Source organism: Homo sapiens, chromosome 5 (genome assembly GCF_000001405.40).
Source record: "Homo sapiens chromosome 5, GRCh38.p14 Primary Assembly".
Classification (NCBI taxonomy): Eukaryota; Metazoa; Chordata; class Mammalia; order Primates; family Hominidae; genus Homo; species Homo sapiens.
The window spans coordinates 107,204,963-107,765,970 of NC_000005.10; the positions used below are offsets into that span (position 1 = coordinate 107,204,963).

General features: G+C 38.3%; 1 protein-coding gene, 1 long non-coding RNA gene and 2 pseudogenes across 4 annotated transcripts, besides 35 other annotated features; 2 read left to right on the plus strand and 2 right to left on the minus strand.

Moving 5' to 3' along the window:
- Window positions 80,236-81,435: an enhancer, noted in NCBI's record as "CDK7 strongly-dependent group 2 enhancer chr5:106620899-106622098 (GRCh37/hg19 assembly coordinates)". NCBI's record gives its function as "activates an origin of replication core promoter dependent on BRD2, BRD4, P300/CBP, MED14 and CDK7 cofactors, with strong dependence on CDK7, by STARR-seq in HCT116 cells {active_cell/tissue: HCT116}" and the evidence as "EXISTENCE:reporter gene assay evidence [ECO:0000049][PMID:35650434]".
- EFNA5 (ephrin A5) lies at window positions 171,932-465,975 on the minus strand. Of its 3 annotated transcripts, none has more exons than NM_001962.3 (5): window positions 465,527-465,975; window positions 222,255-222,547; window positions 182,744-182,809; window positions 182,273-182,353; window positions 171,932-176,414 (listed from the first exon to the last, which is right to left on the minus strand). In NM_001962.3, exons 1-5 carry the CDS (start codon window positions 465,649-465,651, stop codon window positions 176,293-176,295), a joined length of 687 nt encoding a protein of 228 aa, NP_001953.1. In that variant the 5' UTR covers window positions 465,652-465,975; the 3' UTR covers window positions 171,932-176,292. The 3 variants fall into 3 exon arrangements, with proteins under 3 accessions (NP_001953.1, XP_011541552.1, NP_001397702.1); XM_011543250.4 differs by lacking the exon at window positions 465,527-465,975 and adding an exon at window positions 288,941-297,257; NM_001410773.1 differs by lacking the exon at window positions 182,273-182,353.
- Window positions 196,656-197,193: an enhancer, noted in NCBI's record as "OCT4-NANOG hESC enhancer chr5:106737319-106737856 (GRCh37/hg19 assembly coordinates)". NCBI's record gives its function as "activates a minimal SCP1, AML or CMV promoter by ChIP-STARR-seq in naive H9 embryonic stem cells {active_cell/tissue: H9 hESC(naive)}" and the evidence as "EXISTENCE:reporter gene assay evidence [ECO:0000049][PMID:30033119]".
- Window positions 217,802-217,931: an enhancer, noted in NCBI's record as "active region_22862". NCBI's record gives its function as "activates an Ori minimal core promoter by ATAC-STARR-seq in GM12878 lymphoblastoid cells {active_cell/tissue: GM12878}" and the evidence as "EXISTENCE:reporter gene assay evidence [ECO:0000049][PMID:35858748]".
- Window positions 260,588-261,089: an enhancer, noted in NCBI's record as "H3K27ac hESC enhancer chr5:106801251-106801752 (GRCh37/hg19 assembly coordinates)". NCBI's record gives its function as "activates a minimal SCP1, AML or CMV promoter by ChIP-STARR-seq in primed H9 embryonic stem cells {active_cell/tissue: H9 hESC(primed)}" and the evidence as "EXISTENCE:reporter gene assay evidence [ECO:0000049][PMID:30033119]".
- Window positions 267,551-268,305: an enhancer, noted in NCBI's record as "OCT4-NANOG hESC enhancer chr5:106808214-106808968 (GRCh37/hg19 assembly coordinates)". NCBI's record gives its function as "activates a minimal SCP1, AML or CMV promoter by ChIP-STARR-seq in naive H9 embryonic stem cells {active_cell/tissue: H9 hESC(naive)}" and the evidence as "EXISTENCE:reporter gene assay evidence [ECO:0000049][PMID:30033119]".
- Window positions 269,774-269,923: an enhancer, noted in NCBI's record as "active region_22863". NCBI's record gives its function as "activates an Ori minimal core promoter by ATAC-STARR-seq in GM12878 lymphoblastoid cells {active_cell/tissue: GM12878}" and the evidence as "EXISTENCE:reporter gene assay evidence [ECO:0000049][PMID:35858748]".
- Window positions 294,228-294,729: an enhancer, noted in NCBI's record as "NANOG hESC enhancer chr5:106834891-106835392 (GRCh37/hg19 assembly coordinates)". NCBI's record gives its function as "activates a minimal SCP1, AML or CMV promoter by ChIP-STARR-seq in primed H9 embryonic stem cells {active_cell/tissue: H9 hESC(primed)}" and the evidence as "EXISTENCE:reporter gene assay evidence [ECO:0000049][PMID:30033119]".
- Window positions 307,126-307,420: a silencer, noted in NCBI's record as "tiled region #8638; K562 Repressive non-DNase unmatched - State 24:Quies". NCBI's record gives its function as "represses a minimal TATA promoter and a strong SV40 promoter by Sharpr-MPRA in K562 cells {active_cell/tissue: K562}" and the evidence as "EXISTENCE:reporter gene assay evidence [ECO:0000049][PMID:27701403]".
- Window positions 307,126-307,420: an enhancer, noted in NCBI's record as "tiled region #8638; HepG2 Activating non-DNase unmatched - State 24:Quies". NCBI's record gives its function as "activates a minimal TATA promoter and a strong SV40 promoter by Sharpr-MPRA in HepG2 cells {active_cell/tissue: HepG2}" and the evidence as "EXISTENCE:reporter gene assay evidence [ECO:0000049][PMID:27701403]".
- Window positions 308,405-308,464: an enhancer, noted in NCBI's record as "active region_22864". NCBI's record gives its function as "activates an Ori minimal core promoter by ATAC-STARR-seq in GM12878 lymphoblastoid cells {active_cell/tissue: GM12878}" and the evidence as "EXISTENCE:reporter gene assay evidence [ECO:0000049][PMID:35858748]".
- Window positions 312,364-312,413: a silencer, noted in NCBI's record as "silent region_16212". NCBI's record gives its function as "represses an Ori minimal core promoter by ATAC-STARR-seq in GM12878 lymphoblastoid cells {active_cell/tissue: GM12878}" and the evidence as "EXISTENCE:reporter gene assay evidence [ECO:0000049][PMID:35858748]".
- Window positions 314,688-315,189: an enhancer, noted in NCBI's record as "NANOG hESC enhancer chr5:106855351-106855852 (GRCh37/hg19 assembly coordinates)". NCBI's record gives its function as "activates a minimal SCP1, AML or CMV promoter by ChIP-STARR-seq in naive H9 embryonic stem cells {active_cell/tissue: H9 hESC(naive)}" and the evidence as "EXISTENCE:reporter gene assay evidence [ECO:0000049][PMID:30033119]".
- LOC124901038 (uncharacterized) lies at window positions 351,973-359,528 on the plus strand. The gene is made up of 2 exons (XR_007058895.1): window positions 351,973-352,261; window positions 352,363-359,528. It is a non-coding gene; the product is annotated as an uncharacterized LOC124901038 (long non-coding RNA).
- Window positions 363,241-363,580: an enhancer, noted in NCBI's record as "active region_22865". NCBI's record gives its function as "activates an Ori minimal core promoter by ATAC-STARR-seq in GM12878 lymphoblastoid cells {active_cell/tissue: GM12878}" and the evidence as "EXISTENCE:reporter gene assay evidence [ECO:0000049][PMID:35858748]".
- Window positions 363,241-363,829: a biological region, named in NCBI's record as "OCT4-NANOG hESC enhancer GRCh37_chr5:106903957-106904492".
- Window positions 363,294-363,829: an enhancer, noted in NCBI's record as "OCT4-NANOG hESC enhancer chr5:106903957-106904492 (GRCh37/hg19 assembly coordinates)". NCBI's record gives its function as "activates a minimal SCP1, AML or CMV promoter by ChIP-STARR-seq in naive H9 embryonic stem cells {active_cell/tissue: H9 hESC(naive)}" and the evidence as "EXISTENCE:reporter gene assay evidence [ECO:0000049][PMID:30033119]".
- Window positions 365,754-366,465: an enhancer, noted in NCBI's record as "NANOG-H3K27ac-H3K4me1 hESC enhancer chr5:106906417-106907128 (GRCh37/hg19 assembly coordinates)". NCBI's record gives its function as "activates a minimal SCP1, AML or CMV promoter by ChIP-STARR-seq in primed H9 embryonic stem cells {active_cell/tissue: H9 hESC(primed)}" and the evidence as "EXISTENCE:reporter gene assay evidence [ECO:0000049][PMID:30033119]".
- Window positions 366,076-366,355: an enhancer, noted in NCBI's record as "active region_22866". NCBI's record gives its function as "activates an Ori minimal core promoter by ATAC-STARR-seq in GM12878 lymphoblastoid cells {active_cell/tissue: GM12878}" and the evidence as "EXISTENCE:reporter gene assay evidence [ECO:0000049][PMID:35858748]".
- Window positions 366,926-367,075: an enhancer, noted in NCBI's record as "active region_22867". NCBI's record gives its function as "activates an Ori minimal core promoter by ATAC-STARR-seq in GM12878 lymphoblastoid cells {active_cell/tissue: GM12878}" and the evidence as "EXISTENCE:reporter gene assay evidence [ECO:0000049][PMID:35858748]".
- Window positions 367,086-367,380: an enhancer, noted in NCBI's record as "tiled region #13332; K562 Activating DNase matched - State 12:CtcfO". NCBI's record gives its function as "activates a minimal TATA promoter and a strong SV40 promoter by Sharpr-MPRA in K562 cells {active_cell/tissue: K562}" and the evidence as "EXISTENCE:reporter gene assay evidence [ECO:0000049][PMID:27701403]".
- Window positions 368,853-370,349: an enhancer, noted in NCBI's record as "VISTA enhancer hs1734". NCBI's record gives its function as "enhancer in: midbrain (mesencephalon)[8/10]" and the evidence as "EXISTENCE:transgenic organism evidence [ECO:0001131][PMID:17130149]".
- Window positions 384,188-385,114: an enhancer, noted in NCBI's record as "OCT4-NANOG hESC enhancer chr5:106924851-106925777 (GRCh37/hg19 assembly coordinates)". NCBI's record gives its function as "activates a minimal SCP1, AML or CMV promoter by ChIP-STARR-seq in primed H9 embryonic stem cells {active_cell/tissue: H9 hESC(primed)}" and the evidence as "EXISTENCE:reporter gene assay evidence [ECO:0000049][PMID:30033119]".
- Window positions 394,006-394,300: an enhancer, noted in NCBI's record as "tiled region #6875; HepG2 Activating non-DNase unmatched - State 9:DNaseU". NCBI's record gives its function as "activates a minimal TATA promoter and a strong SV40 promoter by Sharpr-MPRA in HepG2 cells {active_cell/tissue: HepG2}" and the evidence as "EXISTENCE:reporter gene assay evidence [ECO:0000049][PMID:27701403]".
- Window positions 405,410-406,609: an enhancer, noted in NCBI's record as "MED14-independent group 3 enhancer chr5:106946073-106947272 (GRCh37/hg19 assembly coordinates)". NCBI's record gives its function as "activates an origin of replication core promoter dependent on BRD2, BRD4, P300/CBP and CDK7 cofactors, and independent of MED14, by STARR-seq in HCT116 cells {active_cell/tissue: HCT116}" and the evidence as "EXISTENCE:reporter gene assay evidence [ECO:0000049][PMID:35650434]".
- Window positions 465,128-465,207: an enhancer, noted in NCBI's record as "active region_22868". NCBI's record gives its function as "activates an Ori minimal core promoter by ATAC-STARR-seq in GM12878 lymphoblastoid cells {active_cell/tissue: GM12878}" and the evidence as "EXISTENCE:reporter gene assay evidence [ECO:0000049][PMID:35858748]".
- Window positions 465,368-465,437: a silencer, noted in NCBI's record as "silent region_16213". NCBI's record gives its function as "represses an Ori minimal core promoter by ATAC-STARR-seq in GM12878 lymphoblastoid cells {active_cell/tissue: GM12878}" and the evidence as "EXISTENCE:reporter gene assay evidence [ECO:0000049][PMID:35858748]".
- Window positions 465,608-465,737: an enhancer, noted in NCBI's record as "active region_22869". NCBI's record gives its function as "activates an Ori minimal core promoter by ATAC-STARR-seq in GM12878 lymphoblastoid cells {active_cell/tissue: GM12878}" and the evidence as "EXISTENCE:reporter gene assay evidence [ECO:0000049][PMID:35858748]".
- Window positions 466,008-466,057: a silencer, noted in NCBI's record as "silent region_16214". NCBI's record gives its function as "represses an Ori minimal core promoter by ATAC-STARR-seq in GM12878 lymphoblastoid cells {active_cell/tissue: GM12878}" and the evidence as "EXISTENCE:reporter gene assay evidence [ECO:0000049][PMID:35858748]".
- Window positions 466,448-466,587: an enhancer, noted in NCBI's record as "active region_22870". NCBI's record gives its function as "activates an Ori minimal core promoter by ATAC-STARR-seq in GM12878 lymphoblastoid cells {active_cell/tissue: GM12878}" and the evidence as "EXISTENCE:reporter gene assay evidence [ECO:0000049][PMID:35858748]".
- Window positions 467,418-467,487: a silencer, noted in NCBI's record as "silent region_16215". NCBI's record gives its function as "represses an Ori minimal core promoter by ATAC-STARR-seq in GM12878 lymphoblastoid cells {active_cell/tissue: GM12878}" and the evidence as "EXISTENCE:reporter gene assay evidence [ECO:0000049][PMID:35858748]".
- Window positions 468,328-468,827: an enhancer, noted in NCBI's record as "H3K27ac hESC enhancer chr5:107008991-107009490 (GRCh37/hg19 assembly coordinates)". NCBI's record gives its function as "activates a minimal SCP1, AML or CMV promoter by ChIP-STARR-seq in primed H9 embryonic stem cells {active_cell/tissue: H9 hESC(primed)}" and the evidence as "EXISTENCE:reporter gene assay evidence [ECO:0000049][PMID:30033119]".
- Window positions 468,729-468,778: an enhancer, noted in NCBI's record as "active region_22871". NCBI's record gives its function as "activates an Ori minimal core promoter by ATAC-STARR-seq in GM12878 lymphoblastoid cells {active_cell/tissue: GM12878}" and the evidence as "EXISTENCE:reporter gene assay evidence [ECO:0000049][PMID:35858748]".
- Window positions 468,859-468,938: a silencer, noted in NCBI's record as "silent region_16216". NCBI's record gives its function as "represses an Ori minimal core promoter by ATAC-STARR-seq in GM12878 lymphoblastoid cells {active_cell/tissue: GM12878}" and the evidence as "EXISTENCE:reporter gene assay evidence [ECO:0000049][PMID:35858748]".
- Window positions 491,095-491,603: an enhancer, noted in NCBI's record as "OCT4-NANOG hESC enhancer chr5:107031758-107032266 (GRCh37/hg19 assembly coordinates)". NCBI's record gives its function as "activates a minimal SCP1, AML or CMV promoter by ChIP-STARR-seq in naive H9 embryonic stem cells {active_cell/tissue: H9 hESC(naive)}" and the evidence as "EXISTENCE:reporter gene assay evidence [ECO:0000049][PMID:30033119]".
- Window positions 519,813-521,012: an enhancer, noted in NCBI's record as "CDK7 strongly-dependent group 2 enhancer chr5:107060476-107061675 (GRCh37/hg19 assembly coordinates)". NCBI's record gives its function as "activates an origin of replication core promoter dependent on BRD2, BRD4, P300/CBP, MED14 and CDK7 cofactors, with strong dependence on CDK7, by STARR-seq in HCT116 cells {active_cell/tissue: HCT116}" and the evidence as "EXISTENCE:reporter gene assay evidence [ECO:0000049][PMID:35650434]".
- Window positions 519,858-522,164, plus strand: LOC345576 (ubiquitin specific peptidase 7 (herpes virus-associated) pseudogene; annotated as a pseudogene).
- RN7SL782P (RNA, 7SL, cytoplasmic 782, pseudogene) lies at window positions 529,811-530,104 on the minus strand (annotated as a pseudogene).
- Window positions 534,746-535,040: a silencer, noted in NCBI's record as "tiled region #5849; HepG2 Repressive non-DNase unmatched - State 24:Quies". NCBI's record gives its function as "represses a minimal TATA promoter and a strong SV40 promoter by Sharpr-MPRA in HepG2 cells {active_cell/tissue: HepG2}" and the evidence as "EXISTENCE:reporter gene assay evidence [ECO:0000049][PMID:27701403]".

Here is a 561,008-nt window from a genome sequence, read left to right on the forward strand (position 1 = left end):
TTTCCCACTGAGAAGATTTGTGCTGCCTTTTAAAGTGAAAGAACTTGGTATACCTTCAGAAGCTGTTTAGGGTTCTTTGAAATTTTGTTAATAAGCATGCTTTGAGGAACAAGTGAATATGGCACAAGATATAATCAGATATAGCCAAAACAGAGCCAAAAGCATCTTGTATTCCTTTGATAGTTACCTCAATGACTCACTCAATGACCTAGAAAAGATGACCGTTTAGAAGAGTCAAATCACAGTGTCCTGAGAGAGGGGAGAGGGTTCTGAGGAGGTAGAGTTGATTCAAAGTAAAAGTAAAAGATAAAATGAAAAATAGAATTTTTAAGACTGATGGAGTGAAAAGATATTTTGAATTTTTCCAAAATAATTACATTACCAAACTGAGTATTATTTAAAGTAAGGTAATATCTTGATTAATAAAAGTCAATCAAAACCAAAATATCTATTGAGTTTTTTTAAAAATGCAAAACAAAGCTATGTACAAAAAGATGTGAGTAGAAGAGTTTACATTTGAGGAAGACATGAGAAGTACAAAATAAATAACACTTCAAAGAACAATAGAAAAAATAAAAAATTATGTATAAATAATAAATGAATTTAATACTTAATAATTGTAGGAGAGACTGAGGAAGGAAACAAAGCTATAAAATATAAGAAGGAAAAACAGCTTTAGAATTTAAAGAAAAGCAAAAAAAAAAATTATATATCCATAAAGTTTAGGTGAATTCCTTTAAAAAAAAAAAAAAAGAAAACTGTTCCCAAAGTTCAAAGACCACAACTTTTACCATCTTTCTCTTTATTTAATTTAATTAATTAATTTATTTAGTTAGTTGTCTGTTTATTTAATTAATTTTTTTTTTGAGACAGAGTTTTGCTCTTGTCACCCAGGCTGCAGTGCAATGGCACGATCTCAGCTCACTGCAACCTCTGCCTCAGGTTCAAGCAATTCTCCTGCCTCAGGCTCCTGAGTAGCTGGGATTACTGGCACCCAACACCACACCCGGCTAATTTTTGTATTTTTAGTAGAGACAGGGTTTCACCACGTTGGTCAGGCTAGTCTGGAACTCCTGACCTCAGGTGATCCACCTTTCTCAGCCTCCCAAAGTGCTGGGATTATAGGCATGAGCCACCGCACCTGGCCCCATCCTTCTCCTTAGGAAGTGTTAAAAAGTGATCTACGGAAGAAGATAATTTTTGGTTGTATTAAGTTCATAGAGATCAGATTGCTAGCAAAATATGTAGGTAGAAAGTTGAAGAAATCAGTGATAAACATAGATGCAAAAATCCAACACAAAATTTTAGCAAAATAAATCCTTCAAAGTTTGAAAAAACATAGATTATGCTTACCTGGGTTTATTTCAGGAATTCAAGGATGTTTTAACATAGGAAGTTATATCATTAAAATTTACTCATTCTCACAATTTATATCTGAAAACCATATGTTCATCTTACACTTGATCTTAGCCAAAAGGCCAAGAAGCAATCAACCATATGTTCATTTTAACTGATGCAGAAAAGTATTTAATAAAATTCAACTGTCATTCATAAAAAGCCTCTTAATAATGGAGCATCAAATTAGATAAAATGTAGCTAACAAAAACTTGCAGCAAATATCATAATTCATTGTAAAACTAGCAAAATTTGTATTAAATTTCAGAATAAGGCAAGAATGCCCATTATCAATATTACAATTCAACACCATATTTAGAGGGCATAATCAGGGAAATATGACAAGAAAAAAAGTAGAAATACAAGGGTTAGTAAGGGAGAATTTAACTTCCAATATTCAGAGATGACATGATTATCATTTAGACTGTGTAAAGGCCAATAAATCAAGTTATTAATTGTTGAATGTATCAGATCACTGGATTTAAGATTAATAAACAAAAAGTTCATTCCTCCATACTAGTTTCAAACAGAAAATGTAATTTTTAAAAGGTACTATTTATAATTGCCACAAAAAAATAAAAATGTGTAGGACTAAATCTGACAAAACACATGTCTCCAGTTTATGGAATACGTTATGAAACTATTTAAATAAAGTAGAAAAGAAATTAATAAATCAAAAGAGAGTGATAATATTATCATAGATAGCAATAATAGGATATCATTAAGATGTCAATTTCTTCACAGATTGACCTATAAATTTAATGTGATTCCAATCAAAATCCCAAAAACTTTTTTTGGAACTTGAAAAGGTAAGTATACAATATTTATGAATGAATAAAAGCTTAAGAGTAGCCAGAACAGAGTTAGTGATTGCCTTTCTAGATACCTAGGCATATTAGAAAGCTATAGGAATTAAGACACTCTAGTTTTTTTAAGCAGAGATAGGGCAAGAAAAAAAGGATGGAAAATATAGAAACAGATTTTTAAGTGTACAGAAACTCAAAATACAACAGAGATGACATTTCACATTAGTGGCAAGAGAAAACACTAATACATGGTGCTGAGAAAATTTGCTATCCATATGTAATTTTTAATAGTATATCTACTTAAAAACACGCATGGTCAAGATGAACAAAGACATAGCTAAAAGGAAAACTTCAAAAAAAAAACCTAAAATAAGTAGAAAAATAGGGCACAAGGTAGTATCCTTTTACCAAGAATGCATATATAAATAGACAAAGAAAATATTATAAAGTCTTCCATTTATCAAAAGATACTATTAAATATATTTTTGGTCAACTGGTTTTTGATAAGAGTTCCATGACAATTCAATAGAGAAAAAAGTCTTTTCAATAAATGGTGTTCAGACACCTGGATATCCACATGCCACAGAATTACCATAGACCCCTATGTTACATCTTACACAAAAATTACTCAAAATGGATCAAAGGTCAAAATGTAAGAGGTACAACTATAAAACTCTTAGAAGAAAACATAGGCATAAATCTTTGTGAATTAGACAATAGCTTCTTAGATATGAGAAAAAATAGATAAATTGGACATCAAAATGATGCTTCAAAAGGCATCATGAGGAAAATGGAAAAAGAACCCATAGAACGACATGAGAAAAAAATGGATATGGTAGGTATTGACTACCATATCCCCAGTAAGGAACTTTTAATGAAAATATATGATGAACACCTAAAACTCAATAGAAAGACAACAACCCAACTAAAAATTGGCCAAAATATTTGAACAAATTTTTCTCTAAAGGAGATATACAAATTGGCCAAAAAGCACATATAAATATGCTAAACAACATTAATAATTAGAGAGATTCAATTCAAAACCACTATGAGGTACAACTTTACACCCAGTAAGATGGTTATAATAAAAAAGACAGAAACTAACAAGTGCTGGCAAGGATGTGGAGAAATTGCAATCCTCATACATGGCTGACACGGATGTCAAATGGTACAGCGACTTTGGAAAACATTTTTTTACAGTTTCTCAAAAAGTTAAACATAGAGTTACCATATAACCCAACAATTCCACTCCCAACTATACATCCAAGATAACTGAATACATACATTTACACAAAAATTTGTACATAATAGAATAAAAGTGGAAAGAACCCAAATTTGCATCATTTGGTAAGTGGATAAACAGATATAGTATATATATACAATGGAATATTATTTAGCCACACAAAAGAATTACGTACAAGTTCCAACGTGAACTTTAAAAACATTATGCTAAGTGAAAGAAAACAGACACAAAGGTCACATCTTGTGTAATTTCTTTTATATAAAATGTCCAGAACAGGCAAATCCAGAGACAAAGTAGATTAGCGGTTGTCAGGGGCTAAAGGAAGGGATTGCTGGAGAGTGGCTGCTAATGGTCTGAAGATTTTCTTCAGGGTGATAAAATTTTTCTGGAGATAAATAGTGGTGATGGTTGTATGACTTTGTTAATATATTAAAAACCACTAAATTGTACTCTACTTTTTATTTTTTAATTGACAGATAAAATTGTATTAAATTGTACACTTTAAAAGTGTACTTTGTGGTGCAGTCAAACTGCACAGATGCAAATAGACATAGCGCAAATAGACATAGCAATCTCATTTTTGAGAACTTATTAATCTTCCAAAATAGTAACCGAAATAATGGTACTAGAAATTAATGATCTGTATGTGAGAATGCCTGAGTCAGCACTGTTCACATTATCAAAAAACAGGGAACCACCTTAAGAGTAAAATAATGGTCAAATAAGTATGGTGTGCCTATACAAAGAAATGTCATGCTTTCTTTTAATTGAAAAAAATTATATTGTTCTTTCTATAATCAAACAGTATATATTTATAGTATAGAAATAGGAAATACGAATAAGATTTTTAAAGAAAAATTGTTAATTCCAGCCCTCAGAGACATAATTTTGGTGTATATCATCTCAAGTCTTTTATTCTGTATGTGTGTGTGTGTGTTTATGTGTGTGTGTTTGCATGCCTGCATGCATATATGTGTGTATACACACACATATACTTGTTTTGTATATATACATATATCTGTATATAAACACACATACACTTGTTTTTCAACTAAAAAGGGATCACTCTTTTTAAAAAATAGCATTAAAATCTTGAAATAATGAGACACAAATTAGGAGAAGGTACAGCCAACACATATAACTAACAAATGATTAGTATCTATAAGTTTAAAAAAATGTTAGTGGTACATTTATGGAGTATGAATGCAATTTTGTTACATGTATCAACTGCATAGTTTTCCAGTCAGGACTTTTAGGGTATTGGTCACCTGAATAATGTACATTGTACACATTATTTCTCATCATTTTTATAAATTAATAAGAAAAATATATATACTACAAAGAAAAATGAGCAAAAAGTGTGAGTAACCAATTCACCTAAAAGGAAATATAAATAATTATTACATAAAAAATAATCAGTAAATAAAAAATAGGCTCATTCTATTATGGAATGTGGAAAGTACCACTTAGATCATCAGTGAAATCACATTTCACCCTAATCAGATTGAGGAAAAAAATCTGACAATATTAAGAGTTGGTAAGGATATAGAAAAGCAGCAACTCATTCAAAGCTAAAGGGGATATAAATCGGTACAATCAATTTGAAAAATAATTTGACAAAGTTGAAGATGGAAAAACTTATCACTCAGCAATTCCACTTCTAATTATATATTCTAGAAAAAAATTTTGTGAATGATAAAGGGTACTAACCAAAGACTGCTAATGGCAGCATTTTTTACCATACTGAAAAATTAAGATAGTGGATGTCAATATACAGGAGAAGAGATGAATGATGGTTCATTTATTCAATGTACCACAAATGAATAAACTGCAGTTACATATAACAACATAGATGAATTTCAAATATTTATGTGAAGCAAGAGAAGCAATGAGCAGAAATATACATCCAATTCATACACATAAAACTTAAACCATATTTATGATGTAAAATTTTAGAGAAGTGCATGGAAATTTCAAATACTAATTTAGAAGGGTGGTTCCTCAGAAAAATAGAGGTTGAGGTGGGTAGAATTGAGGGAAAACTTTGTAGCTTTAATTGTTTAGATAATGCATTATTTCTTAAATTGTATGGTAGGAGTGCTGAGTATACTGATTTTTATTCATTTATGAATGTCTTAAATATTTCTAATTAAATGTTTTAAAGAAAATAAAATATATGGAAGTGGGTTCTTCTGGTGTTGATATAAATCTCAGATACGGATATTAGGAATCCTTAGCCACACCATTTTCTATGGTCTATATAAATATAATTTTAGAATAGAATTAAAATCTCTTAGCATTTGACTGCAGTATAATCAGATAGCAAGCTGGAAATTTTATTGTGTTGTTGTAAACAGGTTTTTATTGTTGTTGTAAACATAGCATCATTTCATGATCATTATTCAATATAATCACTGTTTTGTGCAGTTCTCCCTAGTTGAAAAATTTTTATTCAAATTCTTCAGTAGACTAAAGACATTTAGAGAAACACTACTAAGATTTTGAAGTTTCTAGTAAAAGTTACATATCGTATAAATAAAGAATAGAGATTAGAAGAACTTAGATATAATGGGCAGAGGATTTTGAACTGAACTATTTAGCTAATATCTGTCATTAACACAGTATTAATGAGAGAGGTCCCTAACACTCCCATGCCTTAAATGCGCAAACCGAGTCCATCTCTATTCAAGGTTCCATCCATCATTCTTGTTACCAAGTTCTCAAGTTTCTTTAGAAATACAGGAGTATTAGCACACTAAATTTCTCCACTGAAAAATGTAAAATAAATTATTTTTGCTTAACCTTTGAGTACATTTATGTGCATGATATAGTCAAGAACACAGAATATCAGTATTCTGATATCAGAAGACAAAATCTTATGAAAGGACACAAAAAATAATTTAAAAAACAAGTTTCCAGTGAAAACAAGAGAGCTGAGCAGAAGGTTCCAGTTATCTCTTATTAGAGAAGATAAGTTCACAAACCATATTTATACATGGCCACTGGATTTTCTGAGTATCTTAATGAATTTTCAAAAAATACTTTGTATTAGTCTGATGACATAAGACACTTGGGGGGATTATAGAAATTGACAAACATATACAGTGATTCCACTTATACTTAAAAATAAATCAATGCTTTTGGAAATCATGTCATCCATAGTCCTTTGGTGAGTCCTTAATTATCTTTTTTCTGCAAAAAATATTGCATAGAACCTAGGCTAAAATATGTCACACAGTTAAACTCAGAGTCAGCTGAATGGCAGAACAATGGCAGGGAACCTTTCCATTCAATCTGTTTATGAAAATTGTTCGTTGTGCCTGGAAGAGTTACATGGTGTGCCAAATCAGGCTTAAAGTACCGTTAGAATGTCTCTGCTAGTAGTATGCATAATTATTTTTTTCAATTGCCCAGCCTCTTCTCCAGGGACAGAAAGAGACACATTTACATAACCCCTATTTTTCTGTCCACTCCCAGAACCGATATTATTTATGTGCAAATCAACTGAAAAGCATGACCTGCTTCACTAGGCTTTTGCTTTACACACTCTTATTTTTCTTTAGACAAAATTTGGGTGAATTATGTCTTAGCAAAACTGAGTATTGAGTCTTTAAGAACATATATACATGCACAGACACACACACATACACACACACACACACACATATATACATAAACATATACCTAAAGACATGAGGCTTTTCTAATTCCATTTCATCAAGTTTGCTGACATCAGGCTGAACACTTAATTTAAAAATGGGGTAACAACCTTATACTGTTGTCAAAGATTTCTATACCATTCATAAAGTTATGTGGAAATATTTTTATTTTAATTTTCTTGGCAGCTGAATAAAGCATCACTCTTAAATTTAGTGTGAACTTTATACCTCATTACTCTTACTTCAATTTAATTGTTGTACAATAATGAGTAAATGACTCATGTGCTCAATATTTCAAGCAATGCAACCATTTTTGAATCTCACAAAGAACTACCTTATTGGTTATTGACATTAAGCACTCATGACAACTCATTAGGAAAAGATATATACCCAAGAAAGCCCTACAACATTAGTGACTCAGGGCCCTGATCCACTTGAAATTTTAAAGTAACTAGTTTTAATTTTTCCTGCAGTAGTAACATCACAGATTATTGTTGTTGTTTCCATTTTTGACCCTTATCATAATGTGCCACCAAGCATTTTTCCCCAAATTCATTTTTTCTACATAAGCAAATTAAAGTGGAAAACTGAGATAATTATCCAAGTCATTCAAGCCAAAAATTGCTTTTGCATAAAATATATACAAATACCAAAATAATGGACTCTAGATCTGTAATTATGAATCATCTAGCTATTAGAGGCCAGACTGCCTCATATGGGTCATGTCTCTCTCACCTTTTTCATTGAAATAATCATTTACTAACCGGAGGGGCTTTGCTCTAAATCAATTGATCCATGTCCCAGGTTTCAAGCTAGAGCATACACAAAAAAGTTATTAAATGCAGAGGTCAAAGAGACTAGTTGAATTAGTAAATTGATAAACAGATTTTAGCATTAATTATCCTGACAGTCTACACATAGAGGCCTGGGAGCTCATGGGCACATTGACACTGTCAGTTCATACCCTGAATTTTTTTCTTTCACTCACAAGAGAGCATTAATTTTAAAAATAAGTAAATTAATTAAAAGATGCAATCACACTAAAAAAGATGATAAGGATTCATGCACCAAAAACAGGTTCAGAAGTAGAAGCTGAATCTATCAGCCTGCTCAGTTTCAAGTAGAGAAACAAGGAGATGCATCGTTAAGCTGGGATGCTGGCCAGAGAAGGATGCTGACAGACCGATCCATTGCCTGAGGCTACACTTCAATAAAGCTGTGAACTTCCAGAGGTTGGAAGACCAAAGGACTTCCAGTCAGGACCTGGGCTGTGCTGCTCACTAGCTTCGTGTTGGGGTGGGGGTCAACATCCCAGGGCAGGGAAAACCACCAGCTCTATGCCACTGTAGGATGACTGTAGTTAGCAATTATATCTTATATAGTTTCAAAAACTAGAAGGAGGATATTGAACATTCCCAGAACAAAGAAATTATAAATGTTTGAAATGATGGTATGGTAATTACCCTGATCTGATCACTATACATTTTATGTATTGAAACATCACTATGTACTCCAGGAATATGTAAAGTTCTTATTTGTTCATTAAAAAAAAAACATTTTTTAAAAAGCAGCATGTGTAGTAATAAGTATAGAGAGGAAGGCAAGGCAGGCAGGCAGGATGATTGCTCAAGATAAATTTAGGAAGGATCATTCCAAAGCCCCTAAGAATCAGTACTATGAAAGAGAGAAGCATCATTAATAGTTGAGAGACTCATTCACTACCAATAAAATAATTTTTTAAAAACCAAAATTAATATCATAAAAGCATTTGAGCTCCTTATAAAAATAGTTCTAGCTTTAAAAAGTAAAAAACTGTTTAGACCAAAATAGAAACAAATCAAGAAGAGATAAATTTAAAAATAGAACCAATTAAAAATGTAAGAGAAAAGATATTTACTACATTTTTAAACCTCCATATTAATACAAATAAATAGAAATTCAATGAATTAGAAGACAGGACTAACCAATCCACTCAGAACAGAGCAGTAGATTGATATGGTCTCCCAAATGGGAATGGAAAATAAACTGAATTTGAAAAGATAATAGCCGAGGAAATTCCAGGATTTGAAATACAAAAAAAGTACCCAAAAATAGTTCCAACCTAGACACAGTACAGTGAAATGGCAGAACAATTAGGATAAAGGGAAATCTTAGCAGCTCAACAAGAAAAGACATAATTTTTAAAAGAATGAAAATTAACATACACCTTACTTGAACAAGTATTTAGATAGTTAAATATCCCTTTCAGTTTTTCTGGTTAAATTTTACACATCCTACAGACAATTGTATATGTTAATAAAGCTAGTTTTGTTTTTATTTTATAGCCAATAAACATGAATAGGAATAGCATTGGTATGTTTATAGAAATTAATAACCTGAAATCAAGATGTCAGCTGGGGAAAAAATTAATAATGAACATTTTACAACAGCTATAATAAGTTGGTGTTGAATAAAGAATGTTAAATACTTTTCATCAGGGTTAGTAATATTTTAAATCTGTACCTGGCCTCTATGGTCATTAGAAACTCAAAATATAACAGCCTATAAGGTACAGCAGTCTGCAGATGAGGTACAGCAGTCTGCAGCTTCTGTGATATAAAATTAATAATCCTTTTGTTATCTGTGAGCCAGTGCTTTACTAATACAAGCCCAGCCATGGACTGTACTACAGTCTAGTAACAGTGTAGTAAGAAATGAGAAAACATTTACAATCAAAGCCTGAATATTCAGATGTGTATAATTTATTATTATTATTATTTTATTATTATACTTTAAGTTCTAGGGTATATGTGCACAACATGCAGGTTTGTTACATATGTATACATGTGCCATGTTGGTGTGCTGCACCCACTAACTCGTCATTTACATTAGGTATATCTCCTAATGCTACCCCTCCCTCCTCCCCCCACCCCACGACAGGCCCCAGTGTGTGATGTTCCCCACCCTGTGTCCAAGTGTTCTCACTGTTCAGTTCCCACCTATGAGTAAGAACATGCACTGTTTGGTTTTCTGTCCTTGCAATAGTTTGCTCAGAATGATGGTTTTCAGCTTCATTCATGTCCCTACAAATGACATGAACTAGATGTGTATAATTTTTATATTAAAACATTTTCTGTTTTAAGGTTTCTTTTGAAAAAACATATATTTCTTATCCAGTTCTAGACCCTGTAACCATGAACAACCATATTCTTTGATGGATAATAAATGCTTCATAATTTTTCCCTAGGATAGGATAACCATGATTAAATTTCCCTTTTTGAAAAAAACACTATGCACCAAATAGGTAATAGTTTCTTAATACGATTAATTATTAAAGTAACTTTATTGGGGAGAAGAAAGAGGATTTATTGTTTCATGGGTACGAAGTTTCAGTTTGGAATGATGAAAGAAGTTCTGGAGATGGTTAATGGTGATGGTTGTAGAACAATGTGAACGTCCCTAAAACGTACACTTAAAATAGTTAAAATGGCAAATTTTATGCTATGTGTATTACAACAAAATTAATATGCATATTTTTTAAATAATTTTAAACTTTAGGTTAAAAAGTAATTTTATAAACTTTTTAAAGCATAAGGAAATTTGTGGTCTCTATTGTATTCAAAGAAATGACTGTTCATCCTCATGCATAAAATTTAGGATGAGACACTGTCTTACAATTTCCTGCTTTCTGACTGTCCTGATCGATGTTTTCAGTCATGCCACTTTTTCACAGTCTGCGTGGCACTTCTCCAACAGGAAATTTACCTCAGATCTGTTCATGTCACCAATCCTCCTGTAGCTCTAGCTTCTCTGCTCCAAGTTAAACTGAAAACTGCCCTGTCATTTCTTTTAACCTTTGAGTTTGAGGCAGTTCTGAGAACTTCTCTCACAGCAATTGCTTGTTCCTCCTGGGCACCATACTATAACTAGGCTTAATCATAGAATTCTAGGGTTGAGGAACCTTGAAAAGCACTGTGACCTCTCCAACACTGGCCGCAACCACTCACAAACCATCCTCACACACTGTAGAGGTTGTGTTGCCTTTTAAAGCTCCCTCTCAGAATTCTATGCTTTAGGATTTTCTCCTAAAAACACCAACTGCAAATCTAAATCTGTCAACCTTTGTGCTAAGGTACACTTCCCTTTGCTCTTGCTAAAGTGGGATAGGGGAGAAAATTGATCACTTTCTATACTAACATTTTATGTCCATTTTTTGAAGGCCATTACTAAATCAAAGTCAGATCTCAGCTGTCTCCTTCAGAGCAAAATAGCCCTTATTCCCGAAACTTCCCCATATAAGGTTAGATTTCCATTCTTTTAATAACGTTTGTGACCATTTTTTTATTCTCTGTTAAGCTCCTTACATTTCCCTTGAGTTATGGAAGGCAGAATACTCAAATAAGGTATTTTATTAACTTTTGCAAATTTTTACATTCGAGAACCATGCTATCTTTTTAGGAGAGATTCTGCTAGACAGCTTAAAATTCAGTGTGTCTCTAATATCACCACTACTATATTTATTGTAAATATTTACATTTGTCAGTTAGTATAGTTTGATTTGTTTTACCCCTCCAAATCTCATGTTGAAAATTGATTCCTGGGGTTGGAGGAAAGGCATAATGGGAGGTGTTCTCGTCAGGGGGGCAGATCTCTCATGAATGAATGCGTTGGTGCCATCCTTACAGTGATGAGTGAGTGCTCTCTCTAGTAGTTTCCATGACAGCTGGTGGTTACGAGGAGCCAGGCACGTCTCTCCTCTTTCTCTTTCTCTTGCTTCTTCTCCCATCATGTGATCTGGACATGCCTGCTCCTCTTAGCCTTCTACCACGAGTGGAAGCAGCCAGGGGCCCTCACCAGAAGCAGATGCTGCTGCTAGGCATCTTGTACAGCCTGCAGAACTGTGAGCCATATAAGCCTTTTTCTATAAATTACCCAGCTTCAAGTATTCCTTTACAGCAACACAAATGGACTAAGACAACAGTCATTTCTCCTATTTGTATTAATTATATTCAGCCTATTCTCCCTGAGTTTACCTTTAAGAATCATCTTTTTCCAGCTGATACCAACTAACATAAATATAACATTGATCTCAAATAAGCTGTTACCAGTAACAATTACTAAACCCACATCCATGTCAGGATAGCTTTTTTAAAAAGAAAAATGCTGATCTATTTTAATATCTTCATTAACTATAACTTTCAAGAGTAACACACTTCCAGTAATTATCCAAAATAACAGATACTCTCAATATATGTTTTTCTGTGTGTCAACTTGCTATTCATATTTTAAAAATCAGGTTACTAAGTAAAGACAGTTTGAGTATGTATTATACATAAACACATTTCACTACAATAGTTCAACATCTATTGTATTATCTCCTTTACTTCCTTAAGAGGAAAAAGTTATGCAGGCATCAAAACTCCCCATTATGCAGGTATCAAAACTCCCCATTATGCAGGTAGTGTGAAATTCACCCTATACTTCCATCAAATTATAGAGGATCAGTCATGTGCACCTAGGAGTAGGAATGGTTTGCTGAGGCATTCAGGCCCAGCAAAGGAGGGCAAAGCATGATGATCATCATAACAGTGAAAATTTTAATAGTAGAAATGCTTCAAAAATTAGTGTTTTACAGCAGGCACAACCTGCAACTCCAAACCTGCAGCTTACACATAATCTCTGACCTGTTCTGGGCTCCAGACATCCTCAGTTAGGAACAGCACACACTCAGTGCCAAGCAAGACCAACAAGATTCCTAGGCTATGATGAATACAAAGAAAGGAGGGAACAGGGCACCCTTGCCATGGCAAACCTGTTCTGCCCAGTCCCCCAAGGTGATGAAATGTGTGACTGTCACAAGACTCAGTAATACTGTTATAATTGGGATGTACAGGGAATAGATGCCAGCTGCAGAAACAGTATGTACTTTGACAAGGAGTGTGTTGGAAACGACTGCCAGCCTGTGCCTGCTGCCAACTCCACTCAGCTACAAATAGAAATGACGACGCACAGTGGGCCACAGCTCTCATAGTAGCCTTTACCAACCACTGCTTCAGGACCAAGCAGGATCTAGAATTTGAAGTGGTCACGGCAGTCTTCAAATTAGTTACACATCGCAGAGTGGCACTATTCAAAGGGTAGCCACAGTACAACTGCACTGGCATCAACAGAAAAGCCTGTTGAAAAATGCAGCTTCATCCCCGACCCAGACCTATTGAATCAGAATCTCTAAGGGTGACGCCCAGGAATCTGTAGGTTTAAATTTCTCCTGGTGTTTCTTATGAATATAGGTTTGAGAGCTAAGGTCAAGCAAGCCAAATAGGAGATACCAAAAGCACAAATCATAAAACTATGTAAAGTAAGGAAAAATAATATCATCTTACATTTTTATCATGCTTTGCAATTTACCAAGTGCTCCTATATGTAACCTCATTTCTACACAACTATATTTTACAGAAAATACAATTCCTAGGAGATCTGAGTTAGAAATATACTTTAAAATATATATATATATATATCAGGAATAGAGCAAAGGTATTTTAATGATGTCTAGAGCTCTTTCCACTCCATTGTTATGACTCATAGTCATAATCATTATGATAACATGAATAACAACAAAAGGAATAAAAATGATAGCAGCCCTTCCTATGTGCCAGACATTGTACTAAGAGTTTATATTTGTTACCACTTTTAATCTCTGTAACAACACATGAGATATTATACTTCCAGTTTTACAACTGAGGAAATTAAGACTCCAGAAAATTAGATTGCCTAAGATCATAGAGCAAGTAATTATGGGTGCCTAGATCCAAACATGTTCTGCCTGACTCTAAAGCATGTACATAACCTCTCTGTTCTACAGCCTCCTTAGTGTGATTCACTCAAGCAAAGTTACAGCATTGTTCAAAGATTAAATGTGGCCTCACTTTCTCACGATAACCAGCATGGTCAGATGATGAAGTAAATGAATTTCTCAATGACTCCTTCACCACTGGTTCCTCATATGTTCTTTCACCATCAGTGTATTGAATGCCCATTCAGTGCCATATATTGTGCTTGGTGATGGGAAGACAAGGATGAGTAAGATGAAGTTGCAGTTTCTGCCCTCATGAAATTTACACTGTGGTATAAATCTAGGGTTACATCATTTTACACCAGGTCATATTTACCCTGGCCAGCACCGTGATCCAGAGATTTCCCCATTTCCCTGTCTTAATAAATATCATGATTCTCCTATTTTCTTGGCCTTGGCCAACCTCTCTACTGGTGAATTTCAGAAAATCGGATCCTTACGTTGCTAATAGCTCCTAGTGGAATCAGGTGCTACTTCTGCAATGGACTGAGATAATTACATCAGTCAGGACGTTGTCCACAGCATTTTGTTTGGGCTTGGCTCAGATATCCACTCTGTAGTAGTGTGACCTTGGAAAAGTTATTTAACCTCTTTGTAAAATAGAGATGGTAAAATGGAACTATCTCCTAAAGTTGTTATGAGAATCAAGTGAGCTAATTGAAAGGGAACACTTAGCCTAGTGCCTGCCACAGTATAGGCATGAAAAACTATTATAATTACTTGAAAAGCATTCTTGGTAATACTTAGCAAAACAACTTTGTACTAGGCTTGTTTGGAGCAACCATTGAGTTGTGCCAAAAATTAGACTTTGCCTTGGATTATGATTATCCAAATACTTCTCTTAATATCTCCTCTATGTGGTAAGAACTTGAAGTCAGCAAAATCATTAATTTCTGTACCTTCCCTCCACCCCACAGAACCTAGTATTCTGTAAATTATCTATTAATTTACATGTTTAAAAGTTTCTTTACAATCAACAGAGTGAAGAGACACCTGTAGAATAGGAGAAAATATTTGCAAACTATTGATTCGACCAGGACTAATATCCAGAATATAAAAAGAATTCTAACAATTCAACAGCAAAAATACAAATAATCCCATTAAAAAGTGGGCAGAGGATCTGAATACATATGTCTCAAAAGAAGACATACAAATGGCCAAGAAGTATACAAAAAAATGTTCAACATCACTAATCGTCAGGGAAATGCAGATCAAAACCACAATGAGATATAATCTCACCCTGCTTAGAATGGCTATGTCAAAAAGACAAAAAATGACAAATGCTAGTGAGGAGGAAAAGAAAAGATAACTCATACACTATTTGTGGAAATATAAATGAGTACAGCCATTATGGAAGACAGTGTAAATGTTTCTCAAAAAGCTAAAAATAGAACTACCATATAATCCAGCAATCCCACTACTGTGTTTTTTTTCCAAAGGAAAAGAAATCATGATATCAAAGGCATACCTGCACTTCTGTTTATCACAGCATTATTCACAGTAGCAAAGATATGGAATCAAGCTAAATGTCTATCAAAAAATGAATGAATAAAGAAAATGTGGTATATATACATCATGAAATTCTAGTCAGCCTTTAAAAAGGATGAAATCCTCTCATTCATGCCAACATGAATGAGCCTGGAGAACATTAGGTTAAACAAAATAAGTCAAGCACAAAAACATAAATATAACATGCTCTCACTCACATGTGAAAGCTAAAAACAAAAAGCTCAGTTCATGAAAGAAGTTAATTGGTTAATGGATACAAAATTATAGCTAGATAGAAACTAATTAATTGGTTAATGAATACAAAATTACAGCTAGATAGAAAGAATGAGTTCTGGTGTTGTGTGGCTCTGTAGGGTAGATATGGTTAACTATAATTTATTGTACATTCTGTAAAGTCTAGAAGAGACGATTTTGAATGTTCACAACATAAAGCAATGATAAATGTTTGAGGTGGTGGATGTGCTAATTAACACTGATTTTAGCATTACACATTGTATACATATGCAGAAATATCACTCTGAATCCCATAAATAAAAGCAATTATGGGCCAACTAAAAATAAAAGGAAAAAAGTTTCTTCGATTCATTTTTTGTTGTTGAATGAATGAATAAGTAAATAAATAAAAATGGACAAATGAGCCCATCTGTTCTTCCATCCTCACATCAGACTGTCTTTCCTTCAGGTTCCTACGTTTTCTGTTAAAAAAAAAACCAATTAATATAAAAGAACTACCACTCACTGCGATAAATAGATTTCCAAAGGTTATTCCTAGAAAAGACAAAGCTTTACTTCTAAAAACAATGTTGATTGATGGAATTTCAAGAACAAGGGTAGTCAGGAAAAGGAAATATTCTGGATCAGTGAACACTCCCGGCTGCCCTGAAATCAGCCAGTGTAATTCGTCTTTTCACGTGAGCAAACTCAGAGACGATGTGGATTCCTTCTTGCTCTTCACAGCACCCTTTAAGCAAAACTAGATGCCTGGGAGTACTTCCTTCCCCTCAAATCTCACCACACAGCCTAAATTTTACTGCATATGTGCTTAGGGGTAGCACTTGTCTCTATCAGACGGCTCTCCACATTTACCTCCAAAAGTGCACAAGCGGGAATGAAAATAGCCAGTTCTCTGGAATAATATCTGAGGTACCATGTGAGTACTGACACGCTGCAGAATGGCCACAGATGACCCACCTGGGGACAACCATACGACTGCATAGACTTCTGCAGTGAGCAAGCAATATGTGCTGGCAAGTGGAGCCAAAGTCTACACCTACATGCCCACCCTGGAACCGCATAACTTGTGCCACTGCCAGAGCTTCCTGAGGAGGGAGGAGATTGAGCAGGTGTCCATTTTCAAAATGTCCCTCCCCTTCTACGACAAAGAGATTAAGACCTAGCTCCATGCAACAACAACTATCTGAAGCTCTCTCATCCATTTAGAACACAGCACTGCAGGAAAATCTTTTCTCCAGTCTCTATGATTTTTCTCTCTTAGCATTTTTACACCCTTCGTGCTTAACAGGTTAATGGAGTTTCATCCCCTGCAACGCCACCAGAAACACAATGTTATCTATAATACATTTCACCAAAAGGCACTTTCTAGCTAGGGTTCTTAGTAATCATTCCCTTAATAGAGTTTGCTGAAGCATTGATCATAAGCTTCATGCCTTGGAAACCTGAACTTCTGGGAGGGTCAGTCCCTGTCTATGGAGTCACAACTCGATCTCGCTACCATGAAATGAGTGCAGACATCGAAAAGGTTACAAAATTGTTTTAAATATGTTTATGTGGTCAAAATACATATAAAATTAGTAATCAGACATCTCCTCACAAGTTAAGTATTCTTTTATGTGTTGTCAAATATCTTTTCAATATTCCAGACATGATGAGTAAATCTTTTTATCTACTTTATTATTTCTGGTATTGATTATTCAAAAAGTTAATGGTCTTAAGCTGTATTTACTGTAACATTTAACTTCCTTTAATTTTTTCTTTAATTCACTTTTAAAAAAATCTATTTCCAGCTTAAGTTTACAGTCTACCTGGGATATTTGCCTAGATGGAATGATAATTTCTTAATTTGTCTTGATTCGATGAATAAAATACATCATGATCTTTTGTTCATCAATTTTACCTGTATTACCACCTGTTTCATTCTGAAAATATTAAGAAAACTTAAAAATAATTATATATCTAATAACAACGTATTTTTAAAGCACTATTATTTTTAACTAGCTTTACAGTTTTCAAAAGTAAAAACTAATCAAGATCTCTTCTCTTCAATATTCATTTTATATGCTGGCTGTTTAAAGGTTATAGGAAATCTGAAAATATACTTCTTGACATTTTAAGCTATCTGAAAAGAGTCAGATGGATAACGTTTAACCTCACATTTTTATGAGGGTTACCAATCACCTAACACCAAGCCATAATTTTAGGTTCAAAATGCAATTCTGAAATATTTTTAACAATTTCTTCATGCATTAGAGCCACAATTCTATAGGTGACAAAATTTATATGCAGAAAGGGAGATAATATTTTATTTATCTTTTAGAATTTCCGGGCATTTCTTGGATATTTCTTTAATAATGTTAGATTTATCCCAAGGAATATAATGCAAAATAATGACACATATAATTTGCTTTTGAAGTACTGATGTTAATCACAAAGATTCCCATGTTAATTGGAGTGTGCTCGTTCAGCACCTTGTATGCCAATGCTTCTCTGAGTTCATTACATTGTTGCATAGGTTTTGAAAACATTATTAATATTAAACAAGTCAACCCTTGTGCAACAGTGATGAGAACTATAGGAAAAACCACACTAAGATGAGATTGCTCCATTGGGCATGGTATACCTATTATGTCATGTCAATTAAGTCATTTCTGAAACACGAGGTATTTGTTTGAACTAAAATGGGTATTATTCTTAATTGGCACTGTGAGTTCTGAACTTGAATCTTACAGTAAGCAATTTCTTATGACAGCTAAAAGGATGGAAATATGTTTGTGTGTCACTAGAGAATCTGTGCCTGGTATTATAAAAAGTCTCTTCTTACAAAGTTTAGGGTGCTTTAAGGGAGGACTACTTCAGACTGCTTATCTTAAGCCGTCACTTGTGTTCAGTTCTATTTTCAATGCATATATCTTCTTTCATTGGGAAAATTAAAAGAAAACTAACAATATTATCACAGCAACATAAACTAGGCATATTTTAAAAGTGAAAAGGATGAGACAAAAGTGCATCATGACCACAGTTATTATAGTTGATTTACTTTTCTTGTTTTACTTTTTAAATTTCTAGTAATGTGAATATTAGAATTTAGAATCTTTTATATATAGGAAAGAATTCAAAACAACAAGTTAATGGGGAACTACCATTGCAATAAAAAATAAAATAAGGGTTCTGACATCCAATTAATAGTGTCTAGTGAAAAGGAAAATATTGTCCATGACATACTCAAATTTGGTGGTTCTTACAACAAAATATAGCAACAATAACACCTCCTTATTTTTGACGGCATCTATAGTTTGGTAGCACTGAGAGCAAATCAATTGAAAAAAGAATACATTTAACTCAATTTAAAGAAAAAATAATTATCAAAAACCAAGCATTCAATGTATACTACTATATTTTGTCTGTCTTTTCTCAATGTTTCAAAAAGTAATAACATTTATAGAATTATCTTCAATACAATTTCCAGTCCTATTCTAATTTGTTATAGTGTTAAATTAGTATTTGGAATTTGAAATTTGAGTTATAAAGTACCTATCATATATTCCAGCTAAACATATTTCACACAGATTAATGATTGAATTACAAAAAGAGGAAAAGAAAAAGAAAGAAATAGCTCTAGGAAAAATTGTATAATAAAAATCCTTCCCCAAAATAATTGTCACCTAATTAGACAAATTCACAAAGTTGAGTTGGAAATAACCAGTCTCTGGTGCTTCCTGCCCTTCATTTACCCCTTCTGGCAAACATACCAATTATTATAATGACAGAGGACTTCTGGTACTCTAATCTTAGTTCTTGAAGCTTTCCTGACTTTGCATGCTGTTCTGTTTATAAATCTGCTTAAGGTCACTCATAACAACTTAGTCACTTACTAGCTATGTTTCACTTATAAGCTGCTTAACTTTGCTCTTTGTGGGTTTTCTCATTTATAAAATAGGCATAATAATAGTGTCATCTCGGGGCTATTGTGAGGACTAAATGAGTTGCTACAGTGGCTGGATAGGTAAATGCTCAATAGATATCAGCTACTACTATTTTTATCTATATGGATGATGGACAGAGTGTCATTCCTAGGTAAATTTTGAAATGATCAAAACTTCTCTTAAACTTTTCAACTTTTCTATTTATTTATTTTCTCCCAATTTCATGCCTTACCCTCCATGCTACATGCCCCACCAGGGTTGGCAATGGACTCTGTTCCACGAAACCAGAGACTCAGGTTGGGAAATGTAGGCAAGCAGATGGACTATTAGGTGAGCATCAATATGCTTGCCACAGTCTGCTCTTCTGAGCTCCAAAGAGTCTCTACTCTCCCTTGCTCCCTTTTTTCCACACATGCTTTCCATACAAGCCCTTCTCAAGGGAAAAAAATCAAAAGCCCATCTTCTTGGCATCCTTATCAAAGCCCATTATCCATGAGGGATGCAGAATTATCTCTAAATCACTTGCAAACATGAATCCATCTGCCCTATACTCACTCAACGCACAGTAATGGAACAGTGGCCATCATAAAAGTCCTACTGAAAATAGGATGGTTAGATATTAGATCTTTGTCAGATGCATACTTTGCAAATATTTTCTCCCATTCTATAGGTTGCCTGTTTACTCTGTTGATAGTGTTTTTTGCTGTGCAGAAGCTCTTTCATTTAGTTAGTTCCCGTTTGTCAATGTTTGCTTTTGTTGCAATTGCTTTTGGTGTCTTCATCATGAAATCTTTGCCCGTTCCTATGTCCAGGATGGTATTGCCTAAGTTGTCTTCCAGGTTTTTTATAGTTTTGGGTTTAATTTTAAATCTTCAATCCATCTTGAGTTGATTTTTGTATATCGTATAAGGAAGGGGTGCAGTTTCAATCTTCTGTATACGTATAGCCAGTTATCCCAGCACCATTTATTGAATAGGGAGTCTTTTCCCCATTGCTTGGTTTTGTCAGCTTTCTCAAAGATCAGATGATCATAAGTGTGGGTCCTTATTTCTGGCCTTTGTATCCTGTTTCATTGGTCTATGTGCCTGTTTTGGTGCCAGTACCATGCTGTTTTGGTTACTGTAGCCCTGCAGCATAGTCTGAAGTCAGGTAATGTGATGCCTCCAGCTTTGTTCTTTTTGCCTTGGCTATTCGGGCTCCTTTTTGGTTCCATATGAATTTTTAAATAGATTTTCTAGATCTGTAAAGAATGTTGTTGATAGTATGATAGTGATACCACTGAATCTGTAAATTTCTTTGAGCAGTATGGCCATTTTAATGATATTGATTCTTCCCATCCATGAGCATGAGATGTTTTTCCATTTGTTTTTGTCTTCTCTGATTTCTTTGAGCAGGGTTTTATAACTCTCACTGCAGAGATCTTTCACCTCCCTGGTTAGCTGTATTCCTATGTATTTTATCCTTTCTGTGGCAATTGTGAATGGGATTGTGGTCCTGATTTGGCTCTTGGCTTGGCTGTTGCTGGTGTATAGGAATGCTAGTAATTTTTATATACTGATTTTATATTCTAAGACATTGGTGAAGTTGTTTATCAGCCGAAAGAGTTTTTGGGCCAAGACTATGAGGTTTTCTAGACATAGAATCATGTCTTCTGTGCACAGGTATAGTTTGACTTCTCTTCCTATTTTGATGCCCTTTATTCCTTTCTCTTGCCTGATTGCTCTGGCCAGGACTTTTAATACTATGTTGAATAGGAGAGTGCATCCTTGTCTTGTGTCTGTTTTCATGGGGAGCTAAATGATGAGAACCCATGAACACAAAGAAGGGAACAACAGACACTGAGGCCAACTTGAGGGTGAAGGGTGGGAGTAGGGAGAAGACTGGAAAAAATAACTATTGGGTACTAGGTTTAGTGCCTGGGTGATAAAATAATCTGTACAACAAACTCCAAACTCCCATGATATGAGTTTACCTATATAACAAACCTGCTCATGTATCCCAAACCTAAAATAAAAGTTAAAAAAAAAAATAGGAAAATAGGATGGTTAGAAGATACAGAACCCACTGGCTTATAGCTATTCTGAAATCCCTCTGGGAAGACATTATGAGGTGTTCCACTCATGGGTATGGGATATTTCTTGATTAGGCCCTCATTCCACACTTAGGGGAGAACTCCCTAGCTCCATCCTCTAACAGATTTTTTTCATTCTTTGTATCCTCTTTTGCTGCAAGTGAAGTGATCATTAGAACAAGCCCCCCAGGAGTCACAGATTTCTCAATCACCACCACATGAGAAGAATGGCGTCCCAAGATTTGTTTTAAATCTTGAGCAGTCACAGGCCTTCAGTATATGTTCATGAATTCTTTAGCAGTATGATTTTATTTTAAAAAAACTGATAGGTTTCTTTGATGAAATGCCCACAGTTAAAGACACATTCTCATATTGCTTTCTTCCTTCTTTTTTCTTCTCGATACCACCACCCCTACAACTCCCTCCATTTGCTCACCCTCCCCAACCATGACCCACCACACATGCCATATTTCTCTTCCCTTAAGGGACACTCCTTGAGACTGCAAACCACATACCTGGTCTGATATTTTCCCAGAGGCAGTTTAATCAGTTGAAAGATTTTATTGGGAATTTGCTCACTGGAGGCTGAATGGAGAATATTCTCATATCCCATTGGATTATGGATCCACAAGGTAATAGAGGTCTAGATCTTGAATCCCCATAAGAAACCTGCCTGTGTATCAGAAAGACCTGCATCAAACTGTTCCATGAGTAAGAATTAACTTCTTTTATACTTATCCATTGAAATTTAGGGGTTTATCTCTTACTGCGGTTAGCAATTCCCCAACTCAAACAATAAATTATTCAGGAACATTCTAGAAATATATTATTTTATTGATATAATAAGAAAAATTGTTTTCATGTATTTAAAGTGCAATTGATAGCAACTGAGATAGTATTTTTGTAGAATATATATAAGGCCTTCACTAATGAACTAAATGAAAAATAATTATATGTGGGCTTGCCAAGAAATGAAATGTATTTGCTGTTCACTTAGTTTTCTGTTGATCAAATAAAAAATGGAATCATAATAGACATTCCCCAAATAAAGCAAATTTGATAGCATATAACATATAAAATTTAATAGCCAAAATTAGTTTAAACCATATATGAAACAAAAAGTCACATAAAAGAAATATTAATGTATGCTTTCCAAATTTGACTGATCTGCATGTAAAGATTAAACATAATGATTTTTAAAAATAGCAACGATTTCCACTAGGCTCTGTTTGTAGCCTTTGAATTACTGATGACATAGGGGTCTGGATATACAGCATTTTTGTGTGTGTGTTACCAACTCATTGTGTATAGATGCAATGGTTTATTGCTAGACATGAACTTAAAAGGAAGAAATTCAAATTAGCTTTTAAATGTAGTATGTAACAATCAATATTGATAGATTCCAGGTTTACCACTAGGAAAATGATAGAAAATGTTGTTTTCCCTTTAATTATTCCCTATTTAACTCATTTTCAAATTGCTAAACGAAACTTGTAATATTGTTTTATTGAGTTATAAATAGTTTATGGAAATGTTCCTATATGGATATTTGTATTCTTATACATGCATAGAAAACTGGAAGCATACCTTGAAATATTTGAAAAATGGTTAACCCTGGGAAACTGGATACAAACAAACAGTAAGATGAGGAGAAGTTTTTATTTTCTCCTTCTTGTAATAGCACATTGTGTAATTTTTGGAACTCTGTGAATGATTCACTCTTGTAAATGTATTTAATAGAAAAAGTTGTGAGAACTGAATGATAGAATCTGGAATGGCTTCATTTGCATTAAGTGCAAGTGCCTAGAACAATACCCTGCCTGACGAAGGCTCTTAGTAAATAGTCGTTAAATGAATAAATCAAGCTATTACATTCAGAACATATTAGTATATGGATGGGGGAGGAGTTACTAATGTTGGATTTCACCCACAAAGAGTTGTGATAGAAGTGACAGCTGACAATTGCTTTCCAGGAACAAATCATAAGAAAGCTTTGTTCATATTGTTCTTGAAAAGCTAATAATAAAATTAAATTAGCTATTACCAAAATAGGTTTAATTATATATTTAATCATTGGGGAGGGATTTTTTTACGTTCCTTGAAAAATACTAAAAATCTTGAGGTTTTAAAATGGAGAATATGCAAACCCATTCCATTTGACACATAAAAGGTTTGAATCTACCATCTTCTTCTTAACATCTTTGAAACAAATTGTCAAAGAAGAAGCAGTGCGCTGTTAAATGGAAAAGACTTCTTGTGGTTATTATCACCGTGAAGAACCAGATCCTATACTACGTTGGAAATACATGTTGGTGGAGCTCATATAGATCACAAGGTAAGAGTCACATTCCAGACACCTTAGGTAGAATTTTAATAAAGATTAAAAAAAAATACAAAACATTCAGCAATCACAAAATGAGCCCATGGAGTATTTAAATGAGTTCCAACTTCATGTTCTACCAATTTTTACTTAAACAAAGTCTTTTCTAGAAACTATCAGCACTTGGAACTGTTAAGAATCAGAAAACAATATCCTAAAATGAAGGCCTCAGAAACAGCTCTCTGACCTTCTCCTGCCCTCCTGTCTCTGTCCCTGCATTCTTCCCTGAGGCTAGGCATAGAAACTAGAATCCCTCTTTCCCAAAGCAGTTCTTAGAAACCAGAAACCTTTTTTCCCAAAGCCAGCCATAAAACTTAAAATAATACTCCAAAAATACTTTCCCCCACCTTTCTGTGTAAACTAGCCATAAAGAAGTTATTGGGCCAAACATGTTTGATTGTAGGTCATAAGACCCCCATTCCAGAGAGGGTACTGCCCCATACCCAAAATGTTGCACAGACAGAACAAGAAGAATCTAAACAGACAGGCTTTGCTGGGTTTCCCCACTCAGCCTCTTAGCATTACATCACATCCTTTTTGTCCAGTCAAATTTCTACATGGCTGCCCATACTTTGTTGAATCTAACCATAAAAATGGACGGTTTCCCTTGTATCTTTGGGTCTTCATTCTAAAGGTTCCCATATCACATAAAATTGTGATTAAATTAATTTTTGTGTCTTTTCTCCTATTAATTTGCCTTTTGTCAGTTGATTTTTAGCAATCTTTCATAGAGGGAAGAAGAATTTTTCTTCTTCTGGCCCCTACAGGAATAAATTATTTGAAAAGTAAATTCCCATTTTGGGCCTATTAATGATGTGCCACTCAGAAAACATAAATTTTGGACAATAAGCAGCATCAAGTAAGAAAATTCTTGTTCAGTTTATGTCAATAAACACTAACACATTCACAGCCCCTTCTCGTGAACCTAGTTATCATCTTCCTTACCCATTAGTTACATATACAGGCATATACATCTTCATATGCCCTTTATTCTTAATGGAGAATGTTAGAAGTACTAATCTCTCAGAAGCATTCCTGCTGTTTAATTTGATTATGTGCACTTCTAATTGGTAAGACATTGAATTTTGTACTGTATTTAGCAAATCTTTTGGGCTTAGTTTTACTTGTTTCTAAGCTCTAGCACTTAATTTATTAGTATGAAACTACCTCTATGCCAGCGTCTCTCAAAGTGCATTCTACCAACCATCTGCACTCAGAAGCTTGTTCAAAATGCAAATTCCTGCAACCCAGTCAGACCTGCAGAATCACTGCTTCTGGAAGGTGAGCCCTAGCAATCTGTATTTTGAAAAAGATGCCTCATGTACACTTACGCCTAAGAACCACTATGTTTGCAGGGGTGCATAGGCAAAGGAGTCTTACCTAAGGGGGCGAGGGAGAACTAGGAGAGAGGGAAAAGCAGTGGAAAAGAGGGAAACTGGAACACTTGTTCTGCCCTCAGGCAAGCCTTGGGAGCATAGACATTTTTTCCACCACACCCTCTTTGTAGCAGGATTGGTTCTTTCACATTTGACGTCACCGTGGAAGCACAAGCTGCTAGGTGCAGTCTCTTCTGTCCCAGCCTGGAGTGGGTGCAGTAGGAGAAAGCTAGGCAAGCCAGATCAGAAACTAGGTGTCAGCACTGGAAAGAAAAGACAAGAAAGCAGCTTTACAAGACCAAAATTTCAGGCCTTTCCTCTGGAAATTTAAGTATCCCATTTTACAAGCCACCAGCAAGAGAATTAAGTTTAGTTTTGACCCCGGTGTCTCACAGACTTGAAAACAATAATCAGTAGGATTTTGAAAGATTTTGGCCTCTTTGAAAAATGTATACAAAGAGCTTTATCCTTTGTTTTCATAAATCTAGAATGATAACTCATTATAACTTCTAAACCATTAAAAAATTACCCTATGTTAGTGAAAGAATAGACAAATAAATCAATGCACCAGAATAGAGAGCCCAGAAATAAGCCCATATAATCCTTTGAATAGGAGTAAAGGGAATACAATGAAGAAAGACAGTCTTTTCAATAAATGGTGTTAGAACTACTGAACATCCACATGCAAAAAAATGAATCTAGACACAGACTTTATGCCCTTCACAAAAATTCACTCAAAATGGATCACAGACCTAAATGTGTAACACAAAATCATAAAACTTCTAGAAGATAACATAGGAGTAAAATCTACATGACCTTGGGTATGGCAAAAATAACTGATAAGCTAGACTTCATTAAAATTTAAAACTTCTGCTCTGTGAAAAAACTATGGGAAGAGAATGAGAAGACATGCTATGGAATGGAAGAAAATATTCACAAAAGGACACATCTGATAAAGGGCTGTTATGCAAAATATGCAAAAACTCTTAAAACTCAACAATAAGAAAGCAAACAAGCCAATTAAAAACTGGGCAAAAGACCTGAACACTTTATCAAAGAAGATACACAGATGGCAAATAAGCATTTGAAAAGATGTTCAATATGTGTCATTAGGGAATTGCATTAAAACGAGTTACACTACACACCTATTAGAATGGCCTAAATCCAAAGAACTAACAACATCAAATGTTTGGAAGGATGTGGAGCAAGAACTCTCATACATTGTTAGTGGCAATGCAAAATGCTACAGCCACTTTGAAGAACAGTTTGGTGGTTTTGTAGAAAGTTAAACACACTCTTACCATACAATCCAGCAACCACTCTCCTTGGTATTTACCAAGGAGCTGAAAATGTATGTTCACACTAAAACCTGCACACGGATGTTTATACCAGGTTTATTCATCATTTCCAAAACCTGGAAGCAACCAAAATATCCTTCAGTAGGTGCGTGGCTAAATATACTGGGGTACACCCAGACAATGAAATGTTATTCAATACTAGCAAGAAATGAGCTATCAAATCATGAAAAGACATGGAGGAAACTTAAATACATATTGTTAAGTGAAAGAAGTCAATCTGAAAATGCTACATACTGTGATCCTAAGTATATGACATTCTAGAAAAGATAAAACTGTGGAAACAGTAGAAAGGTTAGTGGTTGTCAGGTATGGGGGGAGAGATGCATTCTCAGGACACATTAGATTTTTGGGGGCAGTGAAACTATTCTGCATGATACTACAGTGGTAGATATATATCAGTATACATTTGTCCAAACCCACAGAATGTGCAACACCAAGAGTGAACCCTAATGCGAACTACTGGATTTTGGATGATAATGATGTGTCAGTGGAGGTTCAGCAATTGTAACAAATACAATTCTAGGGGAGATGTCTATACTAGGGGAGGCTGTGCATGTGTGGGGCAAGGGGTATATGGGAAATCTCTATACTCTCAGTTAAATTTTGCTGTGAGCCTAAAACTTCTCTAAAAAATAAAGTCTATTTTTAGAAATGGATGGGGATTTAAACTAGGGCCTGATTATGGGAAGAAGAAAACCAGAATCCTCTTTAAATATTTTCTGAAACCCTTAAAATAAGGCACTTGAGTTGTTCAAACATAGGACTTTCTAAGTATTTGGATTAACACGGATTAATCAGTTAGCTCTTTCTCAGCTTAGACTAAATTCCTGTTATCAAATAGACAGAAACCAGATTAGGAGGGCCCTAAATCAAGTGATTAAAACATTATTTTTACTCAAAAGAAAATTCCATTCTTCATTCTCAGGAGTTGAAGTTTGGCTCCATTAAAACAGTTTCAAGCTTCACCTAAATCAGCCTGACAGCATTGCATAAAAACTATTCGGCCATTCTTAAATTCAAATTTCCCCACCGAGGATCCTTCCCGCCCCCCACCCGCCCAGCAATTTCTCTTCATCTGAACTTTGATGGTGCTTATGTTAGCTAAAACATAATTAAGTGCTAACAATTACAACACTTTTGGGTAAGAATTCCTGGGAACTGGTGCTTTCTATCCTGAGACAAAGAAGGGTCTCCGTTAGCTAAGGACTGAGTTCACCGTCTGTTACCACTGAAATCCAATAGGGCCTCAGGGAGTTGCCACACATGTTTGTTATACAGGCTGAGTTCAGCACAGCAACCTTCTGGTACTTTCATTCATTTGATAAGTGGAATATACTTGGTATGTTCTAATGGTCTCAGACATTCTAGCATGATGAGCTGAGAGATTTTTATCAAGTGTAAAATAGCTTTTGGAGGTTTGTGAAAAGCAGAGGATCCTTATAAACAATCAGATTTCAGAAGAAATTGTTATAAAATGTGGTAGATTGTAACTGTATTTTAAAGCATTTTTCTACTCACTTCATTAATATCCATCCATTTTTCAATTCCAGAATTAAGCTTTTATAATCTGTGTCATTTTGTACTAAGAAGTAGAGAAGTGGAAGAAACTCCAAAGATGGTACTAACTCTATTTTTAACTTGCCAGTGACTTTTTCTTGAAAACCCAATTACTTACGCACTCAATTTTTTTTTTCTTTTTAGTTCCCATTTACTGAAAAGGACATTATAATCATTCAGATTATCTTGATCACACAGTACTTTAACTTCCTTGGAAGAAAATCCCTATCAATATAAAGTTTTAGGTTTAATTATAGTATAGTTCATGTTTTTAGTCTTCACAGAGAACCATTAAAATAGTTGTCGTTTTAAGAAATTAGAGTAAAATATAAAATTTCTTCCATTTTCTTTCTCATTTTGATGATTGAAAACCACTCTCGAAATTCCCCCACTATCCTCACCCCACAAACGTCTCTCCCCTATTGAAATGCTAACCATCCCACAAAACATTTCCCTACAAAACTTTCTGGATTGCCCCCAACCAGATGTGATCTCACCCTTCCTTGAACCCCATGGTACTTGTTACTTTTCTTATGGCACTTCTCTTAACACTGTTGCCATATTGCCTATTCCTTACAATAAGACCTTCTTGAAAGCTGGGGCAGAGTCGCAGCCATCTTTTGCTTCATTTGCCTAGTACTTTGTAAATATTTAGTATGCATAAAGTACGTGTTTAGCCAACTTGATCTTTTAGGTTTTGGGGTGAGGAGCTATATGAACCATTTAAAATATGGTAATCGTCTTGAAATATTTCAAACTCTTAATGATATGCATCAAAATTTTTGTTTGTTTTTCATTATCTTGTCAACCATGGCATGATACACAATACTTCTCCCCGGAAGAACCCATTCATTTCTGATGTTCCCAGCTACTGCTTATAAACCAGTTACTTCCAAATCTTTAATTTTGGCCTCTAACAGCTGCCTTGCAACTACCTATTGAATAAATGTATCAGAGAAAAGTTAATTTGCATTCATATTTATTCATCTTGAAGAGAAATATTAATGAAATGTGTACACACACAACATTAGGACATTTTTTCTAGAAAAAGTTCTAGACTTTCTAAAAGAAATGAGTTGATTAACAGATAATAAGCCTAAAATAGAATTGAGAAAACTAGAATTTAGCTCTGTCTGTCACAGCTCTTTTTCTAAGACCCTCTATGAGCTATTTAATTGTCTACAAACCACCTCTTCAAAATAGGAATTGTTGTCCTCTCTTCTGCTTTACAGCACTGTGAGGCTGAAATGATACAGAGTGTGCAGTAGCACGTCAGAGACTGTACAGTACTGGGTAAAACAAAAGGTGAGTGGTTAAGGGCACAGGCCCTGGGATCAAACTTCCTGGTTTGAATCATGAGACTGCCCCTTGCTCCCTGTGAGTGCCTGTCCCTGAGACCTCATCTGTAAAATGGGAAGCTAACAGAACATGTCTCGATCTCTTTGGAGGAGCAAATGAGAAAATCATTTTTCAATGGAACTTGGCAGTATGTCTATTATTACTCTAACACTGTGGTTTCAATAATGAATTTGTTAAGATCTTTTAATTTCTCGAAGAACTTTAAGCTATATCACATGGTTCAGGCAAACAATATATCCATTTCCTGGAAGGAAATAAATGCTTAAACACTTTATAGAAAAGGCTTTGTCTGTGTGTATTTAGCTGTTACAATCTCTTCAAATAATGTTAAATGTGAAAAAGATACAACTATCCACAATACTCAAACGTAATACATGGCATTCATAAACAAATATGATTTCCAGCACCATGAGTGGAACTTGACTTTCAACCTATTTCTATATTTCAGTTTATAAAACAACTATCCTCTAGATCCCCAATCCATTGATTTCAAGGAGAGTTTAACTTTTTTATCGCATGTTAATTGTTCAGCCCCTGTGTACATCCACCGAGAGAGAGAAGCCTGGATGTATAATGCAAAGCGCTGTACATTTTTGGTTAGCAAACTCCAGAACAAAAAAAATCTCTGGTAGCCTATTTTGACAATTCTTATAATTTGCGGTGATGTTTTCATTACAGTGTGTCACACAGGAAGCCACAAAAGGATTAGATATAGACCAATTCATCCACATTTCTTCCAGCCAGTAATCACATTGCTGCCCGCCAATGTTCTTAACTTCCTTAGTGCCAACTCTTCCATTTACCATATAGAATTTCCCCTAAATTTGTTAAGAAATAGACGCACCACATAGGCAAAAATGCCATTATCTGCATTTTATTAAGCTCTGTGATTTGATCTTTCAGAAGTATCTGAGCCCACAACAAGATGAATGTCGGGTCTGACAAAAACATGCCAGTGGGATTTTGAAAACCACAGAGAGATTCTATAGGAAATATTAGGAAAGAAGAGGGCAGAAAAAGGTGACCTGGGGAAAAAAGATAGATTCTATAAAATTGGATCCATGCTACGCCTTCCTTATGGCCTTACAGAGTATATGTTGAAAATCCAGAAATCATGTGCACTTTATCCAAACCTGAATTAAAAAAAAAAAACTATAGCTTTATTGGACTAATAAAAACCAGGTAATATGATTGCTGACACAATGGAAAGGTCACATTGGAAACTTTATATTTTACATTTTTCTTCCTTTAGTTCCTGAATTACTTTTTTATAGGTATGGAGGTACCCAATACTCTTTATGGTAACAAAACCATTTTAAAACTTTGAGTCTTTTCACCAATTAAAGAAGCTATTTGCAACATTTCCTTTATTAAGAATATTTTATTTCAGTAATTTTATGTGATGCTATGAAGCATTTGACAGGGTTGAAATTTTTTTTCTTAAAATTTTCCTTTCTTGACATTCAAAATGAGTCTCCTGGTTCAAGACCAGATTCCCTGGATATTATTCCACCATTTCCATCCCAGGTTTCGCTTCCTCCACATGCCCTTTAATGAAAAATTTTGTTTTACCCTCTTCTTGCTCTATACTCTGAGTAATCTCATTCACTTCCATAGCTTTAGCTATCACCTCTAAAATGCTGCTTTCTAGCCCTAACCTCTGTTCTGAACCTCAGATTCAAATTTTTAACTGCTGAACATACATTCATCTACAAAGACGCTACATCATTCATTAATTCAGCTGTCAATTTAACATATGCATTCATTAATTCAGCTGTCAATTTTATTAACATACACATATGTGTATAATATATTATCTTTATTTTCATATTATCTTTCATTAATAAAATTATATATGCATAATATATGCATATAATTTAAAATATAACAACACATATATAGAAATGCATAGTAACATAAATACTGCTTTTTCCCCCTCACATGCTGGTTTTTTTACAACTATATCCTACTGTCTTGCAAACAACAGGCTTCTATAATTGCATATTTTGTTCTCGTTGCTTTCCACAGCACTTTTTGCATAACTTTACCATAATATTTTTATACAGTGAAGCAATTATTCACCTACCTGCCTGTGTCCCCCATTACAAAGATCATTTTAAGTGCAATGAGCATTTTTAAAAATTAATCTTGCATCACTACCATTCAGAAGAGTGCCTAGCACAAAGGAAAAATTCAATCAATGTTGACAAATGGATGAATCAATCATGCAATTCTGATTTTATTATCTTCACCTTTCTCACTGTTACAGTTCTTTAGTTCAAAAGGTACACAATTATAGGCTGGGTGCGGTGGCTTACACCTATAATCCTAGCACTTTGGGAAGTCAAGGCAAGAGGATGACCTGAGGTCATGGGTTCAAGACCAGCCTAGCCAACATGGTGAAAACCCCTCTCTACTAAAATTACAAAAATTAGCGAGGCGTGGTGGTGCATGCCTGTAATCCCAGCTACTCAGGAGGCTGAGGCAGAAGCATCACTTGAACCTGGTAAGTGGAGGTTGCTGTGAGCCGGGATAGTGCCACTGCACTTCAGCCTGGGTGACAGAGTGAGACTCCGTCTCATGATAAAAAATAAAAATTTTAAAAAAGAAGGTACACAATTATAATCTCTCCCACTTGAACTTCATTCATTGTATAATGCACATTTTCCTAAATCTTACAGTTCAAGTTTTATCCTTAGTAAATTGCTCAGTGTCTTTGGAAGAGTGATGACATTTGTTGTCATATGGTTACCAATGTAATGATAGAGTAGAGAATGGCTGATTAATTCTTTGTTTCTGATCAAAGCAGCATAAATATAAGCAGGTCTTTGAGCCCTTCAACAGGCTACAACCTCCCACTAACTCTTTGCATCCAGCCTTCCAATGTAGATTTGGAATTTACAGATCCTTCTGTTTCTTTTCCTCACCTCATCCAAGAGATTTGTTTCTAGTCTGCTACTTTTGATGCTTCATGTCCTCAAAATTTCTCCTGTAATCCAATTTCAACACTTAAAATTCAACAATAATCAAATGGTGTATTTTTCATTACTATATTACTTGGGTAATGTAGTTTAAACATTTTTAAGTCAATTTGAGGAAATGTTAATGAATAAAATTACTGGCTGATGGAGAATGAAAACTATCTCTCAATAATTCACATTCTTATGAAAATAATTCCCCCAATTTTAGCTTTTTCCTTTTAGGTTGCATTTCCCTAGAACTTTCATTCACTCAACAAAGATTGAGCAATGGGCGTGTGCTTAACACTCTGATAACGCAGAAAAAGATATTAAAAAAAAAAAACCCACCCTCATGAAACTTGCATTCTAGTTGGAAGACAAATAATAAACAAAGTAATTAAGTAAAAAGCAAGTAGTTTAAACAATCAAAAGCACTAGGCATCAAAATTAAGCAAAAAAGTGGGGAAAGATGAAGGGGCATGCTTACATGTTGGATAGGGTAGCCAAGAAGTCCTCTCTGGAAATACAACATTTGGGTGAAGATCTGAACAATGTAAGGGAGTAAATGATGCAGATATCTAAAAGAGTATTCTCAACCAAGAGAAAAGCAAGTGCAAAGGGCCAGAGAAGAACGCCTGGTGTATTCCAGGAAATGCATGGAAGCCAATGAAGCTAGAGCTAAGGGAGACAGGTGGCAGATAATGGGTTTGGAGTGGGATGGATGGGTGAGGAAAACAGGGGGCATGACAGATTGAGTAGTCTCTTGTTGATTGTGTGAGAGTTTTGGCTTTACTCTGAGAAAGTTGGAAAGCTATCAAAAGATATTGAGAAAAGGAGAGGCTTTTCCTTATGTTTTAGCAGAAAAAACGTTGATTGCTGCATTGCAAATCGACTATAGAAAGGCAAGGTAGAAGCAGGAAAACTAGAGGGCATTGAAATAATCCAGGCAAGAGAGGCCAGTGGCTTGGTCTAGAGTAGTAGAGAGGACGTGATGAGAAGCAGTTGGATTAGGGGTATTTTTTAAGGGTAAAGGCAAATTTTTTTCCCAGATTGGATGCAGTGTATCATAGTCTAGATATATAAAACCAAAGCCCCCACCCAAACATCTACAATGATATAATCAATTTCAAGCAGCATTTTAAAATCTTTCTTAAAGCTCCCACTCATTTCCACAACCAGTCTGTCACAAAATTCAGCCTTTTCCAATTCTGAAATATTTTCAAATCTTTCCCCTCCTCGCATGCCAACCACTCTACTTAAGGAACCTCATTATTTCTTCCCTGACAATTGCTATAATTTTTTAATGGGCTTTCTGGTTTCCAGTTTCTCCCATCTCTAACCCATCCTCCTCTAGGCTATCAGAACTGCATTGCCAAAACACAGACCTAACTGTGTCCCTCCTTTGTTTAAAATCTTCATTAAAGCTGCACTGCTACAGAGCAAGTCCCATAGCCCTACCTCTTCAGCCGCACCACCCAAAAACCCAAACACATCTATTCCACAAATCTTCCACATCCAAGTATGTGTTTGCCTTTGCTCATTCTGTACCTTCATTTGAATTCACTTTGCTTTAATATCACTGTCTCCCTGACCCATCCACTCAGGCCTGAAAAAAACACTCTGTTCAATCCATCCCTGTAGCCCCATGACACCATTTATAGGCACAGCAGGACAGCTATGACTCTATATTATGGCTAGAGGTCTGATATGGTTTGGCTGTGTCCCCACCCAAATCACATATTAAATTGTAGTTCCCATAATCCTCATGTGTTGTGGGAGGGACCCAGTGGGAGGTAATTGAATCATGGGGACAGTTTCCCCCATGCTGTTTTCATGATAGTGAGGGAGTTCTCATGAGATCTGATGGTTTTATAAGGGCCTTTTCCCCATTTTTCTCAGTACTTGTCCTTGCTGCCACCATATGAAGAAGGGAGTGTTTGCTTCCCTTTCTGCCATGACTGTAAGTTTCCTGAAGCCTCCCCAGCCATGCTGAACTGTGAGTGCATTTAACCTCTTTCCTTTATAAATTACCCAGTCTCAGGTACATCTTTATCAGCAGTGTGAGAATGGACTAATACAGTAAATTGGTACCGGTACAGTGGGATGCTGCTATAAGGATACCTGAAATGTGGAAGCGACTTTGAAACTGGGTAATAGGCAGAGGTTGGAACAGTATGGAGGGCTCAAAAGAAGACAGGGAAATGTGGGAGAGTTTGGAACTTCCTAGAGACTTGGAGGGCTCAGAAGACTTTTTGAATGGCTTTAACCAAAATGCTGATGTGGACAATGAAGTCCAGGCTAAGGTGGTCTCAGATGGAGATGAAGAACTTGTTAGGAACTGGAGCAAAGGTGACTTTTGCTATGCAAAAAGACTGGTGTCATTTTGCTCCTGCCCTAGAGATCTGTGGAACTTTGAACTTGAGAGAGATGATTTAGGATATCTGGCAGCAGAAATTTCTAAGTGGATATCATTCAAGAGGAAGCAGAGCATAAAATTTTGGAAAATTTGCAGCCTGATGATGTGACAGAAAAGAAAACCCCATTTTCTGGAGAGAAATTCAAACTGGCTGCAGAAATTTGCATAAGCAATGAGGAGCTGAATGTTAATCACCAAAAAAATAGGGGAAAATGTCTCCAGGGCATGTCAGAGACCTTTGTGGCAGCACCTCCCATCATAGGCCCAGAGGCCTAGGAGAGAAAAATGGCTTCCTAAGATGGGCCTGTGGCCCCCTTGCTGTGAAGAGCCTAAGGACTTGGTGCCCTGAGTCCTAGCTGCTCCAGCCATGGCTAACAGGGGCCAAGTTACAGCTCAGGCCATTGCTTCAGAGTGTGCAAGCCCCAAGTGTTTGCAGCTCCCTCCCATGAGCTTGTGGGTGCAAAGAAGTCAAAATTGAGATTTGGGAACCTACCCCTAGATTTCAGAGGATGTATGGAAATGACTGGATGTCCAGACAGAAGTCTGCTGCAGGGGCAGAGTCCTCATGAAGAACCTCTGGCTAGGGTAGAGCTGGAGGGAAATATGGGGTCAGAGTCCCCACACAGAGTCCCAACTGGGGCACTGCCTAGTGGAACTATGAGAAGACGACCACCGTCTTCCAGACTCCAGAATGGTAGATCCACCAATGGCTTGCACTGTGAGCCTGGAAAAGCTGCAGGCGCTCAATACCAGCCTAAGAAGCAGTCAGAAATGGGGCTGTAACCTGCAAAGCCGTAGGGGCGGAGCTGCCCAAGGCTGTGGGATTCCACCTCTTATACCAGTGTGCCCTGGATGTGAGACATGGAGTCAAAAGAGATCATTTTGGAACTTTAAGGTTTCATGACTGCCCTATTGGATTTCAGACTTGCATGGGGCCTGTGGCCCCTTTGTTTTGGCCAATTTCTCCCATTTGGAGCAGGTGTATTTCCCCAATGCCTGTAACGCCATTATATCTAGGAAGTAACTAACTTGCTTTTGATTTAGCAGGCTCATTGGTAGAAGGGACTTGCCTTGTCTCAGATAAGACCTTGGCCTTGGACTTTTGGTTTAATGCTGGAATAAGTTGAAATTTTAAGGGACTGTTGGAAAGGCATAATTGTATTTTGAAATGAGAGGACATGAGATTTGGGAGGGGCCAGAGATGGAATAATATGGTTTGGCTGTGTGCCCCCACTTGAATCTCATCTTGAATTATAGTTCCCATAATCCCTGGGAGGGACCTGGTTGGAGGTAATTAAATCATGGGGGCAGTTTCCCCCACGCTATTCTCATGATAGTGAGTGAGTTCTCATGAGATCTGATGGTTTTAGAAGGGGCTTTTTCCCCTTTTGCTTAGCACTTCTCCTTGCTGCCGTCATGTGAATAAGGTTGTGTTTGTTTCCCCTTCTGCCATGATTGTAAGTTTCCTGAGATCTCACCAGCCATGCTGAACTGTGTATCAATTGAACCTCTTTCCTTTATAAATTACCTAGTCTCATTTATGTTTTTATGAGCAGTGTGAGAACAGACTAATACATGGTCTGACCGTCTCCCATTCTATTCACTGTAGATAATGCCTAGTACATAAAAGATGCTTCAACAAATATGACAGAGTCAAAACCTATGGTAAATAAAAATATGTGTCTTATGCTTTTCCAAGCTTCCTTTGTCCTGGGCTTACACTAAGGCAGCCCAATGACTACCCCTTTCAAATTATATTATAGCAATATCTACCTATAAAGATCTACACCAGTCATACAGAGGGATGCTCCCCAGGAAGGAGCCTAAAAGTGTCTAAGCAAATAGCTTTCTCTCATTCCTCACCATTTGTGATAATCTGAATCGTTTGTCAGTGTTAAACAAATTACTTCATGAACTCTCTTCTCTAGACTGCCTCCACATTCTTATTCCTTTTAGTCTAGTGGTTATTTTTCTGCCTTCTTCACTAATTCCTATTTTTCTCTTAACATGCAAATCCTCATACACTGTCATCATACTTTTAATCTGCCATTATTATTGGTTTCTTTGCAGATGTTAATGACTCATAAACCTAAAGCTATACCCTGACCTTTCACCTAATCTCCCATCTTGCATTTCCAGATTCCTATATTGCTCAGATGCCAAACAACATTCACTGCATCTTCATTACCCACTTCAGGTCTTCTCTCCAATTATCCCTTTTTGTCTGAGGTAACTACTATTCTAATTTCTCAGCTTAAAATATTGAGGTTATCTTTGTATCTTTCTTTTAATTCATGCTTTACATCTAAATTAATAAGTATTTTTCCAAAATTCTTTGTGTTCTTTATTGTATCAACTCTGGACTCAGCTGTCATTATTTTATCTGGGCAAGAGCAGCTCAACTGGCCCTATTCACTCCAGAATCTTCCTTTTCTTCCTCCTCTTGCCTATGCCTGAAAGACTAATTAGGGAAATAATGCAAGCTGTTGTCTGCAGGTTAATCCTAAAATCACAATGGCTTAACACACCCACACACACTCAGGTTACACTTCAATACAGATGTCTCTAGTCATGCAATCTCCATTCAGGAATTCAAGATCTTTCTACCTTGGGGCTCCACCTACCTCTAGGTCTTCAGAAAGCCTCCATTCAGCCATCAGGTAGGGAGGACATGCCCTCTTCTTAACCACTTTGGCAGCGAGATGACACACTTACATCACTTCCGCCCACTTTCACTGGCCAAAACCCAATCACATAGCCTCACATAACCAAGAGAAAGACTGGAAAATTAGTCTAGTCATGTTCTCAGGAAGAGCAGAAAATGAATATTAGTAAATGCAAAGCAGTCTCTGCTACATTCATCTTTCTAAATCAGGACTCACACCCTTTCCCAAGGACAAAGTTTTAAAAGAATGAAGTCCAAGTCCCAGCCTCAATGTCAAGGCCTTCATAATATGAAGCCACTGGTGTTTGGGAGGAGGATAAATTGCCTGGAGTCCTACTCCGTTATGCAGTGAAGAGAGATGACTTTTCTATCTATTTTTAGATTGGACACTGAAGAATGATGTGTTAGTCCATTTGTACTGCTATAAAGGAATACCTGAGGCTGGATAACTTATAAAGAAAAGAGATTTGTTTGGCTTATGGTTCTGCAGGCTATACACAAAGCATGGCACTGACATCTGCTTCTAGTGGGGACCTCAGGACACTTATAATCATGGTGGAAGGTGAAGGGGAGCCAGTATGTGTCACGTGGCAAGAGAGGGTGTGAGCAAGAAAGAGAGCGAGAGAGAGAGAGAGGCTCTTTTAAACAACCAGATCCCATATGATCTCATAGAGTAAGAACTCACTCATTACTACAAGGACAGCGCCCAGCCATTCATGAGGGACCTGCTCCTATAACCCAAACACCTGTCACCAGGCCCCACCTCCAACATTGGGGATGACACTGCAACATGAGGGAATGATGTGAGGGGACATTTGAAGGGAATGAAACATCCTAACCATATCAAATGATAAGTCTTTCCAATTTTAAGAGATTATTAAACTAACGAAAGCAGCTATACTACTACCCGAGTCAATGGCAATGTAGATATTTTCACTTAACATCATGGAAACTTGAAAAAAAAAAAAAACAGCTCTGTGAAATGCTGCTAAAAAAAAAAAGACACACAGCAGTCCGTTGACTATTACCTGTGGCCAATTAACCAGACCACTTCATTTCCAAGCTCATCATTGTGGCAGTCTTGACACTCAGTAACATTAAATGAGACCAACTGCTGCCACATCAGCCACGCATGCCTGTTAACTACACTCTGTAAGATAACAGATGCAATCAGGTTAGCAAAGTCAGTTTTATTATTTCCATTCAACTAGTTAATATAAGGAATATTATTGAAGAATTTTAAGACTAGATGAATCCTACTCAGACAGACTTCATGAGACTACTTTTCCTTTTATAGAAGAACAAAAGCACAAATTCCAACTACCTGTCACTTATTTAAAAAGGAAAAAGAGGAATGATACCACTATTAGCCAAAGATACACACTGCAGCAGGAGATGTGCCCCAGCTTGCAGATGCTTCAACTGTCAGTGCTGTCTACCTCACCCTACCCTCTCCTTGCAGCATCAACTTTAGAATGCAGCCAATACAATGGAAGTTGAGAGAAGTATTCTGAAAGTTGAGTGACATACAGCCACACAATCACTCAATTGAATAACCAGAGTTACAGTTTTTGCAAACCGGAAGGCTGTCACTCAGAGCAACACCTGGCCTTTGCTCATTGGACAGTCCATGCATATAATATAATAGCTCCTTCACTTGTTAGTGAGAAAAGAGAAGGTGGTGAAGGCCGCTATTGCCTGAATTCCAAATAGCAGAAATATTTCAGTGTTGAGTTCTGTGGTTTGCAATACTAGTGGTGTCACAAGTGAAAAGGAAAAGAAAATAATTACAATTACCAAAGAGAAGAAAAACAAATGCATTTCTATTTCTTACCTTTGTTGATGCATTCTCCATTATTTTTTGGTGGAAGGTGGGGTATAAGAACCAAACTGATTTCCCTAACTACACATCCCAGAAGGAAATGTTACCCTGAACATTTAGGATGGCAGAGGCCAAGACCTATGTATGTACTGTATATGCATATACGTACCAAATATTTAAAATTAGTCTTGTAAATGCACTGACATTCATTCACAGCTTGCAGTCATACCCATTGACTAAAGCTCCCCCAAGATTCCAGTAAATGGTACAGTAAAGTACCAAAAACACCAAGTCTAAATCATAAAGAATAAATAAATCATTCATTTATTCAACAAGTGTTTAATCACATCAGTCACAGGCAGTTTTTACGATTTACCAAACTAGACACTATTCTAGCACAGGGAGGATAGCAGTGGCCATAACAGCAAAATTGCTGTTCTAATGGAGCTTAAATACTCAAGTTGTGGATGCAGACAATAGACAGAATAAATAATAAAATATAGAGTGTATTAATAAGTGACAATTACTCTGCAGAAAAATAATTCCTTCAAATTAGTCCAGTTTAACTCAATGTAGGAAGATAATATAAGGGGCTACAATTGTAAAAAGGATGCTCAAATACTTTAAAGTGAAACGGTGAATGCTATGAATATTTAAAAGCAAAGTAATCAAGGAAGAGAGAAAAGCCAGTGCAAATGACCTGAGAAAGGAGTGTGCCTGATATACTCAAGGAAAAGCCAGGAAGGCAGCGAAATGGAGAAAGAGTGAACAATGAGAGAAGTCAAAAAAGTATGGGGGCCAGGCGCGGTGGCTCACCTGAGGTCAGGAGTTCCAGACCAGCCTGGCCAACATGGCGAAACCCCGTCTCTACTAAAAACACAAAAATTAGCCGGGCATGGTGGCACGTGCCTGTAGTCCCAGCTACATGGGAGGCTGAGGCAGGAGAATCCGTTGAACCCAGGAAGTGGAGGTTGCAGTGAGCCGAGATCACGCCACTGCGTTCCAGCCTGAGCAACAAAGCAAGACTCCATCTCAAAAAAAAAAAAAAAAAAAAAAAAAAAAGTATGGGGGAAAGTGGCCAAGATTGTGCAGAATTTTGTAGGCAATTAAAACAAACAAACAAACAAACAAAAAAACTGGCTTTGGTCTGAGTGAGATGGGGGCCACTGGATGTGAACGGAGGTGTGACAGGATCTAAGTTATGCTTTAAGTGGATCACCCTGAGTGCTGTGTTGGGAATAGACTGAAGGGGGCAAAAGTGGGGGCAGTAACACCACTTAGGGGGCAGCTGGAAGAACGAAGATGAGAGATGACAGTAGCTTGGACCAGGATGGTAGCAGAGCGAGCAGGGAGAAATGATAAGATTCTGGGAATCCTTTGAAGATGAAGCGAACAGGATTTTCCAGTGGAAAGGATGTGGCATATGAGGGAAAAGAAGAACCAAGAATGATTTCAGGTTTTCCAGCGGTTTTTTTGTTACTTGCTGTGGTTTTTCTTTTTGCTTTTTGAGCAACTGAAGATAGGGAAATCTGTGAGTAGAGAAAGTTTTAGAAGAAAAAAGCAACTGTTCAGTTTTTAGCATAATTTGTTTAATACGTCTATTAGGCATCTAAGTGAGAGTGTTAATAGGCAATTGAACATATGAATCTACAATTGGGTTCTGGTTTGGAGATATATATTTGGGAGTGGTCAATGTAAATGTGAGGTTGATATCCCAAGGGAGTGAGTACAGATAAAATAAAGAAGATGAGAGTTCCAAGCTCTAGGCCTTGGGATACTTCAATAGTAAGAGAATGAAAAGAGGAACAGACATTAGAAATAAAGACAAACAGAAGTGGCCAGTATTTTAGGAGCAACATTAGAATCCAGGAGAAAAACTTATTTCAAAAAAGAAGAGTTATCTATAAGCCCAAGACAGTTAATAGCTATCAATAGAAGGCTACTATAGTCAAATTACTTGGTATCCAGTCTATCTTGATGTATTATGCAATTCAGAGTGAAGCTGATACTAGCAACCAGAAAATAGAAGTGCTAATAATAATAACAATAACAATATGTCACATTATATTCTTATTATGTTGTCACGCATTTTGACAAGTATTTTACAGTCATCTCATTTAAAACTCTCAAAAACCCTAGTAAATAAAGATTTTCCCTTTTTTATAGAAGATATTCTGAGGCTCAGGATTCTTGTGATTTCCCTGAGTTAGCACAACTCTTAAGATGAGAAACTGTCCAAAACAGCTCAACACCACAGTCTGTGCTTATAACCACTACACCATAGTGAAGATACCTCACCATGCCGCAGTCTTCGTTATTCTGAATTTCCACCGTTTAAAGAGCTTTAGTAACTTTGAAGAAAGATCTTATGTAAAAGTCAAGAAGAAATAACAAATGCACAGCTAATGATAAAATGTATTCAGAATTATAACTATTATAACCAAATATAACTGTTCACCCTCATGAACCATTTTTGACACAGTGTTGAATTCAAAGATATAAAAGTTCAACTCCAGAAATCTTAAAGAACAATATAGATCTTTACTTATAATTTCTTAAAAATAAAGTATGGGGGTGTCAGGGATAGGGGATACACAGCATTTAACAAAAAAAAATACTTTCTAAATATTTTATATGATGTATTTCTCTCACCCCCAAATTTACAACTGCCTTTCTCATAATTATCATATCTGGTACTCTGTCCCCTAAACCCCTGGTGAATAAAATCATCTGCCTCATTTTTGAAGCAGAATAGCATAGGTAAAATTAAAACTCAGGTGCCAAGCTTTGTTACCCAGTCCTACCGTGGGAATCCAACTGCTTGGGGCGTCAGTTTTCTCACTTATAAAATGCAATAATGATAATATCTCACCCTGAGATTATTGTATGGATTGAACAAATCATTCTGTTTAGGCATTTAGTACAATGCCTGACACATGGCAGGTGCAAAATAAGTGTTAGCTATACCGTATGGTGACAGCACCTTGGTAATATTCCACAAAGAATAGCATCATCTCTGTACGTGCTTCCCATGCCCTGCTCCTACTCATACTATGGTGCCTCACACTCAGTTTTCTTCCCATCCTTACTGAGCTGAGGATGATTCATCTCAGTCACTATGACTCTTGAAGCTCCCCTTGGAAAGTCCAGGAGCAAAACTCATCATATTTCTGACATGATACCAGTCTCTGTCTCTGATGATATTAGGGAAAAGTGGTATTCACTTAATTCTTTCCCTCAAGGGGCTGACAACCCCTAGAAATCCCTTGCTAAAACAACTAAAACAAATGTGGGATTGTCTCTTGCCCCCCAAAATTCCTGAGCAGCCTAGTGTCCTAAGGTCTGCAAAACATGGAGAAATCGAGGAGGAGGCCAGAGAATCAAAGCAACTTTGCTTATGATCAGCACGCCACTTTTGAAAAAAATAATAGAGTAAAATCTCCAACTTGATTATAACCAGCTTCTTCAGGGTTTGCAACCTGGAGACCTTATTTTTTTGAGGGGTCAGATTTCATGAAACTGAAGCATACTCAAATCACTCGAGCCGCCGAAATCATACCATCACCTCAGGTTTTAGTTGTTTGTGTGCCTGAAGGTTTGCTAGAGTTTCCTCTTTTTCCTCTTCCAAAAATCATGATGGTTACTTGGTTTGGAAATAAAATCCAGAACGTTGCCTATAAATAGTAAATCGGCCTCAAGTTCTGATTGACCATGCTTCAATCTACTGCCCCCTAGTGGATGGACCACCGTTGCAGCTGCACCTCTCCTTAATTCATAGTTGCCAATTCAAAACTATAAGCTATTCTCCATGGCAGTTCCTGATGAGTTAGAATCCATGAATGACCTGAACGCCTGTAGACCCCCACTTCGTTGGTGGCACTTCCCTGCCCTGAGGCTATTTATCTTTGTTCCATTTCAGTGGCATTTCTAACTGCTTTTCGAGACCTTTATTCCAGTCCCTGGCATAAAATTTCCTACTAATTTCTCCAGTTTCTAGGCAAGCTGGCCTCTACCCTTGGACTCAAAGTCTGCTTAACTCCAGTCCCACAGTTACAGCCAAGTCCCCAGAGATTTGTTCTCGTCCAGTGAAGTAAGGCAAAACCACTGAACAAGCCTAAACATGGCTGTCACTGACCTCTTCTCCCTTTCCAAGAACAATTCCAATTTCCTCAGTAAATGGGTATCCGTGGAGTCTGTTAAAAATCAATTTTCAGCCCATTTGTTCACAAGGAAATTTTTAAGGCTTCCTCTGTTGACCCTCAACCATTAAACTCAAACAAACCAATATGATGCTACAGGATACAAACTGATAGGATAAGATCTACCCAACCAGAGAAATGTTCCCCAGCAAGACAGATGCAGCTACTATTTTCCCTATAATAAGAAATTATTACCATCACAAGGACTACCTTAGCTCTATCTCACCTGAGAGCCTTGTCTTTAAAAGCAAACCTTAACCAGTCATAGTCTGGTCAAGAACCAATGACATAAGGGGTGATCTGACTTACACACAATACAATTAAATAGTTTTTTCTGCCTCCCTCCCTTGTCTCATCTTCAGTTGTCCCCCAGCAACTCATTGCTCTATCCTCATGACCTTAACTCCTTCTGACTTATTGTTTCCTTATTGATGTCTCATGACCTTCTTACTATAATAGGTGATATCATCCAGAGGCTTGATATCATAGGAGATAAAAGATTGAGTTCATTCAGTCAGCTCTTCTTCTTGGTTAATCAACCATCTAACTGTTGACTCTAAGTTCTGCCTTGGACATTGTGTGTGAACATTGATACTGGTCAGTTCCTCCTGTTTTTGATTCAGTTTCTAGAATTATATGGCTTACCCGTAAATCTCTGCCAAACTTCTACATCTATCCTTCCCTACTGCCCTACTGTAGATATATCCTATGGACACATATGTACATAATACAAGGAACACTCCTCTATGTTTATATTTTACAAAATTTCATAATGCCCTGTTTCTTCAGTTGAAATAAACATGCAGTATAAACTTCATAATACTAATTTTCATATAATTCCAAAACATAGATGATCATACTGAAGGTACACTTTTAGTTTAGGTCTAGGGTAATAATTTGAATCCAAAAATCCCACATGTGCCTCCCCATACTTATTCCAAATATAGCTGACTGTCACCTGGACCAGTCTTTATACAGCATTGCATTCAATTAAACAGCAATCTGACCACAGAAGGCCTGAAGTATTATGTAGGTCTTGATTGTGAATTGCTTTTAATGGATAATATGGAGAATTTACACAAAGCTTCACAGAAATCTTTCTAAAAATTATTTCTGGCCATTTCTTATTCAAGCCAGTTCTCTCTCACACAGATGCTGCCTCTTACTTCTCCATGCTCACTTCCTGCCTTGCTTCTCTCTCTCTCCCTTTCCATCTGGTATGGCTTACACACCCAGGGCTACTGACAGGTGAATGTGCACACCATCTGCAGCCCCCAAAGGAGCAGAGTTTGTCTTCTGCTCAGAATGCTTCTCTCACAACAGCCAGCGCTCAAAGGAATTCTGTTGAACACAAATACAAATTCTCTACCTTGTTAAACTTTCCATTTCTAAAGTGTACAATCATTCACCTACCACACAACCACAACAATTTCATGTTCTGCAAATAGAATTTATTTTCAATGACTTCCTCTGGACATCTCTTTCTGATTTTAAGCCAAAAAATCAATTTAAGATGGTCCTAAATGGGGAAAAATCATAACAAGTAGTTGGTAACAGGCATATTTATATCATTGGAAATATGAATGAATGCAAAAGCTATTTTAGATGCATAGACAATATTGGAGGATGATAATTATAACTTGCCTAGGGTATACAGTGTGTATGTATTTTACCAATGCAGATATTCTCTTGCTTTATTGGTATCCACATTACTATTTGTTCACTTACATCTACAGATTTGGGAAAACCTATAACTGGTGCTGCATTCCTGAGTTTCTAGAAGACTACATGGCCCTGAGGGCCAATTTTCAGAGACCAATACATCTTGTTGGACTAGGTCTGAGAGACAAGAGTCTGAGAAGAATACTAAGGACTTTGATGGATTATCACTAAAACTGAACTTTGCTGAAAAGTTATAAATCATCAGCTTTCTTCAGGCTTAGATGGGACTGATACTAGAAAGATCATTAAAGTCACCAAGCTGTCCTCAGGCCTAAAAAGTACATTGAAAAGACTATAGTCTACCAAAAATGTAAACGAGTGTAATACACATTCCAGGCATTTGAAGTTCAGGCACTAATCATCTCAAATAAATGATAAACAAATGACGAGTTACATGTAAATCTACAGTGTTGTCAAAACATTGCCCTTGTAATCCCAGATAAATGATGAAGTTTATAAAAGGAGATTTCTGAGGGTCATGGAAGATTGTTTAAACATACATGAAGAGTGGTTTAAGTGCTAATCCATTGCCATTTATGTAAACTGCATTTCTATCCTTGGTCTTTGCTGCATAAAATTGCCTCATCATTTTATAAATCCATAGACCTAGTTGAAACTAGTCCCTGCTGGAAACAAATTTTTCACATTAAGCTTGAAAGTTTTAAACTCTCCTCTACATACACATAGTGACACAGTTTTGAAAACCTCCATTCAAGATGTGACAAAGTTTAAAGCACTTCAGAACTTTCATGGAGTATCACTTTCTATCCAATCCTAAAAGATCTAACAATGCAGAAATGCTTCCACATCAAGATGTTTCAAAAGGTACTTTATAAACGAATCTGGATTCTACCGAAAGCTGTTACACATCTGCTTTGCTTTACCAATGAAGAACACAAACATGTTGATGGTTTCAGTCCAAACCCTTTTTGCAAGCAAGAAGGAAATGCAGAATGTTCAGCTAATTGCTAAGAGGAAATCCATATGTGTTATTTGCTTTCCATGAAAGGACAGGTCCTCTTGCTATTTAATTGATGAAATGTTGTACACAAAACTGACAGTGATTAATACCATTCTAAGATGCCATTTTAAGAGCTGTAAGTGTAATGCTTTGGAATATGTTCTTTGACATTTACATTGCTATTTGCTAGGTAAAAAATCTAGTTCTTGCCTTAAGCATTTATATTGGGGGAGAAATGTTAAGTAATTTCAAATGGCAATATCTTCCTGGAGAGCCAATCATTAGAAAGCCAGGAACCAATTACTTGTGCCCCAGATTTCCTTGTTCAAAACAAACAAACGGTATCCTACAAATTCATCTAGAAATATTTATTAAGCACTCAGGATATTTTGTGTGGTTTCCCTTTGATGTGCCTCTTCCTACAAAGAGACTGGATGGACATAGAATGCCCCAAATTCGAGGAGCACATAATAAAATGAATGAATTTTTCAACAGATCTTCCATCCATGGTACTCTTCCCACAAACTCACGGAGAACTCAGCTGGGAAGTCTGTCCTCCAGTGAGCTCCAAGACAATACATAATGGCTCTCACATTTCCTTCTTTGATGCAGTCTCAAAAGGCGGTAGGGTTCAAGCCTGCGTTTTCTTTTGTAATTTCCAACATAGGGAAGGATATGAAGAGCTTGTTTTCTTCTTCAAAGAATTCACAGTTCATTATACTTAAGCTTTCCACAGCCCTGTGACCGCTCAGACTCTCCCCGAACCCTAGTGCATTACTGCCACTGGAATCACTTATGTCTAACAGGAATAACAAAGTTTCTCTTTTGCATCTACCATAGTCATTACTCCTGACACCACAAGTATTCAAACACCAGAATTTTACAAAAACAAACCACACAAAATAAATCCAACAGGCTCTATTGCCTGAGTTCTATTGCCTGAGTTCCTTGATGAGGGGACACTCTCGCTTTCTGACTGACATTCCTGTGCCTCACATCGAGTTGAAGGCTGGCAACACAAACGCAAACATCCTAAGGCATCAAGCAGGTAACTATAGTAGGCAAAGGAAGCAAGATGACAAGGGCACAATGTTAAAGGTTCCTAACGCTGCTATTTGCTAAGAAAGCAAAATTGCAAATACAATGAGTGGCAATTGACACTGGCCTCAGTGCCTTGGAGCCTGTGGTGAATTTGCCCTATCTAAAAGGACCAGTAGTTAGTAAGCCCCATGCACGTGTTTGCACACAAGAATATAAGTCCTGAATTGCCAGGCCTTACAAATTCTCTAAGAGCTGGAAATCAAGATTTTCATGTGATTCTCCCAACATTTAAGTTTTTAAGTGATAGCAATTAAGCCATCTGAAAGAAAAAGCTAGCCACATGGTGAGATATATGTGTTCAGGATGAACAAAACCCACTTTGTGGACCAGATCAGGGCCAAAGGCTGAGAGTTTGCACCTCTAGTCTTGGCAATGCTCAAAAAAGGTGTGTTTTATTTTTCTGATTTTAATTCAAGCCCAAGCTGAGAAGTTTCAGAAAGCTAAATCTGGAGTTCTGCTCTTCAAGTCTTCTCTGACATCTCTTGTCAGAGCAAGGCCCCATACAAGTCTAAAGGAAGCAAATTCTCTTGTCAGCCATCATTTATCTTGAACACTGGAGGATGGAGTCCATGACATCCAATGTAAATACCAGTAACCAAGTGCAGATTAATGCAACTGCCATCCACTCATCTCTTCAATTATCCAGAGGTTCTTCAACACAGAGAACAAATCATAAGGAAAAATGAAAGACAGTTGAGTTGCAATTATAATAAAAATTTTAAAGTGGTATTGAAGGCTCAGTAAGTACTTTGCAAGGTAGAGGAACAGAAGGATTAATTTAGGGGCAATGAAAAGCAGTGATATGTTGGCAATTTAGGCGGTTGAACAAGTGCATAGCATGTATGGAATTCCAGTGTTTTTATGGGCCACCAACCAACTGAAACTTCCTCCTCCTCTTGATGGTGAGGCTCTGTTTATGAACCACAGCATGTTTGTGTTTCCTACTCAAGCCTGCTTTACTGCCCTGGAGTCCCTGATGCCAACACATACGCACGCATTCTGAGTTCAGGGACTGAGCAATCCACCTTTCAAAAGCCAACAGAAGTATTCTATGCCAGTCTCCGTTCGACTTTGAAGATGCTGACCAGGGGAAAAAATAAAATCCTCCATTCAAATCTTATCCTTGCTAATAGGAGGGCCATGGGCTGCCAGCTATCTTGTGCCAGCCCCTTTATGGTTTGTCTCTGACAGATCAGTATCAAACCAAATAGCTATAGGCCAACCAAGTTAAAAAAAAAAAAAAAAAAAAAAAAAAAAAAAAAAAAACAGAAACCAAAAGACTCACGCCTGCTGGTGAAAACTTAAGCAGGCATGTGGGTAACATGAGTGGGACAAGCTGGCAGCCCACAGTCTTTTTGAAGTGAAGAGCAAACAAGTTGAGGATTTTTATAATGCAGGCTTTGTCCGGTAATTCAGCCAGAAGCTTTACCAATACAGCTGCTTCCAAAAACTAAAACACATGGGGCTGAAAGCATTGCAACTTAAAGCAAACAAGATTCGCAGCCAGGTCCAGCATTCCCAACAGCTGAAGAATAGACACGCTCTGCCACTAAAAATAAAGTGGTGGACCAATTCTGAATGTCTCCCAGACAGACCAAAAGTAAATAATGTTGGACAATTATAACCTGTAAAAAGACCAACTAAAAGAGACTATGATCAGTGTTTGAAGATACAGCTACAAAGAGCTCTCTCTTGGGATGGAATTCAAGGGTCAGAAAGGGAAGCTGGGTAAGAGAGATGTCAGTTATGAAAATAATGCTTAAAAGAAAAGAATAAAGAGCTTACAATCATTTTCTTGTGAAATATGTAGCACCTATTACCCTTTATCCTTACCCTCCAAGTTGGGGGACATATACGTGTGTGTGTGTGTGTGTGTGTGTGTGTGTGTGTCTGTGTTTATAGCTTTTCACACATTTATCTCTCTAGCCTCTTTTCAACAGGCCACATCCCCTCATTGCACATCAGGCTTCAGCCCAACTGAATTTGAACCTTCAGTGGCACAAGCAGCAAAAGCAGCCCTATCGTTTCCATTGAAGAGCAAATGTTCCTGTCATAACACTAGATCACAAACATCACGAAGAAATAAATCAACACGTTCTCAAATGTTAAGTTGTGACTATCCAAAGCCCAAAATACTAGAGAAAACTAGGCAAAGAGAGTGCTTGATCTCCTCCTGCAAAACAGATCAGTGTTCTTTCTCATCAAAAGGAGAAACTCCTCACTTTTGAGCTTTCAACAGGTGGCCTGAAAAAGCCTTCAGTCTACTGGGCAACTAAGCGGCACGTGCTAAAGGGTAGGTAGATTAGGAGGACATGAGGGGCTATTTCAGCCCAGAGTGCAGTCTTCAAGCTGGGGGTATAATTTATGTTCCTACATCTATATGATATATTCCCCGTTACAGTAATTATTATGAATTATAGATAAGCACTCTGCGTGTAATGTTCTGCTCTCCATTTCCTACAAATCAAATTACTGAGGGTTATATTGGATTGTGGACATATTTAGAAAATCCTTTTATGGTTGTTTGTTAACTTTCCTCCTGCCAAGAGGCTCCAATCTCTCCTTTGATCAGATGGCCCCAGAGCTCCTGCCTTGTAAAGGAGCATGTGGGACCGAGGGGGCTGGCACAGGGCAGGGCACTGACCGGGCCCTGGAGTCACCACACAGACCAACAAAGGGCTAATGAAGCCATGCTGGCCAGGAAATGGTTGAGGTACCCTAAGTCTGGGCACATGGTAGGTGCTTAGGAATGATCTATTGAATTCTACACTGGATATGATCCCAAGGAGGAGAAAAACAACTTCTACAGAGCTAGGCTTCTAAGCTGGACCCCAGACTGTTACAGCTTCCATATTCGGGTGCTTGATGGGTACCATTGTGGGTAGAGGAGAGGGATGGGCCCACAAATTAGGTTATATCTTTTTTTTTTTTTTTTTTTTTTTGAGACAGAATCTTGCTCTGTCACCCAAGCCAGAGGAGCAATGGCGCGATCTTGGCTCACTGCAACCTCTGCCTTCTGGTTTCAAGCAATTCTCCTGCCTCTGCCTCCAGCGTAGCTGGGACTACAGGCACCTGCCACCATGCCCAGCTAATTTTTTGTATTTTTAGTAGATACGGGGTTTCACCACGTCGGCCTCTCTGGACTCGAACTCCTGACCTCGTGATCCATCCGCCTCGGCCTCCCAAAGTGCTGGGATTACAGACGTGAGCCACTGCGCCCGGCCTCAAATTAGGTTATATCTAAACACTATTCCTATTATGAAAAATTAATCCCTAAATATTTCGACTCCTTAATCAGCTTCTCAAACCTGATTCTGGGTATCTTCTCGACCCTCTAAGCCAAAAAGATGGGTTGTGTGCATAAGTGAAGGTTGGAAGACTGCCCACAATGAGTAAAAATCTTCAAGTCTAAGGAGTTGCAAAGACCCAAGAGAAAACTCTAGGCCCCCACCCACCATTCCCTACCTTTCCTATAACCTCTGTACTTTAGATACAAGTTACCCCCACCAAAAATTCCCTTCTCGCAAGACTATTTCATAGGTGAGAGCTACTTGTCACATGAAATAAATCTTGCTATAATGTTAATGACTAGCAAAGATGCCCTATAATTTTTAAAAAGCTAGCATTTATTGAACACTTACTCTGTGCCAGGGACTGCTGTACATGTTATTTCATCTTCTCAACAACCTAATGAGGTAAGTATTACTATGTATCATTCCAATCTGACAAGTATGGAAATGTAGGCACGGAGACTGAATACCACCTTCTCTAATTTGCCCTTAAGAAGTATGTGCAAATCCAAGCAGTGTGGCTTAGAACCAGCACACTTAACCACTTTCTACATACCAACTCACACACTATCATCTACAAACAGACACCATCTGCATTATTCTGTAAATATCCTTATTTTGGGCCATTGGCTCTTGGGTCCTTCATGTCCCTCATCTGTAAAACTAAGAGGTTAAACTCCCTCAGTGGTCTTCAAGATTTGTCAAGCTTCCTTTGGGCCTGTTGAGTGTGGAAGTCGAGGATGAGAGTGGCAAGGCTCTGTTCATTCACCCCAGTTTCAACCCCAATACTTCTGCTTCTGTCCTTACATGTGTTATATTCAGGCATAAAATTTCTTTTGCAGGATGTTTCTGAATCTTTAAACATTTTGAAATCTACTGATCAAGAGCAGAGATCATAAACTGCTGATCTATGGTCCGAACACAGCCTGCAGATTTTTTTTTTGTTGTTTGGCCCCAAAGAGTTTTGTTTTGTTTTGCTTTGCTTGAATTTGATTACACACCAATATTTAAAATTTAGGAGAGTTTACATAAAAATTGAGCCCCTCTTGAAAAATTAGATGTGTAAGCATTGGGCAGGCCTTCCCACCTAACAACCATTATGTGAGTAGTTCCCTAAATGGTCCATGCAGTCTGCAGCTCACCACTGCACCTGCCCAGCCCACTTCATTCAGCACTCACCTTGCCTGACCCTTGTAGACATTTGAGTTTGCAATCCCTTGTCTAGATTATCTTTAAAGCCCTTCTTAGTCTTGGCCAGACATAGTGGCTCATGTCTGTGATCTCAGCACTTTTGGAAACCCAGATAGGAGGATTGCTTGAGGCAAGGAGTTTGAAGCCAGCCTGGGCAACATAGTGAGACCCTCTCTCTACAGAAAAAAAAAAGTTTAAAAATTATCTACATACAATGGCACAAGCCTGTAGTCCCAGCTACTTGGGAGGCTGTGGCAAGAGGATTGCTTGAGCCCATGAGTTCAAAGCTGCAGTGAGATATGATGATACCAGCGCACTCAGGCCTGGATAACAGAGCAAGACCCAGTCTCTTAAAAACACAAAAAATTTCTTCCTATTCCCAAATATACCCCCAACTGAATTGTAAACTTCTAAAGACTTTGCTTTATGCATACTCAACATTCCTCAGAGCTTCCTACCTCGTCCCCCATCATCTATACCCTGTCCTAGCATGCACACACACACACACACACACACACAAACATGAAAAATGTTCAATACATAAAGAGGTTCAATAGCTGTTCTTTATGTTGGAAAATGGCTTTCTATATTACACCAGTTAGCATTATTTACATTTTATTGAAAAATCTTGAGCCCCCAATTTCTCAGCCCAAAAGAATGCATTTCTAATAATATATTTCATCTTGCAATGTGTCAAGCAAGCCTGGGAGAAATTTGGGGGTAGAAGGATTCTGTTAGTAAAGCAATCTGTTCCCAATAAATTAAGACTCACTCTAGTTCCCTTGATTAATTAGAGCTTATTATAAGGATATTCAAGAACATAAAAGAAACAGGAGTGCCATGGGACACCTTTTACCACTCAGAGACTCGTATATTTGGGGATAAGAAAAATCCACCAGGGCTCCAGTGACCACTAACCTTACGGGCATGTTATTAGCAGGACTCTGTTGATCCCTTACCTTTATGGTGAGTGAGCTCCTCTCTGATTGCATCTATTCCTCCCACTAGTTCCAGGAGCCACCTTACCCTCTTCTTGCTGCCGTGCCATCTCTATTTCAGTTTCTGCTTACTCATAAAGTCTGTTTACTTACCCACTTTATTCATCTTTCTTGCTGCCACAAGGCCTCCCCTTGTGGTTCTTTTCAGCTTATACTCCTTCCCAAAACCAACTAATTGACTCCCTCCCCAGTTGCCCTAGTTGAAATTCCTGAGTGAGAACATCTGACCCAGCTAATCACATTTTGCCTGTTTGGGCAGTTTTTCATGCCAAACCATCTCATAAGGACACTGGCCAGCCTAGAGATTGGTTAGGGATAGGACCACCCCATTGAGATAGGTCTGGAAGAAAGGGACTCATGGCCACCCAGGGCAGCTCTCACAGCCCACATATGGGTAGGCACTTTCCCTAAGAAAGAAGCTACTGGCATGGCAGGAGATGTGATGGACCTGCCCAATAGGATTCTCAGACTTCCATTCAAATCATGTCAGTGTCTCTATCTTTGAGGGTAGTTTCTATCTGAAACATAAAACAAAGCTACGACTATATTGCTATAACATTGTTGTTCATGTGGGCCTGTAAGCAGGAGACATCAAAGGACTTCTGTGGTTCTTTCCTGACCTTGAATTACAATTTACTCTAATTCGATTTGCTCTAATCCTGCATATACATGGATCCAAATTGTTTTTGGGACATCTCAACCAAACATTTTTATAAAGTATTACCTAGGCATAAGTTCCAATGAATTATACAGACTCCCAACCTCTTCATCAAGTTTATTCTCATGACTTCAAATACTACATATTGGCCAGTTGCAGTGGCTCACGCCTGTAATCCCAGCACTTTGGGAAGCCAAGGAGGGCAGATCACCTGTGGTCAGGAGTTCGGGACCAGGCTGGCCAACATCTCTACTAAAACCCCATCTCTACTAAAAATATAAAAATTAACTGGGCGTGGTGGCACGCCTGTAGTCCCAGCTACTGGGGAGGCCGAGGCACGAGAATCACTTGAACCCAAGAGGTGGAGGTTGTGATAAGCCTAAATTGTGCCACTGTACTCTGTCTCAAAAAAAAGAAACCATATTTTAAGGAATCTCAACAGCATAAACTCAACCCAGCTCTTTCTCTCCTGCGCTCCATGTCTATATTACTCACCTCCACCTAAATATCCGATAGTCATTTTATATGTCTTCTATGTCATTAAAATTCATCATGTCTGTATTAGTCTGTTTTCACACTGCTATAGAGATACTACTCAAAACTGGGTAATTTATAAAGGAAAGAGGTTTAATTGACTCACAGTTCCACATGGCTGAAGAGGCCTCAGGAAACTTACAATCATGGTGGAAGGGGAAGAGACACATCTTACCTGGTGGCAGGCAAGAGAGAGTGAAACTGCCATTTATAAAACCTTCAGATCTCATGAGAACTCCCTCACTATCACGAGAACAACACAGCAGAAACAGCCCCCATGATTCAATCACCTCCCACCAGGTCTCTCCCTCAACACCTAGAGATTACAATTCAAGATGAGATTTGGGTGGGGACACAAAGCCTAACCGTGTCATTTTGCCCTGGTCCCTCCCAAATCTCATGTCCTCACATTTCAAAACTAATCATGCCTTCCCAACAGTCCCCCAAAATCTTAACTCATTTCAGTATTAACTCAAAAGTCCAAGTCCAAAGTCTCATCTGAGATAAGGCAAGTCCCTTCCACCTAGGAGCCTGTAAAATCAAAAACAAGTTAGTTGCTTCCAAGATACAATGGAAGTACAGTCATTGGATAAATGTTCCCATTCCAAATGGGAGGAATTGCCCAAAACAAAGGGGCGACAGGCACCACGTAAGTCCAAAATCCAACAGAGCAGTCAATAAATCTCAAAGGTTCAAAATGATCTCCTTTAACTCCGTGTCTCACATTCAGGTCACACCGATGCAAGAGGTGGGCTCTCATGGTCTTGTACAGCTCTGCCCCTGTGGCTTTACAGGATACAGTCCTCCTCCTGGTTTCTTACATGGGCTAGCATTGAGTGTCTGCAGCTTTTCCAGGTTCATGGTGCAAGCTGTTGGTGGATCTACCATTCTGGAGTCTGGAGGATGGTGGTCCTCTTCTCACAGCTCCACTAGGCAGTGCCCCAGTGGGGACTCTGTGGCAGGGGGTGGGCTCCAACCCCACATTTGACCTTCTGCACTGCCCTAGCAAAGGTTCTCCAGCAGACTTCTGCCTGGCCATCCAGGCATTTCCATATATCCTCTGAAATCCAGGCAGAAGTTTCCAAACCTCAGTTCTTGACTTCTGTGCACCCCTACACCCAACACCATGTGGAAGCTGATAAGGCTTGGGGCTTGCACCCTCCAAACCAATAGCCCAAGCTGTACCTTGGCTTAGCCACGACTGGAGCTGAAGAAGCTGGGACACAGGGTGCCATGTCCTGAGGCTGGACAGGTGTTGGGGGGACCCTGGGCCCAGCCCACAAAACCATTTTTCCTCCAAGGCCTCTGAGCCTGTGACAGGAGGGCCAGCTGCCAAGATCTCTGACATGCCCTGGAGACATTGTCCCCATTGTCTTGGTCATTAATAATGCAGCTCCTCATTGCTCATTCAAATTTCTGCACCCCAGCAGGCTTGAATTTTTCCTCAGAAAATGGGTTTTTCTTTTCTATCACATCATCAGGCTACAAATTTTCCAAACTTGTTTGCTGTGCTTCTGTTTTAAACATAAGTTCCAATTTCAAACCATCTCTTTGTGAATGCATAATACTGAATGATTTCAGAATAATCCAGGTCATGTCTTGAATGCTTTGCTGCTTAGAAATGTCTTCCACCAGATACCCTAAATCATCTCTCTCAAGTTCAAAGTTCCACAGATCTCTAGGGCAGGGGCAAAATGCCACCAGTCTCTTTGCTAAAGCATAGCATGAGTTACCTTTATACCAGTTCCCAACAAGTTTCTCATCTTCATCTGAGACCACCTCAGCCTGGACTTCATTGTTCACATCACTATCAGCATTTTGGTGAAAACCATTAACAAGTCTCTAGGAAGCTCCAAACTTTCTCCATATTCCTGTCTTCTTCTGAGCCCTCCCAACTCTTCCAACCTCTGTCTGTTACTCATTCTAAAGTAACTTCCACATCTTTTAGTATCTTTATAGCAGTACCCCACTCTATTTGTACCAATTTACTGTTTGAGCCCATTTTCACACTGCTATGAAGATCCTACTGGAGGCTGGGTAATTTATAAAGGAAAGAGGTTTAATTGACTTACAGTTCTGCATGGCTGGGGAAGTCTCAGGAAACTTACAATTATAGTGGAAAGGGAAGCAGGCACATCTTACATGGTGGCAGGCAAGAGACAGTGAAAAGCCCAGGGGAAGCTGCCACTTATAAAGCCAACAGATTTCATGAGAACTCCCTCACTATCACAAGAACAGCATGGGAGAGACAGCCCCCATGATCCAATCACCTCCCACCAGTCCTTCCCCTCAACACCTGGGGAGTACAATTTAAGATGAGATTTGGTTTGGGACACAAAGCTTAACTATATCAATGTCCAAACTACTTTACCTGCCTTTTTCCCAGTTAACTGACCCTTCCTCAACCATCCAATTGCTAAAATAATAAATTTGGGAGTCACCCTTTACTTTTACCTCTCCAAGGCTCATATCCAGTCAATAATTGCTGTTGTTACTGAATATCGTTTCTCAAATACCTCTTAACTTTGTCTCTATTGATCCATCTCCATTGCCAGAGTGAATTACTATTAATTCCTCTCAGTTATCTCTGGTCTTTTATAAAATGAAGCCATTCCCTCAGACTAAAACACTATCCTTCTGTTCATTAGCCCCTGTCCAAACCCTAAATGCCTTTTGTCTGGCTATTTCCTATGCATCCTTCAAGTCTCACATTAGGGTCACTTCCTCCAGGAAGCCATCCCTGACCCAACAATTCTGGGGCAGGTACTTCTTCTATATGTCTCAACTCTTCCATCCTATCGCTTACCTTGTGGTGTTTGGAATTGCCTGTCTGCTCCTCTATATCCCCCACTAAACTATTTGCTCCCTGAGAAAGGAACCACATCTGCCTTGTTTAAATCTGTGTCCCTGGTGTCTGACACAGTAACTGACACATAGTAGTCGCTTTGTTGCTTCACAAATATTTGTTAAAGAAATAAATGCCTTACTCTGCAATACCTATATGCTCTTCATAAATTTTTCTTCAAAATGCACCCAGAGGATAAAGTCGTGATCTTGATAAAATTTCAAAGACAACTGGAAAAGGCCAAAGACACGCATAACCCCAAACACAAAACAGAATGAAAAACATACAAATAAAAAGATGCAAAACTAAAGACTCACGCCTATAATCCCAACACTTTGGGAGGCCAAGGTGGGCAGATCACTTGAGATCAGGAGCTTGAGACCAGCCTGGCCAACATGGTGAAACCCTGTCTCCACAAAAAATACAAAAATTAGCGAGGCATGGTGGCAGGCAGCTACTTGGGAGGCTGAGGCAGGAGAATCACTTGAACCTGGGAGGTGGAGATTGCAGTGAGCTGAGATGGCACACCACCGCACTCCAGCCTGTGTGACAGAGTGAGACACTGTCTCAAAAAAAAAAAAAAAAAAAAACCTAAATGAAGATGCAAGTCACAGAGTCATGTAAATCACTAATAGAAGCAGAATATAAATTCTATATTTAAATGTGTTTCCCAAGTCATATTTCTAAGGACAGTAACACACCATGCCCCTGAGAATTACAGCATACCTTTTTTTTCCATTGTTCATACACTAATTCATACTTCTGAAACTCAGATATTCAGATAACAAATAACCAAGTGTTGGAAGGAAAGTTACAAATTATAGTCATATGTCACAGTCCAAGCAAATGGCAGCCAAATTTCCCTGTATAAATTGCAGAATTCTCTTATGATTTCACAAGATGTATTGAAAAGAAAAACACTAAAAATTCATTTTTTACTCAGCTAATATAGTATATGGGTAAAGGGTTCATGTTTAAACTGTTACAGATGAGTGAGTTTTTCCAGAAATGCAATTTTAACAAAGCATAATGCCACTGAGATATTAAAACTAAATTTAAATTTCTTAATATTAGGTTAACACCCTCAGAGCAAATCATGCTAACATCAGATGGTTTAAATAATGTCACTTAGCTAGCAACAAGAAAACACATTTCAAAAGAAGACAATGGAAGAATAGAGCTAGTCAAAGGAATCTTTAGAAACAAAAATGACTTTTAATTAGTAGACCTATAAACTAATACTAAAGAAGTTTTCATGTGGGTGTTTTAGATGATTTTGTTGTGATGGCTATTACTGTTAATTATCAGTGAATTTGAAGTTATCACTTCGAGAGTGAGACACCACAGCGAGCCCATGCTTTTCAGGTCAGACTGTTAGATTTTATTGCTGAGAATGCATACAATACTCAAGGTCAAAACTGTGTTTGTTTTAAAAGTGACAATTAATTATTGCTAATCTTCATCAGCCTTAGAACATTTTTACTTAAGAGAACACTCAGAGTGAAATGCTGACGGGAACCAGCTCAAAGACAAGGTAGAGCTAAAAATCTGCAGCCTGGGGTTTCCCTAAAAGAGAAGCAGGTAAACAAGCCAGTTTTGCCTTCAGCCAGTTCAAGGATAATGATTTGTAGGTAGGTGAAGTTTCAGACTTTCTTTTCACCCCCACCCTCTATCCTGACCCTCCTCCCTGACACAACAAAATCCCAAGTACCTAATTTTTCAGCCTCTTAAAGAACTCCAGTAGCTCCTACCTAAATGCTACGTGTATTCTGATCATTCAAGGATGTGGGTTTTGTCATTTGCATATGGTTTTGCCCTGATCTCAAGTTCAAAAAAATAAAGCGTATTTTGCCGCAGCCTGATGTAGAAACTCTAAACGTTCCCAGAATAAAAATAAACTTGTTCTGGCAAGGCCATTTGGGGATTATTAGTTGGCATCTTTTGACTGTAGTCAGAAATAAGCAAGCATCCATTTGTAGCAATCCTTATAACATTATCTCTGTTTGGATTGTTATTATGCTTATAAGTGCTTTTGGAATCCATGCTAGTTTTTTTTTTTTTTTTAAGAGATCTAGGGTCTCTTTTTACTTACTTTTTTTTATCAAGGAAATCAAAATTTCAAAAGCAATATATTTCCATAGACTACATGAGAGACATGAAAAAAATTCAAGTATAAGTCCTGTGAAATATATTTGTGATCAGTGGAATTAGACCTCTTCCTAGTGTTCTAGTGACTATCAAAACAGATGTGTGATATCTGTGTCTGTCAGGTACCTTTTTAAAACCTTACATGGTTGGCTTGTCCTTGCTCAGCTCAGAGTCATTTAAAAAATACTTTGAGAGCTAGCCATGAGAATTACAAATCATTTTTCAAAGGTATGTACAGCTCTGCAAATTACAATGAGTTTACAGGTGCAGTCTTATTCTGTGTAACCTAGAGATGAAAGAGTTATCAAGGACACTGATGCTCATTGCTGCATCGATGAAATCTTCATGAATTCAAAAATTGTAGCAATAATCTCTTTTATGGAAATAGATCTATGAGGTTGTCAAGCAGATGGTATCTGATTTCCTTCTAAGTGAGGAGGGCCCTGTAAAGTAGTATAAAGGTTCCAAAAGCAGTGATCAGTAGGAGCAGAAAACAGGCAAAGATCTTCACCCGCTTGGTGACCTGCTGGAACTCAGAGTAATAAAATGTGTCAGACACTCTGCTAGTCACTTTCTCATACATTGGCTCACTGAAAGCACACAGCCACCTAATAAGACACCATTTTTTCCCCTCTAATTTAAAGCTAAGGATGCTTCAATACAGAAAGATTAAGGGACTTGACCAAGATCACCAAGCTCACAAAGGTCATAACAAAAAGGAACTAAGAAGGAAAAGCTGCTTACCACGAATGTCTCTCTCTCTCTCTCTCTCTCTCACACACACACACACACACACACACACACACACACACACACACACACACATCATATACAATTAGCATGTTAGCAGGGCTCAAAGTCTGATTATCAGCCCATTCTTTCCATCTGCATGCACTTTTCAGCCCGTGTGCTGTCCTATTTTGATAAATGCCATTCTTCCTTTAACTGGCTGAGGCTTTCCTAAACGTCCATGTGAACCTGATTTTCCCATTAAACAATTGCCCTGGATTACTTAGTGGTTTTCTAAAGCTGACCCTGGTAGTGGGCAGTAGGCTTGTGTGTGTTTCTCATGCTCTTTAACTCCCTCTTCCTTTGGCTTCCCCCTTCCCTTGCAAGCATCGTTGTCCATACTTCTTCTGCCCCATGCTGATGCAGCTAAGCACTATTAATGAAAATCCAGGAACCCAGCTGACCTGGTCTAATAAATTCTATATTGTCACACTGCCCTGCTTACTGAAAAGCAACATAACTACTCCTTCCTGACCACAGATGCTCTCAGATCAATATCTCAGTTCTTGACCCCTCATCCTCTTTCTAATGACATATTTCGTGCTGTCTACAAAATAACTCTCCTTGGTGATCTGCCAAGATCTAAAACTAATTATGACAACACTGAGCCCAGTGTCCTCTCCCTCAAACCCTTGCCCCATTTCAACTTGTCTACTCTGGTCAGGGGCACTGCTAGCCATCTGAGCACCCAGCAATAAAACTGTGGGGTCATCTGCAGTCCCTCCTCCTCACCCATCCCCAAGGTCCAACACTAGTTCTACCAGCTCATCTTTCCTAATTTGGGGTCCATGTGTCCTCTTTGTTCCTACAATTAACCACACTGGCCAGCATTAATAGTGGAAGCATGCAAATAAACGTCTCTCTTTCCAGATTCTGCTGATGTCACAGGAACAACTGCTATGTCCTCATTCACAAAATCTTCAGCATGATCAAGAGACCCTTCCTTGTCTGGCCTCACCTACTTCTCCAGACTCAACTCATGCCACTCACCCTCTAATTCACTATCTTTTTTTTTTTTCCTTTCATATTTGCTTACTTGACATGCTCTTTCTACCTCATAGCCTTTGAATATTTAGTCACTTTTCCTGGAATGTTCTCTACCCCACACTGGGTAATACCTACTCAGCAGCTCCCTCCAGCCTTCATTCTAGTAAGATTCCCTTATTGCACCCTGCACTTTTCCTTCATCATGCTTATAATGGTCCATAAGAATATATTTATTTTCAAATAAATGGATACTACCAATTGTTCCTCCAAGTAAAGGGAAGAGTATTTGCAATAGATCAAAGATGAGAAAAATGATGACTCATTTGTGACAATAGTAGTTAAGACAGAGAGAGCGAGAAGTTTCATGGCACTAGATGAGGGTGAAGGGGTAGGTGAGACCATAGTGTAGAGCTCTTGTAAGCCATGGGTATTAAAAATTGGGATATTGAAAATTTGGATATTAACCTACTAACAATGAAAATACATTGAAGAGTTTTAAGCAGAGGAATACAATAATCAGACTTGGATTTGTCAAAAATCATTCTATGTAAAGTGTAAAAAATGAACTGGAAAGGACAAAAGTGATTACAGAAGAAGAATTTGGGTGTTCTTGCAGGTGGCTTGAGTAGGAACATGGCTGTGAGGGTGAAGGGCAGATAGTTAACAGAAGTATTTCTGCAGTAAAATCAATAGGTCTCACCTACTGATGCGAAGTAGGAGTGAGGGTGTAGGGTTATTAAAAATGATTCATAAATTCCTTCCTTGAGCAAACAGATGGATGTAATGCCCCTCACTGAGAGAAGCAGAGTGAAAGAGAGGAGCAGAGGGGAGTATATTAATGAATTCTGTGTTAAATAGGTTGAGTTGAGGAATCTTCTGGAGAAGTCAAGCCAGTAGGGAATTGGATGTACTAGACTGTATATGCAAATATGGGAATATTTAACACAAGAAATATTTGAAGTCTTAATGTAGCCTAGGGATATAGAAAGAGTATAACATGAGAGCATATTGCCTAAGGCATTCTCCCTATCTGTGTTTCCCAAAAAACAATCTTGCTGCTGAGACCTATACCTTCAAAACATTCAAAACCTTATTCAAAACTCACATTTTCCATGAAAGCTTCCTAGACTTACATGGCCTTTGTCTTATTGTAATAACACTTATCACCTTTGAAAAAGTCATCATACATGTTTATAGGACCCTCCTCACATCAACGTTATTTTGCAAGACCCCATGTTTCTTCTTTCATTAAATACAGGCACTGTACACTCAATTGATATTCTTGACAAGCCAACTGTATACCCACTAGTAGTATACACCTAGTTGGGTTTTGTAAATGTTGAGTTTCCTATTTTCACAGAGCAATTTTAGTTATTTATGTAAATATTTTTGTTTTGGCCAAGTTATATATGTAACTAAAGACAATATAATCATATGATTCAGTGAAAGTAGAGGGTTAGAATTACAGCTAGCCAACACACTGTCCAAAGAAGAACATTAAGGCAAAAATGCTATCAGAACATAAAGCCAGCCAAGGTTTTCAAGTATCATTTCCAATTCCATTTCATTGACATGTTTAGGTGCCTTGAAGTGCCATTTACAACCCTGCCTCTGACATATAAGTTGGCCTACACAGAAAGTTCTCCAGCTATTTAAACTTCCCTGACAATTGACAACTGTCAGAAAGTATTATCCACAAAACAATCTTGAGCACCCTCATTAGCAGGGAACCATCACTGGGACAATGCCCACTGGTGGCTTGGCAAAGAGAGGGCACTGAGCTGCTGATAGCCATCTACCAGGGCGGCTTTCCGTGGAAGCCACTGGCTTCCAGTTCATTTTCTCAGACTTCCCATGAATGGGTAGATACAAAAGTTCTTAATCAGAGTTCCACATCGCCCAATCTCCAAGTCAATTAATGAACCTTTCTATCTGACAGGCACATAGAGGTTGTCAAAAAATATTTGTTGGCAAAGAATGATATTAATATGAATTAACTATGTGTTTGGGCCTTTTAAAAAACTACACCAGGATTTTTTTTCTTCAGTATGCTAAAGATGAAATTCAAATTCAAAGAAAGTCAAAGAAGTTGGTTAACCTGCTCAAGTCATATAGCTAGTAAGTAACAAAGTGAGAATTTGAACACAGATCAAAAATTTAACTCCAAGCAAGATTTTCAATATTGGCAAAGTGAGCTTCTTATCCCAACACTTTAGGGAAATATACTGAATAAGAGAACGTCAAAGTTTAGAAAGATAGAAGGCTCTCATACTCCCGGTTTTGAGCTACTCAGTATCCATCAATGTAGCCACAGATAATGTCAGAGTCTTCATGCAGCCTACGTTACACCATAGACATAATTCCTCTAAGCCCCTTCCCTCCACAGAAGTTGTTCTATACAAGTATCCACGAAGCTAATCAGTTAAATAAAACTGTAAAGTCAGCCCAGATCAGTGAATCAGATTTCAATTTTCCATCTGTTTCAAGTGAGTCACATCCTACAGATTCAGGGTCAATCTTATGTGAGTGCACAGTAAGCAATTTCCTATCCTAGATTGGCTTTAATTAAAAAGGAACATCCTAAAAATATCTTCCCCCATCAGTTCTACTATGAGTTCTCCATGCCCAGGTAGTCTTTCAAGGCAAAACATCTTCTTAGAGGAACTATTACATTAAGTTTATAATCAATTAAAGTACATAAGTTTTATCACATTACTTTCCAATGAGTTAAAGGAGGGACATAGCAGCATCCACCATGTGGATTATGGTGTCTTGGTTCACATAAGTGTGTCCTGGTTAAGAAAGCAGACTTGCTAGACAGGCCATTCAATTGCCACTCTACTGCCTACTAGTGCTGGGAACTCTGTCAGTTACTCTCTGTGAGCTTCAATTTTCTCACTTGTATAATTAGCAAAATACTAACCTTATATTTCTGTTTGAAATGGTGATAATTATTAACATTTCATTATAACTTATGGTGAAATCTATTTATACTTCCTCATATGCACAGTGAAAAGTGGAATCCATTTCATAATGATATTTGATGCATTTATTTTTAAGAAAGAAAATATCTACAAAAGTAGAAATCACTGATATAAAAAGACAGAAAAAAACGTAAACAGCTTTCTCTCAGCAAATAAGTGGTAATTTTTATGTGTGTCAATGATGAGTACAACAAGATAGGGATCTATATTCTGAATTAGTAATGTCAGGATTTTATACATATAACAATTCTGTTTTTAATGATATAAGCCCTCTTATAGGTTGCCGAAAAATTCACTACCAAAATACTAGTCTTCCAGAATGTAGCAACTTTTAAAGAAGCCTTTAATACCAGAATCTTTACCTCATATTAATTTCCGAGGGCTGCCATAATGAAATACCACAAACCATGTGGCTTAAAATAACAGAAATGTATTCTCTTGCAGGTCCAGAGGCCAGCAGTGCAAGGACCAGGTGCCAGCAGAGCCACACTCCTGCTGCAGCCTCTAGTGGAGAATCCTCCCTTGCTTCCACCTTCTAGTGGCTGCTGCCACTCCTTGTGGCTGCATCGCCCCAATCTCTGCTTCCATTTCCACATGGCCTTTTCCTCTGTCTGTCAGTCTTTTCTTCTGTCTCAAAAATTTGTCATTGGACTTAGGGCCCATCTGGACAATCCAAAAAGATCTCATTTCAAGTGTCCTAATTGCATCTCCAAAGACCCTTATTTCAAATAGTGAAATTCATAAGTTCTGAGAGTTAGGCCATGGACATATCTCTTCATAGACCACCATGCAACTCACTATAACCATTAACAAATTATACTATGATAGTTTAACTTTAATAATAAAAAATCATTAAAAAGTAACAGCTCTTTTCTTTTAAGTCTATATTCATTCTTCCAACTATTTAGTACTGCCCAAATGCCCTCTTCATGCAGAAAATGTTACGCAATGGACAACCCATGGTGAATCAAGCAGCCATGGTTCTCCCTTCGTGAAAGACTTTGTACACACACAAAAAAAATGCTTTTGTCTTATTTTTAATAAGAACTGAATTTCAAAATTCAGAAGCAAAAACTGTACAGCTTCTATTCCTTAGCAAATTAAGCCATTTAATATGTTAGCTCCAGTTATAGCATGCATTTATATTTTTATTAAAAATTTTAATGAGTATAAATACTTCTCTCCTAGAGAGTTTTAAAAATTAATGTTTATATTATGCTTCGGAATCATTGGATAAAAGGTGCTTCATAAATGCAATGCATTATTATTAAGTGTTATTAAAGTAAATTGAAGGCAAAGCATGTAATAAAAATTTCCCTGCGACAAAAGTCTGAGGTCTATATGTGGTTCCACAGTGCTTAGACCATATTTAACTGTGAAAGTACCAATATTAACATGAAAATGTTTTTGCTGCTGCTGCAATCTGGAATCAACAATGAGTATGTGCTGTTTGGCATTCCGTTTTTAATTACATATCATATTTCATACTAGATGTTGAAATTATATGCCACAAAATTTTATATCACTTAATAGGTGCCAAAATTACAAAAGTTAAAATATTTTCATTTCATAGAACTCATGTAGCTAAAGTTTCATTTCCTAACAGTAATATTAAGGACATATTGATGGAAATGAAATTTTTAAATGCCAAACAACCATCGAGACTTCCAGGTCTACATTCATATTTTCAATCAGTTCCTAGTTATTTACATCAGAAGTAAGTGATAGAAAGCATCTGTCAGTCTGATTCTCAGGTATTTTGAATTACAATAATCAAGAGATTAAGTCAGAAGAAAAAGGAGGGTATCCCTAGAGATTATATCTCTCTAAATAATAGAGAGGATTGAGAGGGAAGAGGAAAAAAGATAGCCAAAGTGAAAGTGGGGAGGGAGTTTATAATTTATGATGTAAAATATTCAATAACAACTTTAGGATAGCAGAAGAACTGGAGAGTTTAGGAGGGACTTTTGAAAAACCCAAGCCAGAAACTCCCTTTAACACTCTATGAAGGAGGTAGGTACACGTTAGAATTCACTTTTAATTGTATTTGTTGGCCAAACACTTTTTTCTTTTTTGAATATAATTCTCTCTGGAAATTGTGCTACCTGCGGCTCTAAGATTCATTTGGGTTACAAAGGAATGTAATTAACTAAAAACACAAATGAATTATAAGCTTTTCACTTTGTCAACTGTGTAAGCTAGAGGTCCTTTCCTTTTTGCTATACAAGTCAAAGGAAAATAGCCTCCTGTTTTGAAAGCTTAAATCTAACATTAGCGTACAAAACCATATTTGCCAAATTGAATTAATTGTTAGAATTAATCAACACTGGGGAAAACATAGATGCCGTTAGGCAGTCATTTTTCAAATCATGTGAATTATCCTTTAAGTTGTAAAAAAAATTTCAATAATGCATTTTTTGGTGTTTTTTAATTACCTTAAAGTTAATATTTTTAAAAAATTAGTAAAACAATATAATTATATATACACTAGAAGTCAATTTCAAAAAGCAGCAAATTAAGTGTCTTAAAATGTGATGACGTTAAGACAGGGATTCTAAATTTTATTATGTATTGGAATCATCTGGACCCCTTATTTCAAATGTAGATTCCAGGATTCAGTACAACCATGAAAAGTCTAATTCAGAAGGTGTGACATGGAACCCAGTCATCTGGCAAAGTGATTCAAAAGCAGAAGATTCATAAACCACAGCTTGAGAAAAACTGAATTAAAGTTTGATTCCAAATAACTGGAGAAAGTTTGGGGTGCACAAAGCTCTATATGATATTTATCAGCAATTTCTTACATATATTATATCCTAGAAGATCAGTCATTGCAAGCCTGTCCCTAAATCCACATACACAAATTCAGAACCACACAAAATTTCCATGCAAACTTTGGCCAGCCCATTCTTCAACTTGCCTCTGCATTTTTTAACTGCAGAAGCCAATGTCCCTGTGAACTGCTTTTATAGCACATTTTCATTATGGTAAATTATTGGCATAGCATTGAATAATAAAACTGGGTTTATGAGACCAAAAAAAAAAGGAGCTATTTACATTAGAAAAGTTGAAACTCATTTTCCTCTGCCTCTTTAATATTTTCTCACTGGTTTGTATGAATTAAACACAATGGAAACTTATGTAATTATTCTGCAAATCTGAGTAATGGACCCTTGAGTCTGAGTAAGAAAACCTCAGATTTACCTTAACAAAATCTTTTCCCTCTAAATTGTCTGGCTAATTTTCTTGATTCTCCAGTTTATGTGACCTAAGTGCAAACAACCATTATGCTGCTTATCACTGACTAAACCTGTGTGTCAGATAAAAATAAGACCAGAATCAAAGTTCTGTTAAAAAAAAAAAAAAATGACCACAAATTATCTACATCTGCATTAATGTGGTTTCGCTGCAATTCAAAAATTTAAATCTCAAAGCACTTAATAAGCATTTTTATAGAAAAAGACTACATAGGTTGCTCTTTTATTAATTGGTTCAAATGTTTGGTCCTATCTCAATTGGAAAACCAAGCTCTGAGCACCACTTACACTGGAATCTGGTGCTATATATTGCTGAATCCCAGTGCCTAGAATAATCCCGACAAGTAGTAGGATTTCAACATGTATTTGTAGAAGAAAGCGCTATTTTGGTAAATTCTTGTAGATCAAGGTCAAAGATCATGTACTGTTTGGTCAAAGATCATGTACTGTTTGGGAAAGTCAAGTGGATTTGTTCATCTATGTACAAAGGTATGCCAATCAGTGATTCATGAACAGGTGATGGCAAATAATAATTTCCAGAGATTATGTAATATTTGCCAGTCACCAAAGTAGTTCAGAATATGGTCACCTGTCTTTTGGCTTTCATTGCATAGGTGACCTGAAGCAGGTTAATAATAATTTGAAGCCTTCATCAAAGCACAACAGTAGACTATATGACTGTCAAATCTATGAACAAACGCCCCTTTGTGGGTTATTCATAAGGAATGTGAGAGTTTCATGTCTTGTTGGCTTAGTGTACATATAACCTCCACAAGATTTTAGGATTTTAGAACACTTTTCTCTCTTTCCTCCCTGGTTTAGACATTGGATAAAGCCACGGAAGCCAAAACACATCATTACTTTCCAATATCTTCCCTTAAGGAAGGTGTGAGTCAGACCATGGATGAGTTTAGCAAGAGATAAGGTGAGCTCCAGATGCTGCGAATCAGTCAGAACCAATCAAGCATCTCTCTTGAGCGTGGAATCAGTAACAGGAAAGACTTTGGCAAGTGATAAAACAGGATGAGAAGTTGGGAAGTTTCCAAATCAGATATTCAGAATGTGGTTGGTTGTTTTTTTTAAATCATTTGAATGGAAATGGTATAAACTCCCCAACATATCAAACACCTGGATTAAATAGATTACAGAAATGTAGCGCAAAACAAAACACAAATGATTTGCAATTTACTATCCTTGTCAATGTTCCCCTCGATTGGCATAAATAATTCAGACTTTTAAAAATGATTTGTACTCCAGTTGTTCAGACTGGAAAATAATCGACTACATTATGTGGCTATGCTTGAATTTTTTCTTTTTGTTGTACTATGCATTTAATAAACTGAATATATATCTGCAAGAACATTGTTGGATTGGAGTTAGTCTCTTGTGTTTATTAGTAAACGTATTAGTTTGCTAGGATGTCAAAATACGCTTCTAACCATAGACTTGATCAAAATACACTTTTAACCACAGACTTGATCACATTTGTACATCCTGTAAAAGTTTAGTATCAGCAAAAATTTTGCTGTTTTTCTCTTTAAGAAATAATCTTGGTAAATTCACTAAAATGGCACTGTTAAGTCATACTTGGACAACCCTCTACTAATTCAAACACACAAAAATGATAGATAAAAATATAAGGAGAGAAAGTTTAAAAATTTAGGTTCAGCTCATAGCAAGGTAATCATCTCTCTGGACTAGAAGCACAAACAATTCTGTGGGGCAGAGGCAGCAGTCTTGCTGCGTTCTGTGTCTAGAAATAGGCAGAGGCAACCAGGAGTTTGATACCCACACAATAATGGGAACTAAATCTATATGTGTATGGGCTACAGTTGGCTCACTGCTTGAAAACAGGGTCAGGATAGAGTTCCTTACCCAAGAAAAATAGCTGAAAGGAGCTGCAACTTAACATTTTCTAAGTTTACAGCTTACATGAAACTTCATGCCTGTGGTGGGCTGAATGCATCCCCATTAAATTCATATGTTGAAGTCCTACCTCCTGGTACCTCAGAATGTGTTTGGAGATCAGGTCTTTAAGAGGTAGTGAAGGTTAAAATGAGGACATCTGGGTGGTCCTAACCCAATATAACTGGTGTCCCTACAAGAAGAGGAGATTAGGACACAGACACACGCTCACAGAAGGAAGACCATGTAAAAACACTTGGAGAAGACGGCCATTTACAAGCCAAGGAGAGAGATCTTTAGAAGACCTCCAACCCTGCCAATACCTTGATCTTGAACTCCCAGCATCCACAACTGTAAGGAAATAAATCTCTGTTGTTTAAGCCACCCAGTCTGTGGTACTTTGTCACGACAGCCTTAGCAAATGAATACAATGCCTACAGAGGCAGAAGGATGCAAACATAGCCTCACTGTCAGGCCCTGGGTCAAACTGCCCATTAGTTCGTCACTTAAACATGTACTAGTCCTAACATTGCCATGGAACCAGAGCCCCAAGGTGAAAATCTAAGATGGGGTTCTTAGCTGGGGTAAAGGTTTTCCTAGGAAGCTGGTTGGATACAACCAGAAAATTACAAAACAGGAATAGGAATGTCCAGGGAGAAAAGGGAGAAGGGGGGAATTCCACTCCAGATGAGTCTGCATACCAAAATTGCAAAACACATAACAAAAACTAATGCCAGAAAAGGAAGCTAATCAAATCACCAAATGGATGAGGAATTCACTCAATATCAAACTAAAATAATAGGGCAATCTGAAAAAAATTTTAAAAATATTTTAGAAACCTCAGAGATGATCCTTTTATTATTCCTCACAATAAAAGAATAAGAAATTATGAAAAAGGACAAATGAATATTGAAAAAACAAAAGTTCCTGGAAATGAAAATTTATATTTATAAGAAATTCGATAGACTAGGTATATTCTAGAAAGGATAGTGCCAAAAACCAAGTGAATTCCAAAAGAGTGCTGAGGAATTCACCCAGAATGTAGCAAAACAAGAAAAAGAGCAGTTAAGAGCTATGGAGAAAAAGTCGAGAATCTAAAAATCATCTGATGCAAGTTCCATAGGATAAGAAGAGAGAGCATGATGAAAAAGCAGCATTCAAAAATAGAATAACTAAAAATTTTCCTTATTTAAATCAATCTGGAGCCCATTAAAAGCATCAGTTTTTAAAATATGAATTATGAAAATTTCTTTCCAAGGACAAAAAGAACTGCATGCTTTTTCACTGTGAATCTTAATAAAGAAGTTACACTCTATAGAAAGCACAGACTTTAGAAAACACACTAACATCAAACAATCATACCTCAGTTGATGAGAGATTCTCCTTAAGCAAATGGATACACCTACCCTGGCAACCATCCTAAGATAATAATTAATCCTAGGGCAGAATATAGGGCAGGCCACGAGGCTGCAGGAAAAAGAGACTTCTTCCTGTCTTGGGATCTAGATGCCAAGGAATACAAGTCTAACAGTACTAGTGACAGCAGTAGCAAAGAGCCATTTTGTGAATTAAGCCTCCAAATAAGTTAAAATCCTATTGGTATCCTGAACATAAGTGGGTCTGTCTTCCCACCCTAAGAACCAAGGGCATGTCAGGAGCAGACACAACTGATATCTAGTGCTAAAAGCTCTCCTAAGTACCTTGCATAATGTATCTACCTGGATGAAGTGAAATGGCTGGCAGTAAACCCGTAACACTCAGGGCCTAGTGTTTTCTACCCAAGGACAACATAGTACACCTCTTTATTCCTGAAGATGCCACCAAAACCTTGGTGAATTATCCCACATTGACATCCAAGCTAATGGAGGCATAAAGATGCCAAGAGTATTCATTTGGTAGGACTGTCATAACAAAGTACCATAGACCGGAGGGTTAAACACTACAAATGTATTCCCTTACAACTCTCAGGGATAGAAGTCAAAGATCCAGTCTCAGTAGGGTTGGTTTCATTCTGAGGTCTCTCTTCTCAGCTTGCAGATGGCTGTCTTCTCCCTTTGTTTTCACATGATCTTCCTTTGTGTAAGTCTGTGTCCTAATCCTCTCTTCTCATAGGAACACGAGTCATTTGGGATTAGGGCCTACCCATGTGATCTCCTCTTACTTTATTTACCTCTTTAAAGGCCCTATCTCCAAATATAGTCACATTCTCAGGGTTAGAAGAGTAATGGGAGTTACAGCTTCAACATATGAATTTGGGGAAACACAATTCAGCCCATAATACCAGGTTTACCTTTCAATGTCAGATCCATCCAACCAAGTCCTAGCAATGACAACAGGACTCTCTTGTAGTGACAGCAGCAAGGAGGTTCTGGAGGAGACAAGCAAGAGTGGAGAACGGGCTGTCCCACATTCGGCAGGTGCAGAAATCTCACCCTACTCATGGAGCCCTTACTCATGGACTTATTTAAGCTGCTCCTGAGAAAAATTTTGGAAGAGGATTACAAGAGAAAGTTTGGATTTCCTGCTAACTAGAACAAATGGAAGCTCAAAGTGAATACCAAAGAAAATGACACTTTTTACCCCAAGAGGGGAAAGTGAGGCATGCCAATCATCATCTCAGAAGTGAGTGAAGCTTCTATTGCTAGAGGAGAAAAAAAGTGAGCATGAGAGGTGGAGAATCTGAGAGGGCAAGAAGAATGGGGTATAAGCAATGTGGGTCTGCTGCTTGCTGGACACTGCTTAGCAACTTTGTGCTGCAGATTCTACATACATTTGAAGGTAACCTACTAAATTCAGTATGCGAGAGGAATGTTAAAAACACGTATTTGTTTTAATGCAGTACCCATATTATGGTTTTTAAATTCCATATAATATTTAAGAATTTAAAAATAAATCTAAGCAAAAGGAGCATGGAAAAGTTCTACTTATGACCTTACCTCTGAGATAAATTTAACCACAGGGAGACTGCCATCACGAACAGAGCGGCTCCCCTGATAACTAATCAGTACTCTAAGTCAAGTGTTCAAATGCAGCCAGTGAAGAAGTTTCAAACATTTATTTTTCGTTCATTCAGCAAATACCAACAAAAATAATAGGAAATGACAGAGATGAGGTCCCTACTCTCATACTATTTCCATTTATACCAAATAAGAATAATCTAAAGGATTACTTACAAAATCACAGTCAAAATGAAAATAAGCTACAACATACAGTGCAACACAGGGACTGTTTCCATCATAAGCCTGAAGGAGGAAGAAAAGGGGCAGTTACTGGAACCAGGAAGGAGAGTCATGTGGAGAGGGCCATCTTAACAGAAGCTGCAACTTAGTCAAGAACAGGTAGCCAAAGTAGACTGTCAGGAAGAAAACTAGAAGAATTCAAACCCCAATTCTCTCACCTCCCTCCCTGTGTCTCCTGCTAGGGTATACCATGGACCAAATTCAACCTGAGGCCAGAAGACGAGGGAGCCCTCGACTGTAGCCCATGCAGGTCAGCTGCCAGGGCTGAGAGCAGGGTGACCAAGAGTGACAGCCTGTTCCAGATGGGAGAAAGGAAGACGCCTGGCCTGCATTCCTATCACTCTATTCCATCTCCCTGAGTCCAGTGCACAGAGGAGCTTGCTCTCTTTCACAAACATCATGTTGGACCCGCCTCAATAAATGGCCTTTCCAAATATTTGATGTTTTATAGTAATGGCAAAGAACTTCACCCTCAAAGAATTTGGAATCTCATAAATGAGATCAACACTTACAAATTTCAAAGCATTTGCTTAAAACATTCCCAAAGGGTTGGTGATGGAGCATGAAAAGCTGGGAGTTCTTTCTGGCAAGGGTTGGTGATAATAGCAGCTTAGTCAGGGGTGGCTCCCACAGCCTGTGCCTGGGTAAGAAGATTTCAAAAACCTATATTCTGAGTTGAAATGTGGCTCCTAATAGAAGAGAGGGCCCTTTAAAATTATCAGGGGCCGTAAAATGAACTAATGTAAACTGGTTTTGTGTTGTTTCTCCAAGCATCTATAGAAAACATGTCAACATCATCATCCCCCTGACCACCACCTCCTTTCTTCTTGATTGTCTCAATTTTGTCTCTCCTTGTTTTGAGCCAATTACTGAAATGTTTTAAAGAATATCCATCCTTTCCCTTCCTGTACTTTAAATGTTTTGAATACTCTTTTATCCATAGGTCTCAAATCATTTTATAAATATTAATTTTTCCCAATACATATCTGAGGTCAAAACATAAATATCCTTCTTCCCATTTGTTTAAATACAAGAAACAGGGAAATGATAAGAAACCATATCCATGGTCTCAGAACAAGTCCATTGAAGACTAGAATTCAACTCTCTAGTTCCTAGCAATCTTCTCAGCCCTTATGTCACTAGAAAAAAAATACTTCAGTCTTTTATATGTTATTATCCTATTCCAATAATTGAGGAGCCTCCTAAGGAAATTAATGATTGTTGAGCATCTAATATGTGTCAGACACTGTGCTTTTTTGTCTAACTTTTATTTTAGGCTCGGGGGTACATGTGAAGGTTGGTTACATGGGTACATTGTGTGTCGTGGGGAATTGGTGTACAGATTATTTTGTCACCCAGGTCATTAGTATAGTACCCAATAGGTAATCTTTTGATCCTCATCTTCCTCCCACCCTCCACCCTCAAGTAGTCCCCACTCTCTATTGTTCCTTTTTTCATGTTCATGGGTAGACAATGTTTAGCTCCCACTTATAAATGAAAATATGCGATATTTGGTTTTCTGTTCCTGCATTAATTCGCTTAGGATAATGGCCTTCAGCTCCATTCACGTTGCTGCAAAGGACATGACCTCATTCTTTTTATGGCTGTGTAGTATTGCATGGTGTATGTGTACCACATTTTCTATATCTAGTCCACCATCAATGGGCATTTAATTCCATGTCTTTGCTATTGTGAATAGTACTGTAATGAACATACGGGTGCATGTGTCTTTATGGTGGAATGATTTATATTCCTTTGGGAATATACCCAGTAATGAGATTGCTAGGCCAAATGGTAATTCAAAGCTCTTTGAGAAATCTCCAAACTGTTTTCCACAGTTGCTGAAATAATTTACATTCCCACCAGCACCGTACAAGCAATCCCTTTTCTCTACAATCTCTCCAGCATGTTATTTTTTGATTTTGTAAGGATAGCCATTCTGGCTGTTGTGAGATGGTATCTTATAGTGGTTTTGATTTGCCTTTCTCTAATTATTAGTAATGTTGAGCATTTTTTCACATGCTTGTTAGCTGCGTGTATGTCTTCTTTTGAGAGGTGTCTGTTCAGGTCCTTTGCCCATTTTTTAATGGGGTTGGTTCATTTTGCTTGTTTTTTTGTTGAAGTTCCTTATAGATTCTGGATATTAGACTTTTGTTGGTTCAATGCATAGTTTGCAAATATTTTATCCCATTCTGTAGGTTGTCTATTTACTCTGTTGATAGTTTCTTTGGCTGAGACACTACGCTTTAAATGAGTGATTCTCAAATTTCACAGCACATTCAAAGTATCTAGAAAACTTTAAAAAAATCATCATACCCAGGATGCACCCTATACCAATTAAATCAGGAGCCTGGATATGGGAGACAGGAATCAGTACTTTTTTAAAACTCCCCAGGTAATTTCAATGTGTGCTCAAATTTTAGAACCAGTGTTTGAAATTCTTGCCATTCAAGTGTGATATACAGAGCAATAGGATCAACATCATCTGGGATTTTCTGGAACATGCAGAATTTCATACACCACACCAGACCCACTGAGACAATGTTCATTTTAACAACCTCCCAAGTGATTAATATGAACATTGAAGTTTGAGAATCTGCTTTAAATAATCCAATGAGGCCAGTGGCACTATCCCCACTTTAAAAGTAAAGAAACATGTTCAGAAAAGTAATACTCAGAGATTCTAACATAGGGCTGATTGACTTAAAAGTTCGTGCTCTTTTGACCACATCAGTTATAAAATTGAAGGAAGAGATTCACAGATTCTTTTGGGAAGCTGAAGAAGCCTTTAACATCTCTTTCAAGAATTAGTGCAAATATGCCCCAAATTTTGAATGTACTTTGAAGGATTTATTATCTCAGAAGCCCTCCACACAAACTTCCAGGTCCAAGGACCTCAGGTTGTAGATACTCCAACCCCCTTTTTCTCCTAACTACTCCACAACCTATATATGAAAATTTAATTTTTTTATTATAAAATGAGATATATTAAGAAAATAAACAGGCTGGGCATGGTGGCTCATGCCTGTAATCTCAACACTTCGGGAGGCTGAGGAGAGCAAATCACATAAGGCCAGGAGTTTCAGACCAGCCTGGTCAACATGGTGAAACACTGTCTCTACTAAAAATACAAAAATTAGCCAGGCATGGTGGCGTGTGCCTGTAATCCCAGCTACTCAGGTAGCTGAGGCACAAGAATCACTTGAATCCGGAAGGCAGAGGTTGCAGTGAGCCAAGATGGTGCCACTGCACTTCAGCCTGGGCAACAGAGTGAGACCCTGTCTCAAAAACACAAACAAGAAAATAAACCTTACCAAAGATGGATATATTTTGTGTGGATGGATGTATGTATAGGTATAGGGGTACACACTTACACACACACACACACAGAGCATTTCCTCCAAATACTACAAATGCCTTGGGAATTTTACAACCAAAAGTCCTTTCAGAAGGCGCATTGACAAAAGGTAATATTGTACATGGGCTCTTCTCCACACCTGTTAGCAATTTAACCTAATTGTTCAGCAGCTGGGACTGATTTGGGATTCTTTCACTATACCTCATTATTCCTTTTTCATGATTTTTTTCTGGTTTGGAGCTGCTGCTGCTGCTTCTGCACGATGTATGTATTTTTAAAACTGAAAAGACATACTTTGAAATGTCTCTGGAGAGATACATGAAAGTAATTTTTTTATATACCATTTTGCAGTTGAATTTATTTAAACTGATGGTGGTGATTATTAGGTGTGGAAAATCTAAGGGTAAGAAGAGCTTTAACTAGTTGGCCATCCTTCATTGCCTTAGATCTCTTTCTGGACTTTAGGTAGTTTGGCTAAACTCATAAAGGATTGTGATTTGCACATATTTGAGAACTGGAATGCCAAGGAATATTGTCATTTATGGGTAGAGAAAGAAAGTTGGAAACCATCTGGAGCAGAAGAACATAGCATTAGCTGAATTACATCATGGAAACAAGGTACCCTTGATGGAACATTGGATGGAATAAACAATCTTCAGAAGAAACATGAGCAAGATAGTAAAGGCAAGGATTTAATATGTATAGAAAAATAAAGTAATAGTTGCACACATATACATACATATACACATATACACACACAAAAATACAAAAACATGTATAAGACGATCATATATCAAGTGAATATTTAAGAGTGTTTATTTGCAAATCCAGTGTGTCCTTCCCTGAATGTGCTTATCCAGCATCCAGGACAATGGCTACCTAGATAATACAGTATTTCCCCTCTTTTTATTCTGATTTGGAAAAAAATATTAATTCTTTGAGGTCAGATAGTGCAATAGAATGTGTATTTGAAATCAACACCTCAGGCCAGGATGCTCACACCTTTAATCCCAGGAGTTTGGGAGGCTGAGGTGGGTGGATTGCTTGAGCCCAGGAGTTCAAGACAACCTGGGCAACATAATGAGACCCTGTCTCTACAAAAATTTTTTAAAAAAATTATCTGGGCCTGGTGGCATGTACCTGTGGTCCCAGCTACTCAAAAGCCTGAGGCAGGAGGATTGATTTAGCCTGGGATGTCAAGACTGCAGTAAGCCATGATCATGCCACAACCCTCTAGCCTGGGAGGCAGAATGAAACCTTGTCTCTAAAAAAAAAAAAAAAGTATAAAAATAAATAAAGACCTCAAAGCCTGACTGTGGCATTGAAATTAACTAAAAATCAGACTTGCATTCATCTCCATCTAAATTAATTTTGATATTTAAGGACCACAGAGACCTAATAATGAGGCAATCTTATTTATCAAGCAGGATCTCCAAGGAGAGCTATAAAGTAAAGGAGTTAGTGGGAAAAAAAAATACTTTGTAATGATTTAGATTCCTTAAATCATTGAATGGCAAAGTTCACTAAGATCACATACTTTTATTGCATTGACTCACATTCACTTCCACCTACATAGAAATCCTTCTCCCTTCAGACCCATACAGAATGTTAACTAATTATGCTGCCACGATACATTTTTCCAGTTTCTCCATGCCTGAACTGTTCTCCAGTATTAAGTTTCAATCTCCTTCACTCTTCAGCAAATTACTGGTGTTCCTCGGAACCCAGCAGATGGTCTTACAAGTACTACTCAGGCTGATGAAGAAAACTATGGGTCAATGGCATTGAAAGTTGTTGGAAAATATTTAAACCCTCTGTCCTAAAATCTCTAGTTGGTAGTATACATTTCTTCTTCAACAATGAGAGCAGATGTGTTGCTAGAGTTTATATGTTTAACTGAAATCAGACTACTCACCCTGTTGATAGTTTGCTTTCTGTCATGATGTCAACATATACATCATGTTCTTTTGTATTTAGAACATGCAAAGTCTGTATTCATTATAATAGACAATTTGCATGAATATTTACAACCCTGAGTTGAATAGTTAGAATTACACTAATTTGCATCACTATTGATGGAGTTAGGTTTGCATTTACCTATTAGTGTTCTTATAAATCTCATTAATAGATGTAATAGAGGTCCTCTTACCAATGTGCCCTCAGTAATTCTGCAACCATAGCAATAGAAACCATTAAAGTGTTTTGAGACAATTTTCTTTAAAATAGTGTCTCTGTGGCTTGCCAGATATTTATTGCAACACAGTGTTTTATGTCTTTATCTTTCTTAATGCAGAATTAGCATTGATATTGGCTTGAGAAGGGAGTTATTGTACAGAAAGAACGCGTAAATGATGAAGAAAGAACATATTTACTCACTCGTATTAAGGTAAGTAGTACATTTGTAATGACTTCACAGAATAAATACATGCTGACTTAAAGATTATCATCTTCAGTAGAATTAGGTGAACACTAACAAGAAGTTTACAAAATTGTATTTTTGGTGGACTCTTAAGCTGTTGCTAGTTTGGAGGAGCATATATTTTCAAAGATTGGATGAAAAGAAAAGATCAGTGGCATGAACTATAAATTCAAATTCATACTTCCTTAATTCATTAGTTACAGCACTTTCTACTCTCAGATCAAATATTTGAATGATGTTGAACTTGATCCCAACAACGAGTTAATAAAGTGTAGTGGAAACAGTTTGGCTGGGCATGGTGGGTCACACCTGTAATCCCAGCACATTGGGAGGATGAGGTTGGCAGATCACCTAAGGTCAGGAATTTGAGACCAGCCTGGTCAACATGGTGAAACCCTGTCTCTACTAAAAATACAAAAATTAGCCAGGCATGGTAGCTCGTGCCTGTAATCCCAGCTACTCAGGAGGCTGATGCAGGAGAATCACTTGAACTCAGGAGGCGGAGGTTGCAGTGAGCCAAGATTGTGCCATTGCATTCCAGCCTGGGTGACAAAAGCGAAACTCCATCACACACACACACACACACACACACACACACACACACACACACAGAGAGAGAGAGAGAGAGAGAGAGAGACAAAGAAAAGAAACAGCTTGAGTCAGACTAGATTTGGGGGTTCTGGTCGTGCCTCTTTCACAATCTCGTTGTATAACCTTGGACAAGAACCTTAGCATTTGGGAAATTCTGTTTCCTTAGAGGAAATAAGGCTTGCAGGACAAGATCATCTCTTCAGTCCCTTCTATCTCTATCAGTCAAGACATTAGCAGCTTTGGAAAGTCTTAAGATAAAAGAACCAGGCAATAGCCATTCTGCACCGCTTCTCACCTCGTGGGTTATTGTATAGTTCGTATGAGGCAAGATATGTCAAAATTCTTGGAAATGAAAGAGCATGAAGCAAAACAATGGGAGATGAAGGCAGAGGTGGCATTCCATAGCTAATGATCTCTAACCTATCACATTTAAGTCTTTGTGCCCTGCTCCTTTTAATTTGCTTTTTTTTCTATATCTTACTTATCTTTGCTGCATTGACCTACACTCAGAGAGGCTCAACCTCAACCCAAAGGTTTTAACTTCTAATTTTATAAAAGTTAAATCCTTTTTAAATTTATAAAATTTCAAGGGATAGCACATTATATTTGTAATCTCTCAATCTGTTGGTTGAGAATACATACTTAATCAGCATTTAACAAACCTTCTTCTAGTACCCAGGGGCTTAATGGAATAAAAACAGATTCATAGAACCTATACTCTAGTGTGGAAAAATATGTAATAAAATAATTACACAGTCAAAGTAAAATGTGAAATGGTAAAGAGACACAATGAATTTAGTAACTTTAATTAGATTTGTATTTTAGTAATCACAGCAGATCCTATATGCATTAAAACTAATAGCATATCCTTTGTTTGGATTAGGCTTGATGTATTATTGTAGGCCCTTTACAATAAAACTCCCATACCATAAATCCACACCCAACATGTTAGGAATTTCTACATTGTGTGACCATTATGCCCTTAGCTAGAATTTATGTTAATTGAAGGCAAAGATCTTGCTTATTAATTAAACAGTCATTAAATAAATATATTAACATAAATAACTGCTAGCTTCTGCCTCAGACAAACCCAAATTTGTTTCTCACTTCTGTTACTTTCACAATGCTGAATGCTGATGAAAGGCAGGGTAAAGAAGGAATGAAAATGTGTTCCACAGAAGTCAAACTAACATAATCTCTGCCATCTTACTGTTGCACTTTCTAGAACACATACCTTCTGAGGCTGCCAGATAAGTAGAGCACAGATATGAAGGAAGTATTCCAGCTTTAACTGCTTCAACCCAGAGCTTTACCACCACAATGTGATGTAATTACTCCATGGCACAGTCTTCCCAAACACTTAGGCCTGTATCACTAATGCCTTTGATGGTGCCCACTCAATGAGAGCTTATTGCACGAAATAATGGAATGTAAAATAAAATCTTCTCTACAATCAAGCATTGCAAAAGGATTTTTTCTTTTACTCCTTTCTATCATGACACAACAGAACCTACAGCCCTGGCACAAAAGAAAAAGAAACATTTGGTATCAGCCATCACCTGGAAACATTGCAAACATGACTCAGAACCTCACATCGGTTGTCTGTGAAGTGTTCCCATGACTCTGCGGGAATGAGAGATCACTGGGAGTGATCCAGTGGCTGCTGCCTCATCATGTCCATCACAGTGAGCCTCTCTAATAAAATTCAGTCCTGTTCTTGCTTCTTTGAAGGGATAAGAGAGGCTAGCTACTTCCCACCAGCACTGAGCCTATCTCCTGCCAGTTTCAAAGCAAGGGGAACAGAAGTGCTTTCCACAGAGTAAAATATGCACACAGACTCCCAACACCCACCAAAGAAGGAAACACTAATTTCTGCAAGGTAAATACTTCTGTTACTGGTCAATTTTCTAGGTTTTTTTAAAAACAAAAACTGCCTTATATTCCCAGAGGTCTTTGAGTTCTGAAAGCAGCTTTGCATTAGCAATCCCATTTGATCCTCAAAATAATGTCATGCCATAGGTAAGGCAGGAGCTTTTATCACTATTTTAAAGGTGAGGAAAAATTATCCATAGGATTAGGTGGCCTGCCAGGAGGTCATACGAGGGAAGAAAAGCTGGCACTAGGCACAGAACCAGGCCCTCTGACTCCTGACATGGCACTCTTTGAACGTCATATCATGCCTCTTACCCCCAAATGGATGACGATCCTTTTGACCGTGGGTTGTGGTTTTGGCAGTTGCGCCCACCTTTGCTGTCTCAGATGCTTGCTATTCAAAATGACCACAGAAGGCTAAATCCAAAGGTGGCGATTGATAAAGAAACTGCTGAGACATCTCTCTCCTTCTAGGTTACCTCCAGTGAAGTCAAAAGTAATGTCAGACAGTGCTCAGATATCCAGTCCTTTCAAGATGTAATAATAAGCCACCTGTAAAACAAACAACTTGATGACAGTTTTCAGAGACAACAATTTCATTCTACATTACATCCTTTTTTTTTTTTTTTTTTGAGACAGAGTCTCACTCTGTTGCCCAGGCTGGAGTGCAGTGGTGCCTTCTAGGCTCACTGCAACCTCTGCCTGCTGGGTTCAAGGGATTCTCCTGCCTCAGCCTCCCCAGTAGCTGAGATTACAGGCACCTGCCACCATGCCTGGCTAATTTTTGTATTTTTAGTAAAGACAGGGTTTCACCATGTTGGCCAGGGTGGTCTCAAACTCCTGATCTCAAGAGATCTGCCCTCCTCAGGCTCCCACAGTACTGGGATTACAGGCGTGAGCCACCACTCCCGGCCTCTACATTACATTTTCTAAACTTTTTATCCACCACGTAGCTATTCTGAAGATGGTCTTAATTTCCAATGTTTATTTTACGAAAACTTAAGCTTGCTTACCCCATCTCTTTTCATACCAAAACATTTCTATAAAACTCAAGAAATCCATAACTCAGCATAATTAGTACATGGCATTCTCCCTGTTCTTTCTAAAATAACTGTCTGTACATGATAGAAGCATAAAATATTTTGGTTGTATTTTTTCAGTTCCTAGGAAAAGAATTTACAATTATAAATGGTTAACAGAAATTAATTGTATTTGGCTTGTATTTAAATCAAGCTGTTTATGCATACTCGTTATGCACCAGCACAGCTCCTTGCTTATATAGGCGTTCAATAAATATTTGTTAAATGATTGATGGAATGAATGATGCAATGCCCTGTGAGAACACAATGTCTTTGTCCTGCTGTATGAGTTTCGGTAGAAAATTAAAGTAGAGAATTACAAAGAATGGAAAGCTAGGCCTTTGAAGACAAAGATTCTAGTCATTAATACTAAATAACTAAATGACTTAGGACAAACTACTTGATTCACCAGGCCTTTAGGTTTCTTAACAACAGAATAAGAATATGGATAAGAATTGAGATGGTCTCTAAAGTGACCTTCAGCCACAAGTATTTTGTAATTCTAGATTGAAAAATATCAGCCAGAGAAAAATACCACTCTCACCAGAAAATAAGTATGAATGAAGGGTGATCCCAGACCAAGGTCTAGCTTTTTAAGTTTAAATGTGCCTGGGGGGTTTTAAGAATCTTAAAGAGTCTAACTGAAGACAATGAGACTTCCCAGAGTCTAACAGAGATTGCTTTTAGCACATTATCGTCTATTACAAGCCCTATAAAGGGACTGTAGTAGAAGGAGTTCAAAGTAGGCTCTGAGGAAAAAGGAACGGCACTGAGGAAAGCTAAAGTTTCTTCTCCTATTATTTTTTCTTTAACAAAGCAGATGAGGGAAAGAAAATACCTGTCATGAACTGTTCCGAAGTCCCCAAATTTGAAGAATGACTATTAAAAGTCTCTTGGAGCACAAAAGGAAAGAAACCTAGAGGAAATAGAATTTATGGAAAGAGAACCCGGAACAAAACTCCTAATTTCTGAAGAAATTGGCAGCTCAGACAAGAGTTTCAACCAGACACCAAAAAGGGGTCGATCTGGGATCCAAACAGGAAAGGACCGTGCTCTGCCAATGGCTACAAAGTAGCTGAAGAAAGTACCTCAGCCTCTGAGGAGAGAATAGGAACCACGTGAACAGATTGCTGAAAGGTTAGGAAGGGCTCAGAAGAGTAAGCAGTGACCACCTCAGAGCAACGAAACCTACAGTCAGCACCAGGTGAGGCTTCATCTGCCTCAGTCGATGATCCTGACACTCCAGAAGTTTCTCCTACTATCACACTTGAAATAACTAGGCAACTGTGTGTGTGTGAGAATTCTGTCGGCAGTGCTGCAGCAGGAGAATACGAAGCAGGGAAGACTGTGACTCCGAACTAAGACCTTCAAAGGAGAAATTATCTTTCTTCCCCTTCCTCCCACCACAACCCTTCTCCTTCCTTTGTTTCCTCGGGGATAGCAGAGCAAATTCCACCTAATATAACCTAACGTTTAGGCTAAAGACCTCTCAGGCCTGCCAGCAAATCCCTCAGCTCTGCCTCTGGATGGGGGTATCACATCGACCAATAAAGTTGCCCATAAAGAAAAGCATAGACCCAACCAGAACACTGACTATGCACCCATTATATGTAAAGCCAGGTTTTTTAGAAAATAAAAAGGTAGGCAAGGCATTGTAGCTGCTATAAGAGGTTTCAAATCCAGTGGAGGAGATAAAATATTGAATAAGCAAGACGAAGTAAACAATGTGCCAAATGTGAAGCTGAAACAAAAACCTAGTGCAGGAAGAGTCAAGATCCCTTCCTGTGTGGCTGATAGGGTTGGTTCACAAGAAAAAGCATCAGAGACAAACATGGAAGGACCATCTGTTTCTCTCCATCCTCTTCTACCACCCTCTTCTATGCTATACTCTTCTCTTCTCTTCTCTTCTCTTTTTCTCTTCTCTTGCCTAGAATACTAAAAATGCCCCACATTTATTTCTACCTCCTCTTACCAATTCTCTAATCAGAGGCAGAGTGACTTTTAAAAAGCAAACCTCATGCCACTCCACTGTTTTCAAATCCTTTCATTGTACTTAGAATACAATTTAAGGTTAAAGGTTTCACCTAATTTGGCCTCTCTCTACATCTGTAGCCTCATCTTAAGCCTCCCTTTCCCACTGTAGTCTCTCTCAACCTTGGTGGTCTTCATTCATTTCTTTCCATATACTTGTTTGAGGCATTTACATTGGCTATTTCCTCTGCCCTGAATGCTTCTCTCTCCCCTCCCCTTTGCTTAATTAATTCTTGCACTATCCCTCATCCAAACCCATATCCCTGTCCCGACATGCTGACATATCCCTCTCCCCTGTTCCCACTAGGTTAGTATATCTGTTGTCTGTTCCTGTGGCCCCCTGTGCTTCTCTTTCATAGCACTTATAATGGTTGATAAGTGTGTTACTTGTGGAATTCTTCAATGACAGTTGACACTCCCATATATAAGCTCCAGGCAGAGACCGTGTCTATATTCTCACCTTTGCACAACATCTAGCTCAGAGCCACAAAAAGTAGGCACTCATTAGCTACTTCTTCAATGAATAATGAATATTACAGATCAATCATCAGCTCTGTTTCAAAAGAGGGAACTGAGGCTCAGAAAGGCAAACAGACTTACTCAAAACCCCAGGTTGCTGAACCAGAAAAAATAGTCTTGTCTCCAGACTTTTAATCCCATAGTTCTCATCCAGTTCTACCACATGGCCCGAAAGCTTGTTCATGGGCCAAGTCACAGGTTCTAACTCTATTGCTGGGACAAAAGATAATTGAGAGGAGAGACAAAAGGAATTATTCATTGGGTCATATGAGCAGTTGAACATAAGTGAGAAATTGAGAAATGAAAGACTGAAACTCAAACGAAAAGTTGATGAGTGGGTGGTGTGGTTAAGGTATTGACACACAGTTGAGAGATTGATCTGGTTGACTGATCTGAGATGTACACACATACAGCACAGGAGATGAGACTCCACAAAGACAGCACATATACCTCGCCAGAACCTAATTAAGAGAAAAGAATTCAGTGGAACAAGTGAGTGTTCTGGAAAGTACAACAGGATCAAGTTTTGTTCAACTGATTTTGGATTATAAATTCCTCCTGGGGGTTGGAGGGTTGGGGGTGGGGGTAAAGGCAGAAAATAGGCAATCTATTGATGTTTTAATATTTGAGGAATTGTACTTATTAAGCAATATGTATACTATTGAGTCTAAAAATGCCAAGTTCAAAAAAAATAATAATGGAAGTATTGGAAGCCAAAGAAATGGTCTGATGAAGTGATGGGGGTTAGACATGAGAGTGGGGCTCCATGCTGGAACCACACCCTTCTGTTCAGCCAGATCACATCTTGGCCATGATCCTCCCTTTCAACCAGTGCCAGTCACAAGGAGGAGGTGTGAATCCAGGCCCAAGGCTGAAGCACAAGGTTGATGAGCCGCAAAGGGGAGGGCCGCCTCAGCCTAAGCAGGGAAGGCAAGGGCTCTTTTATATTTCCTCTGAAAGCAGCATAATGTTTTAACTCAAATGTGGAGGGCTATTAGTTTCCCAATCACCCCCCCGCAAAAAAAGGTCTCAAGTGTGGGATTCCACAAAACAGAGCTGCTTTTGAACTCCCCCGCCCTCAACATCTGCAGCCATTTTCGTCCTCCGAGCATTGCCAATTTCTGCTTTCAGGACTGATATCTCCACACACACACATGGGTTCTGGCAGCCTCTGTTCAATAGGCTGCAGGAAGCCGAGTCAGCAAGGAAAAGGGCAAGGGATTCTCTGCACATGGCTCTAACTTTAGTTTGTCACTAAATCTCTGCCTATAGAAAAACTTTAGAATATACAAAGTGCATTGAGGCGGTTGTGTGAAAATGCCTCCAGGCTTATATAAGGGTAATTAAATATATATACATACACTCTCAGAGTAGTCCGGGTAATATTACTTTCAGATTTTAGAAGAGTGATAACACATTTTTAAATTAATTTTTACACAGAGAAGACTCCTCAGTGTGGCACAGTGGAAAGAGTGCAGGCTTTGGGCTCACACCAGGCTTTGAATCCTGACTGGGTAAGCATGAAAAAGTTGCTAACCCACTCTGTGGCTCAGTTTTCCTGCTTTTCCTACTATAAAAGAATTGTAGCAACCACTTTGGAGATGTGGAGAATTGGAGATAATATCTGAAAGCACATATGCAAAGCTTAGAATGTAACAGGCACTCATTAAATGGCAGCTACATTCACACATAATGATGAAAGAAAACAAGGCAGTATTTTTCTTTGTCTGTGTTATTAACAATCATTAATGAGATTGTAAAACTTGAGTTGGTAAAAGTCAACTCAGCCCCAGTATACTGAGTGAGTCACTGACAAGCCATTCTTCATCAGGTTCCTGATTCTAATTATTAAGTATTTCCTCAATATGCTTTCATTCACACGGGGGGGCGGGGGGCAGTGAGGAGGGGCTTCCTATCCTTAAAAAAAAAATTGTAGGAGGTTGTCTATGGTATGATCTCAGTCACAGCACAGGTAAGCACTCCTTAAAGTTCTTGCATCATCACCTGACTTCCTCAGCCTACCTGCTTGCATTTACAGTTGCTTAAAAATCTAGTTCAGAAGAGGAAAGTATTAATAGTTTAAGCCTTCCGATCCAGTTTAGTTACCGACAGTTGCATAACATTAGCTATCGCTTCTCTGAAAAGGAGTCCCCAAATTGCGTCTCCCTTCAAAGTGGTGCCACATAGCTTCAGCTTCCCAAGAGACAACCCTTTCAGCCCACCTTGTAGGCTTTTAGCCTTACGCAACTAATGGAAACTTACAAAGTACTTAGAAACTATACAATTCCATGAACAGTCTACAGTACCTGGGGTATCCAATCTTTTGGCTTCCCTGAGCCACATTGCAAGAGGAAGAATTGTCTTGGGCCACACATAAAATACACTAATACTAACGATAGCTGATGAGCTAAAAAGATAAAAATAAATTGCAAAAAACAACTCATAATGTATTTAGACAGTTTACAAATAGAAAATCTCAGAATGTTTTAAGAAAGTTTACAAATTTGTGTTGGGCTGCATTCAAAGCCATCCTGGGCCGCATGCAGCCCATGGGCTGCAGGTTGGACAAGCTTGAGCTATACATTGCAGTGATTTTATTAAAGAGTTGCCAGTCCCCCACTTCAGTCACAGATTTACTCATTTTTTGTGAACACACGGTGATCATCCCTCCTCGCAACTCTCCCCATGGTCTTCCAATTTGAATGCCTTTTCTTATCCTTTCTCCACATCAATCCCTAAACCCGAACTGACTCCCAAGAGTCCACTCCATTAACAACGGCCTCCAAGACTTTGCTGCCACTCCAAGCCTCCTGTGAACTCATTCAAAAGTATTTCTTGAATACCTCCAACATGCCAGGCCAGGCCCACAGCATTCACTGGCTGCCACTCTTGTTTGACATTTAATTATCTACCGCTTTGGAACACTTCTTCTGTCATTATTTAACTCCAGTTATCTAAAGGGTCACTGTGTCTCTTGTCAATTTGTTAAATTTTAAATATACTTCCATTTCCCATAATCCCAGAATAGTTCAATATCAAAAAGAAGATCCTTATTAAGATTTTGAATTAAAAAAATGAACTTACCAGCAGATACTACTGCAGTAAGCCATTATTTATTCTTTTGCACAAATAAATTTTGCATGCTTTATTCATTATGGTTTTCACCAAGCAGGGTAAAAGATTCAGAACTAGCATGGTTGTGATGGATTGGATAATAAAAATGTGGTACATACACACCATAGAATACTACTCAGCCATGAAAAAGAACAAGATCGTATCTTTTGCAGCAACATGGACGCAACTGGAGGCTATAATCCTAAGCAAATTAATGCAAAAACAGAAAACCAAGTACCACATGTTCTCACTTATAAGTGGGAGCTAAACATTGGGTACTTATAGACATAAAGATGAGAACAATAGACCCTGTGGACTACTAGACAGGTCAGTGAGGGCAGGGTGTGGGTTTAAAAACCACCAAAATTACCTGTTGGGTACTATGCTCACTATCTAGGTGGTGGGATCCATACCCCAAACCTCAGCATCACACAATATAGCCATGTAACAAACCTGCACATGTGCCCTCTGTATCTAAAAGTTGAAATTGTCCTAAAAAGTGAAAAATTTAAATTGTGTGTTTTTTTGAGACGGAGTCTCGCTCTGTCGCCCAGGCTAGAGTGCAGTGGTGCAATCTCGGCTCACTGCAACCTACGCCTCCCTGGTTCAAGCGATTCTCCTGCCTCAGCCTCCCGAGTAGCTGGGACTACAGGCGCCAGCCACCACACCTGGCTAATATTTTGTATTTTTAGTAGAGATGGGGTGTCACCGTGTTAGCCAGGATGGTCTCAATCTCCTGACCTTGCGATCCACCCGCCTCGGCCTCCCAAAGTGCTGGGATTACAGGCGAGAGCCACCGCGCCAGGCCTTAAAAAATTTTTAAAAGAAAAAAGAACAAGAGTGGTTTGAAGCTGAATACTTTTTTTGCCTAGCCTCACTCTGACTCCTGCCGATGCTGGCTCCACATCTTCTCATCCCCTCAGCCAGGTGAGCCTCACATTTGTCATGTATGTCAAGTTCCTTTCACTTGAGAAATTTCTACAATCTGTTCTCCACTCTTGCAAATGTTTAAAGTAAAGCATTTTAAAGTATTTATGCTTTCCGTTTATTCTGGCTTAACAGAGGTTTTGTATTAAAATTAGAGATATGATTTGAGACTCTATATAAATAAAATTGGAATCTTTCCACGTAGACAAAGGGGAAACTAAGAATGTCTATGGAGTGAACAACATAAATCCATGAGCAAGGAGGTTGGGGTCTCACAAACAGGAACAGAACTGTGAAGGAGCTTCATATAAACATCTTCACATACTTACGAAGGTGAACCAAGAGGCAACTTGGCTTCTCTTCTTTTCAAAAAAAAAAAAAAAGTTTCTAAAAAATGGAGTTGTTTATAGTCATTCAAAACTCCATATCCATAAAACAGGATAAGGAATGTCTCAACACTGTAGATAAAAGTCATTTGGAGAGAGAACACTCCCTTTAATCCAAGGAATGCGTGCTGATTAGATGACGAGGGTGAACGAAGGCAGTACAACACCTATTATTAATAATAATAAAATGACTTTGAACTTCTCCAGTCCCTTTCATCTAGGAATTTCAATTTGTTATTAAACCTCACTTTTACTTTATCACCCCTTGTAAGGCAATAAAACTGTAATACTTAGAATTTCTACATTCTCTTGTAGTTTTAAATACTTTATCATCATTCATTTGTTGTTCAAGGCTATAACTTACTGAGTAAGCTAGGGTAATTACCCCATTTTATACAGATAGGGAAACTGAGATATAACAACTTCTTGCCGAGACCACACAGTGAGGCTGCTGCAGAGCCAGAATCAAGGCTAATACTTGAATTCGTGCAGGGCTTCTCGGTGGGAAAACTAAATCAGTTCCCACGCTTCCTCCTGAACAGCTATCTTAAGACACAGGTAGCCTTAAAATAAGGAACTTCAGAATTTTAAAAATTAACTTAGAAGAAGTAGAATAATGTTAAATATTCTGCACACTTCAAACTTAGAAGGACTAAAGAAAGGCTAACTGACAACTCATAATAGAACAGGAAGAGAAAAAGAGGAAGTGGGTGATAAACATTCACTGCTTTTCCAAAGATTCACCCCTAACTTTCACAATGGGTAATTGAAGATGCTAAATAACAACATATAACTTGTACTTTATGTATACATTGATATTATCTGATTGCAGCTCAAATTGCCTTTTAAACCCATTCTTCTCTCCCCACCCACCAGGCACTGGGAAGAGGCTGGCAATATCTTGAACATACTACCTTTCAAATCCTTCCTTAAGTGACAATGACAGCAACATTAGTGACAACTCTTGGATGGTACGGAGCATTTTTAGCCCTTAGAACCTACTCATTTGAAGTTAGTGAACTTCTGAAGAATAATTGCCTTAAATATCATATTTTAAAATTCAAATGTTATACTGAAAAAAAGCAAATACTTTATCAGGCATTTGTGGTCACTTGACCTTTTCCAAACCTAGAATGTTAGCCTTATTAAAATCCACAGCTTTTCTGCCTCTTTCCATTGCGAAAGGGAGGAGGGAAAGACCTAACCCTTAGACAAGTATTTTATTTAACTTCAGAGGCCACTGAAGTATTTTATTTCCTTTGTGAACTTTCCAAGTGCCTTCTGCCCTAGGCAACAAGCAAAGGGTGAATGTAAGGAGTGGTGAAACCAAAAGTGGCTTGGCTGCTCCAGTCAAAAAATAAAAATCAACAACATGTCCAACAGTTGAGATAAATACCCTCCAAACTTGCATCTTGTACATGAAACTGGGTCAGATCAGGCCAGGCCAGGTCATTGTCCCCAGCGGTAGTTATCGATGGAAAACAATGCCACAGGCAAAGAACCCTGGACCAGGGAGATCCCCCTACCTCCCATATCCCCATACCCTAAAGACAGATCATGCATGTACTTTGGCCATGTATAGAAAAACAAAAATAAATAAACCACCCCTTGATTACTAATCTCAAACTTCAGGCAATGTGTGAATGAGATGACTGAGAATACGTGCCGAACTCTGCATTCCTCAACAGAAACCTAGCACCATGTGTATTTCTATCAATTTAATACATTAGATTACACTTAATACAGAAGGCAGACTCTGTTTTTCTGTAAAGTAGAATTGCTACATTTCTACTCTTCCGTTAGCCCACCCTGCAAAACAGCAACAACAATTTAAAAAAAAAAATGCTCCTCTAGACCTTTCATTTTGTTTTCCAGAAATATTGCCAATTTTGCCAAGTTAAAGCCAAGATTCACCACTGCCGATTCCACCCCCAACCCTGCCAAAATCTGAGAAAAACAATAGTTTCAGACATGACAAACACATTGCAAAAAGAGTCAGAACAACAAGTTATGGAAACAGGAAATTATTTAAAACCTTGAATAAAATATCCTTGAAGCACTTAAAACACACACACACACACATTTCCAAGTCAAAGGATACATTGGAAGTCCTCTTAAGGAAATGTAATTTGGCAAGTGACTGCCTAGTAGAAATTTATACCATTGGTAAAAGTTGTTCACTAGATGCAGAAGAGCTAAACTGCAAGTTCATGGAAGAAACCACCTCTTCAAATCTCAATAAAAGATTAGCAGGCAGTTGCTTGTAGGCTTGGCTTTAAATCTGCCAAGCTGGCTTGGAGGCAGCTCATTTTTTTTTTTATACAAGTCTTCATTCAAAATCAAAATTAGACCCAACTGTCCCTTGCAATTACATTTTAGTGGCTTGAGCTGGGTGTTTGTGTTTTTTCTAGGTGATTAATAGCGCTCACATTTAAATGGTCTCAGTCAGCCTCTGCAGTCATTAACACCCTATTAAGATGGATGAGAAGAACTTCGCACCTTTTGTTTCAGTTTGCAGGGCCCTGGACTTCACAAAACAGCAAGGCACTGATTTAGGAAGGGAAGATTATCTGCACAACCAGACAAGCTAAAACTTCCTTTAAAAACAAACAAATTTTCAAAATCCCTTATAAAACCTTATTTTTGGAAACACTCTTCAAATATCATCTTAAGAACATTAAGCCCGAAGTTTCCCCGTACCTGAATTTATGCATATATTTGGCATGGTTCTTCAGTAATGTTTACAGAGCTCCGGGTTTCTTCACTACTGTTGCCTTTGCTCAAAGCCTGTAATTATGATCGGGAGACTTCTGTTTCTAAGGAAAAGCAATAGTAACATGAATATCTAGTTGCCTTTGAGGAAAAATACATTAGTGAAAGTCTATGTGTGACAATCAAAACGCTGGCTCCATTCCTCCAAAATGGTAGTGAAACCTCATGTATTTGGAAAATTCAAGTAAGAGTTAATTGGTTCTATTTAAAGGAAAAAAAAAAATGAAGAAGCTAAAAGTCTACAGCAGTATGCTGCCCGAGATTTTGTTTAACCACCAGAGTGGTCATTGACACTGGTATTTTTAAATTTTCCTCAAAAAGCATTCCCTCAAGCACATCCTGTGTGGTGATGGTGGTGAATTTGTAGCAAAACCACTTGTTCACAAACTTGCAAAACAGAGTACTTCACCTTTTTGTGTTGAAGTTCTCACAGAGCAGGACACACCCTCCTTTTAGAACAAAAACCTGCATTTAATTGATAGGTTTGTTCTGTGTACAGGTGGTCCGTGAATCAACAAGGCATTGCCATTGTTATCATTTTGACTTACCAATTAAGAAAGTGAATTTATTGGATGTAAATTATTTATGCTATTGCCTCTTAATTATTATCTTCCATTGAAGCAGATATCTTTCAAATCATACGGGAAAGTATAGCATTTTTAAAGCAATGACAATATGCATATCTTAGCCCAGTCACATAAAAGTTCAGAATCCATGTGCATCTCACATCCTTTACCTGAGTACCCATACACACACATGCCTGATATTCCTTATTATACTTTTATATATTATAGGAAAAGCTTTTCCCAAGGAGCAAATGTAGCAATGTACCTTCAACATTCTAACAAGTTATTTACACCCAATTTCTACAGAAGGCAAACGTTCTTCCTTCTAGCTATTTGACAATCCCAACAGTTTTAAAAATTATTAAATTCCTATTCATTCCAACTCTAAAATTATAAAGTTAACCATTTTCTCTCTTCTCTCCTATTATATTTGAAGGACTGTCCTACTCCTATCAAGAACCAATCCCCCTACTAGTGTTATAAAATTCATCCTCCTCATCCTCTCTAGGATTTCATACCCTCCTTACTACATCATCAATTTCCCTCTCTCTATTGGATCTTTCCCATCAGTACACAAGCATGCTGTAGTAAGAATGGCCTCACCAGACACCCGATCTGCTGACACCTTGATCTTGGACTTCCCAGCCTCCAAAACTGTAAGAAATAAATGTGTGTTGCTTAAACCAGTTTATGGTATTCTGTTCTGGCAGTCTGAACTAAGACAGATCCTATATCCCCTTCCAGCTGTTACTACATTTCTCTGCCCCAATTCACAATAAAAATTTTCTAAAGAAATTCTCTCACTCTTATCTCCCATTTTCATTTCTACCCCCTCCAGCCCCATTTGTTTTCTGTCCCCACCACTGCACTGATATTTGTTCTCTGATTTCTTCCGTGACCTCATCCTAATTGGGTAGTGTTTAATATGTTGTCTAATTTTCCTGTTCCTGGAACACACTCCCGACTCTCCACCCTGTGGTGATTTTCCTTCTACCTCCCTGGCCCGTACTTCTCAGACTCCTTTATTGGTTCTTCAGCATCCAGCTAACATTTGATTTTACAAAGCTCCAAGTCTTGGTTCTGTATCTTTTACCATCTTTTAGGTGGAATGATAGGTAATAATATTTGAGGTGAACCTGGAAAGTCATCCCCGAGAAAGAAACCATTCTGCTCACTCTCCATCTTCTTTACCTGGAGAACCAACCATGGAGGCCAAGGTGCCTTAATGTGGCAGGAAGAAAATCTGTAGGGTACGGTATTTAGAAAGAGGACATGACCAGCTGTGCTAAATGCAACCAGAAATGAAGTAAAAGGAGGATTGAGGTGTGTCCACTGGAATTCTTTCGGAGATTATTAATGACCTTAGAAAGAACAATTCTTTGGGGCAATGGGGACAGAAGGCAGCTGAGAGTGGATATAGCTGCAAGTGAGAACGGAGCAGAAATAAGGATAAGTGACAATTGTTCAACGACTAAGTAGTCCCATGCTTTAAAATTCTTCAGAATAAGCAGTATGATTCATAGGTGTATGTAAGTTAACTTTAATCAGACCTCAGTAGGAGGTTAGTTAGCTCTTAGATGAATGTCATTAGGAATCTAGACTTACAGAGGCACTAAGACAAGTGCTTCAAATACTATCTCAATCTACCCCAGATAGTTAATTACCTTACTGGATGTTGGAAATAAATTTTCTTTTGTGAAATGAGTAGGGTTCATGATATTTGGAGAAGAAAAGAGATTGTGTGGGTTCTATCTTCTCCATCTGAAAGAAATTAAAGAATCTAGCAAACCTAATAGCCTAACACCTTCTAACTAGAGCCTAGGTTTCCAACTCCTGTGTCCTCCACACATACAGGGCTCTGATGCCCGATCCAATCAGAAGTCCCACAGAATATCAGGTGTCACTTTAGAGGAATTCTTTCATGCAAATGCCAAAAGACAGCAATGGTCTCAGTTGATTTTATAGGAACTGGTTTTATACATTTTGTGCCTATTTTATAATAAATATTGGTATAAATAGCAGATTTCAAACTAAGACTTGCATCCATTATAACACACTACCTGGAAGTAAGTGACAACGAGGAGCCATAAATCCTTCTCTACCTCTAATGATCAGAACCTACTGATGTTTACCAAAATACTCTGACTATTTTTGAACTGCAAATTTAGCTTGAGGTCACTTGGTAGCAACTCTTTAAAGAAGTGTAGCTGTGAAAGGAAGAAGAAAGGTAGGCAGTAGATGAATGGAAGGAGAGCTAACTAGAATCAAGAAAGTGGTTTTGGAGGGCACAGTAGCTCACGCCTGTAATCTCAGCAATTTGGTAGGCCGAGGTGGGAGGATCACTTGAGCCCAGGAGTTTGAGAGTTTGAGGCCAGCCTGGGCAACAAAGTGAGACCCCTTCTCTGCAAAAAAAAAAAAAAAAAAGAAGAAGAAGAAGAGAAAGAAAAGAAAAATTAGCCAGCTGTGGTTCCAGGACACGCCCATGGTCCCAGCTACTCAGAAGGTGGGAGGCTCCCTTGTGCCCAGAAGTTCAAGGCTGCAGTGAGCCACTACACTCCAGCCTGTGCAATAGGGCAAGACTCTGTCTCAAAAAAAAAAAAAAAAAAGAAGAAGAAGATAAAATGAAGTTTTTATATTTGTTTTTGTTTATTTATTGTGTTTCTAAATGGAAGAAAAAGAAAGGAAGATCAGAGACTTAAGACACAGAAATAAAATCTGAAAGAATAGTGGGTGATAGCCAGGAAGCAGAGGAAGAAGGGACTTAAACATGGGGAATGATAGGCCTTAGAAATATCAGGCTCCCTCCCGTAATAAACAGAGGGAAGAAAATGAGGACGAGGTAGTGGTGGGTAGCTTTGCAGATTTTATAGCAGAGATTTCAAGATCTTACCTATTTCTCCCTGAGGTGAAATACAGGTGAAATCATTCTTTGAGGATAAGTGGAGTGGTAGATAATTCACAGATTTTAAATTCTCCAAATATAGAATTGATCAATGGAACTCAAGTTTAATATCTAGAGTTTATGATGTTGGTTATTCTGAAGCTATCAAGATTGTGCTTGTATAAAAATATAAAGGCCAAAAAAATCTGTGAATTCACAGTGAAAATTTATTTTGCTTTTTTCCTACAGTTTCCTTATTTCCAAAGCTCAAAATGGAGAAAGTGATTTAATCAGTTCGTTTGAGAACTGGATCACTGCCTAGTAAACAGGGGTATGATGTCCATTACCACATAAATGCCTCAGTAAAAGGGTGTAGTCACTCCTGCAGCCACATCCATATTTCAAGGGAGTTGGAGGAAAGAAGGTTGATATAAAGAGTATTAAATTAAATTTCTTTCTTTTTGCTTTGTTTTCCTTATTTTATTTCTTAAGTAAAGTAATTTAGGAACAGGGACCTGCTTTCATTTACCTGGTTTTGAATTTGTTTCAAACCAGCTTTGGGGTTATTGTTTGTTTTGCAGCTGTCATTCTAGCTTCTATTATATTCCATTTCAAAACCAACATTTTAAGTCATTATCTTTTAGATGCCTGTCATATGGGAAAGTACCTGCTATAAATTGCCAGAGAGCAAAATTTTAGTTTTCTATACTTACTACTATTCTTTATATTAAATGGAAATAGTGGTTAGGGTACCAAAAAAAATTCTTTTTCTGTTTTCTTCTTAACTTTTTGTTCTATATGAAGCTCCAGAAAACCAGTGTTTGACAGAGGGATTATACACAAAATGCAAAGGTTAGAAAGTATGTGAATTATCCATACATATGGTCTGGGGTTTGGGTATTAATGAGACTTAGAAATCTGGAGTATTTCGCCTTGATCCTAAAGCCCCATGGAATGCTTCGGGTGTCTCGCCACATGGTGAAGGAGATGGGAGAAAACTGGCAGAGGCTCTCCCTTCCCACCCAGTTTAACTGATTGAGACAGGGCAATTTTGCTGGAAGAGTCTGTTGGCAATCTGTAGGTCTCAGCTTGCTCCTCTATGCCTTGCTGTGAGAAAGAGCTGTTGGAAGAGAATCAAGGCAAGAAACTTTTGCTGCTCTGGTTTAAAGCTTATGAAAGCAAATGATCTCCAGGGCACTAATCCTTTCACCTTAGTAAACATGCAACAGATCTACACGAAAGAAAATCTGAAAGACATCCCATTTCTCCTCCTGCAGCAACTCAGGCTCCACACTGACTAATAGGTGTCTCATGAGTCTCCACAGGAGAAACGTAAGAAAACAAAAAAGACAGAAGTTGGAGGGTAAAAAAAAAAAAAAAATCATGAATTCCCATAAAGCCCAAAGTTGCTCTGACTAGAAGCCATGTGTTATTCCTCCTTGTCCTTACTGCACAGATAAAGATAGTTTGACAGAAATCAACATGGGTTGCTAATAGTCATTTTGCTTTATTTTTAAACTCACAACAGGATGTCAGGTTTTGTGTTGTTTTACTTTTTAATCAACCCCATTCTTTCCTATTTACTGGCACAAACTCCCTCGGCAACTTGCTGTGTCAGGGAATGACTTTGAGAGGCAATCTATTAAACTCAAAACTGAAGGATTTTTCCCCCTGTAGATCTGTTTCTCAATTTTAATTATTGATTGAAAATTGTTTGCAATGAATAAAAATACACACTGAAGGTAGGGGATGAAAACAAAAACACACCCAAACCCAAAGATATTTTTCCCCTTAGTCACATATTTCTTTTAAAATATTGGTATGGATTGTCAGTGTATTTGAGGACATTTGGCAATCCATACCAGGGCTTTCATCTCCGGAAATTGAATATCAGGTCAAACTAGTGGTTTTATCGGGCCCTTATCAGCAAACAAGAGCATGAAAAATAGTATTTGATATATAGTCCCTAGAGAAAGTGGCGAGGCAACCTGGCACCAAATTACAGGAATTATGGATGTTATACCAATATTTTAATCAATAAAGCTGTGACTTTTCTCCACTAGGGACACATTACTTGGTGAAATACCTGAGCTTGCTTTAAAAACCCGGTCTCTGGGCAGTGTGGGAGGAGAGGGGAGGAATGAAGGGGATCACACTACATCTAATCCAAACACCTTTAAAGAGAAGAGAAATCCACATTGGAACAAAGCTAGGCAACCATCAAATGAAGATGTCCTTCCTGAATAATAGAAAGGGAAGTCCCCCCACGCCAGCATGGGGATTTTCCCAAAGAGCAAAGCACGGATTTATGTTCCCCTTTCAGTCTCTTCCCTCCAGTGTAATGATGGGAAATTCTCTGAAAACTTCAGCTATCACCCATTATAAACCATTAACAGAGGTCTCACAATGACTTTGCATTTTCTGCCTCTACAAATGCGACAAATGCAGCTGGAGGACTGAAATTTTCCCCTGGCTGCCCCAGAGATAGACTGGGATACTGAAGGTCCCAGATTGAAAACATCAGGAAGTCTTTAGAGGTCATCATTTCAAAGTCATAGGAATGGGTCTTTATATTACAGAAGGAATGGGAGGGAGGATAGGGAGAAAGATGGAATCTTAGATCAGACCAAACTTTATAGCTACAGGCTGGGATTCCCTGAAGCTGATGGGGTGACCCAGGGTGGATGTATAACGCACCTGACTTCACCAAAAGACCGGAAGAGAGGTGAGATTACAAACTGAGTGCATCAGTATGACTATCTCCATGAGGGACCATGGGAAATATTAAACATTAGCTGCAAATTTTCCCCTACTATGTCATCACTGCCGTAAGTTAACCCAGTCCATCTTACTATCAGTCATATCTACTGCTTGAGTGGCAGTGGTGAAAGAACAAATGGACAGGGTAGTTAAGGGACCTGTAGCCTTCCCAAAGCCAGGCTCTGTTGGCAAAGAGTAGGATGCACAATCATCTTCCATTAGCCACAGTTTCACTTTCATGGTTTCAGTTACCTGTAATCAACCATGCTCCAAATATAGTAAATGGAAAATCAGACGATCCTCGCTTCAGAAGGTCTATTGACCTAACGCTCTGTCACAAGGCCTACATCATTCATCTCATCACACAGGCATTTTATCATCTCACGTCTTCACAAGAAGGGTGCATACAGTACAATAAAATATTTTAAGAAATAGACCACACTCACATAACTTTTATGACAATATATTGTTATAGTTATTCTAATATCTGCTTTTGTTGCTAATTGTTTACTTGCCTCATTTATAAAGAAGACTTTATCATACTATGTAAGTATGTGAAAACCAGTATATACAGGGTTTAGGGCTACTTAAGATTTCAGGCCTTCACTATGGTTCTTAGAATGTGTCTTCCATTCATGTCACCATTGGGCCTAGTTGCAGAAGTTCAAGAGGATGACTGTAGCAAAGAAGGGGTTGGCCCACAGGAAAGAGGAGTGACAAAAAGTTGCCTATGGCACTGAGGAGGAGAACAGAGAGCTATAAGGCAAACCACTCTTTTCCCATGATACGTAAATATGTGATTCATAAAAGGGAGTGTGGGGAGGCAGGTGCTTGGGTGGCCTGCACTATATTTCTTCTTGTCTGGTTACCTAAACATCAGAGATGTCTTCACTACAGACTTTTGATAGAATCTTCCAAGTTATTCAGTTTCTAACCAAAATGTTCAGCCCTGGAGTTTTTCTAAAATAGTGATTATCAGCTAGTGGTATAAGTGCCACCAGTGGAAACCCCCAAAAAAGCCTAGAGTTGAAAATTACTTCCCTTACCAAAACCTGGCCATTCTCTCCCATTCTTTCTCACTACTCATCCATTTAACAAATATTTATAACAAGACTGGAATGTAGCAAGATCATTATTTCAAATATTTGTGTTTTCCTTTCTGAACTTCCTGTGACATCCCCTCTAGTCAGCCAGAGGCAAGCACATAGCCTTGAGGAGAAGTCAATTTGAGATATTTGTTTTTAATTTCTAAAATAGTCTCTAGAGAATCAAAAGAGAAGGCCTGAGGGGAGCAAATGATCAAGTTCAGGTCATGAAAATAGAGCAGGTAAAAAAATAGAGGAACAGAGAAATGTGCAGGGAAAGGCTGAGGGGTGGTCGGGGCTGAGAGCCTCAGAAAGGAGAGGTCACAGTGGACGGTGGAGAGTGGGACCTCAGGGCAAAGCTGGAGACCACCTCTCAGGATTCCAGGAGTACAGCCCAGAGTGGGGAAGAAAAGACTCGGCAAACATTTTCTGTGATGCTGAGAGTGAAGCCTTCTATTCCAGAGGTCTATGCATAGCCCTGAATCTTTTGCAGAAAGACTTCCCATCCCCAGCACAGGCCCCGGAACTTTCTAAGCTCATCTGAGATTATTTGAATGAATTACTTTCCTCCCTCTTTATCAAAACCCCTAATAAACATAAGCCCTCAGAACAGAAAGCAGGGCGTCAACACACAGGCAGCACTGGTGGCTTCAAAGTCCTGTCGTGAGGACAACCGCAGAGGGATACAGAGATGGAGGCACTACAACTTCACAAAGCCTATGGGCCAGGCCCTTTGCTACCTAGGACTCAAATAACAGGATAGAGTCACAGCTCTCGGGCAGAATGCAAGAGGTTTGAAAGAGGAGGAGAGAGAAGGGAGAGGAGAGAGGGAGAGAGAAAACAGATATCCATAGTAAAATAGAAGGAATATTGAGTTCACCGTAGGAACATAGAAGAGAATATCTTAAACCAGAATCGTTGCTTCAGCTGAGTATTAAATGATTAATAGCATTTAGCCGCAGGGAAGGTGTATTAGTTTCCTATTGCTGCTGTATAAAATTACCAAAAATTTAGTGGCTTAAAACAGGAGACATTCATTATTTTACAGTTCTGGAGGTTAGGTTAGAAATCTGAAATGGGTTTTACCAGGCTAAAATCAAGGTGACAGCTGAGCTGCATTCCTTCTGGAAGTGCTAAGGGAGAAGCTATAGCATTCCTTGGTTTATGGCCCACTTCTAGCAATGACATCACTCTGACCATCACTTCTAGCAATGTCATCACATCACCTTCTCTGACTCTGACCCTTCCTCCTATAAGGACCCTGTGGTTACATTGGGCCCATCTAGATAAGCCAGGTAAATCTCTCCATCTCAAGACCCTTAGCTTAATCACATCTGTACATCTGTAAAGTCACTTTTGCCATTTAAGGTAACATATGCACATGTTTCAGGAATTAGCACACAGATATCTTGGGAGAAGGAAAGGGCATTGTCCTGCCTACCACAAGGAAGTTTCAAGCAAAGGCAACAACCACTGTATAGTCCAGAAGGCAGAGAGAGAGTAGTACATGTGAATGAAACCCCAGGTCAATAAGGCTTAAAAAAAGGGAAGTCAAGGTCCAGGCAGGAGTGATAAGAGAGTGTTCAGTGGGACAGGCAACGACTGGGTCAGGAAGAGCTCTGTATTCCAGTTTAAGGGACTGGATTTTATGAGAAGAGCAATAAATAGCCATTTGTAAATTCTAAACAGGGGCCTAATGTCTAGATTTACATTCTAGAAAAATCATTCTGGCTCAAGTTTAGTAGTGTACAAAAGCCGAAGGAAGCTGTGAGTTGGAAGGGAGGCAAACAAAGGGGGAGGCTGTTTTTATGATCCAGGTAAAAAGTGAGTAGATCCTGAACTAAGGCAACAGATATGAAGAGGATTGCAGAATTCACGAAAAAGCACAGAGTGCCCATCTGCAGGATGAGATGATGGACTCTAATATGAAAACAAGAAGAGTCATGAATGATAACCAGGCTTTTGTGTCAGGTGACTGCATACATGGTGATGCCTCTTCTTAGTACCTGTCACTGAGTTCACAAATAAGGGGCCACGGATCAGCTTTCAGACAGATATGGATGTGATAATAAATTTCATTTCAGTCCCAACACTCTGCTCCTTCATTCCTGCATTCAAATCTCAACAACTACCCGTAAGATGCCCAATTATTGGAATTATCAGAATGCTCAATAATCCCCCAAATTCAAAATGCTACTTGTTTGTATATTATGTAGGCTTCAACCAGTCCAGTTTTGTGTGTGTGTGTGTGTGTGTGTGTGTCTTACTTTTTCAGGTGGTGAATTTTCCTGGGAAAATTTACATGATTTGGAGTTGGTGTAATGGATCTTCTGTGTGCTACCAGGACCCTGCACTCAAGATTTAGGCACTAGCTCCCCCAGCTACCTGGGGGATTGCTTAGTGAACTCACAGCTTAGCTCCACGTCAGGAATTGCCCTGAGCATGAGGAAACTGCCTCACCCAAGGTTACCTCCAGTCCCCAGAGGCATCCCACACCCAGTGACTGGACTGGTCCAGTCAGGAATACAGAGGCCCAGCCCTCTGACTTCATTTTGAGACATTGCTAAAGATCCATACTAGCTGCATAGTTCCCTATGGGGTGTGCTGAAGGCTCTGTTACAACTAAATCACATTTCAAGTACTCCCTCTACCTAACCCTGCTTTCCGCACCTCCTTAGAGATCATCTACTACTGTCGCACCAGTCCTATGGCTGCATGGAGGATGGAGTGTACCCTTATGACCCACTGATGAAGGAGAAAATCATGAATGGTTTAGACTGATACGAAAATGCAAAACAAAAATGAGCTACTGCCACACTCTAAGGGTAGCTCTGAGAAACATCAGTGAGGAAATCCTCCCAAAGGAGCTTCAGGTGGTGCTCCCAGTCATCCACTCGATGTAGAAAAATAATTGGTCTGAGCCCTATTATAGGCAGTAAAAAATGGCTTGGTTTATTGGTCAGGAGCTCGGAAGGAGAAAGATTGAAAGATCAGGGATAATAAGGCAAAGAGTTGTGTGAATATGGGACTGGGCACAAACTCTGAAGATCTTTGTATCATCTATTAATGGCCACTAGAGATCATCCACCACCCAAGAATAGGTACTAATTAACAAAGTAGACCAGATGACTTGGACAGAGGACATTACACAGCCTAAATCATCAGCCACCCCAATGCTGGAATAATATGTGCATGAAAAGAGTAGCCACGTTGGCAGAGATGGAGGGAGGATATTTTGGGTGAAACAGGACAGTTCTCCACTCAATAAAGCTTAGATAGCTATTCTGCTCATTAATGAATAATCTGGTAGCAACAATGACCAAAACCAAGTCCCCTGTGGCGTATCTCTTATGCAGATAAAACATCACAAGGTGACATGTCAATTCCTCTGGACCCCTTCCATAGTGGAAGAGGTAATATAATAGAGTCGACTCCAGGATATTAGAAGTCCAGTGTAATAGACTTGCCAGTAAAGAATATTTGGTCTTCTCAAGGGATGGTGCCATACCAGGAACTCAGCGTTGGTCTCTGTTGCTGGTAGCAATTCATCTTGCCTGCAACTAACTGAAGTAGAATGTGTCCATGAATGGAGATAGAAAGAGTCAAACTACTGCATAATCACTTTGGGCTCCTTGAGCCAAGTGACCAGCTTGTAAGGAAAAGCATAATTTTCCTTAAGTAGACCTTCATTTGAAAATAAATGGACAAGTGTACCAGCTATGATCTGAGAAGAGCACAGCTTAGGGGTAAGCTGTGAGTGATCCTACCATGTAAGCCTCCTAGACCAACAGAGGTGCCAATTGAGGCTAAGGGGAATCTAGAAGGGATAGTAGAGGAGGGAAATAATGAGTTCTCAGTCACAGTGCTGAGACCGAGACCCATGATGCAGGCTGCAGTTCCTTCTACAAACCTTGCTGTAGTAGTTGGAATCCTGAAGGAGTCATCTTCAGATCAAATGAAGCTATTATACAAGGCAGTGGATCTGAGCAACACCCCCTCTCAGGACTAAGGCACTCACTTACCAGCTGGTGGGCGTGTTTTCTGATGACAGCCTAAGGATAGCCCTCAGCTGCAAGAAGCTGTTTTGCCCAAAATTACACCCACATTAAATCACTAGTCAGAGAGGGCTTACAAAATCCCAGACCCCTTGCCTCAATTCAAGACATCTCAAAAAGACCATCCCAGTTTGAGAGCTCCACAGGGGATTGGCTGAGGGCCCTGTTGCAACTACATTGGAGCTTAACATTTGCTCTATAAAATCTGGCTTCCTTCCCTCTTCCCATTAAAAGTGTCATTCTCTAAGTCCACTCCTAATAAACCACCTGAACACAAATCTCAACAGCAAACTCTGCTTTCCATGGAACCCAAATGATTACAACTGGCTTCTTTTGTAGTTTTGCACACTTGAATCTATTATACAGCTTGCTTTATCTTGTTTCTATCACTACTGAGATGTCTGTTTAAATGTGTCATAGGATTTTCGCAAAGCTATCATAGTGAAAATAGAAGTCTTGACTTCTCTTCCCCTCTGCCAACAAAGTGATTCTTCCCCAATCTCAAAAAGTAGCATCACCATTCGCCTTGTTGATGAAGTCAAAACTCTGTTCGATAATTTCTCTTTTCCCCACTCCAAAAACAACCCATCAGCAAGTTCTGGCACCTTTTTCTCCAAATAAAAGTGCATAAATAAAAGCCTCCTTTGCATAATTTGAATACTTCATACTTTTGGTATTGTTAACAAGATTGGATTACTGATCCTTGTTGTTATTATTTCTAAGGAAGTCTAAATCTACTTACATACAAACAAATATAATACACTTGCATGAGCTCAAAAGAATATGGTATATTCTTCTGCCTGATATGTTTTAGAAATAACTTATGTGCATCATATACTCTTGCAAATATTCGCCAAGGTAGACTCTATTTAGATTTTTGTCCATCATTCTTTAGCAATCTTGGATTCAGTGCTTGGAATACCCTTTGGTCTGCAGACAGCACAGTAGCTCAATTGCTATTATTACAGAAAGAAATCTTTTTCTTTAGATGTTCCTACTGGTATGTTATAAACATTTCTTAAAATCTATCTTTAAAATGTGTCTTACTATATAATGCTCTATCAATCAATGGAGAATGATATTCCTGAATGAACTATTATTAAAGATAAGAATTGAAAGACCAGATATGGTAGTTTTCCAGAATCCACTTGCTAGATAATTCTGAGTCTCAATAACCTGTTTCTTCATTTTAAATATGTCATATTCTCAAAAGTGACCTAAAACTAACCTTTTCATGTTATCAGCTTGCCTTATCTTGTTTCTATCGCTACTGAGATCTCTGTTTAAATGTGTCATAGGATTTTCTCAAAGCTATCGCAGTGAAAACAGAAGTCTTGACTTCTCTTCCCCTCTGCCAACAAAGTGATTCTTCCCCAATTTCAGAAAGTAGCATCACCATTCGCCTTGATGAAGTCAAAACTCTATTTGATAATTTCTCTTTTCCCCACACCAAAAACAATCCATCAGCAAGTTCTGGCACCTCTTTCTCCAAAACATAACCTGAATCTCCCCACTGCCCATCATCACTGCTCTCACCGTGGCAAGCGACCCTTGGCAAATCCTTCTATCCTGCAATAACCTCCCAACTGGTCTTCCATTAGGAAGACCTCCATTCCTGCCGCCTTCAGGACACACACGTAACAATCAGAAAAAAAATTATTTAATGTAAAGCAAAATGCGTTATGATCCTGCTTAGTCTCGAATGCTTCCCATTGATCACAGGATAAAATAAAAACTCCTTACCATAGCCTAGAAGGCCCTTACAATCTCTACCCTTCCTACTCTACTGAGCTTATGGCATATCAGCTCTTCTTCACTCTCTACCTCCAGACACTTTGGCTTTAGTTGTTATTGTAGTTATTGTGCAAATATGTCAATTTTGTTTCCACTTAGGGACTCCTGCTCTGTTTGTTCCCTCTTTTTGTTTATTTACTTATTTATTTTGAGACTGAATCTCACTGTCACCCAGGCTGGGGTGCAGTACTGCAATCATAGCTCATTGCAGCCTTGACCTCCTGGCCTCAGGCAATCCTCCATCAGCCTCCTGAGAAGCTGGGACTATAGGCATGCATGCACTACCACACCTGGAATTTTTTTTTTCTTTTTTGTAGGGACAGGGTCTCACTATGTTGCTCATGCTGATTTCAAATTCTTGGGCTCAAGTGATACTCCTGCCTTAGCCTCCCGAAATGCTGAGATTACAGGCATGATCCATAATGCCCTGCCTCTCTGTTCCCCTTTCCTGGAACATTCTGCCCCATGGTTTCATGTTGCTTGTTGCATCTCATCACCAGGGTCTTAGCTCAACTGTAGCCTTCTCAAAAGTTTCCCTGACCAACTCTAAGATAGACTACTCATCTTCGGAGGCCTTCATGAACAGATTGCCCTGTTCTATTTTTGTGACTTTTATCACTATCATTTATTTTAATTTTATATTTCCTGTTTCTCCCTTACTGGTACATGAAAACGAGGACCTTATCTGACTTCTCACTGTTGAATATTTTTACCACACCTAGACAGTACTTGTGCTCAGGAGATACTTGTTGAATGAATATATAAATGATAAAATAAATAAATAATATAAATATATATCTTATGTAGTAAATATATAAATATATTTGTAAAAATACATTATAATATATAAAAATAATATAAGTATAAAATGAATAATATTTTAGTACATAAAGCAATTTAGTCTCATACAGATCTAATAAAATATGTATTAAATTGAAGGTAAAAATATGCTTAATGTCACCAATCACCAAGGAAATGCAAATCAAAATCACATTCTAAGCTCACACCTGTCAGAATAACTATTATCAAAAAGACAAAAGATAACAAGTGTTGGTGAGGATGTAAATGGGACAGCCATTATGGAAAACTGTATGAAGCTTCCTCAAAAAATTAAAAATAAAACTACTATGTCATCCAGCAAACTCACTTCTGGGTTTATATCCAGGGAAAATGAGATCAGTATTCCCAAGAGACATCTGTACTCCCATACTCATTACAACATTGTTCACAATAGCTGAGATATGAAATCCACCTAAGTGTTTGTTGACACATAAACAAGGTGTGGTATACACACACACACTCACACGTGGACATGCATGCACAATGGAATATTATTCAGCCTTAAAAAAAAGGAAGTCCTATCATTTGCCACAGCATGGATGAACCTGGGGGACATTATGCTAAGTGAAAAAAGCCAGGCTCTAAAATACAAATACTGCGTGATTTCACTTGCATGTGAAATATAAAAAATCCACACTCAGATAAGCAACACCCGGTCATGGTTGCCAGAGTCGGGGACCTGGGGGAAATAGAAAGATAAGGTCAAAGGGTACTATGTTTCAGTTACACAGGATAAATACTGGAGACGTAATGTACAGCATGCTGACTATAGTTAGTAATACTGTATCATATATTTGAAATTTGCTGAGAGTAGATCTTAATATTCTCACCTTATAAAAATAAGTGTGGAAATGGATATGTTAAACAGCTTGATTTAATCATTTTACAACACGTACATATATCAAAACATCACTTTGAATATCTTAAATATGTACAATTTTCACTTGTCAATTATGTCTCAATAAAGCTTAAAAAGATGTCAGCACCAAAGGCACAAAATAATGTTTCTGTGTTGTTTACTTATAGTGGTAAGGTATTATACTACAAACCATATTTTCCAAATTCTAAGACAAACACATATTTTTTCACATATTTTCAGGTTTTTATACATATTATAATCCATAGGTTTTTAAATTCATAATGCTTATTCTATTCCTAATATTAAAGTGATGGTGTCTCCTATCATCAATGATGTCTTAGAGTCAAGAACTAATAGTAATAGAAGTTTAATAAATACTATTGAATAGAATGCAAGACTCAATCCCCTACCTTATAAACAAGTGAACATGAGTATGGACAGAAAACTAGAGTCACAGTAGAGTCAGGTATTGCAGAAAAGTCTTCTCTGCATTTATCTGACTGTGACAGAAAGACAAGGGACTGAACCCCTAACTACAATCTCATTAATGCCAAGTTCCAAACAACCAATTTCAATGATACCTGGATCAAAAACAGAAAAATAAAGGTGACTGCAACTTCAACATTAAAAATGAAAAATCTCACTAAAGAGCTTTAAGATTTTCAAATAATTATAGCTTTCTCCTGTGAATGTTTTTGATAATCTTATCAGTGTCTCTGAAATTTGCCATATATACATAATTTATTTTTTTCTATTTTTTAAAAAAATAAGTGAAACCACTAGTGCTTAATTTTCATATTTACGTAACGTTAACACCTAAGGAGTTTAAAGTGAATGCAAGTTCACACTTCTGCTGCTATTAGTCAGGTGAAGAATATTTAATTAAAGCAGTAAGACTTAATAATTTCTCATAGTCCTCTTATCTGTGCTCCGAACAAACTTTAACCCCCTGAAAGATAAAACTAAGACCCATGGTATCAGAAGAAATCAGAAAAACATTTCTTGTTTCCCCTATCCTCCTCACTTCTGAGTGGCCAGTGGCCAGTGGAAAGTAGGAACAGATAAGTCTCCAGATGAACACAGAAGAGAAATAAATTTCATACATTCATCCGAGAACCAATACTTGCTCTGGATCTTAGAAGTGACGGGTTTTTCCTTGAATGCATACCCTGATTGGTGTTATCACCCTGCAACACTGGTTGAGAAGGATTTCTAAGATCCAGCCAGGTTTAGGAAGAAAGAACATTATCATCAATCAACAAATAGAACCAATTTACTTAGACTACAGTGATCAGAATTGGAAAATTCCAGGCATAATTAAACTCAATATTTAACCATGATGTTATGTGCTTAGTGATGTGAGGGGAAATAATAAAGTAGAAAAGTTGACTCTCTAATTTCTGTCTTTCATATAATTTTTTTAAAGAACCTCACTTTTAACATTTTAATCAACATTAGTTTTTGAGTTCCAAAAATGAGCCCAGTACACTTCCAGGTACTAAGGACTGGTCGGTAAACAAAGCAGTGAAATGCTGCCCTCTTGGAGCTTATATTCTAATGAAAAAATAGAAAATCAAAATACCAAATATTTATATAGTGCTTCTCACGTGCCAGCCTATTCTATGTGAATTTTATACGTGTTAGCTCATTTACTATTCACAAGACCCCCTGTGACATGGACGTTGTGGTTTCCCCAGGTCATGCAGGTAGCAGGACTGAGAACCCAGGTTGTTGAGCTCTGGAGGCTGCTACTCTCCAGTGCCTGTGCTACAATGTGCTGCTTCTCCTTCTTTTAAGCACTGAGCTACAACAGTAATAAGCCAGAAAATGTTCCTGTGCTCACCTAACTCATATTTTGGAGGAAAGAGATTGACTATAAACAAATAATAAAATAATTTGGGGTAGTGACTAGCACTACGGATCACCCAGAGTGCCTGCAGGGAGGGCACTATTATATAGAACAATCAGGAAACATCTCTCTAAGGCAATAAGAACTGAATAACAGAAGGAACCAGGGGGAAGTCATTTGGAACAGTCGGAACAGCAAGTGCAAAAGGCCTGGAGGTAAGGAATCAGCTCAGACTATCTGTGGAAGCCCTGTGTGCTGGAAGCAGAGAGAATGGGAAAGGACAGCATGAGATCAGATCAGAAAGGACACTGGCCTGTTTTCTGATGTGACCCATGGCCAGATCATGGAGAACACTGCAGATCCTAACAAGAGATGCGGATTTCATTCTCAGAGCAATAAGAAGGCACTAGAAGATTTTCTATCACTAGAGACACAACTTTTTCCAAAGATTCTAGGTGAAAGAAAAAAAAAAGGAAATTCCTAACCCAGGATATTTAGCATTTTCCTTAATTTGCTCATTAATTAATTTTAATTTTCTCATGTTTACATCTTCTAAAATAAGCTTAAAAGTGGGTGGGTTGTTATCATTGTACCCACACATTTCCTGAATATGCTCATTAGCAGAAATGCTCCATCATGGAACTTTAGAGCAATTGCTATAAATTCTATGAAGGAATATAAACAGAACCAGTTCCAAAAGTGGAGGACGGAAGAAATGAGGAAGGATAAACTGCATCACGTTCAACACTGAAACTGTTCTTAAAGAAGCATGGGGATCCGAAGCCCACTTGGTTTCATGCGGGGAGGTGGGGGGTCCCTTTTATCTGTTTTGACTGCTGTCATTGTCCTGAGGATTTTGGGTTTTGGTCTTCAACTAATGTGCTGAAATGACACTTCACTAGCTCTTTGTCAGGGTGATATTCAAAAAACTCCAGAACCAGAAGCATACAGCCACCGGCCAATCAGAACAGATGCTATCTATGGTCCAGGAGCAAAGACTTGCGTCTCTGCCAGGAATTACCCCTTGAGTTGCTGACCTTAGAGAGGGTTAGAGGTCAGGGAAGGAGCCACGATGGCCAGGGGCTGTTGGTGGGGAAGCCTACTCAGGACTCTGGCTATTTATCAACAGGTACAGAAGTAACTCTATAATTTAACAACACTTACAGCCATACTGATATTCCTGTCTGCATTGTCCTTTCTCCCAAACCCTCTATAATTTAGCCAAGAGCATTCTGAACTGGGTGAGTCCAGCAGAAACAGGGAGGAGCTGGTTTCATATAAAGTTATGTCAGTTCTCCCCTTCTAATACTTGGGCTGTTTACACAAAAAACAATAAACTGTATTGGCTAGAAAATTCCCCTCACTGTGAGAGAACAGACTGATTCCCATAATACAATTTTGTTGGAGTAGCCGGCTGCGCCAAACCAGCTCTGTTAGGAAAACACCACCCACCTCAGTCTGGTCTGGTCTGGTCAGCCCTGAACCAGACTGTTGTCCTCATGCAGACACCAGGTTACAGTACAATAGAGGGTAGTTTGCCAGTGAATATTAGTTTGTTGGCCAACAATTTAGTAATAGGGGCATTGTATTAGGCATACTCATGATTATTATTCTTGAACGTTGAGCAGCATAGCATCCACCTTGCATAGCACATAAAAAAAACATTCTCTCAAGGAGTTTTTATAAACATTCACACCCCCATTGAAAATAATCAGTAACAAAATTTTTGATAAAAGTCAAAGAGATCTCTTGATTTGTGAAATCCTTAAACCTTATAACTTTACAACTGGCCTTAAGTGGTTATCTTATAACTCATATAAACAAACATATAAAAATACAGGGAAACATTCAGATCCATTGGAACAGAAAGTAAATTGTTGTATTATTAACTCATTCTCATGGTGTATTTGAACATATTTGCTGGAAGTGCTCCATACATCAATGCAATATTTAGCTCTGTGGTTTCTTCAAATAATTTTTTTTTTGCTCCCAAATATTGTTGTGTTTGTTTTTCCTTGCAAAGGAAGAACTGGGAAAAGCCATTTACATTAGCCTAATTTTAAGAATTTTTAAGACAGTTTATCTGATATCTAATACTTTTACATTAAGGATATTTTTATCTCTACGGAAAAGGAATATAGTAAAACCCAAATTGTTTTTCAATAGTGTAGAAAATTTGGCATCGTATATTTTTTTTTGCATTCATTATATTTTATGTAATGTAAGTGTACTTACTTTTAAAATTATAATTTAAAAAGTCTATAGTCACTGAAGTCAGTTTCCATAAGGATTGCAGCCATAAAAATATATGTCTACAGTTTTTGTTTTTATTTAAATCATAATTATTCCTTTTTCAGCAGTCAAGCCCAGTTTTTAGTTCAATTTAAATATCTGCCTCTTATTACTTTAACACTATAGCACAACTGTTAAAATAAAAACATGGTAAAAGATCAAAGCCAATTTTAATGTCTAAATGACTTGAAAAATGATTTTAAACATTTCAATATATTTAAATGAAAATTACAATTAGCAAACCAGTTGCTTTTTAGACAAGAAGCATTCATAGAAGCTCATCTAAATTAGCCTTTCAATTTCGTGACTAGCTTGAATCGAAATTTTGAAACGAAAAAGAATAAAGCTGGCCATAACATAATCGTTGCCTCCTCCAAGCAAACATAAAGCCATCTATCTCAAGCTTAAACACCTGAAAATTAAGAAAGAGTATAGTTGTCTTAAGTCAAGGCATATCATCTCCTAGCACCTGCCAAGAATAAAATCTATCCTTCCATTCCATACAACTTCCTCGTAATTAGGTCAACATAGAATCACGGCAAAGGTATTTTAGGCAGTTGTACAAGATGCATTAACTTTGCATGGGTTTTTGGTATTTGTCTTGCCAACATCCAGCCTTCCGTCTTCAAGCAACCATCCTCAAATTTCATTTGGACTTGTACTCCTCCCTCAATCTCTAAACCACTTTAAGCCTATCAGCCCATTATCCTTCCCTGGCCACAAGTATTGGTTCCAGGGTGGAATGTGAGCAAAAGTGCTAAATCAGTGAATTTTAGATGTGTTGTGGGGGGTACTTGAAAGAGCTCACTATTTCTTATTGCCTTTATCCTCAGAGGCTTGAGACCCTGGAGTTAGTACAGTCTCTTGCCACCACCAGGACTGAAAAAGGAAGCAGCATTGAAGAGGCAGAGCTGGGAGACGGAGAGAAACTGCTGGCATGATTTGAGCTCAGGTTAGTCATTTGTCCCTTCTTAAGCTGGCTTCAGTTGGTTCTGTCCCACTTGCAATAGAAAGTGTCCTACTGATGCAGTCTGTTTAAATCACTCTATATTTCTGGCTAATCAGAAACTAATAAGATTCACAAATTAAGTGTGAATGTTCAAAAAATGCTTCTTAAAACCGTAAAATTGTCTTTAAAGCTGAAGGCTTTGGGATCACAATCACCATGTGACCAGCTGGTTATTCCTTCTCCCACTGTACTCTCCAGTTAACCTAAGCCTCAATTTCCTAATTTGTAAAAATGCCAAGAGTAGTGCTTGAAGCCAATTAGTGGGTTTCAGCACAAAATGACTGGTTCTATCATAAACTAGGGGCTTTCCATCTCAGCCCACAATATTCCTGTAATTTTTAAAGCAATCATTTATTTGTGCTTTAACCCCTTAATCCCTTACCACAGTGATTATATTAAACATTTCTGGGCTTTTCTCAGGCTCCTACTCATCACTATCATGCTCATCCTGATCCAACGCTATATGAACCTCTTCGAATTCCTTCTTCCATGCCCCTTACCTACAAATCTACAAACTTGTACATCTACCTATATGTACTCTGTGTGTGTGTGTGTGTGTGTGTGTGTAACCATAGTTCTGCTGCATATATAAATTCACATCCTGTATGTCTGGAACTAATTTCATCCTTTTCTAAATATTACATATTTCAAGCATTCATTGGGTTGACCTAGATGGCAGACTTTATGGTAATCATCATAACAACCTCAGTTTACATTTATTGAGTGTTTACTATGTGCCAGGGACTATCCCAACTGCTTCATGTTTATTAACTCGTATAATTCTCTTAACAGCATAGGAAGTAAATACTATTATCCTTACTTTATGGGGAAGGAAACAGAGGCATGCAGAGGTCAAGGTCACATCTTAGTAGGTGGTAGAGCTGCGATTTCAGCTGAGATTCAAGAATCAGTCTGACTCAGAATCCATGCCAATAACTGCTATGCTGTAGTGTCTCTTAAAGGCTCCAGGAGGATATTGTCCAGAAATAAATTATTACATTTGTGTATATAACATCACGGTATACAGATGGCTTTCATATTAAAATGCCCTATTAAATTAATGGTTAAGTTACTCTTATTCGTATTTTACAAATGCAGAAAAATTCAAGATTAATGGGCTTATTTATCCAAGGTCATTAAACTAATGAATGGTGAATCCACATCTCCTTCCACGCAAAGGAAATTTAGATCAGAAAATTGCTTTCCCATGGGCTATTTCTATAGAGACAAATGTTTGAATCTTTGGTAAAAATAGTTGGTTAAACTCATTCTCTGTAACTTCATAGCACTAAATGGCAGCCTCTGGGCTATCTGGGGGACATCAGCATTAATGATCAATTAATATTATAATTTATTTTATTTTCACTCCTTAAATTGATACCATTGCCTCTACGGAAATTGTTTCCTTCTTCTTTAAATGTACTTTGACTTTCAGTATTATTGCTCCTGAGTCTGACTCTACAATCAGACAGGTGAGAATAAGAGAAGGTTACAGTGCAATGAAAAGGTCAAGATGGAAAGTCCATCCCACAATTCCTCAACTAACTTCTACATTTCCTTTTCAAATGACAAGTAATGGAGAACTAAAGCTAGTCTTGACTGTTTTTATCTGGGAAAACAAAAGTCTGGCTTTACTTGACTCTTGATTCTATAAAGATTGATATCCTCTCCCAAAATAAGCAAATAAACCAAAATACCTCCCTGTTATGGGTTTAATTGTGTCTCCCCAAAAGATGTAGGGAAGTCCTAATCCCCAGTATTTCAGAATGTGACTGTATCTGGAAAATAGAGCAGTTGTAGGTGCAATTAGTTAGATTAAGATGAGGTCAGACTGGAGTAGCATGGGCCCTAATCTAATCTAACTCCTGTCCTGATAAAGAGGAGGAGAGACACAAAGAAGGAAGATGACCACGTGAAGGCTGAGGCAGAGACTGGATTATGCTGCCACAAACCCAGGAACACCTGGGGCTTACAAGAAGCTAGAAGAGGCAAGGAAGGATCTACCCCTAAAAGCTTCAAAGTGAGCATGGTGCCGAGTGTAGTGGCTCACACCTCACATCTGTAATCCTAGCACTTTGGGAGGCCAAAGTGGGAGGATTGCTTGAGCCCAGGAATTTGAGACCAGCCTGAGCAACATAGTGAGACCCCATCCCTACAGAAAATTAAAAATAATAATAATAATTACCCAGGTGTGGTGGTATGTCTATGGTCTTAGCTACTCAGGAGGCTGAGGTGGGAGGATCGCTTGAGCCCAGGAAGTGAAGGCTACAGTGAACTGTGATGGCACCACTGCACTCCAGCCTGAGTGACAGAGTGAGACCCTGTCAGAAAGAAAGAGAGAAAAGAAAAGGAAGGCAGAAAGAGAAAGCAAGAAAAAAAGAAAGAAAGAAAAAGAAAGAAAGAAAGAAAGAAAAGAAAGAGAGAGAGAGAAAGAAAGAAAGAAAGAAAGAAAGAAAGAAAGAAAGAAAGAAAAGAAAAGAAAAGAAGGAGGAGGAGGAAGGAGGGGAGAAAGGAAGGGAGGGGAGGAAGGGAGGAAGGAGGATGGCTCTGCCATTACCTTGATTTCGAACTTCCAGCCTCCAGAACTGTGAAAAAATAAATTTCTACTGTTTAAAGCCATCCACCTTGAAGTACTGTGTTATGGCAGCTCTAAGAAATTAACACGTTCCTCTTTTCTTCTCTTTCCTTCTCTCATTTCCACATTCAAAATTTTTTCGGTATGCAGCATATAAATATATAAAATAAATATAAATGTTTATATAATATATAAATTTCATGTTTTATAAAAACATATATAATAAGATTTCAATGAGAAGCTTTGAAATCAGGCACAGAGAAAACAATAAAGATAGGGAGACATGGTTATTTATAACTTGACTTTTGACAGAATTAATAGACGTATAAATCTTTATTTAAATTCACACAACTATCTCTATATTTTGTATAATTGATGGACCTCCCCAAACGGAAGCCAATGACAGTATCCAAGACAAAGGACTTGATAAATTCCTAAAGGACTCCACTTCTGTCCCCAAACTATTCTCAGTTTTTTTGTTTTTGTTGTTGTTGTTGTTGAGACAGAGTTTTGCTCTGTCACCCAGGCTGGAGTGAAATTGCATGATCTCGGCTCACTGCAACCTCCACCTCCCAAGTTCAAGCGATTCTCCTGCCTCAGCCTCCTAAGTTGCTGGACACATGCCACCACACACGGCTAATTTTTGTATTTTTAGTAGAGATGGGGTTTTGCCATGTTGGCCAGGCTGGTTTCAAACTCCTGACCTCAGTTGATCCACCTGCCTCAGCCTTCCAAAGTGCTGGGATTACAGGCATGAGCCCGCCCTCTCAGCCTCCCAGCTTATTCTTACTCTGTTCTTATCCTGTCAAATTGAAAGTCAAAGTCCTTCAGAATTGCCAACTTTTACAAATGGATGCTCCTTATATTCTGAATTTCAACTTCTTGACTTCTTAGACATGCTTTATAAACTCTAAGCTGCAAGTTGATTTCCAGCACTATTATTCAGTTTTCAACTTGCAATATCTTAACCCAGCCTCCCTGTTGATCACCCATCCCCCTTCAAATAGTAGAACACATATCAAACCAGCCCACAACTACAACATATGGTACAGCTATTCAAGAAACAAGCTGTATTCCCTCTTGCTATAGCAAACAGAATGCCAAATATCCTTCTTTACAGTGGCCAAACTGTTGAATATTCTCTGACAATAAAACAAATAAAAGTCTTAAGCATTGGACTCATCAGTTCATAAATTCAAAGAGGTCACTTGATCTCATTTCCATCAAAATTGGTAACATCTGGTAGTCTTACGCTAACATTTAAATGGACATTTTAAAATAACACTATTCAACAGATTTAGGTATGGTATGTGTATTTTGCAGCTAACACTTCCTGGCAGGGCTATCAAGATGCATTTTTACTTTCCACAGGTAGCATAAACATTTCTCTGGCTAATTCAAAACCAGCATGCTCTATGGTTACAATAGCTAGGCAATAGGAAGATATGGAGAACAGATTGGTCCTCTCTCCAAGTATTGTAGCTGCCCGTGACTGTGCTAAAAGGTAATACTTTCTGGATGATGAAAATACAAGTTGAGCTTTCATAATAGAGCAGTTGTGCTTCATTCCCATCTATCTGTTTCTAGTTCAGAAGAGTATCCCGAAGTTGACAATAATCCAGGCCTGCTTAAAGCATATGGAATTTGAGAGAGACTGTCCAGGGATATTGAAAGCACTTCCTTCTTCTGGATTCTCCCAGTTCTATCCCTGTATTAAGCCATATCTTCAACAAGTGGAATACTTACACTTTATTATCCAAGCACCCCTAGGGTTGCCTTCACTGAGTTATGGTTTAATATCATATCCTCAACCTTCAAAGAGGACTGATTCAAAAAGGGTCCATTTGAACAATCTTTCTATAAGACAAAGCTGGCATTGAAGATGCTGTCTACTTTATTATTAAAAGTCCCTTTTTCAAGAATCCACACAAAAAAATTTCTCTTTGAATTTATATCCTGATATAAGTTTTTCTCCGCTAACCATATAATTGCTTTCAGGTTAGACAATGAAGATTGTGTAACCAACGTATTTCCCATTTGCTGTACATGCCAAAAATGTCAAGTCAATCCAGTTCAGTGGCCAACTAAATAATTTGCTTATCTACCATACCCAGTGACATAATGTCTTTGTTCCTTTTGATATGTGTTTTATACAGCTGTTTATGTTTGCCTTATCACATGTTATGATTCCATTTCACTCATATTATGGGTCCATTTTAGGGACTTCAAACATTTTGAATATGGAATAGTAATTACTCCTAAAAACTAAAATGCTTCTATATGATTTTATTTTTTTCCTTAAGAAGGAGTTCAAAAAAACCCTTCAAGGGACACAAGTAATCGTCTTTCTTTGAAGTACAATGACAACGGAAGAACAAAAATTATAACACTACTGTATTATACTAGCAAAGTAACAATGATCAGACCTAGTATTCCACCTTTTTTAAAACATTTACTTTTTTGGTTTTTTTGATTCCCAGAAGTAAACAAAATTCAACATAAAAACTGAAGATAAATGCATGCTTTTGCTCTCTTCCACAGAGTATTAATAGCTTTTAGAATTGAAATTGTTTTATTAATTTGATTGGGCTGAAGGAAAAAATCTAAGACTCTTATGAATAATTCAGGTTTCTGTCAGATCCTGGAAAGCCTTATGGAAAGTACTGTTATACCTCAAAATGCCCTCACAGTAGACCAGACATTTAATTTCCAATAACATTGATTTATAGTTTTATAACGAAAAATAATAAATATAATGAATTACCACCATATTTCCTGATCTCAGTCACTATAAAATAACTGCTGTAGTTTTACATTTCCAGTGTGAAATATTAAATGCATAAATCAAAACAAAATTATTTTTCATCTAGAGAAAGAGAGAGACAGGTTCCCGAGACTGACAAATTCACTTTATTTTAAAATTAATGTTTTAAGAAAAAAAAATTCATTGAATCCCTATCAGCTTTAAAAAGAAAAAAAAAGAGCTTGCATTTTAGGATTTTGCCTGTAATGTCTACTAAACAGGTTCTGTGTGAAAAATTATTAAATAGGTCCCTACAACTCCAAACTTGTTGGGAGCCAAATTATAATTCCTGACATGAATCATTTTCCTTTCACACTTCCTTTCTCATGGCATTTCCTTTTTCCATAATTGTTTTACCTTAAGTTGCCACCCAGAGATAAGCTTCGCCCACAGTATATTTCTCTAATGCCACCAGACTGGCATTTTTGTAATTCAAATATTCTCTTACAGCTACAACTAAGTAATCATGTAATGAGAACATTATCAAAAAAGAACAATTCAAGAGAGATACAGATTTTCAAATAGGCAGAAACAGATGCATTTACTTTTTTATATTTTCACAACTTCATCTCCTAAATTTCATTGAGAACAAGAAACAGTATTTTGCATCCTTGATTAAAAAGAGTAAATCTAATTATAAGAATTCATTTTCACATTTAAATACCTCTCAGCTTTTGTGAGTGTTCAACATTCAACCACAAGAATCTTTCCGAAGGAGTGATGAAGGCTGAATACTAAAAAGTGTCAAACCCTTGAACAAATGGGTAACTCTGAGTTAATAGACCAAGAAAAAAAATTAAATCACCTAACAACCATGATATTGGAAACCTGGAAACCACCATGAGTTCAATATTGTCTCTAAGACTCAGTTACATGCTAAAAACAGATGAATTTAAAGTAGCTTTTTTTTAAGGGCTTACATGATTCCTAAAAGTATCATATGCATTTTTGTTGATTACAAATACATTAATTCATAAATTATTATGAATCATTAATTATAAAATCAAAGAAGCTTATAGGCAAATCTTTTAATAAAAAAATTCTGTTTGTCACGTGGCTAAATACAAACTAACTTCTATTAGAAAAGATTTAATGTGAATAAGACAAGGAATCAATACCTTGATTTTAATATTTACAATAACTCAGTATAGTTTTAAGGTGGTGTGTTTTCTGGAGGAGTTTCATAAAGAAAAGGAAGAATCTCTGGAGCCCTGAAATAACCGTCTGGTGAAGATCTGCACAGGCCTCTCTAAAAATAACAATGGACTGTAGACTTCATAAACATTTTTAGAAATTAAATAGCTGCTAACTTGTTCCATATGGAAGCAAATTCACAGAGTCCAACATGTTGTTCATTGAGATCATCATAACACATACACCAAAGAAAGAGGCAAAGTCATCCACAAAGTCATTCACGAGAAGCCAGAGGAAACAGATGATCTTGAAACCTCCTGAAAAAATAAAACACGAAAAGCAAAGAGCTCCGAAACCCACATAATACTCTTGCTCTAAGATTCCCTGGGGCTCCTTAGGTCAAGCAACGTTTGAAGATCCCTAAATAGTAATAATTACTTATTAAATAAGGGCAATAACAAAATTGCTAAAAATTTTGGACAATTGTTATAAAGGCCAAATTATAAATAAATTTAAATTTTTTATTTTGTCCAAAATGACAGTATTTCATAAATCTACTTCCATAATACACTTAAAACATGAAGAAGCATAAAGATTTTTAAATTTTAGAAATGCTGACTTATTGATTGTATGCTTACAGAGACATAGTCAGTTATTCAAAATGGCCCAGGTGTCCTTTTACTCAGAATTCTAAGTAGTCCCAAGTAATCTTCCCAACCTCTGTTTTTTTTATTTTTTGTTTTTGTATTCTCCTCATATAATAAAAGAGAACGAGAAGGCAGACAACTCACAGCACACTCTCCCATCTGCTAGTCTGTTTACAAACGTTTCAGTGTCAGCTCATTCACTCCGCGGGTTTATGCAGCCCAACTTTATGTTAGTAAATTGGGGAAATTGGTTTCCTCTGGTAAAAAACACTTCCACTTCAAAGTATTTTCCCTATATTCATACTTCTGATTTTCCCTTTTTGATCTTTACATCTGCTGTTGAATAGATTCAAAAGCCCCGAGATTCGTACCTCCCCTCTGACAATCCCAAACACATGGTTACTATTTGACATCCAGAACTTCACTTTTATTTTTTAATACTTATAATTTTGAATGAGACTGTCACAAGAAATGAACTTTGAAGAAAAGATAATATCAAATACATCTCTAAGACTAAATGTATTCAGGGTTTTATAATTCAAATCAAATTGATTTTTCTAAATAAAAGGGGTGGGGGTTAACTTTTGGGGGCTGTTGCCATAGAGAAAAGTAAAAGGAAAACCTATAGGAAAGAAGCTGAGCAAGTCTGGTGCAGCTGCTTGCATTCACACTGGTGAAACACAGCAGGGCTGTGGTATTATTACCTATGTAATCACTATTGCATGTTTGTTCTTGCATACCAGCAAAAGGATAGGAAATTTGAGAAGGGATAAGACATGTAAACCTTTGTTACAAAGATTTAAATTTCTCTGAATTAAAATCTGCTATGAGTTAATAGTTGGATGTTTCTCTCAGCAACTAAGAGTTTTACAATAACCTATTTCGTCTGATAGTATGGCTATCAAATGATTGGTCTTTGGCTGGGGAGTGCAGAATTGCGACGGTTTCTCAATGCTTATTTCTAAATTTCAGGACCATTTTATAAATAGTTGTTGAAATAGATGGCCATTTATAGTTTGTCATTTGAAGAAAATATTCTCTGTCTTAAAATTTTATTTCCCCATCAGCTGTTGGTGCTTGAAATTCAATCATTAAAGATTACACTTACATAAAAGCCTAGTAAAAGTCGTTACACGGAGGAGGTAAAGGAGGTGATACAGAATGTAAACAAATTCTCCTCAGTGTGTATTATTTTTATTTGAACCATGTGACTGTATTACCCTGTATTGCTTATTAAAAATAAAAGTTTTGAGGCTAAAAAAAGATTTTCTTGAAATTTTAGAGGTCCTCTGGAAGTTCCCATTGAAATGCAAATGAAATATAAATGCTTCTGGAAAAAGAAGCATATTTTTGCAAGAATTAGCTGTTAGCCAGCTGGGAATGAGAGCAACCCTTGACCCAGAATGATCTTTCCCTATTTGTGAATTCTGCCCTTTTTGCAGAGCTTGCCTAGCCAGCCTAATTCATCAAAGCAACCCTGGCTATCCTTAGAATTATGGATGTCACAAATAGCTCAACTTTGAATGTGAAACAAGAAAGGATCAGTAGCAACAGAAAGGAAGGAGAAGAAGGGGTCACTGCAAGGAGAGCTGTACAGTAGGAGGCTGCCTGCTCTACTGCACCATGTAGGGCTGGCACCACCTGTGTCCTCCTCATGTATACAGATACTGTGGGTACACCTACATGCACACACACACTCAAATAGCTTACATAGTCCTGTAGAATCCAGTTGAGATTCTATAGTACTATAGATTCACTTCTAGGCAGAGACGTATGGCCTCTTTTCAGCACTCTCTGGTTCCGTTCAGAAGCAATGCCACCCCCTTGCTAATGCTTACTGATGCCCATCATGATCTAGCTCCACCCATCAAAAGATGGTCTAAGAAGACCATTGATATAATAGAAGAATGAATATATTAATACATATGTTTCTATGCATCTTCATGAGTTATGCTAGCTCCTATAACAAACAATTCCAAAATCTCAGCAGCTTAAAAAATTAAAGGTTTATTTGCTGCTCACACCACAGTCCAAAAAGGTTGGGGATCTTCCCTTGGCAGGTCTCCTCCAAGTAGTGGCTTAGGCATAATAGTTCCTTGCATCTTTGCTATGCCACCCTATTCCACAGATGGCATCCATTTTCATGAAGGTAAGGGAAGAGAAGACATGGATGTTAATACAGGAGATTCTATGGCCAGGGTTAGGAATTACAGATATCATTTGTGCCCACATTCGATGGCCCCTTAATAACTGCAAGGAAGGTTTCAAATGTACTTTTCTTTTAAGCACAGGAGAATGAAACAGGATGAATGACCATACAACCAGTCTTTTATACAATTCCCCCTTCTGGTCATCAATTATTCATTTTAATGTTCCCGCCACAGTCTCTTCTGGTCACTGCATCAAGTTCAAAATCCTGTATTTCTGGGAAAAGCACAGTACTATCCCCCCACGCTGAATATGACTAACCTAGTTCCTCCCACATGTATACTGAAAAGACAAGTTTTCTGTCCCCACATGCATATTCCCTATACAATGGTGTAATCGAGGCATAATAACTGCAATAAACACTCCCATTTGGAAAGAGGAAGAATATGGGTCACACAATAGGCAATGGTCTGTTTCAATTCTGAAGTTCTGCTAGACACATGGAGGCAATTCTTTACCTGGCTTTTATTCTACCCTCCGGGAGAAACTCCCTGTCACTTGTTCTTCATGGCCCCTGGCTGTACTTCTGTATGGCCTTTTTGCCCATTATCCTCATGAGTCACTTCTGATGGAGGTGTTTCAGAGCATGGCCTCCTTGGAGGGTGCAGAGCATTTGAAGTCCTACCTGCTGTTCATGGAAAGTAGTGACCTGTCTTGGTATGTGTTCCCTAAAAATCAGACTCTTGTAGAAAGACTCAGGTGCAAGAACTTTATCTGGATAGTGATCTCAAGAAGCACTATGAACAGTGGAGAAGTAATACACGTGAAGAAGGAAAGCCAGTAAGGGGAGCCTTCATGAATAGGTTATCACTTAGATAAGCTGGAGCTCAAAACCTCTGGAGATACTCCAAGAGACTATATGAAGAATGATTTCCCTGAGAGATGCAGAAGCTAAGGTATTAATATATCCCAAATCTCCTATCCCTTGCTGGTTTAAAGTTACTCCTGGGACACTAACTCCAAGTAGTTCTGTAGCCAGCAAAGTCTACCAGAGCAGAGACATAGACACATGTCTGTTGTATCCTAGAATAAGCAGCAGGATATAAATTGTGCAGTGACAACATCTGCTACAGGGCCCAAGAGTTACTTAAGACAAAAAGTCAAAGACTGCTTTTAGTCTGGATTTACTGTTTCTTTGGCAATACAATTCCCTCAATGACTTAACAGACTTCCAATATATTTGCTATGAGCTGGTAAATGTTTCCAATTTTCTTTCTGAGATATATTTCTCAAATCAGCTTTATTACTTTGCTTTCTCACCCCATACCTCTCTGGCAATTTAACACAGAGAATGGGATAATCTTCCATGTCAATAAACAATCAGCATAAATTAGGTAATTGTCAGCTAAGGAAAGTTGACACTTAATCTAATCTTTTCCCTAAGCTACTGTACTTTACTCAACTAACAATTTTTTGAACCCAACTTTTCCTGTTTAGGATTATAAAACAGCTTACCAAATAAACATGTCTGTACTCCATCAATTCCTTTTCCTTTATGCTTATAAATCAGCCAGTTCTTTCCTGAGCCCTCCTCTTTTGGTAGTACCTTGAAAAATACAGCCTGTAATAGCAAGCCAACACTAATGCTCTGATTCATTTCAACCATCTCTTCTTGGAGCTGCAGGCTGAGAAGGGACCAGTTCTGACTTCCAATTTATTGCATATGAAAGCTTTACTCAATATTTTGCCACTGCATTACATGGATAGCCATCTTTGAAGACTCTAATATCATTCTTCTCACTACTTACCTTTCAACAGTTAAGTCAACACCACCCAATTTAGATTTTTAATAGCAGTGCTCTCCTTCGGATATAAATGTCTGCATTATGACAGATAACCTTAGCTACTCAAACAACTGCAAAATCCCAAATGTTTAACACTAAAAAGATATATTTGTCATTTATACATAGTCTATTGTGAATGGGCAGCTCTCCTTGGAGGCTCTACTTTCAGTGAGGACTCAAGGATTCAGATCCCTTCCTTTGTGTAATGGTGCCGTCTCTAATATAACTTTTTCAATCACTAAGGTAAAAAAACAGAGCTTGGAAGACCAAGCAGGAGATTTTAAGTCCAGGCCTGGAAGTGGTAGGCATCCTTCCACTGACATTTCCTTAGCCTCACTCTAATGCAACAGAGGTTGCTAATGTAATTTGACACATACCCAGAAAGAAGAAACAAGGGTTCATCCAGTTTGACTCCAGCATTATGGCTGTTGATTCTCATTTGTTACCACTCCCAAGGAGGACCAACTTTGAAACAAAGAAATTAATGTCTTAGAATAAAATTCCATATTGAATGAGACTAGATATGGAGGGCAAGGGGTTCCTGATATTGTCTGAATCACACTACCCTCACCTGGCTTCTCATTCAATATTTAAGACTGTTCCTATATTAACTATATTCTCCCTGGGAAGTAAACAACCAAGAAGAATGGAGCAGAGATGCTCACTCATTTTGGTGATCTGTCTTGAAGTGATGGCACACATTGCTTTGTTTCCCTAATCTCCTAACATGGAAATCTTGCCAATCTCCTTAGTAATAAACACGTACACAAGAATGTCTTTTTTACTTTCCTATAGGCACCTTTGTTACAACTGATACTCAACTGTATATAATATTGAAAACCTTGGAGAACAAAGCATCCACCTCTGACATCACCTTTTACCAAATACCTTTCTCCTGAAAAAAAATGTTAGTCTTTATGTGTCAATATGCATGAGAAAGTATGTGGGCTAAGGAAAAAAAGTAGAACATGCACCCCAGAGAATAAGAGTTAGCCCAGGACCCAACCAGGATTTTAAGAAACACATAATGGATGCATTTAACTTAAGTGAATTTAACTATTCGTGTTCAAGATTCAGTTTAGAATATTACAAAATGCTGTAAAATTATATTTTGCATATGTACTATTTTAATAAGCTCTTTAATGTTTTCTTATATGGTACTGTATATACAAAACCATCTATATTATACTTCATGTGGAATAAAAATTGTTTAAGCATAATTTTGACGATGCAATTTTTGCCAGCGCTGTCTTGTGAATTGAATGCCCTAGGAAGATATTAATAAAACCTTGTAGTAATCTCATTTCTGCACATGACCCACCATCTGACTCAGCCTCCCTGCATTCTGAGCACGTTTCCTCTTTGCTGGTTCAACTTCTGTCATGATACTTGTGCCTCTTGGTAACAAGCATCACTTTTTGGATAATCCTTTTGTTTGTTAGTCTGATTTTGACTTTCTGTAAAACAATATACTAGCAGACACTTGAACTCTGCCAAATGTTTTCTAAGACAGCCATTTCCTATGAAATAAGAGCTCATTTAAGCAGAGATCTTGATTTGCACATCAGACACAGTTCCAGAATTCACAAGCAATCATGACAATCAGCTCAGGTGAGTACTGACAGAAGAGCAACCAGTCCTTTGCCACTGCTGTGTAGTTCTCCTCAGCCACTCAGCTGTCGTCCATTTTGGTCTCTACCACAATTTTTTATGTCCCTGATATATCTTACCACAAACTTCTTTTGCTAGAAGCAGCCTGTGTTCTCAGCAAGAATGCATTTGATCAAAGAGTTTCAGCTCCAGTTACAGCTTCACCGGGGAGTATGGAGGGCTTGTCCCTTTTGAATCAAGAAAAACTTACAATCATGATAACAACAATAGCCACCACTTATTGAGTGTTTACTATGTGCCAGACACTATGCTGAGCTTCTTGTATATTAACTCACTTAATCATCACAACAATCCCATGAGGTAAGTATTATTATTATCTCTATTTTATGAATGCTGGTATCAAAGAAGTTCAATAATTTGCCCAAGGACATGCTCCCTATAGTAGTGAAGATGGGATTTGAACCCAGACATTCTGGCTCCAGAGCCTATTGTGTTCTTACACATTTCCTCCCTTATAGAAGATTCTAGTTTTATCTGTCAATAAACAATGTCTTGTTTGTAGTAGCCATAGGATTGCTGTCAGCAATGACAAAAATAGAAGGAAATTAGCATTTTACCTGAAAAAAAAAACCTTTCTTTCAAGATTGATACTTTCTGGATTTTTAGACCTGAATAAGTCCTAGGATGTTTTCACATTGATTAACTGAGGATCATCACTTAGTCCAACATTATTATTTCAAAAATTACTTACAGCTATTTACTCTGGCAGAAAATCAGTAGGAGTTGTCATTACTTAAATCTTGTGGCTGGAGCACTACACTCATGGAGCTATTTCCTGAGTGGGTGCTCAATGAGAGAAGACAGCTATTCAATCACCTGGACCCCAGAAAACAGAAGTGAAAAATGCAAAGTTGTATAAGACTAGGTCACAATAGATATGCAATTAACTCTGGACATCTATCCTTTGAATTGGGTTGTGTCTATACAATGCCAGAAAAAAAACTTAATTTTCTCATTCAAATCAGTCAAAAACTCAAAGTATAAATTTACTGACAAGTGGTTTATTTAGTAGCATATAAATATGTCTATATATATTGTGTATACATAAGTGTATATATATATACATACTCAACATATGTACACGTATGTATACATATATACATACTCAACAAAATGTTTATTAAGAAGACTTCGCAACAATTTATTGAGATGTTTGATGAATTAAAGAAATCTAGCATAAATTGCAATAGGCAGCTCCATGTGTCATTGTTACAAGTATGGGTCCCTTCATTCACATCATTTGTTGGTAGAGGCAAACACCTCACAAATCAGAAGTTTTATAAAAAGAAGTGTCCAATTATGGAGAAAGTAAAGTAAAAACAGCAAAGGACTGTGACCTGACTTTAAGCCCTTACTATTTAGGAGGCAATTATGAGGGTATACTGTATTTAGGCTTCTGGTCTCCTCTTCCTGAAACCTGCCCTTGGGACAGTACTAGAACTCCCACCAGCAGGGTTCAAAGACAGGGAACAGTAGGCGGTTTTCTGTGTAATAGAACCTGAAGGATATGACAGGTGTGTTTGCCCCAAGATATCTGCCCTACTTTTCACCCTTACCCTCCTCATCATGTAATTTCCACTTCTTGCCTTCTTTTTTCCTTTTTTTAGTCAAAGTCATGCCTGAAGACGGACTCTATTAAAATAAATGTGTTACTTGTAAGACATTACATTTTAACTCAGTAATGGTCACTTACGCAGTGACCCACCATTTACTTAGCAGACCAGCTAACATGTTTCCTGGCATAGCTCAGGGTTCTGAGGGAATGCAACACTAGGCAGGTCTATTTTACTAGGGAGAGGAGGGGAGAAAGAACAGAGGAAGTCATAGGAATCATCCCGAATGTGCAGTGCTGAGCACGCGCATTGCTGCGGAAAGAAGGCAGTCAGGATCTAGAAGACAGCTCCAAACAGAGCCACTGGAAGTGACTCAGCTAATTCGGAACGGGTGAGCGAGGATCCTGCTCCTTTCTGCCAGATCACAGAGGAAGAAAGAAGAAAACATGAACCAATATATAATTTGCTAAACTAATTAAAAAGGTTTATTGGGAAAGAGATCAGAATACAAAAACCAAAAACGGTCAAAATTCATTATCTTCAGATCATCTATTATTTTCATCTTCATGAATGTATTCGTTTCCTAGGGCTGCCATTAAAAAATTACCACAATTTGAGTGCCTTAAAACAACAGAAATTTATTCTCACAGTCCTGGAGGACAGAAATCCAAAATTAAGATGTCAGGAGAGTTATATCCTCTTAGGCTCTGGGGAACAATCTGTTCCATGCCTCTCTCTTATCTTTTGGTGTTGCAATCCTTGGCATTCCTTGACTTGCAGACAAATTATGTACTCCAATCTCCATATCCATCATCACATGACATTCTTCTTGAGTGTTCCTCTCTCTTTCTCTTCTCTTCTTATGAAGACACTTGTCATTAGAGTAGGGCCCACCCTAATCCAGTATGACAGCATCTTAACTTGATTACATCTTCACAGATGCCATTTTTATATAAGGTCACAGGTACTGAGGGTTAGGACATCAACACATCTTTTTGGAAGACACAGCTCAACCCACAACAATAGTCCCTTTCCAAAGAGAAACAAGACTTCAAGCTTCGTGCTCATTCTTCCCAGGGCCTTCCCACAATTCAGACGGGATCATTCACTGAAGGAATGGTGACCACTCAACTGAAGGAGGCAGTTGAGGAAAACTCTATCACTGTGATTAGGAGACTGAACAGCTCCTAGAAATTAAGATCATATTCTTACTGTGTTCTTCCACTTGGAGCTTTACCAGCATCAGCATTTCCATAAAGTTTTCAGAGTTTCATCCTTGGCAATAATCCAACACATGAGCACAACACTAAGGAATTGGCAATAGGGCATAAAGGACTATTGTTATAATGAGGAGTGGCAGCTCAGGAATAAGGAGGAAAGAGAGGCGCTAATCTCAGGGGCAAAGTAAATTGCACGCTAAATCAGTGATATCCATAATACTAAACAGAGGGAGGCTTAAAAGACAGGTTATTGACTTTTGTTTTTCTTTAAAAAAAGACAGGTTCTGAACAGGATCACAACCTGGGTGAGCAACTAGATATAATTAACGTGTAAACTATAGTTTTGATTCTATAATTTTTTCTGTCTCCAGCCTTTACTATACACACACCCAAATTCCAAGCAAGGCAAGGAAACTAATTAACAGATCCATCACTGAATAAATGAAACTCAAGTTATCCATGGCATCCATTGAAAATGGGCCAGCATGTATACACCTACATATCCGTGCCAACCACCATGAGATGAAATGAATCAGAGTCTACCATCCCTAACATTTAGGATGTCAGCCATTAATAATGGCAGTTTCAGGATAATGCTCTTAAATGAAATTGGGACACTATTAAAATCAAGATGGGCTGTTAACAATGCAGTTTCATCACATGCAAATTAGAATACTTGAAAAACTTCAGAGGTCTTAGGAGTAAGAATAGTCTCTCAACTCTTTAAAATTGAATAGAAAATGACTTGGGGCTTTCATATCTGAAACTATATTAAATGATAATACTGCATAAATTTGGACTGGCCCCTCACTTTCAATAAAGCTGACCTTGAAACTTTTTATTTACAAACTCATCTAAGCTAAGACCATGGCAATTAAGTCTTGAACTGCTTTTTATGGTTGCATTCTCAAAAAGACAGCAAAAATGTATTGAATACCTACTACAGGCCACACAGTGTTCTAGAAGCTGGTGATTCAAAAGTAAATAAGGCAATGTCCTTACTCCTTGGAGATTACAATGTAGCAGGGTGAGACAGATGAGTGTGCCTCAGTTCAGAAACAGGTGTCCTACTGGGTATAAAGAGATTTTTGGGTTTTGGCTTTTTTCCTACTACATAAGTATTTTAATGTAACAGCTACTTTTAGTAACTAGACTTTTTTCTGGATTTAAACATCCTTTTTAAAATTATTTTTTATTATCCTTTAAGTTCTGGGATACATGTGCAGAACTTGCAGGTTTGTTACATAGGTATACACGTGCCATGGTGGTTTGCTGCACCCATCAAACCATCAACTACATTAGGTATTTCTCCTAATGCTATCTCTCCTCTAGCTCCCCACCCCCTGACAGGACCGAGTATGTGATGTTCTCCTCCCTATGTCCATGTGTTCTCATTGTTCAACTCCCACTTATGAGTGAGAACATGCAGTGTTTGGTTTTCTGTTCCTGTGTTAGTTTGCTGAGAATGATGGGAATGCTTTTGCGCTGTTGGTGGGAATATAAATTAGTTCAACCATTGTGGAAGACAGTGTGGCGATTCCTCAAGGATCTAGAACCAGAAATAGCATTTGACCCAGCAATCCCATTAGTGGGTATATACCCAAAGGATTAAAAATCATTCTACTATAAAGACACATGCACACATATGTTTATTGTGGCACTATTCACAATAGCAAAGACTTGGAACCAACACAAATACCCATCAATGACAGACTGGATAAAGAAAATGTGGCACATATACACAATGGAATACTATGCAGCCATAAAACAAGGATGAGTTCATGTCGTTTTCAGGGACATGGATGAAGCTGGAAACATCCTTTTATAGATACCATAGAAATAAGTATAAAGAGGTTACAGTGTATTTTATGAACCATACTGGAAGGCCTGAAAACTTCTTTGTTATAAGGTAAAAAATTTTGAAATGTATTTTCCAAAATTTATTATTTACTTTATTTGATAATAAGAAAAAAATTAGCAGTGTGCAAAATGAGGACAGTCATAAGCTACAAGAAAAGCAGACCTGTGGACTAGTCCTTCCCAAGTTCCGCCACTTGGCTTTATTTTCATAATCTGTGATATTGGGGGTTAATTTTTTCTATCATTTTTAATGTATTATTCAGATATTACTGAATTATTCTGAGTAGCTTTGTATCTTCCAAAAGTTTAGTGGAAATTTTAATTTTTCAAATAATTTTAGAACTATTTTAAAAATACAGTAAAGCAAAAGGCACAGTCAAATGATATAGTCCATTGGAAACTACTAACAGAAAATTTATGCATGTAGGTTAACATATATTTGCACAGGCCTCTTAGTGATCTCTGGGCACATATTTGAGCTTCTCGAAACTGGACTATTGATAAGGAAGCTTGTAGCTCTGATCTGTCCTTTCAATAAATTTGTTCCTGCCTATATGCACTTTGTGAAGAATGATTTGAAGAAGTTCAATTACTTCAACTATGCAGTTTCAGCAACTACTTTAACACAAACCTGCTGGGCTCTATTAATGGCAGCTTAGACTCAACCAGATCCATTTGGTGTAGATTCTATTCAGAATCAGTATAACAGTCACCTGTGCGGTAACAAGTAAGCCTAGCACGTATCTTATAATACCATAATGTAAATAGTTTTAACATTTTCTCTAACTTTTGTAAGTTTATTGGCTTCCTTTTATGTCCATGATGAAGAATGCAGATATATTAGATATTGATAAGATTCCAATTTATAAAGAAAATTAACCATTGTTCTACTTTCAAGTTCTAGGTCAGTTTATTCGAAGAAAATCCTGAGGTTTCAAGATGAGCTGTTCAAATCGTTTACCATTTGCACCTATTTATTAGTGTGAATTAGAATTTTTTTCAATATCATGCAAGCAATGCAAAACACAAAAGTAAAATTGAAGATTGAGACTGCATTTATATCATCTATAAACCAGAGTTCACATTTTTGTACTCATTCAAACAGTGTCATTTTTCTCATTAATTCAGCTTTATAGAAAGTAAATGTTACAAATATGAACTTCTAAAATGTTACAAATATGAACTTCTAAAACAGTTACACTGTTCTCATCTCTTTTATACATAGAGTTTTTACATGATAATGATTTAGAAAGAAGTTGGTCCTTTTATGAAAATGTTTTACAATTCTTCTTGTCAGGGGTTGTTTCTTTTCGAGAAACAGAAACCTACTCAAGCTAGCTCAAAGTAAATTTTCACAATTTTCAGACTAATATTATTGGAAAACAAAAGCGATTCAATTCATTTGCTCAAAATGTCCTTAGCATGACCTTCAAGGCCCTAGGTAATATCTCCACTACATCTCTCTCTGATCTGAAGTTCCACTAACCTCCTCCTGGCCACTTGTGCACTAGCCCCAGTGATATCACATGCAACCAACATAGCCTTCTAGGCCCACCACTTCAGCAGGTGCTGTCAAAGATATTGACAACAACTCAAAAGGAGTGGAGGAGGCTTCTGCTAGACCCAAACAGTGTCTCCTTCGAAAACCAAAACAAAACAAAACACTGAGTAAGGTAAAAAATGATTTCAGATAGTCCCATCTCACTTTAGTATCTTAATATCATGATAGAGAAGTTAAATATACTTTAACAAGTTTATCACATTGTTTCCTTTTTACTTTTTATTCTTAGGATTCTTTGAATTGCAAGTCACTGAAACCCCAATCCAAATTTGCTTTAAGAAAAAATCTACCGACTCAAACAAGACAGAGATATTTTAGATTCAAGCAAGGATTGATCCAGAGCTTGAATGACTTTTACCCAAGAGTTTCTGGTTTTGTTTTTGTCCTTACCATTTCTCAACTTGACGTCCTCAGTGTTTTCATGGTTTCAGACTGCCTGCCAGAATCCAAGTAGTCCTCAAAAGTGCTAATGGATTGACTTGGCTCACACTGAATTAACTACAAGTGTTAAAGGAATGCGATATGTTGATTGGTGTAGGCTTTGGTCACATGTTCTACCCCTAGAATTAGGAATACAATCAACTGTATGAGGTCCACATGAGCTTAGACCAGGGGAGAGGAGATTCCACCACCAGAAAACCTGGATGCTAAACACCACGACCAATTCCTACCATCCTTGATGTGGCACTCAACTTAGTGAGACTGGAAATAATTTCATACAAGGTGAAAGCTTCTAATCTATAATTTTAATTTAATTTCAATTTTTGCTCTGCTATCTTTACTTAAATATTGACTATTAAAACCAAACCATTTTTTTTCAATAGTCTGTAGATAAAACATCATTACACTTCATATTTATGCTATATTCTTTACTTTTGGTTGAACGACCAATTCTACCAATCTACCCTCAGTGAAGTGCCCACAAGACCCTATTCTCTAGACACGTACATCAGGAGGGGAAGTGAACATTTAATCAATTAATATTTGCTGGCTAATGCTTTGACATTTACAAAGTCTGGGACACATCTGCATGAAACTCTAAAATAAAATTGGGCAAGTGATTAAGAATAAGATAATGAAAAGAAGCCAACTGGATTTAAGAAATAGATGCATTTCTTAGTCATTATGAGATTTGAAATGATGCTCATTGTCTCCTCAGTTTGTGAAAACTTTTTGTCAGATCATTCTACACACCATTAACAAAACAGAGAGCTGCACTTCATGGATTCAAGATCAAGTGACTGGTGAAATAGTTCAGCATTCAATAGATTGTCTAGGCATTTTGTGCAACTATGCCTTAACAAATAGAAAATTCAAATCCCAACTTATTTTGTGTTATGACGATTTTTAAAATTAAATTACTCTTTGCCAAGAGCAGTCAGCAATTGTTATGTAGCAGAGAAATATGCCATAAAAGTTGAAAAATTGGGCTCTGGTGTCAGACTGCCTGGGTTCAAGTCTTAAATCTGTACTTATTATTATCCCTTAATTTCTTTATCAGAAAAAAAAATCAAAATAGTACTATTATCTAATAAGAGTTTTCATAAGGATTAATGAGTCAATCCATAGGAAGCTCTTAGAAGTTTCTGGAAAGCAGAGTGCAAGGAGTGTTAGTTACAATTACTATTCTCCACTTTTTCTCTCTCTCTCTTCTTCTCTCTCCCTTCACACTTTTATTTCTTCATTACATTAAAAAATGCTATTAAATTGTTTTATGGATGCCTCATTTTTCTATAATGCAGATCACAAACTGGCCCAGTCATGATTGAGATATAATCACCAAAGAAATGCCTTCGACAGAGATGGAGTAGCTGACAAGTTGCTAAACACAATGTTAAACTGTTTGTTATTGTTGAGGAGTGGGAAGCTTCTCTTTTAAAAGACTCCCAAGTTTAAAGCCAACATGATTAATATTCAGAGCAGACAGACTAGTTTATATAGCCAGAGACACTGAGGTCAGCCTGGATAATGGAAGAGCATGCTCATTCCTGAGCCTGTAGTGACACATACTTACATCCCTACCGAGTCCAGGCACCTCAGGCTTGTCAAAAAGAGGTGTGTCCATAAGGTTGTAAAGATTTGAACCTTACAAATGAGCATCATGTAGTCATAAGCATTTGGATGAGTCACAGCTTATTTTATGGGTGTAGCTCATCTTCAAAGGAAGATTGAACTGGCCATAAACATCAGATCATGGAACATAAGCTTTTCCAAAGACTCCTCATAAAAAAATACAATAAAAATAAATACAGCTATTGCCTAAAATTCAAAGTCTCACAGAGATTTATTGTGAATCGAATGCATCATTGCTCATCTTTTTTTTTTTTTTTTTGGATGATATCTATAGCACTGAACTGAGTTTCTTTCTAAAATGTTGATAAAGCTATTTTTGTTAATGTACATGATCGGTTATAGAAGACAACCTCAATACAGCATGGAATAGGAGAACATTTTAAAACATCTGCATTTTTACTGTTTTCCAATTCTCATCAGGAATCTTGTTGGCCCCTCAACATGTAATCTGACATGACCTAAATAATACCCACATTTGGAGTGGCCAAAATGTCAAAAGATTTCAAGATATTACAAAAACAAAAATATCCAAAGTTCAAACATATTTTTACATGTGTGGTCCACCACCCTAAATTTTCTGAAACTAAACATGAAGATCATTTTCGTGAAAATAATAAATTATGTTTTTGCTAGCTTCCATTTATATGAAATCATTTAACACATATTATTTTAGCATACCTATTACTTTTCCAGCACAATCTAGGTTCTTCAGGAAATTTAGAACAAACACAAGAGCCAGTCTCTGAACTCTAGGAGCTTTTATTTCAGCAGGAAGATTATATTGTGTGCACACAACATCAAACATCATAAGGCAGGCAACAATTTAATGGTGTCTTTTGGTAGAAATCAACCATTGTTGAAGGTTAGAGAAGAGGAAGAGCAAGGGCATAAATCAGGCAAAATTGCATGAAAAAAATGTCTTGAACTGAACCTGAATGTATTAATAAAACCCAGAGGAAAAGCGAACAATGAATTAAGTCAAATAACAATAACATCATCAAAAGATGAGTAAAGAATAACAAGTCAGTTTTTAGACAAAATCCAGGTTTCGTCAGTAAAACAGATATATGAGTCACAGGTAGCTCCAGCATTTCAAACTTGGGTAACCTAGAGAAGATCTTTATCAAATACAGGAAAGTTAAAAAACAGAGCTCAAAGACAAGAGAAATTTTATTTAAGAGATATTACAGTTGAGGTGACAGTACAATTTCTCATTATTGATGTCTGGTACACAAGGGGAGGTGATAATGGAGAGTAGAGTTTTGGAGAGAGATCTGGGGTTATAGGGTGAAAATTATAATATCACGTAAATTCTCCCTAGGCAGTTTATTCAATAGTGTCTATTGTCTTGTTCCCCCAGCACAAAATTAGAGTGCCCCTTTATTATGAGATTCATCCTACCCTGGAAACATTACCCTATTGTCTACATCAAAAATTACTCAACTCTTATGGGTCATGGCCACTTGAGCCATATTTTCTCAATGTTCCTTCATCCCAGTACCCATGGAGTTAACCAGTGTCATGCAGATATGCCAGATTTTATTTTTTTCAGTGATGACGGGCATACTGCTAGGTCAGGCTGACCTAGTGTGAGTTTAAAAGCATTAATATTTTACATACACTATTATTCCATGTAAATGCATTAAAGCATAAGAAAATCCCAATGTTTGTAGATTTTTTTTTTGCTTTATCTGAGTCTTAGTAGTTATGCTATGCTGTTTTATAACAATCCTGTTATGAAAGTCTTGAATGTATTTTGTATCTTCCAATGCTGACCAAATTATTTGATCTTTCATTAGCTGTCCACAAGAATAAGAGATTGATGCTCTAGGTGAATAAAAGTAAGAGTTGGAGATTTAATGGATGAGCAGCAAGGAATGAGAGGAAGAATGTTATATATGTGAACTGTAAGTTAAGCATTTCGGCGAATAGCAGCTCCCCACATGCTTTATGGTGGAATCTCAGGCCACTGGGTTGAAAGGTACCTTAGAGCTCCTCTAGGCTCACATTTCTTAGGAAAGATTAGGGCTGGGGCAGATGCAGAAGGATTTTGAGTGGTCTCTCTTTCTTGTGCTGTTCTGCTCCCACTTGGGGCAGAAATTTGTATTTGAGTATTTGTAAAAGATAACATTTAAAAATGACCACAAGACCCTGGTTACTAAGCTTGATCCCTCTTTTCCCTAAAGAAACTCTGAAGGATTTTTTTTTTTAATCACAAAAATAACAACAGAATCCTAAGATCATTTTTACCTTTTATACTAATGCTCCTAGATGGTCTTTGAAGGTCTAGTTACAAATGGATAAATGGAGGCCAGCTCCATCTCTAACGACCTACCAGCTTAACCTCACTAGGCCCGCCTCCCTTTCTGTTGAGTTAGATGCCCTTAAATTCATTTCCAGCCCTATCATTCTATAATTCCACACATATTCTGAGATAGTCTCATGAAGCCTATCCAAAGGCTCCATGATGGCAGATTCCTAATTCAACTTAAAACCAATATTACAATTTGGTAATTTTACTGGAATGTGAGTTGTTGTTAATGGCTTGATGATAATTCTCCTTAAACTTAGAGAAGCTGCTATGCAAAGTGTTTATTTAACATTCGGTTAATTCCTGAATGTTATTCCGGAATCCATGAAGACAACAATCCATGAAGACAATGTGAACACTAATTTTTCAGAGTGAAAAAATAAAGATAGGAAAGAGTTAAGTGTACTTATTAACCTACAGATGGCAATTTTGATCAATAGTGTAGACCTAGAAGAAACTTTTTTTTAATATATTTTAATTTAACCCTAGATGAAGCAATTTGGTTCAACATCCATGACCAGGTTACTTACTACAGCTTCCAGGTTTCCAGGCTATTTGTTTGCATTTACGAAAGAAACAAAACTGGGAATATATGCAATATACAATTTCTAAGATTTTTTTTCAGAGCTAAAATCATGTTGTAATACTTAAATAAATCCCTTTCTCCCTTGATCTATACAATATTTATATATTGTTGGAAAATTATAGACATGATTTTTAATCTGTCTTTAGACACATTAATATGTCTTTAGACGTATTAAACAATCTTTGGAGTTTTTGCTTACTTTATTTCTTAGGAAACCAGATTGCCAAGTTAGAGCATGGAAATGTATTCTTACCTGTGTCAGAACAAATCAAACATTGAAAATGAGACTGTATTTCCCTCTCATTGATGGTCCCTAATGGCAAAGATCCCATCTCCAGCTTTTGATCATTTTTCATTTCAACGGAGCATGCTGGGCCGCAGCTAAGCATGTGGAAATGGCTGTGAGTCAGGTGAGTAAAGGAAGCCCTGTGTCAGCACATGCTGAAAGCAGCAGCTGAAGTCCTGTCCACACTGGTAAAAAGACTGTACTGGAAACGTGTTTTGCCACATCCTGACAGTTGCCCTGCTTCTACCTGATATGGTCAGTTTCTGCCTGTTTATTCTCTAACCCACAAGGCATGCTGCATCCAAGTTGCTGTTTCCTTCTTGATGAATCTCCCTTGGATTCTGAAGGAATCCTTGGATTTTGCAGTACATCTTCACCAGGATAGTAAAAAAAAAACCACAAGTACCATCCTTCCAAATCAGATTTTAGTTAAGTTCATGGAGTCACTTTCCACATTTTTAGGACTGGTTTCTTTTCACTTAATGAGGTTTTTCAATTATTAAGATTCTTTAGCCACATCCAAGTCATGGCAGGATGGGTTTAAATGATGAGCATTTCCCCAACAAAATCATCATTTAATGTTGAGCAAAAACTTAAATAGTAGACGGCACATTCAGGGTCGGAACCAATGTCTGACAAGGACAAGCTTGCTCCAGCTCGGCCCGAATGATGATAAACTTGGGCTTCAACATTTCGACTCTTGAATCTGGGAAACAACTCAGTGGAAATTTATATACAGTGCGTAATGTGAGGCTTGGCTAAAAGCAAAGCTGCCCTTGGAAAAAGATAGATGGTTTTAAACAAGGCTAATTTAAAAACCTGAATCAAAGATAAATCAGCTTTCTGAACTTAGAGGGGCAGCCTCCACAGCAGAGGTCCCACACAGCCCACCCAGCGGAGGAGTCTCCCTCCTGCCCTGCCAAGAACAGAGGCCTAGGGCTGCTGGAAGAATCCCTCTGTGAGCCCTCTCTGGATGGGGAAAGGCAGGTTGGGGCCTTTGAGAAAGGCATTAATCACATTTGGTTCCTTGTACCTGAGAAAAAATAGCTATCTATGGGATCTGAATTTTTGTGTTTCAAACTGGAGAAAGCTTTTATGATGTCTCTTGATGAAATATAACCACCCTCTCATTCTAAGCAGCCTTTAAATTCTCAAATGTGTGTAAATGGAAAACACGCTGTGGGTCTTTATTCTACTGAGCAGCAAGAAATAAATCAGAACTCTCCCTCCGCACCCCCCATTCTGTCTCTCCCCTGATACCTCACAGATGTGCAGCGTTAGAGGGAAGAGCAGAAATGCTTTATAAAATTAATATGTGGAAGCTGCTTTATTTACCATAAATGCCTAGCCCAGGGCTTTCTCTACAGTGCCCCGTCAAGATATTAAGCTGAGTTCTTGCCTTCTGCCTACCAAAAAGTCCTCTTTCATATCTGTCGGATGGGAGGGTCTCCATTTTCTGCATAGGAGAGGCAGTTGGTGGTGGCGTGGTATTTACCGTCAAAAGTGAGATGACTGCAGGTTAGTGGTAAACAAAACATTTCATCCATAATGTATAAAATGTGTAAATCACTTTAGGATCCTGCTGGGTTCAAAGTCCTATATTAATATCCTTGATTAGTATAATTGATATTAAACTGGATGCTAGAGACCCCAATAGATGAATACAAATGCTAGAACTCGCCTCCGTAGCTCATTCATATCTGAAAATATGTGGAAGATATACCACAGAGCTCATGAAAGACTTTTAACTGATTTTAATAGCAGTCATTACATTAGAAAATGAGACTTCCGCTTGTAACAGAGATGAACTGGGAAGAAACAAAGGAGGAGAGGTAACTAGTGCAGCGCCCCAGTGCCCTGCCAGAATTACTGCTCATCATTCTTGCTTTCAGCAGTTAGCCGGCTCCTTTTGTCAAAGACTACCACCGTCTAATGAAACAATTAGGGCTTGACAGTTTAAATATGCTATTTTGTTCTTTTCAAATGTAAGTGCCAGCCACTAAGACAAACTATACCCACTACCTTCCTATCAGCAGAGCCATTGTTATCCCAGATAGAATGCCCTAAAAATAAAATCCATTTTGTATGTGAAGCTTCATCAAGTCAGGTCATGTCTGCTCCTCAGGGCAGACTGCAGTGTACTAATTTCATTATGCTATTTTTAAATGTAGCCTCCTTGGATCTTTTAGTATGTCCTACATAGCTCAACAAGGCCCTGAGTTAGTGTTCAGGGTTCTCTTACTAATCACCTCTGTCCACCCTGGCCTCCACCCTAACCTCCACAACCTCTCCAGACCTGGATGGTTAACAGGAAATAGGCACACTAATGATGGATGTGTTCACACAAAAATGAACATCACCTACTAGGCACTGGCCAACACATGACTATAAGAAGACCAAACTGGCATCAGTTTCTTGAATTCACTATTGAAGTTACTCCAGTTTTAAAAATAAAAATCCCCAAAAAGAGAGAATGGCTTTTTAAGATATCATCTTGAGTTATTTTTGAGCCTTTGTACCTATTTCTGTTTTGTCTCTTGTAGAAAGTGTTTTTTTTTTTTTAGTTGTATAATGAACACAGACTCAGGTAAATGAAAAGTGTAGAAGAAAATATCATTATTCATTACTCTTTTACTTGTGACTAATGGAAACCCAACTGAAACTTGATATGCAAAAAAGGACATATTGTTCATTTAATCAGAATTGGAGTGGCATTGGTCACAGAGAGATTCATGGGCTCAAATAATGCCATGAGGACAAGGTTTCTGTCTCTTGGTCTCTCAGTTCTATTTTTTCCTGTGTTAGCCTACATTTCAGGGGGATTGCTCCTCCTAGTAGTCCATGACACCCTCAGCATTACAACTTACCAGCTGAGTAACCCTGATGAATGTCGTCTCCTGGGGGTAGGGAGAATGAGATGATGGCCAATGGGCAGGAAATATCAGAGAGGAGAAATAATTTTTTTTTATTTTGGAGATCTATTATACACTGTGGTGACTATAGTTAATAATAGTGTGTTGTACAATTCAAAAATGCTAAAAGAGTAAATTTCACATATTCTTAACACAAAAAGAGTATTTGAGGTTATGGATAGATTAATTAGCTTGATTTAATTATTTCATATTGTATTTATAAATCATAACATCACTTTGTACCCCATAAACACATATAACTATAAATTTTCCATTTACAATATTTTTTCTTAAAAAAAGAAATGTTTCCTTCTTCAAAATTATTCTAACCACACTCCCCAAATTGAGTCTCATCAGTATGGCATGGGTTATGTGTTCACCCCTGAACCTATAAGTATGGACAGAGTAATGAGAATCTCTGATTGAGTCCATTTCTGTCATATGCTCACATAGAGCCAGAAGTTTAGATCAGTTGCAGATAAGCCACATGGACTGAGAAGAAAGAAGACGTGGTTCCCCAAAATGTCACCAAGGTATACCATCTGAAGAAAAAGGAAGAGATGCAGAGAAAGCAAAAAAGAGCAGATGTCCAACAGAGCAATTTATTCCCTCAAACTAAAAACAAGATAATATTCTTTGAAAACTTTTATCTTATTTATTCAGACAACAATCAAAGATACATACTTAATCCTAGAGGAGGTGGAAGGTCCAAAACTATTTTTGAAAACTTTGATGAATCTGTTCTAATTGGAAGAGTGAAATATTTTCCTCTCCAAGATTTAGAAACTGTCAGGAGATACCAGTGTGGGGAATAATGAAGAAATTACACAGAATAAAGAGAGAAAAAAAATAAATGGCATAAATTAATTGGGGAATCATGTCCCCAAAGTCCAGTCCCCAGTTGCACACTCACATTTTGAATATATTGTCCTGCTGCCTTCTTACCTCCATTATTTCTGATGAGAAGTTAATTGTTTATCTTACTGGGGTTCCCTTGTGCATGACGAATCTTTTTTTGTTACTGCTTTCAAGCTTTCCTATTTATTTTTGGCTTTCAACATTTTGATAGTGACATGTCTGTAGATTTGTGTGTGTTTGTCCTGCTTGGAGTTGGTTGAGCTTCCTGGGTGTATAGATTAATGGCTATCATTAAATTCGGAAGTTTTCAGCCATTCTTTCTTTCTTTTTTTTTTCTTTTCTTTTTTCGAGACAGAGTCTTGTTCTTTCACCAGGCTGGAGCACAGTGGTGCCATCTCGGCTCACTGCAACCTCCACCTCACAGGTTCAAGTGATTCTCCTGCTTCAGCCTCCTGAGTAACTGAGACTACAGGTGCCCACCACCACACCTGGCTAATTTTTGTATTTTTAGTATTTTTAGTAGAGACAGGGTTTCACCATGTTTGCCAGGCTGTTCTCAAACTCCTGACCTCAAGTGATCCTCGGCCTCCCAAAGTGCTGGGATTATAGGCATGAGCCACCGCACCCAGCCAATTTCCTCAAATGCTTTTCTTGCTTCTTTTTATCTCTATTCTCTTTTGTGTACTCCCACTATACACATGTTCCTTGGTTAATGGTGTACCATGTTTCTCTGAAATACTGGTGTTTGGTTGTTTCTTTTTTTTCATTCTTTTTTCTCTCTGTTCTTAATTCTAGAGGAGGTGGAAGGTCCTCTCTATTGAACTAATTTTAAGTTTGCTGATTCTTCTCCCAGCTCATTTTGAGCACCTCTAGTGAATTTTTCATTTTAGTTATAGTACTTTTCAACTTCAGAATTTCCATTTGGTTATTTTTTTTAAGCCTTTCTATCTCTTCATTGATAGTCTCTATTTGATAAAACATTGTCATCAGGTTTCCTTTGATCCTTCAGCTATGATTTTCTTTAGTTCTTTGAACATATTTTTAATAAATGCTTTGAAGTCTCTGTCTACTAAATCCAACATCTTGGTCCCTTAAAGGCAGTTTCTATTGCCTAGTATGTTTCCTGTGTATCTGTCACTCTTTTCTGCTTCTGTGCATGTCTCATAATTTTTTGTTGAAAACTGGACATTTTGGATAATATATTGAAGCAAACTTGGATATGAATATCCCCTGGGTGTTGATGTTGTTTGATTGATCATTTGTTTGTTTGGTGATTTGGCTGAACTAATTCTGTGAGGCCTATTTTTCCTGTAGTGTGTAGCCTCTCAAGTTTCAGCTCAGATTATTTTCCCCTTGTTTTTTACCTTTTAGCCTGGTTTCCTAGGGGTTGCCCCAGAGTCAGCATAAGCTACTTATTGGTCAAAAGAAGATACTAATTAGTCAAAATTAAGCTCTGTTAGATTTTTACCCTTTAGCACTGGATGTACATGTGTGTAGCTTGGGGGCTGCTATTAGAACTCAAGAGGGTGGTAGTTTTGCCCACAATCAGCCCAGGGACTAGTAGCTTTGAAGTTCTTGTCTCTGATTCCCTCTGAGAGGGCACCACCTTGGGTATGCACACTATCTTCCAAACTGCCAGGGATGCATGTGCTTTCAATTCTAACCCTAAATTCCTAGGAATTATTTTTGGGCCAGGGTAGCTTATCGTTCAGCCAGTGTTCAGGAAGAGGTGTGCTTAAAACCCTTGTGCCAGTGAATCTTCTGCTCGATGTTGATGATAGATATGTGTGCAGTTTGGGGAGTGATTTCAAATCTGTCCAAGTCCTCTTCTGATTGCTCCTGTATCAGGGGAGCCAGCCCCCAATATTTCAATGTAGGTTCTTTTCTATTTTCCCTAAGTGTTGGCCAGTCTGAGAAATAAAGGGAAAGAGTACAAAAGAGAGAAATTTTAAAGCTGGGTATCTGGGGGAGACATCACATATCAGCAGGTTCCGTGATGCCCCCTGAGCCGCAAAACCAGCAAGTTTTTATTATGGATTTTCAAAGGGGAGGGAGTGTACAAATAGGGTGTGGGTCACAGAGATCACATGCTTCAAAGGCAATAAAGTATCACAAGGCAGAAGGTCAGAGTGAGATCACAAGGTCAGGGTGAAACTAGAATTGCTAATGAAGGTCCATGTCCTGCTGGGCACACATTGTCATTGATAAACATCTTAGCAGGAAACAGGGTTCAAGAGCAGAGAACCATCTGACTAGAATTTGCCAGGCTGGAATTTCCTAATCCTAGCAAGCCTGGGGGCGCTGCAGGAGACTAGGGCATGTTTCATTCCTTATCTTCAACTGCATAAGGCACACACTCCTAGAGCGGCCATTTTAGAGGCCTTCTCCTGGGAATGCATTCTTTTCCCAGGGCTGTTAATTATTAATATTCCTTACTGGGGAAATAATTCAGTGATATTTCTCTTACCCATTTTCGGCAATAAGAGAAATATGGCTCTGTCCTGCCTGGCTTCCAGGCAGTCAGACCCAATGGTTATCTCCCTTGTTCCCTGAACGTCGCTGTTATCCTTTTTCAAGGTGCCCAGATGTCATATTGTTCAAACACAGATGCTTTACGAAAAATTTGTGCAGTTAACGAAATCATCACAGGGTCCTGAGGTGACATACGTCCTCAGCTTATGAAGATGATGGGATTAAGAGATTAAAGTAAAGACAGGCATAGTAAATTATAAGGGTATTGATTGAGGAAGTGATAAATGTCCATGAAATCTTCACAATTTATGTTTACAGATTGCAGTAAAGACAGGCATGAGAAATTATAAAAGTATTAATTTGGGGAACTAATAAATGTCCATGAAATTGTCACAATTTATGTTCTTCTGCTGTGGCTTCATCCAGTCCTTCCGTTCAGGGTCCCTGACTTCCTGCAACACTCCTGAGTAGATCCCTAACACATATGCACGGCCCTTTCTGATCCACAGAGTTGACTGTGAATCCAGAGGAATATTCTTAGCTGTTTCTTTCTATGGTTCTGTCTACTAGACTTCTGGCTGTTTTGCTTTTTGACTTGTTGCTACCAGTATCATGGAGCTACCAACAGCCTCATAATTGCTCTCCACCAAGATTTCCATTGTTTTTCACTCCCTGCGACCTGGAATTTCCATATTCTGTTTCAAATAAACTCAGTTCTCTCCAGCTGAGCTGTTCACAGCCTGCCTCTCCCACTGAGTACAATCTCCCAGCATAGGAGCTGGGAGAAGGGATGGTGGCTCACCTCTCCTGGATTGACAACCTTGCTCTACTGGTGGGTGCTGGAATAGGAGGTGGTAGCCCCTGATCTCAGCTTACCCATCTAAGCACAAAACTTCCACATTGCTAGGGCATGAGCGATAGGGGCACATATATTCTCAGCCTGCCACACCTGGGTTGGAGGTTCTGCTCTGGGAGTAGGGGCTGGTGGTGGATGGGAGTCTTAGTTCTTTCAGCCACTCCTGCCCTGAATAGAGCTTTTGCAACAAAGGGCCTGGAGGGTGGGCAGGGTGAAAAGATACCCCTGGACTGGGAGCCTAGGGATGAGGGAGCCCTTCTCCTCTCTACTCTCTCTTCTCCTTCATCTTCTTGGCTGCACCTGCATAGAGTAGGACACCCAGAAAAGAGTTTCCTAAACACAGAGCTGAGCTAGAGGCAAAGGTTATGACTCAAATGTCACAGACTCTTGCTGTTCTTACTGCTCAATAGATTTTCTTGAATGAATATTTCTCCATTTGCTGTGTGACCTTATGACAATTTCCAGAGATTTTTAAATGGCTTTTCATAATTTTTATCAGTTAAATAGTTGTTTTACTGAGAAGAGAGTCCTCTGGCTCCTCACTCACCATTCTGGAAGTCCCTCTACACTCACATTTAACTTTCATTCTGTAAGTTACAAATCCATCAGTCATAAGCCATTCAAGAGCTTAAAGAGTTATCTAGTCTATTCCGTCTGCCTTTGGATAGGATAATACCTTAGCCAGCCCAGATAGATGAAAATCTATACTGGTTTTGAAAACCTTCAGAGAAAAAAATTTCACAGCCTTTCTTAATAACCTAAATCAATGCTTAACAACTCTCACTGCCAGGAATTCTTCTTTGCTCATAACCTAAAACCCACATGCTACAGTTTAAAAGCCTTTCCTCTTCATCTGTCCTGGAGAAGATAAAGAACAGCTGGTCACCATACAACATACTTCCTCTCTGTGAGGAACCATCTCTAACATCCTTTAAAAAAAATCCTCTTTTGACCCTGTCATTAGAATAAATAATCTTAATATTTCCTCATTCTAGTTTTAATTTTAATTTTTCTGGATACATAATAGTGTCTATATGGGATACATGACATATTTTGATACAGGCATACAAGGTGTAACAATCACATCAGAGTAAATGGAGTATCCATCACCACGAGCATTTATCCTTTCTTTGTGTTACAAACAATCCAATTATATTCTTCTAGTTATTTTAAAAGGTGCAGTAAATTATTGTTGGCTGTAGAAACCCTGTTGTGCTATCAAATACTAGATCTTATTCATTCTGTCTATATTTTTGTACTCATTAACCAGTCCCACTTCCCCCTAACCCCACTACCTTTCTCAGGTAACTATCATTCTACTCTCTATCTCCACAAGTTCGAATGTTTTAACTTTTTTAGCTCTGACAAATGAGTGAAAAGAGATGAAGTTTGTCTCTATGTGCCTAGTTTATTTCACTTAACATAATCACCTCCAGTTCTAGCCATGTTGCTGTAAATGACAGTATCTCATTCATTTCGATGGCTGAATAGTACTCCATTGTATATATGTATCATATTTTTTATATCCATTCATTTGTTGATGGACACTTAGGCTGTTTCCAAATCTTGGCTATTGTGAATAGTGCTGGAATAAACATGAAAGTGCAGCTATCTCTTCAACATACTGAGATTTCCTTGCTTTGGGGCTATATACTTAGCCATGGAATTGCTGGATCACCTGATCATTCTTTTTCTCTCTGTGTGTGTGTGTGTGTGTGTGTGTGTGTGTGTGTGTGTGTAACCTCCAAACTGTTTTCCATGGTGGTTGTACTAATTTACATTCCTACCAGCAGTGTATGAGGGTTCCCTTTTCTCCACATACTCACCAGCATTTGTTGTTGCCTTTCTTTTGGATACAAGCCATTTTAAATGGGGTAAGAAGATAGCTCATTGGAGTTTTAATTTGCATTTCTCTGATTATCAGTGATGTTGAGCACCTTTTCATATACCTGTTTGCCATTTGCATGTCTTCTTTTAAGAAATGTATATTCAGATCTTTTGCCCATTTTTAAATCAGATTAGTAAATTTTTTTCCTATTAAATTGTTTGAGCATGTTTAATATTCAGGTTATGAATTGCTTGGCAAATGGAGAGTGTGCAAATATTTTCTCCCATTCTGTGTGTTGTCTTTTCACTTTGTTGATTGTTTCTATTGCTGCGCAAAAGCTTTTTAACTTTATGCAATCCTATTTTTCTATTTTTGCTTTGGTTACCTGTGCTTTATTACTCAAGAAATCTTTGCCCAGTCCAATGTCCAAGAAAGTTTCCCCAGTGTTTTCTCTTAGTTTCATAGTTTGAAGTCTTAGGATTAAGCCTTTTTATTTGATTTTTGTATCTAGTGAGAGATAGAGATCTAGTTTCATTCTTCTGCATATGAATATCCAGTTTCCCAGTACAATTTATTAAAGACACTATTATTTCCCAACTATATGTTCTTGGATCTTGGTCAAAAATGAGTTCACTGGATGTATGGATCTATTTCTGGGTCATCTATTCTGTTTCATTGGTCTATGTCTCTGTTTTTATGGCAGTACATATTGTTTTGGTTACTATTTCTCCGTGGTATAATTTGAATTCCAATAATGTGATTCCTCCAGTTTTGTTCTTTTTGTTCAGGATAGCTTTGGCTATTCTAGGTTTTTTGTGATTCCATATAAGTTTTTGGATTTTTTTCTTCTATTTCTGTGAAGAATGTCATTGATATTTTGAGGGAGATTGCATTGAATCTGTAGGTTGCTTTAGGTAGTATGCACATTTTACCAATATTGATTCTTCCAATCCATGAACATGGAATATCTTTCCATTTGTTTTGTGTCCTCTTCAATTTCTTGTATCAAAGATTTATAGTTCTCATTGTAGAGGTCTTTCACTTCTTCGGTTAAGATTATTCCTAGGTATTTTATTTTCTTTGTAGCTATTGTAAATAGGGTTTCTTTCTGAATTTCATTTTAAGGCAATTTTGCAGATGTTGTAAGCGTGTTTCACTCTTTTCTATTCTTTTTTCTTTTGTTTCCTCTGACTGTGTATTTTCAAATGCCTGTCTTTGAGTTCACTAATTCTTTCTTCTGCTTCATCCATTCTGCTCTTAGGAGATTCTGATGCATTCTTCAGTATGTCAACTGCATTTTTCAGCTCCAAAATTTCTGCTTGATTCTTTTAAATTATTTCTATTTCTTTGTTAAGTGTATCTGATAAGATTCTGAATTCCTTCTCCACAGTACCTTGAATTTCACTGAGCTTCCTCAAAACAACTATTTAGAATTCTCTGTCTGAAAAGTCACATATCTCTGTTTCTCCAGGATTGGTTACTGGTACCTTATTTAGTTTCTTTGGTGAGGTCATGTTTTCCTGGATGGTCTTGATGCTTGTGGATGTTCATCAGTTTCTGGGTATTGAAGAGTTAGATATTTATTATAGACTTTGCAGTCTAAGCTTGTTTGTACCCAACCTTCTTAGGAGGGCTTTCCAGGTATTCCTGGAATTCTAAGTTTTTGGTCTCTATAGCCCTATCTGCTTTAGAGTGTACCACACGCCCAGTAATGCTTTGGCTCTTGGAGATTCATAGAGGTGCCACCTTGGTGATCTTAGGCAAGATCCAGGAGAATTCTCTGGATTACCAGGCAGAGACTCTTGTTCTCTTCCCTTACATTCCCCCAAACAAATAGAGTCTCTCTCTATGTGTTGAGCTGCCTGGAGCTAGGGGAGGGGTGATAGAAGCACCACTGTCACCACTACCACTGGGACTGTGCTGGGTCAGACCTGAAGCCAGCATAGCACTGGGTCTTGCCCAAGGCCCATAGTGACCACTGCCTGGCCCCCACCTATGTTCACGAAAGGCCCAAGGGCTTGTGTCTTTCCCTTAGGGGTGGCAAGTTACACTCAACCCCAGGTGGGTTTGTAGATCCTGTCCAGGAGCTAAGGCCTGGAGTTGAAATCCTTTTGAATCTACCAGGTACTCTATCCTACTGTGGCTGAGCTGGCATCCAAGCAGCAAGACAAAGTCCTTTGTACACTTCTCACCCATTTCCTCAAGCAGAGTCTCTCCCCATGTCACCACCATCCTAGGCCAGTGGCAGGTTCTGCCTGGCTACTGCCAGTGTTCACTCAAGGCCCAAGGGCTCTTCAGACAGCTTACGATGAATGCTGCCAGTCCTGAGTCTCTCCCTTCAAGGCAATGAGATCTGCTCCGGCCCAGTTCAGGTCCAGAAATACTATCTAGGAGCCAAGACCTAGATCTGGGAACCCCTGCAACCTGCTTGGTGCTCTACCCTATTGTGGCTGAGCTGGTACCTAAGCTTCAAGACAGTTTCTTTATTCTTCCCTCTGCTTTTCTCAAGCAAATGGATTCTCTCCTCATAGCCACTACATAGCTGGCAACGTACTGGGTCACACCTGAAGACAGCACAGCTCTGAATCTCAACCAAGGCCGTGGTGAGTATTGCCTGGCTACCACTACTGATTATTCAGGGCTTAAGGGCTCTTTAGTCAGCAGGTGATAAATCTTGCCAGGAATGGGTCCTTTCCTTCAAGGTAGCAGATTCCCTCCTGGTCCAGGCTTGTGTTTAGAAATGGTGTCTGGGAGCTAGGGCCTGGAATGGGGGGCCTCAGAATTCTGCCTGGTGCCCTGTTCTACTGTGGCTAAGTTGGTATTCGAGTTGCAACACAAATTCCTCTTTACTCTCCCCTCTCCTCTCCTCTCCTCTCCTCTCCTCTCCTCTCCTCTCCTCAAGCAGAGGGAAGGAGTCTCTTCCAGAGCTGTGAGCTATGCTGCCTGCGGTTGGGAGAGGGGTGACACAGGAACTTCCTTGGCTGTCCCACCTGGTATTTCACAGGTTGTGTGCATTCCAAATCCACTGGCTTGAAGCCCAGCACAGCACCAAGATTTACTCAGGAATTGCTGTCTTTGTGGCCTAGACTGCCTTTCAAGGTTATTTAGGACCCCAGGACTGTTTAGGCCAAGGTGGCAGGGCTTGCCAGGGTGGGTGATTCCTCTCTGACTATGGCTGGTCTAAGTGCTCCCTCTGTGGGTGCCAGCTGAGTTCTGCCCCATATTGCTTTCTGCTGTGACAGGGTAGCACTGAGTTCCAATGCAAAGTCCACACTCACTGTCCTCTCCCTTCCCCAAACACATAGATTCTCTCTCCATGCCATGCGGCCACTGCCAGGGATGGGGAAGGAGTGGTGCAGGCGATTTGAGACTGTCTTTCTTACCTGCTTCAGCACCTCTTTCCTCAATATGATGTTATAACTAGGTACTGTGATCGCTCACCTGATTTTTGGTTATTTTGAAGGTGCTTTTGTTGTGTATAGTTGTTCAGTTTGGTGCTCCTGTGCTGGGGAGACACTAAATGGAGGCTTCTATTCAACCACTTGTTCAGCTTCCCTCCCTTCATACTATTTTTCAATCCATGAGCAACCTTTGTGCTCTCTTCCAAAATCATTTCACTGTTGTCATTAACCTCTTAAGATCTGAAATACTTCTCAAAGCAAGGTCCAAGAACTTTATACATGATTCTCTTAAAGTGCTTGTTAAATACACAGATTTGTGTGACCCTCTCTGGACTTAGTGACTCATAACCCTGGTTATGAATCTGGGAATCAGCATGCCTAACAAATTCACCAGGTGCTTCTGATGCACTGATGTATAAGATCCTATAGGCTAGACTGTGGTCTATTTTCACTGGGTTATAGATTGCAACACCTTGCCTGCATAATAGAATCACATGGGAACTTTTATAAATTCTGAAGTCCAGGCTGCACCCCAGTCTAATTAAATCAGAGTCTCTGGGGGTGACATTAGGGTCAGCAGAATTTTTAAAGCTCCCCAGGTGAATTATAAGTAAATCCAATGGAGACAGCCAGTTCTCCAAGGCAAGAAGATATTAGCATTTTTATCTCAGCACCTATCAGCACAAAGCCTAATACAGAGAATGTTAGTGCCTAGTTAGGTGACTGAGTAAACTAGACATAAGTTTTATTTCTAGGTCCATGTTTATTGAATGTCCCATTTTCTTCTATCTATCTATATCATGGGATATTTTGTATAATAGTAAGGGTGAACTGTCCTTTCTCATAGTAAAGATAAGTCTTTTTGTTACTATTTGTTGTTTTAGAGGAGAGCTGACTTTGAGGGACAAGAGACAAATATTTCAGTTCAGAAATGTGTAAGATTGGAGATGCTGAGTGATGCCTGTGTAAAGATTCCTCATAGGCATTGTGAAGACTGGAAATATGGATGACGAGTGTTGAAACCTTCACATTGAATGATGTCAAGACTCCTTTCATGTACCACCTCAGACACACTTCACCCACTCTGACTCGTGTTCTGTCATCCCACTGGGGTATTACCTGCAAGTTCTATGGGCACCACCCGACACTGTTATCACTTTATGCCTACTCCATATCCCCTTTTCTTCCCCCTGAGGCTTCCCTGACACAAAGAAAAGGAATAAGGCAGACTCCCAAGGTGCTCACAAATGAGCAACCCCAAAGTGTGAGGAAGTTAATACTCCAAGGAGCACACCCTCAGCCAATGGAAGATAACAGTTGGGAGATAAATTTGTTGCCCTTTCTCTATAACTTTTCAACCTCCACCATGTGATGCCCTGAAACACAGACTATAAAGTTTCTAGGGGACAGTTCTTTTTTTTTTTTTTTTTTGAGGTGATGTCTCGCCCTGTCACCTGGGCTGGAGTGCAATGGTGCAGTCTCTGCTCACTGCAACCTCCACCTCCCGAGTTCAAACGATTCTCCTGCCTCAGCCTCCCAAGTAGCTGTGATTACAGGCACCCATCACCCATCACCCATCACCATGCCCAGCTAATTTTTGTATTTTTAGTAGAGACAGGGTTTCACCGTGTTGGCCAGGCTGGTCTCAAACTCCCGACCTCGTGATCTGCCAGCCTCAGCCTCCCAAAGTGCCGGGATTACAGGCGTGAGCCACCGTGCCCAGCCTTCTAGGGGATGGTTCTAAGGAATCTAGCAGTCAGTTGCACTTGGTGTTGGCCAACTGAATAAGACTTCCTTGGCTTCCTCTCCCTCCTTCCCCAGTTCACTGCCCTATGGTCTTCATTTCTAATCCCAGGGATCACAAATAAGAATGGCATATAAGACACATAAGTCCTTTGCCTCAGACATTGATTTCTGGGAGAATCCAAATTAAGCAGATGGTGTTAGGGACATATCACTCATCTTCTTATCCTTACCTATCAATCACAGTGCCTGGCACAAATGAGGTGCCCAGTAAACATATACTGACCTGAAACAGAGAAGAAAGTTGAATAGAGGAAGGAGCGTCTCAATACACCACACAATACATGATGAGAGAATGTTTTGGTGAGAGAATAGCCAAAAGATTGTGACTTAGTCCCATCTATTAGTCATGAGACAATGAGCAAACCAGCAATCTCTTGAATATTCAATTTCTTTACCTTATAAAATGAGATTCCAAATTATATCTGAATCTCTTGAGACTCAAATGAGACTATACATATGGCACTGTTCTAAAAATTATAAACCAAAGTGTTGGGTTATTGCTTTGGTATCATAGACTTATATGACAGCTTTTTTTCTTCCATTCAGACTATGAGGGTAGTTCCATATATTAGCAGTTAACACATTTCAGAAAGAATTTCTAATAGCTATGTGAGAATAGGATAACCATAATTAAGAATTGTGAGTGATCATCTGAGATAAACATTTTTATTTATGTTATATATATTATATAAATTATGATATATTACATAATATATAATACATTAATGTTATATATTACATAATATATAATACATTAATGTTATATATTACATAATATATAATACATTAATGTTATATATTACATAATATATAATACATTAATGTTATATATTACATAATATATAAAATATAAATATATATTTTATTTATGTGTTTATATTTATACATATAAATATATATTATTTTATATATATATATTTTAGAAAGAAGAAATGCCTAACAAAACAATTTCAGGATATGCAAATTTGTTTCTCTTTTTTCTTCTTCTTCTGAAAATTATAATCTTAAAATGTTAGGTAAGAAGGAGTCCTCCACTAGATTAGGCCCTTAAATGACTAGGACTGAATCTCTGCAATCGTATCAGCTAGCAAGGTGCTTCCCTTTGTTCATACTTCCTATATGTCTGCCGAGCAAGTAAATAAATAGGTTGAGTAATTATTTTTTGATTCTTCACTTTCAAGGCCATTCCGTTAAGTACCCATGGTAAAAGGTGGAAAGAGTTTGAGTCAGAAGTGTGCAGAAAAGCAGCCAGTGATGGTACCAACCTCGATTTACTGTTTCCAAGAGTTTGGGACCCATGTTCCTACTACCATTAGAGAGGATTCTAAGTGCTAGAGAGCCCTGACATTAAATAACTTTGAATTCCATATGAAGAATGTATTTCCTCTCAAAGGTCTTTCAGGCTTTAGAAAATCTCAGGTGGTGCTTAAATGTCCTCACCAAACTCCTCTCTCCGTCTCTCTCTTTCTCTTTTTACCAAAGAGAAAGGCTAGGGGTCAGAGCATCTGAAAAGCAAAACTGCCTAGCTAGAATTTACTAAGATTGGTTTATTTTCATTATGTTTATTTTTATAGTTATCTCAGGGCAAGTGCAGTGACCTGTCCCTTTATAATAGTAACACATTTTCTTTATTAAAAATATTACGTTTAAGTTATTTTTTGAAAACATGAGCCATTTCAAAAAGGAAAAATATAAGCAAATCATACAGGGATTATACAAATTTTTAAAATAAAACTGTGAAATTCTAGGACTGAAGTTTGAGAATTATTATCTAGGCTTCTGCAAAAGCACATGAGATCTCTTATTCTCTGGCCTAGAAGATTAGTGAATGTAGTCTTTCTTGTTTTGTATGGGTACTTAAAATTTTAATACTGTATAACAGTAATAGAAGAAAAGCCTAGTTTTTAAGCATTCACTCATAAAGTTATATTTTCTCCTCAAATCAGTCCTACAGGGCTTTCAGCTAGAGCTGCCTCTTCATGGGGTATTACTATTAAAAAGAAAAACTACTGATCAATGCTCATTAGAAAAAATTCAGAATAGAAATTCAGCTAGCATTCTAGGCTTAATTGAAGGAGAACCTCAGTGATATCTTTTACACATAATATTGTATTTATAATACATGCACCTAAATTCATATGCTTTGTTCTTTCTGCACAGTATGTTTAGTTGCACTCGAAGGGTTTATATATGGAGGCCTGGAGAGGCTAATACGAAGTAATCTTCAAGAGAAAGTTTTGCAAACTGCAAAGCTGATTACAGAAAAATGTGTCAGAGATAGGAGCTTAATTCAAATATATTTTCCAGACCACTAGTGAAATAGCTATGTGCAAGACTCACATATAAAATAAAAATTTATGTTCTAAACCATGTATACTTTTGTATCACCTTATCTCCTTTTTTTTTTCCTCTGTGGCTTGAAATCTATATTAACTACTTATTTGTCATGTGCTTCTATCTGCTCATTTAAATTTGCCAGATGCCTTTAAATAAACCAGAATACATGGAAATAAAGGTTTCACATAGCAAATAATTGTACAAGCAGATTCTTAAAAAGTGCAGAATTTCTCTGGACCAATTTTTTATCGATAAATCCTTTAGACAAATCTATGAATGAAGCAGTTTGGTCCATGTTAACTAACCTCACTCAGAGAGGGCAAGATTGAAGGATAGGCTGATTATTTGGAAAACCAAAGTGTACCATTGAAGTACTTATCTAAGAGTTGAGACAAAATAAAATAACAGAAAAACTGCTGTTACTTAGAACCAGGTGGAGGTGGTATGGGAATGAGATTCGGGTCCAATTATTGTGATCAATTGTTCATATTGATCCACCACTTTTCAGGTACAGATATAATCACAAGCTATCAAAGAAACTGTGAGTAAGAAAGGAGATAGAAATGTACATTGAAACAAGATTGACTTGGATAATATTACAAATGGTTTCCACAATTCCCTTTACTATAAATATTGTGAGATTACCATTCTGTGTTAAATGATTCTACTTGATACCCCATAAGGCCTTTATTTGAAATTACGGAATTGTGCTATGGAGGGAACCTAGAAAGTAGTTCTTTTGTTAAGCTAAATCACATTTATACCAACCTGTAGAGTCAGAATAAGGACTAAGGACTGCCATGAGCCCATGGATCACCCTTGTGCAAAGTGGAAAAGACACTTCGTCTTTTGGGCTTATGCAGCTCCTGGTTGGCAAGTGAAGTGCAGGCTGAACTTCAGTTCCCATTTTGTCCTTCCCTTAGCCAGTAACCCGCACTGCTGTACAGAGCAGCTCTGAACAGGATCAAGGATTCCTGAAGCACCACCAAGAATATGTCTTTGTATCTTTGTATAGTTTTTCTTAATAACCCATGTTTAACAACCAATAATGTCAGAAAGTCTTTTTAATAGTTAACCAACTACCTTGAAAAACTAAGTCACTTACCCCTATGTACTAATAACCCTTCTAATACTTTTACAAGTTAACTACTGTTGGTCTCATTTGTGAAGAAGAGATGCCCTGTTATAACAATGATCACTAAAATTTTCCTCAAGGAAAGCATTGATTCAGGACTTGCAATGATTTCATCATTGACCCAGTGGCCCTGAGAGCACAAAGTCTCAGATAAGAGTAGAGCTTATGTGGCAATTCAATTTCTATTAGGTGGAATTATGCTATAAATCCAAAAGACAATAATGGTTAGATCCGTTGAATTAACATCTGTGACAATAAATACAATAAAAATACCTTTTAATGCAATTTGCTCCACCAGCTCAGAATCCAAATGTGATTGATTTCAAACTTGAAATCTGATTTTAAAAATGTTTTGGGGATTAAATCCCATAGTTCCTTGAAAACAAAATGGGGAAAGTTACATTTAAAATACTTTAAGCTGGTTTAGATGTCATCAGATATATAATGGGTATAATTTTCTTTGCTCCAAGTCATTAGGAGTCTCAAAAACTTTTTTCCTTAAACAAGGGGAAAAAGCCAGAATCAGGAAAGGAGGTGACCTTTAATTTAAGAAGGCTAGAATTATCATATCATGTGGTATATTAAACTTGCAAAAAATGCAATGTCTTCATCTGGCTTGCTTTGGGGAACCTAGTAATCTATAAATACGACATTATTTGTATAAAATATATTAAAACAAAAAATGTAAGCTGAATTGTTATTAAATTTGTGCAAATGCAGTCACTAAATTATAACAGTAAAGCATTATTATGCAAATTGGAGCTAATTTTACAATATCCCTATCTAATTGTTTACAGTACAGTAGAATTATGGCACTGTTAAGCAGGACAGGATGTTGTGTGAAAGAAAATGTTTTTAATTTGAACAGTTTTTACTTCCTGTGATTTTTTTAGTTATAGTAAGCATGGAAAAGGGATTTAGCATCGAGAAAACGAGGGCAGATGTCTCCTGCATTGTGTACTCAAGGACTCAGCTAATTAATAGCTTCCATGTGCTTCAGACACAGAGATGAAGATGGGCACTCTTTGGAGATACACAAAGCTTCCTCTTTTCGGTCTTTATGAGATGTCACAAATAGAAAGATGCGCTCTTTCTACAAAGATGCGCTCCAAGGAATATTTTTAAGAGATTTGTTTTGAGATGAAGGGCTGCTTGAGTGTGAGGCTTCCTAAGCGGTCCTGAGCCTGCAGCTGTGTTCTTTAGCAGAGGGGTTAGGGAAGGCAGCTCACAACAGGACTGTACAGAATTATGTTTGAAATGGTACTTACAGAAAGGTTTGGGGAAGAAGACAAGACCACTCTCCATCCAGTGGAGAAGTCACATTGAATAAACAGTTTTAGCAAGAGGTCAATGAAGGCTGCTTCAAAAGAAAGGCCCTTCATCTTCTTAGATAAGCAAAATCAGTCTCTGGGATTCATTTAAGGAGGGCATTGCACTTCCTGTTCCCCTTACAATCCTTATTTGATCCTTCCTATTACTCAGCAATTTCATATAAGCTAAACTGTCAGCATATGAGAAACCTCCCTGCCAGTGAGATGACTTCTTTTTTTCTAGAAAGCCTTGCCAAGTTTATGAGCCAAGAAATAGCTGAGTTATAATGGCTGAAACCTCAAAGAGAAAGAAGAGTGAAAGGTATTAAAATATTTTTGGAAAAATCCCTGACTCTTAAAACCAGCAGGGGCTGATCAATGTAAGAATAACATAGTAAAATTTAAGGATGTGACAGGGAGGGGCTGAATATCTGGTGATAAGAAGGTGCCCCCACGTGGAGCCTTCTTGCCTAGTCATTCTCCATTGCTGGGGGGAAAATATGACTATAAAATTCAAGGAAGACACATGTCAGATGAACAGGACCTCATTGCTTTCCTCTTGGCTTAGCACAGGTTGCCCCTACCAAGGTGAAACACTTTTTTTTTTTTCCAGTCGCTTTGGAATCTTCTGAAAATCTCAGTGTAAAGTCTCTTTATCACTCCACCATATATATTAAAATAAGCTGATATTTAATTATCTTTTTAGTTGTTTATGGGATGCGCCCTCCATGCCCGCTCTGAAACCCTTTCTTCACTCTGAAGTCTTCTACTTTTGCACTTTTTTTTGCAAAACCTGCTCTGCAGAAATGACCTTAAACTCGATATGTTATTTCTCCCAGGGGATTCTGCACTTCGTCGAAGATCAAAGCTTAAGACCAACAGGACCCATTGCTTTTTAAATATAGACAGCGGTGAGTATTTTACTCCAGGTATCCATTAGGAATTTGTGTTTGTTAGTAACAGAGACTTGACATAAGAATGACTTAAATAAGTGGGTTTCTCGCACATTAACGGAAATCTAGTGATAAGCAATCCAGGGTTTTAGGATCTCTATGGTCATCAGGGATACAAGCTCCTTCCATTTTTCTGCCTCTTTATCCTTAAAGCACAACTTTCATCCTCAAGTTTGCGCCCTGGTCTAACATGAGTGCTGTCATCATGTCCACATCCAGGTAGGAAAGAAAGTGCGTGTGAAAAGGTCCTAGCTGACTGTTACCCTTTTATGGTATTTCCTCAGCTCTCTAAACAATTTTTGCTTACATCTTATTGACCATAACTTCTGGCTTAGGAATTATCTCTGCCCTAGATAAATTCAAGGATTTTGATTTTTTTATTTTTCTTTTGAGACGGATTCTGGTTCTGTCACCCAGCCTGGAGTGCAGTGACATGATCTCAGCTCACTACAACCTCCGCCTCCTGGGCTCAAGCGATTCTCCTGCCTCAGCCTCCCGAGTAGCTGGGATTACAGACGTGAACCACCACGCCTGGCTAATTTTTGTATTTTTAGTAGAGACAGGGTTTCACCATGTTGGCCATGGTGAAACCATGGTCTCAAACTCCTGACCTCAGGTGATCCGCCCACCTTGGCCTCCCAAAGTGTTGTTATTAAAGGCGTGAGCCACCGTCCCCAGCCAGGGATTTTGATATTATTTTAAAAAGTTGAGAATGTTTATCGTCTAGGTAACTAAGCATTGTGTTTATTTTTCCCTCATAAACTCAACCAAGTGTTGATGACTAGGGGTTCCTGCTTCACCTCCTAAAATGCAATCTTCCTCACAGTTACCTACTTACGTTGGTTATGTCCAAGCCCTGTCCTCTTTGTTAGCCTATTTTATCACTTTTTAAGAAGATAAATATATGGTCATTTCAAAGGCCTGAATTGTAAATAATATATGGAAAGAAACACATGGTCCTATAATCAATAATGTCATTCATTCTTTATTCTCAGCTATACTGAGAATGACCAATTAATCATGTGTATTATTACTCATTAGTCTTTTGTGATGAGGCAACCCTTAATTTTTCATTGTAATGGGATACTAGATTATTAGGAATGACAACAAACAGAGGAAGCTGGTGAGATGCTCAAATTAAACACCAATTTTCAGAGTTTTAAAAAATCCCCACTTAAATTGTCAGTTGAGTTTTTCACATGTGAAAGTAAATGAAGAAAACAAGTACTTTTCCAAACCATCTCAAATTCTTTGCTTGTAGACAAACTCACCCACAGAAGAACATTATAGTTCACATAAGTGAAAAACACAGAAGGAATTCTTCTCATTGTTTAAAGGAAGTTGTCAAGAAAAACATTGTAATATTTGAGTGTGTTAGCATGAATTATATAGCATTTGGGGATAAACAATTGAGGTAATATCTTTTTAAGTTTGTTATTTTGCCTTTCCCTGCTTACCCTAATAGAGTGGGTTAATGATGTCAACTCTGAAGAAAGCCAGAGTTAAGGCTGCCTGAAAGCACATGGCTAATGCAACCTGTAAGAGCGAGGGGGAGGGGATTTTGAGTCCACAAAATGCATCACTAACAATCACGAAACTTGCCAATTGGTTACATAATACTGAAACTTCTTCCTCTTGTTCTGTAACCTTTCCAGAGTTCAGCTCACGACTGTTGCTCAACCCAGTTTGAGTTACCAGGGCCTTTTGGTAAAGTCTGGATTTGTATCCACACCCAGCTGACTTCAAGTCCTTGCCCTATTGCTTAGGTGGCAGGAGGCTTTAGGCGAAGGATCCACACTTTCTGCAGCTCAGTTTCTTCACCTTTAAAGTGTTGTTACAAAGACGTGCGACATCTTATATGTTTCACATAAGGAACACACCTACCACATCATAGTGGCTCAGAAATTGGTTAAGTGATGGGAGAGAAGGGGAGAACTATATGCCAACTGGAGACTTTGAGACAATGTTCTTGGTCCTTTATTGTTGCCTGGTGGGATGGGATGGTTCACCAAACATGTGCCATGATAGTAATTTGCTGGACATACTGTGCATGAATCTTCAACATGAATTAGCAATTTTGAAAGAATATAATTATAATAAAATATATTCAACACCACAACTGTAAAGAACATCATTTTGGCCAGGTGTGGTGGCTCACGCCTGTAATCCCAACCCTTTGAAAGGCAGAAGCGAGCAGATCACTTCAGGTCAGCAGTTTGAGACCAGCCTGGCATATGGAGAAATTGGCTTACTAAAAATACAAAAATTAGCTGGGTGTGGTGGTGAGTGCCTGTAATCACAGCTACATGGGAGGCTGAGACAGGGGAATTGCTTGAACTTGGGAGGCAGTGGTTGCAGTGACCTGAGATGGCACCACTGTACTTCAGTCTGGATGACAGAGCAAGACTCCATCTCAAAAAAAAAAAAAAAAAAAAGGCACTTTTTTTTTCTTTTGTTCGTTCATAAAGTATTTTACTATCTTGTACAACCTTGTGGTCAATGTAATTGTAGGAGGTTTTCATTGCACTACCAAAAAATTTAGTTTAACAGAGGGTTCTGTTAATAGGATACCCAGAACAGAAGTTTGCTGTATTCAACACCGTCTACCTTCACACGCCTTGCAAGTATTGTTAACCAGCTTTATGACCAAGAGGTTTCCATAAGGCCATAATTACTTTGTCACACAACATATAAAATGCACATCTCGAGCTGATGAAAATAAGAAGTTTGATCCACTCCATAGCAAGCATTTCTAATTGCTAAATTTTTCACACATTTTTTATTACTTGGTGTATTACAGATGTGAGAAATGTCACCATCTCTGGTTCTATTAGGAGTGACATAAAGTGATGAATGCTGACTCTGTGTGTGTACATTTTAACCAGACACAAAGGGATTTAAACAGTCAAAATAGATGTCCTTCAAAGGAGTAATTTTAGAAACCAGTATCGATTCTAGAAATACTGAATTTATTTCAAATATCACTGGACTTCCCCTCTGAAACGTTTAAAACCCATGCAAGGAAATCGTATTGATCTTTTACAAATTACATCTCATTTTTGCATAAAAACAGTGCTACCCAAATAGCTCACACTTTATACTGATCAGTTTTGCTTTCATGGACTTTTGGCTACTTCTCAAAATTAAATGCACCTTCACAGCACAAAAATTTATCATCATTGGACATTGAAAAGATTCTGAAAGCAGTTACAAAAGGGGAATGTTTTTAAAAAGTTGTAAACAAAGGTAACAACATTGAGAATATGTGTATGGCCTCCCAGAGGACTGTTCTAAAGCAGTACTCTCGTTTGGGGGATACGTCGGATGGATTTCTTTTTATGAAGAGGTCATCTCAAGTATACCATCTGTTGAGCCTTCCTTATTTGTTAGACAAAAACATTTTCATCATTTCATCATTTCCTCCATTTTAGGAAGTATGACAAGCATTAGAGACTAGGATAGAGTCTTGAGAACTTGAGAAAGCTACACATTTGTATCTCAAGTTAAGAAAAAATAAAGATAAGAAACAGAAAACAGGAAAAGACAAGCACCAAAAGCAAAGTAGGCCAAAGGACTTCCTATGTTCAAATATTTCCTAGGTATTGTTTCAAATGTTCTTGTTGGTGACAATTATTATTGGGCATTTACCCTGAGCCAATCACTGTGCTTGTTACTTGATATGGTCTATCTCATATAATCCTTCTAATGAGAGCATCTAAGGCAAACGTTCTTACCAGTCCTTTATGGATGAAGAGGTGGAGGAATTTTTATGTAAATAGATGGCCTAGACAGGATTTAAACTCAATGTTTCTCTGATTCCAAAGCCAGTGCTCTCTCAAACCATACCAAGAAGCTAACAGAAACCAGCACTTCATGTAATTTTTAAGAAGACAGCAAGTTCAGATACAACTCAGACACTTCCACAGGGGATTTGGACAATCTGTTTGTCACTCTGAGCCTGTGTTATATGATTTCTGCTGATTCCATCAGGTGCCTTTTTTTCTTTTTTTTTCTTTTTTTTTTTTTTTTTTTTTTTTTTTTGGTAAGCCTTGGCCCATCTCTTAAGAGCTCAAAGAATATGCCTGGGAGCAAAGGAACCACCAGCTCAGTTAGGTTGAAACCAGTTAGCCATTGTAGTACTACTTAGTGCTGTCTTGGTTAATTGATTAACTTCCCCTTTAAAATGTGTGTGTATTTTCTACATAGGTTTTTGGTTCACATTTGTTTTTCCCAGGACCTTAATACTTTCTATGCTATGATGGTCACCATTAGAAAGTAATTGCATGCCTGATGATGGAAATAATCAACAAAGATGACCACTGATGTGTCTCTACATGTCATGATTGCCTTAGGGTTTCAATTCCTGTATTTTTTTCCCCTCTCATCCCATGCATCCCTTCCCATGCTTCCTTTGTGAATTAAGATAAAAGGAACAAGAAACCAGGAAGTCTTCCTTCCACCTGACTTCTGACTACACATAACCACACAAACAGCCTATTTTGATCAGTTTCCTCCAGTCTCCATCATAGGTGTTTGATCTATAGTTTAGATACCAAGTCCTCGATAGTAGAACTCATGTATAGCTAAGCGCTACACATAGCTCTTGATGCAATGCAAGGACTTCCAACTGACCAAGTGTAACCATGACACACTGGTCAGAAGCAAGTCAGACTCAGGTTCCAGCTCCTAGTCCTAACATTGTGATGATGTGGCTATTACTGGACATGTGCATAAACATATTGTTGGAGGTGCTGGGAATATTGGAATTAGAATGTACCTACATGACCTCAGCTTTGGGTGGTATTAAAGCTTTTTGCTTTTTGTGATAAACAATAGGAGGCTGCTTATTTCCTCTAAGAGACTTTTTTGAGGTTTTTCTGACAGTAAGGTGGCACGGGCAGGGAACTTCCTTCCAAAGCCACTTCTCAGCCTCTGTTCTATGAGTTTTCTTCCTCTTCATTCCTGTCTTCTGCCTCCGTTCCTTCTGGCTGTCCCTCCTCTAGCTCTGCTTCTAATTGCCTGAGGAGGCACTGCAGGGTCTATCCTGTGGGAATCCAGTTTGCAATGACTCTTTTGGTCTATGAAACACCTATTATCGGTTCCTCAGATTTGAATACCTAGACAGATGTATGTGCTCCCTTAAGGGACAAGTACTGTGGCATGCGGAGTGTGGTACACCAAGCCTAATCTTCTGTTCTGTGGATGTTGGTGCTCAGTTGCTAGTCTTGGTTGACTGGACAATTCCCACGTAGCTTTTGCTTAATGTCTGAATCATTGGAAGGAGAAGGACTTTGGTCTGTCTTTCTCCTTTTGTAACTTCCTCTTTTTGCACTTTATGTGAGATTACGAGTGAGTGTGATTTCAGATGAGAAACACTTAACAGTGAGTCAGGGAGATGAAATTTCACTGAGATGCGGAACACAGGAAGAGAAAATGTGTGAAAAATCACGTTGACGGGGTTGTCTTGGTAGCTAGTAAAGCAGAGAAAGGAAATTCCCGCACAGCAGGCTTTAATAAAATTGGCAGGCAGGAATGTCACACTGTGTGAGAATATTGGTGAGGAATCTAGGGATGGAGAGCAAGTAAAGGAATCATAAGGGCCTTCTTATATTGGACATTCTTTCTCTGCACCTAATTTACTCTAAACGAGTTTGCAGATGAGAATTGTTTTCCCATGAATTTGCATCAGTAGATTTAAGAGCATGGATGCGCACACCCCAACACAAGGTGTCAACCAAATATTAGGCAATGTTATGGCTTATTAACGATTTTCAATCCAAGGATAGTTAATGAAGAGTGGACATTTATGTCTGTGTATAAAAAGCAGTATATGGAAACTCAAATTCCCAGTGGAAATAAAACAAGACATCGTCATTATTTAACAAAAGAATTCACCGTGTAATTCTATATAAGACAAACGCACTCACACATTCTTTAAGGACTTTAAAAATATCCTTTGATTTCCATGCAACTTTTCTGGACTTTTTATATCTACCACATAAAGCAAGCCTGTTACCGAGATAAATGTGGAAGTTCTATGTCCTTATTGCCTGGGTCACTTTACCAATGATCCACCACTTACTTATTCGTTTTATTAAATATATTCTGTCTTAAATCTATTGATGCAAATTCATGGGAAAACACTTCTTATCTGGAAACTCATTTAGAGTAAATTCGGTGCAGAGAAAGCATGCCCAGCATCAGAAGGCCCTTATGATCCCTTTACTTACTCTCCATCGCTAGATTCCTCACCAATATTCTCACACAGTCCGATATCCCTGCCTGCCAATTTCATTAAAACCTGCTGTGCAGGAAACCTACCAGTGTGTAAGATTCTTGAGAATAGACCATTGTCTGTTTTGTTCATGTACGTATCACAAATGTTTAGAACACTTGTGGCACATAGTAGGTGCTTCATAAATATTTACTGAATAAATGAATGAATGATCTTGGGAGGTCAGGGAATGTTCGCCTCACTTGATGAGTAAACCACCCAAGCCAAAGGCGGCAGCTAACCCAGAACTCCTCCACTTAACCCCCTTTATGTCAATGGCTCTCTTTGGAGTCACTGCCAGGTTTTGTGTGTAAGGAGGCATAATGCTCCCAGGGCAGGCTGCTGGGGACCAAGCCCTGGGACACACAGAGCATCCTGAAATGCCAGAGACCGGCAGAGTCACACTGGGAATTACTTGTCTTCAATACATAAAATATTGGTGGGGATGGCAACTTTAACATTTGCCTTTTAGAAAATTCTGTTGAAGGCCCTCCCCAAGTTGAAGTTGGTGGCCTGGGAGATAGTCATCAGCTTCCAGAGAGAGGACCCAGCAACTTTTTCCTCCACCAAGTGTTTTTTAATTAGTAGTTGGCTCAGAAAAGGCAAAGCAGCTACTTCTGCTGGAGATCCAAGGCTGAAATAAATACTGCTGTTAGAAGTGGAAGGTCACTTTACAATGGTGTTGTCTATCACTCTGAGCTTCCTGCACCTCCAGGGGAGGCCATGAGCTTAGGCACAAAGTGTGGATAAACGCCTATTTTAGCTGATGATATAGATTAAGAGAGTGGAAGAAAAGAGCCTACACCCTGTGCCCCCTTTTGCACTTAGTTGTGGTGGAGAGGACGGGGAGGTGGTCAGCTCCTGCTGTTCTCAGTGGGCGCCCTCCGAGAGCAGTCCTTGTATTACCCACTTCACTGTTTTGTCCCCATCTCATTATCTGTTCTTGTTAAAATCTTTATTATTCATGGATGCAAAAAATCCCATCATTAAACCATCATAAATATTCATAACACTTTGCAATTGTGTGCATTTCATTTAGCCACTTGGCAAAACTTCTCTGAAGTACCAGAGTTTTAAGGAAATCTGGCTAATGAGACCAGAGCCCAGGAAATGCAGGATAGCCTTTCCACTTTATTTTACTTTAACCTGAAAACAAATGCAAAATATAAATAATAATTAAAAGAGAAAAACAGGGAAGGCATTTAGTGGCAAAGAAGAGCCACACATTCCTTGGCTTTGTCTTGATTGTGCTTTTGTGTCAAGCAGAAGATAAGGGTAAACACTGTGCTACAAGAGGGGGAGTCCTGAGGCTGCAATGCTAATGGATTTATCCAGGAGCCTACAAAGGCCAGATAAACCCCCTGCTTTGGTTAACAGGGTCCTCACTTCTTATGTTCTGTATAATTACTGGCATCAGGTTGGAGTTGAGATAAGCATGGCCCTTTTCTTGGACTTATTATAGCAGGCAGCCATGCCGTTTTTCGTGTCTAAGAAAGAATTATATCCATCTCTTTCTCTTCTTCTAATCCAGTTTATCTAAACTGTGCACTCTCCCATCAGTGCTGAGAGCTTTTTCTCGGAGTGAAAGAGAACCCAGCAAACTTCTGCGGCAACCAAGTGGAATTGGAATAATGTGCCTTCCCACTGCCACCCCCTCCCATCCAGGGTGCACAGATTTAAACCACCGAGACATCTTTTGTTTTGCACCACAAATTATTGCATTGAAACATTTTTTTCCTGCCTTAAAGATTATCCATATTGAAAAGGAATTTTTAAACGATATGAACTTGTGGAAGAAAATATTTATACCAATAGGAGTTGTTGCCCCTGGCCTGCACTCGTTTAGGACTCCTCCCCGCCATTACTGACAGCATTTATGCTTGATAATGAGTTGCCTTCCCTGCGTAACGGCTAACAGGTGCTGGAAAATACTGGTAACATTCAAGACTACTCAGCAAGTTCTGATTTCCCTGAGGGTTTATGCCAAGTAGAAACAAGTTACCACCAATCCAAGCATTAGACTGGCTGATGTGTACATCACTTCGTTAGGAAATGTCACATGTTAATGGGGAAGCGCGCTAGGTTCCCAAGCAGAGGACTAATTAAGGAAAGTTTTCCTTGGTCTGCTCCTGTGGACTTAGGACTTAGAAAGGTCCTTTTTTTTATTTTTCCACTATTGATCCTTGAGCTCATTTGTGGCAGTGTTTGGCATTCATCTTACCATTTGTTAGCCCTTCTCATTGATTCTCTAATCGGAATCTTACTTTTTTGTAACTCCTCCCTGTGCCAACTGAAATGAGGTATCAGTGGGGACATTTATTTTATTTTGTACCCGATCTCATCAAATTAAAAAAAGTCTGAATCTTCAAGAAAATCAAGGGAACCATTTTATATAATTATTTTGTCAATTTAGATGTGACCTTTGAAATATGGCAAAAGTCTTCAGTACGGTAATACATTGAAATTCAAAATCAGATTCTGAAATTCTAGTAGCATTAATTACTCCCTCTGTGCTTTCATCACACTTTCTTCCCAGCCCTCTTATCCTATATTTGTTTAATAGACTATTTTGCTTGCAAAGAACTGTGATTCACACAGGATGCCTCAAATAATGAGGGCTTATTTTAAGGACGCCTATGCTAATAATGGAGTCAGAATATTATGAAACTCTCAAAATAGAAGTCAAATAATGACCAGGCATTACAGTGACCAGAACTAGGAGGTTGTTCTGGGCTTAAGGAAGCAGCTCTATGGAACTGCACAATCAAAGTTAGGGCTTTGCTAGAAGAAATGACACTAGGTACATTCTGCATATCTGCTCTCTTTTGTTTATCTCCCTTTCTTCTGATTTATTCTATTTCTATTACCTTTCAAGCAGGATATACTAATTGTTCTGGGTAATTATTATATAACAAGTAATGGCAGAAATATTTCTTTCCTTGCCAGAATATATATAGGACATTGACTAGCCTGAGGATTGGCTGCTTCTGGGTCAGGTGCCCACTCCCTGTCCAATCAGTTATCAGTGTGATGACTTGGCATATTACATGGCAGCCCAGTAAATAAATGCCTTCTTTCTTTCCTCAGAAGGGACTATGGCCTCACAAGCTTCCTCACTGATGTGTGCAGCCCCATAATGACTGGGAGCTTTACCCGGGTGCAGCTAGTCTCCTTTTAAAAATATCCATAGTTCTGAGCACAAGTTCTGGCATATAGTAGATGCTCCATAAATTGTGACTAAATGAATAAGCAAATCTTTATATTCTTCTTTCCTGGGGCTAGTTTTGGGTGAAGTGAAGTAACTTGCAGTTTGCGTATGATTTGATATCACTTACTTGTCAACAGCAGGAAATTGCAGAAGGTTCTGGATTCTAAGACATGATGTATTTCACTTTTCCTCTGCCCTTTTCAGAAAAAAATTTTTCCTTGATCTATGAGAATCAAGCCATTGTAGTAAAGTCAGCAAGTCAATGTGATATGACATGAAGGCCAAACCTTATTTTAAGATGAGAAACTTGCTATAACTCCAGTCATTCTCTCTCATACCCTGGAGTCACTCTTCCTAAGAAACTAGAATAAAACTCTGCTAGCTACTACAGAAACAAGCAGTTCTGATGACTATAAATTTGTATTCTGGTTTCAAGAGGGGGAGTCAGAGTTTATTTCTTTAGAGAGAAGTCTGGAGAGCCTCCCTCCAAATGAGAACTTCCTCTAAACCGTGAACTCCTCAAGGTCATGGACAGACATCAGGGATGATGGGGTCTATGGGAAGTCATAGGTCAGCATTGCCTCCCCGCCCCCCCGCCACAGGAATTGCAGGCACACTGTGTCACTATGCTTCAGTTCCTTACATAAATTTCCCAGTGGGATTGTCCCCAAATGAAAACTGCACCGAGACTCTGTGACCACAGTGAGCAATGTAGACACGCAGCACCAAGAACAGATTTGTGCTGGACAAGGGCCTATCCCTCCCTGGACCGGCTCCCATTACACAGTCATCATTTTCACTTGTTCCTGCCTGTCCATCCACAAACTTGATCAGGGCAGAGGATGGGTTTAGAAGCAGGGGAAATATTGTAGTGATTACAAAATTAATCTTCCTTTTTGCAAATCTCCCACTAAAAAAAAAAAAAATCTCAATTCCTTTGGTGTAGGTTCTTTCCATATTTCTGGAAAGAAGAACTTTCTTGTGTTTGGGTGGCTGCTTCTGGAAGATTGTGTATACCTGTTGTATACAATAATGAGGGGTCCTGATGACAATTACGTTTGCTTCCTTCTATGTTATCTTTTTGGCTTCTCAGAGCATCCTGGAGAGTTTTGGTCAATATCTGTGGAACCCACTTTTTCTCTCTCCTCTCAATGGAGTTGTGAAAGTGTGGATCAGAGCACTAGGGTGTGTTTTTGTCTGCTGTGAACAGCTTAGCAAAGGAACTTGGCATCCTCAACAGACAGAGTAGGTAATAAGTCTTGTGGGCAGAATCAATGATAAAAGGAAGGGGGAAAAAGCAGGACTAAGAGATGAGGACAGCCAAACTGATTTCAGCTAAAACTGATTCAGCTTGCTAATGAATCCACCAGCTAGTACTGAATTCTTGATACTCTCCTCACTTCTCAAATCAAGTTAAAAAAATTGATTCCATGCCACTTACAAGAGGCAGAGCTGTCACTTACTAGGGAGATTAACTTGCTTTGTTGAATACTGACAGGGACCAGAGAAGGGCAGGACCCACAGAGAATGCAGGGCACTCTAATTTGTGATAACCTCAAAACCTGAACTAGTAGTAAATTGAGGGTTTGTAATTTGTGCTAACATCCAGTCCAGACTAAGGTAAGCCTAGAGAGTGAATTTAAGGAAGCCCTAAACCTACAGGATTTTGTGTCATCTTTGTGAATCCAAGTGCCCAGACTGGTCAGAGCTTTAAAGGTGCAGATCCTAGTCCTCTTTTTTTTTTTAAATTTTTTTCTTTTTACTGATACATACTAATAACAATAATTGTACATGTTTATGGGAGTAGATCCTAGTTTTCCTGCTCAGAGTCTGCACACTCTCACATTTAGCCAGCTACACCCATTAAGAAAGTTTGGGGGTCAAATATTGGAACAATGATGACTGCCCTGCCTCTGAATATTGGAGAACCCTGTAGGTGCGGAAGTCAGCTGAGTCAAGGAGAAAACACCAAGGATCCAAAATGCCAAGTGATGCTCCCTGCCAGAGTAGATGGTTTTCTGTTTCCTGCTGGGGCTCTGGGAAATTCTCAGTGTGGTCAGATATGTGAATACCATAGTACCTGGCTGGCCATCCCCCGTGTGATTTCTTTTAACCACCACACTTTTGCCCTATGGCTTCAGGTGTTAACAGACTGGTGTTTAAATGTGCCTAAAGTGACTCTCTAGTGTCCTTTCAAATACAACACTGCTTAGTACAGACAATGCCAAGAGAAAAAGGCTGTGGATTTATCAAATTAGAGAAAATGTTAAAAAGTATGTGACGTATGTATGTGAGGCAGGGGAAACTGCTTTTAAAAAGTAACAATATGGCTGGGCGCGGTGGCTCATGCCTGTAATCCCAGCACTTTGGGAGGCCGAGGTGGGTGGATCATCCGAGGTCAGGAGTTCGAGACCAGCCTGGCCAACATTGTGAAACCCCGACTCTACTAAAAATACAAAAAATTAGCTGAGTGTGGTGGCAGGTGCCTGTAATCCCAGCTACTGGGGAGGCTGAGGCAGAAGAATTGCTTGAACCCAGGAGATGGAGGTTTCAGTGAGCTGACGGTGCCACTGCACTCCAGCTTTGGCAACAGAGTGAGACTCCCTCTCAAAAAAAAAAGTAACAATACAAATTATTATTATTTTCAATTCTTCCTAATTTTTACAGATTAAGTTTGGCTATGCACAGGAGGAAGACACCTTAAGAAATTATGGAAGACCATTACACTTGAAAAGTTCACTTTTATGATAAAGCTGCAAGACTCACAAGAAACATTTGGAAGTTGCCTAGTGCCCCTCTCCCAATTACATTGCATTTGAGACTTCCTAAAGGGATAATACGTCATTTGTTTTTCCTTCAGCTGGAGCTCTTAAGTTCTTAGGAAGGAACAGTAACAAACCGGGGGCCTCTGTCCAAATCCTGGATCAACTTGACTCTCGTTCTTTCCCTGGCTACCTGAGTTAAGCAGCTTTCTTTTCCCTGTTTCTCCAGGAAAAAATGATGACAATCCTCCTTTCCAGTTAATTCTTCCCAAGATTGTTGGAAAGAGCCATTAGTTTATGTTTTATTCTTTATGCCTGTAAGATCTTGGGATGAAATACTCTTGATAAACCACAAAGCCTATTACTATTTTAAGTACCTGCATCTTCCAAGAGAAGGAACATGCTGGCTCCCTGCAGGAGAAACAAATGGAGTCAGCTTTCTGGCTGGCACACTGTCTTTAAGAAAAAAATAAAAAAGACACAGATCGTCTTGTTCCGTCTACTGAAGAAAATGTGTTCAGATTTAGTAAAGCCGAACACACATTTCAGAGGAGTTACTTGTTCCATACTCTCTGCTACACAAATCATGGTGGGGGGCGGGGGTTGTTTTGTTTCAGTTTGGTTATTTTTTGGTCCAAAAGAACAAGTTCTGAACACAAAATGGAGAGGATACCAGGGTGGTGATAAAATGTGCCTTTTAGGATGTATGTGGGAAGAAACATGTTCTTTCTCTTATTTTAGTATCTTGTTTCATGGTTGTGAAGGAAAGAAAATGACTTTGGCTACCTGCATTTCAAATCGTACGTGCGGTCTGAGGGAGCACCTGGCACTTGCAAGAAAACAGCATGCAAAAATATTTTGTTCTATTTTCCCATTGTAATCTCTCTTCCAGATTTTTTTTGTCCCTCCCTTTGTTTTCTTGTCAAGATTGACAAGCATCCATGTGTTACCAAGTGACATAAAGTTCTTGCTTGAATAATCATGACTAAAATCCAGGGTATTTTAAAGCGCATTATTGACTTGGAGAGCCACCCACTAGATTGAATTCTTCTGAATTAACAAAGACTGACAGCCTCAGCAAGGTACGTTTACCCTAAACGGTCAGGGCCTCCCAGGTTCCTACCGTAGCCCTGGTGCTGGCCTCTTCTTCCCAGGGCTGTTATGATGAGGGTTATGGAGCTAGAAAGGCTTTTCTCATTAACATTACAGAAAACTACATGTTTAGGAATTAAACTCTGGATCAAAAAAGCAGATGACAAGAAGAGGAACTGAAACTTCTTTTTATTTAAAGTGGGTAGCACTGCCTTGTTGACCTGCCATCAGCGTGAACACCAACTAATGCCGTTCTGGGATGAGATGGCAGAACTCATGGGATACTTAGAGAGAAAGAGGGGGGCATTTTTAATAAAAAGTAGTGAAATCATGTTTTACTCTCAGCATGTACTGAGGCTCTTGGGAAGGGAGTGTGACAATCTCTGAAGAAAATTGTTGAAAGGGTCATTATGTTGGAATATGCTGAACATGAGGCCTTTACTCCTTTTTCTTTCTCCAGTGCTAGGAGTGGCTACAGAAACTCTGTATAAAAGGGCTTAGAAACTGCATTCTGTTTGGAAAGGAGGAGGTGGGAAGGGAACTTACCTGGAAGCAGTATTTCTCAGCAAGCCCACTGTTTTTAATTAGGTACTATTTGTTTAAAGAGTGGCTTGGCTAATCACCTCCTCCCTCAAACCAAATGAACCCTTGGTGAAGCCCTTGACTAATTCCTTGGGCAATGCAATTTCCTTTAAAAAAAAAAATCTTATGCATTTATCATCTGTATAAAACAAAGACACGCAATTGATACAAATGTACTGCTCACAGGGTCCAGCAGTTACAACTCCATTTTAAAAATAGGCCTTCATATGTATTTAACCACTGAATGACTTGATTAATATAGCAGAATGTATCAAAATAAAAACTGATGGAGAATATTGGCCAGATTATTTCTAATGATTTTCAGAAATACTTGTTTTCCAAAGGGAATGTGCAAAAATTATAATGCTTTTCATAGCATTTTTTGCCAATGCTTTCCTGAAGGATAGTTATCAGCAGAATACAAAACTAATCTTTGCAAACAATCTCTAAGAAATTGTTTTGCAAACAATCTCTAAGAAATTGTTTTGCAAACAATTCTCAAGAAACTGTTAGAATGGTCAGTGAGCAATTCATCAGGATTATATTGAACTTTTAAAATGACACCTAGATTATAGACATTCCTATAAGACATTCAGGTACATACATGTGTGTTTTAGTCACCACATGCATGGACATCTAGATTCCAACATTTTCCCTGTGATTCTTTTTATACAACACCTTAGATTACTTGAGCATTCCAAATGCTTTGTTACCAGATTAGGTGTGTTGGTGCAGCACTGCTCATTGTCCCATCTCTGGTCCAGTCAGCTTTCCATTAGCGTGTGCAACAGTTTGCACGTTCTGGATTTTATACCATTTCCCTCATCTGTGTGTGGGTGTGTCCAGCCTTCCCACTCAATGAGGTTCTAGACATCTCACAATTAGGTGTAGATACAGTCTCAGTTTCAGGAGCAGCTACCTGACTATTCCATAAAGCAGAATCTGAAATTGTCATCTACTCCTCACTTCCCCTACTTCCTTAGGGGAAGAAATGCGTGATTTCTCTGGACCAGCACACCCATAATTTGCCTCAGTGACATTCAGATGGTGTTATGGGTTTTCACATTTTTACAGTAGCCTCTGTGGCTAATATGAAAATTTACACCATGCATTTCTCCACTCTCTTAAAGCCTACAATGCTTTTAACTCAAGTGTTCTATTTTCTAAGAAGTCCCTAACCCCATCTTGACTATTTTTAAAAGTAATTTCCTTTAACTCAATCTTACTAATCTATAACCCCAAACTTTTTCCCATTCACGTTTTAAAAAAGTATTTATCTCTCCTATTATTTATGTATAATATAAATGCTTGGATTTTATTTCTTCTCTATAAATCACTATTATGTCATGCTTACACGTAATGTCTGCCTTATGTTGTAAGCTTTGAAAGTACAGACTGTAAACATTAACTTTATTTTGCACAGCACTGAGCACAATGTCATGATCACTTAAATGCTGTTGATGATGATGGTGAAGATGACAATGATAACGTAATGCTGTTCTGGTTTGAAAATGTCATGTAAGGAGTCTAGTACATATTTTTTAATGTAAGTTGTTTCTCATCCTATAAAGCTGTCATTCTTCATTAACAAAAAAAGGTTACAGTAAGTTATAATTAGTGTTTAGTGCCCTGTCAAATAATTAAGTATAATAAAAAGCTTTCAATGAGCTTAATGTTAACATGGGGTAATTAAAGCCAAGTCTTGAAATGCATTAGGTGTCTATTATGTCAGATATTTGATGTTTTTTTCTTCTACAGATGAAATTGTCAAATTGTGCTTATAGCAATGTCATCATCAAAGACAAAAACACACTCACATCACATAGATGTAAAATGGGCTTTGACGTGCCCCAAAAGGGTAGAATTTAGAAAATGGAACAATCTCTCATACAGCCCTGTTATTTACAGATAAGGAAACTGAGTCCCAAAGATATCGTGTGACTTGCCTAAGGTCACACAGTAGTAAGTTAATTCTTCCTTGATTGTGAGAATTGAGGCTTTGGGCAGTACTGAAGAGATTATGATTATCATTACTGTTATTCTTTTCTTCTTCCAGTATATTTGCTGGGAAAATGCTTATTTGGTCTTTTTCTTGATGGGGTGAAAAAACTATGTCTAAAGTAAAAGAATACAATTTGTATTTGGCTCCTGTTGTATTTAACAGTCGTTTTAGGATGCAGGGCTTGTCATAGTGCCTATTTTAAGGCTCAAATACAGAGACTAGGCTGAAATCTCACTATTCTCTCATCAGAATAACTGGAATGCGCCCAGATACTTGGCCATTTCTAACTCTGCATTCTTTGAGCTTCCCAGGCCTTCTCTTGTGCATGTTGTATTATCTTTTCTGTCCACAAAGATTTTGAAAAATCAGCAGAGTACAAGTAGCCCCTGAAATAAAGGCATCATTCAAGGAACAAACAAGTAGAAGGAGGGATCCAATTAAAATGATGAAAATCTTTAATTTTTATTTAGTTATACTTGTACGGACACGTGTATATACAAATACAGATCGTATGGGTTTGTTTGTGTGTGGGTTTTTTTTTTTTACATTTTCTTTTACGTTTATATAATGTCAGCATTTCAAAACAGCACTCGATGAGTAAGTGCAAAGGAACTGCAAAGCAGGGCAGTACAAGCACAGGACCACACGGAGCTGGACTTCACACCCAGACGCACACACAATGAGTGGCTTCAATGGGGTGTCAAGAGTAAGCATGGAGAGCGGATTTTGACTCATGGGTAACCTCCGACATGCCAGCATCTATTAAACTGTACAGACAATGGGAGCAAGCCCATTGTAGGGAGATTTGTCTCACATCCTAGCAGCCCTGGGGCCAATGCATGGGAAAAACTCAGTGATGCCAAACCAGAGACAGACCTGCCCATTCACAGCTCTGAGGGGAAATAAAACGTGGGAGGAAGGCAAGAGACACACAAAAAATAAACATACTAAGTAAAAGGGGGGTGGTGTAGGCAAACGGGGGTGTTGGTGGAGGCGGTTTTCAAAAGAAAAGTCAGTGACCACAACTCTGAGAGCAATGAATGGAAAGGAGGAGTTGAAAACTGTTTTTCTAATTATTTGAAAATAATACAAATGGCTGCTGCCGTTGCTAAGGCACCGGAGAAAAACAGAGTCCCTGAAAATCCACAGGTACTGTGTGACTCTTCCTTTCACAACGACACAGAGAGGGAAACAGCCCCATTTAAGCTTCCTACACTGATTGGTTTGCAACCATTTCCATGAGTGAGCTGCACATGATATTGATAAAGACTCTTCCTGGGAAAAAATAAAACAGTCCATGAAAACAATCACAAACAGAAAACCAAACCAAACCAAAGTACAGAACTGTTTCTAAATTCCCTATCCTTTTCAAACCAACATGCTGGTGGAGAAGGGAGGGTGGGCCACAGGGCTCCAACATCAGACCTTGAAAACACCGAGGACAAAATATCGATCAAAAAAGTCATGTTGTTCCAGGTCCCAAGATGATGGAGTCATAAGATTGGGTGGGCAATGACCACACATGAGTCCTGTATGGAGCAGTGTCTCAGCCACTTGTGACTCTTTTTTTCAGCCATGGTACACATTGGATGTTTCAAAGCCTCAATGCATGTTTTGTATCCTGAAAGTCTATTGTTCTCACTTACAAAAGACATAAGAATCAAATTAATACTTTATTATCAAACACTATGTACAACAGAGGTTGCTAATAATACAGAATTTAAAGAACGCAGTTTTTTTTTTTTTTTTAATGTTTTACTTTTCTTTCCTCTGCCACCCAAGAAAGTACAGTACAAAACAATAGTCTAAACTAACACGAACTGTTACCTGGTCTATTAAAGGATACACGGTATCCACTAAACAGACAGATCCTTATTTCCCTGCTTGATGTTGCAAAGCCCTTGGCAACCAGGGGCAAAGGTCACTGGGGTTTGACTAACTGGGGCTGAGTGGCAGCTATGACTGTCCTTCAGATTTTTGAGTTGTTTTTGAAATTAAAAGCTTCTAAAAGTTGCATCAACATCCTCCTAAGCCCCCAGAGGATTGTAACACCACCACAAAAGGCCACCAACACTTTTTAAACAAAGTGAAAACTGTCTGACACCAATCATCTTGAAAACTCCATGGCAAGTGCATTAGCTATGATTTCATCACTTACAGGTAGAGAAGCTTACTGTCTACTGGTGTGGACACTCTTGCTATTTTCTTTATACTTAATTTGCAGTGGCAGAATGGTGAAGTAAAGGGGTCTAATTTCACTGTGAAAAAATGAAAGACAATGGCAGAGAGGGCCATGAGTAATTATTTCACCATTTGTTAGAGACAAATGCTAGGAAAACCACAGAAGTCACCATTTCTAAAATGCATTTAGCACTGCTAACATAGTTATGACTAACTGGAATCATGACAGGATCATTTGATTTCCTTGTGGTTATAGAACATGCTGTATTATTTTGGTTCTATTGATCCATTTTAGAAGGTATCTTTCTCCCCCTACCCAAATCCCACTGGACCAACAAGCCTGTAACTATTAATTAAAAAAAAAAAAGTATTTCTGCATATGACTGAGAGTACTGCATATATAAATAGCTAAAGGAAAAAGGAATTGAATGCCGTGAACTTTTGTTTTGGTGAAATGGTGGCTGCCTTCTGTGATAAGACTCTGCCACTCCAGAGGAGTTCCTTATGTCAGAGGGGAATAGGATTGATTGTATCTGTGAGGCTGGCAACCCCACACACATGGTTCCATGTGAGAACAGACTCGGCAGTGACATCCACTCCAAATGGATCAGGTAAGCCCAGATTACATTTCAACATGTGTACAACTCTCCAGGGCACAATACGTTTACAGCTGCCTTTCCTTCACATACTTTTCTAATTCAGAACTACTCACAATTCTAAGCAAATTCCCATTCACGAAGTCTGTCCATAATGCGACCTTCTCTTTTTTTAACATATACATCTTAAAAAACAAATATATAAAAAATTCTTATTTTGCTGGAATGCTTTCAATTTTTCACATTTTACATGATCATCACATTTATTTCTTATATTGAAAGGCATGGTTTCTGTTGACATGTCGTGCAAAGCCAAAAAAAAAAAAAAAAAAAGGGCTGGATTGCTTTTCAATTGGTCTAACACTTTTCCTTGTCTAGGCTTTGGATTTTAAAGTTCATGACAGCCCCACCACCAGTAGAAACCCCAAGGCTTGCATTTCCTGGTAATCGACTGGAAACGTCCCCTGTTGGCCATGCTAAGATTCCTTCAACAGGGTCATCCTGCATTTATTCTCCTTCTGCCCCACCCCCACAATGAAACAAGATAGCCCCCATATTTCTAAATGTATCAAGGGATACCACTTTTTCTCACAAGTTTAAATAGGACAAGCATATATACTCACTCTCAGCATAAAGTATATCTAAATAATGTATTTTCTATTCTAGTGGATTTTTAAAAAAATATTTTGTTAAAGTCTTTGGGACTCCATCTTGTTTATCTCCCACAGATAAACACATGTTCCCCCTACGCTTTAGGCTGTGTCAGAAAGGGAAAGAATATAAAATCAACACTTGAATTTTTTTACTCCAAACTTTGGAATTTTATTTCCAAATTTCCCTTTAGCCCTCCCAAGTAGTGCTGACTGACTCTCCTGGTGACAGGGGTTTGTGTCCGAGCCCCTGCGGTCAAGGAGTGTGGAGCAAAACGTGGGTACTAGGGTGGGAGGCGGGGAAAGGCCACAGCACACTGGCGCTCCAGCAAAGCCAAATCATGTCTCCTCTGGCCACTGCGGTCCTCTCCTTGGTACATGTCATCCCCCAGAGGAGTATCCAAAGCTATTCCACTATGCACTCATCAACCCTGGCTTGTCAGCCTTGGGGAAGGTCACTTTATTCATAAAAATGCCTCTTTGAGTTTCTTAAAAAAAAAAAAAAAAAAAAAAAAAAAAAAAAAAAAAGTTGTAGCACCATGGTGATCTGTATTCAAAGAAAAAATATCTGGTGTGCACTGCCCAGTCACCAAAAAAATTAGAGGCACTCACACATACACACCCCCAGCAAACCTGTAGTTTTCTCTGTTTTCACACCTGCTCTGTATTAGCATTCCACACCCAACCTGCCTCCTAGAAAAAAAAAAAAGGCTTCTTTTAGAGAGCACAAGTTTTGCTGTCAAGAATGCTTTAAGACAGTCATATTAAAAAAAAAAACCAGTGTCTCAACCTTTTAGAAGCCTGTTCATTTACATACTCCTATAGGAAATGGTGTAATATCGTATCTATTCTTAATACCTCCCCTCCGGACCTGACATGGTGACATGATGCCCTGCGCGATCATCTTACAGTTCTGAATGAGAAGGCATAAATATTGCATAGGAGAGCAAAACCCTCCCAGCCCTAGCCAGCGCTGGCTGCATCTGCCACTATTCTTCCTTGTCCATAGCCCGCTGACACAGTGCGCTAACGGAGGTGAGTTCTTAGAGGAGAATGCACAGGAGCTGACGAACCACTGGTGTCACTATGACAATTTGGCATTTTCATCTGGAGTCCATTTAATTTGGGAGGGGTGAGAGAAGCCAAGGGCCAGGGCTGGGGGTGGGGCGGGGTGGGGTGAGGGAGGCAGGAACAAGTTTAGGCCCCCAACCTGAAGTTGTTGCTTAGAATTCAGGCTGAAAGAAAGAAAACAAAAATCTGACATCTGCCAAAACCCAATAACAAGTCCCTTCTTAGGATGAGCAGTTAGGTGGATCTCTGGTGTTCCAAGACCCTGATGTTTTCTGTGACAAGTGATGGGAGGAGACTGTGCTATAATGTCAAAAGCATCGCCAGGAGGAACAGTAGGATTGCCAAAAGGCGGCTGGGTATCCTTGGTGTTTGTGCCGCGTTCTCGCCGCGGGATGGCTCGGCTGACTCATGTACGGTGTCATCTGTTCAAATAGAAAGCACACATTCCAATGAGATTTCACATCCTTAATAACTCTCTTGCAGCAGCCTGCTGTTAACAGACCTCGCCACCCTCTGCAAAGTAGGGTAATGAACCTTGTGCCACCATTGACTTTCATGTCTGCATAATCACTCATTATTTACAGCAAACAAAGAAGAGGCAAAGAAAATTGGACTTTCTCAGCAATATTAATACTTTCCTTAAAAATTGAGGGGAAAAATTATGCATACACCGTAACCTTTGGCCTGTGAGCTGCTTTGGTTAGCCAGCAGTCAGACACGCCTTGCACAAATTTCAGATATCTGAATGTACCTTTGAAACCTAAGATGTCACAGGCAAGCAAGTGACATGTTGGTGGGGGTGGGGGAAGGGGCAGTTATGTTGGCACAGTAGTGGTTAACCAGAATGCGCTGCCCATTTCCCTTCTTTTAGCTGTTTCATAGGATTAGTGTTGAATGCCTGGTTGTTGGATGCCTAGACGAATTTTCAAACATGAAAAACTAAATGCCAAAACAGCAGCATTTTGGATAAACTATACATCATGCCTAGTAAACTTCAATAAACGTATGCCCACTAGTTTGCCTGCAATTAGGTGTCAATTATGGTGCTATTTCTATTACAAACCCTGTATTTCTAAGATTAAATTACTTGAACTTGACTATTTTTATTTTTATCGGGCTGAAGCTTGGCACATAAATTATCAGCGTGGATGCAAATTTTCCTCTAAATAAAATAGATTAAGTGAGTTAAGCTTCTTTTATTTAGCTATAAAGTGTTCTATGAGGCTGCCTCTGACTTTGGATAGCCTTCCTGATCTGCATGATTAACAGGCTTAACTTCCAAATGGGAACTCTGAAGCAATTAGTACCAAAGAGAGGTTGGAGGCTTGCCTAGGAGCCAAGCTCTGCTCCAGGGCTGCCTGTCTTCTTCTTTCCACCTGACCTAACTTATGCTTTTATTTACTTTTAATTAAGTTAAATTAATTAATATTTTTTTAGAGGTAAGGTCTTGCTCTGTTGCTCAGGCTGGAGTACAGTGGCCCAATCATAGCTCACTATAGTCTTGACCTCCTGGGCTCAAGCAATCCTCCTGCCTCAACCTCCCGAGTAGCTGGGACTCCAGGTGTGAACCACGATGCCTGGCTAATTTTAAGAATTTTTAGAGAGACAGGGTTTTCCTTTGCTTCCCAGGCTAGTCTCAAACTCAGCCTCAACCAACTTCCTCCCTTGGCCTCCCAAAGGATTGGGATTATAGACATGAGCCACTATACCTGGCCACTTGTGCTTTTAGACTAAGGATCTCTGAATAACACATTTTGGGGGCCAATAGTGAGCCCCTGTGCAAATTTTATCTCAGCATCAGGGTAACTTCCTGCAGGTGTTCAGCAGTTGCCATCTGGGAATTGCTCAAGGGCCAGACAGAATGGTAACAAGGCTCTAGTGGTTGTTCTCAATTATACTGACCTCAAAGGATAATCCCTAAATACCCCTGGATGACCCACCTCAAACCCCTTAATGGGTTAACTAACCATTATTTTAAACTCATTTGTATTTTCCTACCACACGTGTCACAATAAGGGTGCTTTTCCTTCACTGGGTAGAATCACACTCGCTAATATTTGTCCTAAAGTAACCACTTTTCAGGTTCACAGGCTGACCCCTGCTTCAGATATGCTCGTTTGGGATGGTTTTGTCCATCACATCCATTCCCAATGAGAAAGGTCTTCTCAGTGTTGAGTCTCCTGACCTGGAGTGCTCTTACCATTTTAGCCTCCCCTCGAATAAAAGCTACTGCATCCCCTTGTCAAATGTGCTCCCCTTTCCTGGACCTTAGCGAATCTGCATGGAGTGATTTTAGCTTAGGAGACTAGAAAAGGTTAGGAAGCAAGATGGTAAGATAAATGGATGCAGAAAAAATATATATAAAGTCCTCCACAATGTGGCCAAGTACCTTCAGACCCTCTTCTATTCTCTGCTCTTTTTCAGCCTTGCAAGTGTATTAATTAAATCTGTAGTTAATAGGAAGTAGAAGTAAAGGCCCTTAATAGCCCTGAAATTAAAATCCAAATCACTTTCTTAAGAGCACCAATATGTTGTCAATCAAAACAATGGAGCACTTCAGGCTTAACTGTGAAATAACCACAAACCCTGAGGATTCCAGAGTTCATTTCACAATATCACATACTTAAACACCTGAAATTGCATCAGCTATTGGATTCCTCTCCATCTTATTTTTACTAGCATATTACCCAATCCTTCTCCTTGTATAGCTTGCAAGTGTACTGTTAAAGGTACCCAGCTAGCACTTAGATCTTCGGTGTGAACCCCTTCATCACCACCCTAGTCCCTTCTAGGTACTCAGTGAGGGCTATCCATTATTCCAGGTCCACTCAGCACAAGACACAAGGAATAGATCTTACAAGGTAATGGAGAGGAAGGCTTTTGTTTTTCATCTAAGTGAAGTATGAGGCTAAGTGTGACTTTCAGTCCTTTAACCATACACAATCTTTGGAATTAACCTTTTATAAGCACCCAACGAATATATATCTTCCTGCCCCCCAAAAGGAAATCAGTCCCATTAGGGCATCAGGATCCTTCTCTTCTTCCTGCAACATGCTGTTCCTCATTCAGGATTCCACAAAGCATCCTTTGATTAAAACAGGTTCTCAATGTTGGAAGATTCTACAGCCCCCAAATGTGAAATGAGAAACTGGCTGTCATTTGGGTAAATCTGAGCAATTTCAGAATTCTAAGGAGGAATTCATAGGTAAAATCTATCCCAATGGAAACTACACCTAAACATGAGAGAATTTCTAACGCTTGTAACACAGGCTTGGAAGAAGAAAGAAAACGTTCCTCTTCAGAAGTCAAATCAAGTTTTGCCTCCTGGCTACAGGATTCCACAACATGGGGGTTTCAATGGTTAACGGAGAGAACACTAGCGATATTTTGGAGCATGTTATGTGGCATATGTCTGCCCTGAGATCATCCTGCATCCCTGATGATAGGAAACTGGCAGGCAGAGTGTGCAAGCAAACAAAAAAGACAAATACATTCCAAAGACAGGTGAATTAGTACACATCGCTGAGATCATGCAGTGGAATCCTTTCAGACTTGCTGGGTTCATAAAGACTGGGTCTACACCCAGAGCTGGGGAAAGGTAAATACCCTTTCACTCAGTGGCTCGACACAGTGGTGAAGAACTGCAAATCCAACTAGACTTTCTCTCTCTTCTTAGAGACAGAATCTTGCTCTGTCACCCAGGATGGAGCACAGTGGCGTGATCATAGCTCACTGTAGCCTCGAACTCCTGGGCTTAAGCAATCCTCCCACTTCAGTCTCCCAAGTAACTGAGACTAAAGGCACACACACCACATTTTTTTTTTTTTTTTTTTTTTTTTGGTAAAGACAAGGTTTCACAGTGTTGTCCAGGTTGGTCTCAAACTCTTAGCCTCAAGCAATCCACCCATCTCAGCCTCTCAAATTGCTGGGATTATAGGTGTGAGGCACAGTGCCTCACACCTGTAAGAAACACATTTCTTATTGTTTTCTTATTGCCAGGAATTGTGGTTCAACCTTGTCTCACTTTGTTAGTGAAGATACTCACCAGCAAGCCCTTAAAATATAGCTCTGACTGACTCAAGGAGCTTTTCCTGCATGTACACCTACGCTCTACTCCCCAGCACACGTATGCACACACTGAACTACATTCTGCCAAACTTTTGCAAACTTCCAGCAGTTATATGTCCATCAATTTTGGGCCATTGTGCATTTTAAATGCTTAGTGAAAAAAAACCTTGTTTCCCCAAAGACAGTGGTATATGTTCATGTATGAAAGCATCTCAATATCTTGCATTGTATCGTTAGTGGAATTCAAAGGTAATTTTCCTAATGGCAGAATAGTCCTCCATGTGCCTCTTCATTACCAGAGAAAAATATGCAATCTGTTAGGTGTCTAAGCAGCCTCCTATGCTATAGACAGGCAGTGGAGATTCCCTGGAAAAAAAACCATGGGAAAGATATGCCTACATTCTGCACAATGTGTATCAAGAGATCATAATCCTGGGTAATTTTTGTTTAGAACATGCTGGTCATTCTTCTCGTGGCTTCTTAACAAAGACAAGAGACTTAAGTCCTCTTTATGAACATACCTCTAATAATGGTAAGAGACCACTACTTTGATACTAATGTTGGAATAGGAGTCAGAAGATCTGAGTATTAAACCTGGATCTACCTAATCAGCAATGTGGCATGGGTGAGTCTCCTCAGCCATAGAAGGAAGAGTGTAGAGTCTGGGGTTGTTAAGGGAGATACTGAGTAACTTGCAGATCCTCTGGTGGCCCAAGTCCCTGAGCTTGTGAGGACTCTGGTACCTTAAGAAGCCAAAGTCATGGCTCCAGATTTCCAGGACACAATTAAAATGCCTTCATGTCAGCATTCATTCCTTAAAACTTTCTAAAGCAGCTAACTGATCCCTGGGGAGCCACTAAGACCTCGGAGAGCTCATTGTACACACCTCTCATTTGCGCTCTGGGTGAGATGCCTGCCTTAGAAAACAAGAATGCTTCAGGGAAAAAACTCTAACTCTTCCTGTCAGTTTTAACAGGAAAGCTATTGTATGTCCTGAGGCACAGCATTTACTCAGGGTAAGTTTCCCTAAGGTTCATTGACTATGCAGTCCTGGTTACAATATTGGAGGAAAAAGTGGACCTTAATGTCCGTTAGTTTCTAGGACCATAAGGAAGAGAAATTCTACAAAAAAAAAAAAAAAAAAAAAAATTCTCCATTTACATAAGGGGGCTCAAATCTCTCCATGAAGAGGAAATAATTTTATTTCCCTTAAGCTTTGAGATGATCAAGGGAGATGGGTAAGGAAACCAGTGAAGATCTGGAGCAGGTCGGGGAGAAGAGGACACCACAGAGGAAGGAAACACACAGGGCCTCCAGGCACACCCCTCCATAAGCAGTTGGTAGAGGGCGACCACTCCTCTCAGTTAATCTAGTTTTATTAAATGGCCAGACTGAATTGATAACCGAATGGATATTTACAGGTTCTTATTATCCATAGTATGCGACAGACTAATGCCTCAACGAGTGCTTTGGTAGGTTTTATTTTTCTTTAGTTATGGGAAACATTAGGAGTGTGGAAGTCAATCGTAGAAAAGTTTTATTTATCCTTAAAACTTATTTTGCCTCGGTAATCAAGGATCACATTTGGCTCAACAGGCTACTGGTACATTTGTGGCACAAGAGATGTGCGAATTTGTGGTGGCAATGTGATTATACTTCTCCAGACCAATTACTATTGACAATAGCAAAAATATTTAAATAAAATAAAGTTCCTTAGGTCAGTTCAATGATGCATGTAAATTTCTAGAGAAAACTAAGTATGTTGAATTAGTTTCTATTTTGTGCAATAGTCTTATTACTTTTATCTACAGATTTGGACATAAAAAATAAAATTTTATGAACATATACATAGAAATGTTTTGTGTCTTACATGAAAACAGATCCTTTAATATTCACAGTGATTCACCAGCATGCTCTGAGGATATGGTAAAAGGCAGTGAGATTTTAGCATTCCGATGGGGCTTCTATATTAGGATACTGCATTAGCTCAAACCCATTCCAAAAAAGAAAATTTTATTTTACCTAACATGCATTGCACAAAGATACTGGAGGAATGAGGTAGAATATAAGTCATATTAGCATCGCTAGCAATGAGCAAAAGCAGAACAACAACTATAACATGCAAACATGCAGAGAAGAAGAAAGGAAAAAAATACGGAAGCACCAGAGAAATAGATGCATTTGTTAAAAGAGATTCTCTAAGCATACTAACCTGCTGGTTCTAATGAATTTTCTACTTTGTCGTTAACATCGAAAACACGATCATGAACACCTATAGTTTTCATACAGCTATCTATAACAAAAATAGAGATAACAGCCAAATATGTTAGTGAAGACACCCTTAAACTCCCATTTCTTTCTTTTTTCTTTCTCTCCTTTTTTTCTTTTTTTATGTAGATTGTCTTACAATCAATGGCATGTTCCAAATGCCAATATTGTTCCCATTTGCTCTGCATGTACAACAGTCTAAGAAACAACAAGTTAGCAACTGCTGTGTACTTAAGTAAAAGCATCATGAAGAATGAGAAAAAATATGATGAAAACTAAAATATGAATGTTGATATACAAAACAGATACCACACAAGATTTAACAGTAAAAAAAAGTTTTACCGCCGTGAACCAGACCACACAATAAAGCATGCGCGGTGAAGCCACCCTCTGAAGCTCATTCTAGTGAACTTACTTGTTGGTCTCACAAAGACTTTGAGCTTTAGACAGGACCTTCTTCCATTATCTGGGATTGCAGAGGCTGTGGGTAACACAGAGAGAGAGCAGGAAAGAAAGAAGAGAACAACAACATATTACTCTTCATTTTCACATACAAATGATGAACAATAAATTCTTTCCTGACTTGAACAACAGGAACTTTCTCTAATTCCTCCTCCAAATTAAAACAAACAGTACTTTTCAGGTCTCACTGCTATAGAAAGGCTACTTTCATATCCTGAGTTTCTCTTTTCAATACAATAAAAGAATCATGCAAGAATGTGAGTAATCTGTGAAGAAATACTTTGGATTTTTATTTCAAAGTCTCTTCCATTTAACTTGATCTGTTATCAATTTTCTCTAAATCGAGAGGATAATGTGTGAGCCCTCCAGCTTTCACAGAGCCGCTCCTCCTCTGCTGCAGGAAAAGGGGCCCAACAGAGGCCCAAGGTGAAAGTGCCGGCAAAAACCAATAACAGAGAGTTACAAGGCAGACTTAAACGTGACCTATTTCTGCTGGGGAAAGCAGAGCTTTGTCTGTACTGAAAGCTTGTCTGTCAGTGCTTTTGCAGGTAATTCAATTAGAGGTTTTACTCAGAACTTGGCTCTGCATTCTATATGACTAACCCAAGCCCGGTAACTTCCATCATGCTATTATAAGTACAATATGCTATTGAGAAAGTACTATGTTGCAACGGTACATGTATTTTTTTTTTCAATTTGCCACAGAGAAGGATGGAATTAATAAAGTGGGCTTACCAAAACATGACAGCATGTTTCAAGTTATAAATCACTTGAGGAAGAAACTTTCTTCTCCTTTTCAAGATAATAAGACTGTAAACTTTCCCTATGGTTGAAAGATTATCTCCCCTGTGTACACACAGCAAAATGTCAAAGGAATTTCCAAGGGCAGTAAGGCCCTTAACAACCACATGTATTTACTAATGCATCCTAGAAATGACAAAAATTACAGAAACGAGCGTCGCATACTTTCCTCCCTATGTGTTTGCTTCAAGTGGTTTCTTTGTTCAGAAAAAGCAGATGACATCAATCAAATCACACATGGCTTACAATTAGTTTGGCAATACCCAAAGTGACAAAGAGGGATCGGCATTTGGTGTGTCTTCTCTCTCCTTTATTTTTATTTTTAAATTATTCCTCATGGGGAGCTGAGAACACAAAAATGCTTCTTTTGCAGGTGAGAGGATTCAATATACAAACTTCCAAACAAATTTTACACAGTCTCCTTATGTAATTCTAGATCCAAGTAACCCTCCTGGAGGAGAACTTCTAAATTCACCAACTAAATAATGTCAAGTAGTATAGGGTCCCCAGTGTCCCTATTCAACACCTGTTGAAAACTACTTTAATTTTAAAACAAAAGTGTAGAGAAAAAGTGTTTTTGGTCCTCCCTATCTCCCCTGGTTGCTCTGACAAGCAGTTAAGAAGTGCTAACAGCTGGCTTTGCTGTAGGCTTTCATTAAATCATAGCCAGAAAAACTCCCTCTACTGACATTTACAGTAACTAGTGTGTTATTTAGGGCACAATATTTGCACTCTGCGGTTTGATCCAGGAAATGGTGTCCTTCCTGTGGACCTCAACTGCAAATGTGCATGTCACAAATACAGTACACATAGGTGACTCCAATTCATTAGGAAAACCACGGGTTCCTGAGGGAGTATATGTCTTATTCATGAGAGTTAGTGTGAAAAAAGTGACACATGGATGTTCACACTGCTGTTCAATGAATTTCTGAGCTGAGATGAACTCACTTCAAGCCTTGTGAACTTGATTTGCTACATGCACATAACTGACTTTACAGATGATACTGCTAGATAAACAGGCTGAAGACAGAATCAAATGCTTAATTGGTTTAGCGAGGAGCTTCTTGGATTTAGTACAGGTCTTTCAGATTTTTCTTTAGGAGAAATAAATCCAGGACATGAAAATTATTGTAGGGCACATGGCAATAACTAAACAGCAAACGATACGCCTCCAGGAAAAAACTGGAGAGTTCTCTCCATGAGCTCTCAAGGAGGGACACAGTCTTAGCTACTGGATGTGCTCCATACTTCTGTGAATTAAAAATATGAAATACATTTGTATTTAAATGACACATAAAATAAAAACCTCTCTTCCCTAACAACCTGCCCCACTACTTCCTCATTTTCTGTCACCAGGAAATGTGACTGATGCCTTGTGATACTGTGACTATTATACTCTAATCCTTAGAAAAATTTGTGAACAAAGAATATTAGCACACAATGTGATATGTGAGTACACAACACAGATTGCATGCCATGGATTCACTCGATCATCACTGCATCACTGGCCTGAGCTCAAGGAGTAAACTCCTAACCCTTACAGCCAACCTGAGAAGTGTGCCTTACTAGGTCAGTATAACTTGGGTTTCTTATTTAACACCTTGAAAAACAAACAAACAAAAAAATCCAAAAAGATGAAAACGTTTTCCATGTAGTAGCAAAACTCCATTTTTTAAATGTAACGTTTAATAAAGTTAAAGTGTGGCTTTCCTCTATGTTATGCTCAAGGTTCTGTCACCCCACACTTCTTGGCTGACAAATGTAGGATGCCTTTATACCAACTAAAAAATACAGATAATTAATTATTAGTACTATTTGAAGACATAAGGTAATATAAAAGTGCATTACTAATCACAAGTAAACAAAAGGCAGAGGACTGAGCACTAAAAACAAAACATAACAGAGGAATTGAAACATGTAACATTCCCACTAATAAACTTATAAAGAAAATCTCAGGATCAATTTATGAGCAATAGATAGAGCTGAGGATGGAAATGAGGGAGTAAAATCTTAAAACATGCCTCGTTTTTGTCAGGAGGTAGGTAGTATTAATCCTTATGGCTCTAGAGATACATCACTTTGTCATGGCCAACTTTATCTTAGTTAAAAGTAAATATGTAAGTATTTTATACATAAATTATATACATAAATATATATAAATTTATATACATAAATTATATTCACTATATATAACTTCTTGTGCTGCTTTCCTTAGAAAATGAATAGTCGATGTTGAAAGTTGATAACGAATAATTATAAAAATCCATTACATATTACTGCAGCTTCATCTATCATTTCAAATGCTTTTAAAATGCCTACTATGGGTTGGGTGCAGTGGCTCATGCCTGCAATCCCAACACTGTGGGAGGCCAAGCCGGATGGATCACTTAAGGCCAGGAGTTCGAGACCAGCCTGGCCAACTTGGCAAAACCCTGTCTCTACGAAAAATGCAAAAATTAGCTGGGCATGGTGGCACACACTTGTAATCCCAGCTACTCGGGAGGCTAATGCATGAGAATTGCTTGAGCCCAGGAGGCAGAGGTTGCAGTGAGCCGAGACTGAGCTACTGTACTCCAGCTTAGCAACAGAGCTAGACTCTGTATCAAAAATAAATAAATAAAATAAAATGCCTACTATGCATCAGCTTCTTTATTAGGTGCTGTGCATGCGAAGATATATAAGATTTCAAACTGTCCCTGCCCTTGTGTTGTGGTTCTTCAAGCTGGGACATAAATATGAACCACAGTTTAGCGTACCTGGAGGGATCCATGTGACAACTGAGGTTTACATGAAGAGCCAGCACAGCTCTGGGCAGGGAGCAAGAGTGTGTCCCAGACATGTTTATCAGAGGCTTCACAGGTCCTCCAGAAGCTAACCAGCAGCAACTGGGACAGAAGACATTTTATCCCTAAATTTCCAAACCAGAGCTTTGGCAACCAAAAAGAGGCAGTGACTTGCAAACAGGTGAAAAAAAAATCTAGATCTGAAATCTTCCTCTAAAGACACATGGATTTTCTAATAGAATTTTTCAACTAAAATGAGAAATGTCTTAAAACAGTTGTCACATCATCCAAATTCACACCCATTTACTCAGTTTACTGCTTAAAGTGTAAGTTGGAGTCAGGAAGTTGGGAGTAGGGATATGGGGACAATTAAAACAAGCACAATGTCCCATTCCATTATCTTAATAGCAACTTTATAAATCAATCCATAGAGTCCCTTCCCCTGAATGAGCTGCAACGTACCAATCAAAACCTTTTAACACATAATGAAATACAAGCTGGAGACTCTCTGGTTCTCTGTGTTTCGAGTACTCTGCTAATAAGGCCATGAGGGCCCCTTACTTTTACTCTGTTCCATGACCTCAGACAGGGGCTCTAACTTGAGCCTTCCCAAAAATCTTGGTCTCCTGGGGCTCAGGTGAGCATGACTCAGCACTTAGCCAACTTGGTATAGAAAATGACGATATTCAGTGCCCCCAAATCAGTACTTCTAAAAGTTATATTTAGCAATGCAAATATATGTAACATTCATACCACAATTCACCATAGATCTATCATTCAGACATAGTAGAGAACACATCCCTTCGGGTACTGCCATCATGCTTGTGGCGGGCAGCTTCTGACATGGGTCCCAGGTATCCCCACATTCCTGTAGGCAGTCCTTTGTATAATCCCCTCCCCTTGAGAGGCGACTGAACCTATTAACTTGCTTCTAAAGAGTAGAACATGGCAAAAGTGATGGGATGTCATTCTGATTGTTACAAAAGACTGTACCTTACTTCTAGTGAACACTCTCTCTTTTGCTCATGAAGCAAGGTACCATATTGTGAGATTTCCAATGGAGAGGACCATGTAGCAAGAAACTAACAGAGACTTCCAGCCAAGAGGTACAAGGAACTGATGTCATAGTTCAACAACCCACAAAGAACTGAATTGGCTAACAATCGGGTGAGTGAGCTGCAAAGTGAATCCTTCTCACTGAGCCTTGAGATGACCGTTGCCTTGGGAGAGACTCAAAGGATCCAGCTAAGCTGCACCTGGATTCCTGGTCCACGGAAACTGTGAAATAATAAACGTTGTTTTAGCCACAAAATTTGGGGGTAATTTCTTAAGAGCTGATACAATGCTGTACACTAACAAATCTGTGTAGTTAAAGGCTTAAAGCTGACTTCGGACTGAAGGACTAAGACACTCTGGCATGTTCTGCTAATGGCCAGCATGCCCTTGCTCCCACAGAGCTGTGCACTCCTGATTCTGCTGCCATGCCTCAACAACTGGATCCCTTACTAGTTTACATTTCAAGCTACTGTTACAAGTCCACTTAAAATATGCCTTGAAGAGAGGTAATTATAAGCTGCTGTTGAAGAAATACAACAAGACATATCAATTTAAATGTTCTCACTCCAGTATTAAAAAGTGTTTTTCATTTTCCTTCGCATACAACTTAGTTTGCTTTTGCTAATGCAGCCAACCTGTGCTGTTCTTTGCAATTAGCATGATGTCTCATTTTAACTACAAATTGCTGGGTAAACCAAAATGAGTTGATACAAAATGTGAACATAAATCTTAAGGAGAATGCCTTTCTTCAAATAGGAGAAATAGAATGGAAAGGTGGTCTTTAAAAATACCTGAAATGAAAGGATTTTAAAATAAGTTAAAACTTTTCTTACTACCAAAAAACTCCTATTAGTTATCTTCTACACAGGCCATCAAGTTAAATACAAAGATTATGAGACTTCAAACAACTCAAAAGTTCCCTAATCATCAAGGTAACAACCATTCTTCTTCATGAAGAACCAAAGTTTTAGCAGAAAAGGAAGGAAATATTGTTTTCTTTCACATTTTCAGGCCCAACACTGTACTCATTAGTCAAACTTAACATCTCTGCCTAACCTTATTCAGCTTCAAATCTTAATTCTGAAAGCCAAAATCCTCCTTTTCTGTGTCCCATGTCAATCTGGGTACTTTGGGAAGTTTTATTTTTAAGAATATTCAGCCGCTTTCTTCTTTTTAAAGAAATGAGTGTGTGGGGGAGCGTTAAAAATGCAGTTTTCCATTATGTTTGCCACAGGCAATATTTCTCAATTCGTGCAAGTCAAAAGAAAAGATAGGCTATTAGCTGTTAGCACGGCCCAGTTTTTTTCCCTGTAGGTTTTTCATGCAGTTCAACATACAACACAAATATATGCAAATTAGGCAGGTGAAGGTGGAATTAAGCATTAATATTCCTTTCACAATAAATGCTGAAAGAGTAAAGCCCATTTAAATCCATGGTACTACTGGAAATATCTCCTAGAATTTGATGAATCAATAAAATCCAGTTTGTGTACATGAGTGGAGTGGGGAAACAGAAGAAGTGGTGGGAACAGAATAGAGATTAATCAAAGCCATATGGACTTGGAAAATGGTTACCAGATCCACAGAAAACTTGTTAAAACAAAAGTTAGGCCTCTTCTTAGGGAAGAATACTAAAGCAACAATTTGCAACTGGCTATGTGCCCCTTTTTTAAAAGCATTTTCATACAAAGCATTTTCATATAAAGAACAAAATCATGTGTTATGATGAAATACATCTCACTCATTCTAACTTTTGGGATTTAAAAGTCATGTGCTTTAATGACTCGCTCATGGCCCCGGTTTACCAAGCTTGCATTCATGGTGCCACCCCAGGAGCTACTAAATTTGCCAACACATTTCTTCTCTTGCAGCCCACTGCGTCTCAAGACTTAAATCATGGGCAGGTTAAGGTCAGAGCCCAAGACGTAAAATTTGGAAAGGAGGTCACTAAGTAAAGATAGAGGCCTTGGAGAAATAAGAATATCATGTAAATATTAGAAACTTTGATATGACTCTGGGGATGTTTCTTTTAAAAACCAGAATAAGAAAAGGGATGTGTTTCCCACCACATAACAAGAGGGATAGAAAAACATATTCTGCAAGTTAAAACTTGGTTTTAACACCAGGGAACTGTAACAAGGAAAAAATAATTAGAGTAAACTTCAGGACAAGGGAGGTAAAATAAGTTCCAGCTGTGCAGCCACACACAAAAGAGAAATGGGAAGCACCACCCATCCTACCCACTGTTTGCCTTCCCTCCTATCTCTCTGCCCCCTTAAGGCAAAGTTCTCACTGCTAATAACTAACCTGAGTATTATTTAAATTCCAGCAGGTAAGTCTCAGTAGATCAATTACTTTTTCTTAGCCACCTCAAGTAAATGGCTGAGGACAAGTTTCCACTCATTTCTAGGAATACTCCAATAGCACACTAACATGCTTTTTGTATATATTTATCTGAAGTATGAGCAAACTTTTACTTGCGTTTAAAAGCTCAGTGACAACAAACTTTGTTTCTGCTGCTTATTGAAGAAGGGGATGATTTGTCTCATATAGTTTGATATCTATTTAGGTATGAGCCAAAAATAACGTGGATTTTGGAGAATGATTTTAAAATGTCCCCTTATAAGAAGGATTTCTAGTTCTTTTTTTTTTTTTTTTTTCCGCGAGACAGTGTCTCATTCTGTCGCCCAGGCTGGAGTGCAGTGGTGTAATCTCAGCTCACTGCAACTTCCACCTACCAGGTTCAAGCGATTCTCCTGTCTCAGCCTCCTGAGTAGCTGGGATTACAAGTGCATGCCAACATGCCTGGCTAATTTTTGTACTTTTAGTAGAAACGGGGTTTCACCATGTTGGCCAGGCTGGTCTCGAACTTCTGACCTCAAGTGATCCCCCTGCCTCAGCCTGCCAAAGTGCTGAGATTACAGGTGTGAGCCACCATGCCTGGCCCATTTCTAGTTCTGCCTAAGGAAAATTTAAGACAGCTTTAAATAAATCTCACATTCTGAATGTAAACTTCACCTCTGTCAGTCATGTGAGTGGGGAAATCTAGTCCTCACAGGCACAGAAAGCAAGATAATATTTAGATATCATTTTAATTGTCTAAGAAATTTCTTAACATGAAGAAATATAGTTCAGTTTCTTATATATTTTACTATTTTTAAAAATCAATGAACATCTTTGAACAGTTAAGAAAAAGTTTTCTATTATCAACTAGTGTTCTAACTATTCTCTGAGACCTCGCCTTGCCTAAGGCCACACAATATTTAAGTGACTTTCTCAGGCTTTAAGGTCAGCCAGTTCTTTCTTTCTTGTTTGTGGTTATTTTGGTGAACTTACTGTACTAGAGAGGTATTATCTGACAAAACAAAACAAGACAAAAACAGCAACAAACCAGATAGGCAGAATTATTCACTTAGAAAACCTCTTCTTCAGATGGAAGCCCCATAATAACCATAATAACAACAAAAACAAAAACTCCAACAAAAGGCAGAATTCCTAGAATCCCACAAGAGGAACTATTTATATTATTTCTTCTCCACAGGCTCCCTTTGCCCCTCTGTGTGATACCCTATGAGGGTGGCTGTTAACCGTTAGGCAAGGAAAGCAAAGCCACAAATCCCATTCCTCATTCGTAAGATATTAACAGAAACAATGTCATTATCAGACAGCACTAATGTAGCATGACAGTAAATTACTAATAAATCATCAAGTTAATACAATTCAAAGAAGCTCCTAGAAAAAAGTTAATATTTCTGTGAGCCTTTCAAAACCCCTTTCATTATTATTCTCCTTGGTGAGGGCTCTTTTAAGAAACATTACTTAGCGGTTTGAGTGTATGCATAATGATTCTCTTTCTCCCTGGTTCATTCTTTTTGACTTATTTTGTGGTTTTGAGCCAGCTGCTTAACGTGCCTACGCCTCAGTTTTCTCATTAGCTTCATCTTCTCTAAAACAAATTTTAAGTATGACCTGTTTTAGAGGGGCAGTACAATTTTATAATGCACTTAGAAACTCAGGTGATCCCTACAGATCTAGAATATTGTTTCACTATTCTACAGATTGATAGCATCAGCTCTGCGCTTACTGGGGCCTCTGCATGGGGATATCCCTAAGCAGGGGGCACCCAGCTGAGGGCTTCTGAGGTTGTGAGTTCTGAGTGCAAATATGGAGGAGGAAGGGCTCAGGTGTGGATAGTGGTGATTAAAAGTTACTTAGGAGTCATAAGAAAAACAAGGGTAATTAAGTGTGATCTTCTCTAGCATAAATTTTAAAAACTGGATTCTACCATAGTTTGACTTGTTATTTTGTGTGTGTTGGAGGGTGGGGGTGGTGATGAAGATATTTATGTGAGGATGTGCACTGAGGCTGAGAGAATTTAGAGAATTAGGGTGCTGGAAGATCCTGTTCCTTTTGAAAATATGTTAAGATCTCTGAGCTCTTTTTTCAATCCATGTTAAGAGTGTGAGCAGTGAGCATGCTATTAGGCTAGAGGGACCGTAGGACAAGGATGTAAATCCTGCAGAGAGGAAACTAGGCTGGGTGTTGAGACTGCTTTTGCAACTGTATACCCAGACATGACAGTGATGACACTAAAGGAAACCAGCCCAGAGGTGGCTATAGATCCCGCACCATGCCCATACCAGTCCATGGATATTGTGCTGCTATATATAAATGTTCTCACTCCACTCTTTAATTTTTTTTTTTGTATACTATTTGGGTTAGCCTGGTGCAATGCCTATAGTCCCAACTACTAGGGAGGCTGAGGTAGGAGGATCACCTGAGCCCAGGACTGAGGCTGCAGTGAGCTATGATTGTGCCAGTGCACTCCAGCCCTGTCGGCAGGGTGAGACCCTGTCTCTAATAAGAAAACAAAACAGGCTGGGCGTGGTGGCTCATGCCTGTAATCCCAACACTTTGGGAGGCCGAGGCAGGTGGATCACTAGGTCTGGAGTTCAACACCAGCCTTGCCAAGATGGTGAAATCCCACCTCTACTAAAAATACAAAAATTGGTGGGGCGTGGTGGCAGGCGCCTGTAATCCCAGCTACTCAGGAGGCTGAGGCAGAGAATTGTTTGAACCTGGGAGGCGAAGGTTGCAGTGAGCAAAGATCACGCCACTGCACTCTAGTCTGGGTGACAGAGTGAGACTCCATCTCAAAAAAAAAAAGGGTGGGGGTAATTATCTATTTTATTTACACAAATCAATGATTTCTTTGGTTGTATTTCTTAACCAGTAAGCCATGTTCTCCCCAATGCCTATCATTTCTGGTGATATTACAAGTATCTAGATAGAAATATCCATTCATTTAGGCTGGAGGCTCTCCAAATGGAATCCTAGAGGCCTGAACAAATTAACGTTCTCTCTGTAGAAGATGAAATTTTACCAAGGAGGGAGTCGTTAGATACCAGGATTGTACATTTTGTTTCACACTCAAAATGCTTTCCATGATAAGGCTTTTATGTTGATTGAGTGGAGAAAAGGACAGCCAATCTCAGGGACTAAATTCTAGTTTACTCTGATTGTCTCTGAGACGGATTATCTGCAGAAAAGTTAATGGCTGTGCATTCCCATTCGTCATACCACAGAACAGCAGCCAGGGTTTCCTTTTCCATAATCTGGTCCCAACCTTATTCTCCTTTGTTTTGTTTGTTTGTTTTTTGAGACACGGTCTCTCTCTGTGGCCCAGGCTGGAATGCAGGGGTGCAATCAGGGCTTACTGCAGCCTCAACTTCCCAGGCTCCCTCTTTATCCCTCCTACTCTTTTCCCTTCTTTGGCATACATTCATAGCTTGTACCAACAATATTCCCTCCTAGAATCTCCTGGAAAGTCCACCTTTTCTCATGTGACCTTTCCTTTGCCTCTCAAAATCCCTACTTCCTCTGGCCACTTGAGGTATGTCTCCATTTCTCCAACACAATAACCCTCTTCCAGGTTCCCACAGAGATCTGTTTCTGTCTCCTTACTAGCACTTAACCCATTCTGTTTTGTTTTAGAACTGGTTAATACATCTTATCTCTGCTACTAGAGTTGCAAATTCCCCCAAAGGCAGGAGCCATGCCAAGTTGTTGTGTTCTTGGGTTCTAGGTTCTGGGGAGTCTATTGCTTTGTTCCTAACAGGTGTTTAATAAAGATTTGAAGAATTATTGTAGGGATTTAAAAAAAATCTGTCGAGGCCAGGCACAGTGGCTCACATCTGTAATCCCAGCATTCGGGAAGGCTGAGACAGGAGGACTGCTTGAGCCCGAGAGTTTGAGAACAGCCTGGGCAACGTGGCAAGACCCTGTCTCTATATAAAAAAAAATTTTTTTTTTATTGGCCAGGTGTGGTGATGTGTACCTATGTTCCCAGCAACTTGGGAGGCTGAGGCAGGAGAATGGCTTGAGCCCAGGAGGTCAAAGCTGCAGTGAGCCGTGTCTGTACCACTGCACTCCAGCCTGGGTGACAGAATGAGACACTGCCTCAAAAAAAAAAAAAAAAAAAAAATCTTCTAGCTGCAACGTGATTTGTTGACCTAATATGAACCAAAATTTAGGATTAGGACACAAAAGTGAAGAGAGGGGTAGTGGTAAATGTCAAAGAAATTAAGAAAACAAAAAAGGTCCTTGTCCGAGAACTAGAAGTCTCCCCTGCCCACACTGCTGGCTCCTTCTTGTAGAATGATCTTGGGAACTGATGTAATAATCAGGCAAAGCCAGGGATATACAAAATTCAAGTAGGTAGCATTTCAATATCTGTAAGAGTGTGGGGTCCCAAGAAGTAAGAAATAAGTGAAAGGAGGCCAGGCGTGGTGGCTCACGCCTGTAATCCCAGCAGTTTAGGAGGCCAAGGCGGGCAGATCACCTGAGGGTCAGAAGTTTGAGACCAGCCTGGCCAACATGGCAAAACCCCATCTCTACTAAAGAAGGAAGGAAGGAAGGAAGGAAACGGAAAGGAAAGGAAAGGAAAGGAAAGGAAAGGAAAGGAAAGGAAAGGAAGGAGGGAGGAAGGAAGGAAGGAAAGAAGAGAGAGAGAAGGAAGGAAGGAGAGAGAGAGAGAGAAAGGAATGGGAACGTGGGCATCTTTAGATCCAAAGATATGTAGAATTTAATCAAATGATAGCTTGGGTACAGGTTGCAGGCCCCTCCCAGTGAACAGAGAATAAAAGCAAAGTGAGATTAGAATCCAAGTGACCATGGGCTTCTTTAAGTAATGATAAAAGGTGGCTCTGGACAATCATGATCACAGGTAAGGGTGACATTGTCCTTGCTGAATTCCTCTAATCATGAAGATCAGAGAAACCTCTCAGCAAGTTAAAGCACCTCAGATGTTACATGAGAACATAACCCCCCAAACTGTGCTGAGGGATACAACTATCTTTCAACCACAGCAGAGCTTAAAAGAGGCATTTTTTAAAGAATCAAAACCATAGAACGAGTATTTCTTGTGTATTAAAAAATGCCACCTGTGAATGTGGTACTTTAATACTTTTAAACTGTGGGATAACTTTGGCCAACTTGAGTAACCGGTCAGACAAGCAATTCTAATTTAAAATATATAATGGAAAAATCGACTTAGATTTGTGACTAAGTGAAATTTTAGCAGTGATGAAACCTATAATTTACGTGTACAGTTTTGGAACATTTAAGAGAACTAAAGGTTCATCATATTTTAAAATTTAATTTATTATAGTAAGAATTACTGAAATAAGTTTTTACAGTCAGACAACTAAAATATTTTTAAATGATAGAGAATAACTAAATCTAAGTTCAGCTTAAAATGTTTTAAAGTCTATTTAATTCACCAAGGTTTTAAATGAATCCAAATATTTACATTTGCTAGCCTTATATATAGAATAAAACATATAAGCTAATCTGAATAGGCTAAATTTGAAATTTTTAGAAAGATTTAAAAAAATGTATAACTTCAATAAGTCAAATATCAAATTTTAAGCGTAAAATTTAAATAAACATTTTACAGATAAAACCCACCCTTCTGTGTATCAAAAACTCATCCTGACACTTCCTTTCAGGTCCTGGATTACATGCTGCCTCCTCAGAGAAGCCTCCTATGACCACCTAATCGAAAGCTATCTCCATGTTTCTCTGGCACTGCATCCAGCTCCCTACTAGTATAACTGACAGTTATAGATTTGTTTGTTTCCTGGTTTATTGTCTACTTCCTGATGAAGCTGTAAGCTCCAGAAGCAGGAACCATTCTTTAATATATCACAGTGTTTCTAAAATCTAACATAGTGCTTGGCACAAAGGAGGTACCCAAGAAACACTTTGGTAGGAGTGAATAAGCGAATGAACAGAAAACTGAATTAGCCAGAAATATTCAAGGTTATATATTACAAAAAATAACCAAAGGCAGCAAGGTGTTCCAGAAACTTGAGATCTTCACAGATTGATTTGCTATGTTTTTCACTCTCTGTGAATATTACCTTTTATATTTCCTCTTGCTAATGCACAGAGCAATCTCATAGCTAGCTAGATGAAAACTTTGCCTACTTTATTACTGCTGCAAGCTTATTGAGAGATTTGTTTACTATTTGATTTTCCCAGAAACCTTAGTTTAGCAATCAGACAATGCACAGATGGATAACAAAAGATTGATAAATTACAATTATAACTTTAACATGTAGTATAGTAAATAAATCAATGATGCATTTTTAGGAGCTTCTAGCATATGAAAAGCCTGCAGAATGGAAAAAAGGATAACCATCCTTTAACATTTTGTTTCTATTTCTTAAGAAATTTCTGCAGCTAACATATAAAAACAAGTATTCTATCCATTAGCCATGATAGTAATACCGATGTGCTACTTAAGTTTTAAGGAATCATTTATATTTCTATGCTGACTCCACATGTCACACAAATAGGAAGATTTATTGTATTACTTGGCATTTTGAGGAAAAAATCAATCTATTTTGCCGCTGCTTAGTGGAAGAAAACTCTTGGGTCAACTTATCTTTTTAATCTAAGAGGTCTCAATTGAAATTGGCTTTGAAGTTTGCTAATTACAAAACTCAACAGGGGTTTTCCCTTATTTGGTGTAACTCATATTTCTATTCATTAACCCCAGTTTTAAAAAGATTAAAAAAGTCTGAATAGAAACAACTTAAAAGTTTGAAGAACAGCCTCTCCCCTGTGATACCTTTACAGATACTTCAAGTGCAAACTTCCCCCATACTATCAAATTCTATTTAATTACAAATCTTCTGTGGTTGCAGGAGGGGGAGGTAAAACACATACATTTTGAACTTTCCAACCACACAGGGCTGTAGGAAGATGAGAAATCAGTAAATTCTTTTCACTCTATATATTGGGGAAATTTATGTCAACCTGAGTTACAAGGAAATCAAGATTCTGAAGGGCAATCCTGCTAGCTGCTTTTGCAGGGCCAAGCCACTGGGTTCAGATGCTTTCATTCGGGTGAAAAGATCATTACCAGGCGGCTCCGGGGAAGTTGGCCCTCCTGTAAGTGTGCTCCTTTGTTATGAATATGGAACAGATGGAGCCAAATCTATCTGCTCTGTAGGAACAAAAACACTTACAACCCAGCTCTCTCTATTAAAGACTCTACTTAGCTCCTTTATACCATCGGCTTTCTGTGCACTGCTGTGAGGTTTTGACTTTATAGAAAAAGGCACTTCATAAAAGCAACAGTTCTTACTCTTAAACCAAAGTGGCCTAAGAACTAAAGAAGATGAATACATGGTTTCACCGACAGGACTCCTTGGAGATATGTAGATATTCAATTAGGGGTGTATGTGTGTGTAGGAGGAGGAGGAAGACTGTATTCAATTCTGGTAAATGTCTGCATTAAAACAACATGAAAATATAGAAAAGAGCGATGAAGATGTCATGTTTCTCATTACAAGGATGGCATCTAATTGCTCTAGCATAATAAAATGGCAAGATTTAATTGTGTATATATGTCTGTAAGGCTAGCGAGGGCTGTCTTGAACAAAAAATATGACTATGCACAACAAAATCATGCAGGTAAATATGATTAGTAATTAGGACCATACCACAAAACAAAGGCTATATGATGCTTCTTCACTATGAAAAATAATATTAATTACTTTCAGCATCATCATGCCAATTTGCTTTTACAGTCTGAAAGATGTAAACACTGCAGGTAAAACCAATGCATGCATTTATTTATCATGCCACAAGAAATCTACAGCCATCCCTACAACGTGCTGTTGCCAAGATATATGTGCTGACAGCAAGGTAAGTTTCACAGGCTTCCGGGTGTGGATACACTACTGTATACGCACCTTCCATTGATAGCAACAGGGGGAAAGGAGTGTCTGCCTTATTTCATTACATTTATTATACTGATACATTTAAAGTCTGGCTGCCTCTTCGGAGATAATTGAAAAAAGAAATTCTGTGGCAGGATGCTTTGATTCTGACTAAATCAAGTCTTCGGGCAAATTTCCTCCTGCCAGTGGAAGCACAGCTTGCCTGAAGTCGTAACCTTTGTGGGAGGAAAGGAACTGGCCTTGAAGCAGATCATGAAGCAAATGTTTTATGCCAAATCAGAGTCTGGGGATACGTAGGCTACTGCAAATAAAACTCTTCTTCTGTCTGTTCAATCATTTCAATTCCCTGCAGTGTGAAATATGAACTTGCCAACAAATGGCCAGCGTGCTGTGCCTCGCAGCAGGGGGGGAAGTGCCACAGCTGTGCCAGAGACTGGAAAACTCAAGATGCGCATGACATGTTCATTAGTTCCCCTGTATAGCCAGGGCCTGAACCACGCCAGTCTCCAGAACCATCCACAGGGAAGCAGAAGGAGTGTTTACTATACCCAAAAGAGTTAGACACGATTTCCACCAAAATGAGTTGCACAACTTGTGATCCCTTTGATGACCCGAGAAGGTTAGTCTTTAAAACAAGAACACATCTCTGGACAGGAATAGACAGAAAATATTATGTCTGCCAATGATTACAGTTTTTTTCTGACTTTATTAGCAGCCTGCTCTGTGAGCAATAAAAAATGAAATAATGAATAATACTTTCAGTATCCAAGCATCTATGAGAGATTGAAAGAATTTAGATGTCTCTTCTCTTTATCAGAAAGACAGATTTGTGGAAAATGCCTGGCTCACCCGTTGCAGGCAAACATAACACTAGTTCTTCCTAGTGTAGTAGCCTTCTACTGCATTCTACATTACAGTTTCACAATAATAAAATAGTTATTTGTCTAAATTAAAGTAACATTAGACTAACAAATTTCAATTTGATGTCCTTTGCCGCATATTGAACATACATATTCACACATAGCTTTATATCTGCAACCCTAGATATAAATATCCCATATTCAGTTCTATTGTGAGATTTTTCAAAGGTTATTCACATGCTTTCTAGTGCCACATTCTTTCAAATTTTAATCATGAGCTCCCTAAATAGAAGTCATTTGCATCTGTAAACATTCCCTTGCAGTAGTATTTAGCAGTGTATTCTCTTTGTGCAGAGCTATTTTAAAAGGAAAATAAACCTTAATATGGAACAACAATCAAGCATGAGCATAAAGAGGTAAATTAGAGGCTTGAGAAACCCTGTAAACCCTTTATGTAATTTCTGAAAAATGTCTGAAGTTTCTCAATCTTAAAATAGCCCAGAATCATATAGCTTATTTCAGATGGTGGATTATAGGGATACTATTCATATAATCCAACTTATGACCTAAATCATAAGAACATATTCAAGAAATGAAATGAGTTTGAGATAATTTACTATTCTGAAATGAGGCCAAATAAGTACACATGGTTCAAGCTCGAAATGATAGACCATTATCACAAGTGATGGCGAGTTCTCATTAGTCTGGCATTTCTAAATCAATGTTGTAGTCAATAAATCTGTTGCAGAATGGTTACACATGATCGTTTTTAGGAATTAATAACAAGACATATATTTTTGTTTTAGGATTCTTTTCACTCCAATTACTCTAGAATATTATTTCTTCATAATGTTTATTTTTCTCTATTTAACTTGACCAAATACAAATTAGAAACATTAAATTATTTCTTAATTGACATGGAGCTTGGTGGAAGCAAACATCATCTCAGGATGTACAATACTATTAATATTTTTATAACAGCTATCAATTATCTACTATTTCCATGCACCAGGAACTGTGCCAGGTTTATTAAGTTTAATCCTCAGCACATTTCTTCGAGGCAGGTATTATTATCCTCATTTTAGAGATGAGGAAACTGAGGCTTAGGGAGGATAAGCAGTTAGGCGATGTCATACATAGCTAGTGTAGGGTGGAACGGATATTCAATTCCAAGTCTTCCTGATGCCAGAACTATACAACCTCAGTTTACAGTATAAATCATACTTTTCTTCCTGACTACCCTACTTCAAATATTTGTTTCATAATTTCCCAGAAGCTCTTAAAGGCCCTTCCAGAAAAGTCTGGGGGAGGTTGAAACTTGGTAGAACTTGACTGTGTAATCTTAAGCATGTGCAACAGATTTCAATAAAAAAGCTGCATGGTGATTTTGCCCGCAGAGACATGCCCTATGCATATTTTCTAATCAGGTGCATGTCAAGAAAAAGCCTTTTAATATTATATTACTGTAACTGTCGTACTCCTTTTTTAAAATTTTAGTTTTTCAAGCTACAGTAGGACTTTATGATGTGCTCCTAAGTACCCACATGCACTATGGCAGGAGGAAACAGGAAACAAACACAGTAACCTAATGTTCCAAGAAGAAAACTGGAAGAACCGGCAGCGATACTCGCCATGAAAGAAGACATTTCCCAGCCTGGCCTTGCCATCTCTGACCTCACAGCATGTCCCTTGAGATTTGGGCAGCCCTTGCCTGCTCCCACTCCTGTGATGCCTCAGCCCTGGCCGGAAAGAGAAGCAAACTAGCTGATGATGCTGTGCCACGAGAACCAAAAGGAACATACAAATCAGAAACGTCTGTTATCCAAACCCAACTGAGAAGGCTCTGTCTCAGGAAGGGACCTCCCCATTTACATACAGACATTCCAGGGCCTTTCTGGATGTCTCTGAAAAGTAACAGATGCAGCAGATTCACTCATTTTTACCTTAAAGTCAATAAGGTACACCAAAGGTGACTTTGTATCTATTTTTTTCCTTCTGTAATGCAAGTATTTAATCAATGAATGTCCTATTTAATGGCATGTGTTAACATTTTTCTATACCATCTGTTTGCCAAAAATTACTTACTTTAACAGACCGAATTCACAGAATCTCAGTTAGCCCAAGAAGCAAAAAGGATTCTGCTATACTTGGGGCAAATGGGCAACAGTCCAGAGTGATCCTGGTGGAAACTAAGTCAGATCATGTTACTTCTGTGTTCTAAACTCTCCAATGGCTCCAATCTGACTCAGAGTGAAATCCCAGATCCTTACCATGGTCTATGATGAACCGCCCCCCATACTCCATAGCACCAATTAATATTTGTATACATATTCTATGTATTTATATACATAGAATGTATACAAATACATATATTTGTATACATATTCTATGTATTTATATACATAGAATGTATACAAATACATATATTTGTATACATATTCTATGTATTTATATACATAGAATGTATAAAAATACCTATATTTGTATACATATTCTATGTATTTATATACATAGAATGTATAAAAATACCTATATTTGTATACATATTCTATGTATTTATATACATAGAATGTATACAAATACCTATATTTGTATACATATTCTATGTATTTATATACATAGAATGTATACAAATACATGTATTTGTATACATATTCTATGTATTTATATACATAGAATGTATACAAATACATATATTTGTATATAATGTATACAAATATTAAATTAATAGAATGTATACAAATATTAATTGTGGTTTTTGCCATTACTTTTAAATGGCAAAAAACTGCAATTACATTTGCACCAACTTAATACACATTCTGCACATGTCTACGTTCCTTTCCCTTTGTTCAACCTATTTGAGCCATGCAGGCCTTCTTGGTGCTTCTCCAGGCCCACGATCTCTGCAGCCTCTGGATGTTTTTCTGTTCTCTCCACCTGGAAAACTCTCTTGCCAAATAGACACATGGATTGCTTCCTCATTTTCTTTAGGTCCCTCCTCCAATGTTAACTATTAGAAAGGCCTTTCCTGACTATTTCATACATACACACACACAGGTATACACATACAATAAGTATGTTTTATATATATATATCACAATTTCCCCAGCTTCACATTCTCTATTCTTCTTACTTTACTTTTCCATCATAGTACTTACCACCTACTTGACATATTTTATATTTATTTATTTGCTTATTTAATCCCCTCCCAGCCTCCTGTCCCCAGTAGAGTGTAGCTTCTATTAAAGCAGGGCCATTGCCTATTTTTTTCTCTGTTGTATTCACAAAGTCTAAAATACCTGTTGAATGAAGTAAGAAAGGAAGGAATCAGTGAATGAAAGACAACATCACCTCAAGAAAAACACTTGTTTTCTCACTGATCTGCTCTAACTGCCCGCAGAATCACAAGTTTAAATTAGAAAAAAGTGAAATAAAAAGTCTAATCACTGGCATATGATTAGGCATATGAGTTTCGTGCAATTTAAGTAGGTTCTTAAATCAGCTATCAAGATGAATAAGTAGCTTATTTTTCAACATATACTAGGTTTTTCTTCACATTTGTGCAAAGCAAAATTAGTTTAAACGTACCTTTGAAAAAACTTATACTAATAACTTGGTAGTTATTTTCAAAGCATTCCTGCAAAGGGTGAAGGCAGATGATGGCAAACTATCAACCAAACATTGAGTCTAATGCAGGCCCTAGGTTATTCTTGGTGACCTTTTTTGCAGTAATGCCGAGTAGGAGCAGCAGCAGCCCTGATTAGCCCGAAAACGTCTAAGGAGTGACATAGACCTGGAAGACATTCTCATTACCACCATCATCAATGACCACTTTCGCATCCTCAGACCAAGCGGAAAGCTAAAATCTCGGAATCACAAAACTCAAGTTTATGGGGGATCATTTAATTTATTCTCTTCGTTTTACAAATTTAGAAACTAAGCTTCAGCATTTCAGAGAGATCAAGTGGCTCACCAAAGTTCATCTTACTTGGGAGAAGAATATTGAACAAGATGACCTGGGCCAGGGACACTTATCAAAAGAAAAGAGAAGTGTTCACTCAAACTACCTAGGACAGAACTAGAATAAAGAAATTGTCCCCAAAGCTCCTCTTAAATACTAAGAACCCAATTTTTAGGAATTAAATGTTTAATGAATTTACATTATAGCTAGTTCTGCTAAAATTTATGAAACAGTTTAGTTGAACTTTTTATTTGCTGAACATATTCTTTAGAGTGCACGCAAAATCAATGTGTATAATACATTTATGTCCCCTTTAGAGAAAAGAGTATAATTTTACCATTTTAAATAACTATGAAAGGTTATGGCTACTGCATCTTTGCCTCTGACATAGGGTTGGTCATAGTTATGATTTATTTTTTCTCAAATATATGGTCAGAGACACAGTCTCAATTAAGATATTACTCCTGAAGGAAAACGGGAGGCATTTTACAACTCTCTGCTTTATGATTCTATTTCCAGAAAGCACAGGGGTGAAAAGTGGGAGCTGTCTGTGATACTAATTTGAAAAACTAATGAAGTAATGGAACTGTTATTTCTCCTAATGGCTACCAGGCCCTATTCTCTGCACAGTGTAATACTGTATCTACACATGTATGACTTAAGGCCACAGCTACTACCACAATGTGCCCTCAGCAAAACAACGCACACACACACACACACACCCATCACCATCACCATCACCATCACTGCTGCCACCACATCTTACTAAGGAAAAGGCTTATAAAATTTTTATCTCAATTCTCAGGGGCCAAGAATTTTATCTCAATCTCAAAGAAATGTTCTTTACACTCCCTCACAGCTATCTTTTCAAAATTTTCAACTACTTTTGCTCCTTACAACCAATTTGATCCTGAAAAGTATATGTAAACTGAATTTTTAGAACAGACCACTTTTTAAAATGCTCTAGGGCTATTGAAAAGAACTCCATTTTTGTAAATGGAATAATCACTCTGCAATTTATCTTTTGTAAAATCCTAATTTTCTTATGTCATGCTTGTTTAAAATGATATAGACCTGTTCAGAATTCCTCAAGGGGATAAAACCAACATTAATTATTTCTTTCTACTCCATTTCAGTTGAAAACTTTCTCTAGAATAAAAAACAGAATTTTACTAATACTTGGTAGCGTCTGCCTTGTCATTCTCTTTATATTGGCACAGATCCCTTCATTCTAGAAAGCAAGACTTCTCCTGGTAAGGCCTTGGTGAGCTCTGACCCTTATGCAAATGTTGAGTGAGACAGCCCTGGCCTCCCACACAGACAGACCAAACCATCTTTTATCGATTCCTCCTTCCCTTCCTTGTGCCCCTGTGTCTACAATAAGAAAGAAGATATGCAGTCCCTGCTCTCAGGGCCTTACACTTTAAAGAGTAAAATACAAAATTTGAAAATGTCATTGTTCTGAAGAAAGAAGCAAAAGGTTTGAAGGTTCTGTATGGGATGGAGTGGTAACACCAACTATTGAACCAAGGGGCCCAGTCCAAGGTGATAAACTCCACATCAAGCTTGAACACAAAGACATTAAAATCTTCCAAGGGGTCAGGTTCAATTAGAGCCCTTGGCAATCTGGATACACTTGCTAATCTGAAGGGAGTACCAGATGCAAGACAGTTCAAAAAGCATTGACTAAATACTTACACCACCCTAGGAAATGAACTCATAAAGACAGGAGTATGCCTCATCTTTCGTCTTTGGATCACCAGCGCTAGAAGCACCTACATTTCCACATCCAGAGTAGCTTCAGAAGACATCAAAATTTGGGGAACCTTTTGGATTCAGCAGTCAGAACCCAACCATTAAAAGCACCAAGGGCATCCCCAAACATTAAGCCTGTGAGAGATTGGAAGGGTGTATGGGATGCAGCAGGAACAATGCTCTCGTGTAACTATGTAGGTAGGATAATGCCTTCTGTCCCAAAGAGATACCAGACGAGAAACTACTGAGTATTGCTAGGGATTGCAAAACTGGCTAGTCATTCCTTGCAAAAATAGGATTCTCAATGTTCAGAACCAACTTGGAAGGCATATGTATTAGTGAGTGCCTGTCCTTCTATAGCCCCCAGCTTAGTCATAATTGAGGTATTACTTAATATTTTCATCAAAGAATGTAAGATGGACTTACGAATAGGTTTATAAGGAAAATTATTTGGGTGCAGTAACTAGTTATTGAAGCCAACTAGTTAAATTGTTCATTAAAGTGGAACAAAGTTCAATAAAGACAGTTAAGGCATGCTATGAGTCAGAAGCACAGAGCCTATCACATGAACAGAAAAGCCACTTACTAGGTACAAGTATGTCTCAGGAAAAATGAAGCCTACAGCAGACTGCAAATCGAATGTGAGTTATGCTGGTCTACTCATCAAATCTAATCAGAAGTTTTGTTCTCACATTTTGGATCTGCATTCAAAATGGGACTCCAGAAAGATGACAAAAGTTATATAAAAGACTTAAAACCGGTCTTGTAGGAACAGCCAGAGGAATTTAAGTGACATGATTCTTTTTTTTTTTTTTTTTTTTTTTTGAGACGAAGTCTCACTCTGTTGCCCAGGCTGGAGTGCAGCGGCGCGATCTCGGTTCATGCAAGCTCCGCTTCCCGGGTTCACACCATTCTCCTGCCTCAGCCTCCCAAGTAGCTGGGACTACAGGCACCCGCCACCACACCCGGCTAATTTCTTTTTGTATTTTTAGTAGAGACGGGGTTTCACCATGTTAGCCAGGATGGTCTCGATCTCCTGATCTTGTGATCTGCCTGCCTCAGCCTCCCAATAAGTGACATGAGTCTTTGAAGGAAGAGAACACTAGTCTGTATATGTTGCTCATCTGAAAAGAAGACTAGAGGCAAGGATGTGTTTTTAACTATACAGAAAGTCTGGTTGCACTGACCAGATAGAAAGGACTAGATGATGAATGGTATTAAAATGGATTTTTATGACCAGGAGAACTATATACTTAGTATACTTTAAATGTGAATGGGATTTTGTAAATAATCTAACCTAATCCATGGAAGTCAGTTCCCTCAAAATGCTCCATAAAAAAAGGGTTCCCAGGTCTAATAAATTTGGTGAGCACTGTATATTGCACCACTCGCTTTGAAGAATTAACAATACACAGTATCATATTTAAGGCATCAGAAAGTTTTTCAGGAAAAAAAATAACTTTAACAAAATTAACTTAAATTTAAACAGAAATTATAACATCTTAATAATTTTCTTGTTCCTTGTAACTGTCTTTGGATCCTCAATCTAGCCTAACTCCCTCTCTTACATTTGAGAAAACAGACTCACTTATATGACTGGCCCTAGATCTGATTAGAGTTGGGCAGTGGCAGAAATGAGACTTAACCCAGTCTATTGCATGTCTTATATTCTGTTGATGCCAATGAAATAAAGCTGGAAATTAAGAAACAGGATGTTTTCCATTCTTTGTCGTGGAGTCGTTGATTTTTCATATTATATCCATTAAAAGAAAGAAAAGTAATTAAATTTGAGATAAATCTTAACTGAAAAATATAAACCACATTCTTTAATTTGTTGACCACAGCTAAACCTGCAAAAGCACTAGAAAAATATAAGAGTACTAGATAAAGATAAAATAATACTGTACAACACACTAGAAATATAAGTGGTAAATTGACCTCTGCCCCTGTTGCACTTAAAGGATTAACTGCATAAATCTTCTCTTTGTTTTGAACTATTCCACATATTCTACAGTACTGTTCATCAGTGAAATACACCCTGGTTTTGGCCAGTGGTTGTTTCTGCCTATTTTGCATCACTACCTAACTTCCTTAGGCTAAAAAACAAACCAACAAAAAAAATACTCTGAAGAACTCCTCTTTCCTTATCTCATGCAGTCTTGGAGCTGTCGGTCAAAGTATTCTCTATTCTTTCCAAAGCACAGGCATATAAGCCAATCAAATTCCTTCTCCCAGGAACTTGCGTCCTGAGTAGGGTGACACAAGGAATTGAAAAATGTTAGAGCTAAGAAAATCGAATGGCTGAGTCTTGATGAAACTATCTACTTGTTTCTATATTTAAGATCCCCACCACTGTCTTGGTTCCTGTCCATCCTGAGGTCTTCAGTTAAAATAACCAAACTCTGGAAGGAAAAGTCTCTCTTTTTGTTTGTTGGTATTTGACACAGGGTCTCACTTGGTTGCCCAGGCTGGAGTGCAGTGGTGCAATCATGGCTCACACCAACTATAGGCATGGCCATCACGCCTGGCTATTTTTAAACTTTTTTCACAGATGGGGTCTTACATTGTTGCCCAGGCTGGGCTCGAGCGACTCTCCTGCCTTGGCTTCCTAAAGCACTGGAATTACAAGGTGTGAGCCAACATACTTGGCTCTTTTTGTTTAAGTTAGCTGAAGTTGATAAATGTTGTTTATAAATGGAGAACCTTAATGAATATAATACTCATCTGTGGTGTACTTTGCAAATGGATGGGGTATTATCAAATGTTCATAATTATTACAGGGATCATACATTTGGCAATGAATTATTCCAGAGTGTAGACACAGAAATGAAAAGTAATATTAATTTAAGTGTGATGGGTTAAAAAAAATAGCTCTTAAAGTCATCTACAAATAAGGCTTGCCAAAATTTTAAAAATATAGATTGGGTGATACTAACTTTGGGCGACTTATTGATTAACCTGTTTCTGATGGTAGAAAGAATTATTCTATCTTGTGTCTCCGTGGTGTAATTTTATTAGTGAAGTGACAAACCATGCTTCCCAGTGGTGCCTTGAACTGACTTGGAATGTACGGTAAAATACAGATTTCCTCAAATGAATTGCCAAAACCATTAATCTTTATCTAAGGACCCATAATAGTTTGTTCTCAGTAGCAGGTGGGGGAGAGAGAGAAAATGTCTTCCAGAAAGCACTTTGGCAGTCAATCTGGTTGATAATAAAACTTGATGAAACATCTGTGATTAATATTAATTCTGATTCTCTCTTTAATGGATAATTGTGAAAAAGATAATTTATCCCATTTCATTTAGACTACAGCTGAGTTTTTCAATTTAGAAAAAGAACATTTCTCCACGTTTCTCAGGTATGAGACTATAGGGAAAAAAAACCAGGTGCACAAAACCTGCCAACAGACAGGCAATTTTCTAGTTAGCCCTTGAAAATATTTTGTACACGTTCAACTGACCACTACAGATTTGGATGTCACCCCCAAATGGTTCTCTAAGTGAGTAGACTGATTATTTCTTCATCCTCACCACTGTAGAACACTCTAAATGAACCACAGTGAACTGAATTAATACTTTTTGAACTCAATTAATATATTTGGCCATATTTGATTCTGCAAAGATGGTAAGAAAAATGCCCTTGTGAGTAAATGACAGTGAGCTATTTCTGACCACCAGTGTATTTCAAACTAGTTGATGATAGAAACTATTTTTGACACATGCAAATGTATAATTAAAAGTACCCATAAAAATTTGTCATGGAAGCTACCATTAATTTTGACAGAAACTAGGAAAGTAACTAATTGCCTTTCAAATATCAATATTAAGAAAACCACTTATTAAACTAGCACTTCAACTCATTTACACATGGAAAACTTGAAGCATGGGTTGAAGTCTCCTGCCCAACTCTCCAAACCTAATGAATGGTGAAGCCAAAACCCAGGCCTCCTCATTCTCATCTCATCTATCTTTCAAAACTTAATAATACTTTTAAAAGGAACCTATGAAATAATAGACTTATTTTCTAAGAATCAGGGCATATTATATGGTTAAAAAAATGACTGTTGTCTAACCCAATACAGAAGTGGTAAATAGTGATTAAGTACAGATCACTGTTGACCTTTAATCATAACCAAATCATTGCTCCATTTAAATTGACTCCATTTTCATCAGACTCTAACTGACATCAGGGAGAGCAAAACAAACTGACAAGCACAAAAGGCACAGACAATGGGCACTGACTTCTTCAGTGTTCCTTCCAAAAACCTCATGTCATATAAATAGAATATTACAGGAACTATTCATTATTCATTTCTTTCTCTCCAGGTACACATTTTCCTTCGAAACTGTTGGTCCAAAATGAATATTTCTTATCACTTGATATCTTGCCTGTTTTCTATTTTTATGTGGCTTTCTGATTCTTATCCTAACACAGCTTGCCACTTTGAAAAAGAAATTTATTTTATGATAAAAAATTTTGTTCAATTGTACAAGAAATGCAAAAACCCTAAAGGGTTCTATGGTTTTTGTTTGCATCAGCAAGGTCAAATTATGTCTAATTTACAGGTAAAGCAATGAGACAATTTACTTGGTCAGGCAGAAGGAAGGATTTATTATGACCATTGTGAATTAGATGACTCCCAGAATCTTAGTCTATTTTAGTCTTTATCTTAGACTTAGTCTCTCCCTAACCAGAGCTCCCTGGATTATACCAACATTCACATCACAAAGACTGCCATTTCTCAAGACTGATGGTACTGTTGACATGACCCTTCCATTTAATCAAATCCTCTAGTACCCACTTCTTTCAAGTCTTGAATTCAGACCCATCCATTCCTACTTTAAGCCAATGTTCTCGAAGTGTGGTACAACTTGCAGGAAAAACAGCTGGAGGGCTTATTAAAAATAGATTCCTACATTGCAACCTCATAAAGTTGAACGAATCAAACTTTATGGAAGTGGGTTCCAAGAATTTGACTTTTTACCTATCATCTCCAGACAGATCACGAAATTTGGGATAGCGTCTTAAGCCCTGAGACTTAAATTCCACCTTGTCCCTCAAATCAATATGTTACTACATCTTTAACTGATCTCTTCCTCCTGAAATAGTCGTCTCTCTCTCTTTTATGGAAAGTGCTAATCTTATAATTCACTTTATTTCTCTTTTTGCTGTTATTTTCATGAATATATTTTTCCCACACTGGATTGTGAGCTCCTAGAGGACAAAAATCATATTGAATACTTTCTCCACACTGTCCCCTACATTGGCCCTCTAGGTAAACATAGCTCAGTAAGCACTGATGAACTGCTTGACTAATGAGAAAATAATATGTAATACTGAAGTGTGTCCTTCTATAGCCACTGTAGATTTTCTACAAATATAATGATGCACAAGTACCAACAGCCTCAAGTAGAGTTTAATAAAGGGGTTTTATAGCATTTGGAATACAAATATTTCACAAAATTGCCACAATAAATCTAAAATATACTTTAATAATAAACTAACACATTGTAGCTAAAGGTCAGAAATTCTGTTATTTGATTAAACTAATAATCTAGCAAATGTTATTGATTTAGCAATTCCACTTAATATAAATATCATAAAAACTCATGCAAAAATCTCTATACCTATTGCAAAGGAACTAAAGGCAATTAAAAAAAAAGAGAAACTCAAGTAAAGGATATTAATATCTCTGAGATTAGAATCATTTCTGCATAAGTACCAGTACTATTTATAGAATAAGCTTTTGAACACTGCTTTTCACACATGGATAAGAGCTAAGGGCATGAACTTTGAAGTCAGAATGCCTTTGCTCAAATCTGGACTCAACTGTACATGAACAGTGTGATTCTAAACAAATGATTTGACCTGTTTGCATTTCAGTTTTTCTCATTTGTAAAATCGGAACAATAACAGTGCCTAACACGTACCTGTGATAAAGTATGGATGAGATTATATATATATATATACATATGGAATGGATAAGTGCTTACTACATGCTAGCTATTAATATATACCCAGCAAGCACCTAGTCATAAAACAAATGATTTCAATGTATTTATATGATAAGCCTCAAATCAGTTTACTCTTTAAGAATATACTACTACTCCCTATTGCCTGTTACATATATTCAAAACTCTTCAGAACAGAATTAATGGTGCTTCATAATCTGACCCAATCTATCCAGTTTTTATTTTCCAAATACTCTCCACTCCATTCAGACCTTTTCATTGATCCCTGAGTTTATGCTGTTCTGATTCCTTATCAGGAGAGGCGAGGCCAGTAAGAGAAGAAATCCACGTGAGCGGTGTGAAGCTTGTTTTTTGGAGGGCTGCTGGGTGGGCTCCCTGACTCCGGTAATCACCCTCATGAACCAGTGCCAAGATCCCCTCTGTGTAAAATCTGGGTGCTGCACATGGCTGCTACAATTCCTTAACTTCATTCAAAAGGATTTCAAATGTTATAAATTCTCAGTGTCTTTCCCCTTATGGGAGCCCTACTCATCTTTCTTGTGCAAAGATGTATAGTAACTGCAAGTCTGTAAAACACTGGTGGATTTTAAATAACAATAGCAACAGCAAGTATAACTAATTACAATAAGTGAAACAATAATTTGCAGCTGCTGTGCTGCTTAAGGCTAGATAAGGTAAGGCAATCCCTGGCATGGAGCATCATGTTAACAAGCTGCAATGTTGAGACAGTTGTTCACTAGGCTTTGCAATATATCCACCAACGCCTACACTGTGCTATTGATTCTGTTAATGAAATTTAACCTCTGAAAAATGACTCAGGGCACTGAAGAGACATATACTTTCAATACTCTTGCTAATCATTAAATGCCTTCATCACAATTGAAACAGGAATGGTGAATGACACATTTCATTATGTCATCATGTCTGACCCCACAAACCATTCAATAGTACTCTGCTTTGTTCTATAAACCCATTTACTTCCTAGTATGTAAATTTCAGGAATAAGTTGACATGAAATTTCCCTATACATTTCCCATTAGCTGTCTTGAGAACAGGGTCTACCTAAGTTCCAAGGTGAAGGTAGAACTTAGATAACGACTTGCCAATGATGCTTGAAATCTGTCTACTTTTAACGTCTTTTAAAATATTTATTATGAAATAATTGAATAAAGACTCTAGGCTTGGGGTCAAACTACATGGGTTCAAATCCTGACCCCAGTACTAACTACATGATCTCAGGCAAGTCACTTAACCTCTCTGAGCCTCAGTTTCCTCATCTATATGATAGATAATGATAGTACCGGCCTCACAGATGAGGATTCAACAATTTAAAACAGATACAGTGCTAGGTACAGTGCCTGCCACTTAGTACATGCAATATATGCTAAATCACTCTAATTACAACCATCAGAACAAGTGTTACCGGAGGAGTTATTAGTTAAAGCATGAGTAAACCTTTAGCAAAAGGCTAAACTAAACTTCATTTAAATCATTGCAGTATTCATCATACTGCTTCAAAACTGACTGAACTGAACTGCCCCCACTGTATATAGTAAGACCTCTAAGCAATATACTAAAAGTAAAAAATTTGCCTGTTCACATTTTTAGCCTCCAATTTACTCTCCTTGCTTACTTAGATTTGCCCATTAAAAATTCCACCTAAAATGAAGCAAGTATGTCTGAAATCAAGGTTGAGGACCAACAGAAACTGTTAAAGCAAAACATGCAGTAAAACTTAATCAATTCAGATTTTAGTCAGAATTTGTAACAATTTACTGGAGGAGAAAATGAACTTTTAAAAATGTCTGTGAAAAAAAAAATCAGACAAAGCAAATTTACATTAGAAGCCTGATATTGGAGGTACTAAAAATTGGGCAAGTTAAAAACAATATACATTCTTCTTAAAAATGATTCAGAGCACATGTTATTTGTTTTTATGGGTTTACATGCAAAAGGGAATGTTAACCAAAAACTAAAACTTAGCTAACATTAATGTAGATAAAGCTAGTTGGAAATATTGTATATCTCTAAAAATAGTAAAATGAAAAGATATTATCATTCCAATTCCCAACAATAATAGACCTGGCTGGCTGTTCTCCAATTCATGATATTTTACTTTTGAGGCTCAGAATGAATTAATTTTTTTGTGAAGCTTTAAACTTTAAAACCAAACCCATACATAGCATACATATTAAAGTTCTGTTCCTAATGTGGATTTTATACAATCTGACTTAAAATATTCGATGGAAAAGAAGCCTGTTGCCAAAGTCCACATATTTCCCCTATTAAACAGAGGTAAGCCATATCCCCAGAAACCATATTTCAAGCCCAAAGGATACTCATGAACTAAAATAATGAATGATAATGCCTCGTTCTCTGCATTAATAATAAAGAAAGAGAAAACAGAAAACTTGATAGCCACTATCAGCTTTCTGGACCATAAATCTCAAGTTTTGAGAATTGCTTCCCAAAAGGGTAGGGAGCAAGGATGAGTTGTGAGAGCTTCGGAGCCTAGAGATATTTTTTTAGCAAGCCAGCAAAGCACTGACACAAATTTCTACATATCTCTGGCTGTGAAAAGTCTCATTTGTGGTGATTTATATTTCCCCATAAAGAACTCTGTAGATAATATAAGCCTGCTGTAAGGCTGTATGACAACTTTCAAACCAAGAGTTACATGACCATTTGGTGAAAATAGAGCAAGAATAGATGAGTGGGAAAGTCTGTAGAAATAGTATTTCTTCTGATGAAAGGCCCAAATGCTGTTCTTCCAGCATGCACGAGGTTCAGAGAGTAACCTTTCACTCTGTGTGTATGTATCTTGTGGATAATATTTTGGTCGTCTATTCTAGAAAGTATTATTTTTTTCCCAAAGATTGACTATGCATTTGGTGTGTGCATGCTTGTGTAATTTACAAGAAATGACACTCAGACATCATCACACTGAAATTCAGTTGCCTTAATAAGTTACTAAGAGAAACACAGAGAATAGCATGCTGACAACCCAAAGTCAATGAAGTATAAACACTGTTATTCCAAGTGTCACTGGTGTGTTATTTCCTTTTTTCCTGGCATCTGCTCTATGTAACACTGTACACACACGTGATACAGCAGCTCATTAAACTGTTTCAGTTAACTCTGAAACCAAATTAGTGCATTACATGTTTATAAGGCTGAGAATTACTGCTTCCCTGTGAAATTACACAATTAATCAGTTGCATTATTTCTTTAGGAGATGCAACCACGTTTGACATTTAAGGATAAAAAGAACAATCCTTTAATTTGTTTCCATTTCACCATTGAGTCTCAGTAGGGTAAAGGAAGCAAAAGGTGACATAATTCCTCCTTTTCCCTTAGGAGGTCAGAACTCTACATGCTTCCTCTGTCTCATAATAGCATTCTGAATTCTTAAAAGCAGTACAAATAAAAATTATTTTGGTTTTGAACTTCTCGTCTGAGTGTCACAGCCTTTGAAAAATTCAGACAATGGGAAGGGTACTTAGGAGTCTTCAGTTTCTTATGGCTTTATACCGTGAATTTCCATCAAGTCCTGATTATTGAGTAACTTTTAAGGCTCCTTTTGCAAACTTTCAAGATGGTCCCAATGTAAAAATCTATTAAGCGGTGATATCTGCTCTATTTTCCTTTTTCACAGACCTGGCATTAATTTCTCTGATTCTTTTAAACAGGAGTTAAACTAGACTCATCCTTTAGTCACTTAACAGGGCATGCATTTCCTTTTAAAATCCATGCTACTTGATCAAATAACTTGTCAACAAATTTAAAAATACTTTTCAATACCCTGTGTTCCTATGAATTGCCTCCTCCACCTTTGATTTCACTCAAACTATGTGAAGTGTGCTAGGCGAAGCCATTACCAGAAGGCAGAGGTACAGGTCTAGCTCCAACAGCACCTGAGCTGATGCTGCGTATGCATGCTCAGAAGGTTAAGAGGGCACCTGGCAGTAAATAACTGTTTTCATAAGAGGAAATTACAATTAACAGAATAATTTCCACAAGTCCCTAAATATCCTCTTTCATGTTCTTTATTTAACCTTCATTTAAGAGCCCTTGAAATTCATTCATGCTTTCCTAAAAAATGACTAGGGACAACTTGAAACAGACACAATTCCCTAAACTCATTCTTTAAATAAAAAGGTGCATTATTGCAGCTTCACTAAAGACCTGTGGGAGTATACAAAGCGAATAGAAGGACTATTTTCAAATAGAGACCCGATATAATTCTTAAAAAATATGCTGGCTTTCAAGGGGAGAAAATTGTTCCATTCTATTTTCAAAATAACACAAAACTTACAAAGAAAAACTAAATAGTTTTTGGTGACTAAGATGTACTTTGCATCTATATCTGGGTACTTACTATCTGATTTTTGTGCCATATGTATTCTCTTCCCTTTAGAAAACGTTAAAATTTGTCGGTTTCCCAACACTGCCCTTCCACTCTTCTGTATTAATACAAGTGTGTCTTAAAACACCATGTGCTAGTACACATACTTGAAAAACTAGAGGAGGTGCACCAGTATTTGACCACAGTCCTACAGAACATTTCAGTTATAAACCTCTTCAATCTTAGAGAAGTTGATGCTACAGTAAATAATGCTAAAATAAGACTTCAGTAATCAAAAACATTTTTCAATAACAAAAGTAAAATGCACACACACACACTGAAGCAAATATCGAGTGTTTCATTGTCAGAAAGTACATTGTACTTACAAGTCATTTCCCCTGCAAGAGTAAAAGACAATGAACAGTGAAAAAGACTACCTCCTGCTTTGATAATTGTGCCATTTTGACACTCTTCTATTTCAATAAGAAAAACTATGTAAAAAAGGTGATTGGTGTGAACTGTCCAGAGCAAAACAATTCTTAATGTAGATGACTAAAGTAAGGCACTGAAAAATCAGACATCAAGAGGAATGAAGAATTCCTTATGCATAGTAATCCTAGCATAATGCTCCTTAAGAATATAGGAAATGGTCTTAAAACTTAATCTTTATGCATTTATGAAATTTTTTACTGAACTAAAATATCAATCTGGGATATTCAAGTTGCCTTAACTTTTCAAAAAATGCAAAACTTTTTGGACTTGGATTACTGAAGTTGTTATTTTGGCAATCAACTGGTTCCTTAAACAATATTTCATCGAGACTCAAAAATCAGAAAAGAGTTGTGATTATTACACCCATTTTACAGATGAAGGAATTGAAGCTCAGTGAAGTTAAGCACATTGCCCAAGTTCCCACAGCTAGTAAGAGCACAGAAAGAGGATTCAGACCCAAAGCTACACTTAACCAGAGTCTGTGCTTTTAAAAAAAAAAAAAAAAAAGAAAAAAAAAAAAGAAAAAAAACACACGCAAACAACAACAACCATGTTCCACTCTCTGCTTTGATGTTATGTATTCCTAGCATATTATTTTTTTAAAGTACTAAAATACGAGGGAACTGCTGGAGAGGGTGCAGTAAAACTTGAGCCCTGTAATTTATCTGCTTTTCTAAAAAACAAAATTAGAAATTTAAAAAATTAATTGGTTTTTTGCCATATGTGGTTTATTATGGCATTTATCCATGCAATAAATATTTCCTGAGTAACTCTTCTAGATGCTGCTTTCTGCAATTTTTCTTTGAAATATATAGCTTTTCATCAATATTATGGCTAAGCAGATTATCCATATTATGGAAAACTTGCACTTCTACGAAAAACTATATTCTGAATTCTAAACAACTCACCTGCAAATAAGGTTTTGAAACACATCGATAGTTAAATGAGGACTTTCTTCAAATTAGTTCTGTTTTACTAGTTTTACTGAATATTCTTATACTTTTAAAAGGTTAGCCAATAACTGTATTGTACAATCAAATGATTTCTGAAGCTGATCTTGATCATTTTAATAAGATAGCCCTTAGGAACTTAGGTTACTTTGTTTTAAAAATTGTACAGTGAATATTAAAATTGCCTCATGGCTTAAGATAAAACTGTAAACTTTTAATCTAAATACCTAAAGCTGAGAATTAGCAGTTAACCACATACATTTAAGCATCTACAGACTATAGATTTAAAAATGATGTCCATAGTAACACAGAATGTCCTAGTAATAACTCAGATATAACAAATGCTGGAAAAATTCTCTTTTAGTATCATTTTCAGAAAATGACAATTGTCTTCTTTATTATAGATCTCTCATTAAAACATACTAATTCCTGAATCAAGTGTGCAATCGTAATTCAGTCTGGATGGTGAATATTCAGGACATTTAAGGAGAATTTCTTAGAAAATGCAACTTTTCTGGTTTCTGAAGTTATCTGAGTTAAAAAGGTCAACGCTTTGGGAAGATACAGTTGAAATATCTTCTGGAGATGGAAAAGTATCCTTTGGAGAGGAAAAAATGCAGAAATATGTTTAAAATTTATCTTTCTACCATCTGATTCGGGGTTCCTAGGAAGTGTTTATAAAGTAGAATTCTCTAAACAGTAGATGATGTCAGAGTGAGTGCTATTTGTTTCTAATCTGTTTTTAAAAAATATAAAGTGTATTTTTTCAAGTATAATAGACCCCAGGACTTTATCTCCTCATTTCTTTCTTTCTTTTTTTTTTTTTAGACAGAGTTTCGCTCTTGTTGCCCAGGCTGGAGTGCAATGGAGCGATCCCAGCTCACTGCAACCTCCGCCTCCCAGGTTCAAGCAATTCTCCTGCCTCAGCTTCCTGAGTAGCTGGGGTTACAGGCATGAGCTACCACGCCCGTCTAATTTTGCATTTTTAGTAGAGATGGGGTTTCTCCATGTTGGTCAGGCTGGTCTTGAACTCACAGCCTCAGGTGATCCACTTGCCTTGGCCTCCCAAAGTGCTGGGATTACAGGCATGAGCCACTGCGCCCGGCCCTCTTCTTTTAGTTGCTTACTCACTTAACTTCCTCCCAGATCAGCTAGTTCTCATCTGTGTGAACCTTTTTCAAGTTACCTAACTTTTCTGGGCCTCAGTTTCTTCACCTGTAAATAGGGAAAAAGAATAGTTCTTCGTAGTGCTGTTTTCAGATGGCGCCTGGAACACAGTACATGCTATATAAATTCTAGTTATCCTTACTTATTAAACATCTGCATGTGCCAAGCAATGTAATACAGGGCAGAAAGCAGGAACAGCTGTGAACAACCTACCATAAATATATAATGTCAGGGATGATAAGTGCCTGAGGAAAAATAAAGCACAGTAAAAGTATAGAGAATGCAGAGAACAAGGTGTTATTTTTATATAGAGAGGTCAGAGTCGCTGCCTCTTGGATAAAGACATTGTTTGAACACAGACCTAAAGAAAGTGAGAGCAAGGCACGTGAATGCCTGGGGCAATGGGAAGCCCAGGTAGAGGGACAATAAAGTCCCCAGGTCCCGATGTAGGAGTGTACTGGATAGGAGAGGGAGGAGGGCTGGCAGCTGAGTAGCCAGAATCAGGCAGACGGTGGTAGCAGAAGTCAGAGGCCGAGGGAATCAGGGAAAGGAGTTCAACCATGGAGGACCTTGCTGGCCAGGTTAGAGACTGTGGACTTTTGTCTGGGTGAGACAGGAAGTCACTGGAGGGCTGTGACAGAGCTCTGAGGCTGTGAGGCACTGCTCTGTCAGTGCCATGAGTGGGGAAAACAGGAGCTTGCTGCACTGGTAGAGACCACAGATAATGATGACTTGGACAGAGCAGCTGGGAGAGAACTAGTTCAATAACCCTAACACGCCTCTCCATTCTGCATTTTCCCTAAAAATGTACCTTTAACTAGGATTTATTGAACATCTACTAAGCAAGGTATTGACCTGGACCACTGTACGGATGTTATCTTTTACCCTAATGCTGCAGACCCTCAGATAAAATATAATAAAATTAGGATATTAAAGCTCCAAGAATTTCTGAAGTCAATTATAATTACATTATTTTACAGATGTAGAGTTCAAACTCCAGATGGATGAAATGATTCTCTCAAGATCATACAGCTAGTTAGGTCAAGAAAAGGACCTGGGACTCAGTTTTCCTTACTTTATAAAAGCATATATTCAAATCAGTGTTTTATGGAATTACAAAGATAACTTATTAAAAGGATTTCCCTTTACCCCTTCTGATGTAAAAATAACTGCAAAACTTCTATCAAACATATTCTCATTAGGTTAATATTTAAGAGTATCATTTCTAAATTGAGTATTTTTTAAGTTTCTAAAAGGAGTATTAAAAAAAAAAAAAAGACAGGGTTTTGCTATGTTGCCCAGGCTGGTCTTGATTTTTTTGGCTCAAACAATCCTCCTACCTCAGCCTCCCAAACAGCTGGGACTACAGGCATGTGCTACCATATCCAGCTAAAATGAGTATTTTTGAATTTTTTAAAATTACTGTTTCCTTTAGGAAGTCTATATAAACAACTATTGTCTTAATCAATTGACTGGCAGTTCTGCAAATCTATCATTGATATAAATACCGCCAACTTTCTGTAATTACTTTAGTATGCCAATCTCTTACCAAAATAACTCCTGTAGATTAAAAACAGTATTTGTCAGATTCAGAGATGGCCCCAGTCTACCTCAGCAATAATCAGCAATTATAACAACTTAATATACTGTCTGTTCCCAAGGAAAGGAGAATATAGCATAGTTATTCTTGGGAGTTAAAATAAAGGGACTAGAACTGCAAAGCATGTTTTATTTTTAAAGTAAATTGGAAACTTCATTTAGGATATTTTCAACTACCACATTTTCTTAATTTTATAAAACTCAAAGACATTAAGAAAAAAAGAAATCTGGTTGAGGATAAGGCAAATGTTGATAAGAATCTTCTGACTCATGTCCTCTCTAAGTAATGAGGTGAATAGCTTGTTATGAAATCCTTGTCTTCCCTTCCTCCAAATCTGTGTTTGTATCTGAATTTTGGCACTCCACAGTCTTCACTATACTTAAGCCTACTCCTAGCACCATAAAGCAGGATGGCCAAAAAGCTATAGCTTTCTTTTTTCTTTCTTTCATTTTTTTTTTTTTTTTTTTTTTTTTTGAGACGGAGTCTCACTCTGTCACCCAGGCTGGAGTGCAGTGGCTCAATCTCGGCTCACTGCAACCTCTGCCACCCTGGTTCAAGTGATTCTCCTGCCTCAGCCTCCCAAGTAGCTGAGATTACAGGCTCCTGCCACCATGCCCAGCTAATTTTTGTATTTTTTTTTTTTTTTTAGTAGCGATGGGGTTTCACTCTCTTGGCCAGGCTGGTCTTGAATTCCTGACCTCATGATCCACCCGCCTCGGCCTCCCAAAGTGCTAGGATTACAGATGTGAGCCACTGTGCACAGCCAGCTTTCTTTTTTCTAGGGAAAGTAAGAAGAGATTTTAAGGCTATGAGGAGCTAAGAGGTACTGCTGTCCTAGCAAGAACATTCTGTAAAATTGACTGGTGGGCAGTGAAGCTTGTTCCTGAGATCAGCAATAGAGCATCTTGTAACGTAGTAAGTGTGAAAATAGCTATTTCCCAATCATCTTGTTCATTCCACACACATTAGGGAAGAGGAAAATTCAACTGAGGGCCAATTCTCCCCTAAGAATCCTTTAGTTTAATTATGACCACAGTACATTAAACGTCTGTAAGACAACCATGTTAGCTCTGCTGCTCCTGACTGCAGTGGTGGAAGAGAAGAAACCCTTTCATTACTAAAAAGACAGGGAAGGATGCCTTTGCGGGTCGAAAACATGGTTGAAAATTCAATTTAACTGAACACCAAGCCACTGTGCTTCTTGTTAATGAACATCTTTTTGCTGCTAATTTTGTGCTATTTTACCTTTCATTAAAAAAAGTAATTCAAGTTAAACTCAGCTGAACAGCAAAAAGCTCTTCATATTTTGAAGCATTTTGGAACAATTACTTTGACGGAAGCCCTTGACAGTTAAATGACTCCGTTAAATGAATGTTATAGAAGTCACATAATGATTTTTAGTGAAATATTGAATTTAACCACAAATGAGGAAAAACCAGTCATAAGCGCTATGGGTATATTTGAATAATAACATCTTGCTTATGAAGCTGAATGAATTCTATAATTTCTAATAATCAGGCAATCAACTAGTTAGTTAGTGGGTATGTTCCTCATCTTGGTGCTCTCTATTCATTTTTGATTTTTGCTTTTGCTGTTGTTTTTTTAATCTGAGAAGCCAGTAAGAAAATTTCAAAACTAGCAAGAATTTTCTCTTACATTGGTATAGTATTTTACAGTGAGACAACTAATGAGTTGCTGTCCCACAAATGAAGTCCTCCTCTTTCCTTTTTCTCATATGCTGAATGAGATTCTTTCACAAAGTAAAAAAGCAATAAAAGTCAAGAACATGCTGCCTGAGAAGTGTGAATTCACTGTATGCCAGTGCTTCCTGCATCTGTGGGACTCAATATTCCTTTTCTTGTTTTATGGATCAAATGTGAGATAGTATCAAGGCTTTTGCATGTTTTCTCATGACTAATGACTGAAATATGTACTGAAATAATAAAACTGGTACTGTTCAATTTCCTTTTTAAATTCAATTCCAATATAAGTGACAGTTATCATTGTGATGGTGAAATCTGACTTATTATAAAATTCTGTTTTCTGGAGAAGGAGAGGAGCTAGAAATCCCTGTAGACTTAAACCGTGTAAGTTGTGAGTGGGTAGGGACATTTGGACTGAAGAAATGAGTCAGAAAAAAGAATGTTCTTGTTTGTCTGGCAAGCTGGGGTGAAAGTCGATGCTAAGCATACTGAGTGGTATAACTTGGATCTCTACCCACTGTGTGTGGTTGCATTTCCTGATTCTTCCAAGCAGGTGAGGCACAACTTTCTCCATGTTCTCACTACTCCCTGAATTTATCTTCATCATCAGCAATTGTCGACTTATACTTTAATTGCCTATTTACATGTCTGCTCCCCAGTGAAAGGTCACTCCCTAAGAACAGGGAATATCTTTTCATCTTGCATCCCCCAGCATTTCTCAGCTCAGATTAAGCTGTCCAATAAATGTATTTTTTAACAAGTAAACTTTTAACCTCTTCAGTTGACAGTGAGAATACATGGGAAAGGCCAGATAGTTTAAATATAAATACTAGTTAAAGTCCAGATACACAACAAGCTGCTTAAAGTAGCTACCACCTATAATCTTGCTACTCAAAGTGTGGTCCACAGTTCAGTAGCAGCAGCAGCATCTGGGAGCTTCATACATCCAGAATTTCAGGCCCTGCCTTAAGACCTCCTGAGTCAGAATGCATTACAAGATCCCCAGATAACACTATGCACGGTGAAGTTTGAGAAGCATTTACCTATAACATATGATAGTAGGAGGTATGAAGAAGTGATGGGTATATAATGGAGAAGAAACAAGGCCAGGCATTCTGATTAATACAGAAGTCTACTGAGAAAGTTTTAGAGCTCTCCCAGGACAGAGTCACTCAATGCTCACAGGTCGGAAACTCGCTCATACCAGTTACCTTGGAACCCCTTCTAGACACTTCTTCACAAGTCTTTCCTGTTTAAAGACAGAGCTACTCTTAATAATTATCTTTTCTCCTTGCTGCAAAGAGAGTATTTATCGTCAACATGCTGACATGTCCAGGAGTTTTGGCTTCCTCCACTGAAAATGTGGAAGATTGAAAGGATATTGCTGACACCTGAATAAGAAATCCAATGACTCCAAGCTATGTAAATTTAATTATTTCCTTTAATTTTTTTTTCAGGAGTCTTTTTTTCTTTTCCTGAGCTTTGGAGAAGTCCTGGCAATTTTCATTTAAAAAAAATACAAGTCAGCAGTGGTTCAGTGAACAGGCTGACACGTAATTTCATAGGGGGAGACGCGCTCTGTCTTTAATCTAATTTGTGCTCTCAATTCCCAGCTAATGTATCTAGGGATCCTGATGTACGCATTTACAAGGAGATATCTGTAATGCAGAGTCCAGCTCTCTGCAATTCTCTGAAACATGGGTAAAAAATTAGTCTGGGTTCTTGCAGCTGCCCTACAACACGATAAATCTCTATATACTCACAGATGTAGAAATATTCTCGGCCTGGCCTGAATTCAAATCCTAGAGAAAAGGGAGTGAAGAGCTGGAATTTTTCAGAGAACTTCAGCGGTCCATTTGGAGAGTGAGGCCGGTTACATTCCCATCTCTTGAACCCTTTGGAAGTGTGGTCGCAGGCACTGTAGCCATCAAAGTTCACCATGTAGAGGACATAGCGCTCAGTCTTATCTTCTGGGACGGAGTCCTCATAGTGAGGGCAGAAAACATCCAGGTAGTCATTGATACAGACATCAATATGGTAGTCACCCCTCTGGAATCTGTTAGAAAAAGAAAAAAAAATGTGATAATTCATAGAGAAAGGGCTTTCTGCTTGGAATCAGTGGTTAAGCCATTCAATAATTTTGGAGCTAAAGCATCTAGTATAGTAAGTTCTTACTGAATGCCATTATGATTTGGGGCATGGTTTGAAATGTTGCAGTTCCCAATCTAAGCCACAAAAAGCCATTTTACAGTGAGATTCCATTATATTTGTTTCAAAATATCCTACAAACTAAGTGCTTTGCTTTCATTTTAAATATTATATTAAATATCACTCTTTCAAACTGTGGAACTCTATAGAGGTACTAGTGTGCTGTTTTCCATGTTTCCTTTCATTCTTAAAAATCATATATTAAAACAAAGTTTTTATATTTTTATAATAGTGTTTCACTTGATAAATATTTTTGAATAAATGAATGAGGAAATTAAAGAACAAATAAATGACCGAATTGTTTTTTGTTATAGTTGAGGCCATTTTCCACTTTCTATGCAAATGAGAATTACAGCCATAAAATTGGGAGAATTAGAATCATAACATTTTACAGTTAGAAAGACAATTCCTAAAACACTTCCATTTTAGAGAAAAATAAAAAGACATAAAGATGAAGCAGTGAGTGATTGAGCCAAACCTAGTATGGAGACTTCGGATCCCAGTTCAGTGCTTTTCTTAGATCTGCTACGTCAGAAACTTATTTTAGTGCATCTCGATTTTGATGCAGCATCTTTTCCATACTGAGAAAACAACCCATCTAAATCAAATGGCTCTTCCCCTCATTTCTTTTAATCCCTCAACAGGTCATGTTCTAGAGCTGGGCTGGTGAGTAATGAAAGTAACAAGCCAAATGAAAATAGCCAAAACCACGGCTAATTCATCCTAGTTAAAAATGTACACACCTGAATACACACACCTCCCACCACAAACACCACACTGTCTGCTTCAATTCTCATCTCACAAAAGTTTTGCTTATCTGTTTTAACTAATGTGTCTTTCCCCATCAGTCGAACAGTATTTCCCAAGACACAACGATGTGTGAAACAGGAACTGTTATGCATACAACTTTCTCAGTCTAAAATCATGGTGGAAAAGCGTACAAAACTCCTTTGTTTTTAGCTGGTGAGGAAATTCTTCTCTGAGCCCTCAGAAATTTCATCATAAAATTGTGTTACTGCTGAAATACAATGCTCATAAAGTCATATAATCTCCAAGCTGGACAGTCTGAGTGTGAACACTTCCCAGTGGCAGTGAGATAGTTTATTCCATTTTTGGACATCTCTAGATGTTGGAAAGTTTCTTCTTATATTCAGCATATCCGCTTCTGTGTAATTTCTACCCAGTGATCCTACTTCTGCTGCCTGGAATTACAAAAAACAAATCAAATTCCTCTTCTGCAAGGGAGTCCATAAAACATTTCAAGATGTCAGCTATATCTCTCTATATCTTCCTTTCTGCAGACATTTGAAAATCTTGATTCCCTTGGTTCTTTCTAGTATAGTTCCCAGGCTCCTCATCATTCTAGATTCTTGACCCTTCTCATAGTCTCCAGTTTCCCAGTATATTCCCCATAAAATGCAGCACCCGAACATAAACATAATAACGACCTCTGACAGTTTGTGACCAATGTCCACCCCAGTAGAAATATACCACCTTCTAGCCGGGTACAGTGGCTCACGCCTGTAATCCCAGCACTTTGGGAGGCTGGGGCAGGCGGATCACTTGAGTCCAGGAGTTTGAGACCAATCTGGCCAACATGGCGAAACCTTGTCTCTACTAAAAATACAAAAAATATTACCCAGGCATGGTGGCATATGCCTGTAATCCCAGCTACTCGGAAGGCTGAGGCACAAGAATGGCACGAACCTGGAAGGCGGAGGTTGCAGTGAGCTGAGATCACGCCACTGCACTCCAGCCTGGGTGACAGAGTGAGACTCGGTCTCACAAAAGAAAAAAGAAAGAAATAGACCACCTTCACTCTGGATGCTAAATATTCATTGACAAGCCAAGATACTCTTCCGAGAGACAACATTGTGAAAAAGTAGAGACACCATTCATTTTGACTAAGTAGACCTAGATTTAAGAACTGGATCTGCTGTTGGTTGAGTGGGAGAGTCATAAATCATTCTGAGCCTCAGTTTCCTCATATGTAAGTTGGGCTAATCATGAGAACCTGCCTTGCTGGCCTCTGGTGGCTGCTTCAAGCCTTAGATAAGGAAATGTATGGAACAAACTGTGTAGATGTAAACCACTGTTACCATCATCAGGATATACCAAAGCATATTAAAATAAGTAAATAAAATATTAATTTTAAAATAATAGCAGTAAGAACATACAACAGAGATAAAAATAATATGTATATTTCCCCTTTTAAAAATCCAAAAGGAAAATCATATAGAAATGTTAAATTCTGTCCTTAAATGTCAAATGATCCATAGCAACTCCACTTGACCCTTGCTCTTGAAAAGCAGCATGCTGATTTACACAAGAGAAATAAGGACAAATTCTCAGAATATTCACTTTTCAGCTAGAGGATCCCAAACTACATAACCATTTTTTTAAAAACCGAAAACACTTGGAAGTATTTATATATTTGCAATGACCACGAGTTTACTTTTTCTTCATTACTAGCAGACAATGATTTGTCAAGATGCAAGGAAAGCCTGTGTTGCTTTTAAAAGATTTTTGAACATCAAGCTAACATCACTGCCAAAGTACAGAGAAAAGACACTGCAAAGTTCAGATAAAAGGGTGCTGGGATATGAAGCATCAGCACTCAGAGTAGCCTGACAGTTTTGGATAAGAGCCAGACAAGAACAGCAGAAGGCAATGCCCAGATGCACTTTATATTATTATATTATTATTATAGATTTTAAAGAGATTCAAGGGGGAAGTTTTTTCTTTCCCTAAGTGTCACTCATTTTAGCTTCCACTAGCATTTGGCACTGCTCAAAGTGAAAGTAAAAATTAAAACTGCCATTGTCTGGACCCATTCTGTTACTCCTTTATTCTGTAATTCCTTTATTCCACAACTGAAAAAAAAATGTCAGTTTCTTCATGCCTAGAAGTTTGCTCTCCTTTCCTAACTCTTACCCCTGTTAATGTTGCTAAATTTTTACTAAAGCAAACTGTGAGGCTGAAGACCCATTCTACTTTGTGTTGACCAGCTATCCCTTCTGATGACATTTTATTTTGCATGGAGTGTTAAGTGAATTACGGTGGTACCTATTTCAAACATGCGATTGCCCCAGCAATTATTATTTCTTTCTTTCTTTTTTTTTTTTTTTTTTTTTGAGATGGAGTTTCACTCTGTTACCAGGCTGGAGTGCAGTGGTGTGATCTCGGCTCACTGCAACCTCCGCCTCCTTAATTCAAGCAATTCCCCTGCCTCAGCCTCCCAAGTAGCAGGGATACAGGCATGCGCCACCACACCCAGTTGATTTTTGTATTTTTAGTAGAGACAGGGTTTCACCATGTTGGCCAGAATGGTCTCAATCTCCTGACCTCGTGATCTGCCCAGCTCGGCCTCCCGAAGTGCTGGGATTACAGGCGTGAGCCACCGCGCCCGGCCACAATTAGTATTTCTACCCTTTTAGCAGCCATACGACGAAGAAAAGATGATGATTCACTACAGAATCAATTTACACTTTTGTTTCAGATCTTAAATTCATATAGTTTAGTAATGTACATTTCAAAGGGTGGACAATATAAATATAAAAACAATGACAAACTGGAATTCATAAAAGGCAGCTATATAACGTACTCAAGTATAATCCAAAGAAAAGTTTAGGATCACATATGCTAATCCTATTAGGTTGGTGCAAAAGTAATTGCGGTTTTTGCCTTAATATATCAAATCATGTTCTCTGGGTATAAAGTAGAATGGAACCATTCTTTTCTGGCCATACTGTGAAGGAGCACATAAGTATGGCTAATATTAGAGTGCTTATTATGTTACATTCATTATCTCAACTTAATCTCTATTACGATGCCACGGAATAGCCACTATTATTACTACACCCATTTAAAGATGAGGAAATTGAGATTAAGAAGTCAAGCAACGTGCCCAATATTACACAACTAGTAAAGAAAAGGGGGAGGCAGAATTCAAACCCACTCTGACCTCAGAACCAAAGCTCTTCACTTTTCCATTTTGTGAGAGATTAAATTGCTAGAGCCAAGTCCTTAGGTCAGCACTATATTCCTCCAGAGGGACCCATTTTCATTCTTGATGAGGTTTCAGTTCTCTCCTTCATTCACGGATGCAACAAATATTTGCTGCATCCAGGATCTGCTATGGGCTTTACATATGTTATCATATGAAATCCTCGAAACAACCCTATTTTGTAGTTTTAATTAGTTTCACTTTACCAATGAGTCGAGGACATTCAGAGAGGGCATTGTCCAACTTTTTATAGCTAATAAATAGCAGAGTTAGGATCTGAACTCAAGTCTTACATGGTTCTGAAGCATATTCTTGTCCTCCTAACCACAATGGTTCCAAAGCTTCACCAGCTGTAGTAACGACCCTCTTAAGAGTTGGGTTACCTTTATATTTACACTGGTCTTCTAGCAGAGCATTGCAACAAGGTGTCCCAGCCCTACTGTCTCCTCCATGAGGTTTGTCCCAAACTCCTAAACTGGAAAGCTGAGGGGTGTGTCAACATTTAGAATAAGCCTCAGATTGCAGGGTTAGCTCCTGACTCATCCTTTCACAGAATAACATGTTGTTAGGCTCAGCAGCCATTCACATAAAGGAATCTTTTTTCCATCAGGAAGCAGCTTTCATGAGCTCTAGCTCATATTAAAAGAGGAAACTGACATCTAGGAAGACTGATTCTGCATGCCAATATTTACAAATGCCATGGGTAACACAGCCATTGCTTTAACATATTTGTAAATTTCTTGGAAAATTTCTTGTAAATGTCTTCTCTTTATGTCTTATCCTTAATTCCATCCATTGTATCAGCAGTTCTATACCTCTATCTGAGATCACCACATAATTTTAACTATAAGAATTTCTGGCTGTACACCAAGCCAGCAATAATTACAATACAATCTCTACTAAATTATCACAGTGCTTCACAATCTAAAAGCATGCTCAGTTACCATACTTAGAAAAGCAATTGTGTTTGAGTCAAACAATTACGGCCCTGCCTGTTTTCACAGTGTAAAAGTCTCAAGAGTCAAGAAACATCTCATATGCATAAAAAGATGGTCACTGCTCCCCAGAAGGCTGCATGGCCACTTAGGTCAATGTTCTGTGCAACATAAATAGTTGACCCTTGAGCAACACGGGTTTGAACTGCATGGATCCACTTACACGTGGACTTGCTTCTACCTGTGCCACCCCTGAGACAGCAAGACCAATCCCTCCTCATCCTCAGTCTACTCAATGTGAAGACAAGGATGAAGACCTTTAGGATTATCAACTTCCACTTAAAAAGAGTAAATATATTTTCTCTTCCTTATGATTTTATTAATAACATTTTCTTTTCTTGAGCTTACTTGATTATAAGAATATAGTATATATGTTTAACATAGAAAATATGCATTGACTGTTTATGTTAATGGCAAGGCTTCCAAGCAATTGTAGGCTATTAGTAGCTAAGGTTTTCAGGAGTCAAAAGTTATACCTGGATTTTCAACTACATGCAGGGCCAGTGACCTTAACCTCCCACATTGTTCAAGGATAAACTTCATATTATATGTACTCTATTATGGCAAGAATACATTGTACACATTTATGAAAATTTGGTGGTAGACTGGTTCAGAATCAATGTCATATATATTATAAAAGGGTAATTTTAGTTAATTTAGGAAAATAAAATTCAGCATGGCAACTAGTCCTTTGCAATCATCTCAAATACCAAAAATGAATTATGTACTTTATGGTAGTTCTTGATAAACCAGAGGCCACCTGGAGCATTGGATAAAAAGCACGTATCTAGGGCTATTGACAGCAAAAGTAACAACTGAAGCTGGGATTAGAGCTGAAAAAGTGTGCTTCTGGAAAGTGTGTTTGTTTCTCAGTGTTTACCTGATGACATTCCATTATATGCTGAATAAATTTTAATTTTCAATTTAAAGCCACTGTTAATATCTCTCCCTTGCTGAGCATGGTGGCTGATGCCTGTAATCCTAGGACTTTGGGAAGCTGAAGTGGGAGGATCACTTGAGCCCAGGAGTTTGAGCCAGCCTGGGCAATATAGTGAGACTCCATCTCTATAAAACATTTTTTTAAAAAAATTAGCCAGGCATAGTAGTGTGTGCCTGTAGTCCCAGCTACTCAGAAGGCTGAGGCAGGAGGATCACTTGAGCCTCAGAGGCAGAGGTTGTAGTGAACCGAGATTGTGCCACTGCACTCCAGCCTGGGCAACAGAGCAAGACCCTGTCTCAAAAAAAAAAAAAAAAATTGCTCCCTGTACTGAACCTATCTGCAAGAAGTAAGTCATGACTTGAGTCTCAGAATTCAGATGAAATAAAGACAAGAGAAGTGAGGTAACAGTTGACAACTAACTTTTCATTTAGATCTCACCAGTGTGCCCTCAACTTTCTACTGAGGAAGCAAAGCATTGTTTGATGACATTAGGTAGCCTAAGCTGTAAGAGCTTTGTCCTCCTAAGTATTTCATTTTCAAACTTGGGTGGCTGAAAAAGGTACATCTACTACTTGAATAGTCTAGGTCCTTTACTAGTCTCAAGTGTAAGTTCTCAACGTACTCTGACCCTGTCTCTTGGTTCCTCTTTACTAAGGTAAGTAGATACCACCTCGCTTTTCTTCCTTATGATTTTCATGGTGCCGACCTGACTTCCTCCTGGACCCCACACTCCTGTGTTGTGGATATTGACAGCTGGGGAGGCCACATTGAAAGGACACTCAGGCAGTGCCCTGGGCTTCAGGCTGCAGAGGAGCAGCACCATAATCCTCCTTCTCTGAGTTCATCTTTAGCCACTTTGCCCTGCAGTCTTCCTCCTTTCATTCCATCCTCATTTGCTAAAGCCAAAATGCATTTCATTTTAGTAGCTGGAAAAGGAAGGGTATGGTGCATATTTAAAATGTTCTAAATTGGCCTTTAGCATATGTTGCTGGCACAGCAGAGAACCTGCTTCCAGGGAAATATGTATGGAGGTATTTTATCAAGAAGCTCCTGAGTGAAGTTTCTTCACTCCATAAATATAGAAACAGCATTACTGAAAGGAGACAGTGTTATTAGAGGTTAGGAAGCTGTGAGATACTTTCATCCCCCTTCACATTATGTTTTAAAGAATTCAATAATGAAAATGTTATTTCTCATGAACTGGATAGTTGATTATTACATTTTAAATATATTTTAATCTGTCAAAGAGGTGATTGTTTTAATATTCCTACTTGAACAGAAATCCAATGTCACTTCTTTAATTACAAGGCAACCTAATGTATTACATTCTGAAATTGAAATGTAAAAGAAGGATATGATTTATGGTCAAAGATTAAGCAAATTTATCAGCTTAGGGTTCCTCCAAAATTTTAAACTAATTCTAGAGTGAATATATCTTGGGAGCACTGTCTTCAAATTCTACTATTACTGATTTAAAGGCTAATTTCAGAACAAGATGTCTGTTTTTAACTAGTATAATTTTTCATTTGTCCCAAAAGGGGCTAATGGGTCCTGCAACAGATATGGGTTTGGTTTATAAATATGTTTTTGTGAGGAGATGGGCAGGACAGCAGTCTCTGTTGTATAACATGCTGCTTCTTGCATCCTTCTGTTATTCCTTTCAGCACAGAATGCAAGCCTTATGGCTTTCCTATTCTAAATCTGAAGATGCTCTTTTTTTTTTTTTTTTTTTTTTGCTTTTCTGTGGAGGTTAAAGCATCGAATACAAACAGCACATCAAACAGGGTAGATAAATAATACTAGCATCACTAAGGGCTGAACAAATATTTGTTTTGTTAATTTTAAATTTCTCTTCTCTCTCATGGACTGAAACATGTCTATCTTTCAGATGTATTGGTAATCAACCTCAATGTTCAGCTCTGAGAGAAGAGGACTCATGGATAGTTTCACTGTTACCCCACCAGGTGTGAAGGCTGAATGAGACCTTATATGATGACCAAAACACATAATTTCAGACCAATCCAGCTCTTCCAGGCTTTAGAACATGCTAAAATCAATGAATATTCCTAGAGAAGTGAAGGTTCACAAGTTAAAAAAGTATTCAAGGATAAATTTCAAAGATTTTTCCTACTTATTTGGCAGCAGAAATGCAGTATGCTACAATATATACTGACAAAATGTTTGGAACCTGGAGTTGGTGCTGTGTTTATACATTAATGAAAGTTCCAACAGAGTTCTTGCACGTGCATGTTTTGATAATTAAAAATTCTGCAGCATAAGAGTTTTACCTTAAGTTCAGTAACTGTTGATGATGATAAGAAGACATCATTTTCTTGGCCAAATATTTAGAATTCATCAGCAGTTTATTATACTACCCTGTCACTTTTTTTCTTGTATGTATGTGTGTGCACTTTAAAAGCAAAACATTTAAAAATCCCACAATACTAATTACTCATATCAGATAGATAGATAAAATTCACATAGCTTTTGCCTGTTGCTTTTCTACTACAAGTCATGTCAGTCTGAATGACTTTTTAAAACTGCTATCTCCCAGAAATTGCACCTGTTTCATATAAAAGGCCCAGGCCCACATAATGTTCTCTCCTCCAGTGTTGTAACTCATTTGGAGTTTGTTTTATTAGCTTGATGGAGGAGTTTCAAAGGAAAGAAAGCATTAAATTGGCAGAGCCTAAACAAGACTTTCCCTCAGGAAGGGGCTGGAAGCTTTGGGTGACAGTCTAATTGCTTCTAAGCCCCCAAAGAGGCCTCGGGCATGGAGTAAGAGTGTGTCAACGTCAACAGGGCCAAGTCAGCCAAAGAATTAAGCAGGCAGAGTTCTAAAGACCTAACACATCACAGATCACTTCAAATGGCTTTCAAAAGGAGATTTTAAAGAAATAGTTAATGTCTGGCAATCAGTATAGTCCTAACAGACGTCACTCCCACAATGCAAAACACGCTTTTCCTCTACTCCTGCTGGCCAGGAGCTTCCTATCAAAGCTGTACTTCAGGTCTTAAGCCAGTAGAGTTTTACACCCCCCAGCCCCAACTTCAAGCACATGAAGCAGAGCACCTGCCACATACACACAGACCCAGCAAAAGGAGACACAGGCAACCATCAGATAGGCTATCTAGCCACTGTCCAAGGAGAACAGGATTAAACAAACTGACTCTGATCAGGGGATGTGGGCGTCAATCAAACAAATAAGCCACCTGTCAAACTGCTTACTTCCATGTAGCCCTTTTGTATCTTCTAGATACAAAAGAGAGGAGAGTTACCCAGCAGAATTTCAGGCTATTCACAGTTTCAAAAATAATAATAATAACTAAAGGGTTAATAAGTAAATCTCCTTTTTATTGACCAACTCAAGGAGAGATTTTTGGAAAAGAGTGATTTAATAGTTCTTAAGTACTTGGTGTGCAAAGAGTGAACTAAATGTTTGTATTATGGGTTGATGATAACTTACTGGAATCATTACAATCTAAATCTGAAATTTAGCCCACACTTTTAAAAAATTGAGATATCTGATAATTAATCTGTTAATTTATTAAACAAACAAGAAATAAATTGGAAGAAAGAAAATACATGGGTTTTATGGCTTTCTTTTATGTTTTATCTTCATCAGACAAGGGGAAGCATATATTTGGTAATGCTAGGGCATGATAATAATAATAATGTTTTCATACAAAACTGTAGACAATAAAGCAGAAATTGTGGCTGTTTCTATGGAAATTGGCACGTGCAAGGTAATTACTTCTATTTGGCCAGTTAGGACCTTGTGAGCAGTTGGATACAAATCTGGGACTGGGAATGAGGCTAATACAAAGAAAAGAGCTCTGCAGTCATTAGAAACGAGGTGGTGATCGTAGTCATAAAAAGTACTGAATTCATCCAAAGTCAATGTATAGATTTAGAAGAAAACTGGGACTTTGCTGAATGCAAATTGCTGTAATTATTACTATACTAGTTTTATATAGATTTATTTTTTACGTATAGATCTCCTTGAAAATAGTAATGGTGTTTACTTGTCTCTGTATCCCCAACACTTAGCACCATGTTTGCACATAGTAGCGACTACATAGATGTTCGATGAAGAGGAATGTAGCTGAAGGGTATGAGAAGTGATGCTTAAAAACAGAAGAACTGTGTAAAGCATCCAATAATCTCTTCCTGTGTTCTGGGTCCCAGTATAAAATTTTGAGAGAAGCTAAATATTATAAACAAAGGTCAAGATCAGGAAACAAAATAATGGCAGGCTGCAAAAAAGGAAAATGATAACCAGGACTGTTGTTCAAGCAATGCTAGAAAATTATGCCTAACCAAGTAGACAACTTAAGCACCTAAGGCAGAATGAAAGTTTCTCTCTTGTCATTAAGTCCTCTATTCAATTACCATTTATCGGGGTAATTAAACACTGGAAAGTGATGCCAGGCTAATTGTTAGATTATGATAATTACACGTCTTTGCTATGCTACAGCTGATCAAAATAAGATGTGGTCCCGTGCACTTAGCCAAAGCTGCTCTGTAATCGTCAGACTTTTGTACAGTGCTAGGACATTTATTACTAATTCATTACAAATCAGGCGGAGAAGCTTATTATTTGTAATGCTTCTACCCCCTACCCCCACACAGCCTCCTGAAACAAGACTCACAAAAGGTTAAGCACAAACTTCTGCCTCTCATTGGCCCATTGCCATCCCAATTACACAGCTGAACAGCATTAGGTGCCTCTATTTGAGAGGGTTCATCAGGCTGCTTCACAAACATCCTGCAATCGCCTATCACATTGGCAGAAACATCCAAGACCCCTTTTCAGCCCCTGCCAACCACTGTTTTGCTCTCAGTTGTGTCCCAGCAACCATGAGCTGGAAATCCAGAGACTCCTTTGGTTTTGGGGCTCCCTCCTGCTCAGGTCAGGCCTCAGCTAGACTGAGATATGTCCAGGGGTTTGCTCCAGTTAGCAGGAGTCATGGGGAATACAGACTGTTCTCCACCTACCTGACATCCAGTCTCTGTTCTTCAAGCTGGGATCAGGAGAGGAAACCAGCGTTCTCAGGCTCCCACCAGAGTCACCACAAAGCTACCAAATAGATTCGGATCTTTGGAGAGAAAGACTAGAACCAATGCATTGTCCTTGGGCTTTACAAGGCCAGAATCCCTGGCATATCTGGGGGTTAGAAATCTCTCCTTCCATCCCTGTACTAACTGCTCCAGGCCACTGTTGGAAGGTGGGAAGGCAAACAGGTATTTTATATTCTTCACTTGGCTTTATCCTGGAACTTTTGAGGTCCTCCCTGCAACCATCATCAGAATGTGTTAGCATGAGCCACTGTGAGGTGGAGGAAGCATAGAGCATCAGGTTAAAAGTTTAGTAACTGCTACATTTATGTCATGGTATGGCTCTCTATTTTAGGATTTTTTTTCTCTTATTATTTTAGCAGTGTTACAGACTGAATGTCTGTCTCTCCCACTCCAATTCATGTTTAAGCCCCAACCCACAATGTGATTGCATTTGGAGACAGGGTCTTTTTTGGAAGTAATTAAGGTTAAATGAAGTCACAAGGGTGGGGCCCTAATCCAACAGGATTAGTGTCCTTATATGAATAGCAGAGAGCTCATTCTCCTTCTGCCATGTGAGGACTCAGGGAGAAGATGGCTGCCCCAAGAGAGCCCCCCACCGGAAATCAACTTCTGCTAGACCTTGGTCTGGGACTTCTAGCCTCCAAAACTGTGAGAAAATAAATCTCTGTTGTTTAAGCCACAGGGTCTATGGTAGTTTGTTATGGAAGTCTGAGCAGACTAATATGAGCAGTTTAACATTAAATTAGGGATACAGTGGGGGATAGGGTGGTTTTGAATTACATTGCTCTCAGTGACTTCAGATGTATATAAACATCAATAAAGAACAGCTAAGTAAAAATGGCCAGAAAGGAAGGGAGCAAGGGGGAAGGAAGATGGCAGACTTATGCCACTACCAGCACTTCTCATGATACCCTGCACATGGGAGAGACTCAGCATCTACTTGCTGCTCTGAGCAAATGGCTGCTCTGAGGCGAGAAGGCACACTATTTTTCTAAGTAAGCATAGTTTCAACTCTGAAATTAACTCATGGCACTACAAAAACGACTGTATTATCACCTGGCAACTGTGTTATCTCGCTGTTTTAGCAAAGGCTTTTGCCCAGAGATAGAATGAAGGGTGTTACAGAAAAGTCACATATTCCATTTTACCTTTCCTTGACCCTGGAAATTAAAACAGAATATGCCACCACCCTTCAACAATTGTATTAAGTGCATTCTAGGGGCAAAAGAAACCACGAGGTACTTTGTTAACACCAGAATACATGAAACTGTCATTTCATGCACACATTTATTGGTGGCCTGTGGTTTAGACTGGGGAACAAAGGTACTTCAGTTCATCACATAAAAATGGTTTTGCACTACTTAGTATTATTATTTCCTCCCCACACTCATTAAAAGGATATCCATTCATACAGCTGGATCCTCTATTTACTTTTATAGCCTGGACCACAGAAAGATATATGCAAGAAAAATGCAATCATAAAAAATGAGAAACTAATTGCTCTATCCCAAGGAAACATAAGCGGGAGAAAGAAATAAACAATTCACCATTTATTTCTCAGAAATAAATCTAAGCACTTTAGAGGATTCTCAAGTACTACAATATTTCTACCTACTTAAATGCTTGTCTATCTCAATGACAGAGAATATAGTTGTTTTTCTTTTTCCACCTATCATCTTAATAAACTCTACTTTCAAAATGTCTACCTTGGAAAAGAACTATAGTTCAAAGGGAGTGCACATGATCTTCCTATTGAACTTTCAGAATTTTTGGTATTGCCAGAAGCTCTGAATGAGCCACTTGTGTGGACTGCAAGGTTTCTGAGGCAAGGTTAATGTCAAGACACAAAGACGATGAAATAAGCAGATGATAATGGGCACTCCATACCCATGAAAACTCAGCACTGTCAGCTTTGAGAAGACAGGGTCACAACTTACTTTCTTCAGTACTCAGTAGTGCAATCCCAGATCCCAAAGTTTCACGACGTACACATTAACATTTTATTGCTGCTCACACTGTTCAAGGCAGACAGAAAGAGAGAATGTGAGCTGTTTTTGGTCACAAACTCAGTGTTGATGAGCTGGGTCAAAAAACAACACAGGATTTACAAAACCTATGGGAGATATTAAATGAGCCTGGGACTAAGCACAGAATCTGTATGCTATGTGATGGTAAATGTTACTCTAATATAGCACGTCAATTGATTTATTTACAGAATAGGATAATTTTACTTGTTGATGTTTTAATTCAACATCTGGGTATCTACCTTGTACATGCCAAATATTTATCAAAATCATACCCCATTTTGCATGCTAAAAAAAAAACTTGGATTTTTTTTTTTTTTCAGTTCTACAAATATAAAGTATTCCTTTCAACCCTCTCTCTGAGAAGTAAAGGCATAGGGTAAACAGGGATTTCACCTTGGTATATCTCAGATTTCTGGCTCAGGACACTCTGTATCTGAGAAAGATTCACAACAGCCAAAACCAACTCAAGGATGTTTTTAAATCCAGTCATTAATTAAAAACCCTAAGTCATGGTCACTGAAAGTACTGGTTACTATGGTTCTATAAACGTGATTAGGGAAAATAACATGACATGTGCTGGCCAGGTGAGCAGATTAGAAGCACAATCTACCAGGCTAATATAAAGAGTATACCCACTCTTGGTGCTGTTAAACCTGCCCTGAAGCATGCACTAATATTCAGGGCTGGAGCAAGGAAGGATAGCGTCCTATCTGCAGAAACACCTTTTCCTTCCTTGTGTAGGCAGTGAAGCTGTGCTGGAATTGCATTTCCCACCATATAACTGGGACATGATCTGAAGCTTACATATACTTCAGTTTAGTTCTGAATCCTAAGAAGTTACAAATTATTCCAACTCACTAGAGGAAATGAAAATTAGGAGCTGTGGGAGGTGCCTATTGTTTTTCTGTTTTAGTTTAAATATGAATTTCTGGCATAAAAGCTGAAGAAATATACTTACATATGCATAGCACTTTCTGGTAGAACATTAAATTTAGTTTATTTTTTAAATAAGGGTGGTGCCTTCTGAATATAACTAATATCTCTAAAGATGTCAGAGATGTTTCCAAGTATATGGAAACAGGAAATACTGCATTTCTTTGACAATTAGGACATTTAAAAATTTGTATCACATGTGGAAAATTGTGTTGATTCTAATTATGAAAAAACTTACTGGACAACTCAAAATTAGACATATCACTCCTGATTTTCTTCGAATCTAAGAAATCCTCCTACATAAAACTTTTGATAAAGGTTTTGACTCAACAACAGCTACAACCATCTTACTAGAGTTGAGAGCAACAAAATCCTAACTCACCACTCCTTGAAAACACCAGGTTATTTGCCTTTGTATTCTAGACCAATAACCTGGCTTTGTATCCTAGACACTACTGATGTTCACTAGTCTTAACCTACAGTAATTATATAAATATACACAGCATGCATGACATCAGCTTGCAAAGAGATGGCCTTTTTTTTTCCCATTGATACTTAGTCTTAATAATTTCACAAGAACCCTACTTCGGAATCAAGACTATAGAGAGATATACTAGTAAAATAAAGTTTGAGCCATCATCTTATCCAGCTGTTTCCTTTTAGAACTCTTAACTACCTAGTTTCTTTTTTTGAAAATCTCCAGGGGAGAATTTCATTCTAAAATAGTAGTTCTTTCCCAGGACCTATAGATGTCATTCAAAATTCAGTACATAAAGAAATTCTCTTTTCAAGGGCATCCAGCTTTCCAGTGTAGTTCAAAGCAATCCCCTCAACCCTGCCCTGTAAGAAGATTTGAGAGAAATGTATAGAAAATGTAGCTTATGTTTTCCTAGGAAAGTTGAGCTGATTGTATTATCAACTGTCTATTGCATTAGCAATTTCCAGCTGAATTACAAACTGTTTCCCTGCATTATATTGCTATTGTTCAATATCATTTTATTGCCCTAATGAAACAAAGCTATATAATATAACCATAAAGTACTGATTACAGTTAACCATAATGGAAGCGAGCTAAGGAAAGCTCTATTTTTAAAATAAGCAAAGAAAAAGAAGAAATGCTGATACTCAGAAGACTTTTTTTTTTCTCTTTTTGGTTTTCTGGATTGGGATCAAAACAACGCTGACAAATTACTTCTTCTTTCTCTTCCAACAATACAGATGGTATTTCCCCCCAAGACAGAATTTCTAGAAAACTTCCCGAGGAGCGAAAGTTCCCCAGGTACTAAAAAAAAAAAAAAAAAAAAAAAACCCTGTGAATTATAAATATGTCTTAAAAAGTACCTACCTCAAACCAGAGTATTCTCTTCATATCATGGAAGAAGATATCCAAATTTTCCCTGGGGTACAGGTTTCTCCCTGTCTGTAGATGAGCTCTTGGAAAAGTACCATTATGAAACCATTAGGGGCATTGCTTATTGGCCTATATTAAATCGACCAGCAACACAAATGATTAGGATGCTGTGCTGGGCAGGAGGCTGCCCAAATAAGATGGCAAATCCATAGCTAAGGTTTCTGCCTTTTAGTAAAGGCAATGAAGATGACTTGGCAGTTCCTTATATACCCAGCTCCTTTTCCATAGATAGAACCAGTAAACAAAGAGTTGGAAAGAACAGGCAAAAGAGAAATTTCTTGGGTGTTGCTAATTAAATGATGACTATAAGCTGCAGTGCCAGGCACTTGCTGTCCTCTGACATGCATGCCAGACCCACTATACCCCCTCAAGAACAGCATAATTAGAGCAAGGGGGAACAGAGTATCATTCCCCAAGCATTTCTTGTGTTGAACTGGAGACAGTTAATGAAACTACTGTACAGTGCTGTAGTGGCAGATGATCTGTGACTGCCCTTTTTCTAGGCGCTTAAACTTTCAACATCTGAAAAATTCTTCTTGCCATTTCTGCAGTAGATATGGTGTAAATGCCACATGTTCTTACTCATAAGTGGGAATTGAACAATGAGAACACATGGACACAGGGAGGGGAACACTACACACTGGGGACTGTCGGGGGTTGGGTGAAAAGGGGAGGGAGAGCATTAGGAAAAGTACCTAATGCATGCAGTGCTTAAAACCTAGATATCAGGTTGATAGGTGCAGCAAACTACCATGGCACATGTATACGTATGTAACAAACCTGCACGTTCAGCACATGTATCCCAGAACTTAAAGTAAAATGTAATAAAATAAATTTCAAAAAGATATGGTGTAAATGTAAAGTACACTTGAAATGCCTGAATGTCAAGATCAGAGACTAGGTCCTCCAAGACAAACTCTGGTAATGGAACAATCCTTATTCTTCTAGAGATCTTTGGTGAGTATTCACATTATCTACGAGGAACGTGGATGATAACATCATCCATGTGGACACAGCATGCTGAGTGCTACATACTATATTTGATGCACTGATCTGATGTAAGTGGTTCAGAACAGTTTCCGCAATGCTCAATATACTTGCATTTTCTCATTTCTGCACCCCTGAAAAAAGCTAAAGATAAATCAGGGTGATATCTGTTAGACCTCTTTCAATAGTGTGTATTGCTTGAAAGATGAAAGAGAACATGCATTTATCTTTTCCTATTAGAGTGCTAATTTATGCAAGTTCATTTGCCTTTTGCATCTATTGATTGGATTCTTGTTGTCTCATCCCCTGTACTCCATTAGAATCCTCGCTGACTTAACAATAATGCAAAGGCAGACAAAATTTGTACAGATTTTTACATGCTCTTGCATCTATAGCCTATTTAAAAGTTTGCATAAGCAAGACAGTGTAAGTAGAAATTATGGGCAACATGAAAAAGTATTTCACATCATTGCATCAGAAAGAAAATCTCAGAGAAGATGAGAATACTTAATGGTTGAACTTCTCTTTTCAATTTTAAATAGTCATGGCTGAACATTTGAAAAGAATCTTGTGCTTCAGGCATGCCGAAATTAAAATAGAAGCGCAATTTGAGATTACAGTTTATAAAACCAGTAAGCACAGCTGCTACATGTAGGACAGGAATGGCCCTCCTTTTCCAAATCCATTTGTGTAAGTCAAACTTAGAAGTAAAATTTTCTTTACTATGAAAACTGGCAAAAGGACACAGCCCTAGGAGAATAATTTTCAGACATGGTTTCCTATGAATTTGCTCCCAGACTCAAAGAATGCTTGATTTCCTGCTTCATTGGGAATATATATACATATTAATTAGTTTAAATGCTTACCGTTTATGGGGTCAAAATCTGATTTTAGTTCCAGGAATAATGATAAAATAACTTATTTAATATTAAGTGACATAAAAGCTGATAATCATAGGACAAGAGTATAAAGATTGCCATTTAAAAAAAGTTTTTTGGAGATAGAGTCTCACTCTGTCAACCAGGCTGCAGTGCAGTGGTGTGATTTCGGCTCACTGCAACCTCCACCTCCTGAGTTCAAGTGATTTTTGTGCCTCAGCCTCCCGAGTAGCTTGGATTACAGGCATCCACCGTCACACTCGGCTAATTTTTATATTTTTAGTAGATACAGGGTTTTGCCATGTTGGTCAGGCTGGTCTTGAACTCCTGACCACAAGTGATCTGCCTGGCTGGGCCTCCCAAAGTGCTGGGATTACAGGTGTGAGCCACCACACCTGGCCTCAAAGATTGCCATTTGAGATATAACTTTAAACCCCAAAGAGTATTTTAATGCACTTTGTACAGAGCACATATGTGCTCTATTGAAGGGTTTATAACTATTCCTTCTGGTTTTCACTTCACTATGTCCAAAAAGGAAGAGGGAAAATGTAAAAGTCCAGTGAGAATCTGATCTGTTCTCATCCTCCAAGTGATTTATGGCCTCAGAGACTTGACAATGGAGAAATCGCAAGATGCTCACAAGTCACGAAAAGGGAGGCTTCTCAGCTTATTGAGGATGCTAGAGTTGTTCAGGCAGGGATGTTCGACAGAGGCAGAGGGACACCTAGCAGGTGTGGAGTTCAGCCACCCAGACCTCTCCAAGGATGGCTGCAAATAGCACAAGATGTCCACGAACACTAATAGGCGTCCTCTGAACCACTTGGGAGGTGTCACTAATAAAAAGTGGAAATCAAAATGGAAAGAAAATTTCACCTCTAATCCTTCTTGTGGCACCTGGCTTTTTCAGCACATATGGTACATAAAGTTTGTTAATGTCTGGTAGTTATCGAGTAAATCAGAGTTGATTAAAGATGTTTCAACTTTATCTTCATTTTTCAGACTTTATAGACATCCATCTGATAACTGAGAATAAACAACTATTTTATTGGTTGTGGCAGACAGTTCAGGAAAGAGGTTAAGAGAAAGGAATACACAGTTGTCTGCCTATCTTCGAATCTGGGCTCTGCTGCTACTAACTGTGTAATCTTGGCACATTCCATGACCTCTCCACATCTCAGGTTCCTCACCTGTAACATCAGAACATAACACCTCACTCCTAGGACATGTTAGGATTAAATGTATAAACTAAATGAACAAATAAATGATGACTAAAAGTACAGTGCTTTGTACAGTGCCTGACAAATGATTAAGTGCTCAGTATGTATTAAAACAAAGTAAGAGGAATATATTCAATTATACTATTTATGGAACTTTTAGGGTATTATTTTTACCACTAAAATGAATTTTAATTATTTGAAAAGCATCCTGAGAATCTCAAAGATCCTGCAAAATAAAAATTTCAACAGTCATTATTACATATCTTTAGTAGGTAGAGTGTAATTTTTGTTTATGAAGAAAGGAAATGTGATTTCTAAAACTTTAGAAAGGCAGGACCTGGTGGCTTACACCTGTAATCCCAGCACTTTGGGAGGCTGAGGCAGGCAGATCACGAGATCAGGAGATCGAGACCAGACCATCCTGGCTAACACGGTGAATCCCTGTCTCTACTAAAAATACAAAAAATTAGCTGGGCATGGTGGCGGGCGCCTGTAGTCCCAGCTACTCAGGAGGCTGAGGCAGGAGAATCGCTTGAACCCAGGAGGCAGAGGTTGCAGTGAGCCAAGATCACGCCACTGCACTCCAGCCTGGGTGACAAAAAACTTTAGAAATAAAAAACTTAAAAAAATAAAAATAAAAACTTCAGAAAATGGGGAAGAAGACACTGACTTTCTCAAGGGGACTGTCTATGCACTCACAAAGAAATCTCAGTCACCTTCTGGAAGCATGCAGGATATATAAATACACAAAGGAAGGGTGGGCAGTTGCCTCTGTGAGGTAATTCTGGGACACAAAGGCCATCTTTAAACAAAACTGCCTTCCCAAAAGTGAATGTCAATCCTTAAATATGTGTAAAATGTTACTTTGCTTGGGAGGAAAATCTTACTTGCCAGCTAACGCATTAACATATTTTCATCTCTCTGACCCATTAATACCTGTCACCCAGCAGAGTTAAGACCCCTGAGAGACTGGTGAACACAGTGGGTAAGTTTTTATGAGAAAGGGGCCTCAGGAAAGGGGAATCAGACTGAATGACAGAGGTACAGGGTGACAACAGAGGAACACTGAGACTTTGCAATTCTGCTGAGGTCAGCTCAAAAGACTAAGTGTCTTCACACTGCATTAGACTAAATGATGTTTCTCTACAGGAAGGCCTGTTTTAACTTAAACTTTAAAATTACGCATTTGAGCAATATGATATTCGACTGACCCTCCAACCTTTCCTAATTTGATTGACTTTTCACATATTTATGTCCTGGCTCCCTTGTTAATTAAGTAATTCATTCAAGACAAGTATATTGATAGCCTCCTGTGGCTCAGGCTTTGTACTTAAAGGTGGAGAAACAGAAATGAACCAAGACATAGTCCTGCCCTGGAGAAACTGACAGTCTAGTGGGGAAGGCAGTCATCCAAATACATCACTCCAATAAAGTGCTATAAATGTAAGAGAAACGTCTACCAAATGCTGTAGAAAATAGTAAACAGCAAAAGACTTCAAAAGAGTTCAGAAAGACCATACAGAAGAGCCAGCACTTGCAGGATGGACGAAGGGGAGGGGGGCTTCTCAGGCAAGGCAAAATGTACAGACCCAAAGAAATGTGAAAGCAAGGACAGTGTTGACAGCAAATGAGACCACCAAAGGAGGTTAGAACCTTATTTTGAAAAAGGAGTTTGACAGGCAATTAAGAACAAGGGATTTTTTTTTTTCTTTTTATTTCCCCCCTCTGAGATGGAGTCTGGTTCTGTTGCCCAGGCTGGAGTGCAGTGGCACAATCTCAGCTCACTGCAACTTCCGCCTCCCGGGTTCAAGCGATTCTCTGCCTCAGCCTCCCGAGTAGCTGGGATTACAGGTGCCTGCCACCACGCCGGGCTAATTTTTGACTCCTAACCTCATGATCCACCCACCTCAGCCTCCCAAAGTGCTGGGATTATAGGCATGAGCCACTGCGCCCAGCCAAGAACAAGGGAAAATTTTTAAGAAGGTGCAGAACATGATTGGATTTGTATGTTAAAGTGATCACTCTGTTAGTCCTGGAGAAGACAGACTGGATGGAGAGAAAGCTCGAAGTAGTAAGATCATTAAGGAGTCTACTGCATTAGACCAGGCAAACAAACACACAGACCTTGCCAGCTTCAGCTGAGAATTCCTTACTCCCTGGCACCTGCCAGTAAACTATTCACTTATTCTTCCATTAAACGACTATTTGTAGAGGCCCTATTGAATGCTAGATACTGGCACTGTGGAAAGCTACAAAATAATACACATAAAGGCTTCACTTCAGCTTCTTATGACTGCATAGACATGACAAGAGCCTAAAGTAGGTCATTTGTGGGCTTAAGGAAAAGGAGATGGACAAGAGAAAAGTTACACAGAGGGAGGAACATCGGAAGGTTAAAAATAATCCCCAGGGCTGGGCGCAGTGGCTCACACCCGTAATCCCAGCACTTTGGAAGGCTGAGGCGGGCGGATCACGAGATCAGGAGTTCGAGACCAGCCTGGCCAACATGATGAAACCCCATCTCTACTAAAAATACAAAAAATTAGCTGCATGTGGTGGTGTGCGCCTGTAATCCCAGCTACTTGAGAGGCTGAGGCAGGAGAATTGCTTGAACCCGGGAGATGGAGGTTGCAGTGAGACGAGATCATGCCACTGCACTCCAGCCTGGGTGACAGTGTGAAACTCTGTCTCACAATAAATAAATAAATAAATAAATAAATAAATAAATAAATAAAATAAAATAAAAACAAAAATAATCCCCAACATTTGTTCATTATTTTGCAGCTCTTACATATCACCATGAAGGGCAATGTGGGGTGGGTTGGAGTGGGGGTGAAGGTCTGAAAGAGTAGTGCATGTGAGGTTAAAGACCTGGGTTTAAATACTTCCCCTATACCTCAGTTTTTAAATAAATAAATGAAAAATAAGGTGTCCTAAAGGTTCTATAACACTTTCAGTTTCACACATGGAACATGCAGAAAATAGTCACCACATATTTGGTGACTGAATTATTTCAGAAGCCAAATGATACGATTTAGTGGAACACTGAGACTACGGCTAATTCTGCTCCTGGATTTCCATTCATCACATCAATTTCAACAAGTGAAGAGCAGCTATAACCAAATGGCTAAAGCTGGCAGAGTGTCCAACGCCTAGAGGCACAAGGAGGTCATAATGATTGTCTAGTGACTGGTATGGAAGGGTGGAAGCCAAAAATATGGCTAAAACCATAAAAAAAAAAAAATAAGGATTCTACTCTTCCCTGATGGTAAGTGGCAGAACTAGGGACACTTTAGGTGATGACAACTAATAGAAATGTCACCATCGATGAAAAGCTACAAGAGAAGATGTAGCTTATCACATCATCCCTCCCCGCCCCCCCAACTACACCTGCTCTGAACCCTTCCAACAGCCAAAGCAGCACAACAGGAAATGACAAGTATAATGATGAGAAAAACCAGTGAGGTCACCATTTAATAATTTTCCCCAAGTATTTTCTGCACTGTTTCATGGAGTATTGTCACATCCAAAGTCCTTAAGAAGCTCTCTAAGTTCCAACATTCCTGACAGAGGAATATAAATAAATAACGTACACTTAATCAAAATTGTTTTACACCTGCTCCTTCCTACTAAAAATGATAGAAAAGAAAACATCTGCATTACTGTCTCTGGAGAAGTAAACTTTTCCTCTTCCAAAGTCTTTTGAAGGGTAATGAGATGCCTTAAGTGCAGGGAAAATTTAAGATTTTGTCCAGGTCTGAAATTGTTGACAATATGTTAAGCAGACGGAGGTGATTTCTTTTGTTTCTCTAACTTTCCCTTTTGGTTCTGATGAAGGAGATGCTGACATAAATGTTTTTGTTGTTTTGCATGGCAGATAGACTTGCACATCTCAAAGGGGAAGCAAATCATCTCCTTGCAAACGATGGGTTATTTTTGCCAAAAAATTTGTATTAACGACGGCAGAAAGCCGTGAAATATTTATATGCCTCGACTTCCACATGAGAAGGAAGGAGGGGAGTTGTGAGAGAGGGAACGGGATATGCCACACAAAAATTTTTTGGTCATTTTGATTCACTGAAACAAAATGGCTTTTTAAGCACCCTGGGACCTCCACGTGTTTGTTTAGGATTCCAAAGGCAAAGTTTTTTTGCTCCTCTAGATGACAGCAAAATCTTCACTTCCTTGAAAACTGGTGCTATCAGCCTCATTGTGACAAGATTTAAGTAAAGCCACAGAACTGGAATTGTGAAATGCCTCCTGCCATGCTCCCTCTCTTCCCTTCTTTCTAAATTAGTTTTGTCGACTAATATTTTCTCCTCCTAGTGTCCTTAAGCATGTGCAAAGCACTAATTCACACATAACATTCAAGAGCGCCTAATGCCTCAAAGTATTGCTCAGTAACTCCAATGTTTTTTCTACTTTTGCTCCAAAAATTTTGTCTATAATTGATAAAAGCATGAAACACTGAGCAATTAGAGGGATAAGGGTGAAAGCCAGGGCACTGGATGTATGTGGTTCATCCACTAAATACGCCAACAAAGTATCCATTATTTCACATGAACCAGACTCTGTTTTGTAAGAGACGCTGGGGGTGTTTAGAATTCTAAAATTATATGGTATTGTTGAGGTCAGTCAGAAACCACTCAAACCAATGAGGATATGAGAGTTATGCTTATGTGTGGCAATTCAAATGTAATATTAAAAAGTCACAGTGCTTTATCATTTATCCCATTTCTTAAGAGAACAAAGGCAATGATTCTGGAGGCTTTTCATCGTCTTTAGACAACTGCAAGAAACTGAGAGCTACGTGGTCTTGGCATTTGATCCTGAAGGTTAATCCCTTGGGAAGTCAGACAGCTTTCTTTGCAATGTCTAGAGGACCACACTATTCTATAGCATAAAAGCTGGAGGTCTTACCAAGATGGAAAACGTTAAATATAGTTTATTAGACTATTAAAAGTTTATGACATCACTTCCCTATTCTCTGATATTCATCAATAAATCCCCTTTGATCTCCACAGGAATCTCAGCGTAGCTTCTTGTACAGTAATACCTATGTACTCAAGCTTCAAAGATCCATTTACTTCACATGTGTAATTTGCCCACTTATTCCTGCTGAGATAATACCCTTGGTTTAATTGCCCATAGAGCAACTGGATAAATCAACTACGTTGGTTTGTATTAGCTGTCTATGCATATGTGTAAAGCAAAAATAAATAAATAAAAAGCAAGACTGTTCAAGTCATTAACTGCAAAAATTAGAATAAAAAATTTTTTCCTAAGAGCCACAAATAGACTCAATCAGTATTTCTAAATTTTACAAAATGAAAAAAGTCCTTTAAAAATATACTTGGAGATATCAACTACTTCATTGTTTTGGAGGCAGAGAATAAATAATCTCAGTATACATTTAGATAGATAGACAGATAATCTATAAAGAGAAAACGATGGTGAATAGATGAATGAATGAATGAATGAATAAGTGAAAACCTAAATGAATGAGTGAACAAATGCATAGAAAAAAGCATATAAATTAAACAAGCCTGGACCCACTTAAGAAATGTCAGACTTATCAGGAAACAATAGGTACTGGAGAGGCTGTGGAGAAACAGGAAGGCTTTTCCACTGTTGGTAGGAGGGTAACTTAGTTCAACCATTGTGGAAGACAGTATGGCGATTCCTCAAGGACCTGGAACCAGAAATACCATTTGACCCAGCAATCCCATTACTGGGTATATACCCAAAGGGATATAAATCATTCTACTATAAAGACACATGTACACGTATGTTTATTGTAGTACTATTTACAATAGCAAAGACATGGAACCAACTCAAAGGTCCATCAATGATAGACAGGATAAAGAAAATGTGGTACGTATATACCAAGGAATACTATGCAGCCATAAAAAGGAATGAGATCGTGTCCTTGATAAAGCTGGAAGCCATTATCCTCAGCAAACTAACACAGGAACAGAAAACTAAACAGCACATATTCTCACTCATAAGTAGGAGCTGAACATTGAGAACACATGGACACAGGGAGGGGAACAACACACACCAGGGCCTTTTACCGGGGTTGGGGGTGAGGGGAGGGAACTTAGAGGACGGGTCAATAGGTGCAGCAAACCACCATGGCACACGTATACCTATGTGACAAACCTGTACGTTCCGCACAAGTATCCCGTTTTTTTTCTTTTAGAAAAAAAAAGTCAGACTTATACAGCTGACATTAATTTACAGAAATTCAAGCCTATTTTCACTTAATAGTCAGCACTATGATGAAAGAAAAATCTCTTTATAGGCTGGGCACAATGGCTCACGCCTGTAATCTCAGCACTTCGGGAGGCTGAGACTAGAGGATCACTTGAGCCCCGAAGTTTGAGACCAACCTGAGCAATACAGTGAAACCCCATCTCAAAAAAAAAAGTTAAAAAATTAGCCGGGGGTGGTGGTATGTATCTGTAGTCCCAGCTACTTGGAAGGGCTGAGGTGGGAGGACTGCTTGAGCCCAGGAGGTCAAGGCTGCAGTGAATCGTGATTGAGCCACTGTACTTACTCCAGCCTGGGCTCAGAATGAGACCCTGTCTCAGAAAAATTTTTGAAAACTCTTGTATACAACAAATTATTATATCTTATGTTTTAAACCTTTAAAGAGTCATTTTCTACTTGAGCTTCTGGTTATTACATTACATACCTAGGAAAACTCATATATGTACAGACATGCATACACAGAAAGGCTTAACTCCAAAACACAAAATATTTCAGTAAAACACCTTAATCCTTCAAATAAGTGAAAAGAAAAGCTTGCCTGGCCTGATTTCTTTCTTTCTTCTTTTTAAAAAAGCTTATATGAATGTTGTATCCATATAAGAATAATAAGCCCTGCATTGTTTTAAATAAATCTCTATTTGATCTTCTGGCTTCTTTCTAAAGACACTTTACTTCTCAATAACAATACACTATTTAACTGGATATTGAAATACATAAACATATATTTTATTACAAAACCCTAGAACATAGTCACATTCTAGATGGAGTTCTAAAACTGACAGAATGTTCAGATAGAAAGATGTGAAGGCTATTTAGACATATTAGATATTAAAAGAATTGATAAAAATCATTGCTTTTTTATTTAAAAACTTCCTATAGTTGGTAAAGTCAGACAATGACCACCAGAATAATATAATAAATAAATCTTATATTCAGAACAAAATTTATTTCATCTGAAAAATATAAAAATGTATTATTACCAACTGGGTCTTATGTATGTCATTCTGATTTAAGTATAGCTTAAAATATGCTGAGCCTATTATATATGGGACTCTTTCTTATGCACTCTATGTATATTCATTTTACATGGGAATTAAACTCTATAAATTGAGTTCTACAAGTGCATAAGTACAGAAACAAATAGAAACCTATTTATAGGTAATTGATTTCATGATTTTTGGAGTTGACTAGGTGATTTTTAAGTGGCACTAGCAATGAGGTCTGCCAAGTTTCTACTTTTGAACATTTCTATACCTTGTGGTCTCAATTTAAAATACATGAGAAATCACAAATTCAAGCAATGCCAGAGATGAAAGGAAGACCTTAGCAGCAGCAGGTGGAGCGGAGGAGGTATTATTGAAATACTTGTTGATATGATTCAAGAGTGCTCAAGGCCATCTGATGCTAAGGGCCACAAGCAAAATCAGCAGAGGCCTAACCTGACTAATTGTCTCCCCTGATTGTGACGGTTTTGATTAGAAGAATAATCAGCTCTCAGCAGCCTGTAGGCAAAAATGCAAACTGAAGGAGTGTGAGTGTGTGTGTGTGTGTGTGTATGTGTGTGTGTGACAGATGCATAGCAGAATGAATGCCAGATCAATATTAACCCACTCTTAAAACATTAAAGGGGTTCCAATATGAACAAAAGCCAATAATTCCCTTCATAGCTAACTAGCATGAACGTTTTTCCTTCTGTCACTTTATAATTGCTTTTATACAATCTAAAGGAAATGCTGATATTCAGGCTTTCCAAAAGTCCAAATGCATTCATATTTTGTCACTGAAAATTGAAGTCATACAATTCTACAAGTCATTTTTGAGTAGTTACTTTAAAATACTTTATATTAAACTCAACAAGACATCGTTTTAAGATAAATTAGTAACATTTTTTCTTAAAGCTTTTGCTACTATTTCATCAATATGTTAATGAAAATGTATAAAAATTATACCTTTGTTTTTAAAATTAAGATTAAGAATATATATTTAATCATCCAAAGGACTACATTAAAATCAGCTGTAATCATCATTTGAAGCTTTACTTTGTGATTGTCTGCTTCTTTTTTCAGATGACCAGTCTCTCAGTTTTGTGCAAAGTATCTTAAACTTAGACTAAATGGTAATTTACTTCAATTATTATTCCTACATTAGAAAATTTTAAATCTCAAGATTTAGAAATTTAAACTTCCTGAAGTTATTAAGCTCTTAAAGGTGAAAGTTTGGGGAAATTTTATAATATGCAAATACTAACATTTTTTAGTGCCCATAAAAAAGCTAAGGTCATTTGGTTCCTGTGAGAATGTAAAATGTATACTTTATTTGCTTACAAATGTATCACATTTAGTATATTTAGATATAGGCAGGGAGGGAATGAGGAAGAATACATTTCAGAAAAAAATGTATAAATCTTTTGTAAATTGTATTTTTACTTAAACTTTCTTTCCACTGTGGCTATGAGAGAATGAGAGGGAACAAGAGCAAGAGCAAGTAGAGAGGGAAGGAAGCTTTTAGGTCTGAAGAGTTGAAACTGGGTTATTTTAAGCTCCATTCCATGAACAGAGGTGGTTTTATCTTCAGCTAAGTGTTTAAAGGCATGTGATAACACTAAATGCAGATTTCCATCTACCTGCTGGACTCAACAAAATCTCAAACCCTCAACTGGTGCCTCCAAATGTAACTGTCAGTCAGCTGATGTCAAAACCTAACGTCTTTTCCATGGCCTTACACATCTGGTCCCTGTCAGTGTCAACGAGGTTTGTTGGATGTGGTGTCATGGCAGGCAAATGATTTATATACACAGACCCAAAGATCTCAGAGCTCCTTCAGAGGATGCATTTCATCTGGTGTACTTGCCATCAACAAATGATTGACTGAAATTAAACAAAACCTTACATCCTGAAACGTGAGCATTCTCTACTCCCCCTCTTCACTCGGATCATGAATATATTTAGTTAGCCAGGGAGTTCACAAAAGACCCATGTCAACAGTCTATTAGTGAGATAGAAAAAAATGCACATTAAACACCTCCATGCTTTAGCCTCTGACCTCCTTAAGCTGGCACATTTTTAAAATTCTTTGTGGGATAAGGAATTACTAACCAGCCACACTGGAAACTCAAGAGTAGCTGGTGATCAAGTCCACCCAGCATTTTCCTTTGCAAATCTTCAGTTGAGGGAAGAAGACCTTCAGAAGTGAGTGTTGCCTTTATCAAATAAATTACCTAAAATACTGCACCAGATTAGAACAACAGCAAAAAATTCCTCATTCTTGTCTTTAACCTCTCTTATTTCATCTCCTTAGGACAATGCACAGACATGAGGCACCCAGAATGTCTCTTTCTTTGCTCTTAAAGTTTATTGTTGCAACCTGGTTATGGATAATTCTTTCCACTTTACTCAGTGTGAATTATTCTTTTTCACAAGCCTCATAATGAACTATAAAACTAACACTTTGGTCCAGTTAGCATTAGCATATGTTGAGAACAACTTTAATGCACAGCTGCCCTGACTGGGTGCAGCCAAACTTCTGATTTTGAGTGCTTCCTGCAGGAAAATGCCATCCACTACCTAGAAATGCTTCATACTCTGCTGTTGTTTGATTAACAGTTTTAGCTTTGACAGACATTAATACAATGTTAAAGATATTAATTGTCTCTTAACTTAGAACTCTTAATTGAAAAAGAATTAGGAACCTGGTGAATGGTTACAGGTCCATATTCCACATGGAGAGGGCTAATTAAGAGCTCTGGGGTGATGGGGTGGTGGCTTAGCTCCTAAAAGGAGGTGTCCATATATATCAATCTAAAGTTAATTTAACCTAAGCTAACTAGGGTGTGATTTATATTTTTATCCCAGAGCTCTAGGCCATTTCCCACAGCTCTCTCTTTTAACATGCTGAAACTTGCTTAAGCACTGAAGGAAGAAAAAAAGTAAGTAATGATTGTTTAGGTAATGTTAGGGTGGTGCAGATCAGCTCTTGAAGAAGCCAGCTGTTCATGCACTGTCATCTATCCATGCAGGCTTGTTCAAACATGCAAAGCAAGTGGGCTACAGTGCTTTCCATCTATCTAGGTAAAGGTGTAAAAAGTGGCATGTGTAGAAGCCAGCAAACAGCAGCAAAATCTTTTCAGATCTTGCTAAGCCTCTAGAGAGCTGAAAAACATTCCCTTTTAAGAGAGATGTTTTGAAACCAAGTGCTGTTGCAACTGTGCCAGTGGTTGGGGCATGTCTCTACACTAGTTGAACAAACCACACTTGTCCCAGCAAATCATCTGGCTTTGCTGCTGCTTTAGATGGGGCTGATCTATACCCTTTTGCATCTCTAATGCTCACCTCCTGTCCAGATGAGCTCTCTGGTCTAGCTTGCCCCCTTGTTCAATATGGCCATAGAAGAAATTTGGGGAAGGAAATCTGATGTTTGGGGTCTGTAAGCCCATTTCCTTTATAAATGCTATGCTACTTATCTAGTCAAAATGCATCCCAAGAATCTGCACAACCCTGAATGTTCATTCTGACCCTTAGCACAGTTGTTCTGCTAGTGTACACTGCTTCCCTTCACGCTTACTGTTGTGTTCTTAGTGGGGAGGAGTCTCTTCTTGCAGGTCAAACTCTGTACCTCTTTCCTCTTTGCCCAAGATTAGCTGGGCCCACAGGGTCACAGGCCCTCCAGTCAACCTACCAATGAACAGCCTCAGTGGCCCACTTAACTCTAATTGAAAGGCCCCTTTTGTCATTTTTAACAGATGTAAAGTGTGTGAATTTAAAATTCCAAATGCTGTTAATATACAACTCGCACAATGTTTTTTGCTTTAACATTCATTGCTGACCTGTTATGATCTAAAGTTCTCCAAAAGAAAGTTCGTGTTAATACTGCACTCCATAGAGGTGGTAGGAATAGTCTCTAGCCTGATGAAGGCACTCTAGATCCTTGACTCAGCCTCTGAAGGTCTAGGACCTCCCACAGTACCAATATCCATGAATGCTTAAGTCCCTGATATAAAAAGGCATCGCATTTGCATATAACCTATGCACATTCTCCTGTATGCTTTAAATCATCTCTAGATTTCTTATGATACCTAATACAATGTAAAAATATGTAAATCATTGTTATACTGTATTGTTTAGAGAATAATGGCAAGAAAAAAGTCTGTACATGCTCAGTACAGACACTTTTTATTTCAAATATTTTCAATCCAAGGTTGGTTGAGTCCATGGATGTGGCACCCATGTATAAGGAGGGCCGACTGTATTTACTTTACCATGTTATTTGAATAAGTTACCTAGTTTAAAAAAATAGCTAATAATAAGGAAAAGTGTGAGCAGGAGAGAGAATATGGGAATGCTCTGTACTATCTGCTCAATTTCTATAAACACACAATTGTTCTACTAATTTAAAACAAAACAGCAACAACAAAAACATAGTGATCCTCTGAATTGCTTCACATAGGAGCAGCAACTATGTTCACTTCACATATGTTAATTCGTTTGCTCCTTAAAACAACTCTAAGAAGTGGGTGTTGTTATTTTCATTTTGCAGATGTAGTAACAGACAAAGAGAGATTTTAGAACGTGTTCAAGGTTTCTATAGTGGCACCAAGATTCAAGTCCCCTTATCTCCTCTTCCAAATCCCATGCTGTTCCCTCTAAACCACACTATTTTCTACTATACGTTGATCATATCATATTTATTGTTGGGCTTGGCTACCAGTCAGAGCTAAATGTAATGCTCAATGAGAGTAAGATACTACTTTTGATATATTTGTTTTCTCTGACCTCTTTACAGTTTTTACAGTTGTTATAATTATTTGAACAGTTTCATCTGATATGCCTTTAATCAGTCATTCAAACACCTTCCCTGAGCTTTAACTATGTGCTATGTATCACCTTGGACTGTGGGGTACAAGGATGAATAGAAAATAATTCCTTTCCTCAAAGATTTCGGCCTGGTCAGGGGGACAGACCCATAAACTTGTAATTACATTTTGAGATGTAAAGGTGGGATCCCAAATATAGCCTTGGAGATAAGAAAAGGCTTACCCGAGTCAAAGTTTGAGCAGGAGTTATCTACAATTGGCAGAGGCACTCTAGATAGGATGGGCAGCATGAGGAAACCAAAAGGTACAAAGGTGAGAAACAAGGTGCCTGGAACCTGGAGTGCTAAAGCCTTTTTGGAAGTCGTGAGACAATAAACTGCAGTTATAAACTAGTACATCATTATAAAAAAAAATTGTGATACAGAAAACAGAGTGCTGAAAACCTCCGTATGGGTATCCTCAATTATTTGCTTAAATCGTAAGGGAAACTATGCATTGAACCGCTGTCTATCTCACAACACCATTTAAAACAATTGTTACAGTAACCAAATCACTTCAGTGGTTTTTAAGAAGTATTTTCTTATTGTGTGCAAGAGAAACTTTAATCATCCATTGTACATCAGGGGAAGAGACAGAATAATTTTAGTCTTTTTTTATTGAAAACTTCAGGATATTGCTGATATTTTAATAAAAGCAGTCTAGATCTTTTTTGTTTGTTGATTCTCTATAAAGGATTTCTAGGCACAAATTTTGATTTTTGTACCTTGACACCAAAATATACTTTTCCATAAACGTATACCTGACAATTCTTTGTTCTTTAACTTAAGGAGCATTTCTTCCTTCAAATTTACGTTTAAATTAACTGTTTTATTTTAGGACCTCAAAATATCAATTGGAGGCTACTGGCTCACGCCTGTAATCCCAGCACTTTGAGAGGCTGAGGCAGGTGGATCACCTGAGGTCTGAAGTTTGAGACCAGCCTGGCCAACATGGCAAAACCCCATCTCTACCAAAAATACAAAAAATTAGGTGGAGGAATTGGGAATAGCTTGAACCTGGGAGGTGGAGGTTGCAGTGAGTTGAGATCACGTCACCACACTCCAGCCTGGGTGACAGAGCAAGACTCCATCTCAAAAAAAATCAATTGGAACACATGAAAAAAAAAAAAAAGAAATGTAGAACAACAAAGCAGAACAAAGGCTAGAACTACAGAAAAATAGATGGTTAAAGTGAAGTGGGCCTGAAGATCATTTATCCTATGTTCATGTTTTATAGTTGAGTAACTGACACCCAGAAAGGTGAAGTCACTTGGCTAACATTGCCAAGTTCATTAACGGCAAAGCTCAGAGTAGAGTGAATTCCTGAATTCCAGGACAGTGCTGCAAAAATTATCTCCTGGAGTTCTGTAAATGTAAAAAAAATTGAAGACCCTGTGAGAGTTGAGAGTTTCTTCCTCTGCTCCACAGGAGTGGAAGGAAAGTGGTCAGAATTGAGTTGTCACGCAATGGCACAGCAGAAGAAAATTCCTAGCTTCAAGCAATGATTGGTGAGTTCACACTGTCTCAGTGGGGCAGCACCACCTGGAATCTCATATGAGGAAACATCAGATGATAAGGGCAGCTTGACTGGAGTCAGCTTTAATAGCCTTAACTTTGTCTCCAGTTGCCAACAAACAGCAGGGTCAGCTAGACAGCAGCAGCTACAGGTGGCCATCACCACTTCATCTCTCTTCCACTCTGCACGCCTCAAACGCTTAGCCTTAGGAACTGTTTAACCACTGCAGAGGTAACATTTTTAGGGCAATTTTGGCTTTTCTGGTTTAAAATCAGGAAAGGCTACTGTGTTATACAGAAGATGACTGTAGCCAATAAGGAATTCCATGCAGGAATGGCCTACTCTGCTAATCAAGAGGTAGGGACCTTTTCTGTGCCCTCATTTAACAATCTGTATTGGAATAAAAGCAGAACATATGTAAAGGCTTGGAAAGTATCTCCTTTTTGATTTTGCTGATGCCATCCTCATATTGATGAGACGAGAATTTTTTTTTAAGACACTAAAAATGAATTTAAGACATGGATCTAGCACCATGGAGCAAAGGATTATCGGCCCTAACCATTTCTGCTCCATGTCTTCTATTATTGCCTGCTGACTATTTCTGCTCATAAGGGACCATGAACTATCCATGAGTGCAAAATGGATACAGCACAAATTGATTCAGTAACATCACACAGACACGTATGAATAATGAGGCTCAGTTGCAGTCTGTCACACAGCAAGCATATCAGTGTAGCTGATTTATCGAAAACTTGAGTGAGTAAAGCCTCTTTCTTAAGGAAGGTATCAGCTGTTTCTTCACTTTTTTGGTAAAAAATAAATTTGAGCAAACTAAGATCTTTTGTAATTTAAAATGTGAGAAAAAAAAACCCTGAAAGTAGCTTTCACTATAACTGACCTACTTCTGATATCTTAACCAAAAAACAGAAGAGAGGGAGAAGACAAATGGTACCAACGTTACCATAAACCTTAAAGGTTCATCAGAGATGCTAATCAATTTCAAATTCCCTAAGGAAAGCTGTGTCTTTGCATGGGCATCTATGACTGCTAGAGGAATATGCCTATGTCATTAAAACAAGGGAAAATAAGCTTGTTATTAGCACCCCTCCCCTTTAGAAGAATATCCTAGGATATTCAATGAGAAAAACAAAAGGACACGGTATTCATTCCACATCTATCATGCAAATACGGTGGGTGTAGCTATCAAAACCAAAGAGAACAATCACAGCCTCAGGCACAACAGTCCAGCATCTCTGAAACTTGCCCTGTATTTCTTTGTGTTTTCAGAGTAGGGAAATTTCAAATTCTGACCACATGCACATTTAAGTAAAAGAGGTAGGAATCAGACTAGATGATGACCCCTCCTATCTCTTCTAATTCCCAGGTTCCAGGAGACCTTGAAACTCAAAAATAAAAAAGCAAAAGAACAAAGATTAAGATTTTCCTAAAAAAGAGAGACTACAGTAAAAGCATGTGTTAAAATATCCATAATCACAACATCTAAGCAGTTTTCAGATGAAGCAAGGACAGAGAATATACACATAGAGACAGAACTTGCCTAACAGTAGAGAGAAAGCTATTCAGTAGAATTCTTTAAGGGCAGCAAGGTACCACTTAGTAAGTCACTGAGTTCAAGCCCCAAACAGCATCTTTGGGAATCCAGCCGATATACCCCTAAAGAGAGGCCCAATGTGTCAGACATTAAATATAGAGGGGGGAAAAAAAGACCTTTTCTACAGGTTGTAATTGAGGCAAGAGAGGACGGGGGAGAAAGACTGTGATCTAAGCAAGAGAGAAAAGGGGAAAACCAGCACTCAACTAAATGAACCTAGATCAGCTTATAGATGCAGCATTGCTTCTGTAGGTCAAAAGTGTTAATTTTATGTGAGAATAGCAAAAGATCCTGTTATTACCTCTTTAAACAAGGCATTATTTTTAAAAGTGAGGAAAATTAAGCAAATCCAGCAATAACTTGATTAACCTATTTAGTCATGTTGGTTCATAAAGAATCAATTATTTAATATAGGCATTGAGTAAATTTTTTTTTAAAAAAAGCATCTGTAATTTATTCACTGGCTCTAGGGATATCTCTGGAATCAAAGACAGCTTAACTGAGTTATGAAGTTCTCACCAAATACTTGTACATGTTTTCAAAGGGCCCCGAAAGCAGCCCGGTACTTTCTGCTTCAGGCTACACATTAACTAAATTCCAATGTGCCCTGCACAGAGCAACCTCTTCATCAATTATTTCCTGCAACTCTTCAGAATGTTCTTTTTGCAGCATGTGTGGTTAGACCCTGGGATCACTGTAGAAATCCAGAAAATGCCAGGATGCAGACGGACAGACACACACACCCCACGCAAAAACGCCAAGGTCCTAAAACTGCATGAAGTTGTCATCTTCACTGCAAAGAGTGAAGAACTGAGAAAGATCAGAAAAGCTAAGGAGGATAGAGTGTGCTTGGGAGGAGGTTTGCTGAAGAAAAGAATCAGCAAGAAAGAAAGGAAAGAAAAGGGAAGAGATGAGCAAAAAAGAGAAAATCAAAGATCATCTTTTGTTTATATAAATAGCTTCTGGATTGTGACTTTTATTTGATGTCAACAACAAATGAACAAACAGGACAAATGCTGTATTGCTGAACTGATAGCCTCATGTTAAATAGAAACTTTTCTCCAGAATAAACACCATAGTGCAGAAAGTTCCATGGTAAACGGCTATGGGTCCACACTATGAGTTAGACCTAAAGCATCACACACAGCATGGCCCTTGTAGAGCTAATATGTTCTTTCATTCCCAGAATTAAGTCACTAGTCCAATGGAAACACTAACCCTACCAATCTCCCAGAGACTTTGTGATGAACAAAACATAAGATTAGAGATGAAAACACCTGGCAAAATGTAAAGCTGCACCCTGCTATGTGGGACAGTGCTACTCAGAATGCCTGTTCCCCAAGATGGAAAAGCATCACATCTGTTTAATAAGCAACTCAGTGGCCTCAGCTAAACCAAGTTTGGTTCTCTTCTTCCTGACACTCCCAAATCCATTGTATGAATGGTTCACACCTTTTTCTTTGTGCTAAGATTCTAAGGTTTATGAATCTGAAGTTCATTCATGGGAATAAGGAGAAATACCACACAGTGATTTGTGCTGGAAAGAAAACACAGCTTGCTAGTGGGCAGGAGATGTGGGTTCTAGTCCCCATTCAGTCACTGGCGTCCATCCTGATGCTGAATATGTCATATACTCTCCAGGGTTCAGTTTCCTCATCTATGAAGCGGGGGATGGAGTAGCTGAGATTAGATAGAGAGGCAAGGGCAGCTCCAGTTCTATAGTCTTTAATTCAAAGTTAATCTACTTTTATTTTTGCTCTAAAATCTAACCACAACCATTCTCCAAAGATTTTGAGGTAATTCAGTTTGATCATTTTTCCAGTAAAATAAATATCATATCACTAAATAAAAAAGCAGATTACAATGAAATATATAGAATAATTTTAATCATGTTAACAAATTCACACACATATATTTCATACTTTATATATAACATATTCTGGATGGTGGCATTATAAATAAAGTTCACTTTCATCAGTGTACTTTAAAATATATATATTTCTGATTTTCCTCAATAATACATTTATTTTATAATCAGAAAGATAGCATTAGAATTAAAGAGCCAAACTACTACACCTGATATTTTCAGGACTGTCTTCCAATATTTTTCCAATAAAAACTAGAGACATAGGTACATATTTGTGTATGTGTATATGTAATTTATAAAACACTCGGATTCAGTAAGAAATTGTGATACTTGGTAAAAACAATTGATCTAAACAATTTAGAGAGTAAATAAAGAGGAATTATAAGAATTCTGATAATGTAAATTCAGGGCACAAAATAATTAAAACTTGCTTGAATTAACTCAGGGATGCTATAGCTATAAGAATTTTCTTATAATCACTTTAAAATTCATTAAGAGTGAGTGAGCTTTTCTGTATTTTTCCATATGCTTCCATATCCTCTTTTTCCATCAAATGCAGTATGCACTTTGGTTCCTTGTGAGTGAGGACAATTTGAAGTTTCTAATGTTGACTCCAAAGGCATGAAGTCACACTCACCGAGCTGCATCTAAGTACCTAACTGGGAAAATGTTTTGTGTGGCATCAAGTACCTCATATTAGATCACAGTTTACTCTGTATGACAGCAGCATGGGAAGTGGGTTAAATGCATTAAGAAAATAATTTCAAAGCCCAGGAGAGCTTTTGGGAAGTTTTACTATGAATCTTTAAACCAGAAGCAATGACTACAGTGAGGGGACAGTAGGAATTTCATGGGATTCAAAAAGAGGCAGGGAAATAATTGAGGCACACCCTGCCCCTAACCTCCTAACCTCTGGAGTCTGGGCTGGCTAGAATTCAGCCCCGGGACCAGCAGCACTTCAGCAATTTAGCACCAAAAGGAAGCTTTGGTCCACTCTCCTGTCCTCCAGGGGTATATGTCTCAGAATATCCCTCCAATCTTCACTACCCTTGTCACAACCCAGGCCCAGGGATACCTTCTGATGAAGATGACAAGCAGCCCCTGCCCCAGCCCCAGAATAAATGAAAGACAGCAAGATTGTACTTTAGCAAAGGTGGGGCAAGACATGGAGGTGATGCTGCTGCTTCAAAATCGATTGTTGTGTACATCCTCGGGGAGCAAAGGGGAGAAATTCTGCACTTAATTTTCCGGAGAAACAAAGCATCACAGAGGATTCTGAGCCCAGACCTTCTCCTTCTCTGCTGCACTGCTCCTTCTCTAAGGTGAACAGTTTCATTTCCTGCCTGAGCTTTCTACAATGAAGTCCAATAACTCAGCTCTCTGCTGTCCTGACAGTTTAGTTAAACCTACAGAGGAAAATGTTACAAATACAATCCCAGGCAAGAGGGGAGTTGCCCATAGGCTCAAATTAACTACCAGTCCCCAAATAGCTAACCCTCACTTATCACACAGAAAGAATTCTGAAGCAAAACCAAATCCATAAGCAAAATTCATCACGCCAGGAAAGAGGAGAGGGGAAAATAAACACCTCAAGTCCACAACTACTGTTTCCAACTCTCCCTCCTCACTCTGCGTCCTGACAGAGACTATGTTCGCAGCCATCCCTCTGCCTGAAGAGGTAAATCTGTTTTTAATGCAAAACTCCTTTTCTCTCTCTCTTTTTTGTCCTTGAGACCAGCACTGAGCTCACCGAGGAAGCACGGCCTAAGGGTTTACACCTGTGACCCAAACTTTCCATTCTGTGTGAGGCTTTTTTTTTTTTTTTAAGAAAAACAATTCAAGGGAAGTTTCCGAACCACTGCTTTTCCTTAGGCCAATGGTTACCAACAGCGACAGCAAAGCTTTTCATTTTCAAGTGTGACCCAATTTATGACTTACATTACACCAGATTTCACCTTCACTTCTTTCCAAGGCCCTGCGAAGGCCGTCTTTTCTTGCATACTGGAAAGAGTGAACATCAACATTTTAAGCCTCTAAAGATAATGGGTGACGGTTACCTAACATGACAACCCAAAGTCATTTCTCCCTGTTTCCTAGATCTTGTTCTGTCACAACTTATGTAGAACATTAGAAGAGTTAATATGGACAGGTGAGTCCTAAAAATGAGTCTTGGACAGCTCATAACATGGCAGAACACCAAGGTTTCACCGCTTTACTCCAAAGACGCCACGTAAATGTGGCTTTGCCTCTTAAAGCATGAGCCAATATGACAGCAAAGCTGACATGGTGATCATGGAGTGATGACAGTTAGCTTCTGAGAACTTAAGTCCAACATAATTGAAAATCAAATAAATAGGTAGTTAAATAACTATCAGAGGTTTTATTCTCATGCAAATCCATCACAGCAGCGTAAGAAATGTAGGGATACAATCATGGTGACAGTCTTTGTTCAATCTCTGGCTAGTCCAGATTGCTTGCAGAGATGTTCCCTCATTTTAAATGTACTGCCATGGTGTCTTAGTATATCACGAGGGGAGAAAAAGGCCCCTCACAAAGATACACACACAATCCAAGCAGGATAGAGCCTGAGATCCTCACTGAAAAACAAAGAAAAAGGGAATGAACTCAGGTTCACGGCTACTGGTACCAGACATGTGCGGTGTGCTCTGCAACCACCTGCCTTGCCCACTACACCCAGCCACACTGTGAAATCAAGACCGGGTATCTCATTTTCAGCTCTCACTCATAGGAGAAAGTCGGGAGCAGGAGGAGGCAGACTAACTTACATCAAGTCACCTTGCTCCTAAGCACACAGCTAGGACCCAACCGCAGGTGCTTGTGACTCCAAAGCACTTTTCATCACACCTTGATTCCAAAGACGGTGCTCGAGTTATTTAGAGATGCAGCCCTTTGCTAAAAGAGTCTGCCACTGCACTGCCAAAGCTTCTTTCATGATACCAAAGTTCCACTGTGGATTTAGAGACAATAGACGGCTCATAAGTCGTGTTAAGCCATGATGTGTCAAAGGTGCAGGTATTAAATGCTGAGTCATTGCTATGCTTTGCAGAGATAATACTTCATCCTCCCTGCCCAGTCAGCTAGGCTTGGAGAAAGATAGCTCAAGCAGAGCCGGGCACCAGAGCGGAAATGCTGGGAAAGGTTTCTCTCTCCCAGACTCCCTTCTCCACTCCCACACCTCAGCAAGTCTCAGTGTCTGCCTGTTTTAATGATTCATGCACAGGAGAACAAGGCTGATGTCACGGGGCCAAATCTGGGTGAATGGAATGCTACCCTTCCCAGCTGTGCGGCATGAGGAATGTTCTCGCGAGATCGACTTAGAGAAATTTGCTTTGAGACACTTGCCTTTCTCACTTTCTGTCACAGTTAATGAAGTCAGATCTCCTGTTTGTACACCACTCACTCGGTGTCTACAAGAGGAGATAAGGCAAGCTCACAAATCCCTAGTCTGTAAGTTAGTGTGGTGAGTCTGGTAGGTGAGATGCACAAAGGCTTGAGCGTTTGGGGTGGGCCATCAGGAAAGGGCTCCAGAAGCATTGGCATTTGACTCCAATGTTGTGGGAAGTGTGATAGCTGGAGCTGGGGCAAATGGAAGGCGCTATACTAGGCTAAGAGAAATACCGAAGAAGAGATAACAATCCTAAATTAATTGGGAAGAGCGTTAGGTTTGTCTTAAGTATTTCTTTTATTCTTCCACAGCTCAGATTTCAAGCCTATCTTCATTGATGGAGCCTTAGTCTCAATAATAAGGAAAACCAATCTTTAGAAGATTACTAAGAGGTTACACAGTAATTTACATTTAAATAGGTAATTACTGAACAAAATCGAAATAAAAATCTAAAGGAATGATTGTAATGGTGGAATTTTAGACAACATGCCAAGTGGAGGGGCCATCTCAGCATCTATCAAATCTCATCACTTAGGGCAGTACTTTCAAAGTGAATACCTAGACCTTTAGCAGTGTGAGGAGAACTACAGGTGATATGTGGATATGGCATTAACAAACAATGAATGATGTAATGAGAAAAGTAACTCTATGAATCTTCTCTCAAGCAGTCAAGAAAAAAAAAGTCTCACTATAGTGCTAATAGGTCTTTAACACCTCTCTAGCACTGGCTAATCTCTCCTTTCAATAGAGAGAAAGAGCAGGCTTCTGGATCTGAGGCTTGTTGGCTTATGACAATAATATGTACATTCATAGCAAAGGGACATTTGGAAAAAGGCTATAAAGTTTCCATGAAAAAAATTAGGTAAAAAAAATAGTGTCTATTTGAAAGAAAAATATTAAGCAAATTCTGACATAGGTGATATGCGCACATGGCAAAAGTTGTGAAGGTGGCACGTGGATAACCAAAGTGTGAGAAATCCGGTCTCACAGCCTGTTCATCAGGCAGCTTTACCTTTGGGCTTTATTGACCTAGAAGTAAAATATAAGAGTCAGAGTCAGCAGGAAAAGCCAGCTCTGAGTGCTAATGGCAGCGGACCCAGAGGCAGGGCATGGAAATGTTACCACGCTGTCTTTCCCAGGCAGAAGCAGGAAAGAGACCAGTGACCCACTGTCCAAGGTCCTTTCCTTTGCACAGCAAATCAAAAATCATCAGAAAGAGGTAACAAACATAGGCTACATACATGTGGACATCAAAATCAGGCTTAGGGTTTTTCATGGGAAATTCATAATCATATTATAGCTATAAGAATGAAACATTTACAGCCAAACTTTCAATTATGACATAGCATTTTGTTCTATTTTCATGATCACACTTCGTTTAATGCTCAATATCACTGACATCTTGGTAGAACGGATAGCATACAAGCCATATACCATTCTTTTTAAAAGCAGAGTTATGCAAAATGTGCTTTAAAACATGTTGTGAAGAAATGCAAAATCACAGTTTTTAAAATGGGAAGAAATCTTGACTGCCCTTTGTTTTGTCAGAAGGAAAGTTTATCACCCAATAAAAAAGAAATTATACTTGTAGCTTTAAATAGGCAAGAATCACATTGTCAAAATGCACATATTTTCTTGGAAATAGTCACCCTTAGGCAGGAAAAACAAAATTGCTTTTAATGACAGAAATTTTTAGATTGTGCTTGGAAGGGAAGGGTGTTTATAAGAAATAAAGCTAATGAGTCAGAGAGCAAAATAAAATGAATGGTGCAGTTCCTCACTTGACAGTGCATAACTTGATAAGAAATCAAGCTCTGCTAGCAGCAATCATTGAAACGTCCATTCTGAACTGAATGGTGCCAGGTGACTGTCCTTAGAAGGAGGCACTCCTAGCCTGGAGGTGCTTTTGAAATCTTCCAGGACTAAAGAATCACACCCTTAGAAATTAAGGAATGTGTTCCTGGGTGTGCAAGAGTTAAAACCTCACCAATGTTGGCACTCTACCAGCTTTCACAGTTCTTTTGGTTGAAAGCTTACATTAAAACTCATGAAATTAAACTCATTAATTAATTCTTTGTGTTTTCTTAACAAGGACCCATCAGCTACATGTGATGTAGAAATAAACAATTGAAAAGGAAAAAAAAAATAGGCCATACAGGTTATTTGGCATCATGTAAGCATTAAGGAAATACAGCTGCTTCACTAAATGACATTTTTTAAAAAGAACAAGTCTGAAATGTTGTTGTCAAACCAGTTTATGTGTTGATAGGAGCACAGAATTTAATTACTTATGGGTGATGGAGGAGAATATAGATTCTAGCACACCTGGTAAAATTTAAACCACATTCTGCCACAACCACCAATGAATGTTTAGCAGGACCAACTAAGTGCTTAGCATTTTGAATTTGCAGGATCCAGTGCAAAATAAAAATGTGGGGCCCCTTGTTAAAACATTATTAAGAATTTCAAGATGGTAGCAGCACAACATTCAACCAAACACCAGGCCCTTTTGAACACTGGGTCCCATGTGACTACCCCAGCCCAGCATCCATGAAGCTGTTCCCTGCGCTCCTCAACTGCAGTTACACTTTCAGGCCCCTAAGAAAGTACCAAACCAGTGGTACAGACTTGCCCATCCTACATTCATAAGAAAATAGATCCTCAAATGCCCTAAACAATATTCCCCTTAATAGATTCAAAGATTGATCTAATTTTGGTATTTCCTCTTTCTTTTATTTTTTTTTGCAAGCCTGAATAAAGACTTCTCAAAATATTTCAGTTTCCTGCTGCGGAGCTAAGCCAAGGAATGGCTTGGTTGTTAACAACAGGCAGTTCAGTATATTGTAAAGGAAGAAGTTAACAATCATCTGAAAGTCAAGGCCTGTAGCCCACCACCTTCTGACTGACCTTGCCACAGTGGTGTCTTTCTTTTCTTGTTAATGTGTCTTTCAACACTCAAACAGGATGTCAACTATGAGAGAAGTTACTGCCCCCCCTTTATTTTTTTTTTTTACCACGCACCCAAGAGCTGTTTCCACATCACAAGAATCCCTGTTACTTTCCAGTGAATGACTGTGCATTGTGGCTTAATCTCAAAAGGAAGTAGACGTATAATACCTTAAAAGAAAACAAACATGCACACACAAATACCAGAAAGAGAAGTCATCCCACAAATTCCACCTCTGAATTCTAGCATCATTTCTTGTTTCTCCATTTGGAAGCTTCAAATTATTCTCTTTAACAACTCTTTCTAGCAATGAAATATGAAGAGGTGATGATTTCCTCCAAATTAGGAGGACATTAACAATTAAGTGTTAATGCGAACACCGTTAACAGTAATGCAATTATAACTGTATTCCACAAAGGGCAATAGGAAATAATTACTCTGATTCTCAAGTGATAGATAGTTCCAGGAGAATGAGATTCTCAGTCTAAAATTCATTAGGAGGGGCTCTGAAACTCACATACACACCTACAGCTGGAGAGCCGCTCCTTTGCTGTAATAACCCTGTAAGTGCCAAATCTGGCATTCTCTTGCCATCTGCTTTTAGTCCCAAAAAATGGCAACAGTGAGGGTCCTGGGAACACTAACTTGCTGCTTCTGGGGCTACCATACAGCACTCAGATCCTGATAGGGCTTATCTGAATAGCCAGAGATGCTATTTTAAGCCTCCAAGCTGGACCCAAAGCAAATGACACCCAATTGTTATTATACGGCTTCTGAGGATGATGAAGTATATCCAAGGAAATGACTAATCTCCAATTATCATATGCATGGCAGCATTGAGACTTGACCAGAGAGAATGGTATAATAGCAGTGAAACCATTAATGTCTGTGTCAGTCTTATTTGATTAAAATTGGAGGACTAAACAGAGAAGCTGATAGAATCAGTCAGTTGCTGAAGTTTTCTCCTAATGATGCATAGATGGGAATTTTAAAATGTGCCTCTAAATTCTATATCAATTCTCAATTTCGGCACTCCTTCAACAATTCATAAATTCTTCTCCCCTTTAATATTTTAAAGATTAACATTGCTGATAATGGATAAACTAAACTTTTTGAAATTTCACTTCTCTATTCTGTACTTTGTGGTGGACATGTCCACAAGAATGATGAAATGAAATCAGGACAAGGCGGAGGCAGGAGAATCACTTGAGCCCAGGAGTTCGAGACCAGCCTAGGCAAAATAGCAAGACCTTATCTCTAAAAAAAATTAAAAATAAAAATACACGAAATCAGGAGTAAGATGTCTTTTTTATCTCTTTTCTTCAAGAAAAACCCATCTACTAAGTTCTGATGATTTCTTTCTTGATATCCTTCTCAGATCTCTCAGAACCCATTTTAATACCGCAGGCTCATGCAATACTATTGTCACTCATGCAATTAGTATAATTACCTTCTAGCTGGTCTCACTTGTCTCCTTATCGCCTCCCAATTCATCAGGCTTTCCCAGGTTAGGAACCCCAGTGACTCCCTATTCTGTAAAATCAATTCTAATTTGTGCTTGGTCCTTCGCACTCCCCATATTTTGGTAGCATGGAACCTATCCAGCCTCAATTCCCAGGACTCTTCTGTAACCTGGTCTTCTCACCTGCTGTGCAAACTCCTACCTTCAGGCCTCTGTTGATTCCCCCTTTTTGCCTCCAATTCCCTCACTCCTCCACTGGGCTTTCTTCAGTGGTTAAGTTCTGTTAAGCTTTCATTACCTTCATAGCCCACCAAGATCTCTTCCCTTTCTGAGACTGCACAGGACTGAGGATATTATTACACTTAATGTGTGCAGTTACAGAGATTATTTTTTCTAAATCTGAGACATGGTCCCAGTAACATTTTATATTCCTTGGCATTGATAAGGATCATGTCACTATCTTGTCTTTATCCTTCATTTTGGGGCACATGGTCTACAAATTCATGCTAGTCAGTTGATGATAGAAACATTAATCCTCCAACTGAATAATGTAGCCTGGATAACCGATAATGAACTACTTCTACTAATAGGTGAATCCACTTGTAAATTATGGGTAGGGCAAGGCCATGTTGCTTAGTGATGGCTGGACCATGGATTGTGATTATTTACAACAGCTGAAAAGATGTATTTGGTGATCCATCCACATGTGAATGGTAACTAATGAAAAAAGAATTTAAACATCAAAGAATACAGTATTCTCCTTCATAGCTTGGTGTTGTAGCTATAGGGGATAATAAAGACAGTGATATTACATATGTAGTAGTTCTTACATGTAGTTGAAGATTTATCTATTGTTTCTTTTAACATTTAATAAGTTATATCCATGTCCATACGTTTTAGAAATAACTGCTATATTGTTTCAAAGAGTGCAAATAGCCTTAAGTCTGCAGTGATATACACAAGTTCTGAAAAGCTATAGATATTCACAGAAAACACATGCACAAAGCCATACACACAAAATATAAAGTTTGATTGAATAATTTATTATTCCAGAAAAACAAGAGTAAATGTGGATATTAAAGGAAATAAAGACAAATCCATTCTCTACAATGCTTGGGGGCTAATTTAACCTACAGTAATTAGACATCTAGCAGATCTCACAACTAGTCAAACCAGTACTTCCAAACACTTGTTTTATTACATGTTTTGTCACTAGGTTACGATGGCGTCATCAAATATTTTTATCGTAAGCGTCTATACTTGCAGTGACTCAAGACCGTGTTTCTCTCAGCTACTGCAAATAATAATGTTAATAGTATTAGTGATGATAAAAATTGTAACACTTTGGATGTTAAAAACACTAGAAGTTGTTAGTAAAGGTCTCTGGAGATTTCTACTCAGAATTTAAATGAGAACTTGAGATAATTCTTACACTCCTGGCTGCAAATTAGCAACCATCACTCCACAGCTTTCATATTAAAACTATGGGTACTTGAAGACTTTAGTCATTAATAAACTTTGCCCAAAGGACATTAGCAAAAGGCATGCTTCAGGTGATGGGATAGTGCCTCCCAGGACAGTGGGACTTGTCAGACTGTGCAACAGGATCCCATGGACCTGTCTCAATCAAGTTAATTAGAGACATCTGCAGCACAGAGATCAAGCCAAGCCAGCTCTGGCAGCTTATTTGCACCAAAAAGGTACAACTCATGTGGGAGGTAAGAGAGCTAGAATGACAAACAGATAGAGATCAGTAACGTGAGCTGGCTCAGTCATCTGAGTGTACTCACTGTTGAAATAAAGCTGGTAGGACCAAGGGATGCAAATGTCGAGCTGATGAAAAGGCTGAAGGATATTTGAACAAACCTTTGATATTCTTAGCCCCTGCAGGCATCTCAACACTGTAAATGGAGCCCCCAGTCTCCCTCCCCCCAGCACCTGCTTGAACTCTTCATTCACCTATACCTTACCTCCTGGGGTTGCTCTCACTCATTCCAGGGACCCCAGCCACCGTTTTTCTGCAAACAACTCTGCCCTCTTCCAAGATGTTGTTACTGATGGAGATCTGATGTTGGAAGTTGTAGCCTTTGTACTGCTGACATTGGTTGAAACTTTGCCTCTGAAACTTACACTCTATTCGACCCAAATCTTGACTCTAAAAAGCCACATCATTCCCCATTGCTTCCAGGTCTGATTTTTTTTTTTTTTTTTTCAGTCTGAGTCTACTCATCTTAGTGGAGTTTGGGTCTTTAAATATTTCTTTTATTCATTCTCCTTGTTGATATCATTCTTGAATTCCCTAAACATGATAGCAGCCAGCTTCTAATGAATTCCACTTATTCTACTTTTCATATACACACCAAGAAGAGCCAGGTGTCTGCTCACTGGGGAGGCAAATAGAACTATGCCCAAAGTCAGAATGTGACTACAACAGATTTAATTCTCAAAGCAGAAGGAATCTGAAAATACAGGTAGCCTAACACTCTACAATTTGGTGTGGAACAGATGCCAAACCATGACACATTCTTCCAGCTCTAGAACGTGTTATGATCCGATATTCTAATTCATTAACAATCGGATTTTCACTTGAATTTTTTTTTTTTTTTTTGAGACAGAGTTTCGCTCTTGTTGCCCAAGCTGGAGTGCAAATGGTGTGATCTCGGCTCACTGCAACCTCTGCCTCCCGGGTTCAAGTGATTCTCCTGCCTCAGCCTTCTGAATAGCTGGGATTACAGGCATGTGCCACCACGCCCAGCGAATTTTTGCATTTTTAGTAGAGATGGGGTTCCACCATGTTATCAAGGATGGTCTTGATCTCCTGACCTCGTGATCCGCCTTTCTCGGCCTCCCAAAGTGCTGGGATTACAGGCATGAGCCACCATGCCTGGCCTCATTTGACTTTAACATCCACATAGCAAATACATGACTATCATGCTTTTGACACAGATCTCCATAAAAGACAGATTGTAAACTGATGGCCTGTGAATCAATTTCGGCCCTGTACACTTGAGTTTAGCCAGTACAATGTTTCAGAGTCATCTGAACCAATATTTAGAAACCCAGAGATTTCAAATAAAGTACATGTTTCTACCTTCTCTTGAAAACTTGGATGATCAGATGCCACTGGCTCCACATTCTTCTTACACAGAAATATTCTGCTGGAGTGGATGACACCCAGTTTGTACACCAGGTCTGATTTTCTCACTTAGGTACCTGCCGGCTGCATTAGCCATGAAAGTTTGCATCCCTTGCCAAAGCACCCACGCCTTTGTCACTTTTCAGTATACCAAGTAATCAATAATATTTTACAGATTGTTTTCCATTTTAAGAAATGGTCATCAGCACTGAACAGCCACAATGGAGTTTTCAAGGATTTCAAACAGTCTGAGTTCAAATCTAGTATGTAAAAATTTCCCAGAGGATCAGAAACCCTTGTTGAGTTTTCCTCCAGGCATGACTAATACAATACAGGGAGGTGCTGTCATGCAACCATGCATCTTTGCATTACGAACGAGGAATGGTTTAATTGCAATTCACCCACCTATAGCATCCTGGGATGGCTTTATCCTGTTGAAGGGCGTATCTTTAGGCCACTAACTTTGTTAAAATATGTCAGGCCTGTTGGTATCAAATATTGGCTAACACAGGAAACACCACCTCAATCTTGTTAAATATTTTTAGCAAGAGGCCACCATGTTCCAGAATGATGCTGGCTGACCTGCCAGAGGCAAGAAGAAGCCCCGAAGATCTAAGACAACATAAATGAATGACTAATTAAGGGCCATTCTAAGGGAAAGGACAATTATGTTGACTCATAACTGTCTAGGTTCCTACCATTCAAGGCCTATACAATTTACATAAAAATCATTGTCATTAGAAAAGTTTCTGTCCCACTGTTAAGACAGTGTTTGTGCAATGTGAGGTTACTTCCTGCTTCCACAATATGACTGTGCTTTACTAAACAAACTTCTGAGCTAAGATGTTTACTTGACTGGGAAATGACTACTAATAAGCTGTTAAAGGATGTATCCTCAAGTTACTACTTGTGGCATTTGTAACACGCTCCCTGTTGAACAAAGGTGTCACAGTAGCACAGTGAATAAACAATCCTTTTTTCTCCCTGTAAGTTATACGATATTAAATGTTAATAATTAATTTGTCTTTGTGGATTAACATACAAGAGCTTTTCAAACAGGTACTGGTGCAACCCCACCCTTGTGAGATGGCTAATCATTTCACATACTTCACACTTACCCAGCTATCAGTATCACTGACCTCAGCTAGCAAAGTGTGAAACGGCAGATGGTTTGTAGTGTTCAGTAATGTCCTATGAAAATGTAGCACAGAAAACTGCAAAAGGTTTTGGGAGAGAATGGTGGTTTATATGAACTTTTCAAGAAACTCAAGAGAAACAAAATGCCACCACTGTCCACGTCAAAGGATCTGGTGAGGATCCTGGGAGAAAAATGTCAAGAGATTCTAAGGCTTTCAGTAGCACAATATTTTCAAAGTGCTTCAGAAGTTATTTCAATCTGCTGCATTGCTAAAGGGGAACAGAGCCTGAAAAGCCAGTATAATTTTGAAGGCTGTTCAAGGACTATGTCAGCAACATTCTTACCCTGCATAAGACTTATACATCTTAAGACAGAAGATTTGTCTAGGGTATCCACAATCTGATTACATATTTCTCACGAGAACTACCCCAAAGTGCAAGCCCTTTGTGTTGTTCTACCTGAGATGACATGACTTCAGCCTCAAAATACCCAGGCTGAACTGTTTCTGGAGCAATGAGATGTTGTTAATGAATATCAACACTTCCCAGATCCTTTAAAAATGCTAATATCAAAATATTTTACAAGAGTGAATTTCAAACTGTGTTCATGTTTTTCACAGCACGGCACCTGTTTGAAATGGTACAGTTTGAACATCTATAAAACATGAGATGGAAGATACCAAGGTGGCTTGAGAGTTTTTAAACTATATATATATTTTTTTTTTTTGAGACAGAGTCTTGCTCTTGTTGCTCAGGCTGGAGTGTAATGGCGCGATCTCGGCTCACTGCAACCTCCGCCTCCCAAGTTCAAGCAATTCTCCTGCCTCAGCCTCCCGAGTAGCTGGGGTTACAGGCACCTGCCACCACGCCCAGCTAATTTTTTGTGTTTTTAGTAGAGATTCGGTTTCACAATGTTGGCCAGGCTGGTCTTGAACTCCTGACCTCAGGTGATCCACCCACCTCAGCCTCCCAAAGTGCTGGGATTACAGGAGTGAGCCACTGTGCCCAGTCAAGAACTATATTCTTGAGAGCAAAATAGAGTATATTATACTTAGAATGGAACTATGTAAACCTTTACACATCTGTATTTTCAAAACAAGAACCCAGAGCTGTTCAAGTGATAAACAAAATCATCAGGTGGCTTGTTTAGAGTTTCAAAACAGACCCTTCTATTCCTGCTGTTTCTCCCTCTGGTTTCATTAAATATAAAACAAATGAAAATGACCAGTTCAATAGGGATATCTGACAGAATTTGGGGAGAAACATTTCATTAGCTTTCTATGAAGTCCAATACCTGTAATTTTATGTATCAGGACTCTCTGATTTGAAGTCCCTACAGAAATGCTTTATTCTTAGTCCATTTAGCTGCCCTTAAAATGTTTATTTTTTCTCTTTCTCTCTCTCTCTCTCTCTCTCTCTCACAGGAACATCCAAACTGTGTTGTCACAGTGTATAAAACAGAGGCATATTCCTTTCAGGTTATACTATACCCTGACTCCTTGATGAAATGATTTGATGTGGTTCACAAATCAGAATCAGACAGAATGAAATCATTACACCTTATATAGCTTAAAAACAAAAAAGCCAGACATAAAGTGGACAGGAAATCAGTCATAATGAAAAACTATTTCAAGTCACACATTTGCTGATTTAGTGTCTATTTGCTGAGCATTTGTATCACTATGTGCTAGGTGCTGCTGGGTCTGTGACAATGAACAGGAAAGGCTGTGTGGCAACTCAACACGAAAGCCAGCTGAGCCTCCTAGTAACCAAAACAAAAAGAGAAACATCACACAGTTTCAAAAGGGAGGTTACTGGCTTATCAAGAGAGAAAAAAAATGTCTTGGTAAGAAGCTACGGAGAAACATAAGGAATAGGTCAATGTGTAGATAAGAGATACTAATCATAATATTAACATATAGATATTTATGTACCTATGTAAGACTTTCTCTTCCACTAAAACAGATGAAGTAATTTATAATCTTTTGAATTAAGCAATCAATAGAATAATATCTGCAGAAACTCTTATCTTTCTGGACTGTTTAAAGGTACAAATCTAGAACCAAAGTCGCATATGTGATTTAAAACAAGCAGAAAATACATATTGGCAAAGGGCTTTCTTACATGAGGTATTACTGCTCTAGAAAATTGTCTACATTAATTTATAACTGTAAAAGGATCTCTGGCAATTACATTTATCCTATTCTCTTATTTTTCAGGTGTCTTTTGGGGATACATGTTATAAATCTTTTTTATTTCTCTATATAACCCTTCTTTCTTTTGGGTAACCTGATAGTAATAACTAAGCCACAGGTGAAAGGTTTCTCAAGGTGTGGCTATTGTGTTCTCTTGACTAACTTCTACCTGCACTGTTTCCTTTTTACAGGGTGGCTCTTATGTGACTAATCTAGGCCACAATATATTATTTTTTTTAAGTTAGGTAAAAGTAAATGTCTCCAGACCTTTAACTATATAGTACTTTATTTGCTAAATTATGCAAATCAATATACCCTAAATCAAATACATACCTCCTCTAAAGAGAGTTCCCCTTGGTTTTGAAACTCACTTTAACAAGCTATCAATCAGAGGCTGATATTTAGAGGTAGCATAACTGATTGGTAGCAGTGGGATTTCTGGCCATTTTTAGTGATAACCACCGAAATACATGAGCAGGGTTTTTAAACCCTAGGAAGGAAAAAGCCTGACCAAAAACCCTGACAGATATATAATGCCATGATAGAAATGCTACTCATTATGTCATACCTAATAATCCACATGTACCTCATTACTCAGCTGTTTGTGTTACACCCTGTTGCCAAAGGAAGCTCCCTGCTTCTCCTCCTGATCCAGCAATTAATATGCATATCAGGCACAGTGGCCAGACTTCTACGGAGAAAGAGGAGGCAGGCAAGAGATCCATAGTCATAAAGACCTAGGCGAGTAATATTCTCAGCATTATTCAGGAATGTTTAGTTGCTTGCTCAAATTTATCATTAACAAAGGGCCTATTTCCCAAAGGCTTCCACTGTGTAATTAGCAACAACAAATACTGCCCCTACTCCGGTTAACCTATGGGATTAGTTACAAAGGTTTTGTAAATTTCAGAAGATATCTACACAGATGTCGGGAGAGCACACACGCAAACACACAGTGCAGCATAATGGATGCAGCCATAGCCATTAAGTAGTTTAGGATTTGTGAGACTCAGACAACGAATACATTTTATGGGGGAAGTCATAAAAGTCAGACAGGAAAAAATATACAGCATGAAAGTTGAAAACTTCTAGACAGCATGTAAAAAGTACGGAGAAGTAGCAGGGGCAAAGGAAGAAACGTACCAAGTGGAGCTCATTGGTCTTAATAAATAGGACAAGGTCACCTGAGTTTACTTCTGGAACCAATAGAAATCCTGTAGTATCTAATTATTTTTGTAAAATGATTATTTTCATGCTTCTATTTACCATTGTCATTAGATAGGTTCATATTTCATTAGTCTGCTTACTAAAATGAAACTTTTCGTTTTATTTATGGAAGTTTTTATACTTCTCTAAGCCTGCTCCAAAAACATACAATTAAGCACTGCTAACCTGTTGATCAGGAAAGTATACTATACCAAAAGAGATGCAAAGACATGTTAACCATTCATACTGATTGAAAGGGCTCAATTTAAGAAAGTAATTTTAATTTAGATTAAAAAATAATCTGTAAATGACAGAGTCTGGAATGACATTATGAATAAAAATTAAGGCTAATGACCTTATCTTAACCATAAATTACTTTAGTTTGTAGAGATTTGTTCACACTTGGTAAGCAGCACTGTTCATTTCTTATGATGGGTATTCGTGTTTAAACAAGTTGGCAATTTTCAATTCAGAAGTCAAAATACTGTCTTAGTTGCCAACAAAAATAATTAATGAAACACTTCTAACCCCAGGGGTAAATATGTAAGCAAGTGCATGGTAATGGATAATAAAAATAGCACTTCCTTTTACATATGGTGCTAATTAAAATCTGATCAGAGTAATAATTGAGCAGTGCCCAGGCTACCCTTGATTTTTCTTGTCAGGTTTCAATTGTTTGACACAAATGCACTGACCTCAATAAATGAAAACACATTTAAAAAAAAAAAACAACCTAAATTATAGCTATCCTTATTCAGGCCAACAAGTGATTTACTGTCGCTGTGGGTTTTGAGGTTACTCGAGACATGGAAGTTTTCTAGGGAGCCACTCATTGCCACTGGTGTTCATGAACAAGAAGGCACCAGAAAGTCCATGAGACTTTCATTCAGAGGTTTTTCCCCACTGAATACACAACTCCCTCCCTATGCAAATTCCAATTAAAACAAAAGAATAATATATTACCTAACCAGGGGTTGAATGAGTGTGTGACAGGCATTTTGCTAAGAGCTTTCCAGGTATTATCTCAAGTCTTCACAACATCCTGATGAAAAAGAATCATTACTGGTCCCATCACACTGACAAACTGAGTCTCAGACTCTGGCTCCAGAGCTCATGGTCTTAATTTGCTACACTATCTTAAAGTAATGGAAAAAATGCACACCAGTATATTTTAAAAAACTAAAAAAGGAAAGAAGATTCTGAGTACAATACTCGTACTCTCCGAAATTACCCTTTTTCAAAAAGAAAGATTAAATACCAAAACTCAATTGAAATCATACTGATTTAATTCTACAATGTGATGTCTAAAACCTCTAAGTACCTGCTTATATAAGTAAAAACAAGTCATGAGAAAATAAGAATAATACATATTTCCATGTCCCAAGTGCCCCACCAATATGCTTCATATTCACAAAGCTCTAGTTAAAATGGGAAAAGCCAACAGATTACTATTTTAATATGAATGCTTAATGAAATATATACTAATACTCACATTCAATTTTTCCATAAATCAATGTATTGCTAAAACAGTATACACTTTTATCCACTCAATAGTCATTACTTTTATTTAAAATTAAATTCAACTGTATTTTGTATCTACCTACAACTTCTTGCCCTGTGAAGGGGTACAAAGATGTATCAAAGATGCTCTCTGCTTCTAAGAAATTGTTTATTAACTGGCACAAGAAATAGCATCAACTATAATATCTGGTAGAGTGTAAAAAAGGGTAGAGTTCAAGTTCCTAAAAATGTTAATGCGCCAGGCTATACGTAAAGCGCTGGCCTAGGCACTATATGGATCAAGACTAAAGACACAGGCACTGTCCTCAGGAGCATTCTAGTGGAGAGGGGAGGTATCCAATACACCAATTACGTGAATACCTGGCTTCCTTTCTTAAGTGTATAAAAAGCAAATAAAGCCTTAAAGACTGCTTCACAGAGCTCTCCATGAGCAGGGCTGGGGATACACAGAAGCCAGGGAAAACAGATACAAGACTCTTGCAGTCAGCGGTCCCAGAAAGACAAAATGAGGGCTTGTCCAAAGGCCTTGTACTGGGAGTGAAGGCAAGTGGAAGGAACGAGCAATGGGGACAAACAGGTCTCAAAGGGTGGGTGACTGCCTAGAAATGAGCAGAAGGAGAACTTGGAAATAACAGGTCTGAACAAAGAGACAGCTTTATATGACAGAATAAATAAGAAGTATGTTAGGTAGACAAGAGAAATAGATGTGGTCACTGACTTGTGGAGCCTGAGGAGCTGGCAGGGGACATTCAGCATAAATTTACTGAGCTCCTATTACATAGCAGGCACTGTTCTAGGATCCAGAGGTACAAGAGTGAACAAAACAAACTAAGAGGTGTGCAGCAAGCAACAGGGTAAAGTTAGACTCTCCTGCTGACAGGCAAAAGCCAGAAATACAGACTGAGAAGTGTCAACTGCAAATGAGAAAAACCCTCGGTTCTCCTGTATTCAGGAGAGTTTCAAGAAGAGAGAAGAGAGGCTACAACACTGAATACAGGAGTGAGTTGGGGAAACAATCTGGCTGGATGAGAACTGAACTTAACCGATTTGACATTTCTGTGACTGTTGAGATGGCCTTCTCCATCGCACTGGGCCAGGATCCAGCAGGAGGAGATCACAGCAAGTGTGCCTTTGAGAAGTTTGTTATTAAAATGAAATAAAGGATGGTATTTTGATACATAGTTCTCTGAGAATACAGAGAAAGTAGTGATTCATTCTGACCAGGAGATCTGGGAATGCTGATGGTTGGCAGTGAGGATGTCCTCTGTTTTTGAACAATAAATGCAGGAAAAGAAACTGAAAAGAATGCCAGGTATGGTGGCTCATGCCTGTAATCCCAGCACTTTCGGAGGCCAAGGTGGGTGGATCACAAGGTCAGAGTTAGAGACCAGCCTGGCCAACATGGTGAAACCGTGTCTCTGCTAAAGATAACACAAATTAGTTGGGTGTGGTGGCACACACCTGTAATCCCTGCTACTCAGGATGCTGAAGTAGGAGAATCACTTGAACCCGGGAGGCAGAGGTTGCAGTGAGCTGAGATCACCCCATTGCACTGCAGCCTGGGTGGTAGAGCGAGACTCCATCTCAAAAAAAAAAAAAAGAAAAGAAATGGAAAAGGGATGATAGAGAGTCAGGGTTACAATAAGGTCTCATTACAATACAGCTTTAAACATTAGAAAACAAACACTGTCTTGTGTAATCATACACTTCTAAGTTAGACATATTTCTGAACAAGATAAAATGTGCTACATAAAAATAAATGCTGGCTGGGCGTAGTGGCTCATGCCTATAATCCCAGCACTTTGGGATGCTGAGGCAGGTGGATCACTTGAGGTCAGGAGTTTAAGACCAGCCTGGGCAACATAGGGAAACCCTTACTAAAAATACAAAAAATTAGCCAGGTGTGGTAGCATGCGCCTGTGGTCCCAGTTATTGGAGAGGTTGAGGTGGGAAAATCACTTAAGCCTGGGAGACAGAGGTTGCAGTGAGCCGAGGTCGTGCCACTGTACTCCAGCCTGGGTGACAAAATGAGTTGATCTTGTCTCAAAAAAAAAAAAAATGCTATTTTTGTTTAAATTAGGCAAATATACTTATCTGTTATTTAAGACTAAAAACCTGATTTCTTGGTCCTCCATCTAGAAAATAGTCTGTTTTAAGACAAGGAAATAGTTCTTGTTTAAACTAGAGAATGAGAAGTCTGTCAGACACATGGCCCCACTCTTGCTCCAAGTCCTTCTCACCTATTCTCAGATAAGACCCAGATCTTGGGAAACAAATTAAGGGCGCATCTGCTGGATTGGACCTAGCTGCACTGGGAGTTGCCAGAGTGCTCTGAGCAGCATCAGGAATTCCTCTGGGCCTTGTCGTGATATCATTTGCGCAATGTAGCCTGTGATGGCAGAAAATTAAGCTGGTATTTATACAGGGTATTAGAGAAGGACCCTCCCTGCACCAGGCTTAAAGTGACAAAATGTCAGCCTCAATCATCCCACAGGCTTTGGTCTCCCTCTGTAACCTCTTTCTTTTTGGCTGCTCTCTCTCTCTCTCTCTGTCTCTCTCTCTGTCTCTGTCTCTCTCTCTCTCTCTCTCTCTCTCTCTCTCTCTCTCTATATATATATATATATATATATACATACATATATACACATACACACACACACACATACATATGACACTAACAGAAAAATAAATTGAAAAGAGCACTGAGGCAGAGTGTATTTCACGCACTGGTGCCAATGTTTCATATCTCATGAACCTCGGGAAAACAATTCGTAGAACTAATTAGTTTACAGTGTTTAAGCAGCTTGTTCCTCGTCTTTAATCTTCTTTATGTAATAGTGTGAACAAAGCCATATTATCTTCTGATTTTTTTATACAGTTTAACAAATATAATCTCCCTTTTCTTTCCAGAGATTACTTCATTTAGACATCAAACTATGTTGTTGTTGTTTTTTTCCCCTGGGGAGAGGGGATATAAATAAATTGACATCTATTCACATAGGTCTCAATGGTCTACCAGATCCACCCAGGCCCTAATCCTCTTTGTTGTCATGGAATCCACCTGGCTTAATTATATTTACAGTTTTCAACGACACCACATGGCATGCAGGTTTTCCCTGAACTCTGCACATCTTCCCGAATCCTAGCTATAAGTCACACTCCAGCTGCTGTATCCGTCTCGGATTCTAGACGGTGACAAGGCACTCTTGCCTGAAACTCAGCATCAGGTCCTCAAAGAATAGAGCCTGGATAAATCTCCCCTCCAGTATTTTTATAGCCTACTAAAAGAACATGATTTAAGAGAACTCCTGACCTAAAGCCAGGGGATGGGAAATAGATACATATGTGTACAAATTAGTTGGGTGGTCAGGGGAGCAAAGAAGAACAAGATACTTAACTTACAAAAGTTTTATCTTAAAATACTGCTCACAAGTATGACTTTTAAGAGAAATTGAACTTTTTGTGCTTTCTGATTCTAGATAAATATTTAGTTGCTAAGCTGCTGGAATGCTATGAGATACATTTTGGGTAGAGTCAAACTGAAATCCAAGAACTGGGTAAGGCTAGTGTTGAAGTAATTATTATTCATCTGGTGGGTGATGCTGCACACAAATAACTACTTGCACTGCTAAGGATTTGGAGCAGAGTTACTCCCTGAGAGAGACACTTTTCAGGTGGCAGAAACCTACCTCAGACTTTTATTTATACACTGGAATCCACATTATTAAAGAATTTTACAGTCTTGGAAAAACACAGGACTTGGTGCAAACTTTCATTTTGCTTGCCTGAGAACTGTGTACTGTCCCATGGTACCCATCTGCCTTAAAGTTCACTCTGTCCTTAATTGTCAAACAGATTCATGGTAACTCCTAATTAGTGCAAAACAGGTAACACAGCTGCGACTCTGCAACTGCTGAACACCTTTAGCATCTATATCAAGCTAAGCTCAGGAGCCCTCTCTGCTCTCTCCCAAGGTTAATGGTTTCGAGTCTTCTGAGAATTATGGAGTAGGTGCCCACAGTGAGAGAGGGCGCCTGGTTCTCCAAGCCGCTGTTCCCACTACTAATAGAGTCAGCATAAGAAGCAGCCAGTTTCCAGCAACGGTAACAATGGAGAAATTTCTCTTACTGCACAGCTGCCAAATAACTTTGAGGATCTGATTCAGAACTAACATGGAAGATTTAAATGGATCCATTGCAACAGACGTTTTGCATGTTGGCACACTGGAATTAGAGGAACTAATCAGAGCCAGAGTGGTACCAGATGGTCTCTTGAGAATTCTTCTGAGTTTAAGATATGTGAGCCAATGAGACAAACTGTATAATTGCCCAAGATTTTACTCTAAGAGCACTGGCACTGGGAGTAAGACCACTAGGAAACTCAGCTCTGCCACTTTCCAGCTGTAGGACTTCAGGCAAATTAATTAAATAGGATGGTGGTGAAGAATTAAGTGAGATACTGTATCTAACACTCAGGGTACCTAGGTAGAGCACAGGGAAGATGAGGAGCTGTTAACTGTGATAGTTATGATTTTGTATTTTTTTTTTTTAGATTTCTGAGTTGAGGAATATTTGCAAGCAGGTACAGTAATTACCCAATTCAGATGTTTATAGAAAAAGAAACACATCTTAAAAATAAAGGTACCACAAAAAACAAGAAGTAGAAAATTGGAAGATGGAGAGATGAAAGAAAAATGAAGAAATTTCAGAGAAAAATGAAAAAACAAAGCAGATTTTAAAAAGAAAAAGAAAAAAAGGTAGGAAATACAAATTAAGAAATTTCAGAGAAAAATGAAAAAACAAAGCAGATTTTTTTAAAAAAAGAAAAAAGGTAGGAAATACAAATCTAAGAGGAGGGTTTGAATTCCTAATCCTGTTCTTTTTCCTTGCACTTCTATTCAAATCCCTTTTCTGCATCTCAACTTTTGTCTGCACTAGATGGTCCAATTCTAGCCAGACTTCAACTTGTAGCAGTCCCAAGGTAGAAATGACTAGAAAAAAGAAAGTTCCCTCTTAGCTATGAAGAATGAAAAACATTAAAATGCAAATTCAATGTAAAAAAGAAAGCAAGACTATACACACATTTCACAGTAGCAAATTCTCAGGCAGAAGTGGAAGCCAGCAAGTAACCCCCTGAGGTGTGCTAGTGTAACTGTTTCAAGTTTTGGGGATGACAGATAAACAGCAAGTCCTATTACTACTGAATGAATCTCTCTCTCTCTCTCTTTTTTTCTCTGGGAAGAAAATGTTTGTGATAGAATTGGTCCTTGAGAAAGAGTGAATTGATCTGTTAGCTTTCTGTGCTGGACCAGAAATAATTATTGCCATACCTACTTCCTATGGATTATGTTCAAAAGTTAGAGATACTCACTTATTCTGTCTTTATGCTATGGGGAACTAATCGGAACTGGGGTTTGCTTCACTGACTCTCACTTATTTTAAAAGTCAGGCTTAGTAGGAAAGAAAAAGTCAAAGAGATTGACCAAGAAAGGATGAAATGTTCGGTCTAGGTAAACAAACACTGTCTCAGATAAAGTTCTCCACGGGTCTCGACCTCACCTTCTACTGCGTATGAATTCATTTTACAATGTTCGTTTTTTTTAAGCTAGATCTTTGTGTGCTTATTTTCAACAGGGGATGACAATTGATTTGTTTTCTATTGAACCTCGCCAACTGGATACTGAAGCGAGCACGGCATATTTAGATGCCCTTAAACTTTCAGGTTCACCTTTAAAACGTGCCAAGACAATGTCATGTTGAGGGTAAATGTGCAATTTTCACTAGGCTGAGACGAGAAATGAGTGTCTCGCAGGTGAAATGACATTAAAGGCGTTACAGTAAAACAGAGACCAATCCTTATTGATTCATTTTAACTCAAATAAAATTCCAATAATTTGATGGACATGAAATAGCAAACAAAGGAAAAAACAAATCAGATGATTCCTGAGTGTGTGTGAAAGAGCACCCAGGCCCTGCTAGAAAAAAGCCACACTGCCAAATTCAACCCTATGTATATTCACAGGCACTTATTTAGCCTACCGGCTTCTCCTTCAGGAGTAGGACTGGTAAGGAACTTTAAAAGCTAAAAGATATGGAAGATACAACCTAATCAGGTTCAGGTAGCTAGAGAAACAAGACACACCCATAAGAAAGAACTTATGATGATAATTCTAAAAAAAAATGCATAACTACATAGTGGAGAGTGGTTCGGGTAACTTATGGAAATCCTGAGGCTATAAAAGATAAAAGAAAGACATCAGTTTATAGAGTTCACCCATATCTAACTTTCTTCTCCTTCTGGGCGTATGAGAGTATTATACCTCTCTACTACCTTAGAGTTAGGCAGAGTTGTGGGCGGAAGGAACATGAGTCACTTTTGGGCTGAAGCAAGACTCTTCAGTGTTCTCTTATGTGGTGGTTTGTGTTGAGATGACAAAACCACAAGACTGAAGAGGCCTCTATCATTGAGTCACACACAGATAATAGTTACCTGCCTTAATAAACTCTGTCAAACCCCTGAGATCCTGGGGCTGTTTGTTACTGCAGCACAATATATTCTGTCCTGACAAATATAGATACCAAGGCAGGGAGGAGCTAGAGAAAGTTACTATGAAAAGAATTTTAGGGTCTCCTCAGTGTATTTATACTTTAGTTTCCTTCCCCCTTTGGCTGACCTGTCTGCCTCCAATATCTCTCAAATACTCCACATTGCTGCTAGAGCATTCTAAGACCTACATCTGTTCACATCTCTGTTTGAACTTCAAATGGAATCGCCTGGCACAAAAGATAAAGAACAACTTCCTTAGCATAGGGTCAAGGCCCATGGTATCTGGCTCTGTTTCCCAATGTTATTTTTGCCCACTAGTTCCCATCCTGTATTCCTGCCGTCAGCACTCTGATTGAGCCACATTCTGCTCTGCCTCCATGAACTGGGACACACTGCTGTGCCTGTAATGGCCCCCACTCCCTCTTCCCCCCGGGTGAACACCTAACCAACTTCTGGCAGGATTCACTTCCTCTGTGAGGCCTTCAGCTCCTCTCTCCTCCCTCAGCACTTTGTGCATTCTGTTACAAAACACTGTTCCTTAAAAACTTTGTTTAATCCCCTTCCAATGGATAGTGAGTTGCTCAAGGCAGTGAGTGATTCACTTTTGTTTCCCCCAGAGCATCTAGCACAGTATCTGACAAGCAGTTAGTATTTGCAGAAATAATGAATGAATAAAGGAAAGAAGGAATATCTGCATGGCTGTGTCCATGAGAGTATTAGGCAGATGACAGGGGCAGAGTAGAGGTTTGTTGGATAGAAGTAAAATGTAAATGTAAGCAGCCAGCAGGTGTCAAATTACAAAGAATGAGAATTTTTCACTTGATCCAAAAGGTAATAGGGAATCATGATAACTTCATGAGCAGCAAAATGATAATTTTGTTCAGCCCTGTAGCACCTTGTGCCTTGAATGTCAGCTATGTTTATGCCAATCTTATTCCCCCTTGGACTGTAAAGCTCCTTGAAAACAGGGTTTGTGTCCTAATCATATTTGTATCCCCTATAGCAACAAGCACAGTGTTTGTATAACAGGTGCCAACAAATATTTGCTGAATTTAATTTTACAAAGATTACTCCCTATGCGATGAGGCTGGATAGACCAGCTAGCAGACTACTGTATTATATCCAACATTACATGGGAAATGGACTTAAAGGGGAGTATTGCCTATGGAAATGTGAAAATAGAAATCTAAGATGGTCTAATATTCCAGTCAGCAGCCTTTAGGGTCTCTAATATCAATTAATGTTTTGAGCCTGGGGTCCCAGAAAAATGGTGGTCTATTTAAAACACAAATGTTGAGAGGAAGATTTGCTTTTCTCAGGGAGTACATGAGTCCCATGTGGGAGATAACAAAAGAAAATATACTAGAGCTAAAAGCAGCTAGAAATACTAACCGCTGTATACAAATGTTATCTTATCCCCCATCTTGCGGCTTAGTTCAATTTTTTTATTGATTGATTGATTCATTCACTCACTCATTGGTTTTATTTTTGTAAATTTCTTACATTGTATAAAGTAATGTTTCTGAAGTTTATTCAAGTCTATTTAGATTATTGTCTGTTTCACATTAATCCCCAAAGTCAAAGACGGTGAGTGAAGTAAAGAAATGATGTGCTAGACTCTTCTGCTTTGGGTTTCCCAGATATCTCTAGTTATTCTCTATCAGAAAGGGTTTGCAGGGGCTTCCTCTTGTTGAAGTACCCTTTTTAAAACTCCAGCTGTCAGCAGGGAATCCTACAAGCATCAAATTATTTTACAAATCCCAAGTTTAAAAGAGCACTCCATTCAGAAGCTATACCTGGTTTTATTATGACTCACTTCTTAAGAAGACACACACACACAACTAGTGAGCCCTTAAAAGAAACATTAAGACCGAAAAACAAAAAAACTCTTTTTTTTTCCAAGACAGCGTCTTGCTCTGTCGCCCAGGCTACAGTGCAATGGCACGATCTCAAATCACTGCAACCTCTGCCTCCTGGGTTGAAGCGAGTCTCCCGCCTCAGCCTCCCAAGTAGCTGGGATTACAGGCGAGTGCCACGACGCCTGGCTAATTTTTTGTATTTTTTAGTAGAGATGGGTTTTCACCTGTTGGGCAGGCTGGTCTTGAACTCCTGACCTCACGATCCGCCTGCCTTCACCTCCCAAAGTGCTAGGATTACAGGCATGAGCCACTGCGCCCGGCCACAAAAAAACCTCTTTTAAGATACTGTCCAAAGCCTGTACCTGAGGGATTCAGTGTTATACCTCCCAAAATAAAATATGGATTTAAAATTCAAGGTATATATAATAGGTTATCAATAAGTTAACTATTACCATCATTACAATATTTCATTTAATCTATTGCAAACTCATGTATTGGACCAGACAAAATTTGTTTGTTTATTTAGATGGAGTCTTGCTCTGTCACCCAGGCTGGAATGCAGTAGGGCAATCTTGGCTCACTGCAACCGCCGCCTTCCAGGTTCAAGCATTTCTCCTGCCCCAGCCTCTCTAGTAGCTGGGATTACAGGCACGTGCCACCATGTCTGGCTAATTATTGTATTTTTAGTAGAGACAGGGTTTTACCAAGACCAGGCTGGTCTCAAAATCCTGACCTCAGGTGATCTGCCTGCCCTGGCCTCCCAAAGTGCTGGGATTACAGGCATGAACCACCGTGCCCGTCCTGGACCAGATAAAATTTAAACCAAACTTAACAGATTAAAATTTTCTGTGGGTTAATGTTAAAATCATACCTAAAAAAGTTTTAGTCCAATGTGAACCTAAGTTCACATTCTAAAAGGTACCTGGAACCTCAGGTGCCTTCACTGGACCCTAAAGCTTCCAAGCATTTTGTGATTGATTTGACCCCACCTACCCCCCCCACCAAGATCTAACACTAATGTTTCATTCCTGCAACTGAACATTATCAGTTTTTCATATCATTTATTTGTGGCAAAATGAGAAAACATATCCATAGCAAGGACTATGTACAGGAAAGTTCTCTGAGTGGCCTTGCACTGACTCAGTTATGCTCTTTCTTGCTTGTAGCTCTCAAGAATAACTGTACCAGTGTGCTAGGAATGCAACATCCTGAGATAAGAGGGGACCTGGCTGAAACAGCTGGACTTAGTTCCAATGTCCCCAGAACAGGATGTCCTTCAACACTTTAGCCCAGAAGATCTCATGACTCAGGGTATAAAACCCAGGGTGGGTGGATCTCCAGGGTCCCTCAGCTGGGGTACAAGTGGGGCATGCAGGGACAAGATTCCATCTTTCCTTGGCAGCTTGCTTGAACCATGGGGGACCAGCTAGCTAGCAATTAATTCTAGGATTATGTTATTCCTTGATGCCTATCTATAGATAATAAACCCGCTTTGTATAACTTGTGTGCTTGGGTGTTCTGTCTCACTAGACTCAGAGAAGTTGGTAACCAGTGCATAGTGAACTTGCTTCACACTATGTCATTTATTTGTTTATTTATTTATGTATTTTAGTGACCTGATCTTCCTATGGTGCCCAGGTTAGACTCCAACTCCCTAGCTCATGGGATCCTCCTGCCTCCACCTCCCAAGTAGCTGAGACTACAGGTGCACGTTACCATGCCCAGCTATTGCTTTTAACACATCCCACCCATGCTTTCAGTTAAACAATTATTCTATCTCCCTGAATTGCGTGACATTTTCCAAAAAAAGAATCATCAAATGAATCCTTTCAAAAGAAATCAAGCATCTCTTGCATCCTCACCCTGCAGCATTAAGATGCAGGCCTGCCAGCGAGGGGGTGAAATCTTCACCCTCACCTTTCAGGGAAGTGCAGGGTAGGCTACCACCTGCACTGCAAAGTTTATCCAACATGAGAGTTCCTTTGGCAGGGAACATTAACCGCTGACTTATGCTTGTCACTGCATAGGTAAAGGACACTGATACAGGTAAAGAAGTCTGCATGTGCACTGTCATGACCAATGCCTTACAGCGGCTACTCAGATTCCTCTTTACTTACTGTGTCACCATCCAGTGGGGAAAAGCACCTCAGTATTAATCCTAGTTACACATACTCTAACAGGACATGATCTTAACCATTAGGGCAGTATTAATTAAGGTATCTTGCAGAGATCCTGCTCATTATATATTTAAAAACAAGATGAGGTTTCATTAACTCTTTTACTTTCAATCATCTTCAAACTCAGCTCCTAGAAAGCAAACTGGGTTCCATACTTGCTTAAGGCTTAAGAACACATTTTACATTTATTCTCATTCAAGCCACATTGTGATATGAAGTGATTTATGAATTAGAGAGCACATGTGTTATCAGAATTCCGTAATAAAATGTTCAGAGACTCTTGGCTTTGTCACCATTAGGGACAGGACATAGGCTTGCTTTTCCATGGTCTGGCCAAACGGCCTCCAACGACAGGACAAGTCCCCACCTCCAGGCATATTAAAAATTATAACATGGTATATACTTCAGGCAGCAGAACTCTTAATTCTAGCATTTTCTCAAGGCAATACAGACGGCCCCTCCCTCCCTCCTTCCTCCCTTCCTTCCATGGAGTTCCGCTCTTGTTGCCCAGGCTGAAGTGCAATGGCGTGATCTCAGCTCACCACAACCTCTGCCTCCCGGGTTCAAGTGATTCTCCTGCCTCAGCATCCTGAGTAGCTGGGATTACAGGTGTCCACCACCATGCCTGGCTACTTTTTGTATTTTTAGTAGAGACGGGTTTCACCATGTTGGCCAAGCTGGTCCGGAACTCCTAACCTCAGGTGATCCACCTGCCTTGGCCTCCCAAAGTGCTGGGATTACAGGCATGAGCCACCGCACCCAGACTGTTCTTTCTTTTTTCTTGGTGACTGGAATAAGGGAAGTCTGCAATTTTTATGACTTTATATGTGTATCCACAAAATCTATGTGCAAAGATTGCCTCTTCAGAGGGGAACTGAATAGTTGGAAAATAGGAGTGGGAAGAAGACATGTTTTTCACTGTATACCCTTTTATAGCTTTTAAGTTTTGTATCAGGTATATGTATTATACATTCAAATACTAAAAATTAAATTAATTAATTTTTTGAGACAGAGTCTCACCCTGTCGCCCAGGCTAGAGTGTGCAGTGGTGCAATCTCGGCTCACTGCAACCTCCGCCTCCAGGGATCAAGCGATTCTCATGCTTCAGCCTCCCGAGTAGCTGGGATTACAGGTGCGCGCCACTATGCCAGGCTAATTTTTGTATTTTTATTCGAGACAGGGTTTCGCCATATTGGCCAGGCTGGTCTCAAACTCTTGGCCTCAAGTAATCTGCTCACCTCTGCCTCCCAAAGTGCTGGAATTACAGGTATGAGCCACCACCCCTGGCCTAAAAATGTAATTTTAAAAGTACAAATAAAAGCAAAACAACTACAAACTTTCCTAAACCATGTTTAAAAAAAATTATTCAGTCTTATAAAGTTACAAAAACTTTTTAAAAATCTAACCTTTAAAAAAAATATTCAAAATACATTTTGGAAAAAATGCTTCAAAGATTTTATATCTAAAACACTGCACCTGGACACTGTTAAGAAACAGTTATATGTCATCCTTTTATTATGATAACTATTCAGCTAGAAAGATCATTACCTACTTTGACATTATAAAAGTTAGTGAATTTAAAAAATAGATAATGTGTTTTTAAAGGAAAGCATGTTATTTTTCCCTCTAAGGTATGCTTGACAAAAGTTCAGCATTTCAAGTAAATACACATTATTTCATTTATCAGTTGTGATCATCTCATTCTCTTCAGTATGACTTAAGAAGCTTCAGGAATGTGTTTATTCTCACCTCAGTCACTCTCACAGGCAAGACTCCCATTAGAGAAAGAAGCCACCAGACGCCACCAGAACCTTAACAAAATTAAGGATACCTTAGGGCTCTCAATTTCACTCTGAAAGAAAATCATCCTTGGCCGAGCACGGTGGATCATGCCTGTAATCCCAGCACCTTCGGAGGCCGAGGCGGGCGGATCATCTGAGGTCAGGAGTTTGAGACCAGCTTGGCCAACATGGTGAAACCTCGTCTCTACTAAAAATACAAAAATTAGCAGAGTGTGGTGGCGGGCACCTGTAATCCCAACTATTCAGGAGGCTGAGGTAGGAGGATCGCTTGAACCGGGAGGCGGAGGTTGCAGTGAGCAGAGATCACGCCACTGCACTCCAGCCTGGGGACAGAGACTCCATCTCAAAAAAAAAAAAAAATACATCTTTAAGATCTATTCTTGTAAGATTTTTTTTCAACAGGAAAGCTAAAAAAATGCTTAAAAATATATACATTATTTTAGATTTGAAGCCACCACCTAGAGAAAAGGAGATATATCCTATTTGTTACATAATGTCTCTCCAGAATAATTACTTTTATTTGTTCACTTTCTAGAGCAAACACCATAGTTGTTTTTTGTTTTTTGTTTTTTTTTTATCTTTTACAACCAAATATTTTCTACTAAATAGGAGATAAAGACCAATAAAACCTTTGTTCTCTCTCCCTTCAGCCAACCCCTAAGGCATATTTTATCTCTAGAGTTGTTATCTGAAGTGAATTACTGATTAAAAAAAAAAGTTAAAGGACCCAGACTGCTGAATGTGTGCGGTAACTGCAGTGTTTTCCACACCTTGTTTCTCTTTAGCTAGGCCCTACCAATAGTCACTGTTCCTACCAGCCTGCTTTTGCAGAAAAGAAAAAGTTGCCTAAATACCATGGCTCCAATGCCTAAATTCCTTTACCAAGAAAAAACAAAAACAAAAACAAACAAGTATATTACAAGACTCTGGAAAACCGAAGTCTTACATTTACAATGTACTTATTCAGATTTGTAAACTCCTAAGTGGCAGGAGAATATTAACATGTACTTTTAAGGAATTTTCATGGGCAAACAGGTTAACTTCAGTAACTACCTGTACAAGGTTTATAATGAGCTGTAGACCCTTTTTTCTAACTCTCTTGGCCACAACTGGTATATTTTGCCTTCAGAGTATTATCAGTGTGTATGTATTGAACATTGGCACAGTCTATCATTTAATATTCACAACAAACCTATAAGGTTTATACAATTATTACCCACATGTCACAGATGAGGAAACAGGCACAGGCACTTACCCAAGTGTACACTGCTTGTTAGTGTTAGTGTGGAGGCTGAAACGGAAGCAGGCTGGCTCCAGAGTCTGCATCCTAAACCCTATTTTGCAATGAGTTTAATGCTCTTAAAATGAGCAGAAATGAAATGTAAAACATTTTTTACCCCAACATTTTTTTATGATGTTGAGAGATGACGGCGTGCTGGCAGTCCTCACAGCCTTCGCTCGCTCTGGGTGCCTCCTCTGCCTGGGCTCCCACTTTGGCGGCACTTGAGGAGCCCTTCAGCCCACCGCTGCACTGTGGGAGCCCTTTTCTGGGCTGGCCAAGACCGGAGCCCGCTCCCTCAGCTTGCAGGGAGGTGTGGAGGCGGAGGCGTGAGCTGCGGGCGGCTGCGGGCGGCGCTTGAGGGCCAGCTGGAGTTCCGGGTGGGCGTGGGCTTGGCGGGCCCTGCACTGGGAGCAGCCGGCCGGCCCTGCCGCCCGGGCAGTGAGGGGCTTAGCACCCAGGCCAGCGGCTGCGGAGGGTGTACTGGGTGCCCCAGCAGCGCCAGCCCACTGGCGCTGAGCTTGATTTCTCGCTGGGCCTTAGCTGCCTTCCCGTGGGGCTGGGCTTGGGACCTGCAGCCCGCCATACCTGAGCCTCCCACCCTCTGCTCCATGGCACCCAGTCCCATCGACCACCCAAGGGCTGAGGAGTGCAGGCACACGGCACGGGACTGGCAGGCAGCTCCATCTGCAGCCCCGTTGGGGGATCCACTGGGTGAAGCCAGCTGGGCTCCTGAGTCTGGTGGGGACGTGGAGAACCTTTATGTCTCTAGCTCAGGGACTGTAAATATACCAATCAGCACTCTGTATCTAGCTACTCTGGTGGGGCCTTGGAGAACCTTTATGTCTAGCTCAGGAATTGTAAATACACCAATCAGCACTCTGTCTCTAGCTCAAGGTTTGTAAACACACCAATCAGCACCCTGTGTCTAGCTCAGGGTGCTAGACAAATCAACACTCTGTATCTAGCTACTCTGGTGGGGCCTTGGAGAACCTTTGTGTCTAGCTCTGTATCTAGCTAATCTGGTGGGGACATGAAAAACCTTTGTGTCTAGCTCAGGGATTGTAAAAGCACCAATCAGTGCCCTGTCAAAACAGACCACTCAGCTCTACCAATCAGCAGGATGTGGGTGGGGCCACATAAGAGAATAAAAGCAGGCTGCCTGAGCCAGCAGTGGCAACCCGCTCAGGTCCCCTTCCACGCTGTGGAAGCTTTGTTCTTTCGCTCTTTGCAATAAATCTTGCTATTGCTCACTCTTTGGGTCCACACTGCCTTTATGAGCTATAACACTCACCATGAAGATCTGCGGCTCCACTCCTGAAGTCAGCGGGACCAGGAGCCCACCGGGAGGAACGAACAACTCCAGACGAGCCGCCTTAAGAGCTGTAACACTCACCTCGAAGGTCTGCAGCTTCACTCCTGAGCTAGCGAGACCACGAATCCAACAGAAGGAAGAAACTCTGAACACATCCGAACATCAGAAGGAACAAACTCCAGACGCGCCACCTTAAGAGCTGTAACGCTCATCGCGAGGGTCCGCGGCCTCATTCTTGAAGTCAGTGAGACCAAGAACCCACCAATTCTGGACACAATGTCATGACTTAGGCAGTAAGCATCCATGAATTCTTAAACTTTTAACGTTATTCATTTTTAGCAAATATCTATTGACTCCACAGAATATGCAGTCTTGTGTAAGATATTTCAGGGGAACACGAGGAAGTATGACAAATAACGCCATGTTCTCAAGCAGTTTGAAACTCCTTGGCGCCTCCTCTCCACCAAAAAAGGAGGAAAAAAACAAATTAAACAACATTTAAAAATACATTTCCAAGCATCCCCGGAAGTCAGGATCTTCTAGTATCCATGGCCTATTATATACAATGGTTATAGGCCTGGTGTTGACCGGGTTGCTGGGTTCAGTTTGCCTGGAAGTGGATTCCAGAACAGCCTATCAGGAAGAGGTAGTTTCTGTAGTCAAAGGCAGGAGGCAAGCTTTAGCCACCTCCTGTACTGGCTTGAGATAAAATCAAGAAATCCACCTCCTGACTGCTTGTCCAGGCCTCTTTTTTCTGTCCTTCCTCTAACGTCAACCCAATTTCCCCAAAATTACTTAGAGCAGGCTGGCGCGGTGGCTCATGCCTGTAATCCCAGCACTTTGGGAGGCCAAGGTGGGTGGATCACCTGAGGTCAGGAGTTCGAGACCAGCTTGGCCAACATGGTGAAACCCCTGTCTCTGCTAAAAAAAAAAAAAAAAAAAAAAATACATAAATTAGCTGGGCGTGGTGGCAGGCACCTGTAATCCCAGCTACTCGGAAAACAGAATCATTTGAACCTGGGAGGCAGAGGTTGCAGTGAGCCAAGATCATACCATTGTATTCCAGCCTGGGCAACGAGAGCAAAATTCCATCTCAAAAAAAAAAAAAAAAACAAAAAAACAAAAAACAACAACTACCCAGCATCTCTTTGCTACAGACAAGATCAGAGAGTCTCGTTCATCCCATGTTTCTGAGAGGTAATGTCAAGTTATTCCAGTTCAGCTGCTTGTGTTTCCATAGAGGATGAGCATTTGGCCTTTAGGAGGGATTGAGAAGTACCTTATCACAACGCTACCTACATGTTTGGTAGGTCTTACCCCTCTCCTCCTTCCTGCTCTCACTGACACAGATTTGTAGCAGAATATACAAAGATGCCTTTTGTGGGAAAATGTTGCCAACTCTACCCCAGACAACAGCTGGTGCTGTCTGTTGGGGCTTGCTAAGCAATAAAGTGCGCTTAAACAATAACTGCAACTTCCATTAGTGGATGACCCATTCCTGGGGAGGAACATCCTGGAGAAGAAACGTGGGTCAGCAAACCTAGGACTAAACCCAGATGTAGCAGGGCTTTTGGCTTCTCCTCCTTCAGACTAGGCCATAATCTCCCTGAATGAGACAAAGTAGTTTTCAGAAAGTACCAAGTAGACAGTTCATGTGTTTGGCTCCTAGGAGCAAGTCATATCCATTTAGAGTCTTGGCTTTATGCTAATGGGGACAATGTCCCCTGGACTCCTTTGGCATGGCTCACCACCTGCCCTCCTCCTGACAAGCATTCTCATTGTCCCAAAGTAGGCACCTGTAGTTTCAGAACCAGCTCCCTGAGGTTGCTTCCATTTATTAAGACAATTTGGGCCTAGAAGCTGGTTAGTAAGTTGCCATGGTATCGCGAGCAAAGCATTAGTCGGCTTTGCTTTGCTATCTGTAGTAGTAGGTGATCTTTTATAAAAAATTGTTGATGTACATGAGGACAAATAAATCAACACATTTACATCTCCTAACTCATTTGTAGGAACAGGTTCATATTCTGCTGAAAACAAAAAATCAGGAGAGGATCAGAGGCAGAGGCCTGGGCAGGGAGGCTATTTTATGTAACTGTATTGGTATAAAATTACTCCTTTTGCTAACCACATCTAGAAGGTAAACGGAGCCTTATATGGAGAAATAATACTGGAGAAATAATAGTCATGTAAAGATAGGCTGCCTAAGACGTAAAGGCTGGGAAAGATTTTTTGAATAGATAGAAACTTTGAAATGTGGTGAGATCTGATTAAATGGGAACCTGTCTGGTTTGCATCAGCTAAAGTTCTAAAGAAGGCATAAGATGCTTGTTTGGTGTCTGCATCTCACGGCTACCTAGGGAGCGCTGGAAAATCTTAGCAACTTCTTCAGTTTGTTCCACTTAAATCTGAGGCTATAGACCACCTCTGTGGGGACCATTACATAACACGCAGGGCACAGTGCAAAATGAGAATGTAGGACTCCTTGTTCAAAAAGCAAGAAAAAAACAGTGCCATTAAGAACACTAACATCTAAAGCTTTTTCCTTTCTTCCACAAACTTTCAATTTCTCATGATGTTTTTTATTTGCTATTTAAAGTCATTCTGAACAAAGGAGAGAAAAACTAAAACATTTAATTATTAGCATGAAGTTTACCATTTATCTTTATTTTTATTATTAGTAGTATTATTTTTTGAGACGGAGTCTCAATCTGTCACCCAGGCTGGAGTGCAGTGGCGCGATCTCGGCTTACTGCAGCCTCGGCCTCCTGAGTTCAAGTGATTCTTCTGCCTCAGCCTCCCAAGTAGCTGGGATTACAGACATGTGCCATCATGCCCAGCTAATTTTTGTATTTTTAGTAGAGACGGGGTTTCACCATGTTGGCCAGGCTGGCCTTGAGCTCCTGACCTCAAGTGATCCGCCTTTCTCGGCCTCCCAAAGTGCTGGGATTACAGGCGTGAGCCAACAAGCCCGGCCTACAATTTATCTTTATATGGTACAGTGACAGTTTCAATGCAAATATAAGAGCATTTAACTTACATGTGGAATAATATGACACAACCTTTTTTCATAGCTCATACACGTATATTTATTTCATTCTTACTAGGGCAGTGGAAACACTACACAACTAACTCAACTGAAACTCACTCACAAATTTCTTGATTCATGCATATTATACCAACACACTACAGGAACAGACAGCTTCCATAATCCACTTACTTTCTACTCCCCTGGAGCTTCCCTGGACCCCCACACATCATAGTCTATCAGAATTCTGTATTTGTGAAAAACTGTGAATGTGATATGCAGATAGTGCCACAATGGACAAACAAACATATCACACATCGCCTCGGCTCATGAAGATGCTCCATTTATGAAACACTAGTTCAAAGATAAAATTCAGAATTTTGAGACAGTGACAGCGGAGCCTTAAGCCAAGTATGGGGCCCTTCTGAGCTCAGGGCCCTGTGTGACAGCACAGGTTGAATGCCATGAAGCTAGCCCTGCACCTCAGACCTCTGGCCAATATGCTTAGAGGGACTATTCCTGAATACTAATAATGAGGCTTTCCAAGGAGGTAGGTTTGATGCCAATGTACACACTGTGATAAGGCTGCAGGGGATAGACTACATATGGTGATTACCCTGTAAATTACCTGTTCATATAGTTTCCCCAGGTTGTGTCGTTGGGGCCTGTGCTTTTCTTTATGTATATAAGTATGTATGTATGTATGTATGTATGTATGTATGTATGTGTATCAGCCAAAGGAGTCTTTGATTTCTTTTACTGTGAGATTTCCATTGGAAACAGACACCTGCTTTGCTCTCTTCTCCTTTTTCATTATCATAACCAAATAGCAAGCACATAGATTTTGGTTAGTCATTCTAAATCGAAAGACACAAATATATATAGGAAGATGTCAAAAAAAGAGAAGAAAGATGAAATTTTTTTTTAAATCGGGAGAAAGTAAACATACCCTCAATACTTAAATCTCCCACAATGCACAACAATAAACCTGCCCTGATATGGGCACTGCCAGGGATATACTCTTCTCCCTTTCTGTCTCTGAGTAACAACAGGTTGCAACTAGTTTGAATTAAAGAGCCTGCATCTGCAGCCAACAGCTGGAATTCGGCAACTGTTGTTAATCCACCTTAATTGCTTATTATTCTATGAGTCCTTGTTTGTGCTTTTGTTATTCAAAGTAATTTTCCCTACATGCACATACTACCAAGCATGGTTTTAGCAAGCTGTGGCCAAAGAATTCCTGTGTTTCCATCCTAGGGCTGTCATTGTTTTCTTTTGAAACAAAAACATATTGACACTGGATTTTTTTAAAGGGTTAGCAAGTTAGCAGTGATGCCCACAGATGGACTAGCATTGGCCTATATGTGCACAGAGATACAGGTATTAGCCAACGTCTAAATAAGAACAAGTCTTCTTTTGGTGTTTTAATTAGAGCTGCAGTTAGCAGGGTTGCTATTTTCCCTAAACAATTCTTCCCCTCCTTGAGTTAGGGAGGGATTTTCACTCCACCACTTCATTGCACTAGTGAATAAATGAGATCCCAGGGTTCCAGGGAGAAAAAAAATTACCAATATAAATGCATCAGGTGCAAATTACCAAGGTAAATAGGCCCATGGAGACTGTAAAGCTAGCAACACCAACTGGAATATCTGAGAGGGGCCAGCAGGAGAAAGCCCATGGGTCACAGTCTCAGTTCTGCAGTGTACTGTGTGTGTTTCAACCCGGATCATTCATCCTGCAGCCTGCAGAAAGGAATCCACAGCACAAAGCAGTTGTGATTTGGCATTGACAGTGTTCTAACTAATGCTTCAGTTGTAGCTTTTCTATTCCCCTCTCTTTTTATTCACCCAAATGCCACTCTTGGATAGTGTCAAAGCAGAACCTCCATTGTGAGAGACCAATGCAATATAATATCTCCAACTATAAGTTGATCATTAGTAATTATTTGTTCCCTGGAACTATTTATAATCTGCAATAAGGAAAAACTGCCACAAACATCACTATTAACTGTGGTCTGTAGGGCACGAAGGCTGATCTTTTACGTTTTCCCTACAATGTATACGTATATCTGCTAAAGAAAGTATTTGTAGCTCTGCATTTCTTCTTTCTGTTGCTCTTTACTGCAAAGTCTTTCTTGTTCTGTAATAATTTTGCCAGGGTAAGCCTAGTCCCACTGTAAGCTTCACATAAAGCAAAGACCTGTCATATACTTGTCTCTCCCAGAGTGCAGCACTATTTACTGACCTGAGTTCAATTTTTTTCTAGAAGAGAGCAGGCAAGGCTTTCCATTAGCCTGGCTTTGTTTCCACCCAACCCTATCCTCATATGGTGTGGCTGTCTCACCTCTTACCCTCTTATACATGTAGCCTGAATGCACACTTGTTAGTCTTATTTATTACCCTATTTGTGTACTGAAGCACATGTCCCTTAAAAATTAGCCTGCTCTACCCTGACTGGAACATGAAATTCTGCAGGCATCTGAGCATATATTCAAATATAATAAAAGGGCTATATTATAACAAAGGTCTTTAAGGGATATTTGCCTGGCCCTTAAATCACCTTGACTTTGTTTCTTCAAATAGCAAGTACCTAAAAAATATTCATTAAAAAAAAACAAAACAAAAAGGTTTCCTGTGAACATTTCAGCCAGGATTGTTCATCCTGAAGCCTGCAGGAAGAAACCTGTGAACAAGTGAGTGGGAGAATTCACAGTGGAGTCAGCTCCAGCTCCTAACTCTTACTATTTATTCATACCTGGTGTCGTCTTGGTTTTATGCTTCCTGTTTTAGAGCATGCATCAGGCTAGATAAGGACATATTGTGTGCATAGTATAAACTAATATGAGGACAACTTCTACAAGCCTTCTACAGCATATAGATCAAGTGTCATTCTTAAAGCCACAGGCCCTTGTTAAAACAATTTATTTGCATGGATTAAGCCTCACTTATAGATATTGACTCAACTATATGATTTTGTAAATATTTTTTTAAAATATTCTGTTTCTTACTTAGGATATTTCTTACCTCCTGCACAACACAACATCAACTATACAATCAATAAGATACAGTCTTTAGCTACAAATTAAGCTTCTTATTTTATCTGTGTAACAATCATTATGTGGTTTAATGATGATCTGCAGTCTTAAATACATTATATACTGTTATATCAGAGATGACATAAAAGTACAGATATTATAGCTTATGAAATCAGCCCCTCCTTAATCAGTTTGGCAATAAACCAAATTGCCCTGATTTAGCAAAGAAATTCTCAGAAACTATTTTTCTCATTCAACATTTGTGATTTTAATTCTTTAAAAAATATTTCAGTGTCTTATTTTGCACAACCATTCACTATTTGTTTGAAAAACTTAAAACTGTAATATCATTTTAATACAGTCATTATAAACTAAAAGTTAAGATACATACTATCGGCTACATTTCTGTTGTGGTATTTTAAGCCTCACTTTGTTGAAGCAGCAATTATTTTCATAACCTGAATTAACGAATGCTGATTTTGTACGTGAAAAGATGGACAGAAATGTCACACTTTAATTCACGCCATTAAACAAACAAAAAACGGCCATAAGGTCAAAATAATAGAACTAGATGAAAAAAGTAGTCGATCTAGAATCCTGTGAAATTTTCTCTGATTTAAACTGTTTCTTGCCTTAAAGAAAAGTACTGCAGCTGTGATACAACTATGAGCCCTCCTCCCTTTAAAAGCTGATGTCAGTGAGAAATACCCCATCTGATGGGTTTTCAAGATGTACACCGGGCATTGCCTACGGAAGTTAGTTAATTACACCAACCTGCGGCTGTTAGCAATGAGGACTGCCCCTCTTCACCCAACGTAGGGCAGAAACCAATCCTCTCAGTTCACCGATCTAATTCCAGTTTTCAGGCACACTGGCCATCCACTGCCTCCTTCCCTTCCCTCTCCAACTCTTAGAAAACGAAATGCAGTTAATTTATGTTCATTTTATCCATTTCCTCTCATGACTCACTGCAACAGGAAACTGCCGTCTCTGTTGTGTTTAGACCAGTCTCGTCTTAGCCACGAGCTAACAGTATCATCATTTAGAAAGATCCCTCATCATGCCACAGTCAACATCAAACTGTTCCTCGACATTCTGAATTTATCTAGCACATCTTCCCTATCTGATGCAAATGAACCGGCAATCATTTTAGGAAGCAGTGCCTTAAAGAATTGTGATCCTGACACAATTGCTGTGGCGGTTTACTCATTACATTACGAAGCACAGCTGTATCTTGTTGTTTCATCTGTGGGGCTTTTGACAGCACATAACTGCTGAAAAGCATGTACATGGGGTTGATATATACACACACATACATACATACTCAGGACGTGCAAAGGAGAACGTGGCCGTGCTCGAAGTGTATCAAACTATGACTTCTAAATTCCTTTCCATCAAATGCCAGTAGAAGCACTTGATAAATGGACCCTAGGAGAGCACTTCTCATTGCCTCAGGATGGAACGACTCGCAGGCATACGACACTCCATCAATACAGAGAGCTGGCAGATTGAAAGGCGGGAAGGACTATCTCTGATACGGTGCATCTGCTTACTAATAGCAGCAGCACTCCAACCCTCTTCCCATTCATTGCCTACAGGAACCACTCCTCAGAGAGGCACGCCAGTCAACAGATGGTCTCTGGCTAAGGTGTAATCAGGAGCAGCTTGCTAAATTTACCCAAAACAAATAGAATTACAGGCTTTTGCCCGAGTCTGAAATTGAATTGAGAACTTGGGTGGTGGATAATGGAAGCTAAAATGGAAGAGCTCAAAATGCATCACAGCATGTTGGGAAAGGGCGGGCACAGGGTGCAGTTTCAGCTGTGAACTCCACTGTTTACTACCAGGTCATCTATTGCCAATAAACTTGTCTACTATGCAGGATCGTTTCCCCTCAAGATCAAAGCTTCCAGGATTGGTAAAATTGTCACCAGTTAATGAAGTCATCTGCCTTCGGTGCACAGTGAACAAAATACTACCTGATGTTTTGAATATGTTTTGCCCAGTTGCAATGCCTTCACGTAAAATGTCAACAGTTCTAACCATCCTACTTTCATTAGCAGTTTTTATGTCCACTAAAAATCTGTCATTCAAAAGGTAAGAATCATTAAGGATTCTGAATAATGTGATCTTCTAAGAAGAGGTGTTCCGATGTCTATCTCCAGAATTCCTCGCTGTTTTCAATCATTCGTTGCTCAGAATACAGGCAACATAAAGCCTCAGAAATTGCCTGAAAAAGTCAGCATAAAATTAAGAGTAAATCATTTAACCTATGGCTATGTTTCACTACTTACGTAGTAAGAACTGTGCCACCCACACAAATCACTGTATCATGAAGCTTTAAAAGTAAATGAGGCAAAATATGTAAAAGCACTTAAATTATAAAGAGATAAGGTCTTAAGGATAAGGCTATTTGTAACCCAAGCTATCAGCAGTCACTTTAAAATTATTATCTTCATAACCATTAATATTTTTTATTACTAAATTGTTTACCCATTAAAAAGGCCATTAAAAAATTAAAAATTTCAGTTTCTAATATTTTATTGTTTTCTAATCTTCTTTGGAAATAAAAAGATGTGTATTTTGTATTTTACATCATTCAGTATTTGCAATGCAGAGCTTTTAAAATGTATTACAGCATGCATTGAATTAGCTACCTTTAAACTAATAATCAGGCAATTCTCCTCATTCTTCATGACTTAAAATCCCATTATGGAAAATTCACTTTTATACATCAATCAGTCTAACATTTTCAAACATCAGTTATATAAGAAGTATCTGAAGTACCTCCTATTTTCTTCGAGCATTTTGTTGTAAGGAACTCTGCCATGCAGAGAAGGAATCCCAAAAGAAAGGTCTTTTTTGTTCAGGATGAAAGTATTTAAAGAGAGGGTATTTTTTAAATTAACTAAAAAAAGAGCTTCATTCTTAAGGTTTGAATTACAGACTGACAAGGGCTAAAATATCTTTTAACATAATTATTTTTTAAAGTAACTGACTTGAAATGAAACTAGCATTTTTCTTAAATGAATGCTGTTAAGTAAAGCAAAATGTGTCCCTACACTCGAAGAGGATACATTTTTAGTGATATGTTATATATATAAAAAAGAACTAGATGCTAAAGCTACCTTACTAAAATATGTGTCTTCTCTATTTGGAGCTTTATCTGCTATTCTCTCTTCTTTTATAGAAATAGAAAATGCATTATTAATGTACAAATAATATGCATGCTTATAGGAACAAACATTTTGAGCTGCAGAATAAACTAATGAAAAGAGCACAGACAGATACAGATATCTAATTACTACATTACCCTGGGCAAATCATTTAACTGCTCTATGATTCAGTCTGCCCATCTGTAAAATCAGTGGAACAGCTTCCCTACCTATCCCCAAGATATTTGGTAGGAGTACATGAAAAAGTGTTGTCGAAGCCTATTTAGGCACCAAGCTTAAAAGGTCTGGCACATGTTTGTGAAAGTACAATTATAATGATTTTCATTACTATTCTAGTAGACTCTGAATTTTAATCTTTAGGAATAACCCTAATTATTTTATTTTAAAATGCTTCAAAAATATAGCTATAACAGAAAAACCTGTCATATAACTAGTAGTAAAATTTTGGCCCTATAATATCATCCTATTTATTATTCAATTATTGCTTCAATAAACCAATGTATGTATAAAAGGTAGCCTTTGTTTTTCCGTATCTTTAATGCAATTTGTTCTGAAAAACTACTGTGACATTAATAATAAAGGACAAGCTCTGTAAAGAAAAGGTGCCTAACAAAAACTTGGCAATGATCTCCATTCAAAGCAAAAATGCTATGAATTTTAAGATAAGGGACCTGTTATATGTTAAGTAAAAATATTCGTAGTTTATAATTTGTGAAGCAGTAGGCATTGCATAACTCTGAGAAAAAATGCTGTTCATTATATGAATGGCAATTTCAAATAATATCAAATGATTTAAGTTCAAAGGACTTAGGAAAGCTTCATGGCATCCTGTTATTAATTTCACAAAAATTTCTTTAGAAAAGAAACTGAGTCCTACATGAAAAATGTAAAACTACAAGGTGCACTGTGTACTGATTCTCCATGCAACAAATCTGCAAACATTGCCTAGGGCATGCTATATGGGAAATCTGGACAGCTGGAAATCATAGTAGACAAGGAGATTTAGGTCATTGATCTCAGAATTGGAAAATTTCCCCTAGTGAGCCAATATGAATCTGGCACATATCACTGATACACACACATACACCCCTCCTATATCCTCAAAAAAGTAGCATATCACTAAGAGATATCATTAGAAAATGTATGCAGTAATAGCAAAGCGTGTGAATATATTAACTGATTGCGTAGTGAAAATCTTCAATATTCAGTAAATATTCATTGGGTACCTCCTATGTACACAACACTGTGAGAATCAGTAGTAAGAGATATAATTAACATTTGTTAAGTACTTGCTATTCTACATTCTTTACCTAACTCATTTAATCCCCCTTTCCCATCTCTCTCTCTTTTTCTCTCCCCCCCACCTTCTCTTGGAGATAAAAAACAATTATGATCATCAACATCAGCATCATCCCCATTTTCCATTTGAGAAAACTGAAGCCTAACTGAAGTAGCTTGCCCAAGGTGATAGAGCTAGTGAGCGACAGAGCCAAGATTTAAACCCTGGCAGTCTGATCCAGTCTACACATTCAACCACTATGCTATATTGCTCTAAAGCACAACCACAGGGAGCCACAAGAAACACTTCAAGCTCTTGAGCACTTACGCTTTATTTGTGTACCTCTCACTGCCTGAAATGACTCCCAGCTTAGGACTCACCAGCTCCATGAACCCTTCCCAGATTTCCCTCAGGAACAGTTGTCTACTCCCTTCTCTGGTCCATCAAGATATCTTGTACATATTCCAAATTCTGTACTTATTGGAACTATATTATAACTATTTGTCTGCATGTTTGCTCTTTTTATTCGTGAGGCTTGGCTGAGAATTCAACACATAGTAAACATCCAGTAGAGTAAATGATTAACCTGTCATTGGAACATTACAATTTAGTTGAAGAAGTAGTCTGAACTCTATTGGTGTAAGTATTTGTGTTTGATAATGGCAAATAAGAATAAAGGTTACCTTAGCAAAGGTTGCTAAATTATGGACTGGGGTGAAGATAGGGCTCAAACCTCACTCTGATAGACCTTAAAGGATAGGAATGAATCAGATGACTGGAAAAGAGGAGAGGCAATCTGGGGCCAGATGAGCAGGAGCAGGAGCAGGGGATTTGAGAAATGAGTGCCTGAGGCAGGTGTGGAGGGTGGGCAGCCCATTTAATGGCAAGCTAAGGAGCCTCAAATTTATTCTTAGGGCACTAGAGAGTCTTGAGCATGGAAATAACATGATCAGAAGAGCAAGGCAGGAAAAACAGTTTTGGCTGCAGGAAACACAAAGGTGAATAACAAAAAATATATAATATCTAGATTTTGAGGGTGAAACCTACTCAGAATCCTTCTTTAGTAAGGAAAAAGACAGCTGAAACATTCACCACCTGCTGAAAAAGGCTTGTCTCCAAGAAGCAAACTGTTACTAATAGTTTTTAATGTAAGTAAAAATTCATTAAACATTTATTGCTGCTTTATTATCCTACGGGCTAAGAATACAGAAATAATGCATCATCTTCAGGGATAAGAATCTAAATTTTTGAAAATGAAATACAGAATATGGATTAGAGAAGTAACATAAAATGATCAAAAGTTTGTATGTGAAGGTCAGAATGAGAGAGCTATTATTCTTATATAATATGATCTGTCAAAATAAAAAAAAACTTTTGTTCAAAAATAAATGATACAATCAGAAAATGAGAAAGGACATTAGAAGTAATCTAATCCCACAGCATTTTAGAGATGAGAAGAATGGGAGGACCAGAGAAGTTAAATGATCACCTCCAGGTCACACAGAAAGTTGTCAGTAAAATATGGATTACAAATCTCATCTCCTAACTATGGTTGACTGCTTTGCCTCTGCTGTTTTTCATAAAGCTATAAATATGACTACACTAGAAAAATAATTCTGGTATATTTTGGTATAAAACAAATTATAAGTCTTTAATAACATCCATGTAAACTTTAAAAGATTAAAACAATAGAGCCAATGAAAATGGATCATTCATTCATTTAGCAGCCTATATTAATTAAGAACCTAGCCAGGGAATGCAGGAATGGATGAAGGGTTTGGATATAAATAACGGAAAATGGCAAGGCGTGGTGGCTCACACCTGTAATCCCAGCACTTTTGGAGGCCAAGGAAGGAGGACCGCTTGAGCTCAGGAGTTTGAGACCAGCCTGGGCAACACGGCAAAACCTCATCTCCTAAAGATAAAAAAAAAAATTAGCTGGGCATGGTAGCGCAGCTGTAGTTCCAGCTACTCAGGAAGCTGAGGTGGGAGAATCACTTGAACCCAGGAGGTCGTATTTTGGATATGCTGAATTAAATATAAAATTAATATCACCAGCATTTTTAATTTCTTGGTAAAAATGTAGCTATTAGAAAACTGAAAATTATATACATGGCTCACATATTTCTATTGGACAATGCCACTCTGGAGAATGAGCAAAGATTAACCAGCTGTGGGCTGGTGCATGCTTAGAAAGGCCAGGAAAGAGGACAAGGTGGGATCTAACCATTAAAGGATAAGAATCTGAAGATTTTTTTTGAAAGACTAATTTTCAGGGAATTGTGGGGAAGAAAGTCTCACAGAAAAAAATGTGGGTAGTTACCCAAAAGTTTCTCCCATCATCTTTGGAACTTTGGCCAAATCAGGTGATGCCTTGGGCAAATCAGGTCTCCTTCCTCCTGCCACTGAACTAAACTTGCAGTTTATCCTTCTGTTTGTTCTCTGTGGAACTGTGAGCCAAGTGAAGTGCAGATGGATGGCTTCTTGGAACAGAACTGAAAGCATGCCAGTACTTAAGTTAGAATAGCATCCACCTTCAGTGACCACAGTTATTATGTGAACACCGTAGGTCCTCACGTGTGAGGTCACCGTATTATAGAAGCAGCTCTCTGGATAATTATTCACACAGACACAAACACACACACAGACGAATGTCATCAGAGTTTTTTGCTGTAAAACACTATTTCCATCTGTGTCTTCTGCTGCATAGTTTAATTCCTGTATATGTCTTTTAAATAAAAATGTGGGCCTCATCTGTGTTACACCAACCTTGAAGACATGAACTGCAGACAAATTTTCATAATAACTTCAGGGCTATCAAACTGGCTAGAATTGAAATATCAAGGTCAGCCCTGCCATTTTCAAATTATCTTCAGCCTTGATATAACAATAATCTTAATTAAATAGACTTCTAAAAACTAAGTGTAAGTCAAGCTTGAACCATCACTATTTTCAGAGTATACTAAACAGCTAGTAATACAAGTATAAGCAATAAATTATTCTTGTTTTTATAATAATGAGAAAAAAGTTCTAGAAGTTAATTCCACTTAAAGGTGTTTCAATAATTAATAATTTCATTTTTCTCATGTCCAATGTCATTACAGAATTAGGTATATTCATTACTTGAAACATTTCATTTAATCATTCACTTATTTACTTATTGCAGTGTTCCTTTATTGTATTGCAGTTATTTGTCCTGACAGTTTATAGTTCCTCGATTAAATGGATATTTTAGGTATTCTGGTTTTAATTACCTAGGAGCAAACTTCAGGTTTCAAAGTTGCATTTGGACAAAGTGCTATTCCTATAAATTTATTTATAGGATGGCTTCGCTCTTGAGTTAATCAGAATTTGTGTCACTTACATAACAATGGTGACTAGCGTGACATGTTAGTAGTCTCTAATGCAATTTTGCTAAAAATTTTCTTATAACCCATTAATACATAAGAGCAGATGTCTTTAGATACCCTTTTACAGACTCTTTAAGATGACTATTTGTTCTTTTCATCTGAAAGAACCAACACAAAAGAGCAAAAGTGAGTGTCAACTCTTTTTCTTTTCCTTTTTTTTTTTTGTTTTCTGAGGTGGAGTCTCACCCTGTCGCCCAGGCTGCAGTGCAATGGTGCGATCTCAGCTCACTGCAACCTCTGCCTCCAGGATTCAAGCGATTCTCCTCCCTCAGCCTCCCGAGTAGCTGGGATTACAAGCATGTGCCACCATGCTTGGCTAATTTTTTTTTTTTTTTTTTTGTATTTTTAGTGGAGACGGAGTTTCACCATGTTGGCCAAGCTGGTCTTGAACTCCTGACCTCGTGATCCGCCCGCCTTGGCCTCCCAAAGTGCTGGGGTTACAGGCATGAGCCACCACACCCGGCCTGAGTGTCAACTCTTTTTACACCCCTTAAAAATATACTCATATACAGATGAATGGTTATAAATGATTTAAAAACGTAGATGAGGAACACTGGAATACGGCCTTCACGAGGGCAGAAATTTTTGCCTATTACATTCATTAGTATATTTCTAGAACCCAGAAGAGTCCTTGATCCTAGCAGATGCTCAATAAATATCTGTGTATTGAATGGCACATAATGGACACTCAGAACATAAATGTTTAATGACTGAATAATTCATGGAAATGATTACGCCATTAGTTAATAACAATATGCTCCATGATCATCATTTCACTGTATGCTACTGTCAAAGGCATTTGAATCACAGCAACTCCATCTTGAATAAGGGCTATGTAAAATGAGGCTGAGAGCTACTAGGCTGCTTTCCCAGGAGGGTAAGAGATTCTTAGCCACAGGATGAGATAGGAGGTCAACACAAGGTACAGGTCATAAAGACCTTGCTGATAAAACAGCATGTGGTAAAGAAGCCAACCAAAATCCACGAAAACCAAGATGGCCATGAATGTAACCTCTGGTCATCCTCGCTGCTCATTATATGCTAATTACAACACATTAGCATGCTAAAAGACACTCCCACCAGTGCCATGACAGTTACAAATGCCATGGCAATGTCAGGAAGTTACCCTACATGGTCTGAAATGGGGAGTAACCTGCAGTTCCAGGAATTGTTCACCCTTTCCCAGAAAACTCATAAATAATCCACTCTCTGTTTAGCCTATAATCAAGAAATAACTGTAAGTATCCTTAGTCTAGCACCTCAAGCTGCTGCTCTGCCTATGGAGTAGCCATTCTTTTATTCCTTTACTTTCCTTTCACTTTACTCTAGGGACTTGCACCAAACTCCTTGCGAGATCCAAGAACCCTCTCTTGGGGTCTGGATCTGGACCCCTTTCTGGTAATACTACAATATGAATACTTTAAATGGTGGTTACCAGGAAGTCTTAAATGTTTATGACAAGTAGGTGCTTAGTACGTTTTCTTGAATATATGAGTAAAGAAATAAACTAGAAAGACTGGGTCACAATTTAGAAAATAAGTCATGAGGTGCTGAAGACCAGAACAGCCCAATCTTTTTTTATAAACCTCCTGGATGCAAGTTTTAACACAGTCTCAAAAAAGTTGTGATCAGTTTCTCCAAAGCTACACACTGAGACTAGGATGACAACGAGCTACCTACTCAGGATTTTGCAAGGACCAAAAATCTTTTCTTACTTTACAATACTCTCAAACAGAAACTATTTTAAACTACATGGTTAATTCAACCTTGTGGACTGGATGGTCATCAAAATGATTATATAATTATTTCAACATAGTTGCATTTCTTTCTTTTTCTTTGTGTGTGTGTGTGTGTGTGTGTGTGTGTGTGTGTGTGTGAGACGGAGAGTTTTGCTCTTGTTGCCCAGGCTGGAGTGCAATGGCACGATCTTGGCTCACTGCAACCTCTGCCTCCCAGGTTCAAGTGATTCTCCTGTCTCAGCCTCTCTAGCAGCTGGGATAACAGGCATGCGCCACCACGCCTGGCTAATTTTGTATTTTTAGTAGAGACAGGGTTTCACCATGTTGGTCAGGCTGGTCTCGAACTTCTGACCTCAGGTGATCAGCCCGCCTCGGCATCCCAAAGTGCTGGGATTACAAGAGTGAGCCACTGCTCCCGGCACCATAGTTGCATTTCTAAATATAAAATCCCCACGAAGTTTGAAAAGATGATGAGATCAGGGATATTTGAACACATTTTTAAAGTAAATGGATGTATGGAATATTATGATAGAATATAGTAGTAGTGGTAGTCAAGCATGAAACTGGTAGAGAAACAAAAATATACATGTAAAATAAACTCAGTATTTTAATAATAAAATAAATGGTATCCTAAAAAATACACTGATTTTGTAAATCTATATTTTGCTATTGTGACTTTCTATGAATATCCATTTATAAAGTGTTACATTCCAACCTGAAGCTTTTTTAAAAGTACAACAATCTTTTTAGTTTCAACTTTAATCTGTAAATTAAGTGCCCTAAATCATCTAATAGCATAGCTCTAAATTCATCCTTATCACCACTGCCTATTTAACATCAAAACTATCATAAAAAAAATAGTTCTTATCTATCAATGCATACATATATTACTTTTCTTAAAAAAAACCTGACTAATAATGTGGCACCATGAACATGTTATATGTAGACATGGTTTGTTCAAAGGGCTAAAAAACAATTATAGCCCTGCCTACTCACAATGCATTCCCCCAAATTTTCATTAGCTTACATCATAGTAAGACTTCACAAAATTTTCATCTGAAAAGACCTACTTTCCTTAAGATCTTGCTCACAAAACACCCAAAAGGTGCATTTTGAGAAAATGAAGAAAATGCCATGATGCTATCTGTGGCTCCTGCAACACTTGTTTTACTTCCTTTCGAAAGAAATAGAAAGTCAAAAGAGACTTCAAATGGTGGGCAGATGTAAATGGCATTTGCCTGAAAAGACATAAAGCAGCATTCAACAGGGAAGTCCCACCCCACTGAGTCTGTATAAGCGCTCACTCCATCTCTGTTGTAGTTGAAGACAGTGGCTGTCAATCAATCCTGGCTCAGTGGTTAAAGAACCCCACATAGGCTCCTCAGTAGGGTGTAAATGGCTGCAATCGCCTGGGTATAAGCAACTGATTTGCAAGCTGAGGGGCAAAACAAAACAAACAAAACAACAACAACAACAACAACAACAAAAAACACAAAAACCCCCACCTTGTTTCTTCCTCACACAACCTGAAATCAATACTCTAGCCTGTTTTTTTTTACCTTCTAGGAGGTTTACAGTTCTTGTAGGCCATCATTACAGAGAGTCACAGAAGGCACAAAACTGAAGCATGTCACCCAGGTTAAGAAGCTGAAGACTTTGTGCTGATTTCCAGTGATTATTGCCATTAAAATAGAGCAATGAGATAAAGTTTTGCCAGAGCCAAACACACACCATGGTGTTTTTGCAAAAGCATATACGAGAACTTAACTCCAAGATGACAGCTCCATCAAGCAGCAATCACCGAGAATGCTGTTCTGAATTCAAAGGCAACCCTGCTAACCACTCTTTCTGAGTAAATCACTTAACTTCTTTTATACCTCAGGTAGTTCATTGTGCACTACCTCACCATGGGTTGCTTACCAAGAAAACGTAATAAAAATAATTGGGGAGCTCTTTGAAGACATAAAATTGCTGTGGAGAGAATCAACTGTAAATTTAAGTCTGTGCTCCTTGGTGAAGAAGTCTCCAAGTGAGCTAGTCTTGATGAGGTCTCCTTTGATGATTTGGACTGTACTACTCTTAGTAGAAAGAGGCTCTGCCCCTTCCTGATGGGTACTTACGTACCCAGTGGCCAGGAGGAATGGACTCAGGGATGGGGCTAGGGGCCTCACCCACCAGGCATGAGAGGTAATTTGTGCTTCCCTGGCTGCCTTGGCACCATGCCTCTGTAGCTTTGTTTCAGGGATGACATGCTTCAGCTCAGGCTGCTGTGCTTAAGTCCTACTGTAGTCAGAGATTTGGGGCTGGGAAAAGAGGGGCAGCTTTGCCCCCTCCTGAGCCAAGAGGAGAGGGAGAGGGAGAGAGAGAGAGAGAGACTCTATCAAATAAAAGCCTGTTGGGATTTACAAGGAAACACTCGCTTGGGAGCTCAATTAATAATAAAATGTGATGAGCATGTTGATTCTGTGGGTTTTGTTTCCAAATCATTTGCTACCTGCCCCATTTCAGAGCATGTCAGGAATGGGTACTCTCCCACTGCAAAGATGGGGAAATGAGTCAAAGTGTCTCACTTGTGTAGCAAGTGGAAGCCAGATGTCAGAAGATGTATGCTGGGCAGATGTTAGAATTTTAAAACGAGAACTACCTGAATGGCCCCAGCAGAAAACATGGTATTCTAAAAATAGGACACCGACACCCCACCGAAATCAACTGTTCATTTATTTATTCTACATGACGGGTGCTGTGGGGCACCAGCTTCTTGCAAGCCTGCAAAACTGCTTGTGATTCATAAGATGTTTCTGAACAGAAAGAGGCTGGTGGTATCCGTCCATTAAAAACAGGCTCTTCACTGAGATACTGGGCTCTATGTTGTTTTTTCTTTAATTCCAAGAACTCAGAGGGAGGGACAGAAATGCTCAGTGGATAGCTATGGATGGATGAGCAGAGGGGAGAGGAAATAAGTGTGACATGTAAGCTGATCTGTGTGATACAGTAAGAGAGGAGGATGTTGCGAGGTAGGCCTGGGTCAGCGTCGCACAGGTGTTGGTGCTGGAATCTGTTTCCTGAACGTCTGTGCTGAACACAAAAACAACCAGGACCACGGGGGTAGAAATAACAAGTCTCACATTGCTTTAACAAAAACAACAAAATAAAGCACTATTCCTGTTTTCTGCTGTTTCTGTCATGCTAAATGACATCCCTGTCCCCAGGTTTAGCTATGTATTTTGCCACCTCATAAAACCCCAATCAATCTTCCCTTCTCTTCTGGCACCAAGTTATGAAGCATCCCTGATCTTCCAGACCTAAAGAAAACAGCAGAGAGACGGGGCTCCTCATCAGGTAGAGGTTTTCTTTTTTGTCAGAATTTGAGACTAAATACAGATTGGAGTATTCACTTGGGAATTCAACAGAGATCCATCTTAAGGAACATTCCAAATACACAATCAGAAAGAAAGCATTTGTGTGCTTTTCTGCTCCTAGGAAAATGCAGAGAGAAAGAAAAGGTTACTGTTTCATGTGAACTGATTTCTCCCTTCTCTGTGGTAGGCAGAGAACACATCATCCCACCTGGAACGTGAGTCATTTGTGAAATGCTTGTTTTAAATTCAAACTTCTCCACAACCTGACGAGTGTGTGGGAGACCCAAGGAAGCTGACATACAAGGGCAGATTTATTTTTCTGCCAGAAGGAACCATCAACACAAAGGCCAATGGTAACCCTAAAAATGGAAATGTGCTAACCCTTTTTATTGTCAAGCAAATAAAAAAATTATTCTTCAAAGGAGGAGAAACAAATGCTCAGACCCTCCAATGGCTTCCTGTCTCATTCAGAGTAAAAGCCCAAGTCTCTACAAGGATTCTATGAGGTCCTACGTGACCTGCCTCCCGTCTCCTCTTTCCTTACTTCACTGACTTAATCTCCTACCTCTCCTTATGATATAGGAGTTAAGAAGAAATTAGGCAGATAGCAAGGGCATGGGAGTCCTTGATAAGGCTTTTCTTTTTAATGAAAAACAGAAAAACAGCCCCAAATCATTTTCTAACAAAGAGCTGCCTGCAAGCTAGGAGCTTGCATGGGTGAATGCCGGCAGGAACTAAGGACTAGACATGTGCAGGATGGCAGCTCCATCTTCCTTTCTCTGCCAGCCACGTGTACTGTCAAGGAGCAGACAAGATGGTCCCAATCAACTAGAAAGTCCACTTGCACTGTAACCTCCGCCTTCTGGGTTCAAGTGATTCTCCTGCCTCAGCCTCCCAAGTAGCTGGGATTACAGGCGACTGAGCCACCACACCTGGCTAATTTTTGTATTTTTTAGTAGAGATGGGGTTCCACCATGTTGGCCAGGCTGGTCTCAACTCCTGACGTCAAGTGATCCGCCTGCCTCAGCCTCCCAAAGTGCTGGGAATACAGATGTGAGCCCCCATGCCCAGCATCAAGACATGGTTTTTATTTTTTATTTTATTATTATTATTATTATTATTATTATTATTATTGAGATGGAGTCTTGCTGTGTTGCCAGGCTAGAGTGCAGTGGCACAATCTCGGCTCAATGCAACCTCCGCCTGCTGGGTTCAAACGATTCTCCTGCCTCAGCCTCCCTAGTAGCTGGGACTACAGGCATGCGCCACCACACCAGGCTAATTTTGTGTTTTTCGTAGAGACAGGGTTTCTCCATGTTGGTCAGGCTGGTCTCGAACTCTCAAACTCAGGTGACCTGCCTGCCTTGGCCTCCCAAAGTGCTGGGATTACAGGAATGAGCCACTGCACCCAGCAGACATGGCTTTTAAAGTGCTCTGTTTTATCTACTTAAGGCCTGGACTCCACAAATCAAATCAATGTGTTATAATACAGAACTCTGGGTACTTCCTAATCTTATAACCTCTTCCTACTCATGCTCACGCCCCAAAGGCTATCTATCTATGAGATATGTTGTACACAGGAGAATCCAAGCCCAAGAAACTAAAAATCATCCCAAAGCAGTTTAAAAATGAACAGGGTTTATTTTACTGTAGAGCTTGTTACATCATCCATTTGTTGAATTACCATTTATGTTGGGTTACTTATCCTTACAATTCAAATGACCTACAGCCCTAGACACTAGAATTTTATTTCATTTTTGAGACACAGTCTCACACTGTCGCCCACGCTGAAGCGCAGTGGTATAATCATGGCTCACTGCAGCCTCAAGTAACCGGGCTCAAGTGATCCTCCTGCCTCAGCCTCCTAAGTAGCTAGGACCAAAAATGGGCACCACAATGCCTGGCTAGTTTTGTGTGTGTGTGTGTGTGTGTGTGTGTGTGTGTGTGTTAATTTTTGGACAGACGAGTTTACACTATGTTGCCTAGGCTGGTGGCAAACCCTGGCCTTAAGCAATCCTCTCGCCTCGGCCTCCCAAAGTGCTGGGATTATAGGCCTGAGCCACCATGCCTGGTTGAGTTTTATTTTTTTTAAGCAGCCACGATATACAGGAATCAAGAGAATTTAATCCTCAAAAGTAAAAAAGAAAAACCTCTATGAAAGGAAATGACTTGGGCTTGTGTCTATGTAGTGCCCAAAACAACCTGTTGGTCTGCTAATCTGTTAATCAAACAACTGTTTTAACTATATTATGAGAAATAACCACTTCAAGTTATTTTTGTTTTTATAGAATTGACAACTCCTGTTCCTCCCAAACTGCTTCTTTGATACACTACACATATGGCCGTAAAAGAAAGAATGCTTTAAATACCATGAAGCCCACATCTAAGTACTTAATTATCTGGGAAGCTTATGATGATGGTGATGATGTTTTCCCTCAATGGTAAATCTAAACCATGTGTGACAGCTGCAAACCACAGCATTTATTTAGTAAAGCCAGGGCTCCTTGCTCCTCTGTAGGCTTAGGAAACATTTCAGTGATGTCTGAAAAATAATAAAATATGTTACATAAAAGTCCAATATCTAGAACCTCAAAAATATTATATTCAGTGAAAGAAGTCAGACATAAAAGAACACATATTGTATGATTCCATTTGTACAAAATGTCCCAAAAAGGCAAGTATATAGAGACAGAAAATAGATGACAGGCTATCTAGGGCTGGGGGTAGGCACAGGGGATGACTATAAATGGGTATCAACCTTTCTAGAATACACACGTCATAAAATTATATCGTGATGACTGGATGGCTCTGTAAATACACTAAAATTCATTGATTGTACATTTACACCTCATGAATTTTATGGTATGTAAATTACATCTCAATAACACTGTTACTAAAAAAAAAAAAAGATGGAAAAAAGTCCAGTATTTATAAAAGCTTACAGGTTATAGGGTGCAGGGAGGAGAAACTAGAAGACAATGATGCTATCTCACAGTATTCATCATGCAAATTATGGTTTCTGTTCTTTTCTCCACTCCTATACAATCATGGTGACTCAGGAGAGGGTTACAGGTGTGTTGAAGCACAGTGATAAAAGTACTGAACTCCGGGCCAGACTGCCTAGGTCGGCCACCTACTGCTCTGTGACTTCAGGACAAATCACTCGGTGCTTCTTGTACTTTAGTTTCCTCATCTGTAAACACTAGTAATAGTACTGACCTCATACGGTTGTTGTGAATATTAAATTCAATATATGAGAAAAGTTTAAAAGTGCTCACTATCATTATTATCCTTTTAGCCTCTTCTTGTGTGCCCAATAAAGATCTTGGTTTTCTGTATATGCCAAGATATGAAAATCACTGGGAAACAACGTCAAACAAATTGCGCTGCATTATGTCTGAATCATGTTCTGTGACAAGTCATATTACAAGTGGTACGGTTATATTATGCAATGTATGTGATAATGTGTGAGAACAAACGAAGCAGGCTACGTAAAAGACTTTTTCAAAAATAAGGTTGTACATCACTTAGAAACACATTCTTAAGGATCTATTAAACTCATATTTTCATTATAATCTGCTAAGTATGAACACTATAAAAGCGTTTTTGTCTACTCAATTGTCAGGGTCAAAGTAGAATTGGGTTGGGTTGATTGGTATATCTTTTAAAAATACTGTATTTTTCTTATGCAATGAAGTGTACTCAGCAGGGATCCAAACTATATATGCAACAACAAAACAGGATTAAAAGCTTTTTAATGAAGGCACTGTAAACAGCATTTTCCTTCTGCTTTAGAATATTTCAAATACAAAATTAGCAAGCCCCAGAGACTGGAATTTCTGCTACAGGAGAGATGAAAGGTTAACTGTCTAAAAAGGAAAGACTATGTTTGACATATTCTATTTAGAAAATAAAAGGGTTTCCTAATAAAAGCAGAGGCCCACTTGATGCGCCTAATGCTCCTTCAGTGTTTGCATACACAACTGAGTAATTAGAAAGCCCCACTCGGAAAAAAAAAAAAAAAAGTGAATAAAAAGCCATTGCAGACATCGGTCCCTTGTTTACTAGGCTTGCTGGAGGCCCTGGAGGTCACTGTGATTGACAGGATTTTGGTGTTAGTAGGAGAGTTGATAATGCACACACATCTCTGGAGAGGAGAGCTCCGGAGTCCTGATCATGCTTAATAGAAGGGCAGCCACTGTGGAGAACAATGGAACAGGCAAAGCCTGGGGGACTGGTGGGCAGAAGGATGTTCAAGGATTGCAAATGACGTTCCCAGTCAATTAGTACCCATTGGGAAGCCGAGGTACACCATGCCAAAAAAAAAAATACCTAAAAATTCTCAGGGCAAGAATCTTCCTTTGCCAAAGACAAGGTACCACTGTAGCCATTTCCATTAGGTATACTTCAGTAACCTCAGCTCCCCCAAAGCACCCCTATGAGCTGCTGAAGATCAAGTCATTTTAGAAAAGCAACACTAGTTCCTACAACGTATGGCAATGTTTTCATTAGGCATGGCTGAAAGGCAAAAACCACAGCTTTGAATCACAAAGCCACCTGAACTTTATCTTTTTGTTCTACTTGAATTCCTAGAAACTCAATGGAAAGTATTTTCTGTATTTCCAGTCATTGAGAGGAACCATGTTAATTATTCCCAAGGTTCCTCCCCTTAAAGATCCCTGTGACCCAAATTTAAAAACAAGATCCAACCGGTTTCATTTGATGTAATGATATTTGAGATGTGTGGTTACAGAGAATAAATCTATTTCTATAATATGTTATTACATTAGTTTAATGAATATGCTTTCAACCAATGAAGATATTCCTCTTCCAGAGACACAAAGGTAGTTGCCACAAGAACTTGAATTACCCTGTCGTTGTTCTTCATTTCCACTTATTAATGAGATCATATATTAGCTGTTGCCCATGCAAAGTTTTAACCATCAAAATATCCTAATTCTAAAAGTCGGAACCTAGTGAGCAGAATCATGGTCCAATTGTTGATTCTGCTTATAGAACATCAGTTAAAACTGCAGGAGTACATGTGCTGAAATGTAGATTTTTACAAAATGGGCTGTTTACCTTTTCATAACTCCTTTGCTCAAAAACACAGGACCATTTATTGAGGCAAAGGAATAAAAACAATCTTGTCTTGACAAGGTCACACCAGGTTTTCCTAGCTTAATCCTTTTGGAAAACTTTTTCTCACTTAATCCATTTCATCCTGTAGAAAGCCCTGTTCAGAATTTCTATATGATACTGAAACAATAAACAGACATGTAGGGTGTCAAAGTTCTAAGGGAAAAACATACAGAGGTCTTTGAAAGAGTGTCTTCCAAAATAAAACACTGAGAAAACGATTGTTGTTTCTTTGGGGCATGGAGCGAAGCGATCCCCTTGGAAAGCACACACTGCAGAAAATGTAAAATTAGACATCTACCTGAACACCATGACTTAGTCTAAAAAAATATGCAACTGTGCTTAAGTGAATTTATTTGAATATTTTTACTTTAAAAATAAGTAATTTTAAGAAAAGGAGAGCAGTTAGTGCATTTTCATTCTGGGAGCTTCAAGTCACATCAAAATCTTCACGCAAAGTTTCCTTTCTCTTTGAACTGTAAGCACCACTCTGGCTGGGCCAGGTGGGATGAAGTGGAGCAACAGCGACAAAGCACAATGACTTACTTTCCCATTCCATCCTGATTTCTCATTCATGCTTTGTTTCCTTTCTTTAAAGGGGGGAAACAGCCCTCCATTCATTTGCTACAAGGTCCACAGAACCATCTCAGGGCTTACGGGGACAGTGTGTCACCAGGGCAACTGAAATAAACACGAAAGACAGATGTGAAGGCTGGAATTCTTCAACGGCAAGAGGGTTTGACACTTCATAAATCACTGTGTCACTCTGCTATAACAAAAACTGGTCTCATGTACTGTACCCGAGGCTTTCTCTCGCTGTACTTGCTTGTGGAGTCTGTTTGCATACCACATCTGGTTTGTCACTAAAAGCTTTATAAAGGCAGTGAATCAATAAGAGTGAGAAAAGGGTGGGGCCCTTCACTCTCAATACAATAAAGTCCTCTTAAGAAAGAATTCAAGAAACCAGTTACTAAGAAAATAAAAAACTAAAAAGGTCTCAGATAAGAAATGAAAATGCTTTCAATCTGAACACATAAAAAAGCATGATCTTGGTTATCTGGCTACTTTCAGTTGGCTATGCTGTTCTCAAGATCACAGGCACAAAATGTTGAGCATCTATTTGTATCTGTGTCTAGGTGAGTCCAAATTAACTATTCTGTCTTTCATCTGGTAGGCAAGGGGGAGCTCCTAGTGGAGTTCAGTTTATTTAAAAACATAAATGTTTGTTAGGTTGAACCGAATAAGTCTGCCATCTTATGATTTTCTTCTGAAGAGGTTACGAGAAGAGCTGGCCTTCAAACTATAATTAGCAAGTTTTCGAGGATGTGTGAGTGTTTCTGACTGCTTGGTACCAACCAGATCTGCCTTAAGCAGAGTGAATGGGTAGTAATCACTGTGGATCAAGATGTATTTGCTGTTTCTTTTACTAAATTATCTTAACAGTGATAGCTCAGGGTACTTAGCAGTCATTCATACCCTGGTCATGTAGTCATACACAATATTTAAATGTATCATACTAAAGAAAACACCATTTGTGTCTATTTTCCAAGCTTCCATTCTCTTACATTTAGTCAATTTAATTATAAGATAAATGTAATATGATTTGAAATCTAACTTGAAAATAAGCATGTGCCATTTCACCATTAGACCTATACAGATGCTCCTTTGACTTATGATTGGCTTATTTCCTGATAAACGAACTCATTGTGAGTTGAAAATTATTGTATGTAGAAAGTGCATTTAATACATGTAACCTACAAAACATCATAGCTAAGCCTAGCCTACCTTAAACATGCTCAGAACGCTTACATTAGCCTATGGTTTGGCAAAATCATCTGGCCACACAATAAACTTTAGAGTATGTATGTATGTATGTATTTACTTATTTATTTATTTATTTGAGACAGGGTCTCATCTCGCTCTGTGGCCCAGGCTGGAGTACAATGGCATGATCATGGCTCACTGCAGCCTTGACCTCCTGGGACTCAAGTGATCCTCCTACCTCTCAGCCTCCTTAGTAGCTGGGACCACAGGCATGTGCCACCACACCTGGCTATATATATATATATATATATTTTTTTTTTTTTTTGGAGAGACAGGGTTTCCATATGTTGCCCAGGCTGGTCTTAAACTCCTAGGCTCAAACAACCCTCCCACCTCAGCCTCCCAAAGTGCTGGGATTCCAGGCATGAGCCACCAAGTACTAGTTGTCTACCCTAGTGATTGCGCGGCTTACTGGGAACTGCAACTCACTGTTGCTGCCCAGCTTCGTGACAGATACTGTACTGCATATCGCCAGCCTGGGAAAAGATCAAAACCCAATATTCAAAGTATAGTTTTGACTGAATGTGTGTCCCTTTCATACCATCGTAAAGTGCATAAATTGTAAGTTGAAGACCATCTATATATTATTGTATGTCTTTTTTTCTTTCTTAGTCAGTTCCCGCTATGTTTTCCAGGCTGGAGTGGGCAGTGGCTATTCACAGGATCAGTGATCATTGCACACTACAGCCTCCAACTCCTGGCCTCAGGCAATTTGCCTCAGCCTCTGGATTAGTTAGGACTACAGGTACACCATCTTGCTAGGCATTTTATGCTTTCTTTTTCTGTTACAAGAGTGGACAAATCATCCTCATGCACCTAACAATATTATATAGCAACGGTCCATAGTATTTTCAAGAATGAAAACTCTTCCATGAAGCAGCTGTATTTCTGTTATCTGAACACTAAAAAGTACAACATGACAAAAAGTACTCTAGTGCAGTAACTTTTTATATGAATTTGTACTCACTAGCATGCATATTATTGGGGGATAATAATGCTACATGTATTCTAAGGCACATCTGTACATGTTTTATTAGTCACCCATCAAATTTTGTGATACAAGGAAATGTGAAGACCTCTTTGAAATATCCATGGGGTCACCCAGGACTTTATGCCTCACAGAGCCACTAAAACCTATGTCTCCTGGCTCTTTCTCACTCTCTTTCTTTTTTTCTTTGTCTTTTTTTAAAGACACAGGGTCTCCTTCTGTTGCCTAGACTGGAGTGCAGTAGTGTAATTATAGCTCACTGCAGGCTGGAACTCCTGAGTTCAAGTGGTCCTCACACTTCAGCCTCCCAAGTAGCTAGGATTATAGGCACGTGCCACCACATGCAGCTAATTTTAAAAATAAATTATTTATTTTTTTTAGAGACACGATCTCACTTGAGGTCGACGTTACCTCCAGTGATCCACTTTGGCCTCCCAAAGGGTTGGGATTATATGCATGAGTTGCTATGCCTGGCCTCTTTCTAATTTTTCTGGCCTCAGTCCAAGTACTACTGCATGTTGGAGTCAACTTCATTGACTACCCAAGCCACTTGGGTAACTTTCTTCCAGCCACTATGCTCTATCACATTTCTGGTTTTTATGAACTATATTTTTTATTCAAACTCATCACACTCTCTAATTCTTTTGTTTATTCAGTTACTTGAATAAAGGCTGTCTGTATCCCCCATTCACTAAATCATGGGACCTTGCCTTTTTAACAAATAGATGGGTATTTCCAACACCTAAACAGGGTTCATCAAATGTAAAGACTATTTAATTTCCACTGATACAGATTCCACAAGACAGATAAAGCAAAGAGACAAACTGGCTTAATTTACCAAGTTAATATCACTAAGCTCAATTAGTACTGTTTTTTCGTTTGTTTGTTTATTTTAACCAACTATGGCCAATCTTCACACAGACCAGACAATATTTCTCCTCTTTTAGTGTGTTCTTACCTTTGCTTTTGAAAGATTTTACATATGCCAGACACCTCTGGAAGGGCAGCTATCTTAGTATTATCCAGAGTTGGGAAATAGCCATGATATCATTCAGTTATGAAAATCAGAAATATGTGCTTCCTTTTTTTTTTTAAGAAATAGTCTCAGATATTCAACTTGTTTGTCTTAGATTTGCTTAAACCCCAAACAATCTGTGTTTAATGTTTTTGGTGTCCCACTGCTTTGCAAGCAGACATACCACTTGCAAATGTGCCAGCCCTTTGTGCAAACACCCAAAAGGCTACATCAGATCCAAAAGCTCTGGCTCACAAGGGGGCCAGCAGGTGGAGAGCAGATGAATCAGCCATGAGTGTGTGCCTTTCGGCCTGCTAAGAAGGAAGACAGTGGCATAAAGAGAGTATTATGGTTCCAGGCACAACTTCAGTCTGTCCAAGAGGCTCTATCGTTAACGGAGAATACAGAGATTACATTCAGTTACCCGAATTCTACAAGCTTTCTGTAATGCTCAAAAGGTTTAAGTGCACTTATCTGTCATCCCTTCACTTTCCTTTTTGAAATAAATCCCTTTGTAATAACAAATCAGACTTTCCTTCTTCTCTTTATGCAGGTGAGCAATGCATGGGTGCTTTTATATTTAGCTGGTAGGGAAGAATGACAACAGGTAGCAGAAGCAGACTGTAGATTATTATTTGCAATTAACAATAGGAGATATAGCTCCCTTCTTACCTTCCAATTCATTTCTCTATGCTAATAGAAAATAATTAAACTGCACAGCAATTTAAAGTATCAGGTTGGGTTCTGAATGAATATCTTTAAGGTTCATGATAGCAATTAATAGATTCCTTTTTAATGCCAGTTGTTTAGATCTTGATAATCAACCTGTTGGGTTCTTCTGTTTTGTAATTCATGTAGTTAGTCAACCAAAATGATACTATTTAACCTCTTTTCACCCATGGCAATCTTTACCGTAGATGAAGTCACTGAGCCACGCACATTCTAACTTGAAATTACCATGAGTGACTCTTTAACTTGAAGTTACTCACCTATGTTCCTGGCAGGCCAGATTTGTGAGCAAAAAATTCACTGGAAGTAACATAAAGCCATTGTGGGCACCAGCTGTCCCAGTAGGAGCAATGAGGGAGGGATATTAATAATGGCAAAACATAGTTGTTTGCCTGGTCACAGAAAATGGCCCACAGCACAGGTTGAGTGAGTCACAGCTGATCAAAAAGTGCCTCAAAATAGGAAAATGTCTAAGCATGTTAAAAATGCAACAACAGCTTCAGGTAGGTGAAAAACAATAGGCAAGCTATACTATTTATACATCATCTACTATTTACTCCACTAATGCAAACACATTTTTTACTACTGGCAAACAGAGAAGAAGAAAGTTAACTACATACAGGTCTAATGATGCTAGCCATACTGAATATAGGAGAAAACTGTGAAGTTATTTGCTTCACTAAAAGCCAAACTGGGTTTTTACACATTAGGTAAAGTCAAACTTCATGATTAAATCCAAGGAGAGGTAACTTTCCTTGATATCCCCTCAGGCCTAGAGTGAACCAGCAGAAAACCCAGAAGTGCAGAAGGGATGTCCTTTTTACAGCATCTATCCACCTTTGCCTATAGTGATACCACTTTTGCAATTTTAGAAACTTTCTGGATAGTTGCTTCATACTCAGAGTCACCCTAGAAATTTCAATAGTAGTAAATATTAAACTTCTAAAAATTAGTAGCATGCAAGCTCCCAGTTTTAATTAAACTCATACTGTTAATGCAGATTAGGCATATATGTTTATATCATACACAAACTGCACTTCTGATTTACATGTATTAATCTTAGAGTAATAGCAAAGTATAAGGGAAAAGAACACAAGCTTGATGACCTAAAGGGATTTTACATTCAGATCCAGCATTGCCTGAGAGACTTTTGACAGAAAATTTAACCTCTCTGGGCCTCTGTTTCTTATGTAAAAATGAAGACAATTATATTACAACTTTCAAGGATTATGAGATAAAAGAGATTGTAAGATTAGTGGGTTAATGACTGAAGAAATTACAGTTCTTGGCACATACAGTTCTTGGCACACAGTGTATATAGATATGTGTGTGTGTATATATGTATATATAAAATGTATATGGCATATATTCAATATATGTTGCTGTCTTATCTCTTTTTTCCCTAATTCATATGTTAATGTAAATGGTTCAATTTTAGTTTATTTAAAGCCATGAGCACCTTACATTTGACCAACCTCCATGCAGTTGAAAATCCATGTATAACTTCTGATTTCTTAAACCTTAAATACTAATAGCCTATTGGTGACCAGAAGTTTTACTGATAACATAAACAGTCAATTAACACATATTGTATTTTTTTATGTATTATATACTATATTCTTACATGCTAGAGAAAGGAAAACATTATTAGGAAAATCATAAGGAAGAGAAAATATGTTTACTATTCATTAAGTGGAAGTGGATTATCATAAGTTTTCATTCTCATCATCTTCATCATGATGAGTAGGCTGAGGAGAAGGAGAAAGAAGAGGGGTTGGTCTTGATGTGGCAGGGATGGCAGAGGCAGAAGAGGTGGAAGAGGCTGAAGGGGAGGCAGGAGAGGCAGGCGCACACAGTTTAACTTTTATTGAAAAAAATCCATGTGTAAATGAATTCCTGTGCTTCAAACCCATTTCGGTCAAGTGTCAATTTTACTTAAATTTGAAGCACTAGGAGGTCTCTGATTTTCTTAAAACCTAAATCTAAATTTTCTTTCAAAGTTTTTATTTAGTTAGCAATCATATTTATACTGTACTATAGAAGATATTTATGATGGATACGGGAATGAATCAGAATTGCCCGCAAAGGTCAATCAAAAGAAGACATAAGGCCATTTTGTGTATAGCCAGCAAATACGGAATTACAGAAATCAACAGAAACTTATCTATTATTTTGTTTATCCAAGGAGATAAAGGGATCCAGGAAGTTTTCTACTGGCTCACCATGAGCCCTATGTTATTCTAGAATGATTATAGATTCAAGATTCTGGATTTTAGAATGACAACATTGCTTCTTGCAATAACCATTAGGTTTCAACTAGAAGACTCAAAGACTTCAATTGGAAGAGAAGCCTGATCCCAGTTCTAGCTCTGTAGGTCTACAGTGAGAGTTATATTTCCTCTGCAGCAGTTCATTCCAGTGTAAGGTTTGCCTGAAAACATTCTTCCTGAAACCAGGGCTGGGCCATACATGTGGTCTCTGCTCACTCTGACAGGAGAAAGCAAACAGCCCAGACTTGATTGGGTCTGAACATGGCCACCCTCTGTGACTCTGCTGTATTTCATAAGGCAAAAAGTATATGAGTTCTGCCTTTCTAGAAATCATCTTTATATGTGCTTTTCTATTCAGTCATGGATTATAAATAGATTCTCTGATTAGTTTCCCAAGTGAAAAGTATATAGAAAAGAACAGGATTTACTTCTGAATGTGAAAGTACATTATTTTATTCTAACAACTAAATCAGTAGAGCAGCAAGTTATCCCTAGGAGATCAGAAGGAGAGCAAATTCCTAAATAATAAGGTCATGTAGTAAAAATGGAAGTATGAGGACAAAATGTAAGTGCAATGGGAAATTCTACTTTCTTCAATATAGTAATAAAATAGCTTACAATGCCAGGAAAATATTATAAAACCATTAGAAAAGTCTACAAGTTATGACAAGATGGCTTAAAGTGGAAAAAAATAGGGCCTTCACCTATGCTGTTCTTTTAATATATTGACTATAGGTACCACATGTTTTGATACAGAATAACCAACCATATTAGCCACAAAATGCCAGATTTTTACTTTATTTTCTCCTGGATAAATCAGGAAAAAATACCTTTGTGTTGGGAAAAAATATTTGTGCTTTTATTCCCCCTAAGTTTCTGGACATAAATATGACCTGGCATTTTGTCTATTAGCCAGAAAACCAAAACATCCCATGTTCTTGTTTTGTTTCATGTATGAAATTTGAACTGCAAAGGGTATAATATAATCATATAAGTAGATGTATAAATGGGTTATTCAGATAAACTTTATTTTCTTTTAAAACAACCTTTTTTTCTTTTTTCTTTTTTTTTTTTGAGATGGAGTCTCGGGCACTGTTGCCCGAGCTGGAATACAGTGGCGCAATCTCGGCTCACTGCAACATCTGCCTCCCAGGTTCAAGCAATTCTCCTGCCTCAGCCTCCCGAGTAGCTCGGACTACAGGCATATGCCACCATGCCCAGCTAATTTTTGTATTTTTAGTAGAGATGGGGTTTCACCATGTTGGCCAGGCTTATCTTGAACGCCTGACCTTGTGATCCACCCGCCTCAGCCTCCCGAAGTGCTGAGATTACAGGCATGAGCCACTGCACCCAGCCTAAAACAACGTTTAAGGTTCATCTAGATTGGGGTGTGTGTTAGGGGAATGGGATAAGAGAAAATAATCTCAACAATCCTAAAATCATTCTATTGTTAAAATTAATTTTCCTTTTCAGAGTAGTCTCATGCACATTATCTTATTTCAGATGCCCAACACCCAGATGTGGCAGGTAGGGAAGTTTCATAATAACCTCATATAACAGATAGGAAAACCAAGATGGGAACATGTGAAAGGAAATGAGGGAGGTCAGGGAATGACTGACAACAACCACGTCAGGGAGAAAGCTCTGACTCCGGGGCCTTCTCCTCCCCCTCAGTACATGAAAAATGTCACAACTTTCTCCCCCAGAAATAGAAGTTATCCCAAACATTCTCTACAAATGTTACTTCAGAAGCCAGCAAATAAAATGACTTTCAGGAACCACAGCTTGGCAAATAGATGGACAGGAAGAAACAGTGTCAAGTCACTGTTAGCACAAAATTGCATCTCTACATTGGCACGGAGCTGGTAATTGACAGGCAGTATAGCAGGAGTTACTCTTCAGCTCTGTCATCTGCAAAATGGGAATGGTAGTACTTACCCCGCTCGCCTCACCAGGCTGCTGTGACAACTGACTGTGATAACAAGAAAAAACCTCCATCTTCATCCCCAGAGCTTGATATCAAAACAACTAAGCCAGAAAGAAGACCTTTGGTCCTTACCTGATGGGACACTCATTATAACAGGAGAAATAATAATGTCTTTTACAAAGCTACAGACACAGCTTATTTGTGATAAGAAAACAGTTTTGTTTTTTAGTTTTTTTATTGGCATTAATTTACTCAGAATATCTACTAAGTGCACTAATAACTTCATAATATTAAAAAAGGTAAAATTCAGAATTGAATAAAAATGGAAGGGTGAAATGTGCTTGATCACTCAGTTAAACCATGACAGTCTTATATGTGTACTGTGAGTTTAAAGCAATAGTCTCAAAAGCATGAAACCACCTAGCTAACTTCCATACACCTCTATTCTTGGTTGTATTGAGTTTGTTAATTTTCTCTCTGGATTTTTTCACAGCTAGAATGGTCTTCCTAAACACAACAACAAAAACTACTTGAAAAATAATGTTTAACATTTCTCTCAGTGATATCATTATGGTCAAACTATTGCAAATGAAATTTAATATTTTAATTATATAATAAGCACTGATTTAGGTATGGGGTTATATTATTATAAGCAATAAATTGTGACTGATAGGTATATAGATAATATGTTCTAGGCCTTTCAAACTTTGTATCATGACCCATGAGTGGTTAGAAGCTTTATTTGTATAGAATACGACTGAATAAATACATCAGAGTTACTTACATATTATGAAGAAAGTATTACTTTCATGAAACTTTTGTTTCAATTATGTATATATGTTTGTGTACATGTATTTGCTTGGCCATTTACAAAACTAATTTCTTACTATGGGTCATTGTAAAAAAATAACTGTTTAAGAAACACTATTTAGGGTATACATTTCACAGGTTGTTTTTCTTTTAAGATTGTTCCGAGTTTATTTCCATTTTCTCAGTAATTAAATTAGCCAGCTAATTTCAATATTGGTAGATAAATGGTTGCTATGATTTGAAAAACTAGTTTGAAACATTGGGATGTTAGAATTAATGGTGTCTTTCAAATCATTGAGTCCAGTGTACTCTGTTCACAGGTAACAGAGGTCCTGAGTAGTGAAGTCCCCCCTACCCAAGGTTTGTTAATGTCTGTACTAGATTCAATTTATGCACCAGGTCAGGTAAACTCTAGCTGCCACCGTAGCCCAAAAAAACCAACTAGATAAGTATAGCTCACCATGCCTGCACACTGTCCAAACTGGATTCTCAGAGGATCTGGCTTTCCCAGAAGCTGCCTGGACACTCCAGGCAGCACAATCTGGAAATGCATGGGATTTTGACCATTGAGAGACAGGAAAAGGCATGGAGGCAACAGATGGATTGCTTGCCTTCCTTCTCTGCACCAAGGCAGAGTGGTTCTGAAATGCAACCTTTTTGGTGCCATTCCACATGATCAAGTGACCACTTTTGTTTTGTGCTGAAGCTATGGCTGTTTTAGTAACACACCACCTTGTATTGCTCTCCTATCTTTCTTGCTTCAATTCATTTTTCTCCTCATTCTTGCTTCCCTGGAACTGCATGGCCAACCCCCTTCCCTCCACAACAAAGTATTAGTATACAAGCCATTGATTCATGCTGTGCTTTCTAGGGAGCCTAGGCTAAGACAGCATCCTACATACAAATGCAAATTCCACTGTGTATTAACAACTTACATAATGAGAAAATAGAGGTTTCAGGTATTATCTATACATGTCATTGCCTTATGTACTTTAATCTCAAGAACATTTTTAGGTTGAGTGCAAATTTTCTATCTTTTGGTCTTAAACAAGGGTTAGGATTTATTACAGATATCTTACCCATGCTCTAGCTTCGTTAAGCTAGTTGGAATAGTCAGGATAGGCTAGATTATGAAGCAGTAACGACCAACTTCCAAATTTCAGTGGCCTAAAATAATAAAGATTTATTTCTTGCTCACACTGTACATCCACTGTAAGTCAGCAAGGGGCTCTGCTCATTGTAGTAACTCAGGGACTAGGGTTGACAGACAACTGCTATCTTGAAAGTTGTACATGGTCATGCCAGAGAGGGAGAAGGAATGGTGAAGCACATACTGCTTCTTAAAGCTCCTGCCTAGAAGTGACATGGGTCACCTTCACTCACATTTGGTTGACCACAGCTAATCACATAGCCACGCCAAATTTCAAGTGGGTGGGGGAGTGTAATTCAACTATACACCTGGCAGGTAAGAGAAACAAAACCTCTGTAAAAAGTCCAAAGAGCTACCACAAATAGTATTTGGGGTAAGTTATCTCCACTACAGAAACATTTTGCTCTTGATGTCTAATCCATGGATTGGCTGTGATTTCAAATGGCCTGCAGAAAATATTGAAAAATTTGGAAATTTATTTTAAAGGCCAAATGAACATACCAAATTTAACACAGGCATCAAGGCAGAGTGAGAAGAAGGACAGAGTGGGAGATCTGGGCTCAAAGCCTGGTTATACTGCTTACTAGTGTCATGGCCTCAGGTAATCTCTTAATGACTCCCAGTCTGGTTCCCACACCTATAAAAGGGGAAGCAACAATTCCCACCTAGTAGGTTTTGTGTAAGGATGAGAAATAATGGGTGATACTGTTTCATGCTGTGACTGGCATACAGTAGGCACCTGATAAAAGGCAGCTGGTACTGATGGGTGTTTACCTGGGACATTGCCTCTCCTGTAAAGAAGTATCCAAGTATATCATTATTTCTTTTTGCCATATTTGTATACTTTACTAGTATAGATGCACTACTTTGTAAAGATAATTTTTTGAATTAAATTTGCAATAAATCAAAGCTGTAGAAGATGACAGATTTAGAACTCACTAAAAATGCCCTTTAACGAAGATGTTTTTTAAAGTTCTAGACTCAGGTTCAAAAAATGTCAACTACACAAGAGTCAAAAGAGGGATAAGTCTCTAACTTACCTAAAGTTCATGTGAATTAATCTGAGGGATTCTGGTTAACTGTAAGCTCACCCTGGATCAGTGACACACAGCTGCCTCTCAAGCCCTAGGTAGACTTAGCTACTTTAATTAACACCTAGAATCCAGATGAAGGGGTGTAACCAATGCTGTACATTTTAACTCGTATAGCCAGACCACGTACTTACTGCAGTGCTCAGGGTGCCACCTTCTAAACCTCTACTGACAAATGAAAGGGGCAGGCAGGACGGTGAGGCTGCCGAAGGCAGGACAGATGAGGAATGCCTAAAAAAACTGGAGACATTTAGGCTGGAAGAGACTGTTTCAGGAAACGTGATACCTATCCTCCAATACCTGAAGGGCTGTCATGCAGAATAGATCTTTCTCTGTGCCACCCTAGAGAACAGGAGGAGGACGAAGAGGTAAGAATTAGCCCTTGACTACTGGTGAGCTCATGGCCAAGCAGAAGCTGGCTGCTGACCTCTGGGAATACACCAGTGATTTGGATTTCTAATGTGTTTTATTCCCCAACCTTACAAATCTATCAGCGTTTGGGTGTGCAGTACTTGTTCTAAATAGGCATTCTCTCCTTGCCTTTTCAATAAAGACATTATAGAAATACTAACGTAATGTGCAGGAATTCATTTACACTGCTTATGCTACAGAAATCTTGATTTAGTAGATATCCCTTCAGGTTACAATTTCTGCTGCTGGCTGCAATATAATAAAGATGCTGACAGTTGTGAATTACTGAGTTCTACAAATTATCAACTGCAATGGTAAATAGGAGAGAAATAAAAGGTAAAGTAGGTGGCTAGGTCACCAGGGGTGATGCCTGCCTTTCTGAATAATGTAAGACCTCCTGAAAATGATGGCAAATAGATGCCCCTTTCTGAGGAATAAGAGAAAGTATATTGGGCTCTAAGTTTCAGGACATAGAGGTTAATGGAAAATGGGAACGGCTTTGTTTTATGAGCCCCACTGAAGATGGATGACTGGGGAGATGGGCAGGAGGAATTATTTCTTATCTAGAAGAAACTGGGGTTAAGAGATGAGGCAATGGCGTGTGAACGCTGCATGAGACAATTATTAGTGGAGAGCTTTGACTAAAGGTGAATGGCCTGCTGGGAGATGGGAGACATCTGATAGGTAAAGTCAGTCTGGCCCTGGGGCCATGACCTCATTAATAGTTAAACAACAGCACTGAAAATTAATGACCCACACCTGACTGCCCAGTGAAACTGCACTCCTCTTCACAACTGTCCAGAAATCCTCACACACATTCCAGCAGGGAGTCTGGCTGCCAGTGGTTACAGCAATCCCTCTAGGAATTAGCCGGGTTAAATGAGTAGTGGCAAGACAGATGAAGAAATAGACTTTATCCGGCCTCCACGGTCCAATGTGGGACGGAAGAAGCATGGAATTTCTAAGAAGTACAGACTGGCCATATTGAAGGTATTTAGAAAGGAAAGACCATGAACTGGTCCTCTACCACAATTGGACATGTGGACCGAATCTGAGTGAGGAAGGCTGGGCACCAGAGTGACCTCTACCCCACCTGCCATATGGCTGTCTGACAAAAGCGATTCGTCAAGCATCCTGGTTGCCAAATATGCTGGCTTTAAAATGCCATGTGAAGCAGAGAATATTTTAAAAGAACAGTCTAAACAACCTCATAATTTTAAGTATGAATACTTTACGCCAGACACAAGATTACCTAAGGTGTTCACACCACTGTTAAGGTCTGAGGAAACAAAGACTATTCCCCCGGGTCTCCAGGTTGTCTGCTTTGTGCACAGATTTTTGAAAATAGAGTACAATAAATTCCATGCACCACAGCTCACGGCAGCTAAAGACGGAGCTCCTGAGATGTACCTTTTTTATTTATTGGCGTTGGAGAAGGGAGGTGGTAATGTTTCCTGTATTGGATGCCTTATACTTTGCAGACCTTTGGGGACTCATCTCTGCTGAATTCTTTAACAGCTGAGATGACAGGGATGTCCATTACCCAAATGGACAGCACTTTCTATTGATCAGGGCTCCACTTAGCGATCTCATTTGTCATCCTATTGTCTCTCACCTTCACTGCTCTCGATATGAAGCGGGGGGATCTTTTTTTCAGGTGTGAGAGAGTTAATCTACATTCCAAGCACAACTGAGCAATTAAAACATGTAATGAGCAGAACACTTTAGTGCTTCACCTATAGAGAAGTCTGAATTGGGCTTCTTTCTATCTCCCCCATACAGGCCACAAGAAGCTAAAGAGGTAATCCACTCCTGAAAAAGCCCAGAAGAATAACTATAATACTTTTCAAACCTTAGCTGTGTCAAGTGCTTGCTTTGCTTCCATTTCTGCTTTCAGAAACTCATTTTAAAAGATAAAAAAGAATATTACAGGAAGAAAGCCCAAATCCCAACAAAACAAAGGAAGGTCTACCTAATCTTGCCAGTTAATCATTTGGGAAAAGTCCTGCTCTGCATCTAATTAGATCATTAGATCCATGCAGTTAAACATCCATCAAGAATTCTCCTATAAAAGGTATGTTTTATGTAGTTCCCATATACGGATTAAATTGGGCATGTGGAAAGCAATGTTGATCCATTTAATGGACTCCCCCAAAATATATATCAGCATCTTTGTCACGGAGCTAGACGGCTTCTTTATCCTTTCACCAAAATGCAGTAACAAAAATAATTAAACATCTCTCAGACCTGAACTGCACAGTCATTAGACAATAGTCAATGACTGGAACTGCCGTGAGAGCCTGAACCACACTTTACCTTGGCTTTTCTAGCCATTTCTATTCGGAAAGCTTTCCATATCTGGATTTCCCCTGAGAACTATTTTATGATGCTATAAAGACTGTTAACCAGAGGCAGGATCTCCCCAGCACCTGAGCCACACACAGAAATATCAAATAACATTTAATTGCTGGATGACACTGTGTGTCTGAGCTTGAATTCTGATCTCCAAATATTATCCATGCAACTGTCTGCAGAGATAAGGTTGTTATGATAACAGCAGATAAAACCAATTAAACCTAAGAGCAGCAAACACTTCAAGATCTTGACTTTCACCGTAAATAGAGTTTGAGGATGTATAAACTATAAGGGGTCTGATACTATCTTCCTTCTGTAAGGAACATTACTTGAGGCTTCTTTCCTTTTGTGTATATGGGGGACTGCTTCCATGTAAACACATGAGCTAAGAGAAAGCAACACATGCAAACTGCATGAGCTAGTAATTAGTTTTATGTCTAGTCCTGGAAAGCAAATGACAATAAAGAATGTAAATCTAGGTCATCTTTAAATACATAATACTAGTTGTGGTTGCAATAATAGACTCAAACATGCTATTCTAAATACACTCAGCACAATTTTTCCCTTTTCACATTTCAGAGGCTTTTCTTCTTTTTAGCTGACAACATTCTACTAGTGTCTCTAGCTGTTTGTACACATATTATGTCTGCTTTGTGATATGTTTTGCAGCTCCAAAGCCAAAACACCAGGCAGAAGTGCCAAACCTTAACCTCAAGTTACTTCTGGTAGACCACATATAAGGAGAACAGCACTGAATTGGGGTGAAATGAACAGTGTATGTGAGCTCCCCAGAAAGCTTATCAAAATCTGACAGCTAAACAGGATACTAGCAAATTTATCAGCCAAATGATGTTCTAAAGGAAAACAAAATTGATACAAAGGAAAATAGTATATCTTCAAAGGGAGCCTGATTCTATAAAGCCTGAATTTCTTTCATGAAAAATAAATAAATAAAAGCATAATGAAAGTTTGCCATGAAGGAAAATATTCCATTTTCTTTTTAAAAGTGACTTTCTATATTTTTGGTGTGAAAAATATGATGTACCTTCCTCCACGTATGCCTTTTTGATGAAAAGTGGAAAAAAGTCTTAGTAGCTATTTCATTTAGCTATGTCTCACACCTGGGGTATAAATAGAGTATAATAACCTGTATTGTAAAGAGAGGAGGGTAATGGCAGAGTGGCATTCAACAGCGGTGGGTACCTAGGTAGGTAGACAGAGGACTGCAGACTTAGAAAGGAAAAATAAATGTCACATACACTAGGTGAACAATGACTGTTTGTAGATTTGGGAGAAAAGAGGTTGGAGGCCTAATGACCCCCACCTAACAAATAATACAGTATGTGGTTTAAAAAGTAGGCAATTTGCCAGTAGTAGCAGATGATAAATAATACTGAAGAACTTCCAAATAATCTTCCTCCAATATATGGGCCTGATTACACCTTTACTAAGACTATGATGATCTAAAGAACAATGCAGAAAAACATAGAGTCAAAAATAAAACAAAAATTTTCAAAGAATGGAAAATAAAACTGATAAGATTAATCAAATGATAAAGTTTGAAAAGAAAAATATATTTACCTTTATTATATGACATTATTTTTATAGAAAACAGAAACTATATATTCTTAAATTTAAAATGGAATATAGAGCCCTCTAACTGCAGCATAAATAATTTTTATTAACTATAAGAAGTTTCTAGATTTAGAAAAGTCAAAGGCAAATAATGTAGTGTCTGGTTCATTTTCTTACTCGATGACAGTTTTTTCTCGAGGTCGTTATGGGCAAAATTAATTTTAATTAATGTTAGTCATGAAGATCATCACTATCATTACTCCCAGTTAATATTGATGGAACATCAATACTGTGTGCAGGGTTTAGAGGAAATACTAACATGGTTTGTTTTATAAATAGCCAGAATTCCTCACTCATTGTCTAGTCTACACTTGTCTATCTGGAAAGCTCATTCTTCCCTTACCCTTTTAAGGCACAGTGCACCCTCTCTTCCCTGCTGATTCCCTGGAATCCTCTATATCCCTCTCCCCACTAGCCAAGCACTCATCAGTGGCAGGAACCACTGCTTGAGCCAGTTTGCATACTTTTATCACCACGTACCTGACTGATATGAGGGAGGCATTCACTGAACTTCTAATAAGACTCAGATGACACCATACAATTACTCCTTGTTCTATTTCTTTTCAACATTCTCACTGCCAGAGAAGCAGCTAAGTTTAATAATAAGACATTAAATGGTGGCACATGGAAATCTTCAAATAATCTGCTTGTTTCATACCATTCACCTGTAGCAACAGGCCGACCCTCTACACAGAGAAGAAATCCTAATTTAATAGGGACAGAGCCCAGGCATCTGATATTTTTTCTTTAGCAACTCAGGTGATTAACATATAACTAGGGCAGAAAATTACTGACATAAAGAATTAAAACTTCTTTCAAATCCTTCATTTCCTACCATAAGTCACTCAACTGTATCTTTATACTACTGGTGGTCACATACATTGTTATTAGAATTATTCTATACTTTTGTTTCTTATATTGCATGCCTAGCACACATAGGATACTGTTTATAATCTTATTTCTAAAGGATGGTCAACATACCACCCTTAAAATAAAGATTGATGAATTCTATGTCCAAATTCTTAAGGCAGAAGGTATTTATTTAAAATATATCAAACAGGAGCTCAAAGTCTTGCAATCAGCCTGCCAACATGGCAATCAAAAAATATGTTTTGGCACTGACAATAATTCAAAACACAATTTACAGTTTGGAGACACAGGGAACACACGGCACCCTCAGGAAACTTATACTCAATAGGATAAGAAGTAGATTTTTCGGCCGGGTGCAGTGGGTCAGGCCTGTAATCCCAGCACTTTGGGAGGCCAAGGTGGGCAGATCATGAGGTCAGGAGTTTGAGACCATCCTGACTAATATGGTGAAACCCTGTCTCTACTAACAATATAAAAATTAGCTGGGTGTGGTGGCGGCTGCCTGTAATCCTGGCTACTTGGGAGGCTGAGGCAGGAGAATGGCTTGAACCCAGGAGGCGGAGGTTGCAGTGAGCCGACATCGTGCCACTGCACTCCAGCCTGGCAACAGAGCAAGACTCCGCCTCAAAGAAAAAAAAAAAAAATTGAAGTAGATTTCTCAAAACTAATCAACAATTAGCAACAACAATTTCTTTCATTAGTATATTGGTTTATAAGCTAAAAACATTTGTCTAGACTGGGTGTGGTGGCTCATACCTGTAATCTCAACACTTTGGGAGGCCGAGGTGGGTGGATCACTTGAGGTCAGGAGTTTGAGATCAGCCTGACCAACATGGTGAAACCCTGCCTCTACTAAAAATACAAAATTAGCCAGGTGTGGTGGCAGGTCAAGGTGGGCAGATCACGAGGTCAGGAGTTTGAGACCATCCTGACTAATATAGTGAAACCCTGTCTCTACTAACAATATAAAAATTAGCTGGGTGTGGTGGCGGCTGCCTGTAATCCCAGCTACTTGGGAAGCTGAGGCAGGAAAATCCCTTGAACACAGGAGCCAGGAGTTGCAGTGAGCTGAGATCGTACCATTGCACTCCTGCCTGGGCCACAAGAGCGAAACTCCTTCTCAAAAACAAAAACAAAAACACTTGTCCATTCATAATCTTATTTAATCTTCAGGATGATTCCATGAGAGATCATGAACATTTTACTGATGACAAAAGTAAGGTTCAAAAAGGTAGAGTGCTTTTTTTAGCTCACACAGTTATTAGGTAACAGAGCCATGCAAACCAAATTTCTGAATGTTTTACCCTACATCCAGGGACAAACATCACGCTAATTACTGTGCAGTATTCAAAAGAATTAAACTATGGTCGTGAGACCTCAGAGGAGGTTGTAAGCTAGTTATGGAAAGAAGCCAGATACACACAAATGATTAGCACATAATACACTGGAGTATTGGCAAATATTAAATGATGGAGGTGAGTCAGCTGTCCTCCAGGGCTGAAGAAAAGGGGTATATTGAGATTAGAATGGTGGGGAAGGCTATTTTATAGGGTGGACCTTCGACTGAGTCTTAAAAGATTGATAAAGCCATTAAGCAGGAAGAGGGGAAGCAGAAGCTCGATGTATAATGTGTCTTGTTATAGTCAGTCTGGAAATGTCAGGCTAAGAATAATTCCACAAAGGGTGCATCTCCAATTTTCATTTAGTACGTAGTTTGAGGCCAAGAGGAGTTCACTACAGCTGAGTTTACTCAACATAGGGAAGCACCTGGATTCTTCTCTCAGATTTGTCCATCCAAATTCATTTTCTTATAGGAAAAATAACAATTTAATTACTGAGGTACTTACTGATGTTTACTGAGTACTTACTGAGCCTCTATTATGTGCAAAGTACTATGCTTGCCATTCTGACAAGTACAAAGCACTGTTTATGCTCTTGAATCTCACTGGGCACAGACACAAAAATTTAGATGCCCAAATTGAATATTCCATTACTGAGGAACATAAGAATGGTCTGAGCAGTAAGTACAATGAATGTACAGACAGGAAGTGGGATTTAGATGAGCTGGATACTGACATGGTAGTCTTGGCCACTTAATAGCACAAGCAAAGCTGACAAGGGGGGATGAGTAAAATGTATTCAGTAAACTCATCTGACAGTTTGTGTAGTATCTACTCTGTGGTAGGGTGGTGTAAGCCATTGGAGATACAAATTTCACCAGGAATGTAGAGCAGGCATAGAAGATTCAAGAAGAGATAAAGTGGTTACTCCACGCTATGTTCGTAATTTTGTATTCCATTTGTAAAGTCCGAATTCAGCTGCAATGATGTCATGTGAACATCTGGGTCCTGGGTGTAGGGGTTGGAGGAGAATGTGTACCTTTCTAAGCAGTGGTTCCTTTGAGGCATTCAGCTTTTCTCTTTTGTCAAGGCTGCCTTGCTTTGATATGGTTTCTGTATTTCCGGCTTATACAATTAACAACTGCACACATGGGAACAAAAGCGACTGTCACAACATTCACAGCTTGTGAGGCATAAGACACAGAGTATGCACTGGTACACTAATGAAAAGGCAGACTTTAAAATCCCATTCATACCCCAGAAAGTTCACAGCACACTGACATGTCCTTGGGAGCTGCCTGGAAACACTGGGTTCTTTGAATGTGGTCCTGATCATTTTCTCAGAAAGATAATCATGCCCTACATGCCTGGACTATTTAAGGCCACATGTGCTAATTTAATTTACGATGCTAAAAAGAGCTGCACCATTTGCGAAGGCAGTGGAATGCAAAGGGCTGCTCCGAGCCCTGTACACACAAGGGATCCCCCTGATCCTCTGACACTGGGAAAGAGAGAGCAATGGAAAATACTAGCTGTGGCATGGCTGTGGGTAATAGTGCTTAATCCATGACCACTACAAGCATGGAGATATGCTTGGAAGGGAAGTGAGATTTAAGCAGGGGAAGGAGAATCACTGACTTGGAAAACTGTCTCAAAAAAAAGAAAAAGTCTTGCTCTTTTGCCCAGGCTGAAGTGCAGTGGGGTGATCTCGGCTCACTGCAACCTCTGCCTCCCGGGTTCTAGCAACTCTCCTGTCTCAGCCTCCCAAGTAGCTGGGACTTCAGGCACATGCCACCATGCCCGGCTAATTTTTGTATTTTTAGTAGAGACGGGGTTTCACCGTGTTGGCCAGGCTGGTCTCAAACTCCTGACCTCATGATCCACCCACCTCAGCCTCCCAAAGTGCTGGGATTACAGGCTATAGGCACAAGCCACAGCGCCCGGCCAGAAAACTCTTAAATGGATACAAACCAGTCAGCATACCATTGGTGACTCTATGGTTATTTAACTCTATGGTTAATTAAAAGGAGAAAGTAGGAGAGGGAAATCATGGAAAGAATCATTCACGCCACAGCTAGAGGTCAGAACAGGCTTTCGAATGTGGCTTTTGAAGTCACACCTTAGCTGGTGGCTTCCTGCCTCAAACTACATGTAGGGATCCATAAGGTGCAACATCTGCCTTTCACACAGAAATGCTCATCAGCTTTTCCTTAGCCATGGACTATTTGTTCTAAAGGATTCTAAGAGGGTGAAGGAATGCTAACTCCTTAGACAGATGATCTGACAGATGGACTCAAGGGAGGCAAGGCTCTATCCTGGGGGTGAAGAGGGGGAGGGGGCAAGAGTCAAAAAGCAAACAAGGAAAACACAAAGGGCATAACATTCTCAAGCTTTATGAACATACATAATTATGCCCATAACTAAAATACATAGTCAAGACAGAGGAAGCACAAAATAGTTATTCTAATGTATAATCTAAAACCAGATTGAGAATGCATGACAAAACCTGTTTATATAAGTTTGCTACGGCTGTAAAAGAATACAATATAAAAAGAATCCCATTTATTCTTGCACATATTTAAAAAAGGAAAAAAGTCTCATTGAAATGAAAATTATGTCACCGAACAAAAGCTGATTATCTGCTAACTTTCTGCCCTAATTTTATGAAAACAGTATGGCAAAAAATATGAGCAGATTGAAGAAATAATGTAATTGTATAATACATATGAAAATGTTCCCCCAATCAATGAGGTAATCAAAGATATAGAAAGTCAATCACTTTTGCTATAAATTATTAAAGCTAATGAAAAGATCACTCAATACTCTCAGATGCTTTAGGAGTAAAAATTTGTAAGAACTTATCAAAAGCATTATTCAATATACTTATACTTTAAAGATCTTAAAAATGTTCACAGATTTTGAGTGAGAAAGCCTAATTCTGGGAATCTACCCTAAGGAACTCATTAGAATATGAATAAACATTTCTGTTTAGAAATTTTAATCAAGAAAAAAAATTAAGGCTGGGTGCAGTGGCCCATGCCTGTAATCCAGCACTTTGGGAGGCAGAGGCGGGTGGATCAGGAGTTCGAGACCAGCCTGGCCAACATGGTGAAGCCCTGTCTCTACTAAAAGTACAAAAATTAGCCGGGCATGGTGGCGTGGGCCTGTAATCCCAGCTACTCGGGAGGCTGAGGCAGGAGAATCACTGGAACCCAGGAAGCAGAGGATGCAGTGAGCCAAGATTGTGCCACTACACTCCAGCCTGGGAAACACAGCAAGACTCTATCTCAAAAAAAGAAGGAAGAAAGAAAGAAAAAGAAAAAAATTAACTTTTATAAAGATTTCAATGGGATGTAAAAGTAATTATAATAAGTGATGAAAATTAATTATTAATATAATTACATAATTATATTCACGGTATGATTATAGCAAGGTAGAAAAATCAAACAACAAATGAAAACTTTCATAAGTATACAGACAAAATACTGAAAGTTAATTTATCAGAATGCCAATAGCAATTATCTATGTGTTCTTATTTTACTTTTAACTCATTAGAATTTTACAAATATGTTACACATGATAAATGTTATAATCAGAAAAATGTAATCGAAGCCTAACTCTAGCAATAGCAATAAAAATCACCACAAAGTTACTTCATGAATTATTTAGGAAGAAATAACATAAAATAAATTAGATTAGCACTGATATAGTCAGTTTTCTCTAGTATAACATTGACCTGAAACTTGTGTTGGTTACAGATTGCACTGAAAGAGCCAGGTGGTTTTGTCTAGCAGGCAACTTCTGTGTATGCACACACACAAATCCCAGATTGGGACAGACACACCTCAACTTCAAGCTCAGTAAACTGAAATGAGGAAAAAAAATTTCTTTTGAAGTAGCCCAAAGCTTAACTTATAGATTTTATACTTGATAAGAGGATAGGGAAGAAATTAGAGCCATCCTTTGGGAACTTGACTCAGTCACATGTGGGAAATTTTCCTGGTTGATCTGTAGAAATAGGCCAGCCACCATTTTAATTATTCTCTCTGTTCTACCATCTTTAAACATCTAAATTATTTTTGTATTGTAAATGTTTGGCAAACAGACTACAGTTTTATTTTTATATCTGTGTTGTTGAAGAATAAAAGTGAACATCCTTCAAAGTCACAAGTTCTGAAGCAAATGATATAGAAAAAAAATTTAACACTGAAAATTCTGAAAAATCAACTTTCCCAAAACAAATCACGACATTTTGTTAAGATCTGATTATATTTAACTCTTCTATTTCCCATATGCTGAAAGAGTTCATATGAGACAATGGGGCCACACTTTCAGGGGGAAAATAATATGTCTTCTTAAGTCTTTCTAATTTTAAAGTTCTCAGGATCATAATATTGTTTAAAAAAAGTCAAAATCTTGAAAAATAAGAAACAAGAGCCTCCTGCTTCCCAAGCTGTACTGAAAGGAAACTGTCAAAGAATAAAAAGTCAACTCTGCTAAGAGTTCCATTTCTCTGGTCCTATAGGCACAGTGAGAATTTCCTGTGGAAAAGACAAGTACAGCTGGTGTCCAATTAGTAAAAGATGGTGATGAAAGGATATAGTTATTCAGGGTCTGTTCTTTGAAAATGATAATGACCTCTGATTTCTAAGTTCCATAAGTAGAGTCTGCCGCCTGCATGCAGGCTGCTCATAAACTTCCCACTTTCCTTTTTCTGTCTGTGTTGTTGTGGTATAAGGGGGGGGTGCGGGGAGGGGGTAGGTGCTGGAGGTACAGAAGGTCATGCCTTCTCTGCCGGCAAATATGATTAATGTGTGTACAGGGAGGAGAAAAACGCCACTCACCTGGCTATCAGCCAGCCTGACTCATGCCTCTGGGCATCTTAGAACACCAAATATCCAGCAACTCTGGCTGGGGTCTAGAGAGATGTCTATTAGCTTTCACAATGTCTGGGTTAGGAAGGTGCTTCTAATCTTGTTTGTAATAAATATTAGTTCAATTGTTAGAAGTGTTTTTAATCACCTAAAAGGAAGTAAACAGGCTTGCCTCACAACCTCGACAGGCAGTGTATGTGTGACTTGTTCTTTCTATCCGGAATCACTCGGTTCAAATGCTCAGAGGGAAGAAAGATGGTCATAAAATAAAAGTGTTATATTAAAAATAAATAAATAAATAAATAAAAAGTGTTGACCTCACCCAGGCCCATTTACCGCACTATTTACACTATTGCCACACAGCCTGGCAGCACCAGGAACCTGTGTTCCCAAGAAATGGAAGAGGCCAGCAGGGAAGCACCCATGGGTCTGCTCCAAGCCCTTCCTGGGCAGGGCTTCCCGGCAGAGTTACACAACAGCTGATACATCTGTGCACACTCCCGGAGCCTCCACTCCGACAGGAGCTAAATTCATCCATCAGTGAGAAAACAAAGTAGAAGGGAAAAAAAGCTGGGGACTCCAGGTTAAAAAACAACCACAAAAGATTTTCAAAGCAACTTCTTCAAAGGCCCTTTTATATTTATTTTAAGGAGACATTTCAATTTAAGTGACGTTGTCAATCATTTTCTTTTTCAAATATGACAATGCTATTTTACCCCTACTTCTTTCTCATGGCTGGATGGAAATGAAGGGGAAAGTTATCTTCCTTACCCAAAAAATCACACAAAGAACATCTTGGCAAGGGCAAATAACTTAAATGTTTTGTTTTCAGTGTTCTTAATTTAGCTATTTTCCATTAACTTACTATTGTCATAAAAAAGTGCTCTGATTAAATAAACTTTATATACAGCATACCAAATACTTTTCTGAAGTTATCGTTTGGGAATACAGCAGACTAAAAGAAAGGAAGAGCATGGGCTGCTGCTCACAAAGTGGTGAACATGCCAAAGTATAATTTAAAAAAAAAACCCTTTTTTCATAGGAATGAAAACCATTTCAGAAACCATTAAGCCAAAATGTAGGCTACAACCATAACTTTTATATCCTAATTATTAGCCTTGGTGAAATGATCGTGTGTATAACATTTAATATGCTGTAAAATGGGATTTCAAATACCGAACCTATAAGCATCTCTTACATTCCATAGATTCCGAAGATTAAAACCAAAATCAAAAGGTGCAGAGCGGCAGCTCTGCCTCCCTAACTCCGTGAGGGGACAGGAAATCAGGGTGTAGTGTGTTCTGGGCAGTCCAGGTATTTGAAAGAGAAGCAGCTTGTCAGGTGGGCCCTGGAGGGAAGCCCATTATATCTGTGGGGGTCCTGACATTTGGGGTAATCTAAACCTTGTTACTTGCGAATCGCCCCTGGTGGGAGGGAGATTTAGAATGGATGCCTCCTTACCCAAGCAATTAGATCATTTAGGAAACAGAGAAAATGGGCAATAAGGATCTCCCTCCTAGAGAGCACTTGCTGGTGTTCAATCAGATAGTTCTGACAACAGAAGATGTGGCATTTGCTGAACAAAACAGTAAATGCTGGGGCTCAGCCCCACACAGGGCTTTGAAAATCTCTCAACGCGTAGTGCACAGAGCATCACAAAGCTATCACCTAGCATCCATAGTGTCCTTGAACACCTGAGGACCAGGCAGAACAAGGATGCATTTTTTTTTGTGAGTAACCTCTGGGAGTACCAAATGCAAGGGCTTCTTACAGACCAGGAGCAAGGTTGTTCTTGAAGAGAGGTTGTGTTCTGTGAATGATACAAAACTCTGAACTTCAAATTACACAAAAGTAGCACTTGGAAAAAGCAAATGATGAATCCTTGTAAGTTCTAGAAATTATCTTCAGAGCCAACATAAACACTTTGAAGGAATAAGAGCAATTCAGGCGCTGGTCCTGCAGAATTAACCACTCCCTCCTCAGTGTTCTTGGGATATTCCTCAGTTATGGCACTCGTCACGTCACCCCATACTAGAATTATTTCTTTACTTGCCAAACTCCCTGAGTGCCTGGAGAACACAGAATGTCTTATTCCAATCACAACCCAAATATTTAGCACAATGCTTGGCATATTTTAATTGCTATTTAAATATAAGCTGAAAAAAATTAAGTAACTTTCTCAGATATGTGATAAACAAACTCCAAAAAACTACCATCATCTCTGATCATTCTTTAACTCCCACAATGTCTACACTGTCATTTTAGTTATCACTGTCTACATCCCCATCCTTGAGGCTGATTTGAAGCCATGTGACTTGTAAAAAATCCACTGATGACAAACATAACCGACAACATCTAAAAGGTGAATGACAAGCAAAAGCACATGATGTCTACCGTCTAAAGCCCTGTCTATATCTCAGCTGAGGAAATAAAAGTCACACATCGAACCTTTACTTGCCTTAAAGATGTGTGTGAAAGCCACATCTTTCACAAACATTACCTGCCTGTCACGGTATCAGGGCTTGGCCGAAGGCCTTAGTGTTGGTTCAGTAATATCGGCTGTAAGCCAGATGTTTCCAGAGCTATGGGCCACATTTTCAAAAACACATGCAGTATTTCTAATGATCTTATATGTTGGGTATATTGAGTATGAAATTGGTTTTCTACCAATCTGATTAAAAAGGAATCACCCGCAGGAAAATATTTCCTGAGGACTGCAGGAGTGAAACAGAGGCCAAAGAAGCACAATGAAAACACTGCAGTTCTACCTGGGTTTTAGCAAGTGAGCCCTAACCCTGTTTCATGAAGTAAGCTACCTGTTTCTATACTTGCATCCATTCATTAATTAAGGATGAGGATGTATTTATTTTTCCAGATGCCCTTACAGGATGATGTGGCTCCTAGATGGTTAATTACTTAAGCCAAGGTCAAGAACCTGCTATGGGAAAGCCACTTGGAGCTCCTCGGCAACTTGTGTTTAGCTCTTCAATCTGCTGGCATCAAAGGGAAATTTTCAACAGCACACAAATGCAAGGGAGTTTTGTTGGCAAGAAGGGCCTCTGATGGCTCTGTAATCAACTCGGCTTCAACAGGCCTTTTGCACAGACCAAAAGCAACTCAAACTTTTGGAAAGCCATTCGTTTTTTTCCTAATCGAAACACTGTCTCTTGTGTCCTAATGTCCTGTTGGAAGTGATTTCTATGAACTAAGAGAAAATTTTGTCTGTAGCAGTTTGAAAACAGAGCAAATGACACTTCTGCAAGCCTGACATTAGTGTTTTGTTTTTAATTGAAATCCAACATCAAATAACATGCCTGCAATCAGAAGAGGAAGAGTGGACCTTTGGAAAAATGGGGTTTCAGTGGATTTCACTGCCCAGAGAGATGGGGGCTGTTTTCCATTTCCCTTAAGCGATATCAAAAGTTGTATTTTTTCAAATACAGAAGTGAGAAGCAGAAAAAGGTAGCTTTCCTTCTCTTCCTGAAGTATAGAAAAGAGCTAGTAGACAAGTCTCAAAAGATAACACAATTTGTAGGGGCCGCCCTCCTAGCACTGGTGCGGCTGCTCTGCTCATCCTCACAAATCAATCTGGTCATCTCCAGCACATCTGCTCAGGTGCTGACAAATGATGAATTCCACCTCAGAATCCATAAGCAGAAAGAGGCTGGCTGATAAACAGCTATGAGCGGAAATGTATGCACCTTTCATAAGCAAGACAAATCACTCATTCTCACCAAATGCTTCCAACAGGAACACTAATTCTGTATTTATTTGCACAGCATATGTACTGCGTCCGAAGCAGTGCATTAAAAAAGATCTCAGGCAGCCAATTGCTTTGATTACTTTATTCATCGTAGTATTACAAGGGCTCAATGGCAGAGCAATGAAATAGGAAGCTAGTGAAGACTGAAACACCTCGTCAATGGCTTGTCAGAGTTGAAGGTTTTTCTGGTGCGTAAAACACACACACACACACACACACACACACACACACACTCTCACCCCTGGTGTAGGAAAGAATTTTTTTTTTAAATAAAATACTGTGGCCATGCATCTTAAATTTGCCATATGCCTTTCCTGTCAACCAGCAGTTATTTTTATTAATAACTCCAAGAACATATCATGGAATTCTTTTTTGTTTTGAGATCCGGTCATGTGACTCCTTCAACACCAGGGAACACTGGGTAAATTGTAATGTTCTAACATGCCAATGAATGGTCTCTTTTAGAGCCAAGTTGGTGATGAATTGATATTTGCTAAGGCCTAAGCAAGCACAGGGCACTATATATATTCCTTCTTCTGTGCTCTCTGCAATGATGGATGGAAGTAAGGAGCAGAAAAGAAGTCACACAGACAAGCTCAAACTGACAACCAAGCAACCACCAGTGGACTGTTTCAATCAAGCTGCAAAAGAAGTAGCTTTTTGTATTACTTACTGTAGCTTCATTCGCCTACTGTACACATGGATCATGGATACACTGTACCATTGGCCTGTCTGAAAATTGGAATGCAGTAGAAATAGCAGAAAAGATACAACTTCCTTCGGGCCCCTAGAGGAAGGTCTTTTAAGCAAGGCATTTTCCCATAGATGCCAGTACGGGAAATTCATGCTCCCATCTTCATGAGAGATCTGACTTTTGAGAGGAAAATCAAGATGGGTTTGCTGTTTTCCTTTAATAACACTCATACCTCCCAACAACAGAAACCTCTGGGACCACAAGACAGGTGTGATGGTGTCACATAGTATCCTCCAAGCTTTGTTCTAACAACAAAGCTCTCTTGGTTAGGAATTTCTGGTTTACAGTTTAAAATGTTAGCGTAAGACACTGATGTTCCAAAAAAAAAAAAAATACAAGCCTACTTCATGAAACCAATGCCTGTTGTGCAAATAAATACAGAGTTAGTGTTTACCCCTGGCAGGGCATTTTTCTTTGAGTTGGCTGCAGAGCATTAAAAAAGACATTAAGTAGATTATACATTTACATGAAGTCCCTTGTTATTTTTAACCATAAAAAAAAAGCATTTTTCTTTTTGATGATATATATACTAATTGTGAATGATTACAAGAGGTGACTTTGTAAGACAGTGTAATTGTGTTTTTTTCCCCCACAGAAATTTCACGGTAATGTAACTTTGGTAAAATAGCTTAACTAAAAATCTGTTATTAAAATAAGTGCTTTTGGCTTAAATTGAATCACTATTTTTTGAACAAATAAACAAAAATCATACCCTAAAATAGCATTCAATTTCAGAGAAGGTGGTTTATTCTTTATGTAGTAAGCTCAAATTCCTAAGAAGGTCTATATAAAATTCTGTAAACCCTGTCTAAGTTAAAAATAATTGTGAAGAATAAACTACCTTTAGAAAGATTCTAGAAGAAGCCATAAAAATCAAGTGATTTGAACCTTCATTTTCCAATGACGACAATGAGGTCCAGAGAGGCAAACTAACCTACTCAAGGAAGCACATCTAACATAACTGAAACTCAACTCAAAATTAAACTTCAGAATCCAATTCATTATTTCAGTTGAGGTGGAGTGAGGAAAGACTACCTACACTTTTTAAAAATTTTTTTGAAGTTTAGAACCAACATAAATTTTATTAAACAATGGACTTTTAAAACAATCTCTCCCCCTTTCACACCAGAACAGTATGGAAAAATTGGATATCACATATGCAATGCTACATTAATGGTCAAAATATTTTTTTCCTGAAATTTTGCTTCACATTTAATATGATTATTTTTATAAGAGCAATAACTAAAAATAAAGGAATGCTGTAGATATACCTTCAGATAGTTTTTTTGCAAGGTGAGTAAGTTTCTAAAAAGATTGACAGGTAAAACTTGAAATTTGGGAAATACGTGCTTGGATTCCTGTTGTACAACGGGCTACAAGGAACTGTCACATAAATAACACAGCACTGAAATGTACAGCTGACGTGAGCTGTTAGTAGGAGCAGTGTCTAGCAGAAGTAAAGAGGCTGATGCTGAGTATCTGTTGTATCAGTCCTTTGTTTTAAAGCCAGATGTGCAAAATGTGAAACCACCTGTCAGTTTCCTCATCTGTAGGAAGCAGTCTTTCAAAGGTGTGTTGGCTTTGGTGGATTATGGTGGTAGGACTAGTACTCCACCAAGTTCAACAGTGTAAAGTGGAAGAAGTCTAGCCAAGTAAAAGTCTTCGAGAGGATTTGCTCTAGACGAGATTAAGATCCCCAAACCCTCCAGTGTCTGAATTAAGTAAAATGACACAATTCTCACACTTAGTAAGAAAACATATACACTTACACATACACATTTTTGCAATTACAATTGTGTAATTGATTTACCCAATAGTTTTTCCAGAATGCTTTACTTTGCAGGCTGGATATTTCTTTTCTATGCAATCTAGCTCTAGAGAAGTAAAAATTCATTCAAAGTATGCCAAGAATGTTGCTTCCTAAAATAGTGGTCCTGACACATTTCAGAGTAAGAAAAAAAGAAAGCCCAAATTGTAATTGATTTACATGATAGTTTTTCCAGAATGCTTTATTTTTCTTTCGGATTAACAATTAATAGTGGTCAAAAACACTGAGGCTTTTAAATATATAGGCACCTCACCAATTTGTCTGGTAATTAATCAGGAAAGAATTACATGCTGTAATCCTTTAACACAAAGCAGACATTATTTCATTTGATCCCCACAAAGTCTTTAAGATAAGCAAGGCAAGAACTATCCTCATTTTACAGGTAAGGAAGTGGATGCTCATAGTTTACCATACTCATATTGTTAATAAGTAGCAGCTTGTTAGTCCCCTCGAACAGACTAAGAGAGAAGTATCCAGTCCCTAAGAGTAAACTGGGGTTCTTTTGAACAGATGGGCCTGGACCATCGAATTGTGTGCTCATCCATACCGAGCACCCACATCTTTCTCTATCTCACAGTCATCAAATTCAATCTCTTCAGCTCTCATTTCAAGCCTGTTGGGTCCCAGGCTTCCACAGTGGTAAGAGGGAAGGGAGAAGGGCCAGTCCTCTGATGTAGGATGCCTCTGCGTAGGGATGTCCCTGTAAGAGTCCTGGCAGTGGCCTGGGCCTTGTCCTGGGATCAGGCATTGCTGCCCTGAGTTCTGGCTCTGGCCATGAGGAATGAGCAGCCACCTTCCCAGGCCTCCTATGCTGTCCAGATCCTTCAGCACCCATGGGGTTGCCTGACCCATGCAGAAATAGCACCTCTCAAATGTAAAAAGGGATTGGTTAGTACCTATGGCTCTCTGGAAATGGAAGTCATTCCTTATAAGGTATTTGTCTACCTTTCAACTTTTGGATTTTTGACTGTCAAACACATTTTTAGGACAGTAATCTGTAGTCAAGCTCATTATAGGGTCTTCTTAGAAAAGAAAGACATTAACAAAGAAAACTGTAAAATAGCTGTCATCATGGGCAAAGTGCCCTCACATGGTTCCACTAAATGCAGAGATGCTTTTAGATGTGCTCAGATTTCTGATGGGTACACAAAACTGTGGTCCTGAAACACAGGGAACAACTCTTGTCAGCAATATTCTGAGATGTCAAATGTCAATTTAACATGGAAATATTATAACAAGTTAATAATTTAAAAGTTCTATTTTAATATGATTGAATCATATAATACTAATAGTAAATTGTCATTGATATAATCAATAAGTGTTTCCTCATCTTTATATGTATGCGAGACAGTGTTAGGACTACAACACTGAATTTACTCCTCTTTTGACAGTATTGTAGAGGAGAATGATTATGCGCTTACCACCTACATCACAGGCAAATTGTCTAATCTTTCTGAGATTCAACTTCCCCATTTTTCAAATGGGAAGAAAAACACATACTTTGCAGTATTGGTATAATGGCTAAATGATACGATATATGTACTGTACCTTAATAAGGCAGTTATAATTTTCATTCCTACTTTCTATATTGAAATAAAATGTATGCACTTTAGTAGACATTTCTATTCCCAAAGAATACCAAACTTTGTAGTTTCATTTCAATTTGGCCACCATCATAATAGAGACTTGTCTCAGCTGAAGTCTCGTCAAATGCCACTACTTGATAATCTGCAATGTGACTTCTAGAAGTCCTTAGAATATTTTCAGGCCCTACCAGTATTTTGGTATTCTAGGTAGACTACAGTAGTATTCTAGGTAGTATTCCTGCTAGGTACAATGAAATGAAAAACAATCAGTTTCTATAACTATAAATTTGGTAATTTTAAAAAGCTTTAGTATACAAATATCACATTATAAAATCAGGATGCTATAAAAATTGTTTAATCCAGTAGTACCCTACATTAATAAGGTGTTTTAATAATATCACATAAACTTTATATAGCACTTAATAAATGCCAGGTGATGACCTAAGAGCTTTTTATAGTATAATTATGCGTCCTAACTCATTTCATAGTCCTGGCCACCCTGTGGCCTTAGTACCATCATCATCTTTTTTTCCAGAGATAAAAAGATAGAGATGTAGGTTAATTAACCAGCCCCAAGGTCACACAGCAGTAGGTGCAGAGCCAGGATTCAAACCCAGGCCAACTGGCATTAGAATCCATGCTCTAAGTCAAGGGTCTGCCAGTGTTTGTTTGAAGGCCAGAGAGTAAATATTTCAGGCTTTGTGGGCTACACGATCTCTGCCACAGACAATCTGTAACATGTAGCTTGCCAACTCCTGCTTGAAACCATTACACTCTTCTGCCTCAGAAATGCTTTATATTTTTCAGAGTAGTTTTACACGTAACTCATTCAATTCTCACAATAACCTTTTCTAGTAATGACATGTTCTGTTATTGCCCACTGGTCAGCAAGAAAACGGAAGCTCAGTGAGTATCCCCCTTAAATATCCAGCAGCAGAGACTAGAGACCCACGTGCCTGGAGTCCAGATTGAGGGATCCATACAAGAATTTTTTCTGATCTACTTTAGCAACTCCCTGCCGATCTCCATATTCTTCCCTACCAAACAGGACACTTAGGAAACAAATGATCAAAGTGGAAGTTATGACACCTATTTTACCCCTCTTTGCAGTATCGATTCATTCCGTCTCTTTCCTGTCCTATCAGAAGAAAGGATGTCTCTGAACATTTACTGTAAAATTTCCCTACAAAATTTTAATATAAAAACATGTTCTGAAAAATCTCCTAGGACATGATAATTCTTTTAAGTCTAAGAAGGAACTATAAGCAAAATATGTAAGCTTTTAAAAAAAAAAGGCTGTTAAAGATTTTACAAAGCTGAAAAAAATCTCCACTACTGTCTCCATATGACCAACACTTTCAGCTAAAAGTGTACTTTTATAGCAATCTCTCTCCTCTTCTCCTTCTATTGAGACTCAAGTTTTTTTTTTCAATATTGCCAAATGCATACACTATAAAAAGTGACTTAAAAAATTCTGGCGTTAGCAGAGTTATGCAAACCTGGCCATTTACTGTGGCCCACAACACTGCAAAACATGACCAGGGCTCTCATTACCTCTGGGAACTTCTTCTGGAAAAAGCGAGAAAATGCCTAAGAGCCTTCCACATACTAGCTTTATGGTAAATGGAAATAGCAAAAGTGTTGTAAAAAATTACAGTGCCAATAACAATACTAAGAATGATAATAATAATAACTGCTAATATTAACTGAGGGCTGATTATATGCTTGGCATCATGCTCACTATGTATTAACTCACTTGATCCCCAAGTGACCCATGAGGGAAGTGCTCTTACCATCCTCATTTAATAGGTGAGGAAACTGAGGCACAGAAAGCATAGGTAACTCATGGGAGAGAAGAAAACTGGGAAGTGACAGACTCAGTGATAACTACAGGCTCCAAAGTCTATGTTAACCATTCTTACCATTCCATTAGTGAACAACATCTGGTGTCTACTTAGAGCAGGGCACTGTGAAAAATGTAACTGATATGTAAAGTAACTGATAACTTTTATAGTATCAGTCTGAAATCTGTTTATATGAATTGGCTTCATCTCATCAGGGAGCTCTGTATATTCATGGAGCTCTCCATTTTACAAAGCCAAGGGAATGAAGATTTTAAAAATTCAGAGAAGAATGTTCTGATGTTGTCATGTGCACCAGATATTGCAAACAGCTATCTATGGTACAGTGAAGTGGAAAAGACTAGCCCATGTAATAGAACAGGATTTCTGGGTCCGGTTCCTGGTTCTGACATTTTGAGCAATAATTTTTATAAGCTGTAACATGTGGGCAATAGTAATTTACCTGTGAGGGTTAGTTTTAGGGGTAAACAAGACAATATGAGGGCACTTTGTAAACTGCAAAAGGATAAATAAATGCAAGTTGCTATTTTTTTTATTATAGCCCTCCTCTAAGGAATTAGCTTTAGATATAAATTTCCCCCAGAGGGGTAATCCTAACCACAAGGCAATACAAATACACCAAGAAAGAAAGAGTGACAGGGAGAGAAAAAGAACTGCCCCAGTCCTGTTCCACTAAACACCCTGGAACTTAAAATATTTACTTGGGTTTCCCCAGGGGCCTTATTAAACTGTGGGCAGGCAGCGGCCATGACTAACAATGGGACGAGCACTCACTGCCTGCTCTGCAATCCCCAGTGACCCTGCCATGGCTCGGCTGTGGAAACGTTAGGGAAGAGAAATATGTGACACAGGGAGAGGAAAGATGGGAGCTAGGAAAGAAAAGATCTCAGCCCCACTCCACCACCGCCCCACCATCCACTGCTTTCAAAGCTTGGTGAGAGTAATCTACTCCATAGGGTCAAGGCCACAGTCACGCCAGGGAAGGCAAACCCATCCATTAGATTTTATATCCCTAAAGGGGAGAGACCATCTCCATTTTACATCTCCCCGAGGTGTAGTTGTTTAAACATTCGGAGGAGACCTTGACCTTGAACAGAAGCTCTTACTGGACTAACATAGCCTGCTTTCTCCTAGTGGTAGAGCAATTATCTGGCAAGACACTCTACTTTGTGGCCATTGCTATTGACATTAGTGTATCTTCTTGCATATCCAATGGGAATTCTACAGAATTCACTAAATAGATAATAGTGATGAGATGTTGATTCCTTTTATGATTTTCCTTCTACCAAATGAAACATATTGAATATTGACATTTTTGGTCTAAATTATATACACATTATTATCATTCTGAGGGATTAGTTCTTCACAGAGTCAGTTAAAAAGGCATTTGCATGATTCTTTGTTCTTAAGAAAAAAAAGACAACCCCACACCTAGTAACTTCTTCCACACATCATTATATTTTCTTTCTTTGCAGTTATTTCTGGATTATTATTTAGCCTGGGATGTGAAAATATCTGATACTTTACAAAAGAAAATTAATACCTAGAGTTGAGAAGTAATTCCTTTGAAAAATAGAATAATTTTATGATAAAAATTCTATATGCAGAGTAAAATGAGTTTCTTCAAAGAGGCAAACTGTAACTTATGTCCAGAAAGCTGGCTGATCGCCCTATAATTTGTTAGCACTGTTTTAAAAATCATACTGATCATAACAGTTCATTCACTGAGACATTTTATTTTTTTCCAATACTTCAAGGCTAACAAATTACAAAAGGGAGAAATTAATTACACTAGAATATAAACAGATGTATATTAAAAGCACACATCTCATATGTATCAGAAATAAAATAATTAAAGCTTCGAGCACCTTTTCTAGAATCCTCCCATTCTGATATTTCAGTTGACTTTTATGCCCCAAATAAAAGAAGTATTACTGCTGGTGATTCTTCTATGACACTGATATGGGAAAAATTAATATTTGCATAATACATGTAAAAGCAGAATAAAACAAAAACATACCAATAATAAGTAATGGTGAGGTTTCTCTATTTATCCTCATAGAAACATTAGGTGGAAGAGAAAGGAAACAATTATAATCATTTCAGAATTAAAAAGGAGGTAGGAAGAAACTAATTGATAGGCAAAGAGAAATATCCATGAAGTGTATAGGGCCCTCAATTTATTTAATCCTTTGATTATACCTAACAAATATCATGTGCCAAATACTGTGAGATCAACTTCACTATCAGTAATAACCCTATGGATTAGGCACTATTTTCTATACTTTGCAGATAGGAAAACCGAGTCTTAAAAAGGCTATGTACCTTGGCCAAGGTTAAAGTGCTACTAAATGCCCGAGCCAAGATGCAAATTCCTACACCCTGCACATCTTTGGAGGGACATTTACTACTACGTTCTGCAACAGCAGCTTCTGCCAGCTGGGAGGGAGAGAGGTTACCATGCTGTCTGCCTGGCAGCTGTGCATTTCTCTAGCTGGGCTCTGAACAACTCAGAAACATTCAACTCGATCTGGAGCTGTGCCTCAGCAATTCTCGGTAACCTGGGCATTCTCACGGGTTCCCCACCTCTTGCTCTATGCAGGACACTTTGTCTAACATATCCTGCAGAGACAGATGTAGAGAGTTGAGCAGCTTTAAAAATAATGAGTCTTGGCAAACTCTTGGCTTATTAGCCCACACACCAGTTCACATATGACTGGAATCCTCAAATCAGATTACCTGACAGGCAATTTCATTATCTTGCTCTGGTACACCTTCAGAACCCTGAGATAGCCAGATACACATCACCCATTAATCTATTTGGTCAGCCAACATGCAGCTTTGTAATCCTGTTCGTGCAGCTACCCATGTTCAACCATTTTTTAGTGCTTTTGTGTCCACTGTTATATGCCATTTTGTGTACAGGAGAAGAGGAATGGAGATTTTATTTGTGTTACATATTTAATTTCATCATTATTTTATTCTACAATAATTGAGGCTGAAGTCATCAATGTAAAGAGATTTTTATCCCATTACTTCTCATCTAGTCATCTGAAACTGAATGTTAAACATTCTGCCATGTAGAGTAAGCACTGACCACAACATGGGTTTAATTAACCTGTGACAGAAGAAAGGAATGCAAAGAATGGATAATAGCTTAAAGTTAGATGTAAGATATACACATTCTTCTATAATCGTAGTGTATATAGCTAATCTGATTTTGCTACAACTGTTCATTAAATCTCAAGCCAAAAATAATGGAAAGAAACTTCTTTATTAAGTAGCAACTTGCTGCAAATCTCCATTTCAAGAATATAGTAAAAATAGCATTCTTTCTACTTCTTTCTCATCTTTCACCCAGAAGGCTGAAAAAGCAGGATGAGCTTCCCTTAGGGTGCAGAGTAAAACATCCTGGTCCTTTCAAAGCATCTCTATCCAACTCACCAGCTCATACTCCTCCTATAAAGATCAGGCATTCCATGCAAATTGCACGACACAGTCTACGCTGCTGGACACATTCATGATTTCCCTTCTTCACACCTTGTGCCCCTCCAAAATATACCCATTCTGAGCCCTTATACTACTTACCGTCTATTTGGTCAGTAAGTCAACCCCATTGCCTCTCTTTGGCACAAAAGTATCCTAAACTGCCTTTGTGGATAAACATGCTATCCCCATCAAGGCTGTCCAGACCTGGCACTCACAGTTTCCTATCCACCTTAGTCTCTCCCACATCAACTAGTAACCAGGAGAACTACATTTAATCCACACTTCCTATGTGCCAGGCACCATGTGAGCTGTTATATGTACACATTCTTACTTAATCTGCACAAGAGTCCTATTAGAGTTTACAACCACCACCAAAAACCTGCACAAGTTATTTGGCAACAAACTGCAAAGTAAAACTCAAATTTTCTATGCTTCAAGCTGGAACTCTGTTCTCCTACCCATCATAGTCTTCTTAATAAATAAATATCTCAGCCTGGTGTGGTGGCTCATGCCTGTGATCCCAGCACTTTGGGAGGTTGAGGCGGGTGGATCACTTGAGGTCAGGAGTTTGAGACCAGCCTGGACAACATGATGAAACCCCGTTTCTAGTAAAAATACAAAAATTAGCTGGGCATGGTAGCGGGTACCTGTAATCCCAGCTACTCAGGAGGCTGGCACGGGAGAATCGCTTCAACCGGGGAGGCGGGGGTTGCAGTGAGTCGAGATCGCAGCATTGCACTCCAGCCTGGGTGACAGGAGCAAAATTCCATCTCAAAATAAAAATAAATAAATAAATAAATAAATAAATAAATAAATAAAATAAAATAAATAACTATCTCAAATCCAGTGGTCTGCAGCAAGAGGAAGTCACCTGAACAAATGCCCTCATAAAGCCAATTCATTACTCCATTTCACATTCCACTAATGAAAAGCCACAGGAAGACTTTTTTTTTAATCTAAATTTTGATCTCATTCAGGTCCCTCCAGCACATCTTACCTGCCCTAAATGACCCGGTATGTGGCAGACTAGTCATACCAAAGTTGGAATACTTAGGAAGAAATTAAACGGCTGTTTGGGCCCAAACCTTAAGGCTCCTGTTCCAAATCCCTCTCCTAAAACCACCTACATCTCCCTCATTTCTCACAGCATGTCTATCATTATATGTCCCTTTTGAACTGTAAGCTACACAGGGCACAGATCGTATCTGTGGCTGTAAACATATTTGCCTTGGTCCCCAGCACAATGCCTGGTACGTGGGAGGTGCTTAGCAAACATTTGTTAAATGAGAAGGGGCGAGAGAGGGAAGCCTGGAGGTCAGGTGGCAGGCATCCTAGCTTGAGTTTCAGCCAGGTACGTGGGAGGTGCTTAGCAAACATTTGTTAAATGAGAAGGGGCGAGAGAGGGAAGCCTGGAGGTCAGGTGGCAGGCATCCTAGCTTGAGTTTCAGCCACACGCTGCCTCAGGAACCACGCAGCCCACTGGCAGAGTTGAGGGTTGACAGGAATTCCGAGACTGCGGTGCCTGGGGCAATGTGGTAAAAGCTATTTTTGTTTCCTCATGTCTAAACAATGACATTTGTCAATGGACATATACAGAAGTGAATTCAATCCTGGTTAGTGTGACATTCTTCTACACGCTGCCGGCTCTTATCTGTGTGTGTACTATAGTTCTCCTCTGTACAAAGGGGATTTAAAAAGAGGCTCTAATATCAGAGATTTTGCTCAATAACTAAAATTATAAGTGACCTTTTTCAGAGTTCCTTTAGAGACAAAATAGCTTGTATATACAAAGTTTTGTTACCATTACATGTGTTTAGAAGCGTTTTTACCTTTGAATAATCTAAATAGTTGGCCTCTTATAATAATGATGTAAATAATGAAGCAGTCAAGTGGAGCGGTTCACAGCATACATTTACAATCAAAGAGACCTGGGTTCAGACAATTTCTCAAAAATATTATGCAAGATAAAACAAGCACAAAATTGCAATCATATGATAGTATCTACCCCCACGGTATAGGTGGGAGGATTAAGTAATTAAATATAAAAGGTTTAGAATAGTGCCTGGCACATGGTATATATAAATGCTTGCTGTTATTATTTTGCATTTTAAAAAAAGTCTGAGAGGGGGAGGGGCATTAAAATAAACATAAACAAGAAAAAAAATCTGAGCCCCAAAGAGATTACAAGACTTGCCCAAGCTTACACCGAAATATTCGAAGTTAAGCCTAAAACTCAAGTTTTAACCCCCACTCCCGGCAACTGTACTACATAATGCCACACAGATTATACTGTTTTTTTTTTGTTGTTTATTTTTTGTTTTTAAGTAACTCGCTTTTTTTCCTTTGCCTTTTGCATTTTACACTGAACAATAATTTCCTAGCTTTCAGGAAATAGTAATTTTTAAATGCTTACCACCTGATTATATTCATTAAAGATTTCCAAAATAGTCCCTAGTCTAGCAAAGTAGAAATCACACCATTATTATATTATTACAGAGCTGAAGAAAGAGAATATATTTCTCTTCCAAAACTTCTATGAGAGTCAATATAATTCCTATTATACTTTCTCTGCTATTTTATTATCCTTTTCTTTATTAGAGGTTTAGATTTGAAGCCACTCAAGAAAAAGGATAGGAATGGAAAGAGATTTAAATTGCTCTTTGTCCATATTAAGGCCAAAGCTTTAGCAGATAAGGGCAAAGGGAAGGTTAAGACACAATGGTCAAATGCTGTGACCTAATTACGTCTGGACTTACTTATTTTCTTGTCCTTTCATTAATGAGAATCATCTAATTTAGACTCAGTTATCATGTAACAATAAAAGCCATATATGTTTAAACATATAGCTTTGCCTTGATGTAATTACTTTCTAAATGGGAAATATTTATGGAGCAGAATCATCCAGGCTGAATCAAAGGAAAGAGAACAAAAGAAAGTTGGTTTACATGAGGTTTTTGTTGTGTTTTTCTTTTCTTATATATGTTCTGGCACTTTTATGTTTAAGCCAAAAACTGGAGGCAGAAATGAAGAGAATTCTACAGCCAGATGGGCGCTTAGATGACAGAATGGCAAGAAGGGATGTTTGAGATAATCTTATGTTTCAGGGAACTGACACAGTTTCGTAAATCACTGGGATGGTGAATGGCCAGGACTAGGGCCAGATGCCCTGATTCCCTATGCAACTTTCCTTCCCCCTACCCTGGCCCCTCCCATCACCACTGCCTCTCCCACCACTCAGCACCTTTGCAGCCCTGCTGGGTCCCATTGCCTCCAAAACCCTTCTTCATGGTAACTTCTGCTGTCTGGGGCTTTATTTTCTGATCATTCGTTGTGACTCTTCTTCTTAAACCATCATTTGACTCTTTCATATATATCTGTCTAGCGAAAAATATACATGTATATATATTTGCAACCCTCTTAGGATATAGTATAGCAACAGGCCCATAATGAGCACTGAATATTTACTGACAGGATGAGGGAATAAATGAATTGCTCTTGATGTTTGCAGAGAGCACTCCCTAACAGTTCTCTCATAATTTTTCTTCTCCACAATATAATTCATAACGAATGCTAACTTTACATTTTACCAAAGACCCAACTACATCTGTTTATGTTCATTTCACTACATACATGAAGTTTTAAGTCATATGCACAATCAAAAGAATATTTATATTCTCTCTGAAGGAAAATATGGTCTCAAATATAACTGTTTGAAAGTCATTCATCACATCTCTGGAAGAAGTCCTCCTATAGCCATCCTGGTGCTAGGAGTAAAATTGCTGAAAGAAAATAGAAATGTACCCTACTGCAAAGATAAACATTAAAATACACACTGATGCCTCTAGAAGAGCAATTATCCTTTGGGGAGTTTATTTGCTTTAAAAAATACTTCTTGCTGGATGCTTTCCCCCCAAATCTGAACATATGAATATACTTTGAAACAAGGATTGGGCATAGATATTGCTTTCTTTAATATGTGTTCTGAAATTGACTAAAGGAACAGGCTGGCTGTGGGGATAATATATTCATATTGGATCCTATCTCAAACTTGTTACTGTGAAACACTTGGTATTCTAAGAGTATTAGGGTAGTTATATAAAACTAGATTTACTCTATTTTCTCAAATGCTCCAACACTGAAGATTCAAGCTTCTTATGCTGAAAGTTTATTTTTAAGAGATTGCTTTTACATTAAAGGGCTAAAGAATGAATTACTTTCAACTTCAAATTTTACATAATGCTTATCAGCCAATATACGAAGATTTTCAATTTTTACTTAAAATATTGACTATGTTATTAAAAGCAACAGGCCAATTAAGGCCTTTGAAATAATATAAGGTACAAAAGGAGAAGAAAAGAAGAAAAATCACCTGATTCCTTAAACAAAGTAACAAAGTAACTAGTTGACAGATGAAATTTCCTCTTCTAGTTAGGTATTATGTAGTCTCAACCATAAAGAGCAGGTGAATTTGGCTGTGTTAAAATCTAAGTAAAAAATACCTTGTTATTCACCTTTAATATTACCCACTTGTCCTTCTTTCCATTGAACTACTTGAGTCATCTCCCCCGTGCCGCTGTGAACTGTGCTCATACTTTAGCTGGCCACAAACGTTAAGTCAAGCTCTTAAATATCCGTTCTAGTTTCACATATGCTACTACCTAGCTGTGTAGCAAGGACAAGTGGCTTAACGTTGTGGTTATCAGATTCTTTATCTCTCAAAAAGGGGATGGATTAGACTTGGGCTCCTCTCCTTGCTCCCATCCCCAACTACCCTCCATATCGTACTGCAGGGACAGGCCCTCATCCATCGTAACAGCGACTTGCTTAGACAATGCATGGAGTGAGGCTCCCTGAGATCAGAATCCCAAAGGTGAGGCAGAGCCAGGAATGGCTGCATGGACCAAGCTCTAAGGATCCAGAACTAAGCCCTATAGTTCTGTAATGTGAGCGCCACCTTTACATCAGGTTCTAAAGACAATGCTCTTTTTTCAACCAACAGGCAACTACTGCTGTCTATGAGACATGAGACTTTATCCATTAATTAACTATGTCTATTAAGAACAGGTACAGCAGACAGATGCTGTATAAGGGATATAATCCCTGTTCACTATCCTAGGTTCCCCAAACTCTACCTCTTTACAGGCCTGATGAGCAAATTAAGCATACCTGGACAATTTCAGTGCACAAGACAACTGAAACCTGCCTTTCCTGCTGAAATGCCTTCTAAGAATTAACAATTTAAAGCCATGATTTTGGTCTTTACAGGGTCATTAGTAAGAAATAGCCATAAAATGCAATTTATAAAATTCAAAATAAACTCTGCTATGCTACCTGGTACCACTTGTGTTAAGAGCCATGTGACAAGCACCTCTTAGTCATTAAATACCAGGAAAAAAGTACACTTTTTTTTCTTGAGATGGAGTCTTGCTCTATCACCCAGGCTGGAGTGCAATGGCGCTATCTTGGCCCACTGCAACCTCCACCTCCTGGGTTCAAGCAATTCTCCTGCTTCAGCCTCCTGAGTAGCTGGGATTACAGGAGTGTGCCACCATGCCCGGCTAATATTTTGTATTTTTAGTAAAGATGGGGTTTCACCATGTTGGCTAGGCTGGTCTCGAACTCCTGACCTCGTGACCCGCCCACCTAAACCTCCCAGAGTGCTGGGATTACAGGTGTGAGCCACTGCACCTGGCCTGAAAAAAATACACTTTCATGAGAAAATTACAACTATATGAATAACCAGGTTTCCCTTTCCCCACAGCTAACAGGAGACTAAATGCCAAATTTAATGCTTAAACAGATAGTGGACATTAAGTTCTCCATAAAATATTCTCATCTAATACATTTCTAGTTTATAATTTTTATTCCAACTGACTTTTTTTTAATGTATTTTTTCATTTACCACTTTAGACATGCCTGAAGTAAGTGAATATATAAATATATACAGGCCAGGACAGTGTCACAGGGAAACGTAAGGAACCGAATGCAGTGTTGACTACACAGCCTCCTCCCCACTGGGGGATGGGACGCACCCTGCCACCCTTGGCAGTTGAGGTCAGGCTGACCATGAGGAAAGAAACGGTCATGTGGATTCAACTGCTGAATTCAACTAACCACACCAGCACTTCAACCCAACTATATTCATTCATCTAGGAGTTTCTTTGAGCTCAGCAATGTTGTTTCTTGATCCTTTGACAAAATTAATGATGTAGCAATTCATTACTGACAGGGCAAAAAATTTTGCCACAATGTTTACAAGCTCTAATAAATTATGGATAATTTACCAAATTAATACCAGTGAAGTGAAGCCCGCCTTTTTAGATTTTCATTTATCATTCTACCTAGCTCTTTCCTCCCCTCCGCCCATCGTCTGTCTCTCTCTCCATCTCTCTCTCTCTCACATACAAGCAGATAGCGTCATTTTTAAGCTTATATTTTTTCTAAATCAGCATTCTAGGTCACTTTTTGTGAAATGAAGTTGAAAGTATTTATTAGGTTGCTTGCACCCACAGCAACAGTATTTCTGTAACAGATTTTGACTTGAGAATCAAAGTTTGAATATAGTATAATTGGTATGTTCTAGCTTGGTCCCATGGCCCATTAAAAAAAACTAGAATTAGACATAAAGTAATGAAGGATCCTATAAAAGAAGCTGAGCATCATTTTTTAAAAAAGTTCCTAATATGTAGTAAACTCACCATTGTGAATATCAAACTGTGTTGAGTACCTACTGTGCAGAAGACAGACTCCTCCATCAAGAAATTTTTAAATCTAGTGCAAAAAATAAAATAGAAAAGAGAGCTTCCTTTTATACATTTAATATTTGGGTTTGGAAACAATATATTGGTGTATGAGCTTATAAAGCCAAATTATTCTTAGCATCCAGATAATTTCTTGTGGCAATAATGGGAACTTTTATTTATAATGTAATATTTATATTGGAACAGCCAGCATTAAATTACTGAGCTGTTTGTGTTATAAAATACACAAAAAGGAAAGGCCTCATTTTCAGAGGATTCACAAACCAACATGAAAGTCAGTGGGGTACAAAAGTAATCACCCACCAGCTCTGCAACCCTTATGATGACCATGAGAGGGATGCATGGGTTTTCTCAAAGCCATACCCAATTCTAGGGGAAGAAAACTCATTAAATAACTCCTTTGCAAAGAGCAGGGCTTAGTTAATAGTCCATGCTCTTTAAGGACCAAACCTTTAAAGAGAGATCACTCTTATTTGCTATTTTTGAATAATTCCACACTAACAGCTTATCTCCAGCTGGCTATCTTCGGTTACATCTGACTTTCCCCAAGCACCCCACTTTCCTGCCCCATCATTAAAACCTGGGAGTCATCTCACCACCTGCTCCTTTTGTGTTCCCTCCTGTGGTCAGATGCTTTCTTTCTCTTCCAAGTTCTTGGGACACCTACTTTCTTTTTATTTTATTTTTAAAAGTTATTATTATTATTATTGTCATTATTTTAAGACAGGGCCTCATTCTTTTGCCTGAGCTGGAGTACTGAGGCTCTATCATAGCTCACTGCAGCCTCCACCTCCTAGGCTCAAATGTTCCTTCTGCCTCAGCCTCCTAAGTAGCTGGGACAACAGGTGTGAGCCACTATGTCTGGCTAATTTTCATTTTTTGTAGAAATGGGGTCTCACTATGCTTTCTAGGCTTAGGCTGGCCTCCAGCTCCCGGCCACAAGTGATCCTCCCACCTCAGCCTCCCAAAGTGCTGGGATAACAGGCATGAGCCACTGCACCCGGCCATGCTTTCTTTTCCTTTCCTTGAGTCTCCTTGTATCTAAATTTACATCCCTCTTGCTTGCACTGTGGCAGCAGACTCCTAACTGGGCTTTCGGTCTCCAGTCTCACCTGACCTTAAGATTATTCTTTCTAAAGTGCAATTCTCAATTCTTTGCAGTCTTGTTCGCAAGTCATCAGAACCCTCCCTCTACCTTCCTGGTACAAACAACTTCTCAGTTTATCATTTGAGAACCTCCTCCTTGGGACTACTATTTGCCTCCATCAGGTTCCCTCCCTCAGTCAAAGTGGTCTCAACTACTGTGCTCTACAAGGATTACGCCTGCTATTTTCCTCCTCAGCCTGCAGAGGGGATGGGCAGGGGCTGGGCAGGAGCTAGGGAGGCTGTGGGGTTGGGGAGGGACACTCTGCAGGCCTGTTGCTTCCCACCCTCCAGCAGCTGGGTCTATTTACCCAAGTGTCCAGCATAAATCATTTTCTGGAATATGCTCCAGGCAAAGTGGCTTGACAAATTACTGTTAAAGGCAGAACTTCTTGTCTCTGTCTTGGCTCCTAGCCTTCCCTCCATTCTGCATTTTCAAAATCCTGCCATTTCACACCCTTCTCTCCTAAGAAATCCTTCCTGACCTTCCCGCCAACATGGGGCTTCCTCTTTCACACATATACAGCATTTGGTATGTGCTTGATGGTATTAGTTGTATTTGCCCTGCAATTAGCGGATGATACTCTAATTGTCCTGTGTCTGTTATTAGGATGTAAAAGGTATTGTATTCCCCAAAAGCACCTAACTCATAATACAGGTACCCAACAAATGTTTGTCAAGTGCCAAGATATTGAAGAAGAAATGGCTGAAACCACAGTTGGAATACTTTATTTTGTTTTTGTTTGGGTTTTTGTTTTTTTTTTTTTTTTTTTTGATCCTAACAGCCCCATCTGTAATGACCTGGGCAGGTCCCTGCAGGGCTTCTTACCTGATCCTTGTCCTCTTCTAGTTTTCTCAAGGGTCCTTTTTCAGATTTAAAATTATTAATTTGTTAAGGATACATGGTAATAAATGTCAAACATTAAATTATATCACTGTCTGATCTAAGAAGTCTTTAACTAGCTGAATGGGTTCCATAAATTCTGACTCTAAGAACTGAACATAAAGAGTTCCAACTTTTCATTCTTAGTAATCTTACCACATACCCTCAGCGTGTGTGCTTGGCCAGTAAGTAAGTTGTATGTGACCTTTTCAGGGATTTGTGCTAAAAGATGGAAAACTGGAACTATTCTAGCAAACGTGAAGACCAATAATATGATATCATTCCAAAATAAAGCCATAAAGAAAGTCCACGCTGGAACTAATTGGCACCAACCAGGAAGTGTGATACAATACTCTCCTTTCCACTGAAAAACCTTCTGTGGTTTCAGGGTGAGGATGAAGAGAATGAAGAAAAACAAACACAATATGAAATTCAAACCACACCAGGAACAAAAAAAATATGCGCTGAAAGACCACAGAGTAGCATTTTTATGGGTAACTTTCAATTTTATCAAGATAGAGTTAGGAAAATAGTACGCATAGCTATGCTATGTGACCTAAATGCCAAGTTTTCATTTTGTTTTATATTAATATTAGGGCTTCTCATATTTCATCTCTGTTTATGTTTACATAAATTACATTATATCAAATCCAGATTTGAAGCATCTCGGAATAAATACTTGAGTAGTTCTTGCTAATATTTTCATAGTTCAACTTTTATTTTTAATGTTAGTCTGGGAAATAATGTTTGTGTGTATAAATTTAATTCAATCACATTACTATGCTCCTACATTATGTTTTCATCATTTGCACAACAAAGTTTGCTGTTTATCTAATATATATACATATGTTTTATGTCCATCTAGAAATATGTATTTTCCTGTTTTATAACAGCCAAATAATGCTAGGTATATATATTAAACACAAAAGCCTGCAAGAAAACTTTTTCCTTTATAATATTCATATTTACGTGTTAAGGGGGCATAAATTATTTTTAACTTATATGGTTAAATGATTAAAGTTCTATAAATCACAAAATAGCTGAGTGAAAACAGAAAAATAAGAGCTGAGTCAATCTATTTTCCACTGTTAGGAAGAAGATGGAGGAGAAAAAGTTAATTTTACATGACGCTGCATAATTTTACTTTAGCTGCTGCTTCATTCAGTGACTAAACACATTGTTTTGGAATATCCTTTTGTCATATGTACAGAAGGGCTTTGCTATTGTCCCTCAGGAAGGCTGGCAGCTGGCCCTGCACTTTGACCCCCAACCCTGTCTCAGCAAGGGGCTCATTGATATTCCCAGAAGATTCTCTCAATGGAAGAAGATCATTTAAAAAAGAAAAACTCCACCTTATGGGCTGGTGGTCCCCTCGCTCCTACCCTCTGCTCCTGCCCCCCTCTAAGTGATGGCACGCAGGACCGGTCAAGCCCAACAATCCCTGGGCCTTCATAAACTCACTATTTTTCATGTATATTTGATGGGTCCTTTCCCTCTTATTCAAAGCAGCTTTCACAGTCATGTTACTGGGTGAGAGCCTTCTATTCTGGACTTACATTTGATTAATTTGTGGCATTCATGTGTCTAATTTTCTACACACAAAGGGAATGAACTAGCTTGGACTCTATCGACGAGTCATTTTTGCCAGGAAAGTTCAAACGTAAAGGAAAAGGCTGTGTCAGTGGAGATGGTTTCCAGCTCGCTTAAAAGGAGCTTAGAATAAAACAGTCTGCTTAAAAAATAAAACACAAAACACAGCCATCATTTCCAATGCTTTTCTTAATGATATTTTAAAACACGTAAGCAAATACCTAAATGCTGCATTCCTTGTCATGCATACATAGATCTTCACAAGAGGGAGCACCCAAAATTACTGCAGCTTCACAGACATCACACACTTAAAAAAAGACTCCTGGCTTCCTTTCAAATTCCATCAGTCAACTTTTATCAACCATAGGGGAAGCAGAGGAGGATAAACACTGCCTGCGATACCATTTGGGTTTTAGGTTTTGGGTTTCTTCCAGTTAAGTTTGCAAAAGTGTGAAAGTACTAAAGAACAGAATATTGTTCCTCATTCTTACTATACAATAAATACTTCCAAATATGTCCTTAAATGCAATCCTTTGTGATTCCCTTAATTAATCTTGACTAATCCTTGAAGGAACCATGATAGCAAAAATTTAGTGTCTAGCATAACCTTACTACAGTTTCCCTTTTTAAGTTCTCATTTGAATTTGATAAGTTAATATTTACTTTAAAAAAATCCACATCATTTCTATTCAATGGCACTTGAACTTTTAAAAAATGTTTCAAAGAAATTAAAGCTAGATATGATTGGAAATAAGCAAAACGAGAAAGAGTTGTCCTATGTGTATGTAGCACAACCCTCCCTGTGTCCTTTAATAAAAAGCAGGACTCTGGTCATTCCATGATGTCACTGGCATTCCGCACCAAAAAAAAAGGTCCCCACAGATCAAATTCCACTTCCTTTCAATAAAGCTAAAGATGAAATAAATCTTTAAAATGCAGGGGGAAGAGAAAAATGTATATAAGTTCTTCCAGAAAATCTGAGAGGGCTTGCAAGGAATAAGGCACAGAATCAACAACCCTGGCTTCCAGTTTTGCTGACTTACTTCAATGACCTTGGGCTTACCCTTGTACTAGAGGCAGAATGTGTGTGGGCACATGTACCTGTGCATACTTTCAAGCTCTGGGGCCCGAAAAAGTCATTTATGTACTCTGGAGAGGTGAGAGAATACCATGACAGACAAATGAAGTTTGAGACACAGGATCCCATCCACCCACCCCTGCCCCAGGTTGGGATGTCCGAAACTAAGACACCCAAGACTCCCAAGAAAGGGAAGACAAAAGGCAGACATTCATACACAGGGCTCTAGCAGCAGCATTCTCTCACAAGAGTAGCAGGACCATTAACTTTATAAAAACAATAGCCAGGTTCCCTGAAGGCTGCAGATAGGGAAAACCTAGGTGGAGGTCTATATGCATTTCTAGGATATGCCAAGAAATTAAGGGGTGTGGCACTGGGCACTGGACATGTGAGGCAAAGTAGCGAGTGGCTGGGAATGAAGAATGTGTTTCTAATATTTACATTCAAGTTCTTTTTTGTTATTGTTGTTTATTTTATTTTCTTACAGTCAGGGTCTCACTGTCACCCAGGCTGAAGTACAATGGCTAGCTAGATCATGGCTCACTGCAGCCTCGACCTCCTGGGCTCAGATGATCTTCCCACCTCAGCTTCCCAAGTAGCTGGGACTACAGGCACATGCCACCATGCCCAGCTCGTTTTAATTTTTTTTGTAGGGATGGGGTCTTGCTGTGTTGCCCAGGCTGATCTCAAACTCCTAGGCTCAAGTGATCCTCCCACCTCAGCCTCCAAAAGTGCTGAGATTACAAGTGTGAGCCACTGTGCCTGGCCTATATTCAAGCTTTATACAAACACACATATACCCCTCTGCATATACACATATATACCCCGTAGCTATCAAAATACAGACCCATTTTTCTACAGGGGAGGGGAAGAAAAAAAGGAGAAAAGACAAAGAGGAATAATAAAGATCGTGGGGAGAGAACAACCCATGGGAAAGCCAGAAAAGAGAATTGAGAGACAGTTAGACCAGGGAGAAGCCTGGCAATTCCTACAGAGAGGACATGCCTAGGCAGGTAGTGGAGGGGAAGCAATGGTGAAATCAGGCCAGCAGCAGCACTGCATTAACACTTGAGTGATCAAACAAAGGGTAAAGCCATCAGGAAAGAAACTGACAGCTGCAGTCCTTAAATGCCCCAATTTAGAGACACAATGACTCCTTCTTCCATTGGCCATCCTCAAACCCAAGTCAGGAACATGCAGTGAGGCTAGACATAGACATAGACTTTCTAGACAGAGAACATACAAATAATTGTGGAACATAACAGAATCAGAAATGCCAACATAAATAAAACTTCAGAATTTGTAGGGTTTGAGCCTTGTGATGAAATCAACTAGTTGAAAAAACATTTTTTAAAAAATTTGATACAGAATATCTTATATATAAAATATACAAAACCTCAGTTTTATAAAATTATCATAAGCCCTCCATACTTTTACAAATCCTTCTCGGTCTTCAGATTCAGAAATGGTGTATCTATAATAGGAACTAATTCTGAAAGCACTTAAAAAGAACAATGTCAGGACAGCTAAATATATGACTTATAAAAATCACTAGTTCCTCCCACCTTGGTTCTGTTGACCTTAGTGGCCAAGTCCTTTTCCTGAGCTTTTAATAAACACATGCCTGTAAGCAAAGATACGCATAGTTAAATCTATACTTAGCATATTAACCCCCAGATGAGCATAAAGACATATGCTACCAGAGATCCAGGAAACAAGAATCTGGGTTTTGGGGCTTTCTGTATTGGGGGTGAATGTTCACCTTCCCACAAGAGTCTCACAATGGTGGCTTTCCCAGCCCTCTAGGAAGGGGCTTCCTCAAAAAAAGTAGCATCTCCAAACACTCATACATTGTGAAGCAACTCAAATTTCCAAGTAAAAAGATATTAAATGTATTAATAGAAAGGACTGCAGACTACCCTTAAAATATATATACGTGTATATATATATATATTTTTATGTATATGTGTGTATATATATATATATTTATGTATATGTGTGTATATATATATTTATATATGTGTGTGTATATATATTTATATATATGTGTATATATATTTATATATATGTGTATATATATTTATATATGTGTGTATATATATTTATATATATATGTGTGTATATATATATTTATATATATATATATATATATATATATATATATATATTCCCAGCTCTTTGGGAGGCTGAGGTGGAAGGATCACCTAGGTCAGGAGTTCATGACCAGCCTGGCCAACATGGTAAAACCCCATCTCTACTAAAAATACAAAAAAATTAGCCAGGCATGGTGGCATGTGCCTGTAATCCCAGCTACTTGGGAGGCTGAGGCAGGAGAATCACTTGAACCTGGGAGGGGGAGGCTGCAGTTAGCCAAGATTGCACCATGCCACTCCAGCCTGGGAGACCAAAAAAAAAAAAAAAAAAGCAAACAAACAACACAAGAGGAAATGATCTTCTACAAAAGGACAGTGAACTATTAAAATTCCACTTCCTAAGCAAGTGTACACCACTTTTTATTTTGAATTAAAATATCAGAAGATCACTGACAGGGAAAAAAAAGTAGGCCAGAATTATCTGGATTACTGCCCTAACTCTAGAAAGCTGACATAGCATGACCAAGACCTACTTAAAAGCTGGCTGTATCTGTTTAACACCAAACTCTGAGGAGAGACCTACCTCCTAATGGTGAAAGAAACTGTTTTCACATTTTGAGAGGCAAGACCCATAAAGGAAGGGCCTCTAATTTCCAGTAATTACCCTGGTACCTTAAAGTCCGTAATTACATAGAGAACCATGCCCTGAACTGGCCTTCAGTTGGTTCCAAACCCATTGCATGTAATTAGCCTTGATTAATATCCCACATTTCACATCAACAGACACAGTGAATCCAAATGATTCCCACGTTCTGCTGCCTCCGGAAACCTCACTGTTCAAATTCTGTGCCTTTATCAAGGGAACATGCTGAGCAAATGGGATCAAATGATGCCTTGGCACCCACCTTGGTCTAACTATTCAGAGGGAAGTAGCAATGCCTTTCATGTAATCATCTTAATCCCTTGTATCAACTAATTAATACACAGAGAAAGCTTTTACTTGCATGTGAGCAATTATAGCAACTTCCTGGTCGGTGTCCAAATGGATTCACAATATAATTCATGAACAATGAGGCTCTGGGAAAGACAGCTCCTAGAGATGACTTTTAAAATGAAAAAGTGTGTGTGTGGGGGTGGGGGCGGGCAGGTATTAATGATTCTAATAGTAGAAAAAGAGGACAGCAAGTAAATCTCAGTTTCTGAAAAAAAATTAATGTTGGAACCCTATTGTGCACATGACTGGCTTAAACAGACCAATTGATGTGAGCAAAGTAAGAACCAATAAATACCAGAGTTTGGATTCTATATCCGTATATACCTGAAATACCACCAAGTTACTTCCAAGGGACTTGAAAACAAACCTGCTGCCATTAAATAATGGGCTTCTGCTAAAAACAAACGAAAGTAAACTCACTCTACACAGACTTCTGAAAGCCATCTAAGATTTGAGCTCAGTGATTTCACATTCCTCCCTGGGGGGTACCTGTTGCAGTTGCACGGGTGCACTCTCTCTTCTCTCTCTCTCTCAACAGGAAGTAGCACATCAGTATTTTCAGCTGCCTGAGAACTAATCCAAGAATGGGGCCCAGGGCGGCAAGGGTTGGGAACTGTGAGCGAGTGGGGGAAGAGGGCTTAGGGGCCTACAGAAAAAGATATCCGAAGCATCAGCACCTGCTGTGGGGTTTCTGCTCCCGTGTCCGCCCCAGCCAGAGTGGGAATTGCTCCAGCACTGGGGCAACTTGTAATCCAACCTGGGGCAGAGAGCACAGGAACCTAGTGGCTCAGGCGTTCAAGAAAAGGCTCCCAGTCATAAAGCACCACATTGTGGTAACAAGCCCCGGGGTTGCACTGTGAACTTTTCCTGTGCAGATGGCTCGCTGTCGGGGAAAAACATTACCCAGCAAAGTCCAGTCAACAAGTTCACTGAATCCAAGTTTCAAAAAACAAAACGCTTCCTCAATCACCCCCTCGTGCCAGACTATGCTGAAGCTGCTTATAAATTACCAAGGGTCATCCTCTTTTTTTTTTTTTAAAGAATAAAATGCTAATGGCATAGGTTTGGGCTCTCTGAATTAAATACTGTACTGAGCCACCCTGGGAACCAGACACTATCCTCTGGCTAGAAGGCTAAAGAATGAGCAATTGCCAGCCGTGGAATTTTCATGATCCAGTTTCCCCACCTTCCTGTCGCATACCCACTGGCAGGAACCAAAGGGCTGTCACCCTGACGAGAGAAAACAAAGCTCTGCACTGCGTTATGAAACAGGTTTTTCCTTTCTCGTAGAGACACTCCTTTATGGCGAGGTCATGTAAAACAGCAAAATGCTCAATGAACACACTTGGTCCTGTTCCCTGCAGGTGACCGTACCCTTCAACTTGACCTGTGATACAGGGAGAGGGAAAGAAAACCACTCTCCAATTTCTAAGTAAAAGGTGACCAGACGGCAGGGATGGCAAAGCAGAGCCTACTGTTAACAACAAAAAGAAACTGCAAACAGCAGCGTGGACAGACAGTCATACAGGTGTGGGCCGGGACCTTAGAGGGCAAAATAAAATGCTTCTGGAGTCTAATCTTGAGCCAAATTGACTAAAAAGGACAGCCCGGCAGAGAACGTGCGTGATGTGAGTTACTCTGGCACCGAGAAACCTGTTCTTATCTGGCAAGTACGCCCCCTGCTGGCCGCGGTGCTGAACTCCGCCTCTTGGTCCTGCGCCAGACAGCCCTCGGAGCTCTCTGGTTTAGACCGGGGGAAGGAGAAAGGAGCTCTGGCAGAGCGAGTCCCTTGTAAAGCACACAATGGGAGCAAAGGGTGCCGTCACAGCAGTCACCGCCCCAAACCACAATCTTTGTCCAGTCACGGTTCTCTGCAGTCAGATAAAATCCAAGCAAGCTGAAAAGAATGAATACAAACCTGCTTGCTGCTTTGCAAGTGAGAAGTTTAGAAAGCTAGGGAGGAGGGGGCCGCCAAAGGGAACCTGCCATGAAAAGATTCTTAAGTCATTCACAGATACAGTGCTTGACTACTGGAGAAAATCTGGACTAACTGCCCTTTTAGAAGTTAGAGTTTACTATAACGTTAACAGTAATTATTTAAATTATTAGCACATGGACACTGCAGCGTAGGATCAAAATGCATTCAAACAACGGGATGGAATTTATTGCCAACAAAATATAATACTAAAATCAGTTTTGCACTTCCATTGTTTTTTTACACATGTCTTCACACGGACATTTTCATGTTTCTTCCCAAGCTTTTGCCTTCCTTTTCACCTAATTCTTTGTCATTTTTGTTGCTGTTGGGGTCTTGCATAAGCATGCTGATGTTTTGTAAGATCAGCCCGCTGTCCCTTATGATGATTCCCTTCAGAATTGGTGCATTCAATGTCTTTGGCAGAAAATCCTATGTAATACTGGCTTGTGTGTTAAGCTCATTCCCATCATCATCAATTGGAGACGCTTACTTAAGGAAAACTGCCAAGACGTTCAGCTAGGCGCCATCCGTTAAGACAACCAAAAAGAAACCTGTTTGTAAAGGCGCAGTGGGTCTTTCCCTTACTGGCACAAATGTCATAAGTGAGTATCTTTAGTTCACATTATCTGCCCTTAGTCTCAGTGAGTTCACCAGCTCAGGCTGAACTTGGCTTCTCCCTGGGACCTCAATCTCATGTCTGTTCCCAGCTCTCAACTTCAAACACAGAGGACAGAGAAGGCAAGGCATCTAGGCGTGAGCAGAGAAATATAATGGGCAAAAGAAACATGCTTCATCTCCTTTGGGTCAGTGGGTCTGGTTTTCATTTTCTGGTTTACATATGAAACCAGGGGGTAAGAAGTGCCAGTGGAATATAGGCCCCAAGGACAAATGCTCTCATTTCAGAATTTAAAAGAATTTTCCAAAGCTAGATATCTCAGTGCTTCTTTACTTAATCCTGTTGGCCGTAATTTTTAGGTTTTGTTTCTTCATGCTCCTTATGCAAGCAGAAGACTGTCCAGGTAAAATGAGAGTTTGTAGTCATTCTTTTATTTATTTGTTCAAGAAATATTTATTCAGTGTTAGACCTGTTTTGCCAAAATATCCTATGTGGATAGTACAGAATACAACAGCGGCTTTTATTCACCACTTCTTTTAGCTTGCACTATGGATGTCTATCCCAGGGAATAACATGATTACGTGGGTTTCCATGCTATGGTTTAGAGAGTTCAACCCTTACCTATCAAAAGGTCTGGGAATGAGTGTGTGGGTCTATTTTTATTTATAAGAGGGGGAGAACGGAACAGTTTTAGAACGAACAAAATCAATCTGCACCAGTTTTGGGAATAAGCTTCTGCTGTGAATAGAGCTGTCAAGACATTTGCAATCTGTTTGGCCCTGTGTCCACAAGAGGCTAAAGGTTTCATAACCAAAAAGTAAGGATTTTTATTCTTTACCACTTGGCTAGCAGGAGCCTCATAAGACTTGGGGTGATTTTAGCTGTTCTATTACACCCTAAAGCACCAAAATGCACATCTATATTTATACTCACATGCACATATGTGCAAAATAATCTGTAAGAAAAACAGAATCTTAGGCTCACTACTATTTTATTTCAAGTATGGGGATAAGTATGATAACTATCAATTGGTTTTCTTATTGAATTTAAGACGTATTCATACTTTCTTCAATAAAGTCAGATGGAAAAGAGTTATTTGGAAGAACTCAGAGGATTTTTACTCATGGCTTCAAACATCACTAAATGGTGGAAAGTGGGAGTACAAGGAAGACTTTTATGAATCAAATGGTTGATTTTCGGGAGTACTCAGTGTCTTTCTCTCATATTGTAACAATACTAGGAGCCCTCCCTTGCAAAAAAAAAATCATTCAATAAGCTCTGACTGATACCAAACCCCCTCAGATTAAACTCAATATGCCATTAATATGAAAAGAATTTGACAGTTTACATAAGGGATGTGACCTGGTGCCAACAACCTCTGGCTTCTCCATTCTCCAGATGGTAGCAGATTAGTAGGCAGCCTTTATTCTCATAAGAAGATTTTTTTCCCCCCATGGAAAAACTATAAAGGCCAATTCTGTTCCAAACTTCAAGTTTCCTTCACAAATGTCTACACAATTCTGGGCCTTAACTAATGCTATTAAAAGAAGCCCCTGGGCTTGAAGCTATATGGAAGGGGGGAAAAAGACTAAGGCAAACTTAACTCTAATGCCTGTCTTTAAAAGATCTATTGACAGAAGCAGTGGGGAGAGTTTGAACTAATGTTAACTTAAAGAAAAAGGCTGGTGAGATTCAATTGTGGATGTGAATGCTTGCTTGAGTTTGATCTTGACGGGGCTTAAGATAAGGGAGATAAAAACCTAAGCCTACTTACATATTAAAAAATGCAGTTGCACTAAATTCACTACATACCACTGTTCTCAATTTGATTTATGCCCATCATCAGTGAAGATGCTGAAGGACACCCCTGTCTAATATGGGAAGAAGCCACAGCAGAGGGCACTTGCTCTGCTTTGCTGATGCTAACGTGAAAAACCATTTCCTGACAATGCACGATACTCGTTCTTTCACATTAACTCTTCAAACGTAACAAAGAATAAAAACGGAATTTTTCTTTGGTCCTGTTCTGAGGTATAAATATAACAAGCAGTTAATCAAAGAGATCCAAGAGGTGAAAAGCAGCCTTTAGTCTGTAAGAAATTATTCCACCAACAGATAAGAAGTGATCTTTAAGTAATCAGGAAAAATATCATATTTTGTAAACAGACTGACCTTAGTAACACTTTTAAGGATCTTCAGGTGCACTTTAAATCCAGAAAGCTAAGCAGACACTTTCCCAAAATGTTTGGGTTGTTTTGTGGTCATCAGGACACATACCATGTATCCCAAAGGAGAAAATTATGTCCTCTGAGGGGAAAAACCTTTTCTAGTAATCCTTTGAACCCACCAAGACTGCTTTTCATACCAATTAGTTCATAAAATGTGTTAGAGATACTTTTCATGCAGTTTTAAATGTTTTTATTAACATTTTCTCAAGTTGGTGAAAATGTGGTAGATGTAGCTTGGATTTTTTTTTCCAGGCAAGTTAGTCATGATGACTGAGATCCTGAAAACTATAAAATAATCTATTGTAGACCTACTGAGCTCAATGAAAACAAGTAGCACAGCACATAGTCCTTACCCTTGAGGAGTTTACATTCCACTATGAGAATTGGGCCACAGAATGAAAAGATTTGGTAAAAATTCAAGGTATCAGGGAGAAAGAGATTATAAAGAAAAAAGACAGCATCTAGGATTCCACCTATTTAACATGACCTATTTCTAGCAGTTTCCAAAATCATTTAGTTAAGAGAACATCAGCATTTGCCAATAGCAAATATACTTAGAGGTCCCAAGAAATAAAAGTTTTCATGGAAATCTCAAAGGCAATAAAAAGGAAAGGCAGGATTTATTTAATTTCTTTTCTGCAAACTGCCTCATTTCCTAAAGGAGGAAATGCCAGGCAAACAGTAACTTAAATGGTTGTATTAAACACTCACCCAAGGATGCCATTAATGATAACTGTCCAGAACTTGTTTAAGCTAAATGTCTAGTTCTCCAAATGCATCGGCAGGGTACAAAATGGGTTGTTGTAAATGGATGTTTTCTAGTTTTCTGCTTTTCCTACAGTGTTCTCACAGAAACAACCATTTCCATCATCATTATCATACTCTTTTTAAGTGAGAAAAGTTACATCCAGTAGAGGAACTATCCCCAATCCAGTAACTGGGACCATCACGGCAATCACATAACAAGTTTAGGAAACGGCTTAAGGAAATGAGCTAATAACATGACTGCACACAAGCAGATTATCTCTGATTGCTACAAAGAATGCTATTAGGGGGCACCATGTTTCCAAGTGATCATTTTTCCAGCCTGTTACAGAAAGGTTAATCTGCCGTCCTATTCATAAAATCAATTTAGAATCTTGCCAAATGCAAAAGAATTACATGAAAAAAATCCATCATCAGGAACTATGCCGACATTTCTTTCAATTGTCTTAGACAAGACTAATTCAGATATTTTCCTGACCATAAATTTACCCATGGAAATAAAGGCTGTATACATGACTTTATCAATTACCACTGCTTATCCAGCATGTTGGAGCAGACTCATGTGAGAGGAAAACACAATGGCTGTTTATAAAGGTTCTTATAAAGCTGCTAACACCCAAATTATTTACTACATGAGAATGAGGGAACACATCAGAGAAGCTTGCCATACTGTTATTTAACTGCAAAAATACTAAGCCTCCTCCCTTTAGAATCTCAGAACAACTGCTGAAGTTGTACAATACTAAGGTGTGATGAAATCCCTTCTCTAATCCACATTCTGACAGTCAAATTGTTGCACATATAAACCCCTCCACCCCATGAAGGTTAGCATTCCAGGGTTATTTCCAGTCCCAAAACATGGAAATCTGTTTCAACTTGCCCACCTATCTCAGCTTTAGTCAGAGAATTTTGCCTAAATCTTAAGTATCTATATTTCACTCTTAGTTTAGAAAGATCTAGTGGCCAACTACACCAGTTTTTCGCCCTTGCCTTGCAGCAGATCAGATTGTGAAATGTAAATCAGAATACCTTTCACCTGCAAAATGACTAACATAATTGCCAACACAAATTTCCTCAGGCCCTGAGGGGGTTTTCAGAGGCACTTTGGCCACCTGGTCACTCTGAAACAAGTCAATTGTGAACATAAAACTCAAATCTTGCTTGGGAACGTAGCCTGGGAAAAGGGGAAATTTGCCATTCCCAGATGAAGTCAGTTTCTCGGTTGGGCTGTTTTGTCTGTGAATAGCATTTCATAGTTTCTGTGAAATCTAAATTTCAGATATTACTGTAGGCTAAAACAAAAAGGAAGAGCTGTGTGCCCTTTCAGACACAGAAAACCCAGTGAAGGTTCAGCAATAAGGGTTAAGATGCAAAAGGCAGGCCGAAACGGGAAATTTAAGGATACCCCACTCCAGATGGATTACATCCAAGGCCCACTTATCTGAAATGGAATTAGACCAAATGTCAAGAGGAAAGAATGGCCAGGCTTACCCCTTCGTGTTTTGGGAAGAGCTAGTCTGAATGTTTTGCTGACATTTGAAGTATAAAAGGGTCTTATTGTAAACTCTGGACCCCCAGAAGGCCTGCTTCTAGAGAACTGTGAAAGGAGAGATTAGTTGGGGGAGCCTCACCATCGGATTCCACCCTTCAATCACGTTAGACACAGAGCTTTAGCCACTTCTTTGCTTAAAGTCATGCATGTGGTCAAAAGTTTAATTATATCACCGGCTGCATCAGCAAGCATATTGTCTGCCATCCACAGGAGGGATAAACCTTTTTTGGAGCGCGGGGGTTCAGACATTGCTGTGGAAGACTTCCTGAAATCTTAGGTTATGCCTGACAGTTGGCATTTTTTTCCTTAACTGATCAAAGAACATAGCCTGGGTCCTGATAAGATTATAAAAGATTTCTCTCGAATTCTCAACTTTTGGTGAGGCCTCTACTCTCTCGCCAAACAGCTGAGTTTTTAATGGATTGTGTCTCAAGACAATCAAATTGGCACCTTTGACATAACTGACTGGTTCTTTGCCAGCCAGTCATTCCTCCATTCAATCAACAAGAATTTATTAAATGCTTAGGTGCTGAGAAGATGCAAAAGTGTGCCTCTCCTAGAGAAGTCTGCAATCTAAGCAAAGCACCACGTAATTAAACTAGCTATGAGTCAATCCAACTGGTTATGCATGTATACCAGGCCAAAATCCATGAAGTCTGAGGTAACTACAAATTTCATTTTGGAAATTGAGAAATGTTGATGATAATCAGTTTTGGGTTGTGGATTTCAGGGGTGGTTTCGGGCAAGGAGTAACTGCCCTGGACACCAACCCAGAGAGTCCCAAGAGGGGGCCACACGAGGCCAAAACCAGTTCCCAGTTCTAATCAGTAGAGGAAAAAAAGTGAGAAATTTCTAGACCTTTTAAATACATAACTTTCAGTTTGAATCTGAGTGTTCTAAAAATTGTAATATATGTAAAAGAATACCAGAAAAAATAAATGATAAATGGCCTACCTCAGACTTATCAGGCAAGAGGCACCCTTATAAGCATCCACTGTTCAGAGCATCTGTCCAATTAATACTGATGGTGACAGACTTTTGTTCTCCCCAAACACACACACTCATACCCATGTACATTTGCCAAGCAGAATTCTTTTTGCAGTAAAAAGGACATGATGGCAACATGATTCGCAAAAGGAAATGACACTGCTGTCTGAAATTAAAAGGGAGCCTGCGATGATATGGGGCTGGCTTCTACGCTGGACATGGTAGGCCCAGTGCCTAAGACCCCAGCAGTGTTTTAATTTCTTTTAAAATAAATAAAATCCAGCCTTGATCACATTTGTATTTACACCAACACAGTCATAAGACAAAATTTTAATTTTTTTAATGGAGGAAAGGACCCATAAAGACAAAAGTGCATAAATGGTGTCCACATGAAGCACACTGTGGCCCTGATCAACTCTGCCACTTCCTGCTTGCCCACTGCATGCCTTGAACTCTACATACCCTCTCTACTCTTCCCAACAACCCTGGAAGTTAAGCATTAACACTGTCCTTATTTTATACAGAAGGACATTATAGTGCAAAAAGCTTTGGTAATCATGATGCAGAAGAAAGACCATAGATTTTGGACACAAACACAGCTGGATTAGAATTCCGGCTCATCCATTAACCAACTGTGTGACATGGAGCCAGGTTCAACTTTCCAGAGCTAAGAGAATGAAGTAAAATATATACAAAGAGCTAGTACAGAATAAGCAAAAAATAGTGGCCATTACTGTAATCATTACTACTGTTTGAACGGCTAGTGGCTGAACCAGCATTCTAACTCAGGTCTGCTGCTGAAGTCTTTTCTTTATCCACAGTGTTTCTCTTTAGAACTGCATGACAGACAAGAGGCTCCAAGAAACATATAGTTGTGTGACCCAGTCTTAAAAAGAAAAAAGAAAAAAAAAAGACCACCCTTGAATAAAATCATTCCATACCAGAATAATAATAATAATAAAAGCCACAGTTAATAGTATTATAGTCCTTTTCTCTCTCTCTGTCTGAATAATAGAAATGAGCAACATGACTTGATAATTTCAGTTCAAAAAAAGCACAGGGTGAATTCATCATTTAGTTGAAATGTTTTCATCCACCAAAGAGGCTGCACCCCAAATTCACTTCCAGCAGAACTTCAATATGCCCCACCTTGCTGCACGAGTGGCACTTCTGACCTTTGCATCCTTCAGAGATTTCACTTTTTAGCCAAAAGATCTCTTTCTAGTTCTTTGCAATATTTTAACTATATAACAAAGAGACAGATGTTTAATCAACTACAACTCAGAATATTTATAATAAAACTCTTTATCCATAAATCTCTTAACAGTTTACAGTCATCCATAGCATTTCCTGGACTTTCAAGGCTGATTTTATATGCTTTGGGTGAGAATTTCAACCATAATTCAGCCCCTCAGAAAGGTCTATTAGTGGACTATATAATCACACTTTTAAGGGTGCTTGACAAGTCTATATAGCTGCACACAAATTACATTTTAAAGAGTTCTTTTCAGTGACCAACTGCCAGTGCAATTGAAGATACTTAATATTAAAAGTTAAATATCTGACAAGACCTTATGAACACTGAAGAATGTTCCATTTAGAGAACATTTTTATAATATACAGAATTCTACACCTACATTTAAAAATTAGGAACATTTGCATGAGAACAGGGTCTATATTTTAATCAACTCATTTTCTCCAGCTATTTATTTCCTCTCACAAGGATCTTCTTCTCTTCATGATCATCTGAAATTATGATAAATTAGGGTGAGCAACTGCACAGCACAATACTTACACCCTTTCACAGGAAAAAAAAGAAAAACCTGTAATCCCAGCACTTTGGGAGGCCCAGGCAGGCAGATCATGAGGTCAGGAGATCGAGACCATCCTGGCTAACACGGTGAAACCCTGTCTCTACTAAAAATACAAAAATTAGCCGGGCATGGTGGCGGGAGCCTGTAGTCCCAGCTACTCAGGAGGCTAAGGCAGGAGAATGGCGTGAACTCGGGAGGCGGAGCTTGCAGTGAGCCGAGATGCGCCACTACACTCCAGCCTGGGCAAAAGAGCAAGACTCCATCTCAAAAAAAAAAAAAAAAAAAGAAAAGAAAAGAAAAGAAAAAAGAAAAACAACCACAAACACCACAGAAAAATAAGCATGCGCCCACATTGTGTTGTACCACTCCATTAGCTGTGTCCACACAAAAGTGTGGCTGTTTTGGTCAATTTGTTGTTCTCCAAATTGTAGAAATCATGGATTTTAAAATCAGCATGTTCCAAAAAAACGAGCTTAGAGAATTTCCTGATCTCAGCATTGAGCCAGTACGTTGAGAATATGTTTTTTTACCGTAAATTTGTGCTTTGGATGAAACTGGAAGAAGACTTTGAACAAGAAATTTTTAAGATGTGTGTGTACAAAATATATGGTTGTAGCAAGACCTCATTAAAGTTGAGCAATTCAGGCTGTGAACAACATTGCCAGCCAGGCTGTTTAATTCAGATCTAGTTCCCTCCTCCCCAGCATGCTCATCTGCCAAAACTGCATTAATAACTTCCAGAAACATCGCATTTTTCACCTTGGAACAAACTAATACAGGTTAAACTGTTTCATAAACACAGTACTGAAAGAGACCTCAGAAATAATTTAGTCTACCTCTTTCCCCACTTGCTAAACTTTCATTCCCTTTGTGATATGATCCTGAGAGATTATTCATTATCATGGTCCTTTACCCCGGAGACATGAAGGAATAACAAAGAGCAACAGAGACACGCTGTGCCTTTAGGGATGTTAACAGCCAAAAATAGTGAAAAATTCCACTAGTCTACAGCACATCGAATATCTGATTAAGCTGCAGGCCAGAATTATACTTCAGTTTCAATGAAAAGTGTTTAAAATCAGTTCCAAAGCCATCTACACTAGTGACCAAGTGCTGCTAGAGCCTTCACCGCCAGGCCCAAGGCTGGGATTGAATTTCCCCAGACAGTTCACTACTGCAGACAATAACAGTTGCCACATTCAAGTTTCATATGTTATAACACCCTGTGATTTAGACTCAAGTTCCACTTGTACAGCTGCCTGCTTAGTGTGTAAATGGGAACAGGGAGTAGAATCTAGGTCCCCAGCCCAAGGAAAACAGATCCTTTTATATCTTAAGAGACAAACTGGCTGTCCTGAAGCCTCATGAGAACCCAAAACTCCTATATCATTTTAGCAGCAAAAACATCTCTGCTCAATATTCAGAAGATTTTAGCTACACGTTGCAGGTTCTTCTTATATGACCAACATCAAATGCAAAGAAGTAAAAGAAAATCAGAGACAGAAAGCACCTCAAACTTCTATCTCTACAAAGAAAGGGAGAAAATGAACTGCTTTGCATAGGTACCCAGAAAAATCCTGGTGCCTAAAGTCTTATTCTAAGTACACAGGTATCAATCAGTCGTATATAAGTGAAAGATGAGTGTAACAAAAAAGAGACTGAAGACTTTTACAAAAATAAATTGTTAGTAACTCTAATAGAGAGATAAAATATTACTTATAAGTCCATTTTTACTTCAACTAGTATAGTGTCAAATGTTTTTGATATGCTAAAGCATCTACCAAGTACCAGACTGGAATATAACAGGTACTCAAAAAATATGGGTAGAATGAACAGATATTTTTAAACTACTTGTATTCATGAATTGTTCCACATATCTACATAGGAAATTAAGTTCATTTGGGGCTGAGATGATGCTTTGTTCACTTTAGCAAATGTAAGACAGGATACTACAAATAGTAAGTGATTCAATAAATGTTTAGAGAACACAATATGGACCTCCTGAAGATGCTAAAGACCTGTAAATTACCATCTTTAGTCAGTTTAGGAAGCTAAACAAGAAATGTGGTATTGCTCAATTTAGGCGATCAGAGACCACTTTCCACTGAATTCTGCTACAGGCCCCAGAATGGAATATTTTGGAACATAAAAGTGACTCCTCCATTACTGTCCAAATGATATTCCTTCAAGCTAATGTTTAAATGTTATTTTTATTTTCATCAAGCCCCAAAAGTAAATGATTTAAAGTAAAACTAAACATAATTTCTAAGGAATTTATGAAGATCTTGTACAAAAAAAAAAAAGTAAAAATAAATGACCTCACTCTCTTTTTTCCCTTTTTCTGTTCCTTTCCTCTTCTACTCTCACCAGATTAATGTCAATAATCCCACATTCCATTTCAAACAACAGATGAATAGATAGAAGATTAGCTTTTCACAGAAACAGCTGTAAATAACTATAATCTAGTTAGTAGGATTCCTTTATGGCTTGAAGGGTTATAACAACAGGAGTCCTAAATTTCCCTGATCAAAAACTTTAATTCCCTCCTATAGGGAAACAACAGGACATCTTCTAAAGTTCAACAACAAGGTCATGTATACAACATTTATATATATGAACTAATCATAAAGAACCAGGGTAAAGAATTTTAATCCTATAAAATTTAGGTATACAAAGATCCAAGGATCTCATAACTAAATATTTTCTAACAAAAAGTGAGAGGAAAGGTAGCTTAACATCAATCAGTTCTCAATGTCCTAAGAGTGACTTTCTCTCCCTAAAAAATAGAGCATCCTAAGAGAATGTCCAAATAAGTCTGGCTAAATTTAAAACAACTCAAAGTGAAGTAGGAATAATTTATTCAACAAAATATTCTGGTTCAGACTGAAGTACCTGGAAAAAGAAAATATGAAAATATCAGGTTTAATGGCATAGTAATAATTTGGATATAAAAATATTAATTGTGCACTACTATTTACTGAGCGTCGGCAAGGCAACAGAAATACAATGGGCACAATTTCCCTACTCTTTAATGTGAACTTGCTTTTCCAGACATCTTCCCAATGAATGAGTTTTTACAGAAATGCTTCTTGCTTGGTAAGAAGCAAGAGAGCAGTCTGAAGAACTGGGCCCATCCCTTTGGAGCATCTGCGTGGGTTACACTATGGCTAGGGAGCAAAGACAGAGTGGACACAAGGTAGAAAAAGGATCTACATAATGGGACGTCAGCACTGTTAGGGAAAATTGGTTTATACCTCAGTAGACAGACATGAAAACTGCTTACTTATAACAAGTACTTTATATGGAATTAGACAGCTCTTACCCATTAGTTCGATCAATCTTTTATTTGATCATTTCATGAGGCACAGACAAACTGAATATTTTCATTCTCTTTACCACCAACTGTGGAAGACACCCAGAGCCAACCAGACATCACAGACATAGGCCAAATCCAGGTAGGTTTTCTGGTGACCACAGACCTGCACACTTAATCTACACCTCAGAGCAAAGATAAGGGCCATAATGCTAGTTCATAGTTCCAGAAGAATCCACTGTGGATCCACACAGGCTCGGCGTCCACAGGGGATTATGTATCTCTAGGGAAAGGTCACATGTAAACATTCCCAAAGGTTCTAATTAGCTCTAGGGGATATCACTGAGGTCCAGGCTACTCTGGGAATATCAAGATTTTCCCCACAGGACCAATCAGAATCCCCTTAGGAAATCTACAAAACAGAACTTTGTCCTCAAGAGATCGATGAGTTGGGCAATAAACCAAGACCACTGCTTGAGTTATTCTCTGAGGCAACATCAAACTTTCATGGTGACTGGGATCCAGTATTGGCCATATTTGCCTAAACCAACGGCCTCTAAACGCCAAGGAGGCAAACTCACTGAAGATGAACCCCATTTTGATGTCCACACAGCCCCAAATTCAGTCCTTTCAGAAAAAGGAGTATAGCCAAGGCACAGTCCAGGTAGCTGGCTGCAGCATTTCCCCTGAGATTTATATATTCCCTAAATTTATTATTTAAGCATAAATAACCTTTAAATTCAATAGTTGGACATTTCTCTCTCAAATATTATTTTGGATAGTCATTGCCTTCAGAATCTTGCCAGTCTGTCTTCTGTTGTGCAAAACTCAACCATTAAGAAATTTAATGGGCACAATTAATGTCTCTGATTTGTTTTCCTTCCCAGGTGACAGCATTTACTGATAGTTACTGCTGATGAGCAACTTGCTATCAACTTTTATAGTTGCTCCTGCTTGCTAGCCATGGGACTTTGTGTGAATTTCTAGTATATAGTAGGCACTCAATAAGTGTTTGTGGAACAAATGAACGAATGAACCCAGCTGCTGCTAAAATACTATGAGGCTCCATATAAAGAATGTAAGAGGTTTGACCCATTGCAGGCACTCAGTAATTGAGGCAAGGGCAGAAGTGGCGGTGATGGTGGACAAGGTAATCAGAGTGGTCACAACGTAGCAAGTCTTCTTCTGGTTATTCTAATGTAGGGAAAACAAGCACATCAAATGGAAAATATTCCCTGGTCAGTAGGGAAAGTCAATTGCTGATATTATGGGACTAGTGAGGATCATGATTACAGATGGGCAGTCCCCATGGGCTACAAATGGTATGGAAATCTACCCTGGGAATAAATCCCTTCCATTCCTGCAATGGATGGGGATAAAAGTGGAATAGGATTTGAAGAACACAGTTTCATGCAATATCAATGGCAATAAGTAGGTACAATTTTCTGCTTTTCACTTATCATAAGAGTTACTGGATGGAAATTCTAAGTTAACTTCTAGAAAATACCAAGCCCAAGGACCCTCTCATAGGCACCCAGCAGCTGGCTTATTCCTATTGCACTACATCAAGGGCACAAAGGAGTTTTTCCTTATACCCTAAATTTCTTTCCATTTCTGATGGCAGCAACAGCCAATTCAAGGCAAGCAGGAAAGCAGTTTGGGGATCTGGAAAGATAAATTCTTCTAAAAGAGGGAATGATAGCTCAGTGACAGTACTGATAAATTCTAAACAATATTAGGCCATATAGAGAAATAGAAAAACCTGTGAATAGCACCCATTTCTTATCTAAAAAGCACAAATAAGGGAAGAGTTTTCAGAAGGAATCTGGATGAGCCAAATTATTAGGCCAGATACTACACCCACTATCCAACAGGTGAAGGTAACTACAAGAAAAGGGGATGGTAGGGTAGGGATTTTATTGAATTAGTAAATCCTTTAAAATCAAGTCAATCCCCAAATATGGAAAAGATAATTCTCTTTCCATGAGAGAAGTTGAAGTGGTGCCATAACAGAAATTAGCCCTAAATGTTTCAGAACTGTGGTTAGAAGTTAAGTTACATAAGAACATCTGGATGGCAATCAATCAGTGGAAGATATTATATGGTATAAAGTAAAATTACATTTTGGGGACAGTTTAGTTCACTGGTATGTTTAATGCTGCTTTGGATAGCACAGTGAGTAAAACTGCTGAAATGAAGACTACTATGAAAAGCAGATCACTCAAAGAGAAAAATCAGACTGACATCAAAATCCCCATCAAACTAAAGCTAGAGTGGATGCAATTTTTTTAATGACTTATCTTGCCACTGGTCTGAAAAATATTGTTTATCGTGTTTTCCTTTGTTTCTGAATTCTTTGGTCAACTCATGGGATTGCTCGAATTCAGTTATTTTTGTTGTATTCAATCATGCTCAATTAAGAATAAAGCCTGCCTAAGTAAAACTCATGAAGTAAAGATCTACAATTACAATAATTGCAGTAATGGTTTTTAAAGATACCGCATATCTAGATCTCAGGAAAAGTAAGCTGGTCTTTTCTATAAAAAACTAGACCAAAGAAAGAAAAAGATGGTAAACAAATCTCCATCCCTAACTAGGGCTATTGAGTACACAACTGAAATAGCCAACCTCATAAATTCACCTTTATAAAGAACAGCTAAAAGCATGAGATTGAGGGAGGACGTAGAACTATGAACAGAGGGTAAAAATGTAGGACAAGTCTCTTCCATGCATCTGGACCCAAGAAAATGGACCCTGTGCTACTGTATTCCAGGCATCCCTAGAGTGCTTTCACTGGATGACTGTTTTTATTACCCCTCTACCCAAAATAATTATTATCTATTAATGCGTACATTTAAAATCCAAGGAGTGGTTTAAATGTGGTTCAATTTTATGGGAAAATAGCTCCAATAGCCTTGTATTTACAGAAATGTACCAATCTTAAAGGAACATAGCCACTCAACAAAGCGAAGTGTATCTGTTCAGAAGGAAACCAAGAACACTCCTTCAAAATGGGTTATTTTAAGGAAATAATTTAGGTTAAAAATTAGAGATAATTTTGTCTTCAGAAGTTTTCAGCTGTTAAGCATATCACTGCCTTACCAAAGAATACTTCAGAGTCTCTATTTCTGGAAAAATAATTGTAAGAGTTAACAACTGCCATTCAGATATGACTAGGGGTAATCTTACATGGACACAGAAGGATCAACTAGATTATTTTCTATGGAATCTTCCCAGATCCATGAATCACTGCACACTAAATGGATGTATCAGATTTCTTGTAGATTGCATTTATTTTCACCTATGTCTCAGTAAAATGTAGAAAGCAGGGAATATTAGGGAATGTGGGTTAATTTTCTATCTAAAATCCTAATAGCATCCAAAACCCACTTAAATGATTAACATTCATGACATATAAAAATTCTCGATAACATGCTTAACGAATCATGCCATTTCTCTTCCCCTTCTCCCCCTCCTGTCCTTGTCTCCTCCTTCTTATCCTAGAGAAGTAGTAAAAGTGGAAGCCTCTTGGCCTCCAAAGAAACCTGAAAGTTATTTCAGGACTCTCAGAAGACTTCTTGACCTACTTGTATGCTGGGAAAAAAAGGAGAGGAAAAGTGGCAAGAAATACGTACAGTTTTTAAAGTTATGAAAAATCAAGCATTTACACTTGAAACTGTATATGTAACAGTTATCATGCTCTAAGACAATGACATCAGTTTTCTCCTTGTTTTTGCCACCTATAGTTTTTGTTGTTGTTGTTTTTGAGATGGAGTCTTGCGCTGTTGCCCAGGCTGGAGTACAGTGGCGCGATCTTGGCTCACTGCAAGCTCCGCCTCCCGGGTTCATGCCATTCTCCTGCCTCAGCCTCCTGAATAGCTGGGACTACAGGTGCCCACCACCACGCCCAGCTAATTTTTTTGTATTTTTAGTAGAGATGGGGTTTCACCATGTTAGCCAGGATGGTCTCGATCTCCTAACCTCGTGATCCGCCCGCCTCGGCCTCCCAAAGTGCTGGGATTACAGGCGTAAGCCACTGCGCCTGGCCTGCCACCTATAGTTTTAATATACGATGACTGTTCCTGTCTTCTGGGGTCACTACTCCCTTATATCTAGGAAAGCAATCCAGGTAGCAGGAGATGCGAAGACAAGTGGACCCACGGCATGCTAAAGCAACAACTACAGGCTCTATGGTGCCAGGCACCAGGCTGCAAACCAACGTGCACAAAAGAAAGTAACTAACCCAGAAAAATTGGGAAGAAGGCTACATAATTTAACCTGTGCAGAGATGAAGCTAAAAACTCCCAATGACTCTCTCCCTTGGCTGATGTAATAACTCATACAAAAATATGGGTTGGCAAGAAGTTAATCAAACCAACCCATTATCTGGAAAGAGTGTTCAAATTCTACTTGCTGCTTATGTTGTCTGAATTAGTCTTGAAAATAACCAGATATTATTTTTCGTTAAAAAAAAAAAGCAACAGAGATAGACACCAGGTCCACTGGCCTATTGTTCCACATTTAGAGTACATAACTAGAAGGCCCATTCTAGTCACCCCAATTGTATCCTTCCGTCCTGGAAGAGGATCTTCTCATGATTTTTCTTTTCTTCAAGTGATGTTCATCCCCTATTTATCCTAGTCTCTCTGCACTGACACTAATCTGCCTTGAAATTGGCTGATTCCGCTCGAGCCATGTTTACAGGAAAGTGAGTTTCATCAGGCCATCCTGTTCATAGACCAGTTTATGCTCCACAGCAGAGAGATTATTAAAAACTATATATTACGTGCATACACTTTAAAATGACTTGGGAAAGATAACTGTATCGTATCTGCATTTCATTGCCTGGGTTGTAGAAAGGGGCCAGGTAGCATTACAATCTTGAATGGAAATTGTTTCCCAAATATATTATCCTCTGTAAGAAACATTTAGCAACTGTTAGTGCCCAGGAGACAAAGGCTAAGGGGAAACAATGTGTGTAATAGAATGTAGAGAGGGATAGGAAGAGAGAGGAAAAAGACTCATTTAAATTATCAACCTGAGCATTAACCACAAGGAGAGAAAAACAAATGTTCTATCTTTTGCACAAACATCAATTACGTCTAGTAATTTAGCTGATTCCTCTCACTGAACAGGTGCGCTGGCTGCAGTGCAAAGTGAAAAGCGTGCACACCACTCTGGCTTCTATAAAAGGTACCAAGGGTCCTCAACTTGCTCTAAAAAAAGGTTTCCAACATATCCTGGAACTGCCATTATTGACAGTTTAAGCCAAGCCCCTACCTGCTATGTGGCAGTATGAGAGTGAAACCCAGTCTAGAGACTTGCCATTTCAAGTGGCTGCAAATTGGGGGCAAAGAGAGTAAACTCAAAAAGAAATTATGGAGATGGACATGGATTTAGCTATGTAAAGCCAACTGAATTATGCTTGACAAGGGAAAGCAGGATGACTGAATTAAGATAACTACAAACGCTAAGCATAAGCAATCTATTTAACTTGCTCATAAGACCAAGCCCAAAATTGCTTAAAGAACCAGAATTGGTCATTTGAGTTTCATTCCCAGATCCTTTTCTATTCAGATCCTAAGAAAACAAAGTGACCGAAAGACCTAAAGCAAGTAGGGGGAAAAGGTATAATCAAGAGCCCTGCTAATAGGCAAGTGAATTAAGCGGCTTCCAAAAAAACTAAAAACTGACTATAAACATATATACACACACACACACACCAACAAAGGAGTAAGTTACTCTTTGCCATAGTTAGCATTTAAAAACTGCAGAATGAAGTTGAAATACATGGAGTTTCTTCTGCAAAGAGGTACAATGCTAGTGAATGAAGCATCCACCAACTTGTTTCCCTGCAGCTCCCACAATGCGGAGTGAAAGAGGCCATTTATCTGTTTCTTTGTTATTTTATCATCATCATAAGAAAGAAAAAAGAAGGCCAGAGACAGCATCCTTTAACACTCTTTGTTTACTCTCTACCTTGATTATTGATGTTGATTCTGGAAGAGGACAGGGGTTTCAGTGAAAACAATGGTCTCAGGTACTAAAGCATCTGTTCCACTGAGTTTTACCCGTGTGCTAAGAAAACTTAAATGACTTGGGTTTTTCTTCTTCTGCTTTTAGTTAAAATTCCAAAATATCTCCTTCTAGAAACCCTGCCAGAAAAAGTGCTCCTGCCTTTTCTCAAGAATGAATAGCTATATTCCCTTGTCTTATGTAAACACATGGACCGCAGAGAATTTACGTAAGACCAGAGATACAGCCATTTGTCTTCCATGACTCTCATTGGAGACGGTGATTTGGATAGACAAATCATACTTCCATACCTTGTTTCCTCATCGGTATAAAGAGTAGCATAGTCATATTGAGCCATCTACCAAAGCAGGTAAGAGGACGAAAGAAATGGCTAAAGAAGGCTTTCAAGACCTTTAGAAAAAAATGCTAAAAGAAACAACTCATCTCCTCTCTTGGAGTAATTCCTTCCTATATTCTAAACTCTACCTTCCAAACAGCAACCTGAGGAAGAATAACATTCTTGGAATGCTTCCAAAGCAGTTCCATTAAGAGACAGAATTTGTAGTTCTGTGTCAAATGTTGGTGATCTAGGAACTCTAGATATAGACATAATTTTTTTTTTTTTTTAGACAGTCTCACTCTGTCACCCAGGCTGGAGTGCCGTGGAATGGTCACAGCTCACTCAGCCTCAACCTCCTGGGCTCAAGTAATCCTTCTGCCTCAGCCTCCCAAGTAACTGGGACTAAAGGCATACACCACTAGGCTGAGCTATTTTTTTTTCTATTTTTTTGTGGAGACAGGGTCCTACTGTGTTGCCCAGGATAGTCTTGAACTCCTGAGCTCAAGTGATCCTCCCACCTCAGCCTCCCAAAGTGCTAGGATTACAGGAGTGAGCCACCACACCTGGCCTCATGGACATGATTTTATCTTAAAGGTAAATGGTGTACACACATAAAGGAAGAATCTTACTTGTTCCATAGTCATAAAGCTGGACAAAACTCACTGCAACCACAACTGCTTTCAGAAATTGTTTTGAGAAATAATGCAAACATAACTCCTTTAGTCATCTGGATAGTTTATGTGCCTGTATTTATGTGCATTTTCCACACCAATAATCATAGACGCTTGTAACCAGTTTGGTTCTTAATGCAAAAATTTTAACAGTTGTGTGGGTGGGTCAAGAGGGGAGTGTATGTGTGAAGCAAAGCTATCATTGTACATATTTTACTACCATCTGTTGTTTCAATAATTTTTAATTACTTAACATGGAATTCTCAGTGCTGAGAATAAATTTTAAAGTAAGCTACCCTGATCAAATGTTTTCCACGTGTTTGGGTAGGGTGGGCTGGGAGGCAGGGGAGCTACAAAGATCAAAGGTCACAAAGAGCCCTCAGCCAACATAGGTATCTTACACGGCTGGCACATAATGTTTTTAAAAACTTGAGCCAACATTTAAAAGTCAATGTGGAGATGGCCTAAAAATTTAGGTAACTAGCTTCTCATAAAAATATGGTAGCATCTGGCAACACTGTCCATATTAACATTCATGCCCAGCCATAGAGCTGAACACCAGGTACCCCTGGAGGTGGGAGCTGTACTCTCCAGCTGACCACAGTCCCCACCTCTCCCTATTCTTTCCACAGCATCCTATTTTCTTCCTTTGTGTTACCTGCTTTGCCTTTATTGGCATGTATGAGATCCCCTCATATAGATGAAGGAATTTAACCCATGGTAGATGCTTAATAAAAATGTATTGAGGCCGGGTGCAGTGGCTCACACTGTAATCCCAGCACTTTGGAATCCCAGGTGGGCACATCACTTGAGGTCAGGAGTTCGAGACCAGCCTGGCCAACATGGTGAAACCTGGTCTCTACTAAAAATAGAAAAATTAGCCAGATTTGGTGGCGGGCCCCTGTAATCCCAGCTACTCGGGAGGCTGAGGCAGGAGAATTGCTTGACCCTGGGAGGCGGAAGTTGCAGTGAGCCAAGATTGCACGACTGCACTCCAGCCTGGGTGGCAAAGGGAGACTCCGTCTCAAAAAAATATATATATATATATAAAATATATATAATATAAAAAATATATATATAATATATAATATATATATTATATATAATATATAATATAAAAAATATATATATAATATATAATATATATATTATATATAATATATAATATATATAATATATATAATATATAATATATAATATATATAATATATAATATATATAATATAATATATATTATATATTATATATATTATACATTAAACATATATTTATAATAATAATAAATTATTAATTTTTAATAAAAATATATTTTATATATATTATATATAGAATATATAGAATAAATGAGTCAATGAAGAATCAAACATTAAATATCATTAGAGTAGGCAAGCCCAAAATATATTCCAGTTTATTTCCAAAGCAGTTACTTTTTGTACTATAAATTTTATAAATGTATTCAAGTATATTTTCAAATAGATTTCCAACATTTAAAAATAAGTTTGTATAAACTTCAATTATACCAATGATCAATCTCCACTAAATCACAGTACACTTTTGGTATATAAATTTGACCAAGAAGTCAACTGATGGATGCAAATACACCCCTCATTCTTCAGTAAAGTGAAGCGAAATATCACATGATTATTGGCAACATGGACATGCTTTAAATAGTCTATGAATACTCTCATGTTTTTAATCTGAAAAAAAGACCTCTCTCAAACTAGGCTTCTAAAATTACTTAAAAACTGGTCTCGATGTCGAGGAAATGAGACAGACCAACAATATGTTATCTCTTAGCTTTAAATTTATTCCATGCAGGTTAGGGGAGCACCAGGCCGCAGTCAGAACATGACTGCCAAAGAGATGCAGGGACAGGCTCTTCAGAAAAGGAGGATCCTGGAGCTGGAATAGGACCTTTTCAATGTGAGCGAATCGGCATCTGTGAGCAGTGCTTGCAGTGGAGCTGTACACAGACAGGGAGGTGAAGTGAAATCTGTGACTGGGAGTAAGCCATCACACTTCCTAATGTCTCCACCCAAATGACAAGCCGGAGAGCCCACTGCCATTCTTTTCTGCGAAGGAATTCAGCTCACAAGCCATAGTGGAGACAGGAAAAGCCAAGCTTCTTTTGACTAATTTTTCTAAATAGCCATGAGGAAGCAGTGATGAGGCAAAATCTGTCAAATTTAATGTTTCACAAAAGCAGCAGTGCAATATATTAAAAGAGATGTGAGAAACTAACCTCCAGAAGGGATTGTGGCATGAGATCTCTGCTCATGCTCCTAGTTAGCAGTTCTTATGTAACTGTTTGCTATGTCCATGGCTATACATCAGCACCTGTTTTGAAACAGCTCTGAGAGCAGCTGAGTGAGCCCATGACTGGAAGAAGATACTAATCAGATACAGAGACTCGACCCTTATGTGCACTCCTCATTGTCAATCATCCATCTGGGACTGTCAAAACAAGGCCAGTCTGTTTCCAGGAGCAGCATCTGCCCAGCACAGGACCGGACTTCAGTATCCAGGCATTCTGTGGCTTTGCACCAGGAGAACAAATCTGTTCTTTCTGGAAGGAGAGGAGATTTCCAGCCAAACTGTTTGATGACTCTAACGTGGTCGATAATGCCAAGACTACGATAGGAAACAGCACTGCTTCTGACTTAAAGTCCAACCTGCTTATGGTTCCTAAGACATGTCCAGTTTTGTCAGAGATGTTCAAACCTCGAGAGCAGAGGGGCTCCACGCTGGCTGCACATCAGAATCACCTAGGGAGCTTTCAAAACCACCAACAGTCTGGCCTCACCTGACTCAAATTAAATGAGGCTTTCTAGGGGTAGGTGCTAGCATCACCCTCACCCAAGGTGATTCTAAACATGCAGCCAGCATTGAACTATGGGACCGGAAGGATTAAAGTGAAAAAGGAAATAGAACCAGAAAGAAAATGTTAAAAGAAAAAGGCAGAATAAAAGACAGAATGTTGCTATAAAAGGATCCCACCACCACTATCAAATAATTACAAACTCACCCAAGATCTCCCACAATAGCTCAGATCTAATTCCTTTCCTGACCCAGCCATCATCTTCTTTCCACCTGAAAATCCTTCTGGTATTTATAATCCTTTTATTTTTAAGCTACTAAACTAGAATTACATTCTGCCTACTGGAGAATACTTGCTTCTCATAAAATAGTTATTTGATTAGTTAAAAAGGTGAGACAAGTCAAGGTATGTGCTTGTTCTCTCATTCCTTTTCATGACTGGCTCTTCAAATAATTAAACTTGAATGGAAAAAAGGCATCTTGTTTCAAATAATACTGTAACCTGGGTATATCTACCTCATCAATACAAACTGATTCATCTGTGCTAAAAATGCCACATTCATGATAGTGTTAAAAATTGTGAGGCTCTTTTATCAAAGACCAGTTAGGAAGGTAAGATGGATTGTTAAAGATTATGTATGTAGACATCCATTCATAATCACCTTTTTAAAAATGTTGTAACTGAATGAGCCACTAAAGCTACACCAGGCTCATAATGAGGGGTAAAAAGAAGGGCTGCTGGTGGTACTGAGAGGCACAGAGACAGGAAAAGGAAGACAGAAAGGCAGTCTTCCAAGGCAGGGGGCAGGAGGAGAGGAAAAACTGAGCCAGGTCACTGCAGGGTGTGGCAGTGAGAGGTTTGGATAAGTGTGCCAGCTGCTGTAATCACCACTATCCACAAGCCAAACCCTTACACATAAGCTCAGAGATTCAACTTTTTTCAAAAGTTAATTTTTTAAAGCAAAACCCAAGTTAATAGAATGTTCCAGTAATCCCCTATCATCAAATTTTACTCAGTTGGTGGTGTGGAACTTCATTTATTCATATTTTTAGCTACAAAGTCAGGGCCTGCTTTCTCCCAACCATTTTCTAATCCTTCCCCTTCACACAGCACTCCCCTGACAGGCCTTATAGGCCTGGGGAAATGGGAGCCCCCTGTTTTACCCCGTATGCACTGACCAGCACCGGTGAAATTACAACACCCAGGAATGAAATACAAATCATTATTCCCAAATACAGACAGCATTTAGGCCTTTCCATTGCTCAACCGTTCATTCTCATGACCTGGATACCAAAGCAGACCTTCTGGCCAAAACAGCGGCTAAGTGGGTGTGCCACTTTTTTTTATTACTGTATCTCATATCAGATAGTTTAATTTTGTGTAATTTGTGGTATATGGCTGGATTACAAGAAAAAACAAAATGAAATCAAAGAAAATATAGAAGAAGGAGGAAGTGGAGTCATTGGTCCCCCCTTTAGTAACCAAAAAAGTACACTATAAAAACCAAGATTGAACCTTTGGTTTAATTTTTTTTTTTAAACTTTGATTACACAGTTGGGTCGGTTTGAGAATATGGTAATAAGTATAACCTTTAGAATGAAAGGCAGGATGAGCAGATGGAACCTAATTAATAGTGAAATATTATTAATCTGTCTCCCTAAGAGGAAGAAAAGTCAGTCATATTTTACAAAGGAATTTCTCTGTACAAATTAATAAAATCAGACTTACTATACAACAAGGGGCTCACTATGAAACAAATATGTTTGGTATAAACCTTTACCAAACCCCAATAATTAAAATCACTTCACCCTATCCTATAAAGCTTAAATATACCATTAATATGAAGCTCAGTTGTTATATATCACCACATTTTTTTACATTCATAATTTAATAAATATTATTTACAGAAAAAGAAGCAATAACTCATTTTTGGGAAGCCGGGAAAGGGAAAGATAAAATTAATTTACTATAAACTCAACTTTATAATTTTCCTGAAATCATAAAACTTATTTAGAAAAGTGTTCACATCTGAGTAGCTTCCCTGCAATGCCGGGGGTAACACCCATTCCCCTCAGTGTCCACAAGGGATTAGAAGCCCAAGATTCGGAATCAGACAGACCCAGATTTCTTTCTTGTTTTGCTACTGCTAGCTGTGTGCCACATGCAAGTTAATTAAGTCTTTCAGTCCTCAATTTACTGATCTCTAAAATGGGGATAAAATACGCACTTCAAAGTGTCAGGCATCTACATACCCAATAAATGATACCTATTCAGAGAAAAAGATATATAAACCTAAAAAAGCAAAAATGAAAAAGAACACATATTCATAGCTGGCAATAAGCAAAAGGCTTACATTTACTCCAAATATTTATTTTTTTAATTGCCTCAGAAAAAAATATTCCCTTCCTCCTATTTCTTGTCAAAACAAGATAGAAAAATAAAATTCAATGGGAAGCAGTACAGCTAACATTTTACTTAATACTACTTTGTTACAGGAAAATTCAATTTTCTTGTATTATTTTTTATTATGGCAAAAACATAAAATTTATCATTTTAGCCATTTTAAGTGTACAGTACAGTAGTGTTAATTATATGCACAATGTTTCCAACACATCTCTGAAACATTTTCATCAGCCAAAACTGAAACTCTATGCCCACTGAACAATAACTCCCCATTTTCCCCTTCACCTAATCCCTGGCAACCATATTTCCAGAGCTTGACTACTTTAGATACCTCATATAAGTAGAATCATTTTTCTTTCTGTGTCTGGCTTATTTCACTTAGCATAATTTCCTGAAGGCTCATTTGAGGTGTAGCATATGACAGGATTTCTTTTTAAAGAGTGGATAATATTCCATGGTATATAAATATACGCCACATTTTCTTTATCCATTCATCCACGGATGGCCACCTAGGTTGCTTCCATCTCTTAGCTGTTGTGAATAATGCTGTAATGAAATGGATGTGCTATTTCTTTTAGAAAGTGATGACTTTCCTTTTTTAAAAGTAATTTATTAATAATTTTGATAATTCAATCTTTGGCCTGCAAATATATACAAGTTATTTAACCTATAAAATTGAAATGTCTCTCTCTCCCAGCAAAAGGAGGTAGATGGAATTAGCAGGTTTTGACAACACTCCTCCATTCTCCCCGTCCAAAGTAGACATGAGGAAAAAAAAATACTGAAAATTCTATTTTTGTCACCACTGAGACTTTACATTCTGAGAAAATCAACAAACTGTAACAGTCCTAAAATGAAATCTCATTGGCACTTCACTAGACAAAACAGAAAGTCAGTTGACAAAAATTGAATTAGGTGGATCAGGACCCCAGGACCCAAGATCCAACATTTAGCTCTGGTACCTAATAACTGTGTGGCTTTGAGCAAGTTACTTACCTTCTCTGAGCTTACTTCCTCACCTGTAAATTGAGGTTTAAAACACTCATTTCTTTCAGGACTGTTGCACTGATAAGAACCACGCACATAAAAACTGTTTTAAGAAATACGTCATTTTAAATTTGATTACAATATTTTAAAAAGATCCATCAAAAATATTTAGTAAAGGGAATAAAAACTACTATTTAAATCATCTTAAAGCCTAAAATTAGCTATCGAAGTGAAATTATGTCCTATATATCTACATACCATAAGGTATGCATGAGTAGGCAAAGACAGATAACATACACAGTCTCGTCTTGGTCAAATTTGGTTTCCATCAGACAACCTAACAAATTCCAATGTAAGCTTCCACTCAGCCAACATTACTTGGAAATGGATTCATCTTCCGCAAAATTATTTCCTTCCACTGGCACTGACCCATCACCACAAAAACATCATCTAGTTTTTTCAGAGCACTGAATTAGTAGCTGGATGCAAGAGCTGAAGAACGTCTTGAAACATGGCCATATTGTATCACACAGAATATAGCTTGGAAAAATATTACTTTTCACAAACAAAAAACTTGGCTAGAGAAAGGGGGGAGAGAAGATTAAAACAAAATATCTCCCAGAAAAAAAGTGTAGAAAAAGGAATTGAAACAAAAACACTGAAAATTAAGTGTACTCAAGCCTTGTGTATTGTTGCTGCTTCCAGGAGATGAATTCTGAATATAACAAGATGAATTTCAACAGACCGTGAACCAGAGATTTTCAACATGATAAAGGGGAAACGATATATATTCAATTTTTACAAGCACTGAGTGAGCAGAAAACTGAAAATTCTTCAGCTGCTGATAATGCGCTGATAGAAGTGCATCCCCCGACAGAATTCCTAATGAACTGCCAGAAAAATGGAGAAGTATTAAACAAATGGAGAGACCTAATAATTATCTGTAAGCACACTAACATGGATCTCTAACAACTTCTGTAGTCATTTTCCTATTTTTAAATGAGATACTATTAAAGACCATTTGAATAATTTATTCAACCATTTACGATAACTTTAAGAGTCTTCAAAGATAATAGAAAATCATAAAGTAATATATGTAGGAGATAATGTAGAATACCTACTATTTATTGAGGTCCTACCACATGTCAGATACAATGATAGGTGCTTCACATTCCTCCCCACTACCCCTCTCTCAGTAACAAAGAGGAAAAGACACAGTGTTATTATTCACATTTTACAGATCAGGAATCAGAGGAGTTAAATAATTTTCCTTACTGCAGTCCTGCCCTGAGTCCTGCATAATTTTTAACATCTTATCCATAATCACTGGCTCTGACACCAAATTGAGTGGAAGAGTAAATACTCCAAAAGTGGAGAGGATAAGCAAAAAACTAAATTTCTCTATGAATGGAGGAAATTAAATTATAGGAAAAGACTAGTTATACTTAATATAGAAAAATCAAGGTTCATAGTGGACCACAGACTCTGTGCAAAACCAGATGTGATGAGAAATAAGAAACAAAAGAAAGACTGGACAATGAAACAGAATTATTTACTTGAAAAGTTTATAATCTTTCCTTTGGAAGGCTATGTACCCACAAAGCAACTTCTGAACCCATAAATACATACAGATAAACATACAGGTGGTCTTATAAAGGTCAGAATTCAGAATCAGAATTATGAACTCAGACCAGTATACTATGACACTAATTTTTTGCTCACGGCCAGTTATATTTAAATTCTCTACTCTTAAATCTCAATACAACATTTTTTCATGCTTTTTATCTAACATGCCGAATGATCTAAATGAAATTTTAATATTTCACTGTATGGCAAAATTCCACAATGTTTAACTCTTTACATCTGACTGTGAACCATTTCTTTTGAATTACATTCATTCTCTCTTAGCTTAATTCACTGAGTTAAAGATGCTCAAACAGACCAGGACTGAGTCAAATGAAACACTAAACGCCTGGATTGGGGGCATCCTACAGTTCAAAGCATGGCTTCCCTAGTCAGGAAGTCACTGTGGATATATTAAGGGAAATAAAAACATGCATATTTGGTTTTTCTGTGACTTAAGAAGTCTACGAGGAAATGGGCACGGGAACCAGAGGATAAAGATCAGTAGACACATATTTGAAATGATGTGTGTACAAGGTTATTCATTACAGCATTGTTTATACAGCAAAATACTGCAAACGATCCAAGGGTCCATCACTAGGGAGCTCCTAAACAAACTATAGCACATCTATACAATAAAGTGGTAGGAAGTTGTAAAGAATAATGAGGAAGGTCTCTTTATCCAGGTATGGACATATTTCCAATTTAAAAAGCAAGATACAGAACAGAGATATGCTCTGAGTATGATATGGTTTAAGTAAGAAAGTAGGGATTATAAAACATATATTTGCATATGCTTGCACAAAAATAGAATACTCAGAAAACTAATAAAAGTGGCTTCATATATGGGGCAGTGGGGAATAGGGTAATGGAGACAGGGACAGAAAGCAAGATTTCTCACTCTGTATCTTTTTCTATCATGTTGCTGTTTGAACCTTCTGAATGTATTAACTACTAAAAAGTAAAATAAATAGATCTACAGCCAATTAGAAATCGATAGAAAACTTTTTATAACATGTAGTAATCATAAATATCACTGCAGTCTAGAAAGATTTGTTAAATATTTTATGAAAAGTAGCTACCTATAGGGCATGGAACAAAACTTTAGGAATTTGATGAGAAAAGAAGAATAATTGCCAAAGTATGCTTCTAGGAAAATCCTACTGTAGTGCCATTGCTAGGAAGACTCCAGTGAGTTGCTCTCATTTTCAGAAATGCATCTCCGAGGCTGTGCCTTGCAGACACACAATGGCAGCTGCCTTTAGGCAGGTAGTTGGAAAAACCTGAAAGTACCTGCTATTGTCCAAAGCAGCAGCTTCCCTTCAGGACTCTCCTCAATCTCATGAATACCTTCCAAACTCAGTAAAAAGGAATGTGAAGTAGACAGATTCAAGAAATGAAAATTACAACAAAACCCAGAATGACAGAAGAACCTGGATGCTAAAGTTCCCCTGATGTCATCCAGATATTGAATATGACTGATCAGTGCCATTTTGGGTTAATCACAGGCTACTTCCCAGAGGAAGTGAATTTGAGCTAAGGTTTGAAGGTGACAGAAGGGAAATGAATGCCAAGTTAACAAGAGATGAATTGCAGTAAGATTTCACAGAGCTATGTGAATAGATAGAACAGTGGCACAGAAGCTGAAATGTGGGCAACTGTAATGGCATGCATTTAAGGGAAATGAATATAAATTACTCTTGGACGATGATCAGTTGGCTACAAGATGTCAGTTACAACCTAAGAAGAGGAACTGTTGGCCACTGATGACTATTCACTAACGATTACAACCTAATATACTGTGGTAGCCCAGAGGCCAGCAATAAACTGAAGGTAATCAGCTAAGTTAATAAAAAATGTTTCTCTTTTTTTTTTTTTGGCCACAGAGTCTCACTCTGTCCCCAAGGCTGGAGTGCAGTGGCAGGACCTTGGCTCATTGCAACCTCTGCCTCCCAGGTTCAAGTGATTCTCATGCCTCAGCCTCCCGAGTAGCTGGGATTACAGGCATGCACCACCATGCCCCCTTAATTTTTTGTATTTTTAATAGAGACAGGGTTTCACCACGTTGGCCAGCCTGGTCTCAAACTCCTGACCTCAAGTGATCCACCCGCCTGAGTCTCCCAAAGTGCTGGGATTACAGATGTGAGCCACTGGGCCCAGCCAAAAATGTTTCTCTCTTAATATACAATTCTGAAGTATGTTTAATCTGGTATCCCATCTTAAATCTGGACCTCACCCCGTGAAAAGCTGAGGACAGGTTAGAGGAGAGAAAGATTCCGTATCTTGATTAAGATACAGAAAAGCCCAGAAGACCTATAAAGATTGAAAGCCCTTTGTCTAAAATAATGAAAGCTGAGACAAGCAATGATCAAGTTCTTGTTACCTTCAAACCTGGTAAATGTGAAAAATTAAAGCTAGCAGTCCCTATAAAGTATGTGGAAAACTTAGAGAACTCATCATCCCTAGATGAGATACATGCTGAATCTACAAGTAACTTCGAAAGAGGTTTAGATTGTTTCATAGGAAAAGCATTCATAACATATTATTACTAGAAATCAGGACCATTCGTACTATGTTCCAAGGGAGGAGATCTTTGACTGTCCACAATGTTTTGGCCGCATTGGCAAAGAACTCATGACGCAATCTTACCTCTATCTCAGCTCCTATGTCAGCTGGCAGGGCTGACAGTGGGGACATTTCAAAGGAAGATAACGTAACCCATAAAGCAGAGCGTTAGGGAAGCACAGAGTAATTCACTGCCAGTCTCTGCCCACCACTGTACTGGGCTGCACCATCTTCAGGACTGTAGAAGTAAGTGTAACTCTGAGAAAACAACCAAAATGAATCAAGCATACAAAATCAAAGGAGGTTAGGAAATCTATATAATTTAATCTTAAGAAGAGAGCAAAATAACATGAAAAATTTCTCAGTTGATTAGGTAGATAAGGTAATGACCATCTTTTTAAAGAAAATAAAAGTCCTTAAGAGTTAAAATTAGAAAGAATTGCCTGCAACTGACATTAATAATACTTGCTAAGGGTAAGTGCAGTAACTGAACACTTATTAGTTGCTAGACATTGTGCAAGGTGCTCCAAATTCTTTAACTCATGTTTTTTCCTTTTCCTTTTGATCGTTACCTTTACAGAAACACACAAACAAAAAACAAAAACACCTAGATAATTTGTGGAGGTAAGCTGGAGTTCTATGAATTTAACTTCATGATGATGACTCGTTGAGACAATAAACTATGTATGCCACAATATTCACTAAAGAAGTAAGAAGTTTCCTCAAAAACCTATGTTTTTGGAGTCTTTCACAGCTTTCTAGGAACCAATTATTTTCCCCTTTCCAGGCTTATTGCATGTATTTAAACTATCCCTTAATTTACTGAATACTAACAATGAGCATTACTCCGAATTTAACGCTGGTGAATCTCGGGAAAGAGACGTGAGCTCACAGAGGAGGCAAAGAAGGAATGGTGATTTATGATCACAGAAAATGTGCACGTTATTAATGGGACTCAAAGCAAAAACATGTTTCATATGAGGAGCTGTTTTCAGTCTCCATTTAATGCAGGAGTTAAATTTGGAAAATCCACAGGTACCTCACTTATCTATATATAACATGGCTTTTCATAAAATGTTTGTAATTCTGAATATTGATGAGGAGTATATTGATGAGACAGAATTTGGGACTTCATTACCTCGAAACAGGCCTGTTAATGTATGTGGATGTATCATCCCAACAAATAACCATTCCAAGAAAGAAAAAAGTCACAATAACTATGGGGTAAAGATAAAAATCAGAGCCTATTAAGCCTGCCATTAGAAGGGAAAGTGGAATTGCTTCTCATTTTTTGGCCAACAATTAGGAAACCCAGAACATCAGGAACAAAACAAACGAACATTCAAGCTAAATGAAAACAGCAGTTTCAGAGCCCTTATACTTTGTTCAGCAGAACAGAGGTAGAGTGAGCTGTGCATTTTCCCCTCCATCCCCCAAACACCTCACAGGCTGGGGACAGGACTAATAATTTGACTTAATTACATGGTAATACTTATCTGGATTCAACTAGAAATCCTCAAACTGGTCCTAGCTTACAAACTGAGAAAGGAAAGGAAAGCCGATTTGGGATTCTGGAAGTCAGAGCAGGTTCCCAGTCGTTAGACGTGGCAGAGGAGAATAGAAATGATCACAAAGGAGGAAAAAGAAAGAAAGAAAAAAATACTAATTAGAAGAGCACAGTGACTAGAGGCCATGGGCTTTGGGATAAAAAGCCCTAGATACTGGCAGGAGGCAGGAGACGTAGCCATCTGGGAAAAATCATAAAGAAGTCAGGCTAAACCTACAGACCTCGAAGGCTCCCGAGTGCATTCCGGTATTACCAAGGAGTTCAATAAATGGTGTTCTTAATGAGGGTCCTGGTTCTTTGAGAAAACTCACCATACTTAGTCAAATCACTTCTTGTAATGACTGTGACATTTTAGAACATTTGCAATGAGAGCAGTTATAACTGTTTCATTGTTTAAAGGATTAAGCAGATTTAAGCCGAACTCCTCCTTCCTGGACACTCTAGATGAATTAGCTACTGTAAGGAAGGTTGTAGTTCAAGGTGCATCAAAGAGTCACTACTCCTTTTAATGGAATTTTCCCCCATTCCAGTCTTAGCTTAGAAAGGAAAGAATATACAGAATTGACTGTAGTTTCTCAAGGAAATATCATGGCAATTTTTATCCCTCACTTTCATATAAATTTAGAGGCTTTTCTAAGTGACAGGATAAATCACTGTCTCTGATACATGAGGATTTATACTTAACTGAGATTAGTAGGCCATACCTCAGGAGAACAGCGTTCTCATTCTGAACAATACGCATGAACCAAGGGAAAGGTTCCATTTTAGTCATTCACTTCCATAAAATGCAAGTTCATTTCAATTACTACTGTGGCTCACCTACTAACGACCAGCTCCAACAACATAAAAAACATTAAATCACCAAATTTGTCATCAGTGTTTTACATGTGTTTCCCATGCTTGGTAAAGTACGTTTACTGAGAGCAAAGAATGTTAGAAGTGGAAACAAGCTACAGACACCACTCTCGTCTGTCCTGACACTCTAACCGTGAGGAGCTGTGACTTATGTTAGCAAGTGAAAACTGGTAGGCATGAAATTTCTTTTACAAGAGCAAGCCAAAGTGATAGCAGAAATTTACTTTATATGTATAGCTTTACAGAACGGCAATGTGGTTCCTGCTCATAGAACAAAGTGAGTTAATCTACTTTGCAAGAGACAATGACCTTTCAAAGCAAGCTGTGATAGGTTTATCCCTTACCTTACAAAAAGAATATCAGTTCTTTAGCAAAACCATAAGGACAAGGTAATTTTGTAAGGACTAATTCAGGTACTCCTTTTTCAAGGTGAAGTACACACATTTCTCAAATCTTTGGGGACGTGAACCAATATTATTCTGCAATATGCATTTAAAAATCAGATAATTATTGGACAGCTAAGCATCTATAAGAGAATGGCTATTCCCAGTCACCAATATTAATCTTTTATTTATTTATTTTTTAAGAGACAGGGTCTACCTCTGCCACCTAGATGGGAATACAGTGGTGTATCACGGCTCACTGCCACCTTGAACTCCTGGGCTCAAGCAATCGTCCTGCCTCAGCCTCCCGAGTAGCTGGGACCATGTATGGGCTTGCACCTGGCTCTGATTTTTTTTTTTAACCAAACCAATTTCCTATCTTAAAAGTCACAAGAAGAGCACATTGGTTGTGTGGCTTTCATGTCTTACTTCTCAACAGCAATAAGAAATAAACATGAGCTGGAAGAGAGAAACAGAACACTAGTCTCAGTGAAGGAAATAACTTAATTCAGCACACTGCTCTACAAGCATCTGTCTTTGGTCTCACTGCATTCAAAAAATAACATGGAAAAAGGAATGGAGACATGAGTAACACATATAAGAAAAAAATAATTAGAACTTAAAAAAATAAATATCATAATGCAAGTTGCAACCCACTTGCCGTGCAGACATGTCAGAACACAGATCTGTAGTATCTATATTCATCACTGCCAGGCGTATTAAAATAGAGGCAGAATGTCAGTGGCAGGAGTTGGCATGTGTACGAAATGTTTAAGCGCCCTACATGATTCTGATCTGCCCCACTAGGTCAAAAATCACTCATCTATTCCCATCACGGTAGTTCACTCAGCGGTTCACTGTCTCACTTAGTGCTTAATTGCGGGATGTTTTCATAGGTCCACTGGCACCTAACTAGGTTCAGACTGTTTTAAGTCTCTCCCAATCTACAAATGGTTATCTCCTGCCTATTCATAGGCACCTGCACACCAGCAGCCTAAAGACAGTGGCCTAAACTAGTTAAACTAGTTGATTCTTCATAACTGTTTGCTTTTGATCAAAAAGGGCAGCAAGAAAAGGGCCAGTGGTTCCACTGGGAGGAAAGCCATGTGGGACAAATTAGGTGCCGCTGCAAGATTTAAAAGCTCGGGGGTGGGGATGGGGGGGGAAGCAGAGCTAACTAGAGGCAGCTGTTAGGATGTGGTTTCTGTGTTTATATTCTTCTCCTTCCCCCTAATGCCTCTTATGGGTATTAGGAAGGAAAGCATATATATGACCCAGCAGAGAGGATCAGCTCTCTTGACTGTGCATGATGCCGAGACCATAACTCAGCACATTAATGACAAAAGTTACCTGGCAAGAGAATGAGGTAAACCTTTATTTGAAAATTTTTTGCAATCTTCTTTTATCTAAACACATGAATACAGCAGAAAATTGCACTGTTAGCAGACGGCTGTCATGATAATAGTGAGAAACCTTATAGGAGCAATAAACCTGAGCTACCTAGAGATTTAAGGCTGACCTACCAGTCTGCAAATGGTACATCCTGTTGCTATTACGACCTTTACCCCCACCCCCCGCCACCCCGACAATTTCACCTTCAAACTCTCAACCCAAAATTTCAATATGGTTCATTGCCAGCACCTTTCTCTTTTTTTGGGGTGCAAAAGTGGTTCGTTGATCCATATGTATTTCAACAGGCTTTGACTGAGAATTAAAGTCACATACTATTTAAACAACACAGAGATTGCATTGTTCTTACAAGAACCTCCCTTTTCCCTGCCTGCCCCAACCTCTCTTCCCTTCAATATTGTCCTCAATAACAGGCTTTCTTCCCTCCTTGTAAAGCCCATATGGGGCACTGGGAGGAAGCAGGGGGAGGGCAAGTATTTCTATTTCTCTTGGCACTGAATAAAATGGTTTTCCAGGGGATGGAGTATCACTCTCATTTTAATAAAACTCCTGTTTCCTGTATAATATCACTCAGGTCACTTCAAGGTGAGAAGGTGATCAAAAACAGAGACGAGCAGTGGACTACACTTGTGAATAGCACTCAACAGGGCCCACATGCTCCAAATCAATGCAGCATGACCAAGTCCTCTGCCCAATCATCCAGCTACTCAAGTATTGCAAATCTTAAGAATTCTACGTGCTCAGACAAATAGCTGCTGCAAATACTTAATGCAATGAAGCCACTTTTTACTTGACTTTTTTTTTAAAGTCCTTTCCCAAACTGTGGTATTATTACCTGTAACATAATGAACATTAAAATTGATTTTCACCAGCTCATATGATTTGCCTACACATAAGGCTTTAATGCAGAGTAAAGAACAGATTAGAATAGCATTGGCCTCAACTTTTAAAATAGCTTTTCTCTTCCTACTGGGTGAATGAGTACATGAAGCCACTTGATTCACACAGGGAAACTTAATTCCTTCCTCATTCTCTGCCATCTATCCATCTACCTGTTTTGTATTATTTTTAATTGCTTTGATGCTGCACTCCTGCTACTCTACCCAAATCATAGACACACACTTGCACGTACAACACACACACACACACACACACACACACACACACACACACACACAGAGCTAGTAATGCGGTATAGCAGAATTTTTATCTGAGCCACATATTAGCTGTACGACTTTGGAAGGTTACATAATATCTCTAAAACTTCAATTTCCTCTTCCATAAAATCAAGATGATAATTCCTGCCTCATAGGGCTACAAAATATCACAGCTGTAGTAGGCGCTCTATAAATATTAGTTCCCATCTTTTCCCCTCTCTCCGTGAACAATGCACTCTGATATCCTTTAAATACAGACTTTACAGATCAATGAATAGAAAAGGGTTTCTCCTGGAGTTTGCTGATGCCAGGAACAGCGCCCTAATTTTTTTCTCTCCATTGTTAATTTCTTTTTAAAATACTTCTTACCCCTTCTTTCACAAATCTGTATTCTCCTATCCTAAGGGGATTGATATTTTCTTTGTTTCTCTATCCAATCTTTCTCAAAGGTACAGAGATCTAATATAACTATATTAATAATAGGTAAACAATTGAAACAAAAACATGAATATGGTCACTCTGCCATTAGCCTTGAGTTTCAAAGTTGTGTTTAAAATGCTAAAAATCTGCCACTGCAGTGAAAGCCAATATGAAGTGTATATCCTAAAAGAGATTGTCTGCAAATACAAATGAAAACATTTCTGAACCAGACTGCTATGACTAATAACACAATTTGATACATTAGAATAGAAAATGGTGGAGGTTTATGATCCTTCTCCCACCCCGGGTGGGAAGCACACTCGCACACACTTAAATAAAACGGCGAGTAGGCTAACTCGCTGCCTGCTAGAGAGGGCACTGCACACATTTCTTTTCCTTCTTCAAACATTTGCAGTAGAGTTTGAGCCCAGTTAATCAATACCTTAAAAAACCTGTTTTAAGACAACACTGTCTAGTTTGCTTTCTGGCCATTTCAGGTACAAACCTTTAAAACGAATTATATTTTTTTTCACAGATTTCAGATTTTACTAACCTATATTACAAGTGACTTTTAAAAATATTTTGCTACTGTTTAAATCAATACTCATCATGACATAGACTATGTATGATATTTGGTAGCTGAACTTGTATCTTTTCAGCTAAAAATTCAAAGTTGGTCTTCTTTTTCTCCTTCACCTCTCAACACAGTTTCTTCCAAACTTGCTGTGAGGAGTGGAGGGGGAGAGGAAGGAGGGAGTGTATGACCATAGGAGGGAGGAAAGCAAAAAACAAATAAATCTTCAGTGTCACAAAGGGCCTCACCTTGCTTACGGTGCATGACCCACATCTATAAAAAGACCTGGACCAGACAAACCTATTACATCCTTCAGCATTTCCTCCTCCCCCTAACACTTCTCTCATAACCTTCCAAAGCTGCCACCTTCACAATAAAATGCAGATAAGCTGTCAGAGCCTGGTAGTCCAAGCGATCTACTCTCCATCTGCTTGCAAATTTCATGGAAATTTTTAAAATTCAGCACCATATGAGGAAAACAACGTTCAGCAACGTCAAAACGAACACAGACTGAGTTATTCTCTGAAGAGGGCTGGCAATGTTACATCACTGCTGCTGCAATTAATTCTGAAGCATGAGTTGTACTTATCATACAGAAATGTGTAACTTCCCCTGAAGCAAAGGCTTCAAAAGCTAAATGACAGATGCCGGCCTCTAGGTGTCTTGTTTGCTGCTCAGAATGCTTGCTTTTCAGTTCAGTCCCCAAATGGCTCCGCCATTCTGTGATTCACATTGTACCTCCTTTTGAGCAACCGTGTTAGGAGACTTGATGTAGCCATCGATGCAACAAAATGAAGACAGATTCCCATGCTGTGGTCCACAGTCTCATACACAACTTAAAATGTTAAGCCTCATTCATCGTAAAAATTCACTGCTCAAACTCTAGTTTTCCTTCTTGTTCATGCAGACACTTTCAAATGTTATGTCCCATGTAGACAGATCTTTCTGCCTGCCTATCTCAGCTGAATATGTTCTTTGCAAAATATTCCCTTTGTCCCCTGCATGTCATGGTGCCGGGAGGCCACCAGCAGCAAGGTCCTGAGCTCCCAAGAGAGGTGCCCCTTAAAGCAGGAGATGGAGGCACCAAGTCAACTATAACTTCATGGCTGTGCTTTATCTTCCTACTGGGCAAGACACACCCACGACTTCATGGCTGGGCTCACCTTTCACAAAGTGTCAGCAGAGCTGCATGTGGCCACAGCCTTCACCCTTTATCCACAATGGCATTAATGATGGCCCCAAGCAGGCTGGTCCCAACGCTCGGTTTATTCCAGAAGCTGAATAAAGAGATCAGTTTCTGTGAATGTCCAAATACCCAGCCAACAGAACACTTTACTAGAATTGGGAGGGCTCTAGGCTTTTTCATTAAACCCTAAATAGTGGCTTTCTAATTGTGATATATTCAATAAATGGAGCACTACAAAACTTCCTGGTTGCTCTCTTCATCTACTGAATTCTGAGTGTTATAGTTCTTCCTGCAAAACATGGGCCTTGCATATTCCATACACATACATATACAGCTACAATAATTTATAAAAGAAAAAATCTCAAATCATCAAGTGGCTGTTAAATTAAGTAAGAAGGAAATAGGAAGAAGACCAACTAAAATTATACAATGTAATTAAAAGGGTATCCTCTCTACATTTCTAATAAAACGCACTTGGTTGTTATCATGTATGGTTGGGTACAGTTTCTACCCCAGCATCCAATATCACACAAAGAAACAAAAGCAATGAGAATTTACTATCAATAATTTCCATTCACTTAAGCAACAACTAAAATCTGTCATTATTAAAATTACCTATAAGACTGGTAATTAAAGCTAACCGTCTGCCATGCCAGCCCTCCTCCTGCCTTCCCGTGACTTGGCCTCCTTTGATCTTTCTCTCCTGGTTATTAACATTAGCGGCAGGAGTAGTAGATCCACGTCAAAATCAGAAAAATAATTCCTAAGCAGAAGAGGTCTTAAAACACGGCAAGTGTACCCAATGCTGATCCATGCAAAAACAGGGAAGAAAAATTGCCGCTGAGCCCACGTGAGAGCTGGAGGCTGCACCACCAAAGTCGCCTCACCCTGCGTCCACCACTCCATCCACAGTGTTATGCAGGGAAAACGGATCTCTGCTAAAATTGTTTCTTCCTAAATTTACCTGCACCATACTAGCCATGCTTCCCAAGGCCACAGGCCTCCAAACACACAGTCCTTGTGCCTTCCACCTTAGCCCTCCTCCAGCCACCGTGCCCCTGCCCGCCGCCGACTAGAATAAGATGACTGAATGGTGCCTCTTGAAAGGTCGTGATAACAAATCCAATTTACGATTATCAAAGGGACAAAACCAAAAGGTGGAAGAGTCTGAATCAGTGAAAAATTATATTATCATTTAATTGTATTCATCAACAAGATCACCTCTCATTTAAGAATGAGACAGATAGGAATGTTCAATAGAAAGGGAAGGGGGAAAATTGCAGGGTGGGAATGGGAGGGAATCCCACCTGTCCTTCAAAGTGTAACCCCAAGTTAAATTCTCTTCTATTATTTCCGTCCTTAAAATAGTCAGATAGCAAGATGTTCAAAGGAACACAAAGCAGTATAGTAGAGCTGCCTTCTTTCAAAGGGGCCAGAGCAGCCCTTCGAAGAGTTATTCAGGTCACAGGGAAATTACACTTCTTTACGCATCTATAAAGAATTCAGAGTTTTCCATTTTTATTAGCATTATTATAATATTGAAGGTTTTCAGGCATATCATGAGGGGAGCATTTACAGAGACAAGCTGAGCAGACCCAGCCTCACGGCGCACCCGCCCCGCTTGAAGAAGTTCCACAGCCTGGCAGACATTTTGAAAAGCCTAATAAGCACATAGCACTTCGACTGTTAGTTTATATACTAATACAGCCAAACACGTTACGTGAAAAAGCCAAGATTCAGTTGTTTTTGTCAACTATTAGACTCAACATGATACTTTGTCTCTATGAAGGCAGACTACTTGGGGCCACTCTATTCCTTTGATAAAACTGTCATGCTATCATTGAATCATCACAAAACGTATCTCTTTTTTTAATCCTTTCTTAATTTTTGCAATTGAAAAACTACAATTACCTTTTGATTATTTTTCAGTGCATACAGTGTCAAAGTCCCCAGTTCCTGATATAAATTCCATGAATATTTGAAAAATTAATACAACTGTGTCACCCATTGTTCATTTTATTCACATCTCTTCTCGCCTTCTCCCTGGCACTTTTTCTAGCAGCCCTGAGCCTTCCATAGCGGCACGGAGGCATAGGCACATATTCAAAGGTAGAAGACTGAAAAGGTCATATAGCAAGCAGAGAATTTTCTAGCAACGCAGGTTTCGATCTTTGCTATTTCAGTGTTATTCCCGCTGAGCCTCGCGTGCCAAGAATACCACTGGCGCTGTTCAGAGACACTCATGATGACTCAATGGAGAATCAGGCGACCTGGGCATTTAACTATGCGCCTATTCCCAATGATATTCTGTCTCAAATCATTTCCATCCTCATAGAAACATGAAAGTGGGGCAATGACAGATATGAAGCCCAGCATGAACTGCCTGGAAGAACTCTGCCTAGCAACACAGCTTTATCACTCCACCACGCATATGAAGCCAGAGCCCACCGACAAAAATAATGACATAAAAACCAAGCTGGAAATGCTATAGTTTAAGAAAAGCTACAAAAATCGTATCACAGAAGAGACTGTTTAAAATCATTTTACATTCAACCAGTAAGTACAAATGAAACATTAGTTGATATTTTAACCTACAATGAAGCAAATACTGTGTCAGCATACACCTTTTTGCTATGTAAAATCACACGTTTCCCACAAAAACCTATGTTTGTAAAATTCCACGGGAAACAAGGTAAAACGGTTCGCTCAAGTCTTGCCTTAGCGTATTCCTCAATATAGTAAAAGAGGGTTGGGATTACTTTGATGACCCTTCAAGTCCGGTATGTAAATATATTAGGTTTTCTTTATTCTATTTCAGTGACACACATACATCCAGAAGGTTATTTCCTTTATTTTTCTCTTTGAGGATTCTGGGTTCTAATTGTGAATATGTGAATATGACAGGACACAGAGCATGAGCTTATAATTTTTATTCACAGGAGATCTAAGTTTGTGCTACTATAGTCACAGTGATCTTTCAACTGGTTCCAAAGATAAATATTGGTGAGGCAGCAGGCCAGGGCTCGGATGGGCATTTTTAGTACTGAAAAGGAATTAAATTAGCTAGTTGAATGCAGCATGAACCCAAGTCCTTGACTTGATTAGTAACACAAAGCACACTGTTAGCAGTGAAGGAAAAAACGAATATGTAAGGAGTAGTTATTTCAAATCATTTTCTCTGCTCGTTTTCATTTATGGAAACTAAATGGGTAACTGCTTCTGTTCCTATCTGCACAATAATTTTGACAACATATTAATATAATGTTAACATAGGATGGAAAGTGGGAATTAGCAATGATTAACAGATATTCTTCAAATATATGTACTTTCTTCAGAAGTTAACAAAGGATTTGAACATAAATTCTACCATGTCTCAAATAGCACCATTCAATAGAAAGCATCTGCACAAAAATTATCTCAGGTTATTTTACTAGTACTACATTTATTTCTCTTATTACTTTCTGATGTTTCTTGGGAGGCAAATTTTACTGATAAATATGTAAAGTTGATTAATTATACTTTCTATATCATGTATAATGAGTTGCATTATAACAACATAATAAAATTATATAGAATCCAGAAATACATGAATTATTGAGGAATGTCAGGTAAGACCATCTTATATGGCCTCCTCTGAACTCTTAAAACCAGACAGGTTACAACCAGGAAAGCCTATTTGTTGCTAGAAACTGCAATCATCAATAGCCCAAGCAAGCAAAACACTGGTCAAGTAAAAATTCTTTTTAAAATATAATTTGAAATGCAATTTAAAAAAAAAAAGTTCATCCAAAATATCTACCTTGATTAGACAGTAAACATAATTGGTAACTGTCAAGGTCCATACAGAATTAGTATTAAAAAGTTATCAGTGAGAGCATGTTCTTTGTTTAGTCAGGATATAGAAGCAAACAGAAGCATATCACTGCAATGCACAGTGAAGAACTGGAACAAAGCTGTGAGCAGCTCTCCAATATAAAGACCAGGGTTGTGATATTCCCGTCAGTCACTGTATTAATACAGGGAAAGCCTACTTAATGAACTGCTGAGAATGGAACAGAGTCACTATGAGAATACATTTTGTGTTTACCAGACTGTAAAATCTGCAATAAGATCCCAGAATCCTCTTAGATGAATGAAAGTTAAAGGAAATAACCTTCTAGACATAGAAACTCAGTAGCAAAACAGGGAATAAAATAAATAGTTTCCAAATAAAATTTCTAAAAGACTCATTGCTTTGGCAAAAGCCAAAAAAATTGCTTCATCATCTACGAACAGTGATACAGTAACACAGAAAACTAAAGATAATTTCCTGAAAGACTTGAAACTCTATAAATTTAACAATTTTCTTTCGCAATAAAAAAAAAAGATGAAGGAAAACCTTGGGAAAGGCTGTGATTTTGTACATTTTATTAACCAAGCAACATAAACTTGAATTATATCACTAAGTTTATTTGCTAGTTACTCATTTCTAAGTGTCTTACACTAATAAAAATAAAATCTCAAGTGTTTTATAAAAGTAATGGGCCTAGAAAAAATTGCTGAGGGTATTTTTTAATATCATCTAAGTTGCTTTTTTCATGCCTATGGGGTTAAAGAAATGATATGTAAGTTATTAACTATAATATGGCCAATGTAATTACTACCACCAAATTAAAACAATCTTCAAGATGTTTTAAGTATCCTAAAATGGATGAAAACACCAAAACCCCGTTAAAAACTGATGCTTGGATGGCATAGAATGACCCTTGCTATATGAACTTCTGTTCTCTCTCCATTTCCTCCTGACAGATCATGCTTCTAGAGTGAAATAAATTAAAAACAATTTTCAATTGATTGATAGCTTTTTAAACACAGTGCACCTTGAAGGAAATCATTTACATAAAGTATTTCAAGAGTTACATTGCTAAGTTAAAAATCAAAGTAAATGACCCCAATAAGAGATTCCTGAATCACTAAGTAATTTCAAATAAATGAAAAGAGAATGAAAGGCATTTTTCTCACTGGATGATAAGACTCCTGATTAAATCTTCTTCTGACACTAAAGCAGGCCTTGTAGTTCTAACAGCTCTTCATTTCAACTAAGGTCATCATGAAAAGAATGATTATCAGATAAACCCAATCAGAAAAGACTCAAAAGTTTTCAGAGCCTCCAATTCCATACGATTTCTAGGCATCCTGATTGACAGTTTTGTAAAATATAAGGATAATTAAACTGACATGAAAATCAGTACCCTGCATAAATCCTAAAAGCAGTTTATCTAACCTTTTGATCCTCAGAGAACTCAGTCGTCCTAGAACCTGTTCCTACTCACCATCTAATGAACCTTCAAAAACAGATTAACACCCAACTATCACACCCTGTGTAGTTTACACACATAATCCATATCCCCACAATATCATTGCTCTGCTCATTACACGGATAATACTTCTTGCTGGAACTAGTTCACAGCAACTTCAGTCTCTTCCCCAGGCATAAGACAAAACTGGATGGATCTTCCAGAAGGAAGCTTTGTGATACTGAGAAAAAAATTAAAATTTTACTCTTAAACCATAAACCAACTGAATATTCGACATATTAACATAGTGTTGACAATGTTTAAATTTCAAGTGTTTTCATAACATCAGGTAGTATTTTAAAGAATGTCAAATCATATACAAAGTATTACCTTATGTAAAATGTGCAATTTATTTTTAAATTATCATGGAAATATACTGTTAAAAAATAAGTTAGTCATATGAGATAACACTCAGCTTTAGATGGTTTTCTCCCAGGTGAAGGTGTTCAGACCATTTGTCATGTGTCCATTTATCATTCTGCCTAGTTTGAAGACAACACACACATACCATCTTTGAGTACCTGCAACTCCCTCTGGAGAGGAGTCTTTTCTCCAAGACCAATGGTTGTCTTAGCTTTCAGGATAGTCATGCCAAGATTTTCACATGAATTTCTTGTAAGACTCCTGGTTGTGTAACATTTTCTCTCTCAAAAATCCAGAAGGAACTTTTGAGTATTTGTGCCATATTAAAGCAAGAAAGGCAAAGATCCAAGTCATATAATAAACAGATCTTATTAAGAAGTTATGATAATATAATGAGCACTATATATAAATGTTTAATTCTTTAACAACTATTTTTTAAAGTGATACAAAAAAATATGCCATATGTTTAGAAAGCTCAGCTTTTATTGTCATTTCCTTTTCAGACATGGGATTTTACTTTATCTTGTTCTATTTTAAACAAATTATTTAGGAGCCACAAATGTTTTGATGTTGGAAAATACCTATGTTAACTGCCAAAAGAAAATTAGGTTATCTACTAGATTTTCATGCAAAAAGTATTGAGAGAAATGGCCAAGTTCTGCTCCTAAAAAGAAATTACCACTAACCTTGTTTCTCTTCCACCTTTAAAAAAAAAAATCTTTAAAATGACAAGGTAATCACAAATTGGAGTTTTAAGGGGCACCTGACTGGCTTGTCAGACTAAAGTAGCATATTAACTACACTCATTGTGGCACCATGGAAGCCTCAGTTTTTATCATTTCGATATCCCCTCTAGGGTTTCAATCTTCTCTCTTGGAGCTCAATCATGCTCTGTGATGCTCTGTTCCATCATGAGGATGCAAGAGAATTTCTATTTAAAAAAACATTCAGGGGGAGGGGGGAGTGGTATCAGGCACTACTGATTGAGAAGGCATTCCGTGATGATCCCTATTTTCAGTTAAAATGCGCACTTACAGTTTTGGATTTAACACCCCTGCCTTTGCAGTCAGACAGTCATTTAGCTGGAGTCAATCAAGCGTATGATTAGAAATAATAACTCACAAGCAATGAATTCAAAAAGATTAGATCTTTGCCGAAATGCACAAGTACAGATTCCCATTATGCATCCTTTCCTCTCTGGTTTCTAGAGAGCAGACCAAAAAACAAACAAACAAAAAAATTCTCTTGCACTCTAAAAGCTTGCTTCACTTAAAATCTGACTAATCATTCTTTTAGCTCATGACGAGAAACCTCAGTCAGTTGGAGATATAATCAACACAAAGGGAGGGGTCGCTCGTCCATCTTTTCTTCCCTCCAGTTACAGCAAAAGCTGTATTTTACACTGAATGAATGGGTCAGAAGTTAGACACACACACCTTGTTTACATAAAATAAGAAAGATAAATAGACTATGGTTAAAACCCAAAGATACTTAATATCCAAAACAAGAAAGAACAATTCTGCATTTATAAATTATTCTTCAAATTATATTTCATTTCAAGATCTGGTATTATATTTTAAGCAGGGGGTTAGAGAGACAGAAAAACTATGTTTGGATTTAATAAGTATTATATTGAAATCAGTAACCCAAGTTCAATAAAACCTTTCCATGTAGCATCTTTGATGAAGTCAATAGGATTTAATTTCAATAAAGAAGTTTGGAGAATGAAAGCGAATTATAAGATTTTATTTTATGTGGTACTTTATCTTTAATCAGAGCACATATAATTCATGGTCAAGTGTGCTAATAATGGGTAGAATGATTCCAAAGGGGAAAAGATTGACAAAAATGATAAATGTTTTGCTTTAGAATATAATATAGAGGGGATGGGTCGATTTGCCTTCCCAGCTATGCTTGGTTTAGGCTGCACTACCGCAGCACACACTGATGACACTAACATAATTCATACAAATGATGATAGCAGAGAGCAGCCTGGGACTTGAAAAATTTCTGCAGATAAATCCCAAGGCTGAATAAACCACATGTGGGTAACTGAGAGCTGATGCAGTATAGGAAATATACATGAATAAAGTCCATGCACATTCTTTTTAAAAAATAATAAATAAAAAGAAAGCTCCAGAGCTGCTCGTGTGTGTGTGTATGTGCGTGTGTATGTGTGTCTGTGTGTATTCTGGACAAAGGAAGAAAGAAAAGAGCCACATTTCAGTTGCTAGTAGAAAGTATCCTGTCAATTATAACAAGTATCTGAACAGTAGCTATATCTGGGCAGTTAGCTTCATCAGTAAAAACTCACTACAAGTTGTAATCTTACAAAATCACACTGTGAGAACTTTTAGGAGCCAATCCTTTTTACTCAACAAACAAAAATCACATTTTTATAAATCCAAATATTAATTTGAATGAGTTCAGGTCCTTTTGATTACATCTGAAAATAGCCAGACCTAACATTTCATTTTCTTCCAGGAGCCAATCAGGGGATCAATTTCTACTCCTTTGCCTGATTGTTATGTCTAAGGGCAGAGAGCACATTAGCAGTTTTGTGGAGGAAACTCTGACCCACCCTTAATGTACTTTTATGGAAGGATCACCAAGAACCAAATCTAAAGGCTTTTGCCCACTGCATATCTTCAGCTTTAACACAGAAAATATTAACCCTAATTCAGCAGATACCGCTACTCTTATCCTACCTTACCATAAATTTAAACCCATAAAAAAACTAAACATTACACATACTTACATGTGCACATACACACACACACACACACACACACACACAGAGAGAGAGAGAGAGAGAGAAAGAGAGAGAGAGAGAACCACAGAGTCTCCAAATACAGGAGAAAATGGAACTGGAACAGTATTTCCTACTCACTTAACCATTAATTCTAGGAACATTCATTCAGCACCAACCAGATGCTGGTCACTGTTTTAAAAACCTGGAGAGATATCAAAGTTGATAGAATAGATTTCTGCCTGTTTTGGGGAAGTTTGCTTTCTAATCAGAGAAGCAGGTAAAGAGTCACCACCAGCACCACCACCCAATGCTCACAACAGCTTTCCCCGCCACCATTATCTGCAATTTCAGACATGACAATGAAGCGGGAAAGTAAGTAAAATAGGAAGAAAAGAAAATGCGTATTGAGAGGCAAGTTTGCCTGAAGAGTTTCCACTTGTTCAAAAGGAAATAGGAAGAATTAATAACTATTAATAATATAAGTACTATTCTTCTTTTCTACCTTCTAGTGGGAGAACTTGAGATGGGCAATGCAGGATTTGGACTGAAGTGCTCTGTTGCGGCTAGAGTGAAATTCAAATAGAAGTGGAAACACAATACAGTTTAATTTTTTGCCTGATAGGAGGGCATCTACTTAAAGTAAGTGGACCTATAAAAAACTCAGATTCAAAAATCATGCACTTCAAGCTGGGCACAGTGGTGTGTACCTACTATAACAGCTACTCACGAAGCGGAGGTGGGGAAGACTGCTAGAAGCCCAGGCACAGGAGACCATCCTGGACAAAATAGCAAGACGCTGTCTCTGTTTAAAACAAAAAAAATCATGGATTTCAAGAAAAAAAAAAGACCCAGCACACAACCTACAATCTTTCATTCATTCATTATGCAAAGATTTTCTGAGCTCCTACTATGTACCATGCCCATTCTTGGTACAATATCTTTATGTGCATAGTATATATGCAATCCAAAATATTCAGCCTGATCAGAAATTCTCCTCTGTTTCTTTTGAAAAAGTAAGGCCAAAGAAGAAATATTTGAGGCTTTCAGTGCTAATTTGATAATAAAATCTTGATGTATTTCTGTTACTTGATAATAGTAAAAAAATGTGTGAGCATGAAATTCTAAACAAAATTCATTATATGAACTTGTGACATTCTCATGCACTGGGTTTTTTTTCTTCCATTTCCAAACACTAATTGACAGCACTTGAAAACAGTGATTCAGCTTCCGCATGTCATATGATTCCTAGGGACTGTAGCTATATTCCTCAGGCCAGTAGACTGACAAATCAAAAGATAAGAAGTACCTCTCAGCTTCAATCAACTGAAATGTGTCAGAAAATACATTTGGCATAATCTTCAGAAATGTCAGATTTGGCGATGACAGGATAGGCACAGTTTTCCTGACAGTTTTAGCACACCAAAGTTTCAGAGTCCGGGTTAGAATGAGAAGGAAAATAACCACTTTTGTCTGCTATTTTGGAGAAAACTTATACAAAACAAGAGGAAATCTATGACATGCCACTTGAGTCTCTGACTAACATGTTATAAAATGCCTGACTGCCTAATTAATGGAATACACAACTTGGGAAAGTGTCCACTAAGATTAAAAAGGAATGAGGTATCTTTTCATATTTTTGCTTAGAAAACCATCCTAACTCCTTCTTAAGGGATATACCCATAATCATTCCTCTTCACATTCCCAATGTGCCTATGCCAGTTGTGTACTCTTTTTTTTTTTTATTTTGAGACGGAGTCTTGCACTGTCGCCCAGGCTGGAGTGCAGTGGTGCGATCTCAGCTCACTGCAAGCTCTGCCTCCCGGGTTCATGCCATTCTCCTGCCTCAGCCTCCCGAGTAGCTGGGACTACAGGCACCTGACACCACGCCTGGCTAATTTCTTTTTTATATTTTTAGTAGAGACGGGGTTTCGCTGTGTTAGCCAGGATGGTGTCTATCTCCTGACCTCGTGATCCACCCACCTCGGCCTCCCAAAGTGCTGGGATTACAGGTGTGAGCCACCGCACCCGGCCAGTTGTGTACTCTTATAAATATGTGTCTCATGAGTGAAGTAACCAACAGCATTGAGAGAAACTGTTGAGAAACCAAAATGTAACTGAATATATTACATAGCATACCTCCACTTGACCTTGCATGTCATCCATGCAAGCCTTGCCAAATAAAATATTTAAAAAATCAAAGCAAATTAAAATGCAAGAAGGTAAATTCTAATCTAAATCATGCTCCTTTCTGAATTCTACATCAGCTGGACTTTCTTTTTTTTTTTTTAAGACAGAGTCTCTCTCTGTTGCCCAGGCTGGAGTGCAGTGGTCTGATCTCAGCTCACTGCAACCTCTGCCTCCTGAGTTCACGCGATTCTCCTGCCTCAGCCTCTCAAGTAGCTGGGACTACAGGCATGCTACCATACCCGGCTAATTTTTATATATTTTTTAGCAGAGACGGGGTTTCACTATGTTGGTCAGGCTGGTCTTGAACTCCTGGCCTTGTGATCCGCCCACCTCAGCCTCCCAAAGTGCTGGGATTACAGGCATGAGCCACCACGCCTAGCCTATCAGCTGGACTTTCTTCTGTCTTTCAGTAGCATCACAATCCTTAGGCCCCCACACACAATCATATTCTACTAATTGTGAATTACAGAAAGAACAGCTTACTCGTTTCTCTAAGAGACAGTACACAGAGCTAAGACCTTTGTTTCTACCTCTGGCTACAAAACTGTGACTCCTCCAATTTCCCATTTGTAAATAGATCTCCAAAAGAAATCAGCCCGAGGGCACTAAATGGCTACAGATCTCTGCAGAAGCACTGTAGGCTGACAGTAGCAAACCTCAGTGAGCTTCTCAGATAGGAGATACAGAGTGCCTTATTCAGACACTTCCTTCCAAGCCCTCTAACAACTCCAGCTCTGTCAACCTTCATCTGATTTTCATTTATAAATGAAGTTGCACAAATCTCCAACAATAAAGAATATTGACAAAATCTTTGTTAACATTTGGCATTTCTCATTTTCTAAAAAACAAAAACAAGATTCCCATTTGGGCAACTCCTAATTGTGCTGGCCACGTTTCATTTACTTTCACCACCAATTCAGCAGCAATCTGTCAATATTTGTACCGTAAATTACCAAATACTCTAACTTACTTATTTCAAACTGATTGTGCATTTACATATTTATGAACGTTATACACAGAAAGTTAAGATTCATTTCTCTTTTGCCTAAGTCTATACATACAGTCTCCCAATGAGAGAAGTACCAAGTCAGCTAAAAGAGATGGTTAAAAAATACATTTTTTTCTGACTTAATAATGGGTTCTGTATTTTCAGTATTGCTTCCTTTTCAAGAGAGCAAATTGTTTTTCACTATATTTGGCAAATGCAACATAAGATAACACTGCAAAAGACCCTTATTCAATGTATTCCAAGAGTTAATTATTTCAGGATATGTACTCTTTAGTGAATATTTCTTAAGTATGAACTAAGTGCCCCCTACCATGCATAATTAAGAAAATAGGATGGGGTAAAATAGAGTTGAAAAGTCCCTCCTATTAACTTACAGGCTAAAGGAAAAAAATACAGGCAAATAATTACAATATAAAATAAGTACTACGATAATGGAGTTTTATGTGCAAAACTTTAGGTGCAAAGAAGCAGGAATAACTAATGTGACCTGAGAACTGAAGAATAAACAGGAACCAATAAGGTGGAGCAGAGGAGTAAGAAAAATCCATATTTGGATCATCACGTGTAAGAGAGTGAGAAAGAATGGAACATTAGGGAAGGGAAAGTAATTTGTTATGTCTAGAAAGTAGTGGATGGGAGGACAATGGTAAATATTAATATGAGAAGATGGGGCTAGAAGGTAAAGAATCATCCTTTAGGAAATGTGGAACAATCCAAGAATTTTAAGCAAAAGAAAGATGTGATCATATTCACACTTCTGAAAGGCAACTGTGGCAGACAGGCCTGGCAGAAGATAACTTTAGCAGAAACATCTAGGAGAAAACAGACTGGGGGGCTGGAGTAAGAGAGGACAAAGAAGCACAAAGAAGCTACCAGACAGGCCCAGGGTTGGGAAGCCGGCTTCTGCTTCCAGCCCTCAGCACTGGCAAGAATCCTTGCAACAGAAAGCAGCACTGGGCCATTCTCTGCCTAGAAGTGGTCATTCTTCACAGTAGGGATGGGTACCTCATTGAAGGGCAAAAGAAAAATAAATGCTGAGACTTTCAATTTTAGTCTCTCAACCAAAAGGATCCCCCTAAAACAATGTGGCCTACTTAAAGTCCAGTCAACAAAATTTCATATCTGATTATATGAGGGAAGCCATGGAACACAAAGCTGTAGAAAACGCATTTTGAGACAGGCAAATCCTGAATCCATCTCCTGGCTCCACCCCCCTGAGGCAGCTGATCATGAGAGAGCTACTTTCCAGTTTATTCTTATGTGTAAATAGGACTAATACCTAATTCACAGGTTTATTATGAGGATTAAATGAGCATTAAACTAGAAAACATGTAATTATTATCACCATCACTATTAAATAATAATGGATAAAATAACGGGGGATTTAAAAAGAGGAAGGAAAAGAGGATGTCACAGGTACTATTTTGGTAGATTTTAGTTGCTATTAACATAAAAGAAACAAGATGTGAGTTTGGTTTTAGATGAGCTGTTTTTTAAGGTGAAAAGAGATGGGTGTTGAAGACAGAGGCATTTAAACAGGAGATAATATTGTCCTCCTCTATTTGACTTTGCCTTGATTTGATCATTTTCAGAACTGTAATGTAACCATGTATCACTCTTCTACTTTTTAACTGAATGCATAACTGCCTTAAGAAAAAAAAAAAAGACTCAATTTTATAGGTTATTTCCCCTGGCAAGTAGGTGATCAAGTATTTACCAATGTGACAAGTCTAAATATGGGACCTACTAGAGGGAGGGAACATGTTCCTCTTAATTCTTTTTTCTATCCTGCTGCCTAGAAGGTAAGTCTGATGTCTGGAGCCCAAGCAGCCATTGTGAGCCATAAGGACATAAACTACATCCTAAGGAATGGCACAGTAGTGGGATTCTCAACTGCTTTGCTACCCTAGCTGCACAGAATCACCCACGAAGCTTTTAATAAAATCCCCATGTCTCACCCTCAAATGTCCTGACTGAATTGCTGGGTTGGGGTCAACATCTGGATATTTGAGTATGGGTATTAAAACCTTTCCAGGTGAACAAAAATATGAAGCTATGGTTGAAAAATCACACATCATTATCATCTAATATTATTTAGTATCTTATTCTATCAAGACTTCTGCTAGAATGGCATAACTAGTACTAAAAGGGTAATAATGGCTACCACTTACTGAATATCTCCATTATGCTACTATGCTCAACTCCTTGCAAATCGGTTTACCTACGTTCTCTAAGTCAAGCCTTGTAACAACATCCTGATGTCAATATTATTATTTTCATTTTACTCCTTAGAAAATTCAGGTGGATTGAATTTCAGTAATAGACGTGGAGTCTCAAAAGTTGAATACTCGGCCGGGCGCGGTGGCTCACGCCTGTAATCCCAGCACTTTAGGAGGCCGAGGCGGGTGGATCATGAGGTCAGGAGATCGAGACCATCCTGGCTAACGAGGTGAAACCCCGTCTCTACTAAAAATACAAAAAATTAGCCGGGCGCGGTGGCGGGCGCCTGTAGTCCCAGCTACTCGGGAGGCTGAGGCAGGAGAATGGCGTGAACCCGGGAAGCGGAGCTTGCAGTGAGCCGAGATTGCGCCACTGCAGTCCGCAGTCCGGCCTGGGTGACAGAGCGAGACTCCGTCTCAAAAAAAAAAAAAAAAAAAAAAAAAAAAAAAGTTGAATACTCACAAGTATTCAAGCCCAGAACTGACTAAATGCAAGGCAGTCCTAACCATCACACAGTACTGCCTCCCCAGATGGGTTTTACTTCCTTTTATTTCATCTAGAGGTACCAGTGAAGATGCTAATGAGCAGTGAGATGGTGGGGCAGGGAGGAGAAGAAAGAGGACACGTAATAGTTAAGATTCATCTCTCTGAATAATCAGTAGTTAACCTGACTTCTTATTAAGAGTTTGCATTTGTTTTCATGCAAATTTATCTCTGATCTAGATCCAGAAATGTACCAAATACAGTTTAAATTCCAATATATGAGAAGAAGCACCAAATCCTTACCTATTTTCAGCTTCCTGGGTTATAAATTTAAATAAATCATGTGAAATACATAGAAAAACTCTTTCTTTCCTAATGTTTAATGATAATTTATAGCCCTAGAACATTTGTAAATTTAACAGCCCATCAAAGTGTCTGAGAGCACACCAGTTCTAAGGACTCATTAAGTGACATTAAACATAACTTTCCATGAAGTACTGTACAGCATGAATAGGTGGGCAGGCTGGTGAACAGCCATCACTACAATAATTTATTGTTTGTAATTTTTGCCTTATTACTTCCAAAAACATTTTTTAAAAGAGGAGGGGGAGATTCAAAAAAAAAAAAACAACTACCACTTTGCCAATACTATAAATCACAAAGGCAGAAAGAGCTTTTATGATCCTAAGGATGTGCTAATTCTTTCTCCAGTCACCCAAAAAATGACAAGAAAGAAGTTTTGTGGTAAAGACTTATAGGATTTTAAAAATTCATTTCTTTGAACAGGGCTGTATTGTTTCTAAGTCACCTCCTCCCCAAATTCCAAAGATTATCAGTAAAATGAAACTAAAGAAAGGTAGAATTTTTTTTCCAATACACAAGTGGGGGAGTCGCCTACTTCATCCAATTCACATTCTTAAAATAGAATTTCTTTTGCTCTAGAAATATGCAGAGTTAAGACCCGAAATAGGCCTTAATCTAGTATATCTGGATTTTACAATATCACTAAGTGTCACCCTAGTTTTGTCAGGGCATTCATCCTACCTTAATAAGTAAAATGAGGACACTAACGATCTATAATTAAAAGGTAATATTAACTCAAAGGCAAAAGTGACCCACAGACTAAGTTATAATGACAAAAGTCAATGGCTGAAGTTTAGCCTTCCGACCTGCATAAGAAACATCCTTCACACATTTTCTTTAAAACAGCCCAATCAGACAGTGAGGAACATTATACAACATTCATGGTTTTCATTCTTTCACTACATGATGGCAGACATAATAGAATTCAAAAGTTTTAACTATCAGTGCATTAAGCATAATGTAATAATTATGCTGATGGCACAATTTTTACTATAAAGTAGATCACTTATTTGGTTTAGGCTTAGCCTAAAAGATTGTTTTTTTCCTCTTTTTCTAGACATGTGGTCCAGCACAGGTGTCTATATTCCTTTGTCAAATTCTGGTTATCACTTTTACTAATTTGGTTGACTAAAAATATTCTCTCCATAAACTTCAACAACTTGATAGTGAGTATCTGCAGCAGAAATAGTCTTCCTGTATAAAAGTCATGGATTAACTCCACCTCAAAAGAGCAGCCATTTTGAAAATGAACCCATCAAAATCACAAATAACCTTAGCTAATTCCCTTTAGTGTTCTTATGCTAAGTAACAACATATATAATAGTCCCAAAAAAATTTGTGTCTAGTATATGTGAGGTATTCATTGTTTACCTTTAAAACCTCCTTTCTGAACAACATTAAGAGAAAACAATACGGTTTTCACAAAAATTATATTTTATATATAAACATTCATTTACCAACTACTTAATACAATTTCAGCCAAACAAAAATAGCTTCAGTAATTTGTACTGGGTTAACTTTAACATTCCTGTAGCTTTCTGTGTTTTTATCCAGCATGCATGCACAATGCTGGCCTTAACGCAATTCAAAATGTGAACATGTAAATATGTCTGAGAGATTTATTAATTGAAAGTAGCGGAAACTCACCAAAATAACTTCCAAACTTACGCTGTAGCAACTAATTTTTGAAATACTATGCAGAGCTAATAAAGAAGGAAACTTTTTAAAATTTTTATTTCTGAATAGCCATTGGTTTGACTCAACTGAGAAAATTTCATTGGCTGTTTTGACATTAGGTGGCCAGCTGGTATATACTCTAATTTCACAGGTGAGGTTTTTGAGATTGTCTATGCATTCTTATATGCAGCTACCACCAATAAGTAAGAAAGAATGATTATTGAATTCAATCACCAATTTCTCCCAATATATATGTACAAAGCAGAACAAAGAAAAATAAAAAAAAAATCACCAGCAGGCAGCATGCCTTGTTGATTATTTTCCCATCACTAATAACAATTTATATAAACTACAAAACATGTTATAATTTGAAGCAATTTATTCACATCTAAAATTATTACTCTAATTCCTTATTAATTGGTGTTAAGTAAGAATTACCAGATTATTCCAAAGCTAATATTGCATAACAGCAAGCAGAAACAGGTTTAGCAATCATCTAAAATTAGCTTATTCACTGGAAAATAAAGATTGAATGTTAAGGTATAAAATTATTCTAAATCCCCAAACACACCAGAACCAATTGTGAAATTAAAATATGACACTTTCCATAATTCAAACTACAGTACTTGATTTTCATCTTTCTCCTCAGCTACCCCTAAATTAAATTAGTCTTATTGATTATAACTCAGAAATCCCTGTCTTGTTACTATGATTTTCAAATTTTAATGAAATGTACAATTTAGTTGAACATAGTTAAGTTGGTTTTCTTAAATTACAATATAGAAGATTAAGTATAGGCTCAACAAATCTCCTCATTACTATAGCTACAGACACATTGAAAGCCAATTCCTTTGCTTGCTTATGACAACTGATAAATTCATGCATTACAAACCTGTTTTCAAGTCTGTCATGACAGATGATCACTCACTGAAGTAAGATCTTATGAACTGATTATCAGTGTTATTTAATGAAGCACTGGCTGCACCTAGGTACTGGAGTGAAATAGAAGTCCTAGTCCAATTAAAATGTGGTGCTGTGTACAAATGGTTGTTAATAACTTTAGTAAATGCAGAACCACCATTTGAAATTCACAAGTCATCATCCTAGCAAACAGAATAGTACACAGTATGTCTTCTTTTTTTTTCTTACTATTTTTTTGAGACAAGTTCTTACTCTGGCTCTATCACCCAGAGTGGAGTGAAGTAGCGCAGCCATAGCTCACTGTAACCTCAAACTCCTGAGCTCAAAGGATCTTCCTCCCTTAGGTAGTAGCTAGGACTATAGGTACACACCACCACACCTGGCTAATTAATTTAAAAAAAATTTTTTTTAGAGATGGGATATCTCTATGTTGCCCAGACTGGTCTCAAACTCCTGGCCTCCAGCAATCCTCCCACCTCACCTCCCAAAGCCCTGGGACTGCAAGCATGAGCCACCATGCCCAGCTATATTTTCTGTAAATTGCTAATGAGAATGAAACATGTATGCTGTGGACAGAAGCCTTGTTGGACCTAGCGCCCATGCTGGGTCCTTTGCCTTAATAAAACATAACTCTGGCATTACATATATAATTAACAGCCTCAAAGAACATGTTTCTTTATTAAACTCTGACTGTTTCAGCATTATTTTCAGTACATTTAGATTTAAGTTTGGTTTTGATTTTTTTTAACTTAAGTGAAAAGTATTTCTTTCTTATCAGCATTTCTTTGACTTTCACAGTTGGTGGTGCCCTGAGCAAAAATGAATGGATGCCTAGACCACCCCAGACCATTCCTCCTTCCTCCCCAAACCAAAGCTGTGGAACTAACTCTTAACTGTCTTATTTGTAAACAGTGGCTGTATTCATGGCTAATATTGTAAGATTTTCTGTGTAGTATCATCAAATTTAATAATTCCTTAACAGGAACTGTTCATTAAGGGTTGCTTTCTATTAAAAAATAGGTATGTGCTACCTTTTCAATCTTCTTCTCATAATATTTGAGTGATTTATTTCCATTTTGAATCTTTCTGTTTGTTAACTTTGGTGAAATTAATATACTATTACTAAAAAAGCACATTAGAGTAACTGGATGAATGACTTGAGCTCTCAGCTCTCTTCATCCCAACAAATGGGGATGAAACATTCATTTTCTTCACATAGATATAATAAATGTTATCAGCCAGTTTCTCACCTGAGGAATTGTTACTGAGGGAGTGCTGAGCATACAAATTCCTATATCAGAACTATCTTCTTTCTCAACAAAATGCAAGGCAAGTCTTCATTAACTACTGCCTGGTCATTTACAACACACACCAAAAATAAATGAGGATGCTATTTAAGATAAGAATACAATAATGTTTAAAGAGTATTAAGCCACATCAGATGCGGTGGCACGGGCCTGTAGTCCCAGCTACTCAGGAGGCTGAAGCTGGAGGACTGCTTGAGCCCAGGAGTTCGAGGTTGCTGTGAGCTATGATTGTGCCATTGCACTCCAACCTGGGTGACAGATCAAGACCACATCTCAAAAAAAAAAAAAAAAAAAAAGGAAAAGGAGTATTAAGCCATTGTCATAAGTCACTAATTCTCAGCTGTAAATATACTTAAATATATTTAAGTGTAATCTTTCATTTGTTGAATCATGTATTTTATATTTGATGAATTTCCATTTCAATTACCACAATGATGTTTACACAAGTTGCAAACATTTGTTTTTACTAGAAGAGACTAAGTCCTATTCATTAGCATTGCTCACTGTCAATTATGAAATACATTTATTATCTCCATCAGAGCTATACGATACTTAGTTTCAAAATACATGTCATTACTCAATGAGAATGAATTAAAATAAAGCATCAAGATTAACTAGGCTAGATCTATAGTAATATATCATTCAAATAATAAAAATTAATGCTTATTAATTTCTTACTGCATGCCATGTACAGTACTAAGCACTTCACATATAATAACTCAATGTCATCCATAAAATAACACTGTGAGATAGGTATTGTTATCATATCTATTTTACAGATAGGAATAACGATGCACCAAGAAGGTAAAGAACTTGATTAAGACTACACAGCTAGTGGAAGATAATTGCTTCTAAAGCTTATGTTCTAACATCTAAAATAAGCCAGTTATGTCATGATGCCTCTTAAGAAGTCTCATATGAATCAAATGCTCTATATTACCAGCACCTGGAGAACTTTAATTTTAAAAATAAATAGGCTTATTAAGTTACACATATTGTAATACTTTAGACAGTTCCTGTTAGACATAGCCTAAAAATATATTATAGCATATAAAATGAAACTCAAAACAAAAAGTACCTAGAATTAATATTTTGCTCCACTTTCCCCAATCCATTCATTATGAAAATTTGTCACTAAGTATATAGAACATTGGAAGTGGGTTTTTTTGTTACTGTTTCCTATTTAGACTATAAGCTAGACATAGTCTAGAAAAGTAGCTAATCTATACATTATTGAAAATACCACAACATATTATACCAGGGGAACCATAGATAAATACTAAATATTACATTGATAATGAGTAATGGGCTGAAAGCAAAACTACAATGTAACTCAAAGAGGGAATATGAAGCCAAAATAAAATGGATGTGAATCCCATGCAAGCTGTCCCTTAGTCTTCTGAAGGCTGTGAAAAGAGAAGGCCTTATTTAGGACAAAGAAAGGTAGTATTTTTGAGGTCTGGGGAAGATGCTGATATCACTTCTGTTCATTATTACAATACTAAAAACAAGTCATATAAGGAGACGAAGAAGAAAGGATGGACAAACTATCTCATATAATCATTGTATTTTCTGCAAATACAGAAAATAAATGGTAAGAGCTCTATTTTATCTGAAACTGTAGTTTCTTCGGCATCCTAAGTGATTTTCCTAAAGTGTCATTTATTTGTCTCTAGTGAAAGGAAGGAAAGAATGTTCAAAGGCATAGAATGTTTTTAATCTCTACCTTTGAACTTCCATTATATTGTTTAAAAATTACTACGTGCATGTATTACCTATTAGTTTAATAAAACTAACATTTTAAGTGTCAGTCTACACACACAAAAAATTCATCAAACCCAATTTAAAGTTAGTTATTTAAAATATTAATAAATGATTACTAAATGATTCTAAATATTCTACATTTAAAGCAATTACCCAAGGAGAAAAATATGAAACTGTATTTAAAAAATACATTAAGCCCTGTCCTTTCCATATATATGTTAATGGAATACAAACAGGCACACACACACACATTGCATTTTGGGGGCAATCAAGCTACTCTGTATGATACTATAATAGTGGAATACATGTCATCATACATTTATCCAAACCCATACAATGTACACCACCAAGAGGGAAACCTAATGTAAACTGTAGACTTTGGGTGACAATGATATGTCAGTGTAGGTTCATCAATTGTAACAAACGTACCACTGTGGTGAGGGATGTTGATAATGGGAGAAGCTGTGCACCTGTGGCAGCAGGGAGTATATGGGAAATCTCTGTACCTTCTGTTCAATTTTGCTGCAAATCTAAAAATGCTCATAACTAAAGTTGTCCAACCTATGGCCCACAGGCCACATGTGGCCCAGGATGGCTTTGAATACAGCCCAACACAAATCTGTAAACTTTCTTAAAACATTATGAGATGTGGCTAGGCATGGTGGCTCATGCCTGTAATCCCAGCACTTTGGGAGGCTGAGAAGGGTGGATCATTTGAGGTAAGGAGTTTGAGAACAGCCTGGCCAACATGGTGATACCCCGCTTCTACTAAAAGCACAACATTAGCCGGGCATGGAGGCACACACCTGTAATCCCCGCTACCAGGGAGGCTGAGGCGGGAGAATCTCTTGAACCTGGGAGGCGGAGGTTGCAGTGAGCCGAGATGGCACCACTGCACTCCAGGCTGAGCAACAAAGCGTGACTCCATCTCAAAAAAAAAAAAAGAAAAAAAAATTACGAGATTGTTTTGCAATTTTTTTAAAGCTCATCAGCTATCATTAGTGTTAGTGTATTTTATGTGTGACCCAAGACAATTCTTCCAATGTGGCCAGGGAAGGCAAAAGATGGAACACCCTGCTCTAAACTATAGTCTGTTTAATAAAAAATCATGTGTCATTTAATGAAGGAGAAATGTTCTGAGAAATCATTAGGTGATTTTACCACTGTGTGAAAGTCATACAGTGTACTTACACAGACCTAGATTGTATAGCCTACTACACACCTAGGCTATATGGTATAGCCTATTGCTTCTAAGCTACAAACCTGTATAGCAAGTTCCTGTTCTGAACACTGTAGGCAATTGTGACACAATGGTAAATATTTGCATATCTAAATGTATCTAAACATAGAAAAGGCACAGTAAAATTATGTTATAAAAAGATTAAAAAATGGTACACCTATATAGAACATTACCATGAATGGAGCTTGTGGAACTGGAAGTTGCTCTCGGTGAGTCGGTGAGTGAGTGGTGACTGAATATGAAGACCCAGCTCTGTACACTTCTGTAGACTTTATGAACACTGGACACTGAAGCTACACTAAATTTATTAAAAATATTTTTTCTTCAATAATAGATTAACCTTAGCTTACTGTAACTTTTTACTTTATAAACTTTTCATTTAACCTTTTGACTCTTTTGTAATACCACTTAGCTTGAAACACAAATACATTGTACAACTGTACAAAGTATTTTCTTTATATCCTCTCTATCAGCTTTTTCATGAAAATTTATTTTTTTACTTTTTAAACTTTTGTTAAAAACGAAGACATAAACTCACATATCAGCCTAGGCCTCCACAGGGTGAGAAATATCAATATCACTGTCTTCCCCCTCCACATCTTGTCCTGCTGAAAAGTCTTCAGGAGCAATAACACACACAGAACTGTCACCTCCTATGGTAACAACGTTTTCTTCTGGAATACCTTCTCAAGGACCTGCCTGAGGCTGTTTTGCAGTTAACTTTTTTTATATGTGAGTACAAAGATTATACTCAAAAATAATGATAAGAAGTACAGTACAGTAAGTACTAGGCAATAGGCATTTTTCAGCTCCATTATAATCTTATGGGGCCACCATTATAAATGTAGTCCTTTGTTGACTAAAAACATTGTTACATAGGGCCTGACTACAAACACACACACACACACACACACACACACACACACTCTCTGTCTCTCTCATATGCCCTGTCCTTTTCATATATATGGAATATTTTTACACATATATATGAATGTACATTTATACACATGTACATATATATATATATACATGTGTCTTTCATATATATACATATACACAAACACACACAATATACAAATTTTGCCTATGGTAAAACTAAAAGAGTATCCTTGTAGACACTCATTGAGCAAATAGTTTTTCTGGATACCAAAAAATTATTGTTTTATATGAAAATACAAGAACAACTCTTCCCATAAAACACTGATGGATATGAAATAAGTAATTTCTTTATATAATTGTATAATTTTTGAGATGTAGACATGTTTATTTTCCTACAAAAAACATAAATATTTATACCTTATTAAATTATCTTTATAGCATAAAATATTCTGATCATTTTCAATTTAAAAAAGCATTGACATAAAGTATTAATTTTCTCCTAGAAAGAAAATGGGAGGGGGGAAATAAAGTTATCAGAATAGTTTATCAAGGCTTTAGTTGAGGTCTGCTTTCTCAAAGTAATACATATATTTGGATGTTTTGTATTTATATGCAATTTATTAGGTTTCAATTTGATTTTTTTCACTGCTGCATCACAGGATGGTTGCTGGTTTAGAAAGGAAGCAAGTAGGCCAGCCACCCAAAAAGAAACCCTCGCTGTACCTCCCAGGAGATTCTTGCAACAGACAGATGCTGGCCACACTTCACAGCCTTCCAGCCACCAGTTGCCCAGCACATGGCTGAGAGGGAAGAACGAGCCAGTAATGGCAGGCACCAGCATTTTATAAACAACTGGTTCTCTAATTCCTTCTCATCTCTCTCTTTTCTCTTTACTTACCTCTCTCCCGTCTCCTTTCCTTTCTCTCTTCTCAACAGCCTTGCCATTTCCCCCATCTTTATCTCACTATTCTTACTTCATTCTTATTCCTTTCTCCTTTTTCTCCTCACTTGCTTTCCGCTGCTCCCTTTTCCAGTCTTTTTTCCTCTCCTCCAACATATTTTATTTGTAAATTGCATCCATCCACAAAAACTCTGATATACTTATAAGAACACATAAAAAAATTATAACACGTTAGCAAAATTCCAACAAGGAATAGTGTGGATACATTAGGTAAGCAAGACTCACAAATACTGGACCTTTCATCATTCTCTTTACTATACCTCCAATCCCCCATCTTGTCAACTATTTACTTTTTTACTCTTTAACATACTGTTATCTACCTTCTCATCTATTCTCCCCTCCAGCATCCTTTCCCCGTCTTCCTTGTTCTTCTCTTCATCTTTATTATTCTAGTTCAAGAACATCCTTTCAGTAACCAAGTGCTCCACAACCTGTCCCTTCAAATGTAAACAAAATCTCACCAAATTTTACCCAGAGAAATTTTGTTTTCTCCCATCTCCTTGCCTCTCCTTAGCAAGCCTATAACAGAAAATTCAGAGGCTGTGTCTCAAACACTCTCCTTATGCATATCAAACTTTTTAACTATTATAGGAGATCTCCAATATAATTGCTGAGGATATTCTTTGAAAATATTTTCCTAATCTACTAATGCACCCCAAAATATTTACGTTTTAAAATTATCCTTTTGAAATAACTCCACCAAGATTGCATTGTAGAATTCACCTTATAATTCAGTATTTTACTTTTCTTTCTATGCCTTTAATCTGCACTAAACTAATTCTGGTTACAAGGGCACTTTTGTGTACAATGCAGATTTTTTTTTATTTCTTGCTTTCCAATAAATGACACACAGAGATATAACAAGAGGGAAGTCCTTCAGTAGTCTAAATTGAGGTCATTTTTTAAAATGCATTCTGCTTTTTAAAAATTTCTTCCTGCTTTCATTATTTGTGAGTCATTTGTTATCCTTAATACCAATGGGGTCAAGACTCATGGTCCTTTCCCGAAGTGAACTACTCCTCCAAAAACATTATGAATGTGTTTTTCATGATGAATTACAAGTAAGCCAGCCAGTTCTACTCAAGAGCCAGGATGAGACATGCAATTAGGCTGTAAAAACCCGATGTGCTCTTTCCACCTTTCCTGTCCCTTTCAGCATGGACAAAGCAAGAAGGGAAAAGTCTCCTGACAAGATGCCAAGTAAGCCCAGGCCCTTCTGAGGCATCCTGGCGGTAGCCAGCAGCAGCCCATCTCTGCATTGCCCTCACTGCCGGGGCCCCGCGCCTCATGGCACTGCTGCGTCACATTACTTCCGCTTTTCTAACTTTTCCACTTGTGAGCACCATCAATTATGCACTAGAATAACAGGGGCTGGCCAGGCAGTGTAACATAAAGGCCGATTATGATGATAAATAATTTAAACACCTGCGTGCCATGTTCCTTTTATCAGTGACAGGAGGCCAGGGGAATGTGATGCACAATGAAGGTCTGAATGTCCCAGAATGACCAATTTGGGGACAGCAGGGAGCACATTCACCCATGAACCTCCTGTTCACTGCCCACAGGGAGGAAAGGGGCAAACTGAATGAACTGTTCACAAACGTATTCACACTTGAAAAAACTAGCTAAGAATCACAGGCCACAGATCCAAAGAACTTTTCTTTCTTTCTTTTATTTTTGGCCCTAGATCTAGCCCAGGAAGTGCAGGGAACAATATTTTAGCAGTGGGTGGCATCTTATATCTTCCAGAAAAAAAAGGGAAACAATTCCATACAAAAAGATTTTAAGAGAAAAGACATAGTTTCATGTAAAGTTATTCAGACTTTAACAAAATTCAGACTTGATGATCTCTTTACCACACAGTATGTTTAATGGTAAAGTGTAATTGGGAGCTGGCAGGGGATAACAGATACAGTAGAGGTGACCGGTCTAACCCCCTTTTAAATGACACCTCACCATTTCTCAACTGTGATGCAGAAATTCTTCAAGTCTCTTTATTAGTATCCTATTTTTTTAATTGTGATTTGAAAATTCATAATGGTGTCTCACTCGTGTAATCCAAGCACTTTGGAAGGCCAAGCTGGGAGGTTTGCATAGAGGCTAGGAATTCGAGACCAGCCTGTGCAACCTAGAGAGACCTTGTCTCTACAAAAGATTAGAAAATTAGCTGGGCATGGTGGTATGCATCTGTGGTCCTAGTTACTTAGGAGGCTGAGGTGGAAGATCACTTGAGCCCAGGTGTTTGAGGTTGCAGTTAGCTATGATGGCGCCACTGCACTGTAGCCTGGACAACAAATGAGATCCTCTCACAAAAAAAGAAGAAAGTTCACAACAAAGAGGAAACTTTCATATGTTCAAAAACTTCCAGGAAAACAGGTACCCTCCTACCAACGCCCTGGGGAGTTCAAAACTCAGTAACACTGACAGTATCTGATATCAGGTGGATGTTCTTTACCCACATAGGCAGACTAAGTTTTAACCTGAGTCCTTAAGGGCGTATACCCACACCAAAAATAATGACAGTATTTCAAATGGGAGAAGTTCAGATAACTGTCTCAAGTCTATTGATCTTCATGGAGATAATTTCCAAGGTATAATGCAAGATTTCTAATGTTTAAAAAAGGTAGAACAACCCCAATAGCATATACAAGAGTGAAAGGGAAAGGAATAAAACTAGATACCAGTAAGGATGTTGACAAATCAAAAAGTGACCTTAAAATATACGAAATTCAAAAGAAACGCATTTAACTTACGTCAAATGATAGTCAACTTCACTTCTGGAATGAGACTTCCATTATCTAGAAATATTCCAAAATTAATTCTTAGTCTACATGAGAGCTAATATTACATTTCTAAATGCAAATTGATGAAAACTCTAGGGGGAAAAACCATTTTGAACTGTGGTTTCCAGAAGGCTTCAGGTTTAGTCATGTCAAATTAAAGCGGAGCAAAGCTTCTTAAAATAACATTCTTCTTAAATCGCATCCATATGATTTAGCAAATTGATACGGCCAAAGTCAATAAATCATGATGCCGGGTTTTTACTTTAATGTATAACTGCTTTTATTTTATTTTTTGCTTTGAGCCAACTCCTTATAATTTTTAGCCCAAAGTTAAATGTATATTCTTGTCTAGGCAAAACAAGCTACTTCTCACATAACGGGTTCCTGGTTTTCAATGTCAAACCACCACGAATGAAGGAAATCTTCCCCCAGCGGTTCAGCAGGACACAGAGCTGGCTGCCTCTGGTTGCACCAACATGCAACCCATTAACTGCTTTTCAGTTGGCAGTATTTGAATTTGTAGATTTTTTCACCACTTTTCAATGTGTAAGTGCTTCTTTTTTCTTAACCCCAGGGATTTCATTTTGTGCTGACACATACCCAAGAAGCAATCTCCATGAAACTATCCTTTTAAGGCAAGCATTTTGTGCACTCCTTAATGATGGGTGTTTAAGAGAAATGGTAATTATGATAGATTTTGAGCCTTAGGTAACAGACAGCCTCACAGTGAGAGGGTTCACTACATTTAAGACCAAACTCCTCATTAAGAAATGGAGATGTATCAATTCAGCTCTGTGCAGACACACTGACAGTGAAGTCCAGGTTAGTAAAAGCATTCATCCTTAGGATGGATGGTCTCAGGAGTGAGCCAACATTCAACAAGGTCATGCTAGTTCACCCAGATTGTGGGCAAATGAAACTTCTCAGGGACAGTTAAACCTAAGGGACATGGGTTGAAAATATTATTAAAGCATCAATGCTTAAAATATTTTCTCCTTTCTTATCCTTTTTATGACTTTAAAATATTTTTGTTTAAATGAGTCACTTAAGCTACCACATTAGATATTCTGCATGCTATAACTGATGCTGAAATCAGAGTATCAGACAAAAGGCATCTAAAGTTCTTAACTAATGCTAGTAATAAAACTACCATGAAAACATATTTTATATATGTGTGTGTACATAAATCTGTTTTGCATATATGTGTGTGACTCCTAAGACTCTCCTCAAGAGGTATTCCAGATTAACATCACTGTTAAATGAGAAAAAAAAAGTCCTTGAATCAAGATGCATAACTTCAATCCCCTCCCCACACGCTGCATATGCGTGCAAAAGTTTTCCTGCCCAGCTTGCCTGCAAGGATGGCGAACAGAATTTAATATTTCATGGAGCCCAAAGCACAAAGCATGTTCAAATTCAATACAAGAAAATGCTTTATCACATCCTTTATAGATTAATAATCCAAAACGGTGAGAAACTTCAGGAAGCCATGACAAGTTTTAACCAAATGACATGTAAGTTTCTTCTGGACACCCTCAAGCTATTAATGAAACAGAAAATCTGAAAGATGTGTTTGATTTATCTGTTTAAGGTATGTATTTCCAGAAGAGTTACCATATCCCATCATATTATTTATTATAGCTAACATAACTTGGAATATCTTATGCAGTTTTTCTTCAAGAAGATCAGATCATGTTCTTGAATACAGATGGCATAAGCCACGTATCTTGCATAACACTTCCTCTATTAAAGCTAAACCCATGAAAACTGTTTAAAGGGAAAGAGTGAAACATGGGCAAACATGGTCCCATAATAACCAGCTGTGAAGGTGATAAGGTTCTGGCAGGGCAGTGGCGTGATGACACAGGGCAATAATCTGTAAACCATTAGAAACGAGCATGAAAAGTATTTAGTGTTTTACAAATATTTCAGAGCAAAGCAAGCATTTCAGGTTTAAATCAACCAGATTTAAGCTTTCTGGTTTTATAAGAATAACCTACTATAAATCTTTCTAAAATGTGCCTGCTTTTTGTTTATTTAATTTTATTCAGGCCAGTAATGACCATGACAAATACCTAAATGCTGAACTAAGCAAGAATTCTAACCCTAAATTTTGTGTGGGAGGCTTAAATTTCTTTTATAAAGCCAATGACAGTAAATGAGTTCATTATTGGTCACTTTCTTTTGATAAACCATAACCAAAAATAAAATCGTAATATAATTATAAGAGAAATCAAAAGTCCAGAAAAAACAAGAGTACAGCCATATCTTCTCCAATCTTTAATCCACTCCCAAGAATGACTTTTGGTTAAAATAAGTCATTTCAATCTATAATATTTAGAATGACAAGAGAAGTCCTTTGACTCCAGCCTGCTTCCAGCATCTGTCAAGAAAATCACAAACCTAACCCTCAATTCATTGGAGAATGCTAACAGGAGATGAATAAGGCTTCAGAGAGAGAAAGCATATTATTAGAAAGGTTCAAGACCAAATATTCACAGCAAGGCACTGTGTGTGTGTGTGTGTGTGTCTGTGTGTGTGTGTGTGTGTGTGTGGGTTTGCTTTTCAAGTATGGTACTGAGTTTTTAAAGTATATGGATTAGGTTATTTTTAGTTGAAATTTTTCAAAATAAAAGATACATATAGTGTATGTGTGTGTGTATATATACATAAACTGATTATATATATACTATATATAATCAGTTTAAATTTAAAAGCCCCTACAGATTATATATAATATATAATTTATGATTATACATAATATATAATCACATATGTAATAATATATATAATCAGTTTAAATTCAAAAGCCCCTACAGAGAAAACAAAAAACTAAGCTAACAGTTTATTTTTATTTATTTATTTATTTATTTATTTTTGACGGAGTCTCACTCTGTCGCCCAGGCTGGAGTGCAGTGGCACTATCTCGGCTAACTGCAAGCTCCGCCTCCTGGGTTCATGCCATTCTCCTGCCTCAGCCTCCCAAGTAGCTGGGACTACACGCACCTGCCACCACGCCTGGCTAATTTTTTGTATTTTTTTTTTTTAGTAGAGACGGGGTTTCACCATGTTAGCCAGGATGGTCTCGATCTCCTGACCTCATGATCCGTCCACCTTGGCCTCTCAAAGTGCTGGGATTACAGGCTTGAGCCATCGTGCCCGGCCAACAGTTTACTTTTTTAGTCCACTTTTGCATTTCAACTACTTCTAATCATAGATAACCTAAGGGTTCCTGCTTTCCAATCCACACAAGAAATCTTATCAGAGATACAACACCGCGTGATCTCACTTATATGCAGAGGCTAAAAAAGTAGAACTCATAGAGAGAGAGTAAAAAGATGGTTTCCAGGGACTGGGGCGGGTGGGTGAAGAAAGTAGAGAGATGTTAGTCAAAGAACACAAAATTTCAGTTAAGTGAAATAAGTTCAAGAGATCTATTATACAACATGGTGGCTACAGCTAATAACAATACATTGTATAGAGTTGACCTACTGCAACCACAAATTCAAACAGGCATGGATCAAAAATATTTTTAAAAAAGTAAGATATAACAATACAAAAATGCAAAATTTAAAATACAGTATGACAACTATTTACATAGCATCTATGTTGTATTAGGTATTATAAGTAACCTGGGGATGATCTAGATTATACAGAAGGATGTGCATATGTTATATGCAAACATGATACCATTTCAATTTTATATAAGGGACTTGACCATCTGAGGACTTTGGTATCCATAGAGTTTCTGGAAACAATCCTCCACGGATACCGAGGGATGAATGTACTTCAAAATTTCTAACAGAATAGATCTTAAGCGTTCTCACTATACACACACATACACACACACATATACACACACAAAAAAATAAGTATGTGAACTAATGCATATGTTAAATAGCTTGCTTTAGCCATTCTACAATGTATACATACATCAAAACATTGTAAACCATAAATACATAGTTTTTACTTGTCAATTAAAATAAATGGATTTAATAAAATAGAAAAAAGATACATGTGGTGTGTTGCAGAATACTGTAAAAGCATATAGAAAGCACTCAGGTAGTAAAAATTCAGCCTTCAGTTATAAAAGCGTTTCATTTAAAACACAACATATTACTTCGGTGATTTAACATTTTCCCATTTTTCTCTATCCCATACCCACCACACACAGAATAACCTACATAAGTTAGAATTTTAAAATGGGGGGTTATTATTTACATTTTCTAGAATACAACTAATTTGGAAAAAGTCAGAGGAGCAGCAGTGAATTGGCAGCATTCATTTGGTAAATTCGGTAAGATGACATATACCTGCTTAAACAATAGTGCTAGCAGCAGAAGCTCAGTGAAGTGCTTAAGAGCACAGACTCTGGAACCAACTTCCACGGTTCATAATTCCAATTCTGTCACTTACTAAAGGTGTAACTTTCATCCAATAATCTCTCAATGCCTTGGTATCCTTAACTGCAAAATGAAGATGGCAGTAATAGTACCTACCTCATAGGGTCATTAGGCAAATTACATGACTTTACATATGCACAGTGCTTGAAAAGAGACTGACACATGGGAAGTGCTATGTAATTTTTATTTGTTTATCTTAAGGCTATTGTGCAGACTATAAATGTATTAAGTGCCCAGCACAGGGCTCAACTCAGCAGTGTGGTAGCTGGTAGTAGTATTTTTTTTCTAATGGCATAGGTTAATAAGAGCAAGCGTTACCAATTATTAGTGCCTTTGTAAACAGTAAACAAATAAGCCTCCATTTCATTATCAAACAAATGTCTATTAAAACACATTTTTTGTTTCTTAAAAAAAACCCAGTGCCAGTAAGAGTGTAATGAAACTATAAACCGACAATATTACTAAGAATTATACCATGTTAATAGTTTGATCCCATAATCCTAATACTGCACCCTAGAGATATACTAAAATATAAGAAAAGCTTTAAGCCAAAAAAATTGTTTAAGTTATTTATGTGTCACTTATGAAAAACTGAAAACAATATAGGTGTCTAACAATAAGGAACAGTAGGTCAGTATTTGAAAATAGGAGGTTTGGGATATGCCTCATATAACTAGATTTCTCCATCTTGGTCTGTCAGTGGTTATTAATATATCAAAGATACTGAGAGGCTGAGACTTAACGCCATTTTTTAATCTGCATTTCCCAGACACACTGGGTAACGGAAACTTTGGGGGAAGGTGGTTTCCCATTGAACTAAAGTGCCCAGGAACAGGATGGCTAATCTCGATGATAATATATGCAGCCCTTGACAAGGATAGTTTTCAGTATCATTCAGCCTGCTTCCAGAAGTATGAGAAGAATACTCATTATATCAATGTTAAGAGAAAAAAAAAGGCTAGACTCAGTCAATTAATAGCTAAGCATATGAGAAAAGCTCAAATCCCAAAATGATTTGTAGAATTATGTGTAAATGTTATTTTAATGTGAAGCTACTTCTATAGTGAAAACAAGTTCATAATCGTGACATTATAAAACCAATGTGATTTAGTGATAGCAAGTCTTCTGTCTTCCTGATTTGGAAGTACAGTTTGTTTATCTGGTTACTTTAATAAGGCCTGAGGGGCGAATCCTTACTGAAAGTGACCAGTAACAAGAACACAGAAAACAAACAGAGAGATCATTCAGCTTCACCAGAGGAATACATGGAGGCAGCCAGCCCTGTCAATTTGGAAGAGGCTAATGAAACATTATCTGCAGGTGAGCGGACTGTCTTGCAGTATTACAGCTCTAAGCTACAAATGCTTTCCTAACCACAGAGGTAACCGCTATACAGATACTTTGAAAGACAAATGAGAATGCTGCCACATGCAAGGTCAATCACAAACAACCTGGGTGTCTCTCCTTCCCCAGGAGACCAGGACCTAGGGAGCCAGTGGGTATACCCAAGCAGGCCACACCAGGTCACTTCTCTTACATTTCTGAGTTTCAATTTTAGCAACCTGGTAGGTAGGTAGGTAGGCAGGTAGATAGATAGATAGATAGATAGATAGATAGATAGATAGATAGATAGACAGACAGACAGACAGATAGATAGATAGAATGTATGGATATGATTAAAAATAGGCTGGGCACGGTGGCTCACACCTGTAATCCCAGCACTTTGGGAGGCCAAGGCAGGTGGATTGCTTGAGGTCAGGAGTTCGAGACCAGCCTGGGCAACATGGTGAAACCCATCTCTACTAAAAATACAAAAAATTAGCTGGGCATGGTGGTACGTGCCTGTAGTCCCAGCTACTCGGGAGGCTGAGGAGCAGGAATCACTTGAACCCAGGAGGCAAAGGTTACAGTGAGCAGAGACTGTACCACCGCACTCCAGCCTGGGCAACAGAGTGAGACTCTGTCTCAAAAAAAAAAAAAATGTAGAAATAAAGCTCACACACATTCTGGAAACTGCTTTTCCTTGTGTCGGAGAAAATGAGTAATCATCAATTTCCAGTGCTTATAATTTTCTGATTAAGGTTACTATGGTTTCAGGAAATCACTGTATGCACAAGAGCATGGTAGGCTGTGGACTACCTACAGGGGAGAAAAATAAAATCCTAGTAAATAATAGACAGTTCACTTTTGTCTAGGAAGTTTATTAATACATCAACTCCCAAGGTATTCTGGGATGATGATTTTATTTGATGCAATACATTCTATTTAAGGATTTTCTTTTTATGACCTAATGATGCATTTAATTTTTAATTAAATTTCATTTTAAAGTATAAATATGTATAAAAGCCAAAGCAAGTGTACAGCATCTGTTCATTGCATCTGCACTCACTACCACAAAAATTAGCCTTAATCTAAAGAGGCACAAATGGGTTTTTATACCAACAGGAGGCCCAAGTATTTAAAAATCAATGACTGTCCACCCAGACAAAGAACAGCTGTTTCCTATATTCCAGCTCCATATCAAGCCCATGCTCAACCCAATGGCTAGCCTAAAACTGCCCATACTCTCGTTTTCCCCAGTCAAAACTGTCAAAAAAGGGCAGTATCTAAAAGCCATGAGCTGGATTAAGTGGAGACAAGGCAGAGAAGGCCTGGCCCAAACAGATGGCATTTTAAGAGACACCCTCTATCACCATCATTCAATGACTTAGTAAAATCATAATCAATCTTATTTCCTGTGTTCCCAAATCTACTTAATGAGACATTTCACTTTTGTTTAAAAGGCCAAGGAGGGGACTGTAGGGATTGGAGAGATTTTGGTCAAAGGACACAAACTTTCCCTTAGACAGAAGGAATAAGTTCAAGAGATCTATTGTGCATTATAGTGGCTATAGTTAATAATATATTGTATACTTCAAAATTGCTGAGAGCAGATTTCAAGGGTTCTCACCACAAAAAATAAGTATGTGAAGTAATGCATGTTAAATAGCTTGATTTAGCCATTCCATGATGTATACACATATATCAAAATATCATTTTGTAGACCATAGATATATACAATTTTTGTCAACTAAAAAAAAAAAAAAAAAAGCCAAGGAATGTCAAGAGTGAATCGATCGATTCTCAACCCTCCAAAACAAGACTTCTTTCCCTGGAACGCAAGTGAGTTCTAAAATATTTCATAGACTGGAGAATATCACCACTTAATCACCACTTAATTGGGCAGTTATAGCATTCTCTAAAATATGTGTGTTTTTACTTTCCTGAAGGACATGAAACCAAGATGGTAGAAGATGGTATGAGGAGAGAAGAAAAAGTAAAATGTTCGCAAAATGGAGAGAAAGAAAGAATACGGGGAGTGGTCATGGTTTTTAAAGGAAGCTCCTTGGCACTAGGATTTTCTATTAAGTCTTTTAGGGATCACTTTAAACAGAGTTCCATGGTGGAGAGTAGGAAGAAGAAAAATCTTAGAAATTATAGATGAGAAGACAGATTTGTGTTTTGTGTGTCATCTAAAATGTCATTTTGTCCATTTCCTCACCTGAAAAAAAAAAAAAAAACTAATCTAGACGATCTTGAAGGCCCCATGTGGTACCATGTTTATATACTTTTCCTGATTGAGTCTCAGAACTAAATTTTAAAAGGCATATATTGAGACAAATCAGTAGGTAATATAAGAAAACTATTAGGAGGGCCTCAAAAAACAACAGGAGGCAACAGCACATTTCTCTTCTAACACGGATGCCCCTGCACCGGCTGACTTAGTCCTTTAAATAACTCCTAAGTAGATCTAACAAATGAAATCAGAATCTTGCCATGCTAGTGCCCCCATTGTGCAGGGGTGGGGGTCCCATCATAGGGGTTCTGATAAGCACTGGACTGTATGGACTTTAGTGGTAGCAATTCTGGCTGGTCATAGATTCAAATCCAACCATTTACAGGAGGATTTGTGGGTTGTGAGTCAAGTGGGTTGAGAAATCATAGGAAGCACCCTCTATTGACTGCACAGAAACCCATCCCTCTATTGATTGCTTCCTGATCATTCAGGCCCGTGGACACCCTGCTTCAGTGATCTGCCATCTGCAGCACATCCTGGGGTGCTCTCCAGACACAACCATCTGGGCCCCCAAAAGGGTCCCATGGTCCCAGCCTGAAAGGTGATTGTCTCCAGAAGCACCTTCACTGTGTTTCAAGCATCAGGGCTTATTAAAACCCCGAAGGGAAGTAATCCCTGAATGCCACTAAAAGATCTCCAGCTGGTACCATTTATGAAGTAAGCTTGACGAGAGGGGGAGTGAATGGGGGAGTGGGGACAGGAAGGACCAGAAGAGAGAAGAATTTAGACAAGGGCAAGTTATCCAAAGAGAGCCCCCATCAAAAAAGAGTCATGTTTTATCAGCTTAAGCTTTCCTGCCTTCTTTCCCAAAGGTATTTCCCCCCTCAACTCTCATTAATTCTTCTTTATAGCTGTCTATTTTCTTTAATAATAATAATAATAATAATAATAATAAAGGCAGCACATGGCTAGAGAAAGTCTGTGTGTGAAAATTAGAAAGACTTTTCGGATGAATTACCTGGAAACAACTGAACATGTCTTCCCTAGAAAATCAGGGAGGAAAATGTTTTTTTCATGGAAAAGAATTAGAGTAGCTCTCAGTATCTGTCTCTCCCTTCTCCATTCTTTGGGAAAAGTCTTTTCATCTCATTAAGTTAAGCTGATTAATAAAAATTCAGCAGTTTGCCCATGGATCCTTTAGAAGTGGCGATACAAGCTGAAAGATGCAGGCGGAAGGTTTTTGTGCTGGAGACAATACAGGGGATGACTTCTTAAATCCGTCGTCGTCATCCTCCATTAGTGATAAATAGTCACCTTGGCTCAGATTCGTCAGACAAATACTATATTGCTACTTGTTATCTTCTAGTAACCTTCAGAAAAACTTTAGTGTTTACTTAAAAAATGAGGAAAAAAAAGAATCATTATGTAGAAAAAAATGAGAACATTTTGCTTCGTTTCAAAAATTATTTATTCAAATTAGTGAACAAAACATGGTCTATCGGAATAGGCTCATTAAACAGAAAAAATACTTGCATCCAAAGAAATCTCATATGTAAATAGAAACTTGTATATTTTTTGCTGTAACAAGCAGACAAATCCAGTTATTTTTTCATGAATAACTGTTTATTTTGTCATCAAAAAATCTTTGTTAATTACCTAGTTGGTAACTGACACATAATAGATGCTCAATCAAGAGTTTAAGAAGTGAATTTCCTCAACAAATTTTAAGTGACTACTGTCTACTTTTTTCTGTTTTGTTTTTTGTTTGTTTTTTTGAGACAGTCTTGCCCTGCCACCCAGTTTGGAGTGCAATGGTGCAATCTCGGCTCACTGCAACCTCCGTCTCCTGGGTTCAAGCAATTCTGCTGCCTCAGCCTCCTGAGTAGCTGGGATTACAGGCATGTGCCACAATACCTGGCTAATTTTGTATTTTTAGTAGAGATGGGGTTTCTCCAGGTTGGTCAGGCCGGTCTCGAACTCCCAACCTCAAGTGATCTGCCCACCTCAGCCTCTCAAAGTGCTGGGATTACAGGCGTGAGCCACCACGCCTGGCCTGTTCTGTTTTTCAAATTTTAAGTTCTGGGATACATGTGTAGGATGTGCAGGGTTTTTAGGTAAACATGTGCCATGGTGGTTTGCTGCACCTATCAATCCATCACCTAGGTATTAAGCCCCACATGCATTAGTTATTTAGAGTCAATTATATAATGCCATGACTTACAAATGTCTTCAGCTATCCAGACATGGGTTAAATACATCCAGAAAATATATATCTATTATGTGAAAAGCTTCAAACAAGGGGACATAAAGATCAGTAAATCTGCCTTGTAGAAGTTGAAGTAATTTCCGGGCTACCTTTAAACTTGTGTAGCACTAAACTGTTCACCTGTATTTTATCCAAAGTATTTTTCCCAACTGACCGAATTAAATTTGTACTACCCTTCATAATTTGTTTAAAAGTCCTTGTAAGTGGCATTCACTATTCACATGTTAATAACTCTGCCAAATTTATATCTAGCAAATCTTGGTATGTATAAGAGTGTTTTTAGTGCCATTTAAACCAATTTATTCACACTATACTGAATCAAGTTTTATAGTCAATCTAGTCATTAAATTTACCCTAAAACACCAGAACAAATAAATATTTTTGTCTGATTCTCACTTCAGAAAGATTGGGCAGGGGTAGTTCTTTTCATTCACATCTTATGGATATTACATATACTTAAAGTCATGAATTCTTTACAGAACAGCCCCCAAATGTTTAAAAGTGTTAGGCATGTTTAAAGATGCAACTCTTGATTTGGAGATTGCTAAAACAACAATAAAAGACTTATTCTAAACCTTGATCAAATTAGCTACTTAGCTATTATTGTTTTCTCCAGATAAATATGGATTCAGTACCAGTAATAGAGCCAAACTCATTTGACCACATATTCCCTGTGGCCTGAAGCCGTCACCTGTTTTGCCATCGTCAATCTATCTTTTCAAATACCTAAGAGGCTGAGACCAATGCAGCTGAGAGAAACAATGGATAAGGATCTATTTACACTTCTGCTGTGAAGAATAATCATAGGTTAGCTCTGGCTTCCAATTAACAAATAAAAAATTGGTTAACTAAAGCACAGCTCTTTTTCTGTGAAATGATAGGTGAGCAGAATCTAACAGACACTATATGCTTAGTAATTAGTATCTAAGGTATAGGAAAAGAGTACGCAGTTGCAGTCTAGAGATGGAATGTACAGCATGATGACTATAGTTAGTAATATTGTGTTGTATACTGAAAGTATGCTAAAAGGGATAGATTGGATAAACTGACTTCCTTGACTATGGTAATTATTTCACTCTGTATATCAAAACATGATATACATATATCATGGTGTACATGTCGTACATCTTATATACAAAATATTTTTGAAAAATTTAAAGATACTATATGCTTAAAGGCATTATCATTCTCATATTTTAAAAATTCTACAACATGCCTACTGTGTGCCAAGCACTATGTTGACTACTGTAAACAAAAAGAAACCAAGTAGATTATAAGTATCTGGTATTAATGTCCAGTGAGGTGAGATAAATATTACTGAGGGATAGTAAAGGGTAATACTGATTAAACATGTTGGTACTAGTTCTTCCTTTTACAAATCTACTTGAGTTCCTGGATCTCCCTGTAAACACTGAGACAGAAAGGGTCACACATATTGACTCATTTTGTGCATATCTTATTGAAATGGGAAGCTGTTGAGAAAACATTCAACTGCTTCTGAAAAAAATATTTACATGGTGAGGGGGATACTTCTACTTACTATCAGTGGGTACTATCACTGAAAGTGGTTCTTAATATAGAATGTCCTTGACCACAAATAAATTTTTTTAAAGCTTATTTAAAAAGCTTCATTGTATGGGATTTTCCTGTATGAGAAAAGTACAGACATTTGGGTCAGTTCTCTAAGTTTCTCCAGAAATAGTATTTTATTATATATATTCCACTGAAATTGAGACTTTTGAATATGACTGTCAGTACATTGTAGGCAACTATTAAGCATATTTTAAATAACATATCAAAGACAATTATGAAATGCATAAAGCCCCTATAATGCAAAATTTTTTCAAAAATAGCATCTCTGTGATGTTATCACCCTGACAATATAAAACACAAGAAAATGAAATATAGTTGATAAGATTATGTAAAATGCAGTATATGTATGTATTTAAGTAAAATGATTTATTTTGCATCTTAACAAAATATCAACCTATTTCTATCATATTCAATTCTGGAAATTTAAGAGCCAGACAAGCAAACTTCTTGGTGTAAATATGTAGCTACTATATACACTTTCTTCAGCATCTCACAATGCATCGTGGGTATAACTGTCTACAATAAATTAACAGTAACTCAATATTTATAAAAGAGAAACATAGTTCAAAATCATAGCCCCATAACTGGCATTGCAATTATAATGAGCTCTTATTTTATGAATATCTTTCAATGAAAATAGCTATATTGGTAACTGGAAATAATTATTAGTAAAACAGACCTACTTTAATGCTCATTCTGATAATCAAAAAATTTAAGATTACAGAATTATAAAATAATGGAGAGGAATAAAATAGATTCCACAAAAGTTCAACTTGGATTAAGTTAAGTTGAACAGCTTTTATTAGATAACAAGGAAATGAAAAACATTCAGTTCATGTCCAACAAATTACTAAATGCAGAAACACCAGCAAACACACATTTTACTGTCGGTAATGGCTGCTGCTCACAAATCAATCTACTTGGATGAGAACAAGCCTAACCTCTAAGAGGACACATCACTGTGCTCTGTGACTGTGATTAGTCCACCGAAAACTCACACTGTCACAGGAAATGGGGTGAATCCAGTCCAATTTACCCATGAAACTGATTAGGAATAATTTGACTAGAAACTGCAGAGAAAACAGACCCTGAGTGGGCCAGGCAACTCCAATAAATGAGGTCTATAAGCAAAGCTGTCCAAAGCAAGAAGGGCATTAAACAGGTGGATTAGATAATATTTAGGCATTTCTGTTTATATATCTATTTCTATACTTACCATCATCTTGATGCAAACGCATTTAGTAACTTACTTAAAGTTTCACTGAAAAAAAGTTTAACTGATTTTTTGCCTAAATCATTCTTGCAAAGAGAACTGGCATCTTGGAACTTACTTTAAAGAACCAACATGTCTTATTCACTTAGGTTCTCACTGATTATTAAAGCAAGTTTTGAAAAGTTCATTTCATATTATAAAGTTTACTATGACATTATTTATATATTTTTAATAATCACATGAAAGATATGTATAAAATTAGTTGAGCTTTGTCAAAACATGCAATAAAAGGGTGTGACAATGGAGTCATATTTATGTAACTAAAATACTTATATTGCATAATTGTTTGCTGAATTAAAATACTATATACAAGTACCCAATGTTTAAAAATTCTTATTCTACTTCTTACTTCCTTCCAAATGCAAAGGGAAAACAAATGAAAACCAAATAGTTTCAACTTGTGGTACATTTTATAGCTGTGAATTGAAAACATTTTATTCTAGGCTCTTCTTTTTCTTCTTTTGAAGCACTTAGATTTTTTAAAACCATTTTTAATTCTTAGAATTAGTCTAAATTAAGAGTTTACTCAGATACAGCACAGTTGCGATCTCCCTGCGTCAAACTTCAGGATTCAACTCATCAACTCTGATAAGGGATGTTGGATGGTTTGGGTAGTTGAATATATGTCACACATTATTTTTATTACTGACTAATTGTAACTTCAGTGTGGTTTTCCAGATATAAATATTTAAAGCCATGTCTGAAAACAAAACAGAAAAAAAAATCCTTTTAATAAAATCTTTAGAGTCATGTTTGAAAGTAAAAAAGAAAACTTCTGTGTCCTCTTCAAAAGTTTACACAATGTAAATATGTATGTATTAGTTCCTCTTAACTGAAAAAACAAAGTTGGAGGGTTGGGGAGAAGTAAATCATAAGTTTTTAAAAAAGAAGTTTTAAAGGCTGATAGATTAATGAAGTTGAAAATGACCTCCCAGAAGACAACAATCCCCTCATTTCACAGATGAGGAAACACGACTTGACCAAGGTTAAGTGACTTGCCCAAGGTCAAACAGTTAAATAGTGTCAAGGCCTTACCACATCTCGGATCTTCTAAGTGAGATGCTCTCGCCTAAGAGATCGACTAATTCAATCACCTTGTAAAGATGAAAAACAGAGTCCCAGAGCAATCGATGACTTGATTAAGGTAAACATCTAGTTGGTAGAAAATAAAAAACCTGACTCCAGGCCTTGGTATTTTTTTAAAAGATATTTTTTCATCTTCCAAACTGATAAAATCAAAAAGAATAATTTTCTCACAAATCAATACATGAATTTAGTTAGGCTGGCAAAACATCTGGCAACAGGTAGCCAATAAATTGAAATGAAGAGAGGCACACTATGGGCAGACAACTCATAGGCTAATCGTCAAATGACTAATTCTCCATGTTAATGAATCAGAATAATAAAAATGAATAATATGTAGATTTCATGGATCCAAAATTATGCACCATGCATTTTACATGCGTTTACTTTCTCACTGAATCAACACAATTTTGCAAATTATACATCCTATTTTACATAAGTGAAAATTGAGGGTTGGAGAAAAGAGGCAGCATTTGATCCCAGGTCACCTCAACTCTAAAGTTAGACTATGCTCTCTCTTTGACATATCTCTGTATAATTATATGGTATTTTTATATAATAATACAGAAATACATTTGAAAGTATTAATAGCTAAAATTTATTGACCACATACTATGCGCCAGGCATTTTTCTATGCTTTATGTTTAATAATACATCATTTAATCATCACAGTAACTCTATCAGACAAATAGATTAGTATTTCCATATATAAATGAGAAAGATGAAACAGGGAATGATTAAGTAACTTGTCTAGGACCACAGCAAGTAGTCAGTGGAGGAGCAGAGAAGTGTACCCAGAACCAACCCACCTCAAGTTCTTAAGCATCATGGGCCAGCCCTTGAGTATGGTGTTTTTGCCATGACTCAATCTCTGACCTCAAGAATCTTAGAATCTAGTAATGGGAACACATGCAAAAATGCAGATAACATATATAAACTATAGTATAACTCATATACTAATATTACCCATATAAACAACTAAATTAGAAGATGGGGTAACAACTTCCACTGCAGAGGTACAAACAGCTATGCTAAGGAATGAATTGCCTAATGTTTGCAGACACGCAATTCAACGAAAAGACTTGGGTTAGTCTGGCAAAGCAGAGAGGTACATAATGGATAAAGTGTCAAACCCTTTCTTCCCCTTACTTGTTGTCTCTCTGGAGATTAGGTGAGAACCTGATCCACTCACTGCCTATCAGGAGACTTCTGTCTTTGAAACTAATCAGGAAGAATTTACTGGCTGTTAAACTCTATGGCAAGAACTCTTGTGAAGGAATGAAACAAAAGGAAGGGAAACTAAGATGAAAGTGAGGGATTTGGGACACAAAATAACGCAGAGTCACTTCAAGCATCTATGTATTGTTCCCTATAGCTTAAAAATGATTATTTCTTGCTCAAAATGTGCTTATAATACAGAAAGCAAAATCTGCATTTAAAATTCTTAAGTAAAGGTATATTGTTATTATGTAAACCAAAACTGACTTTAAGTGAAATAATTTAGGTTGACTATAGAGGAAAATTTCCTGACTGTATGATTGCTAAATTCTAAAACTTTTATTCAGGGAATATCCAGAATTTCTTCTGAACGTCTTCAAAAATAGCTCTATACCTTTGCCAGCCTTCAGGAACCAAGCTTACCTGCATGCAGGCAAGAAGGGCCAGTGGTATGTGAATCCCTAGCAATTTGGTTGTATATACAGATTGTACATACACATGGCCTCACAATTAGCTCCAAAGAACCAGTCCACGAAACATTTAACCTCCGGTTATACTAGTTATTTGTAGTGGATGCCAAATTATGGCTTGCTACCTCAGTCCATTAAATGCTCAACAAAGAGGAATAAAAATGTGCATTTTTAATGCTCTTTTCATATTAGCATATAGTCCCTACCATTCTCCTCCACTACACCTCCTCGGAAATTCTGCCCCAAGGTCACCCTTCAACATTTCATCAAGTTCTGTTAGACAAACTGTATCACTCCACATAGCCCAGCTGAGTGGTAAGGGCCATTTACTGGCCAAGGGACCTTTGGCTAGTATAAAGTATGTAAAAATCAGTTTTCTCAGCAGCAAAACAAGAATTATAATACTTCCCTCACAAGAGCTTTTGTCAGGATTTTTAAAAATGATGATTTAGTCTATAAAGGACTGTGCTCAGACACAGTAAGTGCTCAATAAATGGGAGCTATTCAAGTCAATTCCTAGAGGGGCACATAAGTACTTCTGTGGCCTATAAAGCAAAAATGAATCTCTTCCACAGCATTGTTTCTATTCGCCCCTAAGTAAATGCCAAAGCCTGTACTCTAACTAGGAAGGTTTTGAAAACATGATTCAAAGAGCCATAGGGGGTCCTCGCAGGCCTCTCAAGAAGCCTGGGAACAGAGCACAGCCGACCGCCCAATCTCTCCAACTACAACTTGATGTTTGCTTGGTGGTTTGGCATTTGTTTTTCCGTTTTACACATTAGACTTTCGCTAATGATTTTTGTGAACAATGGTTTTTTGGCAAAAAAAAAAAAAAGCTTTGAAAACAATTGCTTAATCCACATGTCAGGGAAACAATTCAGATATAATAGAGCACCCTAAGTTTCATCTGGAAATATTAAAATTACTCTGATTTTTATCATCTCACCACTTAACCACTTACAAATGAAGCCTAATTTGAAGATCTTCAACATTTACCAGTATTCTGTTATATTTACAAAGCAATTAAACAGTGGCTAAGATATACAACAGTGCAGAACAATTCTAATACATATTAAGACCCTGTTAATCCATCTGTTACAAAGAACAATGCAATATAATGGTCCTCCTTCCCCTACTAAAAATGCAGCCTCGTGTATGTGTGGGAGTAGGAAGTATATGAGATATCTCTGTACCATCCTCTCAATATTGCTGTGAACCTAAAGCTGCTCTAAATAAATAAAGTCTTTAAAAAGTCAAAAACAAAAATCACAACCTTAAATTCACACTCCACAACTTGACCAACCTACCTCTTCAGCCCATGCTGCAGGTACTTTCACTAGATCCCCTCCACCCTGAATAAACTACTTTCTGTTTATTCCCCAAATCCATATACAAGGTTACAGCCAGTAGGCCTTTGCTCCTGTTCCTAAGGATCCCTGGAATATTCTTCAGCTACTTGCCCCATCTCTTTTAAAATCATATCCATTGTTCAAGGTCTAGACTAAATTATTCCTCTCCAGAAAGTAGTTTCTGATACCCCTGAACAGATGTGCTTTCTCTCTCTCTGTCCATAGCATTTCATGCTTTATTGTGACACTATTGTTCTAATATATTAGTGGCCTGAATGAAGCAGAACAGTTTGATGATTGCCTTGGCAGTCAAAGAATTTTCTAATTGTCCTGGTATTTGCCTGCATGTGGTCTTTAGCACTGATATGTTCACATCAAATATCACAGAAGACTACAAATTTAAAAGCATGCTTACAATATCAGTGGAAATGAATTAACAATCCAAATATGCTATTGGTTTTACTGTGTATTTATTAACAATTACTTTGTAGTCAAGACACAATAATTTCTTTTTAAGGATGTTTACTTTTCTAGTTAGTAAATGTACGGGATGGTTTTCACTAAAACATAAGTCAGCCAGCTGTTTGTTTGGGTTCTTAAACTGAATGGTAAAAATACAAGCAGCTTTTTCTCAAAGTACTCCACTTTAAACAAGGGAATCTGTTCCATATTTAAATGATTTAATTTTCTTTTTCTAAAAAAAAATAGTTTAAATTTTTCATATAATAAGAACATCTCCTCTTCAGAACTTTCATTTCAAATGGCATATGGTTCTCCCTCACCCATCTGATGCCCCAGGGATGCCAAGGCACTTAGGAGACCCAAGAGAGTGTGTAATCCGACATGACAGCTGAAAGAGGGAAGGCTGACAGAGGCATCAGAACAGGTACCAGGGAGGGAGAAGCATCATTCTGGAATCTGAGGGTTTACCCTTTTACTTTCTTCCAAGTTCACCAAAATGCTGCAATTTACATCTCCTTGAGAAGACAGCATCACTGACCCAAAGGTTTCACTCAGAAATGGGCTGGACCCACCAAGACAAGCAGCTTTGTGTACCTTAAACTTCACTAAAGCAGACAGACTGGTCAGCGTTTCTGCACTTCAGTCTCCTAAGTTCTCCATAACCCAGTGTAAGCTCCAGCTGGCTTTGTAGTCAGCTTCCCTTTCCTCTATATGGTGCATTTATGAGTTCGGCTGTGGGCCCTGTTAATTTCCCTCCACAGCCTTTCTTCTCTTCCTAACACATGCATACTTGAGCCCGCTCTGGAGTGCTGACTAAGGAGGAACAATAGGAGGCTTTGAGCAGGGCTCAAGCCCCAGACCCAGTCAATATTTACTTCAGTTTGGAGGCACTGTTTTAAAGCTCCTTCCAAGCACAACTCAACAGGGGGAGTCCCCAGAGGTTTCTAGATTTTATTTTAACTAGAGGGAAGAGGGGTATGGAGATAAATAGATTACTGTCCAAACCACTTTCTCAGAGAAAATAAGAGAGGCTGTTCAACAAAACAGGTTAGATTTTCAATACTAATTAGCAATTTATAACAAGAAAAACCAATCGTCTTCCAACACTGATTATTGCAGTCTTAAAACTCCATATTCAGGCTGCAGTGCAAATCTACTTAATGTGACCCATGTATATCTTGTGAGCAGAGTCCTGATCCTATCAACCACTCAAGAGCTTGCCAATGTTTGCCTACTCTGCCCAGAATGGTAATGCAAGAGCTCTAGGTGAAGTTAACCCAAACTCCACGACTGAATTCCAAACCAGGTCTTATGTATACTATTAATATGTGATTACAAAATGAAGTTGTGATTACCAAACCCCATGAATTAAGAGTATGCTATGATAAACACTAGTAAGTATGCCTGTTATCTTTGCAGTAGATTGGAAAGGTTAATCTATGGCTATGAAGGGAGTGACTAGGAAAAAAAAGTCACAAATACTCTCTTCCCACCAGTAAAAGAGGCTTACTATGGGACAGCATGTGAGAGGTAAGATGGATAGTTTGTTCTAATACCATATTAGAGCCAATAAAGCTTCCCTGTGGGTTTACATTGCCTTCTGTTGACATAAATATAGACAGACCTTCTATATTAAATATGAAACTACTTAACCATAAGGATTTTTGTATTTGCCAGTGGGTTTAAACTTTTTTTTTAAAGGTCAATTGCCATAGAACTAACCCAAAGTGACAGTTGGGAAATTTTACTAAAATGATTAAGGCTATATAAAATTACTAAAGATTTGTTAGATACCTAAGGAAGAAATTCATAGTTGTCTGCCATAACCAACTATAATACTCATTATTCCATTCAAATCATTAAGTAGACTTTGTTCCTTTTGCTTAAAGACTCAACTGTATATTCCATTCACATTTTGCAACATTTCCATAAGAACAGAGCCAAATGATCTAAAAACTTTAAAAAGAGAAATTGAAGAGAATTTACAACTGTCCAAAGTTAAAATTCTAGTTTATGACAACCTTAGTACTAAAGAGCATCTTCTGTATTTTAAACATGTAAAATACATTGACATAACTCAGCCTTTCACAAAGAGAAATAGAGATAATTCAACCCATTCCTCCCTCCAAAAAAAATAATGAGGTAAAAGGTGATGCACCAGGATTAGCCTGTTCAACTGTCTAAATTCATCACATGCACTGGAATCTGTTCAGCTCTAGCCTTTAGTACATTATTTACCATATTAATAAAAGCTGAATAATTAAGCTGCAACTCAATCCAATCATTTCAATACCTTAAGGAATTACTGGATAGCTATACACATGCAATCTGATCAATCAACATGCGCTCATGGAAAAAAAAAAATGCTGAGTAAGCCTGGCTAAGATGCAGTCTTTGGCTGATATTCTTTAACTGATGTACAAGAATATAAGGAATTAGTATTTTAATAACACAAAATATCAATAAGTAAGTTATCAAAATTTAAACTTCTTGACTACCCTTTTGCCAAGAAAGTAAGCCTGGAGCAAGGGAGTGACTGTAACTAATATCATTCATCAGACATGGAATCCAAGTAACATAAAATTACCAAGCTTCAAACTTGAAATAAACTCATAGCAAGCTCATTCCCTTGACAAATTTTAACTTCCAATTTAGCAGGAAAAAAGAAACCTGCTTTTGTACAAAATGATATAAGAGCAACAAAGGTAAATCTAGCTTTCCTATGAGCACAGCGATTGTAAATATTAAAATGCTGTACTTTTAAGAGAAATCTGTTATGCAGAGTTCACAGTGTTCTTTCAAATAATTTTGGTATGGCTTATGTTAGACCCAGTATTTTTATTACTAGTGGCCAAGTTCTGCCCACCAACATCACTAAATTTCTGGGTACAGCGCATAAGGATCATTGATAATTTCCCTTATGAATTACTTTTTCCTGGCATAAATGAGGTTTGTACCTTCAGGAGTAAAACAACATTACAAAATGATTATGTAAGTATATGATGGAAATTTTTTAACAAGTAACAGGCATATTTGCTATCCATCTAAATAACTATAAACATAGGAAGTAAAATTGGCTTTGAATAACCACCTGACAATGCTATAGGAAAGCAGCCCTTTGGCAGTAATCTATTACTCAGGTTTCAATGCATTAAAATATGTGTTCCTTGACAAATCCTGTTTCCTTTCTCAGCTACATGTTGTTATGATCTATTTATACCTCTAACATCAATGTGTGTATAATATGTACTAAGTTTAAGATAGTCAATAGCAAGAGTTCTCAAGCAGAGCGTCAAGAGGTTAAACCCTGCTCTTCTGGCAGCAGAATTCAGAAAAATCCAAGGATCCCAGGGACAGCCCAGCTGCCCGTAAGGAGCAGGCCCAGACAGGAATTGATTTGTTTCAACAAGCTCCTCATTGGAAATACAAGCATTCTCCAAGAGGATGTCGGTATTCATTAATTTCTCCTTTGAGATGGAGATATCTCATTATAACTATGAAGTCCAAAGTAGAATATCAGGGTTTTAGAAGTCAAAGAAGAAACAATATAGCAGAGACAAACTGAGAGGAGAAGGGAGGACATTAAAAATAAACCTGGCCAATTTTACAAAGGAGATTCAAAATCCCTTTCCCGGGAAGAAGGTCCTGGAAGACTTGCCTCTCAAGAGTCAGTCTTTACACATTATTACTCTTTTAGAAATCACAAGATAAAACCTAAAATGTAAATTCCTTTAAATAAAACCCAATGTAAATGTACAAATCATCTCTCAGGAACAACATATATTACAAAATGATACAATTTGGTCTACCTTTTAAAAATTCAACTCTTCTGTGATGCTTTTAAAATAAGTTTTATTTGTAAGAATGTATTTTCTATGCAACTTACCAGAATATATATAAAGTGAGATTCACAAGAATATATATAAAGTGAGGTTCAAAGTGAGGTAACTCCCCTTAAATCTCTATTTCCCCCCCAATTTATTGAAGTATGATTGACTTTATTCTTTTTACAAGTTTTATATCAGTTTTTAAAGTCCTGCCACATATACACATTCCTTTAAATTTTCACAAGTCTGAGGGAGATATTTTTATTATACCCATTTATTTATTAGGGTGAAGAAACTGAGGCTTAGATTCACCACTATAAATGGCATACTTACAACTCAAATAGAGCTGAAATTTAATTAGCTCTGAAATAAAACCAAAAAATTTTAACAGACAAGTGACAAATCTAATCTGATATAGGTTTTTTAATATCTTACTTTCTGAGTCCTTGCCTATCCAACACCCAAACAAATTTAAAGTTTGATCTGTAATAGTTGCTACTGTAAAAATTCAAAACAAAAAAGTACATAAACACAATGTTTTTACTATACGCAGTTAAATCTGTATAGGAACATATATTAGTATATGGAAGAACTTGGTTACAACCTATTAATATGATGACAAGTCACTGTTAATAACTTTGAGTTAAATAAAAACAATTTAATGTGCTTATTTTCTTTTTTTAAAAATGGAGGTGAAAAACAGTATTAAGAACTACTGAGCATCTTCTACTTCATCTAAAACACAAATCTTAGGTATATCAACTCTATTTTCAACAAATCCATTCCTATTCCTAAATTTAACAATCTTTGAAGCATATAGCATAGTTCTTTTTTAGGAGCCACTTAAGTTCACACAGAGTCACAGAAGGTTCTAGCATTTCAGGATCTATGAGAATCATAAAACTGGAAACGCTAAGTGCTTGTCACCCCCAAATTCACTGTTTGAGAACCCTCGTTTACACCACAGTGAACATAAACATAAACTTACAAAGAAAACAGTACTGTCTTGATTTACTATTCTTAATAATATTCATAGTTATTATGAAATAGTACCCAATGTTCTAATTAAAGCCATTGAGGATTTAAAAAGAAAAATATTTGCTTCTGTTTTAAAATTAACTATCAAAAATTGTTGGTAAAAATTTCTTTTTAAAATAAAATTATACTTAAGTGGTCACTGTCCTGTTCATCTGTTTCCTTTCATAAAAATACACCTGACTTAAAGTACAAACCGTTTTATCTCTTTTAAAAATAATCATTCCATAGAGGTACATTTCAATTAAGTCAGTCTACTTAACTGATGCTTTCAAAGACTTGAAAGTTCATTTAGATTAGTAATATTGTATTTATATACACAGAGTGAAGATCAGTAAAAACAAAAAACAAAAAACGCAGAGTAATCTTCTGAATTTAACTAGTTCCATTCCTTACTTGTTAATACAAAGATTTGCTTTGAAAAAGCAAATAATACATACGCTGTGAGGAAAGCAGAAGCATATTTGCAGATCTTATATTACCTAGACTCTACAGGAGCAAAAGTTTCTCACTAAGACTACTAGAATCATAGAACTTTACAGAAAGAACGCATTTTGTCCCAAGTCTTTTATAACTCCATTGAAATTACAGGCTCCTGAAAGCCACCCACAAGAAACCCAGACATTGAAAGTAGAAAAACTGTTAGTCATCTTTTATGTTAATGTAAAAAGAACATTTGGGGTTAATTTAACCATACGGATTTAAGTTGGAAAGTGTTAAAAATCTGTTTCTGCGGTGTAATTCTGGCATTGCCACATAAAATACATCTTGGGAGGGTTTGCTTAATATCTTTAGACATTTATGACAGGATCCTCCTTAAACTTTTTGGACCAAGGTAGTATTTTTATTCCAGTGGAATTTGTCTACAGAGACCAAATCTTATAATGAAATCCCTGTCCCATTACCTTTGTTAGTGGTGTATTTTCAATGAAGCATAAACTTCAATGTAAAAATCTGTTTTATTTGTCTGAGTTTTGAAGGAAAGTGGTTAGAAAGGAACATTAGGCATTCTGGGCTTCTTAAATGGCAAATAATTTTCCTTCACATAAATACGGAGCCATTTTAGAAACTGCAGAACTCTATGAAAAGTTCAGCGCAAATACAACCAAGAGTCCTTGAAGAAGAGCCAGAAGTCATCTCTCTCCCACTTAATTTTATCTAGAACCTTGCTGTGCAAACCACGGTTCATGGGCCAGCAGCATCAATGTCATCTGGGAGCTTGTTAGAAATGCAGACTGTCAGGGCCCTATGTAGCCCAGACCCACTAAATTAAAATCTGCATTTCAACGAAATCTCCAGGTCTGTGTTCACCTTACAGTGTGAGAAACAGTGACCTAGAAATTACTAACCGAATGCTTCATGATGACAGGGATGCTGTATATATGCTGTTTACTGCAGTATCTCCAGTACTGAGAACAGTACCTGGCCCACAGTGGACACCTGACATAAATATCTGTCAAATAAATCTACATGTGCACATTTATGGTACTATTTTATACTCTGTAATATAATTATATGTATAAAATTATTATATCTGCACAATGGTCTTAAGTTCCTTACAGGTGCAAATGTTATCTTATCCCTGAATCCACTGTATGTCTCCCAGTGTTCTGCAAATATCACTCAATAGTTTATCAATGATAACTTTTAGATATTCAATATAGGAATATAGAATTTCTTCAGTGTGAAAACTTTGGAAAAATAAGTTCAAGTCAACATGTAATTGCTGAATTCATCTATTTGGCTTTGGTTTTAGATACAGCTAAGAGTGCTCACCCTAGGAATGAAAATAGTAATGGAAAACATTATATAGGACCAAGTTCTGATTCTATGTGGTACCAGAGAACAGGGATGGCGTGGATGACTGAAATCCAAAATTGATTCCAAAACTTCATGTTATTCAATAGCTTTAAGGTCTTCCCTTACCAAATCTTCTATCCAAGCTGCTAAAAGTTTGAGTTTTTTGGGTTTTCCTTTTTTTTTTTTTTTTTTTAGTTTCCTTTTCTTTCTCAAATCTTCCATAGGTCTACAGGCCCAGAGACAATAAAATGGCTAAAAGCCATCAAAAGAGAAAAATAGCAATAGAGAGATTTACATAATAAATGAAGTGATTAGCTCTCAAATAACCAGATGTCAATGAAAAATCTAGAGCTAAGTAAAAAAAAAATAATTTGCAAAAGACGTAATGATAATAGTCAGATATGTTAATATATGTATTGATAACAAGACCATGCCAAAATAATATTCAAAATAACGAGATATTCAGACTCACAGATATTGCTGGTTCTCTCAGTTCATATTACAAAGGAAGAACGCTAAAATAGGGAGACCCTTCCTAACAAAGAACTGCATTTTTTCATTTTAATTAACTAAATTAATAGTCCTTTCTACATTTTTTTTCCTTCAGAGAACAGAGGATGAAGGTAAACCAATAGGTATGTCTGACCTTAGGTGTACATATTCTTATGGAATATCGTGTATACATATACCCACCCCCTCAACACACACCACCTCTGTCATGTTGTCTTCCCAAGAGTATAGTTGACTATGGTGATGTCAAAGTGTGTAATTAGTTTTCATTGTTCCCTTGATAGCTATAGTTCCATACAAGACCCTTTGCTTTTGATGCTGTAAATGCTATGGAAAAAATACACTAATAACAGGCATTTAATTATGGTTCTAGCAACCACAGTGGGAACACTGCCAGAAAAAGACTGGAACCTCTGAGATGGCAAAAACATATATATATATATATATATATATATATATATATATATATATATATATATATATTTGGCAAGTGGGGGAGGTTCTGTTCTTCAATTACAGTAATTTTCAAAATATTAATGACAAGCATATGGTGGGAAAATTTTAAAATGTTTCCTTGAATCTTTGTTGACAATAAAGTATGTATACAATGCTACACCCATACTGAAACCAAGAAGAACACTATCATGTCTGTAACTAAAATATTAATAAGAATAAAGGAATTGCTTATTAATCAGGGAAATACTCTTTAGAATAGCTTTATATTTTGATACTATAGGTAAAGAGTACAAAGATTTCATTTCAAATTTTGTTTTTTGCCTGGCTTTTCACAGACTTTAAAAAAATTATCACTTGTGATACAAAATACCTGGGTGCTACATTCTCTGATGTTTAATTTGTTTTATACAGTATTTAAAATAAAGTATCCCAAGTTGCTGCAATGGCAGACACCAGATCTATCACTGAGGTCCCTTCTCTCCTTATTAATTAGTAATTGGGAGACACATTTTGGCAGCTTTCGTTTCCCCATTATTTTCTCTAGTTTGACACAAAACCCTGTCAGAAGCACCACTATTTGAACTGTACCCCTCTTAGTGCTGGGTCACTAAATTTTAATAAACGGAGCTCCCGCCAGAAAACTACTGAAATAGGCGTAAAAGTTTATTGAAGCAGTAACAGTAAACAAATATATGAAGAAAGCACTGAATGCCACAGTATCTAAAACATTAATGGTCTGTCTGAACCCAGGGGTTACTGGCGAGATTGCAGAGCAGAGGCTAAAAGAAAAGGCCTTTAACAAAACCACTGCTTTCATCTGTCTGTTAAAAAAAAAAAAAAGAAGAAGAAGAAGAAGAAAAAAAAAGTATTAGCTAAATAAAGCAGGCAAACACTTTGCTGCAGCAGAACCATACATCTGAGCTTCCCTTAGCCTCCATTATCCCAACATGTTGAATAAAATTATTGGGAGGCAAAGATTTATAGCGACTATATGGACAGAGAAGCCATCCGGAAGCCACAAAAGCTCTGTCTGAGCCAAAGAAACATTTTCATAAATGGTAAGGTGAGAAACTTAAAATGAAAACTAAAAAGACTGATACTTTGGAGGTCTGCAAATAGCTACAGAATCAGTTTCAAGATCTCCATCTCAAAGTGTCAGTCACTTCAAAAACGCATCCTGCTACGATGGTGGCTCAGGACACTTGTGTGCCAGGGCAGTGGCCATGCTGTGCAAGTCAGAGGTCACCGCTTCCACATTCCGACATCTGTCTGTATTTTCTTGCCCTGAAACAATAGAAGGGGAACTAGGCTCATTTGCTCCCACTTTGTTTAACCTAATTGTTAGACACAAAAGATAATTTCCCATACTTAGAATTATTTTTTCCTTTTCCCCCCATTCTCATTTGTCTCCATAAAATTAAAAACTATTAAAAATGTAAGCACGTGAAGTTGTCTATACATTATTGAGTTCAGTAAATGTAACAAAGTTGTATATCCCACTGACATCTACAAAATATAAAACATCAAGTATCATGTCTGTCATCATCACAACCTAGATAACAATTTGCACTATAATTATCCAACCTAACTATGCCATAACCTCATTTAATTCAAACCACAACACTGCCTGTTTCATATAAAAATACTTTCATTTACTTTTATAATTTCCAGGGAAAGAGGCAAGAGCTAATTCTTAATTATAGTTTTTACATATATAAATAATTAATAAATTTTAAAATGGAAACTCTGACAGCTTGGAAACAGCAAGAAAAAAAACAAAAGGTATTTGTTAGTTCATTTAAAAACAAAAGGTCACTTTGAACATTCAAGTTATTTTAGTCTTCTCACTAGCCAAAGAAAAACAGATGCTAGATATCAGAGGAAAGTTTTCTGCGCAAAAATGGTCAACTCGTACCTGAACTTTAACCGCGATACATGTATCTGTTATTAAAACATGCATTTATTGCCTTTACACTACATCTACAACCACCCAAAATCCTACCTCTAATGAACTGAAGCAGTTTTTCATAAGTGACATAAGTAATATTTCACTGTGCCCAGCTTAATCAGGCTAAGTCAGGTTACTTTTGAAATTAATCTTACGGAAGCTCTGCTTTTACTGCAGTACATGAGAATAATGTTCCCAGCCATCATCAAACACATGCAGTAGTAAGCAGTATAGTATAAATTTTTAGTAAAGTTTATTAGGTCACTTGGTTTTCCAAATGTATCCAGAAATACAAAACATGACAGAAAATATAGCAGTCAGTTGATATACTCTCATAATTTTTAGTAACAAATATGAATTTACTTGTAAAATAATCTATGAGAACCCACAAGAAAGATTTGTTCTAATGTGATAGGAAGAGCCTATATTTCAGAGACAAAAAGGCTCTGACTTAATATAACGCATCTTAACCCCAACTGCTTCATATTTAGAGGTACCTATACTCTTATCAGTACCTTTTGCGGGAGAAAGATTCCGGGTAGACTTGAGTAATTAAAAAAAAAAAAAAAAGGCAACCAACAAATAAAAAGAACTACTTAGCATAGTCAGAAAAATGAAATCAGGATTTGAGGGTGGAGGTGACAATAGGGGCTATTAATATATCACTTTGAAGTTAGCCATAAAGTATAAGCTTCGAGAAAAAAATATGTATGGAAACATGGTACAGCCCAACATTTAACATTAATATATAATATGCCTGGGTTTAAGCATATTATTACTAAGTTAAAACATCCTTTTCTGTCAACTAAATATAAGAAGATAGCATTTTAGTAAGTTCGCAAATAAGATAGCGCTTTAAATGTAGAGAGCCCTGCCAAAATGATCATAAAGTGGTTTAGTCCTTTTCTATCGTCCATATTCATTTCCGAACCAATTTCACGAAAGAAATAAAATCGGTCTTAAAACAAGATGGCTGCTTCTAGGGGGGAAAAAAAACACGCTGATTTAACTGAAAGCCAAAAAACAAGCTTTTCTAAATCAGGAAATAAGCACTTAATCATATTTTTTCTAATCTCTAAGTAGGTATTCATGTGTTTCCAACATGGTAATCCATATATTATACTGCGTGGTTATTTTAAATCATTAATAGCAAAGCGATTTTTAAAACAGGTCTAATCAATGTGTACTAACAACATGATTGTCCAAGGCATATACATATTTGCTAACATATATGACTGTCCAGAGCATATGCCAAAACTCCCACTTTTAGTTCACACCAGAATCGTGATCATCAGTCATGAAAATCAGGTCACTTGATAAGCTATAATAGAAAGAATATTTATATCTTATATCTCCTAAGAATCCAATCATAAAACTTGCAGCAATATCCTATTACAATCAAATCAACTGTACTTGACTTTTTAAAAGTAAAAATCATAGGAACTTTACTGTTAGACGATCTCTCCTTGAGCTACACTTTGCTGACCCTCCCTAAAGCAACTGGAAGATCAATTCTGATATGCATATAAAAATTAAGAGCATTTTATCCATCTTGAAATAATTTTAAAATAGATTTTTAAAAATCATTCAAACGTATTTTTATTCCTCACTTGAGTGGAAAATAAGACCTGACAGTAACATTTTCTTCAACCTGTCAACTGTCAATTGTATGAAGGATGTTTCTAAAGATGACAAAGGTTTATTTTTCCTTATTGAAAATGATAGAATTCTACCTGAATGAAAGCTGAGCTAACCATCACTGTGGTACACTACTGTCTCTCAGCAACTAGCTAGCCTAAATAAGAGTTTTCAATATTTTAAAATAATGTTTTCATTGAACTATATGGTTTACTGTTTGAAAATTATATTCAGAAGCCTCAAAAACAAGAATTTGCATCCACTCAAATTTTTCAATTAGAAAATAGCACACGGATTTCAGTTTACAATAAATCCTTTAGAGAGTACAATAAAAAGTACTATCAAGAATATGAAGATATTAGGAATGATTTTACTCAAGATCATGCAAAATAGTTGTAGTCAGAAAAAACTTGATTAATTTTTAATTTTAAGCTAGATGGTCCTGTGTCATTGTGCTCCTTTATGACTGACTAAATTTTGAAAACATAAATGCAGACAAATTTAAGAGGAAATAAATCTCCTAGTAGTGAGTAATATCCTATTCAGAAGCACTGGAAGTTCACATTAATCACAAGAAACTTTTCTACAAAACAGCTCAGGACATAGGTTGAAAAGCAGACTAAAATATAAATTTGATAATATAAATCAGGCCCTTAAAAGAGACAGTAATTTATTGATGTTTGGCTGTCTAAGACCACCATCGTAAGACAAATTATTAAAAGTGAATATTAATACCTCATTTCTTATACTCCTCTTTGAGGATTTTATACCTGAAAATGAAGGTGTTATCCATCACAAATGATCAAAGGGCAATTTTTTTCCTCAGTTCAGAAAGCGGATCTGACTGAGTTGTCCTGGGTAAGAGGCAAGGACCTTCCTCACTGTGCTTAGGGAAATTGAGGCTTCCTTTGCAACATGGATATTCTAATCCGGAATGCTATTTTAACAGTTTGTATACTGCTTCTGAAAAGAAAATTGATAATATAGAATCGTCAACACAGAGTCGTTCATTATTTCAAACAAAATATCACAGCTTTTTAAGTCTTTATTGCTACCGAAGTTATTCAACACATGCACAAAAATGAGGAAGGTTGAGTGGTATCTTATAAAAAATTTTTAAATTTATATTGAAAACACAAACCAATAAGCCACTAGACCAAATGCTACCCAACATGTAAAATTCTATTCTTAACATATTCTCATATTTTGTTCATTTTTATTTTAATGCTTTCTCTCTCTCAAAGGTAAATTTTCTGGCATATACTTATCCCAAGCTAGCAAAGGCCAGAACTCCTGAAGGACTAATTGTATTCATTCATTTTCTTGGCCCAGCGTGAAGCTGGTAGCTTGCTTGGTTCATAGCAACAGGGGAGAAAAGGAGGCGCCCATCTTTATGTCCTTATCCAACAGGAAACCAGGCCAGTGGACAGAATGCAGTGAAATGCCTGTTCAGAAGGTATTCTGCAAGATTAAATGGCAAGAAATTCACAAGGTTAATTTGCACCCAAGTAACTAAGTGTTCCCTCCAAACCTGATCCTCAGCCTTCAAAGGTGGAAGCTTCTGAAGCTACTGTCAGCCACAACACACATGACAACAAGATATTAGTTCAGTGAGCTGATGGTTTAGTTATTACCACTAAAATCACCTAACAGAGAGTAATAAACTACTGAAGACTCTGATACTTTTAATCACTAGTAGTTTACTGACCTTGGTCTTACCCTGAAAATGCCAAATTAGACTGTATAGCCAAATCTGCCTCAAATAGCTCTAATGTTCCTATCATCTAAAAATCAGACAGTTGAGTATTTCTGATAGTTTATTGTGAATATATAAAATAATGAATCAAATAGGTAGAACATATCTTAGTAGCTAACTCTGCTTTTCAAAATTCTATGGAAAACTCACCAAAAAACAGGAATCATACTTCTCTTTTACAAATTTCTAGATTAAAAAGGGGGGAGGGTCAATTCACGTCTCTTATAAACATATAAGCATAAAAACATGGGTTATAAACCTCAATCATACTGCCTTATTTTTAGCCTGGTACTTGCATAAATTCTGATCTAAATTTCAGAGTAACAAAATTACTACCAATACATCTAATAATGTGATACGTTACACTGAGGCTTAAAGTTAATGCCTTTTACTTGAAAAACATTTATGTTTCTAACATACAAAATATTACTTAAAATATTTAAAATTTCAAAAGTAAGGACAATCTAAGTTTTGTGATGAAACTCATTCAAGACCAAGATAAACTTTCAATCTTTACTCACAACAAATTCTTAGATTTAAACCATGCTGATTTCATTTACTTGTCAGTGAAAAGGTCACAGTGCCGGCATACTGGTATACATATGTCAAAATGATGATGGCTCAGATTTTTTTTAAATGGAGCAACTAAATTTTGAAAGAAGAAAAATACTCAAGGGAATATGATTAGGAAAAAAAAAATGTTACTACTTCTCTCTTCTTAGCCACATACATTTGACCTGTACTGCCAGAGGACTTGGGAGTGTTGACCTAGAATTCACATTACTTTCACAACTCCAAGATTACGTGTTAACAAAACTAAAAGGTGTCAATTACCTGCTACTCTAATATGAAATGTTTAATATACAAGTCCCTACAAGAATTGAAAAAGTCCAAAGAAAACATGATTAGGTTAAAGTTTAGTAAATCCTTCATGACTTACACAGATATTTTCCTCTTAAGAGTATAACCTTTTAAATTGATGATACTCAAACCTTAACAGAAGCAAAGCACCAGGTTGAGGACGACTGGTATTCCTAAAAGTGTGTTGGTCATATTTGCTGCTGTATTATTTGACTATTGCATCAATAATGCCAACCAGTAGGAGATATGTTTAATTACCCTAATATCATTTCAGCAAATAGTCAAAATAATCCAAGAAGAACTTAGAATACGCACATGATGTTTAAAAGTATATTCTTATTAGAAGCACCAAACTGCTTATGGCATACTTCAGATGAAGAGGCATGTTCTTAGTATTATGACTCTCTTTATAAGCATAGCTACTAAAGGAGAATGTAAATAAACTTTTATTACTGGAAGTCTTTTTAACTTTATTTAAAAGCTTTTTACATTCTTAAAGAAATTAAGGACAAATAGTTATATTCTTCTTGATGTGGATTTTCATTACTCAAAGTTACTTGGTGACATTCCAGTTTAGAATTCAGAATAATATTAAAAGGATGATTTGATTATTTACACTTTTAGGTAAAACTTATACAAGTTTTCAAATTTTGGAAATATAGAAGATCTATTTAGGCAAATGTTATCATATATTTCTATTCAAACTGATAGTTCTGAGTGGCTATTTCACAAATTTGTGCCAATTCAACACATAAAAAAATCAGTTTGGTCCCCTATCCAATAAATACTACCAACTAAAAGTTATCAGCATTTGAAAACTCAGTATCCACTTCTCAGAAGTGAATACCTGGGTACATAGATTGTAACAGTAAAACTATTCTGACAGCAAATAAATTTAATATTTTTTCCCGTGAAACTACATCTATAGATGCTCATTTATCAATGGAGAGGCAGTAATGAAACTCCATGTAGAAGATAAACTCCTACCAGATACACAAGTGACACAAGTTACACAGTAAGATACTGTACTTAATCCCTGTGATCAAGATACATTTAATTCTGATTTTACCTAAACATAATTTCAAATTGAATCTGTTAGTATAAGCTAAAGTAGATTTACTTCGTTTAGACACAGTGTACATTATCATCAGTTTAACGTGCCCACTGAACATATTATATTCTGAGGGAAAAATAAAAAAAATTATTTAAGTTGCAATTAAAGTCCTCTATTCTTTTTTCAAAAGATTGAAGTCTTACTAGTTTAGCAAAATTTTAACAGATAGGTTCTATATAAAGACACAAAGCATGGCTAGCTTACTTTATGAAATAACATACAGGAAAAGGAATTGCACAACAGTGAATTTATAAAATTTACTAAACCCGTGGAAATTTTCTGAAATATTTTCTTACTATTGTTTGTGGAAAACTGTTAGTTTTTATTTTTAAAATACTTATTTGGCATGTGGCCTCTTATATCCAAGTTGACTTTTCTTAATGCATCAAAAGAGCAACATCTTATTCAACACTTCAGAGATAAAACTGCCTACTTTTAAAATATTGTTTTTAAAGTAAGTTTTTAACTGTGATAACATACCAAGATAAATGTGTCCATAAATTCCTAAGAATAATAAGTGTTAGGGCTGTATCTCTTGGGGTTAAGAGGGGTACATCATTCTTTCTTTTGGCCATTATCAAACTGATAATGATCAAATAGAAAGGTAATTCTACAAACCTGAAGTTAGAATACCGATTTAGAAATACTCTTGGTATTTTAAAATTCTGCAGATTAACTTTGTCTGGGCAGGTTCAAAGCCTCCATGGCATCCTGAGCAGAAGAGTTTTCTGCAGGCAGGGCAGATCTATTAAAAAACATGACCTGTGACAAAAATCAATGTGCTAATCTCAAACCAAACAACAGTATCAAAAGCACAAAACAGAGATAACCTAAGATAAAATGTCCTCAAACTAACTCAGACTAGCTTGACAGGTTAAGAAGGGGGGTTAAAGTAGGGGTGTTGCTGGTTCTTTCCGTTTTAACCCAGGAAGACTGGAACACCCAAGTATCCAAATAAATGAATGCCATGAGAAAAAGATCACAATGTGGAGCTTGGTGTGGGAAAGAAAAGACAACCGAGAGCAAGATATCCCAAATTCAAAGAAACTATTTCAGTGTTGCTTTATTTAATAAGGTGCTAAAGTTCAGAGATACAAATTTCTGCTTCGTATATGCTGCCTAATAAAGCACAAACGGGGAAAAAAAACTAACCAACATAATGAGACTGGCTTTTAACACCATCACAACTGGAAAGCTTGCTCTATTTGTCTTGTCAGCTTTAATAAAAGGCATCTCTCCTCTGGCAGGATGGCTTCTTTTTCTCTTTTCCTAATAGTGGTAAGTGGCATGTCAAAGAAGAAATCGCTTCCCATTCCACCACCCACCTCCAGGAGACTCTTGTTTTTTGAACCAAACTTTCAGGAATATCTCCACTCCTGTTCAGCGGTTCATTTAGGACTTGGGCGGCTACCTGAGTAAGACTATCTTGGACTAGCGGGATAGGGGGAACTCCCTCCTGGTTCTGTAACCGGCGGACTGCTTGTGGGGAAATCTTCCCATCTTCATCTGCGCTGACATTATTCAAGCAGGGAATCCCTCTCTTGCCTGCATGCTGAGGGGAGGCTGGAGGCAGGCGGAGAGGGCCCGCAGGAGATAGAAAAAACTGGAGGCGCCCACCGATACCCTCTCTCCTGGAGCCCGGGGCGCGCACCAACTCTTAGGCTAACCCCTCGGCCTCCCGCCTCTCTCTTCCCAACTTCCACTCCAGCCCAGTGAAAAACCTGTGACTTTAGATGCAATCGGTACTATTAATAAATAGCACCTAGGAGGGCACCGAGACCGGCACACAGCTGGAAGCTAGCCTCTGTCCCAGAGAAAGCAGTGCGGTATGGGCCTAGCGGGGCCGACTTCTGTGCACAGGCCGGGAAGCAATAAAGGTTCGGAACTGCTCCAGACCCGGAGGACCCCGCCGGGCACTCTGGATAACCTCCCCACTCCACTTCCAGGGTCCGAAAACACGGGACGTCTGCGACTGGCCGGTGTCCAGCACGCGCACTAGGACCGCCCCCGGCGCCCACCTCTAGTCTCCCGCATACCCGGCGGGCTTCGGGACGCCTACAAATCGGTTCCAGGTAATCGCGCGCGTTCCTCCGGCAGCACATCGCCAGGCCGCGGGCGAAGGGCTCCCACCTCCTGGCTCGGCCAACTCTGGCAGCTTGTTCTGCACACATGACGTAACCCGGCATTAGATCAAACTTTCTGGCACCTTGAACCCACTGGGGTGGGTGGAGGGATGGAGAAGATGGGAGAATCCTCTCCACTGCCAGGCGCGCCGGGCCCAGACTGACTCAGGGGCCGAATGATTTCCTCGCAGTTGAAGAGGAAAATAAAAACCTAAAGCTTCCGCTTCCCAGCCCCCCTCACTTCCCCCAGCCCGTGCGCTCTCTCTGCGCGCACCGGGAAAAGAGAAGGGAAAATTAAAATTAAAAAAAAAAAAAAAAAAAAAAAAACTTTGGGGGATGTTTGGCGGGTTCTCTCCGCAGTCCCTGCGGACCCACGCTCCAGGAAGGAGCTCCCGGCTGCGCACACTGGGGGCTCCCCGCGCCGGGAACCGGATGCCAGCCAGATGCCGGGGCTGGGAAGCAGAGAAGTCCCTACTCCCCGGCTCCCGCCCTTTTCCGAGTCTCCCGGCGCCCCGCAGAAGCAGTTGGTCTAGGCAGCCCCGGGGACTCCCAGGGGTACCTGGCCTTTCCGCGGCGGCTTAACAAAGAGGGGCGCGACGCGAGCGCTTCCCGCCGACGCCTCAAGCCATCAGCGCCCGGGCGACGCAGGCTCCGAGGGTGCGCGCCGCCAGCGGTTGGTGCGCGCCGATCCCCGCCGCCGCTCCTTCCGCAGGGCCCCGAGGCCCGGGTAGCCCTGGCTCTCCGCCTGTTATCGGCTTACCTGGGGTTGCTGCTGTTCCAGTAGACAGCGTAGCGGTCGGCGACGGCCTTGGAGCCCGGGTCCTGGCTGAACACACACATCCAGAGCACCAGAAACACCAGCGTCAACATCTCCACGTGCAACATCACGCCTGGCCAGCGGCGGAGCCCCCGACGCGCCACTCCGGGGAGAGAGCGGGGATCCGGAGGGAGGGAGGCAGGCAAAGGGACAGAGAGAGAGCGGGCGCCAAATAAATATGAATAAATAAAAATGAAAGTGGGCGAGAAAGGAAAGAGGCGCCCACCAAGCTGGGGAGGGGTAGGAGAGCGAGAAGAAAAGAAGGCGGTGGGATGGGGGGTGATAAAGACAAACTCGCACCCCCACTGGAGGGTTCAGGAGGAAAAAGGAATCACAAGATGGAGAGAAGCGTGCGTGTGTGTGGTGGCGGCGGCGAGGGCGGGGGAAGAGGTGCCAAGCTGTGTCTCGGGCGGCGGCGGCAGGCCGGTCACCCCGGGAGAGGGAGGTGCGCGCCGGGCCGGGCGGCTGCAGCGCGGGTCGGGGCAGGCGGCGGCGCGCGCTGCACAGTCACCGGGAGTTGCGCGCCGCAGCCGCGGGGAGACATACACCGGCCCGCCGGGCCCGGCTCAGCGTCGGCGCAGCAGGCTACGCACGGCTCCGCCACCGCCCGGGGCCCTCGCACTGCGCCACGCTTCGCTCCAAGTTACTTTGGCGGCCGGTGGGAAACTGCAGGAGAAGGGCGACGTGCTGATAGAGGGCTTCGCGCTTGTGGTCCCGGGAGTCTGAGAACCCCTTTCCTCAGCCTCCTCTGTGCCTTAGCGGGGCGACCCCCAGAAATCTCAGAGGAGTCGTAAGTGCTGCGGTACCGGGCGGTGCGCCGAGAAGGGTGGGGATCCGGAGCCGCAACCCAGCCTTGTCGGTGTCCTGGAACTGGTTAAGCGGCAGCTGCGCCGGCTTTCGAAGCGGTCTTGCCTCGAAAACCTCAAAGAAAAGTTTGGCTCTTCGCGTCTTCCGGCAGGTCCCCCAGCAGAGTCGGAACGCGGCGGTAGCGGAAGAGGGCACCCCGGGGGCTGGCCGAGCCTCGGGGATTTCTCGCGCGTGCTTTCCTTGGCTGGGTGTGGGTGCACCACAGTGAATGAAGAGCAGAGGTTAAGACCAGCCGGCCTGGCAGAGCTGGGATTCCTAAACCTGCAAGACGACGCCAACCCAACTGTTCGGCTGGAGAGCGGGAGGGGAAACAATCACTTTCAAATGGATCCCTCCAACTCCTGGATGGGCCGATGTCAGTCTCCGATCGCCTTCCGAGAGGGAGACTGAGCCCCCACACGCGGTGCCAAGAGCCCGGGGTGAGCTCTCAGAAGTGTCCCTGCGACTCCAGCGGGTCCAAGCCTAGCAACTTGTAGAGATGCATCAATCAGTTTGAAATGGGAAAAGAGGAAAAAAAAAAAGCGCACGAGCGAGTGGCACCTCCCCGATGACTACATCAGAAAACCTTCCCGATCCTCCCGCAGCTGCTCCTCTTTCCCTCCTTAGGCACAGCAGCAACAGAGGTGAAAACCACAAACCGAATCCTAAAACCCCTACCCAGGCGGGAAAATAAATAAACTTGAGTGCAGCAGCAGCAGCACGAGCAGCCCAGGAGGAATTGAAACGACTGGCAAGAAGTGGAAAGGGTTTTGTAAAAGTCAGTTTTGCAAAAGAGGGGGAAAAAAAGAGAGCGAGAGAAAAAATGCTTTATGGGAAAAAAAATCTCCTCGGGCACGCCCCCTCGTTAATGACTTGCGTGGAAAGCCGACAGCGGCGGCGACCCAGTGGCAGCAGCCTCAGCAGAGCGCGAGGCCGCACGCGTGAACGTGGACGTGGGCGGGGGGATGGGGCTCCGCCCGGGCGTGTTGCGCGGGACGCGGGACGGGCGGGCGGCGCGAGCGCGGGTGTGAGCTCCGGACGAAGCAGGGGGAGGTGCCGCCAGCCCGCGCCCAGCCAGCGCTGCTGCCGCTGCGGCCCGGGTCATGTGGACTGTCTTTTTTTTTTTTTTTTTTTTTTTCCTCCTTCCAAGCAGTTTACTTGGGAAGGGTGGGAGCGCGGTGGGGGGATAGCTGGAGCAACCAGTCAGGGAACGGCCTACTGTTTGCTTACAGATTGGGGGTTTTTCCTCTCTCTTTACTCCAACCGGATTGGTTTGCTCCACGAGAAAGAGGCGTTTTCCTAATCTCCCTTCCCCACGCCTCCTACCCCCTCCCCCGCCCCACCTTCTAGAAACCTGACTAATTGAATTACTGGGAGTGCCGAGGCGCCCTCTCCTGCGCCGGAGCCCGGCAGCCACGTGTAACCCTTTGGGTGCTGAATTCCGTCTGGGCTAAGGAATGATTTGACATCTTTTTACCTGGGAGTAGGGTCTTTCGATTTTAAAGGAACCTGTGCCCACCCTTTGGCTGGAGAGCCGGCATCTGTCTCTGGTGCCCCGCAGGTGACGGATGGGCTGGAACGGAGCCTCAGGGAGTGCGCGTTCCTGTCCATTCCACCCGCTCTCCACGCCGCACGCTGCCTGGCGCTGGGTTATCTGGAAGTCTGAGCACCCCTCCTGTGCCTTTCAGCCCTCCTCTTCCCACTTGGGATTTAAAGATTCTTGGGCAGGAAGCAAGTTTTCTTTAAAGTGATGCTCTGAAAACACGTTTTTAAAAATCAGGCAAATCACAGTTTAAAGTGATTACAATTCAGCGCGAACCTTCCACAGAGAGGAAATGAATGCGGCAGACGAGCCCTTCAGAAATAACCTCACACCTCTTCCATTTCAACCTTGAGGGTGATTTGCTGCCCACTCCCCAAAGAATAAACGCCTTTATCGAACCCGGTGCGGAAAGAAATGAGGGCCGGGGGCGGGGGCTGTGGGAAGAAAAGCAGTTCCTTTATTGTTGGAAAAGGCCCCTCGGTCCTGGACTTCAAGGGCAGGTTGCAAGCCTGGTCTTCAGCCGCCACTGAAGAGCGATCTCCTGGCAGCGAGACTGTCCCAGCGCCTCGGGACGCGTCCCCACTGTCGTCCAGCGCCCAGGAAGTGAGCCCGACGCCTGCTCTGCGGGGCCACAGGCCCCCGAGACCCGCCCTTAAGGGGTCCGCGGGCTCGGGAGCAGCGGTATTTTTTCTCATGTTCCCTAGGGAGTTTTCTGCCTTAGTGGGAAGGGCAGATCCCCAGGAGAAAAAAGGCAGTTTACTTTTGCTCCCACACCTGCCTGCACTCCTTTTTACTTATTAGCCCAATAAAATCAAATCTCACGTTCACCCTCCTGCGCTTTCCAGTCCTCAGACGGGATTTCCAGGCGCTTCAGAGCTGTTTAGAAGCGTCCAGACGCCCTCCAGTGGTGGGCCTGCAATCCGCACCCAGCAGGGGCATTGCCTGCCGCTCAGGCCGGGTTGAATTTGATGGGAAATCTAGGGCTATGACCAATAAAGACTCGAGAGGAAAAGAAACAGTTCATAGGGGCACGGAGGTACCTGGATGTTATGGGCTCTTGGCTAAAAGTTAAGTCGTTTTTCAATTACAGTAATATTTCCTATCTGAAAAGATCCTGAAATCGTCCTAGGAAAGTAACTTATATTTTGTGACTAGATACAAATTGCAATCTGTACAATAATGGACTTTACCACAAACCAACCATCTGCCTAATTATTAAAAATTGAAATTCAGAATGTCGACACAAATGCTCCTCCATCATCTGTATGTTTCACAAAGTTCCAGCAGTGAGAAAGAAGTGGGGAAAGAAGTGAGAGAACCAATGGATAAGCTTTTATTTTTCAAATCAAATTTTCAGTTAAAATGTTATTTGCTTTTTTCCCTGGTCTGTAATCTTGCTGATGTTCAAGTTCTTGGCCCATTTTAGGGTGTGTGTTTTTTCTGTTGCAGGAAAGATGGATTTGTTTCCTTAGCTTTTCTTATAGTGGCTCTAATAGGTGCTCATATGACAGAGACAGTTTTGCAGGAAATATTCTGGACCCTTTTAAGAGATATGTGTATCTTTAAAAAGAAAATTCACGACTCCTGTCTAGGGTAAAATGCTGATCCTCACTGAAGAGTCTTTTTAGTCAGGGAACTATCAGGTAACAGGGAGCTAGCAAGCTGGCTTCCTGTGGCATCAAAGCTGAAAAAAAGGTGAAGAAAAAGAAATGGTATCCACTCATTTCCCGTTTGAAACACATACAATAACCAAATGGGAAAATTCAATTATATCACAAAAATATGGATGTCCTTATATTTAAATATCTCTACTATTTAAAGTTTGAATAGTCCCATATTAAACAGAAAAAAAAGTATACATTGTCCTCTTCCATAAAGTGATTCATAAGATTGGAATAAGATGTTGAAATTCGCGGCTGTTCATAACATAACTCAAATGTCTATGTGAAACAATTCATAAACCTAAATCAAATGACTCTGGGATTATGTGCCTAAGTAATTATTGGTATGGAAGTTACTAGTCAGCAGGATGATAGATACAGTAAGTCCTTAATGTCAGGGATATGTTCTTGGAAATTGTGACTTTAAGCGAAGTGGCATATATAAGGAAAACAATTTCACCATAGGCTACTTGATACAAACAAGAGTTAAATTCCTATGCATATCTCCGGTCACAAAAACATCACCAAACTTCCAGATAAAGACCAAAACACTTCTAATGTTAAACATTGAAATAAATGTGAGCTAGACATACATTTGAGAAAGATTAATAAAAACAAGTAAGATCATGTAACCAATTTTTCCATTTCAGGATTGCAGGTGGCCGGAGTTCAGGGCTCAAGGAGGAAAGTAACCCTGGACAGGACACCCTTCTATCCTGGGGTGCACTCACACTCACACCCACACTCACGCATACTGAGAATATTTAGATATGTGCACAGCTTAGACACAACCTAGCGAGCACAGCTGTGGGTTGTAGGAGGAAACCAGAGTACCCGGAGAAAACCCACGCAGACATGAGGAGAATGTGCAAACTACTCACAGACAGTGGCCATGGCCTGGAATCGATTTTTTTTCTCATCACCATTATGACGAAGTGACGTTCAACCAAACAGCGTTGAGGACCTGCTGTACTTGAACAGAGTTTGAAGAGCTATATTATTAACTGTACACTTACCGTTAGATAATGTGACTTTGTCTCTTCAGGAAAGCATTCATGTGATTTAAATTTATACAAATCAACATTATATAAAATAATTTTATTATAATTCGCCCAGTGTCACAGAAGCAATGACTTTTAAACGACTTTAAATGCCCTTTAGAATGTAAGTATTTTGCCAGGTATAGGAGGAGGTGAACGTATAACAAAAAGAGAACAGCAAGAACCTAAAAACATGGGGACAAAAAAATGCAGACAGTGTTCAAACGCTTCGAGTTTGACAAGACAATGTTGTAGGGAGCTGAGACCTGAAAAAATAGGTTGGTAATGGACGATAAAAGGGCTTATCTGCAATTCTGTTTCCATTTAAAGCTATAGGCCACTGGGTGCGCTGGTGGGTTTAAAGCAAGTGCCATTGAAGCAATAATTTATATGCCCCAAATTAAAGCACAAATAGGAATTTATGCGTTTATTTAATTTTTGGGGCTTGAACTACCTTGATCAGTGTTCTAACCTTGGCTACAAATTAGAATCACCTAGGGAGCGTTAAAAAACAAACAAACAACAACAACAACAACAAAACCAATACCAGGGCTCCACTTCCTGTTTTAGTTGGTTAGGAGGGGGACTTGGGATCTACAATTCTTAAAAGCTCTCCAGGGAATACTAGTGAGCATAGAGGATTGAGAACCACTGATCTCAATAAATAACCACTGGTAAGTTATTTTTACCTTAACTAATATTTCAGGCAAAAGTAAGTTCTGCACTTACTTATCTGGAGAAGTAGCCCAATTCACCATTAAGGCCAGAATATTGATACCTTAGAGAATTTCATGATCTCTATTAATGTGAAGTGACACTGATACTTTTAAATAATTTTTACATGGCACAAAATTATCTGTGAGTGCCAACTCCAAGATGTGGTTGCAGGGCAAAGCTTAAATATGGATTAATCTTATTTTTTAGACTAGTTTTTAATTTGAATTAGCTGCCACCCAATAGAAGTAGAGTTCTATAGTCTCAGGGTGCCTAGACAAATAAATGAAATAAGCTGGCAAATCAAATTCCTCAGTCCTAAGCAACTTTTAATATAGCAGTTAAATTAGAACTAGTATCCAGAAGAGATCATAAAGAAAATAAACTCTAGAGCAAAAATTAAATAATAATTAAACACAAAACTTTCTAACAGATGACTAACATAATGGTATTTAAGCTAACTCTGCTATTTTTCTAGAACATTTAGAATAAATTCTGAAGCTCCAAGAAGCTAAGATCCTATCACCAAACTGTGACTCAGCTGTCCTGCCCACAGAATGTTTGAAGTTACCAATAAAGCACTCTCTCTTCCCCACCTGTTTTTATAACAAGTTCCTAAGAATCTTCAGAAATAACTCTTTGCTGACTTTTCTCTCCTCAGAGACTTTAAGAAAAGCTCCTTTTCTATCCCTGATCTAGTTATCTCTTCTGTGTACAATCTTAAAAAAAAAAAAAAAAAGACTATAAAGTATTACATCTCTCCTTTCATTCCTGTGACCTTCAACTTCCATCATGGATTTTCTCCCTTTTCCTCATTCTCCCCTTCCTTTTCTGGGGTTTGCTAGAATTTATTTCCTTAAATCTACAGAGAAACAGAAGCAGTCCTGCAAGTTGCTGCAATATTCTGAAAGAGGCATTTTAAAATTTTTTTATCTATGAACTTAGTCTATTTGTTGTTTTGCCCATTTCAAAGCATATTTTAAGTAAAACCAACATAGTAAACTTCTTAAACACACAGAACTTTCAGCAGTCATTTTGGTAAACAACATAAACCATATAATTAGGCACATTTGTAAATATGTGTTATGTTTCTATGTATCACAAATGCGTATGTGCTCCTATGAAATTTTTTTAAAAAGCAAGCAAGGACTGGTTAATGTAACCAATTTCCACATCACTTTTCATTATCTAGATTTCAGTACATATACCATACATACAGTTATGTGACCAGTTTTCAACCAAAAAACTTACATTTGTAAGTAATTTTATTCCCATAAGCCATTTTCAGGTTGTCTTTTGCTAACAAAATGTGCATATACATTCTACACCTCTGTATTTCCCTCATCAGATTTTTTAATTAAAATTACCAAGTAAAGTTTATCTGTACTTTACGAATCTAATAGATCAATCAGCATAAAGTATATTGTTCTGGCTGGTGTGGTAGCTCAAGCCTATAATCCCAGAGAATTTGGGAAGCCGAGGCAGGAGGATCACTTGAAGCCAGAAGTTTAAGACCAGCTGGGGCAACATAGCAAGACCCTGTCTCAGGAAATATTATTAAAATTAGCCAGTTGCGGTAGCACGTACTTGTAGTCCCTGCTACTCTGCGGAGGCGGGAGGATCTCTTGAGCCCAGGCGTTCAAGGCTGCAGTGAGTTATGATCACACCACTCTCCAGCCTGGATGACACAGCAAGACCCTGTCTCTAAAAAATAAAAATAAATTTAAAAAATATATATATACTCTCCTGAATTGTTCTTTGCAAATTCTTAAATAACACACTATATACCTTGCTTAAATGAATACATATTACCATGAATGTATATTATCAAAGAAAATAAAAGTTGGTATTTACGTTTTATTACAATGGTAATCATAGATATCTACAGCATACTTGCTTTTAAAAAAGGAATATAAATAGGATTTTCAGAAAAAAAGCTTAATTTGTACTTTTTTCTGCATTCAAACTAATAATTAGGATATGTTTCTCCCAACAGGTCGAAGAAAAGCATGTAAGTATGCATTTTTGTATTCTTTTACTTGCTTAGAGCCTTCCAAAAACCTGATTTTTAAAAAAAATATATGTTGATACACACACACACACACACACAGAACATCTGTAACAAGCATATAGACAGAGAGAGAAAGAGAAAGAACTTATTTTTCCATCAATTTTTGCCACATATTTTCATCAACTTCTGTGAGAATTCTACTTAAAGATCAATAGAGGATATAACCCTTAGTAAGCATGATTAAATAAAATAGAAAATGCTGTTTCTAAGCCCCTGTTTTAGCTTTGGCTTTACTTTTTTTCCCCCTCCAGATCTAAACTGGCTAAGCAAAGTAAGTGTAGAATTATCGCAAACTAAGATATTCTTTCCTCATATTATGTGTATTTTTTTTTTTAGGTAAAAGACTTCTTTAGGGGGATTTTGGTGTCAGTATTTTTCGAGTCTGGGAAAAATTGTTCTCCTACTGCAGATTTATAACTCTAGTCTGAGACTTCTAAATGCCTTATGCCAACATTGTAAATTTTATTGTGATGCTGTTAAGTTACAGTTTAAGGTATAATTTTTTTAAAAGCATTTCATCTTGTAGTTTGGGATAATAGTTATAAAGCTGGTCTCTATAGAAACCATTTTAACTTATGATCTTAGAACGCCAGGTAATAATGCAGAGGATTATTGGCCAAAACTTTTTTTTTAATGAGAAATATTTTACTGAATTGACTCTTTCTAAACTCAAGTCTGGGGAGGAGCGTGTGCTCTTAAGATGACTACCTTTTAATCAGAGATTATCACTCTCCATTTCCATTAGTCTCTCTTTTTTTGGCATGTGATGTATGCTAAATTAAATAGGATTTATTGGTTCAGCTAGATTCTGAATTACCCTCTTTTCCTGTGGATTAGGAGAGTGCATTTTTAGCCCTTTTCCTTGAAATCCATCAGGATCTTTTATGTGGACTATCTAGTATTCTGCACACTTCCAATGCTTAATAAATATTACATTACAATATTAGCATAATAATAAATCATCTTAAAGTACTACCTGGGCTATTGAGATCCCATTCAGTTTGAGCCAAGACATCAAAAAGTTTTATTTTCTCTATATGCATGCAAAATAATTTAAAACTCCCTTTCCATGAAATGTCCTTGCATCCATAAGTCTACATGTTACAAAGTGAAGTGGTGAAGTGTGTACCTTCCAGTTACACATTTCACTTGTTCAATATATTCTGGGGACTGAATTTGCCATTTTAATAAGAGAGAGTTTAAAATTGGGCAGACAAAAATGGAAATAGCACCATTTGTCAAGTAAATGTTCTTTTCCCAATGGCAATTCTGAAATTTTTATACAAGATTACCAGGCCAGCAGCTAGATAGTGTTTCTTGCCATTAAGAAGTTCTGCTTTGTCTATGATTGGTTATGTCACACAGACCTAGAGTAACAGCCACTGAAAACATGAGGATTTTCCTTACAGTTACAGAAACAAAAATGAAGTAGAAAATGATTCCGTTAACACAATACTATCCTCACTGGTTGCTTTAAGGACGGTCCTAGTTTGAAACTGCCATCAAGGAAAAGAATAAAAATATTTCCCTTCCAAAGATAGTGTTCAAATATTGTACATTTTATCCACCTATATATAAATCAAATGGTATAAAAATGATGCATCATCTGTGGTAGATAGCAAAATGGCCCAGATCACCTCCTTACAGTGTAATTTTGCAATTAGTCCTCCTCCCCATCAATAGATAAGAGTTTTGTTTTGTTTTGTTTTGTTTTTTACCCTTTACACCTGAACTGATGTTGTGACTTGCTTTGGCTAACAGAATGTGGCAAAAGCAATGCTGTACCAATTTTGAGCCCTACCTCATGCAGTCTTCAAGCATTCCTGTAAGAAGGCTGTCCAGTTGCCATGCAGACAAGCCTAAGCTAGCATTCTGGTTAATGAGAGGCATGTAGCCTAGTCACTCCCAGTGTCCAATCCAATCCCCAGAAACAGGGCTACCTTGATGACTGGCAGCTGCCTGCAGATGCCTATAGATGTATGAAGAAGCCCAGTTGAGACTAGAAGAACTGTGCACCAAAGCCCAGCCTAAACTGCCAATGGTTCTTGTAAGTCCCCACATTTTGAGGTGTTTGTTATACAGCAACAAATAACAGATACATCTTTTTCTTACATTATTGGAAATAAAAATTTGAATATTATTTAGCTCAAATGTTGTTATTTTTCACAACCTTTTCATTACTGAATTACTTTGTGTTAAATTTGTAATTGGTAATCACAACTTTCCAAATATCTCTAACAACAATGTTTGTTTCTGCTGCGTTATAAATTTCATAGGGAGACTTTGTCTTCAACACAAGCCTTACTTGGAACCCTAAATGAATACAATTAACATTCAGGCTTTTCTGATCCTCTTTGGATAATGTCATTTGGTTAGAAGAGCAAACCTGAGCAGACGATTTATCCAGAGGTGATTCTTCTTCTAAAGTGGTGTCCAGCAAGAAAAATGAAATGGTAAAATCAAAGGAAGCTATGTTTAGCTTCAACTCAAATCTCCGCATCACTCACTACTATTGATTTAACGTCATGGCACCTCCATATTTCAGCAGGAGGATCTGCCACAAGACAGAAACTATAGTGACCCTGTAAGGGTCATCTTGATGTCAACTTCAAATTACAACATCTCTGCTCTTGGCTGACAGCCATGGCAGGCCCAGGAAAGTACAGCTCTCTTTCTGTAGATGGAATAGATGTATTTCAAGGAAGTGAGATTATAAAGGGAAATATTATATGTCAAATCGCCTCTTCCTGTAAGGTTCTAAAATGAGAGGAAGGTTTTGTCAGGGTCGCTTATATGCAGTCCCCCAGGTCTGTTTACTAGCCCAAGTTTATTCATCCAAGTTTCTAATGTGTGCCATCTAGGGTGGAGTCTAATCCACAAACTCAAAGTCATCATTCCAGCTCTCACTGCATTTTCTTCCTCTGCAGCAACGGAACCATTGGCTACGCTTCCTTCTTATCCTTTGGAGTTTGTTATTTCACACTTGCAGAGTTGTTTTGTTTGTTCGTTTGTTTGTTTTTAATCTCCAACTTTTTTTTTTCCACCACTTCATCTCTCACTCACAGCCCAGGTCCAGGCACATAGTAAACAACTTAATAATTCTTTGTGAAATGAATAAATGCATAGTACCCACTCCTTAAATATAGGTGTTTTTCTTTAGACTCCTTCTTTACCAACATGATCTTCTTTAACAATTCCAACCACAGTTACAGCTCCAATTATAGTTTCTTTATGGCTGTCTCCCAACTTCAGCTCTCGGACTTATTGTCTGCCACTATCAGAACCACCTCCCCAGGCTTCTGGTTGACTTTTCAGCATAACTGTACTCCAATACCTCAAAGACAGCAAGTCCAAAAAATGCATCTATTCTTTCAACAGACAGAGCTGCCTTGCTCTGGGCATTCCTGCTCTCCAGCATGCCAAGATCAGAATAAAATCCCCCACCAGTTCCCAAATGAGAACTTCTAGCTGACAGGCCTGATAAAGCAGAAGACTCAGTATTCTGTCAAGGAATGTAAAAATTCATTTTTCAAATTTTCATTTCTATATCAAGTTGCCTCCTAACTGGTCTCAGCCATGTAATCTTACATCTGTCCAATGTCTATCCCATTCTGCAATCAGATTGATTTATTCCAAAGGGAAATCCTGATGTCATCTTCCACCATTTAAATGCCTTTCCATATCTTTCAAAATAAAGACAAAACCCTTAACATAGATACCAAGCCCTGGCCAAGCTGATCCCTGCCTTCCTCTCACCTCTTTTCATAGAATTGTTGCCACATCAATAACTGCAGCCACTCTGGCCTTCTGTCATGTCTTCAAAGAAGCCATGCATCTCTTTGTCTCCAGGTCTTTGCTTATGCTATCGCCTCTGTCCAAAACATTTAGGGTCCTACCTGGTTAACTTGTATTCATCCTTCAAACCTCAGCTCAGATGTCACTTCCTCAGTCAAATCTCTTCTGACCCCAGAGAATAGACCAAGACTACTCTAAATAACCATATGGCACTGAGGTCATTTTCTTTATACCACCTGTGCCCTGATTGAAATTCCGTACTTGTTTGGCTATTTCATCTGTTTCCTCTTCTAGTTCAATTGCTTTCCATTATCTCTCCAAAGCTTAGCATTGTGCACAGCATGTAGTAGGCACTCTATAAATATACACTGAATGAATGAATAAATGAATGAGAGTGCTAGTACCTTACACTGTGTGTTCTCTTGTGGTTGCTATTAGGAACGAGATCTCAGGGTTATACAAAAGGCAGTGGAGATAAGAGGGAGGGACAGTCAAGTGACTCTCAAAGATTTGGAAAAGGATTTCCCTCAGAAGGTTTAAGCAGAGAAGCTCCACACAATAGACCCCAGCAGAGAGATACAAAACCCACCTTAAAGAAATACTTGCAACCTAGATCCAGATCTAACTGAAGGTCTTTCTGTTTCTAAAAAACGAATGTGATAACCTCAAACGGAGCCAGTCAGAAATGGAGTGAAGAAAACAAAATTACCTGAGGCAAATTCAGTTTTCATTCCTGAGTACTCGAGGAAAGTGTTGTTTGGGCAGGTTGACAGCTAAATCCAAATTATAGACGGCTCCACCTAGCTGTCTCAACAAAATACCATTAAACATTTCTGTCACATAACATCCCCCTTATACTGACGCCACCAAACAACCTGTTAATAATTTGCCTTCAATGTAGTTTGCTATTCACTCATTTATTCATTCATTCATGTATTCAATCATAAATATATAAAATCATTTATTCATTAATAAATTTATTGAGAACAAGTATGTTCTAACGTGTGCCATGCTTTTAGGATATAATGGCAAGCAATACCAAGCTGTTCCCTAACTTCACAGAGCTTATATTACAGTCTAACAGGTAGCACAGACAATTAAAAAAGCAATTTATTATAAAAGTGTTGGATCCTATTGTGAACTAACGCTGCCTGCCTGCTTAACATCCTTCAGTTGGAGAACTTTTTCTCCTATCTTTCTGATCCTAGTGAAGTTATCCATTGCCATGGCCTAGCACCCTGCAACACCACCACAGCCCTATCACCACTACAGGGGAGAGTATGTTACTAAATTAGGCCTCTCAGGGTACTTGTTGAGATTTGTAAAAGGAGCTGGGATTGCAAGGGCCTGCCCTCTTTTGGAATTTTGAGTTATGTGGATATAGGTTTGAGAAATTTTACTACGCTGGAGAGTAGGGTTTCCAGAGTTGACAAATAAAAATAGAAGATGTCATCATTCATGCAACCAAAAAACACTTATTGGGCACCTACTATATGCCAGGCACTGTTCCAGGAGCTAGGAATTCATCAGTGAACCAGATTAAAATCTCTGCCCCATGAAGCTTACTTTCTAGTAGACAGAGAAATTAATAAGCAATATTAATCAGTAAAATCTATGATGCATTAAAGAGTGATACATACAAAGGAAACGAGCATGCAGGGAAAGGGAATAGGCAGTTTCTAATGGAGGAGAGGGTTGCAATCTTAGAGCAAGAAGACAGGGAAAGCCCTTGTGAGAAAATTACATTTGAATAAACACCTCAGAGGGGTAAGGGAGCAGCCACACCAATACGAGAGACAGCTGGTCCAGGCAAAGGGAACTGCAAGCACAGGGGCTCTGAAAGGGAAGAGTGCACAGAGTATTTGGGGAACAGCAAGAGGCCACAGTGGCTGGGAAGAGCCAGTGAAGAAACAAGCAGAAGGATAATATCTTAGGGGGAGCAGGGACCAGATCTTCTAGGCATCATAAGCCTTTGTCAAAACAGACTTTTAAAGTCCAGAACAGGCCGGGCGTGGTAACTTATGCCTGTAACCCCAGCACTTTGGGAGGCCGGATCAGATGGATCACCTGAGGTCAGGAGTTCAAAACCAGCCTGGCCAACGTGGTGAAACCCCGTCGCTACTGAAAATACAAAAAAAATTAGCTGGGCATGGTGGTGCATGCCTGTAATCCCATCTACTTGGGAGGCTGAGGCAGGAGAATTGCTTGAACCTGGGAAGCAGAGGTTGCAGTGAGCTGAGATCATGCCATTGCACTCCAGCCTGGGCAACAAGAGTGAAACTCCATCTCAAAAAAATAAATAAAGTCCAGAATGAGGGGAAAGAGTGAAGAGTTCAGAGCTGAGGATCAGACTTAGGTCTAATAGGATCATTCCAGATGCTCTTCTGAGATTCCAGGGCAAGGCAGAAGCATACAGCCCCTCAGGAGGCCTTATGTTAAAGATATAGGCTGTTCTCTAATAGTTGTTACTACCATTAATTACATTAATTATAGATAAGTTCTACATGTCAGGATTTCAAGATTACTATATACTTTTAATTCATTAATTCTTTTCTTTCCTTGGTATCACTGGACTTTGTTTTGTTTTATGTTTTTTGTTTTGAGACAGAATCTTGCTCTGTAGGCCAGGCTGGAGTGCAGTGGCTTGATCCTGGCTCACTGCAACCTGTGCCTCCCAGGTTCAAGCAAATATCCTGCCTCAGCCTCCCTAGTAGCTGGGATTACAGGCACCCACCACCACATCCGGCTAATTTTTGTATTTTTGGTAGAGATGGAGTTTCACCACATTGGCTAGGCTGATTTCGAACTCCTGACCTCAGGTGATGCGCTTGCCTTGGCCTGCCAAAATTCTGGGATTACAGATGTGAGCCGCCGCTCCCAGCCTGGTAGCACTTGACTTTGAAGCTCAACAATGTACAGTTTGGAGCTGAAGAAATGTCACTGGAGATACCTGGATATCAGTAAATGGACCTCTCCCCAGGATTTTAGCTTTAGGAGCATCCATAAATCAAGAGGGGAGATTTCAAACATCATCCTTGTCCCTTGATGTCCTAATTTAAAAAAGCAACTTTTCTGCAGCCACAAGGTAACTTAGCAGCTGGTTCCTATGCAGGTGAATTATGGCTTAAGAAATAATAAAAAGAAATTGTGAATTACTAAATGACTTACATTGAAAAAAAGCAAGAAGGGAGGAAAGATGCATGAGCATAGGGAGAGAATTTTATAATATACCTGAGTCTACTCAATGATAAATGTACATAATTAATCATACACACCATTTGGCAAATGATATTTTTAAATGATAGAGGCAATTATCTGTACAATTACATATGCACAGGAATGCATTATTTTCTGACTTTCAACAGGCAGCCTACCTTACAGAATAGGTAAAGAAGAGACTTACCTAATTTAGCATCCTACTTTGTAACCTCAATCTAATGAGGACATTTTTTAGTGATTAGAAGAGGTTGAGAAGAGGAATGTAATAATAGTAACTTCATGATTCTACTACTAATATCTTTGTGAAACTATTTAATCACTTATTGTTTCCATTTTGCACTGTAAAATATTGGTTACATATTCTCTTCCTCTCCCTCTAATGAAATATAATTTTCTAAATACCCTTTCAATGAATGTTTTAGAAACAAATTAAAAAACTTGTGGAAACAAAGAATTTTGCTACTCTCTATAAATAACATTAAAGTGAAAAATTTCAGTGACTGCAGGAAGCAATGATCTCTTTTCTAACTTGATAGAATGAATTCACACTCTGCTATTTCTTCAGCCTCGTGGTCTTATCATATAAGGCAGTGTGGTGTAGTAAAAAGAGTTCAGTTTGGAACCACACAAATGTAGTTTCAAATCTGGCTCTGCAACTAATGGTGATCCTAACCTTCAGCAACTTACTAAACATTGCTAAGCCTCAAATTCTTTCTAAAAGTGAGGCTAATCATATCAATCTTGTAAAATATGCAATGAGCAGTATATGATACAATAATTTTCAGGTATTTTGTCTAATGTTAGGGATGCAACACATATTCAATACTGTGTGTATTATTAGTGTTAAGTCCTCCTCCTCACTCAAGTTCTTTAATATCCTTCTAAAATAAATCTCAATGCCATTCTATCATTCACTCATTCTACCAATGTATATTGAGCACCATGCATACATACAAGATATCATTACATAAATAAATGAGTCATTTTGGATATAAGTAAGGAAAAGATGGATTATTCAGAAAATGGCTTGGAATGACTGGTTAGCAATTTTGATCTTTAAGTTTGATGGTCTAAAACTATGTTGTTCCATACAAAAGCTATTAGCCACATGTGACTACTGAGCATTTCAAATATGGCTATTTTAAATTGAGGTGTGCTGAAAATGTAAAATACACACAAGACTTTGAAAACCCAGTATGAAGAAAGGACTGCAAGATCTCTCATTAAAATATTTTTTGAATTGATCACATGTTGAAATGGTAATATTTTGTATATACAGTTGACTCCCAGTATCCATAGGGGATTGGCTCCAGGAACCCAGCAAATACCAAAATCTACAGATATTCAAGTCCCTTGTATAAAATAGTGTAGTGTTTGCATATAACCTAAGCACATCCTTCCATATGCATTAAATCATTTCTAGATTACTAATAATATCGAATACAATGTAAATACTATGTAAATAGTTGATATACTGAATTGTTTTTTATTTCTGTTATTTTTAATTGTTGTTTTGTTACTTTTATTTTTAAAATAAAAATAGTTTTAGTTTTAAAAACATATTTTTGATCCATGGCTGGTTGAATCCAAGGATGCTGAATCTCTGGACACAGTGGGCTAACTGTATTGGATTAAATAAAATATATTATTAAAATGAATTTTATCTCCTTTTTGCTTTTTTGATGTGATTACTAGAAAAATTAAATGCTTCTTGCCCAATTTGTGGCTTGCATCATGTTTCTATTAGGCAGTGATGGTTTCTTATAACAAGAAAGAAAGTAAGGAAAATAAAAAGAAAAGAAAAAATCTTTATTAACTAGAAGATGGAGAGAGGAGGTGGATCAAGTTGGCCAAATAAATACCTCCACTAGTTGATCACCCACACCTCCACCCCTAGGGACACCAAATTGAACAACTATCCACACAAAAAAGAACCTTCATAAGAATTAAAACTCAGGTGAGCAATCACAGTACCTGGTTTTAACATCATATTAAGGAAAGAGGCACTGAAGAGGGTAAGAAAGATAGTCTTGAATCACTTACACCACTCCTCCACCATCACCCAGCAGTGGCCATGTGGCACAGGGAATCTTGCAAGAGGGAGAGTGCAGTGACTGTATTAGAACTCAGTGCTGCCCTGGTCACAGCAGAAAGGAACATGGGCAGAGAATTTGGGCCAGCCCCAACCAGAGGCAAACTGCCCATCCCAGCAGTCAGAACCTGAGTTCTGGCTAGCCCCGCCACTACAGGCTAAAGTGCTCTGGGGTTCTAAACAAACTTGAAAGGCAATTGAGGCCACAAAGACCACAATTCCTGAGCAAGTCCTGGTGCTGTGTTGGGCTCAGAGCCAGTGGACTTGGGGGTCACACAATGTAGTGAGACACCAGCTGGGATGGCAAGGGAGTGCTTGTGTCATTCTTCCCCCAACCCCAGGCAGTGCAGCTTGCAGCTCTGGGAGAGACTTCCTCCTTCTGCTTGAGGCAACAAGAGGGGAGATTACTGAGGACTTGGTCTTGAAACTTGGATACCAGATCAGCTACAGTTGAATACGGTACGAGGCAGGGCCCTGAGGCCCTCATTCCAGGTCCTAGCTCCTGTGTGACAATTCTAGACACACCCTGGGCAGAAGGGAATCCACTGCCTTGAAAGGAAATACCCTGTCTAGGCAGGATTCATCACCTGCTGACTGAAGACTCCTTCAGCTCTGAATAATCAGCAGTGGTAGCCTGGCAGTATGCACTGCAGGCCTTGGGTGATTCTTAGAACCATGTGGTTTCAGGTGTGACCCAGCAAATTCCCAGCTGTGGTGGCTATGAAGAGAGACTCCTTCTCTTTGAGGAAATAAGAGGGAAGAGTAGAGGGGACTTTGTCTTGCAGCTTGGGTACCCGCTTAGTCACAAGTTTGTGGAATACAATAGGGTAGAACACCAAGCAGATTCCTGGGGTCCCTGATTCCAGACCCTTGCTCCTGGATGACATCTCTGCACCCACTCGCTGTCCTGAAGGGAAGAACACAAGCCTGGCTGGATTTGCCACCTGCTAATTAAAGAGCCCTTGGGCCTTGAGTGAACATAGGCAGTAGCAAGGCAGTTGACACTAAGGGTCTTGGTTGACACCCAGTTCTATGCTGGTTACAGCTCTGACCAGGCACGGTCCCAGTGGTGGTGAATATAAGAGTGCTGGGGACACCTCTCCCCCAGCTTCAAGCAGCTCGGTACAGAGAAAGACTGTTTGTTTGGGGGAAAGTAGGGGAAGAGAACAAGAATCTGCTTGATAATCCAGGGAATTCTGGATCTTCCCTAAGACCACCAAGGCAGTACCTCTATGAGTCTGCAAGAGTCACAGCATTACTGGGCTTGGGGTGGCCACTAATGCAGATATGGCTACAGTGACCAAAGACTTAGATCACAGCACCCAAGTTCTTTCAAATACTTGGAAAGCCTTCCAAAGAAGAATGAGTACAAACAACCACAAGGTGCAAAGACTATGATAAATACCTAATTCTTCAACACCCTGACACCAACGAACATCCACAAGCATGTTTACTGATGAACATCTAGGAAAACATGACCTCACCAAAGAAAATAAATAAGGCACCAGAGACCAAACCCAGAGAGACAGAGAGCTGACCTTTTAGAGAGAATTCAAAATAATTGTTTTGAGGAAGCTCAGTGAAATTCTAGGTACCACAGAGAAGGAATTCAGAATCCTATCAGATAAACTTAATAAAGAGGTTGAAATAATTTAAAAGAATCAAGCAGAAATGCTGGAGCTGAAAAATGCAGTTGACATACTGCAGAATGTATCAGAGCCTCTTAACAGCAAAGCAAAAGAAATAATTTGTGAGCTCAAAGACAGGCTATTTGAAAATACACGGTCAGAGGCAAAGATGACGAAAGAAAAAAGAATGAAGCACACCTACAGGATCTAGAAAATAGCCTCAAAAGGCAAATCTGAGTTATTGAACTTAACGAGGAGGAAGAGAAAGAGAGATCGGAGTAGAAAGTTTATTCAAAGGGATAACAACAGAGAATTTCCCAAACCTAGAGAAAGATATAAATATTTAAATACAAGAAGCTTATAGAACACCAAGCAGATTTAACCCAAGTAAGACTACCTCAAAGCATTTATTTATTAATCAAATTCCCAAAGGTCAAGGATAAAGAAAGGATCCTAAAAGCAGCAAGAAAACAAACAACAACAACAACAAAAATAACATACAAAGGAGCTCCAAAACATCTGGCAACAGACTTCTCAGGGGAAACCTTACAGGCCGAGAGAGAGTGGCAATGTGATAAGGGAAAAAAATATATATTCCAGAAAGTATTTCCAGCAAAAATATCCTTCAAACATGAAAGAAGGAGAAATAAAGACTTTTTCAGACAAATGAAAGTTGAGGGATTTCATCAACGCCAGACCTGTCCTGCAAGAAAAAATAGAGTTCTTCAATCTGAAATAAAAGTACATTAATGATCAATAAGAAATCATCTGAAGGTACAAAATTCACTGTTAATGTAAGTATGCAGAAAAATACAGACTATTTTAACTCTGTAATTGTGGTGTGTATACTTCATATCTTGAGTAGAAAGACTGAAAGATGAACCTATCAAAAATAATACCTACTACAACTTTTCAAGACATTGTATAATAAGATATAAATAGAAAAAACAAAAACTTAAAAAGCAGCGAGATAAAGTTAAAGCATATAGTTTTTACTAGCTTTCTCTTTGCTTGTTTATCAGTCTGTTTATACAATCAGTGTTAAGCTGTCCTCAGTTTAAAATAGTGGGTTATAAGATAGTCTTGGCAAGTCTCATGTTAACTTGAAATAAAAAAAAAGAAATAAAACAAATAAATAAAAAATAAAAAGCAAGAAAATCAAACATATTACCAGGAAAAAATTACCTTCACTAAAAGGAAGACAGGAAGGAAGGAAAGAAGAAAGAAGAGACCACAAAACAACCAGAAAACAAATAACAAAATGACAACAGTAAGTCCTTACTTATCAATAATAACATTGATGGTAAATAGACTAAACTCTCCAATCAAAATACATAGAGTGGTTGAATGGATAAGAAACCCACACCCAGTGATCTGTTGCCTACAAGAAACACACTTCATCTATAAAGATACACATAGACTGAAAATAAAAGGATGGAAAAAGATATTCCATGCCAATGGAAACCAAAAGAGAGCAGGAGTAGCTATACTTGTATCAGACAAAATATATTTAAAAACAAAAACCTTAAGAGACAAAGGAGGGCATTACATAATGATAAAGGAGTCAATTCAGCAAGAGGATATAACAATTATAAATATATATGCATTCAACACTGGAGCACCCAGATATAAAGCAAATATTATTAAAGTTAAACAGAGAGATAGACCTCAATACAATAATAGCTGGAGACTGTAACACCCTACTTTTAGCACTGGACAGATTGCCCAGACAGAAAATCATCAAAGAAACATTGAATTTAATCTGTACTACATATCAAATGGACCTAATAGATATTTACAGAATATTTCATCCAATGGCAACAGAAAACACATTCTTCTTTACAGTACATCGATTATTCTCAAGGAGATACCATATGTTAAAGCATATAACAAGTGTTAAAACATTTAAAAAATTAAAGTTATATCGAGTATCTTATCTGATCACAGTGGAATAAAACTAGAAATCAGTCACAAGTGATATTTTGGAAATGATACAAACACATGGAAATTAAACAATATGCTCCTGAATAACTAGTGGGCCATTTAAAAAATAAGAAAGACATTCAAGGCTGGGTGCGTGGCTCACACCTGTAATCCCAGCACTTTGGGAGGCCAAGGCAGGAGGATCACAAAGTCAGGAGATCGAGACCATCCTGGCTAACATGGTAAAACCTCGTCTCTACTAAACAAAAATAAAAAAAAATTAGATGGGCGTGGTGGTGGGCACCTGTAGTCCCAGCTACACAGGAGGCTGAGGCAGGAGAATGGTGTGAATCTGGGAGGCAGAGTTTGCAGTGAGCTGAGATCGCACCACTGCACTCCAGCCTGGGTGACAGAGTGAGACTCCATCTCAAAAAAATAAAAATAAAAATAAATAAATAAAAAATTTCTTGAAACAAATGAAAATGAAAACATACTAAAACCTATGAGATTCAGTGAAAGCAGTGTTAACAGGAAAGTTTATAGCAATAAGTGCCTACATCAACAAAGTAGAAAAACTATGAATAAACAACTTAACAATGCACCTTAAAGAATTAGAGAAGCAAGAGCAAACCAAACCCAAAATTAGTAGAAGAAAAGTAATAATAAAGATCAGAGTAGAAATACAGAAAAAAGAGAGAAGACCCAAATAAGTAGAATCAAAGATGAAAAAGGAAATGTTATAACTGTTATCACAGAAATTCAAAGGCTCATTAGATGCTTCTATGAACAATTATATGCTAATAAAATAGAAAACCTAGAAATGGATAAATTCCTAGACAAACACAACCTACCATGAATGAACCATGAAGAAATCCAAAACCTGAACAGACAAATAACAGGTAACAAGATCAAAGCTGTGATAAACCTTTTTCCAGCAAAGAAAAGCCAGGACCTGATGGCTTCACTGCTGAATTCTACCAAACATTTAAGGAAAAGCTAATACAAATCCTACTCAACTTATTCCAAAAAATAAAGGAGTAGGGAATACTTCTAAACTCATTCTATGAGGTTAGTATTACCCTGATACAAATACCAGACAAAGATTCATCAAAAATAGAAAACTATAGGTCAATATCCCTGATGACCATTGAGGCAAAAATCCTCAACAATATACTAGCAAACCAAATTCAACAACACATTAAAAAGTTCATTCATCATGACCAAGTGAGATTTATCCCAGGAATTCAAAGATGGTTCAACATATGTAAATCAATCAATGTGATACATCATATTAATAGAACGGAGGACAAAAACCATATGATAATTTCAATTGATGCTAAAAAAGCATTTGGTAAAATTCAGCATCCTTCATGATAAATACTCTTAAAAAATTGGGTATAGAAGAAATGCAACTGAACAAAATAGAAGGTATATTTAACAGACCCACAGCTAGTATCAAACTGAATGGGGTAAAACAGAAAGCTTTGTCTCTGAGATCTGGAAGAAGACAAGGATGTGTACTTTCACCACTGTTATTCAACATAGCGCTAAAAGTTCTAGCTAGAGCTTTCAGACAAGAGAAGGAAATAAAGAGACAAAGAGCATCCAAATTAGAAAGGAAGAAGTCAAATTATCCTTGTTTGAAGATGATAGAATCTTATATTTGGTAAAACCTAAAGACTCCAGCAAAAAAAAAAAAAAATCCTATCAGAACTGAAAAATTCAGTAAAGTTGTAGGATACAAAATTCATCATACAAAAATCAGTAGTATTTCTATTGCCAATAGCAAACAATCTGAAAAAGAAATCAAGAACATAATCCCATTTACAATAACTACAAAGAAAATAAAATGCTTGGGAATAAACTTAACCAAAGAAGTGAAAGATCTCTACAATGAAAACTAGAAAACATTGATGCAAAAAATTGAAGAGGACATAAAAATATAGAAAGATATTCCATGTTCATGGATTGGAAGAATCAATATTATTAAAAATGTCCGTACTTCCCAAAGCAACCTACAGATTCAATGCAATCCCTATCAAAATACCAATGACATTCTTCACAGAAATAGAAAAAAAAATCCTAAAATTTATATGGGATTGTAAAAGACCCAGAAAAGACAAAGCTATCCTGAGCAAAAAGAACAAAATGGGAGGAATCACATTACCTGACTTCAAATTATACTACAGAGTTTTAATAACCAACACAGCATGGTATTGGCATAAAAACAGATGCACAGGGACCAGGTGCCGTGGCTCACGCCTGTAATCCCAGCACTTTGGGAGGCTGAGATGGGTGGATCACAAGGTCAGGAGTTCGAGACCAGCCTGGCCAACATGGTGAAACCCTGTCTCCACTAAAAATACAAAAATTAGCTGGGAGTGGAGGCATGTGCCTGTAATCCCAGCTACTCGGGAGGCTGAGGCAGGAGAATCTTTTGAACCCAGGAGGTGGAGTTTGCAGTGAGCCGAGATTGCGCCATTGCACTCCAGCCTGGGTGACAGGGTGAGACTCCGTCTCAAAAAACAAACAAACAAACAAAACAGATGCACAGAACAATAACAGAATAAACAACACAGAAATAAATCCATATATCCACAGTGAACTCATTTTTAACAAAGAGGCCAAGAACACACATTGGGAAAACGACAGTCTCTTTAATAAATTGTGCTGGGAAAACCAGCTATCCATGTGCAGAAGAACGAAACTTAGAACCCTACCTGTAGCTAATATCCAAAAATAAAATAAAAGTCGATTAAAGACCTAAATCTAAGACCTCAAACTATAAAACTACTAAACAAAAACATTGGGGAAACTCTCTAGGGCTTTGGTCTGGGCAAAGATTTCTTGAGTAATATATCATAAGTACAGGCAACCAAAGCAAAAATGGACAAATGAGATCATATCAAGTGACCAAGATTCTGCACAGCAACAGAAACAATAGAAAAGGAGAAGAGGCAACCCACAGAATGGGAGAAAATATTTGGAAACTACCCATTTGACACAGGATTAATAACCAAAATATATAAAGAGCTCAAATAATTCAACAGAAAAAATCTAACAGTCTAATTTAAAAATGGGCAAAATATCATTTCTCAAAAAAAAAGAGACAAACAAATGGCAAACAGGCAAATAAAAAGATGTTCAAGATAATTGATCATCAGAGAAATGCAAATTAAAATCACAATTAGATATCATCTCACCCCATATAAAATGACTTTTATCCAAAAGACAGGCAAGAGCAAATGCTGGAGAGGATATACAGGAAAGGAAATCCCTGTCAACTGTTGGTAGGAATGTAAATTAGTACAACCACTATGGAAAACAGTTTGAAGCTTCCTCAAAACACCAGAAATAGAACTACCATATGATCCAGAAATCCCACTGCTTAGTATAAACCCAAAAGAAAGAAAATAAGTATATCAAAGAGATATTTGCACATTTATTCCAGTATTATTCACAATAGCAAAGATTTGGAAGCAACTTAAGCATCCATCAACAGACAAATGGATAAAGAAAATGTGTTACCATATTAGTCCGTTCTCATGCTGCTAATAAAGACATACCTGAGACTGGGTAATTTATAAAGGAAAGAGATTTAATTGACTCACAGTTCTGCATGGCTGGGAAGGCCTCAGGAACTTGCAATCATGGTGGAAGGCACCTCTTCACAGGGTGGCAGGAGAGAGAATGAGTGCAAGCAGGGGAAATGCCAGATGTTTATAAAACCATCACATTTCATGAGACTCACTCATTATCACGAGAACAGCATGGGGAAACCACCCCCAGGATTCAATAACCTCCACCTGGTCCTGCCCTTGTCATGTGGGGATTATAGGGACTACAATTTAAGGTGAGATTTGAGTGGAGCCACAGAGCCAAACCATATCAGTTACCTATACACAATGGAATACTATTCAGCCATAAAAAGAATGAGATCCTGTCATTCGCAACAACATGAATGGAACTGGAGGTCATCACGTTAAGTGAAATAAGCCGGGCACAGAAAGACAAACTTTTCATGTTCTCATTTATTTGTGGGAAATAAAAATTAAAACAATTGAACTCATAGAGACAGAGAGTAGAATGATGGTTACCAGAGGCTGGGAAGAGTAGTAGAGTTGTGTGGGAGAAGTGGGATGGTTAATGGGTACAAAAATACAGTTAGAATGAATCACATCTAGTATTTGATGGCATAACAGGGTGACTGCAGTCAACAATAATTTATTGTATATTTCAAAATAACTAAAGAGTAATTGGTTTGTTTGTAAAACAAAGAAAGGATAAATGCTTGAGGTTATAATTATTAAGCATTGTATGCCTGTATCAAAATATCTTAAGTAACCCCTGTATATCGATACCTACTATGTACTCACAATTTTTTTTTCAAAAAAGTAAGACAAAACAAAAAACTAGAAGATGTAAGCCTTAAAAGATCTTATGGTGGCATAATCCTTACTACAGACAATATAAATGGCAAAAAATGTCAGGTACTTATCAAATGCTCAGTTAATACCAGCTTGTATTATCTATTTGTTAATGATGATCTCTCACATTTTAGGCACTATACTGGGTGCTCCAGTTGCAATTATTAACAAATAATCCATTCTATTCAGAAGTTCCCAGTCTAATGAGGAATACAAACAAGAAAAAATATTGCAAACTTTTATATATCCTATATTATATTGTTCTTATGGACCTAAAATATATTGTTTTTATTTTCTTTTAAAAAGTGTGGCATACCTCTCCACATCTGACACTTATTAGAACAATAAACAATAGTTTCCATTTTGTTATTGTGAAAAATGAACAGCAGTGGGATATTGAAAGGCAGTTTAATTCCTTCGGTTAAAAAAAAATGTTATTTACTAATATGCTGCAAAGGTGTTCAGTAATAAAAGTTAATTTAAAGGCACTCATCTGGCATTTATTTCTACATCATACTATCATTCTCACACAAAATCATCCCTGAATCCTTCCACAATACTTCATGATACTATGGTCCTTTATGTAGTTATGTTTGTATATATGCATGAGTGAGAGAGCAAATACGTTAATTTTTGAGCAGTCATAACATTTTTCCTTCCCCTTCCACCAGGCTTCTAAGAAGCAGCCTTGCTGCTTGGGCAGCTCCAAGCCTGGCCTTTTGTCCTGGTGATGAGAATAAGAGCAGAGCTGCACAATTTACATTTTAAAGGAAATGGAGCCCTGGCCCTGACCAATCCCAGAGGGAGGAGGAAGACAGAAGAAAAGGTTTACAGAAGCCAGAGTTAGGAATTAGAGTTTGGGGGAGTGAAGAGAGAAAAAGGAAACAGTGAACTGTTACCATGGCGAGCTGTGCAAGATGCTGAGATCTGAGACGAAATTGAAATACTGAGATATTGATAAGGGCTGAGGCGATACTGAGATCTGGAGAGAGAAGAGGGAAGAAGGCAGTGTGGGTGGAGGCAGGAAGACTCCTAGAAACCTTGCTGAGGGTTGTATAAGCTCTAGGTGATTTTCAGAGACACTGCAACAAGGATTTAAAATGCTTTTGTTAATTTATCCTGTGAGACTGGTGCTGCTACTGGCTATGTAGCCATGTGACACTGTGGGTGAGAGCAGCTCCACGCAGCCCAGGTTTCTCTGGTTCTGTGTTACTTCCCTACTGGACTCAGTCTTGAAAGTGAAGACTCTGCTAAACTTCTCTGCAGTGCAGCAGCCACTACGGTGGACCCTAGCACCCGAACCCTAGGGGATGCTCCATAAATACAGGTTGAATTAAATCATCAGGGTCTGGAAGTGGATTCATTGTAGGCATCTCTGAAAACGAAATAGGCACAGCAACCGATTGCATAAATGTGTCTGTGTGGCTCTATGTCGTGATAAAGTACCAAGCCAAGCAAGCATAACTTCCTACATTTTTGTGCTTGTGATGCCGACAGCTGTTGCAGACCTGGTTTACAGGTTTTACTCAGGTTTCTTGTTTGTTTTAAATGTTCAGTTGTCCTTCACAATAAATACATATTCTCAGCTCAAATGCACAAGCTTACTTTGCTGCAGCCGCCACCTCCTCTTGCCCCAGAATTGTGGGGGGCCGGGTAAACAGGGAGGAAATTCCCTAGTAGCGGGATTTGCCCACCACTTTGCCAGCACAGGCCAATTAAGGAAAGGGCAAAAGAAGGTATAGTCTCCTGGAAGCCTGGGAGAAGCTGCAGAGTTCTGGGTAGGCTGCACATTGGAATCACTGGCAGCTTAAAAAAATGAAAACACTTGTTTAGGCCCAATCCAGAAAATTCAAGTTGAATTCCTGGGCATCTGAAATTTTTTAAAGTCCCAGGGACTTCAGAGACAGAAACACTCTCCTCATCCTCCTAACCAAGTTGGAGTCTTCACTTTCCACATGATGCAATTGGTTATGCCTGCAGGCCTCTAGGCCTCTACAATTTAGTTAGTAGCCTGGGGCTGTGAATCTAAAGGAAGCTTTGCTACTGTTACTTTGACCCTAACTAGGGAGATCTGATGCCCTGGTTTGCCATGGCCAATCCCAAGTCATGCTGTTATCTTGGAAAAATTATTAATAGCTCCCACTTTTACTCTTAGAAGAGTCCAGGTTTGGATGGTAAATTATATGGTCACTCTATACATAACATTTAAGGAAAGCCAAGCCTAGGATAATGTTTACCTAGGATGTCTTCCAGCAACAATTTCAAAATTCTTTCACTCTTTTTCTTCCTCAATTGTCTTTCTTTCCAGTCTTTCTCCTTTCTCTTTCGTCAGATAAGGCTTAAATATCCTCCAAACAGCTCATTTCCTCACCTCACTCCTCATCCCAATCCCCTAGAAATTTTTCTTCTCATCTCCATGTTTCTGGAGTCCATGTTGAGACTACAGCTTGAAGATTTTTTATCTTGTTTGCCTTGTTTGGGGGCAAGGAGAGAAGGAAGTGTCCTGAAGCTCTGTGTGGCCAGACTACCCTGGACTCTTCCCCAGACCCTGGAAGACTAGAGAAATGGTCTATCAAGCATGATGTGTACAGGAAATGTGCTATGGCTGACGAGCGAATCAGGCACTGTCAAATGAAGACTGAGCCAAGTGTGAGGCTCAGACCACTACCAGCAGAGGAACAAGTTGACCCATGGGTCTTCTAGATTAAGCGAAATCACAGACTTCTCACAAAGGAATGCAAGGGCCAGAAACGGCCATCTTATTGGTCCCACCTGTCCTGTAAGGTTTTGAGCTCAACGTTTCTCCTTGAGTTGGACTCTATACTTTCAATCCAAAAGCCTGTGTCTGATATTTCTTGCCCTTTGATTCTGGGTTTGCATTTTCTCTACCTTTGCTTCATGTCCTAACTCCCACACATTGTATTAATAATACCACCAGCTTGGACTGATGCTTACCTCATGGAGCTCTTCCTGGATTCCATTTATATTTGTGGTGATTTCTCAATAACATAGGCCAGGACTAAGAACTCACCACTTGGGGCAAAGATGATGCACAGTCTAATTCAATGGCAAAGAGCCTTTGACATGGTTATAAATGTAGTCGAGTTTCCTTCATTTTTACTACCTGGTCTGTCCTCTACTCACCAAAGTTCAGATTTCTCTGCAGGGGTGATACTAGGAAGCAGACCGGAGCCTCTGAATCTGCTTTTACTTTATAGTGTGGCTCTTCCCTTGACTCCTTCCCTTCCATTTAGTCACAGCTCAATCTCTACTCTCAGCGCATTTTCTCCCACCCTCCAAAATGGCCTCAGCTCCTTCTCATATGAATTGCTCTATTAGTTTATGCAGCAAGGATTGGGTTACGTTTACCAACAAGCACTTGCAGTTGCAGAACTCAATTGCAATGGAGCAGGGGTCTATCCCCTTAAATGACTGTAGTGGGCAGACCCACAGGTGTCCAATAGGCTGGGTGCACACTAGAGCAAGCTGGCAGGTGCCAGACCTGTCTAAAGCATACATTCTCCTGTAGTAGACTGTTGCCATGGAGGAATGCTGGCCAAAAAAGCCATATCTTTTCATTTTTCAGAAAAGAAAAATAATTTAGATTCTTATGAGCAATCTACTAATTTTTAAGAATATTGGCAACTCATTTAAAAAGATTTGAATTCCATCTAATCAGTGAGTAGAATCTTGTTCTCTGGCTGCCAGTTTCCAGTGGTCTTTGTAGTGTATTGAAAGATATGCTTTTATGTGATGTGACTTTAAGATTGAAAAATCATCTGAGGCAACCCAACATGAAGTCAAGTGGTGTGAAATTCTAAAGAACACCCCGGAAACCTACAGATGCTGGTATTTATGCATGAAAACAACAGTAGCAACAACGGGGATTCCTATTAAGTGACAAACAGCCACTTAAGAAAATCTTTTAATGAAAGGATATTTTAAACATCCCATAAAAGGTCCACTGTGCATTCTTTTGTGTGTGAACACTTCATTTTTCATAAACATAAAGCCTCTAATTGTCTTCCATTTTAAAACATCTTCGTCAGCAAGGATATCAAGCAGACAGTTACAGGGAAAAATAATGACACTGTAAAGGTTGACAGTGAAATCAGTTAATCTCTTATCCCTTATGACAGTTTACATTTTGAGTGACAACTAAGGTTATCTATTTTGCAAATATTACAGCTTTATTCTTGAGCAAAGTGATAGGAAAACACATCATTTTCCACTGTACACTGGACATTATCTTGAAAAAATAAACCAGATGTAATGTTTTAAATACAAATATTTCAACATGGGATGGGAAAAATGGCCAACTGATTAAAACTCCAGACCAGGGTTTTTCAACCTCAGTACCATTGACGTTTTGGGTCTTTGATGGGGTTCGGGGTGTCCTGCAGGCTGTTCAGCATTATCCCTGGCCTCTACCAACTAGATGCTAGCAGGACTCTCTCCCCAACCTGTTTGTAACAATCAAAAAAACATTGTCAGACATTGCCATATGTCTCCTGGGGCCCAAATTTGCCCCCAGTTGAGAACCATTTCTCCAGAGGAATTGTTGGACTTCGCAACTTGGATTATGATTCTCCAAGAGAGTCTTAAAGTGGCAGTTCACACAGTTCACACAAGAGGAGAGAAACTGGAGAAAGCATTAGCACTGGCTTCTTCTGAGTCCTCAGCGGCATCTGGGGGTTGAGAAGGACAGTCTTTGAAGCATGAACAGTGAATATATACTGACAAGAAAGTTATTGTGGAGGACAGGAGGGGTAGGCCCCAGATGGAAAATCCACTCTTCTCCTTGAAAATAATGCCTGAACAGGCAGGAACCAATAGAGATTAGGCCAGCCAGTGACATCTCCTGGTAGATTCCAAACTACAGATGAGGAACTCCAACTTTCCTCCAGCCAAGTCTGAGGTGAATTTAACATATTGAAAGATGTGATGATACAGAAAAGTTAGACATTTAATAAGGAGTTCCTTTTCTTTTCATTTTGGAAAGAAAACATTTTTCCAGAAAAACTTGAAAGGTTATAATAGTGGTTTGAAATCAGTAACTCTCAATTTTTTCTTTGTGGTTATGGAAGAAATCATCAATTCCATCTCTCAGTAGAACCTCATAAACACAATAGGTCAAATGCCAGAACAGAAATTAAATGGCTGTGTGATCCTCAAGGGAAGACATACTTTAACTATGAAGTATTCACACCAAACCATGAGAGCAGCACAGGAAAGAGAATGAACTAGAGTATGTGGTGTTCATATTTTCTGTTTTGACAGCACTGTTTATCAAAATAACTACAATTTTCAAAGAAAAGACTATTTAATTTTTACTATATTGCTTTTCTGTCTGAAAGGAACTATAAAGAATAAGTTCACTAAGTTTTGGGTTGAGTTTTAGTTGATTTAACATGTTTCAGCACAGTTAAATGTTTCAACATGCTATCTTTTAGTATTCTTTTTGTGAAATTTTGTTAGCTTACTATCTGTTTTGATGATACTGTAATGGTAGGTACCTTTCATTATACATTTCTCAAAACCCATCAAATGTACAACACAAGAGTCAACCCTAATGTAAACTGTAGACTTTAGTTAATAATGTATCAATATTGGTTTATCGGTTATAATAAATGTACTGCACTAATGCAAGATGTTAAAAATAGGGGAAACTGTAAGGTGAGGTAGGAGAGGGTGTGGGTGGAATTTTCCATACTTTCCACTTACATTTTCTATAGACCTAAAACTGCTCTAAAAATGAAAGTCTATTAATTTTTTTAAAAAATCAATTAATTTTTAAAAACAGTCTATTAGTTTAAAAATCTGTTTTGTAAATTTTACAATAAAAAACCCCAACAGTATTAAAATTGTCCTTTAAATCAGGCTTTTGGGAACTGAGCCTCATTGCTCATTGCCCTTCCTTGCTGCAAGATGACTGCCCAAGATGAAGTGGAATGAGGACAGAACTTCCTTCCTTGTCCAAGCCTGGCCACTGAGCACTCTCATCCAAGCTCCTGGAAAATAGAATTGGAGTACTGCAAATAGTGGACCTCACACTGCATTATATTTTGTGTTTTCTTCATTTCAGCAATTTTATATGCTTTTATGTTTTACTCTCACAGAATTACTTTTGAAGAAATATTTCCTCATAATTTTTGTAATACATTTTACACGATAGGTAGAATTTGGGTTTCTAATTAATGGTATATAATACTAGCTAGAGAAACAGTAACTTATGTTGAGAGAGAGAGCTTTTTCTTGGTCTTTATGCAACAGCAAAGAAGTTATTATGCTGAAATACAGTAAGTGTGTTTTCTCAGTGGCATTCTATTCACCTTGTTGTAAAAATATATATATAAGTCTCAGTTTTAGTCTCTGGCACAATGGGAGATTTTTCAACATAGAAGCTTCTTGGCTGGTTGTCACAGAGGAATCTCTAGGCTAATTAAACCCTCATCAGTCAGAGGAGGGCTCAGAGCAGGGCTTCATAGTAGCTGCCCTGAGGGGAGCTAGACAATCTAAAGAAAGTTTTCAATGATCCTGTATTCAGAGGATAGACTGTCTAGCTGCAAGGCTAGAGCCTACATTTATGACAAAGGTTCAGCACATACCCAAAGCAGCTAATAGTAAAGGCAACTGAATTCAAGAGCAATCTGGAGTTGAAGAGTGCCAAATACTTACAGAGTTAGGAGGCACAGAAAAGTGGTGAACTCATGAGCTCTGGAGTCCATAGAAACTCGGGTTCTACTCCAAGCTGTGTAAACTTGGGCAGGTTACTTCACTTCTTTGGGTCTCAAATCCCACATCTGTGGAATGAGAAAAGTTGAGGTCATGTCTCTCAAGAGCCAGGTAAAGTATAGTAAGTGAGGGTCATATTGCAGTTGTTAAGAGTAGTAGTAGCAGTAGCATCAGTAGTTACATCCTGAAAAAGGTGCACATTTCCAAGAAGTTGAGACGTAACTCAGTGGAAAGTAAGGAGGCTGGCTTACAAGATGGAAGCTTGTATTTCCAAGGCAGTAGGAAGGAACAAGTCAATGTTTTGAGGTAAGACTAAGAAAGGGAATTTCATTTGAGGAATTTATATGAAGTACAGTTGATCCAGTGTTATAATGTAGGGAATGCTATCCGAAGCTTTGGTAGAGCAGTGCAAAAGGCAAAAAGAGAATTCGTTCAAGAATCAGAAGACCTGAAGTCTAGACTAGGCTTTACCTTCCGGGTCCTAATTCCTCTCCTGGCTAGCTGTGTGACACTCTGGGCAGGGCAAATCCTCTCTGGGACTCAAGTCATTCATCCATGAGATAGGATGTGTGGTCTCTGAGAGTCACTCAAGCCTTGTGGCAAATATGAATCTACATGCTTGGGCAGAAAAGTGGCATGATTAAAACAGTAAAGCAATTGCTTTACCAGTTCTGTGCAGAATTGATTGAAGTGAAAAATAATAGAGGATTGAAAAGAAGTTACATTTACAAAGTAATCTCCCGGTGGCACAACAGAAAGGACTGGATCTCTAAACTTGGTGCAGAATGGATATTAGAGGCCCATGAATTGAGAGAGTGGCAATCACATGAAAATTGCTGAAACAGAAAGTAATTATTTGTAGAGGAAAGGGAATATGATAAGCTTATTTTTCAAAGATGTTAAGTGTCAGGACATGGCAGGATATCTTTAATATTGATGAATGACCAATAAATTAGATTTAGTGGTTTGATATAAGTAGGATAGATGTTACACATTTTTATTACCAATTTATTGTATTGAAGATTTTTTTTAAAAACTGATAAAATTCATATAAGAGCACAAAGGTCCAAGGACAGCCAAGACAAATTTGAAGAAGAGAAACAAAAAGGACGGATTCACTCCATTAGATATCATGAGTTCGTGTACTACTTTATCAACTAAAATAATGTGGTGTTAGGAGAGGGTCAACACATCCATGAATGGATTCACAGAACCTGCTCTTACATCAGACCTCACTATATACAGATGAGACCTTAAAAGACAGTGGGCGTTGTAAGTAACTTTGCTATCCATATGAAAATAATGTAATTAGAACCCTACCTCATGTCGTATTCCAAAATAAATCCCAAATGAATTAAAGACACAAATGTGAACACACAACAAATATATTTTTATAATTCGGGGATGGAAGGATTTCTTAAACTAAACACAGAAAGCATAAATCTTAAAGGGAAAGGTTTATCAATTTGACTACATCATTGCTGGTGAGAGCAATACATTTAGAGAGCATTTGGTAGTATACAGTGAAGGTGAAGATGCATATATTCTAGATCCAGAAAATCTAATTCTTGTTATAGACTTTAAAGAAATTTGAACATTTATGCATAAGGAGACATGCTGCACAGTACAGCTGTGAAAAATTGGATGCAACCTAAATGCATATTATTAAAATAATGGATAAGTAAATAATAATGGAATAGGATAAGTCAATAGTAATGGAATGTTCCATATCTATTAAATTTTTTAAAATCTTAATCCACATGTATTGATATGGGTAGATCTTAAAAATAAAATATTGAATGAAAATAAGATGTAGAAAATAAAATTCTCACGAAAAAATACTATATACCAATTAGGGATTCATATAAGTATAGTAAAAATATAGACAATAAATGGTCAGAATATACTTCTACTTCAGGACAGAAGTTATTTTAGAGAGGGAGAAGGAAAAATAATACCAGGGAAGAGATTAAACATTCTTCAACTCTAAGCACAAGGTTTTATTTTTTTAATTAATAAAGAAAATCTGTTCATATATTAAAATTCTTAATGGTATGTAATACACATTTGTTATATTACTGTTGATGTTTTTCTATATGTTTGAAATATTTCAAGATAAAAAATTAGCATTAGTAGCATGCTTTTTTCACTCCAGGAATTTAAATATTATCTGTGTATAATTGTTTGAATTTTAAGGTATTATTATTACTGTTTTGGAAGTGTTTGGAAATTCTACCTCAAATTTTCAGAATTTTTTTGTTTTAGTTCTTCATTTCCTCAAATTGTTTAATAAAAATTATATATGAAAGAAAACACTGATGTTACAAAGCATTCTTGGCTTATAAAGAAATTCACTGCATGGCTCCACTTCAATTTTGATCATTAATTACTAGATAGACAAGGAAAAATGAAAGCTAGAGTCCAGGGACCATTACCAATGGGAAGTATAGTATGTTAGTGGGTTAATAAAATTCGATTCACTAAAATTTACTCCCTAATACCTTTCAAACATGGAAGTGCTCTGTAAAATGAGATATACCAGTAAATTCCATAGTGTAATTCAGGCTCTTGGGACTTTAGACCCCTTTGATCTTGTCACAAATTGGCTCCTGGAAACCAGAAGGCCTCCAGGACTCAAGTCTCCAGGGACCTTACCCCTGAAGCATCTCAAAACAAATAAAGTGGCTGAGACAGACGCTGGACCCAGACAGAATGGCAACCATTTCACGAAATTAACCCCAAACGATATGAACAGACAATTCTCCACATGTAATTATGGTTTTTGTTATTTTTCCCCCATGAAAGCATTCTGTTACTTTGGCTTAAATGCAACAGATAGAGGTATTCAGCCTGGGCTAGCCATATTTCCGATCCATATTTCAATAGATTATCCTGAATTGGCCTCCTGGAAGCATTTATGCTGACCAGTTTTGAAAACCTCTTTGTCAGCCCTCACCCTTACCTGCTAACACCCGCCGTAATGGATGAAAGCAGGGGGTGACGATAATCACTGTCTGCTGCCCAGCCCCGAGTGAGCTGCCTGAGTCTGCACAACAGTCCGTCTGGAGAAAAAAAAAAAAAGAAAAAGGAAATAAGGGGCGTAATTCAATGAATACTTGGAAACCAAGCTCGAGGGTTTCTTTTTCCTTTTAAAGGAGTAGTGATATCAGAAGCAGGATTATGAAAAAGAAAGAGTTAGTAAAAATAGGATCTTTGTGAATTAGAATAGTGAGGCCATTTCAAATTGAATTACACAGGATCATGGCAATTAGAATTGGAAAAGATCTTTCAGTCTTTCTCTGTCAAAGCATGATTACTCCCAATGGGATATTCTTCCAGGCTTAGTCCAGTCCAATTTTGAATGATTCAAGTGATCGAGCCTTCTCAGCTTCTCTTGGGATATCATTTCTGAGTCTGAAATAGCTAATTGCTAGGAGATCCCCCCTCCTATTTTTCTTTGCCTTATTTCCATTATTCTGTTTTGTATTTCCCCGACTCACCTTAAAACTATTTGAATTTAATTTTAAGTGCATATGAGCAACACAAAATGACTAAACCCAGCTGAGGCTGGGTCATTATGACTCAGTTTATGTCTCTCACTCTCTTTCACACACACACACGAATATTTGCATATGCATACAACAAACATACATACATTCACACACGTATTCACATGCATACGCACACAATTAGAAAATGTTATGCAGCCACAATGTGATTTTTTTAAGAAAAGTTTTATGAGAAAAATTAATAAAGGCCCCTAACTTTTAGATCATTCATTGATTTTTTAAAAATCACAAAAACATCAATAACCTACTGCTTTAAAACTGATAGAGGCAACAAAGAGAAAACCTAAATGTTATTTTGCTTGTGAATATTTTTTAACATGAATAAAATAATATGATCTTTTAATATAGTATTATATTAACTATAATCTATTTAGCATAATTAGCATAAATAATATAGATATAAAATATGGTACTAATACCATAATTATATTTATAAAAAATATTTTATTCAAACTTTTTAAATCCATTGAAACAACACTGACTCACATATATATATAATTTTATGGATGGACTTGTTCTTACACTAAATATGGTTTGAGCTTTGAGTAAGTTTGAGAGCCTGTGGGAACAGCTTGAGGTATTCAAGGTTAATGGAGGTTGCTTAAGGGTATTTAAATTTGATCAAAGAATTTATATAGCTTTCCATGTCTTTTCCAAAGAGCTGCCCCAAAGTATTTTTCACACCTGTCAATCAACCAGCCAATATCCAATCAGGTAGGAATCTGAGTACTCGGAAAACAGAGAAAAATGTAAACAAATGATTTTAGCTTTCTTCAAAGTATGAAATTCATTGTTTTCATGGGCATGATTTTTTATATCATTCATTCATAAAATTTAATCTGGAACAAACCTTAGAGATCATGTAGCTCCGTGACTTTACAGTCATGGTCTGGAATAATTATAAAAAGAGTCTTTGCAGCAATTTAAACTTTTGAATTTGTCAGTTGAATAAGTTTTCATTAAATATGTGTATTGAACATGTTTTTACTTTAAATTTCTTTATAAATCTTCTAAAAATTATAGGAAAGGAATTTAAAAAAACAAAAGAAATGTGAGAGGAGATACTAAAGACACACACATTTTTTGGAAGATAAAAGCAAATGGAATAGTAAATAAATAAGCTGAATGAAAGAGCTGATAATACTTAACAATTTTGGAACATTCATTATGTGCTAAGCATTATTACAAAGCTTCACATAATTTATTTTAGTTAATATTATGATAATGCTGTGAGGTAAGTAACATTATCTCCATTTAATAGGTGATGAAGCTGAGGCAGAGCGAGTTCACAAGAAAGCTGTTAAGTGGTAGAACTGGTACATAAATCCAGAGAATCTAACTCTCACGGCTATACAAAGGGGAGTATCAATGACAAACAAGCTAAATTGCCCCTCCAAACCTTGAAAAGGCTCTGTAATTGGGGGCACTTTCACTGGAAGGTAGAAGGAGTGATTGACAGGACTAAAACAGAGTGATTAGGTGAAAGACTAGAAAGAAAACACAGGCTACTAGCTCCCTTTTACCCCTTCAAGTGGGGCAGAGGATTGGAAGATTCTTTATGGCAGAAACTGAATCTCCTTAAAACAATACTTGCACTAACTGACATCATGGGTTCCTATATAAAAGCCAGCTGAATACCTGAAGCCCACAAAGTGCCTAACTGTCTACACATCCTATCCATGTACAGAGAACTTCCAATTAGATTTTACGGCATCACTCTTGATGTCTATTTCTGTGGACCGCTTTATCTCTTGATAGTAGGTTGCTTTTCCCTTGCTTTTTTGTGTCTTATTATCTTTGATTGAATGCTAGGTAGTGTGTGCAGAAGACCAATGGAGACTGAGGAAAACATCATTTGAATATGTATGTGAAAAAAGTAAACCTTTACCTCTATCTCATAAGATACACAAAATTAGTTAAAGATGGATCATACACCTAATTATAAAAAAATGAAGTGTTTAGAAGAATTTATAGGAGAACATATCCATGATCCTATAGTAGAAAAAATTTCCTAAAGGGCACGAAAAGCACTAACCAAAAAAAAAAGTAAATTGATATGTTGGACTTCATTAAAATTAAGGAACTTGGTTCATCACAAGATATTATTAACAATAAAAACTAAAGACACAAATAGGATGGATATATTTGTAATAAATATCTGATGTCTGACAAAACGCTAATGAGATCATACAAAGAACTCCTTCAGATAAGTAAAAGACAACCTAATTTGTAAAAATGACTGAGAGACTTGAAAACAAATACAACAAAAGAGTATACGGAAATGTCTAAAAACATAGGAAAATGCACTTAACATTGGTCATCAGGGATACGACTAAAATGACAATGGGAAGTCACCATAAAACCACCATAATGGCTTAAATTGAAAAAACTGACAACATCAAGTGTTGGGGAAGATCTGGAGTAATTTGAACTCTTACACATTGTTACCTGGTGTGAGCATAAATTGATGCAACTATTTTGGAAAACTGTTCATCAGTGTCACCAAATCTAAACACATACCTACCACACAACTCAGGAATTCTCCTCCTAGGTATTTACCCAAGAGAATTTGGTACATACGTCTACCAAAACTTGGTAAAAGAATGTTCATAGTATTTTTTTTCATAATAGCCTCAAATTGAAAATTATCAAAATATCAATGGGAAAATGGATAAAATATTTATAACATGTATACACAGTGGAATATTTATACAATAGTTATTAAATTAACAGCACTTAGAATAATAATAGTAATTGTAATCACAATTACAATTTTTAAAAAAAGAATCAGCTATTACTACATGTAACAACATGGATAAATCTCATAGGCAACATTTTTAGTAAAAAACTACTTAGAAAAACATATATATTTTATGTTTTGTTTATATGAAGTTTAAGTAAAGCCCAAAATATCTATGGTATTATTAGTTAGGATAGTGATTACCTCTGGAGGTTATTATCTGGGTGGAAATATTCTATATTTTGATTGGATATTGTTATATAAGTTTATACATATGCAAAAATTTATCAAACTGTTCATTTAAGATCATCGTGCATTAATGAATATACATTACTTACTCCTTAATGAAAAATGTTAGAAGTTCTTTAAAAAAAAAATGGTCAGCTAAGGTCATCACACATTTGAGGAAAACCTCTAAAACAGAACACAGATAAAACAATAATTATTTTTCTCACAGAGTCAAGAGGCTACATATATGACATCTATGAAATAGTGAAATTTTTTTTAAAAAGATGGAGAACAAGAGATAGTTATTTAAAAAAGGATAAATAAAATGTAAACATTTCATATAAAATAAAGTTAAAGTTATCTAGAAAGCAGAAAAAATATTGTGAGATAGTCAATAAAAAATTAGATTTTTTAAAAATTTAGTTTCTCCAGGCAAACATGCTTATCACATGTCACAGTAGTCCTTGCCACTGATGATTTCACTCTTCTAACCCTGCAAAGGACTTGCGCATACTATCCCAAAACAAGGCTGCTGAGTGCTACAATACTATCGATGTGTTTTTTGGTCCATTTTTGTCAACTCATCCTCGTGTATGTTTCTTTTTCTCTCTTTCTCTCTTTTTTTAAGATATGGTCTTGCTCTGTCACCCAGGCTGGAGTGCAGTGACATGCTCATGGCTCGCTACAGCCTTGACCTCCCAGGCTCAAGAGATCGTCCCATGTCAGCCTCCCAAGTAGGTGGGCCCACAGGCATGCGCCCCTATGCCTGGCTAATTTCTTTTATTTTTTGTAGAGACTGGGACTTGGGCTCAAGCAGTCCTCCTGCCTCAGCCTCTCAAAGTGCTGGGATTACAGGCATGAGCCACCACACCTGGCTGGTGTACATTTCTCTAGAGTAAAAGAACCACAAACACACACACATACACGTATATGTGTGTGTACGTGTATACATGCTATACATATATACGTATATATGTGTGTATACATATATACGTATATATGTGTGTGTATACATATATACGTATATATGTGTGTGTATACATATATACGTATATATGTGTGTGTATACATATATACGTATATATGTGTGTGTATACATATATACGTATATATGTGTGTGTATACATATATACGTATATATGTGTGTGTATACATATATACGTATATATGTGTGTGTATACATATATACGTATATATGTGTGTGTATACATATATACGTATATATGTGTGTGTATACATATATACGTATATATGTGTGTGTATACATATATACGTATATATGTGTGTGTATACATATATACGTATAGTATGTGTGTGTATACATATATACGTATAGTATGTGTGTGTATACATATATACGTATAGTATGTGTGTGTATACATATATACATATATGTGTTTGTACATGTTTATACATATATACATACATACATGTTTAGATATACGTTTATATGTATATATGTATACACATACATTATATATAGTTATATACACATACATATGTGTGTATGTGTGTGTGTGTGTGTATATATATATATATAGAGAGAGAGAGAGAGAGAGAGATTATTACAAGGAACTGGCTTACATGATTATGGAGGCTGAGAAGTCCAGACCCAGGAGAACCTATAGTGTAGTTCCATCTGAGTCTGAAGGTCTGAGAAGCAGGCGAGCTGATGGTGTTAGTTCGAATCCATGTGGAAAGACAGAAGAAAAACTATGTCCCAGCTGGAAAACTGTCAGAGAGAAAGAACTTTTTCTTACTCAGTCTTGTATTCTTTTCAAACCTTCAATTGATTGAATGAGGCCCACCCACACTGGGAGAGACGGGCAAATCTGCCTGCCTGGGTCTACTGATTCAATTATTAATCTCAGCCAGAAGCACCCTCATAGATACATCCAGAATAATGTTAGACTATATATCTGGGCACCTTATGGCCCAGTCAAGATGCCACATATACTCATTCATCACACTTCATAACAACTATTTCTTCACCTATAATTGGCCACTATAATTTTTTGAACAAAATTGAGAAAACATATTCATTAACTTTTACATACTTTTATTTGGTAGATGAAGTTTCAAAAGATGGTCTATTTGAGAAAGAACATAAAAAATATGGTCCTTGGTGGTTAACAAAAATAAAATGGTAAGAGAAGTGGGAATAGTTTGACCCAGACCTTTTGATATGTCACAGTACTTATTATCATTTAACCCTCTGTATTGATCCATTTTAAAATATTGCATGTTATCATTTCAAAATCAATTCTGCTCATCTTAAATAAATCATTGTACATTATAAAAATTTGGATAATATGGTAAGACACAGAGAAAAAAATCAACCATGATTCTTCAGCACAGAGATGATTACTATCGATAGTTAAGAATTCTATGTTCTTTTTTCTCTGTCACCATATACACGTTTTGGAGGGCAAAACTGATATCATACAGAAAAATTAAGTAAATGTTTTTCCTTTAATAGTGGAAAATATTGTGGATCTCTTCTTATGTAGCTAGTGTAGATTTATAAAATCACTTTTTTTTTTTTGTTTGAGATGGAGTCTCACATTCTTGCCCAGGCTGGAGTGCAGTGGCATGATCTCAGCTCCCTACAACTTCTGCCTCCTGGGTTCAAGCAATTCTCCTGCCTCAGCCTCCTGAGTAGCTGGGATTACAGGTGCATGCCACCATGCCCAGCTACTTTTGTATTTTTTAGTAGAGATAGGTTTTGCTATGTTGGCCAGGTTGGTCTTGAACTCTTGACCTCAGGTGATCCACCTGCCTCTGCCTCCCAAAGTGCTGGGATTACCGGAGTGAGCCCCCATGCCTGGCCATAATATCACCCTTAATGCATAATATTTCATCATATAGATCCTCCATGATTTACTTGCCATTCTATTATTGTTAATCCCTAAATTTGTTTCAATTTAAAAATTATGATAAATGATATAAAATATAACAACAATGTGAAATATTTGCACATTTTTAAAGTATTTGGCTCTTATTGCCAAATTGCCTTTAGAAATGTTGTCACAAATACACTAGGTGCTGCATAAAGTAGCTGTTTTACTGATCTGTAGCCAAGCAAGGAAATTATCATTTTTATAAAATCCTCAACAATCAAAAGGAAAAAAATTGTAACTTGTTGGTTTTTAATTTTGAATTTCTATGTTTCTGATATTGTTGAACATTTCTTCATATATTTATTGGCCATGTTATGTCCTCCTCTTATGAATTGCCCATTCATGATGTTTTCCCAAGTTTCAATTGTGGCTTTTTTTTCTCTTTTTCTTATTAATGTGTAAAAACTTAATAAATTAAGCATATCAGGACAAACAATTTTCAAACGCTTTTCCTCTTTTGTTGTTACTTTTGTTTGTTTAACAAATTATACATGTCAACATGAAGGAACATTTGTGAATGGAAAGATAAGTGAAAACACCAGGGTCAAAAGGCTTAACAGGAAGCATATACTACTTTAAACATGGCTGTGTTTGAAAAACATAGCCGAAGAGTTCATCACTAAATCAAAAAGCAGAAGTCTGGAAGAATTGTTCTTACAGTTAAAATGTATTTTTGGGAGTCTCTCCTATGTTTGTATTACATAAGCAAGGCATTAACAGGATAAAGTCTCTCCCAAAAACCTACTAAGAAGTCAATTCTTTGAACGACAATGGAAATTGTTCTTTTCAGGAATGAATATGTCTTTTGGCTAAACATGGATAAAAGCTTTTGCTCAATATGGCATAATAACTCCAGCAGGCTCACAGCAGCAAAACTAAGTCTGTCTCAAAGTGTCTTATTACAATGAAATCAAATGTAACCTCTTAAACCCAAGACGTAAATCACTCACTTTTCTCTTCTTTCAAACAGTTTTTGAGTATATTACCATAAATACTACCTGTCACAAGACTGATAGCTGTCAGTAGCTCAAAAATATGAATAAAATTGAAAATGCATTTGAATATGGGAATCATAATAGCATTTTGTAGAGAGGTGACAGTAATAATAGGCTATGGCAGACAAGAAAAAAAAACCCCTCAGTAATAGTAAAATCTAGAAAACTTTCTTCAAATTAAATAAAATCCCAAATCAGTCTTACCAGAGTTATATTTCCACCAAATATAACAGTCAATAAAATACTACTGGCCCTCAGTAGTCTGTAGCACTGGCAAATTGAGTTCACTTTGTGAATTTTTATATTGAAAGTATATATCAAGTTGCAGGGCATAATTTCAAAACTGCACAATCTGAGTTTATGTTTCATTCCAAATGATACCTGAAACTCTCATTAATAGTTCTCCAACAAGGTAAAAATTAACCTCTCCTGAATTTTAAATTACATTTTTAAATCATTAGCTGAAATGAATAAATCCCAGTTATTTAAATAAATACAGACTTTTAAATGACCCAAGTCAATGTATTTTAGATAAAAGAAGTTTTTTCCAAATGTTCAAACTCAATTTGTATCTCTTTTGCATTTTCTGATTTTAAAAACATAGTATTACACGCAGCAACTTAGGTGAAGCTCAAGGACATTATGCTAAATACAAAAAGCCAACCCAACGTTTATATACTTTATGATTCCATTTGTACAACCTCCTTGAAATGACAAAGAGATGGAGAAAAGATTAGTGGTTGTCGGGGTTAGGGGTGGAGGTAGGTGTGACTAATAAAGGGATAGCATGACAGACTTTCTTTGTGTTGCTTGAATACTTCTGTATCTTGATTGTGGTAGTAGTTATAGAAATCTATACATGAAATAAAATCGCATAGAACAACACACACACATGCACACAAACACACGAGTGCATTTAAAAACTGGTGAAAATTGAACAAAGTCTGTTGTCTATTGAATGTTTTGTACCCATGTCAGTTTCCTGGTTTTGATATTGTGCTACAGCTATATAAGATGTCACCACCGGAAGAAACTGCTTGAAGGGCTCATGAGGCTCTATGTATTAATTTTGCAACTTTCTGTGTATCTATGATTATTTCAAAATAAAATGTTTTTTAAAGCACAATATCCATTCAGTCAAACTTTCAAAGTCATATAGACAATTGTTAGAAAGAAAGCAAATTAGAGCTCTTAGCAGCCAAATTATATGTCAAGAATTCACGCACTAACAAATTCATTTTATTTATTGGAGAATTCCTCAGGTTCTCATGAAATGCCTATTTGCTCTTCGAATGCATTTTTTTTGTACTTGATAATCTGGTTTCCACAACTATAACAGACACATTCACTCAATGCTGTACCTCAGGCTAAATAAATCAGCAGCTCTGAGGTTAGAGACAAACACCTTGATTTAAAACAAACAAACAAACAAACAACAACAACAACAACAAAAAAAACTACTGTCCCCAGGTGATCCTGATATGCAGCCAGGATTGAAAACCATGGCTATAAATGGTAATCGAACCTACCAGAGTGGATGAGATCATCCAAAGAGATTGTATGGCAGTGGTTCTAAACCTTGGCTGCATAAAGGAATCACCTGGAAACTCTAAAATATACTGATGTCTGGTTCCTCTCCCCAGAGAATCTGATTTACTCGATCTGGGGTATAGCCTGGGAATCAGGATTTGGAAAAGCTCCCCAGTGCTTGTAATAATCAATCAAGGTTGTCAACCACTGTTACACATATACAGAAATAAGAAAGGTCAAAGTCAGAACCCTGAGGAATATTGACTTTAAATCATGAAAAGAGAAACTCATAAAGATAATCATAGAAATGTAGAAATAAGGGCAAAAAAGGACTAGAAAATGGCATTATAGAAGCCAGAAGAAGCAAGTATTTTAAGAAGTAGAAAATAGACAACAATATCCAATGCAACTAAGAAGTACAGTAAGGTGACAACAGTAATCATAGCCATTAATTATAGTACTTGCTACATTCAGGGAGTAGGTAGACACTTGACAAGAATTACCACATTACATTTTTACAACAAACTCATGAATTTCATGAGTAAATAATAAATAACAAAATGATTACTGTTTTCATTGGAAATTGGAGGTGAAAGAGGGCACGGAACTTCCTGTGATGGCACATCTGGTTAAGGACAAAATCAGATCTACAGCCTACAGTCTGGAAAGTGTTGAATTTAGCTCCACAGAGCTCTCAGCTTTAGATTTTTATTTTGCTTGTGTGGTATATTTTGGGATGCGCTTCCAGGGCAACACTCCTCCCTTATTATCGGAAACTTTTCTCTTTATTTGTCCCTAATATTTATGTTCTAGTCAATTTGATTTTGATTCCTCCTAGTGTATCCTGAAAACTCATGAAGGAAGATTTGTCAGGTATCCCTGAAATTCTGGAAGATGTAACCTGACACAGCATGGTGGAATCTTCCCAGGGTTGTGCAGTTTTTTGCATTTACTTACAATCTGAATCCTGTGAGGACTTTCCTCACTTTTGCTGGTTGTTGTCAGACCCTTCCCCCAGGTAGCATAGTGTCCCCTCTTTTGGGAGGTATGTGTTGATGATTTTTTTTTATTTCCCTGGCTTGTACGATACGTTGGTAGACATCTTTTTTATTTCCCTACCAGCCCTACCACACAATTATTTATCTTGGTGCTTTGTGCATGCTCCCTTCTATTCTGGAAAATGTAGGGATTCTTTTTCCCAGTTTTTTGAATACATCATCCATAATTTTCCCCCTACAATCCTAATTAGTCTGCTTTGTTTTCAGGGGGAGTTTCTGGGAGACTAAAAGACTCCACTGTCATATCTACTAAAGCTAAACAGTGGATAAGGCCTACACTATGACCCAGCCCTCTCATTCCTAGGTATATTCCCAATAAAAGTGCATACATATGTTTTCAAAATGTATGTAAATGAATATCCACAGCAACACTATTTGTGATAGCCCCAAACTTGAAACAACCCAAATGTCATTTGTATAATGGACACATAAACTTTGGTATATTTATACAATGAAATTCTATATAGCAATGAAAATGAACAAACTACAACTATCTTTAACAGCAAAAATGTATCTCATAAATGTAACACTGAGAAAAAGAAGCCTGACAAAAGAGTAAATATTGTATGCTTCCATAATAACAAGTCCAAAGCTATTTGGAGACAAAATAGTAGTTACTTTTGTAAATGGAAGGAAAGAGTAGCACAGGAAGGATCAAGAAAGCCCAGGAAGGCTTTTGTGTTTCTGAGAATGTTTTTTTTCTTGATGTGGGGGCTGGTTAAATTGGTTTGTTTGCTCTGCAAAAATTTATTCAGCTGTATGTTTATGATCTGTACATTCTTTTCCATGTATGTCAAATTATGATTAAAATTTTACATAAAATATGTACATACTAGCAAAATGCACTGAAATGCTATATAATTTGCATGTTAATGAAATGAATCCAACTGTACATCAGCTGGAAAGAAAAAAGATACATTTATAAAATCCTCCTGTCACAGTGATAAGTCCCTATAAGCATATTACATCTGCAATCAAAAGAAAGAGTTAGGCCTCTGTGTTATTAGCCATCATAGTCACCAGGATGTAAAAATACACATGAAATTTAGCAGCTTTGCAAGTACATGTTTTAGGACTACAAGACTGATAAATGTTCTTCACTTACCTTTAATAAATAAAAACATGACCTTCTTCCCTTAAACGTTATCTAGAGACAATTCTAGATTTCCCCATGAAAGTAGGACCAAAACTGGAAGTTTCTCATCACTTATGTAAGATTCTTAGCAGTTGCCAGTCTGTCCAAACAAGTAAAAAGCTGAACAAACTGAAAAATCAATAATTCTTAGATTAATCAGGGAAATGAGGTCACAGGGCAAACTGCTACCCCCAGAACTGGAGAGACAGAAAGGTAGACACAGAGAATCACAACTTACCTGAGACAGAGCCTCTGTAGGAAGCAGTGCTGGGGTAGGAAAACCTAAAGTGTAACCGATGAAATGCTGGAGGCTTGGTGTAGACAAGCCTCAGAGTTAAAAACTCCAGGAGGACCCAATCACAGAGAAGCCCCACACTTTTGTGAGTCCTACCACCTGGAGCTCTATTAGGTTCTCATGGTAAATATGTAAGAAAAATCCCCTGGTGCTTCTGGAGGGAAGGAGAAAAAAACATATACAAAACATACCAAAGCATTCTGCTCTTCTTAACACAGCCTGCCCTCAGGGGAAAGTATTTTACTACAGCCCAAACTTCTGGGGTATTCTCAGGGCCTAACTGACCTGGGGGAAGGGAGATACCCAGCTCCAGCTCCCTCTGGCCTTCTATGTGGGAGAAGGGAAATATCCAACTCCAGCCCCTTCTAGCCATCCTGTCCCACCTAAGGGGTGAAAAACTGAGAAGCACCCATGAAGTTCACAGCCCAAAGGCACAGACTTACCAAAAGATTGAAACCTAATCATAGGACTATAGAACACTTCCTCTCCCCCAACACCTTATTACTACATCACTGAAGTTTAGCTATCAATAAAAAATCATAAGACATATTAAAGAGGCAACAACAGCTTGAAGATAATGAACAAACATCAGAACCGGAGTCAGATATGGCAGGAATGTTGGAATTATCAGACCAGAAATTAAAAAACAACTATAATTAATATGCTTTAATTAAAATGGATTTAATGGATTTAAGTACACAACATGCAAGAACAGATAGATAACGTATGCAGAGAGATTTAAAAAATCAAGGAGAAATGCTAGATGTAAAAAGAAAATATCAAAAAGAAATGCTAAAGATTAAAAACGTTGTAAAATAAATGAGTAACTTTGATGGGCTCATTAGTAGACTGGACATGGCTGAGGAAAGAATCTCTTAACAACAATAGAAACTTCTAAAACTGAAAAGCAAAGAGAAAAAAGACTGAATAAAGCCAGTACAGAATTCTAAGAATAGGCAGGTCACAGTGGCTCACATCTGTAATCCCAGCACTTTGGGAGGCCGAGGCAGGTGGATCAGGAGGTCAGGAATTCGAGACCAGACTGACCAGTATGGTGAAACCCCGTCTCTACTAAAAATATAAAAATTAGCCAGGCGTGGTGGTGCACACCAGTAATCCCAACTACTCAGGAGGCTGAGGCAGGAGAATTGCTTGAACCTGGGAGGCAGAGGTTTCAGTGAGCCTAGATCGTGCCACTACACTCTAGCCTGGGTGACAGAGCAAGACTCTGTCTTAAAAAAAAAAAAAAAAAGAATTCCAAGAATAATGGGACAGCTAAAACAGTCTAACACACATGTAGTGAGAATACCAGAAGGAGAAGAAACAGAGGAAGGAAGAGAAACAATATTTGAAGCAGTAATGACTGAGGATTTCCCTCACATTAATGTCAGACATCAAGCCACAGATCCAGAAGCTCAGAGAACACCAAGAAGAATAAATGCTCCAAACTTCTACACCTAGTTATATCATATTCAAACTTCAGGAAATCAAAAAAAAATTTTTTTTAATTTTGAAAGAAACCAGAAGTAAAAGACACTTTACCTATAGAGAAGAAAGATCAAAATTCTGTCTGACTTCTCGAAAACTATGCAAGCAAGAAGAGAATGGAGTGAAATATTTAAAGTGTTGAGAGAAAAAAATCACCAACTTAGACTACTCTGAAATACTTTTTCACAAGGGAAGGAGAAATAAAGATTTTCTCAAACAAAAGTGGAAGAATGTGTTGCCAGTAGACCTGCCTTGTGAGAAATGTTAAAAGAAGTTCTTCAGAGAGAAGGGCAATGATATAGATCAGAAACTTGGATCTATGTTTAAAAAAAGAACAGTGTCAAAGAAAGAATAAGTGAAGGTAAAATAAAAACCTTATTTTTCTTATTCTTAATTGATCTAACAGATAAAAGTTTGTTCAAAATAATATAAACAATGTATTTGATTACATATGCCTATATAAAATATATATGTTATATATATATATTTGCTTGTGCATACATGAAATGAATGACAGCAGTGATTCAAGGGATAGGAGGGAATATTTTGTTACTACAAGGTACCTGTACTAGCCATGAAGTAGCACATTGTTATTTGTTAATGAACTTGAATTAGTTGTAAATGTATAGTGCAAATTCTAGGGCAACCACTAAAACAAGTTTTAAAAATGTGTAATTTATATGGTAAGAAAAGACAGAAAATGAAATAATATACAGTGCTTAATTAAAACCACAAAAGGCAAGGAAATTATGGAACGCAAAAATAAAAACAAAAAATAAGGGCAAAATAACTTGGAGAGGGGCCAAGATGGCCAACTAGAAATAGCTGTGGGAGGCTCCCACAGAGAAGAAGGTAAATGGCAAGTGAATTGTGCACCAGCAACTGAGGTATCCAGGTTCTCTCACTGGGACTGACTAGGCAGTTGGTGTGACCCATGGAGAGTAAGGAAAAGCAGGATGGAGTAACAGCCTACCAGGGAACTGCACAGGGCTCACCCCTAGCCAGAGGAGGTGGTGAGTGATTTTGCTACCCCACCCAGGAAACCACACTCTGTACACGGATCTGTGCATCCTGAGTATCACGAGATCCCCCTCATGAGCCACACCACCAGAGCCTTGGGTCCCAAGCACAGAGCTGTGCAGATTCTTGGCAGCCACTCAGCTGGAGACTGCCTAAGATGACCGAGTTCGGGTGGTGGGGGGCGGCCACTTTCCCTGCAGCTGCCTGCTGCCTAAGATGACTATGCTCCCAGAGGGAGGGGTGGCAGCCATCACAGCAGCTGCTGGCTGCCTAACATAACCAAGTTCCCAGGTGGAGGGGCAACCATTATCACTGCAGCTGCCTGCTGCCTAAGAAGACTGAGCACCTGGCGAGGGGGGCATCAGCTATCACTGCAGCTCCAGTCTGTCAGTTTTCCCTTGCCAGTGCCAGGGAGACTGGGCACTTTGGACCCAGGAGGAATTCCCCACAGCGCAGCACAGTGGCTGTGACAGATTATGGCCAGACAGCCTCTTTAGGCTAGACCCTGACCCATCCCTTCTCACCACGCAGGGCCTCCCTTTGGGAATTTCAGCAACCCCAGCCAGGGCTGCAGTGGCTGCAGATCAGTGGACTTAAGCTTTCCCCTTGCTGGCTCTGAAGAATCCAGGCATTTCAGACGAGTGAGCTCCCCACCGCCCAGTGCAATGCACCCCCTCCACCAACCCGCAGCCAGAGTGCTTCATTAAGCAGGTCCCTGATCCCATGCCTCCTCACTGGGTGACACTCTCCCAACAAGGGTCACCAGACACATACAGGAACATTTCCACTGGCATCAGGCCAGTGCCCCTCTAGGACAGAGCTCCCAGAGGAAGGAGCAGGCAGCCATATTTGCTGTTCTGCAGCCTCCACTGGTGACAGGAGGGACCCAGATGAATAGGGTCTGGAGTGCACCCCCAGCAAACTGCAGCAGCCCTACAGAAGAGGGGCCTGACTGTTAAAAGAAAAACAAACAAACAGAAAGCAACAACAACAACATCAACAGAAAAGTCCCCACCAAGACCCCATCCAAAGATCAGCTACCCCAAAGATCAAAGCTAGATAAACTCACAAAGATGAGAAAGAATCAATGATAAAACACTGAAAACTCAAAAAGCCAGAATGCCTCTTCTCCTCCAAATGATTGCAATACCTCTCCAGCAAGGGCACAGAACTGGGCAGAGGATGAGATGGATGAATTGATAGAAGTAGGCTTCAGAAGGTGAGTAATAACCAGTTTTGCTGAGCTAAAGAAGCATGTTCCAACCCAATGTAAAGAAGCTAAGAACCATGATAAAACATTACTGGAGCTGCTAACCAGAATAACCAGTTCAGAGAGGAGCATAAATGATCTGATGGAGCTGAAAAATACAACACAAGAACTTAACAATGCAACCACAAGTATCAATAACTGAATAGACCAAGTGGAGGAAAGAATTTCAGAGCTTTAAGACTCTCTTGCTGAAATAAGACAGACAAGATTAGATTAAAAAAAATAAAAAGGAAAGAATAATACCTCCAAGAACTATGGGATTATGTAACAAGACTGAACCTATGGATGATTGGGGTATCTGAAAGAGATGGAGAGAACAGAACCAAGTTGGAAAACATACTTCAGGATATTATCCAGGAGAAATGCCCCAACCTAGCAAGACAGGCCAACATTCCAATTCAGGAAATCCAGAGAACCCCAGTAAGATACTTGATGGGAAGATCAACCCCAAGACACATAATCATCAGATTTTTTAAGGTTGAAATGAAGGAAAAAAATGTTAAGGCAGCCAGAGAGAAAGGCCAGGTACCTACAAAAGGAAGCCCATCAGACTAACAGCAGACCTCTCAGCAGAAACCCTACATGCCAGAAGAGATTGGGGGCTAATATTCAACATTCTTAAAGAATTTCCAGCCAAAAATTTCATATCTGGCCAAACTAAGCTTCATAAGTGAAAGAGAAATAAAATCCTTTCCAGACAAGCAAATGCTGAGGGAATTTGTCACCACCAAGCTGCCCTGCAAAAACTCCTGAAGGAAGCACTAAATATGTAAAGGAAATTCTGGTACCAGCCACTACAAAAACACACTGAAGTACAAAGACCAATGACACCATGAAGCAACTACACTAACAAGTCTGCAAAATAACCAGCTAGCATCATGATGACAGGATCAAATTCACACATAAAAATATTAACCTCAAATGTAAATGGACTAAATGCCCCAATTAAAAGACACAGAATGGGAAGCTGAATAAAGAGTCAAGACCCATTGGTGTGCTGTTTTCAAGAGACCCCTCTCACATGCAAAGACACATATAGGCTCAAAATAAAGAAATGGAGGAAAATTTACCAAGCAAATGGAAAGCAGAAAAAAGCAGGGGTTGCAATCCTAGTTTCTGACAAAGGAGACTTTAATAAGCCAACAAACATCAAAAAAGGCAAAGAAGAGCATTACATAATGGCAAAGGGTTCAATTGAACAAGAAGAGCTAACTATCCTAAACATATATGCTCCCAATACAGGAGAACCCAGATTCATAAAACAAGTTCTTAGAGACCTACAATGAGACTTAGACTACCACACAATAATAGTGGGAGAATTTAACACCCCACTGTCAATATTAGACAGATCATCAAGACAAAAAATTAACAAGGATATTCAGGACTTGAACTCAGCTCTGGATCAAGTGGACCTGATAGATATCTACAGAACTCTTCACTCAAAAACAACAGAACATACTTTCTTCTCAGCACCACCTGGCACTTACTCTAAAATCAATCACACAATTGGAAATAAAATACTCCTCAGCAAATGCAAAAGAACTGAAATCATAACAAACAGTCTCTCAGACCACAGTGCAATCAAAGTAGAACTCAAGATTAAGAAACTCACTCAAAACCACACAATTACATGGAAATTGAATAACCTTCTCCTGAATGACTCCTGGGTAAATAATGAAATTAAGGCAGAAATCAAGAGGTTCTTTGAAACCAGTGAGAACAAAGAGACAACATACCAGAATCTCTGGGATGCACTATTTTAGCTGCACTAAAGCATTGTTAAGAGGGACATTTATAGCACTAAATGCCCACACCAAAAATGTAGAAAGATCTCAAATCATCACCCTAACACCACAACTAAAAGAACAAGAGAACCAAGAGCAAACAAATCCCAAAGCTAGCAGAAGACAATAAATAACCAAGATCAGAGTGGAACTAAAGGTGATAGAGACATGAAAAACCCTTCAAAAAATCAACAAATCCAGGAGCTATTTTTTTGAAAAATTAATAAAATAGATAGACTGCTAGCTAGAATAATAAAGAAAAGAGAGAAGAATCAAATAGGCACAATAAGAAATGATAAAGGGAGTATCACCACTGACTCTACAGAAAGGCAAACAACCATCAGAGAATACTATAAACACCTCTATGCAAGTAAACTAGGAGATCTAAAAGAAATGGATAAATTCCTGCACACATACACCCTCCCAAGACTAAACCAGGAAGAATTATTGTGTGGGAGTCTGAATAGACCAATAACAAGTTCTGAAATTGAGGCAGTAATAAATAGCCTACCAACCAAAAGAAAGCCGAGGACCAGATGGATTTACAAATGAATTCTACCAGAGGTACAGAGAGGAGCTGGTACCATTTCTTCTTAACCTATTCCAAACAATTGAGAAGGAGGGACTCCTCCCTAACTCATTTTATAAGGGCGGCATCATCCTGATACCAAAACCTGGCAGAGATACGACAAAATAGAAACTTCAGGCCAATATCCCTGATGAACATTGATGCAAAAATCCTCAATAAAATACTGACAAACTGAATCCAGCAGCACATCAAAAAGCTCAACACATGGACACAGGGAGAGAAACAACACACACTGGGACCTGTCAGGGGATCAGAGGGAGTGAGACCATCAGGATAAATAGCTAATGCATGCGGGGCTAAACACCTAAGTGTTGGGTTGATGGGTGTGGCAAACCACCATGGCACACATTTATCTATGTAACAAACCTGCACATCCTGTGAACTTCAAATTAAGTTAAATTAAAAAGAAACAAATGAGGACAACAAACAGAAAGTATATCAAATATGATAGACATTAATTTAATATATCAATAATCATTTCAAACATCAATGGTCCAAATACAGCAATTAAAAGAGAGAGATTGTCAGAACGGATTAAAAATCATGACCCAACTATATGTTGTTCATAAGAAACCCACTTTAAATATAAAGATAAATACGGATTAAAAATAAATGATGCAGGAGAATATATCAGGCTAACAATGATCAAAAGAAAGCAGCAGTAATTATATTAGTTTCAGACAGAGCAGACTTCACAACAAACAATGGTATCAAGAATAGAGGCATTAAAAAAGATAAACAGGTACAGATTTCAAGATGACATAACAATCCTTAATGTATATGGACCTAAAAAGAGTATCAAGCTATGTGAGGCAAAAACTAGTAGAACTGTGAAGAGAAATAGATGAATCCACTATTATAATTGGAGACTTCAACACCACCTTACCAGAAATAAACAAATTCAGCAGGCAAAAAAATCATTGAGGACATGCAGTTGAACTCAATACCGCCATCAATCAACGGGATATAATTGACATCTATCAACCACGTCAACAACAGAATACACATTTATTCCAAGAGCACATGGAACATTCACCAAGATAGACCACATTCTGTGACATAAATACAACTTAAAAAAAAAAATGGGCTGGGTGCGGTGGCTCACGCCTGTAATCCCAGCACTTTGGGAGGCCAAGACTGGTGGATCACGAGGTCAGGAGATCGAGACCATCCTGGCTAACACGGCGAAACCCTGTCTCTACTAAAGATACAAAAAAAATTAGCTGGGTGTGGTGGAGGGCACCTGTAGTCCCAGCTACTCGGGAGGCTAAGGCAGGAGATAGGCGTGAACCCAGGAGGCAGAACTTGCAGTGAGCCCAGATCGAGCCACTACGGCACTCCAGCCTGGGCAACAGAGCGAGACACCGTCTCAGAAAAAAAAAAAAAAAAAAAGTGGAAATCATACAATGTCTGCTCTCAGACCATAAGGAAACTTAGTTAGAAATTAATAACCGAAAGATAACTGAAAAATCTGAAAATACATGAAGATTAAATCACATATTTCCACATAACACATGGGTCAAGAAGAAATCTCAAGAGAAATTTAAAAATATATTAAATTAAATGAAAACAAAAGCACAACTTATCAAAATTTGTGGAATGTGGTGGAAGTCGTGTGTAGAGGGAAATTTATAGCATTAAAGGTAGATATTAGAAAAGATGAAAGATTCAAAATGAATAATCTAAGTTTCTACCTTGGAAAATTAGCAAAAGAAGAGCAAATAAAATCCAAAGTAAGCAGAAGAGAAAAACTAGTAAGAATTAGAGTCAAAATCAATGAAATTGAAAACAGAAAATCAACAGAGAAAACCAACAAAACCGAAAGTTGGTTCTTTGAAAAGATCAATAAAATTGCTGCCGATGACGCGCGGGAGGAGGAGGAGGAGGCCGCCCCGCCACCGCTGCCGCCTCCCGCCCACCTGCCCGCAGCCCCGGCCCCCGGCGGCGGCGGCCAGCATGAACCAGCAGCAGCAGCAGCAGCAGAAAGTGGGCAAGCAGCAGCTGAGCGAGCCCGAGGACGTGGAGATGGAAGCTGGAGATACAGATGACCCATGAAGAATTACTCAGAACGCTGTGATCAATGGGAACGTGGCCCTGCGTGATGGACACAACAACAAGGAGGAGGGCATGGAGGACGAAACCAGTTAGCGCTCCGAGGCGACCTTTCAGTTCACTGTGGAGCTCTTCAGCAGACTGAGTGAGTCGGTCATTAGTCCTCCGTGTTTTGTGCGAAATCTGCCATGGAAGATTATGGTGTGCCACGCTTTTATCCAGAGAGACCACACCAAAAAAGTGTAGGATTCTTTCTCCAGAGCAATGCTGAATCTGACTCCACGTCACGGACTTGTCATGCACAAGCGATGCTGAAGATAATAAATTATGGAGATGACGGAAAATCGTTCAGTCGTCGTATTAGTCATTTGTTCTTCCATAAAGAAAACGATTGGGGATTTTCCAATTTTATGGCCTGGAGTGAAGTGACTGATCCTGAGAAAGGATTTATAGAAGATGACAAAGTTTAGCCATTGAAGTCTTTGTACAGGCGGATGCTCCCGATGAAGTTGCGTGGGATTCAAAGAAGCACACAGGCTGTGTTGGCTTGAAGAATCAGAGAGCGATTTGTTACATAAACAGCCTGCTACAGACGTTCTTTTTCACAAATCAGCTACGAAAGTCTGTGTACATGATGCAAACCGAGGGGGATGATTCGTCTAAAAGCGTCCCTTAAGCATTACAAAGAGTGTTCTATGAACTACAGCGCAGTGATAAACCCGTAGGAAAAAAAAGCTAACAAAGTCATTTGGGTGGGAAATTTTAGACAGCTTCATGCAACACGATGTTCAGCAGCTTTGTGGAGTGTTGCTTGATAATGTGGAAAAGAAGGTGAAAGGCACCTGTGTAGAGGGCACCATACCCAGATGATTCTGAGGCAAAATGGTGTCCTATATCCAGCGTAAAGAAGTAGACTATCGGTCTGATAGAAGAGAAGATTATTATGATATCCAGCTAAGTATCGAAGGAAATAAAAATATATTTGAATCATTTGTGAATTATATGGCAGAAGAACAGCTCAGTGGGGACAATAAATAGGAAGCTGGGGAACATGGCTCACAGGAAGCAGAGAAAGGTGAAATTTCTAACATCACCACCAGTGTTACATCTACAACTGATGAGATTTATGTATGACCCTCAGACGAACCAAAATATCAAGATCAATGATAAGTGTGAATTCCCAAAGCAGTTACCATTTGATGAATTTTTGAAAAAAAACAGATCCTAAGGACCCTGCAAATTATATTCTTCATGCAGTCCTGGTTCATAGTAGAGATAATCATGGTAGACATTATGTGGTTTATCTAAACCCCAAAGGGGATGGCAAATGGTGTAAATTTGATGATGATGTGGTGTCAAGGTGTACTAGAAAGGAAGTAATTGAGCACAATTATGGGGGTCACGATGACAACCTGTCTGTCCGACGCTGCACTAATGCTTACGTGTTAGCCTATATCAGGGAATCAAAACTGAGTGGAAGTTTTACAGGTAGTCACCAACCATGATATTCCAGTTGGTGGAACGACTCTAAGAAGAGAAAAGGATCAACGCTCAGAAGGTGGACAGAATGGCAGGAAGTCCATCTCTATATGCAAGCGCAGGTAGCCTCAGAGGACCAGTTTTGTGGCCACCAGGGAAATGACATGTACGATGAAGAAAAAGTGAAATATACTGTGTTCAAAGTATTGAAGAACTCCTCACTTGCTGAGTTTGTTCAGAACCTCTCTCAGATCATGGAATTTCCACAAGATCAAATTCAATTGTGGCCCATGCAAGCAAGGAGTAATGGAACAAAACGGCCAGCAATGTTAGATAATGAAGCTGATGGCAATAAAGCAATGATTGAGGTCAGTGATAATGAAAACTCTTGGACAATATTCCTGGAAACAGTCGATCTCGAGCTGGCTGCTAGTGGAGTGACCTTACCCAAGTTTGATAAAGCTCATGATGTAATGTTTTTTTTGAAGATGTATGATCCCAAAATGCGGAGCTTGAATTACTGTGGGCATATCTACACACCAATATCCTGTGAAATACGTGACTTGCTCCCAGTTATGTGTAACAGAGCAGGATTTATTCAAGATACTAGCCTTATCCTCTATGAGGAAGTTAAACTGAATTTAACAGAGAGAATTCAGGACTAAGACGTGTCTCTTGAAAAAGCCCTTGATGAACTAATGGATGGTGACATCATAGTATTTCAGAAAGATGACCCTGAAAATGATAACAATAAAAAGATCAGGTTGCCACAGGTTGGACAGGAGGGAGAAATGAAAAGGTAAAGAACAGAGAATTGTTAAGGCCGTGAAGCTATTCTTTATGATACTATAATGATGGGCATATGTCGTTATACATTTGTGAAAACCCATAGAATGTACAACACCGAGAGTTAACCTTAATGTAAACTATGGATTTGGGGTGGCAGTGATGTGTCAGTGTAGGTTCATTAGTTGTAACAAATGTATCACTCTGATTTGGTTTCATAGTAGGGGAGGTTGTGCGTGTGTAGGGAGAGGGGCTATATGGGAACTCGCTGTACTTTGCATCCATTTTTCTGTGAACCTAAAACCACTCTAAAAATAATGTTTATTTTTTTAAAGTAGGGTCAGAAAACATAAGCCAATTTTCACACTCACATTTAGAACTTCCTTAGACATTAAACTATGAAAACTAGAGAAAAATTGTTTTATTCAGTTGCTTTTAGAATCATTAACACCACTTGGGTCTCATTTTATGAACCTTGGTCAATGCTTTTCTTCGTGGCAGAAATACAGAAAAACCCTCTTTCTCTCATGGTAGTTGAGAGTTAATACACACCATTTTCCATTGTAACAGAAGATTTCAATTTCATAGTTTTATATAATCCTCTCTGATGTTTAGATTTCTAGAGAGAAAAATATTTTTTTACCTGTGTTAAAATATAGCTTTTGGGTATTTCCATTGAGGCTTTAAAAAGAATATGTCCTAATAGTTATTTCATTAATCTCTTTTATTTAGGCTAGCATGAAAATAAAAGTATATGTAATTTCCCGTTAATGCTAATACATAATACATTGTGTTTAGATTGGTTATATAAACCAAAACAAATTTTTTTTCATTACAGAAGAAATAATGTGAGTACCAGAAGAGAAATAGAGCATAATGGATGTAATTGGCTATATTTTTCTGATTATCTGCAGGTGCTAATATTTATGAAGTAGGCATTTTTTTCTTTTTAATGTTGATCCCTGAGCAGATCTTCTGCTGTTACACTAATCTGTGCCCCCTTCTAACTGCACCTGCTCTATTCAGAGATCATGTTCCAAATAATGATATAATTATCTACTTTGGATGATTATTGCTATGTTATGAGTGAAAGATAATGGATCAGTCACTTTGCATGATTGCAATTTTTTGAAATGTTACCAATAAGATTTGAACAACAAACTCCATAAGAAATCGATTCTCAAGACTTGGGAAGTCCTGGGAACCAGTGAGGGAGCATCGTTAAAAGGACTTGCCAGGGTCTGCAAGGCCGAAAGAGTCTAACAACTCACTGAGATATTTTTCACATGTAAGTTAAAAAAGTAACTCCCAACATATTTCTAGAAATGACCATCCAATCTTTCAAGACTTCATTCTCCACTAGAGAGAGAGCACTTCCTTCATACCAAACTTGTCGACCTTACCTCCAATTATTTCCAACCCCATTCTTCTCTGATTTTACTTAATTGTCTACTCTCCAAAGAATTCCCACAAATGGTCCTAATAACTCTCTTTTACCTATCTTCCATGATTGCCAACTATTTTTCTATGCCTCACTCTCTCTTCTGACTCTGTAGGGATAATGAGCTCCCTACTTTGACTCACCTGCTCAGGCCCCTTGAGGGATGTCTGAATGTCACCATAGTGATAGGGTACCACAGCAGGGCCCTACTGGGAATGGGTAGTGCTCAAGGGGTGAGGCATACCTCTGGCAGAATGAGTTTAAGTCCTCTTAGTTGCAAAAGAATAGGAGATAAAGGTACACAAAGCTATATTCTGATGCTGACAGACCTTGGAAGCCAAATTTAACTCACTATTTCAAAGAAATAAATCCTGGTTTTGCAGCTTATATCTCTATTCTGATAAAAAGATAGTCAAAATTCAGGCCCCAGAAATATTGCTGTGTCATCTGTGTTAATGAACCTGAAGACATATATGTGTGTGTAATATAATAATGCTCTCAAATAAATTAAGCTTAACATTGGTTTGAGTCATCTATTTGTAGGGGTAGTTTCAGAGTAATTAGTGCTGGGGGGAATAATTATTAGCAATTTAGTTATATCAAAGTGCCTTAGCATAGGACAAATAATCCAGCCATTCCTTCACAGCCTAATTTTAGATCAATATTGTTAAGGGATAACCCCATAGATGCTGAAAATCTAGGAAACCCCGTTTCATTAAGAGTCCATAGCTAATGATGCAGTAACTACCTCATAACTGTAAGCTAGCATATAAAAAATCATCTCAAAATCTTCAGAATATATTTAAATTTAGTCTTTTCACTACAAACTTTTAGAAGACAAACTTCTAAACAATATATTCTCTAAAATGTGATAGATATTCCAATAACATTTTCAAATGGCTGCAGAAAGGGAAAAGAAGAATCATTTATTGATCAAAAACCAAGAAAAAAACAAAATCATTGGCTCAACAGGATAAGGTTAAGGAAGGATTTGAGATTACAAAATGCATTTGGAGTTTGAAAATGCAGGAAGTAAAGAAATAACAGACCACATAGGTAGTATTTTGTAATTATAATTTCAAGGATTTTGAGTGAGAGCTAAAATCAACAGTCTTATGTATAGAAGAAATGTATATAACCCAGCATCTTACATATTTTTCTCTCACTAATTTGTTCCACTTGGGTGGATCTCCAGCTGGCTCCTCAGTCTCTATTGCCTAGCATAGTGCTAAGTATGAAATTCTTTCTAGGTATGGGACAGACCCTGCACACATTCTTAGGGATTAGGGAAATTTAAGAATAACCACTGGGTTGGAAGGTAATTTTCCTATGTGCTAAAGTGGTGGTTCTCAAACTGGTGTACATCAGACCCACCTGGAGGGCTTGTTAAGATGGATTGCTGGGCCCTACTGATTCAGCAGGTCTGAGGTAGGGCTGAGAACATGCATGTCTAACAATTCCTAGGTAATGCTGATGCTGCTCATCAGGGGGCACCCATTGAGGACCACCATTCTGGACCAATGGTCTCTACCTTGGCTGCACATTACAGTTGCCTGGGAGGTTTTAAAACACCTGATGTCCAAATCATAACCCAGACCAATAACATTAGAATCTATGGTGCTCATGACTAAACTTCAATATTTTTTAAAGTTCCTTTATAGTTTCTAATGTGCAGGCCTGATTGGGATACTGCCTAGTGTCATAGTGGTTCTTAGCCCAAGCTTTACATTAGAGTTACCCGGAAAAGTGTTTTTTTTTTTTTAATTGAGATGTAATTGACATACCATAACACTTACCCTGTTAACATGCATACTTTTTTAAAGTCAGTGGTTCTTTTTATTCACAAAATTATGCAACCATCACCACTGTATAATTCCAGAACATTTTCATCACCATCTAGGAAGTTTTTAAACAAAATTCTTGTATGTGAGTTCTACTCTCCGGGTTTCTGACTTAATTGGCTCAGACATCATTGTTTAAGTTCCTCAGGTGCTTCTTAAGTCCAACCAGGATTGAGAACCACAGTTCCTGAGTTTGATTACAGATGTTCCAAGAGAGTTTGAAAAGTTAAGAACTAGTCAGAGGATTTTGTTTATCCTGGGAGGGATGTTGTCTGTACAGAGGAACTAGGACATATTCTCCTTACATCATGCCTGTCTATCAAATGTGGTCAATCATAATACAGGGGAACCATTACCCTGATCTCTAGCTTTTAATACATGGACATGAAGATGGCATGCTGTTGAGTCTGGCTCCACTGCTGGCAGCATTTCCCTGCAAATCAAAGCTGAGTTTTGGAGACTGCAGGAGCCTCTGCAGAGCTCAACAGGAAAAAATAGTCCTCAGAGCAGAACTGCTACTGAATTTTCCAGCATTGGCTTACTATTTTTAAGAATCCTACAGGCTCACGCCCTCAATCCCAGCACTTTGGAAGGCTGAGGTGGGCAGATCACCTGAGGCCAGGAGTTCAAGACCAGCCTGGCCAACCCAGTGAAACCCCATCTCTAATAAAAGTACAAAAATTAGCCGGGTGTGGCAGCACGTGCCTGTAATCCCAGCTACTCAGGAGGGTGAGGCAGGAGAATTGCTTGAACCTGGGAGGCGGAGGTTGCAGTGACCCAAGATCACACCACTGCACTCCAGCCTGGGTGACGGAATTTGACTCCATCTCAAAAAAGAAAAAAAAAAATTCCACTTCTTAGAAAGTGTTGGATAGATGTTGTTTCAGTGTTGGCCTTTTGTTGATTAAGGCACAGAAGCAGGGTGCACTTGTTATTTGCCCATTTTTTAAAATTTATTGTCTATTTATTTTATCTTCTTTACAGACAGAGTCTCACTGTGTTGCCCAGGCTGGAGCAGTGGTGCAATCATAGTTCACTGTAACCTCAAACTCCTGGACTCAGCCTCAGCCTCCTGAGTAGCGAGGACTACTCTTGTGTGCCACCATGCCTGGCTAAGTTTTATGATGTTTCTGTTGAAACAGGGTCTCACTATGTTGCCCAGGCTGGTCTCAAACTCCTGGCCTAAACTGATCCTCCCACTTCAGCCTCCTAAACTGCTAGGGTTACAGGTATGATTTACCTGATTTTGAGTAAAATTTTCTGAGCTACAGTTTCTTCATTTTGCAATGGTCCCTTCCTTCCAGAGATGCTCTAATTATTAAGGAAAATAGTGTATTGGACACACTCACCTATGTACAGTGGATATAGTAGAAAGTTCGTGTAATTTTGTGTAAAATGATCAGATTCAGTCCCTGGCTCTGGCCCTTCCTGCCAATAAGATTTTGGTAAATCAGTAAGCATTTATAAACTGTTATCCCTTCATTTGTAAAGGGAAACTAATACCTAAGTCATCTACTTTATAAATTTTTGTGAAGATCAAATGTTACAGTTCACATGAAAATGGTTTATATACCATGACACCATGTAAACAGTTAGGCATTAGGTTATAACTAGATAGATAAAAATATGAAAGGACAGAAAGGATGCATATTTTATAAATTAAGTTGATTTCTTTTGATGTATAGACAGTTCGAAACTTAGGACCTCAGAGCAAAATGATATTTCCTCTTATGGATCATTTAAAAATAGCTTTTGCCTAAAATCTAAATAATAAAGCCTCATTCAAATTTTTTAGGGAAAAAGACATCCTGGTTTGATATCCTTCAAGAAGTCACTTTTTTTAACCTTCCCTGCCCCTCTTCATTTTTTATTTTTTTGGTCCTTGCCTATATAGCAGTGAGTGAATCATGCTCTTTGGTTCATAGCACTTCATTAGTCTGTGCATGGCCACTCCTGTTAGTTTACTTTCCTCTTTCATCCAAATCTCTGATCCTATTCCCCATTTTCTCACAAGTCTTCATTCTTATGTTTGCAATGTCAGCTCTTCCAAACTACCTTCTGTAAATTTGTTAAGATGTATCTATGTGTATTTGTAAAAATATTCTTTGGTATATGTGAATGAGGGGAGGAATTTTCACAATTATTGTGTGCTATAAGTTTCATTTGTTTTATTTCACTCAGCAGTATGTTTTTGAGATCTAGCCATGTTACTATATGGCAATCTAATTAATTTCTTTTGACTACTGCATATTATTCCATCCTAGGCAAGTACTCTATTATACTTTCCTATTCCCCTACTGAAAGACACACATACTGCCTCCAACTCACCGTACCAAAAACAATGCTGCAATGCACCTCCTTGTGTGTCTCTCTGTACATAGTTGTGCCAGGAGCAGAGTCTCTGAATCACTGGATACACGAATACTTAGTACCATTACATTCTGCAAAATTGGCTGGGCACAGTGGCTCACGCCTGTAATCCCAGCACTCTGGGAGGCTGAGGTGGGCAGATCACATGAGGTCAGGAGTTCCAGACCATCCTGGCCGACGTGGTGAAACCCCATCTCTATGAAAAACACAAAAAATCAGCCAGGTATGGTGGTGCGCACCTGTAGTTCCGGCTATTTGGGAGGCTGAGGCAGGAGAATCGCTTGAACCTGGGAGGCAGAGGTTGCAGTGAGCTGAGAAAGCACCATTGCACCCCAGCCTGGGCAACAAGAGCGAAACTCTGTCTCAAAAAAAAAAAAAATTCTGCAAAATTGCAATCCAAAATGGATTATGTACCAGATTATGCTCCCACCTGGTTTGCATGAGGGTTCCTATAGCTCTATATTCTTGCCAGCTGATGATATCTTTAATGCTTGAATTTTGCCAATATGAATAGTATCAAGTGATATATCCTGATAGTCTTAATTGGTATTTATCTGATTATTAGTGAGACTAAGCATCTCTTCAAACAGTTTTTCACCATTAGAGTTTCATGAATTGCCTATTCATACCTTTTTCTGTTCATTTTCTGCTGGGTTTCTGTCCTTTCCTTGAAGATTTTTGAGAGTTTCTTAGATATTCTAGAAACTAATGTTCTGTCGGTTATTTATGTGAAGATCTCCCAGTCTACGAGTCATTTATTAATGTTGTGTGTAGTATTCCTTGTGGAATAGGAAACTTGAATTATTTTGATGTAGTCAAACTCAGTCCTTATCTCTTTATGGATTATGCCTTGGGGGTTCTACTTAAAGACATACTTTTCTGCCCTGAGGCTTCAAAGGTTGCCCTGAAACTCTGTATAACCCTACGAAACTGTTTTGTAACTCTGTTATTTTGTATTTGTCATTTGTTCTTTCACCAGTAGTATATTGTTTTAACTAGTATAATTTGTCATAATATCTGTAGTATTTCTTAGTGTCTGCTAGGGCAGTTTTCTTATTTGCCTTCTTTTTCAAAATTGCCTTAGTTGTTCTATATTAATTAATTAATTTATAGTTCCATATTAATTAGAATCAGTTTATCCAGTTCCCTGCAAATATTCTGCTGGAATTTTTATTGAAGTGCATTGAATTTGTAGATCAATTTGCAGAAGTCTACATCTTTACATTGTAAAACAATCACATCCATTTATATGGTGTAACTTTCCATTTATTCAAATCTATCTTTTTTCAGTTGAATCTTAAAACTTCCCCTGTAAAGATTTTCATTAGGTTATTTCCTAGGAAGTTCATAGCTTTGTGTTATTGTAAATAGTGCTTTATTTTCTATTGTATTTTCTAAGTGGTTAGTGCTAGTGTAAAAAATGTTATTTCTCTTTGGTTGATGATATTTTATTTCTCTACCTTGCTGACTTGAACTCTCATATTACTTTTAATAGTTTGTTGATTTGCTTCTGTTTTTAAGTAAATTATTATGTAACCTACAAACAATGGCAAATTTTCTCTTCCAAATTTTATTTACTTCAATGTGATTGCATTGACCAAACCTCCAGTACTATGTTCACCCAATAGAATTCAGATTCAAACATATCATGGTATGAAACCACATATCCTCTTGGTTAGGAATGTGGTAGTTTTTCCCATAAGACTTCCATCAGCCTGTGGTGGGAAAATGGGTGGGATCAGAATGTGGCAGGAAATGAAATGCAGGTAAATGAAAAGTCTTTGATAACACAAATCCATGGATTCCTTGTACTAAAGCCAGGTAATTATGTGAAAAATGCATTTTGGGTTTACTCTTGAGTGATTACTATAATCCAAATTAAATTTCCTCCCTTTCTTTTCTCCCCCATTCTTTCCTATTCTAAAACATACCCTGGAGCTCTTCTTTTTTTAAAAAAAAAAAAAGACACCGGGTATGCTGTGTGCTCAAGTTGGGATGCAGTGGCTACTTACAGGCACCATCCCACTATTAACCAGCACTGGAGCTTTGACCTGCTCCATTTCTGACCTGGACTGGTTCACTCCTCCTTAGGCAACCTGGTGATCCTCCACCCACATGAGGTCACCATATTGACGCCAAACTGAGTGCAGACACCCAATTGGCATAGCACACAAAAGCTCAGAACTCCTGGGCTCAAGCAATCATCCTACCTCAGCCTGAGCAGCTGGTACTACAGGCGTGTGCCACCGCACCAGACCCTTCTGTCTTTAAACACACCCAGCTCTTTCTTCACATGTGCTCACTGGCTTTTCTGTGTCTTCCTCTACCCCATCCTTCTTTCCCACACTATCCTTTATTATGTAGCATAACGTAGCTTGTTTCTCAGAGAAAACCCTCTCTGGGAAGGGGGATGTAGAATATACAAATAGCAGGTGGGAGCAGAGAGAGGGCTGTGAATATTTCCATTGGTAATTTTTGTCCTTTTTGCAATGTGATTTGGCACAATGGGGGAAGATCATTACATATTCAGGTAGAAATATTTGAAAACTTTACTTTCTTTGGCTCTCTGTCTTTCTACCCTGCAAGCCTAACCTTATGATATGTGCAACATGACATCTGCCTCCATCACTACTGTATCCTATTTGTGCAGTCCAATGTAACTCTATTTATTTATTTTGGCAGCCATATCATGTTGTTCAACATTTCAAAATTACATTTGACTAAATTTCCAGTGTTACCCAGTTATTTGTATAATTAGTTTTTGGATCTAATTCAAAGATTTTACATTCGTTCTTCTTAAAATTCCATTTTTATACTCTAGCTTATGAATAGTTTTAGAAACGATTCTCTGTTATCCAACATACTACCTAGTCCTCCAATCATCTTGTCATCTGTAGCATTTGATAGGAATGCCATCAGTGTGCTCATCCAAACCTTTGATAAATATGTCAAAAAAGACGGGCCCAGGAAAGAACCCTGAGGCACACAGCTATAGAATTCCCTTCAGGTTGACATGGAATTAGCATTCTTGGAAATGATCCTTCAATTATCGATGAAGTCACCTGATTGTACTTGCATCCACTCCAAATTTCTGCATGTTATCCACAAGGATTTCATGAGAAACACTGTCAGATGCTTTGCTAAAAGGCTAACACACTGTGTTTGCAGCATTTCCTTGACCTACCTGAGTAGTAAACCCATGTATAGTTCAGTTCAACTTCAATTTTAAATGAATTTCAAGTTAAACTAAATTAAGCAAAAGAGATGAATTTATAGGTTCACCTAACCGTACATTCTATCCTCCAGAGCACTGGCTGTCTCTGCCTCTAGGCTCTACCACCCTGTGCATGAGTCCCATTCTTATGCAGCCTCTTCACTCTTAGAGCCAAGATGGCTACACCAGCTACAGAGCTTCTTTCCCCAACAGCTCCTCTAACCTCTTAGAACTGAGTTGCATTGTCCCTGACTAGATCATGAGCCATCTCTAAACCAAACCCAGGGATAATCTGAGTGGCTAGCCCTGGGTCACATGCCTGCCCTTGATGACGGAGCTGCACTCTGTTCTACCCAAATTATACAAACTCACAGATTATTTTAAAAGCCTCACAGATACCAAAAGAAAAAGAATGAACAGATATTTTCCATATTCAAGAAAAATATTTTACTTCTCAATGTAGGTTCCACAGTATCTTCTGAACATATTGTTTTTCTCAAGGATTATTCACATTATATATTTATACAACCAATTACCTTCTATGTATTTATATACATATATCAACCATATATATGTATAGATACAGAATAATGTCTATACCTGCACATATATAAAATCTCTAGTTATAAAGCAGTTGAAAGCATGCTATGCTTGGATAAACAAGGTATCACCAGATGTTTATTTCTATAGGGCTGAGTAATGAGTATTCTCCATTCTGCAGCTGGCCAACAGACTTCAAACTCACTCACCACAGAAATCTGGGCAAGAAAACCTGTCCACAGATGAGAGGTGGGGTATCATGTATGCATTCTGTGGTGAACTGTTCTACTATGAAGTGATAATTTCCTGGTCCTGATTCATTTGGATGGCAATGGTAATCACAATCCAAAATATAGCGGTCTTAAAGCAACAGGAAATACCAGAGTTGAGAGATATAAGAACAAGAGTTATACTTTGGCTTCAATATAACTATCAGAATCTGGGGAATCTGGGGCTGCAAATTGCTTTTTCAGAGATGGATTCTCCAAATGCACTTAATAATGGTCAAATTCGTTCATCACCAAGGCATTCTCCCAGGCCCTAATCTGTCCCAATCACATTCAAGTCCATGGAGAAAGAAGTTTCACTTTTTACCATGCAAAAATCTGGTAATGGGAAAATGCAGGGATGAAAGAGCTCTTAGGGAACACTTTGAGAGGACGCTTTGGAGGAGAAAATCTTGGGAACCTTTATCTCATGGGATTGATCAAGAATCATTTGTAGCCAAACTCAATGGCAAAGTGAGGACACTTCAGGTATGACTGCCTGACGAGGTCACCATATTGATTCCCACTCTATCCTTAGATTTCTCATCTCTGTACTGTCAGGTGTCCCAGAAGGAAAGCCAACAGCAACAAAGACAGGACCCCACGCTCCCCTGTGACCACCCCCACCAACAATACAATATGACCTTGGCCTGAGTTATATACCTCTGTTGGTAGGTAATACCTCATAGTGGTTTGTGTCTGCCTCTTTCCTGTTCTTATTTTACATGGTGTCCTGTCTTTTGTGTTAGGTGAACTTGATGCTGCATCAGAGTCAACATCTACCTGGGCAGCGACAGAATCACCATATCTGACACTGAAAGGTAGATAGGTAGGCAGCAGAGAAAAAAATAAGAGGATTGCCAATGTCACAAATAAATCAAGCTTGGCCTGAATGTACTAGATGTAAAAATGAACACAAAAATCTGTTGGGATTTTTGTTAATATGCAATACTTATTAGCACGTGAGGTATTACTCTCAGAGAAAGTAGAGAAAAAAGCGGGTATTTCAGGAAACTAAGAAAGAAGGCCAATAAGCCACCTTTTCTTGACAAAGTAGAGCCAAGCCACATAGCCATGGGAGTGTTAGAGCATTTTGGTACTTTCCACATTGATCAATAACATTAAATGCTGCACTTAAGTCTAACAAAATGAAATTAGCAAGAACATATCAATGAACACAAAGAACCTGATCATTATCACTCCTAGAATGTATAGAACAACAACTAAAATGTAATTTATCTAAGGGTCTCACCATTAGAAAATAGAGCAGTGTCTCAATTTTCTTTCCCATTTTCACAGTAAGAAAGTCAATCCAGTGCTCCAGGCACTATTACATTAAATATTGATATAGAGTCACCATATAGTAGGTTTTCCTTCTAAGAAATTGATAAATTCTTAATGAAGAGTAGGGAGACAGAGCCCAACATGAATGGGTAATTCATTCAAATACAGTTGACTTTTGTCTTTAGAGTTGTTCTTTTTCCATATTACACAAGGAATGATTTTCCTCTGGATTTAATTTTTCTGACACAAAAACATATATACCTAATAAATATTTCTAGATTATAAATGAACATTCTTGGAAAGCTTTCATTAGGCATAAATAAAAATGAACAAAATCGAGTAGGCAGCTAGCTGACTAAAACCTGTATTTTATGAGAGGCCAAACAATCAATAGCACCTACTTAGGAAAAGAAAAAATAAAACCCGGTTGGATATGTGGCTTCTTCTCCTGCCGCTTTCTGAACCTTTGAGGCTGCACAATTCTCTATGCTGTAGATATGCAGAAGACATGGAGACTATAGTGCTCTGAAGCTAAAAGGGCTTTGAGATGTACATCTGCATTGGGGCTGCACAGAACCATCTAGATATATAGTTGTCAGTTCGAGAGTTCAGCTCCATTCACTTCAACTCAACAAGTTTCCATTAAGCACTTAGGTAGAGAGGTATAATAAGAAAGCTAGAAATAGAAAAGGCACAGAAGACATGATTCCAGTCCTCAAGATGTGTATCACCTGGAAGATATTCAAAGCACACATACATGAACTAAATAGCCAAGATTAATGTGTGATGACAATATTTATCAAGCTATATGCAGAGATGCTGAGTGGAGGAAGCTAATTAAGGAAGACTTTTTGGAGTTTTGAGTTGAAATTTAAAGAAAATGACAAGGCTATCTTTTGGCCTCAACTTGCATGCACCCACATGTGATATGAACAGAAAGAGTGCCTCAGTTCAAATATGCAGTAGGAGCGCTCTTTGGATTTAAAAGATCACTAGGGAATGCTCTTTGTAACTTAGAAAAGATGTATTTCATGGAACTGGGTATGTATTTTTCTAAAGATCCCACCAGAGCTCTGCTCAGGGAATGGCCAGTGAGATGTCCCGTACAATTTCCAATTGACCTCTAACCAGGCAATTGGCACCTGGAGGGCAGCCCAGCCTGTCCAACAGAAACATCAGTAGAATAAGATAACTCCCTTATATAAAAAAGATCACAGGGAATTAAATATATTAGTGCATTAGACAATCCAATAAAAATGGAAACATATACCGTATTTAAAAGAAGGAAAGTGAATGTCTTGAGAAATTCCAAAGAGTATTCCACAACCACAGTGTTGAGGTTTGAATTAAACTAATCAAAATCAGTCAAGACAAGTAGCTAGATAAAATTACATTTACTAAGTTTTACAAGCATTCCTATTGATTAGTACCAGGCCTTCTGGATGTATCTGAATGAGAGATTCTGTCCATGTTGTGAAAAAAATGAATGAAGAGTCTTTAATTTGCTTTTAAGACCATGGTTTTGGTATAATGAATACCTTTGTTTTTGAGCATTTCTTTTCTCCTATGTTCTCTTTTGCCTGATGGAAACAATAACACTATATTTTAGTTGTATTTACCCATGTAATTTCCTAATTATTTATTGTTGCACATGTGTAGACTCAGTACTTAAACCTCCCATTGGTTGACTTCCCAATCTCTTATCAACACAAGGCTGTAGGGTGTGGCAGTTGAGAGTATGACTAAACAGTCAGGCTGCTGTCTCCAAATCGCCGCCTTGTCATGCACTATTTGTGTTACCTTAGACAACTTACATAAAGTCTCTATGTCTGTGGTTCCTTATCTACAAAATGGAAGAAATAATAGACCGCACATCATGCATAGTCCATTATTTGTAAACATTTACAGTGATAATGTAAGAAAAGCTAGGTACAATGTCCATAGTTGGCTCTCAAAAGTATTTGTTAATTATTATCATTGAAATAAAAATAATCCTATTAACTTTGATTAATGTGGTTACAAAATGAACATTATTGTGCCACAGCTTGCAATTTCTTAGTATTATCATTGAATACTTCCCTGCCTAATTGCCTTAGTTATGGTCAATTAACTCCACGTGGGCTTCCAAATTGTTCCAGATTCTTTCTGAGTCCTTTAGATGAGGGGTGATTTGATCCTCACCTGATTTATAAGGACCTACTCCAGGTTGACCTTCATTTTTGACATGACAATAACTAGACCAGATCTGGAGGCAAGAAGTTAACTTTCACCAAACATTCATCCTGTGCTCTTCTTTTCTCCTACAGAATTTCCCATCTTCTAATTTTCATACTTTTATTATTTATGGCTTACTATATGTTTTTCCCACTAAACTATAAGCCCCAGGGAAAGAATGATCTTTGTTTTATTCTTGGAAGTATGCCAGTTGCCTAGGAGAGTTCCTGACACATAGTAGGAACTCAAGAAACATTTGTTGAAATGAATCAACTTGTTGAAATGAATTGAGTGCAATGAGCCTCACAAAGATGTCCTGCTTTGGACCATATTCATTCAACAAATATCAATTAATTAGGGCTACCATGCATATTTAACCATCAGAGAAGTCTCTTGCAGAGAATGCAATCCCCAAAGCATATGCAAAGTGGTCTCTAGTGGAGTACACACTAAGTGTACCTTATTTGGGGCTATTATAAAATACAGTACTGACAACTGAGATGCTTGCTAACCAACTGGAGAGACAGGACAATTACAGAGAAAAGTATAACTGAAATGTCAGACTCTATATATCCTGTGCCTCGAGAATGATAGTGAGAGTGGGGGCTGGCATTCAGTTGAAGGAGAATGGTAGAAGAAAGGTTTAAAGGCAAAAAAAATGCAATGACGTGTTCACAGGAGACCTGTGAGACTATGGCAGAGGTTGTGAAGTACAGTGGAGAAGGTATTAATGTTGGAAAAAGAAGTGTTCACTGCAGGCATTGTCCCTTACAAACATTGACTGCACAAAAACTGACATGGCCCCTGTACTCATGGAATTTAGTCTATTGGGGGGTGACAGAAATTAATAAAATAACCACTCAAATAAATGTAAAATTACCTCTTCTTGGGAGCATTTAACACAGGAACACATACTATTAAAAACGCACATAGGGTATATCACCAAGATCAGGGAAGGCTAGGGAAGGTTTCCCTGAAGAAGAGAAAGGAGAGAATTTGCCTGTTTCTCACTATTATAACTTGAGGTCAGAAAGTGTCCTATTTTACCTTTGTCTTTCCAGGCAGCATAATACATATACAGTATCTTAATCCACTTGTGCTACTATAATAAAATATCACAGACTGTGTAATTTATAAAGAGTGTATTTCTCACAGTTCTGGAGGCTGGGAAGTCCAAGATCAAGGCACTGCATTTGCTGTCTTGGGAGGGACTTCTTGCAACATCCTCACATGCCAGAAAACAGAAGGGCAAGCTAGTTGAAGGCTGTATGAAGACTCTTTCATAAGGGTCTTAATCTCTTTCATGAGGGAGGAGCACTCAAGAACGAATCAGCTCTTAAAAGCCTTACCTCTTAATACTATCACACTGGCAATATATGAATTTTGGAGGGCACACCTTCAAATCATAACACACAGTGTAGTTTTGATGAGTGACTAAATGAAGGGGTGCAGACTTTGGAGGGCATTGGATTTTGAGTAAAGGATATGAATTTTATTCCAAATTAGATCCCACTCTGAGCATACTTCTACTAAGCGTGGTGGGAAAGTCCATTTTAGTTATTATTTTGCTGTCTGTCATTCCAAAATACACTAGAATCTGGAAAACTTGTCTGAATCTCAGAAAAAAAAGGATCAGATCTCTATTGCCTATTCCAATGTGAAGATGCTGACCATTCTTATTTACTGTGCTCATTGAAGTCCTTTACAGCCCCTTGAAGTCCTGTGACTCTCTTGCTGTTTTTTTTTTTTTTTTTTTTTGAACAGTGGCATCTGGGAATCTTTGCTAAGAATGTGAATATGGTCCCATCTCTTGGGTAGACCCTAAAGCCGTTGCTTCTGAAGTCTTAACTGCTTTGGGGGGCATTGCCGTGGAAGACACACTGTATTCCCTATCTTTTTTCTGAATCTGTAGCAATCACCCTTTCTCACCTCTAGCTACCTTCAAAGACATTAACGCTATCTTCAAAAAACTAGGTTACCTTTGAGAAATGGGATAGGAGATATTAATAATAGAGGGGTAGGGGTAGCATTTGGGTATCCCCTATTAATTAATATCTCAAGACTCTTCCTGCCACACCTAGATGAGAAGCTTAGAGTTCTTATTTTTGACAATGATGTTTTCAAATGTATAAATGATTCTCTAACTTAAGGGGACAAGATGGATTGTAGGGGGGCAGGTGGGGAAGGCATTATTGGGAAACCAATGAGAAGCTTATGGCCACAATCTACATGTGATGTAAAAAGATTCTGGACCTTATTGGTGGCAGTGGATGTGGGAAGCAGAGCAGACATTAGAGGCATATAGAAAAGACTTTAGTAGCTATGGGATACAGATCGTGTGAGAAGGAAGATTTAAAGTCTCAGTGAGTGGAAAAAGTTGACTTGGAGGGAAACAGGGACCATGACATGAACATGTTAGCAAGACAGTCATTGATGTAGAGATGTTTAACTAGATGATGAAGCTGTGAGGTTGATCCTCTGGGAGAAAGTTAAGTGCAAGAGAACATTTTGGGAATCACTGGTAACAGGTGGTGATTGAAAATGTGAAGATGAATGAGAACCCTGAAGGAGAAAGTTAGAGAGAAAAATCAAGACAAGGTTGGACCTTGGAGTTTGGTGGAGTTTAGACACAGGCAGCTAAAATCCAGAGGCCTTTCTCATGAAAAAGAAAATCTCCCTAGACCACTGACACTGAAACCTGGAGTCAAGCCAGGCTGACCTCTGTGAAACTAAAAGCCGTAGAGAGGACAGAAAGAATGAGAATGGCCAACTTCCTAAAATTAATTTAGGAAACAAATATTAAAAAGCTATTACAGTAGGCTACTAGAAACTTTGTCGGTTCTAGTTTGGTGGGAAGAAAAATCAGGAGTTCAGGAAAAAAATAGGTGGTGAGGAAAAAGAGGAAGGGCTTGAAGACCCATTCTTTTAGCAATCTGGAAGGGAAAGGATGATGAGAAATATGAAAATAACTAGAGGGTGTTATAGAATAAAATAAGAAATTGTTTTCTCTTTCCGAGTACCTCAAGAAAATGTCTTTTCCAAGGAGGCAGAAGTATCAGATTTACACTCTTAAAGGAAATAACCAGATTTCTATAACATTTTGCCATTTGTAGGTAGTCATACCGGAAGTTGTTCACCTAAATTACTTGGCCCAGGGTCTGCCGCGACTCAGTAAATGATTAAATGTCCATTTTTGTGGCCTTATGAAAGAGACACTCACCATCACAGCACAGTCAGCAATGATAATGGATTCTTTATTTCTCTGTTGCCATCATGGTTACTAAAGCTGACCACTCCTGCCCAGTGGCTGTCAGTTCTGCTGCAGAGGATACAAGGAAGAGAGAGAGAAGTTGGAAAAGAAATATATACTCCAGTCCCACACAGAGATCTAAAGGGTTGGATTTAGATGTGTGCTCTTTTCAGAATTTGGATTAGGAATAAGCAGAATGGAGCCTTGAGAACAGTGCCTCTGGCACCATGACTCACTACTGAGGATTTCATTAGGAGGAGAAGTACATATCCTTCAGTCAGTCATCAGGAAATTATGACTGCCTGCTTATTCCACCAAATCCTGCAGAAGTTAGCTGGAGAGGGTAAGAGTCTGGGGGTGGAAACTTTGCACTGCAATGCTTTCCTTGCCTAAATCCAATCTTTTCTATTTCAAGTCATGAAAATACATATTTTTTAGATGTATTGAGAGACACACGTACAGATATATATATATATATATACAGATATACATATACAGATATACAGATATATGTATCTGTATATATATTCATAAACATTTACCTGTCAATGTAACTTAGGGTGCCTTTAAATAAAAATCTCAACTGAATTAACCTAAAATGAAATGTTCTGTATACAAGTCCCCAAAAGAAGATGAACCCTAAGAAGGACTACTTAAATTCATCCCAGAGAAAATAGGGAATAAATGAGCATACCAGGTAGAGTTAGAAAGTTATTTTGGTGAACTGATTTCTATATAATATGAAGGAAGATTACAGCTCACAGGGTTTTATATTTTAAAATAAATCATTGCATAGAAGCATAGGAAATAGAACTAAGAATTTTGTTCTCATGTCAAGTTAACACTTTCCTCCCTTTACAGAATTCAAAATTGCAGTAGGAAAACACAATTTAGGCAGTCCGTCACTCATTCAACCAGAAGGCATTGGGGGGCCTCCCATGAGCCAGGCACAGTGTTAGGCTCTAGGACAAGATGGTGAACAGAAAGGTCTTTCTCACTTGCATGGAGCTGAGAGGTTAGTGGGGGTAGGGGAAAAGAAGTAAACAAATAATGGCACTGATGATTGTATAATTACAAACTGAGATAAGTGCTTTAATGGAAAAGAATGGAGACTTCTAAGAAGCAACAACAAAGGACTCCGAGTGGGGGGCATAGACCTGGGAAGGCTTCCTGGAGAATGGGCTATTTGAGCTTAGATCTAAAGAACAAGGCTGAGTAAAAGCTAACCAAGAAGCAGGTGGGTGGCGGGGGGAGCATCCCAGATCCTGAGAAGAGCTTGCACAAGGGTGAACCCCACCCCCACTCCCAACCTCCACAGGGGCCAAGCAGGGCAGCTCCTTGTTAAATATTTGGTCTTTATTCCAACATCAGTGGGAGGCCATTCAAGGATTTTAAGCAGGTTGGTGACATGATCAGATTTGTGTTTTGAAAAGAGCACCCTGGCTGCAATGTTGAAAACAAATTGGAAAGACATTGTTTAAAAGCCAATTGTTGCACTAAGTAAATGCGAAGGCCTGCAGCTGTCACAATCACTATCGTGTGGTCACCTGACCCCAGTAATATTTTTCTCTGCCCCTGAGGACATTTGGAAGCTATTTGCAGTGAAGAATTAAGAATTTCTTGATTCCAGATTATTATATGTCAACCTTTGAGCTAGAGACACAATGTTTTTCTGTCTGCTCAAAATTTTGATTGGTACAACTAATCACTGTTCCTGTTGGTGACAGTCCAAACAAGGCCTAACAAGCACATGTTTGCATTTCAGAGTCAGGGAGAGCAGCAGATTCCTCCTCTTCTCCTTCCTTCTTTGTATTGTACTTACTCATCACCCTTCTACCTTCCCTATCTGCACTTTTACTCTCCATGCTTTTTACCCATCTCTAACTTCCCTGGTTCCCCATCATACCTAGACTCCCAGTCAGTTATTTCAACAGAGCTGTTGCTGTAGTGCCAGACTGAGGAGGACAGGGAGAGGAACTGGCAGGAGCCAGGCAGGAGCCAGCCATCTCTGACTAGCTTGTAACCTTGTCTTGGAAAGGACAGATTGCAAAGGCCTATTTATCAAACCTCAACTAACCAGGACTAAAACCATGTGTATTGCCCTCATCAGAACCCCGAGTCCCCATTGTCATGTTAGTAGTCCTGGAGCCCAAGCAGGGCTGAGATGGAGTAGAGAGCTGGACATCTTAGCTGGGGTACGTGGTAGAATATGGGGACAGGGAGCTAGTTAGGTTCTGATGACTCCAGCCTGGGAAACCCACCTCTCAATATATGTATACCTGCCTCCAAGTTGCAAAACATTGCTGTAGAAACTAATGTGCTCTTAGATGGCATCCAAAATGTACCCTCTGCCACGTTGAAAGCTCTCTTCACCATCGCAGGCAAGTGGCCATGACCAGGTGTTAATAATATGCCTTTAGCTGTTGTCTTCTTATGTTGACTCCAAGCAGACCCCTCCCTTAATTTCCACTAACTTAAGCTAATTGCAGCCTCTGCAGCCATGCAGGCTAATCCTTTGTTGACAATAAAACCCTTTAGTACTTTCAGTGTGTCATTATGTCCCCTAGATTTTCTGCAGGCTGGAGCTCCTTATTTCTTGGCATGGGTGCTTCTCTGCTGAGGTTTCCAGTGTGTTATCATACTGGCTGCACTTCTGTGGACCTGCCAAGAGTCTACCATTATTAAGACATTTGCGATTGGTTGATTCAATAAGCTGATTAATCAACATTATTAGTTTATCCATTGTTTTCAAACCAGTTCTGTTTCTACCTTTGTCCAAAATTTGAAAGAGACCCCATAGCTTTTCTATTGTGGGAAATAAGAGTAGTCCTTTTAGACATTTAAAAACTAATAACTCTGTAACTCCAGTTCGGTCCATCCCAATTTGCTCAACATTCCAAATATATGTCCAGTTTAGGGCTTATCCCCTCCTGCCAAGATCTGACCCAGTCTCAGAAGCCTGGAGTTGGGGGACAGAGTATGACTGTATATTTATTGTTTCATAGCTGTTTCTCCTTTTCTCACTGGCTGCTGTTTCCCATGACTTAGTGCTGGGCTGAGGAAGAAGAGACTATGGGAACGTGGCTGACACAGTTAAAAGTGCTGATGCCTTCGAAGTATAATGGATATACAAAGCTGATTCTCTCCTTTACATGACACCATTATATGTTCTTTGAGGTGCTTTGCTGATGACATCTAAACCAGTTCTTCTCAAAGTATAGTCCGTAAATTACACAATTATTATCACCTAGGAGCTTGTTAGAAATACACATTTTTGAGTCTCACCTCAGTCCTAAGGAATCAGAATTTCTAGGAGGTGTGGCTGAGGAAATTTGTTTTAACAGGTTCCCAGGGTAATTCTAATGCAGGCTAAAGTTTGAGAAGCATTGATCTAGATAGTGGTTTATCCTCTGGCTGGTCACTTACAAGGCCTGGGTTTGGGGGCACATTGCACCTCTAGGCCTGTGTTTTCCTGTGAGCTGAGCCCACAGGTGAACTGCAGGACACGACAGCTTTTTCCCAGTTTCCTCCCAACATTATCCTTTCCTCTCTGCTGTACTTCTCAGAGGTCCCTGAACCCAGTTGTCCATCTTACACTTCTGGGATGAGGCAGGTGTTAAGCGTCTCTGCTCCAAACTCCAGGAGATAAGAACAAAGCTCTCAGGGAGTTCTAAGCGTCCCTCTCTTGATTTAAGGAGTGGAGAATGTTCCTCTTTTTTCTCTCCCATTGAAGTGAGTGATAGGCCCATGCAAACAAAACCAGATTTACTGTCCATTAGCTGTTCCACAAAAGTGATCTAGCATTTCCATTTGGGATGTAGAAGGACTTGATACCTCTTGTATTATTCATGGCGTTTGGGGTCTGTTGCAAAAATCTGAGAAGCACAGAAGTCACATTTAACATCTTCTTGGACATGGCAACCAAAACTCAATCCAATAAGATGGCTCTTCTTTGTCGTACACACTCCTTTTAGGTATGCAGTCAAAGTTCACATTGACCACATCATATCACTGATATAAGAGATATACTGTCAATTTCCTTAAATTATTTTCCCTTATGCTCCTGTTGTCATGTCTGCCCAAATTTATTCTTAGCTGGGTCTTTGTGTTACTTTTTAAATACATTTTTGCTTCTCTTTCATATTTACCATGGTTATGGCCCCTTCTTGCCTTCTTGTGTGCATACGTTGTGGAGCTCATAGAACTTTCCAGCACTGACTTTTCTAATATCCAGATTATCTGTGTTACACACATTCAGGTAAAATGATCACAGTTCCCATTATTGGCAATATTTTCCCCTTCTTGTTGATCAGAATTAAGAAGAGATTACTAATCCCCTGATCCATTCCTCTACATCTGAAAAACGAAATTATCATCAAGGCAAATGAAGAATTTATCAGAAGTTTTGCTGTCATTACATCAAACATCCTGCAGATGCTTATTACACATCTGTGCTATCTACCCTTCCTGGTTGGACATTCACTGCTGCTCAGCAATTTATTTCTTAACCCTTTATTCCTCTCTCCATGAAGATTATGCCAAATCTTCTTCATTCCTATAAGTTCAGGCACCATTTGTTCCCCTCACTCCCCATAAATGATTCCACATCCAGTGGACTAAAAGAATTGTCAGACAATATGAGATCCCTGAACTTTCCTCCTCTCTACCTCAAAAATCTCTCTGTAATTTGACTTTGTTACTCTTTCCTCTAAGACCATGTCTCCATCTTTGTCATTTTTTCCCACCCCACTTGGGGATCCCATTTATTTTTCTCTTTAATCTGTCTCTCTGCATTAGCTATATAAGTCTCATATCCCAAAAACCAACCAACAAGAAAACATGCTGTGACCATCATGTCCTTTTCCCATGTCCCACTTCTGTTGATCCACCTCTGCTCACTTTCCTCCATTCTTCTAATAAAGTTTCTTCAAAGCCAGTCGATGATCTAATCACAGATTCCAAGATCTTTTCTTATTTTTTCATCCTTATGGAACCATGTCCTTTTTATGTTAAAATGTATACTCCTGACTCTCCCCTGGGCATGCAAAAAGTACTCAATGTATTTCAATCCCAGTGATTACAATTTCATCAATTTTAAAACTGACCTCCCTACTGCTAGTTTCTTTGTTTATTTTAAACTCTGTTGCTGGAATTACTTTCCTAAAAGAAATTCAACCTTTGCTGAAAAATCTTAAATAATCTAACTCCAATATTTATTTCCAGCCTTATTACCTACTGTCTAATTTTTTTTTTTGACACACCAACTAGTGAATGACACAACAAGGAACCATTTCCTCTTCTCCAAGGTGTTTTCATTTCTTCAAGCATTGGATTATGCTACTTTTTCATTTAGAATTTCCTTCCTTCCAAGTTGTTTATGTCACAATACTACTTATTCTTTTATATCCCTCACAAATGTTACCTTTCTTCAAAGCTTTACCACGTTCCTTTAAATGAGGGCAACTTCTTTCTTCTGAATTCCTATAGTCCATTGACATGGCCTTATGTTATACATTCAAATACACAAGTGTGAATAATTACTAAATTTAGAGAGTGTAATATTTTTTCCAAAATAACTACATCTTTCCAATACAAGATAAACAATATAAACTACTCCACTTTTTGTCTTGCATTAGATTAGACAAAATACCATCTGAGAATTGGGAAAACTATAATTTTCTTTAGGTTTTTGCCTGTAATTTGTAAAACAACAGAAAACATTCCTGTGGACCTGTTTAAAATTTTTCCCAGATGCCGTAATTTCAGTACTCTATGATGATGCCTTCATGACACCCACTGAATATTCAGATGTTGAAAAATCTGGAGGATGGGAATTAGAATGATTAGCACTTTTGGAAGTAGGCCCTTTGTGGAAGTAATTTATATATTAAGAGGGAGGAGGAAGAAGAAGAGGGAGGAGGAAGAGGAGCTGGAACTGGAATTATTTGATGTAGAAAAGAAAATGCAGGGGCAGAAAATATTAGCAATTAGTTTCTGAGTATCTTAAAAAAAACTATTATATGAGTGAGTGACAGTGAGAAGCTGTTTCATGTTCCTACTTAAGAGTAGGACAAATGCTTTTGGGCTACTGCAACAAAAAATCCAAAAAGGCATTAGGAGAAGTCTTCAGACTCTAAAGTTGGTAAAATTGTGGTGTATGATAACAGGTTGTCAATGCAGGGAAAAAGACATCTTTCTGCACTGGGGGTCAGGGTGGTATCCTGTATGGAAGAAAAGATGCTGTAGATGAGGCTTATTCAAGCTTTTTATCTATTCCAATGAGATCCTACATGTAGGGAAAGAAGTGATTCATTCTATCACACAGTATTGAGACAGCTTTTTCAGAAAATGTAAGTTAATTATCTGATCTGCACCTAAAGAAGAAAGGAAGGTTCTGAGAACATGGCATTGTGAGTGGATAGATGCACAGTCTGAAACCAGACAGTTTGGTTGCTTCTCCAGGATCATCACATCCTAGCTTTGTGACCCTGGAAAGATTTTAAACTGCTCTAAGAATCAGTTTCCTCCTCTGCAAACTGGTGATAATAGAGATGTGAGTAGTCACGGAGATGATACTCGATAAATGTCAACTTTTATTATTTTATTAGACATATAGCACCTTCTAGGCACTATGTTAGGCATTTTCCCAATCATTATTTCCTTCACAGAGCAGTCATCCAAGGCTTCTATAAAATAGGATGATATGATGACTTTTCACCAGAGTTATGTTCTTTAATTAAAAATGAAAGCCCTAGGTATCAAAGACCAGCCTGCTGAGTTCCCTGACCTTTCCCAACCATGAGACATTTCCCTGATATCTGCAGCACGTCTTTGACATCTGGGACAGAAGACCAATTTGCCTCCACCCCCACGTGGCTCCACCTGTCACCATTATTATGTGATCTTTATCAAATTAAACTGAGAATGTACTAATCTTTTTTCATTATGCTTCCAACCAAAGCCACCAAGCTCACAAATATGGTGTCTGTTTAATAAAATGAATTGATACAGGAAAGAAAATTCTGGTATTTAATTTCATATCTTCAAGACAATATTTATATCAACTAATATATTCATGTTCTATTTGAGCTATAATATATTTCTCATCACCTGATGAACTTGTGACAGAGGGTCTGTTTGTAGCCAGTGGTTAATACAGAGTGTATTTTCCTCTGGGTCATTGCCCCTTCCTTTCTTCTTCTACAATTTACCTTCAGAAAAAAAGCCATTTTCACAAAAGCCATTTTGAGAGTCAGTTAAATGTGCAGGATGCTAAAATTACATATGTACTTGTATCAGAGTTTACATGTGTGTGTGCACGCGCACGTGTGCACGCATTTGTGTATCCTTTTTAAAGAAAAGTTTGTATTCCCAGGAGCAAGGATAATGAGGCATATGCTCTATTCCTAGCAAAACAACAAGCTCAGTACCAAGTGTTAGATATAGCTTAATGTAAAATATATTAATAACTCTCTCTATGCTAATAGTGAGATTTAAAAATCCAAACCATAGGGTTGAATTTATATGGCTAAATCAGAAAAAGCCATCATAATTGGAATTTCAGCAACATGTTTGGATGATAGAAATCAGTGGGGCATGACAATCTTTACTTTGAGTTATACATAAAGGTATCTTAGGACTTGAATAAGACATGCATAGTGTATAAAGAAATCCTGAGACACTGTGAAAATAGTTTACCACTGTGAAGAGAAAAAGGGAAGGTTAAATTACTTTGGCTATAAAACCACATGTAATGCAAAAACCCACTGAACCAACTTTGTTTTCCAGATGTCTTCAGAACTGCATAATTGCAGAATTTTGAGAAGTATATGAAGATGGTTTCAGGATGTGCCTGATACTTTGCGTCAGAAAGAGCAACAATAATGATAAATTTTTAAATGATCCTAGAATGGACAAAGGAAGTACTATTGCATTAGATTCAGTAAAGCATTCTTTTATAGAAGATGTTTAAAACATCAACATTTGGCAGAAGAAGAAAAACTTGGGTTTGAGCCCCAGCACCACCACTTTCTCGCTATTGGACTGTGGGAAAGTCCTTCAATTCACTAAGCTTAATTTCTTCATCTGCAAAGTGAGGACAATAACAAGGCCAATCACATGGGGATGTGAGGATTTCAGTGACATAAAATAAAGCCCTTAGCATAGGATCAGGGGAATAGAATAAGTGCTCAATAAATGTCAGCTACGGTGTTGACAATGCTGAGGGTGGAGGTGATGCAGAGGAGGAGGAAGGGAATAAAGAAGAAAAACATCAGGTAGACTCTGCATCTATATTATTTGTAAAAAGCACTCAATAGAGGAAACAATTGTCTGATGATAAAATGAGAAAAATCTTCTCACTCCTTCCGAGGACAAAATATTCTATAGTGAAGCATTTAGGTGCGTTTTTTACTTGTCTTTGCAGAAAATTATTCATTGCAAAATTAAAAGGTTGTATACCTTTTGTCAGAGTAAAAAAATGATCCTTTTAGCCAAGAATTAAGAACACATTTCAAATCTGCCATTTAAAAATAAATTCTGCCCTTGGCTAAAACCCTATATGGCTAAGAGTTTATTAAAAAGAGCAGTTTCTTCACTGTCTCTATTTTGCAGAGACAATGGAGATAGAATGTGACACACCAAAAATTGAGGCTGGATGAGGAGGCTTTTTGTTTGAAATTGGTGAGCTGACTCTCACATTTATACAAAAGGGCAAAAGACCTTGAACATTCAAACAATCTTGTAAAAGAAAAAAAAGGTAGAAGACTTACACTACCTGATTTCAATATTCTATGATGTTATAGTAATCAAGACAGTGTGGCACTGGCATAAAGATGACAGAACAATGGAACAGAACTAAGAGCACCAGAATAGACCCACACTTATGTGATCATTTGACTTTTGACAAAGGTGCCAAAGCAATCCAATAGGAAAAGAAAATTCTTATTGCATACAATAAACTAAATAAATATTAATAAATTGAATATCCACATAAAAAAGTGACCTGTGACCCCTACTGATGTGGTTTGACTGTGTCCCCACTCAAATATCATCTTGAATTGTAGTTCCCATAATTCCCACATGTAATGGGAGGGACCTGGTGGGAGGTAATTGAATCATAAGGGTTGTTACCCCCATACTGCTGTCCTTGTGATAGTGAGTGAGTTCTCATGAGATCTGATGGTTTTATAAAGAACTTTCCCCCTTTTTGCTCAGCACTTCTCCTTCCTGACATCTCCTTCCTGCCATCATGTGAAAAAGGACATGTTTGTTTCCCCTTCCACCATTATTGTAAGTTTCTTGAGGCCTCCCCAGCCACGTGGAACTTGAGTCAATTAAACCTCTTTCCTTTATAAATTACCAATCTCAGGCAGTCCTTTATAGTAGTGTGAGAATTAACTAATACAGTAAATTGGTACCGAGGGTAGGGTAATGCTATAAAGATACCCAAAAAGGTAACAGGCAGAGGTTGGAACAGTTTGGAGGGATCAGAAGAAGACAGAAAAAGTGGTCAAGTTTGGAACTTCCTAGAGACTTGGAGGGCTCAGAGGACAGGAAGAGGTGGGAAAATTTGGAATTTCCTAGAGACTTCCTGAATGGCTTTGACCAAAATGCTGATAGTGATGGCTGATGTGGTCTCAGATAGAGATGAAGAACCTGTTGGGAACTGGAATAAGGTGACTCTTGCTATGTTTCAGCAAAGAGACTGGCAGCATTTTGCCCCTGCTCTAGAGTTCTGTGGAACTTTGAACTTGAGAGAGATGATTTAGGGTATCTGGTAGAAGAAATTGCTAAGCAGCAAAGCATTCAAGAGGAAGCAGAGCAAAAAAGTTTGGAAAATTTGCAGCCCGACAATGAAACAGAAAAGAAAAATTCATTTTCCGAGGAGAAATTCAAGCCTGCTGCAGAAATTTGCATAAGTAAATTGAGGAGTTGAATGTTAATCACCAAGATAATGGGGAAAATGTTTCCAGAGCATGTCAGAGAACTTCACAGCAGCCCCTCCCATCACAGGCCTGGAGGCCTAGGAGAAAAAAAGTGGTTTCCTGGGCTGGGCCCAGAGCCCTGCTACTGTGTGCAGCCTAGGGATTAGGTGCCCCGCATGCTAGCCACTCCAGCCATGGCTAAAATTGGCCAAGATACAGCTCAGGCTGTGGCTTCAGAGGGTGCAAGCCCCAAGTCTTGGCAGCTTCCATGTGGCGTTGAGTCTGTGGGTGCACAGAAGTCAAGAATTGAGGTTTGGGAACCTCCACCTAGATTCCAGAGGTTGTATGGAAATGCCTGGATGTCTAGGGAGAAGTTTGCTGCAGAGGCAGAGCCCTCATGGAGAACCTCTGCTAGGGCAGTGCAGAAGGGAAATGTGGGATTGGAGCTCCCACACAGAGTCCCCACAGGGGTACTGCCTGGTGGAACTGTGAGAAGACAGCCACTGTTCTCCAGACCTCAGAATGGTAAATCCACTGACAGCTTGCACCGTGCACCTGGAAAAGTCTCAGACACTCAACACCAGCCTGTGAAGGAAGCTGGGAGGGGGGTTGTACCATGCAAAACTAGGGGTAGAGCTGCCCAAGGCCATGGGAGCCCACCTCTTGCATCAGTGTGACCTGAATGTGAGAAATGCAGTCAAAGGAGATCATTTCAGAACTTTAAGGTTTGACTGCCCTGCTGGATGTCAGAGTTGCATGGGGCCTGTAGCCCCTTTCTTTTGGCCAATTTCTACCATTTGAAACAGGTCTATTTACCCAATGTCTGTGGCCCCATTGTCTCTAGGAAGTAACTAACTTGCTTTTGATTTTACAGACTCATAGAAGAAACTTGCCTTGTCTCAGATGAAACTTTTGATTTGGACTTTTGAGTTAAAGCTGGAATGAGTTAAGACTTTGGGGGATTGTTGGAAGGGCATGCTTGTGTTTTAAAATGTGAGGACATGATATTTGGGAGGAGCCAGGAGCAGAAAGGTATGGTTAGGCTTTGTTCCCCACCGAAATCTCATCTTGAATTGTAGTTCCCATAATCCCCACATGTCGTAGAAGGGACCTAGTGGGAGGTAATTGAATCATGGGGGCGGTACCACCATGCTGCTGTTCTCATGACAGTGAGTAAGCGAGTTTTCATGAGATCTGATGGTTTCATAAGGGGATTTTCACCTTTTGCTCAGCGCTTCTCCTTCCTCCCATCTCCTTCCTGTTATCATGTGAAGAAGGGTGCATTTGTTTCCCCTTCTGCCATGACTGTAAGTTTCCTGAGGCCTCCTCAGCCATGTGGAACTGTGAGTCAAACTAAACCTCTTTCCTTTATAAATTACCCCATCTTGGGCAGTCCTTTATAGCAGCGTGAGAGCAGACTAATACACCTACCATACATTATACACATAAATTAATTTGGTATGAATAATAGACCAAAACAAAAAAGCTAAAACTGTAGGCTTTCAGAAAAAAACACAAGAGAATATCTTTATGATTTGGGGATAAGTTAAGTTTCTTTAGGTACAACAAAGAAGCACTAACCATCAAAGAAAAACATTGATAAATTAGACTTCATAAAATGAATGCTTCTCTCATCAAAAGACAGTGCTGACAAGATAAATAAGCAAACTGCAGACTGGGAGAAACTATTTGCAGAGCATACACCTGAAAAAAGACTCGTATCCAGAATATAAAGAACTTCCACAACTCAGTAATATAAAGTCAAATCATCCATCAATAAAGGAGGCAAAAATTTAAACAGACACTTTACAAAAGTAGATGCATGTGTGGCCAATAACTACATGAAAAGATGCTTAACATCATTAGTCATTGGGGAAATAAAAATTAAAACCATAAAGAAATAGCAACATGTATCCATAGGAAGGCTAAAATGAAAAAGACTCGGCAGCACCCAAAATTGGCAAGAATATGGAGTGATTAGAAATCTCCAACACTATTGGTAGAGGTAAAAAAAATGGTACAACCTGGAGGATGTGCAAGCTATTTTATGACCCGAAAACGCTACTTCTAGGTATTTACCCAAAAGAAATTGCAATATGTGTTCACAAAACCTTGTACAATCATGTTCATAACAGCTTTATTCATAATACCTAAAAACCAGAAAGAGTCTATTAATAACATAAAAATAAACTGTGCTGTATTCATATAATGGAATATTACTCAGCAATACAAGGGAAAAAACTTGCCAATTACAGGAGCACTGATGAAACACAAAAACTAAATATTGAGTGAAAGAATCCTTACACAAAGATTCCAGATAGAGTGGTTCTAAAACAGGCCAAACTAATTTATGGTGAAAATGTCAGAATAGTGACTGGCTAAGGGGGACAGCAGTTGATTGGAAAGGGGTATGAGGAAACTTCTTTGGAGTGTTAGTGATGATCTGTATCTGGATAGGGGTTTGAGTTACACAAGTGTATATATTTGGCAAAGCTCAGCCAATGTTTACTTAAGATTTCTGCATTTCATTATAAGTAACTTTTACCTCATGTAAAAGCAACCCTGTAAACAAATATTGAACCCTGGTAAATAATATGCATGCTGAAATATTTGGGGAGAAGTGTACTGATGTTTAAAAGTGGTTTTGAAATATATCAAAAGATAAACTAGATTGATGGGTGCATGAAGGGATGGATAGGTGGATTGTTGCATGATAAAGCACATATAGGAAATTTTTAATTGCATTATCTAAATAAAGCGTCTGTAGGTGTTCACTGTAAAATTGTTTCAACTTTTCTGTGTGTTTGAGCATTTTATAACAAATTGCTGGAAAAAGAAGTTAAGGCTAAATGGGTAGCCAAAACCCTGATGAGAGTTTGGTCCTACCGTTGAGTATAGAATGGGGAGCTATGAAGGTTTTCAGAAGGGCATGCTATCATCAGATTTACACTCTAGAATGTCTCTTTGCCTGAAGTATACAGGGTGAATAGTAGGCATGGGTATAGGAACTAACTTCAGTCTTGAAAACCAGTAAGAAAAGATTTCAGTCGTCCGCGTGAGAGACTTAACAGGTTAAGATCTATAGAATCGCCATTGGTTGGTGATGGTTAGATATTGGGGAAGGGTGAGGAAGGAGTCCAGGATGGCTTCCAGGTTTCCAGCCATGTTCCCTGGGTAAATGGCAGTGACCACTTTTGAGAGGAAATAGAGGAGATGAAGCAAATGAGAGACTGGGAGAGGAAAGGGTGAGATAAGATGTTTCATTCTATATTAGACATGTTGAATATGAGGGTCATTGTAATTCCCTGAGGTGAAGATGTACAGATGGCATTAGCAATATGGGTCTAGAACTCGGAGAGGAGGTCTAGGTTGGTGGCATAGTCCATTTTGTGCTGCTATAACAGACTACCTAAGACTAGGTAATTTATAAAGAAGAAAATGTATTCTCTCACAGTTCTGGAGGCTGAAAAGTCCAAGATCAAGGTGCTGGCAGGATAGGGCCCAGTTTCTCTGCTTTCAGAATGGTGCCTTGAGTGCTATGTCCTCCAGAAGACAGAAATGCCATATCCTCACATATCAGAAGAGCAGAAGAGAGACAAATAACTCCTGCAAGCTCTTTTATAGAATTATTATAGGGAATTAGCAGAGTTCTCATGACCTAAACACCTCCCAAAAGGTCCTGCCTCCCAACACTGTTGCATTGGGGATTCAGTTTCAACACATGAATTTTGAAGGGGGCAAATACATTCAAACAATAGCAGTTAGATATATGGATTTTAGCAGTATCAGCTAAAAGATGGTAGTTGAAACCATGCTAATGGATGAGATCATCCAAGAAGAGAACACAAGTGAGACAGCCCTGAGGTTACCAACAAATTAGGGGTTGACTGAGGAAGAAAAGAAACCCAAAGAGGCCTTTGATGAACAACTTAGAGCAATGTCTATAGTTCTGAAAAAGACAAAGAATAAAATTTGTACAGAGGAGGGTGTAAATAACTTTGTCAGGGATATTGGTGTGAGGAGGAAGAGGTCAGGAAAGTTTTCACAAGGAAAATGATACTTGAACAGGACTATATAGGGCAAGTAGGAATTGTCCAGGCAAACAAGGGAGACAAAAGAAAGACAGAAAGAACAACATAAGAGGCTAGAAATTCTAGGAGTGTTCAGGAAACTTCAGGCTATGCCTTTTTGACACTAGGTTGGGGAATGTTGTGTAGCATTTTCACTCAATATGAAACCGTTGAAATATAGTCATGGGGTTGTGGAAGGGCAGCCTCTGTAATTCTCCCTGATGTAAACTACTAGTTCTGCACCAGAATCACCTGCAAGGCTTGTTAAACTACAGATTGCTGGGTCCTACCTCCAGAGTTTCTGGCATAATAGGTGGACAGATGAGAGACTGAACTGGGTAAATCTGGGTGGGGCCTGATAATTAGAATTTCTAATGAGATCCCAGATGATGCCAGTGCTGTGGGTCTGGGGCCCACACTTGGAGAACCACTGAGGATGCTGGGAGGAAGGGGTGCTGTACAATGCCCAGAATCAGCTTCTCAGGGAAGGCCTTTCTTACCGGAAGGTGCTAGTTATACTGTGGATAAGGCACAGTTCCCACCATATAGTTTACATCCTCTCACTTCCTTGGTAAACAGAACCTTCTTAATTAAACTTCAACTTACAGAAATGTTGGAGAATTTTTGAGGCTGAGGTCTCTTCAATAAAATAGGCTCATACTCATGTTGCATCTCAAGGACTCCTCTGTTCACACACCCTGGTGACATACAGGAAACAACTGCTGTGCAATTCTCTGCATCCTTGGCTGCCTCATGGGGACTGATAGCTGGATGAGATGTACCTAATATAGTAGTTGTTGAACGTTTTGTACATTTTAAAGTACATTTACATCAATTCAGCATTTTAATTTCCTTATAAGCCAGCACTACTATTACTGATCAATAAAATAAGCAATAGGAGAGGATGACATGTCATTTTCCACACAGGTCCTGGTCTGTGGTGACCCCAGTGACACCCTGACATCTCCTAGAAAATGAGTAACAGGTTTCTATCACTTTATAAGAAGGAGCTGTTTTTTATTCTCCTCTTTTTCCCCCAATCTTGGGATTGTGGGGGTCTTGTGGATGTTTTTCATACCACCATGGCATGGGAATAGTATAATTAACATGTCTGCAAGGTGAATGCCAACTGAGTGCCCTGAGTCTCTCTGAGATTGGTGCAGGGGAGTAGCTGGGCTTTCCCTGAGTGCACAAGAGGAACACAGAAGGGATGAGTGAGGATCAAACTAGTCCACAGCGAGGAGGACATAGTATGAACTGTGGGGCCTCACGACAAAGGCCATGAAAGGAGGTTATTTAGTTTGCGGAAGGCAGATCATAATGCAGAGAGGTGTTTACACCAGCTAAGAAAGTTTGAATAGGGAGACTTAAAAGCAATGGTAGAGACAGGTTTAGACAAACTAAAATTTACTTGCAAGATACCTCAGAGCTGTGGAAGGCATTCATTCAATTCAAACCCAGCCAACAGAGAGATGAAGTTATCTAGTTTCAGGATATACAAAGAGAAACATAATCACTAAAATATGAGACTCCTATAGTCCATCCCATTCGTCTGTCAAACTAGGTTCCATTTATGATAAAGACATTTACAAAGTGGGGTAGAGTAACTCAGAGGATGAAAAGGCCCAATCTCATGCCATCTGTGATCTGATAGGAAAAAAGTGATGATACTGAACCATGGGAAGAGGCAATTCAGGGAGAAGTGATATTCATCATTGAATATTTAAGAGTCTATCATGTGAAAAAGAATTACACTTCTGTGGATATACAGTAGGCACTGTGGGTGAATGTTAGAAGAAGTAGATTTCAGAGCAAGCAATATAAGAAGGAATTTTCCAGAAAGTAAAACAGCATGAGGAATAAGAGCATAGTGTTTAAAATAAGGCTGCTTGGGTTCGAATCCCAGTCCTGTTTGATGTTAGACAAATTATTTACCTTCTTGGTGCCTCAGTTTTCTAATCAGAAAAATGGCATTAACAGTAGTATCTTCTAATTGTATCATAAGATTAAATGAACTAGACATTTTGAAATGGTTAGAACATCGTCTGGCATGTGCTAAGCATGCAATAAATCCCAGCAGCTGTAGTTGTTGTTATTATTGTTATTGATAGAGCTGGCGATGGAGGGACAGCCTTGATTGATGGTCTGTACCCTCTGAGGAGCTGTCCCAGCAGATGCCTGGATACACCAGGCGGAAGTTCTGGTGAGAGGAAGAAGGTCTAGCTCGCTGATGGCACCAGAGTGATGGTTTTCAGCTGATAGGCTGCATGCCACCCATGGGCTGGAGCAGTAGTACACGTAGACACAGGATGTCAGAACAATTATATATTTATTCTCTGCCATCTGTATTTCTAATGGCAACAGTATCATGACTACTTTTATGTTCTAGAGATATTTTTGTTTTAGCAAAAACATCAAAACTCACTCCCAAAAGTACTTCCGCCGTTTTAATATCTTTAGACCTGTCCATAGATGATACATATTTTATGTAGACTAATAAAAGTCAGAGTCAGCCTTGAGAAAAAGTAAGCATTTTAAATCATGGTGAGGTTCAGGGATGCTCAATCTTCTTTGATCCAATACTTACAGAGTACTTCACATATGTTAGACACTGTGCTAGACACTGGGGATGTTTAGATTAATATTAATAAGCCATAGCCCCTGCCTTCAATAAGTTTACAATTTAGTCACATTGGTTGGACATAAAATACAAAAGGTTAAGCACTACTAAGTTAGATGAATCTTAGCAAAGCCGTTCAACAGTGAGTGAGAGTCTACAATTTTATCATTCTCGACAAGTGAGCAGCAGCAGCAACCCAGTGGACAAATTTCATACAGAGGAGAGACAAACAAACAAACACGAAAAGCGCCCCAGCAGCCTAGAATCAGCCTTGAGGTTGTATAAGCCTGTGAGTTAAAGGCACTGAAGGTCACTACACTTTTGAAAAGTAAAGTACAAGGGCAAGAAAGAGCAATCCCTGTGTGATGAAGCAGAGAAATTACTTCTTCAGAGAGAAAACAGAAATTCTTTAAAATAAAATATCCTGTAGCAAAGGAAAATCTACCTGGACATAATTATAGCCACTGAACTACCAAATGTGTATATTAAATTCAGATGGGATGGGGTAGATAAACAGAGGGTACACAAAATAAATTGTTGAAAACCTTTATGAAAACTACATATGGTAGTTCAGAAGCTGGATGAAAAACTCTGTTGCCAAAGATAGATTTCACAAAGAATTTGACACCAAGCCGAGAATTTAAGAGATGCAGTTTCAACAAAAGAAGTTTAAAGTAAAACAAAAATTTCTCCTGCAATCATTTTTAGTACAACGTTGATGGAGAATAAAGTCTTCCAGGAAGTCGTTACATAGCACTGAAGACATGTAAGTGTTTCAAATCTCCAAAGCCAGATGGTATGCATTGTAAGATCCCAGAAGGACTCACATGTGAATGGCCATCGGACTGGTCAGGACATGAAATACACTCTCACTGCCACATTCTTAAGATCCGGCTCCACTGGGAATTTTTCCTCACATAAAGGTTGGAGAATTGGGTCCCATCATCTATTAGTTCAGACAAATTATTTTGGGAAATTAGAAAGGTGTTCTGTCCTCAGGAGATACAAGAAATTAAAAACCTCTGTGCCTCTTAAATTCTAAAAACACTTGCTTCAAAGACCAATTGAATCAATATGCAGTTATAATCTTGATATATTCTCAATTGAGAAATAAAATCAATATTCAATTTAAATTGTTTTGGGGGAAGGACAATAAAATGGGGAGAAAATAACTAACATTACTTTCTGAAATTAATTTATAGTTTTCTGGGTTTTTTTCTAAATTTCCTATCATGCGTATGTATTATGTCTATAGTCAGGAAAGTTGGTTGAAATAAATAACTGCAAGATACCAATATTAAAATGTGTCCTGAAATATTTACCTAAAAGAGTATAATTAATTGTGGTGACTTTACTCAAAAAGATCTAGGACAACTCTGCATAGTAAGAGTTAAGACAACCACTCTTGGCTGGGACTCCAAACAGACACCGTAAGATGGAACGTCCAGGCTGGGCACAGTGGCTCATGCCTGTAATCCCAGCACTTTGGGAGGCCGAGGCAGGCGGACCACAAGGTCAGGAGTTCGAGACTAGCTTGGCCAATATGGTGAAACCCCGTCTCTACTAAAAATACAAAAATTAGCTGGGCATGGTGGCAGGCACCTGTAGTCCCAGCTACTCAGGAGACCGAGGAAGGAGAATCACTTGAACCCAGGAGGCAGAGGTGGCAGTGAGCCAAGATCATGCTGCTGCACTCCAGCCTGGGTGATAGAGTAAGACTCTGTCTCAAAAAAAAAAAAAAAAAAAAAAAATACATGGCATGAAATTGAACAGTCTTGCATTATGTTATTCTGAAATAGAGAAAAATTATTAGAGCCTTTATTGAGCTATTCAAACCCTCAGTGAAATCTGAGTAACTAGACATTTTTACCTAATTGTCCTAAGGAGTAAAAAGGGACACTGTATGGAATTAATTAGGAAAATTAGCAAAAGATATGAATTAATATTTTTATCCTGTATAGAGCTAATGTATGGAATAGAGGGTCAAATATTATAGTAGAAAAATAACAGAAGTATACATTTTATGATTATTAATTATATTTTTCCCATAAGCATAAAAAATTATTCTATAAATCTCTCTTATAGGTAATCTGAAGCTATCAAAAGCAATAGCATATTAATTATCTACAATAGAGAATTTCCCTTACTCAATAATGTCACCTTGGAATGCATACCCATTGGTTATTGCATTATATGGAGCCCATGGCCAATTTATTTTGGAATTATCAGCTACTGGCAACTAATTAAACAAGACACCTGGTGAGGGAGACCAAAGATTTGGCCATTCATGGGAGATCTTTGTCTTGTAATATTTTTCTTTAAGAGACACTTCTAACCCTCAGTCGGGAAGACCAGTATACTTCCCAGGGAACTGAAAGCTGTGTGTAAAATAACCTCTACTCAGCACGAGATAACATCTGTCTCCAGGTCAAAGAGAGGATATACTGTGTTGCAGGACACTAGTTCCTTTTTGTTCCCATTGGATTAAGATAAGGTCAGACACTTGGCTTCAAGCAACTGCTGCACAAGTCACATACCCCAAAGTTTGTACATGGCCTAGTGTCAATCAGCAGTCTGGAGGGCAAAAACTCTTTCCACGTAACAATGATGCTTCATTTTTAACTCATAGCTGACGTCCTCCTTAAAGGCTATTATCACATCAAAAACTCTCAATATTTAACCATAGGGGATGGAGTAAACATAATCAGCATCTTTACCAAGGGCAAGGACTACTAGGACTACCGTTTTATTGTGCTCATAACCTTAGTATGTTGATTTTCTATTAATTTGCTGATCATGTAGGGACTTTAGGTTCAGTGTATATATTTAAAATTTGTAGAAATTGATTCTATAAAGACACAATGTCCTGTGACTGCTTTAATAGAATTAAAAGGCCTAAGCAGCCCTCCCCATACAATCTTTCTTTGTGTATCTGACTTCTGAAAAACATACTTTCTCTTTGTAGTGTTCAAGCAGTATCCTTGAGCTGGAAGCAAGAGTGAAGGTTAAATAAGAGAGGAAATCTTAAATAAATCAGATACATTTCATTTTGCACCAAGAATTTTTCTGTCATACTTACCTCTATCAAAAATCTGCCTATCTTTATAGTTTACTTTTTACTTGGAGTAAAAATTAGAGTTTGCAAATTGTAAATAGAGGGGGCCAAGATAATTTAGCACATTGTTTTATCACTGTCAACCCAGTGGTTTTCAAAACCGAATTCCACATATTTCGAGAAAGTCATTATTGCCTGGCAGTGTTTATAGAGCAGAGTGGAGCAAGCCTGCCTCCACCAGAGGTCAGAGAAAGAAACAGAATGACCCAGGGAAGGACTCTCACAAACAGAGAGTGACCTGTTTGTGATTAAACCCCAAAAAAGATAATTGAGTTAGGATAGTGGCCAGAGTGGAGGAAATAAGGTGCACACTTAGAGTTCAGTCATATTTCCTGAACCTTTTAATCCCCCCACCTACCCAGAGGACGCCACAATTAATAGCTGCTCTTTTACATCAAGGCATAAATGCTCTTTCTTCAATGCAGTCATTAAAGATGGAAGAAGGTGAGGATCCTGTTTAGTGATGCCAGGATGTACTTCTGTTTATTTCTTTGTACTTGGGGACAAAAAAAGGCAAGGGGAGTTTACTCTGGATTTCAACATATGTCAAAATCGAGGCAAAAATTTTCAGCAGCTGAAGTCAATCAGTTTCTGGAAAGTGCTAAGCAACCATACCAAGGGCTCCCAACTAACATTACCTCTGAATGTGCATGACCAGGCATATTTCAATATGCTCTGCCAGGTGGTGTTAGGAATGCGAGCAATATGCAGCTCACTTTACTTGCTGACTGGCTTAAAAAGAGAAAATTAAATACATTTCTCATAAGGATATTTTGCGGAATTTTTCCACATCATTAAATAAAATGTAGCCCTGGTTTAAAGGCATTTCCTGAGAGAAAACATTTCTTAATCTAAACTAACTGAACTATGTGAAACCGTCTGCCTGTATACACCATAATATTTTTTCCTGATTACATGGAATGGGTCTCCTATCATCCTGCAAGCTTACCCATATCACTGAATTGTTTCACAGCCATCCGAAAAAATTGACTGCAAACTTTTTAAAGCGGTTCTTGGGAAATGGGTGGTTATTCAATTTTCTCCTCACAGTTACAAAAGACTGGATGGTATCGAAGGTGACATTTCTGAAATAATTAAGAAAAATAATGACATGCTTTCTTCAGCTAGGTACATACTTCCTTCACAACTTCAACATAACAAGCTATAACACTGCTTCCTTATTGCTAGAGAAAGGAAGATAAACTCAAATATGACAGACAGAAAGTAGCAAATGCTATAAAGAAGTACAGAATCAAATTTAAAGCTTTCTTGTTTGCCGTTGCAATGCATATTTTCACCTTCTTCCCAAGGAAGGGATGGCACATCCCCAGCGACAGCTTAAATCCATTCAGAGTTAGGCTTTCCAATGCCCATTTAACTATTTTAGAATTCCAGTGAGGTGAATTACCATTCCTGACTTCATGAGTTCATGGTTCCTGCCTAGGGACTGAGGTGCTGTACAAGGCTTATGTTTCTTTTTGGTTTTCCATTGGAATAGCCACATGAGGTGTTCTGATTTTTCAACACACTCTCTTGGCCTCTTTGTCTCAGTCAGAAATTTTCTATTAAAAAGAAAGGGGAAAAAAAATGCTCCTTACAAGAAGATACCAAATATCTTCTGTTCAATCCCAGGAGCCCTCTAGCCAATTTGAAAGTCAACATCAGACAGAGAGGTAATGCTTTTTTGTTTTGTTTCAATCTGAACTCTCACAGTTGTTCAAATTGAATCAAGAAGCGAGAGTTTCAAACTAAGTAGTGAACTAAAATAAAACTGGGAGACATCCGTTTTACAAGGTTGTATGGGAGAACTGCTGAGTACACCCTGAGAGAAAAATAAAGGAGGGGTAACCTTTCTACAAGAGGTTATGGCTTCACAACGATCCACAAAGCAATGTGTAGGAAGAGAATGTACACACCTCCTACACAGCATAATCCACGTTGTTGTAATATGGCTTGGTGAAATATTTTAGCGCTGGGGTTTTTGAAAGAACTCTGTGAGTGAGATGCCCTCTGAAATAAAAACAAAGTCAGGTTCCAAGAATCTTAGTGATTCTTGTTCCCATCTGGCAACACTGACACATGTGCATGAGTGCGCACGTGCACACACATACACAGCAGATGAGCCATAGAAACACAGGTGCTGTATCTAACAAGAAACATAGGACAATTTTCTCTTTGGGATGCTGGATCAAATTCCAGTTCTCCTAACTAGGTTAGGACTTTGTCCCTGCTCTGGGCATTGCCTTGTGGCAGAGAATAACCTCCTGTTCCATTCCTATTCCCTGAAAAAATAAAACTTTCAAGAAGAAAGAATGTCCTATTGTTGGAGCAGAATTATTCCCCCAGCTTCTCAAAGAGGAGGTATTTTTTTGCATCTGGGAAGAGGTTGTGTCCAGAGGGGCTTCTTAGTTTTACAGCTGGGTCCACTCAAACCAGTCCGACAAGCCAGCATTACATAGAGGAGCCCAGCCAAACACAGGCACTTCAATCACGCTCAATTCACTTGGGTTCTGGTAAGTGAAATGAAACCCCAAAGCTTGGCTTTTTATTTTTCTTAGGGCAAAGTCCATTTAGAATTGATATAATCACTTGCTATGGTTACATATGCCACATTTATTTTTAAATAGCTCTACATCCCAAGGGCTCCTGATTTCCATCCACA

Excerpts from the sequence above, each read along its gene's own strand:
- EFNA5 (NM_001962.3), bottom strand. The coding sequence starts at position 465,651 with ATGTTGCACGTGGAGATGTTGACGCTGGTGTTTCTGGTGCTCTGGATG. Across the intron at positions 222,548-465,526 it reads TGGAACAGCAGCAACCCCAG|ATTCCAGAGGGGTGACTACC; the intron begins GTAAGCCGATAA and ends TTTTTCTAACAG. Across the intron at positions 176,415-182,272 it reads AAATTCATTAGAACCAGCAG|ATGACACCGTACATGAGTCA; the intron begins GTTAGTATGCTT and ends CTATTTGAACAG.